The sequence below is a fragment of the Hippocampus guttulatus genome, chromosome 2 (assembly GCF_054856545.1).
Source record: "Hippocampus guttulatus isolate MCC_2025c chromosome 2, RoL_Hgut_1.0, whole genome shotgun sequence".
NCBI classification, from domain to species: domain Eukaryota; kingdom Metazoa; phylum Chordata; class Actinopteri; order Syngnathiformes; family Syngnathidae; genus Hippocampus; species Hippocampus guttulatus.
The window spans coordinates 26986342-27410281 of record NC_141262.1 but is presented as its reverse complement, the minus strand read 5'-3'; the positions used below and the strand labels follow the sequence as shown (position 1 = coordinate 27410281).

General features: G+C 46.2%; 11 protein-coding genes and 1 long non-coding RNA gene across 33 annotated transcripts; 8 read left to right on the top strand and 4 right to left on the bottom strand.

The window, feature by feature from the left end:
• The first annotated feature begins 8390 nt into the window (after positions 1-8390).
• sema4f (sema domain, immunoglobulin domain (Ig), transmembrane domain (TM) and short cytoplasmic domain, (semaphorin) 4F) lies at positions 8391-29818 on the top strand. Its single transcript, XM_086105150.1, has 15 exons — positions 8391-9076; positions 23324-23469; positions 23555-23614; positions 24684-24785; positions 24856-24967; positions 25053-25172; positions 25263-25417; positions 26521-26702; positions 26785-26914; positions 27190-27403; positions 27473-27582; positions 27689-27840; positions 27938-27993; positions 28119-28309; positions 28741-29818. Exons 1-15 carry the CDS (start codon positions 8986-8988, stop codon positions 29359-29361), a joined length of 2442 nt encoding a protein of 813 aa, XP_085961276.1. The 5' UTR covers positions 8391-8985; the 3' UTR covers positions 29362-29818.
• A 1110-nt stretch (positions 29819-30928) lies between these two features.
• syt4 (synaptotagmin IV) lies at positions 30929-35657 on the top strand. Its single transcript, XM_086105149.1, has 5 exons — positions 30929-31176; positions 32488-33080; positions 33338-33661; positions 33730-33850; positions 33961-35657. The coding sequence occupies exons 1-5, from the start codon at positions 31140-31142 to the stop codon at positions 34278-34280; spliced, it is 1395 nt and encodes a 464-aa protein (XP_085961275.1). The 5' UTR covers positions 30929-31139; the 3' UTR covers positions 34281-35657.
• Positions 35658-38029: 2372 nt separating this feature from the next.
• Positions 38030-45271, top strand: LOC147209333 (urea transporter 1). Its single transcript, XM_086105148.1, has 8 exons — positions 38030-38201; positions 39417-39606; positions 40707-40835; positions 41061-41250; positions 42299-42446; positions 43906-44040; positions 44142-44191; positions 44738-45271. The coding sequence occupies exons 1-8, from the start codon at positions 38075-38077 to the stop codon at positions 44918-44920; spliced, it is 1152 nt and encodes a 383-aa protein (XP_085961274.1). The 5' UTR covers positions 38030-38074; the 3' UTR covers positions 44921-45271.
• Positions 44997-56804, bottom strand: LOC147209332 (protein O-GlcNAcase). Its single transcript, XM_086105139.1, has 17 exons — positions 56657-56804; positions 54663-54714; positions 53562-53659; positions 53359-53489; positions 53109-53280; positions 52940-53038; positions 50913-51182; positions 50675-50761; positions 50149-50591; positions 49799-49973; positions 49028-49084; positions 48871-48956; positions 48685-48789; positions 48138-48229; positions 47899-48064; positions 46641-46800; positions 44997-46581 (listed from the first exon to the last, which is right to left on the bottom strand). Exons 1-17 carry the CDS (start codon positions 56694-56696, stop codon positions 46445-46447), a joined length of 2370 nt encoding a protein of 789 aa, XP_085961265.1. The 5' UTR covers positions 56697-56804; the 3' UTR covers positions 44997-46444.
• LOC147209331 (E3 ubiquitin-protein ligase TRIM39-like) lies at positions 56500-59949 on the top strand. 7 transcript variants are annotated; one of them, XM_086105145.1, is made up of 8 exons: positions 56856-57128; positions 57441-57533; positions 57700-57931; positions 58580-58813; positions 58903-59038; positions 59143-59169; positions 59244-59389; positions 59461-59949. In XM_086105145.1, exons 3-8 carry the CDS (start codon positions 57818-57820, stop codon positions 59881-59883), a joined length of 1080 nt encoding a protein of 359 aa, XP_085961271.1. In that variant the 5' UTR covers positions 56856-57128; positions 57441-57533; positions 57700-57817; the 3' UTR covers positions 59884-59949. The 7 variants fall into 7 exon arrangements, with proteins under 7 accessions (XP_085961266.1, XP_085961272.1, XP_085961271.1 ...); XM_086105140.1 differs by lacking the exons at positions 56856-57128; positions 57441-57533 and adding an exon at positions 56500-56851; XM_086105146.1 differs by lacking the exons at positions 56856-57128; positions 57441-57533 and adding an exon at positions 56500-56851 and having other exon boundaries at positions 59266-59389; positions 59461-59721.
• An 851-nt stretch (positions 59950-60800) lies between these two features.
• rpgrip1 (RPGR interacting protein 1) lies at positions 60801-70531 on the top strand. 3 transcript variants are annotated; one of them, XM_086105137.1, is made up of 31 exons: positions 60801-60935; positions 61094-61220; positions 61296-61349; positions 61420-61537; positions 61616-61821; positions 61911-62016; positions 62112-62243; positions 63378-63483; positions 63555-63578; positions 63653-63799; positions 63875-63948; positions 64025-64236; positions 64343-64428; positions 64506-64556; positions 64630-64803; positions 64885-65002; positions 65084-65247; positions 65944-66283; positions 66559-66719; positions 66790-67025; positions 67102-67217; positions 68006-68172; positions 68248-68304; positions 68381-68499; positions 68912-68978; positions 69068-69128; positions 69210-69280; positions 69342-69531; positions 69615-69699; positions 69781-69908; positions 69991-70531. In XM_086105137.1, the coding sequence occupies exons 2-31, from the start codon at positions 61130-61132 to the stop codon at positions 70188-70190; spliced, it is 3861 nt and encodes a 1286-aa protein (XP_085961263.1). In that variant the 5' UTR covers positions 60801-60935; positions 61094-61129; the 3' UTR covers positions 70191-70531. The 3 variants fall into 3 exon arrangements, with proteins under 3 accessions (XP_085961263.1, XP_085961264.1, XP_085961262.1); XM_086105138.1 differs by having other exon boundaries at positions 62109-62243; positions 66793-67025; XM_086105136.1 differs by having other exon boundaries at positions 62109-62243.
• A 304-nt stretch (positions 70532-70835) lies between these two features.
• Positions 70836-72757, top strand: fam113 (family with sequence similarity 113). The gene is made up of 8 exons (XM_086106041.1): positions 70836-70908; positions 71193-71272; positions 71356-71588; positions 71717-71867; positions 71995-72235; positions 72309-72368; positions 72440-72577; positions 72659-72757. Exons 1-8 carry the CDS (start codon positions 70836-70838, stop codon positions 72745-72747), a joined length of 1065 nt encoding a protein of 354 aa, XP_085962167.1. The 3' UTR covers positions 72748-72757.
• A 936-nt stretch (positions 72758-73693) lies between these two features.
• On the bottom strand, positions 73694-82605 carry dctn1a (dynactin 1a). 7 transcript variants are annotated; one of them, XM_086105128.1, is made up of 30 exons: positions 82187-82605; positions 80733-80798; positions 80461-80655; positions 80280-80361; positions 80169-80200; positions 80030-80050; positions 79556-79579; positions 78988-79134; positions 78600-78797; positions 78305-78509; positions 78147-78225; positions 77920-78079; positions 77745-77849; positions 77479-77670; positions 77292-77408; positions 77053-77205; positions 76786-76946; positions 76535-76703; positions 76382-76450; positions 76092-76304; positions 75845-76006; positions 75630-75761; positions 75415-75540; positions 75207-75349; positions 74967-75127; positions 74767-74888; positions 74473-74668; positions 74314-74387; positions 74160-74249; positions 73694-74084 (listed from the first exon to the last, which is right to left on the bottom strand). In XM_086105128.1, the coding sequence occupies exons 2-30, from the start codon at positions 80772-80774 to the stop codon at positions 73947-73949; spliced, it is 3708 nt and encodes a 1235-aa protein (XP_085961254.1). In that variant the 5' UTR covers positions 80775-80798; positions 82187-82605; the 3' UTR covers positions 73694-73946. The 7 variants fall into 7 exon arrangements, with proteins under 7 accessions (XP_085961254.1, XP_085961258.1, XP_085961253.1 ...); XM_086105132.1 differs by having other exon boundaries at positions 82173-82282; XM_086105127.1 differs by having other exon boundaries at positions 74767-75127; positions 82173-82605.
• On the top strand, positions 79265-80409 carry LOC147209328 (uncharacterized). Its single transcript, XR_015100215.1, has 3 exons — positions 79265-79444; positions 79533-79624; positions 80241-80409. It is a non-coding gene; the product is annotated as an uncharacterized LOC147209328 (long non-coding RNA).
• Positions 82606-82624: 19 nt separating the features above from the next.
• On the top strand, positions 82625-92437 carry tdrd7b (tudor domain containing 7 b). The gene is made up of 20 exons (XM_086105133.1): positions 82625-82983; positions 83978-84187; positions 84275-84419; positions 85464-85644; positions 86214-86296; positions 86729-86937; positions 87012-87344; positions 87452-87756; positions 87826-88015; positions 88128-88239; positions 88332-88534; positions 88607-88741; positions 89073-89156; positions 89235-89369; positions 89448-89558; positions 89686-89834; positions 89934-90148; positions 91228-91411; positions 91499-91659; positions 91742-92437. Exons 1-20 carry the CDS (start codon positions 82744-82746, stop codon positions 91957-91959), a joined length of 3603 nt encoding a protein of 1200 aa, XP_085961259.1. The 5' UTR covers positions 82625-82743; the 3' UTR covers positions 91960-92437.
• Positions 90296-104273, bottom strand: LOC147209325 (calcium-binding protein 2). Of its 2 annotated transcripts, XR_015100214.1 has the most exons (10): positions 104016-104273; positions 103680-103891; positions 103519-103581; positions 103268-103403; positions 93917-93947; positions 93620-93763; positions 92998-93107; positions 92750-92897; positions 92513-92674; positions 90296-92019 (listed from the first exon to the last, which is right to left on the bottom strand). XR_015100214.1 is itself a non-coding variant. In XM_086105135.1 (9 exons), the coding sequence occupies exons 3-9, from the start codon at positions 103578-103580 to the stop codon at positions 92646-92648; spliced, it is 660 nt and encodes a 219-aa protein (XP_085961261.1). In that variant the 5' UTR covers position 103581; positions 103680-103891; positions 104016-104273; the 3' UTR covers positions 92448-92645. The 2 variants fall into 2 exon arrangements, 1 of the variants encoding a protein (XP_085961261.1); XM_086105135.1 differs by lacking the exon at positions 90296-92019 and having other exon boundaries at positions 92448-92674.
• A 3167-nt stretch (positions 104274-107440) lies between these two features.
• Positions 107441-389828, bottom strand: nrxn2b (neurexin 2b). 7 transcript variants are annotated; one of them, XM_086105124.1, is made up of 23 exons: positions 389524-389824; positions 353415-354510; positions 332258-332278; positions 309439-309468; positions 298177-298194; positions 271013-271314; positions 264385-264408; positions 259691-259852; positions 254629-255067; positions 252550-252933; positions 251145-251348; positions 249361-249387; positions 239259-239378; positions 236338-236719; positions 235015-235205; positions 228466-228639; positions 226818-226937; positions 157070-157251; positions 131315-131486; positions 125374-125463; positions 116702-117024; positions 114711-114789; positions 107441-109772 (listed from the first exon to the last, which is right to left on the bottom strand). In XM_086105124.1, exons 2-23 carry the CDS (start codon positions 354121-354123, stop codon positions 108892-108894), a joined length of 5034 nt encoding a protein of 1677 aa, XP_085961250.1. In that variant the 5' UTR covers positions 354124-354510; positions 389524-389824; the 3' UTR covers positions 107441-108891. The 7 variants fall into 7 exon arrangements, with proteins under 7 accessions (XP_085961250.1, XP_085961249.1, XP_085961243.1 ...); XM_086105123.1 differs by lacking the exon at positions 309439-309468 and having other exon boundaries at positions 107441-109190; positions 389524-389828; XM_086105117.1 differs by lacking the exon at positions 309439-309468.
• Positions 389829-423940: the final 34112 nt, after the last annotated feature.

Below are 423940 nucleotides of genomic sequence, written 5' to 3'. Positions count from 1 at the left end.
GATTACTTGCATCCTCCATCTTTTATGGGAGCATCAGCAAGATTGTGACTTGATTTCTCAATGAAGTTTACTGTCAAATTAAACACAGGAAGTAGATTTACATCATAGAATTACATTATATTAAAACAACCACATTGCAGTCTGCTAGCTTAATGCTAATGCTAAACAGTGCCAATGTTGCTGTACTATAACAGTGTAAGCAACAGACTGAATATAATATCGTACTCAGTCATAAATTCTTGATCCTCTCCAGAGAATGATTAATATTAGTGCCGCACTGATGAGGTGACAGTAGCTGAGATATCTCAGTATCTCAATGAACAGCATTTGTCTTGTCTTTCTATTTTTATTTATTGTCTGTGTTAGGCTACTTGTAGCACTGTGGGCCCTTAAGGTACCAAAATTCCATTTAATTTTGTCATCTTAATTTAATTCAACTGTCTGTGATATTTGATATTAACTCTGATCTCGCCCTACTTGACCATCGATGCATTCCTTGTGCGCCCTTCTGGAAACCTCTCCCCTCTTCTCCCTGACACACTCGTCACCCAGCGGGCACCAGCATGCTTCCCTTTCATCGCCTTCACTCTCATTTTCATCTCTTCTCTCCCACCACTCCTCACCCAGTGGGAGGTTGAAGAGATTTAAACAGACTCAAGTGATATCATTGTTAGTAGTAACACACCACTTGTAGATTGTGTGTGTGTGTGTTTGTGTGTGTGTGTGTGTGTGTGTGTGTGTGTGTGTGTGTGTGTGTGTGTGTGTGTGTGTGTGTGTGTGTGTGAACACAAGTGACACGTAAATAACGCGAAGTGGATGTGTATGTTTTATACTCCTGTCAGAATGATTTGTTCCCACACCACCGGGTGCGTGTCTCATGATTGGCCAGCTGTTTTTCGGTGTGTGTTTGTGTGCATGTCATGCAAGGTGCCCCTCTGGGCTGGGGGATTAAAATTGTGTTTGAGACTTGGGGATTTGCTAACTGTACACTTGTTCTCTATCTGTTAACCTCAACACTGGGTTCTCTCAATGCAATGCGGTGCATGCTGTAGACAAGACTAGGTACACCTGCGAAATCTCTGACTTCACTTGACACTTTTCTACAATAATGCTTTTAGAATGTGCAGGTGTACCTAATGAAGTGGGCGTCCAGTGTGAATCTACAACAGTCTTCAGCGGTTAAGCAGAGCAGTCTTATCACCTAAGCTGATTATTCAGGAAGTGTTTTTTTTGGGGGGGGGGGGGGTTGACTGGTGAAAGATGCTTAAAAAAAGGAGGACAGGGGGTATTAAGTTGTTTTTGTACATTCAACTACAATCCAATTGTTATGAGACCTTCCAAGGTATTGATGCCGCTCTTGTTGTTGGGGTGCTTTTAGGTGATTCGCAGTATGGCTATTTGTGTCACATACACTAATAGCTTGAGGCCAGTTGTTGTGTTCTTGATGTTGTTTTGGGGTGTGCAACAGCATGGTCCAACATATTCCAGCATATATACTGTATATTGTATATAAATTAATTGAAAGTACACCTCTGCATAACATTGTGTCCTTATTAAGAAAACAAAACAAGAACAAAATATACATCAAGTTACAACAAAAATAACTAACAGTATTTTTAGTCTGCTGCAGAAAAGATATTGAAGCTTGACTGAAATTTAAAAAAGTAAATAAATGAGACCGCCACTGCCACCTACTGCACTGGATGAGCAATTACATTTCTTGTACAGCAAAGACAAAAAAAATAATGTTCCACAGGACATGTAGTTGAATACTGAAAAGCATCTCAGAAAGCCTCCAGCCAAATTCCCTGTTGTTTTATTGTGGACGTATGACAGATATGAATTGCAGTTTTAGCGACACATCTAGGTGTACAAGACATTGAGATTGCATCAAATTGCTTCAATGCATCTTGCATTTACTCCAACCCAAATAACATCTCGACTTTTTGCTGTAAGAGGAGCCTGGAGCAACTTGATGATAGTCTGTGATAAAAAAAGAAAAAAAAGTGAGGGAGGCTAGCAGTTATTTACTCTTCTTGCTTTTCCCATCTCAAATTGTCTGAGCTTGCCAACATGCATTTGTGTGTGAGCGCACCATTGATATTGACAGCGTTGCCTGGAGAGTGCTTATCATTGTATTGACTGTTGTGGAGCTTCCATTTGTCCATCAGGCCCGTGTGCAAACCATTTCGCAAACAATAACATACTTACACCGGCATTTATTACATTTATTGTGATCTGAGCTATCTAGCGTCACAAATTGTATTGATCCAGTGGTTCCGCCGCGATGACTGCGTCGGATAAGTATTGATTTTGTCAGCGTCTCTTTCCGTGCAGCTCTTTTGTCAGATTTTCAAGGCTTTTAGAGCAGCTTGAAACGTGACAAAGCAAAGGCCCCTCGGATGCCACCACGCACTACTAGAAGACTTTACCATCACCTGTCTCTCTGTCGGAAGAATTTTTTCTTCCTCACATGAGTGGCAAACTCACTTAAGCGCAACCTCCCCCCCCCCACGGAGGAAAATGTCAGAAATCATTGATGCACTGTGAACAGAAAGCCACAGGCAAATTCCGGTCGACCGAAACAACACCAAAAAAAAAAAAAAAAGTCACCATGAAAGCCTTTGTGTGCACGTTGCTTCTTACGAGAACATGCTCGCAATTAAAATGACAAATTAATTCAATTCATGGTTAGATGAAGCATTTTGTTTTATACCGTACCGCTCACGCACACACATGAATCTGTTCATATGCAGGAGGGGCCCTGCTTGGTGTTGAATTTAATCTCACTTTAAATCCACTAATCCCGCACAATAATAAATCCCTCACCCTGCTACACACGCACACACACACACACACACGCACACACACACGCACGCACACAGGAGGTACATATTATCATAACCACCATTGTTATTGTATGTAACCATCCCCTATAAGGACCCCCCCCCCCACCACCACCACACCGAACACTCGCTGAGACATGAACACATATGAATACATTATCATAATCTGCAGCATGAAACCATGTATCGTATGTTGCTTTGAGCACGCACACCCACACGCATCATCGCTACACATGTCAGCCCACTGTGACCTCACAGAATGCATGCACGTCTGTAATCACCTCAGAAGTCAAAACAGAGAGACGATGTGAATCCACTTGACGTTTGAAGAATGAAGTCAGGGTCAAAGCGACGCGTCCGAGCGTGCCGTCCACTCCTATGTAATCTGTAACGTTATTAACACTGTACATGGGACTCCCTTAATCCCTACATGCTGATTTTGTCATTTTTCAAAACTCCAGACAAGGATTATTATAATCGTACTGGATATCCATTCAATATTCCAGGGGGGCGGGGGGATATTGATCGGAAAGTGTCCCTTAATTTTGCAAGTCCAAGCAGATTGTCTTCACTGTGGCGCAGGGTGGAAGTAAACTTTTAGACGTGAACAAATATCAATATAAAAACTCGACTCAACTCAACTCAAGTGTATTTATCGAGCACTTTAAAACAACAACCGCATACAGCAACAAACAATAAAACAATAAATGAATAAGAAAGACAACAGAAAACACAAAAGCAGTCAAACTCAAAATCTGGTCTTCTGACGAGTCAAAAAGACAAAGAATAAGAATGAGTTTTAAGACGAGTTTTAAAGATGGGCAACGAGGGGGCTTGCCGAACGTTGATTCCAAAGAGAGGAACCAGCAACGGAAAAGGCTCCATCCACTCTGAGCATCTGCATACTCCTCGGTGCCTCTAATAGTGTCTGGTCCACAGACCTGAGACACCGGGCAGGTGCGCAGAGGTGGAGGGGACCACAGAGGTAAGGTGGGGCCAGGCCATTTTTAGATTTGAAAACAAATAATAGGATCTTAAAAAGAACTCTAAAATGTATCGGGAGCCAGTGAAGGGACGCCAGAGTAGAAGTCACGTACTCCCTCTTACGGGTGCCGGTCAAGAGGTGAGCAGCGACATTCTGGACCAACTGGAGACACTTAATGGAGGGTTGACTGACTCCAAAGTAAAGTGCATTAGAGTAAAAAGCAAAAAGTGAGTGCTTGGACTGCGCTTTACCAGGCGCCATTCTGGCTCAGCACCGCTTCACTGGACTGGAGCCAAGATGGCAGATGGCCCCCTGTCTGCGGAGTTTGGATTCTTACAGCGCCTCGAACACGGCAAACACAGACAACTGGCGGGAGGAAGATGCCGGGATGATGATGTTTATTGTTTCCATCCTTGTTTCGCTTGTCTGGACAACATTTGTCTGCCTTGGTTGCATTCCGACTGATTGCTACATAATGTTATTTTTTTTTGTATTCTTTCGGCTCCAAAATTATCACTGCTTCTTATCAACCTTTTTTTTTTTTTTACTCCCTCCTTTCTGTCTCCACCTGATTCTGATGCTCTCCCCTCTCAAGTGCATCCCATCTCCTTTCACGATTCGTCTCCCTCAATGGTACGTGTGTACATCCGGTTGCCGTGGCAACGGGAGCAGGCCACATGAGCGGGCGGATGAACAAAAGACCCAGAGACCCTCATCATCAATAGAGAGAGGGAGGGAGAGAGAGAGAGACGGGGATTCAGATTTCTTTTTTTTTTTCAGGCGAGGGATTGTTTGCAGGAAAAGATGGAGGTGGGGGGGGGGGGACATAGCGTAGGTGAGGTGAGTTCATAGTCTTTCAGGAGCAATAGGGGGTCATGATATGCACTTAGCAATGGAGGATTTTGTGCCTGTGATTGAATTTAGAAAAGCATCGGTAGTTCAGCACATACGGAGTAATAAAATGATAAGCACCCCCCCTCCCCCGTCCCTCCCCAAAAGGTCCTCTATCAAGTCATTAATCTTTGTGCTTATAATGAACACACGACCTGGTGGCAACTGACTAAATAAACAACCTCCAGGGCACTCGATGGGACAGCTATTGTATTTTAGAATCATCCATTTGGGTTCCTATCCAAATTTTGTCATGCGTGTGTGTGATGTGCCCCGCAACAATTTGGCCTTCTCTAAATATGATTACACCAATTAAAATGCGCAGCAGCCTGGGGGGGTTTTGGGTGAAAAGACTGGCAGCAATCGCGAGTGTGTGCATCCGTGTGTGTGTGTGTGTGTGTGTGTGCGCGCACGTGCTTTCACACCTATATCTCTCCTCCACCCATTAGTATCCCTCTCCCTACCCCCAAAGCCTACTTTGCGTCTGTCTTCACGGAGGAGAAGCTTCGGGAAGACGGCAACGGAGATGGAAGCCTGGAACATTTACAAGACGAATAAATCAAGCATGTACACTTGTGCAGAAATGTTCAGAACATAAACAAAAAAGTGTTGACAATAGAACTGGAGGTGGGGAGGGGGGTTGGGTGAACACCTCAACTGATTTAACGTGTTCTGACATTTATTGGTGACTATTTTTTATTTTTGGGCTAAGCCCCCGTTTCTCGTGTACAAATCAGTATTCAGCCATTTTCGCCCAAGGGTAAGCACCAGCGTTGTCAGGTTGCATTTAACTACCTGTTTGAACGGTCTGAAGAAATGTGTCAAAAGAAATACTTTTCCGCCTCATTCTAACTGGAGTGGAGTAGGCGACTTGATTGATTTCATGCCAAAATGAGTTGCTTTTGCGATGACAGGGTCCCTTTAAAAAAAACCCGACCAGCAATGCTAATCTTTAGCCTGTCAATGCTGATCTCCATTATATGCTAGCATGAAGCCAGTGGAGACATTTCGACGGCAATGTTGTTTGGTTGCTTGCGAGACACGACTTGCTGTTCCCTGCCCAACTACTGCTTCGTTAGGAAGTGAGTTGAACTGATTTTGCCGCCACCATATAGCACCCCTATGTAACGGTCATTCGTATCTCTAGGCACTTTTTTTTTTTTAAGCTGACACAGGCAGCTGGCTCTGGATGAAAACAAGATATCAAGAACATCCTAAGTGACAGTAACGACACTTGCATGTCTTGTAGGCTGGTCACATCATTTGATCAACACATATGCTAGGTGTAGTACATTTTAGTAGACAGCACTCATTTGGATCCTCCATGGTCCATTATTTTTTCCATTCCTGTTTTCGGGGGCTCCGACCATCGAGGCCAACCCTCTCGGCCTCTTCCACGCTGTCATGGTGGCCTTATTGGATTAAGGGGACATTTGCATTGGGATCGCTACAAGGTCGACAACTGGTGCATGGTGGGATAGCACTTGGAGGGCTCGCTGTGTGGCGTATTTAGGTCACATTTAAAGATCGCATACATTAAACGGGAGCACAAACACCTCGGGGGAAGTGAGTGACAGAAGCGAGAGACGGATGGATGGATAGATAGATAGATACTGCAGCTCGAGAGAGAGAGAGAGAGAGAGAGTTACACGAGTGTGGATGTTAAAGGAGGCGACGCTGGCATAATCTGCTTAATCTGATTGAGGCCAGTGTCGTCCTCTCGGGTTCAATAATTGATATCACCATCTGCTGTGGAATCAATCCGCCGCAACGTGACACATTGGGAATTGGGTTTGAGATGTTCTGGCTAATTTACATGGAATGTGATCGAAGGCGCAACGGTAAACAGAAAGTGTACAATTGTCAGCGGTTGGAAAATACGGCATTTGATGAGTCTTTGAGTATCTGAGGTACGCCTTTATATCCCAGGTTTCAGGCAAAGATGCACAATATTTGTGATTTGAAGATATATCGTCAGTCTGTGAGTGAGAATTCAGACATTCAAGGGTGATTTTGCTGATCAAATGCTTGAAGATTAGCATGAGTCCAATTCTGAGGGGCTACCTGTTGTTAAGGTTGAGACCTGCACTACTCACCAACACAACGGGGCTATTGTGAGGGGATTAGGGACAACCTTTTTGTGCTCCTTGTCCCATTTTATCCTTTAAATTTGGAAGACTTTTAAAAACATGGCAAATAAGGCGGAAAGTGAGGTCAGAGGAAGTTTTCAACTCAATTCATTGCTCGATGTGGGCAACGTTTGCTGCGGTGGGGCACAAATCCAAAGACTGTAATGACCTCAGGCCCTGCCACTACTCTGCTGCTACAGAAAACACACGCGTGGGCGCGCACCATGACTCGGATTAAAACAACAGCATATAAATTCAAATGAGTACACATCTAGCACTTTATACAATTACATAAAGGAATTCAGGGTCATAGACTGCATGTAAGGGACAGATAAATATCCAGTGCGTTTAATGCCATTCCCTGATTCATTGTTAACCTCAATGTATGCAAATTAGCATTTTGGTATAATTTTTTTAACACTTGGGCAATGTCTATGTAACAAACCCTATTAAAAGTTAAGCCTTCAAAATAAAAGCACACATAACAGTTTCACCACACTTTATTTAGCGCTGCCATGTCTTATTTCATAGACACACTCAATCAACAAGCAAACAATAATAAATAGGCCTCACCTGGCCCCAAAAAGAGCGTGGTGAAATTTAAAAATCTACTTTTAGTTTGAAGACTCCTGCCGGTGGGACATCAATTTCATTAGCTACAAAATTTTACTTCCCACTATTTTTATTAAATTTTTTTTTTGCATGCAAAGCCTACGTTATTTTCTCTCAAAAGTAATTTTGTCAATATTTTGGGGTGTCTGGAAAGTATTATTTGAATTGACATTATTTCTTATTTGAAAGAATTACTGTGTTGGATTTCGTCTGATTCAGTTTTAGTCAGACTTCTGGAACAGATCACTCACGGTTCTACACAATATTACTTTGAGGAATTTGTCATTACCTGTAGACAGCAAAGTACTTTGCAAAGTGAGATGCACTGTTTTTCTAGGTTTTTTTTTGAAACTTCCTCGAAATACACGACAAAAAATTGTCTGAAGAGATGAATTGCGACATTTCATCTGTCAAATGCAGCCTTAGATGAGAGGTGCTTTTTGCAAGTTCACCCCTTCGGCTTTCTTTCTTGTCATTTCCTCACCTTTGACCCCTCTCCTCCTCATTCACCATCTTGGGCTCACAAATCCTTTAATCCAAGCGACAGCATGACTGCTTCTGTACCCCATGAAATTGGTCCCTTTTTATTGTTTGCCACGTTTTCGGACATCAGCAGCAGCGAAACAGTGGCGGGCAACAAGGAGTTTAAGTTTTATTAAGTTACATGTCTATTGGAAGACATGTAACTTAATTAAGAACAAGAAGAAAAGGCAATGGCGATCCCCTAGCAAGCCGCAGTTATATTATAGTCTCATTCCCACAGGGCAGAGAGAATAAACTGTACACCTGTGAGTGTTGTGTTTTTTTCCGGTGGTGCTTCATGCAAAAACTTTACGAAACACTTTTGCAAAATAACCGTTCGGTTCTTCCGTCATTTTTACCTGTTGTGCGCTGCCGCTTCCGGGGGCGGAGTCTCGCATTCGTATTTCGTCGTACTGTGCTGAACACTGGCGCCAGCCTGCAAGTACAGTAAACCTTTCTGACAGAAGCCTCCTCCTCCCTTTCGTCTTGTTTCCTATTCAATTTCCCCACCCCACAACATTTTTATTCTAAACAACGCGCGTATTGATGTGCGTGCTTCAGCCGAAGGGACTGGCGTCCGCGGGTCCGAGTGGCCGTACGCGCGACTCTTCGCTGTCTCGTCCGCGGTATTACGCGCTAACCCCCCGCCGCAGAAGATGACACCACTTGGATTACTTTTGTTGCAGTTTGTGAAGACAAGTAGTGACGCTCGGCAGCTTGTTTGAACCCGGTGATAGAAAACGTCACCTTTGCAACGAGTGCATCGCGCACCCCCAACACCCCCCCCCCCCCCCCTTCCTCCTGCTTGTGCGAAGCGCTCGCAGGCGAGCGATGTGGCAGCAGCTCTGCGCGAAATGTTCTAACAGGAATCGAACGCGAGTTCATCATCCTTTGCTATTCCTAACTTGGTCGAGAATCAACGCGAGGATGCCCCGCGGCTGAAAACAAAGACGTCTCAACACTTCAGCGGACACTCGGACGGGACGGAAGCCGAGTTCGGATGACTCCTGCCAGCGTCATGTTCGTCCTGCTGCCGGTGTGCTGTCTGCTTCCCGCAGGCTCCTGGGCAGCGACTGTGAGCGGACTGCAATGTAAGTTGATGCTTTCTTGGATGCAAAACTATTGTTACTGGGCATGGATCTTGTCATCGAGGCCACTCAATGACCACAATGTGTGAGACACACCTGCGATCAATATTCTCCCTTTGCCAAGTTTTTCACAGCTGAATATTTTTTTGATGGCGGCGGCGGTGGGTGGACAACTGAATTGTTTCTGATCTTTTCCTTGCATTTGTTTACTCGGGGCTAATTGTGATGAAAATGTGTTTCGACTCAAATATTGTTCGAAAACACAAACTTTTCTTGAATAGGGTGTATGTTTCATGCGGCCAGGTGGTGTGTATTTGTGTGTCCAACATTAAAAGTACCAATTTGTCATTAGCATCCTTTTTTAATTTGTATTTTTTTTAAGGCGTTGCGCTTAGGTGATGTCTCGTTGGATTTTCACGTGTTGTTCACACACATTAGCCACAATTTACACATGTTTTTCCGTTCCCCAAATGTATTTGCAATTGACATGCATTTTTTTAATGTTTGATGTGCATTTATTATGATTTATTATATGTAAACCAAATGCACACGCAACATGGGGAAAAAAACATGCAAATCAAGAATGTGTTTGTGGACCTGAAAAACATGTGTCAATCGTGGTTATATTTGTGTGAATAATTTTGAGACAAATCTCTCCCCAGAGATATTAGGGGGCATAATGCACAGCGTCTCCTGTGATGGCCAGTAAGGTGGTATCGATGTGTTAGTATCGGAACATTTGTGGTGTGCATAAGAACAGAATTGGCTTCAGCACTTTTTAGAAACTACAGTATAATGCAGTGTAGTTTGAAGAATATTGTGAACTGGAAGCACGTTGAAATTAGATGTGCATAGAAATAAAATGATGGATAATGATTATAAATAGCAACTTTGTATTGCATCTGGATAATAATGTCACTGGCAAGTGTGTATAGTAGGAAATCCGGAAAAAAACACTACACAAGCTGAAGTAAAATCAGCATTTCTGTGCCCCTGCACATTGCCAGGAGTCTGCGGAGGCTTGTTTGAAATGTCAAAAGGCATCAACAGCTTGTCAAGTGATTCCCACATGCAATTGTTACCTTTATTGTGTCAAAGCATCCCAAATCGGCCTCTGAGAGCCCAATAGGCAAGCCCGGTGGCGAGGCAAACCCTGGTCTGCAACAAACTCCCTCTTTGTGTCGTGAGCGGCGAGGTCAGCAGGGACACAATATGCCATCACAAGTTTCAAGGCAAAGAGGAAGACCATGTGACGGTATTTACACACCGAGGCGGTGATGAGGAAAAGATGTTGCGTCACCGTGTGTGTCCGCTGAGAAGTCCTCAACGTTGCTTTTACTTGTATTATCACGTCACTGTAAACACAGCGAGAAACAATAACGGCGTGCGGGCACGTGATGTCGCCGAGTCCCGGTTATATAAGAGAGCGGCCAGGTGGTGTGTATTTGTGTGTGTATTTTTGTCTTGTATACAGTGAAGCTGTCCAACTGCTGCTTTTTGATGAAATCCATCTTGTTGCAGATTTTAAAGTAATCCTTTTAAAGGGATTTAACAGTTCAGCACTCTCTTATCTGTGAAGTAGCAAGCATATATTAGGTTTGTCGTTTATATGTATTTTAAAGCTTTCTCCATCATACAAAATATGTATGTGAGGTGTATCAATATATTTCCCCCACGTTGTACACTGTGGTATTTATGATTTTGTGTATGTGTGGCTTTAAAAGCTGGTTCCTGACCGGTTTAGTGACCAAGAAGTCAGCCAACTGATAACTTGCTAACCTGTTAGCTAGTTGGCGTGTTGCGCTAGTGTATGAATGGGATGTTTATTTTATTTTATATTTTACATGGTTTTTTTGTCCATTTTTATGTTCATTGTATTAATTTATCCATCCATCCATCCATTTTCCGAACCGCTTGATCCTCACTAGGGTCGCGGGGGCTGCTGGAGCCTATCCCAGCTGTCTTCGGGCAGTAGGCGGGGGACACCCTGAATCGGTTGCCAGCCAATCGCAGGGCACACAGAGACAAACAACCATCCGCGCTCACCCTCACACCTCGGGAAAATTTGGATTGTTCAATTAGCCTGCCATGCATGTCTTTGGAATGTGGGATCTGGAGAAAACCCACACAGACCCGGGGAGAACATGCAAACTCCACACAGTGAGGCCGGAGCTGGAATTGAACCCGGTACCTCTGCACTGTGAAGTCGACGTGCTAACCACTGGACTACCGGGCCGCCCCTGTATTAATTTATGTAAAATTTATTTTAACTTAGACTTGTGCACTTTGGCGTGGTAAATTTTTGGGCTGCAGCATCTTCTGGATGTAGATGTTAGCTGTCAATGCCGTGTAGCATTGTATGTTGGCATTAAGCTACCTGACATTCATAAAACAATATTTTATATCTATGATGTTTCATTTTCTTTTCTTTGTCAGTTTTACAGTTAGCTTAACCGGTAAGTGACAAATAGACAGCTTGAAACAAGATTGTCTCTCGTTTGAAGTTTTGTTGTTTGGGTTTCCTCAAAGTCATGCTACAGGCTAGTCTTTGATATTTTTAACAGTGAGTGAGGATTACTTTAAGAAAGTGGTTTTCATAAGTCTACGCTGTGGATTTTCACCTCCTCGCAGGTGGGTCTGGAACCTACACCTTGTATTTAACGGGGTTTTAGTGGTCTCTGTTTTTCCAGTGGTTTCCACAGCTTGAGCCACACTTTTAATGCCATCCACGTGAAACTCGTTAGGGGGTCAGCCACACAATGGGGGGTCGGAAGGCTCCCAGCGGGGCGGCGGCTGCACGGATCCATTTACAGTTGAGCTCCCGACACATACGATTAGCGGGCATTATGTTGTGCTTTGTGCCATCCTACTGCAAAGCAAAAGTATTTTCTGACCATATTTATAGTCAAGCGCATCCAAGCGGACGTTCTATTCAAACAGGAGTCGCTCTAGTAGCTCCAGAGATGCAACATGTATTGTTTCCGTGTACTTCAGTGCCAACGTTTTCACTTGGCTAGAGGCGAACTATGTTTGTGTGGGCGTGGATGGTGATTCCTTATGGGGGGAAAAAGTGGAATTAAGTCCCACTGAAAGAAATGTGCATTTCAGCGCCAAGATAAAAACAGACACTGAGAGAAATTCCAAGCAGCAACAAGGAGGATTTGATGCTGTTCTCCAGTGTTTTGTCCACTTATGCTCAGCTAAGTCCTCCTCATGTCGTGCTTTGAACACAGTCGAGATTCTGAGTGGAGAACACTGGTCGAAACACACATGGCCTTTCAGTGGCTCGTGTCACACGGATGGGAATAAAAAGGAAGCTTTATATGTCATGACAAGAGAAGTGTTTTTCATCCACGCATCTCATTCTTCCCCTGTCCTCCGCCCATTATTTCCCCATCATTGTGATGCTGAAAGAAGCCAGTGTGGTATTATTGTGAAGGCTTTTAGCGTCTGCTTTAGTTCCTTCTGAAATGCCCGGCTTCGCTGTCTGGCCTATGTCAATTTGGCGAAGGAATAGGCTCAATCACACTCTCTCCATTTTGAAATGGCAATTGAAAATCAAAAAATGGGACTATGTTGGTATCTGATTTTGCATGCTAGCAATCCTGAGCTAGCATTAGCATTGTAAAGGAGGCAGCGTTAGCGACGTTGGTAGCATGACATCATAGAATATACTTTCTTCATAGCAGAGTGTTTGAAGTTGTATTTTTTGCAATTTACAATCAATTCAAAGTCATAAAGCGGTAATAAATTTAGCTGTTGAGTGCAAGTGTTGCTAATTCCACGGTGATGGTATCATTTTATTATCATTTTTATTTTGCCAAAGTTGATATTCGGCCGCAGTTTCATCAAAGTTGCTTAAACGCAAGGGAAATCATAAGGCTGCAGGGTGGTGCCCACGATGAGTGTGCCCGCGGGCGCATAGCAAAGGATTGACACCTATTGAGTCACCTCTGCTGTCGCATGTTGGTTGATCTTTCTCTGGCGCTGAGGTTTCTTAAAAACCTAAATTAGATTTTTTAAAAATCCACAGGTCATTTTACTCATGTACTACTGTTGCTAATAGCTTAGCAAAATATGACAAAAAGTAATTATTGAAAATTTTAAACTCCCACTTTAACTATTTCAGTGCCAGACATTTAAGTAAAAATGATATTGACTTCTTGCTGCTCTAGAGAATTACGAGTGATCTTTCTGATCTCACAGAGTATTTGTCATACTTTACAAACATTTTCCACACAATTCAGTCGAATTACTAATAGTAGTATTTAGTCGTGTGTGTATCTGTGTATACATTCCAACATCGTTTCTACTTCTAAATTTAAATAATCTCCATCATCTTTTCTCTTTTGTGACACTTTTTGTAGTAGGTTTAACGTGGTGAACACGGTCGAGCACAAGCTGCCTGGAACAGTCAAATTTCCAGAGCGTCGCCATGTTCACAAGCATCCACGTTTTGATGCACACCGATCTGATCCCGGAGAGACTCATTGCTGCCATCTGCTGGCCATTAAAAAATACCTTTCACAATGTAAAAAACCACAGTTGGCCAAGACACCTTTCTATTGTTACGAAAAACATAGTTGACGGCATCTGACGTCAATGGCGCTCCTTGTTGTTGTTGTTCCTGTTGACGGCAATTGCGCTCAAAGAGGTACTGGTATATAATAATGAAAAAAGTACATCCATCTTCTGTTGGGGTTTTTTGTGTGTGTTGGATTATCAAAGGGATGACAAAAATAATTCGTTTTTATTCACGTTTTATTTTTTGGCTTTTGATGGAATGATATGTGGGTCACAATGTACCACCTACAGAAAGCAAACACTTCTCAAGTTTTTCAACCACAATACAACCCCTATACCCCACAGACATTAACCCCGCCCCCTTTGAGAATGACGCGCTGCCTGCGTACACGTCCCTAGGAGCCGCTCTGAGTGAAGGTCACCTTGAGTCAGACGTGAAAAGGTCGCGTCGTCTACACGGGCCCTTGTAACGATCGGGGCACTTTGTGGCTCGGCATCCTTTGGTCTTCATCGTCCTTTGTCTTGCCTGATTCTATGCGTCGTTCAAACACAAGAGCTCAAAAGGTCAAAGGAGTGCTAAAATGGCGTTGCTGCCATGGGATTTTTTTTTCCCGCCATCCTAATCCACGAACTCCCACAGCCATCCAGCCTTCTCGCTCACTTCCCTCCCACTCATCAAAATCCAGTAGATCTTGTGTCGCTTGTTGATGTTTATCTAGTGTCTTGAGATTTTTTCTTCCACCTCCCACAGCGGGTTTTAGAAGATTGCCCCCAAATCATTAATCATCCACTCATTGGAATTCCTTCCTTGTATTCCCAGGCTCTCTCCGGAGCTCTGCCATCAGATAGAAGTTGAAAGCAATTACTATTCATAGAGAGCAGTTTGGGGCATTTCGAAACAGGTGGTGACACTTAAGCAGTAGAGGACTTTTTTTTTTTAAAATTAACCTGTATGAAAGTGTCACATCTTTTTGCAGCTCTTTTAATCATATCAAGGCACCCGGGGGACATTATTGATTTGAAGTATAGTTATGATGATTCGTGCCTTTTGGCATTATCAGCCATGTTCATTGCGTTTAATGTCTTTCTCCAGCCTCTCAAGATGATGCCAAGAAGAACAAAGATTTCCAATATGGTTACAATTAATAAAGCAGTGACATGAAAAATCTCCCATAAATGTTCAACATTGATGACTCTCCAGTTTGAATGTGTCTCATTCTGCGTGGATAAAATTTTTTATTTTGCAAAAATAATTTGAGACAAAAGGGCCTCTTCCACTCCCTTTGGAGAGGCTACGACAAGGGGCACCTGCATAAACTTTCTCTCTCCAGTCAGGTCGAACCTGTTCACACGAGCGCCTTTGGCTGAACCGGTTTGGAGGGAAAACAAAGATGCACTCAAACTCATTTGCAGCTCAGCCAAACGCACCGTCACGCACACCCCAAGCGCAGGCTCTCCACAGTGCTGAGCAATGGATCCTTGAGTATGAAGTTGTAATATTGTGCATTTGTGTGTTGGCTGAGTGGGGTTTTGATCGTTGATACTGCGCTGGTAGTGGAAAGCGAAACATTAATGGCAGGAAACTGGCACAGGCTGGCACAAAGGAAAACCTCCAAGTCTTCCCTGTTGCACACGCAGACTCACACAGCAACTTCCTATTGTGTCTAAGCGCTACTGTACAGCCTAGTAAAAAAAAAAAAAGTGTACTCTCTGTTAATGCCTGCTTGTGTTTGCAGGAGTGGTCGTTATGTGTGTGCATGTGTGGGCACACCTCTCATTAAATTCCACCCTCTGTGCCTCCCCTTCCCAATCCCTCATGGCCCCCCCACACCCACGATTTGCTTTCTTTACTGTGGTTGCTTTTAATTGGTAGTGTCAGGTGGAAATTAAATGCACCAAGGGAGAGATGACCTAAACTGCTTTTCTCAGATCAGCACTGTTTAGGGCGTGGTGTACGTATATCTTTTACATCGCAATGTTTGGCAGATATATATATAGAGGCCTGTTGTGATAACGCATTTCCCCACTGATATACGACAGTATCATTTTTGTTTTAATTAACTGCCACCGATATAGTGATAATAATCTAGGAAACATAATTAAAGTACATCCTTTTTAAGTGCAATTATCTTACAATTGTCAAGGATATTGAACATTTTTATATTTTTGTTTAGTACCCCTGGCTCAACAAAGGTTGTTATTTTCAACTGATCTAACAAAAAGCTCGAGTTGTCTTGTTTTGGTGCACACAAACTGATGTTTTTGTCCAAACGTAGAGCAATTTCCGTGGAGCTGTAATCTCTCAATTCAACAGCTATTTTACATTGGAAACAGTCAAACCAAACTGCTTAAACTGTTTTCAAAATTCGTTCCACCGCTAGCCTGTATCCGTGCCACTCGCAGTGGCTAGCTAAGTGACGGACTGGAGAAGAAACAACGCAGCGCTACAGAATGTTGATGACGTGTGTAAACAAACACATGAAAATGACCTTTCATCAAGTCTGGGAAAAAACGATCATGTCCATTTTAGCTCACTCAGCGATAAATTGATATAATAAATATCGTTTGAAGCTTTTGCTTATCCTAAAAGCATAACCTCACTGCCGTGAATGTGTTGCAAAACAAGATCTGCAGCTTGTGCGCTAAATGATTTGAAAGAAAATCTGTTAACGGTTGGGTAGTATGGAAGTGTGTTTGACTTTGGAGTAACATTCCACCCGCTGGAACTCTGACGTCAAGGAGCATCTCGAGTAACCTCATCAGTTTAAGTGCTTCTTATTTTACAACCCCCCCCCCCCCCCCCCTCCCATGCCCCGCGTCATTTTCCGCCAAGACATTGACCCAAATGTGATCCCAGCAGTCCAGATGAGATTAAAATGCTTCTTGTCCTGATGACTCACAATGGATGTAATGCAGAATTAGGTGGCATGCATTACAAGCATGGATTCAGGTAATTTTATTTTATTTCCTCACTCTTGAACTCACAATTCAATTCAAAATTGAGCTCTGTCCCCCGCCCCCTGTCTTCCCTTCCGATAGTCTAGTTACATGGCCGCTTCAGAGTGCCTCGTAGTCGGCTGTGAGTGCATGCATGTCATGGGGGAAAGGAATTGAGGTGGGGGTTCTGTTGTGACCGCCAGCGTCACCCGCATAGCAGTGGAAGGAAGGAAATACCAGGTTTACTTAAGATGTAACCCAAAAGAAGCAGATACAGTGAGAACAGCAGAGGCCCCACAATTGAGCCCTGTGGAACACCACAGACGGAGTAATTCCGTGCGTTTTATATGTATATATAAATCTATAAAAACAATCTAATGGGACTGTTTGCGTATGTTATTTTAAAAGCCTGGCTTTAGCATTTAGTGAGGTACAGTAGTTAATGCGTTCCACTTGGGGTTGATGTGGACTTATCCCTTTAAACATATGGGTTAGCTCATGCTGTGTGTGTGTGTGTGTGTGTGTTTGTGTGTGTGTGTGTGTGTAGACTTAAGTTAATTTCTCGGCATCGCGTCTAGTAATAGGATTTTAGGATGACGCGTGATGTCCGTTAAAGTAAGGCTCGTTTCCTAACAGTGTGTGTGTGTGTGTGTGTGTGTGTGTGCGTGCGTCCCTTTTATGATGTCACTGTACATAGTCAAACACATGCAGACACAATAGGCAGCACTGTTCAAACCTGATACTCTGACCATGTTTGACAAATGATTAACAGTGTCAATGGCTTTCAACACTTCTCGCCACTCTTTGCTGTCTAATGAGCAACAGATTTACTAGTGCGCTGCTTCCCTTTCTTCTGTCACATGCAGCTGGGTGTCAAAAGACGTTTTGTCAGTCAGCGCTGACATTTGAGCTCTGAATGCGTTTTGCTGCATATTGGTTTGATGTCTCACCTCCATGGGCCGACTTTCCCATGAGTCATTTTGTGCAAACCTCGGAACACAATACGTGAGCAATTGTGGCGGTGATGACAATGTCAAGTGAGGTCCCAGAGGGCGTATCATTCGGGTTCTTGTATTTGTGTATGGGCGTCGCATGCATGCGGTGTAGTTTTGCTCTGCGTGAGACACACAGATGCAGGAGATGACCTTCATGTGTGAAAACGACACGCACTGTCCTGAAGCTTTTGTTAGTACCCCGCCTTTGTGCTCTTACTCACCTGTACTGTGTGTGTGTGTGTGTGTGTGTGTGTGTGTGTGTGTGTGTGTGTGTGTGTGTGTGTGTGTGTGCACCTTACTCCCTTTTGCATATCTGATCACCAGTCATCAGATCAGCCATTGTGAAGGAGAGCCCGTTGTGTTAATCAAACATTAAATAAGCAAACGGCACGCAAGGCTGGCGAGCAAACACAGCCTGTACTAACTACCTGAGCATTATTTCCTTCATGAGCCCCGCCCTTTTTTAGGTGTGTGTTTGTGTATGCAGATGTTGTGTTGTGATGCATGACCAAGACTTGAACCACGCTGCAACACTGAAATTGCACTTTGTGCAATTATGGCCTCATCTGTAGTTGTTTTTGTGGTGAGCGAGATTGTACTACGCAAGCGTTTGCGCACACACGCGTCCTTGTTTGGGTGGAGAAGCAGGTTGTTTTAGTTTAGATCTGATGTTGACAGCAGGGGGTAGAACAGATTTGGGTTGGCTTCGAACTGGCAAGGCATGAGCAAGGCAGGCTTCAGTCTCCCTCAGGTTGCCATAAATCATGTCACCTCAAGTGGTGACGAGCTGTCACGTCTCCTCAGCCCAAGAGAAGATGAAAAGGGAGGTCCATCCCTCCCGCTTTGGGTTTAATCAAGCAGACAGTTGGTCTGAGCGGTTCGGGGAGAGGGAGATTTCTCATTGGTGGCGGTTCATCTCAATGATATGGGGGCTTATTAGAAGAGAGTGACCACCCCTGCCGGCCCTGCTTGGCGCTGAGGAACACGGAGAGAAGTGGCCAAGGGGAAAGTCACAACACTCCAAGGTGGCACAAAGAAACCGCTGCGACATATGCATGTGGCAGTCAACAACATCACCACGTCCCGTTTGTGAGGGAGAAAGTAAACAGCCGTGCATGCGGATTATTTTGAGTCTTCCTGCTCGCCAGCTTTCACACATGAATGACAGATCTGATTACATAATGGAACAGGCGCTCTCAGGAGGGCGTGTCTCTGCAGGCAAAAACAAAAGCAAAATAAGACTCATCCTTTCAATACTTTATGAAGGCCCTGCAGGGTTTTTTTTTTTTTTGCTGTCTGGTTTAGCATTGGTCTTTTGGACGATGAGGAGGCTTGAAGCACTCATATTGCAGTTACTCAGAATCCTGTCAAAGGAGAGCCCATGCTAATGCTGCTAAAAATATGCTGGACCAAAAACCAATAAAAATATTTCAAATGTGCTTTTTGATGAGGAAAATATCAGTAAACCCTTGTCCTCTATTAGCTGTTCTTCGCAGCGGATAAAGAATGTATATATTATCTTTCTACATGTGTTGCTCTATGGATTTCATTTAAATATACAGGTACATTGATTGAGAATTCATAAAACCATGACACGGATGCTATTTTTGAGTGCGTCAATGGCATTTAGCATTTTTTGTGAGCATGAAGCTAAAAGGACTTCTCGAAAGCAAAGGTACGCGGCTGTTTCAAATACAATATGACTGTTGCCTATCTGCCGAACTCCTGCTTGTTGTGGAGTTGAGTTAAGTTTAGCCTGGGTGGTTAAGTGGAAGTTAAGGAGCGCATTTGACACAGGCACACGCACTTAGGCGGCATTTAGTGTTAATTCCTCACTAACTCTTTGATCCCTCAATGTTTAAGTTCCAAGGCGATACAGTGTCAAACTGTTTTGGGCTGATAGTTTGTGGTGTATTTACAGTCTGAACGACGAACACAGACATGACTAAACAATTATTTGCTTACGTTATATCACCAACTGGCTCTGTTGATTCCAACCAACCTGATCAAGGCTCGCCACACCACCACATGAATGAGTATCGACCCCGCTCAGCGACCCACTTTGAGTTGCGTAGGCTGACTCCTCATAGAGGCATGCGCTTGCACCCCCCCCCCCCCCCCCCCCCCACACACACACACACTTATTGTGTGTGTCACTGGCGAGTAAATGAGAGTGGGCAGATGGAAGGTTCCCCACTTCATCCTCCTGGTAAGCGGTCTCATCACTGATGACTTCATGTCGTATTCATGACCATTTAAACAGCAGGGAGGAGTTCATAAAAGACGGCACGCGCGCTCATGTTGAGAAAAGAAGGTCATCAAGGAGCGTTTCCGATTCTTGCCCCCCCCCTTCCAATTGTATCAGCTGGGAAGAAAAAGCCCCGCCTCCTTTTGTCCTGCTCTCGAAGAGCAGGGTGCCGATGACATCGCAGAAAAGCCAAGATGTACGGGGCATCGTGGGAAATGCCCTTTTGACCTAAACACCAACACATGCAGCCGCCGTGAAAAAGTCATTTTTACACGAGTATCTCTACTTCGACTGAAGTATCGAATGCGAGTACTTTTGCTTTCAGCCAAGCAGGCCGGCGTGTGCCCTGCCGCGATGAATAAATAAAAGCACACAAGCATATTTGAGGGCCCTCGTGTCTGCGCTGATCGATTGTGTGTGACACATGATCATGCATGCAGACGCGCACCCGGATCTCTTGGCACATGTTTTATTCAAGTATGACTGTGTGTCTGCGTGCGCCCAAGTGTCAAGGAGGTGCGGCTCTCGGGGCGTTCGAGTCGATGCAAAGGGACGCAATGATTCGGCCAGAGGGAGTCGTGACATAACATGTGCAATATGTGTTTATCTCTGAGGTGATCCTGTTTGGGCCACACTCTCTCCAGGGAATCTGTGTGCGGGTGTGTGTGTGTTACACTTCTTTTTTACAGTATATATATATATTACACATAATATGTATGCTGCTTCTGACCACATTTAACCAGGTGCATTTTTCTTTTTTTTTTAATGGCAGCCACACGCCAGCATCCATTGGAGTGCAGCACCTACTTTGCAGTTTTGCCCATCGCCTCATCTATCACCCAAAGCCCGACACTGGAAATAATAAGACCGTTAATCCCCCACGACTTCATTCAACCGAGACTGATGAAGTTCTCCTGGCGTCTCTCATGTGTAAACTGCTGGAGGACGTTTAATTTAAACATAGTTCGGGGTGAGGTGAAAGGTCTTGACTTATTAACACTGTCATAATTTTCTTATATAAGATAGACATTTATCTTATTTAATCTCAACAGATGTCGTTATTACGCAACAGGGTGGCTTGTGGTGCTCCATGGATAAGGTACAAGTCGCAGGATTCGCATTCACTGAGAGACTCGAGCAATGGTTATGCACACATACCTCCCTTGCGATGGCCACCACGGGCTCCTGCGCGCGCGTGCGCACACATACACACATGCGCACACACCCACACAATTCTGGCGGGCATGGGTGAATTTAGGGCAAGCCTGATTAGTAGTGCTACTGCTTATCAGTGCGAGCCACTCGCCTGCTGGCCTCAGAGAAACTCAAGAGTTATGGGAGGGAAAGGAAGAATTGGGAAGCGGAAAATGACAGGCGAGGTTGGAAGCTGGGATCTGCGGGGCGAAAAAGAAAGTACCGGACAGATTTAAGTTGCTCTAGAATATTGTCCTTGTGAATCGGGTTATTTGTATCTCAAGGCACTAGTATATGTCAAGGGTCCTTATTTCATGAGGCGTATAGCGCACACACACACACACACACACACACACACACACACACACACACACACACACACACACACACACACACACACACACACACACACACACACACACACACACACACACACACACGTGAAGGCTGACTCCCTCCCTGCTGGCCCAAGTCATGTATAATGGAAGCTGAATGAATGAATGATTCATGCCAGGGAAGCGACTGTTTATATTTTAAGGCTACTGTTTCATTTATTCACTCAACAATCGCTTCCTCAAAGTAAGGGGGTGTGATTTTCAAAGATGCCCTCTCATTTTTACATGGGAAAATGGCGCATTTTGGTGGCTTTTATTGAACCCGCATATCGTCGCACATGCGCATCTGCGTGCGTGCAAAGGGCAGACAGTGCCGCCCGAGGGGTGCGGTCGGGGCGGAAGGTCTCACAGGTTGAGGACCAGCTCCGAAGGACATTCCAGAAGACCTCGCCTTTGGGCTCTGTCACCAGCACTCATGTCACAATTGTGCACGAGTGCGCGGTGATGGCGTCGGTTGAGGAGAGGCAGGTCACGGCGATCGAATGATCCTTTTGTATTTTGTTCATTGCCACTTCCCTCCGCAACCCACGACAGTTAATCCCTCATTCATGTTTAATTTTTTTTTTTTTTTTTACAATTATTACGGATACAATGCAATGCTGTCTTGAACGAAACCAAAGATTAAACCTTTTATCAGGCCCAAGCATTTAAAACAAACAAAAATGACAACGTTTTCTTACAAACAACTGGCAGATTTGAAAAATAGTGTAACGGAACGTTTCGAGTTTTTTTCATGGAGAAATCTTTGCAAGCTGGACAGCGATGAGGCCTGAAGACTGTTGACATTCGTCGACAGTCATTTAGCCAATCAGGATGCAGAACACAATGCACCGGAGAAAAAAATACACAAAAAAAAATCTGTGAAACTGCAAAGCTGTGGAAGATGCGCTGTGTTATAGCGAGGGATTTCTGGATATGCAACATTACTGGCCGACAAGGTGTGTGTCATTAGTTTTTTTTTGTTTTTGTTTGGACTTTTGGATATATATTTTTAATTCATTGAGCTTATTTAAATCTTTAGGGTTGCTCATTTATATTAGTTTTTTTTTTCAAAATACTTTGTTTTCATTTTGTTTTTGTTAGCTATAGAATGAATTTTTGTTTTTTATGATTGGAAGTGTTTAGCGAGAGCAAATTCACAAAATCTTGTATTCAGTAAGTATAACAAACAACAATTGACCTTTCTTCTTCTGTACGGACATACACTAATACCAACATTAATGTTTTAAAATCAACCCTGAAAGCTCATGTTGTCAAAAATTAAAACAAAGGACATTTGTGTTTAATTATAGTTGGTTTCAGGTGGCTCTATTAAAAGGTAGTTTCGTAAAAGGTAGTTTCAGTTTTGGAGCAATTTTGTTTTTATTCCATTTCATTCACGCATTTTTTTTTCAGTTTTAGTTTGGTTCATTTTGTTAGTTTCCTGAACTATAATAAGCTTTTTGTGCGTGCGTGTGTGTCTGTGACTGGCTGGTTCTTCGGATGCGAGGCTCCAACAGAGCGATGGTGGCTTTTAAAGTGCCATGAGGCTTTTAGTGGAACAGATGGCTCCTTGGTGAATGCGAAATGACATTCTTGCCAAATGGAAACAGACACACACTGACTTGGTAGTGGGTGCTCGTGTGTGTGTGTGAATGTCAGGACGGAGGGGGCAGTGGAAATTCATGTCAGTGATAAGTGATAATAGAAGCTATTATTGTGCATATCTCTCAAATCACTTCCTCAAACTTATTGCGGGTAAAATAATCATCCAGACTTTCCATCTCAATCAATGCCGCATGCCCGATTTGCTCTCAAACTATTTTCAATGCTTTATATCGGTTAATAATGCGTGAAAAGAATGGCCGCCGTAGGGCCAGACAAATAGGATTGATTTGTCCAAAAATGTGGAATTGACCGTATTTGGACATATGATGACATCCGTCTGTTTTTTTTTTTGTTTTTTTTACCCCCACAGACACTGTTTTAGGTCGGCAGGAGTTTGGGGCTGTGAGCAACTTCAGCGCATTCCTGATGGATCCCACGTCGGGCGTCCTCTTCCTGGGCGCCAGGGACACCGTCGTGGCGGTGGACACCAACAGGCTGAACGAGAGACCACGCATGGTCAGGGGCCAATTAGCATTCGCAACGGAGAGTCATTGCAGCCACGTGAAAGTCGTTCCAATTTGACGCTTTTCCCCCATTTTAGGTGATTTGGGATGTGCCGCAGGAGAGCAGGAATACTTGTATGACGAAAGGAAAGACCGAGGTGAGAAACCGACTGTGTTTTTGTGCGTGTCACAATCAAAAGTGAGACGGGATGTGGCCTGAAGCAGCTCGGGCTTGAAAAACCAAATGATGCTAAAGAGGAAATGCCGAGTCATTTCGCGTCTTGCTGCAACTCACACTTCTGCAGTCGGGTACACATTTCCGTTGAAAAAGGGGAACTTGTGCATGATACAAATTCTGACGCCCTATTCGTCATTTATGGACATGTCAGATTTGGCTTTTTGATTTCATTTCGTCTATGGCAGAGTTTTGATGTCAAAAGTTGCGCTCTTGTGAAATGACAGAAGATACGCGATGACTCATAAAAAGTTTGGGATACAGTGAAACTTCTCTACAACGAAATCATGTTTGCAGCAAGAAATTTTTCACAACAGGGGTTTTTTCACTGTAGCAAATTTGATATCAGATGTAAACACACACACACACACACACACAAACATATGTGTACTTTGTTGGTTTCGTTGTTTCACTGTATTTGGCTTTCAGGTCAAATTTATGGAAAATGTGAAACGTTCACGCTGCAGTGATATCAGAGCGTGAAAGTAGGACATTTAGGTAGAAGGACACACTGGTGATATCCGAATCTCAAACAATTCATTGAGATAAAAGTTAATAACTGGCGGCCCGGTGGGCCACTGATTAGCACGTTGACCTCACAGTGCCTGCACTGGGTTCCATTCCGGCTCCGGCCTTCCTGTGAGGAGTTTGCATGTTCTCCCTGGGCCTGTGTGGGTTTTCTCTGGGTACTCCGGTTTCCTCCCACACTGCATGGCAAACTGATTGAACACCCAAAAATTGTCCCTAGGTGTGAGTGTGAGTGCGGATCGTTGTTCGTCTCTGTGTGCCTTGCGATTGGCTGGCAACCGGTTCAGGGTGTCCCCCGCCTATTGCCCGAAGACAGTCGGGATAGGCTCCAGCACCCCCTGCAACCCTTGTGAGGATAAAGCGGATCAGAAAATGGATGGATAGATGGACTTTGAACAAAAGTCTATATGAAACTATGTGTGTAGTTACTTATGGTTTTTTTGGGGGGGCGGGGGTCTCTGCAGGGTGAGTGCCGGAACTACATCTTGCTGTTGGAGTTTCACGCGGATGGACGACACATCTACGTGTGTGGCACATATGCCTTTGACCCCAAGTGTGCATTCCTAGTGAGTGTGTTTTTGTCAAGATTTGGTCATTTTCCGTCATTCTACACAACCTGCCAATGCCATCCCGCAGGAGATGTCCTCCCTCAGCCTGCAGAAGGATGCCAATGGTCAGGTAATCACGGAGATGGGCCGCAAGAAGGTCCCCTTTGACCCCCGGAAGCCATTCACAGCTATCATGACGGGTGAGTCGCTGCGGTCGTGATCCCATCTTTTCATTTTGAAGGGGAAAAAAAAAACGCTCTCTTTATCCTTCTGTCGTATGCTAAGGTGACGTGCTGTATGCCGCCACCTCCATCAACTTCCGGGGCACGGAATTCGATATCACCCGGGCAACGGGGCCGGAGCAGAAGCAGGTCCGGAGCGAGCAGAAAGTGCACTGGCTTGACGGTGAGGCCTTGGTACAATTCAGCGTGCCAACGCGCAGAACATTAGTGCTGATGTCAGGTGAGGTTTTTTTTTTTTTTTTTTGCCACGCAGAACCCGACTTTGTGAGCTCCTCTGTCGTGGAGCTGTCAGCCGACAACAACGTGACGGGAGAGGACGACAGGATCTACTTCTTTTTCAATGAGGCGGCTATGGAGTACAACTTCTATTCCAAAGTCCGAGTGTCCAGAGTGGCACGAGTGTGTCGGGTGAGGATCCAAATTGGGTTTTATTGATTCTTCGTGATAAAATCCTTCAGGTACTTGATATACCAATGAGCCATTTAGTCCACTAGCTTAATACTAATTTGCATCTATGTCGCAGACATACTATATAACATTACTCACAGTCATATATTCTTTATCCTCTGTGTAGAACTACTAATATTAGTGCCTGCTGATCAGCGTCAGCATCAGAATTGCTTTAGTCATTGCACCACATGGTGTATGAAATGGAAGAGACACAACCCATCCAGGAGACATAGAAAAACAATGACCAACAGGAGGATCCAGAATGGAAATCCATCAGGTTGCCTTTAGCGGAGGGGTGGGTGGGTAAATGAAAAAAAAAAAAAAAAAAACAGCCCCAGACTGAGCTCCTGTAAGGGGAACACATTATGAATTTGGAAAATAAACTCAGTAAACATGCACAGACGAGTATCTGGGGGCATTATAGCCCTTCTGCAGACGGCAGGGTCACAACCCATTGAGCGTCACCACATCACATCTGCAGGTGAACCATAATAGAGGAAGGGAGAGCAGTCAGGGGGGAAGCAAACAAGGACGTTGGTTGATAATAAAGTGTGTATTGCATTTCTGTGATCATATAAGTGTGTACGCGTGAGTCTGAGTCCTTTGTCCCAGCGGCACGCCAACACATCGGCTCGTTGCCATGTAGATGACCCTCTGCTAGCTCCCAAACAGTAACACGGGGCACAGGAAAATGAAGAAATAACGGGGACTCCAGCATCGGGGCGGCACAGAATCCAGTCGAAAGAATCCAAAATAATAGTTGTTTTGAGAACAATTCTGTCTGCCTTAAGTCTTTCGCTGGAGCTCCTGATGGCCAACAACTGGCAAATGGCGATCAGTTCTTCAAGACGAGCTGTCATCTTCTCCTCTTTGCAATCCGATGTATGATACGATTGACTTAGAGAGGCCTTGGGACGTCTCAGTGAAGCAGGACATGCCTCGCTGCAATATGATTGGCTGCTGCAGCTGACTCTGGCGCTCATCATGACACCTCAGTGAACGGCGCATCTATCGGACTCTTACATTGCATCAATTGACGCAAACGTTTCTCTTGCTCTCAGTCCGACATGGGAGGTCTCAGGACCCTGCAGCAACATTGGACCACCTTCCTCAAGGCGGAGCTGGTTTGTGAGGACAAATTGCAACATCAGCGCTTCGATGTCCTGGTGGACGTTTTCACCTTGCGACATTCACCCCGAGAAGCCAGCAGCACGCACTTCTATGGACTCTTCACCACACAGTGGTAAGCTGCGGTAGCGCACTCGAGCCCGCCACGTCGTCTTAAGTTTCACGGGGACCGTTCTGTCGTCTCGCCTGCGCTCCAGGGAACCCGAGCAGTCGGCAGTGTGCGTTTTCAGTGTGCCGGACATCGTCGCGGCAATGAACGGCCCATTTAAGAAGCGCAGCGACAAAACCGACACGCCCACGCCGGTGGGCCTGCCGCGGCCTGGCCAGGTATTGACCTCTCAACGCTCCATTATGTTACAATTCAAGAAACCACCGTCCAATAACACTGGAGCAGTTATTATAGTTCACAAAAAAAAAAAATTACATTTACAAAAAAATAAAATGAAAATCAAATAAATGCTGAAAAAAAAATTAACCGAAACAACATCTTCGGTTTTAAAATTACTCTTTCATTTGCGGTTGTAGATGTTGGGTGGTCTTTCTGATCACGTGACACATAGTCACTCTCACGGTCTTTTCCTTCCTTCCCCCAACATTGAAAGTGTCTGAACAACGCGCTGAGGGCACAGGGCTTTGACTCCTCCCTAAAAATCCCCGACAACCTGTTGGCGTACGTGAGGAATCACCCCCTCATGCAGCAGAGTGTCAACGCAGCGCCCCTGCTGGTCAGAAAAGGAGTCGCGTACACCAAACTGGCCGTCACGCTGATCGGTCGCAGAGAGGGCCAAAGGGAAGCATTGTTGCACCTCGGAACAGGTAAGAGTGAGAAATATTTTAGAAGAGTAGAAACGCAGGGATAAGTGTCCATGCTTGTTGCGTCATCAGACTTCGGGGAGCTCCATCAGGTGGCGGTCATCGGCGAGAATGCCACTTTACTCCGCGAGGTTCCTTTATTTGAGACGACAGAGCCGGTCAACAATATTTTGCTGCACCAGGTAAAGTGGCCTTTGTCTGTGCCTGCGTGCCTTTTTCACCAGCGCGCCCACCGCACGCAACGCATTCATCAGCTGGCCCGGTTTCCTGCCGTTTCCCGTTTGTCAGGGTTGGGCTGTGGTGGGCAGCCCGCTGTCTCTCGCTCGCATCCAGTCCGAAGAATGCACGCTCTATTTAAGCTGCAAATTGTGCGCCCGATTCCGAGAACTGGGCTGCGAGTGGGACTCGAGCGAGGAACGCTGCCTTCGCTCCACAGCGGCGTAAGTTCGGCCATTCAAGATCCGACAAATGCCGCTGCCTCGCGAATATGCAATGCTCATGCTGTGTGTGTGTGTCTGTGTGTGTGTGTCTGTCCAGGCCTGGCAATGGAGATGTAGTTGAAGAAGCCTTAAGTAAATGTGACACCCAGGAAGGTATATTTATCACACACATATACACGATTTGAAATTGAAAAACGCTGCTCAATACAAACCGGCTGAAAAAAAATATGAAGTCCTCTTGACGTCTCACACACTTCCCTGCTCTTTCTGGGCGCCAGAGCGCTGTTCTCCGTCCATCAAGGAGCTGCGTGTGTCCCTGGGTCTGCAGCTCCTGTTGCCGTGTGCCCAGCTGTCTCCCAGGCCCTGCAGCTGGAAGCACCCTCCCAAAAGTCTCACCAAGCAGCGACACCCTGACCTGGAGGTGACCGTCACCAAAGATGGACTGGGGACTTACATCTGTTCATGCCAGGTACCGGCCGGGATAGAAAATGTAGACCAGGGGTGTCAAACTCATTTTTTTGTTGCGGGCCACTTCGGAGTTACCGCTTCCCTTGGAGGGCCAATGCAAAATCTCAATGTTGTTTATGACCCGTGAGAATTTGACATTTCGGTCCAGATTTCAGCAAGGATCATGAAAGTTGACATACATGATTTGCTCCTGCGGGCCACATAAAATGATGTGGCGGGCCGGATCTGGCCCCCGGGCCTTGACTTTGACACCTGTGATGGAGACAAACGTAGATACATTTTAATGCATTCTGTTTGTGTGCGTGTGTGTGTGTGTGTGTGTGTGGTTGTGAGTGTGTGTGTACACACACACTCACACACACATACGTAGATGCTCCTCATCCTCCAGTCCAATCACAACCGAGCCAATAAACGTCTCCCCTCCCGAAACAGGAAGGCCAAATCCATGAGCCCACCACTTGCCGTCGGGCGGCCTATCAGCTGACACTTGAGGACCCCAGCACTGCGGGAGCCGTGGCGGGATGCACTCGTCACGTGGTGGCCTTTTATGTCTTCTTCTTCCTGGCCGGCATACTGTTTGGGGCGACGGTCATCCACTTTGTCAAACGCCGGCACGCCAGAGGTCCGCGCGAAGAACGGAAGGTGGGGCGGGACTTGCTGGTCGCTTCCGCCGCCGCCCCGCAGCCAGGGTTCCGTTTGTCGGAGAAACGCAACGGGATCGCAGCCGCCAACGCCAGCCAAGGCCGGAAGCAGGGAAACGCCGGTCACCATGGCAACAGTGGGAGCGCCACAACAGCCGGCACCAAAGCCAGAAACGGAAGGGGAAACACCTCGTATGCCAACTACAACATTTTGTCAGTGGACGTTCTGGACGGACGGACTGCCGGTGGGGAGGGAGGGAGTTCCGAGGCGAAGGAGAAGGATCCGATGGAGGGGATTGACCTGGATGAGAGCCTGGGGGAAGGGATAACGGGACTAGAGGAAGAGTTGGCCAAGTTTCCCATGTTTAAATCAGCAGCACCCCTCGCTCCATGTGAAGAAAGCTCCATTTGAGAAGCAACTTCTTCATCCAGGAGCCACTGGGGGGGCTTGAGCAGCCCCCACACAAATCGTCACTGCCTATGGATGGTGTCATGAAGAGATGCTTCAAAATTCCATATCATGATGTGTCATGTCATACGTTTTCTGGAGCAGACCGTGTTGGTCATGTGCAATCGGAAGAGTGACTGAAGGACTCTTCTCCTTTCATCCAAAGAACACTGCACTGCAAAACACAACTTCTCTCGATCCGGGACCCCCGCCGATTTCGAAGGGCACCAAAGGACAGTCGAGCCGTAAACTGAACGTGTCGGTGTTCGCTTGCAGGGACCGAAAGAGTCTTGTGATCTTGACGGGGTCCTTCCCTGGATGACTGGCTTTGCACCAGCTTGTTCTCTTAATGTGGGTTGCTTGTGTATTGTTTTGTTGTGTTTTTGTAATAAATCATATTTCGAAAACCGAAGATACATCAGGCAAATGTGGAAGGGTTATCTTTCATTGAGCCAAGGCACATATTTTACATGAGAAAAACCTCAAGAGTATAACACACACACACAAAAGAAATCCAAGTGGAAACACAGGTCAATAGTACCTATCGTCATGAAAGAGCATGAATTTGTTCTCCTTGTCACTATACATCAATGGCAAAGATATTAGATGGATGACAGAGATTTCTTTTTGGGTCGTAAATAATTGTAATGAAGTTATTCTACACCATTTAAATGTATTCACTTTTTGGACATCCTTCTGCATTTCTCGAGTAATCCTCCAACTTATTCATAGAACAAAAATTCACACTTTGCAGACTTCATATATGAGCTACGAGGTACCTATATATATATATATATCTATATTGATATAGATATATTTAGAACCAATCACCATCAGTTGGGTGATTGGTTCAATTTGTTAATTAATGGGCTGCTGTCTCGAAATTTTGAGCTTGTCTTGAGGTAGAATGGAAGAAATTAATTAAATGGCACTGCCTTAACCCAAAAGACGCTAACCCACCAGGCATCTGAAGGACAGATGGCCAGCCCAGCCCTGGCAGTCACGGTCCGCGTGTAAAAATGATCAGCGCAAAATCTGCATCAATACGATTGACAAATCTGTGATACAGTGAAACTGCCAACAAATAAAACAACACCAACCCAGTGGCACGTGTAATTTGGATTTTTCCATTGGATGGCTGTAAAGTGCTTTCTATTCAGTGAGCAGCAGATGACAGCAAAGACAAAGTAATCAAACTGTCCCATTTCCTCGTCTTCGTTCAGTGATCCCCAACCTTTATTGAAACGTCCATATTTTACATTCACGGGTTAATTCTGCCATTCAGTGGAAAAAGATGACATTTGCTTTTGTTTGTTTTGACATGTCACTGGCATAGGTACATGGACGAAGTCGCTATTTTTTGGAGTAACGAACTAATCCTCGGGCCAAAACAATGACCGAACCAACGCGAGGCAGCTTCCGTCACCACTGCGTCAGCACGCCCACGAGCTCTTGACGAAGGAGGGAGGGAGGGAGGATGACGAGATGAGGGAAGGGGGGCGCGGGTGGGCTGTGGGACACACACACACGCACACGCTAACACGCACACGCGCGCACACATTCCGAGGAGAGCGGCAGAGCAGCGTGGAGAGAGCAAACAACAACCTTCTTCATCCTGCTTTCAGTTATCGACTTCCATCTTCATTCAGTGGAATCCAAGCTCCCCCCACGTCTGCTTCCAAGGGGAAGGAAAAAAAACACCCCAACCAAAACAAAGGATTTCAGCACCTCGGAGAGCGACCATGGCACCAATGACGCTGGATGACGCAGCCCAGCCTGGTGAGTTTGCTTCCTTTTGAACCTTTTGCCACACCCGACTACCGTTTAACACTTTGAGTGTCAAAATGGCAGCGACGTTGGAGTGTTTTGTTTGACGACTCGATAGATCGGTCGCGCATACACCATGCGAGCTTGATTGTGTTTTTCATTTGTCGAGCTGAAATCGATGAAGTCAAGCAGACGACACAGCTGGCGTGCTGAAACATCTCACTCCTGGCCACCGAATCCATTTTTGTTGGCCTTTCATTGTGCGTTCTACGCATTAGGGCGGGGCAGCTAATCAACAAACGTTCAAAGCAGCCCAGTCTCCAGATATAGGAAAGTCATCTGGACATGGCCCAGAATTACATCTTTGCATTAGTTTGTCAATTCTGTTCAGCCGCTATGTCTTTCCTTTGCTGGCTGGCGAAATATGTATACCCCCCCTGCAAAAATGGAGCCATCAAGATCGAGAGGGCCTCGCCATCCTTCTGTTGAGTCACGCCAACGGAGAAGAAGCTCTCCAGTCGCACGTTAACGCATGGAAAAATGGCATTCAATCTGAAAAATGATGGCTTGAAGAGAAGCTCCATTTGATTGACTCATCCTTAGCTGGAACAATGGCACTCATTAATCCCCATTGTGTGTTACATAACACACTGCTTTTTGTTTTTGTCCTGCTTCCGTCTTTAAAAACATCTGTCCAAAAACATGAACGTTGATGTCTTTAGTTGTAGCAGGATTAGTGACTGACAATTGAAACCGAGAGCTGTAATAAACGGGCCCCCTTTTCGGGGCAAATCCCTGTTGCCTTGCCCATCTGTCCAACTGAAAGCTGGATGCGAATTGGTCCTCATTTGGTTGGAAATTCCAAGTGAGAGGTTTTTCAAAACACGAGCCCTGGAGTTCCTCTAAAATGGCTGCTTCAAACCGAAATGGCCGGCTTCCTGATCACTTTCAGGCATCGGTGAATCGTGTCGATACTTTTGCTGGAATGGATAAGAACATTAATCGACATTTGATATAGTTCATCATTTCAACGGCTTTAAAAACATGGGCATCAAGTAGATGGAATAATCCATTGCACAAGAAGCGAAGAGTGAGCCGCACAATCACAACGAAACTCAGTTTTGTTTTGTTTTTTGTCAATATGAATATGTATGGTCTCGGAAATATCTACACATCAATGATATTGATTATATTGGTATGTGTGCGGGAGTCGCCAACTATAATTTGCGTCGATTGTCTAGTTCAGTCACATTCAGTTGCGTCGCTCGATGTTCCGTTCAGCTCGACGCCGTTTCTCATCGCCTTCCTTGTATCGCTCTCCAGTGGCGGTCCCAGCAGGTGTCGCGGTGGTGAGCGTCTTCGGCCTGATCTTCACCGCGTCAGCCTTTGCGTGGATCTGCTGCCAGCGCAAAAACACCAAAGGCCAGAAGACGCCCCCGTACAAGTTTGTCCACATGCTCAAAGGTGTGGACATCTATCCGGAGAGCCTCAGCGGCAAGAAGAAGTTTGCCTCCACCCCTGGCATGACGACGAATGAAGTCAGTAAAACGGACGTGAATGGCAACTGCCACAACGCCATGACGCCCATGGCCAGTACCAAGCTGGCGTCGAGTCCCATCGGCTCCAGACCGGCGCTGCATCTGGACTTCGAGCAACGAGACCTCAATGGCAACTTCCCTAGCAAAGCCATTCATCACCAAAAGGTACGCAGCTCGCCTGACTTGGAGCTGCCCTCGCCACACGCCGGCTTCGCCCAGCCCGGCGTGATTGAGCGGCGGGAACTACCCTCACCTTCAAGCGCCATCTCCAGCCAGGCCCCGACCCCGGCTGTGGACGAGAGACAAGGGAGGCTCGGCACCCTCCACTTTGCTCTGGAGTACCAACCGGAGAAGAAGGCCTTCATTGTCCACATTCAGGTGAGCCAAATCAGCTGATCGGGTTTTTGTTGGAGATACCAAAGTATATGCGGAAGCTCAGAGGGTGACGAGGGCTCTTTCCGTCTCGAGCCTTCAAAATAACCTCATCTGACAAACCCCTGTGCATTCTTAAACCCCGTTTTTATTCATTGGTGTTCCACAAAGCACGAGACTTGAGCCCTTATTTTTGTTTCTTATTTGTTGTGATTGTTTTTTTAAGAGTTTCACAAACCTCTGAGTTTTTGATTTGACTCCAGGAAGCCCATGGCTTGAGCCCAACTGATGAGCAGTCCTTGACCTCGGACCCCTACATCAAGCTCACCCTCTTACCGGAGAAGAAGCACCGAGTGAAGACCCGAGTGCTGAGGAAGACTCTGGACCCGACCTTTGACGAAACCTTCAGCTTTTATGGGATCCCGCTGCCCAGAGTGTCGGAACTGTCTCTCCAGTTCATGGTGCTCAGTTTTGATAGATTCTCCCGTGATGAGATCATTGGGGAGACCCTCGTGCCGCTTTCGGGTATCGACCTGTCCGAGGGCCGTGTGCTGATGAGCAGGGAGATTATCAAAAGGAACGTCAAGGTAAGGAGTGGAGAGTCAAAATGTGACATTTCACTCTGTGATCTTACCGTACGTTTGTATCGTCCCAGAGGTCATCAGGCCGAGGCGAGCTGCTGCTGTCCTTGTGTTACCAGTCCACCACCAACACGCTGACCGTGGTGGTCCTCAAGGCCCGCCACCTGCCCAAGAATGACAACAACGGACCCTCGGGTACAGTAGCTGCAATTTTGTCCTACTGATACGTGTAAATGTGGTTCGCGCCACTTTCTGCTGAGTCACGTTATACGTTTCAACGGTTTTCTCTCCTGCTCCTTCCATAGATTCGTACGTCAAAGTCAACCTGTATCATGGGAAGAAGCGGGTGTGCAAGAAGAAGACCCACGTGAAGAAGTGTGCTCCCAACCCCGTCTTCAACGAGCTCTTCACCTTCGACCTGCCCTCCGACGAAGGCTTGAGAGACACCAGCGTGGAGCTGTTCCTGATGGACTCGGACACGGGCAACTCCCGCTGCCGGAAACCGGTCCTCGGACGCCTGCTGATGGGCACGACGGCGGCGGGCACGGCCGGCGAGCACTGGCGGGAGATCTGTGAGCACCCGCGCCGCCAAATCGCCAAGTGGCACGCCATGTCTGAGGATTAAGATGGCAGGATGCGTGCTGGAGGTCTCATCTGGTTCAATCGATAGAGCGACTGAATGATGAAAGCACCATTTAGCATCCGGCTAGCCATTTGGACGGTTGGAGAGGGGGCATGATGTCATCAGTCAATCAATCATTTAATCATTCGCTCATCTTGGAAGTTACAGTGGTACCTTGGCTTGCGAGTACCCTAACGTAAGTAGTTTTTCAACTTACAAGGCATCGCTTATTATTTTTTTTTGCATTCTGTTGTTAGCCAAAACCAGAACTATAGATACACTCTACTGCCAAAAGTGTCTGCCTGAACTCGCATATTGTTGCTGTCAGGCGGAATCCTCACAGCTCCAAAATTCCTACTTTTAAGGAAATGTTTGAAAAAAACAAACAAAAAACAACTGTGGTTCATCAGCATCCTGAACTCTTTTAAATGTCTTCAAGCTTTGAGTGATGCCGTAAATAAAGCTGACCAAGTAGTTTAATAGGTGAAAATGAATCTGGACATTTCTTTGTACCTTCGTGGTTGGCTTTTGAACTGAAGCATTTCAGCTATCGTTTCTTTTTTTATCAAAGCAGACTTACTCAAATGTATCCGACCGAGCTATTGTTACTCGTTACCGGCTTAAAAATAAATAAAAAAACATCCTGACTTTCAATCTTGAGGCGACATAAAGTTACGCGGCTCCCTCAGAGTGGGGGAAGAGGCAGAGTTTTACAACACTTCTCAGAGAATTCAAGCCTTCAAAACACATCATCAATTTATACTCAGACTGTTTTGTAATTCCATTGGTTGATAATGCTTTAAAAAAACAGACAACATGGAGACAAAAAAGGAAATTGACCATATTTGGGCATAATAATAATTATAATAATAATGATAAAAATAATTGTAAAAAAGTTGGCGATATATAAGTGTATCGCTAAGTAAGGCTTTGACCTTATTTAACGATCCACTTACCCAACGTCACTTGGTTGCATCATTCAGGTTGTCATGGTAACCATGTGCTCAAACATTATATTTCTTCCTCTTTCAATGGAGTTTTGCCTTTTGATGAAAAGCTGGACAAAAATCTGTAAAAAAGAAATTCATTAGATTGGACAAATGGTCATCGGTTTGGTTCCTCAGCTTTTTTTTTTTTTTTTTTTTTACACTCCTCTAGGTGGACTTGTGGAACATGTTTTGAAAGTGCTATTTCACATAAAGCCTAAATTAGGTAGTGTATAAGAATGTTTGCGCACGTGCCTGTGTGCGTTTGTGTGTGCACATTACAACGTTTACTGTCTATGTTTTGTCCCCTTGACTGTGAGCACAAAGACAGCTGAAATGAAATGTAAAATGTAAGTACCCTCCAATTAAACCGATCATATTATGTCAAAGTAAAGCTTTGATCTTTATTCGTCTGCTCTGCTGCACTCATTTGGTATTGTACAAACCGTCTATCCTAGACAGGTGTTCTTTGAGATACAAGTTGAAATCATTCCACAGCCGTGTTCTCATCTCAAATCATTTTTACACCTAGAAATACAGTAAATGGAAATTAATTATGGCAATTCATCTGTTACGGGCCCACCTAAAATATGTTGATTATTAAACGTATAAATATGTGCACAACACTTGAGACGTGTTTTGCTAGTCCAACTTGGCTTGCTCAGTCCAACCACTCAGAGGACGGAAAAATGATGATGTCATCCAAAGCTCACAACCTGATCGGTTGAAGAAACAGTCTCACTGTTTTTGGAGTTTTTAGTTACAGCGGACAGCTTGAAAGGTTCTGAGGCCTTGGGCGGATAAGATTCGCATGGCAACCCATCGAGGCTGAAATGTGATTGGACGAAAAATCTAAACCCACATTGAAATCCTGGAAGCAGCGCAGTCCCCTGTGCGCCAACCCCAAACCGTTGATCATGTCTGTCAGCATAAATCTGGTGCACGCTGGGTCCTGAGCGGCGGGTGAGTCATCATGGAAATGCTCTTCATCAGACAGTTTCTATATCCCCCAGCCAGCCAGCCCTGAACTTCTTCGAACGAAGCCGCCGTGACGGCCGCGATTAATCTCGACGCGCCAATTGATCAGTGACGCAAGGCCGCGCGTCTTTGTGTGATGTTGATGTGAGCGTACCGAAGAATGGAATGGAACTGCATCCGATGGCGGCCCCTGCGGAAGGATTCATACTGGTCACCATGGCAACAGCATGAAAGCTATACAGGTGATATGTATAGCATATTTTGACATATGATTTTGTTGTCGAGAAGACATCAGTGCGTGTGTGTGCGTGTGTGTGTGTGTGTGTGTGTGTATGTGTGCCTGCAAACAATCAAGGCCCTTACCTCTGCTGCCATGGCAACAGAGTCTTTCAGTGGGAGTGAGTGAAGTCAAAGCGAGAATAACAAACGGAGGACGAGGAAGGAGGAAGCTGCTCTGGTTCTCTACACTGTTCAGTCGTTGCTGAATTTATCCGGCGCAGTGGGCAAGTCTTCGTTCCAGCAAAGAAAGCGATCCAAGATGACTTGGACCACTCACAAAGCAGGGGGCGGGGCATAATGGCTCTCCCGTGTTTTTTTTTTTTTTCGACTCCTGTGCATCATGTCATGTCACTTCCTATACTCTTCCTCACTCTTGGCCTTTAAATCAAGTCAGTTCCACTCGATTCATCACCTCCTCTGTTATTGATTTGTTCTCACTTGCTTTTCCTGACCCCTGCACATGTGCGCCCTTGAATATAGCACACACATACACGCACGCACAAATCCCCGTTCTAGACTGAGCTCGCTTGTTGTCATTGTCATCACTGAGTGCGTCAGCATATTTTAATCCATCAGAAAAAAAAAATCAATCATGACTCAGTCCCAGTTGCGCCTAGAAATATAAATTATTAACTAAGCGGCAACAGCACATTCCAGCGTGTTTTTCTTTTTGTTTCCTTTCAGCTTTGGTGTGGCCCGACCCGACTGGTCAACGCAGCCCAAACCCCGCCCTCTCTTCTCCATCTTAACCAATTCGGTCCTCTGTGGAAGTTTTTTTTTAAATGGCAGGCCCCGCCACTTTCTGTCAGCACAGCATTTGTGCTGCTACTGCTAACAATTTGCGGGTTGGTGGACATTGCGCGTTTGTGTGTTGGAGATTTGCTTCCTATGTGCACTCCAGCAAACAACATGATGTGATCTGGATGCTCGCTTGTTTAAAATTCCAAAGGCATTTGCTTATTTTAACATTCTGCAGCCTCCGGCGACTTCAGAGATTCTGATGTTGCTGTGAATCAACGCTAGACCGGGCGGTTGGCTTCGCAGCCAGCTCATGTATGTTTTTCATCGAAAAAGCTTTCCGAAGAAAAGACAAGATGTGGACGGGGATGTGGTGTCAGACGTTCATTGCCTTGGAATCAAAACCAAACGAGTCGGTGTCCTCAGGCGCAGCAGAAGCATGTCGGTTTACATATTATACCTTTTGAATAAAGATAGCACGCTAATGGCTTTGCAAATGAAGCAAGGAGACAAACATTGATCCAGATGCTGCCCTAAAAAGGTGGATGAGTAGCCTAAATAAGCAATAGGTGACGAGGTGATTGAGACATACACGGCCTTATCCTCCTCCCTCACGGGTTTGAACTTTAGTCCTCTCTGGCTGATCCAAAGCGGAGTCAATGCGTTACCCGGTCTACCGGTTTATAAGTCATCAGCTCGGCAGCAATGGGAGTGGGGATGGAGTGGAGGGGGTGGGGGGGGGGGGGGGGTTGTTGGAGGCTGAAAGAGTTGAGGCGCAGAGGAAAACACTTCCAACTTTTCGCTGGAGCTCCCATCATGTGGACAGACAGGAAAGCAGATGTCCAGGACACTGGAAGGAAACGAGCAAGCAACGCTCAACGTGTTATCAACAGTCTGATGGCGCTGACTGGGGACATGGTGGACTTGGACAAGTACATGCAAGGTAAGGAATCTCAACAACTTGTCGGTATTGGAGTGAGTGGAAGCATCCACGGCGCAAATACTTGGTGACTGTACTTTTGTGCTTGACCCGAGTGTGAGCTTGTGTGAAGTGAAAAAGGAAAAAATTGCTCGAAATAGAACGTTAGAAACATTGAATGAGTGAAAAAAAATCATGAAAAAAGAGAGCTGTTCTCTCACCGCAACAATGAGGTGCTCTAAAGTGTCCATTGCAAGCCCAAAGCCCCAGAAAAAAAAAATCCTCTCCTTGCTATTCTGCCATTCGCTGCGTGACATGCACACACTCAGGTAGACAACGATGCGCTCTATCAAACTATTCACAGAAAGGATGTATTTACGGGCACTGTGTCATGCGTAGGTGTAGGCATCTTTTGAAGTGGTTGCGGACCCGGACGGAAAGTGGAGCAGTCAGGGAGGCACGGTCTATCGGTCCTTGTTGCTTCTTCCGTGCGGCTAACTAAGAATCAAAATTTAGCGGCGACGTTTCACAATCGGAATAGTTCCACTTGATTCTTGGTCATCGACGGGCAGCCCTTGTCACGCAGCGCTGTTTTAGCCACACCCCCAAAAATCAGGAAAACTCGTTTCACGTGATTTTTCAGCCTTTGCACATGTTTTCATCAATTATCTTCAAACTTGTATCATGTATTTAGAAAAAAATGTAAGATTTCAAGGGCGGGCCGGTGATCGAGTTGTTAGCGCGTCGACCTCATAGTGCAAAGGTACCACGTTCGATTCCAGCTCCGGCCTTCCTGTGGGGAGTTTGCATGTTCTCCCCGGGCCTGTGTGGGTTTTCTCTGGGTACTCCGGTTTCCTCCCACATTCCAAAAACATGCATGTCAGTCTGATTGAACACTGGAAATTGTCCCTTGGTGTGAGTGTGAGTGTGGATGGTTGTTCGTCTGTGTGTGCCCTGCGATTGGCTGGCAACCGGTTCAGGGTGTCCCCTGCCTACTACCCGAAGACAGCTGGGGTAGGCTCCAGCACCTCCCGCGATTCTTGTAAGGATAAAGCAGATCAGAAAATGGATGAATGATGGAAATTAGATTTCACGTTCCAGTTTCTCTTCTACTGACAACAACAGATTCAGAGACGTAACACATATTGCAGTTATGTTGTAGCTCACCAAAATGAATTGAGCACAAATTGCAGCAAATTTCCATTGCAGCTTTTTGTAATTGTCCACACGTCTTCCCAGACAAGTGGTTTGTGCTGCAGCTGGCCGTGTGGGCCCTCCGAGGGGTGACGCGGGTGATTCTAGCCAACAACCCACTGAGTGGTGCCGTCATGCTGCTTGCACTCTACTGGGCCTCCCCCTGGCAAGGCCTGCTGGGAACGGTGGGCCTGCTGACCTCCACGCTCACCGCGGTCATCTTGGGACAAGACAGGTTGAAGCCACAACCGCTGACACACACAAGCTTTTTTTCAAGGATATTCCAGTAGTGGGAGTAAGTTACATACTGTAGGTACAAGTCGAGAAGAAATGCTCACCTTGCCCAACACACGTTTTCTTTCATGACCACCCTTCCCACTTTAACGTCCGCATGCTGCCTTCAGTGACCTCCGCCTTTTCTTGATATAAGCAATGCTTCGGAACAACATCGGTCTGTCAAGTGGGGCCATCATTGAAGTCACAAAACAGCATTCACAGATTTTGGAACTCGGTGCGTATAGAGGACGACCCGCGTTATTAGATACTGCGTCTCTTTTGGAGAAAATTGGAGACTTTAATGTGCGTCTTATGGTCATGAAAATACGGTACTAAATGTTGGTGACAGATTGTTCTGGTGCCTCAGTATATTAAGACTGTGTGGAAGGAGCAGTAAGATGGAGCCAATTATCTGCACCACAGATTCACATTTACGCGGCACACACTCAGATCCTTAACTCATTTAACGCCAGCTGTTTTTCTCTAATTGGGAGAGCCGGCGCCAGCCATTTTTGACCATTTGGACTCAATTTTGAAGGCGATTTCAAGCAGAACTTTCACTTTGATGCTATTTTTTTCTATTTGTGATACTTTGATTGCAAAATAACAATTTATTGTAGGAGAAACACTGCACTGATGCAAGAACTATGCATCAACTTGGCACGAACCTTTCATGAATGTTGAAGTTCATCCATGTTCTTTCGCACACCGATTGCCATACTGAATACACACGTGCTCACAAGGTGTGTGGACCAAGATCTGCTCAAAGCCATTCATGCCATTTAGTGGTGATTTATCAGACTGTAATCTTTCCCAAATTTACTTATTGATGAGCTGCACAAAGCCCTTTATCATTTAAAAAAAAAAACACCAAAAAACGTAATTTTACATTTTGGCACCAAGCGATTGTTTTTTTGCAAACAGAATTTTACATTTTGGCATTAAATGAGTTAAAAAAAAACATCTGATTCCATATTAAGTCAGAACACCCACTTCTGGGATATTCTGAAGTAAGCCTTGATTTGTTGACAGTTTTGGTCATCAACTGTGTGTCCGCAGTGCAGAAGTGCGGGGAGGACTCCATGGCTTCAATGGAATGTTGGTTTCCCTGCTAATGGGCGCGTTCAACAGCGCCGGAGACTGGTACTGGTGGCTGCTGCTGCCCGTTTGTTTGGGCTCGGCCACAAGGCAAGACATACGCACATGTCAATATTATTTTTTAAGACCTGACTTGAAACCCTAAACACAATTTAAAACTGGAATTTGAAACACTGACCCAAGTTTGAAACATTGTTTGAATGTCATTATGTCATTTCGATGTTGTTTCAAAAAATTGTATCAAAAGATCTGATAGCGGCAGACCGATTCACCGGTCATAATCATATCACTTGATTTGTTTTACCCCCCCCCTAGTGTCTTCTTCTTCAGTGGTCTCTCGCAAGTACTGGACCGCTGGGACCTGCCAGTTGCGGTCTTCCCCTTTAACATGGTCATCGTCCTCTACTTCCTATGCACCGGCCGAGATAACCCCTACTTCCCGCACCATCTCGCCATACCGCCGAGCGCCGCGCCGCCCAACGCCACGGCGCTCAGTGCAACCGAGGTATCATTTCCAGTGTTTAACCTCCAAGTTGGGTTGCTCAGACCAGCTCATCAGGGAAGGGGAAATCCAAACATGATTGGCGAGCTAGCCAGGCCTATGTGAAGACATTTTAAATGGTGCTGATTGAAGTAAAAAGTCACATTGCTTTTGTAGTTCTATCTTGCGGTACATAAGCCGGCATTACTATTTGACAAAGAGTAGTAACAAACAGGGTTGAGATATGATCGGATAAAAATGTCACACATTGGTATCCTAAAATAGCATATGTTTCTCCCCTCTCTGCTTCCTTTTTAGCATCTATTTAGCATTCACGTCTGTTTCTTCACATCCTTCCTATAGTTCCTCATTTCCCTTCTGAGGAATTCAAAGCATCTGAATTTCCCTTCTCAAATCTGTCCTCTCCATCACTTTATCACCACCTTCTGTCTTATCGCTCCCTCGCGCTCCAGTCCTCCTTTTGCAGTTTCAAAGCGTTTTTCTGTTACGGGTTCCCCTACATGAAATAATCGTCTTTTTTCCTCCCGCTCTGACTCTCTCTCCGCTTTCCATCTCTCACTTCCATTTCCCGGTAGTCCTCGGCCACCAGAGATGATGATGACGTGGGTCCTATTTATATTTCATGTCTTCATCTTGCACTCTGCCCAAGATGGCAACTCAACAGCGGCATATGAAATCTAAAGTGTATGGAGCAGAGTCGGGCTAGGGCCGCACGTTTCCAGTGGTTGCAATTCATCAAAATGTGATATTGTATATAATTGACAGTCAACAAATTTGATTGATTAAAAATAAAGCCAAGTAGCCCGTACAAAAAGGGTATTCAAAATGCCCACCACGCCCTACTTAACAGTGATAATGGGAAAAAAAAATACCAATACTACGCCTGGAAAAATGTGACCTCATCATTCTTGTACTTACACATAACTATGAGGCGCTCTAAAATGGCCACTCCAGACCGAAGCCCCAGTCCACACGCTGACTTGGTGCACTCTCAATCTACAACGAGGCACTCTAAACATGTGACATCCCGATGATGTTCTCTGGCGAACAGGTGTTACAAGGTATCCCCCTCGGAGTGGGTCAGATCTTCGCCTGTGGCTCCCTGGGTCCCTCGCTGCTCATCCTGGCCGGACTCTGCCTTTATTCCCCACTGCAGGCCATCCATGCGCTGCTGGGCTCTGCAATTGGAACACTGGCTGGTGAGTTTCAACCGCCAAAAGAAGAATCAATGATAACTACGCGGGAATGGACATGGCGTGTATATTTGGCATCCTGAGCTCGGATTTCCTTAAAGTGGGGTTTTCATTGCGGGTTTATTTGCCTGCTCGGATGACGCCCACGTCACTCACCAAGCCATACGTGCACACTCAAAAGTTACCAATCATACAGTAGAAAGTGAGGATGGCAACTCCAAATGGAGAAATAAATACATAAATAATACCCACACCTATTATTATGTTTAATAACACAAAACAACTTTTTATCCGAACACTCAATTAATTGCTGGCGGTTGCGTTAGTGAAAAAGAGTGGATTGCCTCGCTCTGGTGCACCTGTGTCAACATAGCACCCCCCTGTGGATTTTGTCTCCTGTGGACACATGTCAGAGCGTCGACTTCGAGCTGAGGGGCCATTAGAGACGTCATTCAGGATTACCTCTCGTACACACAACTGTGGAACTCACATGCTCGCTACTCAAGTGCTCTTTTACCACTGCTGAAATTCGTTTGCACACCATTCTGGAATCTGTTTCTATTATCTTCGAAAATATGCCAGTGGTGCATATGAGAGCATTCTCGTGGTGTAGATCAGTGAGAAAAAAAACTGTAGGGTGTGTGTGGGAGCATGAATGGAAAAAGGACATTTCATGAGTGTGAAAAAAAAATAATGCACAGTACTAAAATGCTCTCATACATCCCACTGTTTTGTTTTTGCTCCAATACACTGCTGAAACGCTCTCATATGCTGTCCTACAAATTATGAAAATGCTCTCATTCATGTTACTGATTATTTTTCTTGCTGAAGTGCATTGAGGAATCCTCTCATACACATGATTCAAATGTCTCACAAATACAGATTTTGTTTTTCGGTACATGCTACTGAAATGCTCTCTTATTGTCCTGAAAAGCTCTCACACACTGCTGCTTTATTCCTCCGTCATATGCACAGTCTCACGAATGATTTTTTTTTCAATTATTATACACGACTAAGATGCTCTCATTCACACAACTGAAATGCTTTAACTCAGCAATGATTTTTTTAAATTATGAAGTAAAATTCCAATGAGTATCTAAAACAGGGATGTCAAACTCAGGTTTTGGAGCGCCGCTGTCCTGCATTTTTTCCAAGTCTCCCTGTTGCAACACACCTGATTCAAATGATCAGATCATCAGCAAGCTCTGCGCAAGCCTGACATTGAACCTGTTCATTTGAATCAGGTGTGTTGCAACAGGGAGACTTGGAGAACATGCAGGACGGCGGCCCTCCAGGAACTGAGTTTGAGACCCCTGATCTAAAATCATTTCGGTATCATAGATGAGTGGGGGGAAATCCTGTTGTAGTGTGTGAAATGGTGTCACCATGTGGCTCGTGTTAGTACTGTCAATTGATCTGCGTGCGTTCCAGTGAGTTGTGACCATGAGTATGCGTGTTGATGCAGGGTTGTCCATGGCAGTGCGCCACGAGTGCCTCTATACGGGTCTGTCCGGCTTTAATGGCGCTCTGGGGTGCATGGCTGTGGGAGGACTTTTCTTCACCTTCAACTGGAGGACCCACCTGTTGGCCATCGCTAGCGGTAAGACACAACACATTGACGCCACCGAGGACTCGAACTTCCCAGAGGTGGCAAAAAAAAAGGTTCTGCCGAGGCCTTCATGAGCGATGTGTCCTCCTCAGCGTTCCTCTCTGCTTTCGTCGACATTGCTTTGAGCAATCTGCTGGGAGCTGTAAGTAGCCGTCACTGCATGCCAAGTTCATTTTGTGTCTTCATCTCTTTCAAAACAAAAATCTCATTCATCAAAAAAAAAAAAAAAAAAGCACATTAATCAAAACAAACTCACACAAAAAAATCTCACTCCAACATACTAAGAACCAAATCACCCTAAAAATTCTCTCTCTCTCTCACACACGCACACACACGCACACACACACACACACACACAAACCTCAAACCCCTCCCACCCCCAAAATAAATTGATACTCACAAAAACCTCTCGAATCAAAAATACATTCATACACGCGCAAAAAGTTGCCACTCAAAAAAATCATACCCACCAAAAAAAATGTCACCAATAAAACTCTCATGCGCACCCAAAAAAGAACTCACACTGCAAAAAAAATGTTTTAAACTAAAAAAACTCCCAAGTCATACCAAAAATTCTCAGACTAATCAAAACAAACACAAAAGTCTCACTCACACTAAAAAAGCCCTCTTTCCTAAAACCTTTTACGTACACTAGAAAAAAAACTCAAAATGCAAAAATGCTCTTCAGATGGGCACGCCGGCGTGCAGTTGGGCAGCCACACTGAGCGTTACGCTGCTGCTGCTGCTGACGGGCGCTTTGTCGGCATACCGAATCCCCCTGGCTCGGGTCAAGGCCCCCGAGCGGAACCTGCGCTCCCGCGTCCGCTGGGAAGCTGGCAACACTGAGGAAAGAGACAGCACTGACGTGTAGCTCCAGACATTCTCGCCATGAATCTGGTCCAGAGGATCAACCGCAGTTACGCGGTTGAAGACAACTCACAAGTGACAACTGGAGGCAACTTTTATTACCGTGCACAAGTGAAGGAATAACTGCATGTTCTTTTCTCACAATGTTGCCCTTGTGGGTGATTTTCAAAATCTTTCACAGCATGATTCCCCTTAAACCAGAGGTGTCAAACTCAAGACCCGGGGGCCTGATCTGGCCCACAGCATTTTTTATGTGGCCCACGGAAGCAAATCAAACATGTCAACTTTCATGATGCTCGCTAAAATCTGTACCGAAATTTCAAATTCATCATAAATAAAAGGGATATTGTAAGCATTTTCTTGTTACCAAACCCCTCATCACAGTAAGTTACACAATCGCTCAATAAACCGTTATTCTTGACTTGTTTATTCAGTTTCAGTCATAACGTTCCTCCAAGGGAAACTATAATGAGTTTGACACCCCTGCCTTAAGCGCATTGCTCATTTGTAATTGCTTCGACGACTGCCGTATGCATACGTCTGCCACAGTGCTTTCGATTTGATGTCGCGAATCGACATGCTTTCAGATGCGAGACTTGATTCCTTTCGGTGACGGGTTTGCTCATAAGAAACATACAAAAGTGCTTTTCAGTCTGTAATCGATTGATTGGTCGAGAGTGAATTGTAGAAAAAAAACAACAAAAAAAACCACCAACAAAGTCGAAATACAAAATACTTGCACAAACGTTTTGCCTTTTCAATGAAGGAACATTCTCAGTGCGTACTTTCACTTGAAGGGTGACGTGTGAATGCTGTTGTGCTTCTCGTCGCGTGTTTTGGCTCATTTGACTATCTCCTACTTCTCGTTATCTCATGAGAAAGGCCTGTGATGGAATGTCAAGAGTGAATCCACAAAAGCACACAGAAAGACATACACACACACACACACACACACACAGGATGAGCATCTGAGTGTTTCTGATGTCGTTTGTATGCACATGCATTTGGTGTTTTCTCCTAAATCTACGTCAGTTTTTTTTTTCTTCCCATGAATAGCCACAAACGTTTCATGCATGTAAACACCCATCTAAACTAAGCACGTGTAAAATTCTCCAGACCCCGTCCTATTTTGGATGCAGGTACCATTTCACGGTTGGGGTGTCATCAAAGCAATTTTCAATCCAGAATCATCTGAACACGCTTCTCCCACCTTTTTTTGGGGGGGGGGGGGGGTTATTAAAGCAAGTTTCAATCCAGATTGGTTTGAAGACACTTCTCCCACCTTATTGTCTCCCTTGAGAGGACATCTAAAGATAAAAACATTCAGTAGTGTTTGATTTTGTAAATCCACCAGGAAGGAGGAAAAAGTACACTAGTGTCAATGCCAAATGGATACTTTTCAAACGTGTTATGTTTATGCAGCGCCTCGGTGTATCCACTGCATTCGTGCAAACATTACATGTCGCTGTGCGTGTGAGTGTGTTTGAAGGTGACTTTTTTTGGCATGTGCACGTCAGTGACAATGTCCTCAAAGCAACCTGGCCATCACTACCCCCTCTCTGCTCCTGGCTTCCCCTCTGAGTATCTCCAGGAAGCCCAGTTTCGTCAAGAACTCCAGCCTCTGCCGGTCCGTCGGTTGAACCTCGCAGAACACACCCTGAGAACCTGCGCAAATGCACCCAAGTTAGTGGGAGGATTCGACAAAGGGGGAGGTCCGTCCTCACCGTTGGCCTTGAGGGCCACCAATAGGGTGATGAGCAGGGTGCGGCTGACGCTGACGTCCACCAGCTCGGGCAGAGTGTCAAGACGCAACTGGGAGGGGAAGTGATAGAGGAGCGAGTCGGGATACTCTCCCTGGTCCTCCTCCATCAGCTTGATTAGATCCTGAGAGGAAAAAAAGAGGACATATGTTCACTAGACTGACCGTTTATTCTGTAAAACACAACCACCAAATACTTTTCTTGATTCAATCAGAATCATATATTCCGTGATCATTTTTAATTGAGCATTAGGACTGTCTGTGACTGCAGTTATACTATCTATCTTCAGGTTTTGCTACACTTCCTTGCTTTAAAAAGCAAAAAACAAAACTCCTCGGGAGCTTTTGCAGTATGCTTCGGGTCATTGTCCATTTGCACTGTGGAGCGCCGTCCAATCAGTTCTCAAGCATTTGGGTAACGATGAGCAGATGATATTACCCCAAACACTTCAGAATTCATCCCGCTTTGTTAGCAATCCCATTTGCAGGAAATACAAGCGAACCAGTGCCATTGATAGCCACGCATGCCCATGCCATGACACAACCACCACCGTCATGTGTCACTGATGAGCCGGTACTCTAGAAGTGACGCAGAATTAGCAACATTCAGCGGGAATGTATATCACCTCTTTCTCATTTGGAATTGATTGTACCTTCCAAAATAGAACTCTTCAAACCGATAACAGCGCTGCTGTAACACGCCATTACGACTACATCATGCTACCCATGTAGCAAATGCGGCTGACGTCGGTTTGTTTACAGTGCTAATGCTATGCTAGCACCGCTATTTCATTGATACTGGATAGAATCTCAATCTACAGTTCAAAAAGGCTCCTCGAGAGCCATATTTGCAGTACGAGATGATGGGCGTGTGCTTTGATGCAAAGGATGATTTATAATTGATTGTACATTGCAAAATATAAAACTTCAAAACGATAATGTAGCAACTGCAGCTAACGTCGTTTGTTTACAGTGCTAATGCTAGCATTGTATTCCCAATGCTGGTATTTTATTGACACCGGATCGAATCTCAATCTACAGTTCAAAAAGGAAGCCCTAGAGCAATATTTGCAGTGTGGAGGACGTAAAGAATGGTGAGCGTGGGCTGTGATGCACAGGATGAAGCCAAGTCCTCCGTTGTTGTCATCAACTGTGTGTCACCCTTTGGCTCAGTGTTCCGCCCATGGTTCACCTACTTGTGTTCTATTTTGGCGTGTACGTACCCCTTTGGGGAGGTACTTGTCCCTCATGGCGGGCAACCAGCTGGCCTGACACCTCTTGGCAAAAGAGCACACGTCCAGGATGCCCAAAATACAGCCGCACACGCCCAGCTCGTCCTCCAAGATGAAGCTATACTCGGGGCACAAGGCCAGGCATGGTCCCAGACACCTGAGCAAGCAGAACGACTCTTATTTGTGTCTGTGCAGGCCATTGCATGAGATCCGGTCCTTTTGACACACACCTGTCTCCTACGACATCCGGATGAGACGCACCAGAATCTTGGCCACACTGAGACCTCAGGTGGAGCTGACGTACCATGCGGTACAACTCCACCTGAAAAAGACCCAACCGTTGTAAACAATGAGTGGGAATTGCCCTGAGAGGAAGGAAACCCAGGATGTCAAAACGAGGGCCCGACCGATGAATCAGCCAACCGATTTAATCGGTTCACATTAGCTCATCCAAAATCACTAATTTAATACACACACACACACACACACACACACAAAAGTTGATTTACTACTGTCTGTTTATTACAGTCATTGATTATAATGGTAGAATATGACACCGACTGTCCACGTCAGTCTGCCAGCCAGACAAAATACCTTGAATACTTCCCCAAACCCTTTTTCAAAGGAATTCGAGTCGTGCGTTATGCAAGAAATAAAACCAGAAACTGAGGAATTGTTTTAATTAATCCGCACACTGCACTGCCTATTAAAATCCTGCAGCGAAGACATCATCGCGCCCGAGTGGTCTCACCATAACCAGCAGCATTAGCTCCCTACCTTGTCCTTACTGCGGTAGGGCCTGATGTTGTAGAGTCGCGAGGTGGGGAAGAGAGGCGGAGGGTGAGTGAAGAGTTCGCCGCTGCCGCCTATCGGGAGAAGCATCTGCGCTCATGCACGAGACGCGCAGCACGTCAGCCGAGCGACCAAATTGAGCCGTTTCACGTGAGGAAGGGGAGGACCAACCTGCACTTCCCCGGATATGCCGCCTTTGAGCGCCCATGGCTCCGATTCCTCCCCCAGCAGCTCCGTTCCTGTGGTCTTCCCGCACACTATCTCAAATCGAGAGAACTTTTTGCTCCGACAACGGGAATCATAATAATCGAAAGACTCGATTACTCACAGTGGAAGCAATTCCTCCAGGAGGCCAAGGTGGCGCTGTCATTCAAGACACGACCATCTGAGTGACAGACAAGCGGTGTGTGTGTGTGAGTGTGAGAGCAGCAACTTTTATGACTATAATTACCATTTATTGTCATCACGGTGAACCCCAGGGATACGTTCCAGACCCACCCACATTAGGTAAAAATGAGTCAACTAGAAAGACATTAAAAAACAAAAAACAACAACACTGTATAAGGTGTCTCGACGTACAAGTGACCCGACTTGTGAGTCTTTTGAAAGTTTACTGCCAAACTAAACGTAAAACAAGATAATTTACAGGTTGTGTATTTTAAAGCAACTACATTATTTTGCCTTTCAGTACAGTCGCTGAACATTAACACTGAGAACCGCCATAGGCAGGCTTCAACCAGCATTGGTGTCACAACAATGGTACAAATGTTCGCGCACATGTAGACAGACAATATAACAATATGCAGATTTTCTTTGTCCTCTGCCAAGAACTGCTAATATTAGGCACACCCGTAGGAGTCGCACAATGTGTATTGAACTGAAGCTAAAAGTGGAAAAAACTGTTTGGTTATTCAAAATCTTTTTAATTGTGTAATTACTGTATTTTTTAAATTAAGTATGAGTGCCATTTTCTCGTTTCTTTAAGGGAGGTTAGAAAAGATTAATTGCATTTCCATTCATTTCAATCAGGAAATTTGACTTTTGAGTTAGAAGGAAGGAATGAAACTTGTATATCAAGGCACCACTGCACGTTCCTTACCCAGCCAGCACACAAAAGCCTTGGCCACAAGTGCGATGTTCCTCAGGTCCCACACGTAAGGGTAAAGGTCATACAGCACAGCACGGTTGGCTCCGCCCACGACGCTACAGTGCAACTGTGCGATGTCTTCGCACAGCGACAGGAACCCAGAAGCCCGGTCCCGCCATTCATCCACCTGTGGACAAACAAGCCACGATCACAGACTTGATCCAAACCAGAAGACCGGAGATCGGGGGTGTCCAAACTATGGCACACATCGAGATTTTCTCAGTGGTCCTGACAGCGTTTCTATTTTTTCTGACCCCGGAAAAAAGTTTGGCATCCCCAACTGTAGAAGGTTTTTTTCGGACCTTGTGCGGTGTGCTCTTCTTGCTGTTGGCGCTGACCAGGTGGCAGTTGCTTTTGAGCCAGGTCAGATCCTGGATAAGTTTCTGGGCCGACGGGCCGTGCTCGTGAGGCAGATAATGGAGCCCCACCAGCAGCCGCACCTGGGCCTCACTCAGGAGGCCCTTCCCACCAGAGAGGCCTCGACCCTGGGCCTTACGTCCACGGCCTCCCCCGGCAGGAACTGCGGATCTGGATGCCGGAACCTGACCGGGCTGCCGTTTCTCGCCCTCACGGACCTCACTCTCCCCTTTGCCCTTGGTAGGTGAGGGAGGGGGGGAGCTTGAGTTTAGGGGGAAGACAGGGAGTTTCGCCACCACAGAGGTCCCTCGAAAGGTGGAGGTGCAGTCAGATCTGTCTGGTGTTTTGGATCGGGAACAGCGCTGATCTGCTCGTGCGCTTTGCCGTCCTGGGAACAAATCCACGTGTAGGAATGTTTCCTTATTTTGATTTGAATTGTTTTGCTCGATCAGAGTACAGGAGAATATTCACCCGCTTGTAGAGGTTGGTTGAGTTCTTCCATCCAGTCGTGCAATGCGGCGGACAAAGCTCTGTCAGGACAATAATCCGTCTCCTCGTCTAAAGGACAAAAACAGCATTATTATACTTTCTTTGCGGAATTGTCCCTCACTTTTTTGAAGCACACACACTGCCAGATGGTGCAGCTAAGTAGTTGGGAAATATATACGACGTGATGTCCTATTTTTGCCTTGTATCCGTGCAAGGTCACCTTTTCTCTCCTGGCTTCCAGCTCTGTACCAGCTTGCCAGCGTGTGCAGCGGGATGTAGTTGGCCTCAAACTCGCAGTTGGGATTGAGGAGGAGGCCCCTGAGGTGGCCCCTCAGCCAGGGCTCGCGGCCCTTGAAAGGACCCAGGAAGAGCCTGCGGGAGTCGTAGTCGTTGGCGTGCAGGTTGTCCCAGATGAGCGGCGGGCGCTGCAGTACCGACTCCACCTCGGCCAGGCGGTCCACGGATAGTTTCCTTGAGATGACCTTGTTCCCTGGAAACCACGTGATGTTAAATTGAAGCGGCAAATTGGTACCGGGGTTAAATCTGGCTTCTTTCATCTTAGGCAGCCGGCTAAACTAGGTAAAGCCTTTCTTTTCTCAAAAGCACTTTGGAACAGTCATTCATGCCTTCGTCACATCTCACCTGGATGACTGCAATGCACTTTATGCTCCACTAAGCACTTCCAGTTGGTCCAAAATGCTGCTGCTCGCCTCTTGGCCGGTACTCGTAAGAGGGAGCATATAACTCCTACTCCTTCAGTGGCTCCCTACACATTCTTTTTAATATTCTATTATTTTTCAAATCTTAACCACAATACCTGCCCGGTGCCTCAGATCTGCGGATCAGACACTATTCGAGGTATCGAGAACTAAGCGGAAGCTCAGAGGGGATCGAGCTTTTTCCGTTGCTGGTCTTTCTTTGGAATGAACTCCCGCTGAATGTTTTAAACCATCTCGCGTTTTAAAAAATGTACCAGGAATTACACTACGGTACATAATCAGTTTACTGCCAAGAACTGTGTCAAACTAACGAATGAAGAAACACAGACTCCAAAGACAGTATCATTCATGACCCCATTCCACACAAGGACCCAACTCATTCAATCTGAGCCATTTTCACTGGAGCAACCCCCTCAATCCCAGGTTTTACTGGATTTGGACTGACCTTGCAAGGCCCACAGAATATTTGTTTCTAATGCTATATATACATGGAGCCTACCAAAATAAAGTTTGGACTCTCTTCTTTCAGCAGAAAAAAAAATGTTTCTATCTTTTTCCATTCTTCAGTAATCGGCATTACAAAATGGCTAAGTTTCATGGAATTGGCGATTCCTGGGCAAAAAACGAAGAAAAAGAGATTTTTGTAAAAGCATGCATTTCGAGCACGTGAGGCACCACTGCCACCTACTGGTCGCTTTTTTACATGATTTACAATGCAAACGGCTTATTCTCATTGACAGATTGCATCAGACCCTCCTCCTCTCTATGATGCAAAATAAAAAGACTTAGACGTACAAGTACGTCCTTGGTAGGCGGGGCTTAATTTTAAAAAGACGTACAAGTAATTCTTGTGGAATGAAAGAGTTAAACGTAGCCTGACAATTAGGAACACTTTCAACACCATGAAGACATAAACCTTTACGGATTGGCTCAATATGTACATTATCAATGTACCGTACATATGTCAATTACAAACTGCTTCTATATACATATATGGCCATCCACAACCTGGCCCCTCCTTACCTATCCGACCTTCTCCAGGTGCATATCCCCTCTCGCTCCCTCAGATCCTCGTCCTCCCTCTGCCTGTCAGTGCCCCCTGCCCGACTGAGCACCATGGGAGCCAGAGCCTTCAGTCACGCTGCTCCAAAGCTCAGGAACAACCTACCTCTGGACCTCCAAAACTGCACACCTCTTTCCACTTTCAAGTCCCGTCTAAAAACACACCTGTTCAGGATTGCCTACAACACATAGCTCTCCCAATTCCTATGTTTTTATGATTTTATGATTTTATGACCTGTTTTTATATAATATCTCGTTTACTAATTTTTACATTGTATTTTCTTATTGTCTGTACAGTGTCCTTGGGTGGCATGAAAGGCGCTTTTAAATAAAATGCATTATTATTATTATTATTATTATTATTATTATGACACTGTTCAAATTCGTCGAAACTGACATCTGTTGCTTTTGAACCACCCTGTAGATATTTTAAAAAGTCCCCCCCCAAAGAAAATCTGCGCCTCACCTGTCCATATAACTGTGATGTCGGGAAGCAAGTCTTCGCCAACAGTCTGCAGGTAAGGAGACTTCTGCACGCTGGGGGAACACAGAGAACCGCAGTACTCTGCAAGGATGAGAGTAAGTTAATTTCGCTCCACGAGTCAAGCTTTGACCGAGTTGTGCACCGTGTGTACCCGTGGGGCAGAACAGGAAGTCGGGCGGCTCCCCCAAGAAGCGATACATCTCATTGGTTACGGTGACCTGAGCGTGTGCGAATGAAGAGAAGGCCTCGCTGTCGGCCTGACACAAGGAGTGATCGATGTCGTCAAAGAGGATGGCAAACGCCTGGCAGCCGAGGTCGGACACCTGCACGCATCCGCGACGCCACAAGTTGACGCGGTCAAGTTGCGTGTGAAGCGTTGTCAAATCTCAAGTGTTCCCTACTTGTCTCAGCTTGCGTTTCAGGAGAGTCAGGTCACAGGGGGAGGAGAAGACGATGTCCTGCCCGGGGGAGAGGGCGTAAACGAACCGCAGGCCTCTGGATTGGGCCTCCTTGATGAGAGTGCGCAATTGCCCTGTGCGAGGATAGCGTCGGAACATGAAGAAGCAGCAGCTCGACTTGTCACACGTGGAAAGGAGGTCCTTACCTTCCTCCTCGGGTGAATAGACTTCTCTCCACAACAGCCTGTGCTTCAGGTCATCTTTTGGGCCGTACAGGTAAGTGTTCAAACCCCAGTCCTGCATCCTAGTACAGAAAAAGCGAGGGGATTTTGACCAGCTGGCTCAAAAATATTGAGTGGAACGTGCACAGGTATAGACTTGTACGCTTGTGTGTTCAGAATGCTCTCCGTAACTGAGAAGTCAGTGTTTATCATACCATCCACCGACAGTGTTTTCATATTCTACTTCTATCGCGTTCAATGATTGGCTAGCTGACAGCCAATTCGAGTGATCAATTGTCACTGACGGCTGACAACATTTTGCATATCGACGGCCAATTCATTCAAATCACAGACGCGAAGTCCTTGGATCCTTCACAATTCTAAATGTTTTTCTGAGATGTGTTCCTGCTTGTCATATGAATGCATCGGGTAAGATTGGTATCTGTGTTCATTTTCATTCATGAAACCACGATTTGACGAATATGACTTCTGATCGATTGTAACTGTTTTCTTTGAGCATACAATTTATGTCAAGAGAAATGAAATGTGTATCAAGACTTATAAGATAACTGCATCCACGTCAAAACGGAGGTCTAAAGTCTGCAAAATTTTGCCGAGGTGTGGGATGGCCCCCTCTGGCCACCATGTAGCTCTGCCACTGAATGTGAGCCAATCAAAGATCTGTATCGTTTGCAGTACTGTATTGCGATGGTCTTGACACTCTGCGATAACACCGGTGTCAGGTAGTAGTGGTGCTGTATTGATCTTGGGGCTCCTGAATTGTCAATAGATAATAGATAGGTACTGTTCCATGGAAAACACCTCATACAAACACATCAACATGTTTATTTGTGTTGTTGGCGGCTCTCACTTCCTGAACAGACGCTGTGTATTGTGCGCGCCCAACTACCATCTCCGCTCTGTCCACACTGTGCCAAACTTACGCAACCTTGACTACCGCCTCCATTTGAGCCTAAAGAATTGGATCTATAAATAACCGCAGAGCCCACGCTCCACGCTCGGCTGCCGCTACGGAACGGAAGGCTTTCCAAAGTTTGTGTCCACACACCACGGTGGCATGCTTACCACTGGAAGAGAATTCTCCTTTGGTCCATAGACCACGGCCTCCCATAGAAACCTATAGAAGGAAGATCATATATTTATGTATTTATGAGTACTTACAATATATATTAGTGATGTTCAATAGCACTTCTTGCAGCTCTATTCACCAGTATGAGCATTCACTCACTAGTAGTGGTACCTCGAGTACTTTTGGTAAATACATTGTCCTTTAATTTTATTTCTGATACAGATGATGATTCACCATTGAATTGCTGCAGTGCAGTATCAAACGTCTGCCAAGGAGGACTCACTCAATGTCCCTTTTTTTTTTTTGCCGTTAGTATCGTTGTCTGGTATCGGTAACCTCCATAACACTCGATACCTGAACTCTAAGCGCGCTGTTGACGTGAATTTTTTTTATTTGGGAATGGTCAGAGAAGTCTTTGCCAGGTCTTATTTGATCATTGTACACACACACACACACACACACACACACACACACACACACACACACACACACACACACACGACTAAATATTACTACTAATAAATAACGTGCAAATAGTTTGTAAAGTAGGTCAAATTTAAAATTGATACAGTGGTTAATATTTGGGCAAGCCCAATTCCAATGAAGTTGGGACATTGTGTGAGGCATAAATGAAAATATATAATGCTAAATTTATGATTATTTGCTAAAAACAAGAAAGTCTTATCATTTTGAACATTAAATATCTTGTCTTTGCAGTGTATTTAATTCAATAGAGGTTGAACAAATAATTGTTTTCTGTTTTTATTTATGTTTAACACAACGTCCTAACTTCTTTGGAATTGGGTTTGGAAATTCATTACTTTGCCATCAAAAGCATATTTTCATTGTTGTTGGTGGTATTTAACAAGAGAAAGGGACTGTTCAGATGTTTGAGGCATCACTAAAGCAAAAATTATTATTGAGTCACCGTTGTGCATAAAATGTAGCTTTTCACAAAGTCACTGTTTTCTGCGTTTTGTTGTGGGGCTGGCACTGGATCGCTTTTCTTTCTTTTTAATAGCGGCATTGAATGATATGATGATGACCGGTATCAGCCTGATGTGATAGCTGGTGTTGGTAGTCGTCCATTCCGACATGATTGAAGTTGTCTTTTTGTGTTTGCTTTGCAATAAATGTGGTCAAAGTCAAGGAGCTGATCCATCCTCTCGTCCCATGTTTACCAGATATCATTCATCTCTGGCTACACTCTCCATCATGACGGCTATTTTTAGAAATGGGAGCAACTCCAATGTTTCTCTCTTCCCTTTGTGATGTCTGAATATGTATGCGAGCGAACGTGCAGTGTTGACCAGTGGCAATCGGACACACAATACCGCGCTGCTAAAATTATATTTTGGTCTGGAAGTTCCTTTCTTGCTGGTGTGTGCGTGTGTGCGTGTGTGCGTGTGTGTGTGTGTGTGTGTGTGTGTGTGTGTGTGTGTGTGTGTGTGTGTGTGTGTGAGAAATGTGCATTTGCAGACACCTAATTACCTACAGTGCAGGCACCCACAAAGGAGAGTGTTGCGAAATAATTACCGCACGCAAAAGCCTCATGTACAGTTTGCGTTGATTTAGGAGGCGCATTTGTGCGCCTCCGCGTTTCTATTCTTCTGGCATCTTGCAACTACGTACGGTAAATCGAAACCCACCTCGCCATCAATACTAAGCCTCTTTATCTTTAAATATCGTCGTTACTATCACCTCAATGCATTTGCGACATCACTCTCCCTCTTTCTATCGCATCCACGGCGCGCTGTGCCTTTTTTTTCCTCGTCTGAGAGTGCAGCCACGGGAGCAGACTGCATGAGAGCATCCGCATATCACAGGTGGTATGATCATCCGCATGTCTTGGTGCATGGCTGCATGCGGAGTCCAATGAGCCACACGCAAAAATGTAGGTCAAACGGATGGAAATGGAGCAGCGGGGAAGGGGAAGAAGGAAGTCAATCGCACGATGTGAATGAAGGATGCTGAAGGCGATCGCGCTTACCTTCCACCACGCCACAAAGAAAGTGTTGCTTTTCCTCCATCCTGCCTCCCTTCCCGCGTCCAAGGAAACCAGGGGAGTCGTCTTGGTGGCTAGCGCATGCTTGAGCGCTTCATGCTGCTTCTTCGTCGTCCTCCTTCATCCTCTCCTCTCCTCGCCGCCGACGCGCTCACCGCTGGATCTCGGTGATGCATTCAGGTGCGTGGCAAAAGCTCGTACTTTCTACTACTCACAGTTGCCTCGCTCATTTTCCGTGGCAACGCGACTCGTTTTTACATTTGAACGCGTCTGTTGTTGAAATAATACCTGTCACAATAGAAATTGTCGAAGAAATAAATTCTCCCCTTGTTGAGGCAAACTCTCCGTTCCGGTGGGCGTGGCTTGACGGAAAGTAGCAAAGTTCAGGACTTTGCAACTGCTCCAAGTGTTTGCTTGTATCTTACCCCACGCAGGCATTTTCCGTTCGGACGTCAAGGTAGGACCAACGCCAAACGTCATTTAAATTTTCCCTCTCTTCAAGTAAGTCAAAATACGTGTAATGCAACATGTGCGAAAGTAAACGTTCACATTCGACGTCCATGCCAGCATGTTGGACTTTGAACACCTTTGAATGTTAGTTAATGATAAGGAAGTTGTGTTTTGCAGCAAGGTGAACGCATGTAGTTTGAGCTTCTATGAATTAGATTCCTCTGCTCTTTTGTAATCCTGCTTAATTAACCCCCCCCCCCCCAAAAGGCAACATAGCTTGTTTATTTTTTTTAATTTAATTTAATTTTTTGTATTTCAGATGTTCCTGTTTTAGGAAGGATTACCTCTGTTCCGTTTCGTCGTTAATCAACTATTCATTTCACATCTTACTGCTGATCCACTCGTGTTTTTGGTACATTTTAAGCGATTTTTCATCCAAGTGATTTCATTTGTTGCCGTATTTTGATATCGGTCAAGGTCATGGCCTCCCCCAGCACGCTCTTGTCAGAGGCGCTGCTCCAGTGCGGCATCTGTCAGGATGTGTTCTCCGAGCCTGTGTCCATTCCCTGCGGTCACAGCTTCTGCCACAGCTGCATCACATCCCGCTGGGATCGCGGCGCCGCCTCCAGCTGCCCCAAATGCGACACGCTCTTCACCACCCGGCCGGAGCTCTGCGAGAACTCTTTTGCCAGGGAAATGTCCGAGCGCGTCCGAGCCAGAAGGAAGCAGATGGACTCGGAGGTTCAGGAGATGATCCAGGACAGACGGCAGAAAGTGGAGGAGATTAAACATTGCGTGGAACTCAGCAAAGTGAGTTGGCCTAAGACACAATATAGTATGCCACTAGATAGCGCCAAAGCCCAGCTAACCGGCAAGTAGTAATTGGCTTCCTATGCTGAAGTGGCACATTTTAACAGTTTAAAGTCCGCGTAAGGTGAAAATATGTCTTTAAAATATACACCAGAAGAGATTTGTGAACAGCCTTTGTTGCAGATCCTTGCAGAGGAGAAAGATAATGTCTAGATGTCTTGTAATGTCCAGACTATTAAACACCCTCTTATATATTACATCCTATTTCCGCACTAAAAGGCGCACCTAAAGTCCTTCCATTTTCTTAAAAGCTCACAGCGCACCTTAAAATCTGATGCGCCTTGTGTATGGTCATTACGGTAATATTTCGAGCCCTAAAATGGCTCCTTGCTAGAGACATGGTTACAACGCAGAGTTCAAACTTAAGGCGATCGGGTTAACGCAGTTGAACACGGAAATATAGCAGCAGCCTCATAATCCAGTGCACCTTTTAGTGTGGAAAATACGGTATATATTATTACGGTATCATGTTGTTTGAAGCTTTATATGGACGGTATAAGCAGTACAGAAAATGAATGGGTGTGATTTTTCCTATCACATGTGAGCATTAGCAGTAAGCACAACTCCAACTTTGAATGACGTCTCCAGGAAAAGGCCAAGTTGGAACTAGACCGCAGCGCACAGATATTCTCTGCTCTGTCGGAGGCCCTGGAGAGAAGTCGGTCCGAGCTGCTGGAAAGCATCCAGAGGCGGCAGGTCGCGACGGAACAAGCGGCCCAGAGGCTCACGGCACAGCTGGAGCTGGAGGTCAAGGAGCTGGAGAGGAGAAGGAGGGAGATGGAGCAGCTCCTGAACACCGACGACCGCCTCCTTCTTCTGCAGGTCGGCGGCAGCGAGCCCAGCTGGAAGCGGTTTACTTTTTGTCTCTTTTTTTTTTTTTTTTTTCATACGTCACAACTTGTGTGTGTCAGAGGTCTTCGGGCTTGTCTTCAGCATCCTGTTGTGACAACGTCATCCACTCAGACCCGTGTGTGGGGATTGTGAGGAGAGCTTTGGACCATGTTGATCAACAACTCTGCTCTTTTTTAAAAACGCTTTCCATTCAAGGTCAGGCGAATTGCACGGATTTCTTTTTTTTTTTTTTTTTTTACAAAGCAACTTCTACACGCACGACGGTTTGCTGACTCTCAACTATTTTTCTTAACTTGCAGAGCATGACGTGATGTTGCAGTATGCAGGTCAGCAGATGCTACAACGAAAACCATGCTCACGTCCCAGGAATGATCACATCGGTTCTTGTGCTCCTTTGTAGCTGATGTTTATCTGGACCCCAGGACAGCCAACCCATGGCTCGATCTGTCTGAGGACGGGAGACGGGTGCAGGACGGAGACGTCGAGCGGGACCTGCCGGACTTGCCCGAGCGCTTTGACACCGTTCCCTGCGTGCTGGCCACCGAGGTAACTCTTGAGATGGAACGGAAGGAACGGGTGGAAAGGAGCTGCGGGAGACAGGTTGTCTTGTTATGCAGGGTTTCACCACCGGGAGGCACTATTGGGAGGTGGAGGTTGGGGACAAGACGTCGTGGGACCTGGGAGTGGCTGAGGCGTCGGTCAACAGGAAGGGCTTGGTGACGCTATGCCCGCAAAACGGATACTGGGCCGTGTGTCTGAGATGCGCCGCTGAGTACCGGGCCTGTGCGGCACAAGCGCAGCTTTTGTATCTCCCCCAGAGGCCGAAGGTCATCGGGCTGTTTTTGGATGTGGCGGACGGGACGGTGTCCTTCTATGACGCCGAGGCCAAGTCGCACATCTACTCCTTTACGCACATTCACTTCACTGAAGCCGTGTTTCCGCTTTTCAACCCGGACGTGAGTGACAACGGAAGAAACAGCTCGCCGCTCATCATCCGGCCCGCGGATGGAAGCATGAGTTTTGACACCGTCACGATATAACAGACAGGGGGCAAAAACTGAAATATTTATGGGTCTTTGAAATAAACGTTGTGTGAGTTTGACACAGCACAGAGAAGAGTGTTCTTCACAACCGTGGGAAATATTGACAAGTGCATAAAATAAAGGTGAAAAATCAGGGTGCTTGCTCTGCTGTTGAACGCTAAAGGCACTGAAACGACGACCCGATGACCTGAAAAAAATTTAACACTACCTCATCTAGCATCTTTTCGTTTGATTCCCGAAAATATATCCACTTTAAAACCTCCAATGGCTGGAATATGTCCGAGCCAGTCGTCAAAAGCGTTTGCCGCGCCGAGACAACGTGGCGCTCTACAGCGGCCGCACCAACGCCGAGCCACGGTGCACACGCTCCGCTTAACAGCTAGATTTTTTATTTTCACTCTCAAATATTCCATATTATTCGATCGATTTATCAAAAAATCTGAGAAAATGTAATTTTGCATTAATGTAGAACACAAAACATTTTTTCCTCTTTCCATTACTCACCAAACCTTTTGGAACTTATTCGGTTACTCGTTTGGCTGTTGTTTTCCAAAGTAAAAGCAGATGTTTGCTTATTTTAATTAAACACAAAAATAATCAACTTTCAATGGCAATTAATGACATGCTGTGTCAATATGGAATGCAGTCATTTTAATTTCCAATAAGTGACCTCTGAACCATTTTACAGTGGGGTTTATTTTCTTCTACTCGATGTATTTTTATATCAAAAGTGCAATGCCCGTCATACGCTGTATTCCAATCAAAGCTGTTCTGCTCAACCTGCACCAATAAGACTCACCCTGAACACAGATCCCAGACCAGCACGCCACTTAAAAAATTTCCCGGCTCGCTCCCACTAAACTGACCCGAGCGAGCGCACGCAACGTAATCTGATTAGTGCGCTGGCAGGATTACCCACAGAAGCAGATGGAGCTGTGAGGTGGTTGTCAAGGTTTATTTTGAGCCAATGAGAGCAAGATGAAGACGGATTAAATCGCACATTGTCCAAGCCTAATGTGCAGACGTTTTGGAATTTTTGACCAAGCAAGGTAAATTCCAACATATCCATGTTGCAGTTGTATTATTATTATTTTTTTTTGTAAGATGAGAACAACAAAGTGCCACATGTAATCGGATGGCATCATTTAAAATACACAGTAATGAGTTGTTTTTTTTTTGATGCTTTGTTATTTAAAACCCCATCCAGGTACTTTATACTGGCTGCTTGTGGATCGTTGGTGTGATGTCCCCCATGGCGGACGAAACGGCGGGGGACCTCCCGGTAAGAGACGTGGGTCTGATGAGGGGAGGACTCATGCCAGCTGCCGTCCCAGGTTTGTTCTGACTCGTCCAGCTGAGAGGTTTTAAAAACCAAAACCGCATTGATGAACGTGCCCCCGTCTGAGCAGAGGCCATAAGTGACGTGAAGCCGTGGAAGAAGCATCACATCATGATTACGAAAGGTGATGGAGACCACCGTACGGTCTTTATCTCCGAGCTCTTCTTGAGCCATTTTCTTCCTCGTCCTTCCAGATCCCCAGCGGGTTTTTCGCCTGCCCAGGGAGCATCTGGAGGATCTTTGCCTCAACGTGCAAGAAGAAAATGTGGTGCTGAGAAATCACACACGAGCGCAGGAGCAGAAAATGCGCAGGTGAGCGCGACAATCAAGCGCAAAGCAGCACATAAAAAGTCTCAAACTGATCGCGCGGTTGATTTCCCCTCCCCAAAGGATGTCCACGAGGCTGATGCGTCTCCGTCAGGTGGGAACGTGTCCCGGCAGCGCCAAGGAGAAGGACATGGAGGACGACCTGCAGGAGTTGGAAAATCGCGTGGCCGCGCTGGAGAGCCAGAAAGTCGTTTTACGCAACAAACTCAGCCTGGCCAAGCAGCACATTGTGGACCTGGGGGGTCGCACGGCATCCAGGTTCAGCAAAGGTGTTGCTGATGTTCTTTCTGGACCGCCTCCCACCTGTTCGGATTAAAAAGACACTTTGAGCTTTCTGTCTCTTCCTCCTCCCCGAAAGGTACAAAAGGTAGAGAAGTGGATGGGGGAGCCAGCAGGGCGGCCCACACGGCCCCGCCCCGCTACTGTCCCCCGATGGAGGACACCAGAGGACACGCGGACAAATTGTGAGTGGGAAATAGAATAACCGAGTTCATTTGAAGCCCTCCGTTACCCCCCCCCCCCCCCCCCGCCCCCCCCCTCTCTCTCCTACTCCCAGCAGTGTGGGTGAGCAGATGAGGGTGATGGAGCTGGAGCTGACCGCCCGGACCCTGCGGGAGACGCTCAGAGAGAAAGAGAAAGAGATGGAGGGAACCGAGAGAGAGATGAAGAGGCAAGAGGCGGAAAGGCACAGGTCAGAAAAGCAATGAAGGTCACAGTAAGATTTCGCAAAAGGTTGAAATGAGATCTGGAAGCGCCACATGTAAAAATGTAGAAACTTGGAAAAGCCTTTTGGATTAAAAGTCAAATGTCTTTCACGAAAGAGACATGTGTTATGTGGACCGACACGGAATGACATTAAATGACGCAGGACGGGAATGAATGCTGATTATTTGAGGGGACGTGGACATTTTTGGCATGCTGAAAATCACGATCAAGGCAAATTCAATGTGCTGAATGTTTAGAATTTTAAATTGGAACAAAGATGGGAATCTGTCTTGTCGAATGTGGCCTTGGGAATTGCCGAGGGAATTTTAGTGGGGAAAATGGTAAATTTTTGGTCAGTGGGAATTTTTGGCAAGTTGAAAATGGTTCTCAAGGCGAAGTGAATGAGCCGAGTGTTTTGAATTTTAAATTCTGTGAATCTCTTATGATGAATTTTCCATTTTTGGCTGAAAATGTTCCATTTTGGGAAAAACTGTGAATTTTTTGGAATGAGAAAAGCAAGAGCCTGCAAGGTGTGAATTTTATTTTTGGAATACCGTTATGTTGAAATTGGAATGATGTGAATCTGATGAATTTTGTGGACGTCGATACATGTCCAAATCACGGGCAGAAGAAAAATAGGAACAATGTGTATGATTCCAAATTCGTGCATCGCTATGACGTGGTTGGCTGAATATCGACTCATGAAATTGAATTTATTGTCAGTGCAGTTGTGACGCGTGCAGAGTAACAAAATTCATTGAACAGTTACAACCCATCCAAGAGACAAGAGAAAAAAAAAAGACTGACAGAGAGAGACAGAACGGGAAAGAAGCCTGACGGGACACCAGACGGCACTCAGATTTTCTTTGATGAAAAATAAATGGATAAGAAAGGACGCGGGAGGCGGGGGTGGGGGGGACAACAAGTCCTAAACTATGTTCCTATAAAGGAAGGACACATGGGCATTGGGTATCAGGCGGTGGACATTCCAGTCCAGACAAACTGGACGGGCCATCGCGGCATTGACTGTGCGCTAGCCGCTAGCCGGCAGGAGGCATTGAAAATAACGTTGTGCGTTGCCTTGCGTAAAAAAAATTTTCTTTTCTCCCTCTCTGGTCAGGATAAACATCAGAGAGAACGTGGACGTCATCTGTCTCCAAAAACAGCTTTCGGAGAAGAGCGTCGCCCTGAGGGTCACGCAGGAGAAGATGGCCGATCTGCAACAGGTGCCAAACGACAGACCACGACTTTTGGTACAATAGCAATACGTTACGTCCTCATGTTTTTTTCTTTCCAGGCCTATGAGAAGCAACTGGAGGAGGTAAATGCACACGCGTAAGTACGTCTGGCTGACCGCTCGTATTCATGAGTCAAGACTTTCCCTTTCCTTTGCAGAGTCAGAGGTGCCAGCGTGAAAGTCAGACTCTTCTTTTGGAGAAAGTGGAAGAACTGAGCGAGCGGCTCAAGCAGGAGCGGCACAGAGGACTGACGCTGGAGGCCGAGCTGACGACTGCCGGCGTGTCCCTACAGAACCTGGACAAGGTCTGGAGCCAAGAAGAACTGCGGCGGGATTTTGGTTGGTGGAGCCGCTCGACAAGGCCATTGTTTCTCTTCCAGCTCCAAGATCGCATCGACGACCTGGAAGCAGAGAAGGATCGGATCAAAGAAAACTACGACTCCCTGCTCGAGAGGTAAGACTCCAAAATTTATCCGACGCACGGGAAACCCTTCGATCACATTTGTGTTTCTTCCCCCCCACCCCCCCAGTACTTTGTCGACTTACAACGGACGTGTCGGCCATGCGGAAAATCGTATTGAGGTCGACGTGCAGAGGGAGGAGCCGGAGGACGCGACGTGCAGGATGGACAACCAGATCCTGACGGCAGCGCTGCAAACCGAGAGGGAGGAGAGGGACCGACTGCGATCAGAGGTGGAGAAGCTCAGACAAGAGAAGGAGACGCTGGAGGGGCGACATCGCGGTATGCTGACCTCTTAGGAAGACTTCACCACCCTTGAGTTGAGTCAACTCAAGTATGAATTCACGTCTGGGAACCCGCCGCTTACGCAATGGCATCTTTGTTTTAGCCAAAGTGAAAGATTTGGACGAGGAGATTCTTCAGTACAAAGAAGAGATATACTGCCTGCAGAGCAGACTGGACTCGGTCACCAAGGTTAATCGACATCGAAGGGGGCACATCGCACATCTCCCTTTGACCTCGCTTTGAAACGATTCATTCTCCATCTCAAGGAGTTCGACATGAGCGACGAAGAGCTCAGCCAAACACTTTTGCAGATCAAGGTGCGCAAGCAAAGAACATCCAAATGCTGGAGCTTTACAGAACACTTCTTCTTATCTTCCCGCATTGGGGCAGGCCTTCCGGATGCAGCAGGAGAGCAGGGAGGGTTTACGTTTCCTCGGGCCCGACGGCGGCACGGAAGACCCCGAGCGGACCGACATGCAGGCGTTACACGCCGAGACCGTGCTGGAGCTGCAGAAAACCAGGAGCCTCCTTTTGCTGGAGCACCGCATCAGTAAAGACCTTCAGGTGCCTTCGCGTTCCTCAATATCGGTGAATCACAACACTTGGCCCCGCCCTCTTTTTCATCCAAAATGTTTCTCTCTGAAGAGAGAGCTGGACACGGTCAAGGAAAGGCTGGAGACAGAGAGGGCGCAGGTGAGGATGGCAATGGCGGAGAAAGACCAAGTTTTATCCCAAAGAGCTCTTCAGATCAAGACTTTACAAGGTAAGGAAACACCCAATGTGTCCTCATCAAACCTTCACTTCGTGGAAAGGAAAATTCACTTCAACTGCTTGTGTTCTGAAGCCCGGTTGAAAGATTTTGCATACAGTACCAAGAACCGTAAAGGGACCGTGCCCATACAGTACACGTGGCCAGCGAGTGAGCAGGAAGTAGGCCAAGGCGTTGAGGATGACGTTTCATGCGCTCCCCCGAGGCTCGGAGAGTCTCTCTTGGAACTCCACATAAAGGTAAGAAATTTGGAATGACCTCCCACTCAACGTTCGGCATCTTTAAAACTCGTCTCAAATCTCATTTGTATTCTTTGGCTGTTGTCTCAGCATGAGGCTTGATTTTTAGTTTGACTGGTTTTGTGCTTTCGTACTGTCTTTGTTATTCATTTCTTGTTTATTGTTGGAAATAGGCGGCCCGGTGATCGAGTGGTTAGGGCGTCGACCTCATAGTGCAGAGGTCGTGGGTTCGATCCCGGCTGCGGCCTTCCTGTGTCGAGTTTGCATGTTCTCCCCGGGCCCGCGTGGGTTTTCTCCGGGTACTCCGGTTTCCTCCCACGTTCCAAAAACATGCATGGCAGGCTGATTGAACATTTCAAATTGTCCCGAGGTGTCAGTGTGAGCGCGGATGGTTATTCGTCTCTGTGTGCCCTGCGATTGGCTGGCAAGCGGTTCAGGGTGTCCCCCGACTATTGCCCGAAGACACCTGGGATAGGCTCCAGTAACCCCCCGCGACCCTTGTGAGGATAAGGCGGATCAGAAAATGGATGGATGGATGTTGGAAATATGATATTTGCTCCATGTACAGCACTTTGTATACAGCGGTGGTTGTTTTCAAGTGCTCGAGAAATACACTTGAGTTGAGATGAATAAATACTTGAAGTGTTGTCTTAATGGCGAGATGTCGTTATCGAATCTGCCGTCTTTCTCTTTGAGGCTGCCACCTTTACCCCAGGCGGCCTTCGGACTATGGGCAACCTTCACCCAGACCGAGCTGAAGACACGGTGACCTTCTGCACCTACAGCCTTTTGGACTTTGAAGTTCACTCCACGCCTCTGGTGGCGGGAAGCCAACCCAACTATGGCTTCACGTCCCATTACGCTTTGACGGCCCGTGATCTGGGCAGGCTGCGGGTGCAGGGCGCGAGGGTCAGAGTGGAGCTCCATCAGGCAATCGGTGGTGTGCGCTTTGTGACCCACGGAAGTGGCCACTTGTCCCTCACGGGGGCCGTGGAGAGGAGAGGGGAGCGCGCCGACGGCCGGGCCAACATCATGGGTTGGTGATTTTAGGTCGCGAAAGAATGAAAACTAATCAAAGACAAATTGAGTCAACAAAAAAAAGACAAAACAAATCAAAAAAAATGCTTTTGTTAATGAAATAAAATAAAAAGGAAAATATGTTTGAACTGACTACATCTTACGGGTATAAAATGTTTCAAACACTTCATCCCAAATTGGAAAATTTCCATGGGAATTTTCCGCAAATTGAAGGGAAATATGTCACTTTCACGCATTGAATTTCGCAGCCCTGCATTGTTGTCTCACGTTAAGGCTCCGAGGGGGAAGTCGTCGGTGTGGTGGATTTCTGGGCGCGCTTGTTCCCTCCAGCAGAGCCCCTGGAGGGCATGGCGGCAAGAGACAGTGATGGGATCACAGCAACCCAGATGATACCTGCTCACGTCACTCTGGGCTGGCGAGAAGGCAGCCATGCGGTAAATATGCTCATTTACCTTAATTATTATTATTTTTTTTTAAATCCCCATCCCCACTTTCTGCCCACAGCAGGAGTTGTACGACTACGGCGGCGGAATCCCCAATGAGCTGCTGCTGCTGCTTGACCAATGTGAGGGCCTCAGTGGGGGATGGCCCGGGCTACTTCCTGACGCATACCTGACCTACAGGCTCTACGACCTGCAGCCACACGTGTCCAAAACCGTCCCGGGCACCGCGGACCCCGTATTCCACGACACTGCCAGCTACCCGCTTGCCGTCACAGCAGATGTGTTGCGCTACCTGCGGTATGCTGAGAGATTGATATTTCAGACTTGGGCATTGTGGCAAAGTGCGAAAACATACGCTCATTCGTTTGCGCAGGTCGAGCAGTCTTTGGGTGTATGTGTTTGATGAGAGCGATGATCAGATCCCGCCGGCCTACTTGGCTAAAACGCCCGTCCCGCTGAGAGCGCTTGCTAAGGGCAAGGAGATCACAGGTGTGTTCACGTGGAAAGGGAAAAAAAATAAAAAAGAAAGAAACCAAAATTCAGGAAATTCATTTAGAAATCCAAAGGTGTTTGCTCTTTTCATTATTCAGTAGTGCCTCGCGATACAAGTGAGTTTTTAGATACAAGATGACAATAAGCAGCGATGTTACCCTTCAAGCAGCGAATATCTGAACCCAAACGGTCCAGCAACACTTGCTGAGACAATATAACAATACTAACAGGCATATATTCTTTCTCCTCTGTAAGATAAGACTCATATTTATTGCCGTACTGAGAACACAAGAGAGGAGCTGAGCCTCCGTAACAGTCCCTTTAATGCTGTTTTCCCCATTTTTTTGGATTTTTTTAAAATAATCCATTTCACTATCCATCCATCCATTTTCGAATCCGCTTTTCCTCACAAGGGTCGCAACCATGTTAGAGCCTATCCCAGCTGTCTTCGGGCAGTAGGGGATGTACACCCTGAACTGGTCGCAAGCCAATCGCAGGGCACACAGAGACGAACAACCATTCGCGCTCACACTCACACCTAGGGACAATTTAGAGTGTTCAATCAGCCTGCCATGCATGTTTTTGGAATGTGGGAGGAAACCGGAGTATGTCAAGGCACCAAAATCAAGCTGTTTTATTCCTTGTACTGTATATATTTTGGCTCAACAGCCGATGAATCAGTTGTCGCAGTTTTTTTTCTGCCAAACATGGGAATCGGCAACGGCCTGAAAAAAAAAAAAATCCAAATTGGTTGGGCCCTACAATAAAGTCCACTTCATCTCCAGGTGATTACGTGCTGCGCGATCCTGCCGGGGGTCCTCGGGGAACAGTCAGGGTGCTGATTAAATGGAAATACCCCTTTCAACCGCCGGTGGACGCCATGGGAAGCAGTGAGCGGAGACGAGAAGAAGCGCAAGGGTCACAGAGGCCCATAGCCACGCCCAGGGTCAAGGTGTTGTTCGCACTCTTTCTGCTGGCTTCACCAAATGGCTGTGACTATTCTACATTTTCACTCGTTTTCCTCCAGACACGGACATTTGTGCCAGGACAACCGAAAACAAGACAGAGGAAGACAAAAGCTTGCGTGAGCTTTCAGAAGCACGACATCAGGGTACGCTGAGCCGGCTCATGCTCACGTTCCGACTGCTCTCTGTTGACAGCTTGCGCCCGACTCCATAAAACCGGTCGGCATCGAGAAATCTCACGAGGGGTCACCCGGCCTACCCGACAAGGGAGCCTCGATTGCGCTGACCGCGTCTTCTGATTCGCCAATGACAAAGTAAGTTACACCTGCAGGAATTCAAGTGTGGTTATCCCTCGTTTTTCGTGGTTCATGGCGACCATTAACTCTCATTGGTCGATGTCGTGCTGGGAACCGATCACGTGCCTTTTTTGAGTGGGCATGTATTGTACATCACAGGACAGGTATGCGCAAAGCCTTCGAGTCACGTCAGCTCTTTGTTCGGCACGAAGGGAAACCTCCTCCTCCCCTTTGCGCACGTGAAACAACGGGTCTTTCCCCACTATGGCTGCTGTATTATTTTTAATTAAAAATATAAATAACATATAATAATTTTTAAAAAAGCGTGAACTGCTGTATTATTTTAATTAAAAATATAAATAACATATAATAATTTTTAAAAAAACTTGAACATTGAATATAACACAACTCCCTTCATTGAACTTTTAAGATCTCCAGAAACCTCATCCGGAGAGTCGCCATTGAGAAAAAGCTCCGCGAGTGAGGGCGGCACTCTGGTAGGAACTCACAGGAATTTGATCAAATACAGTATGTTGGCATGGCGCTGACCTGAAAAAAATTGTTCGCACTGTGACCTGATTTTCAGAATATTCCCCCTGTGGATGTGGTGTCAGTGGATGAAGTGGAGGAACCGGACGAGGAGATTGGTAGGAACACTCTGAGTTTGTGTGTTGCTTTCTAAGCAGGCTAGTGGAAAGTGTTCTTTTTTTTTTCCCAAAACTGTGAAGATCCGACAGAGTCTTTGCCTACCTCATCAAGTGACCTCTTCATCGTGCCATCCAAGCCAAAGAAAAGACAGGTAAAATAAATGCCTTTATTTTAAAAGCATCTCATGGTAAAATCGGTTTCCCTCCCTTCAGGGAAACAAACTGAGAGTGGAGATCCTGTCCTTGACTTTTGAACCCTCCTCTCACGTGGCGCTGGACAATTCGGTGCAGCGCGTCTTCGTGGAATATCGTTTGCTGGGCGTCCCCATGGAGACCACCGAGACGCCCGTGTCCCTCCGCAAGCCCGCGGCGGGGGAGGAGATTCACTACAACTTCACACGAGGTAATAAGAAGAGGAACATGAAGACAGTGTGTGGCTCAAGTTTGCTTTTGGCTGATGGACAAATTCCTCTCTTGCTCCGCAAGTCATCTATGTGGATGGGTCATTGTCGGCCCCACTCAGACGGTATCTGTACGCCATGTTGGAGGGCAGTGACCCCAATAGGCGCCGGTATCGTATCTCAAATTCAAATTCAACTCAGTTTTCCTGAGGTATTCCGCTTCACAAATCTCTGAGTTTGTTTTTACGCAGGTTGAAGTTCACAATCGTCAGCGAGCCGATGGACGACGACGAGGAATGCGCGGATGTCGGCTACGCTTTTCTGGATCTGCAGGAGCTGCTGCTGACAGGAAATGATGTCATTGAACGGCAAATTGACAGTAGGCCTTTCTTCGGCAGTTTATCCCGCTGCGATGAGGAAGCAGATTGCGTCACTCTTTCACATTTGCGTTTTTTCTCCAGTCGTGCGTGTGGATGAAGAGCGGGAGGTGATTGGATTCTTGAAAGTGTCAGTGGAGGCAGCAAAAGCACTGAGTGGTATATACAAGGAGTTTCAACAGCCAGAGGAGGAGGGCAGTGAGCAGGAAGAAGAGGAGGAGGAAGAGGAGCACAGGGAGGAAAATGACATTAAAGTCATTGAAGACAATGACAGTGATTTCTGAGGGGGAAAAGGTGTCTGATTACAAATTTTATAAAGCCTGTGTGCAATTTTGATTCATGTTAGTGTACTACATATTTGACTGAACAACGCTGAACTATGGAAGCCTTTATATTGGTCATTTCTCTGTGTATGTTGAGGTTATATCATAAATTATTCGAGTTCCAAGCTAAAGGGGATAATCAAACTATGATTGATTTCAATTACTGTGCTCGTAAGGAGATTTCCAAGGACCAATGAACGCCTCATACGTCAGCCCAATTCACCAATCACAGTCGCACCTGCTGTCTTCTTTTTTTTCAAACTTATCTCAAATCAAGCAAATAAAAACTTTCATCGGCAGGATTTGTTGCACGATTGTGTGTTTTTCCCTGAAGCCTACCTCAATTTGAGCACGATACCACATTGGTGTCGAATTACATAAAACAGGACAGAAAGAACTACGAAGGTAAAGTTAGCTGTTTTTCCTCACCCGTTTCCACAACGGTACATGATCAAATTAGCAAGTTTGCTAATATCAATCACATACAATGACGGTCCAATTAGCATTTTTTTTTCTCCATGAGTCTTAAAATTAGGATAAGCCTCCCACTGAAAAAGAATCCCGTTTCTTTCTTTCTTTCTTTTTTAACCACACAAGAAGGAATAAATGAAGTTTATCAGCCACCAGCTTGTCAGCCAGCTTTTCCACAACAAGTTCATTGTGGTGTTGGGAGACTCGAGTAAGTATCTCACTTGTGTTCATATTTTTCCTCACGTAAGTTAAGATAAGAAAACCTTTATTAGTCTCGCAATGGAGAAATTCCCAATTCACAGCAACAAAGTTATGAAAGGAAGAAGTAGAAGAACAAAATATAGTACAACAAAACATGTCAAATGGGTTGCAAACCTGAGCGTAAAAAGCCCAGAGATTAAGAGGCCTGATTTAAATTTAGAATCAGAAATAAATCTTGAATAACATGGACCTTTGTTTCCCTGATTAATGCGTATCTCTCTGTATCACCAGTTCAGCGGTCCATCTACAAAGACCTTGTCGTGCTTTTACAAAAGGATGAATACCTCCACGCTGCCCAACTTAAAAGAAAGGCAAGTGATCATGAGAAATTCCTGTTCTACGTGTGTATAACTTGTGCTCTTTCCAGTTGCTCTCACTTTCTGTCTCTCTTCAGGGTGAGATGAGCTTCGAGAAGGACTGCCTGGTGGAAGGAGGCTGCCTGAGCCAGATGCACAATGGAACGGGATACCGTGAGGTCCGGCAGTACCAGTCCCCGCACCACCTGATCCGCTTCTACTTTGTGACGCGCATCTACTCGGACTACATGAAGAGCGTCATGGAGGATTTCCGCCATGGGTTGAAACCAGATTTGGTCATCGTCAACTCCTGTGTTTGGGACATCTCAAGGTAAGCTATGGAGCTTATTGTTAAGGCAGTTGAGCATACAAATCTTTTATTTTCGCATCTATTGGTGCGGTTTGCGTTTAAGCATCCCAATTACCCTGCGACTTGGCTTTAACCGAACCTCCTTGTAGGTACCATTCAAAATGGGTGGACAGGTACAAGGACAACCTCAATAGGTTCTTTGAAGAACTGCTTGGGATCCTGCCAGAAGAATGCTTGGTCATATGGAACCTCACCATGCCCCTGGGAGAGCGCATAAAAGGGGGGTTCTTGCTTCCTGAGGTACAGTATCGTACATTGTATATTCAAAGCAGTGAAACGGCAAACCTGCTGCCCGCAACATATCAAATCACCGTTTAGTTTCAAACTGAACGAGGGGAATCGGCATTGTTGCCCTGCTCCGAAGCAGATCTCGCACATGGCGTCCCATCTGCGTCATGACGTGATCGAAGCCAACTTCTACAGCGGAGTGCTGGCTGAAGCCTTCAAGGTGGACGTGCTGGACCTCCACTTTCACTTCCGTTTTTCCCTGCAACACCGCACCAAAGACGGCATCCACTGGAACGCCCTGGCTCACCGCCAAATAAGCACGCTACTGTCGCTGCACGCCGCAGACGCCTGGGGCGTGGAGTTGCCGCTTCGTTCTTTGGGTGATGATGAAGGCATATTGAAAAGGTGGCGGGTTTTATTCAATGCTGACTCACTCCACTTTTTTCTTTTTAGTCGACTTTTCGGTCACCTGTCCACCGCAGGGCTCGGAAAGTACCGGTAATCAACGTGACGGTACGATACTGGTTGAACTGAAATCATCTGTGGTCTTTCCAAAATGCATCTTTGCTCATTCTATTCCACAGTGAGGCCTCAAAGAATCACCTGGTCGCCTCGTCCTCGCCACCGTGGCTTGACAGACTTTGAAGCTCACCCGCCGCCATGCAGGGACGAGCATGCTGCTGACCACACACCTTACAGTTATCGTGGCTCTCTACCAAACGGTGCGCAATGCCGGTCAATAACATTCTGGTGCGGCCTTTTTGACGTGTCCGCTCAGCAGCCCGTTGTTCTACGTGGTGCAGATTACAACGGGCCATACGTGATGAGGACGAGGCGCACCAGATACCACTACATGCCGTATAGTCATCGCAGGTCCAACTACCATTACTAGACTTCATTCTCATCTGCGTTGAAATGCTTCTGCGCATCCTGAAGAAAGCGTGCTTCTCTGCGAGGAGAAAATGTCCATGTTGGGGTCAGTTCTCACACAATCTCCACATACATTGAATTCTTAGTGTAAGTTTTATATATTCTGTGTTTTGTTTTTTGTTTTAAAACGTGCGTTTCATATTAAAGATGCCCTTCCAGCATTAACTTTTTTTCTTTTGTTTTATACACAAGTCTGTGAGGTTGTGCAGTGTCACCGTGCAGGTGGATTTAACTCACGTAAAAGAACAAACTAACCCCCGCCCCAAAACTGTATGCATGTCTGTCTAAATGTATATTGAGACTCACAAAATTATTAACGCTGCTTAGTCCCCCTCGGTGGGGGAAAAAAATCCCCCAGGACCGAGTAGTCGCCCTGCCACGGGCGCCTCGGGATGCAGTCGCTGGCTACAATTTTGCAGACGGCCTGCTAAATTCCCGTGAAGCCAATACATTAATGAGAGCTTATTTAAATATGGAATATTAATGCGAAGACAGACCGTTCAGAATTGAGAAGGAAAAGGGCATCCTGCTCATTTGCAACCCAGATTATCTTGCATCCCAGATAAAAAGATAGTTCCTCTTTTTTTAATCGTCATCTATTGCAGAGAGAATGAACTATAGCATTTTGAATGTTAATTCCACTGATAGGTTAAAGTTCATAGTTGATTTTAAAGCAAGAGTCTTGTCTTTAAAGATGAATTTTAGCCGTGGGTGTGGCACCGTTGCTTTCTTACAGGTTGCATACCAGTCAATGCACGGACGTACGTATATAAAACAAATACTACAGAGTGAATTGAAAATGATACATAATACAAACGGTAACGTAATGAATAGTATGTCGAGAATGTTTCCAATCATTTTTATTTAAGGCACAGCAGACGCAGATGGTTCAAAAAACAAAACTCAAGTTGTTCATTGTACAAGTGGTTGCTTTTTATTCGTGAAATTGCACATCAAACATGGGGAGTGTATTTGGTACATGTAGAGTACAAAACGACCTAATATCCCCTGTAAAGAGTGAAAAAATGTTGACATGTGTCATCATTTGGAGCTTTTCCAAATGATCACGTCTTCATCAATGTCGTTAGTGCTAATCGTGTCTTAACCATACAAAAATGGAAAGTAGAAACCGGAAGGAATTACAGGCGGCAGCAAGTTGCCTCAGCCCATGAGGAGGCGGTGCACTTGGTGCAGTTGCTGCTGCGACAGGACCAGACGGTGGACTTGCTCTTGTCCACGAGTGCATGGAATGGCAACGCGGCCCACAAACACCGTCCCGCCCTTCTTCTCCTCCTTTGCCTAAGGTTAGAGAAAATTATGATTTATTTGTGTGTGTGTGTGTCTGTGCGCGCGCGCGCGGTTTTTATTTTTCACCTTGACGAAAGAAGAAACCGGGAAGGTTGCAAAGTTGGAAGCAGCTTTTGCTCCATGCTGATTGGACACAATGTGTTCAGCTACTTCACCCTGGAAGAAAAGAAATATTATTCAGACGCACATTCAAGTGTTGCGCAAAAAATTTTTTTTTTACCTTGAGTTTAGCTAGAGCGTTGCTGAGGTTGTGCAGTCGGGTGGTCTGCTCCAGCAGCTGCGCGCTGGCGCTGACTGGAGAAAAATGAAAGGAGAAAATGTCAGAGTTGGGGATATGGAGGGGGGAAAGGGGGGGGGGGAATCAGATGTGCCACCACACCGGACGTCTTCCCGGTGATGTCCACCACTTTGACTTCTGCACTCAGCTTGAGAAGAGTCGCCAGCAGCTGGTCTGTGCGGCGGTAGATGCCCATATTCAGTCCCTCTGGTGGCATGGAGCTCTCTTTGGACACCTGGGGCAGTTTGGCTGGGCACAGTGGAGGCAGGGAGGCCAGCTGGGCGCTCATCTTCTCTGCCTGAACGGAAAACACACTCGTGGTCAAGCCAATGGAAGATGCTTTCATCTAAAAAAAAATAAAAAAATAAAAAACTCTTCTAGGTTTTCCCAGGACACCTTAAGTCTGATGTTTTCGTTCTTGAGGCGTTTCAGGCCCAGTCTCTGAGCTTCAAGCTGCTGCTGGAGCAGAGGAGAGTCCACCACTTGCACCGAGCCCGCCAGTGATTGGGACATACCCACTGAGGGGAGGATACGGCCACAATGATTGAGAGTTGGAAAAGATCCAGCCTTCACCTCGGCTATTTTCAAAAAGCTACCTCCTGCGGGAACGACGGAAGCCATCCCAGAAGCGGGCACACCTCGCAAGCCTTCGATGGTCATCTTCGATTGGTTATTGATGCGCTGTTTCAGCTCGGCTTTCTCCGCTTCCAGCTGGTCGATGTCTGCTTGCAGCGCATCCATCGTCTCCTCAAATTCCCTGCGCGGGGGAGGGGAAAAAAAGGAGCGCGGGTGACACGCTGAGCGCGCTGGCGCACAAAGACCAATGATCGTCTCACTTTTCTTTCTTCTTCAGCAAGTCGAGGTTCTTGTCCAGTTTGGTCTGGATCTTCTCCACACGCTCATCCGCGTCCTTGGTGGACGTGTCCAGCTTCTTCTCCAGCAGGCTCAGACGTACACTGGCCTCGCTCAGCTCTTCTCCCTGCAAGGAAGACACGCTTACTCTTGAGCTTGCGCACGAAGCCAGCCTTTTCTACCTGAGCCCACCTTGATCTTGAGGGATTTCTTGAGCTCCTTGATGGCTGCCTCTCTGTCCTCCAGCTTCACTCCAAGGCCCTCCGCATCAGTCATCTCAGCTCTAACTGTGGCTGCTCTCGTTTCCACTGGAGGACTCTTGAGATTTAAATCACATCACCAAATTAAAAAAAGAAAAAGGCTACCATGTACCGATTCATCAAAGACAGAAAGAGACACCCAAGTACCTTTCCCTGTGGTTTGTCGGCGTCGTACTCTCCTTCCTGCATGGCGGTGGCCATCTTGTTCATGGTAGCGACGATAGCGCTGCAAGATTGCCGCAGGCACTCGGTGCCATTAAGACCATGTGCGCCATACACCTGTGCGCAAGGACGAAGGATTCCTTTCAACCCCTGACCTGGTTGCATTTAACCCAAATTGAACGTTTCAGACGATTCCCGACCTGCTCCACAGCCTGGCACGCCGCATCCTCCAATTTGAGCGGATTGAGTCCTTCCTGCTCAGCCAGCGGCGCCACCATCTGCGCTCCGGCCGCCGCCACCTCCTGGAGCACCGCCACCACGCGGGTCAGCTGCCGTCTGCACTCGGTCAGCGCCTCAGATACCTGACGGCACAACGGGCCACGTTTGTGCTCAAGTACTCATTGCAAGTAAGCACCCGTTCACGTGACACCGCGTACGCGTTATCACCTGCGGTCCAAAATTGAGAGCGGCCGGTGCTCCAACGGCTTCTGTTCCGGGCATTCGGCGGCGGATTTTCTTACAAAACTGCTTGATGTCCGAGCAGGAAGTGTCCAGGTCCTTCAGGAGAACCGCCAGAGTCGAGCTCTGCTGACCTGTGGCGAGGAACGCACGCAGACGGGCGACCTCCACGCTCATACAGTCCAGGGCACTCTGGGTAAACTGAGGGTCGGAAGGTCAATGCAAAATTTGTTCCAGGATCACGTCCTAAAACTGCACCACTAAAGGAAGACCGGTACCTTAATGTGGTCGGATAGCTGCACGGTGCAGTCCTCTTTGTGGTCTGCCAGATGAACGCCGTACAATTGCTAGAAGGCACCGTAAAACGGACTCGCTGAGATTCTGTTATCGCGGAAGAGGACGCTCGTGAAACGCAGAGCCAGTTTTATTACCTGGTAATACTTGATGGCCTTGGTCAGCGGTTCCACCTGAACGGTCTCGTCCAACTGGTCTTTGTGCAGCAGGTCGATGAAATAGTCCAGAGAGCGCTCGTGAAAACTCATCTCTGAGTAGAGCGTGCCCATGCGCTTGAAAACCTCCACCGAGCACATACTCAGAGCTCTGCAACCAGGCGGGGACAGACGCCATGAACGAGCGGTTTCTGTTGTTGCGGAAAAGCACGACGTGACGACTTGTGGCTTACTGTTCGTATTTGTGCAAGGTGGCCTGCAGCAAGCTCAGGGAGTACACAAGCCCGGAGGCAAAACTGCGTTGTTCTCCCGGAGGTCCTTTGAGCGCCGTGCCTTGCGCCAGGTTCCCGTTCAAATCGAACTTCTCCTGCGCCTGTTTGCTGATTAGCTCTGCCTATGGTGGTGGTGGTGGTGGGGAGACAAGCACGTATGCTACAGAAACCGGATGGACACGGCCACGGCGCGTGGGTGCGACGCACCGGATTAAAATGGCCTCCCACCTTGCAAATGATCCTGGGGATGAGCAGGAGGACCAGGATGCAGTCTTGGTCTCCGCCGTGACGAAGGAAGGAGTCCGGCATGAAGGAGGTGAGCAGGGACACCTCGCGGTTGAGCTGAGCCACTTCCATTTTCCTCAGCTCCATCTCGATGGCCTTGAATGACGTGCATTGTTTTTTAAAAAAAAATTAAATTTTTTTTAAACACGACGGACTTGGCAGAACTGCCGTCCTTCACCTACCTTGGCATATGCCTTAGTCTCGGCGAACTTGATCTTGAAATCGAACAGCTCCGCGGGAGGTTGTTGGACCTGTTCACTATTTTCATTCTGCTGGGTCATGAGCTCTTTGTTGGCCTCCTGGTTGCGCAAAATGAAAATCAAGCTCCGAGCTTCTGCGCTACAGCAACGATCCGGGACGCGCGCCCACCTGCAGTCTGTTGGTGAGCTCTCGGTATTTGTTGATGGTCTGCTGGTAATCGGCCACCGTCTCCTGGGCGGCCTCCACCCTCTTGTCTGCCTCTCGGACCTTGGCGCCGCTCAGGTCCAGCTGCTCCCTCAGCTCCATTTCCGTCTCCCTGGCGTTCTCCTGCAGCTCGTCGTTCATTTCGTTGATCGCCTCCTGTCGAAGCGGGAAGATCACTTGTCACTGAGCGACGGCGGCCGTGAATCATATCCGTTTCAAGCCAGACTGACCAGATCGGTAACGGTTTCTCGCAGCTCTCTGACTTTCTCCTCCAGGTCGAGGTTCCTCTCCGTCAGGGTCTCAACCATCTCCTCTGATCCCAGCGCGGCGTCCACCTGCAATACGACACGGACACTCAGACCGGGTAAGCGTTTTTGCATTTTGGAATCTCGGCGCGACTTTCACCTGCTCTTTCAGTTCGTCGACTGTGGCCTCGGCCTGCTTGACCTCCGCCTGCAGTTTTTCCTTCTGAGTCCGCAGGGTCTCCACCTCGGCGTTCTTCTTTTCCATCTGTTTCTGCAGCTTCACGTGCTCCTGTTTCTCAGAGGCAGACAGGTCACGCATCCTAAGGAGAAAAAAAAAAGGATTCAAATTAACGACGTTTTTTGGAACTGTTGTGTGTATGTACTCACCTGACCAAGGCCTCCTTCAGTTTGCTGTTCTGCTCCTCGATCTGTTTAACGTGATAGCTGGAGGCGGCGCCATCCGAGCCTGCAGGAGAAACCGAAACGCGGAGCACGTCAGTTTTGGCGACGACTCCTCCGTGAGGCGAGCGTGCGGCGAAACGGACCTTTCTCTGAAATGTCATGTCGAAGGATCTCCAGGTCCATGGACAGCTCCTCCACTTTCTCCTTCAGCGTTTCCACCTCCACCTGCAGCGACTCCGCTCGCTCTTCGGCCATCTCTTTATCCAGAGTGGCCATTTCGATGGCGTCGGCGGTGTCCGACATCTCCTCCATGTAGCGGTCCTTCGCCTCCTGAGCGTCACGTGCTTCCTGGAGGAACAAGCGCATTCGAAATTGGGAAATCGACACCGTCGTGTTGATACGCAGAATCAATTCTGGTTGTCATAAATTGCCGTTTACCCTCTTGGCTTCTTTGAGATTCTTCTGCAGCTCGGCCTGCTGCTCCTGCATCTTGGTCTTCCACTCGTGCAGCTGCTCCAGTTGGATCTTGTGCTTCTCCAGCTCCTTCAGCTTGGCCTTGTCCTCCATGCGCTTCATTTTCAGCGTCTCCAGTTTCTCCTCCAAGTCCTTGACCTGCGCACGAAGGGATTCCTCCTCCTGGGGGAGCCGTAGACGGCGGGTAGGAGGATCCAAGGTGGGTCAAGTAAACATTTTGCACTGCTTCTGTGGCATTTTCAAGGATTAATTTGACCCATTTGCTCAATTAAAATACCGTGGATTGAAAACACGTACGTTCGACTGACAGCGTATCATCGACATCATTCTGTCGCTCTTATTTTTGACCCACCTTGCTCGGAGTCGCTGGAGCAGAGGTTGTGGTGACCTCAGTGGGCGGCCCGCTAAACTGAGGAGTCACGGGAGCACCCAGCGCGCTCTGATGGGGGGAAAGGCCCATCTCACTCACATCGCCAGATGACAGATTCTCACGAGACGCCTGACAATAAAAAAGGTGGGTGGAGGAAAACATAATTGCAACTCTTCAATTGTATTCGGCTTCGATCAAACATTTCAACACCACCCCTCGCTACGTGCCCTCCGAATGAGTTCATCGAGTAAATCCCATCTGTGAGCCAAACAGGCCAAATGCACCCGTGCTCTGGAGCAGACGCTTCACCACTTCCCGTGATAACGTGACGTGGCGGAGCATACCATGAGCGGCAGCCTGCAGCGGCCCGGGGGACGTACCAAGAGGGAGGGGAGCGAGGTGGCTGATGCCAGACGCTTTGGCGTGCGCCACTGCCACAGTACGATCACAAAGAACGTGTGTTAACTACGCGTGTCGCGTACGCGTCGCAGATGTAAATCGGTGTCCTTTCCGCCTTTAAAACTCAGATCAACTGTCACCGTTCGCTCACCTTGGCAGAACGACGGGTAGAGGACTGGAGGAGAGTAGGAATGCGTGCACACACAGCCGGCGTCGCAAGGTAAGAGGTTAGCAACACAGGAAAAGCAAACCATGTGAGTGTATATTGACCGTTAGTTTTTGGGGGGTTTTTCAAGCCCCAGTTACTTCCACAAATAACAACACTAGTGGAATATGAGTGCGTAACCTCATGCAACTGGATCAAAGTGCCTCACAACCCTGTACGTGATGACGTGTGCATGCTCCCCCCCCCCCCCCCAAAAAAGCAACAAAAACTGCACATGCAAAAACAACGCAAACAAAAGACTGTGTGGCCAAACAAAAACCTGTTTTTGGAGCCTCGTGCAATGCCAATGCATTATTTTTTTAAGGGAAGAGTTTAAGAACGTTAATAGTTATGTGGGTGGTGTTAACACAAAGCAAACCATAAAAAAAAAAAAAAAAATCTTATCAGAACCATTTCTACCTTCTTTGAACTTATGGGTGTCTGTGGGGGGGGGGGGGGGAGAAAAAAAGTATTTAGGCAATTAACAAAAAAAAGACTGCTTTGTGTTTACTTGTTATGACGGATTTCTAAATTGCTCTAATTGATGATTGTGGCATACCTGTTTCGCTGTTTTGGGAGTCTCTGGAATATCTGGTGGAACAAAGTCACATGTTTGATTCCTACTTTGAAGGCTCCGTGAAGGAGTCCACGTAAGGCACAAAACGGTCACCTCTTTGTCTCGGGATCCTGGAAGCGCCCGAATCGGGAGTGTCGGGGGATAATGCACCCGAGCCGTCATCCATCACCTGGATCTGCACGCGCCGTACGGAGCGACGCCAACACACGACGAATCAGTTGTTCAAAAGGCACAAATCGCTGCTTGCGCACATAACCCGTGACATCTTACGAACCTGAGTCGGTCTGATAAATATTCCATGGTTTTCCTCACAGGTGAAGTAGCGTTTCCCCTGCACGGTGCCGTCATTCTTGCCTTTGGGTTCGTTGAGGATGACACCCACCCATTTGCCGGCGGCAAAGAGGGTCGCTCCGATGAAGGCGACGGTGCCACGCTGTCCTTTTCCGATCACTTCCACTACAGAACCAATCTAGGAGGAGGGGGCAGGTATTTCCATTAAACCCTTTTAAACGTTGAAATCTTCTTCCTGTCAATATTGCCAATTACCTTTGGGGGTTTTCCACTTTCCACAGTTCCCCCGGCGCTCATTCTGCTTATCAATGGGCTGGTTAGCTGGCAGGTTGTGGAAACGAAGGACAGAAAACAAATGGACACCAATGTAGTTAATATCTATTTTCGCATCTTTAGGTAGGAGCAGACCGGTCATAGTGGTCAGTTTCCCACTACTTAAATGATTTGGATCAAATTTCTTCAGAACAAGATCTGAGAACATCATTTCATTTCCCAGTCACATGTCACAGACCACAAGAGGCCGCATAAAATCTTGTCTTTTACTTGCCCCAGTTCAAACAAAGACTCCCATTCAAAAGAACTTAGGTCGTGTTAACGCATGCCGCCGAATGGTTTTGACCACGGGGGGGGGGGGGTGGATTGAAAAAGGTCTTCTTCATAACGAGCAGGAGCAGCCCATCTTTAAAACCCGCCTCAAAACTCACTTTGGCATTTGACTCAGCATGACTCAGATTTGATCTTAGTTTTACTGTTTGGTGCCTACTACGATCTTTGTTACAGATTATTGCTTTATTGTTGTATACAGTACATGTTAGTTGCTCCATGTACAGCACTTTGAATGCTTGAAAGTGCTCTATAAATACAGTTGAGTTGAGTAATACACTTTGGTCAAATTGGCTTAATTTTCTCTCTTTCACCACATTCGTCATCATGAAGACAGCGAGGGGAGTCACACTTCTACAATGCGGTGAGTGTCCCCAATAAAATATTTTCATTTCAAATGACGAAATGTAGCGTTTTACTCAGGAATGACGTTATGTTAGTCGAGTTACTTACCTGGGGCGTATACGAATGTCTCCGGTTCATAGCCATGTTCATTACAATCAAAATGCAAGGTAATTTAGAGATCCCGCCGCGCTCCAAACTTCTCAACTCAAGTGTTGTTTTTCTTCATAATCAGAATGGGTTTCCTATCCCAGAAAAGGGCGAGCATTGAAAGGAGGGGCCAAAGTGTCGCATCACTACACGTCACCGCCGAGATGGATAATACTGTAATGTTATGCTGATTAGCGCGATTAATTATATCACATTGATCGGGCCACGTCACTCACGTTCTGGTTAAAAATATTCATGCTTGGTGGATTTGGTGTCATTTTATTGTGTTGTTTGGTCAACTGAATGCCTCGGTTAACAACACTTTCACGAAATTTAAAAAAAGTGATACAGCAGCAGCCCGTTTAAATGTCTCCCAGGATCGTTCACATGCTTTTCTGCTCGCACACAATACAACAGCTTCCATGTCTGCTGGCGATCAGAGGTGCGTTTCCATCACAGCCGCCTCCTCTGTGTCAGTCTGGAAATTGTTATGCTAATGTCAGCAGAGCTAATGCAACGGTGGACCTTTTTGGGGGGGCCCAAACTAGAGGAAGAGCACTCGCGACACGAGCAGTTTACATTATGCCTCTTCACACTCACGCGTAAAATACAACCTTTAGGCGTATCTCCTCGGAATGTTGATTCCAGCTGGTTTTCTTGTTGCTTCCTAGGTCTTTTCCTTGCTCCGCTTCTTCTATGGCCTTTTAGCCGGTGGGATTCCTGCGCACTACCGCCCCCTTCCGGTGCGGAAAGGGGACAGATACTGTTGTGTGTAGTTACTATTTGTGAGCGATGTGTTTCTTAAATAATTAGATCCAATATTTATTTTTTTCTAGTCTATTGACAAGGCGTGCTATTTCCTGTAAATGTAAAATTCTGATTTAATTTTCAGCAAGGTTCCATCCCCTCACTTCCGGTGTCCTGACGAGAACACAGGTTTATATGAAACAGCGCCCCTCTGTAGCGAGTAGGGGCACTACGTGTATTTGAGATTTTTGTCCAATGCAAAAGTAACTATCATTCTGTCTCGTTTTTCCTGTTTAATTATGAAATTTATTTGCATCCTAGGTTAAATAAAAATGCAACGACATCTCAAACAATGACAAATAATCATAATTGTGATTGTGCTAATTTCCAAAACTACTACTAAAAATAAGTTGTTCCGTATTAGATGTGTTGCGCGCTGTGCACCTCGACTTGTTATGATCCAGAGGCCCGGGCTAAACTGACCAATCAGGAGGAGGAGAGGCTGCGATTGTCCGGCTTGGAAGCCACACTCAGCCGCGCCACAGCTCCAGTGATCGGGCCGCGCAACTCCGTGGTGGTGGCGGCGGCAAGCGCGTCACGACAGCGCCTTGACCTGAGCTATCAAACTGGGAACTGTTGCGGCAAAGCTGGAAACACTTTGAAGGTGAATTACGGTGACTTTCATAAAACTTTGCGTTATCTGTGGTTTCTTTTTCGAGCCTAAGACGGGTCGTATTTTTAAGATAGCGTAGTTACAATTTAACTTCCTGTTGTGACTTGCAAAATAAAGTTATTTGAGTTGAAACCGAAAGAAAATTAGGAGAGCAGCGAGATTTATAGTGAAGGAAAGATGAGCTAGATTCCGGTTTTGTGAAAAATTCCCTAGTTGGCTTGGCACTGTAAGCATTTGTGCCAGGAATATTTTAAATGCTCCCGTAATTTCTCGAATGATTATTGCCAGTGAGACAGTCCAATCACAAATATAAGCGACTCATTTAAAAACATTTCCCTCGTACAAATAAAACTTGGGAAGATTCATAAACAGTTTGGTGTCGAATCCAGGGCGTGGAGCTGAAGTGTGACACGTTACGTCATTCCTGTGCTTTCATTCCTTGTCTGCACAGAAGAGTGTTATCGAAGTTCTTCAGAAAGCCACAAGTGTACACATGCAGTTATTGATTCGTTTGTTCGCGTTGATCGATGTGGCTCCGTAAATGCAATCATAAAAAATACCAACGCTAACCATTAAATATCTCCAAAATCATGTAATTACCTCGTGGTGCTATAGCGTTCAAAGCTTTTTTTTTAAATTAAAATTTTAAAAATCTGTAAAGCGTGTTTCAGCACATCAAGCTGACTGATTCTATATTATAAATCTCCAATATGTTTACCTCAAGCCACGATTTTGCCTTCGCATTGTTAGGTATTTTTCAAGGCATTTCTGTGCTATTTGGCAGAAATTTGAATTCCTTCTGAGAGAAAGAATCTACAGTACTGACTTTGCAGCTTTACAAAATTTCAGCAGGATGATATCGGCGCAACGCTGTGTCACTTATGAAATGCTAAAATTGATGCCTTCAATCAAGTCAAAACTCAGAACATTCATGAATAGTTTTGAACAATTCCTGCCTGTATTTTTTTTGTACTGATTAATTTAGACCATGTCTGACGTCGAGCTGGTCAAGAAAATGCTGAGAGTCATCCTACAAGCCAACAAGGGTGGAATGTCGCTGTCCCGTCTGCAGTCTGAGTACAAGGAGCTGACCGGTGAACAGATTCCATATAAACAGATGGGGCACAGCCATCTGGACACTCTACTAGCCAGCATGCCCTCTGTCGTCCGCGTGGAACGCAGCCGTTCTGGAGAGGTGAGAGGTTGCTCTCAAACAGTCTGAGAAGATTTTGACAATCAAAGTCACAAGTCATCACTAATATGGGAATTTGTATACCTGCAGATAGTCTATTTTGCTTCTGTCGACAAAGAGACGGCCCATGTTGCCAAGGTGATGGCTCGCCAGCGGACTTCCAAGAAGACTGGACGACCCCACATGGTCAACACCCAAATGAGGGTCAAACCCACGGCCCTGCTTGTCTTTAATGGTATAATCCAAGTCGTTGGATGGTTATAGTTGGGTTTACAAAGATGATGATGGTGGTAAAATAGTGAGGCTGTAAAATAGTGAATGATATTTCTTGACAGAAAAAAACAAAACAGCAGACATTGTGTGACTTCTGCGATTGGCTGGCAACCGGTTCAGGGTGTCCCCGTCTCCTGCCCGAAGACAGCTGGGATAGGCTCCAGCACGTCCGCGACCCTTGTGAGGATAAGCGGGATAGAAAATGAAGGGATGGATGGATTGTGGGACTTAAAACGCATGAGTGTGTGTGTGTGTGTGTGTGTAATCTTCGTTACTGGAATTGTAACGCACTCAACAATGAATATGCTTCGTAATACTCTGAAGTGAGATCATATGAACAGTTTTGCAGTCAGACTCATGCAGTTGCCGCTCACATATACCCTGATGTGACGTCTCCACACAGACACTCCTCTGGTGCTATCGTTTGCAGCGCCTCCGCTAGAGAGTGTGATTCCGCAGAATACGAAAGGAGTCGGAGAAGGTGGTGGAGGGGTGAGGGGGATATTGTAGGAGGATGAGACAGCAATGCTGGGGTAGGGCTTGCGTAGGGGCTGGAAAAGGAGCCAGTGAGAATACGAGATAGCAGCAGCCGAATCATGCATCAGCCTCTCCATCGCTCCTTCAGCACCTGCGATTTTGATATTCAGGGAGAGTAAGCGCTCGGACTGTGAGCGTGCCGACATGACGCTCGTCTGCAGGACGTAACAATTACCGTACGTACGCATGGCTGGATGACTGATTGACTCGAAGTATTTGGGAAATGTTTCTGGGTCATTGTGACTCTTGGTTGTGAGCAAAAGGCAGACTACACCCTGGATTGTTGACTGTGGGCGTGGAGGGAGGGAGAAAGGGTGCTTTAAATCAATACATAGGCGAAAGATCTTTAAATTAAAAGTGTAGTGTCAAGAGATGACCTCTCGTATGACACATGCCCTCCCATCAGACACTTGTCTCAGCATCCTGTGTGTGTGTGTGTGTGTTTGTGTGTACGTGTGCCTCGATGCAGCAAAACCTCAAACCTCCCTGAGGCAGCCGAGCCACCGCGGACGAGGTGGCGTGAGAGGCGGCGGCGGCCGAGGCTCCGGACATGGAGACTTTAGGCAGTCGAGGGACGTGAGGGATGGCCAGGCGGAGGGTAGGACGGCGGCGCAACAGTCGAAGATGGCCAACCACAACACACCCAACAGGTAAATAATAAACACGTGGCTCTCTGGAATAAGCTCCAGCCACGGTTTGACTATTGACTCGGGCGAGAGGGGTAGGCGGGGGGCAAGCACAACTGACATCATCGTCGGCCTTCAGCGGCACAATGGGACGTCCTGGTCCCAGCCCGGTGTACTGGCGGGGGCTTCTGAGCCCCGAGTAGGCGGGGTGTAAACCTTCCTAATCCCCTTCTATTCTCTGGTAGATTAAAGCATCTGAACCAATACAGAGCGAATCAGCACATCCAATGGAGCCCTCTCGATCTTTCATTGAGGCAGCAGGCCTGTGGCACTGCGCATGCGTGCCCGCGTGTAGGACCTCGATTTGCTTCTGTCACAGGAAGTTGTAAATTAATCACGATGGAAATAAATGGGAGGCTAAATGAACAAACAACAACAAAAATAAAACCCGAAGTTGATGCTGTCCTTGATCTGCAAATTGAGATTTGATCTCCTAAAACAGGACTGACTTTTAGCTTTGGGCTCTTCGCAATGTGAGCCAGAGCCAGTACTTGCTATTCTTGGAAAACTTAAGACTAAGGTCCCCTGTCCAGGTCTGAAAAGAGGATGACGCTCCCGTCACGCTTCCAGAAGGAGGTCCAGGCTCACCTCTCCAGAAACTCCCAACTCACGACTCGTAAGTCTGATCGCCTTTGTTTTGTCTCGCTGAATACAGAGCAAGAGAGAACACCGCTCGACGCTTTCCACAGATGCAAACAAACTTTTCACCTTGATTTATTTGACATCAGGTTTTCATAATCATAATAATAATGACAATAACATATGTTACTGTCGTCATATATTTATGAATTAAGGGTGACACGCAGCAACAGGTGGATTTTTTTTTTCCTGTGACATCACGGGTATAAATCACAGCGCATGGTAAGATCAAGGTTTTATCGGTCAAACATAAAAATATCAAATATTTCAAAAACCTGATGTGCTAGAGAAAAAAATAAATAAAGGCATTTTTGAAATCGGGGGTCCAAAATACACTCAGGGACACACACACTTTTTTCAACATTTTCAACATTGTAAACGCGTCCTGCTGTGTCCTCGCCTCCTCCAGAACCTTCACACTCGAATGAGAATTTGGACTGCGGCAAAGGCAAAGTCTACAACCCTCAGCAGGTCCAGAACTGCATCAAGGAGATCCTGTCCCAGTACAGCAACGGCCTCTGGTTGTCCAAGCTGCCGCAGATCTACAAAGAGCTTTATAAACAGGACCTGCCAACCGAGGCCATTCGAGACCTGGAGACCTGGAAGCACATTTGCACTGTACGTTCTTTGCCTATTTCCTGCCACCGTGTCAATCAAATGATTGCCTAATCGGCGTCTTCCGCTTGGTCCAGGTAGAGAGAACATGCAGCAGTAACCCATCTGAGCTTCTTCTCTACGCTGCCAAGGAGCAGACCACCACAAGCGCCCCCGCTTCCGCTGGTGCCCCGCCTTCAACCCCCCCATCAGACAAGCCCCCGCGATCCCCCCCCGAGCACCAGAAGCCCCAACTTAAACGCTCCGGCTCGCAGCCTCCTCCGTCAGGGTCCCCTCCATCGCCTCTTCCCCGCTCCCAGCCGGCTCCCCTTAGCCCCGAGCTGAAGCAGAAACTGGAGGATCTGCTGCAGAAGTATTCCAGCGGCTTGTGGGCCCACGCGCTGCCTAAGCTCTTCCAGGACACCTATAAAGTCAGTCGGGAAGGAAAAAAAAAATGCCATCAAGCTTTTCATTTGTGTTTTGTGGTGCGCTCGAAATTGCTCGTTTTTTTTTTTTTTTTTTTTTTTTTTTAAATCAGACCAAACTGCCTGGACACGTCCTCGATAACCTTCAGCTCCTCTCCGACATCTGCACCATCGACTACCCGATGCCCGACAACCCCAAGAGGGCCATCATGTACAGGAGGAGCAGCACCGGCGGAGGCGCAGGAGAGGAGAACCGTAGCAGGAGAGGCTCGTCGGCCAGTGAGGGGGAACAGAAAGTGAAGCCGGAGGCAGCGAAGAGATCGCGTGATCACTCGGTACCCCCCCTGCAGATCCCCAAAGAGGAATATCCCTCCGTGCTGGTGGTGGACGCCACAAACACCAATGAAGTCGTTTTGAGGTACGCGGGGAAGTTTTGGAAGCGCATTCAATTGGTCGATCTCACTTGTGTCCTGCCGTGTTTCAAAAGGTACGTCGGTGAGAGCTACTCGCAGGCTCAGGAGCGGATGGAGGATGAAATGAGGGAATTTTACGGGACGGACAAGCACAAGTTGACGCCGTGCGCCTCTCCGTTGTCGGGCCAACTGGTGGCCGTCAAAACCGAGGAGGAGGAAGTTCTCAGAGCTCAGGTGTGCGAGCTCATGATGGAGAAGGTCAAGGTGAGAGGTCGTCAAGGACTTTGCTGAAGGATTTCATGACAAGCAGCTCCGTTTTTACATCAAGGATTTGAAATTGCCCCCCACCCCTTCCCCACCCCCCTTGGCTTCACAGGTGCACTTTGTGGATCACGGTTTCTCCGAAGTGGTTAGCAAAGCCAAAGTTTTCGAGCTGCCCGAGAAGTTCTACAAACTCCCTTTCCAAGCCACCAAGAGCAAACTGGCAGGTGGGCCAAAGTCGTGTTGCCATGGCAACAAAGAAAAGAACACAAAGCGCAGCCCTCCTCCAGCGTGCATGATGGAGTTTTTGTGCGCGCAGGCCTGGAGCTCTTCCACCGGGAGCCCGCCGTGCTGAAGACCTTCGAGGCCATGGCGAGCGGCCGCATCCTATTGGCCGAAATCCTGCAGAGAGGGCAGACGCCCTTGATGGTGTTGTACGACACGTCGCAGGATGACGACGTCAACATCAACGCCGCCTGCATGAAAGCCCTGCAGGACAAGAGCCTCATCAGTCCCTTGCAGGTAAAAAAAAAAAAAGGGAGATTTGAGGATGGAAGCGCGGCACGCCAGACTCTGATTGGCTGCGTTGCTCAGGTCAACAGCGCTTACATGAACGTGAGCATCACCAGCGTGTGCTCCGACGGGACCTTCTACTGTCAGCTGCCTTCCCGAGGACTCGCCAAACTCAATCAGATCCTCGACAGCATCGAGACGTACTTCCACTCGCAGGTGACGCGCCGTCGTTCGTACGGTTTTGAGTTGAATCGCAACGTTCCCCGGCGAGGTGGCGTTTGCCCGACTCAAAAGCCTCCGAAAAGTCTTTTCGTGTGAATGCGTGATGGGCGTGTCAAGTTAGTGGACAGATTGAGATTAGGGTCGGTAATCTGGATTTGATGCTTCGCCAAGCCACTTAGGATGCGAGCGGCGCCGTGCCGCCACTCTCCTTTGAAAGCTTTACGTCCGTGTTGAGGTAAACACGGCTTTTGGCGAGCGGAGGCAACGGCGAAGAAAACATCACGCTTTTGATGTGCAAGCGTGAGAAAATGCTTATTTCTCACAGGTAACGTCAGAGTTTTTGGTGTCCAGGCCGTTCTGCGGCAAAGGATGCGTGGCTCGCTACAAAAGCAAATGGTCCCGTGTAGAAGTAAGTTGGCACAATAAGGAGCAAATTGACGCCCCCCCCCCCGGCGCGTGCCGTTGACGCTTTCCGATGTCTGCCTAGATCACAAATCTACATGGCAGCAGAGTGTTGGACATCCTCTTCCTTGATGTGGGTGTCCAGGCCTCCGTGGAAGTGTTTGAGCTCAGGGAGATTCCACAGAAGTTTCTCTGTGACCTCATGGCCATCCCACCACAGGTTGGCATGAATTAAAAAAAAATAATAATAATAATATTGGGAAGAAGCAATTGATTCTGTTCTCCAACCCGTGTTTAGGCTGTCAAATGTTGCCTGGCAGACCTTTCGGTCAGCGTCGGATCCTGGACTCCAGATTCGGTCCAGTGGCTTCGGGAGAAAGTTCTCAACACCACCGACTGCAGCATGAAGGTAATTGAGTCGATTTTTTATTTGATTTTTTTTTTTTTTTTTTAATCGCCTACTGAAGAATATGCATGCCTCACCACCTTTATATCGCTATAAAATCGATGTCCTCACATGAAATCGGCACCTCAAGGTGGCCACGGTGGACAAAAGCAAACAGTGCGTCTACGTTCACCTCTTCACTGACAAGAACTTCCACGACCCAGCTTGTAGTCTCAACCACCAGATGGCCCGGTCTGACCTTTTCAAACAGCAACCCGATGTCTACCTGACGAGCCACAGGTCACTTTAACACGTCGGGAAAAACAACGTGAAACATTTTTCCTTCACTTCATTGCTGTTTTTTTTTATTTTTATTTTTTTTTTTGTCATGACTCGCAGTCCCATCAAGATCTCGACACTCGCCGCACCCGGCAAGACATCGAGCGGCGGTGACATCACAAACGGCAGTCCGAAGTCTTCTTCGGTCGTGAGCAAGCCTCATCTCAGAAGGGTTCCGTCCGGACCCAAAGCAAGTGCCAGCAGCTCACCTGGGGCTCAGTCAGTCGCCTCCTCCTCTTTCCAGCTGCCACCCTTGCTCACGCTGCCCCCTGCAGGTCATCATCTCAATTCATTTTGGGCTTCCTTCCAATCCTGGCTGGCCTGTTTTCTCAAGCTGAGCCGTGATTGGTTGTTACCTGAGCAACTGTGATGTCATTTTCACTTGACAGCAAGTGGCAAAATGGCCGCCCCCCTCAGTTGGACACAAGTGTTGTGGATTTTATTGCATAACTCATATTACACAAACACAATGTCATGCTTAGACAAGTGGGGCGGCACGCAACGTGTGAAAGGAAAGAACATTTTGGGGTTGACTTCCCCTTTAAGAAATTCAGCAGATAAAAAGAAGCTTTTTGTATCAACAAAACATCAGGCTAAACAGTGACTTGAATCCAAATATTTTTTTCTTCAGTGACATCGCTAACATCTGAACTAATACGACCCATGTAATTCAACTTTAAGGAATGACTTAATATTACAAAATAATATTCTAGTTAGTGATAGAAATGTAAACGCTGGAGCGATGCCAACTCACCAGGATGGCTCGTTCAGCCGTGAGTGGCTGTACACGAGACGACCCTGTCACATTTTCACGATTGCACTCTTTTCATAAGACGCGCATATATTTCTATGACCAGGACACATAAGTTGTGATATACATCTAAAAATATGTTCTCTATTTGAATGTATGCTTCACATCGGTTGACTCCGATAATAAAAGCGCCCCTCACGCCAAGGCTGGAAAACAGAGGGGCATTTTTCATCTAAAATGCTGCAGTATGGGTAAAGGGCAGGCGCATCAGACCAATACTGTATCAAGCCTCATACCCCCAGCTCCAAAAAATATAGCCCAAACAAAACAACTCGACCTTTGGACCAAGTTTTTGTGATTCTTAAGTCGTTCTTGGCAATAAGATAAGATAAGATATCCCTTTATTTGACCCGCAATGGGGAAATTACAGTCAGAATTCAGAAAGGAAAACGCTGGGTAGGGAGAGGGGAAAAAAAACCCCACGCTCGAACTATCCTCTTCTGAGGATAATTTAAGTCCAGGATAAAAAAAAAAATGGGTCAATCAACATTTATGTATATACATGCCGTGACTGTTTTTTAAAATTTTCTTCGTCACTTCCAGGAAACAACATGGACGTGTACATATCAGTGGCGTGCCATCCAGGCCACTTTGTCCTCCAGCCCTGGAGGGATATGTACAAACTGGTGGTGCTGATGGGGGAGATGATCCTCTTTTACAACCAAACCGATGAAAGACCTCTCCACGTGCAGAAGAATCACGTCTATGCCGCTAAGGTGGAGAACAAGTGAGTGAAGCGCGTCACAAGTCGGGCGTCACCCAAATGTTTTTTTGTTTTTTTTTCTGAACGCGCGTGTGCTCCTCCACCGCACAGCTGGTATCGCGTTTTGGTGAAGGGCGTTCTCAGCAACGGGCTGGTGTCCGTGTACGAGTTGGACTACGGGAAGCACGAGCTGGTCAGCTGCACGCAGCTCAGAGTTCTAAACAAGGAGTTCCGACAGCTGCCCTTCCAGGGAATCACCGCTCAGCTGGCTGGTGAGTCTCAATTCCAAAGCCCAGATAACATCGCCGCCCGGCCGCTTACTTTTCAACCGACAAGAACCGTCTCGCCTCCCAGGAGTGAAGACCAGGCAGTGGTCCGAGGAGGCGTCCATCGTCTTCAGGAACCACGTAGAGAAGAAGCCCCTCGTGGCCCAGCTGGAGGCGGCGCAGGAAGCGGCGAACCCCTGGGACAGGAAGCTCACCGTCTTCCTGGTGGACACGTCGCAGCAAGACTGCGACATCTGGGTGCATGACATCATGGCGGAGTTTGTTGACGAACTCCCCGACCAATAAGGCAGTGGACAGTCATAGTTTGCGCTGAAGAGTTTGTCCATTTTCAAACCATTTCTGGGACTGAAAAGAATGGAACTATGAGACCACGGGTAAAGTGAAGCAGATATATTGCCCCCTGCTGCCCATATTTGAAACTACAACGAGCATTCGAACTTACCGATACTGTGATTTGCGTGACTGCGGTGCCACAGAAATAGTGACAAAAACACTGCTTAGCTGCGCCGTTTAAGTTGACGTTCAAGAGGCAATTATTCGCAATCCTTTCCAGGTCGCAAGCAGATATTTGACGTGAATGAATATAAGTCACTTTGACAATAATGTGCCACATTCCACTTGTTTTGAAATCCTGTCGACTGGATACAAGACTGAGGCGCACTGGGAACTAATTTATTACCGAATGGAATCTTACACCGCAATTTGCAATTTATTTAACAAGATTGAAAGACTTGTGGAATAAAGTCAATGTGAGAGGAGCACATTCTTGAGTGTTCATTTCATGTCCCCGTGGGGTGAAAAAAAGTTTCGATTTCTTTATTAAAACAGCAAAACATACGCAAGCTTCTTTACACGTCGCATCAAGCGTTCGGTGTTCCTTCGGTCGTCACACGATATCGTGTATGTTGCACTCCACACAGTAGATCGAGTATTGTTGTTGAGGGGTTGGATTCTGTGCGGGCGTCTGGCCGCTAGCGGATGGAGAGCATCATCACAAACTCTGAGGAGGACCAGAGAAACGACTTTATACAAATGAAACCTCCACGCCCCCAAAAAGGCTTGACTTTCTTCAAACCTTCAAAGTCAATATTTCCATCTGCATTGATGTCCAATTCCTTCAGGATGTCTTCCAGCTCTCCTTTCTTGAGCTTCTCCCCCAGCAGGCTTTTGGCCGCCTCCTTCATCTCGTCCTGCGTGATCTTGCCATCGCCGTCCAGGTCAAACTTGGCATGATGGCAACAAGACGGCAAAGGTCACGTGAAAGTATCCGTTCATCCAATCTGGTGATGTAAAAAAAACAAAACAAAACAAATCGAGGCCCACCTGCAAGAATGCCGACTGGAGCTCTTTGAGTCCGAGCATGTCTGCCGTCTCGCCCATCATTCTGGGTCCCATCAGTTCGGTAAAGTCTTCAAAGTCCATGAGCCCGCCCACTACGGAGGGAAGGATTGCAACATTAGCTGCAGAAATCGCTCAAGCAGGGATGGGCACATTCTGAGTGGCCATTTAATTAAAAATTGAAAAGTAACATGAAATGAAAGAATGAAATGCAGTATGAACAATGTACCTCAATAATATTACAATTTTGGGTGAGTTGTTTTTTGTAAAAGAAAAAAAAGTACTCTGTACAAAATGACTTCTTGCACTTCATGTTTGTTTCTTGTTTAACAGTTTTGTGCCATCCTTGAATGGTCATTTTTTTTTCGCATGAGGCCTCTGCACTGGAAGAAAAAAATTACAGGGTTATTTTGCTTGCTTCAAACCCTTTGGTGTTGCGATAGTACATCTTAGACATGCATATATGATTAAAAATGAAATACTTTGGATATTAACAGCACTTATGCATGTATGTTGCTTTGCATTGATGAGCTATTGTGGCCCCCCCTCCAGCATTTAAGCATTTAAGTTGCCCATGCCTGCACGGAAAGTGCGTTTGTGTCCTCACTTCTCATTTTGATCTGCTGCACTATCTCCAGCAGTTCCATCTCGGTGGGCATGTATCCCATGGTCCTCATGCACTCAGCCACATCTTTGTAGTTCAGGTAGCCGTCCTGGTCGTAGTCAAACTCCTTGAAGGCTTCTTGCAGCTCTGTCAAAACAAGGCGACGACCTTGAGAGCACCTTCCAAGAGTGGATTAGCGCCACTAAAACTTGAATTGGGCTGCGATGCGTGAGGAGCTACCAAATATACAGCAGCCTAGGGTAACCGTTCGTTTGAGTCAGTTTAATTTGCGAGACTTACCGTCTAATTCACCTTGTGCCAATTCTCTCTCCTGTTGAAAGACAGCAACACCGTCAAAGTTTTTGTCATATGTCCAATACGTTGACAGCGATGTGGCGCGGGGGAGACGTCTACAATATGACCCACCAAAATCACCTTTAAAAAGATTTTTAAAGGTGATTTTTTTTTTTTTGATATTTTTACGTTTTCAAAAATGTTCTTGCACTGTATGCTCTTTTCGTGATTCTAATGAGCTATTTTCTAATGTCTTTACTTTGATTTTAAATCTCGAACTCCTTTGTACGGTACGTGAATCATACTGAGTTAGATTGTGAATAGAATACGGGATCCATCAGTGATTCTCTTTTTTTGAGTACTGCCTAAGTACTGGGAAGCGTGTAAACAATCTGAAATATTGAAATGTATAGTAAGGCGTTTTTAGACGAAAAAAAGGACCAAGTATGGTAAGGCATTTTTAGCCCAAAAAAAACGACCATGTATAGTAAGGTGTTTTTAGCCGAAAAAAAACGACCATGAATAGTAAGGCGTTTTTAGCCGAAAAAAAGGACCATGTATAGTAAGGGGTTTTTAGCCCAAAAAAAAAAGGACCATGTATAGTAAGGCGTTTTTAGCCGAAAAACCCCCGACCATGAATAGTAAGGCATTTTTAGCCCAAAAAAAACAACCGTGTATGTATAGTAAGGTGTTTTTAGCCGAAAAAAAACGACCATGAATAGTAAGGCGTTTTTAGTCGAAAAAAAGGACCATGTATAGTAAGGCGTTTTTAGCCGAAAACCCCCCGACCATGAATAGTAAGGCGTTTTTAGCCGAAAACCCCCCGACCGTGTATGTATAGTAAGGTGTTTTTAGCCGAAAAAAATGACCATGTATAGTAAGGCGTTTTTAGCCCAAAAAAAGAAAACGACCATGTATAGTAAGGTGTTTTTAGCCGAAAAAAAAACGACCATGTATAGTAAGGCGTTTTTAGCCGACAAAAACGACCATGTATAGTTAGGCGTTTTTAGCCCAAAAAAAAGGACCATGTATAGTAAGGCGTTTTTAGAAGAAAAAAAGGACCATGTATAGTAAGGCGTTTTTAGAAGAAAAAAAGGACCATGTATAGTAAGGCGTTTTTAGACGAAAAAAACGACCATGTATAGTAAGGCATTTTTAGCCAAAAAAAAGGACCATGTATAGTAAGGCGTTTTTAGCCGAAAAAAAACCCCGACCATGAATAGTAAGGCGTTTTTAGCCAAAAAAAGGACCATGTATAGTAAGGCGTTTTTAGCCGAAAAAACCCCGACCATGAATAGTAAGGCGTTTTTAGCCGAAAAAAAGGACCATGTATAGTAAGGCGTTTTTAGCCGAAAAAAAAAACGACCATGTATGGTAAGGCGTTTTTAGCCGAAAAAAAAGGACCATGTATAGTAAGGCGTTTTTAGCCGAAAAAAAACCGACCATGAATAGTAAGGCGTTTTTAGCCGAAAAAAAGGACCATGTATAGTAAGGCGTTTTTAGCCGAAAAAAAAACGACCATGTATAGTAAGGCGTTTTTAGCCGAAAAAAACAACCATGTTTCGTAAGGCGTTTTTAGCCGAAAAAAACAACCAAGTATAGTAAGGCGTTTTTAGACGAAAAAAAGGACCATGTATAGTAAGGCGTTTTTAGCCGGAAAAAAATGACCATGAATAGTAAGGCGTTTTTAGCCAAAAAAAAGGACCATGTATAGTAAAGCGTTTTTAGACAAATAAAAGGACCATGTATTTAGCCGAAAAAAACGACCATGTATAGTCAGGCGTTCTTAGCCGAAAAAAAGGACCATGTATAGTAAGGCGTTTTTTAGCCGAAAAAAAGGACCATGAATAGTAAGGCGTTTTTAGCCGAAAAAAAGGACCATGTATAGTAAGGCGTTTTTAGCCGAAAAAAACGACCATGTATAGAAAGGCGTTTTTAGCCGAAAAAAACGACCATGTATAGTAAGGTGTTTTTAGCCGAAAAAAATGACCATGTATATATAGTAAGGCGTTTTTAGCCGAAAACAACGACCATATATTATTAGTAAGGCGTTTTTAGTCGAAAAAAAACGACCATGTATAGTAAGGCGTTTTTAGCCGAAAAAAACGACCATGTATAGTCAGGCGTTCTTAGCCGAAAAAAAGGACCATGTATAGTAAGGCGTTTTTTAGCCGAAAAAAACGACCATGAATAGTAAGGCGTTTTTAGCCGAAAAAAACGACCATGTATAGTAAGGTGTTTTTAGCCGAAAAAAATGACCATGTATATATAGTAAGGCGTTTTTAGCCGAAAACAACGACCATATATTATTAGTAAGGCGTTTTTAGTCGAAAAAAAACGACCATGTATAGTAAGGCGTTTTTAGCCGAAAAAAACGACCATGTATAGTCAGGCGTTCTTAGCCGAAAAAAAGGACCATGTATAGTAAGGCGTTTTTTAGCCGAAAAAAACGACCATGAATAGTAAGGCGTTTTTAGCCGAAAAAAAGGACCATGTATAGTAAGGCGTTTTTAGATGAAAAAAAGGACCATGTATAGTAAGGCGTTTTTAGCCGAAAAAAACGACCATGTATAGAAAGGCGTTTTTAGCCGAAAAAAACGACCATGTATAGTAAGGTGTTTTTAGCCGAAAAAAATGACCATGTATATATAGTAAGGCGTTTTTAGCCGAAAACAACGACCATATATTATTAGTAAGGCGTTTTTAGTCGAAAAAAAACGACCATGTATAGTAAGGCGTTTTTAGCCGAAAAAAACGACCATGTATAGTAAGGCTTTTTTAGTCGAAAAAAACGACCATGTATTGTCAGGCGTTTTTAGCCCGAAAAAAAAAAACGACCATGTATAGTTTTAGCCCAAAAAAAACCGACCATGTATAGTAAGGCGTTTTTAGCCGAAAAAAGCATCCATGTATAGTAAAGCGTTTTTAGCCGAAAAAAAGGACCATGTATAGTAAGGCGTTTTTAGACGAAAAAAAGGACCATGTATTAGTAAGGCGTTTTTAGCCGAAAAAAACGACCATGTAAAGTAAGGCGTTTTTAGCCAAAAAACCCCGACCATGTATAGTTTTAGCCCCAAAAAAAAACGACCATGTATAGTAAGGCGTTTTTAGCCGAAAAAAGCATCCATGTATAGTAAAGCGTTTTTAGCCGAAAAAAAGGACCATGTATAGTAAGGCGTTTTTAGACGAAAAAAAGGACCATGTATTAGTAAGGCGTTTTTAGCCGAAAAAAACGACCATGTATAGTAAGGCGTTTTTAGCCGAAAAAAACGACCATGTATAGTAAGGCGTTTTTAGCCGAAAAAAACCCGACCATGAATAGTAAGGCGTTTTTAGCCGACAAAAACGACCATGTATAGTAAGGCATTTTTAGACGAAAAAAAGGACCATGTATAGTAAGGCGTTTTTAGACGAAAAAAAGGACCATGTATAGTAAGGCGTGGTCGTTTTTTTCGTCTGAAAATGCCTTACTATACATGGTAGTTTTTTTTAGATAACAACGCCTTACTATACATGGTCGTTTTTTTCGTCTAAAAATGCCTTACTATACATGGTCGTTTTTTTCGGCTAAAAACGCCTTACTACACATGGTCGTTTTTTTTCAGCTAAAAACGCCTTCCTATACATGGTCGTTTTTTTCGTCTAAAAACGCCTTACTATATACATGGTCGTTTTTTTCGTCTTAAAACGCCTTACTATACATGGTCGTTTTTTTCGTCTAAAAATGCCTTACTATACATGGTCGTTTTTTTCGTCTAAAAACGCCTTACTATACATGGTCGTTTTTTTCGGCTGAGAACGCCTTACTGTACATGGTTGTTTTTTTTGGGCTAAAACAAAACATGGTCGTTCTTTTTCAGCTAAAAACGCCTTATTAGACATGGTCGTTTTTTTTCGGCTAAAAACGCTTTACTATACATGGTCCTTTTTTTCGGCTAAAAACGCCTTACTATACATGGTCCTTTTTTTCGTCTAAATATGCCCTACTATACATGGTCCTTTTTTTCGGCTAAAAACGCCTTATTATTCATGGTCGTTTTTTTCCGGCTAAAAACGCCTTACTATACATGGTCGTTTTTTTCGGCTAAAAACGCTTTACTGTACATGGTCCTTTTTTTCGTCTAAAAACGCCCTACAATACATGGTCCTTTTTTTCGGCTAAAAACGCCTTAGTATTCATGGTCGTTTTTTTCGGGTTAAAAAGCCTTACTATACATGGTCATTTTTTTCATCTAAATATGACTTACTGTACATGGTCCTTTTTTTCGGCTAAAAAAGCCTTACGATACATGGTCGTTTTTTTTCAGCTAAAAACGCCTTACTATACATGGTCGTTTTTTTCGGCTAAAAACGCCTTACTATACATGGTGCTTTTTTTCGTCTAAAAACGCCTTACTATATATGGTCGTTTTTTTTCAGCTAAAAACGCCTTACTGTACATGGTCCTTTTTTTTCGTCTAAAAAAGCCGTACGATACATGGTCGTTTTTTTTCAGCTAAAAACGCCTTACTATACATGGTCGTTTTTTTCGGCTAAAAACGCCTTACTATACATGGTCCTTTTTTTCGTCTAAAAACGCCTTACTATATATGGTCGTTTTTTTCGGCTAAAAACGCCTTACTATACATGGTCCATTTTTTCGGCTAAAAACGGCTTAGTATTCATGGTCGTTTTTTTTTGGGCTAAAAACGCCTTACTATACATGGTCGTTTTTTTCGTCTAAAAATGCCTTACTATACATGGTCCTTTTTTTCGGCTAAAAACGCCTTACTATACATGGTCCTTTTTTTCGGCTAAAAACGCCTTACTATTCATGGTCGTTTTTTTTCGGCTAAAAACGCCTTACTATTCATGGTCTTTTTTTCCGGCTAAAAACGCCTTACTATACATGGTCCTTTTTTTTCGGCTAAAAACGCCTTACTATTCATGGTCATTTTTTTTGGGCTAAAAACGCCTTACTATATATGGATGTTTTTTTCGGCTAAAAACGCCTTACTATACATGGTTGTTTTTTTTTGGGCTAAAACTATACATGGTCGTTTTTTTTCGGCTAAAAACGCCTTACTATACATGGTCGTTTTTTTCGTCTAAAAATGCCCTACTATACATGGTTCTTTTTTTCAGCTAAAAACGCCTTATTATTCATGGTCGTTTTTTTCGGCTAAAAACGCCATATACATGGTCCTTTTTTTCGGCTAAAAACGCCTTACTATTCATGGTCGTTTTTTTCGTCTAAAAACGCCTTACTGTACATGGTCCTTTTTTTCGGCTAAAAACGCCTTAGTATTCATGGTCGTTTTTTTTCGGCTAAAAACGCCTTACTATACATGGTCTTTTTTTTCGGGTTAAAAAGCCTTACTATACATGGTCATTTTTTTCATCTAAAAACGCCTTACTATACATGGTCGTTTTTTTTCGGCTAAAAAAGCCTTACGATAGATACATGGTGGGTTTTTTTTCAGCTAAAAACGCCTCACTATACATGGTCGTTTCTTTCCGCTAAAAACACCTTACTATACGTGGTCGAATTTTTTTTCGGCTAAAAACGCCTTACTGTTCATGGTCGTTTTTTTTCGGCTAAAAACGCCTTACTATTCATGGTCTTTTTTTTCGGCTAAAAACGGCTTACTATACATGGTCCTTTTTTTTCGGCTAAAAACGCCTTACTATTCATGGTCGTTTTTTTTGGGCTAAAAACGCCTTACTATACATGGATGTTTTTTTCGGCTAAAAACGCCTTACTATACATGGTGGTTTTTTTTTTGGGCTAAAACTATACATGGTCGTTTTTTTTTGGCTAAAAACGCCTTACTATACATGGTCGTTTTTGTCGGCTAAAAACGCCTTACTGTACATGGTCTTTTTTTTCATCTAAAAACGCCTTACTATACATGGTCCTTTTTTTCGGCTAAAAACGCCTTACTATTCATGGTCGTTTTTTTCGTCTAAAAACGCCTTACTGTACATGGTCCTTTTTTTCGGCTAAAAACGCCTTAGTATTCATGGTCGTTTTTTTCCGGCTAAAAACGCCTTACTATACATGGTCTTTTTTTTCGGGTTAAAAAGCCTTACTATACATGGTCATTTTTTTCGTCTAAAAACGCCTTACTATACATGGTCGTTTTTTTTCGGCTAAAAAAGCCTTACGATAGATACATGGTCGTTTTTTTTTCAGCTAAAAACGCCTCACTATACATGGTCGTTTTTTTCGGCTAAAAACACCTTACTATACGTGGTCGTATTTTTTTCGGCTAAAAACGCCCTTCTATACATGGTCGTTTTTTTCGGCTAAAAACGCCTTACTACACATGGTCATTTTTTTTCAGCTAAAAAAGCCTTACGATAGATACATGGTCGTTGTTTTTCAGCTAAAAACGGCTTACTATACATGGTCGTTTTTTTCGGCTAAAAACACCTTACTATACGTGGTCGTATTTTTTTCGGCTAAAAACGCCCTTCTATACATGGTCCTTTTTTTCGGCTAAAAACGCCTTAGTATTCATGGTCGTTTTTTTTCGGCTAAAAACGCCTTACTATACATGGTCTTTTTTTTCGGGTTAAAAAGCCTTACTATACATGGTCATTTTTTTCGTCTAAAAACGCCTTACTATACATGGTCATTTTTTTCGTCTAAAAACGCCTCACTATACATGGTCGTTTTTTTCGGCTAAAAACGCCTTACTGTTCATGGTCGTTTTTTTTCGGCTAAAAACGCCTTACTATTCATGGTCTTTTTTTCCGGCTAAAAACGCCTTACTATACATGGTCCTTTTTTTCCGGCTAAAAACGCCTTACTATTCATGGTCGTTTTTTTTGGGCTAAAAACGCCTTACTATACATGGATGTTTTTTTCGGCTAAAAACGCCTTACTATACATGGTCGTTTTTTTTTGGGCTAAAACTATACATGGTCGTTTTTTTTCGGCTAAAAACGCCTTACTATACATGGTCATTTTTTTCGGCTAAAAATGCTTTACTATACATGGTCGTTTTTTTCGTCTCGAAATGCCCTACTATACATGGTTCTTTTTTTCGGCTAAAAACGCCTTATTATTCATGGTCGTTTTTTTCGGCTAAAAATGCCTTAATATACATGGTCGTTTTTGTCGGCTAAAAACGCCTTACTATACATGGTCGTTTTTTTCGGCTAAAAACGCCTTACTGTACATGGTCTTTTTTTTCATCTAAAAACGCCTTACTATACATGGTCCTTTTTTTCGGCTAAAAACGCCCTTCTATACATGGTCGTTTTTTTCGTCTAAAAACGCCTTACTGTACATGGTCCTTTTTTTCGGCTAAAAACGCCTTAGTATTCATGGTCGTTTTTTTTCGGCTAAAAACGCCTTACTATACATGGTCATTTTTTTTCGTCTAAAAACACCTTACTATACGTGGTCGTATTTTTTTCGGCTAAAAACGCCCTTCTATACATGGTCGTTTTTTTCGGCTAAAAACACCTTACTATACGTGGTCGTATTTTTTTCGGCTAAAAACGCCCTTCTATACATGGTCGTTTTTTTCGGCTAAAAACGCCTTACTATACATGGTCGTTTTTTTTCAGCTAAAAAAGCCTTACGATAGATACATGGTCGTTTTTTTTCAGCTAAAAACGCCTCACTATACATGGTCGTTTTTTTCGGCTAAAAACACCTTACTATACGTGGTCGTATTTTTTTCGGCTAAAAACGCCCTTCTATACATGGTCGTTTTTTTCGGCTTAAAACGCCTTACTATACATGGTCATTTTTTTCGGCTAAAAACGCCTTACTAATACATGGTGGTTTTTTTCGGCTAAAAACACCTTACTATACATGGTCCTTTTTTTCGGCTAAAAACGCCTTACTATTGATGGTCCTTTTTTTCGTCTAAAAACGCCTTTCTATACAGGGTCCTTTTTTTCTGGCTAAAAACGCCTTACTATACATGGTCCTTTTTTTCGTCTAAAATTGCCTTACTATACATGGTCCTTTTTTTCGGCTAAAAACGCCTTACTATTCATGGTCGTTTTTTTTCCGGCTAAAAACGCCTTACTATACATGGTCGTTTTTGTCGGCTAAAAACGCCTTACTATACATGGTCGTTTTTTTCGGCTAAAAACACCTTACTATACATGGTCGTATTTTTTTCGGCTAAAAACACCTTACTATACATGGTCATTTTTTTTCGGCTAAAAACACCTCACTATACATAGTTGTTTTTTTTGTTAAAACGCCTTACTATTCATGGTTGTTTTTTTTCGGCTAAAAACACCTTAGCATGGTCGTTTATTTCGTTGAAAAAAGCCTTACTACACATGGTCATTTTTTTCGTTATTCACAAGTTATTCACGTTTAGTTTTTGGTGGCAAATATTCCGCCCCACAGCATCAAACCTAGTTTAGTTTCGGTTGTAAAGTGTCCTAGAGTGTCTTGAAAGATGCTTATGAATGAAATGTATTATTATTATTATAAGAAATTTCAGGGTTTTTTTTTACTGACCATTCATTGTTCATGACATGTACAAATGTTTTTTTTCCTAACACACTGTCCATTTTTGCTTTCTTACAATTCTTACAGCCGCTGTGAGACCTAACAGCCTAACATCTTGGGCCTCAGACCAGGAAATTGATGTCACAATCAAAAGATGGCTACATGTGGCTCCTGATCAGGGTGGTGACACGAAGGAGAGCATGAGAAGAAAAGAGGACATGGAGAGCGCAACAATTTGATGGACAGAAAAATACCGTTCAAGAGTAAGCTGCATCCCAATTTGGACTTTGTGTTCACTGTTAAATAAAGAAAAGTGCATTTTTTCCAGTGTATGTGGAGTTATACAGTATGTGAGGTTCACAAATTATGACAATAAACATATTTTTATAACAGTCGTTTTTGAGATTTATTTTTTTAATGTGGGTCAAATGTGGCTCATGAAAGATGTGGCTTAGTTGAGGTTGAATTCAGGCTGATATCAGGAACCTGTTCTGGCCCAGCGTCGGGCCGGAGTAGGGCCAGATATGGTTTTACAATGCGGCTGAGATCTGGGCCGAATGCGGCCCACATCATGGACGCCAGACGTGGGCCACTGCAGGACCGTCATTCATTGAGGTATGTGGGCCAGACCAATTTTGCTGACTGGGTCGTAACACCCCTCGATTTTTGATTTTTTTTTTTTTTGCGTTAATGAAAAAAAAACCCCTGATATTCACACGATTTTACAGAAAGTAAAGAACACATGTTGGACAAAATTAAGCGTGGAAAAATAAATACGCAAGTCCACTTTTTTTTAGGCATCGGCATTATAAAGTACTTATCTGTTAAGTTTACTTCATTGTACTTGTGGAGTTACACTTCACGCGACAAGAAAGAGGTCGTCTACTCACAGCCCCGAACACACTATTCAGCACAGAATTGTAGACTTTGTTCATGCTGTCGTTGTGTTTCTTGGATTTTTTGGATGACTTCTTTGGTGTCTCGGACGCCGAGCCCGATGGAGACGCTTGAGACGAGGCCGCTCCACTTTTGCAGGACCCACCCCCCCCCAAAGGCAACGTGAGTGGGCGCTCAAGTTTTTGGGGAGTGCACATGAATTTGAGAACACACGTGAGTTAGGAACTAATGGAATGAAACGTACCCATCTGTGGAAGTGGAATCTGCAGAAATCGTCGATGAAGTTCTCTCTCCTGCCTTGGACATGCTGAGTAAAAAAAATTTTAAAAAAAGAGAGAGAGGGGAAAATGTATGTCCGGAACGTGTTGCTAGGAGCTCGTTCACGCTTGTCTACGATTTCCTTACCTTCATTTGTTCTCCCCTCCCCAGGGTGAGAAAAGGAAACAGGACTGTGTCCAGAGTTACTCGACCCTTGCTGCCGGCTCTGATCTGAGAGGCTTAGCAACTAATTAGCGGGCTAAACGTGCTGCCAAATAAAGCTCAACGTCATAGCTGTGTGACCTTGGCCTGGAGGTTGCCCCAAATTCGACCAACTGAAGCCTTTCCGACGTGTGGTTCTGATAAGGAAACCAAAATATGATAATCATAAAAAATAAATAAGCATAATTAAATTGGCTACTCTTATCTTAATTAATGAGTAGAAGAAATTGAGCCACTTAACGAACAAGTGTATCATCATACCCAATGATGATGATGATGATGATTGTTATTACCACAGGATGCCTCCGAGTGGCGCGAGGGGGGAACGCCGGGGCTCTTGGGTCCCAGATGCGGCTAAATGCCCACCAGCCGGCGGGGAAGGAGGTGGGGCCTCACCGGAAGGTGAGGCGCCCAGGGCTCGCCCCGCCGGAACGGAGGGAAGTGGGAGTAGCCGCCCCACAACTCTCCTTAAACAAAAATTAGGCGAGGGCCCTTCTGAGGCCCGCACTGGGTGTGAACCTCGCGAGGCACCAGCGAGAGTCGTACCGGGTGTGGGACCCGGGAGGTGGGGCAAGTCCCTGACGGGGGCCGATTGCCCAAGAGGAGGAGGAGGGCGGCGCCAACAGTCTGTTGTCGTGAACTCATCCATTGGGGTTTGGCGCCGCCATGTGGTTGGTAGTGGTACAAGACAAGAGAAACTAACGACTGTTTTTTTTTTCAACATGGACTGTACAGTAAAACTAACAATGACATGAGGTTACAGTGTAGGAAGGCATTTTCTTTTCTTTTAGGAAAATGACATGACAGAAATTACAGGCATTTTGATTTTAAAGAAAACAATGTTGTAGTAAGGCGTTATTTTTTTGAGAACAGTGGCATGATGCAAGAGTAAGGTATCTTTAAGAAAAGCATGTCGTTTAATGACACTTAAAGACAGATGAACGATATGGTAAGCCAATTTAAAAAATATATAGAGTAAAGCATTTAAAATGACGTGAAGTATCGTACAGTGTTTTTTAATGGCTTTATACTAAGGCCATTTCTTTCATTTTTAAAACATGTTTAAGACCTACTTTGAAACCCTCACCCCAATTTCATCCACCACCATTTTCTGATCCGCTTTATCCTCACAAGAGTTGCGGGGCGTGCTGGAGTACCCGGAGAAAACCCGCGCAGACACGGGGGAGTACGTGCACTCCACACAGGAAGCAAGTTGGAATCAAACCCTGCACCTCTGCACTGTGAGGCGGATGTGCTAAGCAGTCGACCACCGTGCCGCCCCCTAATTTCATTATTTTCAAACGTATCAGGTCTTGCCAAAATATGTAAGATTGTTTACTAATAATAGTACACTATGGCCTGTGTGACTTACTTACCGTGATCAACGCAATGTGTTGCTGGCCCACTTTGTACTGAACTGGAGGTCTTCGCATGAGGCAAAGCTTCATCTTTGGGGTGTGGACAACATTGCGTCTGTCTTTGCATTCATCCAAAACGTTCTCATGAGGGCGAGGATGGTGGTCGCCATGGTAACTAGGCCCAAATTGCTGAGGAGGGATGACCGTGACGCAAACCCTCCCTTGTGTCTGCTCGCAGCACTTGTTTTTCTGCTGCTTTGAAAACGACGCACACCAACACCCGCTGTCTGTCGTACATTCCGCATGTGGCTGTCGGCTTCCAGTCACGGCTTCCTTACTTTGCGCCCCCTTCTTTGGATTCCTCACCTGCTCTTGAAGCGTATCTTTCCGCACGCGCCTTATTTGACGTGTGTAGTGTGTTGCCAACATGATGCAAAATGTGGTGTTCGTAAGCTTGCACAAGATGTCCTCATGCCCTTCATGTCGCTTGGACTGAAAAATTATACATATCCTATGAAGTTAGCAAAAAAGACCTTTCCACGTATGGTTTGGTTCATAGGTGTCAAACTCAGGTCCTGGAGGGTCGCTGTCCTGCATGTTTTCCAAGTCTCCCTGTTGCAACACACCTGATTCAAATGATCAATTCATCAGCAAGCTCTGCGCAAGCCTGACATTGAACATGTTCATTTGAATCAGGTGTGTTGCAACAGGGAGACTTGGAAAACATGCAGGACAGCGGCCCTCCAGGACCTGAGTTTGACACCTATGGTTTGGTTGATTGCAATCGACGGGCCCCTCCAAAAGTATTGGAATGGCAAAGTCAATTCCTCTTGTTTTTATTGTATCGTGAAGACATTTGGGTTTCAGATCAAGACATGGACGGAAAATGTGAAGTCCAGCTTGTATTTCATGGTATTTACATCAAGACGTGTTAGCCAACTCGGGACAGAGCATCTTTTGTTTGAAGCCACCCACTTTTCAAATGAGCAAAATTATTGGAACATTTTGATGGACGGTTGTTTTTATCTGCTCAGGTGTTACCTTTTCGATGGATTGCTTGAAAATTCGCCGCTTTCTGAAGAAGAAAACAGAGGGAGAACCCCACAAAAACAAACGAGAACTGAGAGCGGCTGCAGTAAAGGCCTGGAAAAGCATTTCAAATGAAGAAGGCAACAGACTGGTGAAGTCAGTGGCTCTCACATTTGCTGCACGTTTATGCCACCAAATATTCAATGTAGTTAATTTAGTTTAATTAACTCTTTCATTCCACAAGACATACATGTACGTCTTTTTAAAATTAGACCCCGCCTACCAAGGACGTACTTGTACGTCAGTCTTTTTTTGTGTCATAGAGAGGAGGAGGGTCTGATGCAATCTGTCAATGAGAATAAGCCGTTTGCATTGTAAATCATGTAAAAAAGCGACCAGTAGGTGGCAGTGGTGCCTCACGTGCTTTTACAAAAAAAATCTTTTGTAAATGCATGCTTTTACAAAAAACAAATATTTTTTTTATGCTGAAAGAAGAGAGTTCAAACTTTATTTCGGTAGGCTCCATATTTATATAGCATTAGCACCAAATATTCTGTGGACCTTGCAAGATCGGTCAAAATCCAGAAAAACGCTGGGATTGAGGCTGTTGCTCCAGTGAAAATGGCTGGGATTGAATGAGTTAATCATGTCTGTTCCAATACTTTTGCTCACCTGAAAGGTGGGTGGCTTCAAACCAAAAGCTGCTCTGTCCCGAGTTGTTTCATACATTGACATGTGAATAGTAGGAAACAAAAGCTGGACTTTATCTCTTGACCTGAAGCGCAAATGTCTTCAGTAGACAACAAAACAAAGCAAGTGACCTGACTGTTCCAATACTTTTAGAGGGACTGTATATACCTTTATAGCAAATTACTGTATTCGGGTAGGTCAATGCCAAATCACGCAGTGGGTTTAACCAAGCAGATTTTGGTTTGAATGAAACTTGGTGCACTTGTTGATAGTGATTGCGCAACTGTTGTGACTGGTTGTTCCTCGATGCATCAACAAGGCCCGTTATGTGACGATTGAGCTCGTAGATATAAAAGGAAGATGGCCACATCCCTTTTTATGCCGAAAATATCAACGTTCGGCAGGATCTTGCTTCCCGACCCGGTCGGCTGTTTTGAAGACACGTCAACAGGAAGTATCGACAGCTACGATGAAGGCGAAAGCAACAGCCGAAACTGTCAGCCAGGTAAGAGTTTTCTTCATTTTCTGAATTTTGGGGAGTGATTTCGCACGGAATGACACATTTAATATTGCACTGAACTGAAAAAACAGACCGCACAACACAGGGAGTAAGAAGTATATAACCAAGTGTATTCCCTCTGTTAATGTACACATATTTAGAGTCATCTCACTGGAACACTTTACAATAACATTTAGAAAGAACAGGGCGACATCGAGGGTTGGGCGGGGGCGTATGGAGTGAGGCAGAGAGTACAAAAAAAAATGTGGCAGCAGAATCATGGCGCAGGTCTGTCAGTCTACAGACACAAAGATATAGAAAAGCAATCCTTAGAAAACAGGGTCGGGAAATGGACACACAATCTGCCAAACAGAGAGAAATGACAAAAAAAATGCAGGACAAAAAAATAGATTTGGGTTCGCATGATGAGCAAGAACATACCCCGAATTTTACCAAAGGCAAAGAACAACAAAACAAAAAAGATTTTCCTCCTTGCCCAGGATCACGGACATGTTTTTAGTTTTTTTTTCTTTTCGCAAACAGGAAAGGTTGTCAGGAGGGAACACGGTTCTCTTTGTGATGGCAAATATTTAGACATTTCACAAACTTTTTTCAGCTTTTTTTTTTCTTATCGTGGTACATTTGTCTTCTTTTAATAGAGCTGAGAAAATTGGAACACTAGAGTACTTGAGAACTCCCCTTTTCCAGGGAGCCCACGAAGAACCGCAAAGGCTGCCCCCTCAGTCCAAGTCAGGTTCCGGACAGGCCCTTCCAGCCTTGCTTCTCTGTCGCAGAATTCCCATTCTGTCCATTCTCAAAGCAAAGAGAGCGGATGCCACAAATTTCCTGACCGGCAGCCTCTGCGGGTTTCAGGCGGTGAAATGGTTCGGACGGCAACAGAGTCATAGCTACACTGTCTCGGCCAACTGTCTGGTTGCGCAATGTCTGGCCGTATATTTAGCATCATATAGAGCAGAGACCGACTGCTTGGCGAGCATTTTTTCCCTACTTTGATGGTTGCTGTAGAAACACTTCCTCCGCTAGCCCACCAGGGGGCGCCAAAACACAACACAGACGTCCGAGGGGAATTTGGCCAGCCGTGCGTCCGGAGTTTGCTGCTGCGGTGGTATCGCACGAAAATTGCTACTATGTTTTCATTGTTTTGTTTAGTTTTTTCTTCTTCTCAGAATTCCACGGAAAGAAAAAGTTGATGTCTTTGTCCTCGATGAATACTACATGCTTGAAACACGGCACAGGTCGCGTCGCGCCGGCTGCCGAGCACCGTAGACGTGGCACGAGGGCGAGCGGGAGAGAGGAGAGAGATGGCGTTGACGTAGCGCAGGATACTGTTGTCGTGGATACTGATGGGGCTTCTGTACACTACTGGAGAAATAACTGAACCCAATCGGTTGTTGGCACAGAAGTGTCGAGAAGCGACTTCCGAACGACGCTGAAAGTTAGCGTCGCCGGCCTCCTTCTTGAAGGGTTAGGATGGCTGTTTCTTCTCTCGTTCTCTCTCCCCCAAACGCGACCCGCCTCCATGTGTCAAGGCGGCGCTCCCTCAAACGTAGTACTCTTTGTCTTTGTTCTTCTTGTTCTTGGGCGCCGTCTTGGCGGCGCTGGGCGGCTTCTCCTTCACCAGGGTGCCGTTGCTCTGCACGGCCGAGTTGCTGATGTAGTTCCGGCTCTGGTCCACCTGGTAGGAGCCCTCGTCTCGGTTGCGGTACTTGTACATGGCGTAGAGCAGGATGAGGATGCAGAGCGCGGCGGCTGCGACGATGCCCACCACCATGCCCGTGGTGCTGCTGGACTGCTGCACCTCCACGGCGCCCGGTAGACCTCTCTCGGGGGACGTGGGGTCTAGGGTGGGAACGTGGGGGAATTCGGGAGGGGAGGTTATTCCCGATACCCCACGGTGGCCGGGGTCCGACGAGGGCTGGGCCGGCGGCAGGAGCACCTGATCCCGGGTGTTCATTTTACCGGCCGGGATGTTGTTGCCGCTGCCACCGGCCGCCCCCTTGACGCGGGGGCTGAGCTGATCGGGGTCGGCCGTGGGGGCGGAGGACGCGGGCGGGCGCTGGTCGAAAGGGAGACGCGAGAAATGGCCATCTCTGGGGGGGTTTTGGCCCTCCGCCCCCGGGGGAGGCGGCAGGACGGTCCTGTCGGTGACCAGGGGGGAGTTTTTGTAATAGTCCTCGTCATCCGACTCGGTCATCTCGCCCGAGCCGTAAGCGGACACCTCCACGTTTTCCTCGCAGTCTTCCTGATCCACGGGGCAGGGGGGGCGCACGTTGGGCAAGGGGATGGACTCTTTGGTGGTTTCGAGTAAGGTGAGGAAGGGCCGATACGTGGTGGGGGGTGGGGGGATTACTGGGTAGCGGGTGGCCATGGAAGGGGGGTCTATCGAGTCCACCGTTATAATGGGCAAGACTATTTCACCTCCTAGGACAAGAAAGAGAGAGCGGGAGGGGGGGCAAGGGGTCAGAAGTCGAGACACAACTTAAACATGCCATGAAAACAGAAGCATTGGAAGTAGAGCACTACAAACTTCACATGGTGTTAGTTCTACTCATTTTGTCTAAGCTATCTGACTAGTTCATAAGTACTAACTGTGCTGACTGAGGTAAGACTACAAGATGCTAGAACAGTGGTTCTCAACCTGGGTTGGATCGAACCCCAGGGGTTCGCTGAATCGGTCTCAAGGGTTCGACGGAGCCTTTGCCTCGGAGGTGAAGACACACCTGACTCAACATGTCAATTGGTTATGACACGCCCGCAGCAGATTTTCACATGACATCGCTTGTCCAATCAGTGCTGTGGGAAATTTAGTTGGCTCAATCGTCAACGAGTGACTGTCGTGATAGTATGTCGTGTGATTTTTTTAACATTTTTTAAAGAATTCTTTTAATACCGTATCGGCCCGAATATAAGACGGCCCTGATTATAAGACGACCCCCTCTTTTTCAAGACTCAAGTTTGAAAAAAGACTTTTTGAACACCAAATTAATTTTTATACAGAAAATAATTAATAAAAATTAAAGTACATCTGAAACAAATGATTCTAACAATATATTTGAGAGAAAAAGCATGTTATGCTGCCTCATTCAAATCTTAATATCTGAACATTTAAATATGTAAACTAAAGTGCAATCACATTCGTAAATGAATGGCTTCTGCTTTTTGAAATGTAAATGACATCATAACTTCTCCTGAGCTGCTGGTTAACCTGGCCGATCTTCGTCCCACTTTTCTCCAGATTGTCGCTATGTTTCTCCATTTTCTGTTATCTCTTCTATTATTTTCTTCTCTTTGATTTCTTACCGCTATTTTTATTTTTATTCTCCGTGACAGGTGTTCACTTTGGCCTGGGGAGTCTAGTTCAGGGTTCGCTTCAATGATATCTGGCGCCATCTAGTGTCGTGAATGGGTATAATGTCTAGACCCCAAATATAAGACGACCCCCACTTTTTCAAACAAACAAACAAAAATATTTACAACATGGATTTACATGCATCACGGAAAGTCATTGATCGGAGTCAGTGTCCTATCTGCATGATTTGTCATGCCAAGTTGAGCAACTCAAAACTGAAGGAACACTTCTCGAATCATATTTTTATGTTTCACTCATGAAGGGTTCAGTGAATGTGCAAATGAACTGGTTGGGTTCGGTACCTCGAACACGGTTAAGAACCACTGTGCTAGAACATTATCTGTCCTGCAGCTGGCTAACGCTACATGCTATGTCAGTTACACAAGTTGAAAATTTTTTACACTGAACAATATCAAATGCAGTGCTAATCTAGCAATAAGGCTGACCTAGCGCTGTGATGTGTCTGCTGTGATTGGTTGAGAAAGATAGCAAACCACGAGGTTCAGGTCACTTACATCGACAAATTGGCCGCATGATTTTTGCATGAAAAAAAAAATTACACAAAAGAAAGCTGTGTAAGATTGTTCTTGGATAGTGATCAACATCCCCCCTCCCTTCTTTACCTCCACTCGTGTCCTTTTACTTCACGGAACAACCCTCGAGCGTCCCTCTGCCAAATTGTCGGGCTTACGTGGCTCATCTTTCATTCGCTTAATTTAGACCGATAGGAGACGTCCCAAAAAATAGTCAATAGCGTGCTAATGCAGCCCCCCCGCCCCCCGCTTGTCCCACCCGAAAGCACACGTAAAACAGGTCAATGGCATTCTTAATTAGCGGTCACCGATACGAGTTTCTTAATGATCCAATTGATCGTCAAGCCACTGTTATGTCATTTGCTTTAGCGCGCAACCGAGTGAGCACGAAAGCTCGTTTTGGTCTCAAATGAAGGAAGTGGAGAGTTAGCACGGGCGTCTTCACACGACAGGAGAACAGCACGTTTTAGAGGGCGTGTTGGTGGGGGGTGGGAGCGGGTCACGGGAAGGGGGGGGTTGTTCATGTCATCGCAACACAACGGTCAGGAGAAGAAGACAAAGCAGCAAATCACAATTCCACGGCTTGGTTTTTACTTGGGGTGAATCGGGAGGGCGGGGGGCGCTCAGAAGGGAGGAAGGGGATGGGACGCCCGCCTCGGGTCAGCTCAGCCCCCCGCCCGAAAACAAACATTTTTTTCAAATCATAAAAATGCTTTGTTATCAAGGTTGATGCATTCATAGCCACAGAAATGTCAGCACACAACACCCCCCCCCCCCACACCGAGGCCTTGAAGAAAAGAGACATGTGAGAGCTGTGAAAGAAACAAACTTTAAGCACATTCTTCTCTCATGCGTTTCGCTTGCGCAAAAGGCTCATTTCCATGGCAACAACGTTCTCATTTCGCCCGTTTGTGTTTGCCTCGCTCGCGTGTGTTTGCGGGCTGCGTTTCACCTTGACGCCCGAGAGGACGGACGATCACCTCGCAGCAACAAAAAGATGAGCTGCGCAAAGTAGAAGTTGGCTGGATTAGTTTGGATTTCTTTTTCTTTCTTTTTTTTTTTGGATTGGCGCCAAATGACTTGTCAAAGTCAGACGGCTTTTCCGGAACGAGGCGGCGCAGTTCGATCCGGCCGCTTTAAAGCGGCTTCGGTTTTGGAATGAGCTCTGCGGTGACTTAGCCCTCAAACACACTGAGAGGTGACTCCTAGCCCCGCCTCCCCGCCCCGTCTCCCGTCTCCTTCCCCGTGACCCAAAGCGAGCGCACCCCGAGGGTGACTCGCACCCCTTGTCCCTCGTTACGCAGCTCGCACAGGCCACGGAACCCAACGGCGGACTTTCGATCCAGACGTGGATCGAGATACGCCGCGCATAAAAAAGAAGAATGCCTGATTGTCTCTGTCTGAAACGAGCACCTAAGCGATAAAACAGGAGAGACCACGGCTGATTCTGCCTGATTGATTGGGCCGGACTCTCATGATTGGATCGCGGCGGAGCCGCGACGGTGAGCCCGCGCGATCAAACAGCTTCTTTATCTCCAGCGCGCAGGACGATGAGTCACCCGCGCTTCTGTTTACTCAGAGGGAGCGCGGGGGGCAGATGGGCGCTGATGCGGCCGCGTCGTCCTCCTGACAAACATCGTTAGGCCGGCCGTCACGCCGGGGGCCCGGTGGCGGCCGTTTCAAATATTTACGGCGAAGAGGTTGTCGGGAGTGCGAGGCGCGTCGGCAATTTGGCCGTGATTGGGCTGCGGATGGAAAAATATGCGGCGCCGGCGCGCGTGTCATGAGATGTTTACAAATGCCCGCTCATGCAGAGGGATGACGGGGGGCGCGCCGCGTTGTTGAGGGAGCTCCACAAAATTCTTCTCTCGAGCTCAGAGATGTTTTTGGAGGTGCGGACTCTTGAGATGAAAACGATCTTTCCTGCTGGATTTGTGTGAGTGCATTGCAATCATTTCCTTCCGTATGTATGGACTTCATGGTTAATTCTGAGTCCGCGTCTCCCCCGACTCTTGAAGATGACTGGAGGATTACGGCCAAGGTTTAATTGGCTGATGTAATTAGGGCTGCCCAAGTTTAAATAACCTGCCGGGGACGGTGAGAATTTCCGCTTCTCGGTTTTGCGTCTGAGTCCGCATGCTATCCCGGGCCGCGCCACTTTGCACTTAATGAGGCTTAGTGGAAAGCAAGGCAGCGCCTTCTCTGCTTCTCCTCCTCAGCATCGGCCGCGCCGACTGACTGGCATCCACTGCGCTTTTTTTTTTTGTTCTGCGGTAGGAACTTTCACTTTGCTTCGACAGCTCCCGCCACATGCTGTACTGCAAAAACGTCGAGCTGTCGCTAAAGTATTCACTCTGGATGTTTGGAACCACTTTTTTTTCAAACCGATACCGGTATGTATATTCACTCTTGAGTACTGACCGGGTCTTAGTTCCGATACCACTCGGAGTTGTGATTACAATTTCAGTCGGTACAATGAAAGAAAATCATGCGCCAACTACTGACAACTCAGACTTGTATCGGTGGCCGGTATCAGCGTCTTTCACGACTACGTGGTATCTTGAAATACATCTGGTATTGACTCGTATCGGTATTCGCCGATCCTGATCATTCACGATGCATTCAAGTATAAAGACACATTGCGGAGTTTCACTCTCAGCGGAGCCGATCTGGGTTCTTTGGCTTTTGCCTTGCTGAAACCGGTTTTGGTGTCTGGGGGGGGGGGGGGGGGGGGCGATAGCGAGCACGTTCGGTATTTCGCGAGCAAAACTTCACAAAGGGATGGTGAAAGAGACAGGTAGGTGTCTTCTTGCGTAAAGGAGCAAGCGGCCCGTCTGCCAATCATTGCGTGCATGCGCCTGTGTGGGCATATCAAGAGAGTTTAGTTGAGCTTCTCCACGGGAGATTAAGCCCGGGTGTAGCATCCACCTCCGAGAGAGAGAGAGAGAGAGAGAGAGAGAGAGAGAGAGAGAAAAAATCATTCCTACCTTCGATAAGGAGAGAATCAAGTGCCTATTTCTGTCTGAGCCACCTACGGAGCAACCACGGGAGAACGCTCCACTTTGAGCTTCCCGGATCCCTTTTGCCCTTTCTCCATCTACCAAGGTCGAAACAATACTGAGGTGGGAAGAAGTGCGCAGATCCAGGTGCTTTCTTTAGAATGGCGCAGCATCGATTATTTTCAAAAGTTGGGAGGGCCACTCAGGTAAAGGGGGAGTGGTACGATCCGCTAAGAACTGTAACAGGACACCGAAATCAATTTGTGAAAGCAGACATGGCTTTCGACTTCCGCCTCGGGTCATGGCGGCGGTTCACAGTCACCGGATCTGATGCGGCACCTTGGGTCCGCATCGGGCCAATCTGAGCTGCGTAACGAGGGTATCGCGGTCGGTCCTGTACAAGATTCCCCCGAGCCGAGCCGTACAACCTCACTCGGTAGAACGAGCATCAGGAAACCCCCCCACCGAGTCAACTCACCGTTTCCAGGCTCACACTCCTCCAAATCTTCGTCGTCGCTCGGACACTCGGCAGAAGCGACCAAAATCTCATCCGCATTCTGCAAAAATACGAACACAAGGGAACAAAGACGGTTGCCCGTTTCAACGTTTGGCTTCCATCAAAACGGCTCCGGCCATGCCGCTGTCTCGAACTCAAGCCCGTTAGCCATTGTGCGCGACTTTTCGCAGAACAATACATATCTTTGACTCGTTGTTTAAAAACTGTTTTGCATTTTTAAGCTTCCAATGTCTGCCGAACAAAAGCCTTGTCACAAAGCACTTTCAAAGGCCCCATGCAACGTCTTGAGCATGAATTGTATTTTTGGTCATAAACGAGACCTCAGAAAGCTTTTGTGACAGTCCTTTAGACCGGGATCTGAGTTCGACAAGGTTCCGACGGCATATACGACTCGCATAGCTCTCATTCCTATTCAAAGCGTATGAGTCACCTTGTGATCAAAGCTATCGGGGCGGAAAGCAGCTCAGGGCTTGTGGAGAAATTGAAATTGGGGCTTGCTGCGAAAGCCCCCACTTTCTTTTGCAGCCCGTGCCGCGTCAGCCAAAATGTCTCCATACGCATTTGAACATTGGCAACGACTGCAACCCGCGGGGCCACCTGCGCCGTACCGTCAGGATACTTCCAGGATCCTCAGCCTACCTGACATGCATTTGCAAGTGATGCAACTGTTGTTTACATGCTGGCGCCTTGGCAAGCGCATTCACGACAACAGCCGCCGCAATCACGATGCCAACACACAAGAGAACCAATTACTGTGCCGCAGCAATTTGGAAACTTTCCTTCGTCCAATCAGCCAATTAGTACGTCTCGTTGTTTTTATTGACCTGGAAAATAAAAAGCATGTCGTCCCAGACACTTCACTGCACTTTATTGGGCCATGTAGTGGATTATTCAAGAGTCGTACGGCACAAACAAGCACAGCATATTTTTGAAGCGCCACTGCTAAACAAGCCATCACAGGGCCAAATTGAAGGTAGCGGGACTCTTATGACGCCGGCGTTCTCTTATTTTGAAGGCCCGACATGACAGGATGTTACCACAACTTTTCTGAGCAGACTAGGAGGCTTGTTATTGCCTTGAGACGTTCATCGAAGCTCGCGTTGGGGAATACGTCTTGCTCTCTTTGGAAGTGAGCAGCGAGTTGAGAAAGGCAGGAAGCATTCAAGTACCGTATTGGCCCGAATATAAGACGGTGTTTTTTTTCATTGAAATCAGACTGAAAAAGTGGGGGTCGTCTTATATTCGGGGTCTAGACATTATACACATTCACGGCACTAGATGGCGCCAGATATCATTGAAGCGAATGCTGAACTTGACTCCCCAGGCCAAAGCGAACCCCTGTCACGAAGAATAAAAATAAAAATAGCGGTAGCACGAAGAAGAAAATTAAAAAATAGCGGTAAGAACAAAAAGAGAAGAAAATAATAGAAGAGATAACAGAAAATGGAGAAACGTAGCGACAATCTGGAGAAAAGTGGGCCGAAGATCAGGAGAAGTTATGATGTTTCAAAAACCAGAAGCCATTCATTTAAGAATGTGATTGCACTTTAGTTGACATATTTAAATGTTCAGATATTAAGATTTGAATGAGGCAAAATAACATGCCTTTTCTCTCAAATATATTGTTATAGTCATTTGTTTCCGATGTACTGTAATTATTTTCTGTATAAAATTAATTTGGTGCTCAAAAAGTCATTTTTCAAACTTGGGTCTTGAAAAAGAAGGGGGTTCGTCTTATAATCAGGGCAGTCTTATATTCAGGCAAATACGATATTCAAGAAATGACTCGGGAAAACGTCTCTTCCACTCCTTGTTTATCAAGAGTCTTCAATAAAGGTAAACGTTTCTTTTTGTGAGTCTGGAACCGATGACTTGGGAGTCACGTGATTTCCTACATGGAAAAATCTACATTTCGTCAGGGCGCATCCAAATTCCCTCGCACGATCACCCACCTGCGTGACGCTGTCCCTGACGGTGGGTGAGCGCTGTTTGCGGGTGGTGGTGGTAGCCATGGTGGTGGTGGTCTCCATGATGGTGGTGGACATGTCAGCCAGAGGCGTGGTGGAGGTGGTGTCGGTGGCGAGCACCGAGGGCACGTCGCCCACCAGGCGCAGGCTTCCCTGCGTCTGCACGTTGGGGTCGCCCTCGGCCGCCAGTTTGAGCACCTGCAGGCCGTTGTAGTACAGGCCCGAGATCTGGCCCTGGAAGTGGCGGCCTTTCTCACCGCCACCGATTTTGATAAACGCTTGGCTGTTAAAGATGGTCAGCTGGCGACCTGAGAGGATGCGAGGGGGGGGGGGGGGGGACGTAGGATGTGAAAGTGGAGGCAATGGACATGAAGAAGAGAGAGGAGAGAATGTCGAGAAGGAAGAGTACAAATCAGTCACAAACACATACAGAAGGAAGCACACAAACACACACACACACACACACACACACACACACACAAAATAACTATTATGAGGTACAGGTCGGGGGTTGGCAACCCGTGGTTCCAGAGCCGCATTCGGCTCTTTAGCGCCACCCTAGTGGCTTCCTGGAGCTATTTAAAAAATGTTTGAAAATGGAAAAAGATGGAGGAGGGAAATATATTTTTTGTTTTAATATGGTTTCTGTCGGAGGACAAACACGACAAAAATTCTTAACGTTTTCCAATGCTGTAAAAATGTGTCGAAGAAATATTAGATTTCAACATTTCTGTCAACGAAGATTTGCCTCATTTCGATTAGCAGGGCGGGATGCCAGGCACGTGACTGTTGTAAGAAAAAAAACAGCGCTTCATGTCCAATTCACCGAGGGTACTGGTGAAGAATATGAATCTGGAGGGCCGAGAGAAGCATTTTAAAACGTTCCACGTGAACTACGATCCTTCACACACGGCAAAAGTGCCTCCCATGCCTCCGCGTCAGGTCTCGACGAAGATAGGCAGTGATTTTCGCAAACTCTTGTGTCTACTTCATTTTTCTGTTTCTGTGCATTTGAGGGGCCGTTATGGCTGTTGCTCATTATGGTATCCGTGTTTAAGTGTGTGCGTATGCGCTCATGTGCGGTAACGGGTCGATCGTGGGAGGTTGGTTGATCGTAAAGTAGATCTTCTGTCACAAAAGGTTGGGCACCCCTGCTCTACAGGATGCACTTCAGGGGTAAAAAGGATTTAATCATGAATGCTCGTTGTGTATTTGTAGCCAACTTAGTCATTTTGATAGTAAGCTAATATGGCTAATAGCGATACATAAAGCAAGTGTTGCCTTCATTATAAGGCCTAAAACAATGCTTTTAATTTTTTGTCGCTCCAGACCTGTATTTTTGGAGGGTCCAATATGGCTCTTTCAATATTTTGGGTTGCCGACCCCAGTACCAGGTACGACAGGTTTCTTTGCTGCTTCGTAGGAAGAGGCGGCAGAGGTTCTGTCCAAGTCGACAGGGGAGCCTTCCCAGTAACAATTTCGGGCCCCAGTATGGAGGTTGAACAGGTGACTTTGTTTGGGGGGGGGCGCCTTTGCAGGTCAACCTTGACCCTTGACACAAAGTACGCATGGGGATGGCTCTCGTCAGACCCCAGATGGAATATAATATAACAACTGTGGCTCGGTGCTATTGACCTCCAATGCACCGGAGCCGCACGATGATAAAGCACTCCTGCCGCAGGAGGAAAAAAAAAACAAGAAAAAAGGCAGGCCTGTTGTCGGTCATGTTTAATTCAACGGGGGTTGCTCATTAGCATTAATCAAGATGGATGGATGAAGAGGGAAGGAGCTTGACTGCTTAACTGGGGACTGGCATGAGCGTGAGATCAGGAAGATGAACCAAATGCGGAATTTTCACTGGTAGGCCGCTAATATCGAGCCCACGGGAGGGAGAGGAGCGATCATCAAGGACGGTTAAAAAAAATAAAAATAAATAAACAGCATTGAGGAGGCAATTATAGATGACAAGCCATTGAGCTTTCTCATGAAATCAATCCGTGTAAGGGAAGAGCGAAACGAATCCAAGACCAACGGGAGGCCGTAATATTTATAGATGATGCAGACTGTGAAATGAGAGAAGCTTGGGGCCTGGTGGGAGCGAGTTCCGCCGTCATTTTACACCCCGCGCAGTCGGCGCACATTAGCGTTTAATAAAGACTAATTCATCGTCTAAACACAGTTGCGATATTGCTTTTCCGCTGGCGTTGGAAGTGCCCGCCCGCGCAGCAACGGCAGGAACAAGACTGCTCCACGTGTTATCTCTATTACGCAAGTGGGCACTCCACGCGGCTATTGACCCTCTCCAGCTACATGGAGGGAGGGGGATGGGGGGGAACGCAACGGAAAAAAAAAACCGGACAACAGACAAGATGCTCTATCGACGACTGTGTAAAATCTCGATGCAGCTCTAGTCCTTCAAGAAAACAAAAATGTGACAAAAGCGAGGAGTATTCTTCTGCAGTCTGGGAGGGTCTTCCATTTCAAGCAATCAGCCCCCGATGGTGCCCACCACTCTTGAGTGGAAGGCGCCCAGAGGGTGGCGTTGGCGCCCTTTGATTGCGAGCGAAAACAATGTGCCAGAGAACGTCATTGCAAATTCACTTACAACATGAGCCAAAGTCCAGTCATCAATATCGCCAAGTGCTGAATGATTATAATTTGGTTCAGGGTGAAAAGAGTAAAAACATCATGGCGCATAAAGTACTTCCCTTTTGTTTTGTTTTTAAATCGAACCGCAGTCTTTGTCGGGGTGACCTACTTCCTCCCACGTCATGGAACGCACTTAACGCCTCTTGAATTAACTGGCTTGAATCGTTTTTTGTTTTGATTGAGGCTCTGATGAAGTGATCCTTTTGTGGGTCAAGTCAAAAATGAAACGAGAGCACGATGAGCCAACCGGGGGGTTGGGGGTTGGGGGGCTGGCGCTGCGCGAAGCAGCCCCGGCGCAAGACGGCCTGACGGTGAATCGCGGATGGAAAATGCCAACGCGATGACCTTTTTGCGCGCCCTTTTGCAACGGCATGTTTATTTACACTTTTACCTTTGTGTGTAGCACGCTAGCAAGGCCGACATCGCCTTTTTTTCCCTCCAAAGTACGGTAATTAAAAATGCCGAATGACTCAGAGGTTTTGTCCATGACTGTAAGCAGGATTGGTTCCGACCAATGACAGCAGGAGTGGATTTATCCCGTGAGCTGATTGGCAGCGGATCTTCACAGCCCTGCCTAGCACCTCCCCTGTTAACTCTCTGATCAATGTCTCGCCACGCTGTTGTGTTTGCTAAGTGCGCGGCGACAGGCGGGTGATTGGGCTTGTCCAGAAAAAAGCAAGAAGTCTCTCTTCGCCTCCTCCCTCCTCATCAATACCCATTAATTGTCTTATCATAAACACATCGGCTGCGCGGGATTAGCCGGCCAGGAGCTAGCTGTGGAGGCTAACGGCGGCGACACCGTCAGAGCGCACCTTCGACGCCACTAACAAAAGTCTGTTTGTCTCTCTCAGAAGGCGATACTGATAAATGTTCATGACTGTATAAGGTTTTAGAGTTAAAGATTGAAGTAAATACGTGTACTGCTGCAGTCTTTGTCTCAAATATGTAAAGTATAAATAGTGTTTACACATTTTAAACGTGCTGGTACACACCAAAAAATCCTAGGGGAGGGGCACCCCGTCCTTCGAGGTTTTTCAATATCGCGGCAAACATTAACCGCGATAAGTGAGGGAAGACTGTATTTCGGATGACAGCTCCCCTCCCAAATCTTTGCCAAACGAGGGCAGCAGGCGGCCAAGGCTCTCATTATAGCAGCCGTCCAGTGCTGTGCCCAAAGCTTGAATTAACTGCAGCGACGGTCAGCCGGTTGTAATGAGCCACCAAAGGCTCTTTGAAATCGTCTCTTCGTAAGAGTGTCCGAAAACATCTGCCCCCCCACCCAAAAAAAAGAAAATCCCCGAACTGTTGAGACATTACGTTTGCAAAATGTTCATGCTTGCGATTGTAGCTTGCTAACATTTTGACGGGGCAGCACGGCGGACTCCAGCTCAACCACGACGCTAATGAGGACATTCATGTTCAGAAAGTCGAAAGGTAACGATTTGGTGACGACGGTTAATGAACGTATGTTTTACGTTCGTAAATGTATCAAAATTCCTTCTGTCATCTACCTCTGTCTGTTTTTATGAGTTCATTCATGTCACCACTCAACCTTCATCGATGAATGAAAGGTTACGAGCTCACTCACACCAACCGGGCCGTGTGATCCGTCTCCAGAATAGTAAATTAAAATAATTGCTTGACTCCGGCTCAACGTATAAAAACAAATCCGAATGGTCCTGACAAGGATTATTAAATTAAAAACGAGGTCATTAACAATAGCACCAGTTAGATAGAAACGAGAAAGAGCCGTCGTCAAAACGAAGCTCTGAAGGCGGATCCGGATTGGCTTCGTGAAATCAAAGGCGGTTAGGAAGCTAGCCGTGTCTTTCTTGGAATCGACTCGTATAAAAGAACCTCCGTCTCCCCGCGATCCTGCATTACCGCAAGGAGGGGGGGTCACCAAAAAAGGGGGTTCGGATCCGTTAGCAAGGGGAGTCGATGCTGCTTCCCGATTCGGTAACTGAAGCCAAGGAAATGACGAGCCACGCTTTCCGATGGAAGGGGTGACAGGATGCGCGAGGGAGAGCATCGCAAACCAAGAATCCCTCTTTCCTTTTTTTTTTTACGCCGCAATCCCGAACGTGGGCCCCTGAAGCGGGTCGGAATAATGACATACTCAACCTTGGGGAAATGGCGGGCTTGCGTCGTGTCCACGAAGACCAGAGGCGCATCTTGAAAAGGCTTTTCTTTTACATTTATGACCCGAGCCGGCCACTCAAGACGAGAGCCACATCCGATGATAATGTCGAGTCTCGGATATGAGCAGGAATTTGTGCGCCGGGCGGGCCGAGGGGGCTGACTCGGCTTGCTAATGCACGGACAGCTTTTTTCCGAGGATGGCGAATACGGGCTGCGGAGGTACGCTTGATACTTTTGGCCCTCCGTGATCTGGCATGAGGGATTATTTGTGGGATCAGGAGAGTGGAGCGAGGGGGATGGCGGGGGGGTCCATCCAAATGGGCCGGTCGGTAAAAGGACTTTATCTGGAGGGCGTATTGCGCCTCACTTTCTCTTTCCTTGGCGTAGAACAGCAAGGAGGGTTTCACTCTTAAAAGTTGGCCCCGATACTTAATGTTTTTGTGTTTACCAGTAACATTGCAGCCCAAAGGCTTCCATTTAAACAAACGAGAACTTCCTCCTCAGATCGAAAAGAAAGTACAAAAGTACAACAGGGGCGGCGCGACACGCTCTTTGGTAATTAAGAGTGATTGATATTTTTTTTTCCCACAGAAGTGGGGCGGATCTTGTGGTGGAGCACCGTGGACAAATTGCGTCTGACAGCGGAGACAAGCGACTAAACACAGCGTGAAATTCAGAGCGAGAGCCCGGCGAAGCGGCGCCCGGTCCCCAAAGGGGAGCCCGCGATGAGACGACCAATCGCATAAAGTCCCCCGGTAGAGGGGCGATTGAATCCTATGAACTCCGATTTGCTCAACACCTGCCGAAACGGTAAGGGGAGCGTGTCACAAGAGACACAATGCTGGTTTGTTCAAGAAATTGACATTATTTTCCCAAAATATTTTTTAAAAAGTAACGGAAAATGTTCCATTTGTCTAAGTTGCGTTCGGTGGCTCTCAACAAACACATTTGGAGAGAAGACTTGAGAGCCCCTTTTGATGTTCGACCTAAATGGTGCCGTGCTGTCTCTTCCCGTGCTGTTTTGTTGGCTGTTTCCTTACTCGGTTGAAATTTCCGTCCCATTTCCCTGTGGGGAGGCATCACCTTTTCACTCTGAAGTCTCATCTGGGCCAAATACTGACACCCCCCCTACACTATATACATACAGTGGTACCTCTTCATACGAAATTTTGAAGTTATGAAACGCCTCAACAGAAAAATATTGCCTCTTGTTATGAAAGACTTTTCAAGGTACGAAGGGTAAAAATACAGTATGGGCTGCGACTCACAGCTCCGAGTTTCCTGTTCAGCCATTGGCTATTATGAAACATCTTCCTGGCATCCCATTGGCTAAGAGGGACCTCTAACCGTGCGTGTCTATGCGTGTAGATAAATCGATGTGTGTCTATGCGGCGTCCTCGTCATTCGCCCCTGGGACCATGAGGCGCTCCCATAAGTTTTACGGAAATGTGAATCACCCAGAAAAAGTGCGCACCAGTCCGGCGATCGCTCACGACGCTCATGTTTTCCTCAGACATTTTCAAAGGATTGTTGCAAGCCGACAAACGCAAACGTCCTTGGATCAATTCTGAGAGAGAACATGAGCTGAAGAGGGCAAAAAAAAACGAGGACGCAGTTAAAAGTTAATTGACCATCATTTTGAGTCTTTACTCTATTCTTTGTTTTTTACATTATGCACAACTCTCATTTATTGTGCAATCATCGAATTGTAACATGTATTTGTTACACATTTTGATGCATTTTTATGCTTTAGGAAATATTTATGTCTGAATTTTGGAGGTCTTGGAACGAATTAGGGCATTTCCATGGAAAACGCGTCCCTTCTTACAAAATTTTCTAGTTGAGAAATTTCTTCCAGAACCAATTCATTTCATAAGTAGAAGCACCACTGTACTATAAAGTTATTTTGTCTGCTTTTAAGGTCTTTTTATTCCCCATTTCAAAGCTCTTCTAGGTGATCCCGATGCTGCCGACCGCACTCGCTTTCAATTGACGTTCATATCGACGCAAAAGAATGCCAATAACTTGCTGCTTGTAATTTTCCACCCAAAGGGAAATGATACCCGGAGTGGAGTCGCTATTTGTCTGAGCAGATCCGAGGAGGAAATGTTGAGGGCAGATGAGGCCGACTGATCCATCGCGGGAGCGCACGGGAGAGATGCGGAGAAGAGAGAAGTGAAAGTTTCAGAGGCAACTTCGGAGACTCTGATTTGTTCCCTTCATTACTTCCCCGCAATGGCTGCCGCTTTGGATTTAGTCAGCTGGCGGGGGAATAGGAAGGAGACGCTGACTGCGATCTGGATCGGGCTCGACAGGGATGAGATTGGGGAGATGTGGGACTCGATCGGCTCGCTCTGCAGCGGGCCAAGTGTGGGATTGGGGCTTTTTATCCCCCCCTCCCACCACTAATGTGTGGCTAATGGTTTAGGGCACCTGGTCAAAAGGTTGAGGCACTGATATCATGACAACAAAGCCGGGCAGGCGGTACCAAAACCTGGACCATTTCGGAATGATCCGAGCTCTTTTACCACCTGGACAAAGTTTCAGCATCACTCACAAGAATCCAAACATGGAAACACAAAACATGCTCCATTTTCTCAGCGATGAAAACAATAAACGTTAAAGGGACAGGAATCGAAAAGCCGAATTCAGAGCCGCTTTCTTTAAACCCTCCGAGTTTTTTTTGGTTTGGTTTTCCCTTCCTCGAGAGGACGACAAAGGCAAGCGCATCGCCACTTGAAGGTCTTTAGAGTCAGTTCGGACTTGGGTTCGCTTTTTTTCCTCGAGCCGTCGCTGCGGCCCGTCCGAAAGGGGGTTTAAGAAGAATTTACAAGGCGGTTAAAACCGAGGGCTTCCCAGAGCAAAGATGCGTCCGATCGCTCCAACGCGTAGTCCTCGGAGAAACCCTCAGCGGTTAGTGTGTCAGGTGCTTAGATGCCGCTCCAGCCTTTGAGAACCCTTTGAGCTCTGGACGCGCCACGCCGCCGCCTAGCATACGCCGTCGGATCCAATCAAGTTGGCAAATAAGCGAACACCTCGACCGATATGTGCGGGGCGCTCGCGGGGGGTTCGCCGACTCATTTATTCCTCACACGATCCCAACGCTCTCCTCCAAAGATGAAAGGGAATAATGCAGGCGCGTCTGGTGACACGCGCAAATCGTTCGGCAAGCGGGCGAGTCATCTCTTATTGATCCGCCGCCCGGCTCGACTTTCATCTCCCGAGCCGCTCCTGATTGGGATTTGTGTCGGAAGCCGTCGCAGCGGCGGCGACGCGGGTGGGGGGCGACAGAGGCCCGTTTTTGTTTTCTGTCAAATGTCACATGTGGGCCGTCATCCAGAATGGGCCTCGTATGCGTCGGAGGCTAAAGCGAATGATTCTTGATTCCCTTTCAGTTTTTTGTCCGACTCGAGCACCTTCACGTGGTGGTGGGCAGGCGGGAACCTCAGTCCTCAAAGGGTTTCAACGAGCATCGCTTTGCACAGTCCCTTTAACTTTTAGTGACTTTCTCGTGTCTCATCCCCCCCCACCCCCCCATCTTAATTGTCACATTCATCCAACAAAAGACACAGGAATGACACCAAGAGTCTTTTTTTTTTTTTAAAGGGGAAGGTGGGGGTTATGTCAGGTTATTTGGGGGTTAGTTCTCTGAAGAGATGCAGTCCAAATTTTTAGGATCTGCTCACCTGGGCTCGACACCTTGTGAAAAGAAATCCAGATTGCATCACTTTGGAAGACTTTGAACTTGACTCATTGGTTGGATGTGAGTATGGGAGAGGGCGGAGCCCCAGGTCACATGGTTCTGCATCTCTTCCAGAGCGGTGGTTAGCGGTAGATCATTAGTGGAGTTAAAGTGGTTTTATTACCTTTGTCGAGTAGCCACTCGTCAACTACCCGACCGAGGCGGTATGGGATTCTTTGTCTGGCAATAGCCAGGCGCTCATTATCAAAGTTCCCTTTAAGAAATTTGGAGAAAAATTAGGAGAGGTTACAAGTCAATCATAAGACAAAAGGAAAATCTGGAAGTTAAAAGGTGAGAGGTTAGAAAGGGCAACATGGCAAACGTTTAGCATGAAAGTTATGTGCGTTAAAGGTTTTAGTGAGGACAGCAGGAGCGTGAGGATGTTTTGGGGCTTCTCCGTTTGATTGCTTCAATCACATTCTAGTTACCATCTCTTTATATGCTTTTAACTCACGAAGACGTAAGACACTTTTATAAATGATTTAGACAGTTTGCATTTAATCCAAGTGCCCGCTCACAGCGTTCAACCTGTCCCACAATTCAATGCATTTTGCCGTCGCGTAAACACGGACAAGCGATCGTTGAGGCTAGCGGGATAATTGCGCTCAGTGAATTAAAACTGGAAATTCAACAGTTCGGAAATAAAACATCTTTCATGGTTGTTTCAAGGAAGACATTTGGTTAGTTCAACACTTTGCGGACAGACACCCCCCCCCCCCCCCCCCCAGTTCTCAGAATGAACCCGAGCGCTTCTCCCGAGGTGCACGGCAATTAGCGTGTGGCTCTCCTGCGCCACAAACATCTTGTTAGCCCTCGACGCGCTTCAATCAACCTCGGCGTTGCGACAGTCCGCTCCGTTGTCTGCGCCAACCGGGTCAGAGGTCTCATTAGGAGTCGCTGTAAATCACAAAGAATGACTTGAATCTGTGAAATCTGCGTCGTTTTCCTACACGATGAGTATCCCATCCTCTGCAGAAAACTGGTGCGTTACCGCAGTGATCCAAAGTAGGCTGCCTCAACATTCTGCACTACACCCTTCCGGCCCCCAGGGGGCTCTCTACCTTGCCGACTCCACCGGTGCCTGTTTGATTGGGCGCATTGATGTCGCAAGAAAAGTGGAGCCGCTCGCTTGGCAGGATACGAAGTACTGACGATTGTTCACAGGTTGTTGCGGTGTCCTGAGGTTCTCCAAGGTCTGCTCCTGGTTCCCGTTGAGGCGGAAAACTAATTAGGGGTGAATTAATTGCGCCTCCTGTTGGATTCTGTCAAACTGTGAAAAAAAAGTCCCATCTCGGCGCTGTCGAACACTTTTGCAACCAGGTGGCAATTTCCAGCTAAGATCCTCAATGTCACGTACGAACTCGTCACTCATGGCAACTTCCTTGCTTCAGTTTTCAGTTTATAGATATCAATTAGCAACTCCCCCCATCTCCCTTCTGTTGGCCGCCCACTGCAATGGCAGGATTTACCGCCGTGATGGGAGCCATGCTGGGTCCATCGCCCAGCTGCGGGCCCTGGGGGGGGCAGCAAGGGCATGCTGATTGTCTGGCACCTCTGGGAAGCACAAAGCAAGGTGGAGGACAGGGAGGGGACTTTTCCACAACACAGAAATGTCTTCTCTGGGATCAGAAAAAAAAATGTATTTGCGCTTGCCAATAGTGACAGGTGGGAGCTCCAACTCCTAACTGTGTAAACAAATGCAATGGTGGCATGAGATTGCAAATAACACCCCCCCCCATGTAGCGAAATGAAATGCCATCTCATGGCACCATGAAAGAAGCTTTTGAAAACACAAAAATGGTGAATGAAGGACTGGGAATCCAAGATGGCCAAGCAAACATCTTCCTCAGTCTTGCACTTGGATTCACTTTTCATATCCTTTCAGTGATTTCAGATTGTAAACCAACACCCCCCCCCCCCCCCCCAAAAATAAAGATCCCAGTGCGCATCCACGGGTGGGCTCTGGGTTGTATATCATGTCGCGAGGGCAGCCAGGTGTCCTTGCGCAGGACACGCGCATGGGAAATCCATCAAGCAGGGCGGAGATTACATTGTGGGCCATTGGCCGGCGGCCATTCGGCTCTCTCGCTCGCCGCCACGGCAGCCTGCCTCCTTGTCAGGCTCATTGCCTTCTTGATTTTGGTAACTTTGGATGAATTGCTTTCGTCGGCGCTGCAGGAATAGAGCGGAGTCTCCGGCGGCGCTTCACGTCTCCGCGTGGAGGAGTCAAATCATACAAACAAAATGATTCTGGAGCACAGGAAATGTGGCTTTTCAAGGCTGAAAATGGATGAAAAGGTTCCCGGGCGAGGCGCGGCTTTGTACGGTGTAAACACTCCGCCCACTCCAGCGACGCCGGCGCATGGGCTTCGACGCACACGGCTCCTTAACGACGCGCTCATCTTTCATCTGCGCCGCTGCTCTCAAGCCCACGGCAAGTTTGATTTTTTTTTTTCTTCTTCCTTCAACGGGATCCTCGCCACCTTTCATCTTGCCCTCCTCTGGAGGCGTCCTCGCAGCTCTTCTAATTTGACCCCAAGCGATCGTTTCCCGCTCCGTCGAGCTCCCTCCCCGCTCTCGATGCCACCTACCAGCCTCCTCGTCTCCGTCATTCGCGGGCCACGGGCCCGCAATTGGAGGAATCTTTCAAGTGCGCATCAGAACAAGTTGCAGAAAACCAAAATGGCCTTCAGAATTCAGAGCCTCCGCCCAAAATAAAAGCAGGGATCCTTTGAAAGATTTTTTCCACGCATGGTTGAAAAGGGGTTCACCAAGACACCTCTTAACTCATTCAATCCCAGCGTTTTACTGGATTTGGACTGATCTTGCAAGGCTCACAGAATATTTGGTTCTAATGCTCTATAAACATGGACCCTACCAAAATAAAGTTTGGACTCTCTTCTTTCATCTTTTTCCATTCTTCAGTAATCGGCATTACAAAATGGCTAAGTCTCATGGAATTGCCGATTCCTGGGCAAAAAAACGGGGAAAAAGAGCTTTTTGTAAAAGCATGCATTTTGAGCACGTGAGGCACCACTGCCACCTACTGGTCGCTTTTCTTTTACATGATTTACAATGCAAACGGCTTATTCTCAATCACAGATTGCATCAGACCCTCCTCCTCTCTATCACGCAAAAAAAAAAAAAAAAGACTTCGACGTACAAGTACGTCCTTGTGGAATGAAAGAGTTAATGAACTCATCATATATTATTAGTGAGTCCGCTTAAGATTTTGGACAAGCACATGAGTCCTTCCCAAGCTGGGGGTAAAACTTTGCTCCCAGTGACCCAAAAAAAACTTGATCTTGAGTTGTCGGTTTAATATTGTGTCCCTGCAGCCTTTAAAAAAACAAAACAAAAACACAACCTGTTGTTTTTACCATTTAGCTTGCACTCCTGAGTGCTCTTATGTGCCTTTCCAAGACAGGAAGTATATCCTTAGGGTTGCCTGCACCCCCTCCCCCCCTTTTAGAAGGCCAAAAACAGAAGAATGCATTAAAAACAAAAAAAAAAACCTCCAAACAATTAACACGCACTTGCAACATGCAACTTCTTCCCCACAGATCTGGAGACTGAAAAAGCAGCGTGAGATTGCACGAGTAAAGACCGTGTAGCCTTCGCTCGTGGAGGGAGGGCTGACAGCGAGAGTCTGCCTCTGTCACTTTGGCTTCGCAGGAGGTTAAAAAAGAAAAAGAGCTGGTGAAGGAGCCACCAGTGACACCTGACACACTGGATTAACTGGCCGGCTGCTCCTGTGACACTTTTTTTTGCTGCTTTCTGCCCCCCAAAGACACACACACTTTGTCTTTGCCACAGATAAATGCTGACACACATCAAGTCGTGGGGGTCATCAGGAGATGTGTTGCTGCGCCCTTAAAAGTGGTTGACGTGTGGCGGCGACGTTGGCTATCAGCCTCTTTTCTGTCGCTCCAAATCATTGCCTCGGAGCAAGCTTGAAAATATTTGGGATTAAAGTGCAGGTTGCGGTGAGTGGCGGGGGAGGCGGGGTGGGGACAGACCTTGTCAGCGTCTTTCTTGCGAAGGATAACAGAGGAACATCCCCCCCCCCCCCCCCCTCGGGGATCTTGTACGACTCTTAGAAAGCCGTCGAGGCAAAAGGAAACGAATCCCAAAAGTGACTTCTTGAGAGCACAACGTATTCGGCTGGGCTCCGGACTGCCGCGGCATCCCAGCGAGGGAGCCGCCAGCGGGTCAGAAGAGTCCCGGGGGGGGAAAGCGAATTCGCCAGAACTTTTCTTTTGGATGGATGGGAAGAGTCATTCCTCACGGGCGGCATCGTGCACTCAATCTGGCGACACGGACATTTTGATTCGGGCGTTCGGCGAGGACCAAAAAGGACTCCGATCAATCCGGAAGGGGGGTGGGGGGGAATCAAATGGTTGTGCGCTTCTGTTGCCAAAAGCATCGGCGTTGGAGTGTTTTGTTCCACTTTAGAGAATCAAATGATCCGATGTGGGTCACAGGAACTTGTTTCAATCGCTCCCCGTCGCCACACATTTCCTGCCTCTGCGAGGGAGATGAGCCTTCATCCGCCGCTCGTCTTCCTCCGCCCCTTTGCGCCTCGAGCCCCCCGGTGTGAGGTGTTTGCTCCCCAGATGCCGCTTCTCAAGCAACGGCCTGAAAATAGATTGCGGTGTGAATGAGAGGAGCACCGCACCCCTTCCAGCTTTCCTTTTCCTGTTCATTTCCTCGCATCTTCTCGAAGCTTCAGGCGGCCTCCGGATGCGAACACAAGGCTCATCTTGCCAGCCGACGAACGACTAAAAGATCCATTTTTGATCAGCGGAGGAACCCAGAAAGGAGAGATTGACAACAACATGAAAAAAGCTGATGTGGAAGAAAAGGAAGACGTTGGTTGGTGCACTTCCAGCGACATGAGACACTCTCTTGCTAACCAGGATCCTTTGTTGTTGTTGTTGATTTTTTTTTTTTTTGGGCGGGGTGGGGTGGGGGTGGTAGGTCCTAAAAAGCAACCGAAAACCATGAGCTGTCTCCGTCTTCCGTCAGGCCTCGGGGCACTGACGGATCAGCGAGGCTTCGCACTGATGTCAAAAAACAAAGGCTAAAAATGTCGGATCGCTGGAGTGATGGTAAAAATGTCACCTCACAGTCAGGCTACAACAAGTCCAAATCTAGATGACAAATATATGTTCAATATATAAATGGCGGCACGGTGATGCACTGGTGAGCACATTCGCCTCACGGTGCAGAGGTACGGGGTTCGAAACCGGCACCGGCCTTCCTTTGTGGAGTTGGCATGTTCTCTCCGTTCCTGCGTGGGTTTTCTCCGGGTACTCCAGTTTTCCTCCCATATTCCAAAAACACGCCCCTTAGGTTAATGGGACACTCTAAATCGTCCCTGGGTGTGAGCGTGAGCGCAGATGGTTGTGCGCCCTGCGATTGTCCGGCAACCAAACTGCCGAGCAATCTTCCCCTCCTTTTGGATTTGACTCTTGACGGGACAGCGAGCGCCATAGCGCCCACTTTATAGGTAAACGAGACGGGGAACACACGTCTTCCTTTTGAACAACCACGCAAGAGGAGGTAAACACAATTGCGAGAGAAATGCAACCTGCGCCCGGAATAGCCTCGTCGGCGAGGCCTAAATAGAACTGCGCTGCTCGTAGTGACTCATCCAGGCTACGAAATGATCTGCTTTTATCTTTCGGAGCAGGCATGTGCTAGAAGCATTAAGTGCACTCCCCGTGCACGTTTTTTTTGTTGTTTTTTTGCTGATCTACATTCAAAACTGACTTTGGAGAGAGCCGGGAGCTAATGGCAGCGCAATATCGCATCTCACATGGGGGGTAACTTAGGTGGGAGCAGCATAATCAGTTGATTTCTCCCGGTCACTGAAGAAATGGAGTCATAACAATAAAAGGCTCCAAAGAATAAGCTTATTTGTCCACATCCAAGTGGGTGAACTATTGAATTGAAGCGCCAGCATTTCTCTCCCCATTGTGGTACTTGCAAAGGGAAAAAAAATGCTTCCTATTCGCTTGTCATCTTCGATAAGCCCCCCGCATGGAGGATAACGCGCCTACCTGAGGGGAAGCGCTCGATGACGGGCTGGTTGTCCACCTGGAGCGTGGCGTTACCGCCACTGCGCGTGAAGCGCACCACGTGGTACTTGCCGTCGCTCACCATCACCACGCTCTCCTCGATGGCAATGTCGTCCGTTCCCACGTTGAAGATCACGCCGATCCTTCCCCTCTCCTGCGGGCAGAGCACGACGGCGGAGATGTTGACAAGGAGAAAGAATGACGAACAATCGGCAGCCCAAACCAGTGTTTTCCAATGCACATGGGAAATGATCCCGTTTCACGAAAACGGTCCGGTGATTTTGGTTTTGATACTCCGCGCAAGACTGCAGAAATGATATCAATTGTCTGCGAGCTGCGTGAGGCTTCACCACCTTCATATAGAGGGGAAATCGGATTCGCGGCTCGAGTCGGATCCCAAAACTCACAACCCTGCGAAGTCATCAAATTGGATTTGTTGCATCCGCACATCAGCACGATATCCACTTTGAGAGAGCAGAGTGGACTTGTGGGGACCCGGAGTGTGCGTCAGGCGGCTGACCCGCACCCTGTCCCTCGCCATCGACTATTCGCACTTGCGGCTGCCTGCTGCTTTGAATCTGTCGCGGCTGACTGCCTCCTCGACACCTCCCTCACCCACAAACAATCCCATTTTATCCTGGTTTCCTGTCACGAGTCGGACCAAAGGTCAAAGCCATTTACGGAGCCGCGGAAGCGGAACAGCGTCTCAGTTGAACGCGGGGGTGTAAAGATTATGAGCGATATTAGCGCTGTTTTGCACGCGTAAGGTCAAGCCCATCAAGCGATCCGACGCCATCGAATCCATGTCCGTTTGCCGCCTTCGCTATGCTCCCCATTCCAAGGTGAATTATGTGACTGTTGCCCAGGGGAGTTTTTGCCATTATTCACGGCTTATAAGCTATTTTTAAAGAAACAAAAAATAAACCAGCGTGACGTTAACAGTGTCGTAATGAGTAAGTTAATTGAGTAAATAAGCGCAGAGGTTGTGCAGTAAATTAATGGACAGAAACATCACAGTCGGAATTACAGGCCTCCTAATCCCCATTTGCGGCTCAAAGTCTGTACCGGGTATTATTCAGCCAAGGACAAAGTATTCCAAAGACGCAGTGGCAGTTTTCCATGATATGGATCCGCTTAGGAGGTGAGCCGATGCCGGAAACCGCACCAACACATCCAGCGAATTGCCTCGGTGGAAATCTATGACGGCGAGCTGAAGAGCTTCCCAGCCATTCCCCAGTTTAAATAAGACCTGCTGAGCTGGGAAAAGATTCGAGGAATCTTCGAGGAAATTCTGGTCCACCATCCGACGTCTCAGGAGGGCGAAGCAGTGCACCACTAACACTGTGTACAGTGGGGATGGGGCGCTGCTGACTTCGACTCGGGACGTTGTGAACCGGTGGAGAGAAGTACTTCGAAGACCTCCTCAACTCCACCAACACGCCTTCCTTGGAGGAAGCAGAGCCTGGGGACTCTGAGGTGGGCTCTCCTATCTCTGTGGTTGAAGTCACCAATGTGGTTAAAAAGCTCCTCGGTGGCAAGGCCCCAGGGGTGGATGAGATCCGCCCGGAGTTCCTCAAGGCTCTGGATGTTGTGGGGCTGTCCTGGTTGACACGCCTCTGCAACATCGCGTGGTCAACAGGGAGAGTGCCTCTCGATTGGCAGACCGGGGTGGTAGTCCCTCTTTTTAAAAAGGGGGACCGGAGGGTGTGTTCCAACTACAGAGGGATCACACTCTTCAGCCTCCCTGGTAAGGTCTATTCAGGGGTGCTGGAGAGGAGGGTCCGTCAGGAAGTCGAGCCTCAGATTGAGGAGGAGCAGTGTGGTTTTCGTCCCGGCCGTGGAACAGTGGACCAGCTCTACACCCTTAGCAGGGTCCTCGAGGGTATGTGGGAATTCTCCCAACCAGTCTACATGTGTTTTGTGGACTTGGAGAAGGCGTTTGACCGTGTCCCTCGGGGAGTTCTGTGGGGGGTGCTTCGTGGGTATGGGGTAACGAACCCCCTGATACGGGCTGTTCGGTCACTATACCACCGATGTCAGAGTTTGGTTCGCATTGCCGGCAGTAAGTCGGAATCGTTTCCAGTGGGGGTAGGACTCCGCCAAGGCTGCCCTTTGTCGCCAATTCTGTTCATAACCTTTATGGACAGAATTTCTAGGCGCGGCCGAAGCGTTGAGGGGGTCCGTTTTGGGGGCCTCAGTATTGCATCCCTGCTTTTTGCAGATGATGTGGTGCTGTTGGCTCCTTCAAACAGGGCTCTCCAACTCTCACTGGAGCGTTTCGCAGCCGAGTGTGAAGCGGTTGGGATGAAAATCAGCACCTCCAAATCTGAAACCATGGTCCTCAGTCGGAAAAGGGTGGAGTGCCCCCTCCGGGTCGGGGAGGAGATCTTGCCCCAAGTGGAGGAGTTCAAGTATCTTGGGGTCTTGTTCACGAGTGGGGGCAGGAGGGAGCGGGAGATCGACAGGCGGATCGGTGCAGCGTCTGCTGTGATGCGGACGTTGTATCGGTCCGTCGTGGTGAAGAAGGAGCTGAGCCAAAGGGCGAAGCTCTCAATTTACCGGTCGATCTACGTTCCAACCCTCATCTATGGTCACGAGCTATGGGTCGTGACCGAAAGAACGAGATCCCGGATACAAGCGGCCGAAATGAGTTTTCTCCGCAGGGTGTCCGGCTCTCCCTTAGAGATAAGGTGAGAAGCTCGGTCATCCGGGAGGGGCTCAGAGTCGAGCCGCTTCTCCTCCACATCGAGAGGAGCCAGATGAGGTGGCTTGGGCATCTGATTCGGATGCCTCCTGAGCGCCTCCCTGGTGAGGTGTTCCGGGCATGTCCCACCGGGAGGAGACCCCGAGGAAGACCCAGGACACGCTGGAGAGACTATTTCACCCAGCTGGCCTGGGAACGTCTCGGGATCCCCCGGGGAGAGCTGGAAGAAGTAGCTAGGGAGAGGGAAGTCTGGGCTTCCCTGCTAAAGCTGTTGCCCCCGCGACCCGGCCCCGGATAAGCGGTAGATGATGGATGGATGGATGGATGGATGGAAATGAGATCAAGAGTAAACCTCAAGACAGAAAAATACTGTTCTCACAAGCACAAAACGAGAGAACATTATGCTCGACACCCTTCTGAGATGCCATGGAAGCCTTTTGCTTTGCTTACCATGCGTGCAGATAAACAACAACAAAAAAATGTTAAAAACAAGGTTGCTTTCTGTATGGTGGTCGCCCCCGAGAGAGAGACGAGGGGGAGATTGGGCACCGGGGAGCAGCAGCAAACTGCACCGAGCAGTGAGAGGCGTCCACAGAAACAGTGCCGAAGTCAACGCTAATGAATGTTTGCCATCTCTGACTCCCTCAGGGGTCGTGTTAACCAATCGCTATTTTGATCATCTTTATTTCAAGTTTCTTTAGGAGGACTTTAATTTTTATGAATAGAAAATATAGTCGGACTCAGTCGAGCTGAGAAAAATATTTTGCGAGTCCAGTGAACGCGTTCTGAGACGGGCCTGATTCAAATGCCAAGGAGCCCGAATCAAGTTCGAGACTACAAAAATAACGCGTCGAGTCCGTACTCGAGTACAACATCCCATGACCCCGATACGTCTAAGACAGGGGTCGGCAACCCGCGGCTCCGGAGCCACATGCAACTCTTTAGCGCCGCTCTAGTGGCTCGCTGAAGCTTTTTGAAAAATGTTTGAAAATGGAAAAAACGCGTCAATCTCACAGTGCAGAGGTCGCGGGTTCGATCCCGGCTCCGCCCTTCCTGAGTGGAGTTTGCATGTTCTCCCCGGGCCCGGCGTGGGTTTTCTCCGGGTACTCTGGTTTCCTCCCGCATTCCAAAAACATGCATGGCAGGCTGATTGAACACTCCAAATTGTCCCTAGCTGTGAGTGTGAGCGCTTGGTTGTTTATCTCTGTGTGCCCTGCGATTGGCTGGCAAGCGGTTCAGGGTGTCCCCCGCATACTGCCCGAAGACAGCTGGGAGAGGCTTCAGCAACCCCCGCGACCCTTTGTGGGGATAAAACGGATCAGGAAATGGATGGATGGATGGATGGATCCCTGCTCTATACGACGCACTGCAGGGAAAGAAAACCATTTTATCATGAAGGCTGATTGTGTATTTGTTGTAGCCAAGTTAATCATTTTGATAGTAGGCTAATGTAGTTAATATTGATACACACAGCAAGCCTTCATTGTAAGGCTTAAAAAATGCTTTGAATTTTTTGCGTCTCCAGACATATTTGGTTTTTGTTTTTTGTTTTGCTCCAATTTGGCTCTTTCAACAATTTTGTTTGCCGAGCCCTGCTCTAAGACAACCGCGGAAGCTTTTGGGTTATCTGGAAAACAGACGGCTCTGTGACGGTTCTGTATTTTGATCACAGGAAGAGCGAGTAAAGTGATATGTTGCGGTCGACATTGAATCAATTCGTCAGCCCGATGCTTGCAGGTTGAAAGCCGACCAAGACAGCTCTCCATTTAGCGACGCTTGACAGACACAAAGGATCACACTCCATGATGAGGGCTAAACGTCTCAAATGGCAAAAGTGCTCCTCCCTCACAGTCGGGGGCCACTTAATCAATAGACTTATGTTATGAACTCACTGGCCGCCGTCTCTCCACCCGGCCCGCGCTGAAACTCAACCCCGATCCCAGGAGCCGAATAGGAATACGATCAGCAGGAGGGAGTAGCGAGGCACGCCGATTCAAAATTGAATCGCAGCTATTGATATCTTTTAGCTGCCATAAATAAATAAATAATATTGTGGAGCGGGAATTCCACGGGATCATCTCCATTACCAGCCCTCACGCTAGGCGGCTTAGAATAATCACAGCACCTTTGGCAGGAGAACTAATTCAATCTGCGCTATTAAAACTGTAAATATCCGTCAAACTCACTCTCCCGTCAGCTTGGCGGCGGATCAGGCGGTTTGTGTTCTGCAACATTCGTGCTTCCCAGTGCGGGTGGGTGTCAGGATATCACTCCAGTGGCAAGCCAGTGCTTCTTTGAGTTTGGGGGGGTGGGGTGGGGTGAGGGGCTATGTAAGCATCTCAGCTACTTTTTAGTACCCACCTAATGGGCTGGAGTTGTCAGGCGATGCCGACAGGGAAATGCCACGCTCTTGATGCGAATGTTGAATCAAGTGGAAAACCAGTCCTGTCACTCGGCTTTTCCGCACTCCTCCTCGCATCTTTTCCATCAAAAAAAAAAAAAAAAAAAAAAAAAAAAAGCTCAAATGTGACCTTGCAAAAATCACTGTTCTGAATGGAATAAAAATGAGTTGCGGGCGTCCTCGGAGAGTTCTTAGTGATTGCGCCGAGCAAAGAAAAAGGAAGTTGGGGTTGGGGAAGTGAAGTGGGCCAAGGGCTACATTGAAATTATGTTCTGACTAAACGAATGTTCACAAACCTTGATGATCCTTCGGGGCGCGCTTTGGAATAACGGCGCCCTTCGGGGTTGGTGAGATCTCTTCCGGGTTCTTAAGAGGGAGGTTGCAAGGGCAAAAGAATCAAGACGCGCATTCTGATTTGGACCGATTCCCCATCGTGATTTTGCAAGGACGTGATTTTCTCCCCTAATTCAATCTGAGATGGAGACCGATCAATGTTCAGTCTTCTCTGAAACAAAACAAACATACATTTTGGACCTTACTTAGGGGGTGGGAGGTCTCGCTAAACCAAAACGGCTGAAGAGGAAAGAGTTGCCGCATTCATGAGCCTCGGGAGCAAACAAGCTAATCAGATCCATGCCAGCTCTCCGATTTAATGCTATTCTTAGTTCGGGATTAATATTTTTGTCAGACATCCCAAAACGCACTCACTGAACCTGACGTCTTGCCGCCATATCTCCTCTCCGCATCTCTTCTGCGAGGGTAATTTCCGTCCCCCCCCGTGCGTCTTATCATCCTGTCAGGGCGCAGGCACCACGCCTCGACACGGCCGCCGGCAGAGCAGCATGGGGCTAATCTCCCGTTCTGCAACGGCGGCGTTACGTAAGACACCAACGCGACCAGTGTGCGGCCTCGATTGCCGGTACGATCAGCTGATGTCTCGTGATGGGGAAAATGATGACCGCCCGTTGCAAGCGCCGACGCCCGCTTTCACTCGCCATTTTGCAAGCCGGCCAATTTTGGATGTGTTTTGCGATCTGTGCCGGTCACCTTGACGCCGCTCGACATCTCCACATCTTAATAGCGCGTTATCCATCTGCCTGTCTTCCATCCTGCTCTGCAAAAGAGCTGCGGCTCTGCCCCGGATGATACCCACAGAGGCTTACAGCAGGAAATGAAACTAGAACCCAATCGAGAAATAAAGACCATCACGCGAGCTCTGTGACTTGTTCTAAAGCTGGCCACCTGGGGGCAGTAAAGCCTGATAGACGGATATACAGCACGCGGACAGTATCGACGTCTCAGGTCGTCTATGCTGGTCTGGGCTCCTTGCGGAGGATAAAGAATACCACGGGGCATATGAGTTGCTTCAAGGGTTACATATGCGTTTCCAGAGTGAAAAATAAACTGCGAGAAAACAACGACGAGGACGTACTCACACGCCAGAGGGATCAGACACACGAATGTACACACACGCGGCCCCTGGAGTCCTCTCTTTATCTTGTTCATAATCCCATGTTATTAATTTGCGGTTCAAAACTCAACAGCCTCACCGAGTGTTCCCAAATTCCGCTTTTATTTTGCGTCGACTGCCAAGAGTCACCGTTACCGTCTGGTTGTGTACAATCCCATCCTAAATAATTACCAGGCGCTCACTTTCTGTGCGTGTGTGTGTGTGTGTGTGTGTACAAGTTGCATTGCAGGTGCCTCTTGGGAGTGAACGCAAGACGAAGAACAGGCTTTGATTGCGTAAACAGTGGCGCTATTTTGTTTTCGGGAGCGCGGCACTTGTGGAGATAAAGCCGGCTTCCTTGTCCTGTTTCATCTCCGGTTTGCACGTAGCGTTTGCCAGGCTGGCGGAAGCACATTGAAGGGGGGTGTGGGGGGGCACAAAAAAAAACTTAAACCGGAGATTACTTCTTCATTCACCTCGTTCCTTTTGATGGTTTTTTTACACTTTGATGGTGTAACAGCGCATGCAGCTTAGGGCGAGTGGAGCGTTTTGAACCCTGGCGCGTGGCTGAAATGGAAAGGAACGACTGTGACCTTTGCAGGAAATCAGGGGGAAAGTGTTTTCCGTCTCCATTGTTTTCCACTCCTTGCCTCATTTTCATTCGCTCCATCCGCCTTCCTGTCACTCCAACGCGGATACAAAAGCCACAGCGCAAATCCTTTTAAAACTTTCCTCCCTGGCATTTGTGATCTCGACGTCCAAAAAGGAAGCAACGTGGCTCCTCGTCTCCTTTTGCACAACGCCGGATGATTGCGCTCAGAACCTCCCTCGCCGTGGGGAGGCTCGCTGGAGGGGTCTGCCAAACACAAGGGGGCTAATATTTGCTCCGTGCTAAAGTGAGCAAACACGGACAAGGAGAGCAATCGGTGGTCGCCTGCCGCGTTTTTCCCTTCATTTCTCCCGACAACGTCACGCCACTACGCAGGGTGAGGGATAAATCTGATTTTATAGATATATACAGTATATATCTATAGATATATAAATATATCTATAAATAGATATTTATGCAGCATGGCTCCCGCAGAGTTAATTAATACGTCCGGATGCTATTTTCGACATTTCAATTTGTTTTAATGCAGAGAAATAACAGGAGATGTGAGGACTGACCAATCATATCGATTAGTTACATTTATCACATTTGGACGGACGAGGTTTCCAGCGATGACATCATTTCTGTTTTAGCGCTCGATAACTCGGCTAGCATGTATCAAGATTCCTCTCACATATGGGATTGCATCAACCGCCTTTCGAGCCTTGCGCACATGACGCCTGCGTCTCGTGACGCCAGCTGCTGCCGGTATGGCTGTACAGGTGACGATTTGATGTTATTGCATCCAAATGCTGCACGACGCACAAGAAGAGGCGCTGGTAAAGTCACGGGAATGCTAATGATGTCGGCGTTAATGAGCTGACAGCACGCGCCGGTGAAAATGTAAGCACCGGACAAAGTTCGCACGCACGCGGTTGCCGCAGGGTTGCATTCTGGGTAGCAAGAAAGCTAATTGGGGAGCGTGTCAAGATGTCGCCGTCGAAAAAATGTCAACGGAGAAGGACGCAAGGAGACAAGGCGATCGTGACTGTCCCTTGCCAGGAAAGAACAACAAACTTTCCCTCCGCCGAGTTCATTCTGAAATTGGTGGTGCCTCGATTTCTCGGCGGCTCTCTTAGCCCGTGTCTCCATGCAGACATCAACACTCAAGTCAGGAAGTGATTCATTTGCATATTTCGCCTCACGAGTACAAATGAAGGTTTCGGGCCGGCGCGGTCATCTCCAATGAATCGAACAAATGCTCCCCCCTCCTGCGGGGTCACGTGGCCGCTGTCAAAACAAAGACGCAAGACCAATTAATTGTTTTTCCTCATGCGATGCTGACAACAAATCACCCAAAAGGTCTCCGTTTCCTCATTTTCATAATTGCGACATCCCAATTAGCATAAATCATCCCCCGGCCGGCCCCTGTTGATTGCGATCGTCCGTCCCGTCTGCCGCGTCGGCCTATTAGCGCCCTTCCTGCTCCGCGCCTGTGCAACGTCAAGACGGATGACATCCTGCTTGGGTGTATAAATAACAGCGCTTGCGAGCTTAATGGCTCTTCATGTGGCAGATAAATGTCGCCGCTTATATTCGCGGCGCTCTGTGTCGCGTCAACATGCGTCGCACGGCAACGAGCCGCAGCGCAACACAATCGCAAAGGTAATCCACAATGCAGCCGGTCTAATCGGACGCATAATTGCTTACGATACATGTCATGTTGGGGGGGCGGTAGCCATTTTGAAAAAAGAGAACCTATTGAACGCCAGACGATTTAGAGCATTCTGATTGCTCTTTCAAGGCTCAGAGAATATTGTGTTTTGATGACGACTGGAACACAGAAATGACCAAATGAAACATCCATCCATCCATTTTCTGATCCGCTTATCCTCACAAAGGTCGTAGGGGGTGCTGGAGCATTTCCGAGCTGTTTTTGGGCAGTAGGCGGGGGACACCCTGAACTGGTTGCCAGCCAATCGCAGGGCACACATTTTCGAACAACCATCCGCACTCACACTCACACCTAGTGACAATTTAGAGTGTTCAATCAGCCTGCCACGCATGTTTTTGGAATGTGGGAGGAAACCGGAGTACCCGGAGAAAACCCACACAGGCCCGGGGAGAACATGCAAACGCCACACAGGGAGGCCGGAGCTGGAATTGAACCGGTACCTCTGCACTGTGAGGTCGACGCGACCACTGGGCCGCACCAAATGAAACATTAGACTCTATTCTAACATCACACGTACACACACAAACTGTTTCTACCTTATTTCATTTATTAACAATAAGCAGTCAAACCCAAAATTCCCAATCTTGAACCCCGCAGAAAACAAGCTTTTTGTAACTTTTTTTAAGGCCCAACAGTGCCTTTGATGCCAATAATTTTTGCTTTAGTGACACCTCAGACATCTACATCAGAGGCGGGCAATTCAATTTGCAAAAGGGTCACATGAGAAACCGAAACACTTGCCAAGGGCCAAGCCAACATGCCCAACGTGACTTTTGTCAAGATTATTTTTTTCCATTTTCCTTAGAAACAACAAATTGTCTCATTTCAAGAAATGGCTACATGTGCCGATGTGCTGAGTATTGTTCAAATTATGTAATACATGCATGCGCACACACACACCAATTGTGCATGTGCTATTCTTCCGCAATATCAAACATTATCAACCCAGACACAAGCAACGGACAAGGAGTTAATGGTCCGTGGAAGGCTCAGCGTTCGCCCTCCAGGCTGCCAAAATGGGCTCATTGTGATCACGACAGTGAAGAGGAACCATTTCGGTGTGTGCTAACTTGTGGCAGCTGGCGATCTGACAAGGCCGCGCGCACGGCAACAAGGCGACCATTAAAGTGGAGGAGTAGTTCATTTTTACGCTCATTTGTCTGTGTTAAACGTTCGGACTTTTTGGACAGGTCGAGGTCAATTTTTAAGAAACTAAAACATGGAAAAAAAAATTCCTTGTCGCGTGGGGGTGGCATGTTTGAAAAGCCCCCCCCCCCCGAAAATAATCCACACTCGTTTCCTCCCTTTTGTGGCAAAACGCTTCCTCCTTGACAACCCACCATGTTTTTGTGGTTCAGAAATGGCTAATAAAGTACAATGTATCAAATGTGGAGCCACAAAATTTTACACAGGGTCGCAGAGCGCCAAACTGGAATTTTTTTCACTGCGGTCCATCACACTTGACCATGCAGTGTAATTGTGCGCCGCTGCAAACTAGCAATTCAGGATTAATTTTTTTTTTTTTTTTTTAAATACAGATTGCATCAGTGTTTCATACATAGCTACACTGCAGATATGGACAATCCCATTGTTCTCAATTCTGCCCACACGCATCAGGCCAATACTGCTAAAGGCCAAAGGCTCCTTCTCAGGTTTAGTCTTACCAATAAATAAATAAAAATAAATAAATAAAATAAAATTGTCTTTTGGTGCTGCACTTAAAGCCTGACCCTTTTAAAAATGTTTTTTTTTACATTTTTTTACCTCAGTCCGTTTTGCCGACTGCAGATAAACAGATGTGAAGACGTGGGTTTGAAAAACGCTACTTTTAAGTCCGTTAATTGTGGTCATTTCCAGATAAAATCCAGGACCAAGTCAAGACAAAAAAGCACAGTGCACTTTCCCCTTAGAGCTGATTGGCCATTAATGGGAAGATGGATGTCCCCCCCCCCCCTTTTTTCCCCCCTTCTGCCTCCCACCTCACTCTGTCAACATTATGATGCTCACGGGAGGGCCGCAATCGGATGATACATGAATGCTCATCTGGGGAACATTAATGCCGATGCTAACCATTTTGGTGCCATTCTTCTCCATAAAGTGCAGGTCAGCGCGTCTCCAACGCTCAGCCCGCCGTACACTGCACGTCCATAAAAAAGAGCGGTCCGAGCGTTGTTAGTGCTGAGATGGAGGAGTGGCACAATCAATGAGCCTATCTGGACAAAGTACGGAGTCGAAAGTCCAGACCTGGGTTATAATTAGGGACGTTCAAAACCACTTTCTTTCTTTCAGACTGATGCTCATTTATTGAGTACATTTTTGTTGCAGGCCAAATTGTTGTGACCGTTTCCCTTGGAGGGCCATTATCACGATGAAAACGTATCAAAAAGTCAAGAATAATGGTTCATTCAAGGATTGTTTGCGTAATGAGGGGTTTGGAAACATGAAAATGCTTACAGTATGTAGCTTATTTATTACATGTTAGAAGTTCAAATGTTGGACATGTTTAGATTTGCTTTCGCGGCCCACGTAAAGAGATGTGGCGGGCCACATCTGGCCCCCGGGCCTTGAGTTTGACACCTGTGCTCTCGTACTTGGGATAGATCCAAAAATTCACTGTACATAACAAAAAAAAATGTGCACAGAGACCTCTCTTTATGACTCAGTTGACATTTTGCCCATGTGTCACACTGCCGCAGCACCGCGGCCAATTACTGACGATGAGGACTTATTTGATGTCAGATTTTGTCAATAAGATTGACATCAGCCCGATATCAATACCTAGCATGTCATATTTTAACAATTAAAAGGCTGCAGGATCTCAGAGCTTGCGAGGGTTCATCATGGTCGTCAAAGATACGAAGGGCCGAGCCCTAGTTTTTAAAATAGGTGTCACACGCTCCCGTCTTCCGGTCTCCGTTTTGTGCTGCCGGGCTCCTTTCCGTCAACGTCACATCAACGCGTTCGTTTGTTTCGCCACCCCCCTGCCGCTCGATCGCGGCTGGCGATTGGAGTCCTGACCCGATGTGTGCAGAAGCGTCTCTATCTCACGCTGGCATCCGACAGCCCATAATGAAAGCGTCGGAGGCCTTCATCTCGCCGTTACGAGTTTTCGGCCCAGCGTCGTACGTCTTTTTTTCCACAGCTGTCTCGACTCGTGTTTGCCGATCAGTCTGCCGGACGCCGAAGTGTAATCTTGCCCAAAGCGGGTTCCGACTTGCTAAAGTGGAGCTTCTTAATGAGCTGGCTGTGGGGCCGACAGGTGATGGAGGGCATTATCAGCACCGATGGTTGCTCTACTCCATTCCTGTCCACTTTGTGTATCCGAGATGTCGCCCACCATCCAGTTTCCCCCCCTCCCATGTATAAAATCCACTTAATGCAGAGTCACATAAATCTTTTCCTCAGACGCCACAGTAATATTATGCTGTCAAAAAAAATAAATAATCTAACGCCGGGCGAAGGATTCCCCCTGTGTCCGTCTCATTGTGCGTTTTGGCACTCAATGAGATGGGCTGGCAGGATTTGGGACAAGACGGATCACCTGGCAGCCACGATTCCAAAAGCACATGCTGCGCACCTGTTTGTGCTGCAGCACTTCGGGGGATGAAGCGCGGAACCATATCTTGTAAATGATATAGAAAACCAGACAAAGAAAGAGTGTGCACCCTGGGACGGCTGCAGTGCAACCGCATAGTGCCCAATAACATCCTGCCCACCTCAAGGAAAGCATCAAAGCGGAACTTCAACTTCTGCCCATGGTTAACGTCCGAGTTGTTCTGAGTACGAATGGCTCCAACATTAGTAAAAATGTTGGCAAGCTCCAATGGAAATGCTATTAACCCTTGCTAGCCCAACCCCCCAAAAATGTATGTGTTTACGTTTTTAATAAGGAAAAGCACAATCTATAGTATTTGCTTCATAATCTAATTCGATAATTATGTTGTATCATGATTTAATGCTGCAATCCAATTCAGAGCGCCGCTCCTTCTCATGTGCCCAACTTGGCCACTGACCACCAGGAGGCGTGTTGAGATGATAGTGATTTTTCATAGAGGATAAAGAATATATGCCTGTGCGTATGTATCCGTTGGATTATGTCCACGTGTTTCACTGTTTATGTTCAAATAGCCGTCGCTTAAAGGATCGTAAAAGCGCCACTACCAATGCTAACTGTTAGCGAGTCAATGGCCTTTTTCGATTTATGTTGGCATTGCTAATATCATACGGAGCTCTAATCCTGTAGATTCCAAAACATTTTTGTGTTTTTGTTTTTAATCAGGAAAATAGAAATCGATAGTATTCTACTTTATGCGAATATATTCGAGTAATTCAACTGTATCACGATTTAATGCGGCAATCCAATTTAGTGCGCCTCTCCTCCTCATGTGCCCATCTTGGCCACTGGCCACCAGGAGGCGCGCTGTGATAGTAGTCATTTTTCCTAGAGGATAAAGAAGATATGCCTGTACGTATGCATCCGTTGGATTATGTCCATGTGTTCCACAAAAAGCCTTTGCTTAAAAAGCGCAACTACCAAGGATAAGCGTTAGAAAGTCAATGGCCAATTTCCATTTATGTTGGCATTGCTAATATCATACAAAGCTTTAATCCTTTAGATTCCAAAATCAATTTGCCCAGACGGCCCTCCTAGCTAGTGTGTCTCGCAGAGATTGAATATGTTAAAAAAAAAGTATATATTTGGAACCTGCGCACTGGCATAGGAAGAGGCACTGGATAAAAAAAAAAATAGTGGATACCGCAATGCAGCTCATATCATCTCCCGACAGCACCGTCTTCCTCTGGGATCTTTTCTCGATATCTATGTTCAAATTGATGTTAATATCCAGCAAGCTCGGAACTTCGCTCGTGTCAGTTGCTCCAAATGACGCTTTTTGTTTCACAATCATGTCAGCACGACGGTTAGCGGGAGGCCAGTGGAGTAACACCCAAGCACAACGGTATTCTCCACGCAGATTTGCTCGAAGGGTTAATTACAGTAACGCCCGTTGATGTTTACAAGCGAGCCGCGGCGCGGCGTGACGGCGCGCTCCTCGGCCCGGTTAATGTTCACTTGGCCACGTTTCAACAGCACCTCTGTGTGACGGCGCCAAGCCTCCGCTCCTGTTTGGCTTATGTAATGAGCCCCCGCCACCACTCCGACGCAATCATCATTGGGCCTGACACTCAAATGCATTTTCTCGCCTTTGGCCACTTCTGATGCTATTTAAAATTTAGGCAGGAGGAACCGCTTGGAAAAAGAAGAAGAGGAGGATGGGAGGAGGGCGCGCTTGATTTCTCTCTCTATCTGCTGTTGTCCTACTTTTGGGGCGGGTGAGCCGGAAAGGCACCGAGGAGGAAGAGCTGCTAGACGGAGATGAAGGATGGAGGAGAGAAAAAAAATGAGTCTCTGCGAGCATGCGATAATGAAGACAGTTAATTCGGAAGGAGGCAGCGATTACGCCGCGAGCGGCGAGATGCAGTCGGCTGTCACTCGGGTTGAGGAGTTCGGGACCCGAGCAGGACAGGAGCGACACTTTTAATTAAGGAGGGAAAATATCCTCACTCTCTGTCTTTTTTTTTTTTTTTTTCCAGGTCAACTTGTACCGTGAACAAGAGGAGCCTCGGTGGATTGAAAGCTTTTCTTGCACATTTCACGCAAATTGAACTTTTCATCCGGCTCCATTTTGTCATCGGGGTTGGTGGATTTTTCACAGAGAGAGATTTGAGAAAATGAACGACGGTGCATCAACCCGCTTGCGAACATTAAGAGTCACGCAAGGTTTTATTTGTGAAAGTGACCACATTTCAGAGCTCGCGGGACAAATCATTGCATCCCTTCCAGGCCGTTATCTCTCGCAGTGCCCCCCACAAAACTCGCATGCTGCCTTTTGTTTCGGTACTGTGCCTAAACACTCCACTTTCATCTTAGTCCCTTTTTTTCCCCCTCTCCTTTTCTTTTTTATCCGTCAAATCAGCGAGGCACGAGTCGCACTCCTCAAGCTGAAAAAAATATCTAGTTGGAAAGTCTCTCGAATCGGGCCAGATCAATGGATAAGGCTTGGCAGGCAGAGTTAATGAATGCAGCTCGTGGCCTAGATTAGGATGTTTTCCTTATCCTCACACCAGCAGTCGGTACAAAAAAAACGACCCCCCAAAAAAACAACAATTAGAAATAAAACAAAAAAATAAAATAAAATCAGCATACTTGCTGAGAGTCGAAAAACAAGCAGGGGCGAGGCCTTTTTAATGGCCAGACTAGACTCCTCCCTCTTTTTTTTTTTTGGTGCTGATTTGTAGGTGAATTGACACAACTGAAGCAAACAGCATTGGCGTTTCTCGAAAGAACACCGAAGAAATGTTCACCAAAGTTTGGCACAAATGGCAAAGTGTCCCCATCTGAACAGCAGCCGTGTCAGTTTGCGCTGCGCAGTCCCTCGCAGGCATGCGGGACTCATCGCAATCAAAGCGATTAAAAAGACATCATGGAAATGTCAATGTGCTGTAAGTTATCTTCATGAAAGTCACATTCCGGGCCATCAAAGCACCTTTCCCAGCCCAAAGTCATTAATTTAACAGTCTCGTGGGCTTTTCTTGCCGGCATGACTAATACGAAGCAAAACATCATAAAAAAAAAAATCATCGACATTTTTGGATCCGGTTTAATGACCTAAATTCAGGTTAGCCGCCCAGAACTTGCTCTCAAATTGGCTTGCAAGGAGCACAGTGAGACATGCGAGAGGAGATATTTGGAGAAAGGCGTTGGGGTCTCCCACAGACAAGGACGCAGGGTCGCGAGGGGAGGAAGTAATAAATAAATAAATACATTGGGGTTTGGGGAGTGTGTAGGCACAGAGCATGGAGCAGCACGTAAAAAGACTGGCTGCCCAATGGGATCCACAAAAACAACTTTATAAGGGCACATACAATGGTGTCAATCAAATATCTAATTACCGACTATTAATCACAGTTAAGGAATGTAGATTTTGTAGGTTGATAAGGCTAATGTAGTGGCAGTGACAGAGCACAGGGACTCGGACGCCTGGACTTTGACAGATCTGGAGCACATCGATAAAGGTTGGGTAAGAATAGACAAGAAAAGAATAGAGTCAAATGGTACAGAGCGCTGGTGAAAAATACCAAAGAAAGGCCACACGTCATGTTAGCATTTGGCATGACGACTTGGGTGAAACGATTTTGCGTCGGGTCTTTTCTTGCTTGTGCTCACCCTGATGGTTTATTTTGTTGTCTTAAATGCGGACTGTACACTCAAATTTTGGCCAGTTGCGAGGCCTCAACTCCTCTCAGCTCATCAGCACGGCACTAATATCGGTCGTTCTTTACAGAGGATAAAGAATACATTGCTTTCATGTTGTAGGGCTGCACTGCCATACGGATGCTATTTTGCCTCGAGCGGACTGAAAAGCTCATTCGCGACTTGTCAGGCAGGTGCAATTAGGTTCTGGCGATAGCGAAATAAATTCGGGTGCGGAAAAAGGCCACATCCATGGCTTCTTGGGAGTTGACATATTGCCAAAAGTAGCGCAGTGCTTCCAGGAGTCTGTTATCAGAAGACACACGGCCCTCCTGATTCGCTCAGACATGAATACTTAAGAATGCGATTGCTCAATCCATCGAGTGAGTGTTTGGGAAACTCAATGAGAGCTCTCTCGCCAGCACTTCCAGGCAGGATGTGCACGGTAAGCGTTCTTGGGAAGCAATAAAGGCTCATCCATCATCTCAAACTCACTTTAGGCCCACACGGCATCCTCTTCCCTCCACCTGCGGACTCTTGTGTGTGCTGGTACCCCGATCGGGATCGACACAACGGCGTCGCCTTCCTGCCTGCTGAGAGCTTCTATTTCAAGCGTGTGTTTAAAATCTAAGGCGGCCTGTATTAACGGTATCCCGTCTCTTCGGCGTGCTCGTTTCACATCGCGACACCCGGGTTTGCCTCGCTTTGAGGAGAGCTGAATTCTGCGCCGCACGCACTTCGTGCGCGCACGCCAACAGCAGAAAGCAATTTGCGCCACGACCGGGAATTCATTTACCCTCCACTGAAAGTGGCTAAAAAAGAAAGCTGGGATTAACTGCAGCCCAATTAAAAAAAAAAAAAGAAGTGGACTCAGCCCTGTTTAACTGGAACAGATAATGGGAATTTAATTGAGCATTCCTGAGGCTCATTGACTTTCGGATGTTGTGGAGGACAACATGGCGGCCTCCCCGAAAGTGGAAGCTTTGAGAGCCAAAAATGCAGGAGGACGATTACATCCGAAGCTCATTTCTTACTCTTATCGTGACGTATGACCTGAGAACATGAAGTTCGTTGTTGGATTTGAAGTGTTTGGTGCGCTGACCTTTCTGGGGGTCGAAATTGGGACGGTTGCAGACAAGCAAAACGCGGCGAGTTCCACTTTAAGCTTAATTAACAGGAACCCACGCAACCCCTCGGTGACGAGCCGCTAACCTGGATGCGGTCGAATCGTCGGTTGCCGAGGACAATACGAATGCGTAGAAGAGAGAAGCGGCAAAGTCAGACAAGTACAATGAGCTCGACATCTTAATGAATCCGTCTGGGGTGCACAATCGCCAAATGCAAAACGCGGTGAGGGAGCAAAAATGGAAGTCATTCCACGATTCCGGTCGGAGCCCAGGCGAACTCTTGACATTTCTCTTTGTCTCAGTCCGCAGAATGACAGCTGCGAACAAGCTTGCAAAATGAGAGGGCGTAAACTGCAGCGTGTAAATACGGAGCGGTTGAGAAGTTTCCAAACGAGCCAACGTTGGCCCCAATGCCAAACTCCACATCGTTCCAACGCATTGCCAAGAAGACGAGTGCGATTGGAATTCCAGGAAAAGCGTTGCAAGGCGCTCCAAATTTGCACATTAAACACTGGCATCGACATCTTGTCTGGCCCAGCCTCTCCATCATCGGGCCAGATGCGCGGCTAATTGTCCAATTTGCAAAGCGGAAAAAACACCTGCAGTACTCGTCCAGTGGGAAGTCAGCGATGGCGACGCGAGGCCTCGTTTTATTTCTCCACGCCGACTATCCTCAGGGTACCGCACGCATCGCATCTGATTGAAGAACAGATAATGTACGCCGGCATCATGAGCACAGAGAAAGCATGACACCATTTAGCCGCCATCTTGGATTCACCGCACTATTTTGGCGCGCCCCAACGACAACATTTGGACACGATGCGGACATTTACAAGCTACTTTCGCAAGGGCTATTTTTGTTCAATGTTGCCGCCGCCATGATAAAAGTTGGGCCTCTTATGCTGCTGGGCGTGCGCACAAACACACACACACACACCCACACAAACTAAAATAAGATCAATACATAAAAAAAGTCCCTCGGCAGGAGATTTATGAGAGCAATACTAGCGATGCGGCGAGCGAACATTATTTGCACCTTATCGGTCGGGCGGCAGCGCATGAAATGTTTAACATGGGCAGGATTGCGCGGTGCAAGCGGCCAGTGCAAACGCAGCTTACGTCCACGCGTGAGTAGCGTGACTTTGCTGCCAAAATGGCAGCTTTTAAGAACCCTGCACAGTCGATTCAGATTTATTTCTGAATGCGTTACACGTGACTGAAGGTCATCGCTGAAAACGCATGCAGAGGCTGAGAACTATGTGGCGGAGAATTTGTGTTTTTTACCATTTCAGTTTTCAGGATTTTTTTGGAGTCGGGGGGTGGCTAAAATCGCGTTATTGCGACATGCAGAGCCGTGCCGACGCCCGGAAAATAAATCTTCCCTTTGGACATTCTGCTGGCACGGCTGCTTTTAAGAGCGCCTCGCAGTTGGGCCTCAGTGCGTGCACGTCAAAGCGGAAGAGTGATGGGGCAGAAAAAAAAAAAACGGTTTGTGGACCGGCGCTTTGGGTCGGCGTAACTGCTTGAGAGCGAGCGCCTCGTTGTTGCGGCATGGAAAAGCAAAGTGGGTTATAGTGCAGCAACCAGATGATATATTTGTATTTGAGGCAATAGAGGCGTTGTGATTTGTCACGATTTTGAAGCTTCGGTTTGCATACTGAAGCTTTTCTTCATCAGTCAAATTTGGCAGGGTTGTGAACGACACTTTTCTGTGACGTGTCAAGTGAACACGACAAATGTTCACTTTGCTTCACATCGCGTCGAATCTGCAGACAGGCCCGAACAACACATTTCACAACCCATGAAATCCTGCAATCGGCGCGACATATCGAAATTGCTGGTCCTCAAAGTAGGCCAGTGAAAAAAGCTTTGCCTTTCACGGGTGATTATTCGAGGAATGTTTGGATCCATGCACTTCTTGTCTTTGACCCTAATAGTTTATTGATCCAGAACCACTTTGCTCTCACAATATCTATCGAGAGTTGGAGCAAGGAGAACAGTGACCTACAAGCGTCTAGTCAACTCACATTTTGTGTTTGGATACAGCAACACTTTTAGAGATCCTTGAATTTGCGTTGCCAAGTTGCAAGGGGGCAGATTTTTGGGGGAATCTTATGTGCGGGTGGAAATTGCCTTGAGTAAAGCGTTAAAGCACACAGCATATTGTTGCTGCATCAATGGATGTTTGTAATCATGGCGCACGTGTGGCGTCAACAAGGCTGCTTTCACTTCAAGGTCACGGAGGGCATTCAGCACGCAACGTAGTGGCTTTCACGCGAGGTGGAAAGTGCAAGTGGAGAAATACGCAGGAGCGTCTCGATGCTGACGGTTGCCCGATGGTCCTTTTGCAAACTGGAAACTGAAAGTGGCTGGGAAAATACGATGCGGCACAAACAAATCCGATTTTCCTCGTAAACATGGCCGGAGTTCACGACGTACGCTTCCTGATAACCGGGGGTAAAACTCAATTGTCCTTTCCCTTACACGGCATAAACGTCATTCGCTGGTATTTGTCTTTTGCTGGAAATAAGCCCTCGGGAGGACTCCAAAGGAAGTGAATAGTGCAAGTGATGGTGCTATGAGGAAGCCGAAATGGACAGTCGAACCTCGTGACAACGTACCTCAAGGGACGTCACGAATCGGTGCGTTATAACGGTAGCTCGTGGCGAGCATTTCTAATAAAATGGCCGCCAACTACGATGAATAATACCGTATGAACATTTATAGATGTAAAAACAGGAACATGTAATACGGTAGAAAAATGTCAATTACAAATGCGCGTATAATGTCTGAAGAAAACAATCAGTGAGCAAATGAAAAATGCCTTTTCCAGTTTAGGACGTGCCGCACCGCTTAGCCGTTTACGATCATCTGTCGAAATCGTCGACTTTGCCAATGGGTCGTCTCGGCTAAGCTTCATCTGGGAGACTCCCTTTCCAAAGCGCGAGACAATTTTAGCCTTCGCAGACAGCGAGATTTGCTTCCGTTTACCAGACATGCTTTTTCCGAGTATGTGCTCAGGACCGCGCCGTGGCTCCGGAAGTCCAACAAGGTGCGAGTCGATCGGTGGCGTTGCTAGGCAACGGAGGGGAACCCCGGCCTGTAGGTTTCGTTTATAAGCAAGGTCGCGGCGGCCGTGAGCTTCCCACGGCTCGATATGACGAAAGCCTTTTCACTATTTTGTGGGGATTTATAACGCCGTTTACGTTATAAATGGGTTCGTTGTACGCAAAATAGGCACATGAAAAATGAATGACATGAAGTCGGGACTTTGAAATGTGAACGATATTGGGGTGAAAACTGTCTACGCGGTATATTGAAACGAGGTTCGACTGTATTACTGAAAAAAAAAACAAAACAGCTATGGTAAACATGACGATGGCCTGTAACGCACTTTCGATTTTGCCGAAAGTCACTCTCGAACTCTGGCCCATTACCGGAGGGCATTTCACGCAACACGTCGCCTCGAGATAAACATCGTGACTGGCAAGCGTGAGCGCCGCTGCCTTCATTAGCAACAAACACACACGTCCAAAATAACATAAAGAGTCCGGAGAACCCGAGGCTAGTTTGCAAAGTGCGAGCTGAATGGAGCAGAAGTGCCCCCAACTTTATCCCGCCCATCTATGACGCCTTTTCAAAATGGGGGCTTCATAAAGTGAACGATTCAGATATTTGCTTCTTTCGTCAATGACTCATCTCTGTTTGCAGAACAAATAACCCACTTTGGCCACCCTATTGCTTGGACTCGGAGTGGAAACAAGTAAATAAAACACTCCGTGTCAACAGTTCCCCGGCAAGTAGGAGTGCGCCCGCTCATATTAAAAAGCCAGCATGGCCTATTTATTGCTTGTAAGCCATGAAGCCACAAATAGGCCCCTCGAGGAAGGTATTGTGCATATTGCAAGAGTGCAGAGTTGTTTATGCACAGCTAGAGCGCTTCGAGTAACTTTCCTTGTGGGCCGATTGGAAGCACAAATAATCATAAAAAGTAGCAGTGTTTTTTTTTAAATTATTATTATTTTTAGGTTTCTGGTTTTGCTCTCGTCTGCACCAGTTATGAAGTGGTTAGAACTAACAAAATAAATCAAATATGTGAACAAAAGAGCAACAAAAATGTTTTATGGCTGGTGCGTCAATATTACAGATGGTGGAGCATGGTCGCTATGGTAACAATAAGCTGTGAAAATACACAAGAGGTCGCGGTAGCAGCATTTATGCAACTTTAAGCGATCAATAAAATGCCCTATCCACTTCCTGCTGTCAACACTGTGAAACCTTTTTTTTTTTTTTGGGATAAAAATCTTATCGGACACATGGAGCACTTCCTGGAATTTCTCAATCCCTCGGGCGTAAACGTCCACAGCCATTTGTATTTGTGGATTCTCACACCCGAGCGCACGAAAATGAAAGCGTCAAGGAGATTATGGCGAGAACAAAATAAATAATCACATATGTGATGTGCTGCTTGCCCCAGAGGTGTGAGTACATCGTGTGAAGGATAGAGTGAGGGATGGGGGGGGGGGGACTCGCACGACTTATATAACAGAAAAAAAAAAACCCAGACAGGAGGGTTAACACCTGTCACTTCCTGTTCAACTGACAATGCAGAATTACATGTGATGTGCGAGGCTGAACCAGCAAACAACCTTCTCCTATGTTTCACTCCTACTTGTGATCCGAGCATGCTCGGTTGGTCGTCAGGCGGCCGTGCTGCAGAATCAATCAGCAGTACCTCATTCCCAAACTTTGCTACACTTCTAAGATGCAACCATGAAAATGACAATTTGGTGGTGGTGGTGGTAAGGAGGGGGGGGGGGGGGGACTGTGAAGTTAGATTTTTGTGCTGATTAAAACATAAATTTGCATGTTGATTCCAAACTGCAGTCATTTTTTTTTCTCGCGCATTTTTCATCACAGCTTATTCTCCAAATAATTCCATTGGTGAGCAATCGTAAGAAGACATGATTACGATTGGACTTAACTGTATTTCGAGAGCACTTTAAAACAACCACTGCTGTAGACAAAGTGCTGTCGATGGAGCAAAAAATAATACAACTACAAGCAATAAAAGAATACATTAATAATCAAGATAGTCGAAAGCACAAAAACGGTAAAACTAAAAATCAAGTCTCATGTTGAGTCAAAAGCCAAAGAATAAAAATGAGTTTGAAGAAGAGTTTGAAAGATGGGCAGCGAGGGGACTTGCCGAACGTTCAGTGGGAGGTCATTCCAAAGAGAGGGACCGGCAATGGAAAAGGCTCGATTCCCTCTAAGCCTCCGCTTAGTTCTCGGTACCAAAAATAGTGTCTGATCCACAGATGGAGGAGCTCAGAGAGGTAAAGTGGAGCGAGGCCATTTCAAGATTTGAAAACAAATAACAGGATCTTGAAAAGAACTCTAAAATGAAGAAAATGAAGGAATGCCAGAGACGGAGTTATGCGCTCCCTCTTACGAGTTCCAGCCAAGAGGCCAGCAGCAGCAGCAGCAGCATTCTGGCCCAACTGGAGATGCTTCATGGAGGATTGGCAGACTCTAAAGTAAAGTGCACTACAGCGATCCAGTGACGAAGGCACGAATGACTGTTTCAGCGTGCTCTTGAGAAAGGGAGAGGCTTTACTTTCGCCAGCTGCCTACGATGAAATAAGCTGAATTTTACAACGGTACCAATTTGCCGGTCCAATTTCAAATCACACTCCTCCGCAGCGACAGTGCCAACTTGTTTGTGCAGTCACAATTGTGGCAGAGTGGTGTGATGAGAGGTGTGTGCAGCTCCCAATAGGTCAGTAATATCAATATCTCCAAGAGAGAACGCGATCTTTGTCGGAATTAAGAGGATTGTTTTGTGTTTTTTGTTATTGTAAAGTGTCCTTGGGTGTCTTGGTTGCTTATAAATAAAATGTATTATTATTATTATTATTATTATTATTAGTGCTTGTAGGCGGCCCGGTAGTCCATTGGTTAGCACGTCGGCTTCACAGTGCAGAGGTACCGGGTTCGATTCCAGCTCCGGCCTCCCTGTGTGGAGTTTGCATGTTCTCTCCGGGCCTGCGTGGGTTTTCTCCGGGTGCTCCGGTTTCCTCCCACATTCCAAAAACATGCATGGCAGGCTGATTGGACGCTCTAAATTGTCCCTAGGTGTGAGTGTGGGCGTGGATGGTTGTTCGTCTCTGTGTGCCCTGCGATTGGCTGGCAACTGATTCAGGGTGTCCCCGCCTACTGCCCGAAGACGGCTGGGATAGGCTCCAGCACCCCCCGCGACCCTAGTGAGGATCAAGCGGTTCGGAAAATGGATGGATGGATATTAGTGCTTGCTTCTCTCTTCACCTTGTATCACGGGCATACCTTTGTTTGTTATATTTTGTTTGATGCTTTTTTGAGGGGGTTAACAAAGCCTGCGACTGTTCCATCGTTCCATTTACACACCGACAAATTCATTTCAAATTGTCTTTTCTAAGGACAGCTTTGTTTCAAATTTGCATTCAAATCCATTCTAAATGTTATTGTTAAGAATGTAGTGAAGATCAATACGTTTTGGCAGAGTATCAAGGGAATCAATCGAGTCTCCTGGCGGCCCGGCCTTGCGTGAATTTTTACGCCCGCTCCTGGATGGGCCACTCCGGGCTTGACACAAGCACTCTGATGACGGACGAGCATCCCTGTGCCAGCTCAATAGAGGCCAAAGGAAAGCGAGAGTGGCAGGAAAGAGGACAAAGGTAGAGGAAGAAGAAATTCTCTTGTTGTGGCATGCTACAATCAGCTGTGCACACCCGTGCTCATATTTCGATCGCGGCGGGAAAGGGATCCATCTTTGAGGTAACACAGCCTGTCCAGACTACAAGTGGACTGCAGTCCGTTGGCGTCACTGACAGCCGAGAAGGACTTATGTGACTTGTCATTGGACAAAAACAAGCAGACTAATAATACGCTGACTCTAGATCCGGGCAACCATGGCAACCCAGAGGCTAAAAGGCACGGTATGTTTTTCGGCCCACGGTTTATAACTGATGCCGGGGACGTTCCTTCCGAAGGGGTCCTTTGTGTTTTGTCACCTTCAGTCAAGACTTTCTACAGATAATCCGTGGGCAACTTTGGAGCACGTTTGTTGATGACTGAGAGTACAAAGAGAGATGCGCTGTCTCGCCTTCACTCTCTCCAACACGCATTTTCTTCAACATTAGGCGTTATGAAGAAGGGATGCCGCACGTTAGCGTATGAAATTCAACACGTAGCTTAGCTTTAGAAGACTGGCAAGGGTGATCTCACCGTACTGATGTCAACGCCATCCTGTTTCATCCATGGGGCAATATTGTCAACAAATTCATATCATATTGGTTGGAGGGGGGGGGGGGGATAACGGCTTGCTAACACCTTGATTCTGACCAAGCTTCTAGCATGCACCGTCAAAGAGTGTCTCCAATTGCTATTCAAACCTCCTTAGTGAGGTTAGCATGCTAACGGAACATTCTTACGTTTGCTGTCTCTCTTGTCGATCAAATAGAAAAACGATCACACGTGCTAAAGCCTTTTTTTTTAATCGGCGTGAAAATACCGCCAAGAAGTTGACGCCCCCGCGCTACTCTGACTATGCGGATGGTTACTTTTCTTCCCGAGCCGCTCCGGGTGGAAGCCTCGGGAGGTTGGCTTGCTCTGGCTGCAAGTCACTGGTGCTTTTAAAAAGAGAAGTGCAGCATAATTAAGAGAACCTTAACACCCGGCGCCGGCTGGAAGGAGTCATTTAGGGAATGGCTCGGGAGGAACGGCGGCAAATGAAACGTAATTGCGGTGGGAGCAGAGGAGGCGGGCTTGCCGCATTGGAGGCGCTCGCGTGTGGAAGACTGAGCGGCAGGAGGGAGCGAGGGGATAAACGAGCCGCTGACGTTTGACGGAGGACGCGCTCCTGTAAAACAGGGAGGGAGGCGAATGAATGACTAACGGGGGAAGATAAAAAAAAACGGCACCTAACCGATATTTACGCACGCCATTTTTTTCTCATACCAATCAGAAGAAAAAGTTGTGCTCCAAACACAAGCGATAACTCACATGAGCCACGCTCGCAACGTCTCCAGTTGACGTTCCCCATTAGAGTCTGGACTAAATATTATTTATTACCCGGCATAAAAATTGGCCTTGATGCTCCCATCAGGGGTCAAAGAGACAATCCGAGCCGGTGCATTTAATGTGACTGCCGTCTCTCCCTCTAATTGTCATTAGCGCTGCTTTTTGAATGACCTTTAAGCGTAACATATGAAAGCGATGAAGGCAGATGAACACGACTAATTGCTGGGCATGGAACGAGGTGTTAATAAGTCTGGACTCCTGCCAGGGCTGCACAAGAGGAATACATAAATGCCGCAAAAAGTACCCCCCCCCCCCCCCCCCCGCAGTAATTTCCACAGATTCAATCTATCTGCACCCTATTGCCTCATAGGTGTCTAAAAAAAAAGCACTCATTAACAATATGAAGGCTTGTTCTTACTACGTGCAGCTCCAGGTAGTCGCCCAATCCCTTGGCGCTTTCCACCCTGACCAAGATGGCCTCCTTCAGCTGCGTGCTGAAGCCCACCGCCAGCCGGTCTGCCCGTGTGCTCGGCCGGTCGTTGGGCGGCCACGTGTATGTGATGAGGGCTCCACCTCGGCCGAAGATGTACGTTGTCCCAGCTGAAACACACGGAGCACAAACCAGGGACATTTACAATCGAGCGAGCACACACAAAATTTGGTAATATGGCAAATCCCCCCCCTGAAATCGAATCATGATTGATGCTGACCTGTAATTGAGAAATTGGTTTTGTTAACTCATGAATCATAGCACTCAATTCCACATATTAATTAAATTGCAGGGGGAAAAAAACATTTGACAGCTCGGATAGGAAGTGCTTCAGAATCTCCAAGGTCACTAAGGCCTACCGGCTAAATCGTGCGGCAGACTTTTTCCGTTTTCTCCTTTGATTTTTCTCGATGGCCATTGACGGCACCGTGAGAAGAGCAACCGTAAGTCAACACACAGGGATCCAGTGGCCTTGGATTTCGCAGACCACCTCACGCTCGTCTAGTCAAGATCAAAAATCAAGACCGGGAGGTTCAACCTCAAAACGCATGAGCCGGTCACCTTCAGGAGTCACAAAAGCGCGGGTAGCGTTCAACATTCTCCGGCAGCACCGAGCTGCGGATCTTCAACACCGATGTTAAGACTGTCCTGCCGTATGGCCGTGAAATGTCAAAAGTCTACCAAGGGTCACTCAAGCAAGATGCAGATCCAGCAATTGGATAGGGCACACCCTTGGGGAGGAATCAAACATCGCCCTTCCACTCGTCTTGGATTACAACCTGCAAGGGGAAGAGGAAAGCCTCCACGCTGAAAGAACCGTAAGCAAGTGGGGAAGCAAAGTCCCTTCCAAGGGGAGCGAGACCTTCTCCACTTTTCAGTATGTCCGGTCGGAGCAACGGCAAGTGGTACGATATGAAGAATCAGCGTGCATTTCCACTCATTAACCTTGAAAATAAATGGCGTAAAGATGATTTGTTTTGGGGTTTTGGAAGAAAAATGCTCCACAATCATTTGTCAAAGACTCTTGAGACTTCATCTCCAGTCGCAACCTGGGCTCAATTTACTCTCCGTATAAAACTCATCTTTCAGTTAAGATGTGTCACTTCACCATACACTTTCCTATTGAGAGAGGCATTTCAAGGCATCTGTGGCGCCGTAGGACGTTTCAGAAAGAGCACAAAAAAAAAACAAAAAACAAAAAACATGAATAGGCGATGGTGTGAATGAATATGCAAGGGATTGCAGTACAATTTCCGATCTGCAAAGAAATTCCATCGCAAGTTTGCTCTTTGAATCGGTAACCCGGCCACGCGGCCGCTGCGAGGCCGGCGTTGTCGTCGAGCTGCGTTCAAGCAGTGCCGCGCAGACATACTTTGTGCCGTTGACGGCGAAACCGGCGCGTCTTAAAGTTGGCAGCACATATTTTCTTCAATCTCACCGTGAAAGGAACTGCACACATCCTGAGCCTTAACGAGCTCGGTCCACAGATTTCACACACATTCAAAAGCGACTCAACAGTGGAGTCGCGGCACCGCCGTGACGACATCTGGTCAAACCTCGGTTTTCGGCCATAATCCGTTCCAAAAGGCTGTTCGAAAACCGATTTGTTCAAAATTCGAAACCGTGTTTCCCATTGCACGCGGAAGGGTCACTTCCTCGTCTACAGCCGAGAGGAGTCGAGTGGCGTATTCAGGTTTGCTTAGTTTGGTCGCGAATCGATTTTCGGTCGTAATTCGAGGCGTAAAAATCTCGAATTTTCTGTTCGAAAACCGATTTGGTCGAGAACAGAGACGTTCGAAAACCGAGGTATGGCCGTACTTGCTTTTGGTATTGACAACATGACAATGAAGACTTGACATGCAATTGAGCCTTAAAATGCCACCCCATTTCCTTCTGAAACTGAAAGAGAAAGTTGACCGTTTCAGCTACCGCTGATACAAATAAAAATTGTTGCTGCGCTCTAATGAATATCACGGGAGTTGTTGGGGATGCTGGGAAAATAAGCTCCGAAACTGAACCGCATCAAGGAAACACGCATCCTTGACATCTCCTCGGTGGGCTGCAATCAGAGCGCGACGGAGCTGGCTGGGATCGCCGCAGGGCCAGTAGACCCAGTAGACCATCAAACAACGGACCCGCCGACATACACGGCTACCTGACACTTTTCCCCATCCAACGTTTGTCTGATAGCAATTGAAAAGGCGCTGATACACTGCCCCTGCCCCCTCTCCGGAGCGCTCCTCTTCTTTCTCCTCGCCGTCCTCCTCCAATCCCGTCGTGGCTCAGCCCTTTGCTGGCCTCTTGTTATTCTCCGGCGGCTGTATTATTTCAGTGCTGACTAATTATCGCAGCATGACAGTGGGGGCTTCCAAGCAGGGAGAAGGTGGGGGGGGGGAGAGGAGGTGCCAAAGGAGGGCAGTCATGCAGGAGAGGATGATGAAAGGCAACAAGGTGCGAAAACAGCCAGCAAGTGGGGACGTGACGGTGCGGGAGCAAACAGCAGGGGGACGTGCGCGGAGGGGGGGGGGGGATAAAACAAAAATGACAAACATTGCAGACGGAAGAGGAGGACAAAAAAAAAGGGTCCGAAAAAGAATGATCGACTGAAGCGGCATTATGAATGTAGAAATGATGAAGAGCACATCATCCTGTATGTCATCCGACAACAACTTTCTTGGCATATATTACTCCGCCCACTTTTTTTTGGTTTTTAACCTTTCACATTTCTCATTGGAGTTAAATTTGTTGTTGTGCATCATGAGTTAATGCTTCAATTCAAATCATTGCGCCGCTCCATCGATTGTACCCGTCTTGGCGACTGTGATGGTGGGGGCAGTTAAATACAGTTATGCAGACAAATGCGCCACTCAATAAGCTATCAGTCTTTTTTTTTCCCGACTGGAGAAAGTAGCCATGCCTGCGAGTACTGGAAAATGTCGGCCAACAACAGTCAAATATCCGAAGGGTAATCACACCACAACTAGCGATGCTAATGGCGATGCTAATGGTTTACGCATCTATGTTGTTTCCGATTAACATGTTAGCATTAAGCTAGCCGGGGCATTCGTAAATTGTTGGGTTGTTTTCAATGCATATTTTCTGAAGCTACGTTTTACAATTTTTCTCGGACCGACTGCTACATTTTGCCCAATTTCGAGTCGCCATCCACACAAACGTGTCACTGGGCTGAAAGCAAGTCTTGCGCATATGCCACTTGTAACGTGCTGAGCACCGACAGGGAAGTCAATTTTGTCAATTAACACCCTGCATGCGCGACATCTGCCATATGTCCTGTGCCTGTCACAGTCACTGTTTTGTGCGTGTGTGCGAGTGTGTGTGTCTTCCTCTTCAGCGTTATCACTTTTGCTAGGAGGGAAACAGGAATTGGCATCCCGTTGCCTCCCTGCGTCCAACCACCTGCTTTGTTCGGATGCTTTTTGCCCCCTGCGACGTTATGATCATATGTGTGTGTATGTGTGTTTGCTTCTTAATGAAGCATGGCATCCCCGATGAGTAGTGTCTGACGGGAGCATCCATGTGTCACTTGTTCTCTGCCGGTAAAACACCTGCTGCTCGGCTTCTGACAACACCCACCTTACGCTTGGAGGCGGAGACAAAGATAAAGATCTTCATTCCACCAAAGAAATTCCCTGCGGTGCCGTCGCTCGAGTATTTCAGAACAGACTAGCTATGCATGATGGCTGGTCAACAAACAAACGAGCCTTATTTGCGATTCCTCCAACTGATAAGAGGAGGAGTTTCTGCGCGGTAATCAATGAGCAATCAACCATAATTAATTCTCCAGTGAGGATGAGGGTTGGTCTCGAAATAGATGGAACTGCCATCTTTTGGCAAGAACACATGTACGTAAACAAGACAGCGCATGCTCAAGCAACCAAGGGGAATTGCACATTGTGTGCCTAAAACAACCAGAAAGTTTAGCCTTTAGTATGGTAGCTTAATGCTAATGCTAACACATGATGGGAACCATATACATAATCCTTTAAGTATCTGATTTTTGAACATACGGGCAGTGACCAATGTTCCCTCTTAGCTTACTTCACTAATCGCCTCATTTCCACCCCAGTTTAATCTACAAACAGGACACCACACCATTCCCGCTTCCCTTGCAGTTTCAGTTGTGCGACCGAGGGTGGATACAGTTGTGCGACTTTAGTTTGAAGCATCCATTCTCACACTCACACACACACACATACACACACAGACACACACACACCGTGGTCCAAGGAATGCTCAGGGAGTTTGTGTGAAGGCTCAGACGGATGGGAAGTTCGAGAAAATTTTGGCAGTGACATATGTATACAGGGCGGCCCGGTAATCCAGTGGTTAGCACGTCAACTTCACAGTGCAGAGGTACCGGGTTCTATTCCAGCTCCGGCCTCCCTGTGTGGAGTTTGCATGTTCTCCCCGGGCCTGCGTGGGTTTTCTCCGGGTACTCCGGTTTCCTCCCACATTCCAAAAACATGCATGGCAGGCTGATTGAACGCTCTAAATTGTCCCTAGGTGTGAATGTGAGCGTGGATGGTTGTTTGTCTCTGTGTGCCCTGCGATTGGCTGGCAACCGATTCAGGGTGTCCCCCGCCTACTGCCCGAAGACAGCTGGGATAGGCTCCAGCACCCCCCCGCGACCCTAGTGAGGATCAAGCGGTTCGGATAATGGATGGGTGGATGGATGGACATATGTATACATTCAATACAAGAGTAATCACAGGCATATATTGTTTATCCTCTCCTGGGGGCTGAGATGAGCCGGTTGTCTAAGCTGTACAGACGTCTATTTGCAGTACTTCCGTCATACAATAGTGTGTGCTAATTTTCTCATTAAAACTGAGAGCAGATATGTACTGTAGATATATATTAAGTAACATGAAGGACAGCAATCTGCCTTTCTTCCATAAAGACTTGACGGAACGCAATTTCAAAATGAGCTTGTGCTGCAGCGGCTTGGAAATAAAGCAAGTATAGATCCGTCTGACCTTTAGTCTAACCGTGCTGGCCTTTTGCGAGAATAATGATGGAGATTTCACACCCACCACGACTCCAACTGGCTCCACCGGCCAAAAACGGTCGAAATATTCATTGCTCCAGTTCAATTAGCTCCAGCGCCATCGACCAGACAAATCAATGTTTCCTGCTGTGCCGGAGACTGCGAGATTCATTTTTCGATGATGATTTCCCCCTCACAGATTTGGGGAAACTAAATGAATGCATATCAGTAGCGGTTATGACGAGCTCACAATCACGACGGCGATGAAGTCCAACGCAAATGCAACACGGAAACGCCATTTTTTTCCTTGCCAGACTCAATAAAAACATCACACTTGGCTACTTCTGTTTTCATCCCCAGGATGTGCACTCATTTGCACGATCTTTCAACACGCATGTCGACGACAGAGTATTAGCGCTAACATGCTACCGCTAATGCACGCATGCTGAAGAGGAGGCTCCGAGACCGCGAGTTACTCGCCATTACAGGCAACAGACTCACGCACACTTCCAATTAATTGTTCATTTTTTTTAATAGCATGCCAATCCAACGGCCAAGACTGACAACACTTGCAGAAATATTTCAGCAGTAAGACGGCGTGATTTCTTCTTCTGGTTCCGCATCGCCGTGCCGACCAATGGCCCTCATCCTGACAAATGCTGTAAACTTGGCAAAAACCGTACGAAAGATGGCAAACATCCCTTCACTCTCACGGACCTTGGGCACCAACGCCCGAATTAAGAGCGCATTAACCGACACCTTGCACAATGACTTTGTCCGAGGCTAATCTTTGGCGAGTCAGAAGCGAAGCCCCAGAGACTGCTCTGCTTTGATGAAATGAACAGATTGTGCCTCAGAGCATTTGGCAGAATAAGAGTTTCCAGCACAGATGAAGGGGAAACGGAGAACAGAAAAATGGAACAAAAAAAAAAGTGCGGTATCGGATTGGTTGGGGGATCTCTGCAAAGCCTCTTTCAGAGAGTGAGAACTTGGTTGTCAGTCCCCAGGACTGTGGTTTTCCACATCAAAAAGCCGATGCGGATCAAGAGGGGAGATGAAAGACCAACATGTCTGTTGCCAATGCGCAAAGTGAATACCTAAGACGGCGTAGGCGATGTGTGCGCAGTGTCAGATCAGCCCGGTTGGGATTCATCTTGCGCCGGTGGAAAGCCAACATACGCGTTTCCTCGGGTTTGACGGACTTGTAGCAGCGAAGTAAAAAGACCGCAGTTCGTATGGTCGTGGCGACTAGTGCGAAAAGTCCCAGTGAATAAAATCCAGTTGATTGTACTCCTCTTATCTCTCCTTGCTCATTGTGCGGAGCCCAAGGGATTCCTGGATGCTGGTCTGGGTGGCCTGCCGCCGTGCTGATATCTGATACAAAGGGGCCACGGAGAGAAGCCTGAGTCCAAATAAATAAATAACTATCTGGCTGAGAGCTCTTCGTTGAAAAACAAATCAAGCTTGAACCAATGCTGTGGGAGAGACAAAACACCCAAACACGAGGACAGAGACAGCGAGAGAGTGAGAGCGCCTTCTCCATAGCCAAAACCTTTTCGCGAAAGGCTAGCCAGCGCGTGTCCGCTATGCTAGCCTCTTCCTCTCATTTTCTCAGCTCCGTTAACCTTCGCCCACCCCCCACCCACCCCCATCCCGGGCCCATCTTTGTCTCTACGGCTGTTACACAATCGACTATTATGTGCGAGGTTCTGAGCGAGGGTTCTGCCGCCAGTGCACGAGCGCTGAAAACGGGCCCTAATGAGCGCCGGCGTGCGCTCAAATGGGAAGACAGCAAGGTGGTTGTTCTGATGCGACGCTGGCATGTGCCATCAATTAAGGGGAGAAGAAAGTGGACTTTTAACTCGTTAAATGCTAAGAATGACTGACGTCGTCCAGGTTGAGCGCTTTGGTTAGATTTTTTTTTTTGTTTTCATTGGGAGGGGTTGTGATGGGCCTCATCCGCTCACCTTTTAAATTTTAATTGCCGCAGCAACAGCCAGCAGACTTTTAGTTGGACAATTCAAAGCATACATTTGAACCGGAAACATAGATATGAGAATTTCTTACGATAATTAGTACGCGTGTGCCAAAATGAAAAAAAAAATGACGACAACTCGATTGTCGCATCAAGAGCCACTAATGGTTGACCAAAAGTCGTTCTTTCATGTTGAATAAGCTGACTTTACAGACTGAAACCATTCTTCAGCTGCAAAACTATGAGCATCAAAGTCACAGTTTGTTAGTTTTTTTCCCCAGATTTTGGGCAAAGGGGCAGAATTTCATAAAACTTATCTATGTTCTACTGCTGATTGCAAGAGAAGAGGAAAATGGGAGAATCAACTAAAGCATTTTTTTTCATTTGGTAGTTTCGATGTTAAAATCAGTGCAAATGTTTGGCATTGAGTGAGTTGAAGGGCATTTAGCACACGTCTCCCACCTGGCAGACTGGTGGGACCGAGTCCAACCGCCAAGATTCCTCCTTTAACGATCAGAGCCGTAAAAAAAAAGCCGCGACAATTTACACTTCTTAAATGTCACGACAGCTCAAGTTCCGTACGGGAACAACGTTTGATCAGTACTGAGAAAGAGCCAGTCGCACTTCTCGCGTCTGATGACATAATCCGAACGCTCATTCGAGTACAAAAGAACTCGAAAGAACGACACGTGCGTTCCGCGAGGATGATAAGATGGGCGACGTCGGCGAGCGCTAGCTCAGCTTGCCGTTCGGAGGTAAGCAAAGCGCATTCAAATCGTGCGTGCATTGTCAACGGTCGCGAGCAGATCAGCGTACAATCGGCGCTTCCCCAACGCACACAAACATGGCAGCCGTTCGAGCGTTGCTGCTTCGACGGCAAAAACCAAAGTACAGAGCTTATTCGTGGCTATCTTGAACACAGACAAGACAACAATTTTACCGTTAGCGCTACCAAAAACGTTTCGGTTTTCGACACCCGGCGCACAAAACCAAAACAAATAAGATCAAGCGCTGTGCCCCCCTTTTTTTCCTACCCCATCACTTGCAGTCAACAGATTTAGAAAAGTTTCACAGATGTCAAGAAGCATTAGCTTCTCGCGTGAGGCGATGAAGATGAAGGGGAAGACCAGCTAATCCCCCCCCCCCCCCCCCCCCCACACGACGCGCTTTGGGAGCTCCCGCACTGTGCATGAGCGCCGACAAGATGCATGAAAGCAACAAGAGCAGTGAAAACAGGTGAAAAGAGAAATTTCACATGCTTCCAGTGCTAAAGTGGAATTATTATTTTTTTTGTTGGTTGGCAATTACTGCAAAGTTCAAGAAAAGCACACTGTGAAATGTAGCGTGAAAGTGAAGTACTGCTGCTTTGAGGAATTGAACAAAAGTCGCGTCCAGGCTGGAAGACAGAGGCGGCGGCCAAACGAGAGATATTTGTCATTCCGTGTTGCGCATGGCACGGGACAAACGACTTGACAGCAGGCGCCAAGTCGCCATGTTGGGAGCAGCTTGACATTTTGCTCCCTATTTCCTCTCGGCTGTTCCTGACAAGATGGAGAACGTGGGAAAGACTTTGGGTATCCGAGTTGGGACGGAGAGCTGGGAAAAGGGAAATGACGCCCTCCTTCTCGTCCAAAAAGGCTCGGCAGGGAGGTCGTGGTCCAGTGCAGTCTCGTTGAATGAGTTCACTAACATTGAAGGATTTTTTTTTTCTCCTTTTAAATGTTGGCTAAAAAAAGTTAGAAATGTCAACTGCGGAGAAATAATGCAAAGCATTGTCAACACTGACTGCCGTACATGAAAATAAATGTGACATTTAGTTTGACATTTGTCTGAGGAAGCAATTTCCTCTTGTGGGTTCGAAGCACGGCGCTTAAAATAAGGAAAAGCGAGAAATGAAGAGGATGGGGACAAAACTTCCCTTTCATCACTGATTTTCCAGCATTTTGTGGAATTATCAAACAATTGAAGGGGCGACATAAAAGTGGTGTCACGATGATCGACTGGTGAGCACGTCTGCCTCACAGTGCAGAGTTGCAGGGTTCGATTCCGGGCGCCCGGCCTGCCTATGTGGAGTTTGTATGTTCTCCTCGTGCCTGCGTGGGTTTTCTCCGGGTACTCTGGTTTCCTCCCACATTGCAAAAACACGCGTGGCAGGCTGATCGGATGCTCTACATTTGTCACATACAAAGTCCGATCCGCCTGTCAATCTCCCGCTCCATCCCGCCCTCCCTCGTGGTGGGCCACCTCCAAGTGTTTATTTATACGTGCGTGCGCTGTGTGTGAAGTAAAGAGCAGACGTTGACTCATCACCGTCTGTCTTATTATCCACAACAATTACGAATAATCAACGTGTCACGGCCAGCCACTATTCTGGCTCGCATGGCATTCCAACGACACCATTTAAGGCTTTTCCCAAAAATGCAAAGAGCGACTTTTGACACACAGTACATAGTGTGATGCTCTATTATGACGGCAAAGCGAAAACACAGCAGCTTACAAAGAAGCCAAAAGGCGACAACATCGCCTTAATCTCATTAGTTGCTCCCGCCGTGGTTCATTTAACCAGCAACCATGGCCTAACATGATAAAATTCTGAAATGTCCCCGCAGCTTCCTGCTGATTTCGGCCTCGGTGCGTCGTTTGAGATGTAAACAATACACTTAAGAGGCCGACAACATCGGGTATGCCCGCTCGATCCGACACGAGACGGTAACACTCACGTTTTGATTGCCGCAACCTCATAGTGACGCGCCAACAGCACTTGTAATGCAATTCTTCCTTGAGGCAAAGCAATGACAAAGATTGGCCTTAATAAGAAGCGCAAAGTCTTGGCTCTCCAAAAACAACGAAAAAGGGCGAGTGGGGGTGCAAAAAGTACTTCAAAAAACAACACCAAAAAAACCAACAAATTGGGGTGAAATGGGTGATGCAATTGAGTCCGCGCTGCAGGAGAAAATCTCATGCTTGATGATTACTGTCTCGATGGAAAATATTACAGTGAATATACTTTCTCAGAGCAGTGCGACTGCGATGACAGCCATTTTGTGCCGCAAATCCAAGATGGCCTAGTGAAGACAAGGGAGCAAAAAGGGAGCCACGAACAATGACTGTGCCTGAACACGTCACGCCACTCAATTTATGGCCCGCCCCCTCCCTTTTTAATTTCAAATGTTTGCCCCCTAACTTGTATATTATTGTCATATTATGCCAAAAAAAATTAATAATAATAATCATGCGTGATATGCATTCGGTATGGTGTCCCTGGCTCCCCGCGCGTCCATAAATCATGGCCTCCTGACTCCTTTACGCTCAGCCGGATGTCGCCGTTGACAGCGCTTGTCATTTCCTGACGTTTCTCTAGCTTGCTCTACCACCGGACCGACTGGAGGGCTAATCATCAGGCATGGAAACTTTCAGTCGCAATTACATCTGGTTTGAGCACTTTGACGATTTGTCGAAAGAAATGCAAATGAGCACTTTCTTGCTGCTGTAAATAAAACATCCCCAAGTCTGGCTGAGTTGCTGTTTGCTGACTGCTTAAGTGCACATGAAAGGATTTGGAAGAGGTTATGAAGTCGTTTAAAAGGAAAAAAAAAATAGTGATGCATCCATGTCTGGTCCGAAGGCTCGCTCGGCTGCATCGTGCTATCGAAAGTTTCAGCATGAGGACAACCCTTCAGGAAAGTTAATTAAAAAAAAAAAAAAGAATAATAATCTGCCGGCCGCATTACATCTTTCTCCTCCGCTCGCCACCGGCGAAGAGTGAAAAGGCAGAGCGCTAATTTGAAGCTATTGGAGGGTAAGCGGATTGCACAGAGTGAGGCTCGCGGCTTAGTGCAGATTTCAGGCCAGGATGTTGAACGCGGGAGAGATAGCGGGGGGGGGGGGGGGGTAAGCGCCACCGAAACTGCCCGCTCGGGCCCTTGCGGCAACAGAGCTTCCTTTGCACTCATCTGTCCGTCTTTACGCTCTTTAACTCGACCCCCCCCCCCCCCCACAGCCCACATCGGCATGCCCTGGACCGCAACGAAAATTACTAGGAAATCAGGAAAAACCTTTGCGTTCAAGGAAGGAGGAGTACAGAAGAGAAGACGATGTGAGTTGCTACCCGCCTCTACACAATGTACAAACATTCCGGCGGTGATAAGCACGGCGCTCATTTTTCATACTTAGCCATGACCTCGCTATCTTGAGAGCACATAATAGCCGGCCGGCGTCCTTTACACAAAGTCAATCATGCGAGACAAAGCAGGGGTTCAAAAGTGTTTGGGAGCAGCGCACAAGACATTGCGGAACAGCGACGTTAGCAACTCGCTGCCAGAAGAGTCCACCGATTATGATCGAAAGTAGAAAGTGATGCGGGGTTGCCATGACAACAGCAGTTATTCTTTTTAGGCTTAACCAGTATACAGTTGCTATATAAGCCCTGAAAATCTCGGAGACAAAGACGCGGCACTATCACCATTGTCATATACTGGACTGAAAAAAAGCAAGTTTAGAAAATAATGAGATGCACGGCTGGCCTTTCCAATGACTGCACATCCACCCCTGAAATCCTTAATCCACCTGACCTCAGAACTGTTGACGAGAACAAGAGGGACCACCTCGAGATTGTAACGTGGTGTGGTACAGCCATCTCTCGTTTATCATGGGGCTTTGATTCCACACATTCAACGGTCTAGTAACTATTACGGTGAAATCCTTTGAAAAGTCGGTCTCACCTGTTGAGTGATGTAGATGTGAACATATGAGGATCTACTGTCAAATCCTGTGCATGATATTCATCCATGTATAATACACACCCCTGTAATCAACCTTAAAAAGGCATTTGTTTTCTCTGTACCCCGTGCTGGTATCCGTTATTATCATCTGATCGCATTTGTGCAAGGGCGTGTTTTTAACGCTCCCATAAGACAATAGCGACTTTGCCAGCAAAAACAGCACATTGGAGTAAGCCTGGTTTGTTACAGTGAACGGTGATCCGTCGGAACGGCAACTATGTCAGGCCGTCGGCATCAAACTGCGCAGAGTCATTTACTTCTTATAAACTGCCTTTGAAAAGTAATCCGACAGGTGTCGCCGGTGCTGCTAGCCACTTGCGCTAAACACTGGCAACAGGCGCCGTACAATACGGTGTCAGCATACTTAACCATGTTTTCTCGCGCCTTGAATCGTTATTTGAATGTTATTCCAGGACGCCGTTGTGTCGTTAAGGGCGGTAGGAAATAGCATTGCCCCAAAGTCTGGAAAACGAGTCACGTCAGCCGCTACGACGCGAGTCGTGACACGCTGCCGGGAACAACTTCAAAATAGGATGTCCACATATTATTTTGTTGGGTAAGGTTTATTTTCTGTACATTTTCTGATCTGCTTCTCCTCACGAGGGCCGCGGGCGTGCTGGGGGCTATCCCAGCTGTCTTTGGGCAGTACGCTGGGTACACCCTGAACTGGTTGCCAGCCAACCGCAGGGCACAAATAGACGAACTACCTTTCGAGCTCACACTCACACCCTAGGGACAATTCCAGTGTTCCATTAACCTGCCAAGCGTGTCTTACATGTAGTACCCGGAGAAAACCCACGCAGGCACGGGGAGAACATGCAAACTCCACACAGGAACGCCGGAGCCAGAATCGAAACCTGCAGTGTGAGGCAGACATGCTAACCAGTCGACCACCATGCCGCCTACTAAAAAACGTGGACATTTTTTGTGTCGTATTAACACCCGTGTATTTCACTACCCGCCAATTTCAGATCATATTTTTTGGAGGGGAAAAAGCGTATTATACACGGGATTTTACAGATGCCTACGGCTTTCGCCATTGCGGTGTTCAGCGACGGTGTCAGTTGAGGCTACTGGCCGCTGTGCCAAGAATGTGCTTTTGATTCCGGTTTTGAAGGAATTCGAAGAGCACCAGCAGCTGTTTGCATCCTCCCTCTTTTGAAAACCGCCAGGTGCGCATTACAATTCATTCTAACTAGCAGAGGGGTGTGGCATTCAACCAGCTAACAAGGTTTACTTTCCAGTTGAGTAGCTGTACTGTGTAAAAAAAAACAAAAAAAAATGCACGTGGAACGGAGATGAACATCAGATTCAAAGCCATAATGACTCGTTTGTTTTCGGTACACTACCGCTGGCATATAAACGGGTAAACAACACATACAACAAGCTGGTTGAAGATGTTTTCGTTTGGTCGTATTGGAGGTATTGGAGTATTTTTACGAGTTCGAAAACATTTAGCCTTTTTGCATTTCAGAGACAACGTAGAATGCAACACTCCGAAATCCCTCCACAATGTGATGACCTAGTTTGGGAGTGCTGGGGTGCTTTCTTCATGTTCAAATATTTGCAGCGCAACGCGCCCAAGAGGATGTGATAGCGGGACGACATCAACGTTTCAGACATTTGCAATTAATATTTTTGCTCTTTCAGCCGGGAGATGAAAAGAATATGTTTTTGAACAACGGTGGTCATCAGCGAGGCCAGCAAAGACTCGCTCGAGGTACTGTTGTCAAATACAAATGCCCATTGCAGCTCTTTTGCAGAATCCTTTTTTTTTTTGCTTGCGTAATGTTTTTCCTCTCAATTATCACCGCTTCTCATTTTTTAGGTCAGTGATGGAGGACACTCGGAAGAAGGGAATAAAAAAAAAAACGAAGGGTGGGGGTTTATTGGTGTTTGTAACTGCTGATTGCCCCCCCCCCCCACACACACAAAATATGGCAGGTTCTGCCCATCGCTTTTGTTTATTAGAGGCCAGCGTCAGGATTCTCGCATCAAATGTGACCGTGCTGCGTTATAAAAAGGCTACGGCATCAAATTTACGAGCTAATTCGAGCATGAGGGGAGGAATAGAGTCACTTTAAGCGGCGCTATTGTCTCTCCCCACCCCCCTCAACACTATGCTGCTCACTCACTGGCGATTGACATTTTGCATTTCTTAGCCTGCGCGTGCCCTCCATCACCATGCCCTCGCTTTCTGCCCCCCCCCCCCCCCCCCCCCCGCCCCCACATGTCAGATGGAGCCCCCCGGGGAATAATAACGTTGTTTGTATTCCAAAGACATAATCATAACCATAAAACCATGGCTATGGGGCTTTAAAAAAAATGCCGCTGGCCTCTGAGGGCACTGGAAACACAATCAAATGCTAAATGAGAAGAGCAAATGCACATATAATTTAGAGTCCTTGCCAAGCTCGGAGCGGTCTATCAGGACCTCTGATGAGAGCCACTTATCGCCAAATAGCCACAATTAGTCTCGCTCGGGTTGCCCTCTTGCTTAACTTTGAAGTCAACAGAAGGACATTGTACTTTCGACCATCTTTTCTCCGGGTAAAATCGATGACTCGTCAACAAGTCCAAACGGATCCCGGCTCGACTTTGAGCACTTTAACAACAAACTCAGCTGTCAAAAAGTCTCGACTGAGAGCTGTTCATCATATATTGTTCCTCTTCTGTAGCTAAACAAGCTAATATTTGATTCTCCCCATGTCATACGGTCAAATTAAACATAATCCGATGGTCAGGTTGTATTAGAATTAGATGAGTTGAAATCAAAGCAGACTACCCACCCGTTCCTGCCGACTGCTGTCAGGCTATTGAATTGATGGTCCTGAAAACCTGGACTCACCCCCACTCACCCATTTTCAATATGCTTATATTTATATATTATATTTATTTACATACTTTTGTCTTCTACTTTCTCCCTTTCATAATTTTGCTGCTGTAAATTGGGAATTTCCCCATTGGGAGACAAAGGTTTTCTTATCTTATCTTATCTGACCCGAGGGTGGGCATCTACTGCCAACCACAAAATTCACAAGGACTGCTCCAGGAGTTTGTTTTTTTTTCCCTCTCAGAGCTAAATGGCTGGAGGGGAGGGCTGGACTAATGCATTCTATGGGAGGGGTGGTCAACACATTTCTAAATCAAATACAGTAAAAGGCTGGAGGGGCTTAACTGGGGCAAAACGCATTCCTGACGGGGCTAAGGTTCTGTGTTTTGATGACACTTCCACAAACTTACTTCAAAGTATTGGTGCTTGAATTGCTCTGTTGGCCCTTTCTTCCATCAGCGAAATTGGCTCTAGCTGGAACTCTATTTATTCTTGTGTTGATTCATGTGCACTGTCCCAATGAAACAAACAAACAAATAAAAGAAAATAAAAAAGCCCCGGTGTTACCATTGAGTGCCATTTTTAAAAAAAAAGATAAAGTACAGTAATTTCTTTGGGGGTGTCTGGTATGGATGAACTGCATGCCGATTCATTTCAACAATGAAAGGTGATTTGATACAAGTGCGGTCATGGTTAGAGTTAAGCTTTGATCGCAAGGCAGGGCTGTGTTCGGTGTGGTATGATCAGCGGGGGAAGGAAGGAAACAGATTTGAGTTTTGGTGAGTTTCAGCACCACATTGCATCCCTCGACAGTGACGATCACAATTAAAAAGAGCAGCAAACGCCAGTGTAACTGCCGTGATGTATTCCTTCATCCCCCGCATTTGATCTCCACGCGATCCTCTGCATTTAGCCGTCGGAAACACGTTGGAGGGACATGCAGGTTTTTTCTTTTTTTTGTATTTTTGTAATTATGAAACACGCCACTGATGGAATATGACAAGCACGCCCTGCTTTTTAATTTAGCGGGCACCGAGGGATGACAAGATAATTAATTGTGCTGTAACCGCACACAGCGCCTACTCTTTGGAGACCAGGATGGACCAGGCTCGTGCTAAAGAGGCGTCGCTTCAATTTTGACGCATGAGCCGTCGAAAATATTAGTTTTAGAATCATTTCGCTTGATTTAACGAACGGAGCTAAAGTTTTGGTGCTCTTACGACTGACTGCAGCCGTCCAACTTTCCCCCAAATTGAGGGATTTAATTTTTGCTGCCGCTTGCTACACCTGAGGCTGTTGGACATGCATCGTGCTGCCCCCCCCCCCCCCCCCCCACTCGTTCTCCGCTGCCTCCCCTCACTCTGCAAGCGCACCTTAATCGCAGATAATCTCACCTCTTCTCTCAATCACCGTGATCCGCTCCGTTTTCGGAGTCGTGAGACGGGCCGACGCGAGCGCAACCCCCCCCCCCCCCCCCCCCCCCCCCGGCGCCCACCGCTCCGCGATGCCTCCCTGTCACTCTTTGCATTCCAATTTTCTTCTCCCCCGCTTCCCGCGCGCTATCGCTCGGCGAGCATCTCCAGAGTGAGGTTTGAGTGGCCACTTCCTCTCTTAATTCGTCTCTCCAATCCGCTCGTGCGCAAGAGCTGCAATCCAGGCGGACGTATTGTATTTAGGCGCCGCGATAATAAGCCGCGAGCGGAAGGAGACGTTGGCGAGCGACGTCAGTCATATGAAAATATCAAACGGGGCGCGTCAGCCTCCAATGAGGCGAGCGCACAATGAAAGCAAATAAATATAGATGGCCGCATCTGCTTTACATCAAAGGCCAACTCGCCAAGACGACGGTCATTACGGCACAATCCCCCCCCCCTCCCATCCCCGGGCATCAACCCTTCTTCCGTCTGAAGTCTGTATTCTGCTCATATTTAGTCATGCTGTATAACCTTCCCATGCCCACAGCGTAGCTTGGCGTCCTTGTAACCATCATCTCCTAGAATTGGAATACTCTTGTATTATTCCTCTCTTCTTAGTTAGGTTTCATGGTTAAAGTGTTATTCCTCTCTGTTAGTTGTGTTTGTTCAGACACTTGAAAGAAACAATGTAGAATGCTGTTGAAGGTATTTCCTGCTCACTGTTTTTACAATCACCTTTAGTGCCCCTCGACCCCCACCACTTTTAGGGCCCCCCTCCACAGGACATGTTTAACATCAAAAGAGGAACTGTTATCTCAAGTATCTGTGTTCCTGCCATCACACCAAATGCTGGGTAGTGGTGGTCTGGTCTCACCTCACCGCTCCCAACTTCTTCCAGCCACACCGGGCTTCCTGATTCAAATCTGGACCCCTCAGGAGCCCGAATCGATTCGTAAACTGCAGAAAAATAAAGTAAACCCTTCGAAGGAACTGTTCATCGCCTCCAGCCTTTATTTGGTTTACCAACATTCTCCTCGTCCGAAATTCAACGAACACGCGGGGAAGAGGAGGCCACTCTTCCCCTAACACGTCCCATCACTTTCATCCCCAGGCCAGCCACCTCCCCAAAGCGGTTAAGCAAAGGCGCCGCTGCGATCACTTGCGAAAAAGGGAACTGCAGCTTAAAGCTCCGACGGGTGCAAAATAATTAAGGCGTGCGCGGCAGATAATGAGTTTCAGGCATCAGTGGCTGCGCAGTATTCCCCTGTCTTATCACCTGCTGCTGTCACTCACTAATGAAGTTGCCTTTTCTAATTACTGCTTCACATTAGAACTTTTTTTTTTAATTGTTAATTGGGACTGCTGCTTAACTATAAAACATATCCATACACACACGATTGATCATTAAAAATAATGATTGCTTTGATCGAGAAGGAAAGTTGTCGACAAGGCCATCCTCGTGATGACATGACAATTGCACTTTTTTGCAGAGGGGGGGGTGGGGGGTTCGATTGAGTAATAGTACATTACTTAGGGTTGATGAAAATGTTTCGATAAAATATTGTTGTTCAAAACACAAACTTATATTGACCGTGGCAAACATTTCACCCAAATAGAAAGTGTACATTCGAAAACCCACAAAGAAGTACGCAGGCTAGAGCGAAAGAGATGCTTTTTATCTCGATTCTCTCTGTATCTGTTGCTGTGCCGTTTGAGTTCCAATACTCAATTATTTCACGGTTCATCCCAGGGCTGCCCAACCTTTTTGGACCCGAGATCGACTTTTCAAGCAACCGACCCCCCCGCGATTGCATACACACACAAATATACACACACGCACCCACCCATGCCACGACGAGCAACGGCCATAACGGCCCCGAACGTGAACGAAACAGAAAAATGAAGTAGATACAAGAGTTTGTGAACATCTACAGTGTTTTGCGTTGTGTTCGCATTAAGCTAGCATGAGCAGACAATTGCGAGATAGAGCTACGCGTTTGCTTAAACATACATGTCATTCTCTTTAGTTTGTCTTTTTTTTCTGTAAACTTTGTGAGTGACAAATAAACAGCTTGAGGCAAGATCATGACACATTCATCTGCGAGAGGTGACTTCAAAACCCAGATACGTCTCGCACAACTCTAATTGCCCCACGGGGATAAATAAAGTTTTCTGAATCTGAATCTGAATACAGAGCGAGTGAATTTACAGTTGGGACTTCAATTGGGAATTTGGGAATTTATCTTGAGTCAAGTTTGCTCACACTTCCTCGTTGTCCGAAGCCACAATGCCCAGAGAGCAGGAGAGGAACTGAACACTTCAGAATCTTTGAAGCAGAATACACAACAGCCACGGGGACAGGCGAAGAAACGTGCTAAGGCAGAACTTGGTGGTCGTTGGGGGTGAGGGGTGGGGGTTGCGCAAACAGCCGCAGGCACAGGAAAAGGCGATGTGACACAAGTCGAGGTTGGATGCTGAAGGCAAAGCGGATTCACGCGGTCGTGATGTTGCGAGCGTGACGTTGAGGAGGTCATCAACTAAGCCTACAACAGAATTGTGACAGGTAGGCACGGCTGAGCGCGGCTGACAGACGGTGCCAATCGTTTGCTTCCCGATGTCGCGGCATTGGCGCATTTTGACGAGTCCGAGTACAGACGTACAACATGAGTATCTGTTCCCTCCTGTGCAGAGCACGCCCAGCGTTTTCACACTTTTCTAACGACTACGCATTTTGTCCCTGACACGGCAGCAAAACGGAACTGGCGTCGCGTCACCTCCAATTATGCGGCCTTGAGGACATGTACGGTACGAAACTCCCAGTTGACTATCAATTTCTTTCACACTACTTCATCATCCTCGTGTCTACAGTGAGTGCTCAGTTTAAAAAAAAAAATACAAATAAAAAACTGACAGCGACGGCACACACAATTTACATTCCACGGAGAAAGAATTTTCAAACAAAAAATGATGGTTAAATCTCGAGTTGATATCAGATTATGATAATTACAGCAGCCAGCCTCCAGATAACACCATCAGAGGATGAGATTTACTAAATGCCACATGAGATTAGCCGGTGTGCGCTCTCTGCTCCTTTAACTAACATCGAGGCAACCGCACGCATCTTTGGGGGCAGGCAGCTTTGCCGTTTTCTGCATTATTAAAACAATCCAGTCTTAGAAGATATTCTCCAGCTAAAGTTATAAATGGAACAAAGCCATGGATATATGTTTCTTCGAGGTGCCAATTACTGCCCGAGTCGTGTTTCTCAACACTAGCCTGTTAGCGACTTCCCACGGCGCAGGATATCCTTTTCTTATCATTTTCGGAGCGGCGAGCCGTCTCCTTGCCCTGCCACTCCGGCTATCAATAACCAACGAATGATCATTGATAGTTTTGATCGTATCGGTCAGCGGAAGGTCCAAACTGAATGCCGCCCTCCCAAAACAAATCAGCCGCATGCGCCGGATGCTAATACCAAAGCTAGCCAGGTGCGCTTGTCGGAGCCCGCCGGGACCAGCCCAATGCTTTGCCATTCGTACACTTTGTGTGTCGTAGCAAAGCGCGCCGAGTGACCTGATGTGTAAACAGGCGTGGAAAAGGTTTTGCCTCCTCCTTGGAGGGTTTCATCCATGGCCCAGTGGCTGCCCATAAATTACAGTTTGGATTAGAATACAAACACTCCCCCTTATGGCCTTTAAGCCCCCTCAGGACACATTGAAATTTTTAAGCTTGCGTAGGTTTTACCATGCCCGCCTCCAATAATACAATGCATGTTGAGTATGTGTTAAATACAGAAATAGCACCCGTAACTGACACTACACCTTTTAAAACGCCATATGGTCATGAAAATGTAAGTCAATAACAAGTGTCGAGAAAGGTGCAAAGCGTGTGGGAGGGTTCGTAACGGCTTGTCGGTTTCTGATAATGACTCGGTCTGGGTGCTACCACTGCGGGAAGAGACAAAAGCAAATAACTTGGACGAAAGAGAAAGGCCAGAGTGCGAAAGCGACACTTTGGCAAGTCCAAGCATATTCATCCGAGAGACCAAAGGCCATGTGTTGTGTTTTTTCCAGCAACGGTGCCTCAGGGAGCCTCCCAGCAGCGGGCATGGAAGCCCAAGTGAAAGGCTCGTCTCTGGTCCTTACGACCCAAAGACAACTGAACTGTTGTACTCGATCGCGTTGCGCTGTTGTGGTGTGTTGTACCTCACAGAAGCACACGGCGCTGTCAGTTTAAAACATCCATGCATGTGCTTTAAAACGATCGTCGGGATTGTGGAATTAAAGGCTACGCCATTCCAACGGAGGAAGAGACTTCATATTGTACGAACCCTCGGGCAAAGAAAAGGGTTACGGGGGTGGTTGAGTGAATAATTCATCCAGTGGCCATATTTGGATTGGATGGCAGCACTTTGGCGTCCAATTTAAATGACCTCGATCAGTGGCTGACACGGCCAAGGGTTAGGCTGCTTGACAACAACAGATATTTTAAATCAAATCCATCCATTTTCTGATCTGCTTTATCCTCACAAGAGTCACGGGGCATGCTGGAGCCTAACCCAGCTGTCTTCGGGCAGTTGGTGGCGGACACCCTGAACCGGTTGCCAGCCAATCGCAGGGCACACAGAAAAGAACAACCATCCGCGATCACACGCACACCGAGGGACAACTTGGAGTGTTCAATCAGCCTGCCGTGCATGTTTTGGGAATGTGTGAGGAAACCGGAGTACCCGGACAAAACCCATGCAGGCACGGGGAGAACATGCAAACTCCACACAGGAAGGCCGGAGCTGGGATCGAACCCGGTACCTACACACCGTGAGGTCAATGCGCTAACCACTCGCTCACCGGGCCGCTTGAAATAAAATAAATAATAATAATAATAATAATAGTGGAAGGTTTGATGCGAGGCATCCTCCTCCCCCCACTCACACTCAATTTAGCGGTAGTTACTCTTGGTCAGAGAGCAACAATAATAATCGGGGGTGTCATCCTCGGATGAAATTCCAGCCGTCGGAATGCGCATAGAGTCACAATATAACAGTTTATGTGGCCTATTGTAGCCATTGGCAAGCAATTTTCAATTTGTATTATTATTATTATTTTTTTGTGTGGAGCCGGCATCCATTAGAGAGCCTTCACCTCCCGTTAGCGAGCCGATGACCCCGCCTAGCCCACCCGGGGAGAGGGAGTTAGCGCAAAATGACCTCTGGCACACTCAATTATGGAATCATAATCCAGGGAGCGGCGGGCACGCGTGACGAACTCCTAATTGGTGGGGTTTTTTATGTATGAGGTTGACTTAAAGATGGGGCGATGGCGCTGTGGGGGGAATCAAGGCCCTTCGCCAGGCCTGTCACTCAGGCGCAATTGCTTAGGACTGAATTCATTTCCATTTTTAAACAGACCGGGTCATCGCCGCGCATTCCCTCAAACTCCCGCTTCGGAAATTTGACTAACAGTCACTCTCTGGCATCCGCATTAACTTGGACGCACGCAAGTCACCGCGACAACCGCGCCTGACCTCAAACATCATGATGGAGGGGAAAAGCCAGTCTAAATATGTTTTTCGAGAAACGGGGAAGGAGCAGCTTTGGAAAGGTCAAGCCGTGCCATTTTATCTTCTGATGAGCAAGATGTCAATCAAGGTGTCCGGGACCAACCACGTTGGGGTTTCAGGGCAGTCGTCGCTGGGGTATCCTCTCTATAAAACCTGTCAGCCTGACATTGACAGACAGTAAACACTGTGATTCAAATCCAAACGAGTACCCAATAAAGGGAAACAGGGGAATGATTCGGGGGGATGGGCAGAACGAGCAGAATGTCAGCTTCAATCAAATGTGAACGACAGCCTTCGGTGCCGCGCTGAAAGCTTTATATATCCACTCAAGTCTGTTTGCAAGAAAAAAAAGAAAAAACCCGCAGATTTGCCACAGGTTCATTTCTTTATTCTCTTATTTTTCACTTTGCTACAGGCCAGCTCAAGAAGTGTAGACACTGAATAACGTGTCAAGTGGCACTCGGGCGCCAGTAACCAACCATCTACTCGACGATGGGCCACTTCAAGTTCAGCTTCTGAACGGCGAACGCTCAGCGCAAAACAAGCGGCTTTTACAAAGTTAGGCAACTACGACTATTAGAGACAACCAGAGGCAAAGGAAGAAGAGCTTGTTCAAAAAACAAAAAATAAAATAACAATAAATAATGGTTTTAAGAAAGAGCTCCCCCTGCAGGTTTATGTGTATATTTATATATATATGTATGTGTGTGTGTGTGTGTGTGTGTGTGTGTGTGTGTGTGTGTGTGTGTGTGTGTGTGTCGACCTATCAGTTTCCTTCATCAAAGTGTATCATGCTTCCATGCGTGTTGTCACTTATTTACCGGCATGGCCTAAATAATTGTTTCATTAGCAATGGGACGAAAGAGATTCTATTAGCTGGAGAAGCTTGTTTATCAAATAGCACGCTGTGCCAAATGAGTCCAACTCGCGCAGGCTGCCGGAAGCGTGCGCAGCTTTAAGCCACAGCGCCGAGTCTTCCTCATCCTTCGTAAACGCGCCAGATCTGGGTGAAGCGCAGCACCACAAAAGCCTGACAAAGAGCCTATTTTTGGGCCAGAGTACGGCGCCACGTGTCGGCGGCCGTTCAGCGCGGAGAGCTTGCAGGCTTGTGACGCGCACGGCGAAACGTATCATTCAATGTGCCGGCATGCAAATGCACGGAGGCGTCGCTGCGCTCCCCTGAAACACGTTGCCTTGGGTTAGCCACGTATGCAAAGATGCTTCGTGTGCTACATACGGCGGATATACGTAAAAAGTCTTCGCAACCCTGTTCATTTTTGTGACGAAAAACCCCCCCTAATTAGATCAAGAAAAAAATGTTTGGGGATAAATAAACAGATCCGTCGCTGATGGTGTACTGCAGGGATCGGCAACCCAAAATGTTGAAAGAGCCATATTGGACCAAAAAAAACAAACAAAAAAACCCAAAACACACTTACACACGTATGCCATGATGAGCAACAGCCATAATGGCCCCTAAGATGAACGAAACAGAAAATAAAATAGACACGCGAGTTTGTGAAAATCACTAGCTACCTTCGTCGAGAGCTGACGCGGAGGCATGAGACGCACTTTTGCGGCGTGTTAACTATTGTAGCTCTCGTGTACCGTTTAAAAATGCTTCTGTTGGCCCTCCAGATTGAAACACAGTTTTTTTTAACAACAGCCACATGCCCAGCAGCCCGTCCTGCTCATAGAAACGTGTGTCGCAGGCTATGACGCAAATCTTCGTTGACAGATATGTGGAAATTTAATATTTATTCGGTACACTTTTACAGCGGTGGAAAACGTTAAGAATGTTTATGTCATGTTTGTCCTCCTGCCTAAAGCATATTAAAACAAAACATATATTTCTCTCCCCCATCTTTTCCCATTTGCAAACACGAGGCATTTAAGCTGCGTCGACTTGTTTTGTATACGTAGTTCATGGCAGTAAATGTCCATCAGCTGACACAAAGACACGTGTTCTTCACACACAAAATGTTCCATACCACCGATATGCCAAGGTTAAACACCGTCAGCCATTATTTTGCTCTCGCATTCAGGCTGCTTTGGGAATTTTTATCCTTCAGAATTGCCAGTGCCTCCACCAAGAAGGTTATCTTCATTTTCAACCATTTTTTTTTGGTATTCTTTGTTTGCAAAATCACTAATTGAAGGCCAATAAAGGTGTCACACCCGCCAGCTTGATTGAGCGCCATTTCCGAATCGTTTAGCGGGTTTGCGCGAAAGCCGTTGTGAGGAGAAAGTCTTCGCCGCGTCGGGAACAACATGAAGTCAGCGGTCGGGGACGAGGCTGAATAATGGAGGGAGCCAGGTGGAAAGTCAGAGGAATTTAGAGCTTGATTTCATTCACCGCGGGTGCCGCATAGACCATTAGGTTTTCCATCCATCCCATCTCGTCAACGAGACCGCCGCGCCGGGTTGCCCCACCGCGCAGCCGCTCGGTGCAGCCGCTCCATGTAACCTGGCAGCGAACGCCGAGCCACGTCGGTCGGGCCGGTTTGGATGTCGACACATTTGTCTTGGCGCTCCCGCGGTGACCCGGCGGTCGAGTTTATACATTTTGACCGTTGTGCATTTCTACTTGCCCCTCTCAATCAGGACCGGGCTGTACGGTTTTCCGCGACTGCATACTATAATCATAAAAGAACATCCATATTCACTTCATTGAGCCACGTTTACTTTTTCCAGGATAAATCCATGACAAGCGCACTCCATTAAAATGTTCTGTCAAATGCGGTGCGAGGAAACGAGCGCAATAAGTCTTGCGCTAGCATATTACGGTGCAATGAACAACATGATTGTAGCATTTGCATTCGTGGCATCTGATTTGAAGACATATTTGGAGTGCTTTGGAGCAGCGTCAGACAATTGGATGCGCAAACAAGTTTGCGGTGCAGAACATTTGTCATCCGCGATTGCTTTGAGGCCATATGAAGTGAATTCAGAGATGTGTTGTGGCGAAATACACGCTTGAACGACGGAGTATTTTGGATGGTCAACCGTTTTTTGTTTTGGTTTATTTTCTGTTTTTCGGATATATGGAGCATGGCTATAAGGCGGCTTTAGAGTGCCTCGTTGTCAGCTGTGAGTGTGCATGTCACAAAGAGAAAGACGAACATGCAAGGAGGATTTTTTTTATTATTGTTTTTTGGTCAAACGTGATAGCCGGTGTGCGTCGCGACCGCTTTCGAGCACCTTCTAATTGTGGTTTGGAAAAGCGCGGCGATCAACGGGTGGGTTTTACACCAGTCTAAATCCCGGAACTCAAGCAGATATATATTTTTGAGGCTCAAATATTAATTATGTGGAGATTAAAACAAAAAAAGTAGCAACTGTTTTTCAAATTTGGCAGCTTTGTTAATAACATTCTTCTCTGCGATGTGATAATTATTCTCACTTTCAATGGCAGGGCATCATAAATAGCCAAGACTTAATTATTGAGCAATTAAGCTGAAAATATTTCGGTTTTCTAGTTAATGGCAGCGAATGCGGGGACGGTTTATGCCGTCCAATTTTTTTCCACGTCAGTAATCTCCCGTGCAGTTGTTCCCGTTCTACTCTCCGTGCTTCCTTCTTCCTTCCAGTCATCACCTCCCCCCGTTGTTGTGCGTCACTTTCTTTGCGTCTCCGTTGTTTATTCCGCTCGCTGCGCTTCCCTCGCCAGGTCCCTCCAATCTCATGAATATGCAAGCGAAGCGCTACTGTAAGTGCGCTAAGCGCAGCCGAGGAAATTAATGGCTCCCGTGCGACGCAACAGTGCCGAGCTACTGTAAATCGATGCGTACATGCCTCGATAGAGAAGTTGACCTTGTTAATCGGCGACTACCGCTCCGCTTCATGGATTAATTTGTTCTTTTTTTTTTTTCGGTAAACAATGTAGCTAAAGAACAACATTGACCTGCTTTCAGTGGCGATGTTTGTCAGTGGTTAATGGCCCATTCACATTCCAGTTTTCAACTCTACTGCCATACAGGTATACGTCAACACGACACCGGTCACTCGATTAGGTACTCCCGCTTCTGTCAAACAATAGCCAATTTGTCGTGCCAAATTTGTCTTAAAAAAAAAAAAAAAAGTGCGGCAAAACATTCGAACCAGCTTTCAGTCTCATGCAGTGCGGTGCGGTTTTCCCGCCATATGCAGATGGTGAAAAAGACGACGTAGGAGGTGGCTGCAAACAAAGCGACTTGATCTCATATTCCTGCACAAAGATGCAAGCAATGTGTAAATTCTGCCTCTGTTTTTCATCCACTCCACTGAATGGAAAGGATGTAAAATAAAGAAAAAAAGAAAAAAATCGGATCCAAATGATATTTCCTGAGTGAAAGCGTGCCCACAACAGCCAATACTCCTTTCCAAGTTTCTCAGCCCCCGCGTTCCTCATGAGACACTTTTGAGTCTGTCGAGGCAGGCTCGTGATTGATACCATTTTAGCGTGAAGAACCACCACAGCGCCAATTTCTTCTCCATCATCAACTCCGAATTCCCTCGTTTGTGTCTGATTCCACGCCGCTTCTGCGCCATGTTCCTCCAACCTTGTCTCCTCCGCCTCCCTTCCTGCCTCTTTATCTCCGGTTTCGAGCCACATCTGTCTTTCTCTCAGCCAAGCCTGAAGAGCAACGTATCTTGGAGGAACAAGCCGACCGAGCGGCGCGGATGGCAGTCAATCGCAACACGCCGCAAACACCCCTCCGCCTAACGGCGCCGCACGGAAATATTGGCACCGAAGAGATGAGCTGGCCTGAAAAATGGGGCTCTTACATGACGTTATTAAGAGTATTTTGCAGAAACAGGAGTATCATTGTGACTTTCCAGATGCCAGAAAAAAAATGGATAGAAAAAGGCTCATTTTGCCAAAACGCACTCCACTAAAAGCAACTTGCTCGCCAAAGTCCAACACGTGCATGTTTGATTGACGGATTCTCCGGTGACCGCCCGAGCTTACGTTCTTGCTCATCCATCGTGGAAGCTAAATTCTGCGGTAATCGCCCCCCACTGAGGTGGTAATGGCTGTCCGTCACGGAAATCGGCCTGCCTTTGAAAGCCCCCAAATGCTTTTACACGGTACACATACGTGTGAAAAATGAGTTTTAATACTTGGATACACACGCCCACCTCACACCCATTTGACAGGTCTTGACGCCGCGGACGTCAGCGCCGCGTCAAACGCTGCATGTCGTTAAGAGGATTGGCTGACAAAGACTTTGAAGGTCCTGCATGTGGGCCATGCAGGCGCGAGCAAGCCCAAGGAAGAACCTCAACCGGGTTGGACAATCACGCAAGAGAGAGTCCACTTGGGAACCAAAAACGGTTTAGCCTTCACCTTCTTAATTCAGAGGATTTCGATCCTGTCTGACTGAAGAGGGCTGGGCAGAATCATGAACTCACCAAGACTTCAAGATATTGTCATTCATCCAGGTGAGTTCTTTCAATCGCAACTGGACCGCTCCGTTTGTCCGAGAAGAGTTGCAGGAACTGACGGAACCTTCAAAGATGAGCGGCGAACGTCTCATCAGACAAACGGAGCAGACTGGTTGCCATCGTTTCAAGGCTTTGTCGAAAGTCTTCCCAAAAGTGTGGAAGTGGACCAACTCTATATTAACGATGGTAATAATTTTTGCCCATATAGCGTATTGAGACTCTGATCTCACTCAAAGCATAAAACTGGACTCGTTCTGTGGCCGCGGTCCCCAACCTTTTTTGCCCCACGGACCGGTTTAAATGTTTGACAATATTTTCAGGGACCGGCCTTTAAGGTGTGACGGACAAATACAGCAAAATATTATGATATGACATGCATGAAAACTGTGGTATTTTCGAAACGTAATAATAAACACGAATCATGACAGGAGGTACGTCCTATGTGGCCGCAACACTCTCTGGTCGCTATGGTAATGTTTAAACATGCCTTCAAAATAAGATACACAGCAAATACAAAATGCATGAAAAATACGACTCACCATTGCCGCATATCATGCAAAGTGGGCTCGGTGCATAAGAATCTCCCGTTGAGATAAAGCCAGATTTTGAGTCGGACTCCTGATACTGTCTATTAAATGAATCATTCACAAATAGCTGAGAGCCTGCTTTCAAAATCTCAATTTTCCCGAATTTTGAATCCCATCGAGTAACACCCCTTGGGGTACAGATCTGGTCTCAATACTTTGCGCAGCCGTACCTCAATTTACGGCCCATATGAGTCCGTGTTGTATTTCTTTAGCCGTCATACTTCAGATGTCTCCGCTCGGCTGTGACAAACATTTCAGCAGAACGCTGGCACCGACGTCGTGATTACAGCGTCAGAGTAGCTTTTCGCTGACAGCAGCGGTAAACAACGGCGGCCACCGATGGTCTAAAACAAGGGCGAGACTCGTCAAATGGGCCAAAAGCAAACGTGACGTGAAGTAATATGCTTCAAATGTGTCCGCGAATTACCATCGGCGTTTTTGCGGCCAGCCACGGCCATCCGTGGCCGCGTGAAGCCAAGCGTGCGCAAGCATTATCCGCACGCCCGTATTCATTCTTCAGTACAGAAAAGAAGCGAGTGGACAGGAGGCCCAGAGATTTCTACAGTGGCTTGCTCAATCTCACTCCTCTTTCCATCGACCTCCGCTTTGCTTTCTTGTCCGTCTACCTTGCAGGTCGTACGCACACAACATCCCCAACGGTATTGTGCATCAGACCAAGACGTGCTGCACGGAAAATCCATTAGTAGTAGAGAGCGAGAGTGAGGGCAACGACTGGGACGATCTATGGCGCTCGCTCGGGCTGCCCATCACTATTTTGTCCCAGAGTTAGAAGTTAGGGCCAGAAGCTAGCGTAGCGGTATACCAAAGCCATTGATTCTTCACTTCCGCTGCCTGGAGGTCGACGGTTATGAATGCAATTTTCTCTGTGAACCAACTTGACATTTATTTGCATTGTATATCTGAACAGCCCATGCTTGATTGAACATCAGTGCAAAAATCTGGGCCAGCCTCCTCATCATTTACAAACAAAACCCCAAGGGTGCAGCCGACCACTGCTTGGAAACAAGTGAAGGCAAAAGGTCAATCACCACTCTCAAGCTGCCTGATGTGAACAAGAAATTCCTTGGAAATGCCAGGCAACCAACGGCTATATAGGGGCGCGTGGGGGGTGGGGGGTGGGGGGTGGGGGGGGGGGATCGGACGAAGAAGCTATGGCTTGTCGTCAACGTGCTCTAATTTGGGAACCATTAAGTAGAGATGTTATTTGCCCATTATCGGAGCAGCTTTAAGTTCCATTTGTGTTTATTTCTAGTCGAGAAATTCGTGTCGAATGTAGCGAGGTCATCATTAAAATAAGGCCTTTGCTGACTCCACCGCATAAAAATATCAAGTCATGAAAGCGCGTCGGAGAGAGGGAATCTCTCTGCATTCTGCTGAGACACCATCATTATTTTGGTCGTATTGGACCTACTTGAAATGTTATGAATTATTCCTCTGCCTACTTCATCTCCAGTCAGCTCACGTTTCAATTAACGGCAGGGTAGAAACAAATCACACAGAGCGCCCCCTCCCCGAAAAAAAAAAAATTCTCTGTTTTATTTTTTTTTCCACACTCGTAACAATGCCATCCAATCAGTCTCGGCTCAAGTAGGACGAGAGGCGGCGAAAACACAACACAAGTGCTGCGAGTGCACTCGGCTCTAATGAGGGAACCGGAGAACAAAGATAAAACCTCTTCATTGCAGCAGTGGGAAAAAAGAGAGAGAGAGAGAGAGAGAGAGAGAGAGAGAGAGAGAGAGAGAGAGAGAGAGAAAGCAAGCACGAGGTCAGGAAAAAGAATGCATGAATGAAATCTGTTAACCTTTTTAGATAATAAGCAAATCCACCCAGTTCCATAATTTGACCTTGAATGTATCGGTATCACCATACCATGGCACAGACAAGATTCCAGCACATATTGCATTTTTTTTTTTTAATAACTAAATAACACGGCTCAGGTGATTCCTTCATTATTGTTTTATTTCAAGGTGGACTCGGCTCATCTCTGCACTCGCAGTCCGGTTCTGCACGGCTGAAAGACCTCGGAGAGGCAATTACCAGTGACCACTGCGCCGGTTGCCGTGGTGAGGGAATGCTCCGGCTCCGACTTAAAAGCACCCCATATATGCTCTTTGTCGGGAGCTTTCGGCTCGCTTCATAGTTTTAGTCAGTAAACATACGCCCACAGGTCTGTTAATGCTTTCATTTAGTTGTATGTCAGGTTTTTTTCCGAGCAAGGGCGTCAAACTCATTTTTGGCTGGCAACCAGCTCAGGGTGCACCCCGCCCACTGCTCGAGGGCAGCTGGGATAGGCTCCAGCGCGCCCGTAACCCTGGTGAGGATAAACGGATTAGAAAATAGGGTGGATGAATTTAAAATTTAAATGTTTTAGCAAGAAACATGAAGTTGACATGTACAATATTGCCTTTGTGGGCTACATAACATGATGCAGCAGGCCAAATCTTGCCCCCGCGCCTTGAGTTTGACACCTGTGTTTTAGAAACTTTTACAAGATGACGAGAGGGTGCTCTTTTCTTTTTTGTTTTTGCTATTTTGTGTAATATCTATAGCGAGCTGGACTAAAGGGGGGTCCGGTTTTGGCTCAGCTGGCTTCAGAAACGGTTACTAAGACTATACTACTCTTAGGTTGCCAGTTGGATGAAAGCTGCCCGTGCTCCGCAGGTACGGTCTTCATTGTTAATGCAATGGAGAAACATCCCTTTCATCTCTTACAGTGATGCCCGCCGATCATGACGACACCACTCTGACATTTTTTTCACAAATTCTCACTTTCGATAATGAGCGCAACAATTTCACAGTGTGCTTATGATTGCGGCTATATGAGAAGATGACACGTCAATGCACAGGTCTCCTGTTCACTTGCCATGTTAGCAAGCGGAGGAATAAGGAGCTTCATAATCCCGGAATCAAATATGAACAAAATGAATTATGTTGACACGCCTGCATCAGAGTGCATGGCTTAGCGCCTTATCACATGATGAAACAAAAATATGCCGTGTGCACTTTGTTTACGAGTGGCTGTGCGGCTCTCTTTCAAATTAAACTTGACCTTTCTCGATGCTTGGAGGTGAGCACTGTGATCACGCACACACCCACACACACACCACGTCATACTCTTATGCATCTCATAATGCAACCTGTGCGGACCGGAGACGGCATCTGCGGGTGCATGTCACACGGCACAGCGTACAAACACACACGCGGTCACAAAAGACAGATGCAGCTACACGCTGCAGGCATGCTCTCTCTCACCTCGGCGCTGCACCCAAACAAAGCAAACATGGTGCGGAAATGAAGGAGCAGTTGGAGATTTCCCTTCGTGCCCGTTTGCTTTGCGGGCCATTGTGAATCCAAGTCAAGTCTGGCCCAACTTCCGCACAAATACGACCGGCAAACGCCTGTCATCCGGAGGTGTGATTTCAGAGCGCCACTCGAGCTTCAAATGGCAGGTCATTCGTTGCTCAAGTGAGAGCACGGAGACTAATTCACCCCGAATATGCGTCACACAATACAAAGTATCGTGTGGAGTGTCGCAAATAATATCTCACGATGAACTTGACTGTGAATGCTAATGGTCCTGCCGGAGACACGCGAGCGAGAGTGCTCAAAGTTAATTGCGCGGCTTGATGGTCCACTTGAGAAAGGTTATTCAGCCGGTTGTGTTGACCTTGCGAGCTCTCATTTCCCTGTGAAACAGCAAGGCTCTCACTCATTCCAAAAGGGAGTGGCATCAACTCTACTTCATAAGGGGACAACAATCCTTTCTCCGCTGCGCTGCACACCCACGCCGCAGACATTAATCAAAGGGAAGGAATTGTTTTGTCTCCACGGAACGGCACAAATAAAAAAATAAAACTTCATCTGAGGCAAAAGGGTGGGACAAGGTGGGGGTCGGGGGCCGGTAATGTTGCGTGACATTCTCTTCATATCGCCGAGCTAGAGGTCACCTCGCCACGCCGAGAGCAAACGACGAGCGAGGGGGGAAATGACGCAGCCGCTCTCTCATCGGCAAGCGTCAATTTATGCTCTCCGTTCTTTCTCTCGACTGGGTCTCTCGGGAAAATGAGCTCCAAAGCGCTCAATTACGTGCAGGAACCGTGACGTCGGCGCCCGCACCTGTGCCATAACCATCGGAGTAAATATTCAAGCAAATTCATTTTAAAATGGTACATTGAACCGGGGGCGAGTGGTTAGTGCGTCAACCTCACAGCGCAGAGGTCGTGGGTTCGATCCTGGCTTTGGTTCTTTCTGTGTGGAGTGCCTGCGTAGGTTTTCTCCGGGTACTCGAGTTTCCTCCCACGTTCCAAAACATTGTCCCTAGGTGTGAGCGTGAGCGCGGATTGGTTGTTCGTCGCTGTGTGCCCTGTGAATGGCTGGCAACCGGTTCAGGGTGTCCCCCGCCTTCTGGCCGGAGACGGCTGGGATAGGCTCCGGTACCCCCCAAGACCCTTGTGAGGATAAGCGGATCGGAAAATGGATGGATGGATGGACATTGAACCGGATTGTTGGGGTCTATGTTCGGCAGTTCGCTGCTTGGCAATAATGAATCACGTGTTGATGTATCAACTGCCTTGCGCCCTCAACAGTGTCGGGGATTGGGATGCTTGGGCATCAGGGCTAATATTATAGCCGTTGCATGCATACACCCTCGATATCAGACACATGAGGCAATGTCGGAATGCTAGGGAGAGACAAAGCGCAATCAAGAATCCCTTAACTTCCACTCAAGCGCCAGGAGCCCGTTGTTTATTACTCATCGATGGGACTGACCTTTGCAAGTCTCGTGGAGAAAAAGCGCCAAGCTATGACAGTGAAATGCAATTATTACCCAGAAAGCACCGTGGGAGAGAGTGCGTGAGTGAGTGAGTGAGAGAGAGAGAGGGAGCGAGAGAGAAAACAGAGAGCATTCCGGAAAAAGGGAAACGGGGCTATGATGGAGGGAGGCAGATTAACGACTGAGAGGGGAGCGAACCACTCACCTACCTCAACGACCACCGTGAAGATGAACCAGTCCACTTGCAGTCAACTGACTCTCCGACAAAAGCAATTGATGCCACAGAATTTAAAACAAAACGCGATACTGAATAAAACTACGAGAAAATACCACCTAAAATGGAACTCCAAAAGTTCGATTAGATGAGGTTGGATCAAGCCTGACATAATATTTTGCTCCTCGATCGAAGCGTGCGCAAAAACAAGATGTCAAGGCGTAGGTGGATGCTTGTACAGTCGGCGGGTGGCTTGAGCTACGCGCCTTACGTAAAGGCCACCAGATAAGCCTCATGCTTGGCAGATAAAATCCCCCCCACCACCACCATGTTCCGGTTATCATCACAGACAGATTATACCACCCCGGCTGCGGCTTTCCGATCTGTAAATCCGAGATTCGGGTTGGTCCAGGGTTGTCGCTCCCTCTCTCTTTCTCTTTCTACTGCCGCTATTCGGAACGCGCTGGCCGCCCGGCGATCGATCTCGTTTACGGCCGCGCAGTTATCGCTCTCACTTGACTCCCTCTGAGCCGATATTGACCCGAGCTCTTCTTCAGTCCTGAGATGGAACTTTGTCCTCACCAAACCCCAAAGACCCGATTCTACGAATCGAATAACGACAATCGCACAATCCGGAATGTTCAACCCGGTTCCCATCAGCGCAGTCAACCGACTGCGGAACCACCCCCAAAAGCCATCCATCCATCCATTTTCGATTTTCGGTCAGCAGCTTTAGCAGGAAAGCCCAGACTTCCCTCTCCCCAGCCACTTATTCCAGTTCTTCCCGGGGGATCCTGAGGCGTTCCCAGGCCAGCTGGGAGACGTGGTTCCCCAGCGTGTCCTGGTTGATCCCCGGGGCCTCTTGCCGGTGGGACATGCCCGGAATACCTCACCAGGGAGGCGTCCAGGAGGCATCGTAATCACATGCCCGAGCCACCTCATCTGGCTCCTCTCGACGTGGAGGAGAAGCGGCTCGACTCTGAGCTCCTCCCGGATGACCGAGCTTCTCACCTTATCTCTAAGGGAGAGCACGGACACCCTGCGGAGAAAACTCATTTCGGCGATCACGACGCCCAAAAGCCAAACTCAACTGCACTCAACTGTCCAATGCCCTCCACAGCAAAGATTTTCTCGCCGATACGGAATATTCTGTGGTGCTCTGGGCAAAGGGAACTCGACACGTCAATAAAGTTCCTAATTGCGGCTTGAATTGCTGATCGTTTAGTGCCGCCACGAGGCCAAACGTGTCCTTAGTTTGCTCCACTTCTACAAGGGCATGTTCATACCGCGGCCTGGCAGACGCTTATCACCACAGTGAAATGATGAAAAAGTTCGGAGGAGATGGCAGCAGCTCACCATGGAGTGGAGCAGAGTGGCAAGTAGCAGGGGTTTGCCTTTTTTTTTCTCTTCCTGGTTCCGTTCCAGTCACGCCTTGACTCATGTCTACAGCTTCTCCCGAAACCCCCGGGAGAATATTTTAAGTGTGTCAAGACAACATCAGTTAGGATCTCAAGTGCGTTTCATTCCTGTGCCGCTTTGCCTTCACCCCAATTAATTCTAACCTCTCAGATTTATTTATTTTTTTTATAATCTGCAGCACATCTTCTCCATCTCTTTCCTGCTTGCTAATCTCTCGGGTATGCGGAGGAAGCGCACTCGCGACGGAAGATCAGTTGCGGCGGAAATCGAGGCGTCTGTCAGTCAACGGGAGTCTCGACACAGATGTGTCAGCCGAAGACGCAAAGATCCCTGAAGTAAACACGAGCCTAGCAAAGTCATTTTTCGGGGAACAAGCAAGCTTTTGTGCGACGCAACATGAGAGGCGGCAAGGAGTAATTAGGAAAACAAATCCTGAGAGCCACTGGAGCGCATTGAAATGATCTCGGGTATGAAACCAGCTCGGACAAGAGACTGCGGCACCCAATCCTATCCCGTGGGCTTCCCCTTTTCTTGCAGATGGAATCAACAAAAGTCGACGCGGAGAGTCTTGTTGTGACGTCTTCTTACCTCGCAGCGAGTCTTCCGTCAAGGAATTTGCGTTTTGTCGTGAATAATTGATACCAACACGAAGCGAGGCAAAATATATATTTTTTGTTTTAGCGCTATGCAGAGCAGAGCGAAAAAGGCCAGCGGAGCGAAGCCACTTCTTCAAGCTGAATGATTAATGACCCTCGCCGCGTGCACACAATAGGTGGGAAGAAACGGGACAAACAATCCTGACAGGGAATATCGGAATTCCTGACTTGCTCTTGGCGTCAGGAGCCAGCTCACGACTTTGCAAGTGAAAATGACATGCTTGTGCGTGGCAATGGTTCATGACGCTTTATTAACGGCGAGGTCGGCCAGTGGACACTCCTGATACGAGCCCGCCACTTCCTCCTGAAGAAGCCCCCCCGCCCCCTGCCCGGGCTTCAATAATTCACACATCACAGCGCCTTCTGAAGTGGTGGCGCCCTCGTCTACAAAGCCGAGGTGCAAGGCTTATGAAGTCTTTCATGGCCGGTTGGTGAGGTCAGCGGCGTTCAGCCAACGAACCGAGCGACCGAAGACATACAGTAACTTCCATTGCCGCGCTCGCCCATCTGACGGTCAAGATGTGAAACCTCGCCTTTCAGATGCAGTGGTTTGTGACTCAATGTGCCTCTACGGGGGTAGGGTGAGGGGGGGGTTTAAGCAAACCTTATGCGGGGGAGCATCATCAACACCTCACGCAGGTTGCGTGCTATCAGCCCTCGACACTCTCCTCCTTCCATTTTGACAGATGGTAACCATGAGAACGGAGAAAATGCATCTGCTTCTTCCGGAGGAACACCTCTTGAAATAATCACTCAATGAGGGCGGGGGTTGGCTTCGGAATCTCGACTGTCAGCACAAATAAAACCTGAAGCGTCTTCAATTTGTTCCGTCACAAAGTCGCACAGGTATTGAAGGGGGTTGGGAGTGAGGAGGGAAATGTAAAAAAAAAAAAAGTCAAGACAGCAAGCTTATCTCGACTGGCCAGGACACCTGAGGCATCGTTTTTTTCCTTTTTTTTTTTTTGCTTCTCATCAGCGCGCAGGTGTTCGCACATTCGCTTGTGCGCCTTGCGCGTTGTGTGGGGCCCGCGATCATGAATACTAATGGCGCCCTGTGAGAGACAAGGGCTGTGACTTGACTCTAAAAGGAGACCGCTCAACGTCCACACACACACAGACGCTCTGCAGCCGGGGGGAGATAAAGCTACGATTATCAAAGGCGGCAGCTTGCCACGCACATGGGGAAATCGTGATTGCGCACCGTTTTGATTTTTGAGGTCTGTAAACTTCAAAGGAGGGCGCCGGGATTGTCATTTGTCCGTTTCCGGACCAGGACACGGAGCCGCGCGGCAGCCGATGTCATTCGTATTCACGCGTGGTTACGTTAAAACAAACCACAAGACGCGCGGGGGGGGGGGGGGGGGGTGGTTCTCTCAATGCGGCATGTCGTCGGGACGTGGCAATCGATGCTTCAAAAGAGAACAAACAAAGGCAGAGAAATTGAAAGGCCGAGGACGGCAACAGAGGGAGAGGCGCATAAAAGCACAGCGGCAGTTAAAAGTGCGAAGCATCCCGAACGCCGACGTTTTAGCTAATGTGTGAATCGATGTGAAAATACAAATTTTCTCCAATTGCCTTGAGAGCATTGCCGCGACGATGGCAGCGAGCCCGTAATTAACATCAACAGCGTCGCAAAGCAAATATAGAAGCGGGGTGATTTCACGGCTCAGAGCCGGTCATCCAGCTGCATTTCAGCGCTAAACATTGACACCTTTATGTCATGATTATAATCATTAAGTGTCGTCGTCCTTGCCTGATTTTTCATTTTGTGCGTGTTTATTTTTTTGTTTTGACTCATCAAAGTCCATCCCTCTCGAATTTTCCCATTTCATTCCAATTCAGGGATAAAAACAAAGCAGGCGGAGGCAGGCTAGTTTGTTCCTAATACATGACATTGGCTCGTATCTGATTGGTAATTCGTGCCTGTGCCTGTTCAGTTTACCCCCCGCCGGCATTGCGTTTTCATTTGCTGTCCACTACCAAGGACAAAACGCTAGAATCGCTTGGAAGTGATCCATGGAAATCATCAAAGATTTCCTGAATCCAAATGAGCTATTTAATCCCTTTAGTCCAATGCGGTGGGGCGTTCAGGTCGGATTACCTCAACACGGTAAACAGTTCGCTCCATGTCTTCCGATTGAGCCGTGGAAATTTAGGGCATACAAGGGCAGTGTCAAGATGAATAAAGAATTGACGTCAACCTAAATAGCCAACAAACTCAAAATTGAGCCCGGGCACATCATGTTTAATTTTTTCTTTCTACGACTTAATGGGAATGGACCTTGAGTCAATTCTGTTGATGGGACATGACTTGGAAAGGCACACCTTTCTACACAAGGTTCCACAAACCGAGCGTGAAGTCAAAAGTAATTGTCTGTTGACTTCTGAGACAGGATTGTCTCAAGGCACAAGTTTGGGAAAGGTGAAATTCTTTGCTGCTTTGAAGGTTCCAAATGTGCCCCCCCCCCTCATCTGTAAATGTAAGAAGTTCTCAACCAGCAAGACTCTTCCATTCCGTCTAAACTGAACAACCAGGCAGGAGAACCTTAGTAAAGGAGGTGACCTAGAGCCTGATCGTCAATCTTTCAGAGCTCCAGTGGTGCTCTGTGGAGAGAGCACAGAACCTTCCAGAAGGGCAACTCTCCCTACAGCACTCCACCGATCGGGCCTGCACAGGATCGTGGCCAGACGGAAGCCACTCCTTAGCAAAAGGAACAAAGCTGCCTACCTGAAGGACTCTCAGACCATGAGGAAAAAATAATTCTCAGGTCTGATGAGACAAAGATCTTTGGCATGAATGTTGCCTCCAGCATCAGACGTTTTGTCTCTTTGCGTCAGCATGACGCCTGGCAATTCATGCCAAAGAGTTCGATCTTTGTACTTTCCAGGGGCAAGCTACGGAAGAGCGCGTTGATGCGTGTGTGTGCCCAAGCCCAGATGTGTTGAAAAATGAAGAGCAGTGAATAAGTGCAAGCAAACTCATCAAGCCAAATGGTCCATAAAACGTATCAACCCCTGGCAACACGTACCAGTTTAGCTTTCATACTAGAATAAAATCGAGCTCACGCATCCAGCAATGCAACACGAACTTTCTCCCGAGTACCCTCGTCGTGGCTGTAAATGGCATGCGCACACCTGACATTGACCTGCCAGTCATACTGGTTTGAGCGAAACGCCATTGCACGTTTCTGTGTGGTGGCGCTGCGCGTGTCCCGCTAATCACCGAGTAGACTCGCAGAAATGCCACAGTTCAGCGGTCAGGACTCTTCAATTAGCTGTAATCTGCGAGCAACGTGGGCGAGGCACTCGAAATAAACTGCAATGGCAGCAGCTCGGTGCACTCAACGGTCTCAGCACAACATCGGGCTACAGTCCTGCTTAATGGGACCATATTCTTGGGGTTTATGACGCACGTATTCCGTTTGATTGGTACAAGCAAGTGGGCGCTACTCTTGAGTTACAGCAACGGTGCTGGAAATCTGACATTCCCGATAACTCTTAAAAAAATTTTAAAAAAAAGGACAGGGGTCTTTTGGAAGTCACACTTCCGGCGCCGAGATAACATTTTCATGTTAATGGTGCGCGCTGAAATGGCGAACGTCAGGACATGAGAGGAGCAATCCAATGAAAGAAGCTTTTCAAAGGAGAATGACAACAGGTGATGGTGCGAACGTGGCAACAGGCATGACAAAGCGGCCGCAGGACCACGCTTGCGTCCTCTCACATCCGTTCCCTCCAGTCAAGTAGGAACTTCATTTGTGTGCGCTGTCACACTGCCGTAAGACTGCCGTCCAATTTAAAAAGCATGAATCTGATGCGGCAGTGGGAAAACGGCAAAGAGGTCAGGCGCCGCCGATACCTCTGGAAACTCAGCCCGGCCAATTGACCTCCGAGAGTCCAGTGGTGCTTCTGGCAACCACCCTGTGCCCACCCCACCCACAGCGCCAACGACCCCCAAACTGATTGACAGGATTGAATACCAAAGTAGAAGAGGGAGAACATCACACGGGCTTGTAGACAACGGATGCGCGTGATCGCGGTTAAAGACCGATGCAATCCGCCTAGCCCCGGTCTGCTGGCTCTTTCGATCGTTCCTTGATAAGCAAACTGCAACCGCACTCGGTTATGATACTTGTCGCGTACAATGCTGCAGAACTGTTAGGAGTGTTTAAAAAAAAATAATGTAAGCCTATCGGGAGCTGAGGCGGCAAGATCGGCCAGATATTTGCAGAAATAACCCGGATCAATAGATGGATGAAGCAATTGCCTGGGCTTGCGTACTCAAATTAGAACTCGTTGCCACCGTATATCAAGCTTTTGAAGGCGATAAACTTCCCCTTTGACCCACTAAATCCACAAAGTTCCGAGTCCAGCGTCCACGTTCGCCAGCGAGCAAAGTCCCCGCTCCGGCGCCGGGCCGAAAGCAAAAAATGCTTTCTTACCGTGGCCCCCGCGGGTCAGAAAGGGCATCCGGTTGATGGCAATGGGCACGGTGCCGTGTTTGTTGTGGAAGTGGTGGACGTGGTGGGTGGTGCTGAGGGAGGAGGAGACTCTGGCGGCCACGGCCGGGCACGGGAACACCAGCAGGGCCAACGACAGCACCAGCCTGAGCAGGAAGGCCGGACTGGCCCAGACTGCGGGCGAAGCCGCCCCGGGCCTGGGTACCACCAAGAGCCCTCCGTCCACCTCCGCTTCCATCTCCCGCTCCACGAGGGCGGGGCCAGAGAGGAAGAGGAGGCCCCTCCCTCGTATACGACACAAACAAGGAAAAAACATTTCAAAGGAATCCGGGGCCCGCCATCTCCTGCACTTGAGCCCGGGGCAGGTTGGGAAATTTAAAAAAGGAAATATAGAGTAAAAGCCCCAAAAAAAAAGAAAAAAAAAGAAAAGATCCTTGTTTCAAAAATCCTCGGGGAAAAATCCTTCCTGAACCTCCAAATCCTCAGACAGTCTTGTATCGATATCCAATTGTTGCATCCCACCAATGTCCTCCCTAATTTAGAAGAAATCCAACATTTCCCTCGCTAACTAAGCCTCCATTTTATATCCTCGGATAATACGTTGTCGACATTGACTTTGTTGTTTGACGCCGTCTCCTCCGCCCACAAGTCAAGCCTACATCATGAGGAGAAACACTCCTGCCATCCCTTTGGAACTTTTGTCTGCAGATGAATGAATGTAACGCCGGCTGATGGCTGAATACTCTCGACGCGTGCCGGGCTGCGACGTTAGGGGTGAGGGAGGACGTTGGGGGGGGGGGGAGGAGGACGTGGACAACGGAAAGAATCCAGATGTTGGGTTTGCGATCCCAGATGAAGCTCAGAACCAGTCTGAGGTTTCGTGTGGGCAGCAAAAGAAAAACCGGAAAAAAAAGGAAAAGCTCGGTTACCTTCTTCCGCTGTCCTTCATAACAAACAGGAAACCAATCGATATTCGTATTGGAATGCTCAGCCACACCGAGCACGCAACGGCATCAAACCATCAACCGGAGGAGTCGCATCAAACAACAATCGGCCGATCCCGCGTCTCGGGACGCTGCTCCGTCCTTCCACTTGCAATTCCTGCGTTTCCGCTGCTGCTTTTTCCCCCCTCCCCTCCTGCCCGCTTGAGCTCAGACGAGTCGAAAGCGCTGTTTGTCTCGCTGGGGCTCCCGGTTAGACTGCCGCAACCGCTGAATTTGCTGTGAAATTCATGCTAATCGAACGAAAAGCTGCAGCGGCAAGAGCATCCTTCCTTTTCCAGCCTGCACACTTCGCCTGTCTCCTGTTCGCCCGCCGCCTCTCCGCTCCTCTAGTCAGCTCATTACCCCCCCCCCCCCCCCACCCCCCTTTTCCTTGACGGCTGAATCGCAGGCGGCTCCTCCGCACTGAGCGGGGCAAGAAACCCAGCTGGGGGAGGGGACGCTTTGGCGAGGTGAACACACTCTCAGCCTTTGAAAACACAAGCGATGACTGTCATGCGGGGCGGTGTGTGTATGTACGCGTGTTTGTGCGCGCGTGTGTGTGTGTGTGTCGACAGGGGGCGCGAGAAGGAGAGGGAGGGCGGGAAAGGAGAGGGTGAAGCTGGAGTGAAAAGAATCGGAACGTGCCAGGAAGATGAGAGGCACGCACATAAGACAAAACGTTAGGTACACCTGCAGATCCGATCCAAGCAAAGTCTCACTCGGTTCTAAAGTTTCACCGTTTGATTTTTTCATGCGCCTCGCGGAAAAAGCAATGGATTTCCATTCCCAAAGCTTCGCTCTTGCCACCCTCTCTCGTAGCCCAGAATATACTGTCCATGTGAAGAAGATTGGAGATTTTTTTTTTATCACGTGCTTTCAACAGCCAGTACTTGCTCACAATTCTTGCCTCTTTAAAAATTTCCCTGACCAGTTTTTTTCTCGTGTACATCAATTAGAGACAGACGTCTATTCATATCGAAACGCCGATTTAAAGGCGATGGGGGGGAGGGGGGACGACAACAAAATAAAATGTACGTGTCGCAGAATGACCATGTTGAAAAGATGAGATATGGGATTAGAAGAGGAGCTAAAGTGTAAGTGAGCGGAAGCGGTGGTGTGCGTGCGTGCGTGCGTGCATGTGTGAGTGAGTGTATTTGGTGGCGGGAGAGGTGGTCGTGCGGTAGAGCAGAGCAGAGATGGAGTGAGATTGCGTCTCAGATGAATCACTGCCGATAGAGATCTGAGATGAGAGTCGGCAAAGAAGAGCAACAGAGAGAAAAATTGCCCCCCAAACAGAAAAAAAATAAGCCAGCATACGTCATCTGTAATGATGGCTGGAAGAGAGTCCAGAATCCGAATGATCACCCGCACGCGCGCGCACTGTCCGTCAGCGGATGAAAGATCCCAGGGGGAGACCCGGGGGTGCTTGCTGCTGTCATGGCGAGCAAGAGGTGACACCTGCGGGGTGACGGCGCCGCATCCTCATTTTGCACCAACACTGAACTGCTGAACTCAGACAAGGGATTACGTTCCCTTCAAAAAAAATACGAACGCACAAATGTGCCCTCCAACAACAAAAAGGAAAAAAGAAAATTCAAGTTGAAAAAGGTTGCACCATTCTTGGAGAAGACTGCGAATGAAAGTCCAAACGCACAGACACAAAATATAAATATGATAAAGTGCAAATGATGGCCTCAAGCGATGGCAGTTTAATGGTCAACCCTGGCAGAATTTTTCGTATTTTCAAGGGCCCTCAAGTCAACGAATCATAAGCTTCCCTCTGACCATCCGTGACGCCGATCGGCGTGGAAAACACGTTCTTAAAAGTTTCGGCCGAGCGTGCCCGCTTTTATGTTTACCGTGTTGCCACAGTGCTCACGGCAAATGCATTTTTATGCAAAATAATTGACAATAAAGTCACTTATCTTATGTGAAAGTGCTTCATAAAAACTGGGCTGGATTGCTTTTCATAAAACAGCCCGGGCGCATTATTTTTAGGATTAAAAAAAAAAAACCCTCTCGTTATTCCGTAGGTAAAATGTGCTTTTGTTTTATTATGAGCTTGTCACTGAAACCAGCGACGTTTCATTCAGGGGACCGAGTGGACTGGGACCTCATTAATGGAGAGCTAAACACCTGCTGCCGCAAAGAAACACAAGCAACGCACGCACGCACGCATGCACACACACACACACACACACACACACACACACACACACACACACGCACACACGCACACACTGATCTTCAGAGGCGCAATAGTCCAAAGGCTGGAGGTGGGGCACTCAAGACGCCAAATATTCCCTCAGGGACCCTTCGAAGTCCACCGGGAGAAAACGAAAGAGGGGGCGAGCCAAAACTTGACACCGTCATTGTCAAAAAGATTTTTATCTGGACCACAAAAGACGGCACGATCGCCGTCTTTTACTGCTTTGGTGCTCAAAGACGAAGGCGGTTTTGGCTCTTGAAACTGAGGGCCGAGAACTGGGACGACCTGCCATGTCTGAACCGAATGCGAAATGTAAGTCATCAATTTTAAACGCCATCGAGCATTTTTTGCGGGGAGGGGCAGAATAATTCGAATGCAACATGTGGCTTCCTGGGACGGGACCGGCAATTCAAATGTAGCGGTCATCCGCAGCAAGGCATCTGCGGGGAGCCAATGAGTGCATTTGCAGTCGGGTCTCCAAAAGGACGGAACCGCAAGGTCACTCCCTTTGTTTTTGTTGCACACATTTGGGAAAAGTCTGAGTCTGAGACAAAAGTTCACAAGTCCAGCTTTTATCTCCTGGTATTGACATCGAGATGTGTTTGGCAACTCAGGACAGAGCAGCTTTTTGCTTGAAGTCAGCCACTTTTCAAGGGAGCAAAACTATTGGGATATCCATCCATCCATTTTCTGATTCATTTTATCCTCACAAGAGTGGCCGGGGGTGCTGGAACCCACACAGATTAGGGGAGAACATGCAAACTCCACACAGAAAGTGTCTATTTGGTAATGACGCCAATATGATCCACGTCAGAGCGCCGGTTAAAATTGCTGAAATGGGACAGGCCGGCGGTGGGGAAGACGCCTCATCAGTTCTTTTGCTCGTGAAGTCGTGTGTTCAAGAAGCAATGAAGCGGTTGAGCCGGGAGGTAGCAGTGGCACGCATTCCATTTTATGACCCTCCCATGGTCAAAAGTAGGGGAGTGGATCTGTCATTCTCACCCCCCTGCGGCCATCCATCCATCCAGACTAGACTAGTCGCTCCCTGCAGCTGTGGACAGCGGAGGACAGATGTAGCCAGCTGTGGACAGCTCGCCCCTCCCAACATCCATTAAAATCCACATGGCCCTTAACTCCAAGACCCTGGAGCTGATCACCGAGAAAGAAATTGTCATCTTGACGTCCGCTTTCTTTGTGGAGACCCCCTGCCCCCTCTGGGAAAAAAAAAAAAAAAAAAAAAGATAGACACTAGCCTGGACCTAAGACCATTTTCTTTGTCTTTCCATTGTGAAGGTAATAATCAGGATGAACAGTCAAAGCTGGGCGGGGACGGAGCGCACCTGTTTAAGCCATCTCCTCATAGTACCGGTGTCACAGTCATCTCCCGCACACGGGGAGACATTTTGACACGGATTGCTGGAATTTAAAATACAATTTTTGGAGAGAGCGGAGACCCAAAAATGGTGCCGACGAGCTGCGGACGGAATCTTTGGCGAGGAACGGCTTCTTTGTGCAACAACACGAAAGAAAGTCATCCTGCTTCTCGGGGAGATAGTGCAGCATTTACGCATAAAAAAAAATAAAATAAAATCTCATTGCATACAAGAGAAAGAAAACAAGACAAAGAGAGCCCTGTGTGTATTCGAAGACAATCTATGGTTGTGTCCTTGCAGATAAGCTGCGCAGCATCCCTCCTCGTTGTTATCTGAAAGATTTCCAAGCAAGAAAATATCAGAATTTTGTAGGTTGCTGATTCGAAAGAAAATTGCCTTCACTCATTTCAAGGTCCTGCCGATTCATTAGCCTACATGAGCCATTTTCAAAAGAGTCACGATCAGCTGGACTTTTGTCGATGAAGGGTGATGTTGTCTTACTTTCTCATGAAACGGAAAATGCGATTCAATGTTGGAGTGACTCAGATTGATATACTTGAGCCGATTGTTCACTGGATGGCCCTTTGACCCCATTCAATGCAATATGCATAAATCTTTGCTGAGATTCTTGCGAGAGACATTTTCAAGCACAGCAAAATCTGCTTTTCAACATCAGCAACAAAGTAAGAATTTCGGGGGGTTTTTCCCATCTTACTCCGCCATATTTTCACAACAAGCCATTTATTCACAAAACATTCTAACCAAAGAAGCATGAGCCTATTATGCCTACCCCAGTACAAAAGGTAAAGCAAACAAAACTATCAAAGCAACTCCAAATGGTGTCTGCATTATTCACATCATAAAAAAACTAAAGCGTAAGAAACGAGGAAAAAAATTGCTTTCATCGTCCAAAAATTTTGCTTCATTCATTATCAATTTTCTGTTTATAGTGATTGGGTGATGAGCAAATGTATTTAGTTTTGTTTAAATTGACACTTAATTTGCCTGAATCAAACCATTCTTACTCCAAACAAATTACTGTGGCTCTTTTTTTTTCATACCAAATCATTTTTCCAAATCATTACCACAAAAGAGAATAATTGTGATTAACATCAAGTGTGGAGTTTTTGAAATCATGCACAGATCTTGACTGCAAAGTTTAAAATAACAAAGGGCTTTACATGGACCCAAGGGGAACGCCACCAGTCACTTTTTGTAACTGTGAGTCAGCTCTGCTTGCATGTACATATTGTGAACTATTTTCCCCAAACTACTGATCCAAGAAAAGGCCACCACCTCTAATCCCAGACCGACAAAGCTTTTCCAATAGCAGGTCACGAATGACTGGGTCGAAAGCTTTGGTCAGATCGAGAACCACCCTGACGGCGTATTCTTGATTATCTGTTACGCTGCATATGTTTTGAACTAGACCGACTAAAGATAAGGTGGTGCCCTTTGGGGTCTAAAACCACACTGTTGATCACACAAAACATCTTATGTTAATCCAAAAATCATCATTGGCTTCAAAACATTCATATCAGTCGCATTTGATTTCCTTGAAGCAAAATAGCTTGACATGGAGTCAAAACTGACCGGTGTTTTCCACAACATAGCCGATTTGACAGAAGATAAAATGGCTGAAACATCATGCTCAACCAGTGCGCGTTTGTAAATCAATATGGGCTGAGCCTCTCCTCCCCTCTGCCGTGATGTCCCACTTCGCTCTTGATCTCTAAACAATTTTAATCCTCAAGGCTACCATAAACACCAGCTTCTAAAAGTGGTGACTCATTCGCTACCTCTGGGAGGCACTTTACTCATAATCCCTCCTTGGAATGTCTGCGCTTCTTCTCATGTCATATCTTATCTATGGGAGAAAACCCTAAAAAAAAAAAAAAACTGCGCTGATTTCCCCGTCAGAGGAAAGTATTTCCTCCAAGTTTGTCCCTGATGCCGGTCTGTGCTTTCTATGCACGTGTGGCAGATAGAGTGGACCGAGCGGAACCAGGATTTTGGAGTAAATGTACACGCCGACTGTTATCTCCTCAATGATTCAGGACTCATTACACGCTCTGCACACACAAGACAGCCCTGCTGCTGCTCCTGCTCCACAAGGCAGACAATATAGTCAAGTCATCCCAAATGCACAGCGGGGCTCTACACTAGCCTGTTGTGTCTGATGACATTGTTGCGCTTTTTTAAAAAATATATATTTTTATGGTTTTCGACTCAAGTGGTTGACATTTGTTCTGCAGCGCTTTCTGAGATTTTGGCATCCTCTGCTTGTCTTGGTGCCTCGAGAAAATGTAAAAATAAAATAAAATAAACAAAATATTAACAATTAAAAAAAAAAAAGAAATCCACAGTACTGCTTCTGTGTATGTGGTATTTTTTTTTCCTACTGCGCGATTTGACAGCTTGCGCCCGGATGCAGTTGAGTGGGGCCTTTTCAAACCCCCAATTGGTTTCTTCAAAGCAGTTATTAAGGGTCACTATCAGCTTCTTTCCCACCAGGATAATTCTATTTTCCTTTTTATGGGTGAAACACCACTGTGGAGACTCTCCCCGTTGCCAATACATCCAATGTGCCAACAAATTCAGCATATAGACAGATTTTACACAGGGGAAATTAACTTGTCGCCATAAACAGCTATTTACATGAAATAATGAAGAAAAAAAACCCTACCACACTTGCTCCGTGTCATACAGTAAACTAAGAAGTAGAAATTCAAAACAATTGTGACAAGGCAACCACTGGAATGATATTTCGTTGAGTGCCTCATAAATAAGTTAATGAATAGCATGGATATCGTGAGTGGAATGTGTCAGTGCAGAAAATCCCTCACCAAAATATACAGGATGTTGGAAATGAAGCTATTTGGCAGTTTTGAAGGTAATTACGTCTGCCCCGCCCGACACCATCTCCTCCCTCCCACATGTGCAAGCATTTGAGTCGGCGTATTTGTCTCCTACTCACGTGGCTGTCATAGAGGGTTTTTTTTTTCCAATCTCATGCTGTGCCCCACTCCCTTAGAGGAGCAAAGTTTGGGACTTGTTTTTTTTTTTCCCCCAACTCCCCCTTCCAGATGTTTTTCTTTTTCATCTAAGAAAATCTGAGCGTCGTTTGACGCCCCATTCAGGCTTCTCTGTTCTGTCTCCCTCTGTTGGTTATTGTTCTTTAAATCTCTTGGATGAGTAGGAACAGTGAAGTGAAGTTCACTGCTCTGCACTCGTTCCCGCGCACTGACAATAAATTGGATTTCATTGGATTCATTCCTACATTTGCAAGCCTGTTACCACATATTACCCAAAGCATGCATCAGTAGAGCGGGAGAGGTCGATGGAGACATCAAGTTGGCCAAGACGGCTTGGTTGAAGGGTTAAACATGTCGGGGCGCCCGCTCGGAATATGCACGCTTCACAGTTCATCACGGTATCGACTGCTCCTGCCTGTCAGGATACAAAATGCTTCACTGGGCATTTGAATGTCAAAGAATGAAACGAGGTACCGCAAAGTATGATGAGTAAGTATACTCAGCGGTTAGTCTGGCCATAAAATTGGGTACACTTGCTCAATCGACTTTCCAATATTAAATTCCAAAGTTTAGTTGCTGCCACCATTCAGCTAACTATTTCCACACGGTAGAAGTGGCTCATCGGATAACCGCTCGAGTCACTTGTGCGTTTGCATAAAACATGACGCGGGCCAATGTAAGCGAACCGAACTTCACAACAACAACAACCCCCCCACCTCCCTCACACTTCCGTCCGTCATATCCCCTTACATGTGCCGTGCATGACACAACATCACTTATTGATGGGGGGGGGGGGGATGCTGGACGAGTAAACAAATCACATGTATGCGCTCAATAATTTAGAGGCACTAAGAGGGCTGCGTGAGCATTTTCGAGCTGCAATCCATATTTGGAGATTAGCTGGAGTGAAGACATCCATCTTGACTCCGAGATACTTTGGTGTGAGCCGAGCAAGCGTTGACATGCCAGGAATTTGAAATCGAGGATCACTAATCAGAGATAACTACTGGAGAGCAAGACTTGAAACTAGAGAAAGCAATTGCTGGAGAAATTGCATGTGAAGGCTGAAATGGACAAGGAGCAGAATGATGGAAAATGATTTGGGATGAAATGGAATGAGCTGGAGCGGTTTGAACCGGTCAAAAAATGTCGACATTAGAAGAAAAGCATTGCAAAATATCTTATTGTTTAGCTTTTATTTTGTCGGGGAAGGAATAGGGAAGATTTTGTGGGAATTTTAGTGGTGAAAATGTTGAATTGGGGGGGTCAATGGGAATTGTTGGTGAGGTGAATTGAATGATCCGAATGCTTGGAGTTTCAAATGAGAACAATGTGAATTTGTTTTGCTGAAAGAGTCACTGGGAAAGAATTTGGACATTTTTGTTTGCATTTTAAAGGTGAAAATGTTGCATTTTTGGTCAGTGGAAATTTTGAAAATTGATCTCAGAGGGAAGTGAATGAGCGCTTTGAATTTCAAATGGGAAGAATGGGAATTTGTTTTGCTGAAAGAGTCATTGGGAAAGAAATGGGATTTTTTTGGCAGGTATTTCAATGGTGAAATTTGTTCAAGGTCATTCTCAAGGTAAATTGAGTCAGCTGAATGATTTGAACAATTTCAATCTGTTAAATTGAATGTGCTATTGGGAATGAATAACTTGGGCAGCAGACGAATGTGGCTAAAACCTAAATGCTCATTCTATTCCAGAACGTTGACCTCGAGTCTGTTTTGGAATTTGTTGTCTCGTCACCTCAGAGTGGGCGGATTGTCCCCCTGCATATCAAATAATTTTATTGCAATAAATTGAGGAGACTTATCTGGCCTGCACTGTCTCATTTGGTTATTTTCACCGCCTCGCCTGCCAAGACGCTTAAATTATTCAATTTGTACCTAGCTAAAAAAATAAAATAAATAAATAAATAATATATATATATACACACATGGTCTTATTTGCTTCTCTCAACGTGAGATTTTTTTTTTCCAACTTCATCCGTCTTCGTCTCTCCTCATTAAAAATAGCAGACAACTGATTCCTTGCAGTGGTGATGTTGACGAAATCTCAGAATAGACCAGCGCCCTCAAAATGCAGCAAAAAGAATCATCGTATGTCTGCTCACTGGACAGTCATTGCTCTCGCGTAGAGGAGACTTTGGTCCGTGCAAGGACAAAGCGGAGAGAGCTAAATCAGAGCAACAGCGATTTACTGCTCAAGCACCCGGCAGGGGCATTTACATCTCTGCCGCCTCGTAGGTCAAAACAATGAACGAATCCATGTTAGTTTCCTTTCACCCGTGGCTTCCAGATGACAGCGTGTGGAAAAAGGCAAATAGGGACACCAAGTCGAGGGCTGGCGCAGCATCAACGCCATGACGACCAATTAGCAGTAAAACACAAGTGGGCGAAAGGGCACATTTTGCCCTCCGCCCTGCGACGCCTTCTTCCCATTTGCCCTCTCGCGGGGTTTCGGGGCCGTCTCGCGGGGTTTCCCTTCCGATGGCCCGCCACCTCCCACGGGTTGCCAGATGGCATTTGCGTTTGTTTGTTCGAGTGCGGCCTCCGGAGCTGCGGGGCTTGAGAGCCGCTGGATCGCACCAGAGGACGTGTTGGAACATGCCAGAAATTTCATGCGTCCTCGCAAACAAACACAACACCATGCGCGCAGAATGGCCTCATCAAGTGAGGTTCAAAAAATATTACTTCCAAAATGTAATCTAGTTGAAATTACTACCCGTATGTATTTGCATTAGAAAATAATAATTTTCTTTTCGATATTACCATCTACTGTATGTCGAGTAATAAGTTACTTATGATTAAAGTTGGCAGATTGGCGTTGCCGTAGCGTGACGTCATCAGCCACTGACAAACAGCCAATCAGAGGGATCACCATTTTTGCATACCACCATTGCTTGCCCATTCATTCAAATCATATTTAAAAAAAAACATCACGCCTCTTAATTCCGCACAATTCGACACGTTACTTTTTAACTTGGATTTGTTCCTGCTTGTATTTTGTTTCGCAAATTGTCTCCACGCGCGGTCTGACGTCTCAGTCAGGGAGCCACAAGACGTCATAGATTTTTGTCACACGTTACATGACGCTCGCAATTGGTCCCCTGAATAAACTGGCACAGCCTCCCGAGAGACAAGGTGAGGTTTTAATGAGGACACTGAGAAAACCAAGCGGAATGCTAATATTTAGCCCTGATCAAAGCCGATTCACCCTTGTGGACCCGGAGTGTAATTAAAGACGCGTGTGCCCTAGAGGGAAAGTTCCTCGCTATTCGTCCACCAACGGAGTAATTATTGTTAATTTCCTATCATGTCTGAGGTTACACAAGTTATTTAAAGCATCGATGGAGAATGATTAAAGGTGGCTCGCGAGAAGCGGTTTTCGCTCCGAGTTTTTCACCATCCACGTTGATTCTTGGCAATCATCGGTCAGCCTTCAGTGACCCTTCGGTCTCAGCTCCGTCTATTACGATTATTTATGGAGCATAACCAAAGCCATAGAGTCGAATCGCGTGACAACGTACCTCGAGGGACAACACGAATCTGTACGTTTTAACGGTAGTTCATTGTGACCATGGTCAATAAAATGGCCGCCAGCTATGATGTTTAATACAGTATGAACATTTATAGATGTAAAAATATGAACGTGTAATACGGTATAAACACGTCAATTAATTGCATGTATACAGTATGAAGAAAAATATGATTTTGTCATGAAACCAACAACTGTAGCGTTCCTACTTCAGATCTGAAAACATTCCGTCGGCAAATGAAAAGTGGCTTCTGTGCCATCTCTTGTCAAAATCATCGAACGTGGCCAATTCGTCGTCTCGGCTGAGCTTCGTTTGGGAGACTCCTTTTCGCAAGATTTGCTTCCGTTTACCAGACATGTTTTCCGAGCATGTGCGCAGGACCGCTCGATTGGACGAAGCAGGCAAATGCGCGTTCCTCTACCGCATTTGCTGCTTTTTGCTTGCAAACAAGTACCTTGAAATCGCAGCAAGACGCCAGTGGCTACAAGCTTTTTGTGTGCGCTTTCCACTTCCTTGATTCCACCCGCTTGATCACTGTACCGACTTGGAGCAAGAGATCCATTCTACTCTCCTCAACGGGGGCACACAGAGAAATTTGACTAAGCAGATACTTTCTCAAGCATGAATTATTCAGTGCAGAAGGAGAATACTGTGATTCACGGTTATAATAGGAGGTCCTGAAATGGCACACTGCCTCATATATATTTCAAACCGAGGCATCGAGGCCTTTTCATGCAAGAAACCACTGATGTGGGGGGGGGGGGGTCGATTCCCAGTGCCGGAGCCAAGTTCCCGTTGGTTTGTCCGCTCACTGGGATGCTCATCGCTCTTGACAGAGAAATTCGGATAGAGGTTGGGTCGTTTATCGGCCTTTACAAGTTGGGAAACGTCGCAGCTTTTTTTATTTTTTATTTTTAATCGAGAGTGTACAAAAATAAAATTGCCCGACTGTCGGGTGGAAAAAAGCCATGCAGAGAGAGACTCTTGAAAAATACAGCGCGTGTAACACCACGCCAAGCTTCTAACTGGCCACAGCTCATGGCAGAGTGATACATCAGAAACCAAAAGCTTCTCTTTTCCACCCACACGCCAAACGCTCTCAGCCTATTAAGTCGGGCCTGTTAGTGTCTTCTCTCTTACTGCACAGGCAGACCAAATTGTCACCGAGAGGTTTGCACTCAAAGCCGGGAACAAGATGTTGTCTGCGTCGACATGCCTCCTTCCACGGTGCAAATCTTTGCCTGCTTGCGGATAATTGCCGTATGGGCGGGAGGACGCCTCCGACTCATAACGAGGAAAAGTTTGTCTGCATCGGGTACGTTTGAGTGGATGCTGAGTGGGCAAGTGCAGAAAATAACCAAAACGGATTGTTAGCCAGGACGTGACTTCTTTTTTTTATTTTAATTTTTTCTTACATGGGAAATTTAGTACGACCAACTTCTGAATAGACTGTACATCCAATACGGAATCTGACTAAGGCAGTCGCCTTTTTTTTTAAATTGCCAGTTTTAAAGCACTGATAATGACAGCAAAGATAATTATAGAGCAATTAAATATTTTTATTAACATTTCTTTTCATTGCTTTGAAACAGTTTTATTCATTAAGACAACAAATGTAGAATAACATAAAATAGCACCGTAAACTACGAAGTAAAGGACCAATCAGGAATAATAAATATGCCTTATTATGCAAACATGAATAAATTTTAGGTTATGATCCCACATACGGCGTTCGCATCATTGCTACTTGCAAATGTGACTGATCAAGAGATGACACGATAGATTGCTCCTGTTATCTGGTGGCTGCCGGCTCGTTGTTCGCGACTAAACTGCAAATGCCTGGCGCAGGCTGTGCAAACCCTGCTTGCATTTTAATCACTCGGGTGCGACTAGCTCAAATGATTCAACAGGCTTCGCGTATCGCCTTGCTGTGGACGACACAGCGCGCACAACAGCTTCCTCCTCAATGGCTTCATCTTTGGAAGTCGCGGTGAAAGCTCTACCTTTGGTCAATTGGTTACGATGACTTTCTGTTGACTGCTTCTGCTTTCATTTCTTGGCGGATTCTATTTATCAACTCGCCAAACAGTGCCAAACTTGAATGGGGACTCCGATTAGCTAGACTGACTACCCGGAGCTCTTGAGCCGCATCCGGCTCTTTAGCGCCGCCCTAGTGGCTCCCTGGTGCTTTTTCTAAAATGTTTGAAGATGGAAAAAATATTTTTTGTTTTAATATGGTTGCTGAAGGAGGACAACCATGACATAAACATTCTTAACATTTTCCAATGCTGTAAAAATATGTAGAATGAATATTAAATGTCAACCAAGATTTGCGTCATAGCCTGCGACACATGTTTCTATCAGCAGGGCGAGATGCCAGGCAGGTGGCTGTTGAAAGAAGAAAAGAAAAACGGTGTTTCATGTACAATTTACCGAGGGTACTAGCGAAGAATGGGAATCTGGAGGGAATCGTTTTGGTCCTATATGGCTCTTTCAACATTTTAGGTTACCGGCCCCTGAGCTAGTCACCCACATATCCACCCCGTCCGATGTGCCGCGGCCCAGTATCGGTCCGGGGACCAGTGGTTGGAGAACACTGCCCTGGAGGACACAATATCATAGAATGCCAGTGCCTCCAGTCCAAGAAGACAATGTGCTGGCGTCGGGTGGCTGGCAGTTGTGCACAGCGGTGTTTCCATGGTTACGACGCAGGGAGCATATTTTGTCTGCCAGTCTATTCGGTGAGATTCTATCAGGTTTGCCGCCGCTCTCGGCCAGAAAAGATTGTTTGTGATTAGCACCTATGATTGCAGATGTGATCCGCATTCTCTCTTTTACTCTCACAAAAAGGCACGAGCGTATTAGCCGCGACTTCATGTCTGTCTCTATCTGCACTCCGGTCCTCTTCTTGAAGGTTTGCCCATTAGCCCAACGCATATGATGACACGTGGCCAGCTCATAGGGGATTGATCAATGGTGAGGAGTTGAACTCCGTGAGCCTCCCTCATCCCCCCTTTTAGAAAGAACACTGAGTTGGGGAGGGGAGGGAGGCGACGCTTGAGAATGAGGAAGGACGGAAGGGATAATGATGGGTCTTTTACGTAAAAATTGGCGCTTCGACACGAGGGCGTTATTAAAATTCCCAACATCCAAGACAGCGCTCGAAGAATCCCATCACCCTGAGAGGTCAGTCATCAAAACGTATCCAAACCAGCTTCAAGGCCAGCGTGAGGGAAATGCAATCCATCGCGGCTTCGACTGCACTGTATCAGCACTTCTACTGGTGCGGGGCCCCCACCGATGCCCTGATCGGATCAAGACACGCTTCTGTTCTCTTGACTTCGCCAACTCCAGTTACGAGATCCATCATTTAATGAGTGCGCGCCGCCCGAAAAAAAAAAATAGATGCTTGTTATTCTATGAAGTTGCAATCTCTACTCGGAGGGCAAAAAGTGCTCCTGCTGGGTTACTAAAGGCTTAGTACAAGTGCAACCGTTAAATGAACTGAAGATTTTCAAATGCCGCAAGAAACAAGAAAAAAAAATCCTCTGTGATTTAAGTAGCAATTATCTGTGCCCAATATGGCACTTTTAAAATTCTCCATCATGCAAAACCCCCACCAAAAAATCCAGTGAGGGTGTACGATATTCCATTTCAGATTAAGATTCAAGGTGGACCAAGCCTCTGAATCACAACACCTCGAAATGTCACTTGGACATTGAGATTTTTCTTTCCCCCCCCCTTGCTTGGGAACCGGTTAGGTGCTGATCGAAGTGAGACTGCTGCTGGAAAAATTCTGACATTGACCAGCTGGGACAGAATCTACCGGAAGGGGGATCCCTTCATGTGTTGTGCCTTCCCGAAAACGCAGGATAGCATTGATGCATTTTGAACTGTGGGCCTGTGAAGCCCTTTGACTTTCACAAACTTGTGCATGATGCACGTCCCAAAAATCATCAGCAGTTCAATAATGAGGTCGATTTTTTTTCACGACCAATTTACAGCAAGTTTCGAGGACGGCCAAAATGTCCGTGCAAATATGAAACCTTTAGAAATGTCGGATTTTGCCCCCCCCCCCCCCCCCCCGCAAGCAAACGGCCAGCTGCTGGAGTTGCTAGGCAACAGGAGTGTTGCTTAGGATTGACCTAGTCGCTCTTCCACGCTTGTTTTGGCCCATCCCGGCTAAATAGAACGATTTAGCAGACAACCTTCCGATGACACGACCGCTGTAGCTCAGCTCAGTGCGGCTTTTGCGTGGCAGCCAGATGATTTGTGTTGAAAAGCAAAACAAAACAAATCAAAACAACAAGAACAAAAAACTGGCGTCATTACACCGAGTCGAGAGCACGGCTGTCATCGCTCTTGAAGGAGAGTGTTCATAGCACTTCAGAGTGACAATTCTTCAATGACAGCCAAGCGCTGACATTGATTGAAGAGCTAATAGCGTCTAAAGAAATCCCATTACCCATACACACGCATGGCTCGACGATCCACAAACAAGTTGGCAACACAGGCACGGAGGCAAACAGGAGGACTGCGGTGTCATCCTGACAAAAAAAAAAGCAAGCTTACTTGCAATTTTTCGTTGGTGATGAATGACATCTTGAGCCAATCTCATCCAACAAGCGTGCTTCACAATCGAGCCAAACAGCGTTTTGCAACCTAGCATAATGAGCCGATATGACCATTTAACCTCACTTCGGGGCACAATCAGCTAAACATCAGCGCCTCTCAAAGACTCTGTTACGGCATTGATGCAACGGCGGACTGCCTAATGGCTGTGCGACGGCCTCCGAGGGTCACAGATCGCCGAGGAGCAGGAAAACATTTCATGAGCGTCACAATAAAACAGACGTAGCTTGCCAGCGAGCCGGAAGGAGACGGGCTAGCTTATTACATAGCTAGATATGGCGGGGCCACATTAGGAGCAAAAAAAAACGTAGACAAAAAATAAAATAGCAGTGCTGAGAGGCTATTAGAGAGGGGGGTGGGGAAATTCGAATGCTCAAGTCAAACAGAAAGCACAGCTTGCGCGATGGTCGGCAGGCAACTGATTTCATCTATTTTGGTATCTTTCTGCAGTCTCAGACATCGGCGCTGACAATAAGTTTATTGTGGTGTCAGCAACCAAAAGAGATGTCGTCTCGCAGTGTGTTAAAAAAAAACAAAAAACGTCAAGATGGTACACTTGGAGCTGGAGGCTCTTCTGGGCTTAAGGCGGAGATTTATGATGTTGACATCCGACTCCATTTATGCCCTCAGTCACGTAGAAGTAAGTCGAAAAAGTTTTCACGATAATCATGCAATACATATCCAAATGGAAAGCTCTCGGGCAGACCGAGAGGGATTTGGATTAGCTTAACTCTGAACAACTTGTGGAGAGAGTTGTCTTCAGTCACACAATTGATCACACAATCGATTGCGCGTGGACACGGGAAGAAATAGAAGAGGGATGAAAACATTTCAATCATCAAATTCTGCCGCTTCTCCGGATTACCACACACACCCATCCCCCCCCTCCAGACTCTTGCTGGCAAAAGCTGAAAAACTCAAAAGGAAGAAAGAGCCGATTGACTGCCACCTCAGCTCCCAACCTACTTCCAAAGGAATAATCGCGGCTCGGCGCAGGCTAGTCGAAAGTCATTTCAGGAAGCGATGGGAAAGGGAAACCGAGTTGGGCTTCACTTGGATCTTGGCATATCAGCGACGGCGGAACAAGGCTCAAATGTGAACCTGTGAGCCTGTTGGGCTGTGACGGGCCACTGGTATACTTGAACAGAGTTCTCAAGCAGGGCTTTTTTTTTAAGGCGGTCCGGGGGATGGCTTTGGTGTAGACAAAATTCAAATCTGGAAAATGTTCACCACACGCAGATGGCCTCAACTGAATTGGCTCAACTGAAAGACTGATTTATGAAGGACCGCCGCGTCAGCCGGGTGTGAGGGGGATACCCAGGCTCTTGGTTAGGCCCACCATCATTTGTCAGGCTGAGATCCTTTCGCCGCATCGAATCGACCACCGACCGTAATTTCCGGACAATAAGCTGCGACTTTTGTCACACGCTTTCAACTCTGCGTCTTATTTAATCAAGCGGTTCATGTAAAGATTTTCCTCATGGCCGCAAGGGAGCGCTGGAGCATAAAAGAGTGAGACAAGTTGATATATACCTGTCGAGGAAGACACTATCATCTGTCACATTGAAAACAACCGGCCATGAGAGCATTTGACCTGTGTTTTGGGCTGCACTGCATCCTCCAAGGATTACTATGCCAACCCCCCCCCCCCCCCCCAAAAAAAACTCCCAAAAGACATTGTCGTGAAAGTTGACACGAAAGTGTAGTTGGTAGAAAGCCTAATGACGGAATGGTTAACAGAGTGTTACAGCAAGCAAAGACTTTTTTCATAGAAAAAAGCATTACTCGATGGTGAACATTGACTTTTTTGTTTTAGTGCCGCATTACAGGCACTAATTGGAAAAAAAAATTAAGGTATTTTATTCAAACTTTGAAAACACTTTCAGTGTATCATCTTTCTTTGTAAATATCTCATGTTAATGGGGGCGCCTGCGGCTTATAGACAGGTGCGGCTATATGTGTACAAAATGTTTTTTCCTTTAAAAATGCAGTGGCTGCGGCTTATAATCAGCTGTGTTTCATGGTCCAGAAATTACGGTAAATGGACGGGAGCATGCTACGGTGGCAAACAAGCAAAAAAAAAACAAGTGAGAGTCACACAGTGACATGCTCCGAAAGCACTGGTCCAAAAATTGAAGAAGCTGCGAAGGGAGGTCAAAGCCTCACCTTAATCTGCATGCGATTGGTGTTGGATGTAACTGTGGCCGGTGTCACTCTTCATATTGTATTTGGCAACATTTTACAACCCAACGAGCAAGCCTTCCCCTTTAACATCGACGAGACCTCGAGTGAGCATCGATATTGCGACGAATGCGAATGCCCGAAACACGAAACTGTAAACGTGACGCCTGCTTGATGCCAGACAGAGGCCTATTTGCGTCGGGTGAAACAGTATTGTCTTACTCGAACAAAGTCGATAGTAAAGGTTGGGCATGAGGGGGCCATTGATCCGAAGCAGAAGGAGAGGCAATGAAAGACGGGAGCTTTGTGAGCACAAGTTGTAATCCTCAATGGAATGACTCATCTCATAAACATACCAACGGGACGTTTTTTGTGTATACACGAGTTGCTTTGTCTGATTAAAGACAATGAGTCACGACAACTTAATGAAGGCCGCTCTTCCATTTGTTGCTTGGACCTGCTTTCGGGCTGTGATGCAACATTCTGAAGTTGGGTCGAAACGAATGCTGGTGGCGATGGGATTTCATCTCGGTGCAAGTGGATGACCTCCAGCACGTATATTTGACCGAGTGTGTAAACAGACACCAGCAGATGTGCCCGACTTTGCAAGAACGTGTTTCGGGCCGTTTTTCGCTAAGCCCCAAAGTCATTGCCCACTAACATTAACACATTTTGTGCTTGCCATTTTAAGAGCCTTCTTTCTCCTATTACAACGCAATTTCTTTTTTTTTTTTTTTTTTTTTAAACAAACACGTATGCAAAGTCGAATGCCTGGATTCGTAAAGAAAAAAAACATGAAAAAACATCCTTGACACTGAATGCGTTCGAACGATGGTAAATGAAGCAAATAAAATGGCAAGCATAAATATGAAAGCCAGACACCAAACCATTTAGTTGCACGTTGCATCCCCGCATTTTATTAGTATTCTGTGTGAGGGGTGGAAGAATAAACCAGAATGCAGCAGGGACTATGGAATGTCTTCTTTCAACCGCACACAAATTGTTCAGTGCGCTCGCATTCATCGCGCCTCCTTTTCTCTCACACTCGTCCTGTTTACTCTCTGACAGCCTAATTGGCATGCAATCAATGCCTTACCTGCGCCTCCACAACATACAAGGCCCTGGGAAAACCTTCAAGCAGCAAGTACTGATTTCTAAGTCATCAGCCTGCAACATACGCCAATTAGCTCCCGTCGCTTAGGAATGTTGACTTCCCGTGTCCAAGATAAATGTGTTCTCGAGCCGCGACAGGGCTCGAGACGCATCCTGCGAGGTCCTGTGCAAACCTGAGACGTGTTGCCAGTTTCTTTTCTTCCACATGACAAAAATTTCAGAGCCCCGATGACACGGACTTGTGAAAATAACCGAAAAGCGGCCATGCCGTTGCCGTGTCTTTACCAGCAATCGCTCGTACGCTCGGTTCAAAAGCTTTCACCTTCACTTCGGCGCGCATTTAAAATGCATCGCCTTCGACTTGGATCCAATCAAATAGTTGCGGCCCCTCACGCCGTCAACGCGCATCGCTATCCGCCCTCGGCTCCGAGCCGTCAACGCGTCGTGTCGCGACCGAGCGACGGATCGGATAAGCGATGGGTGATTAGTGCGGCCGGGCCTGCTGTTGCCTGCGGGTGGATTGTGGGAACGGCGCTGAGGGAGGTGTGAGAAAGGAGGTGGCTGTTTCTTGTTTAGCCTTCAAGGGTGCAACTGTCAGTCGCTTATCTGACTGTTAATTGCTCATTGCAGGCGACTTTTGGAATGATAAAATGGCAGTAAGGGGCAGTGGGGATTTGATTTGCTCCCAGGGTACATCGACAGGCACGCAGGTAAAATCGTGCAGCACAAGGAAGAAAGCGTGTCACTCTAACATGAAGTGAGGGGTCCAGCCAAACGTCTGATAAAGTCACGGTTTAATCAGGCAACGTGCCCCCATTCCCAATGTTCATTAAATGCCTTCTGCGAGTCACTCACGGGTGCGGGGAACTCCGACACGCCTTCTATTTTATTTATTTGATGCTATCGGACGCGCAAGGAGCGACCGTCTTTTTCGCCCTGCAACCTGTAGCCGGCACAAAATGAAACATGATGAAGAATGTGACATTCGAAAACTCTTATTAGATATTGACCTTTGGCTGCGACAGCTAACGCGAGTGATGTCATGCACACTGTAATCTCGAAATGTGACTATTTGGCTCTTGTCTACCCCGTTTCTGGAGATTCTGACCTCAGATTCATATACCTGGAGGCCACCAACAGGGTGCTGGTGGAACTGCAGTTAGCCAACATCCACTGATAAAATATTGGTTGAATTTACTCCCTCTTATTTCGTCAAGTGGCTGTATATAATAAAATCGTCGGGATCCAGATACATTTCTTACATAGTCGATCCATCTTTAAAAGTAAATGTCTGGATCCAGCAGATTCTGTTTTGTGCAACCACTTGACGAAATAAAATTGAGTAAATTCAACACACCATTTTTTATGTGTACTCAGAAGTGTGACAAAAAAAATGGTGTGTTGAAGTCACTCAATTTTATTTCATCAAGCGGTTGCACAAAATAAAAGTCATCTGGATCCAGATGCAGTTGACTTAAAAATGTTTCTGGGTGCGGATGATTTTATAAAGTGCAAACACTGAAAATAAAATGGAGTACATTCAACAAAACCTTTTTTTTTTCAGTCTAAGACACAGTCGAGGCGCTGCAGCAGCGTTTGTATGTCACTGACTGATTAAGCTTTCAAAGAAGTATATCTTTTGAAAGAGAATATTTTGCCTTTCATTAGTAGTACGGCTAATATATTTTTAGGAGCGGTCGTAGTGTTGGTGGTTGTAGTTGTCTTATTGATATTGTGTTTTACGTTCACTTTTATGAACGGCGCTTGGCTTGAGCTACGGTTGTTTTTCAAACTGCTCGATAAATTAATGGAGTCGAGTAAATACACGGAATGCGGCATTAGGAGCCTGACTGGATTGCAGAGGGGGCCAAACAGAAGAAAAACGCTCGGCTCTTGACACGTTGATATTAGTGTGACAAGCTTCCGTAATTAACTCTCCTCGGCTGGAGTTTTGTCAGCAGTCTTTTGTTGCCCCTCGCACTTGATTGTTTATCTAATTTAATGGGACAAAGTAATTTCGCATTTGTAACCGTATCAAAAAGCAATTGGAGTGCGACTCTAAGCCGCTGAACAATGTCGGCCATCAATCAGGGCTGAGCAAAAACGCACCAAAGGAGCTACGGGGACATTTATTTCACCAATGTGCTGCTCAGCTGAACATGCCATCAGGTTAACAGCTGATTGGGGCACAAGGGCAAAAAAAAAAGAAAAAAAAAAGAGCAAGCATCCATTGCTACTTGTCTGTCTTATTTCCCAACTCGAAATGGCATCACGTTTCCACTTCCGTAGATCTTAGTATGCACTTCAGCTTCCCACTTTGGAGATGAGAGCAAAAAGCAGCGCCCGAGGTGTCTTTTTTTATTTTTTTTAAAGTTCTCATTGACTCTCCTCTCACGCAATCAAGATTAATGTGCGACCATGCAGGCAACGTCTGAAAATGTAATTCGTGCGCATGTAAGTGATTGATGGCTTCCACCTTGGCCGTGTATTGACAACTGCATAACAGGGCCATGAGGGCCATTATTACACTCAGCATCACAAACACATGCCTGTGGAGCCACTTGTGGTTCTGATTGGACCAAAAAATAAGGTGAGATTCCAACAAGCGGGTCACATTTTCAAAAAGCAACACTTTGAAACAGCCGAAGGTGATTCTGGATCGATGTCCGAGGCGGGAAACAGTGGAGAACGCATCAAGCGCCTCTCAATCTGCCTGCCTCGTCTTGACATTTTCTCAGGTGAGGGTATGTATTGACAGTCTATCCTCCAGCCTTGCTCTGTTACGCTTCCATCTCTGTCTAGCATATTATTGTACACGGCATCATTAGGAAGGCAGGCGAGCGGGGTGGAGGCTCGAATGCCCCGATGTCCTTCTGCCGGCTTTCTCTCCAAGAGGTGACGCTCCCAAACTGCCTCTTTATGATTTCGGACACGAAAAAAACAGCATGTAAGGATGGTGGAGCAGGGAGCAGCTAGCCTGGGATTTACCTCAGGGATTTCAGCCAGGTGCAAGCTTTTATTATCATGTGGAGGAAAAAAAAATCAATGACAGATCCCTAAACATGAGGACGGCGATGCTCCTGAAGGTGCAACGCTAAGAACCTCCCAGCCGCGGCATCTCATCCGCACAACGGTGAGTTTCATGGGAAGTGGCAAGGGCGGCCATGCGTTTTAACGCGCTGTCTCTCGGCGCCGCTCCTCCTCACCGTCGTCTGACTTTGCTTTTGTTTGGGCTGGACACAAAGACTCAAGAGCGATGCCGCTAAAGGCAACTGAAAGGAGCCCGGAAGAGCCAGCAAAGATGACGTTAGCCAAGCGCGGCGTCTCTTTGCAGGCTTATTTATGATTCACATTTCTTCGTATGAGAGTGCTTCTCAAGTGTTTGTAAAGAAGGCGCCTTATCCACGCTATGGCCATTGATCACTTTGCCTTCACTCCCTGGACGTTGGCTCTACCATCCCGTCCATGCATGCGTGCGATCAATACGCGCCGGCTCAGATGACGCAGTTCGGTTCGTCCGTCACGAGTCGCTCATTGCTCTATTGCCCCTGCCCCTTCCTTCCCGCCGCCAATTTTTTACACGCCTTTAGAAATAATCATCCCGTGTGAGCTAGAGCAAAAACAAAACCCGATGACTAAGCCTATTATTAATAATTTATTGCATTTTTTTTTGCCAAGCAGGCAGTGGCATCCCGCTGCCACTTAACTGCCTCCATGACTGATGGCCACACACAAAGAAAGCCTCCCAGGAAGTCCTGGTCATTTGCCTCTTAATTGTGTCATTTGATCGGAAGTGCTGAGAATTTAAATGACGTTTTCTTTCAAGGTATCATTGAAGGGTGAATGCGGCTTGGGTGTTGAATGATCCCAGCCCAAACCAAACCTCAAAACTCGTTACGTATCACGATTTCTTTCCAGTGATTCCCCCTTCCTTCTCATGCAATGGAATATTACAACCTCTTGCTGTACAGACTTGATTCAAGACAAACTGGCGCTTTGCATCACCAAGTTGTCGAAACAGTAACATATATTAGATGTTTTATGAAGTGAGAAGAAGAATTTTCAGGACTTCTGGCTCAGGAAATGGGTGAATGTAGTCGGTGAGAAACATGAACGTCATATTTTTCAGACCTTAGAGGGCACTTAAAATCCCCTAATTTTCTTAAAAATTGTGCCTTGTCATCCAGTGCGCCTTAGGTATGGATGTTAGCTTTTCAGTTCTTAAATTCAAATTCCTTGCCGTTACATTCACACTCTCATCTGCATCGAATCGCTAGCTGATGTCCATATTTTCATCATACAGGAACAAGAATTACTTCCTGCTTGCGTGCCAAAGCATAATCGGAAATGTAGCCACCTAATAATGCGGTGCACCGAATGTTCCCAAATATATGGGATTAAAAATAACGAAAATCCGATGCGCCTTATATATATGGATCAATATTCTGATATCTTGGGCGTATTTTAAATGTTCTGTAAAGTGCGTTGTTCCAGCTGCAACGGTTGTGAACGCTCAATATAAATAAAGCTTCATTGTCTTGCATTCCCTTAACGGCGCTCCATCTAGTGGATGCATAACGCAACAGCAGCCGCTATTGTAGCTTCTAGTGTACGCGCCTTATCATGCGATGCGCCTTATATATGAAAACAGTTTCAGGCTCTTCTTTGGAGGTGCGCCTTATGCTCCGAAGCGCCTTATAGTGCGGAATATACGGTCACCAAATGTGCCCCTGCAACTATGCACAGCATTAAGGGGGGTTCTGGGTCAGCTAGGTCTAGTATCTGGACTCCACATGCTCTTTCGGGTAATGACCCATATTCAAAAGTCCATGGAAGAAAGTGTGTTCAAGTGGAGATGCAGGTGGAATGCTCGCCTTTCATCTTGAAGTGGAATATATGAACACTCATGACTCTGCTGAGGGCTGAAAAACAGTGTCAGGCAATATAGGCCAGGCAAATATATGCGGATGTTTTCTGGCTTCCTTCTTGGGTCCTTGAAGGCCGAAATGCCGCTAATGAAGAACGAGGATGCGCTGGGAAATGCTGGAGTCGCCGTTTTGATTCTTTCACACACACCACAAAAATCTTTCTGCACAAACGGCAAGCAGGAGGCTGAACAACATTCTTTCGCCGACGTATCTTAGCCTCACTTGCAAAATGGCTCAATTAACATGTTTTTTTTTTCTTTTTAATGCAGCAGACAATCCCCAGCGTGCCAGGACTTCAAAAGGCAGCGCGTGCTGCTACAAGGGAGACGTTGCATTCCCTCCTGTCCGTTGCCATTCCAACAGATTGGAAATACGGCCTCGGAATTGTTTTGCTGGCCTGGAATTAAAAGTCAGTTACTTCCACTCGACTCGGGCGAGATGAAGGCAGCCCTGTTTCATTAGAACTTTATCGTCAAATTGATCCGAGCTGCAGCGGCTGTCGACACTACACCAACACACACCCGACAGAAGACAGCAACTGTTTGCAAGAAAAGTGTGTGTTTCTCTCAATTCTCAATTGAAGAGAAGGACAAGTTCAGAGTTTGAAATGAATCAAGTTTGAATTGACCTTCATGTGGACTGAAATAAAGTCCCCTCCATATAGCGGGGCTGGGCAATCGAAACTGAATCGATCTTGGCTTCTCGCAATTTTAACAAAAATGACCGAAGAACAATGATGAGGATGCCGAATGCCGCATTGTGTTTGGAAGATTCCCACATTGCAAAAGTACCCTGAATACACCATCGCCCGTGCAGCAAAGTGTATGATGTGATTCTGCCTTCTCTGAGTGTCCTTCAAACTGTGACAAGACACCAAGGTGGCATAGTTACCAAATATAAAGTTTCGAAAACAATGAATCATCATTTTTATGAAGCATGATTTCGATATCAGTCAAAATCCACCCATCTATTTTCCGACCCGCTTATCCTCACAAGGGTCGCAGGGGGTGCCGGAGCCTATCCCAGCTGTCTTCGGGCAGTAGGTGGGGGATGAACAACAATCCGCGTTCACACTCACGCCTAGGGACAATTTAGAGTGTTCAATCGGCCTGCCATGTATGTTTTTGGAATGTGGGAGGAAACCAGAGTACCCGCAGAAAACCCACGCAGGCCCGGGGAGAACAGGCAAACTCCACACAGAGAGGCCGAAGCTGGAATTGAACCCACGACCTCTGCACTTTGAGGTCGACGCACTAACCACTCGTCCACCGGGCCGTTTATCAGTCAAAAGAGTCATGAGGATTATAATATTTGTCAGCGCCCATACCTGACTCTCACTGTGCTCCAGTCCAGCAACCCACCAATGAAAACTAGCCATCCGACTAAAATGTCAACATATTGTTCAATCGATCCACTCCAACAAAGATGAATATGGTCTTCCAACAAATGGGGCCAACATGCCGATGTCTCTCCCCCTATAAAGACCGCCAAGGTCTTCTATCGAGCTACACAAGCGACCCAGCAAAGAGGTCCCCTGAGCCCCATCACGAGCAAGCGACACCCCGACCCTTCTTCCCCCCTCACACGCGTCCAATATGACGTAAATTGATGAAAAATGAAAAGCTAAAGAGATGGAAGCAAATCCGCGAGCTGATGAGAACATACGGAGCAAGGCGCGTGAGAAATCAAGAGGGAGGGAAAGAGCGGGGCTATTGATTAAGCAGAAGGCGGAGCAGCTGTCAATACCGCCGTCCTCTGCTGGGAGCGCCACGACAGAAAACAGGGGACGTGATGTTTATGACTCGGTCCAGACCAAAATACACATTTCAGGAGTCTCAGCGAGCCTCCTGGATTTGTGGCATAAAGAATACAGACAAAAAGGAACCATTTCTATGAGCTGCTTAAGGATATTGGAGATGCGCATGCAGATTGATTTATCGAACCATAAGAATCCTCCTTCTTCTCTGCAAAACTAATTTCCGCAAATCATTTATTTATTCATTTATTTTATGCCCGACTATACTCTACCCTTAAAGAAACACTCGTCGAATGTTAACCCAGTAGGGCTCTGAGGACTGCGGACTCGGGTCAATATTAGCGGATCCCAGAGTTCAAAGCAAACACGGTGAAGCGACATTTGGCTGTTATGCTGCAGACGAATGGAATAAGCTGCAAAACAGAAGTGAGGGCTGCCCCTCGGGAGGAAATACTTACAAATGCGTGTTAAAAAACAAAACGCAAGATCTTTCAAAGCATTTTTAAAGTCATGATCGGCAAAATCCTGTTCTTGAACTGCACATTCAATTTTAGTAAGCTACTTTTATTTCTTGTCTTTGCTTTTCAATGTCGTACTTTCAATTTGGTGAAGCACATTGAGTAGCTTTGCCTTGCCTTTTCCCCTGCCATTTCCTGTCCTGTGCAATAAGAGGAGCCACATTTCAATTGCAGCACTCCCCTTCTCCCCTCAGGATACGCGACATGATGGGCAACATTCATGAATCAAATGTGCGTGGGGGGTTAAAGGAACCCAAACATCATATAATGTCGTCATAAAATGCGGCGTGTAAAAGAAAAGCCTTCTCCCTGCTGCGTTCGAGTGGAAGTGCTTTCCCGAAGGGGAAAGTCTTCCTTGACATTTTATTTTTTTATGTTCCAGTCGAATGTTTCCATGATGAATAAGGAAGAAAATCTTCGACGGATACTTGAGTGCATGTAGCATGTCAGTTGTTACCAAGAAAAGGTGAAGATGACCAAATAAAGTGATCTGAACCATAGCGCTCTGCAGTGAAAGAGGACCAGAAGGGCAGCACGAGACGCACCGCAGTCTGTTGATGGGTGGGTAGAGACCGGCAACTCCCATGTCATTGACTCTGTCACGTTCCTACACCGAGGGTAAGATTGTATAATTCCGTCTGTGAGATGTAAGCCCAATAAAATCCTTCCCAGGACACTCGAATCACCACAAGGACGCACAAAATTCCACACGGGGGCTTCAGCAGAGGAATCTACAAGAACGACTCGGCGATGGGGAATGAAAGATTATCGCCCTCTTGGAAAGCCACCATTTATCACCTCATTGGCCTCCGTGCTCACGCCCGCCTCGGCGCTGCCGTGTTCATGCTACGGAAAATCCATTACTGGTCTCGGCGCAGGGCGGAAGATAGTTTTTAACAAGCAGGAAATATTGGGAGAGCTGCGATTCCGCGGATAAGAAAACGGTTCTCCCCACAGGATGAAAATATGACGACTTTGCACTAATTGCTGTGAATTGTTCTGCGGGGGGGGGGGGGGGGGGTTGAATTCACATGAAATCTCAAAATGTGCATCTCCACCCTATAGGCTTGACATTGATTACCAGAATAATTTCTTCAAAGCAATTGTGCATCGGCCGACGACAGGCGATCTTTTTCAGGGAAAACAATCCAGTGGCGCCACCTATTTTTTCCCGCAAAAAGAGCCTTCACCCTTTCAGGAGGTGAATTTAATCAATTTGCACACCGCATATGGCATGGTGGGCTTGGGAGTATTTTCCCAAAGATGCGCCGATATCAAGGGTTCTTCCATGTCTTTTGTTTCTGTCAGCCCTTGCAGGCGAGGGTCATTTGCAGTCGATAACACGGCGGAGTGGAGACTTGCAACAACTTTATCAGCGCCCACGGGATCAAATCTGAGGAAGTCATCCAGCATCGGTCAGGATTTTACCGTTAAGACACACTTGAGATATCATTCAACCTCGATTATTATTTTACTCCTCTCCTCACTTCCTCGAACGCCTCCTATTCGCCTTCCAAAATGGAGCCGAGGGCTTTCATGATGTTTGCATTTGTCTTGAGCGGTCTCAAAGCAATTACGAAGCCTTGTTAGTTGTCCTTTAATGCACATTGTGGCTTAAAAGCTATCCCGTTCTTTCATTAAACTCGGGAAAACGGTGGAGGCGCTGCATTGGATCGACGCTGGAGCAGAAACTCATCAAGAGCAAAGCAAAAGTTTCCGGCGGAGGAATTCCTCGTGATACTGGGCCCTAACTCTTGGAATCCCGGACACCGAAAAAGATTTTGACCGCGAGAAAACAGGTAATGTGGAGAAGAAGTGAAGAGACAAAGTGCTTTCTTTAGATTGCAAATTTCTTCTGGTTGAAGGGGCGAGTTCCTTCACATAACTACGAACCCGTGCGCAACAACAGTTAAAAACACTGATTCCGTTCTTTTCTTTACTTACATATCTCAAAATGAAATTGATCTTTTTGTTTACATTTGCTAAGAAAATACATTCGAGTTCAATAAAATGCTCCTTTCAACAAAATATTTGCTGAGTGTCACACATGCTTGTCTTGGAACACCAGTGAAGGGGCGGGGCTTTCCTTTGGGCAGGACAGTCACCCTTCAACCAAGGCCTCACTGCCTTTGAACAGTCGGTGAGGTGATTTTTTATAATTTTTTTTGTGGGGAAGCCAACATTTCCTTTTCAGTCAACTCAAGTGTCCTTTCATTCGTCTGCCCGCGCTCTCGCTCCAGCGGCTGCAAATGGCGAGATAGCCGCGATCTCCGCCAAGTGAGCGTTTGTCGCTGCCAGGCCGGTCGCCGTGTAAACGATAAAAGCCTGCCAGGCAACTACGCCGGCACCCACGCCGAGTTTGGGGCTAACCAGGCGGCCTGGCAAACATCAAGGAGACGCAAGACGACGTTGGGGGAGGGAGCATCGCTCATCGGAAAACACGCGGGAGAGCCACGCTGGCCAATGATACGTCTTTCATTTATTTTGCCAGTCGAGTGATCTGTCTCGACATTATCGCAGCTTTGCTTCTCTGGATTGGTGTGCCGAAGAACTGTGGCTGACCTACGCTGTGCGCATTACCGTAATTAGTGAGGGGGGCATGCAGCTGGAGAACGCTTACAAATGCACTTCATTAGTATGGCCAGCAGCTGGCTTCACTGTAAATGTGCACATGCCTGGCGGACTCAAACGGCTTGAAAAAGAAAAAGGGGAGGAGGGGGTGTGGGAGAGACTAGCCCAAAATGGCTTTGCCTGTCTCTTTCCCTTGAGGCCAGCATCCTCCTCTCCTTGGTGAGAGAGAAACAAAGGTGCGCGCATGCGCATCATTTCCCTTTTCGTGGTGTCCAGATGAATAAGGCACAACACTCAGGGGCCCATTTATGCGCCACTCATCGAGGAAGCGAGCAGTCAATCACCGCAGGCCGCGACTGAATAGCAAATGCTCTGCATGTGTGACTGCAAGTGTGCACACGCAAATACGTCGGCCGTAGGTGACTGCATCAAGTACAAATCCGCTCGCGGTTATTCCGAGACTTGCAGTAGAATCGGTGTTGACCTCAACTAACTAGCAACACAGTGTTCGTTTTCAATCGGTACTCCAATAACAACAAGCTCTCTGCTCACTGTGCATACCACCCACCCGCACTCACAATTCCACCCGTTTTATGGACATCGTTTGGATTTCCGGGTTTATTTTGTGTTTTTGCTTGTTTTACTGTCTGCTGCCAGGCCGGCATTGCAAATGAAAATCAGTTCTTAATTGCTTTACTTGAGTAAATAAAGGTTAAATAGTAGACATTTATTATCCATCTCCAGGACACGGCTCAGCAAAATTGCCTGCTGCTGAGCTGTTAACAGGACTTCGTGCCTGTGGCGTGTCAAATGTAGAAGACATTTATTTTGATTTTGCGAGGAGCAAGCCTTAAGCTTATCATTTATCATTTTGGACAAGTGGAAGCTGCAACAGAACGCCTCAAATCCCGTTCGCTTTGCAGGGGAGGTCCTGTGATTTATTTGGGCAGCCCTGCTCGCCCGCTCATGAACAACCACGAGCTCGGCGTGCAACCAACACTCTTTATTCAGTCATAAAGCACAGCTGCGGTGTTTGCCCTCAGTGAGACAAGGAGAAATACGATTGGAAAGTGAAATACCGAAGGGCGAATAAGAGACAAATGGAAGATGTGATGGAGCCCCGAAATATTCCCGCGTAACGCCGCTCGTCTGCCGAGCAAAGACAAAATGACGGCGAAGCTTCTGATGACCCTACCTTGGTTTTCGGAGAAGGACGAATCCCAGAGAGCTGGCCGGCCGACTCGGATACAATTTGTCATGAGTCAGCCGACGCCAAGGAGAAAAGGCCGATCATTTGGCGGGGAAAGTAAAGAAGGCCGGGAAGACGAAAGAGAACAAGGCGATGGATTAACCCATCCGCATTTGGGGTCAAGTGGATGAAATACGGTTGTCAGGGATGCAAGCTGGCAGGGGGAGGGGGGGGGGGGGGCAAAATAATTCAAAGATGAGGGAAGGAAAACGTGTCCTCATATCCCCACCTGGAAAGTTGCAATTGTGCTCTCTCTCTCTCTCCTCTGAGGGAGCGATGCAATTTACCTGAGCGGCCAGCGCAAGTCTATTAGCCTGTTTTTCACTTGTGCCAGAACCATTCATGTGATGAATCAGAACTTCAACATTGCCCGTGGTTGTTTATCAGAATCCGACAAAGCGCCACTGGGCGCATTCTCACACACATACACAAAGACAAATGCAAAAGTGAGAGACTCACGGTCGTTGCAAAACGAGCCTCCGTAGGACGTCATGGTGCAGTCGCAGGTGAAGCCCTCCCACTGCTGGAGACAAACCCCTTGATGGTAGCAGGAGTCCTCCGTACAGGTGGTACTCGGTCCTAAAGCGACGGGAGTTTCAGCTTAGCAGGGGGGAACGTTACTCGGTGCACAACTCAAGAACATTTCATTCGAATAGAATCCGACACCAAACTAGCCGAAAAACCGATCCGCTTCAATCCTGTGACGGCTGTGCTAAATCAGGGTCGTTGCAGGGCTTTTCCCACATTGTGACCTCTATTGACATTGATTTCTTTTGCAACGCTGCCCAATTAAAAACATTTAAATAACACTCGCTGCCAAAGAACATTTTAAGTGAAATGGTAAACCTTATAGCAAGGGTGTCAAACTCATTTTTGTCGCGGGCCACATTACAGTTACTGGTTCTCTCTTATATATTACATATGAGAATGTGAAATGTTGGTACAGATTTTAGCAAGCATCATAGAAATTGACATGTTTGGTTTGCTTTTGCGGGCCACATCAAATGATCTGGCGGGCCAAATCTGGCCCCCGGGCCTTGAGTTTGAAACATGTGTTACTCGGGTTTACAATGAAAAAAAAAAAGAGAGCCCCATCTTTTTTTTTTTGTTCTAGCTTTTGGCTGGCAAGGAAACAAAGTCAAAAGAAGATAACGGTGTTTGCGGAGGCTCAAAGAGTCATAAAGTACGAGATATGTTATCTTTATCGAGGCACCGTGCAGCTTGAGCCGGACTCGCTGCACAGAGATTGACTACACAAAACGAAAATCTCGCCGAAGGTCGGTCAGGCCCCAGTCGGTTGAAGCGCGGCGGCTCAGCTCTCCGGCATGTCCGATTTTGTGCTAATATTAGCATTTGGCGGTATCGAGTCACTGGTGGGAGTTGGCCTTGATGGCTTCACGGCCATTTTAACCGTATGAAGATGGCTAAATGCCCGTTGGCAGGTAATAAGGCTGTCTGGGAGAAGACCCAACAGGTAAAAAAACAAAACAAAACAAAAGTTCGATCAGTGCCTCTTTGTGTCAGCCAGTGTGGCCCTGAGGGAAATCAAGCCCGGGCTCTGTGACGCTCGGAATGCCGTTGAGATGTGGCTGAGAAATAAAGGGGTGAGAAGTGGGTAATGGACGCCATTGCCAAAATCCAGTGATATATCCCAGATTTAACCGGCCTGATTCTACGGGCGCATGTGGCCACAGACTGCAGCGGAGAAAGGATGAGCAAAAGCAGACGTAAACACGCAGGAAATGCAAGATTAATGAGGCAAGCGGCGAGGAGGGCGGGGGCATCGCTGAGATTAGCTACACTGAGAGATTCTTCGCTCATGCAGGTTTTATGGCGCAATAGAGAGGATTTACAGATTTACAGATGACATGCATAGGCTGCCTGGGGGTAGTGAGAGCATAGGCGTGGCCACTGGTGGATATCAGTAAATAACATCCGCACAAGTGCACGATGATGCCAGGCTTGGGGGATGCGACTCGGGCAGAGAGAAAAAAAAAAAACACATTTACTTGAATTTAATAAAGACGCAATAAAGGGCTGCGGCGCTGATTTCAAACAAATCAAATCGCGCATGCCGTCTCCTATTGATGAAAAACAAGCCACTTACCATCGCAGCCTCGGTCCACCTGGCCCACCCTGTGGAGGGCATCTGCAATCATGTCAGGGAGTCTCCCGTTCAAGTCCACGGAGGCCAGGCAGCCCTGGTACCCGTCCCGGGACGCGATTAGTTTGGGCAGATTACTGTACATGTTCTTGATCACGCCACCGATGTACAGCTCTCCTGCAAAACACGACATCAACAGATGCATCAGCACATCTCATGAAAACACAACCAACAGCAAAACTGAGACTGGGCTTCGTCTCGCTCGTCACCCGCCGCGGGTCGTTGGGAGTTTGAGGCGCCACTTGGCGCGACATGCACTGCACCAGTTGGCTAGCGAAAAGCTTCAGCTGGCTACTGCTGCGGCTAAAGACGTCGCGGAGTCCCTTCAAAGTGAGTAATCGTCACCTGCATGGCTGCAAATAAGGTCCTTTACAATCCCCGCAGGCATATATTCTTTATCCTCGATGAAAAACGAGTAGCAGTCGAAGTACGATTCTATATTTATCATTTGAGGCAAAAATGAGCCGATGGCTGAACAATCAAGAGAGTGAGGCTTGACGCTCGACATGAGCTGACTGCTATTATTGGAACGGACGTGATACTTTCAAAGATTCACCTCCATAGCTGTGGGAGTGGGGTACAATGCATAATAAGATTTCATGAGCAGCATTTGTCGAATCTGAGCAAAATGGTATTTTGGTAGAAAATATTAAAATATTTTTTAAAAAGTCTTGGTTAAGGCCTTAGAAATGTTAGCGCCAAAATACCGTGTGGCAAACTTTCAACTCGTCTCCAGGAAGCAATGAGCCAAAAGGTCAATTATGCGCGGACTTTATGTATTGGAACAAGTCAATGATGTTTGCAAACTTCTCTCCAGAATTAATGAGGACTTGACACTTGATGTTTCCCCGCCCGGGCCTTCCAATCAATATAACGAATTCATTAGTCTGACAGAGTGATGCGTTGAACTCACAGCTGGGAGAACCATTTAGCAAATATGAAATTATCTGCACGGCGTTAAATCCCCAGAGAGCAAACGGCGCGCTTTGTTTGAGACGCCGCCGGTTGACTGCACCGCTGCAGAAAGAGGAATTGGGTGGCATTGTACGAAAATGACTTTGGCAAAGCGTTTGGATCGTTCTTATGAATTGTGCAAAGGATTCCTTTGTGGGAAATGTATTTCTACTCTATTCTTTTTTTTTTCCTTCCCATGATTGAAAGCACTTACATCTATGACTCTCTGTGATAATAAATTAACCCATTCTGCATCGGTATTGGGCAAACAAGTTCCTGGAGCATACGTTTAAGGTACTGTCATTTCATGTAAATAATGGACAATTTTATAGGGGGGGGGAGGGGTATTGTACAAGTCAGTTTCAAAATGTATAGAGGGAAACCAGTATCTCAGGGTATGGGGAAAAAAAAGCCGTACTTTCATTCCAACATGATATGTAATGTTTAATGTTGCATGATCACGCCCCGCTGCCCCCCTAATATATATATATATATATTAATGTACATGTCCCAAATAAATAAATAAAAAAACACATATATAGAAATACACACACACACACACACACACACACACACAAACACATGCACACACTGTATTAGAGAAAAAAAAATGTTTTTTTAAAGGATGATTTGTGGGAGGCGTATAATACTAGGGCAGGTCTCCTGCTCGGGAAATGACGGAAACATGCATGCTTTGAGTCCTAGTTTGTTTTCAAGGTTGTGGATCATAACATCCAAACTTGACCAACTTTATCTTCTCCCCAGTAAGTGTGTGTGTGTGTTACAATGATGAGTAACCACTTTCCCGGGTGTCCTGGTCTGACTCTGCCGCCGTGATGAATGCTTGCGTCGCAGAACAGCGCAGAGCGTTCCGAAAGGCACGAGCAATTACAGCCGCGCGGACATCACCGGAGACCGAACACCTCCGCGTCTCCATGGTTACCGTAATGACCTCCTGTGGGCTGGCGGAGGGAGTCGGGATGCGAACTAAGATGCTGAGCTCAACCGGGACCCCTGAAAGCAGGGCCGTGCTGACATAACAATTACGGAGACTAATCAAGAGTTTTGCCTTGTTTGGCGCAACTTAAAGGGAAGCTCATTTGGTCCATGGGTGAAGACATTTCCCCTTTTAATCCAGACGACGACGCGTGATGCCGGACGGCTTTTCTAGCTTGACCTCGATGGCCTCTTTGGCAACTCTTTCAAAACAACAGTCCTCCCGATCAAGAATCGTCCTTAAAGTAACGTCCCTTCCTGAAAGGCAAAGGAACTCCGGACCCAAAGAAGCCGCTCTCCGATGTCGCGCCGGCACAACGGCTCAAGTCTTCAATTGCCAGGACCACGGTGCTCATTTTGCATTTATTACTGGGGGGGTTGCATTGCGAGGGATTTGTATAACTAATTGGAATCAAGTCTTTAACTTGCATACTTCACCACCCACGAAATGAGCAGAATAGAGAGCGGAAATTAGATTGGCTCCTAATAGCTATTGATTACCAAGTTTGAGGTTTGCCTTTAGTTTAGTCTTTGACCTTTGGACAGCCGAGTAATCTTCCAGTCACTGCTCAATAATGAGCCATGTCTTCCTTGTCGGCTTGATACTCGACAGTGTAGCCATGTGGCTTGTGCCACGGTGCTTATTTTGGTGTTCGTCAATCAAGTGGCCGGAATAATGACGGGGCTGTGTGTTTTGTAAACATCCATTTAGTCAGATTGGAGCGGCGCTGGGTGCAGATTGTGTCCTCGGCTGCTGCCTCGATGTTTGTGAAGACAAGACTGAATTTATTTCTCCATGAACACAACCGCTATTCATTTTTTATCCCGTCCCCCCATTCAGCGTCTTCATCGAGTCAACCCCCCCCCCCCATGCAGGGGGTGCAGGTTCATGAGATATTTTTCATTCCCACTCTATTGAAGTTATTATTGTTCATGAAAACTAAGAGCTAAAATTAAAAAAAAACCAAAAACAAAAACAAAAATATTTTCATTCACCAAAAAAAATTTAATAAAGAAAGTGAAATCTAACTGGGGCTGCATCTTACGTTGATGAAACTAACGATGATCTCCTCTGCTGTCATCTTTGGCAACTAATTTGAGCTTCCGGCATCCAATTGAAAATTCTTTAATTCGGGACTGCTGCAAATGTGTCCAGCAGGAGGAACCTCAAACAGTTGCTTGGGACGGGAGAATTTGTTTGTTTGTTTGTTTGTTTGTTTATTGAACATATTACTCCATACTTAGTGACCTTTGAACTTGCACTTGACAATTACCCCATATTAAAAAAAATAAATAAATAACACTAAAACTAATATAAAGTACACTGAAAGAAAGCATTTTGGAAGAAAAATGGTTGCTCTAACATCGAGTTAAAATGAACGGAATTTAAAAAAAAGTCAAAATGAAATAAGCACTAACAATCAGGGGCGGTTCTGGATCAATTTCACTGAGGGGGCCGGGCTGGGGCCAGGGGTTTTGATGGGGGGGGGCACATTCAACCCAGGGCTAAAAAGACAGATTCGAAATCTTATTTGACTTTTTATTTCTTCAGACTTTGAAATTGTAGTCATAACATTACAGTGATGAGAAAAAAAACAGTATTAGGAGGGCTAAAATGTCTGCAAGCGTAACAATACGTCTGTTGAGAATATTGAAGCCAGGGGATGATATGGTACCAGCCTGCCGGGGACAAAAAATTGCAAATACACTGAAGCTAGATGTTTTACATGCATATAATTATCCAAATTTTAAAAGGCAATGTCTTATATATTGATCCTGTTAAATAAAAATTAAAATAAAAAGGGAGACTAAAAAAGTTACACACACACACACACACACACGCACACACACACACACACACACACACAAACACGCGCGCACACACACGCACAAACACGCGCGCACACACACACACACACACACACACACTCACACACACACGCGCGCGCACACACGCACACACACGCAAATAGCACTCGTGTCGTGGTAATTTCCTTCTCTGCGGACTGCTTCTCATTTTCCCGCTCATTTTTAAATGGTGCAGCGCACTAAAGGGTCCGACTAGAATGTTAAATCACGCACTTTGGTTCCACCTTTCGCGTCGGCGACTCGGCACGACTGCGTAATCTGCGCTCGGAGGGGGGGCTACAGGGGGGGCCAGAATCGGTGCTACAGGGGCACTGGCCCCCGTTGCCCCCCCCCCCCCCCCCCCCGAACCGCCACTGCTAACAATAACGAAAAATGCAAAAATGTCCCGTTTCGTGTCCTTTGCTTTTGCCTTGGCTGAGGCCCCATGAAGCGCGATTGGCTCCTTTGGCCTTTTACTCCCCGTTTGCCCAAATTTCTCTGTCCGAGTTGACCTTGCCATCATACGTCTCCATACTTAACACTTTGCTTGACTCGATTGTTTTCCGATCCGTTTTTACAACCACCGCTGTGGCTCCTGAGCTCCAAACTCACCCCGCCCCCCCAACCCCAGCAGACTGTAATTGACTTTTGGTACGAGGACGCTCAAAGAAAAGATACATTTGTCACAGCAGGATCAAAAGGACATTGATATATGAGATCACACCCATCGTCAAGTTTCGCTGATGATGAAAACCACGACGGACATTAGCAGCGTAATCCGAATTGATAAGAACGGCCGTTGATTAAAGCCATCGCGGCGTTGGTGATCAAACTGAAACTTGGTGGCGGCTTGAGAACGTGACGGCGGCGTTTTGCCTCCTCCTTTGCCCGCCCGCCGCGCGAAGTCTCCGGTTACACCAGGCTGGAGTTGAGACATTCATCGTACCTGACGCGAGGCACTAATCCAGTTAGACGGCGTGCGATTTGTTTGGCTATTATCATGCAAATGTGTCGGGACGCCGGCTTCGGCAGGGCTTCGTTACAAAGCCTTCAGCTCCGTCGTTTGCGATTCGACACCAGGTGCAAATTGAAGCATTGTTCAAAAGGAAATTATACAGAGATTGGATTGCATATCCAGGGGAGCCATTGCTTATTTATTCAGCCTCCAACTAGATGTAAACATTGCTTTTTTTTCTTTTTTTTTTTTTTAATGAATGACTGCACTTGTGTCACTTAACAAGCCTCGTCTTTATTCACCATCCAAAATGATCCCAGCCCGTTTCAGTGGCAGCGTCTTGTTCTCATAACCCTTTTTTTCTTTGTATTGTATTATTATTTTTGCTGACAAATAGATCACTGGAATTATAAATATTTTTGTTTTTATTTTGCAAGCACAAAGAATATGAAATCTGAGATCACACGCATTTACAAACACACACACACACACACACACACGCACACACACACAAAGCGACTTTCTACGGGCGAGACAAAGCCCCGAGAATTGTTTCTTTTCTTTGATACACAGGTAGAAGCTTGCCAGGGAGATTGTGGGAATTGCTATATCTGTGCTTTATTCCCAGGCTGCGGAACACATTGCTACGCTGTGTACGTTCAGCATATTTCTAGGGATGCGCCATTGCTCGGAAATGCGTTTTGTACATTGCACATTTGTCAAGAGGATTCCTTGAGCCGTGCTTTTTTCTGGAGGACATTTGTCTCCGATTCTAGTGGAGGTTAGTACTCAATGGTGAATTCATGGTTCCAACGGAGCTGACATTCACTCTAAGTGCCCATGACATGGAATGCCGTCAACGGGAATCCTAACAAGGAGCTAACATATTTTTAAGTGGAATCTATATATAGACAAATTATATATATATATATATATATATATATATATATATACAGTATATATATGTGTATATATGGCAAGCGCACTCACACTACTAAATACTACTACTACTCCTAAATTTCCTAAATTTATTGCAAATAGTTTGTAAAGTTTCGAATTCACACCAGTTCTAAGTCGTCTGCTGGATGGTAGGGCGGCCGACAGCACGAAATGCAACCGCCGCCATTGGGGAGTTTCGACTTAGTTTGTGCTTTTTCCGTGCACGAATTAGGCATCGATATTCAGCACTGCCATTTTAAAATCTGAACGATTCTGGGAGAACCGGATTGCTATTTCGGGCTCCACTCGATTTTCGGTTCTTGATCCCCAACCCGACTGGTGATTCATTTTGGACACATTATTTTGCCATCAGAAGCAAATTCACATTGTTGTTATTTGGTTTCTCTTGTCGAAAAGGGATGTTCAAACCTGTGAGATGTCCCCCGCAAAAAATATTGGAATAAATGTATATTTTGTGTATAAAATATATCTTTTCACAAAACACTTGTTTCCTGCCTTTTGGTTCGTCCAAAATAAGTGAGTTGGTTGAAAACGTTTACGGCTGATTTAGTAATCAGATCAAAATGGGATCAGTTAGAAAGATTTATTGATTTATTTTTTTGTGATGAGAGTCAAATCTTTCATGAGGTAGTTTCTGTGTTTACAGAGTCATAAAACTCATTCTGAGAGCCAAGAAACATCAGTCAATGTTCTTAATTGGCTGGCAATCAACAGGTTGTCTTTTTTTCGGAAAAGAGTGACGAGGCCCGAGGCTGGCCAGCTGGCGCGAGACGTCTTACCTTTGAGGTCCAGGTTGCGGGCTCCATTGGAGTGCTGCGTCACGGTGCGCGAGTCGATCTTTAGCGTGTGGACGTTGTTGGCGTCCCGGGACACCACCACATTGTGCCATTGGTTGTCGTTGAGCGGCTTGTCCGAGTTGCCCTTCATTAGCGACGGGCCGTTGCCAAGGTCAAAGATGTAGTGGACGTACCTTGGGAGAGAGGCAGGAACAAGGACAAAGATGATGATGATGGTCATGAAGATGATGCCTGTGTGTGTGTGTGTGTGTGTGTGTGTGTGTGTGTGTGTGTGTGTGTGTGTGTGTGTGTGTGCGTGTGCGCGCGTGGGTGCGTGTGTGTGAGGTCTTCCAAATATAATTCAGCTGCCGTCCTCGGTGGCCGGTCACGCCGCACCAATTTGTCTGGAGGCGCTTTAAGATGGATGACGCGTCACTCTCAATTCTTAATGGCTCCATATTTTCCATGTCGCCCATTTGTTTGTATTGTATTTAAACTGTACATCCTCTGCGCGTTGGCATGCGCGTGGGGAGTCAGCCTTAACATTTGTGTCGTTCTCCCGCACTCAGGTTGCAAATTTTTCTGCCTCAACGCCAGAGGAGGGAGATTCGCTCAAAATGTGACATAAGTAAGAGTACTCTTAAAGAAAAAGTAAAAGTCAAAAGTGTAGCCCTCCAAATGATGACTTGAATGAGAGCAAAAAAGTACTCAAGAACAAACTACTGGTGAGTCACTTTGAGACAAAATTGTCTTTAAATGAGTGCATGAACACCAAATGAAACAAAAATAATCTCAAAGATGTAGCCAAAGATGTTAATGTACAATATTACTTTAAATAAAATGATAACATTGGGGAACAATTAAAAAGAAAAAGCTGCTGTATTCGATTTAAAAACTAAAATTGGCACGCTAATTCCATTTTTTTTTTTTTTTTTTACACAGGCACATCAAATTTTCTTCTCCACATCTTACCAGACAAGCAAAATTCCACTGATGAGCTGTGTAAGTTTCAAAACTACTCTGGCAAGTACAATTCATCCCAAAAGTCAGTAAATGTAAGGAAATAAAAGGAACGCGTCTGCTAAACGCCCATTTGAGTCCACCCCGCAGTGGCTTTTTGCAGACATATTTGAGGTTTTAGGCCGAGGCTATTTTGGCCGATGCATTCAGAACGAGCGTGGCACCAAATCCGCGGTTCTTTGTCTTCATAACGCTGCTAAATAGGAAACACGAGGAAGCAAAAAGCCTCTTTCTGAGTATCATTATAAAGAGCTTTAAGGGGGGAAAATAGCTTTCTATTGAATTCGTCCTTGAATGCATGCTCACCCTTTGACCAGTTCCACAACAATGAAGTCGCTCCCGTCGCCGGAGTTGAAGAGCAGCAGGCCGTCGGGCGTGGTGGTTTTAAACTGGAAAAAGAGGTGCATGGAGGCGTACGCTTGCAGCGTGGCCATCGCCAGGTAGCTGCCTTTGCTTCGGAACGTCACCGGATCGGCAATGATGTGGCGCATGCCAAAGCGGGCGTTGAGCTCGCAGTAGGAGATGTCGCCGTTCTTGCACTGGTCAAGGTAGGGCACGCCGTTGAAGGCCAGGCCCTGAAGGTGGCCGATGAAGTTGGACGGCACCACCGAGATGAAGCGGCGCTCGGTCATGATGCCCGTCTCGATGTTGTGGAACTCCAGACGTGTGTGGGCACCGGTCATCTGGCCTGGAAAGCGGAACGGCTATGAGGAGGGACTGATAACCATCATTCATTTAGAGAGTGCGCAAATAACGGCGCCGCGCTGCTCCGCTTCAGGCAACGGAAGGTGTCCGGGGAAATATTACGCTTCACAGTATGCCACCGTAATTATACGAGTTCCATCAGGGTGAAAATTCAATATATCGCAATATTTACTTTCATTTGCACTGAAGGAAATGAGACAAACAGTATAATGCGGGGATGAGATTATGACCGTAAAATCCTGTGTATAAAATGCCTCCTTGTATATTTCGAACCCGCCCTCCCCCCAAAAAAAATCGACCTTAAAAAGTACCGTATTTTCCGCACTCTGAAGCACACCTAAAAGCATTCAATTTTGTCAAAAGCCGACAGTGCACCTTAAAATCCGATGTGCCTTATATCTGATCAATATTCTGATTTCTTGGACACGGTATTTTAAATGTTCTGTAAAAACGCTTTGTTACAGCTGCAGCGGTTGTGAAAGTGTTATATAAATAAAGCTGTATTGTATTGTATTCCCATTAGCGTAGCTCCATCTAGTGGATGCATAATGCAACCGCAGACATGATTGTGGCTTGTATTCTATGCACCATATATATGAAAACAGTTTTAAAATAGGCCATTTATTGAAAGTGTGCCTTACACTCCCAAGCGCTTTATGCTGCGGAAAATACAGGGGGGGTTTTTTCTCTCTCTGGATCGGTGTATAAGACAGTACCCTGATTTGCTGGTTATCCATTGCTATCATTTAGTCGCATTTGTGCAAGTGCATGTTTTTAATGTGGCCAAAACACTGTGTTCACAATGAACCTCTCCTGTTTTGAAAAGGCATACGAACATATACATCAGGTGCACATGATGAAACTGTGTTCAACTAATGTTATTTGATTATTTCTATAACAGCCTGTAGAAACAGACGTGAAGTGAGGGTACAACAAACTGTTTTGCATTTTATTGTTGAGTGTTGCTTTGGAGGGGTTGTAATGAGCATGCTAAGTAGTGCAACGTACGAGCTTGTAAATGCATCACTTGTTTGCGAAATCATATCACAACGACAGCAGTGACTTTGCCAGCTAAAACAGCACGTTTGAGTCAGCCCAGTTTATGAAAAAGTGATCGGGAGGGTGTGTGTCCGGCTGTCAGCATCAAAATGTGTGCAGTCATTGGCGTCATGTAACTGCCTTTGAAAAGTAATCCGGCAACTCTCACCAGCAGTGCTATTCGCCAGCGCGGCCGTCACTAAATGCTGGCAACAGGCGCCGTACAATACAGCGCCGGTGTCATCAGGACGCTTTCTGGAGCCCTTAATCAGCGACTGGGGGTTATTTCAAGATGTGGTTGTGACGTTAAAGCCGGTCGCGACGAGCAAGTTTGTGACGGCACTGCTGTCTGGAGGAAGAGTCAAGTCAGCCATTAGGCCGCGACGCGTTGCCGGGAACAGCTTCAAAATAAAAGTGAACCTTGGGCATAGATGCTCATAAATGATGTGGTTGGGTAAGTTTTATTTTGAAACTGGCCTTCTTATTGCGTTGGCGGCGTGATTCATAATGAAGTATTAATGCTGCGTTGCATCAGTACTGTATAGACCAGGGGTGGGCAAACTACGGCCCGCGGGCCAAATCCGACCCGTTGGTCTTTTTAATCCGGCCCGCCGAAGGTTGGTACACAATTAAGGTTCGATGTCAACGACTGCATTCATTTCATTTGGACTTGTAATGACAGGCATTTCAACGCCAGGTGGCACAGTTACTTGAAGTTGCAGAGCATAGGGAGGAAGGGGGAGACGATACGGAAGCCCGCAGTAGCGCCAAGTCAAGCAAATCCCGTTCGATACGACGGAATAATGTACTCTTAAAGTCTGAAAACGTGCCCAAAAATGCAAAATACTGCTTTTTAAATAAAGAAATCCAATTAATATTCTGTCGAATTTAGTTCACCCTTTTGATCCGGCCCTCCATAATATTTTCTGGTTCTCATGTGGCCCTATGCAAAAAATAATTGCTCACCCCTAGTATAGACACTGTTAGTCGAAACATGGTGAAACATTTTTTAATGTCAAATTCAAATTCAAACCTGTGTATAATACTCAGTTTAGGATTTATTTTTTTTTGGGGGGGGGTATTATGCAGGGGATTTTACGGTAGTTTGTATTGACATGGATTATGTCGTGCAGCATGACAATTAAAAGTTCTCGGTTTTACTTTTTTGGCCTCATAAAACATGCGGACCTTGACCCGGTCATCGGTTGCTCCCGGACATGCCGCGCCCAATCCATCCCCTTCATCGAGCTCACACCTTTTTCCTTCGCCTCTGTCCTTATCCTCTGCTCCAGTCCTTTGCCCGAGGCCACAATATGTGACTCTGCCTCATCTTTGTGATCTTTCACCCTTCCACTTGCTATTTTGTGAGCAGCCCTACCGCCACATACACCTCAGAGCTTTCAATCCAGCCAAGACCGATTTAAAAATAAATGCTTTTTCTCTCTCCCTCCGCCACCAACATCTTTTGTTCAGGCGCAACTAACCTTCCACGGTGACGTTGTCCACGGAGAGCTGCAGGCTCTTGCCTCGTCGCACCACCTTCACCGTGTGCCACTCATTATCGTTCAGCTTCTGGCCCGCAAACAGTGTCTCGGGTCCTTTGCCTGTGGATGAGCGGGGAAGTCAAAATATGGCATTGTAGGAGTTGCTTGTAAGTGTGTGTGTGTGATGCATGTGCACGAATGATGTGAGTGGTGCTCTATCAACACACGCATGTTTAATGTGTTTTTGTTTTGTTTTTTTCTGGTTCAGCCGTGTGACTTGCGGTCACACGTGGCGGCAGGAAGGAGGTGGTGGCACAGACATTAGTCAGGGCAAGCTTACGCAGGCACCATGTCGAGAGCATAGAGGAGTCACGGGTAACTGTTGGGGGTGGGGCGCCAAGCCGAAAGGTTGACGTTTGCTCGGAGGGATGTTTGGATGCTGCTAAGCTAACAAGCCAGTTTGAAACGCAAAGAGTGGTTCAAACAAGAGCAATAGGCCTTAACCCCGGTCAATTGGCTGGAAAGAAGTCAGCTCCGCAAATGCCTTGCCTCTGGTATGAGCCAGACAGGATACTCTCATTAAAGCGGCTAAATATACACATGCCGCATGGGGGTTTCGTTTTGTTCATTAGTAGCTTTTCGCCACCAGGTGATGACCCAAAGGCTGCCCCCCCCCCTTGCCCACACACACACACCCCTACTATGTATCCATCTGGGGAAGTGTCTGAACACACACAAAATGCTTCAAATGCAATAGAATAGCAATACATACTATTAGCATGGGCTAATCAGGGCAATTTCATTCCAAATTCACCTAACTTGGTCTTCAGTCTTAAAATGACGTCGGCATTTTTCCATCCGTTCATTGGCTGATCGGCCCAATGGGTGAAGGAGGAGGATGACTGTCGGACATTATTAAAAATGAATTTCATTTGCTGACTTTTTTCAACCCAGAAAAAAAAAATAATAATTCTGACTTCCTGAGTGGCAACAACTAGTTTTTGTTCACAACATGCTGATCTTTTGGTGACCCCAAGAGCCAGTCCGCAGGTTCTACAGCAGGAGTGCCCAAACTTTTTTGACCTAAGATCTACTTTTCGATCAACCAAACGTCCGGGATCAACCCGTTAATGCGCACACACTTGCACACGCATGCCATGATGAGCAACAGCCATAACGGCCTCTATGATGAACGCAATAATTTAAAATAAATTTGTGAAAATGATTCCCTGCCTACCTTAGTGAGAGACCTGACGCGGATGCATGTGACGCACTTTTGCAACCTGTTAACTCTCAAAGCTAACGCCTACCGTTTAAAAATGCTTCTCTTGTCGCTCCAGATACCCATTCTTTGCCATTGCCATTGGTGAAACGCAGATGAAACAAACTCTGAATGTCAATAATAAGAACCATAAAAGATATCGCGCAACAGCTCTGATCGCAAGCTGCAATTGCAGGCTACTGAGCGCTAACAACATCCGGTGACGCAAGTCACGCGCCACCGTCGGTGAAAGGTGACCTGCTTTGTTTTATTTTATCTTTTAAATTGTTTTTGTGAAAGAGATACGGACGGGATGATTCGGGTGAGGTGTGCATTCGTACAAAAAATATATTACTAACATGCACAAAGATACACTAATGTTTGTTTGTTTGTTTTTTCCTCTTCACCCCTCACGTTTGATTTGGGACCATCCGCGAGCTGCCGGGCCATCGCGATCGACGTCATGGGCACCTCTGTTCTAGAGTGTTTGGGCTCCAGTGCTCTTGAATGACCTCCCCCACTGAAATTAGAGCTGCTTCCTGAGTAGACATGTTTAAAACTCCACTTAGTTTTATACTCTTGTATTTCGCTGTTTTACTAGCGCTTGTTCTTTCTTCTGCCCCCTCCTCATCTACTTGCCGATGGCAAAATCTACCGCCTGTGTACAGACTCTGCATTAACTGACCAGGGCAAGCTCTCAAGTGGGCCACCTTCTCTGAGGCGTTGCTATGGAGATATCTGCATCAACCAAGCGGGCTAGTATTTGAGGAGGACCCACTTCTCCAGATGGCTTAAGACTCTTCTAGTTAACACTGTAAAGGAAAACATTTTCGCCGTGTCCAAATTCACAGGCTGGGTCTTTGGAAGGCCGCATGATGTCTTTTCTGGCATGACTTGACCACACGTGGTGTCCAAAATTCACATTAAGCCTGTCCAAATTTGCAACGGCTTAGGCAGTCCTCACGGAGACTACATGAGGGGAGCTTGTGAAGGAGTCGGAGGACCCAGCCTGCAAATTGTTATTCTAGAGCAGTGTTTTTCAATCTTTTTCGAGCTAAGGCACATTTCTTTCATTCAAAAAAATCCCTTGGCACACCACTTGCTGAAAATGTGAAAAAAGCTTATTTTAACAATTAAGTGTTAGATTGTTATTATAAGCGTTTTTAACATTGAAAAATAACGCTTTAACACCTTGAATAGGAATCAAATCAACATCAATCCAATATTTTATAATCTTTCATATTTATTCTCACTCAGTGTGATAAATGGTTTGGATGAACACATATCTGATATCCTGGCAGCAATCGATGAAAGACACAAAGCTCTTCTTCCACAGCTCTCATTCTTTCTGTTTTTAGTTTTTACAACAGTCAGGCTACTTCTTTAGCCGCTCTGGGTCCGAACATCTCATTTACAATGGTTTTGCAGGCGGCAATATTAATTGCTCTGCCACTTTTTTTGATTTAGCCACAAGTTCAGCGACATGTTGGTAACTTGCTTTCAAGGCTCTCTCGTTTACCTTTGCAGGTTTTCTCATGCACGTTGCTTGTTTCTCCATGTTTTTCACGCAGGCAAACAAAATACTCCACCTTGTTGTTTCGAAGTGAAGGGTGTTTTGTTTGGGGATGGAGTTTAAGCTTACTTGGGACAGTAGTGCTGTTGGAGAGTTGTTTTTCACCACATACCAAGCACAACGGAGTCGATGCCGGTAAAAGTAAATCCAAATGAAAGAGAGCTGTCGTCGTGTTGGCTAGCGCCGGAAACTTCGCACGTCTCCAAGCACAAAGCAATTCGCTAGCTGCTGCTGCCCCCTACAGGGATGGAAGAGTACTACCCGATCACTCTGCCGGGCGATTGACCGCACAGGCATACATATTGGATCATTTTCCCACGGCACACCTGACAATATCTTGCGGCACAGTGTTTGAAAAACACTGTTCGAGAGTTTGGAAACAACGTCCGGTTGCGTTACGCCGGACGTGGCGTCATGCGGCGAGAATGTGTCCTTCAGAGGACGCAGTCTGTGAATTTGTGATGTGTTAAATGGCCATCCTGGAAGGAGATTTCCTCCATTTGTGGCACCTTCTAAAAGTTTCAAATGTTTTCCCAGGTGTGTTTTGTTTGTTAATTTTTGGTTTTTAGCTTTTCCCGGTGAGACTCTTTTGTGCTTAAGGGCGATATTCATAAATTTGACTTGACTTTTTGATCGCGAATTGCCACAAATAATACGATGTAAAGCAATCAAGTTGTTTTCAAGGAAGTCACGGGGGGTAAATAGGTCGGTTTTACGGATAGCAAGCTAGCTACTAAGCTCCTTGTACGCTATTCCCACCAACTTCTAACAAGCACCATGATCAACATGCGTATTCCCAGCCTAATCAGCATTAATATTAACACTGACTGCTGTAATGTTAAGCGAAATGGCCTGCAGGCGTGCACTCGGCGAGCTCGAGCCTCACCTTGCTTGTTGTGCATCCCCCCTCATGGCAGTGCTGACTCCCTACTACAAAGCAAGCACATGCTCATTCGCTACTGCCCCCGAGTGGTGTCAAGGAGTTCAGCCACTGGCCCCGACTACGAGGGCTCCCAAGTGCCAAGTCCACTTACAGCAGATGGGCCAGTTCTGCATGGTATCATGTGGGGCGACCTGGCAGCATATTAAACAGGAGGCTCTGGGCGCGCCGGGCACATAACGCACTGTACTACAATTTTGGAATATTCAAATTAGATGGGCAGACGGTGAGCACACGAACATGCGCACGCGCGCGCACGGCGAAACTGGGGAGGTTAATAGCCGTTTAGTCCTCGCACCCTTCACGCGTGATTACGCGGGGTCGGCCGGTGGCGAGGCCGAGGCCCAAACAACCTGCCACCCATTTTATACGTAAATCATGTTAATTCCCGAAGAAGCGTGTACGCAGGACTAAAGGCCAGCTGTGGGCATATGGTGAGAGTAATGGACAACGATGGACCTTATCGGACTGACAATCTGCTTTAGCGGTCAATGGATCAATAGTGCTCTTTTCAAGAGGCGTCTTGTCAGTGAATAACAACCTTAAGCACGTCAATGCCAGAAGCACCAAATGGCAATCTGTCCCAGTCTCCTAAAAAAAAAAAAAAAAATCATGATATTGCTCGTTCTTCGCAGATGATAAAGAATACATGGCTGTGTCATCCCATTATCTGTCTGTGGTAATCCTCCATTCGTGTCAAAATATTTGTTGCTTTAAGGGTGACAGCACCACAACGCTATCCGTTAGCTTGTTGTTGTTGTTGTTTTTTTTTGTTTGACAGCATGAAACTAATCAGACTTTTCAAAGCAAAAGTATGTGGCTGTTTTTGCACAAAAGCAAGTCATTCTCCTTGTTTTATTTTTAGTTGAAAAGCAAGTCTCGTCTCTGAATGGAAACAAAATTCCAAAGCTATTATAACCCTGGTCTGCTGAGACGTTACTCTCTGTGATGTGAGTCGAGTTGAGTTCACTGCCACGATAAAGGGCTGTTATCAGATTTTTGCTCACTATTTGAAAACAAACAAAAAAATCACCAGAATAACGTCTTGAATCTCCCAAAACATGCAAGTCATGCAAGGCACCACTGTGCTTTTTTTCTTTTTTTTTTAATAAACAATGCTCCATCATTCACAGAAAACTCACGCGCCCCTCTGGAAAGTGAACAAACAGCACAAAACAACATTTGTGAAATTAAACGAGTCTCCTTCCGGGCAAACACCTGCTCGACTAAAATGGGACGTCGGCGTGCTTTGCGAAAATTATTCTGGAAACCCCAGCGGTCGAATGTTTGCATTAATGGCCAGCCACTCTTGTGAACCGACTGCCAGATTTTAATGAGCCCTGTTTCCAAAGTTGGATAGTTTGAATTTATAGACAGATACATTTTCAGTCAGGCTAAATCGGGTGACTGCATGGAGGCAAGAGCGCGGCCGGCACGACTGACCAAATGGCACGCGCGCACACACGTGCACACACGCGCACACACACACACACACACACACACACACACACACACACACACACACACACACACACACACACACACACACACACACACACACACACACACAGGCACAGATTTTTCACTGACTTTTTCCTGCTGTGCACAAGCCACTTTGAGAGGGTTGAGAGTACCAGCAAGTGACCCATGAGGACTTGTTACATGAGTTTTTTTTCCCCCCACGTCCCTCTCCTCTTCTGCCACTAAAAGCAAAAGCCTGCAATGGTTACGTAAGGCTGCACAAGTTAATGTGCCGTTGTCTTAACAAAAGACAGGATTTACGCTCCGCAGCTAGAAAGCCTCCATTTTGACGATAATGCCATTTGGCTCCTATCTTAAGATATCACATTTTCCATCTAGGGCACATTGCCGCCGGTCTAATGAAAAGCTCGGTGCTGTATGTGTGTGTGTGTGTGTTTGCGTTTGTGCACCAAAAATACACTCTGTCGGGAATGACAGGGCGGTAAAAAATATTTGAAAAAAGTGTTCATCATTGTAAAGTAATTGTTATTTTTGAGGATTGTCACTGGGGTGGTCCTTGGAAAAATGGATGCATATTTTTTTTGTAGTTGCGATTGAATAGGAGCGGGGTCAGGCTGGCAAACATCATTGATTGATCATCCCTTGGCTAAATAAACACCAGCGATATCTCCGGTGTGCAAACGGCTGCCGCCGGAAGACATTCTCAGCACTTCTCGGTGAACGCAGGGAATTAATCCGACTTCACACACCGCATAAATCTGACTTGATTCGTCATTTCAGCGACGATTCCTCCGCCGTCTTGTCCCGTGGTATGACACGGGCTTTGAAAGCGGCCCTCTTCAGGCTCACGGTAATGAAATCAACCCGTCTAAAATCCCGCCTAACGTGGTCGTGATGGATTGACGGAGTGACACCACCGTGACGGAACATTCCACTTCTTTGCCTAAAAAAAATAAAGGAATCAATAAAATTCCTTGGCTGCTTTTGCACTATGCTCTGGGTAATTGTCCATCAGCACTGTGAAGCATTGGACTGAATATGATCAAATCATTTTTCGGAATTCATCCACCAGGTTGTAACTGATGTGAAGTGGTATTTTGCTTGAAGCTTCTTTTTTTTGGGAGGGAAGGGGGGGGGGGGCTACTCTTTACCTTTGAGTCAATATTTTAAAGTGGCAGTCTGACAAGATGATTTTGGTTACTCGACACACCTCTCCAGGTGAGCCTAATGAAGTGGCCAGCATAGAAGGAAAGGGACGGTGGCTTTTTCCTGGACGTCTGTTGTTGAAAATATTGAACCGAGTATCAGATTCGTGTTTATCCAGTTACTGGAGGGACCCGAAAGGCGGTAAATAGTGCTCAAAAGCTCTTCTTACTCGGACCCATCAATGAATCTTTGAGGCATTTTTTTGACCTCGTTTTGGATTTTTCATCATAGTTCGCTTTTATTTCCTTTTGACTTTTTTTTTCTCAATTTTTCTAATTCGTTTTTAGAGCTGCTTTGTTCATTTGTTTGAATGATTGATTTTTTTTAGAATGATTTATTTTAGTTGAACAGGTTTTGTATTTGTTTCAGTTTGTTGTAGTTTCTTTTCATAAAGTGCAACAATTCTCAAACGACTGTTTGACCCTCCTCCTTTTATACAGACACACAGCAATACCGAAATAAATACATCTTAAATCAGGGGTGCCCATTACGTCGATCCTGATCTACCGGTAGATCTAAGACAGGTCCCAAGCAGATCCGAGGAGTGTCGAGGAGAAAAAAAACAAACAACCATTTGTGTGTCTTTGTACATGTTAGTAATATTTTTTGTGTGTGTGTTAATGTACGCTGCACTCTAATCATCCTATCATTCACATTTTCACAAAAAAATAAAATAAAGCAGGTAAATCTTGAATTTACGGTGCCGCGTGATTACGTCACCGGAAGTTGTTAGCGCTCAGCAGTCTGCAATTGCAGCTTGTGATCAGAGCTGTTGCGCTCTATCTTTTATCGTCATTATTCTCATTCAGAGTTTGCTTCGCGTACAATTCACCGAGGGCACGGGCAAAGAATAGGAATCTAGGAGGGCCCAGGGAAGCACTTTAAAACGGTACGTGTGAGCTGCGATAGTTAACAGGCTGCAAAAGTGCATCGCATGCCTCAGTTTCAGGCTGTTTCTCATCATGGCGTGCATGTGTGTGTGTGTGTGTGTGTGTGTGTGTGCGTGCGCGTGCCGGTAAGGGTAGATCCTGGGAGGTTAGTTGATCGGAAAGTAGATCTTCGGTCCAAAAAGTTTGGGCACCCCTGTTTTAAATGAATCCTAAAAGCTCATATACATTAACAAAATGACAACAAGGGACATTTTCACTATATTTTCCCCCAGTTTTTTTGAATGCATTTTCATTTTTGTTTTATTTTGCTTACAATTTTTTTTTCTTTTTCAGTTTTAGTTTTCGTTAAGTATGATAGTGGTGGAGTTTTACCTGTTCCACTTTAATCAAATGGATACACACGTTTATTTTCTGGAAAAAGAAAAATGCGATGTTGATATCACCCATTTTAGGAACAAAATCCGATTTTTTTTTCAAAAGGTTCAGTGCCCTCTGAGGGCCCACAGATTTGAGAGTTATTATGCAAGGAGGAATATTATCGGCCAACTCGATCGTATGTGGCCTGGAGTGGTGGGAGATCAAATGAGCATTAAGTAAAAATGGCTGGCCTCCATTGGAGCGTTAAATTGCCTGAACGAATCAAAATCCAATTCAAGCACCTGCAAAAAATACGTTACACACAAGTCGGAGTCAAACGTTGATGTGTGGCCTCAGTGCAACTTTTGCGCACATTGGGCAAAGATATCAATTGGTTGTCCCCAGGGGACATCCTGGGGTCACCATGGCAACAATTTAAACTTTCTTGCGGCATCCACATCCTTGAACAACGGTGACTTTCCAGCTCAGAAAAAAAACATGACATAGCTGCTTTAATGGCGCGAATGAAAACAGAAAAAAAAGTGAGAGGGAGTTGATGAAACGGCAACCACGACAAATTTTGCACTCACTCCAAATTAAGTTCAACAAAGCTCCATTACAATGCAAAACGGCTGCCGAACACGCAAGACGCCATCACTGAATAAATTATACATAGATTGCATAAACGTGAGTTTGACGATGTGACTGAGCGAGTGGTGGGGGAACATCACCCAAATGTCATGAAGGCATCACATCACACCCGTGTTGTAAATCAGGCTTGGAGGGGGTAATGGAAGACATGTGCCGGTGCTACGTTTTCAGAAGAAAAAAAAAAGCTGTTACAGTTACAGAAAAAAGAACATAGAATCAGATTACATGTGCATTTAGGAAAAAGAAATATCAATCTGTCTGTCTGTCTGTCCATTGATTTTTGCTATTTGCGGGCCGGCTCAGTCTTGATATGCCGCAAAGATCGAGGCCCACTGTATACAAATATGTATGGTAGCAATAATTATTATATTTTGACTTTGATAACATATTTGGTATTGGAGTAAAATATGTATTAAAATATTTGAGTTCATTTTTTAAAAAGGTTCTAGTAACACTCTTCCCGGTCTACTCGACAACACTGAAAGTTGCGGCAACATCGGCATAACATCCTGACAAATAAATAAATAAATAATAATAAATCATGCCTTCAAAATAAAAGTTCAGCTAATTTAGTAGTCGCACACAAACTATTTAGTGTTTCTTTATTGACTGCAACTGTGAAATACGCCGCTACGCTGCCCAAGAGAGTGAGCTTTTATTATCCTGTATGCTTTTATTTTGAAGGTCCAATCTTTCACAGCAGACCCGGAGGGTGAATGCTTTGAGTTGTGAACTAAAGCCTTGGATCGCCGAGGAGACCTTCCACAACTTCACAAAACGCTTTGAACGAGCACACACGAATTGCAGGGAAACGAATAGCTGAGGCACGGAGGGGTACTTTCTTTTGTAAGTCACACCAATTGCCAAACCGACACGACCATGCCCTGTCCTGACTCTGAATAAGGATGCATGTCCTGTCCAGAGCCACTTCTCGCGCACATTTCTCATAAAATAGGCAGCCTGACTGAGCGCTGAGTCAAGCCGGGGAATAAACAACCTCAACTACTCTCACCTAAAAAAGAAATAAATGACCACAGGCTGCAAATTGCCGATTCATGGTCAAGTCTTCAAATAGCTTGATCGGGAACGGCGTGTCCTTATAATTTTGTCCAGGCGTGTCCCGTCGAAGCCTACTCACAAGCAGAGACACAGTCCAAGCTGTTCTCTGTCATTGCCTGACATCTAGTGGTGATCACGAGCACTGCATGCTCAGAGTGGTGCATGCAATCACTATGTATGGGGAAAGACAAACAATTGTCTTTTTTTTTTTTTTTTTTTTTTTTATTCCCCCACTCTTGTCACCGAGCTGGTAGCCACCACCGCTTACCTGCGAGCCCTCGTCTAACCGAGACACACGCACACACAAGAAAAAAAAAACACACTCGGTAATTATTCTGTCAGCGGGAGGCCAAAACAAGGCCCGAAAAATCCTTTAGTGGTTTGTGTGTGTGTGTGTGTGTGTGCGTGTGTGTGTGTAAGTTGCCCTTTTCTGACACAATGGGGGACGTTCAAGGACGAACTGAATTTATTTTCACGATTAAGAATTAGAAATATGCTTTTCTGTCTACAATAAAAATGAGGCAAAGAGAAAACGCATGCAGTTAAGAAGAAAGTCTGCAGATTAATTGGGGAGCAAGGGTGGGGGTGGGGGGTTATAAATGAGTGCAACAGAAAAGGGGCAACCGCACTGAATTTGGATCAGATGGTACATTTCAGTCAGAAGAATGGATAGAAAAACTTACTGAGACTACAGTCTATCCTGATACAATCTGGCGGAAAGAGAGAGCGCAATGGTGAGATCAAATCAAAAGAGCAAAAGAAAGAGAGAGAGAGAGAGAGAGAGAGAGAGAGAGAGAGTTTTACATCCTTCAAGGTACATTCTGCAGACAACCAAGTATTTTCTCTGGGGCCACCATCCGGGGACGGCTCTGAGTCAGCATCACCCTTTCATTTCATCAGCCTCCGTTCCCTCCACTCATCGTTTCCGGCAGCAGAAGGCAATATTGCACCACGGGGTTCAAAGTCTGGCAGCCCCCAAATTCGTCCAGCCTTGTTTCTCACGATGATGTATTATTTTAGCATGCCGGAATTTTCCACTGGCCAGTGTGCAAGGGTGTACGCTGTATCGAGAATGCGTGTGGCGCTAAGGAGGAGAAAGTGTGTTGCTGTGGTGAGATGATGTCGCTCGTGGCGTGAATGACGGACAGCATGTTAAAAAAAAAAACACCGACATTTCACTCGGGCCAGCGTCGCTCACAGCGTGTTTCATAGTTGTTTCAGTAAATAAATTCCGATTTTGCCATCAAAAGACATTTCTCAGTCTTGCTTCTCGGTTTGTAACCTTTTTTTAAGATACATATTCGATTGTTATGTGTGCTACATTATAATGGACTCATTAAAAATGATTTTGCCGCTTTGGTTTTATTAGGTTAATTCTGTGTCATCTGTCCAAATGTAAAAAAATAAAATAAAAAAAAGATTGGTGCACTTGCCTCCTGGAGCACTTTGGGAACGCCAGAGACCCAAAACAAACAGTGACAAGAAAGGGTGATCTGCACATCCCAGCCGCATCATTCCTGCTGCACGCATTTGACAAAAGACCAAGAGTAAAAAGCCTCGATTGAAGTATCATTTTCAACTGAGCATTAGCCATAAAGGGTCATTTTCCTTGTCGCTACTCAATATGTAGCGGCGGCAAATTGTGCGCGTGCAGGTGAGAGCAGCTGAGTTGTGGTCTCGAGCCGTCAACCGCGACAGAATAGTGGACACAAACAGCCGGGGACCAGCGTCACAGAATGGAGGGCGTGGCCTCAGCAAATCAAATAGAAGTCACGTTAAGATTTCATATGAGCATTTCCTGGACGCGTCATTTGGAAGCAATACTAACAAAGTTTTGAAGCTGTGAGCAGGTCTCCCTGACAGTTTGATCCGAGGCCGCAGAAACACGAGCCATTGAAGGGATGAAAAGTTCCATGGATGGCGTGAGGCGGGGGGGGGGGGGGGGGGGGGGTTCAGATGGGCAGCAGAAAAGAAAAGTATCGAAGAGAAGAAAGGAATATTTGTCCTCGCTTGTAGTACCTCCCTTATGGGGTGTTCTGCTTTTCCTCAACTCAAAAAGTTGCAACATTTTCACAAAAGAAACGGTGAAAATGATGCAACTTTTGGTTGCGTTAGCGTACGACCTCAACTCTTAGTGGGATGACGCTTTGGAGCATCCTAACTTTTATGACAGGAAAAGGGAGGAGCTCTGATGTGATGCGAGGAAAGAAAAAGGAGAAGGTGACAGCAAGAGGCGAAGGTGCGCCTGAACAGCTTCCCATCCGGAGAGGCCCAGGAAAGAGCTTCCATCGGACGGGCAAGCTGACTCCTGATTTTGTCGACATCTAGTGGTCAAGAGAGGGAGTACTTCTTCCTCTCATGCGAGCAAGGCCAAGTTAAAAAAAAAAAAAAGTAATTTAAATGTAAAGATGAGGAGGTCAAGGATGGCAGAATGGCGAGGTGGACGAGGAATGACGGCGGGGCCTACCGAGGTTGACGGTGAGCTTGACGCGGCCGCCGTCCAGCTCCAACCGCAGCGTGTCGGCCGACTCCTTGGAGGTGCTGGCCACAAGCAGGCCGTAGGCGCGCTGGGACATGAAACGCAGCGCCACGTCCTCGGCCTCCGTGTGCATGGTGACGGGCATGATGATCTTCAGGTACATGCTGCCGTCGTAGCTCAGCACCGTCGCCTCTGCGTGGGGCGGAAAAGACAAAATTGGTGAAGTGTGACCAAATGAGGGAAACGTAAGGGAGACGTGCTAACCGCTGGAGCACATTAAATCAAAAATAGGACAATTTGCTTGGTATAAAACAAGACAAAAACGACTCAAAACAGAGCATTTTAATCCTTTGAGTTTGTCTGACACTGCAGGAACAAATATAACCACTAGAGGGCAGAAAAACATCACTAAATCAGCCCTTCAAAGATGAAGACGTTTCATCCTGATATGGAAATAAATCTTGCTCAGCCCAGTCAAACCGCCGATGATTGGACCTCAAATGTGCCTACATACATTGACCAACAACCATTCACACTCCCAATCAAAGCTAAGGACAATTTGCACTGTGAGACGGACGTGCTCACCAATCTGTCACCTTGCCGCTCACTATGTTTATATAACCTTCTATACAGTAATTAGTATTATCATAGGTTATTGATGGAAGATTGAGGTCATGGGTAAATAAGTGGCGTAGGTAAACATAACGAGTGATTCCTAACCAATTAAATTTTTATTTCCTGCAAATCTATGCCAGCAAAAAAAGAGTGAGCGCCAGCAGGCCCCCAGTTATAATCTGCATGGTCTGGTTATTTCTCGGGGGATTGGATTGTTATTTGCATTGCTCATCGACATAAACACATACACAAAAGTGCCTTGTTAGCATAAGCTATTACTTGTACCAAAATAGAATGTGTTTTTAAGTGTGTTTATGTGAAGATTTTTTTTTTTTTTTTTAAGTAGGCATGAGCTGATATTAGGTCCTGACGGGATGGTAACCGTGTGCAAATATATTGCAGTATACACAGTATTAATATTCCAGCCTTTGACCATTTAAAAAAAATGGAAATAAAAACACATTTATTTTATTAAAAAATATAAATAGAATATTTGGAACGTGGCGGCCAGTGTGAGTGGTTTTTGAAACCTTGACTTTTAAAACTACGGTAAACCGTCAAACCGGAAATCGGCCCATGTCTGTTTTGAGCGGTACATTATTATTGCATGTGACCTGTCCGACCTCGATAATTGAACACTGGCTCATTGAAAAGTATATTTGGCCCTTTAGGATTTATATTAGAGTAACCTGGTCTACAGTACATACTTTTTGTGATATTTGTCTTTGGTGGTGTACCATGAAAAAAAAAAGTCCCTCTCCATATCCCCAGAACGCACCTATCTCGCAGTTGATGCCCAGGAACCCCGTGCTGGTGCAGTCGCATATGTAGCGGTTCCAGCCCTCTTTGCACAACCCGCCATTGCCACAGGGGGTGCTGCTGCAGCGCTTCTGCAGCTCGCGCGTGCAGAAGCTGCTCACGCCCAGCGCGCTCTGGATCTCGGCCAGACGGCGAACGTCGCGGCTCTTGCCGTCGATGAAGAGGTCGCGGACGCAGCCCACGTAGCCGTAGTTGAGCAGCGCCGTCCACACCTCGGGCGGCAGAATCAGCTCCGTCTTGGACTCGGGGAGACCGCCCAGGTACATGTCGCTGTCCAGGTCTAGGATCTCGCTGCCCTCTGGGGAGCTGAAGGGCATATTGCGGCTGTTGACCGAGATGGACCCTGAAACGAGATGAAATGTGATGGTGCAAAAACAAGCAGGAGGCGAGAGACAGGGCATCTGTGTAATATGTTGCACACAGGCTAAATGGAGGAGAAAGAAAACAGAATGCAGCAGGGAGCAGGCCAAGCAAACCCCCTTCCCCCACCCGCCCTCATTTCTACCTCTCTTTCTGTGATTAACGGCTATGTCTTCATTTTCTATTAAAAGCCAATTACAGCGGGAGCAGCAGCGAGATCACACGCCGACAGACGCGCACGCTTCGTCACACACTTTCTCATTTACAGCGTGCCATTAGAAGGAAGACCACATGCACGCTGTTCATCAGTCACACATGCAGATGTTCCCATTTGCGCCCACAGAAGGCACGAGGCATCGCAAGACCAGCTTTAGGCTTGGAAACAAACAAATATACACAAGCCAATGTGGCGCCCTGGGCGAGATTCTATATGACGCCGCTCTCCATCGAAAGAAAACATTACGCATATATTTCAGTTCTGTGATGGCCAAAGATGACCTTTTCTTCCACTTTTCTCCGCAACAAATGAAGCTGTAACTGTTCATCCACTTCATTGTTATTGGGGTTTTTTTTGTTACAAAAAATTGGATTATTTCAAATTTCCTAACCATGGAATCATTTTATTTTGACAGACCATGTAAAATGCAACTTCCATCCATCCCATCCATCCATTATCGGAACCACTTTATCCTCACCAGCTGTCGTCAAGCAGTAGGCGGGGTACACCTTGAACTGCTTGCCGGCCAATCGGAGGGCACTCAAACATTCACACTCACAATCACACCTAGGGACAATTTAGAGTGAACAATTAATCTGGCGTGCCTGTTTTTGGAACGTGGGAGGAAACCCGAGTACCCAGAGAAAACCGACACCGGAACAGGGAGACCATGCAAACTCCAGACAGGAAGGCCAGAGCCCGGAATCAAACCCGTCGTTTGCAAGAATGTCGATTTCAAATTCATTCACTTGATCCACTTTATTTATGAGATTGTTTGTATTCATTTCAATTCAGTCTTCGAGTAACTTGAAATTAGGCGTGAATACGAATCATTCCTTTGAATGTTGGAGATGAATTTTCAGCTGATTTTTGGCGCCCCCTGGGAATCCACGGTGCCCTTGCATCTGCCTCTCTTGCTTAACGGACGAGCTGGCCGCAAAGCAATATTTCACTAATATATTTCACTGTGAATATTTTCACGGCAAAAATCAACGTTTGAAATGGGCATTGTTTTATAAATATAATCCTTAAATGTAGGGACCTTATACAGTCACACAGATTTGAGGGTTTTTCTTTTTATGCTTAAATGTGCCGCGATCCATTTTTCTTCCCCTTGAAGCTAGATAACACTTTGTCAACAGTACAGGTTGTGCAACGTACCTTGAAATTTTCTTTAGCTGTCACAAACTCAAAATAGTGCCTGGATTCCCATCTTGAAAACACGAATCTCACGCTGCTTCCACCATTTTTGTTTTTCATGTGACACGGCGAATACGTGACGTCACTCCCCCAGACGGGAGCTGATTTTCATCATCGTCAACTTCTATACAGTCATGAATTGTGGCAATGCAAAGTAACCGTAGTCAGACGACTAAATTGAGAAAAGTAACGCGTTAGATTGCACGTCGCCGTAGATCAGGATAGCGCGTTCTCGTCATGACCGAAGACGATACTCCTTACCTTTGCGTCCTTCTCTCTGGAAATCCACGTGACACCATTCCCCATCATTGACTTTCTTGTTGCTGGCTTTCAGCTTGGTTTTGCCCGAGCCCATGTCGATCAGCAAGTACAAATAGCCATCCAGCAGCTCCAAGGCGAAGTAATCGGTCTTCAGCTCCCTCCCGGGCTTCTGCTCTTTGGGCCCCTGCGGGCGGCCGTGGCTGAAGAGGAGGAGGCCGCTGGGCTCCGTGGTGCGGAAGTCGAAGGAGATGGAGCCCGTCTTCTTGGTGTTCCACTTGGGCAGCGAGATGAAGGACTCGGGGGTCTCGAAGGTGACCGGGTCCAGGGCCGCCACGTCCTCGCAGCGGAACACCAGGTCGCCGTTCAGGGTGATTTTTGGGTCACGCTGGATGGCCAAGCGGGAGAGCTCCAGCTTGAAGTCGTTGTTCTTGTACACCACCTTGAGAGGGTCGGGAGAAGATATCTGCGATATGACCAGTGACCTTGAAAAAGTAACTTTGTTACTTTACTGATTGCTTGATTTTAAAAGTAACTTGGATTACAAGTTGTTTGAGTCAATACTTTCAGCGGACGCCGATGATCCCCGCTTAACTTTCAACAAAACTATTTATTATATTTAGTAACGCGTGAGCTTATTAGCTCCTCAACATGGCAGCCATTACTGAGTATTTACTAAATAGGACCTTGAGCGAATATAGCGCAAACGGTTTAGCACGACAGGCACAAACTCCAGCATTGAAAATCCACAATATGCTCCAATTTTTTTTGCACAGAATGCCCTTCACGCTTTGGATAACTCCCACTTGGGACGTCAGCGTAGCGGTGGGTGGGGGTGGGGGGGGGCTGCCCAATAACGATGACGATAAGCATACAAGCGCAGGGGAAGAAAGAAAACAGCTGAGGAATGTCAGCGCATACGCCGTAATAGGCTTCGAGGGAGCGACGTTCTCCAAATGTTGCCTGCGGCCTTGACGCAGGCAACATTTGATGGAAGGTGGCTCTATTGTTCCCACTCAAATTGTCTTTACATTCATCATAGATTCGGAGCCACGGGCAAAGTAAATTATCCCTGCTTCTTGTTTTTTTTTTGTTTTTTTTCCCCCCTCATATTTGTTGAACACCTTCCAGACAGCTTTCAGAGGCGCCGGCTGTCCTCCAGGTAATGGCGCGAGGCAGCTTTTGCGCATTTGCATCTGTGTGTTTTCCCCTCGACCTGCTTCAAGCTCGCCCGACACACACACACACGCACACACACACACACACACACACACACACACACACACACACACACACACACACACACACACACACACACACACACACACACGCACACACACACACACAAACAGGCAATGGGCTAAGACGCTCATTGCATGTCTTTTCCTCAGCTTGCTGCAGCTTTGAGGTTGAAAAGGTTGAGCTGGGGTTTTTTGGATTTTTTTTATCTTTAGGGATTTTTTTTGGGGGAGTGTTAAAAAAAATAAAAACAAACACAATACAAACGTGACACCTATTGCACCCCGGTATACAGTGTATATAAAAACGAAAACTAATACTAAAACTAATTTTTTAAAAAAAAACAAAAATTGAGCGGTTTTTTTCAAATAAAACGAACAAACCTGCTCTCCAAATTAAAACGAACCAAATTAAGTAAAGTCAAAACGATTATGAAAAATCAAAAACTATTACAACCCTACTCTTGACCTCCATGGTGGAAAAATGACATATTGGATTGTGTATATTTGGTTTGGTGAACTGCAATCCTTGGCTTGATTAGAATACACAAAAACTAACTCCGGCTGAAGTAACATATCAATAGGCACTCAGAAACCTCTACCCGAACTCTTGCAAGGCATGCATTTTTATTTAGTTTTTATTTTCTCTTTGATATTTAGGCTAATTGGGACCTGATGAGTGTAAAAACAAAGAATAATATTTTTACTTGATGTAACGTCCTCGTACGTGGACGCCAGGCCCTTATACTCCAAAATTTAACATTATAGTCTTGAAAAACAAAGACGTCATGTCCACACATGTGGACGCCAGGTCCTCAGTAATTCCTTTCGAACCACAGCTCTTACATAGATCTCCCAAGTACCTAATCAAGTGTCCAACAACTGGAAAGAATGAAGGATTGAGGTTTGATGAGATGGAGAGGGTGGTAGTGAGCATCACGTGAAAATGACGTCTCACACACACACACACACACGCATTAAAAAAAAAGATGACAGTGGGAGGAGGCTGTCGCCCGAAAGTCAATAAGAAGTTGAACGGGCGGGGTCGAGGCAGTCGGGGAGGTGAGCGAATTCACGCAGTGTGAGGAATCAGTCAAAGAAATCAATTTTTAATTTAGGCCACAGCCAGGATGGCAAAGATGGCGTTGCGACGGCAGCACTCCTACCGTGGACTTAATTACACCAAAGTGGCCGCAAGAAAGGCAAACGATGAGGGAGATGTGGGGAAGATCGAAAATAGGGGCGGGGGTAAGGGGAATGTGAAATGGGAGAGCGCAAGGTCACAGTCTCGGGCGGCTGCGGCAGATGGCGCAGAAAAAAGAGAAAATTTGTGTTGCTTGGCGCATTATGCACAAACCTGTGATTCCACGCACACACACACACACACACCGCTGTGTGTCCATTGCTTCCATGACACTGGCGACTGATCAAAAGCATGAAGACTGACCGTAACCGCTGCTTATCTTCACACTCTCCAACTCATTGATGCACATTATGAGGTCATGCATCGTGCGGCTTTGTGCGACACACACAGACACACACACACACACCTACACACACACCTACACACACACACACACACACACACACACACACACACACACGTTAAAGGCGTTCAGTGCTTTCTTTTTCTTTTTTTTTGGACCTCTGCAAGCCGCAGGGTGCCGCCGAAGCGTGTCAAAGGCGTTTGACCACGACGGTTGCATGAAAGCCTCGCCACAGGCCGGAGCTGTCGATAAGCCCAGCCGAAACACACACACACTGCGACACCCCTACCCCTTCCACCTCCACACACACACACACTTCCTCTCCAACAGAGTGATGTGTTTGTTAGAGCTTGATGTGTTGAGCTTGAACTCGGGGAAAAAAAAGCTCTGTGTCTTAACTAGGGATGTGAGATGCCACTTTTATCCAATTCACCGATACCAAGTACCGACACCGCTGGTACTTTTGAAACACCATAATTACAACTGACACGGCTCAACAGTAAATTTGAATCTAAGGTGGCTTTATGTGCCCCTAGATGTATTTTTGACACTGAAAAAAAAGTCTCTTTTTTCCGGCGCATTATGTTTTTGAGATATTTTCATTTTTTGTTTTTATCCATAAAAATTTGCATGATACGGATTTTACCAACGCTTGTAATTTACAGCTCTGACGTTTCAGAAAAAAAAACATTCCACCTGTTGCTGAACTCAAGCTTTAATTCATAAATATTACACACTACATATTACTGCTATGACATTCTAATCATTATTATGAAAATGTGATTTGCGAGAGTAAAAACGGGCAGATCGAGAATCTGCAAAAAAAAAAATCATCTACAACCGTTTACTTGCATCTTTCGGAAATAAAAAATGGTGGACCACTACAGACCCTACCCGAGACATTTCTTTCTTCCTTTCTCACACATGACAATGAGTATCAGTGGCTGGTATCGGCAGCCTTCATAAGTACCCGACAGCTTCAAAGATTTCATATTCCTAATTTTAAACATTTCAGACCAAAATGCAACTTGAATATTCGTATTTACTTCGCAAATTTTGCTCATTTAAAAACTAAACAGCAGATAAATGTGTTTCCACTAACAATATGTTTCCCTTTGACACACGACAAGGAAATTTTCTTTCCTTTGACACCCCCCCCCCCCCCCCCCCCACCATCCATACTGCCAAACACTGCTTTGAGGGGTTGGCTCAATTCCTCAGCGCACCCTTCTGGGGGGGGATCCCTCCGATAAGGAAGCCAAATGCGAAAAAACGGTCTATTCTACAAGCATAATTAAGTTGGAGAGGGCGATTACGGCGAGATCCATTAAAAGCGATGGCAAAAGTAATTACTTATTCAATCAGTGCGGCTTTATGAGAAAATGCGACGGCACCATGTTGCCGCGCCTCTACACAAGTCATTACCTTTACAAGGGCATAATACTTTCAACTGTGATTGTGCCTCTTGATAGCTTGTTAAACATTGATGTAAAAGCCAGGAAGGGAACAGAAATATATTTCTTCTGCGTGGGCTTGTTGGTTGTGCACTTTTCTGTGGCGCTTCTTCGGGAATTGAGTGAGAATCCACATCCACATTGTGTTGTTTAAAAAATAAATAAATAAAAATCTGAATAAATACAAAATTCGGAACGCAAATGTGGATGGCACAGAAATGTCACCCGCAGGGGGACAACAAGGCACTCTAAAACACCAAGGCCAGGCCTTGGTGTTTTAGAGTGGCTTGTTGCAAGTGGACCATCAACAGCCAGCAAGTGGACCAGGGCATCTGGTCCACTTGCTGGCTGTTGAGTCTGACTTTTCCTCCTTTTTTTTTCTTTTAAAGCTATTCTTGCTCTTCTGCTTTTCTCTATGTGACGTGCGCGCACTCAAACCCAACAGCGAGGCACTGTAAAGCGGCTACGGCAGTGGATTATCAAGATACATTTTGGGTGGGTGGGCATAGGAAGCTAGAGTTGATTTGTGTGGCGTGTGTGCACTCACAGCCAACAACGAGGCACTCTAAAGCGGCGACGGCAGTGGGTTATCTGAAGGGAAGATACATTTTGGGGGGTTGGCATAGGAAGCTACAGTTGATTTGTGTGTCGTGTGCGCACTCACAGCCAACAACGAGGCACTCTAAATTGGCGACGGCAGTGAATTATCTGAAAGGAAGATGCATTTTGGTGGTTATTGGCAGAGGTAGCTAGAGTGGATTTGTTCATGTTAAGGGATTAATCAGAACTTTTACTTTTACTCGATTTTTTTTTTGTTTTTTTTTTTGTGTAGCATAATAATCCGTTGAAGTGCCAAATTATTTTGCCACCTGCGGCCGAGACTCACGTCTTTGAGGCAGCCCATGAAGTTGTTGCTGACGGGCGATCCCGGCAGGTCCGCGGTGTTGGGGCTCCCGCCGATGTAGAAGAAGTCGTCGGAGCCGAGCATGGTGTAGTCCTCCTGTGTGTAGCCGGTGGTGGTCAGGATGCCGTCCACCGAGATGGTTACCTGGCAACAGGCATGGCAGCAGAACAGATAAAGAGGTGGTGGGGAGAAGGGGGATACGGAATCGACGGGAGAGGAATTAGAGCGATGAAGACATAAAAAAAAAAAAAAACAAGAGACAGAGATGGTTGAGTGGCTGGTTTGTGCCCGAAGTGCTGGTCCATGCTTGTTTTTGTTTTTTTGAGAAAAAAAATGGCCGCTTCTTTTTAGAGTGCAGTTGTACACTCTATGCCGACAAAGCAAAACGCATCGATGAGTGCCCCTAACATGTCTGAACAAGACGGCTCAGGCTTTAACCATTGAGTCAGTTTGTAATGCTCAATTACTGTTGTGTTCTTATTTCTTCTCTTCCTGTATGGTATTTCTTTAGATTTATTCATTTATTTATTTGCTACTGGACTCTACAGGTCCTTCTCAGCTGAAGGTCACGTTTCTCTGTTGTTGTTGTTGTAGTACTTTCCTACCAAACAGAGCAGCTCATTTTTATGTCTGCTGTCGCTCCCCCCGGCGACTTGTGTATTGGGAACGTGCGGGCGGGGGCCAGGGGGGCGTTCTATCTTTTCTTTTTTCTTTTTTCCCTACCTCCTACATGACTTTTTAAAGCCTGCAGTGAAAATTGGAGCTTAACACGTTGGGTGGGCATTGTGCTGTTTTGTTTGTGGTCGTGTTGCTGATTGATAAACTGCCAGACACCTCGCAAGGTCTCAAATACAGAAAAATAAGTCATCAACAGTCAGTGGAAAGGCTTCATAATGGCATGTGCGAAAAAATGCCGCACTGTGTCATTATTTCCACAACAGGAGTTAGGGCCTGTTGTTTTTCCAAAGCAATTAGTAAAAGGCATTTTCAAATCAAGTCTCCTAAATATGTTATTCAATGAAACTCTACACCTGCAGGGGGAGCCAGGTGGCAAACTACATTTGAAATCAATGCAAGAATGAACACTTAGACTTGGAAAAAACAAAACAAAAAAAAAAAAACGGTTGGGTCACAAATAACCCCGTGATGTGTCTTAATGGGACCGACCCCACTTGGATAATTTTAGCACACCTTTTTGGGTTATTAATTTCACCCCCATATAATTGGATCAAATGGATCAACCACAAAAAACAACTCTCGCAAATTGGATTGTTTGATACAAAACAGTTTTTAAATGGTTTAACAAGTATAAAAACCACCTGAAAGAAATTGTGGTTTTGTGGGTGATTCATTTGAGCCCAAAAACTGTCAGATTATGTATTTAGTTAGGTGGCATTGTTTTGTGGGTTAATCATTTGAGCCCAAAAGGTTGGATGAAACTGACCTAAGCGGGGTCATTGGCGTCATTTTCACCAAACTTTTGGAGTTATTCGTTTCACCCAAAAGTTGGGTCAAATGAATAATCCACAAATGAACTTAAAGAAATGGGTCGTTGTCCACAAAATAACAACGACAACAAAAATCGTTTGTTTGGTACAAAACAACTCACTTTTTACGGGGGTTATTCATTTGACCTCAAAGTTGGATCAAAAGAATAAACCCAAAACACAACCAATATTTTGGGGTTATTCATTTGACCCAACTTTTTAGATCAAATGAGTATCCCAAAAAGATTTTTCAAATTGACCAGATTGATTTCGATCAACTTTGACCCACCATTTTTGTCCCCATTTTTTTCATTGATTTGACCCAAAAAGTTGGTTGAAACAAATAATCCACAAACCAAACCAAATGTATTTCATTATTTCTTTCTTTTCTTTTCCGTTTTTTTTTCTTTGAGGAGGGGGGCGGTATTCATTTCACCCAAGAAGTTGAATGAAACTGACCCACGTGTTGGGTGGTCCCCTTTGAACCAGCAACTGGGCTCATTTTGACCCAACCGCTTTGAGAGTGGACCATGTAAAAAGATGAACTTGCTGGCAGCACAACTGTAGAGAAACCCAGCGTCGAATAAACATCACGGGAGTCACGTCGGTATTTTGAAGACACAAGGTCAGAGTCAAAGAGAGGATGAGAGTGGAGATTCAAAAGATGTCTGGCAGATTATAATTTAGTGGTGTGTCGGTGTGCGTCAGCTCCACATGTGGGTTAGTAAAGGGGCGGGTTTGGGTTTGTCGGGCGGTGAACACACTCGGTTAGTACTGTGGTCAGTAAGGGGAAGGTTGTTAGTAAACTTGCAACGTTACATTAGTAGCACATTTGCGTGTTTTTTTGGGGGGGGGGGAAAGGGTGGTCAGTTTATTAGTCTAATTGAATTAGTCGAGAGAATGGGTGACAGATTCTTCGCTCAAACCAAAGCCATGTTTGGACTGCAGATGTGTGATTTTGATCCGAACAGATATACAAAAGAATCCAACCAAGTTTACGAAAAGGCGATGCACACAAGCCATGCACTTCACGTGGAAAGATGCAGAAACGTGTTACTGGAGGCGAACACGAGAGCACGTGGATGGGGAGAATCAATCAGGGTGGTATTAAAAAACACACCGCAGGAGACACATGCAAAGAGAGCACACAGTGGTCATGGATTAGCTCAGCAGATTAAAAAAAAAAAAATTATTTAAAGGGGTAACAAGAGCACGAGGAGAGGAAGGACATTAGCGTGTATTATATCATCACACCAAATTACCTTTAACTAAAGACAGAACATTGCAAATGCACTTGTTACTCTCGATGCAGCACGGAGCAAAATGCGTGTGTGTGTGTGTCCTCTCTCTCCCAGCTCCTAGCCACCCCGCTCCTTTTGTTTCCATGTGTGAGGTCGTTATTGGTTTTAGTTGGTTAATTTCAAACGGAACTAAACAAGAAGAAAAAAAAAACAGCACAGAGGGGGAAGGGTGGCGGCTAACGTGTCGAGTGGCCGTATTGATTATATTAGAAGAATTGATATATGCATGTATATATGTTAGCCGTGATATATACATAGACATATATGCTCAATGTAATCATTTGAGAAAAGTGGATCACGGTGGGGTGGGGGAGGGGTGTCATGCAGAAGTGCACGTTAGTGTTAGTATTTATGATGGCTCGCGCGCACACAGTCCAGCTCTTGCAGTGGAGAACATTAAAAATGCACTGAAGGCAGCTCCAGTGGAATCTGTCCATCCTTCTATCTCTCAGGTGTCAAAGTCAAGGCCCGGGGGCCAGATCTGGCCCGCCACATCATTTTATGTGGCCCGCGAAAGTATATCAAGCATATCAAGTTCCATGATGCTTGCTAAAGTCTGAACCAAAATTTTATATTTTCATATGTAATCCACAATAACAGTTATTATTTTTGACTTCTGATTTTAAAACTAGTTATCATTTGTTGTGCGCTGTGTATGTAATGTGTGGAGGGGATTCAAAATTTCTAGGTTTCCCAAAATTCACAACGGCCCTCCAAGGGAAACCGTAACTACAATGTGGCCCACGACAAAAATGAGTATGACACCCCTGTTCTATCTGACTTGGCAATCGATGCAATTTAGAGTGCCTCGTTGTCAGCTGTGAGTGCACGCATATCACAGATAGAAAGGTGAAAAAGCGGGTTAAAATATGCAGTATGTATGCATATGTATAAGTCCGATATGGTAGCTTTTAGAGCGCCTCATTGTCTACATGGAAAAACCCCACTATGACCCAGTGGAATATATTCCAGCTAGGCTTCAAGTGGAGCTCAAACATGTGATGGTGTCAACAACACCTCTCTGTGGGGTGTGACACATTTTATTTTATTTCACTTAAGTCAAAGCTATTTTGTTGTATGAACGGCAACAGACGGACACACAGGGTAAGTGTCGTCGAGTGAAAGAGCATCAAATTGCCGCGCCCATTACGAAATGTCGCTGTCATACATCCATTAGTTGGAGTAAATCACTTCCAGAACCATGGTGTAAAATCCTCTAATTTCTGGCGGCACCCGGATGGATATGCTCGGCGTGGAAGAGCGGTTGGGAATCACAGCTCCAGTCGAAAGCAATTTTTCAAATGGATAGATCAACGTGAGCGAATGTTTGTGCTACGCTGACATTCACTGGAGGCACCATCAGAGGATGTTTGTTCACCCGCTTTACAAGTCTGCTGCGTGCGCTCACGTCTCGGGGGTTGCTCTTGGAAAAACAAATCAGAAGGGAATGTGGGGGGGAGGGAGCCAAAGGAAAAAAGAACCCAAAACGAAACACTTTTCTAAAGCTCAATTTAGACTATAATTCTTTATTTCTTCATAGGGCTAATGCGGAAAGTCAAGAAAAAAAAGAACCAAAGCGGAGGGGGTGAAGGGGAGATAAAAGAGCAAAAAAAAAAAAAGCAAAAAAGTCTAAAAGACATTGGAATTTTTGGAGACCTCTTTGGATGTGTTTCAAAAGGTAAGGAAGAACTGGATGGCAATTACCAAAAAAAAAAAAAAAAAAAAACAGGCAGAATTTGGCAGCTACCTGATGGCGGATTGAACATTGAAAAGCAAACAGAAGAGAAACAGGGAGGAAACATACCAAAAAAAAAAACAAAAAACAGAAGGTCAAACCAAACTAAAGGACAGTTAGAATGATAACTACCATATAATGCAGTTTGTTTACCATAGCGTGTCCGATGCCTGCGTGCTACGGGAGAAAACAGGGAGGGGGAGGGAAAGGAATAAAAAAAAATAATAATAATGACCAACCTTAAACTCAGGAGAACACACTTGATGCCCCGCCCCCCCCTCCCTCCCCAAAAAGTGAAAGAAAAGCCCTCTTCTCTCAAAAAGTAAGAGACAATACTGTCAAAATGCACGGAAAAGAATGCAGCGGGTTCCCTAACGTCATAATTAAGATCCAAATCAAGAAATAAAGAAAAGAAGCTCAACAGCTACACTAACTACGGTTTTGCGCAGATCTAGAAAACAAAAGAAAAAAAAGGGGAGAAAGGATAGCACATTTGTTAGTATGTTAACGTTGCAGGTTAAGTCGAATGGTTGACATTCCGTGGATGACACAGTGTTAGTTAGTGGGAGGGAAAAGCGCAACTGGAGAGGCCAAACCAAAGCACCAATGAACAGAATCAAAGTGGAACAAAGTTAGACTTTGTTGTTAGTAAAAGAGACAACAGTTAGCAAAAATTAGGACACAGGGATTTGTGCGGTGCTTACTACGTGTGTGTGTGTGTGTGTGTGTGTGTGTGTGTGTGTGTGTGTGTGTGTGTGTGTGTGTGTGTGTGTGTTCACGACTGGGACAATGCACCACTATATGTTGACTTTTTTTCTTTTTTTTTTTTTGGCGACATTCATTTGAAATTTCCGCAAATGGACACAAATCAGCCCAAGTTCAGAGTGAAAGGTAATCAATCAAATCAGTCAGATGGAGATTCATAATAAAACGAAAAGCTTATGTCGTTTGTGTGTTCCGGCACCCTAAAAAAAAAAGAAAGAAAAAGGAAAAAAAAAAAAAGACTGTTGCAGAGTTAGTACAATTCCATTCTTGACAGCATTGCCAGGAACCCTATGGGGGAAAACAATCAAAAAACATGAAAATAAGACGATTGTTATGAGTCAGTACAGGTCTACTAGAACAGCTGAGCATTCTTTTGGGTTATTCAGATGCACTTGAAAGGGTGGCAGGTGTGTGTTGACTCCCATTTAACATTATTTCTGATCGGCCACAGTGACGAGGGTGTGCACAATTATGCAACCGTATTATTGAAGCTGTGTGTGTGTTTTTTTTTTTTTAGTTGGACAGGTAATAGGGAACATTAATGGCGGAAAAAAAGTTTTGAAACATTTTATCCCGGTTTCTTTTTTTCCCCATCCAAGAAAAACTTTTGAAACGGGGCGGGTCGACTTTTTCGATCCGTGGTGACGCGACAAATGGCATTTCTCATGTTATAATTCTGACGGCTCGTCTTAACTGAGTCAGATTCTCGGAGTGGCTCGTCTAGTCGCGTTTTCCTTCGCCCCCGACGCAGTCTGATTGTACGCCGCGAACGGCACGTTACCCGATTTTAGGTGTGCAAAACGCGAGTGGAAATGTCGCGCAAATGAGCCTTGCGTCCATGTTAAAAAGGCGCGAAATACGAGCCAGGCAGTCAGTTCCGCCGCCTGTCTGTTCAGACGCCGGCTAAAAAGCGGACTGGCCCATTTCTGTCACTTGCGTGTTGAATCTCCGCCTTGTAAAGTCACATCGGGGATTACAAGTCGCCTCTGTTGTGTTTCGCTTCGATGAGTAACAAACTGCTCTCTCGTTTCCCTCCTTTTTGCTTTGGGTCTCACATTGCGGCGTTCAAATCTTCTCTTATCTTGTTGTCTCGACTTCCCGCTGGAAAGACAAACCACGTGTCCTCAAGCAGACAAGCGTCACCGGAAAAGTAAATTTTCCAACTTTCCCGTTTGGGGAATTTGTTGTGGAAGAACGCCACCACATCACCATCACTTGGCTTGCAGTGCACCTTGCTCACCACCAGGCGGCACTGCAAGCCCATGGTCATCTGGCAGATTTTCATTTATTTCCCCCAAGCCCCTCCCAGCCTCTGAGAGTCACCTAATTGTGCACTTTGCTGACAGCTACATTATGCTTATGCAAAACAATGATTACAGAAACGGGCAAAAAAAGGGGGGGGGGGGGACTGATGACAAGTTTTCTTCTTTTGGACATGAATTAAGGGCTACGTGGAGACATTTCTTCATTATACAGAAATGTAAAGCAGATTAAAGCGCGTATGGGGAGTCGGGTTAGGGTCAAAGGGCACTTGGCCCATCTGCTGGAAAGCACCATGAGAGACTCACACTGTTATTTGCACAGATTGGCTGATATGGTTTGTTAGTTCTGGCTCCAAACATATTTACACAAATCCCCCACCCCATCGCGAGGATTACGTTCCAGACTGCCCTGCTTGAAGTGAAATCCGCGCCATCGAAAGACCCTTTTTAAATACTGTACTCCCTAAGCATGCTTTTTCTCAAGCAGTTACGGCACATTGACTCATTTGTAAAATAATGCAAATGATAACAAAATTATTGCACAACCAGTGTAACAGGCTATTGATCCCTCGATGTGGTTACAGTAAACAAATTGTTTATTTCAACCAAACCTCACTCATCATCTCACAATACATATCAGTGAACAGACGCACATGATAAAATCAACCCAGAACTGTCACTTTCTGCGGGCGTAAAAAGCAGGATTGAAGAGGATTTAATGTTTCATCATTTTATCCATCCATCCATCCATTTACCGAACCGCTTAATCCTCACTCGGGTCGCGGGTTTCATCATTTTAAGCAAAAAAAATGAACTGATATACTTTCTGTGTTCAGTCTTCTTTCAAATTTACATTTAGAGAAAATAGAGTTTTTAAAAAATGTTTAAAGAAAAAGCTTAATTCGTTAAAATCTATTGCCTGAAGAAAACATTTTTTGTTGAATTAAAAAAAAATTTTTTTTAGAATTTAAAAAAGACTAGTTCATGATCAATAATTGAACTATTTACCACATCAACTCCATTATTGGTCCATTTAACTTCAATTGTTGGCCTTGTCCACCAAAGTTTGCCCACCCCTTATTTATATGAAATCTTCGTCAGAAAGAAAACGTGGACTCATCCAATCTGAGACAATGCTCCATTTTGAGCAGATCCCCGTCGGGTTAACAGACGAATAAACACCATTTCTTTAAGTGCGATGGCCTACGTTCCTTTGAACTGAAAGCAATGGAGACAGACAATGCGTGCGTTGCTTATTATGATGCACTCGGTGGGTAGGTGGCTCACGTCACGCCGCAAATCTTTCCAACTCGTGTCGGCTTTTGAAAGTCATTAGGCTCGTGTCGCTCCGCTGATCCGACAGCGCCGCCACACCTTCCACCCGCAATCCACGAGATGTCTCGAGTGCGGCGCGGAAACCTACGTGGCTTGTCACTTAGAGATGGGGTTGAGGCTTCATCAAGTTGGCCACAACTTCACTCTTGGGGAACCCTGTTTGGTTTTAATGCTCGTCAACCTGTTTGGGCATTCAGAGTTGCCCGCGCCGGCCATTATTAGCTCTGACATGCCATTCGTTCCAATTACAATTAGCCTCCAAAATGTGACCTAGTAAGCACGGCGAGCGTAAGTGAAATGGATTGTGTCTCACCGTCGCACTCGGCAAGTGCCAAGTGATGAGCTCAGCAGATACGAGATGCGCAGGCACTTGCTGGAAAATTTTAGAGCACAATTTAGGGCAGTGTGTTCCTGTACCTTTAAGAGTGAATCGCAACATATCAAGAACAAAAGCGAAAGGTGGAGGTGTGAAACCAACTGGACGTATTTCAACAAGTGTATTCATCTGTTAGCTGTGTGCTTTTAAAGGGGCCATATCATGCTAGTTGAAGCTTCCCACACTTCACTATCGCCAATTACCCAGAGCATGCCGTCCCTGATGCGGGAGCCACAAACGTCGGGCCGGGAAAACGACGACGCTGTGCCCGTTCAAGTGAATGGCACCCGGTGTGTCGAATGAGCCACTGCTCCCCGACTGCGGTGCAGAAATCAACGTGTTTCACCGGTGGCTGCTCTGACAAAGTGGGCGTGTGCGGGGGCAGGCCGGAGGTGGCTCCTCATTTTGTGATGTACGAAAGTAAGGGTCCTCGCACAGTCGTTTTTTTGGGGTTGGGAAGGGCAGGAATTGGTAGCTCAAAATAGTGGATTTCGCATGACATGGCCCTTCTAGTCAAGTCAAGTCAACAGTATTTATAGAGCACTTTCAAACAGCCATCGCTGCATACAAAGTGCTGTACAATGAGCAATTTAACATGCACAATAAACAGTAAGACAAATCGGTAATTAAGGCGGTAGAAAGCACCAAACAGTAAAACCAAGAACAAATCTAAGTCATGCTGAGTCGAATGCCAAAGAATACAAGTGCGTTTTGAGGAGGGTTTTGAAGATGGGCAGCGAGGAGGCTTGCCAAATGTTCAGTGGGAGGTCATTCCAGAGAGAGGGACCAGCAACAGAAAAGGCTCGATCCCCTCTGAGCCTCTGTTTAGTTCTTGGTACTTCTAATAAAGTCTGGTCCACAGACCTGAGGCGCCGGGCAGGTGTGTAGGGGCGGATGAGCTCAGAGAGGTAAGGTGGCGCGAGATTATTCAGAGATTTGAAAACAAATAAGAGGATCTTGAAAATAACTCTAAAATGAATGGGGAGCCAGTGAAGGGATGCCAGAGTAGGAGTTATGTGCTCCCTCTTACGAGTACCAGTCAAGAGGCGAGCAGTGGCATTCTGGACCAGCTGAAGGCGCTTAATGGAGGACTGGCTGACTCCAAAGTAAAGGGCATTGCAGTAATCGAGCCGGGATGTGACAAAGGCATGAATTACTGTCTCAAAGTGTTCATGTGAGAGGAGAGGTTTTATTTTGGCCAGCTGTCTAAGGTGAAAGAAGCTGGATTTAACAACGGCACCAATTTGCCGATCGAGTTTGAAATCACTGTCCAGTTTAAGGCCCAAGTTTGAGACTGTTGACTTAAGATAAGGAGACAGGGGGCCCAAGTCTACAGGATGGAATGTACAAGGGCCACTGGGACCAAACAATATCACCTCTGTCTTCTTTTCATTGAATCTCAAGAAATTTTGTGCCATCCAGGTTTTGATTTCTTCCAGACAGGATAGGAGTGGCCTTAATGAGAAGACGTCTTTCTTGCTCAGTGGGACATAGATCTGGCAGTCATCTGCATAGCAGTGGAAGGGAATACCATGTTTCCTTAAGATGGAACCCAATGGGAGCAGATACAGCGAGAACAGCAGAGGCCCCAGAATTGAGCCCTGTGGAACACCACATGACAGGGGAGCAGTGCGTGACTCAGAGCAGCCAAGGCTGACACAGAAGGTTCTGTCAGCTAAATAGGACCTAAACCACTCAAGAGCACTGCCGCCAATGCCCACCAAGTGCTGCAAACGAGTCAGCAGAATACTGTGATCCACTGTGTCAAATGCTGCAGTTAAGTCCAATAAAACTAGACACACGTGGTCTCCAGAGTCATTTGCCAGGAGGATGTCATTAGAAACGCGTAACAGGGCTGACTCCGTGCTATGCATCGTCTTGAAACCTGACTGGAAGACCTCCAAGATGTTATGTTCATCCAAGAAAAATTTCAACTGCATGCGCACCACTTTTTCCAGAATTTTGGAAATGAAAGGCAGTTTGGAAATGGGCCTGAAACTTGACAGCACATCTGGATCAAGACCAGGTTTCTTGATCAAGGGTTGGACCACAGCATGTTTAAACTGTTGGGGAACTACACCAGAAGAGAGGCTGCTGTTGATGATATCCAAGACTGATGCGCCAACACTCGGGAGAACCTCCAGAAAGAAGTGCGGGGGAAGAGAGTCGCAAGGGGAGCCAGATGGCTTCGTCTGGCGAACTACATCCTCCAAAAGCGCCAAGGACACCGTTTCAAAAGAATTTAGCACAGCTGAACATGGAACATGGACAGAGGGGTCAGATACGGTATTTGAGACCGGAGTCCTAGCTGTAGAGACCTTATCAATGAAAAACTGAAGGAATCTGTTGCACTTCTCGGGTAAGGATCCGAGCAAGTAGGCAGAGGGGGTTTGAGTACAGAATCTATCGTTTTAAATAGTGCGCGTGGGTTGTGACGGTTAGGTTGAATAAGGTGCGACAGATATTATCTTTTGGCCTCTTTTACTGTGAGCTGGTAGTTACGCCAGCAGTCTTTCCAAATTTGATAAGAGTCTTCTAAGTGAGCGACATCAGGAGTTGGGCAAGTTGTGGCCTGTAGCTGCTCCTTGTGAGCATTCTCATTTTCTATTTGTGTGTTTGACTGTTTGCATTGTTCAATAAATGACTCAAATTGGTGGGCGACTGTGGCGCTCTGCGACACAAAGCAAAAGAATATTGACCAAAACGAAATAAATCTCCCAAGTCGGGGCTCCGCTGTACTTCAATCGTGTTCGGGAAGCACAGTAAAAGAAGAGCATTTCAATGAGTGCCCCTGTGAAGTGATAAAGTGCCTTGAACCTCATGGTAAAAGAATCACTGTTAGTTTCACAAAGAGCAAAAAAGAGAAGCAAATAGCCGACTGCGAACCTTGAAAACTAAATTTAACTGAAAGTGACAGATGATTCAACAAGCGGAGATAATCACAGGTAGCGGGCAGACATTCAACTCCGAGTGCAGTAAATCAGCGAGTAGACACAAGCCAGCGATCCAAAAGCGAGTGATTTTTCCGGGGCTGCGTGTTTACCTGACGCAGGTTGCGGGTGACGCGCACGTCATGCCAGGCGTTGTCGTTAAACTTGCCGTTGACGGGCTCCACCAGGGCCTCGAAGGCCCCCGAGCCCAGGTTGATGACCAGCCAGACGGCGCCGCTTTTCAGCGACAGGTTGACGTAGTCGGCCGACTTGCCCGTGTGCAGCATGAGGCCGTTGCGCTGCAGCGTGCGGAAGGACAGCGTGATCTCGTCCGTGCTGCTCTGGATCGGCGTCAGCGACAGGTCGTAGCAGAAGAACTCGTTGCCCTTGAAGGTTGCTACGGACTCTTCCTTTCCTGCCGGGGCGGACGAGATCGAGACAAGGGATGAGAAACTAGGCTACAAGAAAGAAAGTGAGGTGAATACATCATGGGCTACTGAAAATCCTGTGAGGAGAACCCGACTTCCTTAACTCATGAAATGCCAAGGACGACCTAAGACTTCCTTTGGAATCAAAACACAATCAGTTATGTCATTCGATACATTTTGTCACTGGCGAGTGGTAATGACGAAATGAAGCTTCATGGAGCACTGCGGCTTTCCAGCCAATCGGTTTGCTTGTGATTGAAAGCTGGTTCATTTACTCCATGGTGCCTTCAAGTGGTCAAGAAGCCCAACCAGTAAAATACACAGAATGACTTGAGGCTAAACCGTGACAAGACGAACATAAGAAGCAATATTACAGTTTTAGCAGTAAGTGTGGAGCGCAAATAGGGCATAAGTAAGCAATATAACATTGTAAGGACAATGTTTAAGAGCATCAATAAATATGAGTCTAAAATAGGGATTGAATTCAGGACACCTTGAGTGGAAGAGCAACGCGCTCTCAAGGACACCAGCTGAACAAATGTGCATGCCGACAACGAGCGAAACAGAATGACAAAATGACGTCTAAATGGAAAATAAAGTGCCAATCCTACACGAGTACTTCAAAAATCTAAGTATTCTTTTCCCACGCACAGTGACTCTCTAACTCGCCAACTAACTTGAAGCTCACAACAAACGCTGAACACACCCGCAAAGCGGCACGAAATATCGAGTGCGATTTGTGGAGTAACGATACCGTGAGTGACACGCTGACATCAATCTAAGACCGTGTTTGTCACCAGTCAGATGATTTTCTAGACTTCATTTGGCACTCCCACACTTGCTTGAGACACGCTCCGAAGCCTCGGCACATCTCACAATATCACTAAATGGGAGGGGTACAAATAGGTCTGATGCTAATGACGGCTAACTTATTAGCTTGTAGCATGTAGCGCTAGCCGCCACTTGTTGATATAATTGTGTGTGACGTTAAATTTGTGCTAACCTTATATTGGTCGGGCAACTACGGTTTCAGTTGGATTGCAAATGTAGTGAAAGCAGACAGAATTATGAGCTAATCGAGGCTCTGCTAGCAAACAATTGCGATCGTTACTGAAACTGGACCGAAACAAGATTCAAAAACGGCGAATAAAATGAACACTACTTCAGTTGGTGAACCATCAACTCCGGTTCGCCTCCAAGTTCCGTTCCAGCAAAATCTCGGGTGTTGCCCCAAGTAGCCACGCCGGATGTCATCGCCGTGGGCTTCCACAACCAAAAATTAGTTAGTGTCATCGTTGCCTGGAGGGCAAGCCAACACACGCGTTTTACGATGGCCGGGATGGAGAAACGTGTCTTTAAAGGTGCGCTGTCTCCCAAAATTGACATTTTGTCCACTTGTAAGTGAAGTGTGAATTGATTCAGAAAAGAACCATGGAAGGAGAAACAGAAAGAGATCGACAGGAACGTGGGGGGGAGGATGTGGCGGGGGAGGGGATGTTGGTCGGAGGTTGAGGTGCCTGAAACAAATCCAAAGTAAATCCTCTTGAGGGAAGCCTTGTGGCAATGCTGATTTTGGCAGCGCAAAAATAGCCATTTTCAATCACGGACTAGCTAAGTACTGTATGTTCACAGTGAGCTGATGGCACACATTCCTCTTGTTTACACTTCTTTAGCAAACACAAGCCGGAGAGTGCGAGATCAACCCAAAAAGGGCGACCCGCTACCGGCTCAGATGCCGTCCACTGTTCTCACCAACGGGAGGGAGGTGACGTCGCCATCGGCTATTATTCGCTAATAGCAGTGATGAGATGTCACTTTCGGGGTTTCACAAAACGTAATTAGAAGCCAACAATTGCCTCCACCTTCTTAGGTGTCGTTATATACATGAAGCGCCGCCGTGGAGGCACAGGCTGAACGTGATCGCTTGATAGAAGTCAGGACCCGCACGCACGGAGCGGAGACTAAAGTGCCATCAAGGTCTCAATTAACCTCACAGTAAGCCCCGGCTACATAGAGGAAACTGCCCATTTGAAATGGAGTCTCACATAATAGCCTCTTTATTATTCATTTACTGTCTGCTGTCTGATTGCTGCGCCTTTGGGACACGGCGAGTGCGTTTTCCGGAAGCTCGAGGAGATGATCCCCCACACAACGAACAATGGCTTCATGAGGTGTATATAAGCCCATAGTACCTCGATGGTAAAGCAAGTCTCACGATGAAGGAGATTTAGCATTCCGCCAGGCCTGGCTGCCATCTTTTGTCATCCTTTGTCAGATTGAAACTTTCAATCGTGGATCTCGCTCATTTTTGCCAACCCTGTGACATCTTTTTACACTTACGAGAACGCACCTGCAACCGAGGCCATCAAGGCACCATGGCAGAGGAGGATTCTGGCTGCCTCGCTAGGTTTCTGAAGGGCCACTTCACTCTCAAAGAGCCAAGATAGAGCGGAGCACAAAACGCCCACCCACATAGCAAACCTTCACGCAGTGACCCGCACAAACACGGCGGCACGCGCAAGCTCGCTTGTCGATGGCGGCTAACGACATGGCATGTGTGATCCGTGGATATTTACAACGTGTCTCCACTTGACACACATACAGCACCGCAAATAATAAAAATGGCACAAGAGGGCGCACATTAAATTTTTCAGCTCCTCGAGTGGATGTTATAGTCATAAAGGTGCAACATGTCCTAGCTTGATTTGCCCCCTGTGCGAAGATGTCCTACTTCCTGTAATTCCTGCTGACTTTAGTACTGTTGATGGCTGTCACTTTTCTAATCTGTCAAGTTCTAAAAAAAAAAGGAAAACAGAATACACTTTCCAGATCCTTTTGGATTTTTTTTTTTCAAAAAAATGGTTGTTTTTCTCTGAGTCCATAGTAATATCCTTATTGAGATGTCTAGCAAAAATATGGAGGTATGACATTTTAGCCATATCATACCTTTCCATTAGACATTCAAAGCGCAGAATGTGCAACAGGATCGGGTCTCTGGTCCTACGGGGCCCATTTTTGGTCAGATGGGGCCTAAAAAACACCTACAGGGGCACTAAATCAAAACCCCAATAACCCAAAGTAACAAACAAACAAAACGCAAAAAAAAGACTTAGACGTACAAGTGCGTCCTTGGTAGGCGGTGCCTAATTTTAAAAAGACGTACAAGTACGTCTTGTGAAATGAAAGAGTTAATTATCTGTCACCGGCAAGCACGCAACGTGGCACCGCTTATGTCCTTGCAACTCTTTGGCTCTCTAATTTCATTTTTTTTTTCATTCCACCCCGCAAGTCTTTGCAGCAAAGTATAAGAAAGTACATGATATGTCATGAGGTGGAAGTAACTTATGGAAATGTGGCACTTATGTCAAAAAGAGGGACTTTGAAACTCACAAAAAGGTGTCAAATGCGGTCGGGTGAAAAAAAAAAAAAACCGTAGCGCATTGTACCAAAGCATTTGACGACAACAAACTTCATTTTCCTGATCTACACAACCCGAAGCAGCTGCGCTTGGAATCTTAATGAAGACCCATTTAAAAACAAAGGCATAAAGACAACAATACATAAATAAAGAAGAAGCGCTGTGACGGGTCTCAGAGTGTGGAGGAGGGATATGAAAGAAAAATAAGATCATGAATTGAGAGTGAGCAGGGAACCTTTCTTTGATTGTGATTGTGGAGCGGCTGTGATGATTTTGGTTTGTCTGGGTGTTGATTGAAACCATGTAAAAATATTGTACAACTAACACCACGACATATGTTGGCTTGCACGTTGTGTGGCTTACAAATTATGTTTTGTAAATGCGAAGAGAGCCATGGGCATCCATCCATTCATCCATCCATCCATTTACACTGCATCGACCATATATTAGTGGCGCGTCATTCAATTAGCCACAGATCATGATTGGCCAGTTTCCGTGATCAGCAGATGTCGTTCAATGACTTTCATTGGCGATCACAAAAAATAATGTTTTTTTTCTTCATCAGAATAATCAAATAATCGAAAAAATAACTGACAGATTAATCGACGAGTCAAATAATTTAGTGAGCAGCTCTAAACTGAAAAAACAAAAGATGTGCAGCTACTTATACTGTCAGTTTTCGAATGTCTCTGTTCTCGAACAAATTGGTTTTCGACCAGAAAATCCGAGATTGTTACGCCTCGGATTACGAACGAAAATCAGTTTTCGACCAAACTGAGCAAAGCTGAATACTTCACTCGAATAATCTCGGCTTCCTTACACGAAGAAGTGACGCTTCCTCGTGTAACGTTCATTGTGAGTAGATGTGTTGTGGTGAGTTACGCAAATCTGACTGTTTTTTTTTTGTTGTTGTTATTTCTGCACAGTGTATTAGCCCCTAATCATGGGCTAATAAAATAGTTTCGGATGTCGAACAAATTGCTTTTCAAATAGCCTTCTGGAACGGATTATGGTCGAAAACTGTGTACATATATACACATACATACACACACATTTGTATGCGGTGCATCTGATTTTTATTCCTTAACAAGTTTTAAAAAATTAAATTTTACCAATGCTTTTTGATGTCCTTTGTAAGCGTATGAAACACATCAATGGAATAAGGGTCACATAGGATCTCACTACATGTATGGCCCACACCGCTTCGGTTCAGCTATGTTGAGGTTCATTGTGACACACTGACAAAAAAAAACAAAAAAAAACACACATGCGCAAATGATGCCGCATTAACCAGCTGCTGCGATTGGACAAATGAGCTGTTAGTTGCTTACACTCGGGGGTTATTGACAAGAGAAGCCGCAGTTGCGCCGGTGCACCGTTTGTCTAATAACCAAGCCTACGTTTCAATTTCACATCTCACTGAACAGCCTGCTTAGGCTCGCGAGATTGATATGACATCAGACTCTGCAAGAGACTCTATGAGTGTGTGTGTGTGTGTGTATGTGTGTGGTTGAGGAGAGACTCACAATGTCTCACAGTCAAACACTCTGGTAATGAATACCAGGTCATCACATTGGCTACAACCTAAAGTTTGAATGTAAGCAAACAACTGCAGTTTTCCAAACAGCACGTGGGCGTATTTCCAATAACACCAAATAATACGACTTAAAAAGGAAAAAAGAAACACCCGTAAAACGCTCTTATAAAGCTCTTTAGAGAGTAGAACCATGGACAGGAACGACAAATAAAGGAGACTGAAAACAGAAAAAGTTGCCAATTCTCATAACAAGCACGGAAGAACAACGTCAGCGATGAAATGCCGTAAAACGCTTGATGTATTTAGCGTGACGCAAAACGATGACTTAAAGGTCAAATGAGAAAATCGTTATTTACTACCGAATGACTGACGCATTCCGCCTTGGAATGCAACATGAGTGGCTGGCATATTACAGCCGCTATTGCAGTTTAAAAACTGGAGAAAAAAAAACAACCTATATGGGCTTCATCTTTGAAAACACCCCCTCTCTTCTAGTTGAATAATAATAACAACAATGATTAAAAAATCCCACTCTCGGTTATTGGCACCTGGTTTGTCATGATGGAAACAAAGCTGCAGTAACCAGTGGAGATGACACATGGAGCAAAAAAAGGCGGCGTGTGGGATGACAGAAGGAGCGAGGAAGGTTGAGGAGGCAATGGCACCGTGTCAGCTCTTCCCTGGAACAAGGCAGGCCTGAAGAGGAACGTGTGTGAACCTTCCATCACGCCTCGCTTCCTCTGATCCCGACGCCGCGCGTCACAATTCCCTCAAGAAGCATTTCTCTCGTTTTGGTGACAACCTCCCCCAACATGAATATTTGAGGAGGGGAAAGTCTCCACCTCACCACGCACGCACACATGCACGCACGCGCGGCATTTGATCCACAGCATCCTCGACAAGCACAATTAAGAGTTACTGAAATCAACATTGACTGGTCACTGATTTGCTTTTGAGGTACATCCGTTCGGTGATTTTGCTCAATTGCGGCTCGCTCTTGTGATGCGCGCACATACAAAACCAAAAAATGTGACACAAACGCAGACATGCACAAGCTAAAAGCTAAACACTAAATAGAATTTAGAATGCGATTTGGTAAGAATTCACACACACACATATATATATATATATATATATATATATACACACACACACACACACACATATATGTATATATATATACATATATATACAGTATACGCACATACACACACGCATGCATACACACACATTATAGATATACATATACACACATGTATACACACACACACACACACACATTTTTTTTTTTTACTAATGAGGCACGTACTTCCATAAGTTACCACAATAGGCTGTATTTTTTTTCTACTGTTTCCTACAAAGCTTGTCACAAATCAAATCCTCAACTAGAAAGTTCATTTCGAAAGACTCTTCTAAGAGCTTCCTTTGCTCCTTGAATACAAAATCTTTGAATCCATTTCCAATCCCCGCTTCCCAATAAGTTTGTGGCACGCGCCTCTGCACGCCAGCCGAGCGCTAGCGCTCCCTTTTCTGGGCAGCCCACTTTCTCTCTCCTGTCACAGCTCATTCTCTCCCTCCCACACCAGCTGCGTGAAGAACAGGCCCGCCATGCCAAGTGCCATTTGATTAGCCTCTTTCTGGCAGCCACGGTAATTGTTGGGACAAGTCCTCTCTTTCCTCCTCTCGTGCCCCCGCCCCACCCACTGCATCCCTTCGTCAATGGATCCCTTTCTTTTCTTCCTCACCTCCACGCGATTGGTTGCATCCTCATCACTCGGTTCTGCATTCACGCCATCCCTCCGCGAATGTCAGTCTCATTTTATCCGGGATGATTCCAATCCTCCCACAAATTCCAGACTCCCCGTACTTGAAATTAACAGTGATTCCTCATCACTTGGTGTCCCGCATTTCCTTTCTTTGCTGTCCCCACTTCAGCTCTTGGATGCATAGCTTTGTCTCAAGATGTCCCAACCTTTAAAAGTGTGCAGTTGGAAAATTATTTCTGAAGAACAAATAATCTATCTTTGTCCATCTATCTATCCCAGCAACCTATAGTGACAGAAAGAACAAATAAACGATTTTCTATCGTATGGCAGAAAGTATGAAATTGACGGCGGAGCACTCCAAACACATATACGCGTTTTCCTATTCTGCACGGGACTTGTGAAACAACCAAACCCCAATGGTCATCCTTCATGCGGGTTAACGACTTTCATGTGCCGCACGCATCGGTGGGAACGAGCTTGACTGACACATGACATCAGTGGTCTTGACAGCGTGGACCGCGACGGGGGCAGAAGACACAAGGAACTGACCCGGGGAGACACGATGAGCACTCTCCTTTTATAGTCATCGTTCGCTTACTAATGTACCACCCCCCCACACACCCCCTTCCACTACCCCCCCATCCACAACCTTTTGTACATACAAGACACATACTGGCACCAACATAAAGTCACCTCTGCCTACAGGCTGTTCCACCAGACTCCTCACATTCAGTGTAGTAAAAAGAGAGCTACATTTGCGTTCACGTTTGGAAATGTGGTTCTCCAAAAACCCCCCAAAAAAACAACAGAGAAAGGCACATTCATTGTTGCTTTTGTAGATTCTCCATCATAAAGAACAACAGAGCCGATCCACAGCTCGTCTCGACATTTGTCGATCGGTGTCCCCGCCCCCCTGCCCCCCGACATCTGTTGCTCCACACCAGCACAGTCACATGACCTGAGCAGCTGCCGAGCGGTTGCATGTGTTGGCCAATCATTCAAACGGGTGGAAAACAAACTGTGGCTAAATAATGCAGCATTTCATGGCCTTCATTGAGAGTAACACAGCGACGATAACTCAAACGCCCCCAAGGCAATCCAAAGCCCAACGGGGACCCTCGCTGGCTCTGGGAAAACTCCAAGCCTGTCTCCTCGGAAAAGACACCCCATCCATTTTTCAAAGTGGAACATGCCTCATGTTTTTTTTGGGGTGTCCTCTGTGACATCCAAAATAGAAATCAATGTGTCTGGCGCACCGTTGTCGCCCGATGCATTAAATGTGGAATCGATAACTAATGTCACAGTCATTTTTCCTCATCCGCCAACCAATGGGATACGATGAAAGTGCCTCGCGCCTCCCGGGAGCCGCTGAGAATTGAGACGGCAGAGCGAGGCATGCTGGGATTGCTCACCGAGCCTAAAAAGAACCTTGCTCGGTAAATTATGGCCTGGAACTACAAACAGGTGGTTCAGTGACTTGACACTTCAAAGACTTTCACACATTCGTGATCATAATCAAGATCAGTTTGGTTGTCAAGTGAATAAAAAAAAACAAAAGGGCCCCAACCTTTCTCCTTATGCACTATAATATGAATGATGTTGCCAGGTAAATGGCCCCATTCTGCGTCCTGCCGCAGTGGAATTTCTAACCCGATATAGTCAGAGTTCATAATTCTCAAGTTGTGAAGAGAAATTGCAGGACTGAAAAGATATTCCATCATAATAAAGCGGCCCTGCAGGAATTCACATCAAGGCATCATACACACTTTGGAGACCCGGACGTATGCCGAGGTCCCGACAAAGGAATAAACCAAATCATCCACACATATAAATTGGTAAAAATGTATGAGGGCATCCCTTGGAACCACGACAATCATAAACCTCAACCCTGTAATAATCCTCCACTCCTTCAATATTTATGGGCCGACGCTCACAATCTCCCACTTCTCTTTTATTATTTGTCAGCAGAGATGATTCAGCCTCCGGAGGGCTGCGACACCCACACACCCACACACGCACAAACACACACACACACGGATTCAGGAAAAAAAAACCAGAGAGGGGCGCAGCTCATCATTGCTTATTACGCTCCTTGCATCTCTCTCGCCCGCCTTGGGTCAACAAAGATCTCTCAAAGTGTGGCAGAGGTTGGGTGTGATGGCAGGTAAGCAACTCTGGCAAACATCTCCTTTTTGGTGCCTTCATATCATTTGCTTGAACTCATCATACTGAACCTGATTGAGAAGAACCCCCAAAAACCTTTGGGATGAAAGAAAAATATGGTGCCGACCGGTCCCACACAAGAGCAGAAGCTTATTTATCGACTATTTTCACTCTCTGGCAGTAGCGGCTCGTCAATAGAGCGCACCAGGGCGCTGCCCTGCCACTGTCGCCGGTCACCACATTACTTTCTGAAAGTTGATAAAAGTTGGTTTGCTGATTTCCAGGTCTATCGAGTCCTTTTTAAAATTTTGCTATCGGTCTCGAAATCACCGAATGGTTTCGCTTCCGGATACATGAAAGGAACGCTGATTGAATATCAAGCCAATGGGGCTCTGAGGTCTGCAGACCCGGGTCAATTTGCGGAGCTCAAGTTTAAATCCAACACGGTGAAGAAGCATTTGGCGGTTATGCTGCACACAAACGGAATAAGGTGCCAACAGAAGTGAAGTAAGACCCAGGATACATGCCTTTAAATGCACCTTAAAAACTGTGTTCCCCATTGAATGAAGGTGTCACGTTGCGCAGTGGTGGTGGACCCCAAAAAGCAGGCAGGAGGGACGAGCCAGTTGTACTTGACGAGTTGTAGTGATAAAAACACAGAGAAAACAAAATCCTAACAAAGTCCCGAAAACCAAAACAATCCAAAGTAGCAAACCAAAACCATGACTGAAGCAAAAAAAAAAAACGATCAACAGAAACATAACCGAAACATGACCCAAAACATGACAGCAAAAAACAAAGAATGACCCGACACTGAGTCGTCGTGCCGGGAGTCCTTTTAAACTAGCTAATGACATAATGACCAACAGGTGTGCAGCTGCAGGGAGAGCCCTACAGTGCCACCTGTTGGTCACAAACCGAAAAATGACAGAAGGTCTTTGAAGCATTTTTAAAATCCATTTCACCATCCGATCTTTGAGTAATTACAGAAAGCTACGTTCAATTTTTTTTCTCTCGTAATTTTAACCCGATACTCTTGTTTGCTTCGTCTTTAAATGTCATCAGCTGTTCCGTTTGTAAATACTTTTTGGTCGTGGTGCTTTTGATTGTGTGCTCGGTGAATCAAATTGCCTTGCTTAGAGACGGACGGACGGATCGACCGACCGATAGATTTTTTTAGACGGTAAATCTGTCTGACAAGAAAATTTCCATTGTGCATCAATGCAAAGTCTGCAATCTTGCGTCCATAACGATGCTTACTGAAGAGGCCCCGAGATGAAATGCCTTTCAGAAATGTGTGGTAAGAAGGGGGGTGGAGATGTGGGGGGGTGGGGGGGGCAATTGAGAAACTGATTAAAAGGCAAATGGGGAAAAAAAAAATTGATTTCCCATTCTGACAGCCCGCCACAATAGACGGAGAAGGTAATGGGGTGACCGCATGCTTATTTGTCTGGTCGGGGCTATAAACTTGCCCGCTGTAGCTGCTCGTTATTGGACATTACCACTTCATCCTCTGCTATCTCCCCCCCTTGCCAGCACAGGCAGGAAGACAGGGACTCCTCGGACAGATTACCCAAATGAAATAATCCTAATCTCCATTCGCAGCTAATTACAGCCACAAGAAAACATTCCCCAACAGAACCGCACCGTTCCCGACGGTGGAATGGGTCTTTCCGCGGCATCCGTCCAACGACCTTGAAGCTCTCAACGTGAGGATGGCCTCACCGTCAAGGTGACGAGGCAGACGGGGCGGACTCATTTTTCATGCAAATCAAAGATCGTCGCCGTGAACTTTGGGACACCTTCGGTGAGCTCCATATTTCCACATTAACCCTGAGTCGGATTGGCCTCGTTGGCTTGGCGGTGGGTCGCGCGCGCGTTAGCTTGCCCTCTCCTTGTACTGGGCGCTGTGCGCTCATCACCTCCGGAGCCAAGACCCCGCTCGCCCTGTTTATTCGGAGCCACCCGGGAGGTAGATGGCGCGTCACGTGGTTGACATCCATTAGGTCCGCGTCACCCATAAATCCTGTTTCGCGTGCGTGCACTTGAGCAATCGCCACATAATTACATTTCAAACATGCGGCTCGCGTTGACCTCCAGGAGGAGCTCGCCGCCATAAAGATCAAGCACGCTAAATCTCCCCCGTGAGATTTTATGCACATGTATTCACTAGTTCAGGACCCTCGCTGGTAATGGCACGTGTCAATCGAATCAAATCTTGACACGCAAATGTTATCGCAAGGTCTTTTGGGGACAGGGCCATTCTGGCCGTTTCCTCCATCAATCGCGAGTTGAGAAATGCTCAGCCATGATTTCAACAAAGCACGAAAATGGCTGTTCTGTGGTTGTTTCTGGTGGCTATGACCTCTGCGCTTGGATGGATGGCTTGTGAAGCCGAGGATGAGGAGAGAGAGCGCAGATGCATATTTGGTACTGAGAGTCGCTGCTTGGAATTGAAACGGATTGACATGGGACATAAGTGAATTGATCACTTTTTCTTCTTGTCAACGGACGCTACAGCTTCTTGTTTACTTTCAAACTTAGCTTGTGGCAGATGTGTGCACATTTTCAGCACGATGTCTCAGATCCACTAGTGAAAGGACACTTTGATGCTCTCCTCTTTCATCTAGAACGGCTTCAAACAACAAAGAGTATAGCAGGAAAAGTGGCTAAGATTGCTTAGATTGTTTTAATGTAATGTGTTGTCTTGTATTATTTTATTGTTTTATGTTGACTGTTTTGTAAAGCGCTTTGTTCCAGCTGCAGCTGTTGTGAAAGCGCTACACAAACAACGGTGTGTTGTATTGTATTGTGTGTTGTGTAACTGAGGCGAAGGAAGGGATGAAGGCGGCCGAGACTAAGTGGTCAGCGAACATTTTTATGAAGGCCGCAGAGATCACATTTCATTTGTACTGTCATCGAATGAGCACATATGTGAACGCTCACTTCATTTTGTGATTCAGAAGCCAGAATGACCCCTCTCTTCTGCGATTTCACATTTGTTCATTGTACCAGACGAGCAGACCAACGTTCAAGCCACCATACTTGAATTCTGTCCGTTTTGGTACTTGGTGTTATCGCCGTGTGTCTCGAATGGTGGAGGCTAATTCAGACCGTCGCACGTCATGAGAAACAACAGCACATGAGTGATCGGACTCTAATTAGTTACCCTTTCTACTGGGTAGAATTATATTGGTCCATTCTACTGGGCCCATTTGTTGGCTCATCGGTTCCCGTCTCTGTTGCTGCCTCTCAAATGGTTGCTTTCCTGAAACAGATTCTTCTATCTTGTAGCACAATCTTGTAATTCATCACACTTGATTAATAAGAGTAGCAGAAAATTGCACAATTGTATTTCCAATCTGATACGGAACTCTCCATCTGTTCCTCCCATTACTTTTCAAAAAAAGAGGCAAATACAACCGCGCCCCCCTCCCCACCCGCCAACAAAAAAATACAACCGGATGCAGCAGCTGCCATCGTGGTCTAATGAGTGAAAAAGGAAAAAAAGTGGCTCTAATTGAGGACATGTTGTTTACCAGAGGCTGTGATGAGCGAAAAACAAGCAGACTTTTTTTTATTTCTTTCTTTTTTTTTTTTGCCCCTTGAGCATCAAACTAACCAAAGCACTGAAGACGTCTTACAACACGGGTTCAATCGGACAAAGGGGTGATCCATACATCCTCATTCCATGAAAATATGCGCAAAACCCGTTTCAGTGAGTTTCAGTGAATCAAGCGATTGAAACCCTTTTCAACATCACAGCCCTCTTTCCACACAGAATACTTTTTTTTTTCTCGAATCACATCAAACATGCCGGCTTAACTAAATGATGGTGACCAACTCCCAAATGGAAATATTCCAAACGCATGAATGAATACTAAACGGCAGGTGTTTCGCGTTCGATTGCAAATCAATCCAACTGTCTGGAAGCCGAAAACTTTCGTTTCATGAGCAAAAAAAAAAACAAAAACAAAAAACAATGGCACCAGCAAGACCGACTGCATCACTCCCGCCCCCAAAATAAAATGAAAGGCGATGCCAGGCAATGGCATGGACACCGCATCGCCATGGCGACTGGCTGAATGGAGCGTATTACCGCAGCCAAGGAAATGCAGGGTGGGAACAAAAACAAAACAAAAAAAAAAGCAAACGGTACGGACCAGCCCTGGCGCCACGCGACCGGATCGCAATAGACGCAAGGAGCCCACTCCGTCGTCCTCGTGACTTTCTTGTACGTGCGTGCCAAACGCTCGCTGTGCTTAGGCTGCGGGGGAGCGACACCTCAAAGTAAATGAAGCTCAGTGCATCATAAACCAAATTTGAAAACAACCATGTCAAAGTACAGCTCCAACACGCGTGAAAAATAGAGGCGGCATCCCAAAGAAGGGAGCCCAAGACAAAAGAAAGTATTGATTTATCATCATCGACGCTGCCACCGAAACCAGATTGGTACCATCAATTATGTATACGCCGTTCAAACATGATTGCACATTTCTAATTGCTGCCACGCTGATCTCCATGGCAACAAAGGCTCCAAGCGTCACTTCAGAGTTCTTGTTCCGTTGAACAATCAGTCTTTCTCCCCCTGCCCCGTCCCTTCACTCTAATTCCCCTCATTAACTCTGAATCAGATATTGAAAAAAAAAAAAGTAATGCCCTCATTCAGTTTTAACAACGCTCATCTGAGGCTGCCGTGACACAAACTCGCCACGCTTTCAAACCTGCGCCTTTGAATATGAGGGCCACCGCGCAGAGTCTGCAGCATTTTTGGCAAGTCTAAAAGTTGCCCGACCGACTGATATGTGTTTGTGTGGAGCGCAAGTGTAATGGGGGGGGGACCTCCGTTATTCCGACTTCCAGTCTGCAATGGCGTTTGCAGATCATAGACCAGGACCCAGACTCGACTCCTCGACGTCCGACGTCGGAGCCGTGGTTAGGTTAGTCCAGAGGTCGGTAACCCAAAATGTTGAAAGAGCCATAATGGACTAAAAATAACAAAAAACCCCAAATATGTCTGGAACCCCAAATAAAATTAAAAGCCTAAAAATGAAGGCAACAAATGCTGTATGTATCTACGTTAGCTACATTAGCCTACTAACAAAATGACTAAGTTGGCGACAAATACACAATGAGCCTTAATTTAAAAAGTTTTTTTTTTCCCCCTGAAGTGTATCCTGTAGAGCAGGGATGCCCAACCTTTTCGGCCTCGAAGATCTACTTTCGATCAAGCCGTTCCCGCACACGTGCGCATACGCATGCACTTACACGCGCATGCCATAATGAGCAACAGCCGTAACGGCCCCAAAGATGAGCGAAACAGAAAAATAAAGTCGACACAAGAGTTTGTGAATATCACTGGCTACCTTCGTCGAGACCTGACGCGGAGGCATGGGACGAACTTTTGCAGTGTGTTAACTATCGTAGCTGATGTGTACCGTTTAAAAATGCTTCTCTCGGCCCTCCAGATTCCCATTCTTTGCCTGTACCCTCGGGGAATTGTGCATGAAATGCCGTTTTATTTATTTATTTATTTTACAACAGCCACCTGCCTGGCATCCCACGCTGCTAATTGAAACGTGTGTCGCAGGGTATGACACAAATCTTCGTTAACAGAAATGATGACATTTTTATAGCATTGGGAAATGTAAACAATGTTTGTGTCATGTTTGTCCTCCTACAGAAACCATATTAAAACTATTAAAGATATATTTCCCTCGCCCATCTGTTTCCATTTTCAAACATTTTTGAAAAACCTCCAGGGAGCCACCAGGGCGGCGCTGAAGAGCCACATGCTGCTCCAGAGCCGCAGGTTGCCGACCGCAGGGGCTCGCCCTTAACAAGAGCGCCTATGTTTCCATGGACACCAGTATCCTTGAAGAACCTTTTACAATGGAGTTTCACCGAGAATTTTCCACGTTAGATGGCACACTCGGTGCCTATTTTGAAATCAATGGGCGGAAAGAATGTGAAGAAATATTGAACCGCGCTACAAGTGCTTGTCCTGTACATAGCCGAACAAAAAGGTGGGTTTTTTTCCCCACCGCGCGTCAAATTGCTAGTGCTTGTACGTCTGTTTGTACACTTGACATTGTGCCCTTGCTTTCCCATTGAACTCCGCTTGGCATTCGTGCAAACGGCGCCCACGCGCATCATGAGGCCATTCGACCCAAGTACAGCGCTGCTGTCATAAGGCTTCCATCGGTTCCAAGCGTTGATTGGGCCGGCTCGTCAATAAAAGCGCGGCCACAGCGTCAGCGTCTTATCAGCCTCCCGGCAGCCTTCCCCCTCGCCAGCGGTCGATAGATGGAATCCATAAGCGAGTGTCTGACGCAGGCTCGCGTCTTTCGGTGTCAAGTCGTCCCAGTAGCGCCGTTCGTGCCAGGCGCCAAGCGCTGGTACGACTGGATCTGAAGTGTTTCTGATGCAACTCCAGCAGTTGACCGGCGCCATGATGCGTTTGTTGGGAGGCGGCGCTCTGAGCGCGCCGGCAGCGTGTGACCGGAGTGCTGCCATACGTCTGCACATTTGCGCAAAGCACTCTCGGCTGCCCAAATGATGGATGTGCCTCTTTGTCGCACAGGTTAGAAGGCATCCTTGATGGAGGAGTCCAACCGTTCATCACTCGCCGGCTTCCACCTCCCAAGGCCCCCCGCTCCCACCTCGCTATCCATTCTCTACACCCCCACCCCTTCCCTTCTTCTTGCCGCTACATGACGAATTGCTTACACAAGAAATGTGTTCTTGGACTTTTGTTCCATTTTTCGTCCACCCCCCCCCCCCCCCAAGTCTTTCTTCATTTTTACACCTAATTGCTTCTTTTTCTTTCCGCTCCCAAGAACCCCTCACTTCCCCCCATCTCAGAGAGCCAGCCGGCCATCTCTCGTCGGAAGGCTGGTGGTTAATGACTGGCCCATGTTTTTCCATTCCGTTTCAATCTCGGACCCATCTTTGCTGAAGTAAGCCAAATGTTAACTGCGCGACCACGCTAAGAAAAGGTCGAAACCCAATGACAAATCACAACGCGCCGGCCGGCCGATCGTTTCAACGATGGACCTCGAGGGCATGAGACGACGTTGAAATGTCACGAAACAACAGTCAGCAGTATCAATGAAGACCATACGACCTAAAAGAATCTGCCGATGCTACAACTTCATGTCGGCGGCGCTCTCCGAACCTCCCAAAAAATTACTGTTTGTCTTCAAATATCTCTTTCGCATCTCAAACCATGACTCTCGATGCTAACAGTTAGCATTAGCATGTTCCATAACCCTTTCATGTGACCTGATAACACCATAAGCTGTCCGCTGTAGTAGCGTCTGCCCCTGAAAAGGGTTCACGAGCCATTCATGTGTACTTAGATTTGAACGGCTTAATCTTTGAGACAGGCAAATGCTACTCGCAGGATCAATACGATAGCCTCGAAGAGCCAGGACCCGATGGCTTGGATTTTGTCCGGCAACGGTATGAAAATGGAAGCAGAGAAAATACTTTACTGTAACAGCGCCAGGCAGGTGGAAATGTATCTCGGCCCCCCCCCCCTCATAAACAAAGTAGCTGTTGATTATGTACACACACATCCTCTAATGAGCGGCTGCAAAATCATTTATCTTTGTTTACCCACAGCCGACAGAGAATATACCCTGGGATTTATGCACATCCTTGCATCGTCGGTCCCGTGTAAGTGCTCCCTCCACCGCAACTCAACCACTTATCTAGACGACGAGATGTTAAGTGAAATGCGAGTCGGCTGCGTCGGGGAACCTTGCCGCCGCCGCCGATGCTCGCTGTCGCTATTCACTGAGCAGCGAGCAAAAGGGTCCAAATTAGCCTCCCTTGCAGGCGAAGCAAACGACGTCCGGGATGGGAAGCGCCGGGGCTGTCAATAGGCTCGTTAATGGGGGCAGCTTGATAAACAGACTCATTCATCATCAATTTCCCCAGTAAGGCACAGCGGAGACAAATTTTCTCCTCTTCAGGCTTGGGGAGGAGAGCGCCCCGTCCTTGATGATTGATTTGAATATACACAGGCTACATCAACATTAATACTGATTGCTGATTAAGTTCCGATCCATTATGCTCACTCAACCAAGACGCCGTCGCAGCCCCTAACCTCTCCGATCCCTCTTAATCCATTTATTCCCTCTCCATTTTCCTTTTGTCCCATTCCTCAAGCCGACTTTTTACATTTGCGTGCAGCCGCCCGAGGGAGTTGTTAACAGGCTTTCCTTGCACCAGAGGTGAAAAGGTCTGAGACACACACACAATCGTTTTACTTGCCAATCACGTCGAAAGCAGACCCAATGTCACGTTTTCTGATTTTATGGTCTGGCAACTATTTTAGGATCAGCGTTTAAATACAACACTGGCGGCACGGTGGGACGACTGGTTAGCGACTCGGCCTCGTAGTGCAGAGGTCGTGGGTTCGATTCCGGCTCAGGCCTTCTTGTGTGGAGTTTGCATGTTCTCCCTGTGCCTGCGTGATTTTTCTCCGGGTACTCCAGTTTCCTCCCACATTCCAAAAACATGCATGGTAGGTTAATGGAACCCTCCAAATTGTCCCGAGGAGTGAGTGTGAGTGCGGATGGTTGTTCATCTCACACAGACACACACTGCGATTGGCTGGCAATCGGTTCAGGGTGTCCCCCCCCTACTGCCCGAAGACAGGCTGGGGTAGGCTCCAGCACGCCCTCGTGAGAATAAGCGCATTAGAAAATGGATGGATGGATGGATGTTTAAACACTCTTGATATGGCTTAAAGGTCATAAATTGATGGAATCTTTCCCCAACAGAGAAATCTATAGCTCGATAGACCAATTAGATCCCATCCATCAAATCATTCCTCCTTTATCTTAATATCCTCGACTCTCTGTACCAGGATTATTAGTCGTAAGCATGAAGAGCGCATCGCTCAGACGCGCGACAGCCCACCCCGTTAATGGTGACGCGAGTGTGAGGGGTAATTTAAATCAAACCGGCGAGATGCGCTGTCTGAGCTCCCTGTTTATCACGCTGTCATGTGGCAGCGATCAACGAGGACCAAAACATGATCACTTCCCGGCGCCAACGCTTCCAAAGGGTTCTTAATCTCCGAGGTTAGCCCTCGCCGTGACAGCCCGGCTGTTTCCATGCATACAAATGGCTACCGGGCTCGGCTCCGGTCCCATAAGGTAGACTCGCGGCACGACCCTCACGGTGGCTCGGCAGTGGCCTGACAAGTGGATAAAGAACCTCGCGCAGGTCAAAGGGATCAGGATCGTGGGTTTAGAGAGCGACATACCGTACAGCTTGTTCGGGTTGCCCATTTTCCCACTGTTGCTATGACGACGGGAGAGTCAATTAGTTTTAATGAGCTGGACAGGTCAACACCGGCAGTCATGACAGAGAACACACACCGTTGAAGTTGCAGAAAATAAAACGGGCGCATTGCAGAAAAGCAGCTTCCAGGTGCCATCTGCTTCTCATCCTCAACTTAATAGGCATGCGTCTACATGCGGGGCCAAATTGCCCTCGCGACTGAAATGGAGTCCAAAATGAGTCATAGCTTCAGGCTTTGGCCTCGATAAGGAAGGTAGGAGGGATCTGAAATGATTACAGATCATTATTTGGCGGAAACTTGGAAACCGGATCGCGTTTCTGATACCAGACCAACCGCGCCCCACCCTCGACGCACACGTCCCAAAACTTAACATCACGAATAACATGCATTCTGTCTCGCTCGATGAATTTCCGCATGCTTCTCGCAGAAGAAGACGTTCCCTTCAAGCATCTATTCTACCGGTAATGAAAGGCAAAACGGCTCACGGAAAAACAACTCCGGCAGCGATTATGCTTCGTGATGATCCCACTTCGTTCATCCACGCCGGTACTAGGGTTTTGTCTTTGCACTTCTGCGGAGTCTCAGAAGAAACATTTGCCAAGGAGACGGACGCTTTTCATATGCCACTTCTTGGCTTGGATCAATAGGAGAAAGTGCAAGATGGATACACGATCTCCACATTGTTGGCGTTTTCCACGTCCCCGCTGCCAACTAATTGAAGGCGGTGATAAATCTCCTTTCGCTCCAACTTTAATTAAGTTGCCTCTTTTAATCACTTCTGCAGACTACTGCAGTGCCTTTCCTTTAACTCCCAATTACTCAAAATGGAGGGAAAAATAATGTAATGCTCTCTGATGGAATCCAAAGGGGAATCAGTCTTCAGGGAGAGACGCTGATGGTTTTGCGAATGAAGTGTGGGGAAAAAAAAAAAGTGTATTGTGTTTGTTGCTGCCGACAACAGGCTACCCGCGCACCTGCTGATGAGTGAGGCAGCCGAAACTATTCTTCAAATGCATCTGTCTCGTCGCGCCTCAGTGTGTTCTCGACGCCAGCCGTGCCCGCCGGGAGGCCTCATTAGTCCGGGGAACCTCACGACACACGCACGGCCTCTCGCCGGCGAAGCACGCGTGGACGCACCTACGCCCGCGTCCGCCACTCCGCCTGCGCGACGTCATAAACATGCGCGCGCGTTGCTTCGTTACGGTTGACGCGAAGTGAGTCGGGGGGAGCCGAGAAATGACGCTGAACCCACCAACAGATTCGCGGCGCCGAAGCGACGAACGCCCCGGGGAATGGCGGCAAGCCAAAAAGAGCAGCTGTTTAGGTGCGAGGGAGGGCAGCATACCTGACGGTAGGCCGTTTGTAGTGTGTGTAGTCATACTGGCGAAAAGGGCCAGCGGTCATTCACCACTCAACTGAATAGCCATTGTGCTGCTGCGCGCCTTGGCCACATGGGGGCAGTGTAAGACAGCCAAACAGAAACGCGTACCGTATAGACATCTCCTCAGCTCCACGCGGAGGATAAAGAAAAGACAGGATGAGTCCTGTTACATCAAATGTCTGAGGCTACGTTCACAATGCAAGGCCCCTTTGAATTTTTTTTGGGGGGGGGGGTTATATCTGATTTTTTAATGAACATGTTCACGTTACAAATGCGGCTTCTGATGTAAAACGAAGGCATCCCCGATGTGAAACGCATTGACAGAGCACGACGTCGAGTGACGCGTACAATAGACGCCATCGCACGGCAGTGTTCAGAGAAGTGAAGATGATCCGGCGTATCGGGGCTGATCTCAAATCGACAGAGGAGCAAAAGGGGAGGAGGTCGAAATATTTTGGGGAATCGAGGCTAAGCTTTTCGATCTCCCCATTTCATGGAGACGTCTACTAAAGATGACGTCATGTCATTGCGGCGTATACAAATGAACCACCTTCATAGGTGAATTACGACTTTCACAACAAATGTCCACTTTATGCCTCATGTTTCAAGTGGGATCAAATTAAAGTCAGATATAAAGTCAACGCGGTTACCCAAAACACGACCATCGTCAAACTCCCTACCAAGCAACCCCCTAAGCCCCCACATGCTGAGCTCATATTGGTCTTTGGCATTTTGGTTGGATATATGCTATTTATTCATTTGGACTGCGGTCGCATTATTACAACAACAACAACAACAAAAAAATCCAATACGTACTTCATCTCGGACCACACATGAAAAAAAATTGAGCTGTTCAGCGAGGGCACTACAGGCAAAGTGATGTGTTTTAAATATTGTGTCATTCTGATCATTTTATGTTTAGTCTGACAGTAAACTTCAACCGTGGGTGGCATTAAACTGATTGAAGCCTGTAAATTGAGTAGTCAGTTCCAATCATTTTTTGGGGGGATGGGGGGGGGGGCTCAAAGCTCTGTTATTAGACACAAGGGACTTGAGATACACTTACGCAAGAAAAATAGACCATTCTTTAGTTTGAGTCCGCTTAGAAAATGAAATGGCTGACAAATGGCATTTCCAGGAAAGAACAACTGCGACGCCCACCCCCAATCCTCCCCTCCCACCAAACAAACACAGAGCAGCAGCTCACGTGCAGGATTGTTGACAACGTCACTTGTTATGACTAGAGTATCGCAAAGCAAATCAAGGCGCTATTGTTGACTGCACTGTCAGGGACCGTGTTGAGAATGGCGACAACAGTGAAAAGCCTTTTGGCTGAGCCACACTGTTGACAGAGTACAATACACTGTCTGGGAAACACTTTCTCGGGCGTTTCTCCAATCGTATCAGACAAATTGGGAGCAACCGAAAGACAAGTCGCGGCAGCGCACGCAAATGCCAAGTCGGATTCTTTTTTGAAATTTTTTTTGTGCCATCGTCATGATTGTAGCCTACACGTTGGATGTGAAGCCATCCATTTGGAGCCCAAAAACGCATCAAGGACAAATTCTTTAATGCAATGCAACAAATGTTGGCAGCCGTTTGCCACTTACTAAATGTTTTTTTTCTCGGTGGAATCAAACGTGGGGAAAAATGCTGCTGTGATTTTCGCTTCATTTGACGGTTTTTGTTATTATAGCAACTGGAACGGGAAGAAAGCATCAACCTGCATTGAGGAAATAAATATTTTTTTTTGATAAGATGAAGTATAACGTAGGACAGAACATTGGAGCACCGTGACTCACTCATCTGTGATATGCAAGGCTGCTCGTGTCTCTTAAGTCCGACAAATCTTACAACATCAACTCTGTATTGCGCCTCATTATAAGTGCTGGGCCCCGGCAATCATCGCGTTCTACACTAACCCCGCCGCCAAATCCACCTTAAATCGAGCTCCTGAGCGCGACGAGCTCAAGACGGCTGCAAACTAAAAGCGCAATAATCAACGCGCCGTTAAATTTGTGGCAAAAAGTGTGCCTTACAATCGGCTTCTGTTGCGGATCCGTGCAGACGTCCCTAATAATGTGGCCGCTGAATGTTTTTACAGTTTTAACTGTCAAGACTAATTTTACACTCCTTGGCAATACACACGCACACGCACACGCACACGCACACACACACACACACACACACACACACACACACACACACACACACACACACCGTGCATTCTGAGTCGCATGCAAATAAAGATAAGGATGCAATTGGAAAGTGGGGATGGGCGGAGGGAGGATGGGGGGGGACATGGATTATGTCTCAGGAGTAAATCTGCATCCTTCACACTGGAAAACGAGGCGACTTCCTGGTAGGAATTAAATATGGATTTAAACAATTTCCTGCCTGTGACATGATCACAAGCTATTTCTGGACAGACATTTTAATTACATTTTCTGATTTGTTTTGTAGGAAAAAAAAAAGACAAAAAAGGGAAGTGAATGCTTTCTTCATAATGAAAGCTTAATACCAACACAAGAACTGCAAACATTGGCTGTAAATCGCTCCAACCTCTGCTCAAATGTTTATTTTTGATGATGATAAAAAAAAAACAACACACCAAGATATCCATCCATCCATCCATCCATCCATTTTCTGATCCGCTTTATCCTCACTAGGGTTGCGGGGGTGCTGGAGCCTATCCCAGCTGTCTTCGGGCAGTAGGTGAGGGACACCCTGAACCGGTTGCCAGCCAATCGTAGGGTACACAGAGACAAACAATCATCAGTGCACACACTCACACCTAGGGACAATTTCGAGTGTTCATTCAGCCTGCCATGCATGTTTTTGGAATGCGGGAGAAAACCGGAGTACCCGAAGAAAAGCCACGCAGGCCCGGGGGAGAAAATGCAAAGCCCGCACAGGAAGGCTGGCGCTGGAATCGAACCCACGACCTCTGCACTGTGAGGTTGACGCGCTACACCAATATATATGATTTGAAACATTTTCCTCCATTTGGTTGGTAACCGGTTCAGGGTGTAACCCGCCTCCTGCCCGACAACAACTGAAGGTGGCAGTTAAAAGTGGAAAATCCTCCTACTAGAAACCTATTGGGAAGCCACAAGTGGCGGAATCACGCAATCTCCTCCTTCCGGCTCGACCGCCGCTGACACGACGCCGGCAAACGAGCACAATGAGAGACACAATGAGGCTGAGATGAAGTTGAGGGTGTTGCGCAACGATCGGCAGCTTCATTAAATAGTGACGTGGCTGAGCACTGACATGGAGGGGTGGAGACGCAAAAATAATATCATGAAATTTTGAACATGTTTTGCGTTCAAAGCATCAACCTGACATCGCGATGTCAGGTTGATGCTTGATGCATTTGTTTGGGGATTTATTTATTTATTTTTGGGGACAGTTTGCTTATTTCTTGGCACAAGATTGTTCATTTGATGCATGGGCATGAAGCGGGGCTGCACTTTTCCAGGACGCCGTCGTCGTCTGTCCCTTGGAAGACATTACTCTAATTGCCCCACGGGGATAAATAAAGTTTTCTGAATCTGAATTGCACTTAATTGGTTGATCATTTCTCAGACGCCCGCTTTTTTTTTTTTTAACAAGCACATTTGTCAAGCACTTTATCTCTGTGGGAGCAAACGCTGGGCGAAAAGTCACTCATCACCACAGCGGGGTGGAGTCAAGCTCACTGAGATAAAAGGTATGACTGTTGTCTAGAAAGGACAAGAGATTATCATACTTTTGTTCGCGTCACAAATCGACACTACTCATTGGGCTTGGACTAAAAATCATCATGCGAGTGGTCTTTTTTCGCCGTTTTCAACTCGGACGTAAAGGCACGAATCCTGATCTGATCGCGACTGACTCTGACCTTGCGTTCTGAATGTTTGCACCGATAACACTCAGGGTTCACATGAATCACCTTGCAAGTCAACCAGCTTGACATCCGCCACACAGCGAGAATGCGGGCGTGCCACAGACATTTTCTCCAATCCCACGTGGAATCGTCTTGCGGAATCTTTATACAACTGAAGCAACTGAGGCAGTATTTCGGTATATTGTTTTTAAAGGTATAAACAAGCTTGAAGATTTGTAACGGTTCATTTTCGACGACCGAGGTAGGTAGAATTTGAAATTTGTGGTAAATAAAACGAGCATATACCGTATGTGGCTAATCGAGCTTCTGAGTGTCGTCGCTTGGCGTCTTTCTCGAATTGCTTGTGGGATCTTCCTACACTGAAGCAGTGTCTCGGTTTATTGTTTGTAAAGCAATGAAGAGACTCGAGGATTCATAACAGTTCATTCTCAACGACTGGAGAAGGGAGAATTTGAATTTTGTGGTGAACAAGAGGCGCGTGTACCGTATGTGGCTAATGGAGCTTCTGGCTCCCGTCGGTCGGCCTGTGAAGCGGGGCCGCTCGCAACAGCCGACCGGTCGGAAGCATGCAGCGGTTGCCGCTGATCAATGCACCATGTCTGATTTTTATGCGAAGGACAAGAGGCAGAGTGTCAAACTCAATCACGCAGGGGGACAAAACTCAAAGCAGGCTTTTAGCTGTGGCCCGAAGAGATTACAACAGTTTTGAGCAGGCTAAAAATGAACAGTATATCGAAATAAAGTAATTTCTGGAGATATCGTATGTCTGAGAATGCTGAAATGCTGAATAAGCAATTATGGAAGCATGTGGAATGATGTGGTATGCAGTGGAAAACAAGTGAATGATATGGAATGATACTGAATTATCCATGTGGAGGGATATCGAATGACGTGGAATTATGGAGAATGATATCGATGAACGGCATGGAATGCTGTGGAATACTACATAACTATGTGGAATGATCCGGACAGTTTCAAGTGGTAAAAGTTTCAATCAGTTGTACGATCCAAAAAATAGAAATAGAGCTTTTTCTGAAAGCATGCATTTCAAGCACGTGAGGCACCACTGCCACCTACTGGTCGCTTTTTTTACATGATTTACAATGCAAAACGGCTTATTCTCATTCACAGATTGCAGCAGACCCTCCTCCTTTCTATGACGCAAAAAAAAAAAAAAGACTTTGACGTACAAGTACGTCCTTGGTAGGCGGGGCCTTATTTTAAAAAGACGTACAAGTATGTCTTGTGGAATGAAAGAGTTAAGCCTGGGTCATCGTGATTTTTGCTTTGGCGTGCCGACCCCTCGGTTCCCTTGGTGCGTCTCCGTCGTGTGTAAGAAAGCGGAGCAACACACGCCGTCAATAATGTCGGCTAAATGAGCAGCTCTTTAACGGCTTGTTCCCAGTCTGAGGGGTAGAGAGCTTCGGACTCCTCCGGCAGTAATTAGCTCGGGTAGTTCATTAGCACCCTCCGCTATGGAGATTTGACCGCACGCTCGGTTCTCGTTGTGGTGGTTGTTGTGGCCCTTTCAGTCCGGGCGGGTTATCAGCTGGCAGGGAAGATAAGCGCTTGCGTTTGCAGGGATAATGGAGCGTTTTTTTTGTTGTTGTTGTTGTTGTTTTTTTTTTTAATGAGTCTGACCAAAGTGTGCATCGCGATGATCAAGGTGATGACAGCCATTCATCGATGAAGAACGTTAGCATTCACGCAGGGATGTTCCTCGCTTCGCCGTGCCCCTGTTGGCTCCTGATAAGGACGTTTACAGGGCAGATGAACAAATTCCCCAACTGCGGATGAATGCGTGATACCAGATGTTGGGAGTTTTAAACAAACAGCTCCAAGCGCTGCCACTTTTGTTTTTTTTGGGGGGGGGGGGGGGGTGGGTGTTTTGTCTGACTGTTGCAGTTGTGTTGGGAGAGCGCAGAGGAAAACAATGTTCTGCTAAGTGCTGCCCTCCACCCAGCGCGGAGCTCGGTTCCCCCGCTTTATCTTCCAAAGTGTGGATCTGAGCGTTCTCCCGGGACGAGCGGGCCAATCCTATCGCGGCGCTCGCGTGGCATTCAACGAACAGAGAGGGGGCTGGGGGGAATAAAAGGCAAATGAGAGAGATGCTAATCGTCCACCGAATGGAGAACAGTGTTTTGGGACGCTGAGACAGGCAGATGCACAGAAAGATGTTTACATCTCTCTCATTGTCATTTGATAGAGTCTAAAAGGCATGCAGATGAAGATCTCTTTTTTTTTCCAGCCTGGCAGACGAACAACATTTAGCCCCATGAGCAAAAAAAAGCCTGATCAGGAGGACAACCACAAGCTGCAATTTTCACCACCCGCAACCAGGCCCAGTCTCCCTCTCGCTTCTCTTCCCGCGACCTTGTTTTGCACAAAACTTCCACAACAGTCACCAAAGTGGCAGTTTGCTCTGGAGAACTACTTTTTTTTTTTTTTTTAACTGAAATAAATCCAAGCAGATGCTAAAGATTTTCTTGCCGGCTCACGCAGCCCGCAGATTTGGCCTAATCCAACGTGACTTCCACATCCTCATCCGGCAAAGCTCCGATGTCTGAATTTGCAACTTGTTCGGAAACGCGACTTGAGGACAGCGTGGAATATATCGTACGTAATTGAACGCGGCCTAATATGTGCGGGAGGCGTATGACTGATAGGCTCATTACATACAGCGGACTGCATGAAGTCGTACTATTATGCATTCACGGGGGTGCGATGCGGAAGGAAGTACTTGACAATGGAAAAAAAAAAGACTGACATCAGCAAAAAACGGAATGGGTGCTGCGGGCAAGAGTTTTAAACTGAGCTCATCTTGTTTCCTCGCCAGTTTTGAGTGAGGCGCCGATACGTTCCATTAGTCCGTCCGTCCCATCGTCCCATCTCGGGCCTCTTCCTCGCCTGTGATTGCAGGAGCCACGCAACCCAAACGACGCGCTAATAGAAAGCTAGTCTGCTGTGACGTGTCAGCATATATCCCCGAACGGTCTCACGCGCGGTAAAATGCGGGACAGGCGTTTGGTCCCCTGCTTAGTAAAAAGGCACACAACGGCGCGGCCGCACAACGACCTTGTCAACAAAATGAATGGAACACATAATAGCGCCCATGCTCAGAAATTTACATTTACATTGGAAAGGCGGCGGGGTGGGGGGATTTTTGCATTGTCACAGGGCACAGAAAATTCTAAACATCCCAAGAGAATGTCGAAGAGGATAATGCATGTAACCAGATAAGGAGATCTCTCTCTTTTTTTTTTTGGGGGGGGTCTCAAAAAGTCCAACGGAAAGGGCCCGTCACCATTGACGAGGCGCAGCCACATTAAAACAACAAGCCGACGGTGGCGCCCGGAAAGGAAATGAAATGTCTTACCGCTTTGAGATGAGTCACCTGAAAGAGAAGAGAGAAAAGAAAGATGAGGATGTTGCCTCAACAAACAAACAAACAAACAAAGCAAAAACATCAGATGTACAGGCACAGGGTGGCGAAACCATTCCACAGAGGAAGCCTTTCGATGAGATCGCGTGAAAAGCGTTCATATTTTCTGTTCGCAATTACATAGGAGACAAAATAAACCAAAAAAAAAAAAACTTTGGTGAGATTCCCCACTTCCGCTCAACTATCTTGTTAGAACCACTAGATAAGGCAATTAAATTATTTTTCAGCCCAAGAGAGACAGAATTTAATGGCATGGATGATGGTTAAATTATGACAAGCCATAATTAGAAACTGCAAGTCGGAAAAGTAAATAAATCATCAGTGGTAATTGCTTTTGGCCACGCAATTTGTCCACATGCATTATTTCTTAGCAACTCGCAACTCATGAATAACTCTTTGAAATGGCGACTGTCAGTCAAGGAGCAAGAGACAATCCTCAAATCGGTACCCGTCAAAGGGAAATGAGCGTCGCCAGACCGTTCTAGCTGCAACCTTATCAACGGAAGCCAAGGGAATTCTAATCCCAAAAGTATTTCCAACATAAAATCTTCAAGACCTGGAGCGCCGGAATAATCCCAGTCAGAGACGCTGTGACAACTCGTCCGAGATTTGAGATGGACTTGGCTACGTCTCCGAGGCCTCGTGTTCTCACCGGCCTGGACTTTGAGAAGTAGCAAAGGTGACCAGGAAGTGCCTGGTCGTGTGGAGAAACGATACGGGCGAATGAAGGCACGCTCGCTATCCATCACGCTGGAGACTGCCATGTACAAACACAGCAGGATGCCCACTTTGCATGTATGAAAGAAACGCAACACTGGTTTGGTTGGGGCCAGGCGTCATTCAATTTCGCTTTGGCTTCCAGCGCCGGATAGAAATTTTGCATTCCACCACCTTAGAAAGACTTGCCTCTCAGGTATGATCCACAAAAAATAAAAAAATAAAATGATCTTTAAGATTGAGTCCTTCGCAACTTTGCATAACAAGGCTGTTTATTTTTTAGCATAATTGTCGATATATATATATATATATATATATATATATATATTTGTGTGTGTGTGTGTGTGGTTATTTATGACTTTGCTGCTGCAGTGAGAGGTGACTGGAGGAAGCGCCGTTGCCAGGTAACAGCAACAGAGACACAGCTGAGTGTCTGGCCTTGCTGGGTGGGGGATTGGGGGGGGGGGGGCGTCCGACCGAGCGCTGCTTCCCGACGAGCTTGAGTGGCTCTCAAGACGGAACGGGGACGCGCGATCAAAACAGCTCGCTTTTCACAAATGGGAGCGCAATCTGAGCGAGAAAGGCGGAACGGTGGCTAAAAGCCAGAAACCAGTCCAAGCGGTGCACGCCGCTAAACGCGAGCGCGCTTTGTTGATAGTACGCGACCTGCCCGTAGCTTTAAGCGCAAGCCGGTTGGTGGACTCAGAATGTCACACGAGCGCGGCGGTTCAGTCTGGGAACCGACGGAGGGCAAAGTTCACGGCTCCTGGGGCACTAATTTGGCCAATTTGGAATATGACAGTTGGGACTGGTTCTTGGAAAAGATGCAATATCTCATGGAGGGTACAGAGAGACCCCCCCGCCCCCCCACACGCTTATGCAGGCAGTCGGGTGACGTTTGGACACGGCTTGACTGGTGCTCCTCACCAACACTGATCCCGTTTCCAAGCCCCCCCCCCCCGTCTCTCCACTGGACGACGGTGCTCCCGCTAATCCCCTGGACTGGATGCTGAAGCTGCATCCCGTTAATTCGCCAAATCCCCTTTTGCTGCTCTTTGCTCATACTTCTCCTCTGATATCAAGTGGCTCTCAATAGGATAGTCGAGCTCTTGTGTCTACGTTGGAGACTGTCCGCGGAAGTAGGATCCAAGCAAAAAATAAAATAAATTATATATATATATACATACGTGTGTGTGTGTGTGTATATATATTTTTTTTGGCTTGAAAAAAAATCAGGAAATAAGCTTTCAAAATATATAATACATATACTGTATGTATGTATATATGTATATATATATATATATATATATATACTGTATATGAAAGCTTATTTCCTGTTTTTTTGTTGTTTTTTACTTCCACAACCCCTACCCGCCACCCCTTTTTTTCCCCGCAAAAGCGCTGTGCAATTTGCAGCCCGAGAGCCGATGTGTAATTTGAGCCTGCCAGCGTGACTGCCTGAGTGTGCCAGTCAAATGGAACAATACTAAACGCGGGATGTGACAACATGTTTTCTTGACAACAAAACGTGGAGATCGCGTGGATCCACACTCAAACGGTTGCGGAGCCGCGCCACTTCGACTTGGGTGTTAAACAGTCAACCCTGTCATGTTTGTATGTCTCTGTGAAGAACAGCATTGAGAAGATGACATCACATTTTCACACGATTTGGGTGAAACGCTTCACGTGGAAGCTTGTTTCAATAGACCAGATTGAACAAGTGCACTGTATTTTTTTTTCTTAAACTCAGTAATTCAGACTGATGGACGGTCAACAAATATGATTAGTGGCTAAGTTGAACACTTCCTGCACTTGGATTTGTTTCAAGCCGTCTGAGCATGTAAATGGAAATTGTCATTTCTGTCAGCGGCTCCATTGAAAGGTCCCACCAAATATGCAGAAGTCAATTTGTTAAATAAAAAGAAAAATCTCAATTTGAAACCATATTTTAACACTTTCAGGGACAGCGGTCACTGCAGTGGACAGCTAATCATGTGATCAGGTGACAGGGTGCATGAAAGGGTTAATTAGGAACAATTGAAATGATTGACAGTCAGTCCAACAAAGCAAGCAAGTTGTTTTCTCCAAAACAATTTGCTGGCTTGTTTCTCCACTTGCAACTTGAAATCGAGGGGACGGGTTTGGGTCCTTGAAAGTCTTAATTGGATTTTTTTTTTTTTTTTTTTTTTTTTTTTGTGAAAATGAAGAATCTGTTGAGGAGAAAGTCGAGAGAAAGTAGTAATGCACTGAAGAGACGCAGACGATCGAAAAAATAAAAAACTTTGACAAAAGGTTCTGCTGTGACCCGCTATCAAGGCTTCAACTCTTGGACTCACGTTGTCCTGCTCGAACCGGCTTAATGGCCTGTGGTTACAACTCCACTGCTTGATTAAATTGCTCATTTGAGCCTGGTATTAGCCGATTAATCTACCAATTAAGTGGCTGGGTCAAAAGGATTCAAAATGGATCTCTGAGTTACAGTTCCAGCATGTTTTCCTGTTTTTTCCCCCCCCCCGAAAAATTAAAGAACCTCAAAATTTGAGAAGAGCCATAATGCAGTTAATCATCAAGGATGGCCTACCCGCTCTGTGGACGGCAATTTCCGACAAGGGCCTCTAATGTTATTCCACTCGCCTCATTGCCTTTGCTCGCATGCTCGGGCGAGCGCATAACCACCCACACTTCCTGCAATGTGCGCTGCACAAAGAATTTGTGCCAGGTGAGCTGAGTCGACCGCGTCTTCACCTGAATCTCTCCTCTCATGGCGAGCAGTTTTGGATTTAAGATGCCATTTGGAATTGCTGGAGCCGACAACGCCGCTTTGGGCTGAGCGAGACATTTGCAAATGTGAAATGGAGACACAAACGTCGGACTGACATCCCGCCTCCCCCGAGGCGTCATCTTGAACTGCTTTATGAGTTTCCTCCTTCTCCGCATAGTGTATCTTAATATGCTCGCCCTTCTCGAAATCCCCTTTATTAAATTAGGGGAGTCTAATTTGTGTGTCAACATATTTCATTAGGCCTTTCTCCTCTCGCGCTGAAGGGATTAGCTTCTGCGGTCTTTTTATTTACCAAAAGCAAAAACATAACATTTCTGCAGGAGAGCTATTATTTTATACACACACACACACACATACATATATATATATATATACACACATATACATATATATCTCCGGCCTCCCTGTGTGGAGTTTGCATGTTCTCCCCATGCCTGCATGGGTTTTCTCCGGGTATTCCGGTTTCCTCCCACATTCCAAAAACATGCATGGTAGGCTGATTGAACACACACACATATAAATTATATGCATGCATATATATATATATATATATATATATATATATACACGACTAAGAGAGGAAAGGCAGTCCGCACTGAAGGGGTCTCACTCCCTGACGGAACAATAGCAGACATTGAGGACAGCTACAAGTACCTCGGTATACCACAAGCCAATGGCAACCTCGAACTGGCAACAAGGAAAGCGGCTACGGCCAAATACCTCCAGCGAGTGAGGCAAGTCCTAAGAAGCCAGCTCAATGGCAAGAACAAGACCTGGGCAATAAACAGCTATGCCCTGCCAGTGATCAGATACCCTGCAGGAATAATAAGGTGGCCAAAGGAAGAGATTCAGACCACGGGCGTTAAGACCCGAAAGCTCCTAACCATGCACGGAGGGTTCCATCCCAAATCCAGCACCCTGAGACTGTACGCAAGCCGAAAGGAAGGAGGCCGGGGACTAGTGAGTGTGAGAGCCACTGTCCAGGATGAAACATCCAAGCTCCATGAATACATCAAGGAGAAGGCTCCAAAGGATGTCGTACTCAGAGAATGCCTCAGACAATGGGGAACAGAAGATGAGGCGCTGGAAGAGGGACCATCATGGGAGGACAAGCCGTGCTACACGGGATGTACCACCGGACCATAACTGAAGTGGCCGATCTCAAGAAGTCCTATCAGTGGCTGGAGAGGGCTGGCCTGAAGGACAGCACAGAGGCACTCATCCTGGCTGCTCAGGAGCAGGCCCTGAGCACCAGAGCCATTGAGGCCCAGATATACCACACCAGACAAGACCCAAGGTGTAGGTTGTGCAAAGAGGCACCTGAGACGATCCAACACATAACTGCAGGGTGTAAGATGCTGGCAGGGAAAGCCTACATGGAACGCCATAACCAGGTGGCTGGCATAGTCTACCGAAACATCTGTGCGGAGTATGGACTGGAAACCCCAAGGTCAAAATGGGAAACACCTCCGAAGGTGGTGGAGAATGACAGAGCGAAGATCCTGTGGGACTTCCAGATCCAGACTGACAAGATGGTAATGGCGAACTAACCAGATATCGTGATCATAGATAAAGGGCAGAGGAAAGCCGTTGTAGTGGATGTAGCGGTCCCAAGTGATGGAAACATCAGAAAAAAGGAACACGAGAAACTCGAGAAATACCAAGGGCTCAGAGAGGAGCTGGAGAGAGCCTGGAAGGTAAAGGTGACAGTCGTGCCTGTGGTGGTCGGAGCACTCGGGGCAGTGACCCCCAAACTAGATGAGTGGTTGCAACAGATCCCGGGAACAACATCGGACATCTCAGTCCAGAAATGTGCAGTGCTGGGAACAGCAAGGATACTGCGCAGAACCCTCAAGCTTCCTGGCCTCTGGTAGAGGACCCGAGCTGAATGAGGGACAGACACCACCGGAGGGGGGGTGAGACGAGGATTTTTTTTTTTCAGTACATAAATATATGTATATATGTAAGTGTGTGTGTGTGTTTCTGAAGATTACAAAACAATAGGGGATGACATACGAGGCAAAGCCGCAACGTAATCAATCATACTTTCAATTTTTAAAAACCAATTCAGTTCCGTTGGTCGATGTCATGCATCTGGTTTATTTTCTCAAGAGCCAAAGCTCGCGTATTTCACTTCTACCGCTTCTCTGGTCACTACAAGATTATTCAGACTCGCATATTCAAGTTAAATCTATCTCTTCTTTTATTTATAATTTTATCTGTGGTTTAATTGTTTGCTCTTCGTTGTAAAGTCTCCTTGAGTGCTGTGAAAGGCGCTTACAAATAAAATGTATTATTATTATGATGATTAAGATGTATTGAATTTCTCTTGAATAATAACGAATGATTCTGGAATGTGGACACTGGCAAGGGACAACAGGGTGCCCTTGAAGGTTCGTTTGGGAAAAATCTTTCGGGAATGTTGCAATTTAATGAAGTGCTAAACCAAACGAGATAAGTGATGAGATCCCTCGCCAAATTATTTATTGAATTCTTGCAAAGCACACGCAGTTCTAGCTTTTTGTATTTATTTATTTTTGCGAGTCATTAGTCATCCAAACAGCTTTGCTCACCTCGCTGCCTTATCTGGCATATACCTCCATCTCCGACTGACTATATGTCACCCATCTCACGCTGCCCCCCCCATCCCTACTCCCCACCTCACCCCCTGGTGGCCTTAATTACAACTTGTAAAAATGCGACCTGGATCCAATTTCCACACTCCAATCGCACTGCCCCCAAGATGAATGCCCCACTGGCCAAATTTGATTAAGTTCTGTTGAAATTATGCGTGTCAATGTGTGTGTGTGTGTGTGTGTGTGTGTGTGTGTGTGTGTGTGTGTGTGTGTGTGTGTGTGCATGTGTGTGTCATTTTTAGCATTTGAGAAATGTTGACATTGTGGTACGATCGGGGGGAAAATAGCATAATAAAGATCAGTGGTGAAACTCAAATGCATGACCTAAATGCTCAAAGTCAGTCAACAAGTGAATTCCGGGAGACAATATTCACATTTGTTGATTGTTATCTTGTTCCAAATTGTGTTTCAGACCGTTTGAGCAGTTGGAAATCTATTTAAAATGAGCTCAATTTCAACACGTTAAGTTCATGTTTTCATTGACACATCACATCCAGCCGGCGTGCCGGAGCTTATCCCAGCCTGTCTTGTTGCAGGAGGCAGGGGACACCCTGAACTGGTCGCCAGCCAATCGCAGGGGCACACATCGACGAACAAATCATTCACGCTCACACTCACTCAAAGGGACAATTTAGAGTGTTCCATTCACCTGCCATGCATGTTTTTGGAATGTGGGAGAAAACCGGAGTACCCGGAAAAAACCCGCGCAGGCACGGGGAGAACGTGCAAAGCCCACACAGGAATGCCGCAGCCAGAATCGAACCCTGCACCTCTGCACTGCACTGCAAGACCGACGTGCTAACCACTGGAACACCGGGCCGCCCTGCTGAAAGCTAAATGTATTAAAATCTCAATTTTCAATTCTACGTCATTTATCTTTCGCTTTTATTTGTAAGATGAATGAATTATGTGCCCATATATCAAAACTAATCACAATAAATAGACAGATACAGAAATCAAAAGTATTTTGCTTAATAGCAACACATATTGCAACAAACTTCACCGATTAAAAAAAAAAAAAAAACTTAAAAATAAGATGCAACTTCTCCCTCTTACACGGACAGTAAAAGTGTCAAGAAATGTCATACTTTCAAACGCAAGTAAGTTGCGAAATGAAACATGACATTTTGGAAGTAACTAACTTGCCCAACATTGTTTTGGAAAATTGCAGCCTGCGCTTGATGAATTCGGCATTGACGACCTTTCAAAACGCGACGCAAAACGGCATGTAAGTCGCGATTGATGAGGAGGAGGCGCAGGAGGAGGACGGGGGAGGTTGTCGTCGGGGAGGGCCCCAAAAGCGCGAAACGGAGCACGCGCCGCGAAGAGACGACGTGGCACGCGCGAGTCATTCAAGCGCGCGTTGGCCGCACGCGTGATTCACGCTGTCACTTTCTGCAAGCACGGCTGCCAATAACGGTGCGGGCCTCGCCTGGGAAACGTCGAGTGCGCGTGCGCGCGCCTGCGCGCGCTTACGAAGAGCGGCAACCCGACGGGCCGCCAACGACCTTCACGCGCACCTAGTCGCTCGAGGTCCCGCAGCGGAGCCCCCGCCCAGCCCTGTCAATCAGCATCAGCCCGGTGACTGTAATTACGGCATTTCATCAAGACCGCTCATACAGCAGCGGCCACAATAATGAACTCCGGAGACGGGCGATTCGACCGGTCGGAAAACTTTTGAATTGGCTTTTTGTGTCTTCATTTTCAAGCAGATTCATTGAAAATCATTTCAAACAAATAAAACGCCGTCACCGTCCGTCTTTCTTTCCAAACAGCTGCGGCCGCACAAACACAGGCAGTCTATAAAGGTGCCCCCCTCCGGTGGGCTGTGAGCGAGATGGCTATCGTGACCTGGACCTCGTCTATTACGTTGCGGGCCAGATACAGATCAGGCTCAATACTTCCTTCATTTTCCCTGCGGTATCTTCTGGGAGATCTACATTAGACCCGCCGGGACACTATCTCGCAGGGCTCACTTCATTTCATTTCACTCCGTTTGCATCTACGCGAGTTGTGAAATAAGGAGAAACCGTATGAGTGAAAAGGATCCGCACTCCCGGAGTGTGGAAACAACCGCGGTTTAGATCCTTTAAAAAACGTCTCTTTTTTTTTTTTTTTTAATTAATAGCAATAACCAGCTTGTTAATTCCAAAAATAGCTTCCGGGCCACTGTTAGTAACGCGCATGAACACCTCAGGTTCTGCTGACCTGCCACCGAATTGGAAATATTAACGCGACACTCATTTGACTAAATCCGCCCCCAGGCCGCTTCCATCCATCTAATGACCTTATTTGGCGACACAAGCATGGTAGGAGCCACTCGCTGCGAACATTAAATGAAAAGCTCAAGCACGGGAATATTTACAGGGACGTTCCATAGAAAGAGACGAGGGAAACGTTGGCCGTTTAATTTCAGATGCTGCCTGCCCAGCGTGCGGCGTCGGAGGTGGTCTTCCAGACGGCCAGATAAAGATCAGCGGTGGCTGAGGCCTGGGGTTCGTCCTTGCGTCAGCGGTGAAGGACGGCCGCGGCTTTCAGGAGACTTGACATTGATTTTTTTTCTTTTTTTTTTTCCCTGGCCCTGTAATATGACGGCTGACGTGACGGCCAGAGATCATTAACGGTGGCCGCAGCCTCGGTTAACGACGCGGCTGGCTTCTTTTGCTTCGCATGCGTCCGAGCGGAGAAGAGGCACGCGAAGCAGAAAAAAAATGTCAGGAAAAAAAAAAAGGTCATTTTTTTAACGCGTTGAATGTTCTAAATAGGATTATTGATTTTTTTTTTTTCTGGGGTCCATCCACATGGGAGCAAAGCGTATTAATCCTGGAAACAAGGTGATCGATACGAATGGCTGGCTGGGCAATGCCGGATGAATAATCAGCTGGTTCCCCCCAGAGACAGATTTGCATTTGCATGCGTTCCTTTGTTACCGCTCTTTGCGATTCCAAATTGCTCGAACTGGCTTCCACACATGTTGGTTGCAGACAAATACTAAACCCTTCGGATCAATACCGTCCTCATGTATGATTTCACAATCTTCCTACGATCTCAACTCAACTCAACTGTATATCTCGAGGACTTGAAAACAACCATCGCTGTATGCAAAGTGCTGCACAAGGAGCAAAAATAATTCATACAACAAACATGGAAACAATAAATGAATAACAAAGAGAGTAGAAAGCAACAAAAAGAATCGTCAAACTAAAAATAAATAGATAAATAAAAAAAGTCTCATGCCGAGTCAAAAGCCAAAGAATTGAAATGAGTTTGCAGATGAGTTTGAGAGATGGGCAAGCGAGGGGGCTTGTCGAAAAGAGGGACTGGCAACGGAAAACTCTCCATCCCCTCTGAGCCTCTACTTAGTTCTCGGTACCTCGAATGTCTGGTCTGCAGACCCGAGGTGCCGGGCAGGGTGTGGAGGAGCTCAGAGAGGTCAGGTGGGGTGAGGCCATTTTAAGATTTGAAAAAAAAATAATACAATCTTCAAAAGAAGTGTATCGGGATGCCATAGCAGGCGTTATGCGCTCCCTCTTAGGAGGCGAGCAGCAGCATTCTGGACCAACTGGAGGCGCTTCATGGAGGATTGGCTGACTCCAAAGTCAAGTGCATTCCAGTCATCTGATTGTGCGCGCTGCCAGGTGACAAGGTCACGGGTAAAATAAACGGCCGACACAGGCTTTTATGGATGACGTGAGCTTGTTGAAGTCGGCCGAAAGTGTTTGGATGAATGTTACCGTCGCCATGAAGAGAAAAGTTTGGAGGGCAAGAGACGAGCATACAGGGACGGAGAATACGGGTTGGATCAAACGGTCAAGTGCTTGGTCCTTTTCAACGTACTGGCGGAGCGATTCCCCGCTTGTGTTTCGACATCTCGGGGGAACGTCGAAGTGAAACGAATGAAGCTCGAGACTTAAGGGTCGGAATTAAAGCAAAAGTGATCTTTGGCCAAATGAATCATGCAGCGCAATAATAGAAGAGAGGAAGCCTTTTTTTTTCCTTCTTTTTTTTTTGGCAGCAAAGGTCAGAACACTCACCGAGTCCGGCTCTTGTTCACTCCTTTTCGATTTTATGAACTTGGCTTTGAGGCTTCCTCCCCCCACCACCCCCCCCTCTTTTTTTTTTCCTGCGGACAATTCTGACTGAGCGTCCGGTGGCGTTGAAAGGTCAACAAATGAGGAGAGCAAGACTGAGACAAGAAGACAGTCCTCACTTGGAGGCCAGCAGCACAGAAAGGTCAACGGAAGGAGAGAACCATGAGGAAGCGTAGCCAATGGGACTGGAGCAAAAAAAAAAAAAAAAAAAAAGTGTTGGAAGTCAGCTGCAAACGATTTGAGCACTTTTGACAAACAGCGAGCCGTGGCGCGTGACCAAACGACGGCCGTGAATGGAGTCGACATGAAAAGGGGTTATCAGCCGCATCACAACAACCGCACGGGTCTTTTTCTTTTTCCAATCCAACAAGCGATTACTCCAGGTATCTCCACCACCTGAATGAGAGCCCTTTCAAGTCACGGGATTGCCAAACAATACGAATGTCAGCAGAGCGGTGATGAAAAACTCTGCTCATTCGACACACGAAAAAAAAAAAAGTCGTTCACCTTCAAGTGTCCCCGAATGATCGGCAAGCACGTTGCCGATCAAACCATTGTTTTGTTGTTGTTGTTGTTGTTGAAGACGCAGAAGAGTGTTACCTTTAGCCCCGGGGTGAAGTCATCGGGGGTCAAAGTTGGTCAGGGGTGAAGGTCCAGGATGTTAGCCATAGGACAGGACAACACATTGGTGGTCACAGTGGAAGGGGGAGGGGGGGACAAAACAATGATATGGCACAAAGGAGAGGACGGAGCGAGATGAGGGGAGCGTTTAAAGAAGATGTTTGAAGGGTTTTCGGGGAGGCAAAAAAAAAAAAGTGGTTGGATTTTAATGTTGCAGAGGAAAGGTCAGGAAAAAAAGGTAAAAAAAAAAAAGAAAAACTGTTCAAAGGGCTCAGGGCAAGGAGTCAAATCCTCGGGAGTCAACTGAGGAAGCAAAAGAGAACCCAAACAAAAGGGAATGAACCCATACCTTGGTCGTTTAACGTCAGGTGCGCCAGACCTTGAAAGGGAACACATAGACAAAAAGAACAGAAAGAGGAAGAAAAAGAAGGTCATAAAGGGCACGGGAAGAACAAAAGCATTGTCACAACGTTGGACTGCAGTTTGTGACAGACATCCTGGGGCAGACTCGGATGTCAGAGTTCAAATCAAAACAGAAAAAGAACAGAGAGAGCGAGAGAGAGCGAGAAAGAGAGAAAGAGAATACCAACAGAAAACAAGAAAACACTTTTTGAGTGAAGTTTGTGAAGGGTTTGAGAAAAAAAAAAAAAAGCATTTTTAAATTTTTTTAAAAAATTTTTGGCGCAACGCCCGAAGGCTGTTGCTCTCACAAATGCTTTTTTTTTCCCTCTGGAGTACTTATGGAACACAGAAAAAAAATGTTTGGCAGAACCGGCTTCAGCACGACTTGATCTTTGATGTAACTCAAATTATCGGAGAAGAAAACCGACGGGGGCACGCTGCAAGGTCTCACGCAGAGAAGGTCAGATGGGCTATCTGGAGGAGTCAAAGATTAGTCCAACGCAGATCACAGCCCGCAGCCTCAAATACGGACTTGGCGGAAGCCTCTCGCCCAGAACTGCCAGATAACGGGCGACGTTCGTCAAGCTCGAGATGGCAAACTCCTTCAACCTTACCGTAAAAAACACCAGCCGGGAAACACCTTCGGTGGAAGGAAAAAATAAATAAATAAAAAATCGCCGCGAGCAAGTAAGCACCAAATGACCTTTTTTCAACACGGAGACTGCACCACAAAAGCAAACGAATATTTTAAAAGCTGTGTTGTGGGCAAAGAAGAAAAAAAAATACACAAAATACTCGAGTCAGGGGAGGCAAAAAAAAAAAACAACGCCAATCCTGAGGATTCAATTGTTGGAATCTTAAATCTGACAAAAAGCAAACACAAGTGCCCAAACAAAGCAATTGGATTTGACCGCAGGCCAGACATACTTTCAAGAGGCGGTCGGGCAAGTCGACACAATCCAAGTGAAGCTGTCTCGACTCCATCGATAAATAAAGAGCGATAGCTCATTTGCAGCGTTGGCTTCGCTCTTGCCACAGGAGCTCAAACGCCCGAGAAATTTCCTCTTTTCGAGAAGATTGGACTCACGTCAAATTCTTGGAGCTGCAATCGTCCTGACAATTCGGGACGTTGTCAGGGTGAAAGACGGAGAGAAATGACCCAAACTTTATTTGTGTTATTTTGATCAACCAGATCCAAGATGGCGCCCACACTCAGAACTTTTCTGCTCGCCTGCTTATTATATAACGGGGCTGGTGACTCATTTTACTCTTTCCTGAATATGCAAAAGAGTCCGCTTCCACCCCAGAACTTGCGACCGCCAAATTTGTCTCTGTAGCTTGAGCAACTTTTATTTCACTTCATAGTTAAAACTCATTCAGTATCAGCCAATTCTAGACCAAGTCTGAAAAGACGTTTAAAAACGTCTTTGGGAGTGAATGAGTTAAAAGTCATTGTATTGTACCATGGTGGCCATCAGGGACTCTGGGAAAATGTTTCGATTTTCCCGAAATCTATATTGTAGCCGACCAAAGCGCGTGACGGCTGCCGGTTCACCTTCCATAGCGTCAAATGATCAGTATCATTTGAATCAGGGGTGTCGGAGGAAGGAGACATCGAAAGCAAGCTGGAGAGGGGCTGCTTTGGAGTATTGGGCGCCTGGCGACCGACACCGCGCAAACAAGTCCCGTCAGCCCCTTCGAATTGAAGCACAGAGCCTTTGATCACAACTTTTGGCATTTCCAAACCCCTCATCCCAAACAGAGGCTGAATAAATACACGGGAGGGGTGTTTGTTTTATCTGACCTGGCGTCCGGTTTTCTGTTGGCCCTTTACAAGAACTCCAATCCTCCTGTTTTTGTTCCCTTTCTCATAATCCATTAAGTAGATAAGGCAAAGTCTCCTGCGACGGAACAATGAGGCCGTTTCGCTGCATATCAAACGGCCGAAATTGTTCAACCCCGGCAGGGAAGCAACAAAACGGAGGCACAAGCCAAATATGACTGGGGAAGTAAGCTCTGGAGTGGGGGGGGGGGGGGGGGGGGGGGGGGGGCGCTACAGTGGGTTTTTAAAAGGCAGCAACTGGTATGAGATATTCTTCAATGACCTTGGAAGACGTTGATGCACCACAATGTCCCCCCACCCACGAGACATGAAAACGTGACGACGAGGCACACAAACGCACAACAGATGGGACGGCGACGATGGAGCACGCTCGCATCGATCCGTCACTCCGGCCCCTCCCTGCCCCTTCCACCCTCGATCGGATGGACACATGGACCTTGGCGTGTTTACTCGCCAAGCCCCCCCCCCCCCCCACCCACCCACCGAGGCGATGGGGCGGCATGTTAGCGGCATCCTCCAAGGGCTCTTCGCAACATATGGCCGCCACACTTTACATACTTGCGCTTCATCTTCCTCTCTGGTAGGATGACACCGCAGCGGGGGTGCGGGGGTGCGGGGGCGTTCGTGATGTTTTCCGGCATTGGTGGCGCGGCAAAAAGGCGAGCGGTAGCGAGAGCAACTTTGTAAAAGTCACGTAGAAGAGCACAAGGAGGAGGAAAAAGGAAAGGTTGCTGCACCCTTGGCGCGTGTTATAAAAGGAAACGGCCTCTACAAATCAGTGGCTCTTCCTCAGCCCGGGCACTGTTAAAGTTTCATCGCGTAATCATCGCCGTATGTCTGGCGTAAGCCAAAAGGTGCCGGCGGGGCTCGCGCTGCGTTTGTAAGACATTTGTTGAAACACGGTTCCGATTGAAAGGGAATACAAATTCCTCTCGGCCGGCTCATTTATATTGCACGTTGTGTCTTTTTCGCAGCTTAAGTAATATGGAGACGGCTCCAATTGAAAGTGCTGTAATAATTCAAAAGGGACGAGACAGTGAGAGGCGAAATATTGAGAGTTATAGGATTGTGTTTAAAAGGGCGCCGTGGCTCTCGGTCTTTTAAATTATGAACAGCGTGTGCCCACTTTCTAAAGTTACGTGCTATACTTCATAACTCCTTAACACTTGTTTGGTAAATATTCATTCGCATTCTATTGAGAGCCGCCATCGCTCGAGGAATGGTCGGCTTTAATGCTGGAAGGGGTCAAAGCTACTTGTGGGACACAAAGGACAGCGCACATATTTCAGTTTTCAGAATAGATTTTTCAACGCGTGTATAAACTGTTCTCCAAAAGCAACAACAAAGGGTTTGACGCACATACCGTTTTTTTTTTCCAGTGCAAAGTACTCCTCTTGCATAAGAGTTCAAGGACAGCACAAAATTACTCAACAGCAAACCAGCGTTCATGTCAAAAACTCATTTTTAGTTGAGATCAACTCACTCAAAACTGTACTGTTATGGAGGTACTGTCCAGCGTATCTTTCCAAATCCACCAAAAAAGAAAAAAGGCCTACTCAAGTTGTAATATTGGGCCAGTCTATGGACAACTAAGCTGTGCATTTACACCCACGTCGAAAATATATTTTTTAATTAATGAAAGGGCCACTCAGAGTTTCCCTTCCCTGATCTACCTACTGTACATGAGTCCATTTTTGAAACGACGATGTGACGCAGCCGTGTGGGTGTTTTAGGGGTGAAATGCTACCTCAAGGGTAAACGATTGCGAGCTGCTGTTTTCACCTTTATTCTGAATTCGCACTACATCTGAGAAGGAGTAAGTGAGTATACTGAGAAAAAATATTCATTAAAATGTAACAGTAGAAGTACTCCAAGTGCATTCCAATTGTTTTATTATGTATTGTAATTATATTATTCCTATTTTGAGAGTTAAAATGATCATTATATATATATATATATATATATATATATACATACAGTATATATATATATATATATATATTGCGTGTGTGCGTGTGTGTGTGTGTGTTCACAATCGTAAAAGCATGCTTCCGACTTGGCTCAGTGTAAACACGCACTGTATTTCCTGTGTGTTTTCCCTGAAATTCCATGGGGAACTATTAACCCCCCCCCCCCCCCCCCCCCCCCCCAGAAAGACACTTAAGCCTGCGCGAGCGAATCATTAAATCTTTATGGTCACTTTCCACTTTACGCAGCAGCAAAAGCCATCATCTGTCAGAAGTGATGCACTAAGTTGTTTGGAGACCCTCTCGGCATACGCGCCGCTGTATCTCCAGCTTCCATTAGACGGCGCCGCACTGTGTAATTAAGAATGCATATGGCAACAGACACGTATGACAGATGAATCCCAAATACTCAAAATGTCCAAGTGGGAGGTCCTGTAGGGCATCGGTGTTATATCGTGTGAAATAAAAATGTATTTGTTTGGGGGGGGTTGTTGTTTTTTTTTTCAAATGACTTGGAATGAACGTGCCAACGTTTTGTGATGAAGTTGAGACCCCAACCAAGAGCGAGCATCTCATCTGCTCCCACACGTCTCCTAATTAAGTGCGCAACGCCGAGTGAATCACTTTGACGCACACATTTTGTTCATTAAAATGCAGCTAATATGTCACGGGATCCGTCTGGAAAAATAAACCTCGTCACCCAGAGACTGGCGAGAGGGAGGAGAGCCGAGCAGCTGCCTCGCGCGTCGTAATCAAGAGGTTCATAAATAAATAGGACCCCCATATGTCGAGCGAGAGAGCGAAGACTAATTTCGGGTTTTAGCCGCTGGAAGCTAACACAACCACGGGGGTGTTGATGATGTCGTCACTTGTGGTAATTTACATCAAGCAGACGCCAGATTCTCAGCGGAACTAACGGGTTGACACATCCGGTAAATAAAGCGCGTGGATGTCACCAGCACGTGAACCTTGTCAGTTTTTGGCCCGGAGAAGCCACCAAAACCAATAAGATCTCCCTCTGACCTCCATTTTCCTTTCATTTATGAGGTCGCAACTAATCATCGTTTCCCAAGTGAGATCTCGCCAATACGACCCAACTGCACTTCCCTCTCCGCCGTTCCTCATTTTCCACGCGCGGCAACACAGATGCAGCCCACGAGCGGTCCAGCCGCCCTTTCCGCACAGGCAATTTCATGGACTGAATGCCTCTGATTGCCACTTTTGGAATCACGCTCATTAGTGGAGCCTGAGAGCGAAGAGTGGGCAACAGAACGCATTGTTCCGAGCGGACATTTTCTGTTTTTCCCCTCCTTTGCTCCCTGGAAGCGGTAATTGTGGTGTCAGACGTGATGGAAAGGCTGACAGGGTCATTAGCGGGGAGGACGTTTTTCACACTTTATATACAAAAGCAATCAATGCATTTCAACTCAATGCGAGCGCCAAGGAGGCGACCTTCATTTCGTAGGCAGTTGACACCCTCTTACAGGATTTGAGTAGTACTGCAGCACAGAATTCATATCTGCGCAAAATATGTAAACAAAGTCATGTTATGGCATTCGTCTTGAGTTTTGATGTCATGGGTCAGGTCAATTAGTGGAGCCCGGGTTTCAAAGCAAACATGGCGAAGCAGCATTTAGCTGTTATGCTGCACGGATATATATATATATATATATATATACATACACATATTTAGTTTGTTTCTTTTCTTTTGTTTTTAAATGTCCATAAATATTTTGTTTGTCATTGCGTTTGAATCTTGTCAATGTTGATTCTTTGACAAATTTTCTTCTGTTTTCTTTGCTTGACAAATGTTCTGTTTGTCAATGTTTCAGGTGCTTTTTGTTGTGCGAAACGCATTGAGTCGCCTTGTTTATTTAAGGTGCTGTATACATAAAGTTGCCTTAGCTTGCTATGGATCGTTTTGGTGTCACGCACCTATGCAGTAAAAACCCGAGGCACTCCTCTCAGCAGTGGAAGCTCCAATTAGAAAGACGCATTGGTGCACAACAACTCCTCGCCTTGAGCCGCTGCTGATGTTTCATGTTTCACTTTGACAACTCTCTCACCCCTCAGCCAGCGTTTAGTGGCTTGAGTCGCGTTACCGTCCATGAGCAGAGCAGCGGTGACTAAAATCACATCAAACTTCCTGGAAATGTGGCATGCCGTGAGCTTTTCGGCTCTTTGTTGATTGATTTTTTTGATGTCAGGGAGTGGCACGCGGTAGGTACCCATGACAATGTTGAATAATGGAAAATTAATGTCTTCCAACTGGGAAAATGAACTCGACTTTGTTGAGCTCACTGGGCCAAATGAATACTGGGACACATTTCGATGTCTGCAGTGATGAATTTTTAAATGAAATTAGTTCATTTGTTTTTAAATCTAATTCTAAATATTAGATAAAAGTACATTTTTCCATATTTTTTAAATGCTCCTGTTATTCAAAATACATGTCACGAGTGGGAATGCTCTGATCGATCAGTGGCCGATAATTATCGGTCAATATTTGTGAATAAGTGCATGAGCAGTGAACTTGATCAGAGCCTTTAAAGGTCAATTGATCACCCTGTGTGCCTAATTGTTTTAGCAAGGGAGTGGCAAAATTTTCCAAAATGTTTCCCTCATGCTACTCTTACTTGTGAGGTAATAATATACCTAAGTATAGAAATGTTACTGGCTCTATGTTACACGATTATCTTTCGTTTATTTTTACCAGCAATGCACAGCGCAAGCAATTGACATGGACGTCATTACTTCAAACACAAAGTTACAATGTGTTTAAAATAAATAAATCGGTGACAAATGTTAACATTCAACTCCTCGTAAGAGAAAAACATACGTATATGACAGGTACTAATGTTCTTGTGGCTTCATTAAATAATTGTATTGCGCGACGCAATGCTCTCTGAGAGCCGAGTGGCGAGATCATGTGGCACACCTGTGAAGTGTTGCCGTGTTCTGTTCATAAAAAAATGTTTTGGCGTTGACCAAAAAAAACCAACAACAAAAACAACAAAGTCAGCCTCGTCAAATGCGTTTGAGCAAACTGTGTCTTATTTTTAATGCACCTGCACTGGCTTTGCCGCGTCACCGCCGGCGGAGGACTAGCATTAGCATTAGCATCTCGATCCGTTGCGCTCATCTCAAACCGAGCTGCGAAGAGTTTCGAAATGCATGTCGGTTACTGTCTGGACTTGTTGGCATTCGAATTCGATCGCTGCAGTAATATTAACAGTCAGTCTTATACAGGTAAATTATTTATTCTCGTATTTATGGTGTCTCGCGTCACCATGACGTTCATCTTCTTCTTCTTCTTCTTCCAAGGTTACGCGGGTGCCACCCACTGTTCAAATAGAGAAACTACAGTTGAAAAACTAAACCTTACTTTAAAGCACAGTATTCTTATATTCCTTCCGTTACTTTTTATTATTCTTATACTTAATTAAATTAATGATGAGATTAGTATTTTAACATACTCCTACAACTGCACTATATGAAGCAAAGTCTTGTTTTTGAAGAATAAAAGGATAGAATTTAACAAATGTTTTTGTCAGTCAACTGAAGAAAAAAATAAACTGATTAATTGAGCTATTTGACCCCCGCTAGGCAAACCATGGAACAGAACAGAACATTCAATGCTACGCACTTCATGGATTACTGAAAAACCAACAGTGCTCAAGATGACATCTTACAATCGGGCGTTAAAATGAAGGTGGCGCATCGAGCCCTGATGTGCCGACGCTGTGCGCCGCCATTCACGAGCCAAAGTCACGTTAACCAGGTAAAACCGTTATTTTAATTGGCTATTATTTCGCAAATATACTGCATACGATAAAATGAAGATGGAACACCGAATCAAAGGGCATTTTTGGTTGGCTGCAGGTCAATAATTTAGGTTTGGCTTTAATTCTGTGGACAAAAAGAGGACTCAAATAAACCTTGACTATTTCATTTGAACGTCAGACTCCTGAAGTAGACCAGTTCCTCAAACACACCAACAGGAGTACTGAGCTTAATGTCGATTTCAAAATGGGAAACCGATCATTATTTGGAAAGCTATCATCTGCACATCAACTCTCACTTTGGCAGTTTGGATTATTAGCTGCCAGGTGCAAAACACCCCGTTGTTGGCTGCTATTTGCTCAGCTTCCCTAATTAGTTTAGAGAGATGAGCGCAAAGAGGAGTAGTGAAAAAAAAAAAAAAGTCCTGTGCATATATTCAAACAAACGGGGCTCTGAATTGCCGCCAGCGGCGGCAAAGCAGAGACGAGCATGAGCTGATCACAAGAAAATTAAACGGCACTGAACCTTGTAAACAAATATTCCAACACCGCTCGACACAATGGCGGAGACGTCTGGTGCCACTGTTGTGTGAAATAGGCCAGCTCTGTGCAGAATGGCTTTTCACGTATGACGGGAGCAGAGGGGAAAGCAGTGCGGGGAGAAAAGGGCCCAACAAACCACATTGTCTATTTGTGTGTGGCTAACAACACAAAGTGCCAATTCCGGGGAAACCAAAAAAAAAAAAAAAAGGTCTGAAAGCAGTGAACTGTGTACATGGATAGACAATGTGCGCACAAGCTAACTCCACTGTAGCAGCAAGCGGACCCTTGTTGGCATGGCAACAGGGCAATGAGCACCTATGTGGCGAGTCTACTTTTCGTAGAACGTTTTAACAAGAAATAACTCGTTGTAATTGGAAGAATACAGATGTTGCAAGTCTTTTAAATGAATAGATTTTTTTCCCAAGGACTCAGTCTAACTTTTGTCAATCCAGCCGAAATAATTATTCTATATTTTGGGCATATTTTGTTTTTGTTGAGAGGGAGGCATTAAATGCAGTCAGGTAACAACTGTGTTACTCAGAAATGCCATCGTGGAAAACGCCCCGTGCATGCTAACGATTACCATCGATCGTTGTGTCATTCAAACACAAATAGTGACAGACATCACAATCCTCACAGGCGTATGTTCTTTATCCTCTCTGAAAAATGCAAAAATTGCATCTCATTGAAAGTTGTCTCACGGTGGGCAACCGGTGAGCACATCCGCCTCACAGTGCAGAGGGGCAGGATTCGATTCCGGGTCCGACCTTCTTGTGTGTGGGCTTTGCATGTTCTCTCCGTGCCTGCGTGGCTTTTCTCCGGGTGCTCCGGTTTCCTCTCACATTCCAAAAGCATGCATGGCAGGTTAACGGAACACTCTAATTTGTCCCTAGGTGTGACCGTGAGCGTGAATGGTTGTTTGTCTACGTGTGCTCTGCGATAGGCTTCCAATCGATTCAGGGTGTCCCCACACTACTGCCCGAAGACGGCTGTGATAGGCTCCAGCACCGATGCCACCTTCGTGAGGACAAGCGGATTGGGAAATGGATGGAATGAATGTAGTCTGGAGTGACGTGGTCACCCGTCAGTGATTCGGAATACAATATAAAATGGTCGTCCTTTTGGACGCTTGTTGTCACGCGACGGGAGGATTGCCTAATAAGAACAGGCGGGCCACGCTCAAGCAAACTGCTCCCCACCCGTCACAACTTCATCAGATCATATGAAGCGTGAGGCTGTCGGCCCCATGACAGCTCTTTAAGGAACGCGCTCCATCTGGTGTTTGGTTTCTTGCATCCTTCAAACCCATTCTTTTACCTTGCTGATCACCGTGCCCACCCCTCCGCCACCCACTTCTGCTGTACCTGGCACGAGATGAGAGGAGCCTCGCCAATATGCCTCTGTCAGCAGCTACATGGCACCTGCAGCTGGACGCCACGCACACATCAGCTTATCCCCGAGCGGCCTCCACCCAACAGTGGATTAGTGACGCTAAATGCACACGAGAGAGAAAGAAATTTCGGCAAAATATGGCAATTTACGCTCAAACGGTGAGGTCATAATCTGAGGCAAGGCCGACACTTCCGTGCCGATAAATTCCATTTCGGTCGCGACACTTTTATTCACATTACAATGTAGAAAATAGCTCGGCGCCGGGCCAGCGTTACAATTTAAAAAAAAAAAAAAAAAACAAAACATAATAATAAATGAATAAAGACTGTGTGAGGATTAACACTTTAATCCACAATGCTCCATGAATGCTAATGCGGAGGCTTGTGCAACCACTCCCCTGCCCCCTCCTCTTTCCTTTACTTATTGTCACGTTGCGAGGTGGTGGTGGACCCCAAACTTATTAGAAGCTATTATGCGGCCATATAAAAAGATTAATTATGGTCACAAGACAAGAGTTATTACTTTAGGTCTGCCCTAAACTCATAAATCCTCCACCGAGTACGACCGCAAAGTGTACATCTCCTGCGCAACACAATCAATCGGATTCTAGATTTCAGAGCGAGAAATACGATTCCCCCCCTTTCCCCCTCCCCCGATCATCAACCTCGACTACCTGGCTCAGGAACCCCATCGCGCGATGGGAGCGATGTATAATTACAATGTGTTGAAAAGGCGCGGATTACAGTCAATCAATTCCCACAGACGCTCCTTTAATTAAAACTAATTGTCAGTTAAAGGTCGCAGCTGTAAGCGGGACAGAGATTAATAATAGCTACGGCTTCCAAACTGAGATCCAAATCAATACGTCTTTTGGAATATTTCATGAGTATCACATAAGGAGCTAATTGTAACTTTGACTGAATGAGCTGGCAGCTTTTCAGACTTATTTGCATTCCTCAACTGTTTTCCCTCGAAGTGAGCCCGCCCGGGGTCGGAAGCGCGGGGAAGGGTGGTTTGGGGCGGGGGGTGCTGTATGTCTCGTCAACACTCCATCGCCATGATCAACCCCAGGCCTAAAGATATGGTTACCGGTACTCTGCGTTTCTGAACGGGGGGGGGGGGGGGGGCGGACATCTGCCACTGCCGTTCTCCAGGCGCGGTGCCAAGCAAAAAGCCAAAAAATAAATAAAGTGGTAACAGAGTGCGAATGTGTGCACGCGCGTACCACCCGGGGTGACTTGCTGAGGTCATGCATATTAATGAGCATCTGTGGTTGACAGAGAGCATTCTTGTCGAAAATGTGTGTGTGTGTGTGTGTGTGTGTGTGTGTGCGTGTGTGTGTGTGTGTGATGTTCTAAATGATAATGACTCCAAAGAGGATTTTCTGGGAGGAAAAACTAACAACAATCTGATGCTGCAAATGTGTGATGTGATGCAACTTTCAAACATATATTACAAAAGCCAAAGCATATTCGCATGTGCAACGCGCATAAAATTGCAAGTTTTCTGCAACATTTATACACACACACACACGTATATATGTATGTATACATACATATATGTCATATATGTATGTATAGTATATATGTACTATAATGTATCCATCTATTTTCTGATCCGCATTATCCTCACAAGGGTTGCAGGGCGTGCTGGAGCCAATACCAGCTGTCTTCAGGCAGTAGGTGGGGGCGGGGGGGGGCACCCTGAATCTGTTGCCGGCCGATCAGAGTATCATATAATGTAATGTGATGTATGCATGTAAGTATCAAGTGACATTCGCATTGTAGAGCATGATGTCCAATTCGGATTTTTGGTTCAATCCGATCGTTTTATCTACTCATTCACATCACAAAAACAAATGCGACTTCTAACGTGAATGCAATTGGCCTACGACGTGACACGCATTTGCACAAAGCACAACGGCGAGTGATACAACAACAAAAACCTGATTTTCCGGAAGTTAATAGGATCCCGCGTGCAGCGGCCCAAAATTGATCATCTAACATCGCCAGAGTAGCAAGCCGGGAAGAGGTCGAAATATTTTTCGTGTATGAGGTACCGCTCTTGAATCTCCTTTTTTCCACGGAAATCGTCTCTGCTTTATGTTTCGAGTGGGATTATGTGAAAGTCAAATGTTCGTCAAATGATTGCAGTCAAATATAAAGGCTACAAGTTTGCAGATTCACGGACGATGTCGGTCGTCACTCGGGCACTTTCTCCCGCCCGCGCTTTTGATCACGTAAGGGCGGATGAGCAAACGGAATCTCATACAGTACGTGTCGCATATCGGAAGTCTGAATTGAGCTCCCGTGTGAGCATAGCAGCGGTAGTTTTACTTTCGGCTTCTCATTGTCATTGTGATTTTTTTTTTGTATCAAACGTTCTGGTGTTATCTGGACTCTGTATTAGTGAGTACAGTGATCCTTCACTATTTCGCGGTTCGTTTATCGCGGATTCTGTGCATCGTGGATTTTTTCAAACATATTCATTAAAAAAAAAAAAAATCCTCCTTTTACATGGAGTACAGTACTGTATTTGTTGCTCTGTGTGACTCGCTGTTGTTTTGCAGCTTCTCCCGGACTGTTTGCGGACTTTAAAAAAAATATATATACTGTATATATTTATGGGGCGGCCCAGTCCAGTGGTTAGCACGTCGGCTTCACAGTGCAGAGGTACCGGGTTCGATTCCAGCTCCGGCCTCCCTGTGTGGAGTTTGCATGTTCTCCCCGGGCCTGCATGGGTTTTCTCCGGGTGCTGCGGTTTCCTCCCACATTCCAAAAACATGCATGGCAGGCTGTTTGGACGTTCTAAATTGTCCCTAGGTGTGAGTGTGAGCGTGGATGGTTGTTCGTCTCTGTGTGCCCTGCGATTGGCTGGCAACTGATTCAGGGTGTCCCCCGCCTACTGCCCGAAGACGGCTGGGATAGGCTCCAGCACCCCCCGCGACCCTAGTGAGGATCAAGCGGTTCGGAAAATGGATGGATATATATTTATGTATTTATTTTTACCTGTATATGTTAATTGGTTGCTACTTCGCTGATTTTCGTTTATCGCGGGTGGTTTTGGTCCCCATTAACCGTAATAAACGAGGTTAACTGTACTCAAGAGTGAAGAATTATACAGATATTGGTTTGGAAAAAACAAAAACAAAGGGGGGGGGGGGGGGGGAACGAACATCCCTACTCTTTTTTGCCCCCCAACATGGCCGACGTGCACGTGAGAGGGCGTGAGCGTGCGCGTGGGTGGCCTCCCCTCGCCTTATCTCGCTCCGGCAGGCCATTCTGCCGACACGCACTCCAAAGAGCCCCCTCGTTGTCATTCATGGCTTCACACGTCTTAGGAAAATGTCACCGCCAGGGGAAGGGAAGGCAAGGGAAAGGCGGGCGAGGAAGAGCGACAAAGCCCGAAACACACAAACTCCAAAGTGCTTTGGGTTTGAAGTCCCAGCCTGCCAGTTACCTCGGCGGGGTTTCGTTATCTCTACGACGTCGCCGACGCCGGACACGTCAACAACTACTGTAGAAGAAATGGCTCGGTTACTCATGAAGTGCGACAGTATATTGCCCTCCTCTCTTTGAGCCGGTTTGTTGGAATCTTGCAATGCAATAAATCATGACTGGGTCTGATTTTTCAAGGGCCATTTTCATATATACAATATTTTTAAATTCGATTCAGGCTTACCCTTCTTGACTCCCAACCACTGTGCTGAGATCACCCGGTGCATCTCAGGAAAGTATTCAACTGCATTTCCTGTTCATCTATCTACGCCTCGATGACATGCCTTTCCACTAGAGGGCAAATAACTTGAGCATTGACGTCCAGAATCGTTTTCATTTACTGTACATTTGCATTTAATTAAATTTAATTTTAATTAAAACTGTATAGCAAAACTCACTCTGCCATATTTGTTCAAACACAAACACTGACCTCTGCCAACAACGGGCCATAATACGAGGGGCCCAAGTGATCGGGGGTCGCGGGGGGGGGTTGGAGCGGGATGTATTTCTGCCCCTGATAATTTGCACGCCTATTCCATCACAACCAACGTTATCAATCCACTGGCCGAGTGGCGTCCCGTGCATTAGCGTCAGGTGGAGGCTGACAGCGCGCCGGGGCGGCAACAGGCGGCTGAGTGGAGGCCATCATAAATAATGAGCGCCATCCATTGCGGAACGTGCGGTGCCTCAGAACAGGCTGGGGGGGAAACACAAAAAAAAAACTAGAGTGATTTATGATATGTTTTTGTGTGTTTTTTATTTGTGTGTGTGCGTGCATGCGCACGCTTCACCTTCAGCATGCAGGTGCTGTGACTAAAACACACAGTGACACTCTAAGCACAAATAAAAAAATAGAAATGCCAAAAGCATTTTTATAAAACAACTTCTACATTCACTTTTTGGAGTCAACAGATGCACTCAGCCCTGAGACGATGACGACATCATCTTACGGTTGCCATGGCACCCTCCTTGCAGTATATTTTCTAAATAGATTGAAACCCGTGTCCGTGTGTCAGTGATTTGATTTGATGGACAGTTCCGTTAGCACTTGTGTGTGTGTTGAATTGTATGTCAGACTGTTTGGGAAAAAAAAAAGTTTCTACATCTGATTTTCCAGGAACAAATCAATGGTTATTGGGGTTAAATCAAATCGGCACCGTTGTGTCAATACATGCAGATGAGACGTATTCACGCCGCCAACCTGCCAAACGCGCTTTCAAATAGCAATCAAAATAAAATGGCGAGGCATGCCCGCCTTTGTCAAGTGGGAGTCGACGAGGAGAAGCGAAATCACGACTGCTGAACGTTTTGGCAAAGGGCGGCGGGGACAGCGGGGCTGATTGCAGCCCCGCGTTGCGCAAACAAATACGAAATCACGTGCGTACACGTGTCGGAGCTTCCGACGCCGACGGGCCTCCTGCGGGAGTGAAGCCCATTTGATTCAAAGTTTAGCGGCTGAGTGGCCGCACGCTGCGTATGCACTTTGCGCTGCTTTTGTGTTAGCCTCCATTAGATATTGATTGGTCGGTGTGAGAAAAGGAAATCAAGAGGTACTTGGAATAAATGCAACGAGAGTCCTGAAGTGGCCTATTCGTGGAAAGGTTTGAGAGGAGGGAAAAAAAACAACCCTCCAGCGGGAACAGTCGGGTAAACATTTTGACATCGCAAATAAAGGTGCCAGACAAGCAAGTTTCTTCAATGTAGGCGGTGATCTGTTGTATTTGAATATTTGATGGGATGGTTATTTCATTTAACATTTGCTTATGAAAGCGAGTCTTTTTTTTTCTTTTTTCAATAAATATTTGAAAGACATGCCCCAGCTCATTTTGATCTGCGGAGGCCCAGACTCGCCATTTTATGTCCGCTTTAACTCCAATCTTGAGTTTCAGCGGTTGCGGCAAAACATTTCTGTGGCAAACGTTGGCAGCGTTGGACCAAAAGACAAAAGGAAATGCGTGGGCTGGAATTGGAGATGCGATTATTTTTGGGACACAGACGCAGAATCTGGGGCAAAGAAATATGAATCAAGACAAGAAATTGGCTCCACGCAGGAATCTGACCAAACAACGTCCTTGACGGGAGACGCACATGCACTCTACTCTGGCTGGTAGCAAACGATGGCTTTTATAGCACCCATTATTTCCACAGGGCCAAAGGAGTGACATCAAATATTTAAGAAGTTTCTCATGTCACTTCATGTCTGCTTGAAAGAGAAAGTAGCGAGCTGCAGGAGTGAAAGCACCGAGGGGGAAAACCCCCCCAAAACAAACAAACAAAAAAAAAACATGGATGTTGTGGGCGAAAATATTTGCTTGAATGAATCGCATCAATTTAAGGTGAACTTTTATTTCAATCAATTCGTGTCGGATACAAGTGAGCCCACTCATTTGGCCAATTTCTGGTGAACCTTTGCCAGAGGTTGACTGTCAAACTAAACCTCAAACTAGAAGAAGTACATTTATATTTCAGACCAACACAGTTGAGCAGCACATAATGGCAAACGTACATATAACCCTTCAAGCAACTGATATTTGAAGACATTCAAGATCACATGGCCGGCATATATTAGATTGTTCGTTTTATTTGTGTTTTGTTTTGCCTTTTTTAAATGATAAAAACAACCACAACAACAACAACTAGACAATAGACAAAAGAAAAACGTGAATAATATTGTTGTGCTATTTTGGAAGATTTATTTTTTGGGGGTGAGTTGTCCTCCCCTTCTCACTTAGAATTTGAGGATAATAACTTCTATATTTATTTTCAGACACACACTGATTATTCAGAAAAAAATATTTAATTCTCTCTCTCGCTCTTTCTCTCTGATATAAAATGTAAATAATAATTTGGTTGCTGGAACAGATTAACTGCACTTTCATTCATTTTAATGGGAACCTTTACCTTAATTTGTGAACGTTTCGAGTTAAAAACAGGGGCACGGAACCATTTAAGTTCATAAGTTGAGGTACTACTGTATTTGTCGAGTGTAGGATGGAAAAAAAACGGTCACTAAGCATACTCGGCAATACCTAAATGAATCCATTTAAAATGAGATAAAGATTTTTAAAAAAGGGCATTTTCACTTGAGTTATAGTTACTTGTAGTCAATTTTATAAACATAAGAAGCTTCAGTTACGATATTGATTTTATTTTTCGAAAATATGTTTTGAAATCTCAGTTTTAGTTATTGCGTTATTCTCCGCTAAATATAATTATCTCGGTCGTTACTGCATGTTTTGGGCAAATAAACTATTATCGAGTGCAATTATACCCCATCTAAAACCACACGACAATTTTTTGTTGTTGTTGTCTTGTGGCGAATGCGGGATGAAATTAATTCGTCCCCTCACCAGTTACAGAATGAATGCTTTTAATCGGACCAATGTCTTTATTACGGCCATTAAAAACATTTGGAAGTGCGTGTGTGTGTGTGTGGTCGACGACAAAGACGACAAACGCCAATCGGGCAGCAGAACTTGCTTGGAACGCTCTCTCGGTGGGAGTTTGGAAACGATGTAAAAATGAAGTGCGGAACTCCCTCCAGACCTCTAAAGTGTTCTGATCATTGAAATAAAGCTGCAAACGCGGCAGCTCGATCAGAAGCTTCGAACTGCGACCGGAAATACATTCAGAAAAGGCAATGGCGCGTTTAGCTTGTTGTGGCTACAAATAGCAGGTCAGCGCTTCTCGAAATGGAATAACGGCTTCCAGATGAATTCTCGACGAGCCATCCCATTTAAACTTCCCGTCGAACTGCCGTGCTTTCCACGGAGAGTGGGGCTCGGTGGCCACGGTATTTTTTTTTCATGCATCGCTGTAGCCATCGGCCGTATCACACGAGTCTTTGCATAGCTAAAGCTCCACCGGGGGAATAAATAAGTTCACAGACAGGACAGCAGACATTCGGGGCGGCCGTATGAAAAGTGCACCTTTCTCTTTGTTGCATTGCTTACTTCATGCCGCCGAATGACAGATTACACTATGCAGAAGGAGCGTTTGGACTTTTATCTGTACCCGCCAGCCAAGCGGAGCCAAAGGCCCGATATATGCTACTTGACAGCACATAATGAGATCGTTTTAGATTATGATGCAACTCCACATCCTGCCTTGGACTGGTAGAAAGGAGACTCACGAGATCCTACCAAGTAGTGGCGCAGTCGAAGTCTGCAGTCCAGAAAACATGTTAGTTGGCTTCTGTGTGCTGGATCAGTTCATCTAATCCGCTTTTTCCTCACGAGGTCCGCAGGCTTGCCGGAGCCTATCCCGGCTGACTTCGGGCAGCAGGCGGGGTACACACTGAACTGGTCGCCCGCCAATCGCAGGAACAAGCATCCGCGCTCACACTCACACCGAAGGACAATTTAGAGGGGTGGCCAAACATTTTGGACCGGTGATCAGCTTTTGAAGCGACCAACTTCCCGCGATCAACACGATCATGCATGTGCAAGCAATATACACACGCGCACACACACACACACACACACGGGTGCCGAACCACGCACATATGCACATACAGTACGCACGCCATGATGAGCAACAGCAGGAACGACCCCTAACATGAACGAAACCGAAACACAAAGCCACACAAATCCCCCCCCCCCCACCCTCCCACCCCATTTCCTCTTCCCACCCCTCGCGGTCGACTCGGGATTAGTCCGCTGGCTCCCGGCCGACTGTGATCGACATATCGCACATCCCTGATTTCGAGTGTTCCATCAACCTGCCATGTATTTTTGTTTGCCATGTTTTTGGAATGTAGGGGGAAACCCGAGTACCCGGAGAAAACCCACGCAGCCACAGGGAGAACTCTACACAGCAAGGCTGGTGCCGGAATCGAACACTGCACCTCTGCACTGTGAGGTGGACGTGCTATCCAGTCGCCCACCGTGCCGTTGGATCAGCTTCATACGGGTTTATTTGGGGATGTGATGACAGCCATTCTCAGCGGAAGGAACCAATAACATTAGCTTAACAAATCAGGAGGTTTGCCCGAGCAAGCCAAATGATTAAAAACAACAACAGGAAATCAGTCCTGTTATTACCTAATCAGAGGGCTCTTTATCACATAGCTGTGGGGAAGCTACTACGCAGGGCGTGGAAATAAGGTGGGGGAGGGGGGGGGGGTCCGCGCAGAGAGAGCAAATCAACCCGTTTCTATGCATGCATAAACACAACAATCTGGGTAAATAATTATTCAAAGTGTTTGCGAATGCTGATTACCAGCATCCCCTGGTTGTGCGTAATGAGCGTGAGACATTGGCTCATCAAATATGGATGAAATGAATGTCGACGCTTTCCACCGCGGCGCTCAATCACGGCCGCAGTCAACTAAAGGTGAGCGGCGTTGACGGGGAGGCGGGCAAACGGCGGCTCACGGCTGGCTTGCGAATCACCGAGTGACATACGATCGAACGAACGCGGGATGTACGTTTGGCTTATCTTGGCCTCACAAGCGCTCGGAATAAAATTGCGCATTCGGGCAGAGAGGAACTAGAGGATTGCAAGTAACAGCGCTTGGAAGCCGGTCTGAATTAACCCGCAATCCATATTTGATCTTTACTTGTCATCCAAAGGCTTGATGAACGTCAGGCTAAGGTTCCACAATCAAAGGCGGGGGCGAGCCCGCGGAGAGATGAGCTTTTAGCCCTGAACAAGGCGCCGTCTAATTCAGTCGTAGAACGAGTTGCCAAATTGAGGGCGACGTGGGAAATAAGACTTAAAAGGAAAGCCAATCGTTTCCATCACGCCCTGCTAAAGTCCGAGGGAGCAACATTGATGGAAATGGAAAACTCGGATCGAGATTTGCGCGGTGCTTATTTTGTGCCATGAGGAATAAAAACTGTTGTCGTGGCCTGAAGGTTGAGGGTTAGAGTTTGGGTCTAATATGTGCAATTATCTCCACAAGTGGAATTGCAGACGGTTCCAGGAAGGAGAAAAATAAGCAAGATGCACACGGCGGTGCATTCGGGGCTCGGCAAGGCTACCACGTCCAGGGCTCTGACAACTAATTTGCCCGAACATTTCCACAAAAAGGTCAAGGCAACTTTATGAATAGCGATGGCGGACGTAACGGGTAGGAAGAAGCTCTTCCACTTGGAGGCGCCTGTCAGGGTCCTGGTTGGAGTTCCTCAAATTAACTGTATTTCTCGAGTCAAAAGCCAAAGAATACAAATGAGTTTTGAGACGAGTTTTAAAGATGGCCAGTGAGGGGGGGCTTGCCGAATGCTCAGTGGGAGGTCATTCCAAAGAGAGGGACCAGCAACGGAAAAGGCTCGGTCCCCTCCAAACCTCCGCTTACTCCTCGGTACCTCTAATAATGGCCGGTCCGCAGACGGAGGACCTCAGAGAGGTCAGGTGGAGCGAGGCCATTTCAAGATTTGAAACCAAATAATAGGATCTTCAAAAGAACTCGAAAATGTATCGAGAGCCAGTGAAGGGATGGAGTTATGTGCTCCCTCTTACGAGTACCAGTCAAGAGGCAAGCAGCAGCATTCTGGACCAACTGGAGACGCTGCATGGAGGATTGGCTGAGTCCAAAGTAAAGTGCATTGCAGTCATTCAGCCGAATTACCCAACAAGCGACTTGTTGACCTTTTCTTAGTTGACCGTACCGCACAGCGAGGCAGAGGTTTTGATCCTAGGTCAACAATTACGGCAGGATCCATAGAACCGAGGGCCGAGGACCTTCATTCACCTCCATAGTGTGTACGATTGAGAGACGAGAATGTTGTCGAGCACAAAGCCTTTTTGGCATCTGCTGAACAAGTCCGCCTCATTTCTGATTACTCATCAGAGGAGAAGTGACAGCGGAGAGAGTAAAATCGTGTGGGGAGGCCCGTCCATGGGAGTAGAATAGACAGTTCAGCATTTCATTTTGTCAGAAATGTCCGCTTTTGTTTATCAGGAGCTCACGGAGAGGACGCAACACAAATCAGGGCGACCTTGAAATGAGCTAATGCTTGAAAAATGCAGGAAACAACGCTGAGCTTGTGCACTTTTTTTTTTTTAGAAACGCGGCGAAGGTCCGCAGCGGTTCGAAGGTTACTCCCACGAACGTTCCTGTTCATTAACGCACGTTATCATCTCCGATGAAACGAGTCATTTTGTTTCGGGGAAGGAAAAAAAAAAAGGGACAACAAGCGCGAGGCTGTCAAACAAGGACATCAGCGCGCGTGGGCGACGTGAGCGTGGCATTTCCCTCAACCTTTCGGCTCCGCAGCGAGACAGAAGGCAACGGGACGGGCGGGAGGATGAACTTCTTTCAGCCGGCACAATCTAGCCCCCCCCTGTGTCAAAGTCGAAGCTTTGCAGTCGCTGGCATTTCACGGCATAATTGAATCTGGAAAAAGGCCGCAGGTACACAAAAGGAATCGGCCAGCACTCGCAGATTCCCATTTTCCCTCTGCGTGTGTTTTTGTGCGTGTTCAAAAGAAGCAAGTCGGCCGTCATCTGCATATTGATTGCCTCTCGTCCGCGTTCGTGAACAACGGCTCAATGTTGACTCATCGATCAGAAGGTCATTTCATCGAATGCCTCATGAGTTTGATCTTCAAAGTTGGACATTTTGGGCCACATCTCAACCGGTGTCAGCAATGTTTTCGTCCCCCCAATATTGGTCTTCCAATAACGATGGACGACATGAGTGCAAAAGAACAAAGGGAATCTGGGTTAATACCCAAACGACACGAGTCCATTTAATATCGTCACTGCTCTGTTATCTCTTTTTGAGGCCTCCATGCCAAAGTTTTGGCTTGATGATGTTTCTTTCCCCAGGGATAAAATAAGCACGAAATCTTTCGTCTATTGCGGGTGATCCCAAACAATCTCATTTAACTACAGGGCCCCACTCAATGTGTAATCCGGTATCTCGAGCCAACACCGAGCCATTTTCTCCACAGCGAGGAGGGAGGATGATGAGAAACCAGGATTAGGTCGGAGGTCTGATGACCGAGACAGAAACGATCATTAGCCTTGATCAGATTGATTACGATCAGCTTGGTTGGGGCCTTAACATCCCCCATCCCAACATTAAATCAGACAAATTGACCAGGGTCGCATTTAATCTGCCGACGTCCAATCGCACGAGAGCCGGCGCCCGTTTAAACTCGGCCTGCTCGCGCTCTGTCCAATCGTCGGGTGAAAGAAGGCGAGGAAATTCAAAACGGCCCGCGTGTGTCGCGCCTTTTCAAATGCACCAATCCCAATCAGCTTGTGGAAACTGTTTGCATCACATTTGAACCTGGACAAGCAATGCTGAGAGCGCCACGGCTACCAAGTAGGCGCTTAGGTCACAGAACCATTTGTCGAACCTCCGTGGGACCGTGAAGCACATTTCAACCGTTGGCTAACAACAACAACAGAGTGGGAGGTGTTGGAATATTGAGACGACAGATCAGACTTGAGGTGAAGAAGCAAGTGATGGGCGCATGCTTGCTATAAGGACGCAAACGGCAGCGCGCGCCTTGTTTGCCGATGAAAGCGTCTCAGTGTCGCGGTAACATCATCAATCCGCGAGACACAGTGTTCAAGCGTGGCCCAGCGATCGCTTTCCGAAAACACCGCCGGGTTTCTGTACCTCACCGTCATCAATCTCACAACACCTTTGAACGCGCACGGTCAGTGAGTCTAATTAGCCCAAGAGGGTCAAAGGGGGGAGGACCCCCCCCCCCTTAAAAATAGCGAAGAGGCGTGCTACCAGAGTCCAACTCATCGCCTTTATAAGCACTGCTTGCTCTGAAAATAAACCGGACGACTCCGGGAGTAAAATTCATTTACATTTATCGACTCTCCATTTGGGAATTGTAAAAGTTGTTTACTTCTCCGGTCGGGTGTGAATGCGTTAAAAAATAAAAAAATTTAAAAAATCAAAGCACCACATCATGTTTCACGCTGTGTTCGACACACCGCGTACAAAGCAAGAGAATTACAACATAATCACTGACCGTTTCTTTGCGAATGACATGAAAAGTCATGGAGGGCTCTGAAAGTATGATTCATATGAGACACTTGTACACCGTATGACTCAGCAAATAACAGACAAATAAAACAGGCCTAGCGCTCCGAATGTCAGAATATGGGACAAAAAACACGCTTGTTTTCTCCTTGAACAGCAGCTGACATGCCCTCCCACACAAACACTGACCCACGCAAACAATTTTAGAACAGCCTTGCGCTTCCTCACGTCAGAAGTAAATGACAAAAATGTCAGCTCCAAGCTGCCTGCAAGCACGCGGATTTTACATACAATAAAAGCAGCATTATTCAAATGACCACAAGCAAACCGTCCACTTATTTTTCTCTTTTGGATTGGAAAATACATTTGGTGCGAGGAACTGAGCAACGTTATTTCACAATTTGACAGGTCATCAACCAGCTGCAACTCAACGGCAATCATACGCACGTTTAAGCAGCGACTTCCCAGCACAGAAATCACATATTGTTGATGTGACCGTGTTGTTGGGAAACAATCTGTCCATACGTAAGGACAGGTGACAAACCGAAATCAAGCACGAGTTATCGACGAGTCAAACGGCGTCCAAAGTAAATCCTGGAAGAGCAGAAAATAAACAGGAAAATAACAGTGTCGGCTGAGAGGGGGTTGCCACTCGAGTGGGAAACGGTCAATTTTGGCCCCCCTGGAAGTCACTTCAAACCGCAGTCCACCGTGACAATGCGCAGAGCATGAGCAAGCAGCCCGCGTCAGCGGCTACTGTCTGACTTGGTCAAAGAGGTGAGCTCTTACCTTCGGCGGCGTACTCCTCAGCTTCATCGAAGAATCCAAACGGGGAGCAGGAAGAAGAAAACAAAAAAATGGACACATTAGTCACTTAATTTACGGGGGTTAAAATACAGAACGCTAGCTAGCTAGTTCCAAGAAGTCAATTGATGGAAATGAGAACACGGCTTAGCTAGCTAACGGCTTAGCTCGCTGACTAGCTAGTGTTCTCATTTCCATCAATTGACTTCTTGGAACAAAATTTTAAGTCCAGATCATTTCAGAGTTGAAGGTTAATTGGCAGACCTTGCCCCTAAACATGGTTCCCCAAGTGGGAGTACTTTTGTAAACTTGCCCGAGGAGGAATACCATCGCACATCTATGCCGTTTCATTCTGCGTTGCCCTTACCAGCCATTCCCTTTATCCTGGAGGTGTTTGCTATTAGAATGGATTCCACATTGCCCGAGGTTTGAAGCCCTGCGAGGGCTTCGCGCAGGAATGTGGCGAATGTCTGCTCTACAAAAGGCATGTGTGTGTTCACTGCTCTGAAGGGGTTGTGATCAACCAATTAAAAAAAAAAAAATGTCAAGAACATATTGACAAAAGCACCTTTTTATTACGTATTTGTGTTCAAAAATAAATGATTCATTAATACGGCGGGTAACACTGAAAAGAAAATAGGTCTACACAAAACAACTCTAATCATAGTTCAGAAGCAGATATTGTCAAGGCAGCTTTGCATCATTGGGTTTTGTTATCAGCTAAGGCCAAAAAAAAAAGGCTATTTGATATAATTTTCGAGTTTTTAAAGAAGTAAAGAGATGGACGAATTTACTTTCATCAAACAGAAGCTTTGTCCTGAACTCCATTGCGCTGTCAAAAAATTTTTGGGGGTGAAAAGTTAATCTGTGAGAGACGGCCTTTGCAGACGTCACATGAAATCTCTACGACAAAGACGAAAAGAAAAGTTAAAAAAACCTGCGCCAGACAAATGCGCCTTTGCGGTTAAGACGTCCTCTTCCAGATCAAGAGAAATAAATAAGTAGGCTGACTGATTTGGATCACGGCGACACGGCAGTCAGGATGAAAGGAGCCAAAACGAGATGTGGGGTCAAACGAAGACGATCACGCGGATGGAACTGATATGAAGAGGAGGTGTTCGGCGTGAGACAAATGTTCACTAATTGAACAATATGGCATATTTCCACCTGGGAGGATGTCTCGATATTGATATTTTTCTCTGTGGCAATTCCAAATGAAGCCTTTGATATTTCTACAGGAAGCGGCTGAATGAAGCCGACAGTGATCGGGAGGCGACCGGCTGAGGTCCATCGATTCTGCGGAAAACCTTCTCACATTTGGGAACCGTTAGTGGTGGCCCAAACCGTTGCGGGATATCCAATAATGAATGGCTGCATTGATAGTTTCTGTTGTGTTGGTTGGAGTTATGCATTCTTCGCAGGACGCTCTTATTTTCTTCTGCTGATCAGTGGTGCTTGAACATTAATGCCAGCTAAAAGCTAGCGCGTTTGAAACCGTGGGTGTTCTGGTTCAGGTTTTTTTTTTTTGTTTTGTTTTGCTTTTTTAAGAAGAAAGAAAATGAAAGACAGAAAACACTTCCCATGGGTGGCAAGTGATCGATGGCAGGCAACAGGCTCATAATAGACACTGCACCGATGTGGAAAAAGATCAAACTAGATTTAATAAAAACAGTGAAAGGGATGATTTCAGCCGATCGTTTTCACCGAATTCGCACTCGGGCTGGCCACTGCAGGCCAGACGGCAACAATTCTGTGTTCATTGGAAAAAATAAACGTATCTGAATTCCTAGAAAGTTTCTACATTTGGATTACTCTGGACCACCGCCCTGAGATCAATTTGGGCTGCTGTTTCCTTGATTTCCGATTGTTCTGGCTCCTGAAGAGCCATGTAACATTTGTTTTCTGTTTCTATAGTTACAGAGCTGCTTTATTTTGTAATGTCAATTTGATATTGTGAAGGGCACACCGGATGTTGCTGCGTGAGACACTTCCTGTTTCACGTTGGGCGGGGAACCTCCGAACGATGGATTGCAACTTCATTACGTAGGCCAAGCACAGACTGTATGTAAATTTATTATGTAAATGTTTGTCATATTACTAATTAGTGGGGTGTGTTTGTCGTATATTTTCATTTGTCTGGCGTTCCAATTGTTTAGTTAGCATTTACGATAGCAATAGCAGTTTTTCATAATTATTTTGATAGAAAAGCTAAGTCAACAACTCACATAACAGAAATAAGACTAAGAACCCAACGCTCCACCGACGCCTTTAAGCAAGACCTAGAAAAACAAAACTGGACCGAGGTCTACTCAAACGAAGACCCAAATACAGCGTTTGAAGTATTTCAGTCTACCATAATCTCCTTATATGATAAACATTTTCCATTAACTAAAGTCTCCAAAAAGTATAAAGACCCAAGTAAGCCATGGATAACGAAAGGCATAGAAAACGCATGTAAAAAGAAAAACAATTTATATAAATTGTTTTTAAAATTGAGAACTGAAGAAGCAGAAAAAATATATAAGACCTATAAAAATAAACTAGTAAATATTATAAAAGAGATCATTATCATGCACTATTAGAGCAGAATAAAAGTAACACACAAGAAATATGGAAGATACTTAACCAAGTAATCAGAAATAGTCCTAAAAAAATGGATTATCCAGAGTATTTTATCAAAGGCAAAAATACTATTTTGGAAAAAACTGCAGAAATAGCAACTGAATTTAATGAGTATTTTGTCAACATCGGCAGTAACCTAGCAAAACAAATTCCTGATCCAACAAACTTGTTTGAAATAGATAGATATGTAGAAAAAAACTCCTCCACGACGTTCCTTACTGCTGTAAAACAAGAAGAAGTATCAAATATTATAAAAACTTTTAAAAATAAAAAGTCAACTGATTGCTTTAATATTGACATGACAATAATAAAGCAGATTATAGAATATGTAGTGCGATCTTTCACACACATATGCAACCTGTCATTCAAAGCTGGTATCTTTCCATCAAAAATGAAAATTGCTAAAGTTATTCCAATCTATAAAAGTGGAGAAAGACATCGGTTTACAAATTATAGACCAATATCACTACTACCACAATTTTCAAAAATATTAGAAAAACTATTTTCTCGCAGACTTGATAGCTTTATACAAAAGCATGCGCTGTTAAGTGAGAATCAATATGGCTTCAGGGAAAAACGGACCACCTCAATGGCAGTTATGGAGTTTGTGGAAGCAATAGCCACTAATATAGACAACAAAGAATTTACTGTTGGGGTTTTCCTAGATCTAAAAAAAGCTTTTGACACAATAGATCACAGTATATTATTGAAAAAACTAGAAAGATATGGCATTAGAGGTGTATCTTATAAATGGATAAAAAGTTATTTAGAAAACAGATATCAGTACGTGCAACTCAACAATAAAAAAACGAATCAACTGAAAATCACTCACGGAGTTCCTCAGGGGTCAGTGCTTGGTCCAAAACTATTCATCTTATATATAAATGATATCTGCAAGGTCTCAAAACAATTTAAATGTGTCCTATTTGCTGATGATACAACTTTCTACTGTTCTGGAATAAATCTGAAACAGCTCCTGACAACCGTAGAAAACGAATTAAACAAATTAAAAAACTGGTTCGACAGAAATAAATTGTCACTTAACCTGAAAAAATCGAAGTTAATTGTTTTTGGCACAAGACCAATCAAACACCAAGCTAAAATTATGGTAAACTCAATTGAGATAGAAAGAGCGTATGAAACCAAGTTTCTCGGATTAGTAATAGACTCAAAACTATGTTGGAAGCCACATATCGATAACGTAAAAAGAAAAATAGCCAAAACCGTAGGGATCCTCTACAAAACCAAGGAAGTGCTAAATAAGAGATCTTTGTACACATTATACACTTCATTATTATTACCATATATGACCTACTGTGTGGAAATATGGGGAAATGCCTGCAAAACAAACACACTCCCTATTCTCAACATACAAAAAAAAGCAATTCGAATTATTAATAGATCAAAATATACGGAACCCACAAATCCACTATTTGTCAAATTAAATACGATGAAATTTTATGACCTGGTTGACTTTAAAATCGCCCAATTAATGTACAAAGCACACAATAACCTGCTCTGCCAAAACATTCAGAGGTTTTTCGAAATTCGAGAAAGCAGCTATGATTTAAGAGGTACCAACTTATTCAAAAAACTCAAAACAAGAACAAACATCAAGCAAAGAAGTGTATCTATCAAAGGTGTTAATCTGTGGAATAATCTCGAAACGGACCTGAAAATGAGTAAATCGCTTGCTGAGTTCAAAAACAAATTCAAAAAAATAGTACAAACAACCTACATCAATCAGAGTTAAAATGATAAATTCAAAACATTAAATATAATGATAAATCAGAAATAAGTTGATAAATAGAGAAAGGTATATAAATATCCATTATGAATACAAGAGAAAATTGACACAAGAGTGTCAGGGTGTGGAAGTATATAATCCCGATACAAACCAAAAGTTGTAAAAATATCACGGTAAAGGGTAAAGTATGAGCCTTAATGGAGACTTCTTTCTATTTACTTTTTTCTTTTCTGATTGATATAAAAATGATTTATTAGATACAATCACATAACGGGGTAGGACTAGAAAATTTTTTTACTTCTTCCTACTCCCTTGAACATAATAACTGTGTTGAATGAAGATTGATTTCTTTCTTTTTACTTTTTTTATGTACCTTATTTTCTGTCAAATTATTACTGTATATATGTTTTATGTTCAATAAACAAACAAACAAACAAACAAACAATTAGCTGATTAGCTCGCAAACGTTAGCAACACTAGCGTAGTCACGCGTTCGTCAAGCGTCAGACAAGTGGGGCACGCTGTAACGTTGCAACATGTAAGTGTTTTTATGTTTGTCTGTTCCAGATTTACACCTTCTTGACTAGCCTGTGATTAAATTGCCAGAAACATCAATGGTGTGGTCATTGAAGGAGTTATCTGTCTGTCTAGCCCGAGGGTCGGCAATACGCGGCTCCAGAGCCGCATGCGGCTCTTTAGCGACATCTAGGGGCTCCCTGGAGCTTTATAAAAAATGTTTGAAAATGGAAAAAGATTTTGATAGTAGGCTAATATAGCTCAAATAGATATCGATACATGTTGCAGCTCCAGAAAAGGAAAGCTGTGGTGTTGTTTTTTTAAAACGTACACTTTATGCTTTTAACAGTCTCGACAAACACTGAAACGTCTGCGTCCGACTCCGTGCCTTCTCTCTTCTCGTTCAACTCGAGAGGCGTTCAAAGACAGCCTCCGAAAAACGGAAATTAATGATCGCCTCACTGACACTAAGAAAAGCGAAAATAATGCACCAAAACAAAAAAAAATCAAGCGAGGGAATTACAAAATAAATTCTATGGGGGCGTTTGTGAACACACAACAAAGGAATGAATAACAAACAATTCTGAGACAGTCCAGTCTCCTACATACATACAGCATATGTTACGTTCATTGTAAGTTTTATAGAAGGCTTTTATTTTTTTGCGGCTCCAGACATATTTGTTTTTTTTTGGGGGGGGGGGGGGGGTTGTCCTATATTCAACATTTTGGGTTCCCGACACCTGGTCTAGCCGCAACGGGGACGCGGCGAGGGCGGAAGACCGATCGTTTTGACTCCCATCCGAAATAAGAGGACTGAGGACTTTGAGGGGGAGGGTAAAAGCAACTATAAATTGATTCTATTTCTCGATAATCCTTTGCTTTTCTCAATAGTCTTCTCAGCAATTTACATTTGGTGAGCTTAACCCAATACACGACTCGTAATCAGATTTATGGGACAAAATTAATTCTCCTCGTTGTTGTACATTTAGACAAATGCGATTTCGACTGAGCTCTGTTTAAAGTGACCGACAAGCCCTCCTGGAATTTGGCAAATTCATTATAGGACTGGAGGAGGTTCGTGTTCTTTTGTCCTTTCCCCTGAAATCCGCTTTCAGATCCTACCACGAAACAAATTTGCTCCAATGGCTCTCCGAGAAACACATGCATCTTCTTGCCCGTGCGCGCAAACCGGTGTGGACAGAGGACAAGTGAATCTCCGGCGTCTTTGGAATCTTTCATTTGTATGAAAGATTCCAAAGACGCGAAGGCGGAATGTTGCGTGCTGAAGGTCAAGAGAGGAGAGGGGCAGGCGGCGGGTTGGAGGCAGTCTGGCAGTTTACTAATGATAGCAGCACATTGCTATCGACACCCGGCACTCCCCTGGGACAGCACATCTTATCTTTGCAAAGCCGTGGGGAGACAGCAGAGATGGGAGTGTGGCGGGGGTTGGGGGGAGGGCGAGTAATGAGGAGGCGGGAGGCGACCAGAGTGGAGATATGAGACGAACGGGAGCGGCGCAGTCAAACACCTTGGCAAGGCGACTTATCTCCAAGGTACGAGGCAGGATGGCAGCGCCGGAACAAGAGCGGGCGCCACAAGAAATGTCAAGACTCCGCAGCCACTCGCGGTCTTTTCGCCCAACTGCTGCTTAATGGGCCAGCGCGGGCAACAAACGGGAATGTCCAGATCATTTCAAGGGTACCCTAATGGAGCAAGCTGCGTGGGTTCAAGTACGCGCCGCTTGTCATTAGGGCTAAGACAATGCCGCCCAAGGTCAGGGCAAATGGTTTGGTGTCAGGAAAGGAAAGTTTTGTCCCCGTCAAGATGCTAATGAGACATTCTTACATGCGGTCCCATTTGCTTAATGTGTTCCGACAGACACGGGCTGGTAAATAAAGCGTCTTTCACCCTCGGCTGGAAGGAAACGCGTTCTGCGGACCTCCACCAAAGGCTCTTTAATGTTTTGTTGCAAGTCCGCTAATGATCACGTTATTCCCTGCGTACGCACAATCGTTTGTTTCGAAATGAATTGATTTGGAATCAACATGGCAGAATAGCTCAGACAAAAGTCGGACGCGCTGGATTCGTGTGCATGCTTGCGTCCGGGGCGGGGGAGTCATAAATGCCTTGGCTGGTAACTGAAAAACAAAAAGGCACCGTGGCCATTGATCAATCAAAATCAATCAGGTTCTTGCTCCGACGCGGACAAATAAGCCCCTAAACAAATCTGATGGAGTCCCGTTGCTCGGCATGGACACGTGTCGAGCAATTTGTTGTGAAGATAAGCCAACAAGAAGCTCAACGGCCCCTTCGGATGGAAGCAGGGGCAAAACAAACAATCATGAAAAAAATGGAACGCCTGACAAATCTCTTGATCTCCGCCTCTTACTCTTCTCAGCTCTGTTGATTTGGTGTGTTTTTGGACCTCGAGTCATCCGTCGATCCCCCCGTCGTGAAATTGCTTTTGTCGATGCGGCCGTTCAGAACTGGCGAACAAAAGCCCATTCGCTTGGAATGAATTGAGAAAAGAAGCAAAAGACCCAAGGGGCAGATTTTCGTGACAATTATTGACCATCCTCGACTGAGTGAGGATCGACGCCGCCTGAATACCCGACGTGTCGGCTAACCTATTGTCGGGGAGCAACACAAGTAGAGGAAGCTAGCCAATTCCCGTTTTCTCTTTCAGCCATCTCAGGAGCAGACTCGCGGACAACAGAATTAATGAAAACGCCAGACTCTCCTGGTATTGTAACGTCACGTGGGGGGGGGGGGGGGGGACTTGAGACGCAACAAAGCTGCTGTAAACATTACAAGCTGTCACTTGTACCAAGCCAGCCATCAAAAAAGGCCATTTATAACATTTCGAAGTGAACTACTTTCCCTAAGCGGCACCGTTTCATCAGTGTTGTGGAATTATCTCTTGCAAGGTGGGGTGGGGGGTGATGCTGTAATGTCCAAGTAAGCTGCTGGAAACGCTCACATCCCGCATCTCACTTGCAAAGCTATTAAGGGTGAGCACGGCTTATAACACACACACACACACACACACTGACAGAAGCAATTACACATGCAAGGTCAAGAGGAACTAATGTGACTGGCTGAAAGTGGTCAGTGAGACCCTGAGGGGCTGAGCAGGTCAAGCCCGAGATTTGTATCATAGCCTGGCGTACAGTCCGGGAAGGAAGTTGGAGTTGAATTTGTGAGTAAAACATCAAGCGAAAACCTCGGGGGAGACAGGTGAGACAGAATTATTGTTTTGTTTCATCACAGGCGCATTGATTTGCTTTGCTGAAGTGTTTGGAGCCAAACAATGTGCGCCACAGAACGGCAAAAATTAACTTCCCACCTCTGCAGCCAGAAAATAATAAAATAACCCAAAGGTGTTGTTGATTTTTTTTTTAAGTTCAATAAATGTTGTTTGCTTGTTGCGCAACCGCCGGGGTGGCTGGGAGTCATCTGCGAAGCTTGCCGCTTCCGACTTTAGGCCAAAGACTCATAGAATTCACCAAACTTGACAAAAGAAGCCCCAGGACATTGTTTTCATGTTTCTGCAAGTGACCCATGGCACCCCGAGAGGTAAATCATCCAGTTTCTCAGTAACCTGGATTCCCTTCTTTGTGTTTACGATGTCAAAAGTTGACTTCCTGTTGCTTTCAGGGCACAGCTAGCCAAAGTGCTAATTGGTGAACAAAGAGCGGTGAATTCGGTCCCGCAATTGGCAAGACTTGTTCAAATGCAAGCAAACCTGCAGCCGAGTTTAAACGTGAGAAAATGAACTCAACCTCTGGCGGCCATCTTTCAACACGAGTCCAGAATTAACGAGGACGTGGCAGGTGGGGGGACGGGGGGAGGAGTGTGACACGTTGGCCAAAAGCGCGACAATGACACGCTGACCTTTTCGAGACGCATCGCCGCCGAAGAAGACGTGCCGGTGACAGTTTGCGCTCATGACTTTGGAGGTGATTAGCAAAAGGAAAACAAACAGACAAGCCACTGACGACACACTTGCAGCAGCCGCTCAGGCTTCTTGCCAGGTGCCAAGGCGACGCCAGCACAAAGTAAACACTCGGGAATACGAGCCCGAACGCAAGCAGTCCATCTTCCGCGCCATGCGCCGCCTTCATTTGGCGGACGGTGACTAAACCGGATGTTAGCTCATTGTCTGGTCGTTTTTTTGGGGTTCGGAAAAAGTGCCAAATCTTTGGCTATTTATGCAAACTGGACCTTGAGATGTAAACACATGAGGAATTTATTCAAAGCGCAAACAAGGGCCTTTTAAATGACACTCCGCCTTGCGTGTGATCGAAAAGCGGGCGTTCATTAACCCTTACACGCACCTGTGACCTGATAACATGATAAGGTCTGTGCGCTGTAGTAACCGCTGTCCCTGAAAGGATTAATCTGGGGCTCGAGTGTATATATTCAAAGCCACTTCTGACTTTTATATTTCGATAGAAGAAGGAGAAGAAGAAGTGGGTCATTTCCATTAAAGCCTTTGAAGCTCTTATCGCCAAATGTAATACATGGGGATGAAATGAGCAGCACAAGGAAAAGAAACACTTTCTTTTTTTTTTTTTTAATAATGTGCTCTTTCAACTGTTGAATTAGTCTGTAAATTTCCGCTTCGTTTTAAGGAACCAATATTTAATTCTGCGCCAAAGCTGTGTGCAGTACGCTGCTGTTCAGTTGGAGACCAAACCTCAATTTCCTTCGACTCAACCAGAACAAAACGGAGGTCTGGCGCGATGATTGATTGGGTTCGGACTTTCAGCGGGCACAACAGATCCATCCCCAAAACAGCCGTCGAGCAGCTGAAAAACATTCCCGGACAGAAGGGTGGCATGCTCCAAGCGGACCGGAAGGACTTTCTCTGCTTTTATATCTCCGGTAGGCTTGATTATTGTCATGGGCTTCTGAGTGGAATCCCTCCGAAGAGCAAGAAACGGCCGCAGCTCACTGCGAACGCTACGGCTCGGGTTCTGCCCACAACAGATAGCACAGCACATCTTACTCCAGTCTTACACACCTTATACTGGCTCGCAGTCAGCTGTAGGAGATCATTTACAATTCTGGCACTGGTCTGTCAATCACTGAATGGCTTCGGTTCTGAATACATTCAAGAAATGCTCAAGGAATGCTCTGAGCTCAGCGGACTCGGATCAATTCGTGGAGGCCAGAGTCCGCAAAAAAATAGGGGGCATCAGCATTTCGCTGTTATGCTGCACACAAATGGAATAAAATGCCAAGAGAGAGGAAGTTAGGCCCATGCGTAAATGCTTTTAAATCCATCAAGGTACCTCCAAGATTAAGATTAAGGCCAAAATGAAATGTCTTAAATGTGTTTGCCCTTAAATGTTTGGGAACTGTGAAGCACGTTGAGTTACCTTGTGTATGAAATGCGCTCGATATATGAAGCTGCTTGAAGTTGCCTGAACTGGAAGGACGTGGACTGCGCGATGTTCGTTTTAATACGCCGCGCGTTGCAATCTGATTGCATCTTAATCCGATCCCGGAGTGCAGTCTGTGGATGCAGTCGTTCGTTCCATTTAGGAATCCGCTCATCAAGTACTAATCCCGTCAAACCGGCCAGCAAATCCTTTTAGGTTTTGCCCAAGTAACGATAGATCCTAGATAAGTAAGTAAAAGATTCACCTGGGTACTGGCTGTACAAATATGAATTCAACGATGTTGATCTTGGAGGCGTCTTCAGATGAACATGCAAAGTTTACATTTTGGGGGTGGGGGGGGGGGGGGGGCTGAGGTTTTTTTTCATCGGTAGAACTGCTGCCGTTATCGGTGGCTCCACCCTTTTCTTCTCACCTTCATGAACACGAAGTAAGTAAACAATAAGAACAAACACTTATCACTCCAAACAACGTTGTCCCCCCCGCCCCCCATGAACACCTCTTAAACATTTGTTTATTATAGCGCGCGCATCAAGTCATCGGCACATCACAACGGTGCTTCGCAAACCAGTTGTTTTGTTGACAGATGAACGCTTTCTTCGCTTGTAAATGCCAATTAAAATCTGTCCATCTGCCACGCAGGATGACTGGCACATTGTCGACGAAACATGAAGCGCCCGGGAAGAGAACCGTCTTTGCCTCACACATCCCTCGCAGACAGCTGGGCGCACGGTCTCGTATTCGTGGACCAGATCTGAATCCTTTCTTTGAAGGCGGCCACGTAAAGAGCCGCCTCGACATGCGGCCGCAAGCTAACGCAAGGATACACTCGGAAAAAGGTCAGCGCAGAGAGTCTGGCTCAGAGAAGAGGAGATGAGAGAAGGCATCATCTTTGACCTAGATCGGCTGATGAGCTTCCAGCGCACATGCCGGACAAATAAAGGCGGCTGGCAAACGTCCACGGCGTCTCCGGAGCCCAGACGGATCGCTTGTAATATGCTGCCGTCGACGTAAGGCAACAATTCAACGTTATTGCTTTCGAGTATCAGTTTCAGCAGGGCCGGCTTTTGACCTTCCACACGCGAAGGTCAAAGGCAGACATCAGAGCCGGGTGGCGTTTCAATTGCCTCGGACTCAATGACAGTCTTACGGCACCCTTGCGACCGCATCATCAGGTGTCATCCATCATTCATGGCACCGCGCCTCCACTGAACGACAAACACCGAAAGCGAAACTTGCACCCTGTCAATAATGCATGAGCATGGGGGCGGCGTCCAATCGTCACAGCGCGGGGGGGAGGGGGGGGGGAGGAGCTTCCACCCAACGGAACAATCCCTTAATTAGCTCTGACTAAAGTCGTGCTCACACAACGGGCGTGCCTGCTCCTGATCAGCGCATGAAATGTGCAAGCTAACCCCCACCCCCCCCACCCCCCCGAATCACCCCAATCCATCCGATCCTTCTCCTCATCCAAAGCTTGAAAGGGCAGCTGCCAATAATGCCGCCTGATTATTTTTGGGTTCCACTCCACAACTGTTTATTGTGCTTGCATTAGCCGGGCGCCGTCATTCTAATTACACCGACATCTTTTGCGGAGGATAAAAGTTAATAAGCTTTTATGAAATAATGACATGACCTTTTTATTTATTCATCGACAGCGACGCCTCCCTCCCGCCCGCGTCTCCACCTCGCTGAGTGTTTAGTGGAACTTCCCTCGCAGGGTCCAATCAGATTCTACTGGCACGCTGCTGGTGAAGTGCACGCGGAGACGACAACCTTGATCATCATTCCAACACTTTGTCCTCACAAATGGACGAAACCATGACATTTGAAAAGGAATCTGTGCACGCTGCACTTCCTCATATCGCACACGACAGTAACAACACAGCCGGCGCGTTATTTTTCGCAGTTGAGTAATCTGACTACAGTTACAATTCGTGACCGGGTAGCAGTTACTGATGTCAATCAGCTCACAGAAAGCTGACTGCCGCTTTCTCATCCTTCACAAGTGGCAGTGCCATTAACTGCCTGTTGAGGGCAGCAGTGAGCGACATTTGCCGACACTCGAATAGGTATCACACATTTTCAGTCACTCGACGACATGGAATAAAACTACCGGTAATGAGCGCAGATATGTAAAAAATAACATTTTACTTGATAATAGTAATACAAGATCATTTATTTGTGCTAGCTTGTATCCAGAGTTGAAAAGGTTCTACATTGGGCCCCTGAGCTCCCGTTGTGCACCTTCCCAGTTTCCGAACAGCTCCGCAAAGAAAATGAACCAGATGCGAATTCACCTTAGTCTTGTTTTTTATAGTACTGGAGTCATTTGACTCTGCTCATTCAGGTTTGCGCTTGAGCACACCCAACGCCCCATGGAGGAGTAATGTTCACCAGGCACGAGGCACAACAACAACAACAACAACAACAAAATGCTCCACTGCAAAAGTCTGTGCAAGTGTGTTCTGAACCAATTGTGGTTTTAAACATCACCCCCCCCCCCCCCATTAGCACTCCAGATTTGACAAAGAGATACATTCTTGGAAGCAGAATGTGACCTGGAAGCAGGCTGCGGTCACACGGGTCCGCAGCGTTTAGCCTGTGGCCATTGTGTGGGACTGCAACTTTTCTACGGGTTGAGGGCATCCATTTCGGCTTGAGACGTACACGTTATCGACCCGAAGCAGCCCACCTTCACGTCTGGGGGGGGCTGTTGAACTGAGACATTACTTGCCCTCCCTATGCGAATATGGCAACGACTGCGTGAGCTTTGCGGATTCTCAATGAGACAGCGGCCAGCGAGGCATAAAAGAAGGAATACAGAACCAAGGAGTCGGAACGAAGGCTATAACGACGCGCCTGCTTTTTTTTTTTTTTTTCCGTCTCGTTCGCAAGAGTGCATGTGAAATGGGCTGTTGGCATCATGCAAAGGGACAGTGTTCAGATGGGTCAGTGAGTCGCCAAATAGGACGTTTCCACAGGGGAGGAGCCGGCATACATCCTGACAGGGAAAAGAAGAAGACCATTCTAGTTCGAGTGAAAAAGAAATCTTCATGGCCAACCACTCCTCTGAAGACTTTCTGCGAGGTTTTGTCAGCTCAAACGCCCACACGCTAGAAGGACAAATTTTGCATTCAGAACATTTCTTTTCAAAGATACAACTACGGTAAGGTGAATATAGAAATGTACGCCGCAGGCTAGTAGAGGTACAATGAGACAAGAACACATTGGGCTTCCTCATTGCACCTTTGCAACCGGGGTCAATAATTTAGCAGGCTCCGATGCCACGTCCCACAGCTGTGCGTAAGACCAAATTTAGTGGGGGAACGGCGCTTTCGTTTTGACAGGCTGAGCTGATGGTGCGCCCTCCAGGAAGGGTAGACCTCCCCCTCTCCCCCAGATTCCGTTCCGACACCCGCCTCCAGTTCCTTAAAGGAGCATCTCTGTGAAGCGAAGGATGTGTCACCGCAGTGAAAGTTGACTGGTCGGCGGCTCGCTGCCAAGTCGCAAAAAAATAAATAAAAAATAAAAAAAGGAAAGAGGGGCTCTGGAAGATGCACAACAGAAGGAAGTTGACTGGTCTGTCACACAACAGGAAGCTTGATGTCTCTTATATGCAAGTCAGGAAGAGTCAAGCGTATAATGCAGGGGTGTCAGACATACGGCCCACGGGCCGGAACCGGCCCGCGAGCGGGTTCGATCAGGCCCGCGGGATGATTTAAAAATGAAAAAATGCATAAAAGACACGGAATTAATCTTTTTAATAAGATGCAACTCATGTATTATCCGCTAGGGGCACACTGTTTTCTCTTTCGTTTGTAAAGTGTAGGCGGGGGTTACATTTAGATTTCATATGCACATGAGTAAATGGTTTGAAAAATCCTTTCTTTATAAATCTCGTTTAATCTTAAAATACATGACTATATTTTTAAATACTAATTGTTCAAGTTTTGTGCCCTTGTACAATCAGTGGGATCAGTTGCACTGCATATATGTGAATGATAAAAGTAAATTTAAACATTGGTCGAAGGAAATCTAAGGTGTTTTATGAAATGTTAGTTCAATGAAATGGAGGTACATTTCAACATTTTCCTCATGTTCTTGTGCTTCACTATATCAAAACAAAGGAAAGACATGATATTTTGGTTATTTATAGCAGAGTATGGTATAATTTTAATGGTCCGGCCCCCTTGACATCAACCGAGGCCGTATGCGGCCCACAATATGAAATGAGTTTGACACCCCTGGTATAATGCTATCATGTTTTAGCCACCAAAGCCTTGAGCGCAGTCTCTAAATGGGCTTGTGATCGTCTGTCTCCTCTAAGTATCTAACACAGAGGCTAAGGCCGGGCAAACGGCCTTAGCCTCTGCGTTAATTTTTTTAATGTACTTTTTTTTTTTTTTTAATGCTGCATAAGTTAAAATGCACGCGCTTTAATCCAGCAGTGAAGATATCACGCTCGAGTGTGTGCGCATCATTTCCAAAATTGAACTAATTGTGTTTGTCTTTCTGTATTTGCTTGTTTATGCACTCGTTTAGTTCCAGATTGTGCTGCAAGGAGAAGCAACGGCATCGGCTGCCACATTTCACGCCAGGCCTCTCGGAGCCACTCAGGAGCCCAGACTGTTATTTCCACCTCAGTGGTATTCTACCTGATTGCTGGCCCGCTTGCTTCCCTGCTGCCTGCCACCTGTGTGCTGCCATGCCACACACACACGCACGCATACACACAAATATTCCGGAAGTTACAAGGCCGTAGCGTAAACACTCCCATCTTTAGCGCTGACGTGTTAAGGATGAGGGTTTGGTCTCCCGTGTATCACATTAAGTTGAAGTTTGTTTTCGTGCGACACGTGTTGCAGATAGCAATTCGTTCCCGGACTTAGTTCAACATTAACACCCTTGTGGAAGAGGATAACAGGATAATGCCAAGGTTGATCCTCCGCGAGCGGCTTTGTGGGTGTGGGATTTGTGTGTTATTGTCATGAAAAGCATCACAGTGGATTTAGTTTCGGCCGCTTCACCGGGACCAAATAGCAAAGTTAAACACGGTCGCATCACAACCACACTGAGCATTAAGACGAGTACTGTTCACGAAGCTGAACAAGAGTTCCGTAGGGAGGCGGCTTTGCAAACACGCATCTGAGCCCTTTTTTTTAAAAAAAATGTTAATATATGCTTTTTAGCTCTGAAAAGCCAAAGAGTCGATATTAGTTCACCCGGTCCTACAGCAAGACAACTATCAACGTTAATCAGTCCTCAAAGCTTAATACTGCATGGAGGCGTCAAGACGGCATGCATGGATGATGCGGCTCCGAGTCCACCAGGAAAGATAATCCACTACTTGTCTGCACGCTCCCGCCATTCCGCACTTGAAGGGTAATAAGTGGCTCGGCTGGATAGCGATTTCATCACGCACTAGGCCTTCTTGGTTATTGCTTCGGTGCGTGATAGTCAGCGGCGGCCGCCTACAGAAGAACCCGTCGCGGCGGGAATGAAATGACGCCCATTTCGGTTTTCGTGAAATTGAAAGAGGGGTCCAACATTGTTGGCCGGTGGGGAAAACGGGTCAAGGTGACTGCGGGTGAGCGGTGTCATGTTGTCAAAGGCCCCGATAGGTCAGCTCGTTTGACCGGAGGGGCAGTCGCTCCAGTTACAGCATTTTGCAAGCTCGATCACCGTCATTCTCAGATCAGAATTCTTCTCCGTATTCACAAAAAAAAAAAATGTCTCCACTGACATTTTTGGAACATCATTTACCGACATAATGACTGACTTTGTATGACTTTGTTACTGTGACAGAGCTTATTTAATCCATGGCTGCACAACGAGCATTGTTTATTCAAACCGGGAGACGTGCGTGTTGTCTGTCGTTAATGCGCGGCTTAGCATCACATCGGAACAACAGCTGGCAGAGACACCATGAGGAGGAGCAGTGTCCATTGTTAAAGGCAAAAAAAATAAATAAAAACTTGGCACCGGCCCACTTGCATAACAAGATTAACCCGATTTCCGCGTCAGCGGCATTTACAGCAAAATCGTGTCATTCCCAGCATCCGCAATGACCTCGCCTCCCAGACGTATCGCCTGGCAACAAGCCTGAGAAGAAGGTAAAGGCTGACCAGCGTCATCTCAAGCCGACAACCTGTCCTTCTCAGTCCAGTTTGCCCCCCCCCCCCCCAAAAAAAAAATTCTGATGGGGAGACAGTTAATATTTACCTTTCCTGGCCAGGATATGTGACAATGTTTATGCTTATGTGTGATGAATTAATGAAATAATAGGTCACAACAACTTGGCTGCTGTAAAGGGACAGATAAATATTGCGCAAGTACGATTTAGTATTTACAGTATAGTGCTTAAAGTCCCTGTAAAGTGAAAATAAATATCTTCTAAATTTGAAAGCTTCCGGTTGGTGGAATATACAGTGTACATCATAAATTGTCATGAGTCTTTTTCACGCCGCAATGAGGCGCTCCAAAGCACCGTGGCAGTGCAAAGCCCCCGTCGACACTCAGGCTGTCACACTGGACTTTCGCTGACACCCCCTCGCTCTTCCGCCTTCTCTCAGTGATATGCGCACACTTATGGCCAGCAACGAGGCGCTCTATGGTGGCCATGCTGGCACACTGTCGCTGCCACGTCAGACTGTTAGCCTTCCCGCCCCCTCATTCTTCCATGACGTGCACACACATTCATGGCCAACTACAAGGCACTCTAATGCTGCCACACCAGTGGACTATCCAAAGGGAAGATGTATTTTATGAGTGTAGGCACAGAGTAGAAAAATGTCTGAATTCACTTTAGTAAGAGTCTTAAACTATTTTAAGCCCGAGTATAATAGCTGCCCTAAATGAACAGCATTCATAATTAACAAAATTGTTTTTTCAATAAGCCACTCGCATAACCAGCGTGGGATTTGAGTGACAGCAACACAAGCAGGAGGTACTTTGGCAGTCGGTGACTCACTTCCTTTGTAATTTGGTGACTCTGGCGCCGCATTAACTCCATAGGCGGTCCTGTCAGTTGCGAATCAAATTGACTAAATAAACAAATCTGTGATCAGCTTTGACACGGGAACGACAAGATCAGAATGCAAAGTGGGGCGGCAACCAACGCGACCACACGAGCAATACGACTAATCGAGATGAATTACTTGCTTCAGATGTCGTCAAGTTTGACCGTCAAGTGGGTGTCAGGCGCCACGCGAGCCAAGCCACTTGCTCACTCGTCCGCGTGGTGAAGAATGACAGCGGGATTTAATTGCATCTGACGGACGCAGGCCCGGGCGGCCGTGCACTTTGGAGCCAACCGACGTCTCACCTGACAGACGCGAGGGAGGTGCTGGGCTGGAAAACATTCAATTGACACCCTCGCTGGAGGCCACTCGTGTCCTGCACAGCCAGAGTCCTACGCTGCCTGTGCGCGTCAAAAATGTCGTCACATTTCACAGGAAGCAACATCAAGTTAGTAGCCAGTGTTGCCACAGTTATCTTGAAAAAGTAACTGAGCACAATTGTTGTGCCACTAGAAGAGCCATCGCGGATGTGCCCAGCTAACGTGTGATCTGCGACTCGCAGCCAGCCTCTGGAACATCTACAATGATTAAAGATGGAAGCATATGATGATAGGATGCCTCTCACTGTTATATAGTACATACAAGTTTCATCGATGCTATGCTAAGTTGCCTAGCAGATGCTAACAGCACAGTCTTCTTCTTATTAATCGTGCAAGCGCTCTTGGGTCAACGTCGACCTAAGCAATGACGTTTGGACGCTTTACGATGATGTCATGACGTAGCTCCTACTTGGCTCTTGGTGGAAAACCAAACACGTTCTTCGGAAGACCTTGTTAAGTACCAACGAAGCACAGCACTGGCCCTGGTGCCGAACGAACGCCAAGTTTTGTTTTGTTTTTTGGTGGAAATCGGGTATCAGACTCCAATAACGGGGCATTAATCACATCACCACCCGCTCCAATCCGAAATCTCCCCCTTTCCCCTCCATCCGGTTCGGTTGCACTGATCGCCATGATGTATGACTCTGCTTGGCTTATCGTTCGCCGTTTGCCCAAGCCGCGATCTGTCATTGTCCTGACCCAACTATTATGACTGAAAACCAGTCTTGCTTTGGTAAGTACACATTTTGGGACACTTTTACAGCGCATATACCCTAACAACCCGCGGGGCAATCGCAACGCCCCAATGAGAATGTCCCACGCATCACGATCATTTCCACTTGATTTCTTGATGAAGATGGTTTGTATTCCAACGAGCACGCGAGAAAAAGATGAATATTCTGGAGAATTACCCGAAAATATGCAGGGGGAAAGAATGACAGACAGCGCACAGTTTGCACACATTCGTCATCATCGGGTGTCTTAAACCTGCTGTCCACGTGTTAGCCAAAAAGAAGAAATATATCACCGGACGTGGCAGCCCGCCAAGATGACCCAATTTACCACCTTCAACCGAAAAAAAAAAACATCGCTGGGGATAAATTAAGACGGAGCAAATGGTCGCAGCCCTTCTCCGTTTCAAAAGGACAACTGTTTCCTGCAGTCAGTGTAGCACCGCATTGGCATTCCGCTCCCAATTTAGCTTCCAGCCAGCGCACAGCAATCTGACACGGCGCACGCAGACAGGAGGCGAGGAAGACGGAAAAGCGCCCGACATGAGGAGGAGGAAGCAGGCAGACAGGAGTCCACGGCTAGCCGGTAGCGACATCGTTTTCTGCGCTGTAAAGGTTCCCTTGAACCAAATCTATGCTCAGACGTTGACTCAAACGTTGTGCTATAGCAGTGTTTCCCAACCTTTAGTGTCTAAGGCACATATTACACATCGAAAAGAAATTATCACGGCACTCCATTCTGTAAAACGAACAAAACGTGGAGACGGATATCCAGGTTAATTATGTAACTTCTAGTGGAAGAGCAGTTGATTGTTCTGCCTGTTATGATGCATGTTGGCACACACACACACACACACACACACACATGACTTTTTTTCTCACGTCGGAAGTCAGGTATTTTGTCAGTGAACATTTTCTTTGGAATTTAAAAGCAAAGCTGATAAAAGAAAGATAAATAAAGTCACATAGAAATATGTGAAAGTACCTTCACAATGCATTTTTATTGCGCTATCTTACGAGACCGGTCGAAAGTGTGCCGTAGAACTCCTGCCAAAATTACTGTCACGTCACGCCGATACTTTACCCCCATTGCAATTGATTTTAGGGGAGCAAAATCCGTTTCAGAATTTGTCAGCGTGAAACAAATGGGTGGGTCGGGGGAGGTAGATATAAGCGCGGCGGGAGTGGAAAGTGCTGACAGTGGTCAAAGGTAAAAAGAAGAGATAAGTGGAGCGAACACAGCGAGAGCAAGAGAGAAAGAGAGAGCGAGAGCGTCTTGTTGGGAGGTGAAGAAGAGATGGAGAACCCTGATAGCCTTGAGTCGGGTGGGGGCGCAGACCCGGCGAGATGGATGAATGCGCAGCGGAGGCGCAAGCGCACAAGATATGGAAATGGGATGTGTCAGTAAGGGAGGAAGGAGGGGCTCAAAGACATAACCGAGTTTGACAGGAGCTGACAGCACAGGAGCACTTGAAGGCGGCAGTAGCAGCGAAAGAGACAATGGGCCTGCAAAGAAAAGAAATCCGACCATTTTTGATTTCTCTCAAAACGCCGCCATCTGTGCTCTTTCCAAGACTCCTCTCGTCGCATCTATTTAAACAATTCACGAGAGAGGCACGATCAAAATAAGAGGTGCTCGAAGAGAGCGAATCCTTCCGTTGGGCCCTCGATGGCTTTCACCAGAGTTTACCCCTGAGTCGTCCTCGTACTCCGTCTCACCGTCTCACACCAAAGGAAATCAATCGCGTGTGACCTCAATGCAGGATACTTTGGAAAAGCCAATACTTCACATCGCTAGGACCCACCATTTTTCAACAAGATTATTGACGGAGCTCAGTAAAGCAAATTTAACTTTCAGATAGTGTATTATAATTGTCGTATTTTCCGCACGGTAAGGTGCTTCGGAGTATAAGGCGCACATTTCAATGAGTGCCTATGTTAAAACTGTTTTCATATACAGTCAAACCTCGGTTTTCGAACGTCTCTGTTCTCGACCAAATCGGTTTTCCACCAAAAATTTCGAGTTTTTTATGCCTTGGAATACAAACGAAAATCAGTTCTCGATCAAACTGAGCGCACTTGAATGCGCCACTTGACTCCTCTCGCCTTCCTTACACGAGGAAGTGACGCTTCTTCGTGTAGCGTTCCATTGTGAGCAGACGTGTTCAATAAAAAATTTTTTTTTTTTTTAAATGAGCGGGGTTTCGGTTTTCGGACAAATCGGTTTCTGAACAGCCTTCTGGAACGGATTATGGCCAAAAACCGAGGTATAACGGCGCATAGGGCGCACCGCATGATAAGGCGCCTAGAATCGAAGATACAATCGTGGCTGCGGTTGCGCTATGCATCCACTAGATGGAGGTGCGCTAAAAGGAACACAATACAATACTTATTTTTGTAGAGCTTTCACACCCGCTGCAGCTGTAACAAAACACTTTCAAGACCATTTAAAAAACTACGTCCAAGAAGTCCGAATATTGATCCATCGAGGCGCACTGTCGGCTTTTGAGAAGATGGAATGCTTTTAGGTGCGCCTCAGAGTACGGAAAATACGGTCCATTACAATCCAATTGTCAGGTCTCGTCTACTAAGACAGGTCTTGTTTCATATTTAATCACCACTTTCCAACAAATCCCATATGTCGAGTCACAAATTCTAAAACGGAGTCGTTTCTGGAAGAAGAAGGAAGATACATTTCAATGGTAGGTTGGTCCCTTACCTTCCTTGCAGTATTTCCCCTTGAAGCGGGTGTGGGTGCAGTCGCATTGAACCTCTCCGTACTGGACAGAGCAAAAGCCTCCATTGAAGCAGGGATTCTGTTTGGTGCACAGGTACTCCAGGTCGCTGTGGATGCCCTGGCTGTTCAGCAGGGTGGGCGGTGTCTCTCCCAGTTTCAGGTTGGAGATCAAGCCCATGAAGGGGGGTTCATACTTGACTGTGCTGGAGGTGAGTGCGGAGAGGCGTACATCGGGCGGTACGCCGCCCACAAACAGGTCGCTGACCACGGCCATCTCCTTCCGCTTGGACTTGACCTCCGCCACTTTGGTCTCGCCGTCCACCATCAGGAGGGTTTCCCGGTAGTTGCGGGTGAGCAAGATCATGTGCCAGCGGTCGTCGTTGACCCGCGTCTCCAGGTGCGAAACGGCCGGCTCGGCGCAGTGGATGGCAAAGCGCAGCTGGAGGCGTCCGCCGGCGATCAGCAGCTCCAGAAAGTCGCAGTTGCCGCCATCATCCAGGTAGAGGACTAAAGCTTTGCTGATGTTGGTCTTAAGGCTGAAGCTCAACTCGCCGACCGAGCCGGCCTCCCAGCGCCCGTAGCGGGCCCACTGGCCGGGCGCCCCCCCAAACTCCAGCGTCCTCACTCTGGAGAGCAGACCGATGAGGGTCAGCGGCAACAAGGGCCAACACGGGAATCGAAAGCCCCTCATCGTGATAGAAGTTCAGAGGTAGGAGCTTTTTTTTTTTTTTTTTTTTTTTTTGCTGCCGCCAATAGATTTGAAATGTGAGTAACAATTATTCACTCTTGGAGCTACCCGAGAAAAAGCTTAGCAGGGGCCTTTTATTTCCAATTTTCCTAACGACTCAGCAGTTCTTTTTCCAGATCTGCCTGTTCTAATTCTTTGTTCTTATCCTAACTCTCCTCCGCCTCTCCATCAGTTGGTGCCTCTAGGATCCTCTAGGGCAGGACCTTGTGAAGCCACCTGGTCTCTCTCGGGACCAAAGAACTGATTTCAGTGGACAGCCATTCTTCTCAGGAGCAGGACAAATTAGGGAAGTATGAGTCCCATCATGACAGGGGCGAGGCGAGGCAGGATCTGGAAAAGACAGACAAAATATTTTTGTTGAAACAAATGTACCTGCTTTTTTGGGGGGTTGGGGGTTACCAACATTATGAGAACAAAGTTCAGTTGGTGTATATGCAGCAAGTACTGCGAAGTTCAATGATGCAAATGAGGCTCGTTTGGCCTTGGCGGCGGGTCCGCCTGAGCGGAATGTGAATCTTGACATCTACGCGTCGGGTCATTAGTGGCGGCAAACATATGCAAACACACACAGCATTGAATCCAATGGAATTGACGGGAAGGTGCTGCCGACCGAGCGCAAATTTGAATAGATGGACTTGACCCTGAGACTTGGTTCGCTATTCCGTCACTCTTCCCCGAACGTCGCTCCCTGTTCTGCTCTCCTGACAGTGATGGCGTCGGATTAAAAGCGCAGGCGGGCCGGAGAGTGTGTCATCCGCATAATCAACCTCTCCGAGGCGAGATGTTGACAGGGGAAGACGAGGGAGGACCGAGGGTGCTCATCAGCTCTGAGAGGTTGGGAGGCGATATATTGCTACTTTTCTTTGGGCCGTGCTTATTTTAATAAGAAAGAGAAGGCACAATCCTCCGCTTGCGTTTGAAACATGAAGGAGGACGTTTCAAACGGGAATTTGGGGAGTTCGACACTTCGCTTACACAGTGGTACCGCTACTCACAAAATTCATATGGTCTGGAAGAAATTTCTTAACTTGAAAATGTTGTAAGTAGAGACGCGTTTTCCATATAAACGCCCTAATCCGTTCCGAGACCCCCAAATTTCAGACATAAATGTTTCCTAAAGCATCAAAATATGCAACAAATGCATGTTACAATTAGATGATCGCACAATAAATAAGAGTTGTGCATAATGTAAAAAACAAACAAAGAATCAAAATGATGGTCATTTAACTTTTAACTGCGTCCTCGTAGTTTATTTTTTTTTTTGCCCTCGTTAGTTCATGTTCTCTCTCAGAAGTGGTTTTTGCCTGGCGTTTTGTAAACAACTGATCCGAGGACGTTTGCTCTTGTCGGCTTTTAACAATCCTTTGAAAATGTCCAAGGCAAACATCAGCATAGTGAGCGATCGCCTGACTGGTGAACACTTTTTCTGGGTGATTCGCATTGGTGTAAAACTACTTCATGGAGCGCTTCATGGCCCCAGGGGTGAATGACAAGGACGCTGCATAGACACATATCCATATATTCATCGATCTACACACACAGACACGTATGGTAGAGGTCCCTCTTAGCCAATGGGATCCCAGGATGATGCTCGGTATAGCCAATGGCAGAGCAGCTATAAGAATGTTGCGTTCAGGAAAATCGGAGCTGCAATTCGCAGGCCATACGACATTTTTATCTTTAGTATCTTGAAATTTATTTCATAACAAGAGGCATTATTTTCCTGTTGAGGCGTTCCATAACTTTCAAACTTCGTATGAAGAGACATTCGTCAGTAGAGGTCCCACTGTATCCATCTGTAGCAGGGGTGTCAAACTCATTTTTGTGGAGGGCCACTTTGTAGTTACAAATTCATGTTTAATCATCGCATAGTATGATTACTTGTCCACAACAAATTGATGGATTAATAATTTTGAAATCAGTCAACTCTTCGTTTGTTGTTTGTTCACTTATTCTTCAAGTGAGTGTCAACAGGGTCAAAAAATTATGACAAAATCTGAATGTCATTTATTGCACATGACAATTTGACATTTCGGTACAGATTCTAGAAAGGATCGTGCAAGGTGACACACATGATCTGTTATCGCGGGCCACATAAAATGACGCAGCGGGCCAGATCTGGCCCCTGGGCCTTGAGGTTGACACCAGTGATCTAAAGTATCTGAAAATTGAATGGCTGAATCATCTCAATTTTCAATTCAGCGGAATTTTGTCATTTCGATTGGATAGCATGTGCGGCGGGCAGATGGCGTAACGAATGCGTCAGGCATAACAGAGCGATCCAATCTGTTGCTTTCGTCACAGTCCGGTTTTGTTTGCCGAAGAGGCAACCGCGTGACATCCGAAAGCCTTGCGAATCGACGGTTCAAACTGAATATTTAGCTTTCCCATGTCGGGTTGGCGGCAGCGAGCGACTGCCAAAATCCAAGGACACTGAAGAAGCTTAACAAGACCGGAGGCCTCCAGTAACTCGAGCTCTCCCGCTAGTGCTCGTGTGTGCATTTGCCAATGCCTTGATCGCGCTTGCAGCCCTCGTGGAGCTGCGGCAGTTAAAATCAGGCAGTTTAATTCATACATGCATTTCAAATCTCTTCATTTGAGCCAAACTGAAGGATTTCACTCTTTGTTGTGAAAACACAGGCTCCAGACAAAACCGTATCACGTGTTCCGCATCAAAAATGGAAGACGCGGCACAAAGGAAGAAATCCAGTGCGTTGCGTTTTGTTTCATTCCCGTATGCGTCTCAGCTGTTGCCTTATGAAAACAGACAGCTCTCTCACTGGCAGCGCGAGAGGCAAGTCGAGTGAAAGCGCAATCTGCACACCCTGACCCGACTCCTTGTCAAAGTGAAGCTGCGCAATGCCTCAGGATAGCTGCATGGTCATGTGAGCGAGAAGCGACCCATTTCCTCCCACATCAACCCCGTGGGAGACGTTGGCATCGGGATCTTGACGCAACCCCCTTTCACCCACAATGCCCCAACCCCATCACCGGAGGACTTCATGGCGCAAGCTGTCCCATTTCATGTTTTTATATCGTCATTTGTGGCAAAGTTGGACTTGCAGTTGTGCGGCATGAAGAACAGAGTAAATAGCATATGTAGCAGTGCACCGAATACTCAAAAAACGTCCAAGATCCAGATCCTCTTTCAAATAAAATACACGAGTTATACGTCCCTAGCTACCAATTCTACATAACCTGTGTGTGCGTGTATGTGTTTCATTTGCATGTCCTTCCTTTCTGAAGTCTGCAATGGCTTTGAAAAAAAAAAAAAAAAGTCATACTGTAATATTCCAGACAAAGAATAAAGGAAGTCTCGCTCAAACCCGTATTTACATATTCATTCATTTGCACAAACATCAGCGCGTGAGGATTATACGCCGTTAGTGCACACTTACGACCTAACAGAACGCACGCGTGCACACACTCAGACGCCGCATATTCAAGACAGGCAGGAGTCATTAATCCGATCCTGTAAGAAGCTCGGCGGGGTAGCGTACGACAGCATGAGGCCGCTGCTGCCGCGCGCTAATTAACTAGAGACTCGCGCCGAGAAACTTTTAATATTCAGCATGGGCAACATGCAACAAACAGATGTGGTGGCATGCAAATGGAGGGAGAAGGAGTGCCACTTCGTCATGACAACCAGACGAGGATGATTTCAGGTTCATTGGATGGCAAGATTTTCCCAGGTTTGACCCAGGAAACTGAAAAACAAAAACAAAAACAAACCCATCCTCCTTGGCGGAGGTAATAAAAAGAATGGGCAAAAATCAAACGGCAAACTCCCTGATGGAGCCCATCCAGATGTGAGCGCTCCTCGGTGCTTTGATGGGCCCTCGTCAGCTCCAAGCCGCCAGTAGAACGGCGGCGCTAACTGCATTTATCCCCGATGAGGAGATGCTAATGAAGCAGATCAAGAGCTTTAGCCTTGCCGTTAGCTGCGCAGATTAATCTCGACTTTCAGCGGGAGTCCTCGTCGCCTCGTCGTTTTGGCTCGGATACTTTGACAAGGTGAATCATCGGGGGGGAATGCGATCGCTGCGCAAGCTGAAATGTAGCTTTTGATGTTTTGACCCCCAAAACTGTTAGAAGCAACTCCCAGTATGGCGCACACAGTTTAGCCCGGCTATTTTTAAAAAATACAGCTCGTGTGTTGGATCTTGGATGCTCGAGACCAGGGCGAGGGAACTCCGGTACCTCGAGAGCTCTGTAGAGGCCTGAAATGATCAGGAAAAGTTGAATCAAGTGTTTTGGAGGAGGGAGGCATCCAAAACAGGCAGGATCTGGCTCTCGAGGAACCGGACTTTCCAAGCCTGCGCTAGACCAAGGACGCGCATGTCCGGTAATCGAGAATCCCGACGCAGCCTCTTTTTGAAGTCTCTTTCTTCCAACACACCAAATTCAAATCATCAGAACTGTTATCAGGCTAGTCAGAGCTCGCTCATGAGCTGATCACTTGAATCGGGGGTGGTGGAGGAGGGAGACATCCAAAACAGGCTGGATAAGGGCCCTTGAGGACCAGACTTGTTCCAGACTCACCTGGAATTGGTGAAAATCGGTTCGATGGAGAGAGACTGTAAAAAAAAATTCCATTCGACAATTTTGGGATAAATTCTTTTTTTTTTAAATCATGAGACATTTATTTTTTATTAGATTTAGCATTAGTTGTTGTTTTTTTAATGTTTGGAGGATTTATTGAGTGCAAGAAAAAAAATACTAAATTGTGTAATAAAGGAGAGTTAACTATAATTCTCAACGACTGTTTGACCTTTCTTCTACCGTCTGCATGTACAGCAATCCCCTAATAAATATTAAAATGAAACTCGAAGGCTCATGTATATTCACTGACAAATACAAAAGAGCACATTTTGTCGCTTGTTTTAATAAACGTAAGATCTAATTTCGGGGGGGGGGGGGTTTCAAAGCAGTTTCCTTTTCATTAATGAAAATGTTTTTCCAAGGTTGGTTTTGCGTTATTTTGTTTTCATTAACGACAACAACAATGCCGCTATGTCGAGAGGGACCATTTCACCAATTGCTGTCGCGCTGCGACACATTCAGTGACGCTTGTCGCCGGAATGTTCAAGTGGCATCCACGGCAGCTGGGGGCAACTGCGGCATGTTTACAGTATGCAACTTTATCTCTCCTGAGTAAGATACTCAACTACTTCCTGTTGAGATGATGTGCATGCGTGAAATGCTTGCTGTGGGCGCCGAGGGAATATGGCCGATTAGGTTTGAGTGCGTGGGTGGCGCTGTGTGTGTGTGCATGCGTGCGTGCCAGCATGCGTGTGGCTGTCCTGGTGCCTGGAGATGTTTTTGGGTAGCAAAGCACAAGGCTCACTGGCCAGGCCTTGAGACTCTCCCTCTTCCAATTAACCAGCCCAGCAGCCTGCAGCTCCGCCGGCCTTATCTGAGAGAGAAAAAGAGGCGAGGGTTTCAGGGGCGACCGAGTGAGACAGCACGCAGGGGAAAAAAAAAAAAAAAAGTCAGAGAAGGCTGACGTAGATAACAAGAAGACGAGCCGACAGAGGGGTAAAGAGAGACAGCGGCTGGCTTGCTCCATATCTTTCAACTCCAAAAAGCTCTTTCTTTCGCTTCATCCTCTCTGCACAAGCATCTGTACAGTAGTAGAAAATCGCCACTGAGGTGAAAAAGTACTTTCATTCCGCAGCTGACTTCAAAATAAAACGCGGGGCTTCAAGTTGCTTCATGCCATCCTCATTTGAAGTTCACCATTGTCTAAACAACAGACAATGACATGTTGTGCAATTCAAAGAACTGTGCCTGAGGAATGAACGCCCAGCTAGCGTCATGCTAACACATCATTGAAAACGGCATCGACAGTCCAACGATTAATTAGCATCAAGAATCTCGTCTTGTAGACCTTTAAGCAACGGATAATAGAACAGAAATGATGGCGTAACAGATGCTAAAATACTCACAGGCATATATTCTTTATCCTCTGTGAAAAAAATACACGGATGTTAGAGGAATCTATGAGCAAAATTGTATCATGTTTAAAGTTTCATTTAATTTGGGCACATCGAAGCGTTTGGGTGCGTATCCAGCACCCCCAAATGCCTGCACACAAAGGCGCCGGCCGTCTGGCCGGGGGACTGTTGAAGTCCACAATTAGCACGTCAATACAGGTGGACAACCACAGGGGGGAAGGCGACACTCGGTCACAAAAGGGGAATGAATAATTCGGGAACAGCGGTTGAGCAACAAAAGACGAGTTGAGAACACCCGTCGCGCCCAGACGACATTGACCATCCGCAAAGTCTACAACATGCTAATTCGATGTAGACCAGCCAGAAAAGGCGCCAATGTACTGGTGGTTCAAGTTGGAAAAACAGGTAACCAATCACTACCGAGGAGCCGGACCGGGGTGCGGCATGCAAACATGGGGGGCAGTGTTTTTTCTTGTATTTTGCATATGTTACAATAAAATGTCGAACTCGCGGTGGCGGGACTGAGAGTGTGATCGCGGAGCAACTAACCGTCGTTCGCTCTCAGAGATCCGCTTCCGCCGATATTGAAGACAATTTTCCTGTGTGCCGAGTCATTTCTTTAACTTTGTCCGAGAAAATCTCTGACAACGGATGATGTGCACGGTCAACAAAATTGGTTGCTACCAAATAATAAAATAAAGGCAACAAGCCTTTTACTAACGTATAGGCACGCAACAATGACAGTATGCAATATAAAAGTAAGAAAGGGAAACAATTTACATCTTCAACCGTGAAGCATTATGGCACAGGTGTCAACCTCAAGGTCCGGGGGCAAAATCTGGCCCGTGAAAGCAAATCACGTGCGTCAACTTCCTTGATCCTTGCTAAAATATGTACCGGAATGTCAAATTGTCACATGGAATAAATAACTTTTGCAATAATTTTGTTACCCTGTTTACACTCACTTGAACAATAAATGAACAAATAACAAATAGTTGGCTGATTTCAAAACTAGTTATCCATCAATTTGTTGTGTGCAAGTAGTAATACGATTTCATGATTTATTCGGTTTCACTGTCGTAGTAACGACAGTGACTTGCGGACTTTCCCGGACTTTCCCTCCGAGGGAAGACTCCAAAGTGGCCCGTGACAAAAATGAGTTTGACACCCCTGCATTATGGGATGAGGTCTTCTACGCCATTTTGTCTGGGGGGGTGAGGGGAGTATCGTCACATACACGCCAGGTCGCATTTTACGCTTATATTTTCAAGTTGGGAATCCTGTCCCGATGTTGAGTTTGTGACAGCTAAAGATGAAAATATTAATCTTGGTTATACGTGCTGTACTGACGACAAAGTGTTATCTAGCTAATATAAAGGCAATTATTGAATTACAAAAGGCCAGCTTTATTTTTAATAAAAACGTTATTACACATGAATGGTAATATGCAATAAAGTAAGCATGCGTGAAGGAGGGTTGCCAGTGTGTGCTGAAAGTAACGGATATAATCACCTGTAATCCGTTGAGTTAATTTGAAATCAAGTAATCAGTCAGAGTTACTACCGGTAACAATATCAAGTGATCAGTCAAGTAACTATGGTCCTTTTAAAAGTAAAAAAAGTCGCAAATGCGGGGCCACCCACGACGTCCGCTTGGAGACGTTGCAGCCATCATCGCAGGGCACTTCCAACAACGTCCATCCGCGAAAGCAAATCGGCTTTTATCTCTTTGATCCTCAAAGGCCCCACCGAAGGCCACGGGAGGTGCCAGCGTCCATTTGCAAAAATCCTCACATTGGAGGATTTGTGACACTTTGCAGCGTCAGCGGAGGCCAAGAAGAATGAGAGCAAACACTGCAAGGGCGGCAAAGAGCAATGACTCAGGGCCTTCATGTTGAACTCAATAACGCAACTTTGCAGCGTCCATTCAGATTTGAGCGGGGAGACGAGACAACCCACACCGCTGCGTGCACCCCGTGAGCAATGTGTTTAATGTCACACACCCCCCCCTCCCCCGGAAGACACCGAGCTCATTACGGGCCTCTCAATTCACTTAGCATCCCTCCAACGGTAGCATATTGATCCGGGCCATGGCTCCTTTTGCATGCAACGCTCGCAATCGCGCTCTTCCTGCTCCTGTGCCTCATCGTCTGCTCCCATGAGGAGGCCACAAGCGAGGAGCGACGTGATGAAACACACAAGCGATGTCTGCCCTCCCTGGAAAAGAATAAAACAATTCGGCTCTCCTTTGGCGGGCGCAGTTCTTAATCCGAGCGAGCGGGAACATGCACGGGCACGGCGGTGCCACTTTGTGACTCACAAGAGGGAAGTAGCACGAACGGGGCTTGAGAAGATGCGAGGTGACACGCAGCTTTGTGTACGCACATACACATATGGACAGCGAGACACAAATAGAGAACTATGAAAAACACCACGTGTACGTGCGTGCATAATGTGCGCATATTTACAAGCCTCCGGGCAGACGTCGTTTGAGAATAAAGAAATAGATTATGCAAGCAAGGCTCACTCTTTCTGGATTCCAAAAAATAAAAATAAAAAATAGGTAATGCAGGAGGAATTCTTTGAGCATCCAACCTGAATGAAGCGTTCCCTCTTTGGGGAGACCAAAAATGGAAAAAAGCTGAACAGACAAAGAATGTAGAAGTTCCATTTGTTGTCAGAGGGTAGGTGGCTTCAAGCGGTCTGCTTTTGTTCTCTGTTTAGTTCGGTCGAGGTAGGACCAAGGTTATTGTAGTTAACGAAAAACTAATAGAATCACGGAAACTAGAAATGGATAAACAAAAAAATTTGCTCACAAAATAAAATAAAAAGAAGAACAGAAGAAAGAAGAAAAATGAAAAGTCACTGAAACTACATTTAATAATTAAACGGTAGTTATATTGGAAATGTTATTTTTTCGTCTTGATATTGGACCTGAGCTTTCGGGATTCGTTTTAAATGCACTTATTTCGATATTGCTCCTACTCTGTACAGGATGCTCAAACAGTGGTTTGAGAATTGTAGCTTAGTTTAAGAGACAACAATTAGTGGCTTTTTTTAACTATATCTCGACAAATACTATCTATCTATATCGATATCGATATCGAGATGGAATGGATCATCCATTTTACAATCCGCTTATCCTCACAAGCATCGTGGGGCTGCTGCAGCTGTCTTCGGGCAGTAGGCGGGGGACACCGTGAACCGGTTGCCAGCCAATCGCAGGGCACAAAGAGACGAACAACCATCCGCGCTCACACTCACACCTAGGGACAATTTCGAGTGTCCAATCAGCCTGCCATGCATGTTTTTGGAACGTGGGAGGAAACTGAAAACCCACACAGGGCCGGGGAGAACATGCAAACTCCATACAGGGAGGCCGGAGCTGGAATGGAACCCGGTACCTTTGCACTGTGAGGACAACGGGCTAACCACAGGTCCACCGGGCCAGCATATCTATCGATCGATCGATCGATAGATAGATAAACTAATACTAAATCTAATTTCAAAAAGTAAAAGTTTGGTTTTGTTAACAAAATTACAAAACTACAAAAAAATGAACAAATCTCCTCCAGCAACAAATTAAAACTATTAAAAAAAAAAAATCAAAACGTAACAGAAAACTAACTATCATGAAAAATCCTAAATTTATGATAACTCTGGCTTGGAGACATTCCGTCCATTTTTGGGGCCGGGAAAAGGTACATTAGAGTCTAATAATTGTGTCGTCGGTGCAATGTGTTGACTGAAAGATAGTCAAATTCTTTGTAGCACGAGGCTAACGCGGCAATATTTTTCCGCTTATGTCAGACAGTTAAAATGTCACATTTGCATGATTTTGTCTTTAGCCCTGGATCCACAGTGCCGGCGTCAAAGTGACTTTAAGTAGCTGGACGCTGATGGATTTCAAGTTACAAGGTGTCGGAGCAGACGGGATTAGAGCCAGCATAACAGACAAAAAAAAAAAAAAACAAGTACGTGCACAAATCAAATGAGCAAAAGCAGCGCACAACAATCAAGAAGGAGCAAAAGCTTTTTTTTGGAGCTGACATGCAATCATATGTTTGAACACACCCGCGCCGAGGTGGATCACGCGTTGGCAAGCATGGCAGCGGGGAACAGTGCACATAATGGAGCGCATGGCCTGTGATGCGAACGGGAAGGCCAAGAGGAACCGAGCGGGGCTGCAACATCCCGTTCAATTTGGAAGCGGCGCCGGCTCAGAGAACAAACACAATGCCTTTCATTTCCGACGCGTGAAGGCCGAGACGGATTCACGGTCTTGGAGCAAGCGGCTCGGGGAGGGATGACTGAAGGAACAGACCCAAAGGCGGTTAAGGCAGGCAGAAGCCATTCATTTACGAATGTGATTGCACTTTAGTTTACATATTTATATGTTCAGATATTAAGATTTGAATGAGGCAAAATGCTTTTTCTCTCAAATATATTGTTATAATCATTTGTTTCAGATGTACTGTAATTATTTTCTGTATAAAAATTTATTTGGTGTTCAAAAAGTATTTTTTCAAACTTGAGTCTTGAAAAAAAGGGGGTCGTCTTATAATCAGGGCCGTCTTATATTCGGGCCAATACGGTAAAATTCGGAAAATTCCAGCTGACAGCCATTTAAAACTTTGAAGCGCTCGCCTCGACCGGAGGTTGATGTGCTGAATGCGAGAAGTGTTGCGGGCATTGAAACCTTGCCGCAACAGGACGCTGCGCCTTCAGCCAGGTCGAAGCTCTGAAATTTGCCACCCCAACCTGGCCCTATCAACTGTATTGAAGAGCAGCTACTTTGCAAACTTTCAACAAGAGTGAAGTGAATTCTTTGGTTCGGAAAAAGAGGAACAATACTGACCATGGAATGGCTCCCAAAGGCAAAGTTCAGTTGTTTATGTTACGTGGCCAACTGGCTCGTTTACAGCAATGCAACGTGATGGTTTCGAGTGAAAACCAACTGGCTGATCGATACATCATGAAAATTGATTGGCTGGCTGGTGAGTGAGAGGCCCTCAAAATAGCCTTGTTGGTGGACAAACACACCACGCATGATCTCTTAGCTAATAGTTGACATCCATCTCCTCGTGTGCATCTCACGTGAATATTTCATGAAGCTCGTTGGCGCTGATTGATGATGCGGTTGCTTTTATCGAGACCTTGTCCCGGGGAGATTGATTCCGCCGTTGCGGTAGCTATTTCAGGTGTAATTGTGTTTTTATGGCAAACGTTTTTTTGTTTTTGTTTTTATTCTCTACCCGCACCCGGAAAGGGTGACGCTCTTATTTCACAATGTTTGTTCGTAGGATGACACAAAAGCTACTTCACGATATCGTAGGCAGGACAAAAGCTTTAGATTAGATTAGGGCGGTCACAAGTACACATCTCGGCGTATTTCCGCTGTCTACAAAGTAAGTGCATTTACTTTATCAGAAGAGCTTCTCTCTTCACGGCTTCCAGTCGACAATGAAAGGACTTGTGAAAAGACGCGAAAAGACTCGGGAAGCCGCGCTCGCCTGAAGAGAGACTATCACTGAGTGAATCCTTTCTTCGCAACAACAGAAGGTCATCGACAATAGCCGAGAGCACACACGTGGCATGCGGCAAGTGGAAAGGAGGGAGAGAGAGAGAGGGCGACGATGACTTTTGCAATCCCAGGTGAATTGGCGGGGAGGGGCGGGGCACCCCCGCTAGGTTTGACTCAAGCAAGTCTTGTCCGATGGGCCGCGGCGAGGTGGGGAGAGGATGAGAGTGTCAGAGCTGGTTAAAAATGTATGGCCTCGCTCTTGGTGGCCCAACAATGAGTGTCCTCATTCCTCGCGTGTCACCTCTGGGAAATTCAAAAGGAGGGCGAAGACAAGGGCGCGGTGCAAAAATGTAAGCAGTTTGGATAGGATGCTAGCTGTTAATTATCGAGGAGAAAAACCCTTTCCAAGGACGAGAAGGCTCTTTCACGGGCACCAAGATTGAGAAAAAAGGTGACGTCAAGGGTGAATTTTATGGGAAAAACTACAAGAGGTTTGCTCACCTATCAGGTAATATAAGCAAATGCTAAGGCTAATGCTAATGATTAATACAGTGAAACTCCTCTACAACGAAATCATGTTTGCAGCCAAAAAAATCACAACAGGGGGTTTTTCACTGTAGCAAATTTGATCTCAGATGTAAACATACACTCACACACACACACACACACACATACACACACACACGTATGTGTACGCTTTATTTTTGTTCCAATAGTGCATTAGTGCAATAGTGCGAGTATGAGTATGAGTAAGTATGAGCATACACTTATTTGACACTTCATATAGCCAGTGTAGAAAGAAAAAAACGGGAAAGAAATTGCAAAATTTCCGATCGGCATTCACTTACATCACTTTCTTACATAATGTCTTTTACTTTGCTTCCTCCATCTCTCATTTTTATTCCTTTTATCCTGTCTTCAAGCGTGAATGCTTTTCTTTTCTTAACTACTTGGTCTGCAAAGGTCCGTTTCGTCGCCATTTTAGCAATGTAACGTTCGTGCTGCGTCTGAAACTAACAATAACAAATACTTCCTGGACTACTGCGCATGTGTAAACCAGTGTGGTGGTTGCCCTTGCCATTTCCGAACGAAGCAGTAGAGGTCGCTGTTGGATTAGACTTCGTTGTAGTGAATCTCGTGGCGAGGCAAGAGCAGATAAAAAGATTTCATATAATGCAACGGGTTTTTTTTCGTTGTATGGGGGACAGGAGACTGGGAATGGTGTTAATGCATGAAGATTTCATTTTCATACTAAAATCACACACACAATATTTGAGGGGCAAAGTGGCAACAAGGCGTTACGGATCCAAATGTTGATATTCCATTGCCCCACACTTCCCGGTGTTGTGTGCCAAAGGCGCCGCTGATTTGGGTGAGGTGAGGGAGAGTTCAGCCAAGCAGAAGTTGATGCGCGTTAGTGCCTCCGACTCCAACACATGGCTCCTTTTCATATTCGTTCATATTCACACACACACACACACACACGATTCCTCACTTCACCGCGTAGCGGTTGCCGCTCTGTGCTAAGCGCGGCCGCTCCTGATTCGGAACCTCGGGAGCGAAGGGAGGACTTCATGAAATGCCGCCCAAAAGGACACGCAAAGCAAGGACTTTGGCGGCCTGTAGGCCTTTGCATTCAGCATTCACGTTGACTCATTATGCAAAGCAATGACTTCATCAAGAGAGGAATCATCTCTTGCGTGTTACACAATTATCAGTGCGACATCTAAATGACTTTCTGCATATCAACATACCGTGTGCTGTGTAACGTGCGCAGGAATTCGTCATTTGGTCAATGAATGTCTACCCGGGAGACGTGTTCCACCAAATCGGAGACTGCGCAATGATGGCTATTCGGACACGAGGAAGCTGCTCTTGAAAAGGCTTTTTGGCACTTCTCCCATATACCGTATTGGCCCGAATATAAGACTGTGTTTTTTGCATTGAAATAAGAAGGCCAAAGTGAACCCCTGTCACGAAGAATAAAATTAAAATAGCGGTAGCACGAAAAATAAAAATAAAAAAATAGCGGTAAGAAAGAAAAGAGAAGAAAATCATAGAAGAGATAACAGAAAATGGAGAAACGTAGCGACAACCTGCAGAAAAGTGGGTAGAAGATCGGCCAGGTTAACCGGCAGCTGAGGAGAAGTTATGATGTAATTTACATTTCAAAAACCAGAAGCCATTCATTTACGAATGTGATTGCACTTTAGTTTACATATTTAAATGTTCAGATATTAAGATTTGAATGAGGCAAAATAGCATGCTTTTTCTCTCAAATATATTGTTGTAATCATTTGTTTCAGATGTAATTATTTTCTGTATAAAAATTAATTTGGTGTTCAAAAAGTCTTTTTTCAAACCTGAGTCTTGAAAAAGAAGGGGTCGTCTTATAATCAGGGCCGTCTTATATTTGGGCCAATACGGTACATACGTAACGTATGTGGGATTTATTTCAAGAGGAGGTGAAAGGGGAACCGTATTGCATTGGCTATGGCTCCTAAAGGGCATTTAGCAGTCCTATACTAACCTCACACTCAATGCAAAAAAAAAAAAAAAAGCGTCATAGCATGGTAAAACAGCGGCGCATCGTCCTCGGATGTATGCCGACGGTTCCGACCCCGATGGCATGGAGGTGATGTCTTGACAGCTCGCAAGTGGTTCTTTGGGGGCAAGGGCTTGGGTCGGAGACAACATCGCTATAATCATCATCTCGGTCCCTCAGCAGAAAAGCAGAGCAAGGCCACGAGCTTGATTTTATTCACTCTGCCCAAAATGTAGATGCCGTTGACGTTCAAGCAAGCTCCATTTGAAGCACTGCCAGCGAACGATTAGTGATGTTGGGGAGGCGCTTCGTCAAGGTTTGACCATTACGGTTTCAAACTGATGGGCTCCCATTCATTATTCAACAGGATATTTCAACAAGGTAACCTGACAGAGTGGAGGAGAGCGATGGGCCACAATGGCATGCACGGGCAGCGCGCCAGAGGCGGGTGTAATGCCGACTAAAACGAACGGCGTGTACTTTTAGAGCGCGCGGGCTGGCAGGATCGAAAATGTCGGGGTCAGCGCTTGTACCTGCAAACGTTTCATTAACCTTTGTCCTCTCAGTGAGCAATGCATTATGCACTTACGCGCCACGTCGGCTCTAATATTAAAAATACAAAAATGTCCTTGTGTCCTCGTACCCCACAACACATCTCACATCATCTTTCCCCACTGAAATGAATGGAAATGACATTAATCTGTTCAAACACATTCTAAATATTGTATTTGATATGTCATAAAATGTAAAAATAATGTATCAATTTTTGCCATGTTTTTGGACTCCGATTCAGTGGACATTGTGCTGCTCTGAAAAGTCTCGGCCACCCGAGGACAGCATAATATTGATCTCAAGAAATACAGACGTGTTTCACACCTGACTCAGTAAAACACGACGACATAGCAATTTTTCGCAAACGACACAGAATTTATGCCTATGAGTGTTGTTATATTGTCTGTCTACATGTTGTTATACCGTTGGTGTTGCAATATCTGTCGCTTAAAGGTTTAGAACCCTAATTGATGCTCTTTGTTAGCACTACTATGGCATTTTGCATTGCTTGTTCATATCAAGCTAAAAAAAAAATTGCGGTTGTTTTAAATACACAACATGTAACTTGTTGTTTTACGTTTAGTTTGACAATCTTCAACCGGGAGTGGCATTTAACAGATCCCAGTCTCTTTTTTTGGAGAAGTGCTCACTCGCTGGCTGACTGCTGCTTGTTGTTGTGAGTCGAATTCACTGCTGTACAGCTCAAATGTTTCCCTCCAACCAAGAAAAAAATAGCAAAAACTCTCAAGTTGTGTGTCTCGTACCTCAAGGCACGACTCTCTGCGGATTAGCACAAGAGGCTAATGCTTCATTTTGCTTGCGCGAGCCAAACTGGATCGTGTTGCACCGGGGGAGCTGTGTTTCTTGTGCCTTGACTCGCTCATGCATGCTCAGTAAACCATCCAAAATATCGCAAATGCTGACTACATTTTCATTCAGCTCCTGTGTTGGATCCAAACAGATTGTGCAGGTGTCGCTCATAAAGTGGCCATCCGAGTGGCTAACAGCCATCCACCCACGATGACATGTAAGACATGTTTGTCCATAAAGTGGAAGCTGAGACGCGAGCATGCCTCACATGGTCTGACATGGAGAATAAAGAGCGTTCCCACAAACGTGAGGTTATTTATTTACGAGGGGAGAGTGGGCAATAAAAACGGAGGAAGTAAATAGGTGCGGCAATAATCCCGCCGCGCGCTGTCAGTAATAGGCATGGCTTTGTGAGTCCCTTGCCTCCCCTACTGGATTACGCACACAAGCGCTCTGACGTCCTCGACCAACAATAGCACAATTTTGAATAATCCCACCCCCTCCCCTTCCCTTTTCCTTCTTTTTTGCCACCGCCATCTGACTAGGTTCTCTTTCACTCCGCTGGTGTGTGATCTCTCGGCTCCTCATGTATTCCATTTTCTGTTCATATGTAAGACTCATTGATGCAGGTCCGTTCCAGTAAGTGGATGCCAGACAAAGCACAAAAAATATATATAAAGTAGCATGAGTGAAGAATCAATGTAATTGCCCAGCTAACAAAAGGTGGGGTTGTGTTTGGCTTTCACGGCGCGTGGGCTCCTGAGGACAATGAAAAAAGCGCTTTCACGTGCTGCTCAACACTTCAACTGTGGCAGGCTGGCACAATGACGTTATTATTGCTGCATTGGACTTATTATGTATTTATTTATTTATTTATTGCTTGTTTTTCAACATGTCGGTTTTTATTTTGTTTTGACTTTTGATTTTTAAATTCAGTCAGGTTTGTATTTTTGTTTTAAATAAGTGAATTATTTGTCGAGTGCAAGATTTTTAAAAAAGGTTCCTAATTATTGTACAATAAAATAAAATACAATTCTCAGATGACTGTGTGTCCTTCCTTCTTCTGTACAGATCAACAAAAACACCAAAATGAACCCCGAAAGCTTGTGTTCGACCTACGGACATCTTTGCTAGAACAATTATTATGGTTAGTTTGATAAATGTAATTTTGTCGTTTCAGTTTGTTTGAAAATTTGTTTTAACGAAACTGTTTTTTAAAGTTTATTTGCGTGATTTCGTGAATTTTCGTCAACCTTATTAATTATTAACCTTGCTTTGAAACATTCGCAACGCTTGTTAGCGTTAGCAAAGACTAGCTAAAGTAGAAGTGCGTATTTGACAGCACATTTCAGGATGTACTTTTTAAAAAAAAATAATAATAATTGACTTCAAAACTGCTTTGCTTTCGTTCAAGGAGCGGCAAGCGATACAATACGATCTTTATTTTGATCGCACTTTCACAAGAGCCGCAGTCCTAGCAAAGCGCTTTGCGGAACATATCACACCAAATAAGACAACGGTTGTTTTACAGATATGACAGAAAGCATTTGTTCATGTCAAAATCTCACACAAATGATGCCTTCATTTGTATTCCAAGGCAGAGTGTTCACTTTGGAGGTTCCTCATCTTTGCGTCACACCACAGCCAGAGGAAGATTGAACAATATTCATGCGGGCTCGCGGCGAGCACCGACCACATGGTAATGGAAACTCAGAATCCGGGAGATGAGTCCGATTGAACCGTTTGCGCCACTCAAGGATTAGTTAGCTAAAAATACAAACACGCCGGCGAGGAAAAGCAACACATCACTTGCCAAAAGTCCGCCCACCTGCCCTCCCATAACATGAAAAACACGGCCCCCCTGCCAAACAGCGCACGGTAGCGTGAAACTCAACAGGGAGAATGTTCGGCAAGATAATACGGCAGAGCGCGAGGAGCCGGCCCCCCGAGGTGCCACTCATCTCCATGCCGGAAGGCGGGGGGGGGGGGGGGTTGATAAGGAGAGGCCCCGGGGCCCGCTGACCCCACATGTGCCGCCTGATCCCGGGCCGAGTGCGGGCGAACGTCATCTTGTCATGAATTATTCCCGCGTCCGGGCCTCCCAGAGTAGCTGAGGCAGAGTTAAGGGGCTTTGACTGATAAAGCCTTTGATCCCACAACAGTCACGCACTCTATGATCAGAGTTTGCCTGAGACACGCTCCGCCGCAGCTCTCCCGGCACGCTCTCGCCCGGGGATTCTTAGCCAGATCCATACCTGGCTTTGAGTGGAAGCCACGTTTGCAGCCATCCTTGCGTTCTTTTTCAAACACGAGCAAACGAAGTCGCCGCTTTGTGTCAACAAAAGAAGAACTTCTCAAGGATGCTCAGCAAGGAACAGCGTCGGTCGGATCTTTGTCACCGGAGATATTCTAACGTGTCTTGCGTATATCCGGCGGATGGATTCTCGAGGCTCCATTTTCATAGACAATGCATCCGCAGCATAGTGTCAATGCCGCCGGATCTTGATTTTCGTATCAGCGCAAGGCTCACTGCGCGTGTTTGCCAGGTGCCGCCCAGCTGGGGGGTGGGGGGGTCAAACTATTTATTCCGAGGGCCGAAAAAAAAACTTGGTTTGAAAAAAAAACAAACAAAAAAACAATCTACCAAGCAATTTAACATTGATTCTAAATTGTAGTGACTTAAAAAAATTATTTGAAAGATTTCTGTTAAAGATGCTCAGCAAATTTTAGGGTGGTCCGCAGCCACGACCGAAAATCCGCCCGTGAATCATGTCGATCTCCAACGATCAGGATCAAAACTGAAAAGCTTTATTCACCTCAATGAAGAGAATTTGTGTTACTATTTTCGTTGTCAGTAGTCTTTCATTGCATCTTTGAATATCGTGAACATACTTGCGTAACCGCATCTTTTTTTATTTTTTTGAAGAAAAAAGGGAAAAAATTGGTGATGGGCTCCTATTTTAAATATATACAGTGGGCTGTTTAAAAAAATAATAATAATAGAAAAATAAAGGAAAAAAAGAAAAACAATCGAAAGTGGGCTGCAAATGGCCCTCTGGCCGTAGTTTGGACATCCCTGTCGTCGTCAAAGAGATATGCCTGGCGGAGTGACAGAAAGTTGATTTAAAGCTTACACCTGGTCAGACCAAGTAAAAGTGGCTGCTCGAGCTCAACATATTTCATTGATAGAAATTTGATTTCTATTTTAGAAATACCCCCAATGCGAGGCACAGTGGGGGTGCACACAAACGATCAGGGTTGATGGGACTGCCCACTTCAATGGTGCAGATGTGCTTCTGGCATGTTGAGACGCTCGTGCACAACCAAAAGGAAATGAAAGGAGCTGCTTTGATTGCCCACGACTGAAGTCGGCTGTGACCACTCCCACAGCAGTGTAGCCCTCCCTCTCACAGATCCACCGGCATTCATGCCGGTCACAGAAATAGAGCCCTGAACTGAAAAACAATGAACATGTCCAACATTATCTTTGCTGATTTTTTTTGGCCGGAAGGGAAATGATTTCGGAACAATGGCTGCCTGACTGTAATTTGCATTTATTAGCTGTACTGTAATTAAAATGTGTTTGTCAAGAACGCAACTAACTATAACCGAAGGCAATAAAAGAACACACAAAACCATTCTGAAACGATAACAGAGACAAGTGGTCTTTGTCCATATTTGTTCGTTGTCATCGACGCCGCAATGCAGAAGTACGCCGCAACAATGTTACAGTGCAAACTACACCAGCCTTGAACTTGCCTGTGGCATTGATGAATTGCCTTGCATTAATTGACTTCATCATCGACACAAAAGGTTTGGCCACACATGCACGGAAAATGATGGTCTACATTTTGCAGATGAGAAAGGGTCAATTACAGTGTAATGCAGCATCACTGTGGAGTTATTATGTTTATATTGCCGGCGATAAGTCAGGGGTGATGCTGTCAGTTTTTACGACTCCATGCCCAGCAGTAGTAGCAAAGCGGTAATAAAACCTGCCCTTCTTTTCCGAGTGTCTTTCTCCCCGCGCGGGGGGGGCAGAAACAGAAAGTGCACAAAGAAGATGGGTCCCTAAATGCAGAGCAGCAACAGCTTAAATAATTCATTCACTTTAAATTGAGTGGATATAATGCGCAGGATCGGCTCGCGTTGTTTGTGGCCACGTTCAAAAACAAGATGGCTCCCGCCGGCGCTCAAAGGAGGAGGCTCCTAGCGGGAGCCGAGGCAAAAGCGGGCTCGTACGACGAGGGCTAACAGACCGCGAGACAGAACACGAAAAGACGCCAAGTGGGGGCCCCCCAAGAGAGCGCTAAGCCGATTAGCTAATAAGTAGCACCTGAATGCCAGCAAGGCAGAGGTGGTCCAATCACCTTGCCCCAAGGTGGTGTCAAGGATCCACACCATCAACACATTGCGTTGAACTCTTCGCATATACATCCACATTTCGGGGACAAAAAAAAATAGCTGTGAGAGCGGTCAAAAGCTTTTATTTACACGTCCTGCGTTACTGGACACTTGACTGGCTGGAGTCCAGATGACCTTGCAGATGACGTGCTGTTGTCTCACGAGACACAAGATACGCATCCGGGATTAAAAATGCATGTCAGCGTCGGAGGCCAAATCGCGTGGCGCGATACACTCGATAAGACGCGGCGATCATGAAGCAATTATCCAGAAGCAGGGTTGTCAGACTCCGAGGAGGGAAGCCATTATGACTCAGCATAATTCATTTAACCATGAAGTCACTAAAGCATGACTTCAATTCTCCTCCGTTATTCCGCTGTGTGTGGGGATGGAGGGGGCGGGGGGGGGGGGGGGGGGGGGGGTTACATGTCATCCGGGATCTCTGACAGCACCTTGGCACTTGCTGTGAAAACTTACTGTCGTGGGAGGAAGAGACAAAAGGCAAAATGGGACTTTGTCACGACATCTGGGCACGAGATGCGTGCGCGTGGCGAGTGTGCGCGCGTGCCAGAGGAAGGTGGACAACACTTGTCAGGGACGGCGCAAGTGGGCCGGCGGCCTTGTCAAATATGTGCAGCGCACCAAATTGCAAGGCAAACCCCCAACGCCTCGTCAGGTGCAAGTCGGTGATCCCCAAAACACACACACACATACACACACACACCAAAACAACAATTAAAGACCTTGAAAAGTGAATTGCAAATTCAAAAGACTTTTTTGGGAGGTTGAAACTCGGTTTCACCATTTCAGTTTCCAGATTTTCTCGGCGCGGCTAAAAGCAACAACGCACTGCGCCAGAACGTGAGCGCTTTCGCTCACGATCGGCGGTTAGCCGACAGAATTGTGATGGGAAGTCAGTTAGTTAGTTGGAACATGGCCGCTTTAGAGCGCCCTGTTGTTGGCCGCGAATGCATGCTTGGAACGCAGAGAAAGGCCCCCCCCCCCCAACCCACCACACAAAAAAAAAGACTTAATATCTAGTATGTGCACCGAGGCTTCGGCTTGTGTGGCTACTTTAGAGCGCCCCGTTGTCACCCGATGAAATATACTCCAGCAACTGCAACGTTTAAGCAGGTCCAGCGTATTCATATGTCAGTTTTGAAGCCTCATTTTACACACTGATTTTTTCAAATGATAAAAATCACTTCACAGGGACTCCAAATATCAAAATGTACAAAAATGTGGCTCCAGCAGAAGACAAGCGCAAATGTTCGCCAGCATTATCAAGGCATCATGATGTTGTTTATCTAAATGTAGACACTCACAAGTCTGCCCAAGTCCAAAATGGGAAACTTTTGAGTGCTACTAATTCCGGAGTGCAGGTATAATAATACACCATTGGAGAGGGAAGAGAATTAGAAGTGGCACACAACCTCAAGCAGAGTGCTCGCCCATTTCATGTACGGGATGGGAGAAGGCACTCAGGGTTGCATATTTCAACAAGAGCTTCATTGGGCAAATGCCGCTGCCTTTAAGGCCCGACCCCCACAACCATTTGAGACGAGCCCCTTGCTGCTTTGCATTCTGTTAATAATTTTGAAGGAAATAGGGCACGGCGATGAAAGGGAGCGTTTTTCAAGATGGTGATTGATTTGAAATCGTCCCTTGAAAGCAGACGGCCGTGAAAAATTAACAAGGGTGTGTCCGTGGCTGACGACTTATGTTTTATTTCAAGTGGAATGAAGGATTTTTCTAGCCATAGCTGTGAATGGATAATGGAAATGTCTGATCCGGCATCTCCATCCCATGGTCTGTTCACCCCCGCCTCTTGCAGATGTTTTGAACATTCAAACCGATCTGTCACGTAACACATTCTTCGGAAAAGAGCCTGCGTGAATGTCGGCCTTTGTTATCCATCTGTCTTTTATCCCAACCAAACTCTCCTCAAGGAGCGCTGAATGCAGATGAAAAGGTGCACCGATTTCTGCAGGATTACGCCACATTTTTCGGAGGTCCCGGGAGACGAGCCGCACTCCGCTTCCATCCGGCCTACGCGGGTCTTATTGCGTGCTAAATTTGACGTTCGCATGTTGGGGGTGGGGGATGTTCATCTTCCGCTATTCCCAGAAATTTCCCACTGGGTGCTCCATTCAAGCACAGAGCTTTGGTTGAGAAATGCACATGTAGCCCAATGCTAACAAACAATACGAAAGGCTAATAAATTGCATCAACTCTGCAAGAAAACAGCCTTTTACGCAACGGATAGCTGAAAACAATTGCTACAGCGTAAATTCTTTATCCCCTGTGCAGAACGATGAATACGACAGCTTCCTGAGGAGTTTTGACTGGATCTATTGTGTGTTCATGGTTGTATTATACTGCCCCCAGGTGGCCAAGGCACAAAGACCAAAAGGAGCAGCACAAGGTCCTTTGAGATGAAGCAAAAAAAAAATTAAAAGTGGCAAAAGCTGTTTGATTCAAATGCAGAAAGATTGTAATGATGTCATTGCTGTACATTTTCAGAGTACAATTTTCTTACTAAAGCACATGAAAAACCTTTTGGTCATTTTTGTTGGCAATTTCACCACATGTTGGATTTTATTTGGGAATAGTAACTTGTTATTCCAGACCGCATGAAAATCTTTGACGGAATAAAGTAGCAGATTTTGATCATGAAAAACAGCTTGCCTGCCTTGGATCCCGCTCAATAACGCCGTCGCGAGGCACTGCCCCGTGTTTTGTAGCCGGGAGTCTCTTGAACCTCCAAATGGCTCGTGTGAACGCAAGCCTTTTTCCCGCCACAGTCGGGTGGCTGCTCCCTCTTTCGGCGAGGCCACGCACGTTTTGGCGAGTCGCAGCGGGAGGGAGCGGCAGACGGAAGGGAACTCGTCGGAGGCGTGAGGCTCCAAAGCGACGCTGATACGCGCCACGCTGAGCCACAGCGAGCATGTCTGATTGAATGAGACCCCCCCCCCGAGTGCTATTTGAGACCGAACGAGCTCCGACAACAGCGGCTCGCATTCTCTCCGAGTCCAAACAAGATTTACCCCCACCAAAAAAAGAAGCCTTTTACAACATGCATAGTGAGTTGCTAAATATTGAATCTAGCTAGCTGGCGCATTGGCAACTGAACTGACAGACCTTGAGTGGATCATGAAAAGAGGGAGGGGCTTCTCCATTTGGTTCCCAAAGGAGCCGATATGAAGCCATTCGGCATTACGGAGTAACTTGCGTGCAAATTGGCTTCACGGGCCCAAAGAGCCATTCAAAACCAAAATAGTACTCCACACATTCTTTGCTGCATTTTGTCCATCTTTTAGCAGGAAAGGCACAGACATTTTTTGTCTGACTGGATGACTTTTAGGAGGCCTCGCGGGTTTGCCGCATGCGGCGACCTCGGGAGCAAAAGCGGGAGTTGTTTCCACATCATTTATTCAGCGCAAGCTTGATTAAAAGGTCACATCAGAGCGCCGAGGCTGAGAACGTGAAATAATATTCAGGTGAATCATTGCGCATCATAGACGGATCGCCATCGAACGCAACGGTGTGGCGGGCATAAATTCAAGTCATTGACACGTTACCCCAACGAGATGTCTCTCCGCCACTGACTCATCAATTCATTGCTCGCAAATGGGAAAGCCACTGGGTTGTCTTTCTATTTGTTCTCTCGCATCCTCAGCCGCACGGCAACAAGTGATGGCGTCTGCAACTTTGTCCCCGTTTCAAATAGCTCTCACGTCCAGCTCAGCGTGCGCCTATAAAAGCAGATCATTTCCAATAACTCATGGAGCAACTGTCCAATCCTTAAACTTGAAGGATACCTTGAAGAAAATCGAGTAAGGCCACTGCAGGGCCCTAGACGTTTCAGCAGAATATTTTATATATATATATATATATATATAAAATACTGCAGCAATAATTGATTCACATTTTTTTAGGATAACTAATGATGGTGTTGTTCAACTGACCAGCATGCACATTGTTTTATCATATTGCATAACATACAGCAAAAACTGCCCCGGGGTAATTTTCTTGAGACCATTTTGAAAATAAGGAAATTCAGACTGAAGCCGTGCAATCGGTCAGCAGCTGTGCAATTGGTCCTTTGTTATGAAGTGAAATGGTTTTTTTTGTCTTCAGACTGATTTTTAAACGAGAAAAAAAACAATGTTCGATTATTGAACACTATTATCAGTAGGGTACTCAAATACTAAAATATTTCCGAGCTGCAACGACATAATCAGCTCTTGTCATATTTTTAATAGATATAAACCTTGCTCAGGTTTCCGGGATTTACAAACCCCCGCCAACCCCCCTCAAAAAAAAGCTCAATTTTAAAAAGTTGCTCCTCAAATGAATTCACTGATTAGCAAAACTGTTCCAGATGGAAAAAAAGTTACCGTACTTTAAAACTTGTATCAGACTTCAGAGTTTCATTATTCTGCTACATTTTCATGATGAAGGCAGCAAAAATGCTTCATCGTCACCCTGCTCTGTCTTCCACATGCACTGCATGCACACAAACGTCTTCTCCAAAAAAAAAAATGCTAATTAGCGCGAGTGTGAGACCAATGTCAGCAGAACCGGGGACCAATAAGAATCCAATTAGACTTCCATCTGCACACGCAAAGCGTGCAGCCTACAGGCGAGTGCCGGCCGCTTCCTGATTGTGGTCATTAGGAATATGACGAACGTGCCCGGGGATGACGTGCAGGGAGGGGCTCGATGCCAAACACCATGCGGCAGTAATGACTCGCCACAGAGCCAACAAACTTCTTGGTCATTGACCAAACCAAACCGACCCAAATGGCGAGCAGTCAGCTCAAAACGTATCCACAAGAAGCTGTTTTCGTTTAAATTTTTTTAATTTTACCTCTCTCGAGTGACACAAGTTAAGCTGTGGTTGGGATGCGACAAAATTAAACACAGCTGCCGCCCGCCGGAGTCAAAACACGCCTCAAGCTGCAGTCGACTGGGAGTGGGAGTGTAAAAACATGCTCGGCGGGGGGTGGGAATCATTGGGGACAGGCGACAAAAAAGATGAGGGAAGGAGGAGGATGTCTGTTGAAATCATGCCAGAGGCGCATTTTGGAAGCTATTTAGAAAGGGAACCAAATGACAATTTTTACGTTGTATGTGGCAGCACTCGACACAACACGGTATTCCGATCAAGAGATCGTGGAATAAATGGGTTGAGGTTGGGGTTTGGGTACCGCGCTCGCTATTCTGACTAATCTGACACGCCAGCCAGGTATGCCCAACCTTCATTTGGGGGCTCAATCTTGTGCACCATGAAGACCATGTAGAACTGAGAAAATATCCTCATTTGGTACGGTGGTCTAAAATGCTTGGCATACTTATTTTATTGTGGTTATTGCTGTTCGACCAAGCATAGATGAACTTGGATTCGGGTTAGTTGCATGTCCAACCCTCAAGATAAACTGAGTGCACTTTGTCAGGCTTCTAATCTATAAAACCGTCCCAATTTGGGTGTCCCAACAACTTCTGTTGATATAGCTGTTAGGGTCACAGAGGTACTTAAACCTCCTGACCATGATAAGGTGGCAATTCCTCAGAAGGATGTTTTTGTATTTTTTTTTAATTATACCGGAGGATATTTTAGATTTTTTTTTTGTATTTTAATATTTTTAGGAGGATATTTTAGTAGTTTTATAATAAGTTTAGGAGGATATTTTTTTTTTGTATTTGTATATTTTTTATAATATCCTCAGAGGGATGGTTTTTTTTTTGGGGGGGGTGGCATCTTGTGAGGATGTTTTAGATTTTATTTTTTGGTATTTTATTTTTATAATACCCTTAGGAGGATATTTTTGAATATTGGGGTATTTTTTTTATAATAATCTGTTTGGTTATTTTTGAATATATTTTTTATAAAGAAAATTTTGGAGGGAGGTGATATTTTTAATAGTATTCGTAGCATGTTTTATATCTTTTTTTAAATATATATATATATATATAAAATAACCTTTGGAGTAAGTTTTTGTTTATTTTTTTCAATAAAATTTAAGAAAAAAAACAAAGGCTATTAGCCTAGAAAAAACTAACAACTTAACAGATACTTAGGTCTACCAGCTGACTCCATGAAGCATGTCCAAAACAAAGGCCTGGGGAAATCTGGTATGGTGTGATCAACTGAAACAATAGTAATAAGAAAGTGGAGCGTAGGAGAGACAATATGTGAAATATATATTTCGTCGGGGGGCAACAGTTATTTGAGAGGGCCTCTCTTGCCCTTACCTAGACCCGGCCCTGATCTTGTGCCCGCAAAAAGCACATCTCGCCACATGCGGGTTGCTGCGGCGTGCAGCCTTAGACACCTCGCATGCAGTTGTGAAAAATATAAACCACACCACTCACGGCTTAATCCTCATTATGCACGCCTGTGCAGAAGCACCGTAGCGAACCACGGTCTACCAAAACCGATTAGCCAATGAGCGCGTTATCATGTCGGCATTGTGCGAGGGAAGGAATGTGTTCTAAGCGTATTTTGCGCCGTCGCACCACTCAGCTTGAATGTGGCAAAGGAAAATGGCAGGAAATATTTCGGAAGGAAATGAGATAGAAACGAGTGCCATTTTTTTTTTCCTGCGCTCGAGATTACAGCGAATGCAAAGCGAGAGGCCGGTTTCAACCAGATCCAGAAATTCTTCTGGATCCAAGGGAACACACCGTTGTAAATTCCTGACATCAGCAAATTACACGATGATATCATGAGATTGAACTGAGATTCAAGCATGCGATCTTGTCAAGTGGGACACGCTCCTGCCAAACGCGCGGCTCGCACTCCGCTCGGTTTTAACCATTCAAACACGCTCTCATCAATGTCTTCGTTACAGTTTGGATTGTTCGCCAAACTGTACAAATCTTTCAGCCCATTGATATAAAAAAGCTCCATTCGCGATGATGCTAGCATTGCTGCGAACGGACCGCAGTGACGCGAAATGCACGTAGGCTACTTCCTCCCGTGCTAATGTGCATCCGCGCCGCGCTCGGACGGATAAATGTATTTCCAGCCCTCTCTCTCAGTGCTCCCAGGGCCTTAATGGATGCGTCTGACAGATGTTCAACTTTCTTCAGATTTACACGACTCGGGACGCGCGGGCAATCATTGTCGCATCCCGGGATACGCTCTAAAATCAAGCCAGATCATGCAGATTGGATACATCCCGGTCTCACGGGGGTCGGGTGCGCGTTTAACACAAACGCACTTGACCTCAATTCCCCGATAATGAGCGCAAAAACAGTGTCGCGTTTGAGCTCAACATCAGGCCATAAACCCTGGCTGGCTTAATTCAATTATGAAACCTTCACATACCGCTGGGCAGAGGCTGGACAAAAGGCAGCTTAGTCTGCGGGTCCGGAAACATAATCTGGCCTTGTTTACACGGACGGGGTGTCTCAAAGGCCGGGATCCTTGATTCCTCCCTCATGGCTGCGACCGGGAAAATTAATCAGACAGCCAGGAGACATTTGCAGAACGGGAAGACCTCAAACTGTCCATGAATGGACATTCAAAGTCAGTAAACCAAGGACGGTGTCAAATTTAAATAGTACGGGACAATCATCCACCACGGAATATAATCCGTTTTGTCTACGGTGGCGAGACACAGCAGAGGCCCCGGGGGCTTCCCACTCGCCACTTTTCTCGCCGGAGCGCTAGCGACCTTTGATATGGTCAGTGGGCCAAGAATATTCACAGCTTTTTTTTCCACTCTTCTCAAAAGGTGCGCTTATGTTGGAATGTCATACAATCTGCAGGCAAAAAAAAAAAGCACAGCACACGGGAAGCGTTACAGGCACATGTTCAGCCTGCAGCTACCGTGTCTGTCTGGCTCCGCCCACCTCTGGAGACTCCAAAGTGTCTTTCAGCGCGGTGAGCCTCTGCAGTAAAACCCGGCATTTTGTTTGCCGTTCAACACGACGCTGCAACTCGGCTCCCTTGGTTCTCTTCTCGTCTTTGTCGTCTGATCACGGAGGTGTGTCCTTAACTCCCCCCCCCCACCCTCCCCATAGCTTTTGCTACCTCTCTCTCTTCTCTCCCTCTAATCGGAATGGATGATAGCTGCAGTGTCCTCGCGGCTTCATACCTTGTCCCACAACAGGCAAGCGCCGTTGAGTTGAAGGCGCAGGACAAAAAAAAAGTTATCAGGACGTCATCATTTCTGATTTGCAAAGATGAGGAACGAAGGTGTCTGGATGATTACGCGGGGTGCCCATGCGAGGAAATGCGGTCCCAAAATACATTAGGGAGCCGCTCATTTGCATACGGACAATGTCAAGCCACGTGAGCTGCGGCAAACACCGGCAAATAACATCTAGAGGTGAATACGATTAGCTAGCAGCTTGTGCACAAACAGCCACAATAGCATTAGCGTGCCCTGGAGGCCAATGAAGTTATTAAGCAGCAAGGGGACCCTAAAAAAAATAAAAAAATAAAAAAGGATGAGCACTCAAGGTGAGTCAATGTCAAATCACTTTCTGCTTGACTTTCTCCCTCTCAGGTGGAGTCAAGAGGTGAAACAAGTTTTTTTTCTTTTCTCCCCCCATTGTAATCATTTTGCTGTAATCATTTTCACTCTCTTATCATGTTATTCAGCTCCTCTTTAGGCCCTGAGCTAACGAACTTCAATTTCACCCTGATTGGTTGGTCGGTATGTTGTTTCTAGTGTGCCCTTTTATGTCACCTCGCGGCACTATGAGACTTCAGCTCCTCTACACTTCTTCAGTACGGCACTAATATAGTCATTCTACACAGACGATAAAGCATATATGATGATTATATTGTCGGCCTCCCTGTGTTGCTGCACACAAACACAGACACAGCATACATGCTATCCATTAGCCTGCCAATGGAGTTTCTTAGTATAGCTTAGCATTAAGCTAGTGGAGGGGGGGGGGGCTTCCTCGGGCAAAGTTGGCAGTTGTTTTTATGACACAAAGTCAAACTATCGGTTTCATGTTTAGTTTGACAGTAGAACCGCTGTTAACACAGTGAATTTACTCTCAAAAAGAGCTCTTACATTTACCATTTAAAACCGCCGTCCCTCTCGAGCATCTCTCTCGCTCTCTTTATGCGTGCGTGTATTTGTGTGTATGTGTATAGCAGCTGTCTCTGCTCTACGCCGCAGCCGATCAGGACCATCTGCACGGCTAAGGTGACACCTCCGCTGCCGCCTCAGCAAACAGACTTCACCCTGCTTTGCCTGACAGGTGGGTCCCCAGGGGCATGTGCCGGACACTCGATGCGTGCATATGCATCATGCTCAATCTCTGAAGAGGATGTAATCGAACATTTCTTGATGGGATACTAATATAGCTCAGTGAGGTATTGAGCACTGCTGCCATTGCGCGGTAGCGTTTGATGTATGTCAAAACTGTTTATTTATTGAACAGGATCGGAGGCCTCTCTCTCACTCACACACACACACACACACACACACACACACACACGCACGCACGCACGCGCGCGCCCGCACTCCATGACCCAGCGGTAAGAGTGGCAACCAAAATATCAAACAGCTCCACTCAGCACTTTTTTTTTTTTTTTTACTTCCAGCCTGAATTATTCCGCTCTCACGTCTATGGCTTGATATCAAAAGAATGAAGGAGGGAAGTGAGGTGCAAGTGGGGAAAGGTATACGAGTGTGAGAAAGAGGGTGTGTGTGTGTGTGTGTGTGTGTGTGTGTGTGTGTGTCACTGTGGGCGTGTCACAAGAAGGGCTGAGTGCTGTAAATCAGATATAATCATCGTTAGGCTTGTCCCACATGGGCCGTAAGATCTTCCCACCGGCTTCACGAGAGTCAATAAAGAAAGTAGCCGCAGCTAGCACACACAGAAGAGCGAAAACCAGCGCCACATGAACATGTCTCGGCGCTGTCCGTGGTCCTGAAGTCTGAGGCTCGGCCCAAATGGACGGCAGTCCACCAAATGCTTACTTTGGCAGGAGGACCACTTGAAAAGACCCCCCAACACTAGACATACAAACTACAAGCTAAAAATACTTCTTGGGCCCGATTCAGACGCAAATGACGACCGTATCTCCAGCATGTTGCTAATTTTGTTCGAGCTCAATTGTCAAACATTAATTTAGTTGACAGGGCAATTTCATATGCTGTCAATGGCTGATAGATTCCCAGGGATCCATTTTGACAGAATGGGCCAGCGCATATCTGCTGCTGACACCATCTGTGTGACGCGCGCGCACACACGCACACGCACGCGCGCGCACGCGCTCCACGGCTTCAAAGTGTCAAATCGCTGAATTATTCCAGGAGCTCACGGGAGAATAGGAGGTGCGTGTCACCCATACGTGCCAATCGCAAATCTCTCGGGCCAAACCGTGTGTCACGGGGGCTTGGAAGAAACGTTTAGGGCTGAACAGAATCTTGGACCGCTTCCTTTTGGATCGGGAGGGAAGAAATAATAAAAAGACAAGAGCGGGGCTGAGCTTGGAAACCTGCTACGTGCTAAAGACCAACAATTAGCACCATTGATTGGGTGAGTGGCTCTGAGCCCAATACAATTTGGGGCCATTTCACTTCCCAGCCGTGAATTGAAAAGCATGATCTTGTAACATTATCGTGCCATCGATTTTTTTAGGTCACTGATGAACAAAATAAAACACGCCGACTCCAAAATGGGCTTTGTGTTGCAGTTTTTGTTGTTTGTTTTTTTTTAACCTGATAATACAAATGCATGCTGGACGGCGTTGATGAGGGGGATCTAACGCAGTCCCTCAGCACATTTTCGCTTCCAGGAGCCAAAGCGAAGTGGTGACTCAGCACAAACGTGGCTCATTTGTCCCTGACAAACGGGGATGGAGCATCAATAAAGACACATACGGCTGTCCGGGATCCGTTTGAAAAGAAATGTTCACATTTCACAGACTGGTGTGCAATTTAATCAAAAGGGCACTACGCGTCAGTCCCTTTGCGACGTGCATGCACTCAGGGCCAATAACGAGGCGCTCTATGGCAGCCACACCAGTGGACTACCCAAATGAGAAATGCATTTTCGGGGGGCGGACAGCTCGATTGATGACTGCATGTTGCCATTGTCACGTTGCGAGGTGGTGGTGGACCCCAAAAAGCAGGCAGGAGGGAGGAGCAGGGTGAACTTTACGAGCTATATTTAATAAAACAGAGAAAACTGAATCCAAAACAAACAAAGTGCTAACAACCAAAACTAATCCAAAGTAGCAAAACAAAACCATGACTGTGGCAAAAAACCAACAGGAACAGAACCATGACAGAAATAAACATGACAGTTGCAAGCAAACAGCAACAATGACCCGACACTGAGTGTTCGGGCAGGGAGTCCTTTGAAAGCCGCTAATTATCTAACGGCCAACAGGTATGCAGCTGCAGGGTAAAGCCCCACAGTGCCACCTGTTGGTCACAAACCGAAACATGACAGCCATTGCTTACAAGCTCGGATCAATCATTGGAGCCCAGGTTTCAAAGAAAACATGGTGAAGCAGCATTTAACTGCTATGCTGCATGAAAAGGCAATAAGTTGCCAACAGAAGTGAAATCACATTCAGAACCTCCACCCAAAAAATAAATGAAAAAGTGCTGTATAAATGAAGATGTATTGTGTTGTGTTTAGAAACACATCTGATTCGACTTTACAGACTTGAACGGCTGCAGATCCTACGGCTGACGATTTGCAAAGCAACGGAAACATCCACAACGTGGCACAGAAACACAGTCAGAAATAATAAGCTGTTGTCCAAACCAGTCCTTCAAGAAACATTGTCCACTAATGGGGATAATTATTGCACTCTTAAGTACCTGCTTGCACTTTTTCCAAGTCCTAAAAGTGTACAAGCTGTCAAGACCCAAGTGTCAAGGTAATCGAAGCAGTGACAAGCAATTAGAGCAAAAGTCTGGTTCTTTATTGACAACGCCATTTGAGATTTCAGGTTTCAGTTTGGTTGGCTTGGTAGCATACGCTGGATCGTCATGCTGGTTTTATGCGAAACAAACTGCATGATGGCGCACAAGTGGAAATTGTGCCGATCAGTGATATCCCACAGCGCGCACGGATTAGTTATAAACACCCACTCCTCAATTATGAGCGTAACACTCTTATGCGCGTCCCATATAGCCGTTACACAACCTGCTCCACTTTGCAGTCGGAAAGCATCTGGAGCCAATCGCAGCTTCCAAACGTCTCGACTCATGTTGGACCCGAGCTCGTCATGTGCACAGAAAAAGGGCCTTCCCCACAAAGCTCGCAAGAAAAACACACACACACACACACACACACACACCCTTCTCACTTAAGTGTACTTCCAAGAATTTCTATCCCAAAAGTTGAGCAATACGATAGAGGAAAGATTCCACATCAGGCGAGTGCCAGAGGCTATAAAGAGCATCTTCATTAATTCATTGGCGGTGCACGCTTTTTACTGGGTTACTCAGAAATGAAAAAAAAAAAAGGGATCTGGGATTACATAGTTGAAGGGGGAATTAAAAAGAAAAAAAAATCATCAAACATTCAGATATACTCGCGCCCCATGCTGAATTAATGCATAACCCAATCTTTAGTGGAATACGCTCGGATGCAAAGCGCAGGATTCTCCCTGCGTGTCCCTCAACGGCTCCTCAATTAGGAAGACCAAAGGCGCATTATTAAATGCGGCGCCGCGCTTTGAACTCAAGTGCCGCCATCTCACGACAATTTTGCCAGATGTCCTCTGCGGCCCATGATGGCGAGGAAAAAGGAGAGATTTGCTGGCTGTCAAGTGTATGCCAAAGCAACAGGTGGTACTATTACCCCTGACTGGGAGGAGCTTTTAGGCCAAGCAGAGATCTCAATCCGGTCAAGACCACAGATTCATATCTGGCAGGACTAACAATTGGCCCAGAGAGCAGCCATCTTACATTGCCACTGTCACTGACATCTTCAGTTTATTTTTGGAAACGGTATGATTGTGAGTGTTTTAATTTAGGAGACCCAAGAAGAAACTTGACTGTTTACATCGACGAGTCAGAGTACATTATCTCAGTGTCGTATTATATTTTGCAGCAATATTTTTTTCCTGCTGGGCTTTTGTTTTCTATGGTTCTGACATAATGATGTCGACGAATCTTTGGGTAGCACTCGTCGGGGTACCTTGTAAGACAGAATTTATAATGGTCTTCTCACTGATGAAATGTGCATATAGTGCTTCTCTCAGACTTATTGAAACAATATCTTTTTATGGGTTTAATGCAGTGTGCATCCAAAAAATTTTTTTTAAAATGCGAGAACCTCAACTCCTGAAGTCATTAATTTTTTTTTCTCAGCTCCCCCACAGATCAGTCACCCCCCCCCTCCACCAACGACCCCTCCCAAAAGAAAGAATCCCGGCGCTGTGACTACTCCACACACTGTGGCATTCCCCCCGTACAGACAAATACCGTGAAAATGCCACTGGGAACTCAATGTCTCCTAGATCGGTACGATTAGTGAGTGGCAATGCAAGATGGCCGCCGACGGTTTCACTTCTCGCTACGGCCTTGTTGGTCCATCATACATAAGTCCGTGGGAAAGACACAGTAATAACCAAAAGCAATTTGAGGAAGTAGATTTCATCAGTGGGGACTGATCAACAGAGGGTGGGGGCTACCCGACCACTGATGATGATCACCAGATTTTTTTTTTTCCTTCAAGACGTCAACAACAACAAAAATCCACCTATTTATTTAAAATCTTTTGCCACAATTTTTTACCCGTTGACTCATTAAAAGTCCATCTTCAAGTCATAGATAGGACCAAGGTGGGGCGCGACGACGTCAATATTGCTGTTGTTTTAGATCAATTGTGTCAAATTCAAGGCCCGGGGGGCCAGATCTGGCCTGCCACATCATTTTATGTGGCCCACGAAAGCAAATCAAAGATGTCAACTTTCATAATGCTTGCTAAAATCACTACCAAAATTTCAAATTCTCATTTGTAATAAATAAGAGTGATGCTGTTAGCATTTCTTGTTACCAAACCTCTCATTACAATAATTTAAACAATAGGTGAATAAACCGTTATTCTTGACTTCTTTATATGGTTTCAGTAACAACGGCCCTCCAAGCGAAACTAACTCAAATCTGGCCCGCAACAAAAATGAGTTTGACACCCCTGATCATGACTCCACTGTATCTGGATAACATGTCAACAAAAGTCCAACATGCGTTGACGACGCCTTCGTTAATATCACCCAAAGATTTGACCTCAGTCTGGATCTTCCCGCCAAGGAAGGGAAACCTGATCGGATCAATAAGTCACCACTGAATCCTCTCCCTCGCTTTCTTCCCCCTCAGACCACCTTCCATCCTCTCTTCCACATTCACGCATGCAATCATTCAGAAACAAGGGGAGCTCCTTCCTGGCCGCTTCATCAAGAAGGAAAAGTGAGAGAAGTGCAGCAAAAGGAGGAGTGGGGCGGCCGCGTTTTCCCATCACTACGCGCTTGAATGCCCAAACGGAGAGCGAATTTGGTGGGGGTAGAATCCTTCATATTCCTATTGTGTATGTCCTCGCCTTTTTATCCAAGTGTCTGCCTTTATGAGTCCCTTAAGCTCCTTTCACCTCTCGACTCGCTCGCATGCTGGACGGATGAGCGGGGAAAGATGGATGAGGGCCAGGCAGGGAGCGGCGAAGGAGGGAGTTAATGAGGCAGACTGCATGTCTCTCGGCCCGCCGTGCCAGGGATTACAGCAAGATTACCCCATTCCCATTCTCCAGCACCTCCAATTTTCACACTCGCCGTCGACGTGGATGATGAAAAATATGAGCGACAAAGCCTCCGTCAGGCCTGGACTGCAGCTTGGACCCGTGCACCAGCATACTCAACACTTTGAAGTTTTTTGGGGGGGTTCTTCTGGGGGGGGGGGGGGGGTATATTTATATGGAGGCGATGCAAAAGTTGAAGCTGTCTTGTCAACCACACTAGAGTTGAACTGTCGGTCAAATGATTAGGAACAGCCAAATAGTATGAGGCTGTTACACTTCAATGTATGCGACGGTATCCGTCAAATTGTTTATTTCATTCCTTTAGATCTCGGAACAATTTATTACCCAGCTAAGAAGAGGAAGAAGTGGTTCAAAAAGAAACAGCCCATACAAGGCAAAAACAATTTTGTGCCTGTGCGTAAAAGTTGTACGTAACGAGTGCGCACCTGCAAGCAGTCAACTGGATTACAGTCCAATGTGCCACATTGGACCTGTTCGAATACTCGCGTGGCGAGACAAACGCGCACACCGGAGACGTAAGGTCACTTTTTGACGTCACTGACAACAGAATGATCAACGCACGTGGCTTTTCAACACATTGACCGGCGTCCGCGGTTTCGTCAAAGGTCCGGAAAGCGTCACGGTGCCTCCAATCAATCAAGCACTGTGGAGCAATTACGCACCGTTTGCGTAATCGCAACCAACCCAAATGTCGCTACCGTCGTGCATCTGTTTGCCACATCATTGCATTGTCTGCCTCCCCCCGGGAACACCTGTCAGCATTAAACCGCGGCAAAGAAGAGAAAAGTGCCTACTTACGTCTCTGCTGCAATCCTCGCGTTGTTATTGTCCAGATTTTGAGGTGCGGGGAAGAGGTAGGAGCAGCCCCCCCTCCAAAAAAAACAAAAACAAATTCCCAGTGTGGATGTGTGTCACGCTTGTCTCTTCCGCGTCTTTATCCACAGCAGATTTCCACAGCTCTGCCCCACCACCATCGGCATTCAGCAAGAAGCACAGCGTCTGTCCTTCAAGACGATTGTGAACCCTCCTGGACGCACGAAGCGCTCCACCTGCAGACACAACCGGATGTGAAGAAAGGACACGGGCTTCAAAATAAAAGCAAGGCAGCTGTTCGGGGTCCTGTGAGCTTTTGTGTTCGCGTGCTGTGGTGCCATTTCTTGGGGTGGCTCGTGCACATTCACTGACTGCCAAGTGGAATTGCGCGGGTGCGCCTCTTGCAGGCTGGTGGAGGCTACTGCTACTGCTCTTTTTTTCCACCCCAGGAAAGTAATAATAATAAGAATAAATGATGATGATTAATAATAATAATAATCATGATGATCATGATTATTATTATTAATAATAATAATAATAATAATAATAATAACATGTTCACTGACAGCACTAGGTAGCTCCTTCAGCCAGAGACTGTTACACCCGCGCTGCAAGAAGGAGAGATACCGACGCTCGTTCCTACCAACTGCTGTCAGGCTGCTGAATAAAAAATAGCAACAATAATATTAATAATAATTAAATGATGTGGAAAACAACTGTAAATAGCACTGCGATTTATCCATTTTGTATTTATATTGCACTTAATTGAACAGTGTTTGTTTGTTTTTTCTTCTTCTTTCTGCCTACATTCTTGCTGCTGGAGGCTGTAAATTTACCCAGTGTGGGACAAATAAAGGATATCTTATCTTATCTTATCTTCATCTATGACCTGAATGAAGACAAGGACGTTAATGATCCCCCCCAATCAACTGTTATTTTTATCCTTCTTGGCGAACAAAAAGGGGAAGGGTGAGCAGTTACGCACAGAGTTGGAGGAGGGGGAAGGAGCAAGATGAAAGTCACGGCAAACATCCATTTGTCACTGATACACTTTTGTTCTTCTGATTAATGTGCAGGGTCCTAAAAAAAAATACAAAAAAAAGTAAAAACATTAAAAAATAAAAATGAAAAAAGGAAAACATGAGTAGCCCATGGTTCTGTTCTAAAATTAGCTCAAAAGTGATGGGACAGTGACTTTCTAAGAAGTATTAAAACGGAAGACGAATATTAACATTTGTTCATTCAAATGTAATCTGGTACACATTTCTTCTGGTATATTTTGTTTAAAATAAAAAATAATGCAGTTTTTTTAAAAAGAACAGTTCAGAGCTGTAATTTTAATTAATACAGTGATGTTTTTGCTCACGGTTATGATACCTTCAGAATCTAATATTGGCCCATGCCTCATTGGGACTGTCTCATGATGCCAAGCACAAGAGAATCGGATTGGATTTTTAATGTCTACCTTTTACACTTGTAGAGGATGTAAATGAACCATTTTCAATCGTGCATGCAGTGCTCTGAAAATCCAACCGTTTGCCATAATATAAGCCTTGATACTTGTAAATCTATCGTATGTTCATTTTCACCTCATGTTTAAGCGCCAGGATAAGAATGTAGACCTTGTTCCTGCCTCTTTCTTCGAAATTGTTTTATCACTGCGGTGAGAAAAGATGTCGGCAGTCGGGCGTGTGGTCGCGAGCCAGATGCATGAGGCACGCATGATAACTGCCTGTTCATGTGTGCGCATACATAACCTCGCCTAAGGAGACATACGCAGACACTGCATTAACATTTTTTTCGGCTCAACATACTTAATTCCCTTTTTTTTTTTAAACTAAACGTGATGAGCGCACATATTTTTTTTTCTTTTTAAAGTAAACATGACGCGCCCTTCACCGCCACCACTTCTATTGACAGGTTACTCCATTGCATCAAGTCACATGCCCCTTTCCCGGGCACATCGACGACATTGTTAAACTTTCAAAAGGCCGCCTTACACTTGAGCGGGAGATCAATCCGAAGCCATTGGGAACCGTTGAACACGCCTCCGCTTATTGATACTTAAGTCAATAGCGAGTCTTTGGAGAGCCTTTACATTGTGAGGCAAGCATGCAGGCTCAATGAACGTATGGAGGGGCCGTCATCAATTATAGTCCGGTGTCAGAGAAGCCTTGATTTGTTTTTTGTTTTTTTCCAAAGGGAAATACAGTCAAATCAATACAGTGTCGCCGCTGCTCTTCCACTAGCAGAATCAAGGCGTACCGTTTTACTTTTGCGTTGCAAAATCCCGTCGACGACGGCGCGTGAGGATCTTCTTTGCAAATGTACGATGACACCGGCGCAACGTGCGCACCGTTGAAGAAATGTCTTGTCTGATGCCGTGTGGCAGGAGGAACAACAAGCAGCAAAGAAAACCCACGCAGCAAACAAAAGCAAACAGATGAAGAGATAATGTGTCAGAAAAGGCACTTTATTCTATCTGCGTCGTGAATCTGTTGTGCTCGCGGATGTGGATAACTGCACTGTGAGGTAAAAGGCGGGAGGGGGTGGAGGGACGGCGGAGGGCTGGTAAAAGGCAAGGCGGCTTTACTCATACAGTGCGTTTCATACACGCGATAACTCAATGTGCTGCACACAATTAAAAGTGCAACATTCAATCGCATTTACAAAGAAAAGAGTTAAAGCAAAGTAAAGAAATAAAAGTAGTTTACGAAAATCCGGAACAGAACGTGCAGGGCAAGAACATGATTTTTAGAAATGCTTTGAAAGACCTTAAATCGAAAGGTATGGTCAAAGAGCATCGAATTGAACCTGCATTGAAAAGGGGGCTGACATTTTTTTACAGCATAACAGCTAAATGCTGCTTCACCATGTTTGCTTTGTAGTCTGGGCTTCGACCCTGGTTTACATTTCATGAGAATTTCTTGAATGTAATCAGGACCTCAACCGTTCAGCGTTTTATAGACCAGTTGCCGAATTAGGGAGTAAGCGTAAAATCTTTAGAATTGGAGTAATTATTCTGATGTCTTTGTTTGGTCTGCAGCTGTTTGATGCTCTTTTCAGGGAGTCCAGTTCAAAGACCATTGCAATAATCAAGTTGACTGGACTTGATAAGCTTCTCCTGCTCTGCTTGGAGCACGCAATGCTTCAATCTGGCTGATTTTAGTGATTGATGTGATAGGACTGCTGAAAGTCAGATTTGAATCAACCAGCACCCCGAGTCTCCAGACTTGGACCTGGGCCTCTAAAGACAGAGACTCCAAGTGTTTCCGAACAGCAATCTTCATTTCTATATTGCCCAAAACAATGACCTCGGTTTGGTTTTGGTTTAGCGACAACAAATTTCGGTTCTTATAAGTTCTTATTAAAAGAGCTGCCTCTGAAGGAGTAGCCATGAAGAGATGATCCGGGATGATGACTCCCTACGTATTTACCCCACAGAGCCCTTTCGACATTCATTTGCGAGTGTTTGTGCAGCGGTGCAAACCTCAGCACATTTTGCACCGGAGCAGAAAGCACAACGCTGTGGGATTGTTTTCTTGGGTGACGCACTTCAGTTTATTTGCATCTCTACATGGGGGTGGGGGAAGGTGGGGGGGGGGGGGTGCAAATAACATGAGATGCCACTCCATGTTGGGTTCTTTTTTTGTTTTCTACATGTTTTAGTCCAGCTGGTGATCCCATCGGTACGCCTTGTGTTGTGAGAAGAGCATTCTTGAGCAAAGAGTGTTGTTATCGCCATCATCGCAGCGGCTGGCTGTTAGGGGACACTTATCGCAGGGTGTGAGGGTAAGCAATTATTCCCGCGCTCCTTCAAATCCCACCAGCCCCAGATGGCGGGAGCACTCACAGCACACGGAACAAGCTCACAGCGCCATGATGACATATTGGAATAACATGAGATGGAGGAAGCCGTAGGAATTTGAAAGTTTGTCCTGTCACAGCTATAACTTATGAATTTATTTTTTTTAAACCATCAAATGCAGCAGAGAGGTTTCAGCTCTTCGGAGAGGATAAGGAATATATGACTGTGAGTACTGTTACAATCAATGTCTTCATGTGTTGCTGCACGTTCCAGTTCGAGGTTATTGTAGTTAATGAAAATTAACGCAATGACAAAAATGGAAAAAAAAAAGGAAAATAAAATTGTGCTTTAACAGGGACGGTGGTTAATGCAGTGGACAGTTTATCATGTTATCAGGTTGCAGGTTATCGTTATTGGCGCATGAAAGGGTGAACTAAAAAGCAAGTACATCTTATGTTCATAAAACTATAATTGCGGCGAAAATGTCCTTCGTTTTCATCCTTGACAGTGAATTGCAAACATACGCGTTCAGGGTTTAATTTAAATGTATTTATTTCTTCATTGCCGTTCCGCCATAAAGAAGGAGCAAGGTCAAACGGTTATTTGGTAATTGTGGTTTACATTATTATACAACAGGAATTGTAATGATTTTTTTTTCATCTTCACTCAACAAGTACATATCAAAAAACTCAAACTAATACTAAAACTAAACTAAAGGAAAACCTTTACGAATAGAAGAATAAAAACGATTCCACACTAACAATCCTGCTCTCAAAACGAATTAAAACTCAATTTCAACAACAAAAGTCAAAACGAAATTAAAAACCAACTATAATGAAAAAGCCTAAATCTCAGCTGCTTGAAGGGTTTTACATAAATATTTGTCTACCGGTATATGTTAGTGAAGGCTCAAGAATGGTTCACGTACTCGGGTCTCTATTTGTCATGCCCAGTTTGTGGTGACGTCAGAAGGAAGCGACGGAGTGAAGTTTTGTTGTTGTGTGTTGAAAAGAAAAGACAATAAACGGCCGCCCAAGTCGGTCCCGAGTTTTGATCATTGTTGGAGAGATTTAGAAAGCCTCTAAACTCGGATGTTTCATTAGCATTAGCATTAGCAAACAAAAGGCTCAAATAAATAATCGCATAAATTCTCCGGGGAGTGTGTTTTGCAAATGGTTGACAACTCGACAATAAACGTGACGAACGTCCCGCGCTCCGTCGCGTGTTTCATAAGCTGCAACCGAGTTGCCCCCGCCTTCCGCCAACCTAACGTCGCTTTCTCTCCCAGCACCTTACCCCGACTTGCTCCCATTGAATTGGCTCACTGCCACAGGGAAGTGTGCATTTTATGTCAGCCGGGCGTCTGCAAGAGGGGAAGGGATGCTTCAATCCTCGGGGGGAAACAAAGCTCTCAAACAGCGGGGGGCGAAGGTATCACCAGTGGAGCATTAAATAAGGCAGTGTTCAATGTGCCGTGTGACTTTCCTGGAGCGAATTGACTCTCCCTTCTTTTTTTTCTTGGCACGCTAAATGACTTCAGTGTCTCCAACAGTGAGGCTATTCATGGACATCAACAAGTAGCTGTCGGTCAACTTTTAATTGGACACCGTTAATAGTCTAGTACAGTGGTGGGGGTTGTGTTTTTCAAAAATAATTGGATTTTAATCTTAAAGCACCTCCACGAAGAGATCCTGCAGCGTTTGCTTCGTTCACTTTGGGAAAGGAGAAGAAGTGGGTACCTGATCGCAATGCCCTGAGCATCTGACACTTCCTGGCCAAGGAGAACATCCTTCTTAAAACCGCCTGATTTTTTTATCTGAAATCAAAACACCTCATTTTTCCCCATTGAAATGAGTGGAAATGTCAATAGTCCCCTCCCAGGAGTTAAGAAGGAAAAATAGCACTCTGCATGACTGTAATTACATAAACATACGTCAATGACATCATTGAATGCCAAGAATGACAGCAATTTTGCCACTTTTTTTTTTGTTGCTTCAGTTCAATGGGTATTGTGCTGCTCCCTCTGGTGGGTGTGCACTCTGGCCACCTGGGGGCAGTATAGTACAGCCATACAGATTTACAGTACATGGAGATAAAGTTACTCCTCTGTAAGTCGCAATAACATTGTTGGTTCTTCACAGAGGATAAAGAATATATGCGCGTGGTTATTTTGTGTCCACACGTGTTGTTTTTAAATATCCGTTGCTCCTACTTAGCCCATCTCCGGCCTCGTTTGTTAGTAATCGGCTAAACTGACTTTAATAAGGCAAAGCTGTGCGGTTGTTTTCAATGCACAATGTGTATCTTTCACTTCCCTCCTCTTGAAAAAAGGACTTTCAATTAAACAAATAGGAAGCAAAATATTACCGAGGAGACATTGAAATTCAGCGTCGTGCACAGTAGCTGAGTCTTAATTATGGCAAAGGACAGAAAGACTTCCAGCAGTCCGTGAAAGAAGAAAATCAATTTAAGCAGGCTGATAAAACCTCCCACATTCTGTGCGTGTCATGACGGTTGCATGGAAGCGCTTGGCAATGACTCACAAAATGCGACAACTTATTTGATCAGCTGTATCAATTTCTCGTCCAGCTCATATGAGGGGTAAGTTCTTACCCCTAGCATACATTCGATATCAATTGAATCTCGATTGAAATTGATACTTTCTATTTTTCTTTTCGAGTTTTTTTTTCACTGTCTGGCTATGCACATTTAATCAATTAAATTGCAATATTGAACTGGAACGTGTCACTGCGGGCAATTTGTGTGCTCTGCTTTGCTATTTCCAAATATCATTTAATTTGACCGTTATTAGCAAAATAGCATTTCCCTATCTACCAGCTGTGGACTAAATGAGAAGATGTTTCAGCGAGGCTGTTTGCGGAAAACGCATCCTTATAATTGGATGCAGCAGAATGTTTCCTTCGAATTGAAAAACGCAACATGGATGACAATTAGATCTGTTTATTTCGTGTCTCAGTGTTGTATTAAATCTCGACTTTTTTGTGTTTTGTTTGTTTTGGTCCCACCTCATCTGCCTTATCTGTGAAATTAAGCATTCGTCACTCAACTACGACTCCACTGGCTCCATTCTTCATTCTTCATGCATGCATAACGCATAGCGGGGACACAATTTGTCACCTTTGCACACCACCGACATGTTGCACGGGACAAACAGGACAATCATGATGAAAAATGTTCAAACACCAATTGACTCCAAAAATGATTAAAAATAAAAAATAAATAAAAAAATAAAACACTGTTGCCTTACAATGACAGCAACAGATTTTGTGGACTGTCAGTCTAATTTTCCAAAAAGATCCTGCCGTTCTATTTTTGAATGAGCTTCGCTTAGCTTTGATGAGAGCACTTTTCATTTCACCTGACGTCCCCTTCCCACGAGCCTCTTGTGCGTCTTTGCGAGGGGACTGTTTGTTTACCGCCGCCTCTTTTTGGACCGGACATCTTCTCGGCGGCCAGCTTTGTCTCGCTTCATCCAGGAGGATCACTGAGGATTGGAGTGAGTGTTGAAGACCAGCCAAAGAGCTTCAAAGCTTCCGGGAAGCGCACGTTACACTTGCAACCCCCCCCCCCCCCCCCCCACACACACACACACACCCCGTACCCCCAGACTCTGGTCACCTCTTCCGAGGCGGGATTAGTCATGGAAAAGTTGTTCAGCAACTCAGCCTCCGGGGGATTAGGATGTGTTGACTTGGGTCCAGGGGTGGTCAGAAGTTAATCGTACTGAGCCTATCAGCCTGCAGCGATCGTAGTAGTAGCAGCACATCTTTGAATGCGCCGCATTTTGATCATTTTTTTACCGACAGCTTCAGCTCATCTGAAATCGGACTCAGGTTAAGCAGTTTATAAAATGGTTGACAAAAAAATACCACAAATGTTGTGCGCTGTCATCTGTGCCTGCCAAAAAATATGACAGCATTTCCGTCTACAAGAACTCCACTTGGAACTTGAGAAACACACAAGAGGCTGTCCTGGCTCTGCATTTGCAAAGTGTCATGCAATGTGGAAGAAAACCAGCCGCAGCACATTTGCTGTTTGGCACTGTCGAAAGGGTTGCGTGCGTTCCAAATGATACGCCCACAGCGGAACTCAAAGTGTCACGAATAATGAAACAGGTGTCAACATCCCTGACAAAAGTGAGTAAATCCATTTTATGTACGATCTAAAAAAAAAAAAAAAAAACTAAATCAAATTACTCAACAGTTATACAGTACGTGGGTAATTTTTTTTCTCCACTGAATACTTTAGTAATTATTTGAATGACTGACATTTATGCTACTTTTATTGGAGTTATACTCTCAAGTAATAGTACTCTTACTGCATTTGAATTGTTGGTGACTGAACCCACTTCTGATTGTGCAGTCTAAAAACCAGTTCAACCGAAAACAACCCAGTTATGGGTCAAGCAGGGAATGACTTGGGTGAATTTGACCCAAATTTTTGGGTTCGACTTTAAACCTTGACCCAACTTTTGTTTTGAATGTCCAGTATTTTTAAATCTTCACTAAAGCCAACATGTGTGTTTTTGAAATGTTGGAGGAAGATCCAGAGACGACCCAAGAAACACGCAAAAAATAAATAAATACATCAAAAACATGCAAACTCCAGACAGAAAACCAAGATTCGAACCCAGAATCTCTGACTGCGGGGCACATGTGCCTTCCACTACGTTAGTGTCGTGCAGTTTATTTAATTTGATGCAGTGCCCAACTGTGGTAAATTCATTTCATTGGAGAGAAATTGGCAAAATTGGCCAACAACAGGTGTGCCGAGCTTGTAACACCCCGACAAAAACCAGCTGTGTTTACAATGACCCAAATTAGTCCAAACTTTTTGGCTTATGCAACAGTGGGTCAAATGAATAACCCACATAACAAAACTCATGTTTTATATTTTTTTGGAGGGGGAGGGGGGGTACAAACCTCCAATTTTTGGACCAAAAAAAAATAAATCAATTTTTGTTGGACCAACCCACTTTTTGGGTCAAATGAATAACCCCCCAAAATCGGGTCAGTCCCTTTTTGGCCCATTTTGGGTGATTATCTGACCCATCTGTTTTTGGAATGTGCCACACATCTGAGGACTGGACCGAGCTCTCAACTATCATTTAGAGAATGCAGCGACGTCTTAGATCTCCTTTTCCAACTCACCCTGCACACAAAAACACGGTCAGGCTTAGACCATCACTACCCCGGTTCAAATTCATCGGGGTTTAGAGAGCATTTGTTGCTGCCAGCGGGAGTCTGCAAACGCTCTCCAGCCGCCCGCATGCTCATAGATCTCGTCAAGGCAACGGTCTGTGGCAGCCAATGTTTAGCCTGGGCGCTAATAGTCTGCCACAGCGAGCCTTGGGAAATTAGCTGTGCAGCCAAGCATGCTGAAGAAGAAGCACCGGGGACTTTGGTCAGTGGAGGAAGAAGAGCAGTCACGGAGAGGTCAGAGGAATCGATGTCCTGCGAGGACCCCTGGGGGCCTTGAGAGAGCATTATAGTCTGTCTCACCTGGCCCAGTGGCTGCTGGGTAATCGCAATGGAAAGGAGGTGGGAGGGAGGGGGTGGGGGGGGGGTGAGAGAGGATGCGAAAGGTCGTTGATAAGATGAGGATGAAAGAAAGCCTTATTCATTGCCAAGTGTCGTGGAGAGATCAGTGTGTCACGATGAATCAATATCACAGGTAGATGGAAAAAAAATGGTTGCGAACAATGTTCCTTCGAAATTTCCATCACTCTGAGCATCCACATCAACTCTCTGAGCATTCCTTGGACCACGGTGAGCAACATCAGACATGCACACGGCGGCCAAACCCGTATTGCACCCGTCCTAAACCTGTGGTCATAACAAGCTACGTGATGTGGTCTGTGATGAAAAAAATTCTAATCACCTTTATCTAAAAATAGAAGACATCATTGAATAGAGATTTATGATAGGAATAAAGTTAGTTACCGTATTTTTCGGATTATACGTCGCTCCCGATTATTATATATAATGTAATGATATAGGTCCCACCAGCCAAAAAATGCATAACTAAGAAGGAAAAAACATATATAAGGCAATTTCAAATAAAAATAAAATAGAGAACAACAGGCTGAATAAGTGTACGGTATAATAACGTTACATGACTGACATGCCTGATAATGTCAGTAACGACGTAACATATCAAGAGTTATTCAGATAACGGTAGCATAAAGAACATGCTAACAAGTTTACCAAACGATCAGTTCCTTCATCCTCTGTGTCACTTTTAAACAACTCCCCAACTCCGGAGGTAGAAGATACAGCGCTTCCTCTTCTACGTTGCTTACGTCAGACTCATTGTTGATTTATTAACACAGGCTGAGAGCGCCCTCTTGTGGTTTATTGTGAAAATAACAGGTGAAATGACATAATCATGTGTTAATAATTTCACACATAAGTCGCACCCCTGGCCTAACTATGAAAAAAACTGAGCCTTATAGACCGGAAAATACGGTACTTTTACCACACACAATATTTAAAGCACAATTAATGAAGCTACTCTCTATAACTACGGTCACACATTGTCCACTCATAAATAATGGAAAACACGTCGTTTAATAAAACACACACAAAAAATCCTAGTCAGCTGACCTTGGAAATGCGTGAGAGAGCCTCATTATAGGGGCTCATCAACTAGGTCCATATTTGGACTTCCTGATTGTCCTGAGCTGTCCGCGAGTTGCCTGCAGCCTCTCGTCTGTGGTTGGGTGTGAGTGAATGTGTGTCCTTGTACGCATGAAACTAGCATAGATCAACTGAGTGCGCAACCTCGCTCGCACTACTGAAACTGGAATGGAAGCGGTAATAGTGCGGCGGAAATGAAGGAAGGAGCGTCGAAATGTTGTTTGTGCGTGGTGTGCGCCGAAGAGGGTGAAAGAAGTACGCAATTGCTCACGTGCGCAGCTTAGAGGGAACATTGGTTGCGAATGACTGGTGGAGACCCAAATCCAGAGGTGGGCAACTGAGGGCCCCCTGCCGGTGGTGCGTCTCCCCCGCTCCCACACACCCGAATCAAACGATCAGGATCACGATGCAGCGTCTGCAAAGTTTGCTGATGAGCAGAGAGACATATGAAACGAGGACCGGAATTGCACACCCGTTCGTTGCCCTAATCCATGTTTTTTCTTCGAGTGTTGGAACTCCAACAGTGAAAAATAAGGTTGTAGAAGAAGCCCTCTCTCTTGGCGGCAACAACAAACGCATCCACTCGGGAAGCCACTCTCAAGCAAATGACCAAAGGTTGAGCGGGAGCGGTCGCCCAGTGCGGAAACTCCGCCAAGACTGCCCTCGCTCAGCAAGCGGGCAAATCGGTCGAAATGCGCCCCATCCCCCGCCGCCCCCCGCTCCACAGGCCAGTGGGTCAGCATAACCATAACCCCAAAGGGAATGTCGCTGACCTTTGAAAGGGAGTCCTTAGTTGCGCAGCTTGTTAGCACCATCCAAAATGACCTCCCAACATGACATTTAACAACGCCGGCCCATTTGACCATCGCAATCACATGCTTCCTTTTTAACGGAACTAAAGTTAGTCAGCCACGGGCCGGCGTCGTTTCCCACAGAGGCGATACGAACCTCAGCTAAGCGCGTCTTGTTGTCCGCACCACAGCGGCGACATTGGTCTCAGGGTGTGCATTTTTTTTTTTTTTAAATACCCGTGAGCTCTCATTTCGGCACAAATGCAGAGCAAATCCAGCCGATGCCGACGTGCGTCTCGCTGGACTTTTACAAACCTGCGGCACCTTTGTTCTGACACGAGCCGTCCCTTCGCATTATTTCTGTGTGACCGAGACGGTTACTCTCAAAATTGCCCTTCCACACACGCGTCACCTCTGACTCAACATTTTGTGTCTGACACGCACGCGTACACACGACTGCCCCCCCCCCTTCACCCCCGCCCTGCTGCCAATCACGGTCCCCGTGGGTGATTTGACACACACCTCAAAACATACCCGGACACTCACAAGGACAAAGTAGCGCCATGTACTGTAAGTTGCAGTCTTGCCTCGGTCGTGAGGGAACACATAACAATAAAAACGTATTGAGATGATGCCACGTGCTTAAAAAGCGATTTCAGAGAACAGAAAAACACAACCGCAAGCATAAATCTAACAACAGCCCCACTGCAGATACCGAGTGTCATAATCTCAAATCAAATTGACTAAGGACCCCCCGGGTGATGCCACAACGCAATCGATGCACGATTGTCCATCGGTGAGTTCTCCATCGTTGAATAATTTACATTTAATACGATGAGGATATTCTTGCGATATGTTTCTGGAGCGCTAAAACGAGGAAAGCAGCACAATGTATTCTCGAGAATGCAAACAATAGACTCTGGACAAGGCATCACGATCCAAACCCAAGACGGCACAATCACAATTTCTCGCTCTCCGAGGACCGGCCGCTTCAATCCAAAGAGGCGCCGACAATAAAACGGGGAAACAAAAGGAATCTTGCCAAGACTGTCTGTCACGTGCGCGATTGACAGGCGGTGCAGCCTCTGCGTCTATTTGAAACGTCAACACCGCGCGTGTCATCACACACTTCACGTCAGCCGCCGCCTTCGCCACGCTTTCTCATTAGGCAACCCTGCAGGGCTTCCATTTTTCCGAAACGCTTCGTCTATCCTGACTGGGCGGGAGATGAAATTGCAGCCTTGTCTTCCTATAGATCAGGATCCCTCCTCCCATTTATATTCAAAGCTTGAAAAGAAAATAGACGGAAGCTCTTTTAATTGGCGTTTGTTGATGCGCCGCGTCACTTCTCGCGAAGAGACAAAAGTGAGAGGTGGGTGCTGGCTTGGAAGATTCTGACAGCCCACCAGCAAAAACGTAAAAACGTGAATTATTTCAAGCTAATACTGAGAGGCTAAAGTGTGGCGCGAGGCACTGCGGTTGCCTTTTATTTAGCCTTCAGCGCTAATGCAGTTCTAAGCACTGTAATGGGACTTAATTGGGCTTGTCCAGTTCTATGCTTCTGCTGGTTTTGTTAGGGTGGTTCTGTTTGTGACCAACAGGTGGCACTATAGGGCACATCCTGCAGTGGCACACCTGTTGGTCGTTGTGTCATTAGTTAGTATTTCTGTTCAAAGTAATTTGTCAAGAAAATGTTCAACACTTATGAGCTTTTTTTTTTATCATTCATGTATTGGTCCAACAAGTGTACCTTTAGTTATACTACACAATTAAAATGCACATGAAACCGAAAAAGCAAAGGGTTCTCATGTTTTTTTTTTCGAGTATGTTACACATGGAGAGTTAACAGATCGTGAACAATTCTTCAGAAAAGATGCTTTGAGCGCTTTATTGCCATCCCTAGTTTATGGTCAAACTAAACATAAAACAAAGGTAATGACACATGTAGACAGATAATATAACAGTTCTCACAGCATATATTCTTTAGCTTCTGTGAAGAACGAATGATTTTTTTTTTAATTGTTGCCCTGTCTGTACTTCACTTGATTGTGCAAAAATATAGACATGCTACACTCTAATTTTAGTTTGATTTTTTTGACTCAGTAAAGATATATACGTATTGTAGTGTCGTATCGTGTGCCCAACTTAGTTGACTTTTCTGATTTCATAGATGTTGAATCCCAAACTTTTCTCTTGAATCGGACCCTCCGAGACCAAGCAGAGACTCTGATCATGGCGGAGCAAGCGCGGACAGCTCACGGCCACGGCTCACATCTTTCCACTGGTGTGTTTGAACCACAGATTCAAAGTAACCTTGGTTGCGGCTCACGATTTGATGAGACTTTCTATTTATTTGTTTTATTTATTTATTTTTACAAGTGAGCTGAGCCGCCACTTGCTTGGTGTTGCCTCGGGATGACAAGGCTGTCACTCGGCATTCTGTCCATCGAGCGCCGTCAAGCATTTGTGTTCATTCATGCTTCAAGGCCACCTCGAAAAATTGGTAAATGAAACGCGTCGTTTGGAGGGAACAGCGAGTGTTAATTTGAAGAGGAGTTCAGCTTTTACTTCCTGCACTCTGAAGCGGTGACCTTTGAGGGGGGGAAAAAAACTATGATTTTATCAAGTGGAGGGTTAAATTGCCAGCTAATAGAAAGACACCATTGCCGGTTAATCACAAGCATGGACTCAAATGAGACATGACCATTTAAAAAATATCCATAATATTCACTTTGTGAAGTTTTTCCAGACCAAAAGAGGTGCAAGAAATTGCTGGATAAGAGTCCAGGTAGGAACATAATCAACTTCAACTTGGGTCGAATTTCCGAGTAATTTCTTCTTGGAACATAACGTCCTATGACGTTCTTTTTTTTTTTCTCTCTGAGAGTTCAAACGGCACAGGAAAGAAACGTGCACAGTGTGCGTCTCATTACGCCCGAGCTCCTATTAGCTCACCATGCAGATCAATTTTCTGCTCGACCTAATCGGGTTTAAAGAGACTCTCCTCTCAGTCCATTAGGCTCATTAGGAAATGAGTGAGAATGCAACGTGAGAAGGTAGTAACCTGAGTGAGTAGTGGGCGTCATAGCTTATAGCCTCTCGCTTTCTCGCTCTCTCGCTTTCTCTGTGTTCTCCTTCTGCGAGATACAAAGCCGCTTCACGACTTCAAGCCTGTGCGGTATTCTTTTCATCTCACCTTTATTTTTTTTCATGCTCACAAATCTTGGGATTCACTGTGCTGATATGGGACCTCAAAGATCGTATTTCATGTCACACCATGTGAACATTTCTGTTGGGATGACCATAAAACGTTCTTGAATCGTTGGATACGCAACTTTAAATATAGCTTGAGAACCCACAAAATAACATGCGAACAAATAAAAATCAACACAGGCTCTTCCTGCAGTGAGCACATTGGCCTCTATGGGGCAGTGTGGTGCAGTGCAGTATTCATTGACTGAGATTCAAGAAGAAGGAAGTTGACCTCCGTTAATTTCAGTCCTATTCACACATTGGGAACAATGTTGTTTTACTTTTGGCAGCTATTTTAGATTTCATCTTTATCTTTTGGTCGAAAATGCTTCTTAGTTTTTGTCACATTTTAGTTGTTACTATGTGTTGAGTTTTACAGTGAATTCCAACTGGGGTGTCTTGAAACAGTCGGGGAGTGCAAAAACAACACGTCATTACGCTTGTTATGCAAGCAGCATGGTACGTTCAGGGTACTTCCATAACGTCGGGATTTATAATACTACCTTGTTCAGCACATTATTGTTTTTCTTCAATAATGTTTTCAAGATCGCGAGAAGACAAAATTACAATTACATTTCAATTAATTGCCATGCCCTTGTAGCAACGTCAGACTGACAAACGAGCTGAGCCAAATAGCACAAATGCGGATGTACCAGCTTTCAGACAGACAGATGCAACGTCAGCGAAACTGGGAAACCCAAGGCTCAAGTTATTTTCTGCAAATTTACCAGTCTTCGGGCCAGGTGAAAGTATTAACCGTGTACTTGACAAACGGGCAGAGATGAAAGTATAACTCAAGCACATTGCCGCGGAGGCCGTAAGGCGGAAGAGCGGACAGGGAGCCGAGATGGCGAGAGGAAAATTGGGCAGTGAAAGGCCCGACTACAAAAAGAAGAGGGCAAGAATAGAACTTGAAAGCGATCCAGAGAAAATGGGATTAGAGTGAAACTGTGAGAAGGCGAGATAAGGGCAACAGTAAGTAGATGAACTAAAAACAGTCGGACAAAGTCGGGAAGAAAGAGATAGTGGGATTTGTTGTGGTTCAGAAGCCAGCATGAGCCAATGACCAGCACAAAACTCCCACAGACTTTTAATGAATAGTGCGAGTTACTTTCGTGGCTATTCAAATGGCTTTTGTTGTACACAACAGTGGTGTCAAACGTATGGGCTGCGGGCCAGAACAGGCCCTTCATGGGGGGGGGGGATAATATAAATAATAAAATAGAAATATAAGACATTGACTACCATGTTAAAAAAATGATGTTGCCATTTTGGTCCACCAGAGGGCGCACTGAAAACCAACTACCATTTAAATGGCATTCTGAAGTTGGCAGGATATTACAACTGATAGACCGAAAAGATACCGAATAACAGGAGCAAAGTAATCCTATTTCACAAGGTTATTTCACAAAGTTGTATCCCCGTTGCAGAATAGGAAGAATTCACTTCTGCATAAATGAATACCGACTGTAGAAATATTTCGAGACACTGAACATTGCAAAGTGCCGCCGAACAGAGGTTGGTTTGGCGGAACTCTTTATGACGCGCAGCCGTGCCGTCCCATCCTATTCTCAAGTCGAATCATCCACTGTTTTGAATAAAATAGTTTTACGCCGAGATGAAATAGAAAGAGGTGCGAGAGAGGAATACGTGTCGGCAAAACCGGCAAAGTCGGGAGGAGCAAGAAGAGAGATAGCGGTGAAAGGCCTTTCCTCGCTCCGAGGAGGCAATGAGTCACCCAATCAAGCATGCTGACTCACTGTGGCCTGGAAACAAACATGGCCGCAAGACGTGATTTGGTCACCGTGGTTACAGGGCACCCAGGTCCCGCCACGCTTCGCGAGAGAAGTGGAGCGGAAGCTCGTGTCTCCGCATTTACGTGGACAGTAGATGACAACGTGACGCGGGTCGCATGATAACGCAGCGGGCTCAGAGGACGCACAGACGCCGTAATTGCTCGCGACGGGCTCTTATTTCGATCCCTTGCCAGCGGCCAGCTCCGTCGCTATTGACGGATAGACCCTGCGCGGCAAGCGGGCCCTTCCCCCAACCCGCACCCCCATCAGCCGCCCGTTGCAACATCTCCCCCGCGCGCCCCGGGCACGTTTAATGAAATTTCTTACCGTCATAGTGAGGGGCGGGGGGGATCTGTTAAGAGATCTGCAGGGACCAACTAAAATCAATCGCCGACTCTTTCTTTGCGGGGGAAGCGCGCTTGTCTCGTGTGCTGTTCTCTTTGACAATGTTTATACTCAAAATTGTTCGATTAAAGTGGTCCAGAAATGTCTGTCAAATCGGCGAATGAACACACCCACGAGGCGACTATTTTCAGTCAATCTGGAGAAGATAGTTTTTTAAAAAATCAGCAAAACCTCATTATGGAAAATGTTCTAATGCACTCCCCTGGTAACTTGACAGGTGCGCTCGTTCAAAAAAAAAATCACATCTTTGGACAGCTTAATGACCTATTTCGACATTTGTTTTCTGTGCAGAGTCAAGCTTTGACTCGTTTTAATTTCATAATGGTCTTGAGTGGTTTCACTGCAGGTCCAGATGAACTCTTTGAACTGGTATCAACTCACAAACGGGCTGATTTGCAGCGCATGAATAATTAAGGCTGAACCCGGCCGGCCCAGTGCTCTCATTGGAGGGAGAACAAATTATGGTCGACGTGTCTTTCTTACCAACAGCCATGCTTGTTATTCGCACCGTGGCTTACAATTTGCACAATTAAGCTCCGTCATGGGATCGGACTGGCTGATGCAAACATACTGGTTGGTTCCTTTTTTTTTTTTTTGTCTGCCCCAAATTGGATGTTCTTGATGTTGCTTTGAGAAAAACTCCACTCGCATGACAGACTGTTAGCATCCGTTTCTTGGATAGAGCAGTCATTGAAAGCCCTTGAAAGTCCTTTACGCCCATTTATTTATTTTCTTCAAGAACTCAATTTCTGCCAAAAGTGAGAATCGTGACCCCCGCTTATCAGCGGCAAGGACTTGAAATGTGTTTAATTCTGTTCCATCACCTTCAAGTCTATCCAGCGGTCACATACTGTCCATTGACTATATTCATCTCTCCTCGCCGAGCTTAGTGTAGCTTCTATTATGATAAGAGCGACATGTCGGGGCATCTTCTCGGTCGTGGAAGAGGAAGGGATGAGAATAAACTAAACTGATGTCTTCGGAGCAAAGGCCAGATAAGAACAAGTAACAAAAATGAAGTTAGGGTTATGGTCGAGGTTTGGGTTAGAGTTAAGGTTAACAGCAGAGATGGGCGGTCTGTCCATCCGTGTGCCCAATTTTTGGGATGGAGGATGAGAAGTTTTCTTTAAAAAGGATGGAAGTGAGTTTTCGTCTGTCCCTTTAATTGTCCCTACCCGGATTAAGTATGTGTTGTCGGGAAGCAAAACAACTCGGCCAGAGTGCAGCCAAACACTATTTTCTTCACAGGCTATTTCACCTCAACCGTATTTTTGAAGCAACGCTGCCATCTATTGTACAGTCAGAGAACATAAAGTGCCTACAGACACCCATTTCACGAACGATCAATCCGTTGAATACGTGATTCCGTGGGAGCCATAAACTCTTTGGAAATCTGAGACGGACGAGGATAGACAGGGATGGAGGACGATTATTATATGAATAAGGACAGCGGGACAATGACGGAAGCGTACCCTGGTCACGGACGGCGCGGCAAAACCGGGTAAAGTGCCCATCTCTGGTGAACAGCAAACAGCAACACCATGTTTCAGATGAATTTGTGTGCAAGCCAGACTGATTGATGATTCCCCGGTAAGAAAGACCAGCCCAGAAGCTGTGTCTTCCTCTCAGTCCCGTCCTGTCCGTCTAACTCAGGGTGTAGGGAACTGCGCTTCCTCGAAAGCCATATCCTGTTTTAGATCTCTCTCCACTTCAACACACCCGATTCAAACAATCAGCTCGCCAGCAAGCCGTGTAGAAGCCTGAAAGGATCACGATCAATTGAACAACGGGAGTGCTGGAGTAGGGAGAGATCGAAAACAGGAAGGATACGGCTCTCGAGGAAATCGGAGTTCCCTCCCCCTGATCTAGCTCGCGAACAATGTTCCTGGTAGGGGTATTAAGACTCCTGTCTTGATTCTGCAGGAAGGCAAGCAAGCTGTCACTGTGACTTAAAAATACCCCCCAAAATGCCAAACACTAGAACCATTTAGGAATGTTTCAATTACAAGCTCTAAATATTCAAAGCTGACCGTGCCGCTTTTAAAGTGTTTTTACTTTTGAACGTCTCCCGTATGAGCGTTCGGAAAGACGGAATCGTCACGCGTGGGGGTTAGAGGTGACGCTTATCCGTCACCCTCACCCGTACTCCCTTCCCGCCGGCATCCCGACGTCGCAGACGTACTTCCAAATGGTATGTGCCACACTTGCTTCTTTTCTTCCGACCTCTCCCCGGTGAGCCTCGAAACGCTCAAAATAGAGCTCACGCTGTGTATGAAGATCTATTTTGCAATCTGCCACCGATGCCGCTGCTGCAGTTAAAGAGACGCGTGCTTTACCTTTTGTCGTTTGATATCTGGGTCTGGCCTCAAGTGTGAGGATTCCTCCTCTGAAGACGTTGCGCAGAGCCGTTTGAATCGCAACAGCGGGGGGAACAACGGTTGGGAATCGGAGTGCAACAACTGCGGGATTTTCAAGGGAAAGAAAATAATGGTTGGGGAATGGGATACATGGAAAAAAAATAAAGCATTCAGCAAAGAAGAACACACATTAGACATCTGAAAAACATTGTTATGGGGAAGCGTGTCGCCCATTTACCCAACGGAGACGTGATAAAAATGAAACTGGAAACTGAAACTTTGGACTGGAAAATGGGCGGGATGTGAGCTCTCATGCTGGTTGTTGAATGCAAATAGTTAACGTCTCTCATAAGGAAACGCCTCTGAACTCAATGCGAGTTTCTTTCAGATTCTGTCCGAAAGAAATTGATCTGATTTTGATCAATCAGCCTGCCGACCATGTTTTCGGAATGTGGGAGGAAACCGGAATACCCGGAGAAAACCCACGCAGGCCCAGAGAGAACATGCAAAGTCCACGCGGGGGGGGGGGGGGGGGGGGGGGGGGGGAGCTCGAATCGAACTCGGTACCTCTGCACTGTGTGTCGGTCCTACAACCCCCCCCCAAAAAAAATTCTGCTTCTGTACCATCCGTCGCCGGAGTTCTGCACTTCCTTGTTGAACGCAACCGAGGGAATCTGGATCCCCAGCGGCACCAGATGCTTGCCAGTTCCTCGTCAGCTGTTCAAACAGCAGCCCGATACGCAAGTGCGGAGGGCCCCCCCCCCCTCCCTCGGGCACTGTCAGGCACTATCAAAGGCAAGCAGAGTGTAGTACAAAGTTAGCTAGCTTCCGATGGATCACCAGCTATTTCTTCCCGCGCAGAGGAAATCCAACGCAGGAGCCAGCGCTAATACGGTTTTCAAAGCTCAAAACAACACAACTCCAGTTCGCTGCCCAAACCGTAATCCTATAAAACTTGAACAGTTCCAGTCAAGACCGGCATTGATACACGGTGTAAGTCGCAAGCATTAGTTGCAGGCGTGATGCCTCCTCACTCGTGAACAGAAACAGAGAGCAAGTAGCTCATAATCACAAACCTTCCAGATCCAGGGCTCCTCTCAGGAGGGACAAACCAATTAATACCGCCAGCTAAGTCTTATCTTGAGTACTTCTTGTTGCTCTGCTATCTCGCTCCTTCTCTTTCCTTCCAATGGGCTGTGTCTGTCATTGCCCTCATTTGCGAGAGCCGGTCCAGTTTTAAGAGCAGGGCGAGGCTGGGCGGACATCTTTGTCTTGTCTCTATTGCGTCGAAGATTTCGAGTGTAATTACTGCACTCGGCGCTCATTAACGCTACGTCGGAGATAAGCCAACGAGACGCTGTGAGCTGCGTCGTGTCTATTTGCTGATAAAGGGACGTTTTCAGGTGGAAGAGGAAACCAACGTGACAGCGAGGCAGACACTGGAACGCCACTTACATTCTAATTACATGCATTCTTTTAGTGGGCGGGGCAAAATTGGTGTGTCCAAACGAACTGACGCTTTCGTTCATCAAAAATACAGGTTGTCCGATCCTGGTAGGAATTTCGACTGAAACGGTTTGCGAGGCTCGAAATGAGGGAAAGAGACATTAAATTGCAACGCTGGTTGGTTTGAGTTCAAAACAGATCAGATGAGAGCTTCTTCGATCTCCTCGAATCGTCAACAAGCGCGGATGCCCGCAATCCCGCAGCGGGGATGGCAGCCAGCGGTGCGCTCACTCCGAATCAGAAAAGTTAATCCCGCCAATGACGACAGAGCCTTAATATGGAGGCCAAGGAGGTGAGGGACTGTGCGCCGGGGGGGGGATTATGGGTAAGGAGATGAGCAAACAGTCTCAAGGTAAACAACGACGGCTCGAGCATTGCCGAAGAAAGTAGCTTTTTTTCACCAAAAGGGCTTCTTCAAACCTTTTTTTTCTTCTCTTCCCAGACCAGTTTTTGATAACGTAACGATGGCAGAAGACCCGCGCCCCGGCGGTCATTACCTACCAAATTACAGCCCAATGTCAAGGCAATTTCCAGATAATCACCCGCATTAAAGAGATAGACGCCGCTCCTTCTATTTTGCAGCTCCGCGGTGCAGTTTCAAACCAAAAAGCGGAGCTCCCTTGCTCTCAGGCAGGGCCCATTATCCACAATCGGTCTGTTGTACTTCAGCAAATATAAGCCTATTTTTTTTTCAAGACTCTCTATCCTTGGCTAAAAACTCAGGGAGGGAAAGTTCGCACGTTGCCGTGGAAAAAATCTGGGTTCTTTCTCAGAGACGCCACTGAAGGAGTCGGACGCGCGGCTTCTCATGGCGTCTTTCAGGAAGAAAATTTAAAGTCGCACCTTCTTTTAACGTCCTGTCATCAAAAGAGCAATGCGTCAATTTCGGGTGACGGTGAGAAGGCGTTGCTGTTTGATGAGCCGTTGCCTTCACAGACTTAGATCGCAGCGTGAAGGAAGACCAATCCCCCCCCCCCCCCCACAGCATTTGTGTTGACTTGTTCTGCGGCAACAGTTTCGCTTTGCTTTCCATCTCCTCGTTCCACTTGCACTCTTTCCGAGCCACTGGCTGCGGCCTTTAATCGTCGCTGGCACCTGTCCCCATGAGCCATAATGTCCGCCATCCATCAGCAGGGGGGGGGGGGGGGGGCTCGTACAGCTCCCAATTGCCTCACCCTCCCCTTCCTCCATCATTGATACAGGCAAGGGGGAAACGGCTCATACAACCACAGCAGAGAAGCGTTTGATGAAGAACCAATCCAGCAGTATTGATCTCGACCAATCAAGAGCTAGTCGAGACCAATCGCGAACCCATGTTTAAGTGCTCCACGAAGGCCGCGAGAGAACTTTGTACTCGCCTTGAGGCAGACTCATCTCACAAAGCAGATGGAAAATAACGCAGTGTAATGATAAAAGAAGCCATGTCTTATTTTCATCGGAACATATTTGACCATTTTTTGCCATCTTTTTTGTAACCGGCATGTACAACTCCTCAGTATGCAATCAAACTTTTTTTTTTAAATGGCCGCCAGCAATGTTAACTCATCAATGATTCTGTTGATGATGAAGTCGTTTCACCCGATAAGGAAATTTGTGACATTCAGTCCAAAGAGCTCACTGGAATGCAATTCGACATTCCAATGCCCCCCCTCCCGCACCCCCCCCCCCCCACAGATGAAAATCCAGTGCTGTTATGATCACCAAGAAACATTCAGCACTTCAACATTTTCAAATTGAGTTATAGAATTAAAAGTCTTCCATGGATGGAGATTAGGGCGGCGTGCTATACGTCCATATCACCCGTGGGTGAGCGTTACATATTTTGACAGTCGTGGAGGCTTTCAAATGAATAGATAAACGTTCACGTGCCACAATAAGCACACTTGAGATGGATCACATACGCGTTAAAAGAGGAAAAAGACAATGAGAGATGAGAAGATGTTAAAAAAAACTGTCGATCTTTTTTTTTTCACCCCCAAACATCTGGAATACGTCATCGTTTTTATACCAACTGAGATAAAAGGCTAATCGCAGTCACTGATGTGTCATTTGACATGCTGGGTGCCATTTCATGTGTGGAAAAAGAAGAAAAATGGGTGACAGAGTCCCAATGTGAGATTCACTTCCTCCATTTTTCACAGATCTTTTTTTCTGGTCTTTTTAATGGTCTTTCTATATTTAGACACAACGTGAGTGCATGTCCGTGCGTGTGTGTGTGTGTGTGTGTGCGCGCGCGCTCACGCCTCTTTTTACCCGTTGCTCGTGTCGCCCGTGTCTGTGAGACCTTCAGTCAGCTGCCTGTCATCATCAGCGCCATTTAACTTCTTTTTTTTGAACCTCTACCGTCAACATTTCTTTTGACTGTGGGCACTCCGAGGGAACCATCATCATGACGAAAAGAGAGTCGGTTCAAGACAGCAAGGTCCGAAAAAGGTCAACTTCAATCAATCCCGGGTCTGACGTGACAACTGACGTCACCATCTGGCCTGAACGCGCTTCCTCCTCCTCCTCATGATTCGCGGGCAGTCTCGCCACTTTTGCCGGCAGCCATGAAAATGGCCGCCCCTGCCAAAAACAGGCTGCCCTCAGCAACGGTGGAGGCATGGCTAAACCTCGCCAACATATGCGCTTGCTTACTCACACACATGCTCGGACCCACGTACGCTTTGTTATCCCGATGTGGTGAATTCCCACTCCATCCCTCCCCTCCTTTATTTGCTCTTGGCCTGCGTTTTTCGGGCAGACCCGCACCTCCGCCTACGCCCACCGCGACTGTGACGGCTTCGCGCCCACGCCACCGCCGCCGCCAACCACCGCACTGCGCCTTGTCTCAGCATATTCCTTTTGACAGCGGGGTATAAACAGAGAGCCTGTGCTGGAGTAAATGGAAGCGAATGGTGTGCAGCTCACACAGACTTGATCCTTCTGCGGAGTACCCTGAAGCTGAACAGACAAAACACTCGAGCCATGTGGACAGGGATACCTTTGGGTGGGGGGGCTTATACGATGAGTTTATTTCTTAATGAGGTAGTAATTGCGTCCTCGGAGGAATTTCAGTGATAGAATCTCCGCTGGGTGGGCGTGGTCAAAAACTGAGTGTCGTTATTTACGCTCAGGACGCTTTGTGAGTTGACAGCTTGACATATCACTCAGTCATTGACTCGTCTTGCGGCAAAACAGCCTGTTAGGGCCACACTTGGATGAGGCGACTTTTGTGGGGAGGGATGTCAGGACTGCTGGCAGACGCCGTAAATGTCTGTTTCGGGCGGCTTTTTTAGTTGGACTCCTCCCCAGTCAGAATTTGGATGGCATTGTCTTCGAAGGAAGGAGTGTCGCTTCTTCCTGAGACGCAAAGAAAGTGTCGATTCTGCCCGCCGATGCCGCGCCGTGCACCTGTGCAGAGGCAGCCTCGTTTCTCCAATGCAGAGGGCGTTGCACTCCTTGTCTTGCCACCGACACCACTGACAACCATATTGTTGACCAGCCCCGACACCAAATCTCAAATTTAGAACCAAACAAGCCTTTTGGATTCCAGTTGAAATGTCTTCAACAAACAAGAACGGCCCGTTTCCTTGATTCAACCGTTAAGGATGACCATGACCTGGATGACCGAGTCTCTACAAATGCTTTCATTCAGGCTGAAGTCAATGATGAGAATTCAATCACACATTTTTTTTGTTGCACTTGGAGGTTGTAATACTCTGGTTTCACATTCAACCACGACACGGATACGACAGGCAGCAATGCAGTCAACAAAGATCACACCAACAAAGACCAAGTTATTACCGAGACTCGAGAGTAATGAGACAAGACGAAGACTGTATATACGATAGGAAAATCTCATACACAAACACACACAACCCCGAATCAAAATGACTAGCATCATTTCGTCATTATGTTTGCCACAAAAAACAAATTCTGCTTTGTTGTTTGTGAAATGTAAGAAACAATTTTCAAATCTAAGGAAATTCTACAAATTATTCAATGATTTTATGAAAACTGAATCCACCCTGAATGTGATCAATGTCATTTTTCATTTTTTTTCAAGAAAAAGTAAGGAATCATTGTAGGGAATGGAAAAAAAAATACCTTGACATATCTTTTCCACAAGGTATTTTTAAAAGAATTTTCTCCATAATAGGGCTTTAACTCTGATATTTTTGTGTGTTCGCCTGTCAACTTCGGTGTGCAGCAATGACCTTTCACAATCCAGAACCGTTATTTTCCTCGCAATGTGCCGATAAAAGTTGGACGTTGTTTCTGTCAGCAGCACAGCGCAGAATTGGCAGAATGTGGCTTGGCAAATGAACTCCTCATGGTTTTGAAAAAACGAAATTGACCACAGTAGTCCTGACCTGGTCTCCACCAGTCTTGATCAAAAACCCAGAGTCTGCTGTGTCCGAGACCAGGTAAAAATGCCTTCGATTCCGAGATGAGAGCAAGAACTTGGAAAAGTCGTCTCTAGCACGACAACGCTCATGTGAGGACAAAAACATCTGCTAAGCAGTGGACAAAAAAAAAAAGAAGAGTATGAGCTGGAGTCTCTTACAAGTATTGCTTATTATTTTGTACTTAACGAGGTTCAGTAAAACGCTCTCGAACGCATGTGGTAAAGCTTGTTAATGAGACGAAATGTAAATGAGAGGTTTTACTTTGGAATTTGGGAGGATGTAAACGTCTTTCCGTTCCCCGTCATCGGATCTCATTGAATTGCCGATGCCGCAAAGTGCCCGGCAATTTTCCATCCCCCCCCCCCCCCCGTTACACAATTTCAACTGGCCCCAGTCGAAGCTGCAAATGCACCCTAAGTGGTGTTTTACTCGCAGGCAGAGACACCTGCCGTTTCCTCGCATTTCCAAATGGATTATTAAAGCCGCGAAAAGACACGATGATTAAGGAAAGAGCAGCAAGTGACTGCCCGCTCTGCATAATGTTGACTTCACCCAGGGCTGAACCTGCTGCACTGTTGATGAACCTTTCATGCTCTCCAAACGCCATCGTCGTCCGTATTAAGACCTGAGGCGCTTTCAATTGAAATCGTATTTCATATCTGGCGAGAACAAGTGTCGCAAAAGCGCCGTGCCGTGAATGCGCCCATAGGGCACCAGCCGCAGGAAATGAAATTCATTTTCAAAAATAGGCATTAGAATTCAAGATGTGTTTACTGCTCGTTTTCGACCGTAGACAACAGTGCGTTTTGCTCCTTTCGATACAAATCCGTCAGTCAACAAACCGCCCGAGTGTGGACGCAGCCTTCCTCGGGGAAGAGCTTAATGAGGAACAAGCTCATTAAAAGCACCACCCCCAAAGGGATGTTGTGAATTGCCTCAGTGCCCTCTGGCATTTGACGGGCGACCCTTGGACGAAGGACGCTGCAGTGGCATCGATTTCACCCGCGCACTCCTCTCCACGTCGGCCATGCCGAGTAGAGACACTGAAGATGTCGGAGCAGGAACATAAACAAGGCCTGAAAATCTATTCGGACCACTTAAACCATGGAACAAGATCCAAATGTAACCATGAAGATTTGAAATGCAAAAGCCGTCAGGCGCCATTTCCACAAAAACGTCTCAGCTCATCGGTACGGCACTAATATTAGTTCTTTGCAGAGGATCAAGAATATGACTGAATGTTTGTGTTATAGCGGTGGAACCTGAATGCTTTTGAGCATTAGCATTAGGCTAGTGGACTGAAAATTTATTTTAAGTACACAACATGTCATTCTCTTTGCCGTTTGTTTCGTTTGGTAGTAAACTTCCACTGGGAGGGGCAATAAACAAATTGAAGCTACTTTTTTTTTAAGTACTATTTGTTGTCTGCTTTTGCATTTGAACTTTTCTACTCTGCCTTTTCAACGTTTTGATTGAAGAGGCGCGAACGTCATTACAAAATGAAGTTGTAACCCGTCAATCAGCTGTCAAGCGGCCATCAACTGCAGACAAATGCATTAGTGTCTCAAGCTTATGTGGTCCGGCGGAAATATTTGGAGAGGAAAATAATCTGTTACATGACAGAATTTAAAAGCAGCAAAAGGAATCGGGTCCCAAGGACATCTTTGAGGGGGACTAAACGGTTCTATGATCCGTGCATGGTGAGGTAGCAATACTTCGATTGCACTTTACAAAACTGCTGCCTCGCTCCTCTTACAAAGCGGATGTTGTTTTTGTTTTTTTCATCCATTTTACCTGGAGCACCATGAGCACACTTTATATCTCAGGTCCTTGCGTTGTTGAGATGCTAAACTATCCTGGATTTCTTTTTTTTTTTGGTTTTTCTAACGATATGTACAGAAGAAATAATAACCTTCTCATATCCCTGAGCGTTCTCAGGCTTCCGTGCACATCCCAGTAGCAAAGCCATCTGCCGTGATTACGCCGCTCCCGAAAGGTTGAGTTCTGACTCGAGTCTGCCACTGAGTCAATTGCGTGTGGAGGTAATCTTGTCAAAGTGGCGCACCTGCAAAGGATTTCTTTTTACCCCAATTGCGGAATAATGCATCGCATTGAATGCACACTAGTACAAAGTATATGGACTTAAAAAATAATAATAATAATTAAAAAGAGACATTTAGTATAGTGTCGCCACAAAGAGAGAAATACAATAAAAATGGAAGCAAAAGGTCTTTGCAGCGGCACGGAGAATGGATGACGCTGATTTAAAACTGCCATGATGCCTCCCAGTGGTCTCCAGACTGACTGGAACAAAATGAAGACAGTCCATCAGTCCTTTGCATTATTTGACCATTTGTTCACACGTTGCCTTCTCTGTGTGTGTGTGTGTGTGTGTACATGGTAAAAGGAGAACCAGGCACCCTGCTTGTGTGTTTAGGACTATCAAAGATAAATCTCATCTGATAAATAAATGTGTTGTGGGGGAAAAAAATACAAACAAGGTTTCTCTTAGTGGGTATTCATTTTGTTGTGTGAAAATAAGGCAAAAGAGAAAGAATGATGTTGGGAAATAGTGCAATGCAGGGAGCCCACATCGGGCCCGGCATCATCCTTTTAACACCTTTTCCTGTTGAAAACAAACAACTTAAGGAGACACCAAAAGCACTCCAAGCATCTGTTTCTGATGTTCGCTGCCACGCTCGCGTATCTAAACTGACTTTACTTTGCGAGCTTGGCACTCAGACGCACCAGCGAATGTTTGCACATGAAAGCCCCCCCGTCCAGGGAAAAAAAAAATGAAAGGCAGCGCAGGCATCAAACATGGCTCCAGTAACTGCTCGATGTATAAATGACAAGCGCCAGCGCCTTTTTCTCATCCGTCATTTGCTGCGTGTTTCAGCAAGAAGCACAATTACTGCTCTCTTTCCCACAAATCCTGCTTGGGAGTGTGATGAGCGAAGAGCCATAATGTTATTAAAATTAAAAACCAGGAATATTACCTTTTAATCAATCCTGAAATACACAAAGAGCCAATGCAGAGATTTTAAAATTGGTGTAATATGCTCCTCCCGCCTGTGGCTCACCATCTGTGGGAGGGGCTAAAAGGGTCGCAGACATGCCGGAGCCTATCCCAGCCGTCTTCGGGCAGTAGGCGGGGTAGCGCCTCAACTGGTTGCCAGCCAATCACAGGGCATACAAACACTCACAATCACACCTATGCACAATTCAGAGTGATCAATTGACCGACTGTGCATGTTTTTAGAAATTGGGAGCAAACCGCGGCACCTGGGGAAAACCCACATAGGCACTTGGATAACATGCAAACAGGAAGGCCAAAGCCAATGTCGAACCCATGACCACTGCAGTGTGAGGTGAGCGTGCTCCCCAGTTGACCACCATGTTGCCAAGTGGGAGCATCTATAAAGCGAACAATAAATGACCTAAAATTGAACCCTGCGGCACACCGTATGTTAATTCATAGAGTTTCAACAAGCATTATATCTAAACTTCATTAAATTTCTTTCAATGAGGTCGGATAAAAAACATTTGTGTACAGCCAAATATTTGAGTCTATTTCAAAATATGTGTAGTCCTCCATTACAAAAGCAGCACTCGGATCCAGCAGTATCAATGCCGTTAATTTATGGCAATCAAGTGACATCTAAAATGATTTCAAATCTCAACAAGGGCAGTCTTTGTTCTATGGTTTGCGTGAAATAAGTCACTGAGTTGATCAAAAACTAAAAATGTTTGACACTGGTTGATAGTGGCCAAGATTGCTCAAATCGAAATTGGTCTTCTTTAGAAGAGACGTTTATGCCATGTGGCAGTCCAAAATTGCTGTTCAAGAAAAAAAGGTCATCCATCACGGCAACATTGTTGAAAATTAACTGCTTGTTCCTGTCGTTCAACAAAAGCAAAACACACTTTAAGTGCCAACATAGTTTTTAGCTGCTCTACTTCAACCGAGAAATCACTGAATAAAACAAATCAATCTGGCCGAGAGAGAGCGTCTGTATTTATCGCCACATGACAGAGACATATGTCAAGTGAGGGAAGAGTGCACAAAAAAGTCATTATCATACGTCACATTAAGCGCGTGGATCGTGGCGGTCTGGCGAGGAGAATTGCGGCCCATTAAAGAACACGATGACGTCTTTAAATGTCAAAAGAAAGCCATGCTCGCAAAGCCAAGTGGATTTGTGAATTGTTTTCTGTCCACAGAAGCTTTTTGAGCCATGACAACACAAGTGCTGAATATGGGATCATTTAAAAACATTGCAACGTTTTTTCTTGTCAGCTCTCAACCAGCCAACATGAACAGAGAGCCTGCTTCTCACACCTGGGTCCCGCAAGTATGCTCTACCATTAAAAAAAAAAGGGGGGGGAGTGGATCTACCTACTGTATGGGGACTGGAATGCTAATAAACTTATTACTGGCTCACCAGATGGTTCAAGTTGAAGGTCTGTTGCTTTTTTTTTACACGCCGTTTGTCATTCTTTCTTGCACTTTCTACAATCTACTGCAACACATTCTCTGCCTATGCCAGACATATACTCAACTCAACTCTCAACTCAACTCAACTATATTTATAGAGCACTTTCAAACAGCCATCGCTGAATACAAAGTGCTGTACATGGAGCAATTTAACATATACAATAAACAGTAAAACAAATCGGTAATAAAGACGGTAGAAAGCACCGAACAGTAAAACCAAGAACTAATCTAAGTCACATATACATCCTGTGTTTGAGTGTGAGCTGCCTAAACTTGTCCACTTTCCAAGCTGTGGGCATTTCTCTGCCTCAGAATGGTCATGGCAGGCCAAATTTCACCTTCCTTGTGTTTCGCTTTCATCTAATCAAGGCATCGCCTGGCAACCCGTCAGGCTCCCCATTCCGTCTCCCTCTGGTGGTCATTGTTTTTATAGGTCTCCTGGACGGCTTATGACTTGAAAGTGAATTTCCTCGCTCTGTACTCATGACATGTGCACTGACAAATTTCGATTCCATTCCATTATATTTGTCTGGTCGTCCTTAGGAAAAAGCAAAAACAAGTTGGAAGAAAAGGAATTGGTGACAGGAATAGCAAGGACGGGGTTAGGGTGCATTTGCAAAGAGTATGTTGTGGCATTTGGATATTTTGGAGGGGGTGGGAGCGGTGGGGGGGCGAGACGCATCAGCCACTTTGAAGTGTGGCGCCGCATGCGGCGATGTCGGCGCTTTCCGAGTCCTGATGAGCCGGGAAGCAAGTGGCACCCCCTGCTGCACAACATGTTGGCTGTGAAAGTCTCGGCAAAAAAAAGCGGAGCTTGTGCGGAAGTGCGTGTGGTCCTTGTTGTGGAAATTGTCGCAAAGTGTGTCGCCGTTGTGTGTCAGTGTGTCAAACCGTCAACGTCTTTGGAGTGACAGATCCCACAGCGGCATGTTGGAGTCAACAGTTTGCTTTTGTTTTTGACCGAGATGTTATCTCCTCCCATTTCCAAGCTCCGCCCTATTCGTACCATAGGTGGTTCTAAAGAGATTTTTGTCTCTTTATAAACAAACTTGCTAAACCCCAGTGGAACGAAAAAAGACGCCGTGGACAAGACAGTTATTGTCGCAAAAAATATATATTTGGGCAAAACGGGAAACACACAGATTACCAGAGAAACGTGTCCTGTCTGACTTCGAGCGTCATGTCGGCTAGGCTAACTTAGCTTTTGTGGTTCAAAGCTTCTTTGATCTTTGACGTCGGTTGCACTGATTGGTTGAAACCAAAAGACGCGTGCGTGCGTACACGTTCGCGCTTACGCACTCACAGCAGGGGGCAGCGGACTAACGACTACTGAGGCGCGCTTCACTCGAGTGGCGTCGCTACAGTTCCAGTAAGTGGCGCGGTAAGAGCGGCTTCTATTTTCGAAACTTGAAAAGAAAAAGTGCATTACTGTATAAGCATTCCGTTTTAGTCCTTTGTTCGTCACCGGCATGAATCACGGCACCATTTGGAGGTGAGGATTCACCTTTTCCTCAAAACATGTTGAAGGCTAAGCACCATGAGAAATGCCAGCGCACTTCAAGGAGACGAAAAGGTGCGGCAAGATGGAAGACTGCGAGCCACGATGCACAGCGTTGCTTTTCTTCATATCAGAACGACAACATTCGCTCATTCCGCTTTGCGTTTGCAACCGTCTTCGTTCATTAGCATGTTTTGCTCTTCGCTCATTAGCATGTTTTGCGTGCGCTCATTTCTGCCACCTGTCGGTGGCAGATTTTCCACTTCACCTGATGGAAAACGCCTTTGGTCATGAATAACACATTTACTCTCAACCTCAGGCTGAGTATTACATGATCATTTTCCTGTGCAGGAATATGATAATTTAAAAAAAAAAGGGAAAATTACCCTTTGGGAAGTTGAGATGGGGTATGAATTTAAGGACTCTGAAGAGATAGAGAAAAGGAAGAGGATACGAAGAGAGAGGGGGGGAAAAAAGCTACAGCAGCAGTCAGTCGTGATTTGTGTTCCCTCCAGAATTGTGCTTGCCGGCAGCGAAGGGAGGGGAGCCTGTACTTATTCCTGCGTGTGTGTGTGTGTGTCATATGCGCGTCAAGCTAATGGAGTGTTGATTGCCCGGCAGTGAGCAGGCATCAATGCATAATTGGAGCTCTGCAGTGTAAGAGCTTTAAAACCAAGACTCTTCAAGTCCTCTAAGTACCCGTGTGTGGCAGCAAGCGAGATGTGGTGGTCGGCGTGACCTCTCCCGGCGCAGGTGGATCTATCGCAAAACTATTGCTCGCTTTTGATGTCTCTCTCTCTCTCTCTGTCTCTAACGGCGTCATTTAGGCTTAGAATGGAGTTAACAAAGTGGATGTTAAGAGGAGACTTTCAGAAGAGGCTCTCTCCCCTTTGGTGAACCTCGCGCGTGTTGCCTGGCGACGAGGTTGCCAGGGAGCAAAGTTTTGATGAAGAGTCAAGAGCACAATCGCACAAGTCCGACCTTTTCTTCACATTGAAGAACACATTGTCGGGTATCAAATGGAGAGCATTGGAGTGGACAAACAAACTCATGATTCATGAAGCCCAGTGCCAGATGGAGCAAAGCGGCCCCAAAAACAAAACCAGTTATTCACAGAGGGGACGTTTTTGCATTATTTTGCGGCCCATTGTGGGGGTTTTCCCCCTTTTTACCACGGTGACTGTTCCCGAGTTTGGATCCAATCCTGATTCCACGCGCATTGGACTTTATTTTATCTTTAACCATCATTACCTGTATTTTTAGCCTTTCCAAAAACTGCACTGCACATTTGCAGCCTGGACTAATATATTCAGCGGCACCGGGTTATATTCAAAGCATTTCAAATTCAAAGAGGGGAATAGGCCGAGAAATTTGCCTCAAAGCAGATCGCCTGCTGCCTTGCTTCATTACCAATGGTGGCACGCTCGAGATCAAGCGCAGACTGATGTAAAAAAAAAAAGCCAGCGTGGAAAACGGAGGCTTCCGCCAAGGCTAATAGCCTGCTCGTTAAATGGACATACGCTACTACACGATTAATGGACAGCAACTGAGAAAGCCAACGTTGAGGAATATGTTCACACAAAAAGTTAGGAGAGGCTGCTGAATCCAGGAATGAAAGCTGCATATTTTCTAGAAAGACAGATAGAGCCAAACAAGTATTATGTCTTTTGAAAAGCCCATTCACTGTGCGCCCACTTCCCACATCCATCACAAGTTTCGATTGGTTCCAAGAACGCGACTGGCAACGAGCTCATCCCGATGCCGCAAGTCTTCCACATTGCTACAGCGCAATAACAGCAATTGAACATTTACACACACACACACCCCCACCCCTCGGAATCGTATGGAAAATAGTCCCCTTCGAGTGCCGCGGCCGTCCCAAGCACCCGCCCGCAGCGGCGAGAAGAGTTGCTTGCATACAGAGAGGTGGTTTTGCTAATGCCAGACTCTCCCGGGAGGCCTCGCAATTCAAACTGATGTTCCTCTTGTCTCAAAATCTGCACTTTTCATCTGCTGGAGGCCCTGCTGGATGATCCATCGCCACCTCCCTCGCTCGCTCGCTCCTCCACTCCAACGGTATTTATTTCTCCTCCCTAGGCCAGACAGATGGGAGTGTTGGGGAATAAAAGCGTCAGTATTTACTATATTATTTACTGGCCTTGGTGTTTGCCCCTTTAGCAGGACAAAACACCTGCGTCTCCTTCTCCTCAGCTTACCTGTGCCGTTTTGGATTTATGTTCAACAGCGATCCTGTTCGAGACATTTATGAGCTCGATCAAACATGTGTGAGTGCTGCCGTACATCACGCCAGTCATAAAAGCGCATTGAATGCTTGGACATTTTCAACTGAAACTGATCAGTCCAGTCCAAATACAAATTTTCCCACTCGATTTGGTGCACTTTGCTGCCATTTAATGGGTGCGGTGCACTGGGAACATCAGGTTTTCATATGTAAGGAAACAATATCTTAGAGGAGACAAAGCATCTTGAGCAACCTCTCGTGTCGCTGATGGTGTAGTGGTACACTTGCTTGACTTCTGTGCGGGCAGCGTGGAATCGGTTCCCATCCAGTGCCGGTGTGAATGTGGGTGTGAATGGTCGTGTTTCTCTATATGCGGCCTGCGAGTGACTGGCAACCAGTTCGGGGTGTGGTCTGCCTCCTGCTCGGAGTCACCTGAGATAGGCTCCAGCTAGATATAGATATACACACACACACACACACACACACACACACAAACACTTTTCAAGCGGACGGCCGGATAGCTAGCCAGCCAGCTAGCCAGCTAGCCGGTTAGCTAACTAGCTAGCTAGATAGATAGAGTAGACAAAGCGTCTTTAGTAACCTCAAATCAATTGTCTCAAGGGCTGAAGAAGGTAGTGGGTGGGTTTTGTTTTCATGAGGTCAACTGTGTTTTTTTCTGTGTAATTATAGGCAGATTAGGAGGGGGGGTGCTTCTGGAGAAGTCTTTGATAGAATTAAGGGCTCATTTATTCCATTAATCTGTCACCACACTGTTAAGGTGCTAAAGGCACAAGTCAGGAGTGCAAGCTATTTTATTTTAAAAATCGTGGTGTGATGTGATTTAAAATATTTGGAGAGCGTTCCAAAAAGAAAGGATCCACTTCACTACTCTAACCTGTACTTGGGTTTTGAGTCCCTCCTGTCGTGCAATAGAAATTCTGCACTTATCTATATTTGCCATGCAGGCCGTCATATTCGGGTCTACTTGGCGAGACAGCAATGCGAAATGAAGGCAATCATATCAGTCGGTGCGGTCGGTAGTTCACTGTCAGTGTGATCTCCGGTACATTATGACGGCGGCAAAGTGTCATCAGCAAGCGCTAAATTTCTTAATTTGCTTTGATTGGGACCTATAATGGCAAAATGAAGTGGAGTTAGCAGGCAGGCAACAAGGAGCCACGGGAGCGTGCGCCGCAACC

Bases quoted from the DNA above. Each gene is read 5' to 3' on its own strand.
- syt4 (XM_086105149.1), top strand. From the start codon at position 31,140: ATGGCACCAATGACGCTGGATGACGCAGCCCAGCCTG. The intron at 31,177-32,487 runs GTGAGTTTGCTT...ATCGCTCTCCAG, and splicing joins GGATGACGCAGCCCAGCCTG to TGGCGGTCCCAGCAGGTGTC. The intron at 33,081-33,337 runs GTGAGCCAAATC...ATTTGACTCCAG, and splicing joins CCTTCATTGTCCACATTCAG to GAAGCCCATGGCTTGAGCCC.
- LOC147209332 (XM_086105139.1), bottom strand. From the start codon at position 56,696: ATGGAGGAAAAGCAACACTTTCTTTGTGGCGTGGTGGAAG. The intron at 53,660-54,662 runs GTAAGCATGCCA...TTTCTGTACTAG, and splicing joins AGGAGAATTCTCTTCCAGTG to GATGCAGGACTGGGGTTTGA. The intron at 50,762-50,912 runs GTGACCTTGCAC...TTTGTCCTTTAG, and splicing joins TGGAAGCCAGGAGAGAAAAG to ACGAGGAGACGGATTATTGT.
- fam113 (XM_086106041.1), top strand. From the start codon at position 70,836: ATGAAGTTTATCAGCCACCAGCTTGTCAGCCAGCTTTTCCACAACAAG. The intron at 71,273-71,355 runs GCAAGTGATCAT...GTCTCTCTTCAG, and splicing joins CTGCCCAACTTAAAAGAAAG to GGTGAGATGAGCTTCGAGAA. The intron at 71,589-71,716 runs GTAAGCTATGGA...ACCTCCTTGTAG, and splicing joins TGTGTTTGGGACATCTCAAG to GTACCATTCAAAATGGGTGG.
- rpgrip1 (XM_086105136.1), top strand. From the start codon at position 61,130: ATGTCCCCCATGGCGGACGAAACGGCGGGGGACCTCCCGGTAAGAGAC. The intron at 63,800-63,874 runs GTCTGGAGCCAA...TTTCTCTTCCAG, and splicing joins CCCTACAGAACCTGGACAAG to CTCCAAGATCGCATCGACGA. The intron at 64,429-64,505 runs GTTAATCGACAT...CTCCATCTCAAG, and splicing joins GACTGGACTCGGTCACCAAG to GAGTTCGACATGAGCGACGA.
- nrxn2b (XM_086105124.1), bottom strand. From the start codon at position 354,123: ATGAGGGGCTTTCGATTCCCGTGTTGGCCCTTGTTGCCGCTGACCCTC. The intron at 226,938-228,465 runs GTAAGTGGCTTG...CCGTCGCTTTAG, and splicing joins GGTGGACCGAGGCTGCGATG to GACCGAGTACCACCTGTACG. The intron at 131,487-157,069 runs GTAAGAACAAGC...CTCTGCCCGCAG, and splicing joins ACTACCTGGAGCTGCACGTA to GAGAGGGGAAGGATCGGCGT.
- tdrd7b (XM_086105133.1), top strand. From the start codon at position 82,744: ATGTGTTGCGCGCTGTGCACCTCGACTTGTTATGATCCAGAGGCCCGG. The intron at 89,157-89,234 runs GTAAGTTGGCAC...ATGTCTGCCTAG, and splicing joins GCAAATGGTCCCGTGTAGAA to ATCACAAATCTACATGGCAG. The intron at 89,370-89,447 runs GTTGGCATGAAT...ACCCGTGTTTAG, and splicing joins TCATGGCCATCCCACCACAG to GCTGTCAAATGTTGCCTGGC.
- LOC147209331 (XM_086105140.1), top strand. From the start codon at position 56,634: ATGCTGAAGGCGATCGCGCTTACCTTCCACCACGCCACAAAGAAAGTG. The intron at 57,932-58,579 runs GTGAGTTGGCCT...TGACGTCTCCAG, and splicing joins ATTGCGTGGAACTCAGCAAA to GAAAAGGCCAAGTTGGAACT. The intron at 58,814-58,902 runs GTCGGCGGCAGC...TGTGTGTGTCAG, and splicing joins ACCGCCTCCTTCTTCTGCAG to AGGTCTTCGGGCTTGTCTTC.
- LOC147209333 (XM_086105148.1), top strand. From the start codon at position 38,075: ATGTGGACAGACAGGAAAGCAGATGTCCAGGACACTGGAAGGAAACGA. The intron at 38,202-39,416 runs GTAAGGAATCTC...ACGTCTTCCCAG, and splicing joins CTTGGACAAGTACATGCAAG to ACAAGTGGTTTGTGCTGCAG. The intron at 41,251-42,298 runs GTATCATTTCCA...TCTGGCGAACAG, and splicing joins CGGCGCTCAGTGCAACCGAG to GTGTTACAAGGTATCCCCCT.
- sema4f (XM_086105150.1), top strand. From the start codon at position 8,986: ATGACTCCTGCCAGCGTCATGTTCGTCCTGCTGCCGGTGTGCTGTCTG. The intron at 27,994-28,118 runs GTATATTTATCA...TCTGGGCGCCAG, and splicing joins TAAATGTGACACCCAGGAAG to AGCGCTGTTCTCCGTCCATC. The intron at 28,310-28,740 runs GTACCGGCCGGG...CTCCCGAAACAG, and splicing joins CTTACATCTGTTCATGCCAG to GAAGGCCAAATCCATGAGCC.
- LOC147209325 (XM_086105135.1), bottom strand. From the start codon at position 103,580: ATGTCCAAGGCAGGAGAGAGAACTTCATCGACGATTTCTGCAGATTCC. The intron at 93,948-103,267 runs GTGAGTAGACGA...GTCTTTCAACAG, and splicing joins TGAATAGTGTGTTCGGGGCT to GAGAGAGAATTGGCACAAGG. The intron at 92,675-92,749 runs GTTTGAAGAAAG...GGTCCTCCTCAG, and splicing joins TGGAAATATTGACTTTGAAG to AGTTTGTGATGATGCTCTCC.
- dctn1a (XM_086105127.1), bottom strand. From the start codon at position 80,774: ATGAGCGCCGGGGGAACTGTGGAAAGTGGAAAACCCCCAAAG. The intron at 80,201-80,279 runs GTGACCGTTTTG...TTGTTCCACCAG, and splicing joins CAGGATCCCGAGACAAAGAG to ATATTCCAGAGACTCCCAAA. The intron at 76,305-76,381 runs GTACCGGTCTTC...TCCGACCCTCAG, and splicing joins AGCTATCCGACCACATTAAG to TTTACCCAGAGTGCCCTGGA.